The 567,822-nt window shown below is 43.1% G+C and overlaps 11 protein-coding genes, 1 long non-coding RNA gene and 3 pseudogenes across 26 annotated transcripts; 8 read left to right on the top strand and 7 right to left on the bottom strand.

Annotated features, from left to right (window-relative positions):
• Window positions 1-297: 297 nt before the first annotated feature.
• On the bottom strand, window positions 298-79,434 carry NEURL1 (neuralized E3 ubiquitin protein ligase 1). Of its 2 annotated transcripts, none has more exons than XM_043597438.1 (6): window positions 79,201-79,434; window positions 20,856-21,097; window positions 20,132-20,453; window positions 7,130-7,819; window positions 3,298-3,444; window positions 298-2,821 (listed from the first exon to the last, which is right to left on the bottom strand). In XM_043597438.1, the coding sequence occupies exons 1-6, from the start codon at window positions 79,283-79,285 to the stop codon at window positions 2,583-2,585; spliced, it is 1,725 nt and encodes a 574-aa protein (XP_043453373.1). In that variant the 5' UTR covers window positions 79,286-79,434; the 3' UTR covers window positions 298-2,582. The 2 variants fall into 2 exon arrangements, with proteins under 2 accessions (XP_043453373.1, XP_043453374.1); XM_043597439.1 differs by lacking the exon at window positions 79,201-79,434 and adding an exon at window positions 34,410-34,541.
• A 19,615-nt stretch (window positions 79,435-99,049) lies between these two features.
• Window positions 99,050-105,015, top strand: CALHM3 (calcium homeostasis modulator 3). Its single transcript, XM_043598175.1, has 3 exons — window positions 99,050-99,552; window positions 101,079-101,334; window positions 104,041-105,015. Exons 1-3 carry the CDS (start codon window positions 99,266-99,268, stop codon window positions 104,539-104,541), a joined length of 1,044 nt encoding a protein of 347 aa, XP_043454110.1. The 5' UTR covers window positions 99,050-99,265; the 3' UTR covers window positions 104,542-105,015.
• Window positions 105,016-113,699: 8,684 nt separating this feature from the next.
• Window positions 113,700-117,839, top strand: CALHM1 (calcium homeostasis modulator 1). Its single transcript, XM_043598174.1, has 2 exons — window positions 113,700-114,273; window positions 116,652-117,839. Exons 1-2 carry the CDS (start codon window positions 113,722-113,724, stop codon window positions 117,132-117,134), a joined length of 1,035 nt encoding a protein of 344 aa, XP_043454109.1. The 5' UTR covers window positions 113,700-113,721; the 3' UTR covers window positions 117,135-117,839.
• A 2,038-nt stretch (window positions 117,840-119,877) lies between these two features.
• CALHM2 (calcium homeostasis modulator family member 2) lies at window positions 119,878-125,130 on the top strand. 3 transcript variants are annotated; one of them, XM_043597423.1, is made up of 4 exons: window positions 119,878-120,343; window positions 121,607-121,690; window positions 122,367-123,082; window positions 124,194-125,130. In XM_043597423.1, the coding sequence occupies exons 3-4, from the start codon at window positions 122,528-122,530 to the stop codon at window positions 124,608-124,610; spliced, it is 972 nt and encodes a 323-aa protein (XP_043453358.1). In that variant the 5' UTR covers window positions 119,878-120,343; window positions 121,607-121,690; window positions 122,367-122,527; the 3' UTR covers window positions 124,611-125,130. The 3 variants fall into 3 exon arrangements, with proteins under 3 accessions (XP_043453358.1, XP_043453360.1, XP_043453361.1); XM_043597425.1 differs by having other exon boundaries at window positions 121,607-121,734; XM_043597426.1 differs by lacking the exon at window positions 121,607-121,690 and having other exon boundaries at window positions 119,884-120,343.
• A 1,404-nt stretch (window positions 125,131-126,534) lies between these two features.
• PDCD11 (programmed cell death 11) lies at window positions 126,535-169,905 on the bottom strand. Of its 2 annotated transcripts, none has more exons than XM_043597419.1 (36): window positions 169,724-169,905; window positions 168,030-168,142; window positions 166,846-166,977; window positions 165,032-165,199; window positions 163,414-163,575; window positions 161,985-162,108; window positions 161,309-161,490; window positions 156,974-157,081; window positions 154,988-155,194; window positions 154,224-154,348; window positions 153,980-154,040; window positions 153,183-153,329; window positions 151,728-151,979; window positions 151,024-151,158; window positions 150,080-150,274; window positions 149,060-149,230; window positions 147,914-148,133; window positions 146,981-147,130; window positions 146,436-146,551; window positions 144,378-144,919; window positions 143,464-143,526; window positions 139,396-139,504; window positions 137,739-137,828; window positions 137,408-137,510; window positions 136,834-137,011; window positions 133,685-133,741; window positions 133,050-133,172; window positions 132,076-132,198; window positions 131,363-131,666; window positions 131,024-131,140; window positions 130,172-130,321; window positions 129,718-129,965; window positions 128,824-128,992; window positions 128,093-128,246; window positions 127,471-127,636; window positions 126,535-126,879 (listed from the first exon to the last, which is right to left on the bottom strand). In XM_043597419.1, exons 2-36 carry the CDS (start codon window positions 168,120-168,122, stop codon window positions 126,708-126,710), a joined length of 5,616 nt encoding a protein of 1,871 aa, XP_043453354.1. In that variant the 5' UTR covers window positions 168,123-168,142; window positions 169,724-169,905; the 3' UTR covers window positions 126,535-126,707. The 2 variants fall into 2 exon arrangements, with proteins under 2 accessions (XP_043453354.1, XP_043453355.1); XM_043597420.1 differs by having other exon boundaries at window positions 129,718-129,962.
• A 41-nt stretch (window positions 169,906-169,946) lies between these two features.
• Window positions 169,947-174,958, top strand: ATP5MK (ATP synthase membrane subunit k). Of its 3 annotated transcripts, XM_043597429.1 has the most exons (5): window positions 169,989-170,074; window positions 170,609-170,739; window positions 172,852-172,947; window positions 173,037-173,129; window positions 174,855-174,958. In XM_043597429.1, the coding sequence occupies exons 3-4, from the start codon at window positions 172,861-172,863 to the stop codon at window positions 173,124-173,126; spliced, it is 177 nt and encodes a 58-aa protein (XP_043453364.1). In that variant the 5' UTR covers window positions 169,989-170,074; window positions 170,609-170,739; window positions 172,852-172,860; the 3' UTR covers window positions 173,127-173,129; window positions 174,855-174,958. The 3 variants fall into 3 exon arrangements, with proteins under 3 accessions (XP_043453363.1, XP_043453362.1, XP_043453364.1); XM_043597428.1 differs by lacking the exon at window positions 170,609-170,739 and having other exon boundaries at window positions 169,947-170,074; window positions 173,037-173,152; XM_043597427.1 differs by lacking the exon at window positions 170,609-170,739 and having other exon boundaries at window positions 169,948-170,074.
• Window positions 174,943-189,305, bottom strand: TAF5 (TATA-box binding protein associated factor 5). Its single transcript, XM_043597421.1, has 11 exons — window positions 188,681-189,305; window positions 186,150-186,387; window positions 182,075-182,390; window positions 181,144-181,307; window positions 180,905-181,040; window positions 180,142-180,262; window positions 179,139-179,268; window positions 177,442-177,606; window positions 176,625-176,802; window positions 176,287-176,464; window positions 174,943-176,001 (listed from the first exon to the last, which is right to left on the bottom strand). Exons 1-11 carry the CDS (start codon window positions 189,240-189,242, stop codon window positions 175,784-175,786), a joined length of 2,406 nt encoding a protein of 801 aa, XP_043453356.1. The 5' UTR covers window positions 189,243-189,305; the 3' UTR covers window positions 174,943-175,783.
• Window positions 189,306-192,327: 3,022 nt separating this feature from the next.
• On the top strand, window positions 192,328-193,496 carry LOC122493210. Its single transcript, XR_006299842.1, has 2 exons — window positions 192,328-193,029; window positions 193,308-193,496. It is a non-coding gene; the product is annotated as an uncharacterized LOC122493210 (long non-coding RNA).
• A 6,230-nt stretch (window positions 193,497-199,726) lies between these two features.
• Window positions 199,727-237,443, top strand: PCGF6 (polycomb group ring finger 6). Its single transcript, XM_043597422.1, has 10 exons — window positions 199,727-202,887; window positions 203,695-203,794; window positions 203,885-203,981; window positions 204,785-204,840; window positions 204,941-205,000; window positions 205,901-206,009; window positions 211,207-211,234; window positions 219,575-219,673; window positions 226,426-226,512; window positions 236,216-237,443. The coding sequence occupies exons 1-10, from the start codon at window positions 202,531-202,533 to the stop codon at window positions 236,270-236,272; spliced, it is 1,050 nt and encodes a 349-aa protein (XP_043453357.1). The 5' UTR covers window positions 199,727-202,530; the 3' UTR covers window positions 236,273-237,443.
• On the top strand, window positions 206,016-208,425 carry LOC122493208 (annotated as a pseudogene).
• Window positions 237,444-245,949: 8,506 nt separating the features above from the next.
• On the bottom strand, window positions 245,950-259,614 carry INA (internexin neuronal intermediate filament protein alpha). The gene is made up of 3 exons (XM_043597418.1): window positions 258,387-259,614; window positions 249,770-249,894; window positions 245,950-247,997 (listed from the first exon to the last, which is right to left on the bottom strand). Exons 1-3 carry the CDS (start codon window positions 259,446-259,448, stop codon window positions 247,685-247,687), a joined length of 1,500 nt encoding a protein of 499 aa, XP_043453353.1. The 5' UTR covers window positions 259,449-259,614; the 3' UTR covers window positions 245,950-247,684.
• A 42,285-nt stretch (window positions 259,615-301,899) lies between these two features.
• On the bottom strand, window positions 301,900-302,921 carry LOC122493201 (annotated as a pseudogene).
• Window positions 302,922-309,409: 6,488 nt separating this feature from the next.
• Window positions 309,410-410,770, top strand: NT5C2 (5'-nucleotidase, cytosolic II). 7 transcript variants are annotated; one of them, XM_043597411.1, is made up of 19 exons: window positions 309,410-309,477; window positions 336,358-336,482; window positions 362,826-362,899; window positions 392,112-392,229; window positions 393,493-393,588; window positions 393,916-393,939; window positions 398,354-398,445; window positions 398,582-398,639; window positions 399,677-399,770; window positions 400,395-400,448; window positions 402,922-403,005; window positions 404,059-404,100; window positions 405,204-405,311; window positions 405,583-405,649; window positions 406,332-406,502; window positions 407,806-407,857; window positions 407,984-408,044; window positions 408,175-408,351; window positions 409,372-410,770. In XM_043597411.1, exons 2-19 carry the CDS (start codon window positions 336,382-336,384, stop codon window positions 409,606-409,608), a joined length of 1,710 nt encoding a protein of 569 aa, XP_043453346.1. In that variant the 5' UTR covers window positions 309,410-309,477; window positions 336,358-336,381; the 3' UTR covers window positions 409,609-410,770. The 7 variants fall into 7 exon arrangements, with proteins under 7 accessions (XP_043453346.1, XP_043453349.1, XP_043453347.1 ...); XM_043597414.1 differs by lacking the exon at window positions 393,916-393,939; XM_043597410.1 differs by lacking the exons at window positions 309,410-309,477; window positions 336,358-336,482 and adding an exon at window positions 338,958-339,089.
• On the bottom strand, window positions 366,753-367,690 carry LOC122493200 (annotated as a pseudogene).
• A 4,726-nt stretch (window positions 410,771-415,496) lies between the features above and the next one.
• CNNM2 (cyclin and CBS domain divalent metal cation transport mediator 2) lies at window positions 415,497-566,894 on the bottom strand. Of its 3 annotated transcripts, XM_043597408.1 has the most exons (8): window positions 563,369-566,894; window positions 447,231-447,374; window positions 444,103-444,240; window positions 441,869-442,038; window positions 430,301-430,394; window positions 427,357-427,422; window positions 422,716-422,900; window positions 415,497-421,998 (listed from the first exon to the last, which is right to left on the bottom strand). In XM_043597408.1, exons 1-8 carry the CDS (start codon window positions 564,987-564,989, stop codon window positions 421,789-421,791), a joined length of 2,628 nt encoding a protein of 875 aa, XP_043453343.1. In that variant the 5' UTR covers window positions 564,990-566,894; the 3' UTR covers window positions 415,497-421,788. The 3 variants fall into 3 exon arrangements, 2 of the variants coding, with proteins under 2 accessions (XP_043453343.1, XP_043453344.1); XM_043597409.1 differs by lacking the exon at window positions 427,357-427,422; XR_006299841.1 differs by lacking the exons at window positions 415,497-421,998; window positions 422,716-422,900; window positions 427,357-427,422; window positions 430,301-430,394 and adding an exon at window positions 443,829-443,893 and having other exon boundaries at window positions 441,985-442,038.
• Window positions 566,895-567,822: the final 928 nt, after the last annotated feature.

The raw sequence follows: 567,822 nt of genomic DNA, 5'->3' as shown, positions 1-567,822 counted from the left end.
AGCCTTACCAGAAAGCTGAGCAGACCTCATGGACTCCCACTACTCCTGCCCCAATAAACACTGCTCCTCACAGGCCCAGGGACTTGAGCCCACCGAAGGGCAGTGGCTTCTCCCTTTCAACTTACAAGGTTCACCTGGCATGCTGGGCCCCTGCTGTCCAACTCCAAGTCATGCTCCAGTCCCCCATTTCCAGGGAGTCTTCCCTGATTCTTGACTCCCTTCCATATCCAGGACACCTGACCCTTCACCCCCACTCTCCCTCCCTCCCCAGTCCTCCACACAGCACAGCCCTCGGGCTGGTACGAAATCACCTTTATTCACAATCACAGCGACCCAAGTTCACAAAGGAGGCAGCAACTATCCCAACACTAACAGAGACAGTGGTACAGATGGCTTCCTCTCCCCAAACCTCGGGCCACACAGCCCCTGCACTTAAGACCTTTCCTTGCCTTGGAGATGAGACTCCAGACTGGATGGGGCCACCATCTGGCCCACCCCACCCTCCTCCCACAGAAAGGGTCTCCGGGGTCAGTGACTGGGGAGTAGAGACCCAGTGGAACCATGACTTCCTAGAGGCCCACTGCAAGGGAGGTGCAAAGTCCCAGCCTGGGGTTCTGACCCCCCAGTGCTGTCCCACCCACCACCCTATAGCAGCCCCTCACCAGAGAACTCCCAAGAGTCACACACAAAGTCTTCTCCCCCCTCCCCTCAATCATTTTACAGAGGTGGCAGCTGAGGCTGAGGGGCTATAACCTGGACAGGGCCACACAGCTGCCCATTGGTCAGGTCTAGAACCCCATACTCCACCATTCGCGGGAAACAGCAGTCTCTGATGGATGTAAAAAGCCATCGGAGGGGGACAGAGGGTTGGGAGGCTGGGGGGAGACTAGGCCCTCAGAGTGGGCCCCGGCCCATCGCCTCTCAGAGTAGGGCAGGCAAGGCTGAGAGAACTACAGCCTAAGAGCAGGGGTAGGGGACCCTTCTTCACTCCAGAATCAGAATAACCAGAGGTGCTAGGACCTGGCCCCTTCTCTCATCTTTCCTGGGGCTTAAGAGCCTAAGAACGGCCTCCCTGCCCTTGCTATGAGTAGGCCTCCTGTTCCCTGGCCCAAGCTGGGCTCCCCTCCTTCAGCCTCCCCAGAACTTTTGACGTCCTCATGGAAGGGGGAGCTCCTGGGCCTCCTGATGGATTCGAGCCAACTTTGATAACCCTGTTGCAGCCCAGAAAGGAAGGGCACTTTGTGGCTCTGGGTGATCCACCAGCCCTAGGACATTAAGCTCAGTCTGTGTCTCTGTAAAATGGACACAATTTGACACAATTTGTAAGGAGGCCTCCCAATTCAGCCCCTTTTTCTGGAGTTCTAATTCATGGTGAGCAGAGCTGTCTATGGACTTTGGGCTGGAGTCTGGGGAAAACTATGATAACTACCTCTGCAGCACGCTCTCACCAGGCACTCCACACACCAGGGCATTTCTAGGAGTTCGAAGGGCTCGGGGGACGGCAACTCACTCCCCCACCCCCCCCATAAAAAAAAAAAAAACAACCTACAAACCAAATAAATAAATAAATAAGGAAAATGGCTGGTTTTACCCCAGGGGATCCCACCCCCACCCCTAATCCAGGGCCCTGGCCTCTCCTAGGGATGCTCCAGCCTCTTTGAGTATCAGCCAGGCTCAGGACAGTACTGAGATCTGGGAGGACAAGTCACAGCAGATGTAAAGCTGTTCTTAGCCTGACAGAGGACAGCCTCTGCTCTCTTGCTCACACCGAGAGGCTGTTCCTGGGCACCAGCATCTGGTGAGATGACTGGGGCAGAAAGGTTATGGCCAGGAAGGGGCCCTTTGCATCTCAGCCAGGGCACAGGGTCAGGGACCCAGAACCTGGAGCCTTCTGTGGCCTGTCCATCCACCCATCCTGGGTGAGTGGGAAAGGGACATAGCATGGAGGCTGCAGCCTGCCCAGGATGAGAGGTATCCACTGGCCTTCTTACCCCTGGTTGCCAGGCCTGAGGGGCAGGGAAGACAGGAAGGAAAAGGTGGGTACAGCTCCGAGAGGAAGGCAGCAGCTCAGGGGCTGCCTGCCTAGGGCTGCCGTTGAGCAGGTTATACACTGCCCAAGGGCAGTTGGCTGAGAGAACAAATGGACACTGAAGTCCAGGCCATACTCCGAATGCCCTAGCTCAGGGACACATCTGCCCGGAGGCAGGGATACGTTTTCTCACTCTTACATGGGCTAGAGGACTTCCTACCAATCTGCCCCAGACGGGAAAGGATTAGGACAGGCCAAGACCCCCACTTAGCCCCTCAGCATGCAGGGAAGAGCTGGCTACAGAGAAGGGGAAGACAGAGAGTGGACTCCTCCCCTCCCCTCTGCTGGGGAATCTGCTCCTGCCCCTCACCTCCCTGCCTCATACCTTCTTTCTTCCCAAACCTTTAAGGGCCTCAGTTTCCCATGTTTAATGGAGAAGAGGAAAGAGTTTCCAAAACAAGTACGAAGAGAAGGGGCCCTGTTGGCTTGCCCCTCAGCTGGAGTGGGGCCGAAGTCTGAGAGGCAGGCGTGCAGGGTGGGGCGCCATGACGGGCTAGGAGCTGCGGTAGGTCTTGATAATGTCCTTGATGGGGCGACGGCAGATGGGGCAGCAGGCGTGCAAAGCCTTCTTGAGGCGCAGGCCACAGGCATAGCAGAGGCACATGTGGCCACATGTGTAGATGACCGTGTCCACTGCATGCTCATAGCAAATGGTGCACTCATCGCTCCACTGTCCTGTGCCCGGGGTCACTGGTGACTCAGGCAGGCTCACTGGAGAGTTGGGGGCTGTCCCTGGGGACAAGGGGACACCAAGTCAGTGGGAACATGGCCCAGTCTGGCCCCACGTTCACGGGGAGAGGGCCCCCTGGTCTCTTACCTCCCAACAGGCATCTGCCTGTTTACCCTGACAACCCACTTCTGGAGCACTAGGGGGCACTAGACAAGGGCCAGGGTGCCCATAAGGTGGTGAGAGAAGAAGGGATAGAGGAAGGTAGGGGGCCCAGAATCTTTTAAGGCGGGCCCCTCCTGAGCTAACCTTCGGTCTTCCCTGTGTGCTCAAAAGTGCTTTGGAGAAAGGTGTCCAGCTGGAGGACAGGAACGGATTCACTCCAGAAATCACCACCCCACGAGGGTTCACTGACCTATCTATCTCCAGCTCCTCCAGGGCCCAACTCTGTCACAGAGGCTGCATGCCCGCCTCAGCCAGGGGTCTCAGGGCAGGGAGTCTGGCACGGACACCACGGAACCGGAGTAGCCAGCCTACTTACCGCCAGCAGAGCTGCCCAGAGGTCCAGAGCTGCACGTGCTGAGCAAGGGGTCAGAGAGGCGGCTGCCCAGGGCGCTGGGCGAGGTTGGCGTGGAGGCAGGGGAGCAGGAGAGTGACGGGATGCTCCGCTCTGCCAGGATGGTGGAGCCTGCGGAAGGGGAGAGAGGGGCTCACTAGCCGCTGAGAGGCCTACCGGGAGAAAGCTCAAGTCTCCGCTCCTCCAGGGGGTTCCCAGGAGAGAAAGTGGTGACACGGCCTGACCACACAGTCCAGCCACTGGGCGGGGCCAGGGCAGGATTCCACAAGCCAGCCCAGCACCCTGCCCCAGCTCTCTGTTCCACCTACAAATCTGGGGGCCCTTTCTTGTTCTGAGCTTACTACATCAGCAGTCTCGAAACAAGAGCTCTGCTGAGAATCCCACCTCCACCCTTCCCACGCATCCTCACCTTCAAGGTTTCCCAGACAACGACGTCCCCCTCCTCCCACCTAGTGTGGCCCTTCCAGTCATAGCCTGACCCTCCCTTTCTAAGCCCTGTGTTCTCTCGGTCACTGTCCCTAGATATCACCCACCTTCTCCTCTGCATAAGCACCTTTGAAATGCCCTTCACCATCTCCCAAGCTTGTTCTGTGCTACACTCGCTCTCCTTCCTTCCCTCCCTCCTTTCTCTCCCTCTTCAACACCTCTCCTCACCTTCCTCTTCTCTTCCTGCCCTCCCTTGCTCGTCCCTTCGACAAGTCCTACCAGGCACCATCAACCGTGTAAACATAACACAGAACAAGATGGACAGGGCCACTGCCCCCAAAGAGCTGACTGTCCAGGGAGCCCCTTGGGGCTGTCCTCAAATCTCCTCCTCTGGGGAGCATTGACCACCCCTCCCCCAACCACATTACTTTATTTACCACTGACCCGCCACACACACCACATACACGGGACCAAACCACCACACAGCCTGGGGTAATATTTGTTCTTTGCCCAGTAATGCAGCTTTGTTTTCCCAGTTGAACTATGAGCTTCCTGAGAGCAGGAAATCGTATTTACCTGTGACTCTCCCACAGGCTCTAACATATTGCCCTACACATAAATGTTCAGTGAGATCTTCTCTATTATTATGTGTTCTAATTTATTTAACAGTCACCGTATCTAAGAATATTCACTAGATATCTGCGACGGCAGATGGGGCAGCAGGCGTGCAAAGCCTTCTTGAGGCACAGGCCACAGGCATAGCAGAGGCACATGTGGCCACATGTGCAGATGACCGTGTCCACTGCATGCTCATAGCAAATGGTGCACTCATCGCTCCACTGTCCTGTGCCCGGGGTCACTGGTGACTCAGGCAGGCTCACTGGAGAGTTGGGGGCTGTCCCTGGGGACAAGGGGACACCAAGTCAGTGGGAACATGGCCCAGTCTGGCCCCACGTTCATGGGGAGAGAGCCCCCTGGTCTCTTATGTCCCAATCCATTTATTGGGTTTCTCTTAATGTTAATAGTCTTTTAGTCAATTATCATCTTCTTTCATAACGTCACACCTCCTATTTGCTTTTCTTGCCTTATTGCACTGGCTATCGTTTTCAGAACAATACTCTAAGGCATCCCTATCATATTCCTGACTTTAATGAGAATGTTTCTCACGTTCCATCATTAAGTATGAAACCGGCTGTAGTTCTGAAATAAAGGAAATATTCCTCCATTCTTAGTGCACTTAAGCCTTTCACAAAGCAGAGCACACCTCTGTAAGGTAGTTACCCTTCACATATTGTCACTGGGTTTTCCTTGCAGTTCCATCAGGATCCCCAAACACCAATTTGCTGACTGAGATGCCCAGTTCTCCTACCACCCAGAAGCACTATCTTTAGCATATATTGTTTAGCAAATATCTGGAAGATTATTCTTAAACCCCTGCCTTGGCGCACTTACCTCTCGAGATATTTAAGTCCTGATTTTTTTTTTTTTTAAGCTTCTCCTGTGTCTAGTAAGCCTCTTTGGGGAACAGAAGTCTCATCGGAAAGCTACTTATCTATTATTAGATGGTGCTGAGGTAAGAGAGTGCCCTGCCCTTATGGAATTTCCTTCATCTGAGGAGCAGTATCTCCCAGTGAGTGTAGCCAAGTACCTTTTTACCTCAGCCTGATTTTTTTTCTGTACCCCAGTCTGATTTCTTTTTATTCCATCCTGAGTTTTCACCCCAACTTCCTTCCATCCTCATGTATTTTCATCCAGCCTGATGTCTTTTCATTCTTTCCTGATTTATCTTCCCTTAATCATAACTTCTTAGCACTTCAACCTCATTATTCTCATTCCTCTTCAAATTTATTTTTCACTCCATCTTCATTTGGCCTCTTTCCAGAGTAGGAAATCCCCACTTATTTTATCCGATTTCACAAACTCTAACACATTCACAATCACCAACAGCATTATACATACAAATACGCATGTACTCACTCATGTGTGCCTATACACAGACATATCAGCTTTAGAGCATAATACACCTTCACTCGTATACACATGTTATCTTGTCTACAAAGCCTCCTGGGGTGAGGTCTAGGCTGGGGCTATGAAGCCCAGAGGTCTCCAAATATATCTAAGCAAACTTGCTTAAAAAAAGAATTCAGATGCCTAGGATGTACACAATCAAATCTCTGCAGGTGGGATTCAAAAATCTGCACTTTAGTAGGTCCTGCTAGTGAATCTAATGGAACCAGTCCAGTCAACCGCAACTGATTAGCAAGTCAGCTCTTGCAAAGTATGAAATACCTGCCCACTTGGGGGAAACAGAGGTCCCTGGAGATGGTTTGGAGGTGGGGGGGGGGGGTGGTGGTTAAGATTTCTGGTCAAATTAGTTTAGATAAAGCTGTACCCTATAACTACCTCTTCCTCCTCCTTAAAGATTCATATTGTATTGCCTATTAAAGGTTCTGAGAGGAGTGCCTGGGTGGCTCAGTCAGGTGTCTGACTCTTGATTTTGGCTCAGGTCATGATGTCACAGTTTGTGGAATCGAGCCTCTTATCCGGCTCTGCACTGGCAGCTAAGAGCCTGCTTAGGATTCTCTCTCCCTCTCTCTGTGCCCCGCCCCCATTCTCCAAGTAAACTTAAAAAAATAAATAAATAAAGGCTCTGAGAAGTTCTGCAATAAAGAATCCTCCACTTTTTCTCAACTCAGTGTTTTCCTAATTTTTTCACCCAAGGACCCATTTTCAACAGACGCCTATCCCACAGAACACTCTGAGAAACAGGACTCTCACGAGTCTACATCCACCAGTCCATTTAGACTCTGTCCATTCAAAGCCAGGAATGAAACGCCCAGACCTCTGCAACCCCATTTCTTCCAAGGCCCTATTCTCAGATTCCCCATAGGCTCCCAATCCAGGCACCACCCCGCACAGACACCTGGCTACCAACACATCACTCTTTTTCTTACCTAGACACACAACCATCCTTAAGAGGCAGAGACTTTTATTCCCATTTTGGAGAAATGGAAACAGCCTCAGTAAGTTAACTGCTGGTGGAAAACTTTTTTGTCATCTTTAAGTGGCCACTGAGACGTGTGTTTCCGGGCCGTTTATGCATCTATGGGGACACAGGTTAATCAGATTCTGAGAAACTCAGTGATCCACACTTTTCTCCCCGCCCCCAGGATGCCTCTGGTGAGATTTGAGGACAAGGGCCTAGCAGATGGAGTCCCACCCAGGGCTCATTTCTGTGCCTGGGACCCGCGTGAAGCGGTGGGGCGGGGCGGACTGGCCCTCTGTTCTCTCCGCCTACCCGGATGGGCCCGTCCTCCAGGAAAGGCACGGTGCCGGGTGTGTTGGAGGGGCCGTCAGGGGAGGCACTCACCGAGGATGCGGATCTGCGTGACGGCCCCGTGCAGGCCGAAGAGCATCCAGAGCGGCTGCGAGGCATCCACGCACAGCTGCATGCCCGCCGCGGCGCCGTTGTGGCTGAGGTGCAGCTCCCCGTCGGCGTTGACCACCAGGCCCAGGATGTCGCCGCTGTGCAGGGGCCCGGGCACGCGGCACACGGCCCAGAATTCCTTGCGGTCCACGAGGGCCTCGGGGCTGAAGGGCAGGTCCGCGGGCCGCAGCGTGCCGGGGTCGCACGTGGTGACGCCAAAGGAGAGCGCGCCGGGCCGCGCGCCGCCCGAGCGCGTGACCTTGACGAAGATGGTCTCGGCCACGCGCACAGGCCGGCTGGTGAAGACGAGCGCGCGCTCATCGCGCCCGTGCTCCAGGCGCGCCACCGTCTGCTCGTCTAGGATCCGGACGTGCGCGCCGGCGCGCAGCGCGTGGAAGCGAAGGTCGCCGTCGAGCTGCGCGGGCAGCGCGCGACTGTGCTGCGAGTTGAGCGAGTTCTGCGGGATGGGGCAGCCGGCGGCCGGCGCGGCCTCGTCGCCCTCGGCGCCCGGCACGTTGAGGTCGCACAGGCTCACGGAGAGGCGCGCCTCGTCGGCGTCGCGCCGCAGCGACGGCCGCCGCAGGGCGGTGAAGGAGCGGGGCCGCAGGCAGTCCGGGAGCACCAGCTCGCTGTCTGCGGCCGGGGAGGGGGAGAGACAGGGTGACCGTCAGGCGGGCCGCTCGGGGCCAGCCCCCCGTCGCCTGCGCGCCTCCTCCCGCCAGCCTTTCCAGCATGCACCGCGAAATACCGACCGCGTTGTTAGCGGCACGGAACGGCTTCGGACCTAGGCTAAGGAATCGGGAAACAAAGTCCTGCTGGACATCTGTTTGTTTAAGCAAAGGATCAAGGCTAGAAGGAAGAAAAACATTCTAAATTGCGCGCTTATAAAAGTTTTTACTATTAACTCCCAAGCCCTCCCTTTGGATCCCCAGCATTTAGAACTGCGCTGAGCACTTCAGATGACAAGCAGTAAATGTCTGTTGAATGCACTGCTGACGTCCTACCCTTCTGGAAGGTCAGGGGGATCCCCCTTCCCCAGAACCCCTCTTTGCATAAATTGTCTCAGCTTATCCTAACAATTACCTTTTGAGCTTAGCATTGCCGCAGAAGGACACAGGCTGAGAGAACTTAAGTAAATGTATCCAGGTTTCCTTTTGAAAGGGACTTACTTTCAAAGGGGAAATCAACCCCTTTCTCTTTTTAATCATACAAGTAAGACACACTGTCTTTTGTAGAAAAGACAGTTCAGCAAAAAGAAAAAATTACCACCTCTCAGCCCACCATCCAGAGAAAAATACTCTTAACATTTGGATGAAGACCTCCCAGCTTTTTCCCCCCAATATATTCTTCAGTTACTTCTTTAATACCAAAATTGAATCACGCTATATCACCTCTAGTAGTTTTTAACCTTTTATGGGTAACAAATCCCTTTGAAAATGTGATAACTTTCACCTATCACCTCAGAAAAATGCACATTCTTCCTAAAGTCTGTGGATAATTCCAGGGCATCTGTGAATCCCATAAAGCCATCCATGGGCATGGACTCCAGGCTAAGAACCCTGCTATATACAGATTTCCTTTTCAAAACTAGCTTTTCCACATACTGTGTCCTAAACACCTTTCCATGCCAATAACCATGTTTCCAACACCATATTTTTTTAATGGCTGTATTATGTCCTGCTTTATGGAGTCCCATCATTTATAATAAAAGTCATCATGCACGATGAATTACCCCTGCATTTCATCCTTAAAACATCCCGTGGAAGTGTTCCCATTATGGAAATAAAATTCAGAGATGTCATGTGACAGCCACCAGGTGGCAGATCTGAAATTGAAGCAAGGTCTGTCCAACTCCTGATACCACATTCTTTGCTTTCAGGACCCCTCCTTGTTTATTGAACCCCTTCTGTGGGAGTCAAAGTCCCCAAATTTGGCTAGTGCCACTGTAGACCACAGCGTGGGCCAATCCCTCCCTGAGAGCCTTTCCTCTGAACCTCCCAAAGCGAGAATCTGTGCTTTCTCTCCAGGACCTGGGTAAGGATGGCTGGGGTGCTCGGTGTGGGAGCAAAGCTCGAGGGACTGGACTGGTGTGGGCAGCTGAGGTCAGAATTCAGCTCCAGCTGAATCTAGAAACAGTCTCCAAAGCCTCCTTGTTTTTGTTCTCCCCCAGCCCCCACCACCCTTTCCAGAAACAGCCTCGTTTGGGCCTGGGCAAGGAGAAGCTGCTGGGCCCTCCCCCCTCACGTCCCCTGCCTCTCTGGAGTAGCCTCTTGGGGCCTGGCTGGTTGGGATTTCCCAGCATCGTGCCTGGCAAGAAGGAGGGAGCCGACCGGAAAATGTGATTATTCCAGGGAATTGACTCTGTGACAGCGATGGTGCGGAGAGGCTGGGGGCTGCAGAGAGGCAGAGGCAAGGAGGCTCAAACAGGAGGGGGAGGCCTGAGAGACACTAGTGTGGACCTGGGACAGGCTGTGGGCTGACCTGGACCCCTGGGAATAGCCCCTGCTTCCGACCCCTCAGGGATTCCAGCACTGGCCCTAGAGGACACCAGGGTTGGAGATGGAGAGGAAGGGACAGGGACAGCAGGGTGACTAAACAACAAAAGGCTCAGATTCTCAGCCAGAGCCTACAGGAATAAGACTGTCACAGGAGCCCACACACATATGCACCCCAACACTCCTCTCCCTACCCCAACCCACACACACTCAGAACACTCAGCCCAGAGCCATGGAGCTGGGCAGACTCTCAGTACAGATTTCTGAATGGGGCTGGATGCGAGCTATCCTGAGCTCTGCCCCTTCAGGAGTCCTTCTGTACTTGAACATGCCCACTCCTGGGCCTCCCAGGCAACCTATGCCATTGTTGAGCTACTCTAAGAAAGTGTTTCCTTCTCTTAAACTGACATCTACCCTCCTGTATCCAAGGATCCTGGATTAATTTACTTAACTTCTCTCAGCTTCTGTGCCAATGCTATCTCTGGGGCAGTCCTGTAGAGAAAAGGACTCTCCTCTGGGAATACTCACACACACTGCACACCTTCCCACCTCCTAGACGATTAACAGAACCAGCCTCCAGATGTTCCCTGACCAGCTCAAGGCACAGTGTGGCCATCACCTCCCTTGATATTTACACTATATGTCTAATAGTGCAACCTGACAGTATCTCAGATGCTTTAGCAGCCAAAATCCATGAACTGGTAGGCAGGATAGGAGCATAGTTAAGTAAGGATTTTGAAGTCATCAGCCTGGGTTCAAATCCTGGCTCTGCCATTTTCTGGCCATAGACCAAAAGCTTAACCTCTCTGGGCCTCTCCATGTGTAAAATCAGCATGTACTGACATGTATAAAATCTGTATTCTAATACTCCCCTCAGAAGGGATGCTGTGAAGTTGAAATGCAGGAGGTAAGTAGTACCCTACTCTACCTAGTAGAGTACCTGGCACATAATAATCATTAGGTAAACACGAACCACTGTTATTATCATTTCCATGCCCCAAGGCTCAGAAGAAAGTGCATGGGCTTTGGGGTGACACAGGCCTGGGTTTAACAGTCCAATCCAGCACTTGAACGGTGGCCAGTAAGGAAGCAACTTTCTTCCCAGCCTCAGATCACTCACCTAGAGAACAAGGGTAATAATACCTGCCTTGTGCTGTTGTTGCAGGGATCAGAGGTAGAGCGGGAAGCCCCCGTACTTGATAACCTCAGGTACTAGTACTTACTCAGGTTGAGTTTTGTCAACCAAAGTTAGGTCCACCTGCACTTAGGCAATTAACTTTCTGAACCTTAAGGTAGGACTTTAGATAGATAGATAGATAGATAGATAGATAGATAGATAGATAGATAGATGATAGATAGATAGATATAGGACTATATATAAGGTCATGAATGACATCACTGACTAAAGCCCAGAAAGGAGAAGGTACAAAGTGGACATTAGAGGAGAAAGAAGAGAAGGAAGGAGAAACAGTTGGGGGGGATGGGGAGGAGAAGGGACAGGAAATGACCCCTATGGCTTTGCCTGAGATCTTGGAGGAGCAGGGAGAAAAGGTATCAGAGATGCTGGGAAACAGCTAAAAATGGAATCCCCGGGGCCAGTGCCCAGCCCAAGTATGTCTCCTCTCCCGGCTCAGCTGCCCCTCGGGGTCAGGAGTGGCTGCAGGCCGCCAGCAAGCTCCAAAATAGCCATCCCCTCAGTGTGCCCAGCTGTGCCGGACCCTGAAATAGATGACACTGGAAATAGAGGAGCTGATCGGGCACCCTCTGCACAAGGGACGGCAAAGGTCAGAGCTGACTGGACTGACATCGAGTCAGAGGCCAGGGGAGGGTCCTGGCCGCAAAAGCCAGGGAGAGCACCCTGGGACCAGCCTCCGCCCAGGGTTACAGCTTGGAAAAACCAGATGGGCTACCTGTAACCCCAAGCAGCAGCGTGGCCCATTTGGAAGCAACAAGTTATGTAATCCACGCGCAGGACACATGGCTGCCCACTTTGGAGGTATTTATGACAGGAGGAGGGGAGGCTCCAGGCCACCGGAGAAGCTGTTAAGCTGGCTCCCCTCTCCGCATCCCGTCTTTCAGGAAGGAGCTTGTCTGTCTTCAGCTCCTGCCTAATCTGGTGCCTAGCGGTGGTCCTGCAAATACTTTGGGCCAGAGCCGAAATCACCGGCCCTGCAAGGGCAGTGAGGCCAGGACAGGGGGTTTCCTTCCCGTCAAGGTGGCACTCAGGTCACCCACTCACTGACACACTGTGTGCCCAGCCCCAGGCAGTGGTAGAGACAGGAAGAGAAGCCAGGACATGGGCCCCACGGAGCCAGTAGGCTGTGGGAGGATCAAAGCTTGGAGGCATGAAAATATGTGAATATAATTTTGTTACAAAATTCTCAGTGTCTCCAGAGGAAATCCACCTCTCCCTGCCAAGTTCTCACCCAGCCTTGACTAGAATGGCCCCGGGGACAAGAAGCTCACCACATCCCAAGGCTATCTGTCCCCTGTCTCTGAACAACCATAACTGTTAGAAAAGCTCTCCTTGCACGGATCCCTATGTGTCCTATAGCCACTCCTTGCACCCTCTCTGAGCCTTCTCTTCTTTAGGATAAATATTCCTTTTAGGATAATGCTCTCTAGCCGAGGCTAAGGTCCCCTTCCTGTCTCACAGCGAGCCAGAGACAGCATCTCGGAAGAAACAAGATTTGACCTGGACCCTGAAGGACAAGAGAGTTTGGACTGACAGAAGTGAGAGGCACTCAGTGGGAAAACTGTTCTAGTAAATGCCTGGAGAACAGTCTGAGCAGGGCCAGCGGGGAGGAAGGAAGGGAGAGGAGGAGAGGAGGGGCCAGGCTGAGGATTCCGGGGCCAGCTCTGGCCAGAGACCCACCGGGCCCTCCCACATGTTGCCAGCCAGTGCAGGGCAACCAAAGCAGGGCCTGGGCACTGGTGCAGGGGCCCTCCGGGGCAGGCAAGGGGCTCCTTTGAAGCAGGGCCTGCCATCAGCCCCAGAGTCTTGTTTGTTTAGATTCTCACATCCGGAGCACTGGATAATCTTTAACCATGGGTCGGCCTGCCGCAGCCGGCCGGCTGGCGGGTATCTGCCGGCCCCCGTTTAGAAGGTGCTGCCAGCCCATTTACTGTCTCCATAAACATCCTCTTGCTGGTCAGCATCTGGCATGGGGCAGGGGAAGGAGCCCGGAGGGCGGGTACATGGGTTGGACGGGTAAGGGGTTTCTCCACCCCTCTGGACAGTGCCCCGAAACCCACACCGGCCTCCACCCTCTCCATATAAACCCAACCACACAAAAGCTAGAAGAACAAATACTTTTCGAGGCCCATGGAGGGAAGGGTAGAATGTCCCAGAAACATTTGGAGTCACAGATTCTAAGCTTTATAGAATCTTCAGGCCAGAGGATCTTAGACATATAGATTCTCAGACTCATCTGGTCTAACGGTTCTCAAACTTTTTTTTTTTAAAGCAGTGGAATCCTTTTGTCCAACAAAACCAAAATTTCTGGTTGAAGTCTAAGAAGAAGCCATAGAGCCTGCCAACCCAGCCGTCTCAAAGATGCCTCTGTGGAACCCCAGCGTTCCAAGGAACCCAGCTAGAGAACCAAAGGTCTTGTTCCAAGAAACAATTTAGATAGAATGGTTTGAATTTCACCCAGATACAGGGACTTGATTTTAAGGCCTCCTCTTCTAATGACAGGACTTGGGGGGTTGTCTCTTTGGTGGTATTTTTAAATTAAGTATTCCTTTTCAACCTAAAAACAATAGCCCTTGCTATATATGTAAACACTTTTACATATTCATCAGCCTCAGACTCTCTGAAGTAAATGGCACATATATAATTATGTCCAGATGGGACAGTTGTGGCACAGAGTAGCTGGAAGGCTTGCTCAAAGCTAGTGAGTGGCCACGTCAAGTCTTGATTCAATCAGGTCTCCTGCTTCTGAAATGAGGGCTTTGTCCCCAGTACTGCAAGGCCCCAGCTCCTCTACTACACACACCCCACCCTGGACCCCTAGGTCTCTTCAAGCTCCCCAAAACTATATTTTGGACCAAAGAGATACTGGGCAGAAAATATGAAACTGCCATTTCTGGATATTACAAACAATCTAATATTGCCCATCGTATAAGATTGCACTTTATATATATTCATTCTGGTGAAAACAAAAAACAAAAAACAAAAACAAAAAAACCCAAAACCATCAGAGTGCTCTGTAAACAACAGAACCAGATGAAGCCGTCAGGAGCCTTCATGGAACTATGAGGCAGACACTGCTGAATCAGGATGCCGGGCACCCTCACTTCCCCAGCCAACCCTGCTGGGGCTCTCGTGAACTATCTATACCCAACATGTACAGCTGATCCCTAACCCCCTGAGCTCTCCTAAGCTATCCTGGAAGACATGGGAGGGCCAACACCCCACCCTTGGGAGATATCCAGACTTCACAGGGGACCAGGTGAACTCATAGTTAGAGAAGCTAGGAAGTAATGCAGCCCATGCTCCTGGGCCCAAGTCCCACTTCTTCCAAGCTGTGTGACTGTAAGCAAGTTATCAGACCTCTCTGAGACTGTTTTCCTTATCTGCAAAACGCATACAATAATAACTTTCTTTGGGGCGCCTGAGTGGCTCAGTCGGTTGAGCATCCGACTTCGGCTCAGGTCATGATCTCGCGGTTTGTGAGTTCGAGCCCCACGTCGGGCTCTGTGCTGACAGCTCGGAGCCTGGAGCCTGCTTTGGATTCTGTGTCTCCTCCTCTCTCTGCCCCCACCCCCCGCCCCTGCTCATGCTCTGTCTCTCAATAATAAATAAATGTTAAAAATTTAAAAAAAAAATAACTTTCTTTATAACATATATAAAGGACTTATGCTGTCTTCTTAAAGACCAGGACAATACATGATGCAGAACTGCTGATACCATTTAGACCTTCATGTGCCTTCAGGTGGTCAGGAAAAGGAAGGGTCATAGGAACAGGGGAGGTCAGGGAAGGTTTCCTGGTGGAGGGGAGGGTTTGGAGTTGGACCGTGATTATGATTAGCAGAATTTGGGATGAGCAGAAAGGAAGCGCCAGGAAGAGTCTCTGAAGCAGGAGAAACAACAAAATTTTGTTTAAACCAAAAAGAAAAGAAAACTGTCAGAGAAGAAGAAATCGCCATCAGCATCCTTAGCTCTTTCCCCCATCCCCAGAGCTTCGCTCAGGTTCCTTAGACTAATATTTGCCTCTCAGCCCCTGGCAGCCATAGCTGAAGGTAAATATTGGTTTAGCCTAGGAAACGGAAGCCCCAGATGGCAGTGTGGTCCTCCGCTAGCCAGGATGGCTCACACCCTTTGTGCCGCCAAGCTGAGGCACACCCTGTATGGGAGACCTACCCCAGGGCCTTATCTCCAGAGAGGCCCAGGCTTCTCATTGCAGGGAAGCCAGGCTGACTCACCAGCCTAGCAAGTGGTCCAGGAGCAGCCTGGCCCTCAGAAAGCTACCCTCCCTGAGAGTCTCTATAGATCTCTGTCCTCAGAAGGCAGGTCTCTTACCAGGACTGGGGCACATGTGCACAGGTTGGGTGAAGCAGAATGCCATGAGCCCTTGGGACCCCACCCTGAGTGCCCCCTTAATGCCCTCCTGAGTTCAGCCACTACCATTTTGATGTGGCAATGTCTTCTCACACTGACCTTATGCCCAGTTCCGCCTGGGAGAGCTGAATTCCAGGGCCAGCCTGGCTTCTGACTAGCTGGGAGAATTTGGACAGGCCCTCTTCTATCTCTCAGCCACCTTTTCTCCTTTTGAAAGACATTGACAGCAAGGTAGCTGCCAGAAACTTTCTACTTCCACGGCTCTCTCCCCTGCGATGCATGCCCATAGCCCTGCCTGTGCACACCCCTTCTCCACAGGTCACCTACACCTCTTCTCTTCACTCGCTCCCTGAAGGTTCTGTTCCCTGACTGATGATGCTAATCTAATTCCCCACCTCTGTGACCATGCATACGCCTCCTGTCCGACCTAAACTGTTCCTCCCCAACCAGTCTGTGCATTTCAGCTTCTCTGGTTCCTGACTTGAAACCTCTCCTATAGGAAATCCTGGATCGCTCCCCAGCTGTACCGCCCCCAACACATGGCTCTACTCTCCAGCCACACTTCATTGCAGAATTGGATCATCTCAGAGCAGTTATATGGTGTGTCCCCCAAAATAAACACTCTTCAAAGAGAGGCACTGGGTTTTCAAGTCATGTGTCTCCCCCCGCCCCCACATTGTACCTGGGCTGCGGTGGGCACAGAGGGGTATCAGGAGCACCCTACAAGTGGGGTCTTGGCTCACCAGCTTTCTGCCAGGACCCACAGCTGCTCTTTGTGAGCCAACGTTTCTGAGAGGAGCAGGGAGACCCTGAAGAACTGGGATAGGAGCTTATCTCTCCAAGCATTAATCACCCCATAAAACTTGTGTTTATTTGCTTGCTCACAGGTCCTTTTTTCTGGAGGTAGGAAGCTGTTATTCTTGGAAATACCAGCCCAGGCTTGGCCGGGACACCCTGAGGAAAGAGGCAATCTCCTGAACTCCAGCATGTCGGGGGTGCCTCGAAGGCTTGAAGCAGGCCTGCAGGGGTCATGGTGGGGGCACCAGCGGGCCTCGTTATGTTAGGGCAGAGGGGGTTGGGATGGGGCACCCCCTTGGTGGTGTCACTTCAGGAAGAGACGCCACCCCCTACCTCCACTCTGTCTGGAGAGACAGCCAACGTGTCCGTGGCCTGACTTGCATATCTGCTAGGTGCCAAGTACCCCAGGATATCTGTGATCCGAAGAGCAGATATGGGCCAGGTGGGGTTTGGAGGGTTTTGGCCACAGGTCCCAGAGAGAGGCAGAAAGGGAGGGGGCAGACCTAGCAGGAAGTCCCTGCAGATGAGACACTGGTCTGGGAGGCAACCACCTCGAGAAAGACAAGCCCGTCCTCAGAGCTACCAAGGCAGAGAGTGACTTCTTCAGGGGAAGGAGAAACTCAAAGCCAAGATGGCTTAGAAGGGAGAGCAGGGAAAGCCACAGGCAGTGAAGGGATCAGGGCGGTGGGGGGGGGGGGGGGGGAGGTGCTGGGGTGGGAAGAGGGGAGGAAAGGGAAGGAGGCTGACCCTGGGACTATATGAGGCAATGGGTGATCCCAGAGGGGACGCCACAGAATGACGGTGTAGAGCAGTGTGCCTACCTCTGAAGACATCTTGGATGGATTTCTTTTGTTTTTACACAAAAAAGAAATCGCTTTAGGAAGAACAAAACAAAGAGATATTTTCATCTGCTAATTGAATTCAGGGGCTATAATCAGTGTTTGAAAACACCCAGGGATTATGGTGATTTATAGCTAGGACAGGAATCTGCTGGGCCCTCGGCTTTGTCCAATGTACAGAGAGGAGCCTGCTGGGAAATCCGGATGCAAGTGAAAATACTGCGGGAAAACCCATTTATGGTCCAAGAGGGGTACCAGGGCCAGGCCAGGTGAGGCCATCTGGACTGTGATCGAGGGTGGGGCCTTCCCTAGGCCCCTGAGGTTTGGAAACCCCATCTCACCTCGCATGTCCCCATCACCACCTCCTCCCCGGACCCTCCTAGAATTTGTAGGCCCAGCCTAAGCCCTCTTTTCCAAGAAGTACTCCTGGACTCCATCCTCCCTCACTGACCTCAGCCTCCTCTCAATTTCCTGCCTCCCTCCATACTTAAACCTGCTGGAGGTTTATTGGGGAAGGTACTGCTTTGGGCATCAGAACACCCTATTCAAATCCCAGCTCTGCCACAGCCCTACGCGGGCAAGCCAAGCCTTCCGCGGGTCTCAATTTTCTCCCTGACAAATGGGGATGAAAGAAAAACATTCTGTCCAAGGCCAGCTGCTGAGCGATTAAATGAGATAGCTGGATGGGAACCATCTCGGCAGATGGAAAGGATCCTCTGACTACAGCATTAAACAATTTACTGTCTTCTCTTGGAGATTGTGATTGTGTCTGGAGGGTTTGCTTTGTCTAATTTCTCAGTGAGGCTGGCGCTGTCTATGAGAGCAAAGCTGGGTCTATCCTTCATCTAACAAGTTAACCTTCCCACCACTCTCCCTTCCCAACCCCCCAAATAATGCTTGGTGTCCTCCCCATGCCAGACACAAGATTCCACTCTGGAGAGAAATCCAGGGGGGTAAGAACAGATTCACCCTCAAAGTCTTCCCTGTCTTGTGCAAGACATATGGATGGGCCAAGGCTCAGCCAATGCCTCAGGGCGGAGAGAAGCACAGACACCATGTGGTGGAACCCAAGAAACGGAGAAGAGAACTCAGCTCCAGAAGGCTTCACCTCCAGGAGGAGGTGGCTTGCAAGCTGGGCCTTAATGCCAGAATGCAATTTCGGGGGGACTGTAGGAAAAGGCATTCGTTGCTAGGAGAGGGGAAAGCAAGAATGCTGCCCCCACTGCCTTTACCCAGCCCCCTCCCAATAAGACTATAACCTTTTTCAAGAGTGGAGACACTTCTGTCTCCCACCATTGGCCCAGCCCTGGGCCAAGCCATAGTAGTCCCACACTCTTTCAGACGAGAAGACTGAGGCCCAGACAGAAGTGTCCAGGCTGGAGTGCAACCTCAGGCTTTGGGACTCCAGGGCCTTGAAGTGTGAGGCCCTAAGGACATCAGAGCAGCAGGCAGGTATTCCCTTGAACCTGGGGTTAAGCTTTACCCTCTCCAGGATGGGTGTGGATGACTGACAGTCATTAGTCATGTAACTGCTTCACGTAACTCTGCTCTTTAAGCAGAGTTCTTCTAAAAGAACCCTGAGAACAGTTGTTTATTATTACCTACCCCTATTTTACAGATGAGAAAACTGAAGTCCCACAGCTAGTACAGGGTGAAGCCAGGAATCCCACCTGGGTCACTCTGACTCTGTAGCCCAGGGGCATAACCACTGCCCTTCCTTTGCTGGGAGGTCGAGGCCCTTCCCTGCAAGTGCACCCATTTCACAAAGGGAATTATCCTTGGGTGGCCTCGGCTCCCTTCTCCACTCACGAAGACTTAGAGGAGCCTGCTTTCGGGCTCTTAACTTGTCCATGTGAATGTAGAAACACTTTACTGAGTTGAAAAAACAGAAAGTTCCCAAACTATTAATTAATAAAAACAGCCTCCTGATGTTTGGAACTCCACAGAAAGGCTTCTGACAATTACTCACTTGTTTTTACTTTCACTGTCTTTTTTACTGAAATAAAGGTGTTTTGAAAAGAGCTTCACTGCTTCTAGGCTCTGAAGCCAGAAAGGAAAAAAAGTGGAAAAAAAAAAAAAAAGGTTTCCAACCACCTCCGTGGCATTTTTCTCTGCAGGGAGACGGGGGCAGGGACGGGAAGTGGAAAGAGCAAGCACGGTCTGAGCACTGACTGGATACCCAGGACTGTGCTGGGCACTCTGCTCACAGCCTCTTTAACTTAACTTCCTCTTCCCAACAGCCCATTTTATAGATGGGAAAGCTGAGGCTAATGCAGGCTCTGCCTGGCAACACAGCCACTTTACCCGTGAACTGATTTGTACCCAGAGTCTACGTACGCACATGCACATGCACTTGCCAGCACGTGCACGAGTGAGCAAGGTGAGAGCCATCCTGGACTGGGAGTCAGGTGACCTGGATTCTAGTCCCAACTCAGCCACCAACTCAGGAAGCCTGAGACTCTCCAAGGCCCCTTCCAGCACTGGCATTTGAGGATCCATGTGTGCCCTCCTGAGAAAGCCTGGCTCCTCCTTGCCTCCCACGGGATGTGTGCCCTCTCACCCCCCTGAAGCAGCCTCACTCACCCCAGGCACCCAGGGGCAACCAGAAAAGTCTTAGCCACCCTAGTGCCTTCTGCCCTCCCCCTCCCCCTTATCCCTTTCACCCACATCCCTGCAAGAAGCACTAGGGTGGGGTTGGACTTCCTGGGGGGCTGCAGAGCCCAGGGGCCAGGGGCTTACTTGGGACTTAGTGCTGGCTCCACGCCTCACCTGCCGCGTCTCCTGGGGCCAATGACTCAACCTCCCTGAGCTGGAGTCTTGCCTCCAGGGGGCCCACTAACAGAATCTGCCTCCCAGGGATGCTGTGAGAACGGCAATAATGAAGTGCCCGGCTCAAGGTAAGTGCTCACTACACTATGGTTACGGAGGTTAATATTCATTACTTCCTGGGAGCGGGGGTCTTTGAGGCTGCCGTTTATGATGAAGGTTGTGTGCTGCTCAAAGGCACAACCTGAGGGGCCCTGGAGGGCAGAAATCCCACCCAGGCGCCCCTTACCCCAGCTGTGAGTCCAAAGGACGGGCGCACTCTGCAGGGCACACGAAGGCTCCCTGAGCTCTCCCGGTGCCCTCTAGGCCCCGGGGCCCTGCCAGCGGGAGAGGGGTCCCCATGCCTGATGGGATGGAGCAGCGTCACACCTCGGCACCCGGAGGCGTGTCCCGCACCGAAGGGGCACGGGGAGCGGGCACTCACCCAGCAGCTGGACGCCCCGCGTGAGGCCGTAGACGTCCACCAGGGCCCAGAGCGGGTCGGCCGTGCGGACCCCGTTGAAGAAGAGCATGGCAGCTGAGTCGTTGATGCGGTAGAACACGCGGCCCTTCTTGTCCACCCAGAAAGCGATGATGTTGCCCTCGTTGGCAAACTCCTCGGGCAGCGCCTTGGCCCAGAAGCCGCTCTGGGACACCAGGTCGGGGCAGGCGTACTTGGGCAGCGAGTCAGGGTGGATGCGGGACGGGTCCTTGCTTGTGAAGCCCAGGCGCAGCGCCCCGCTCCAGCAGCACTGCTTCTTGGTGATCTGGGCGGAGGAGATGGCCTCAGACAGCACCCCGGCCGGCCGGCCTCCCGGCCACTGCCAAGGGCCCCAGGGGAGGGAGTGTGCCCCTGTCGGCAGACCCCTACGGGGAGCCACACCGCCCAGCTGTCCTCCTTCCCCTCCTCTAGGAGCCTTCCCACTGTCCAGTGACAGCTTGTGGCCCCCATGGCCACGCCCGTCCCCGGGTCCTTCTTTGTCACACGGGGAAGGTTGAGAAAGGAGGAGGAAGAGGGAAGAGCATGAGGAGGGATGAGGAAGAGCAGAAGGGACGGCCCGGAGGCAAGAGAAGGGCAGGGTGTCGTTGTGGCCGGGACAGAAGACAGTGCTGAGAGGGAAGGGTCGAGGTCCAGGGAGGCACAGAGGGCAGGGAGTGGGAGGGCCCACCTTCAGTCTGACTTGCTCATAGATGAGGACCGGGCGGTTACTGAAGGTGATGGCATTGCAGAAACTGGCCTGCCTCTTGACGGCCTTGTGGCTGAGGTCCATGAGGATCTGGGAGCCCTTGGTGTGCGGGTGGAAGAGCAGTGGCGTGGCCGGGAGCCCCCCGCCGGGCGGCACCGGAGGGCAGTGCTTCTGCTTGTGGTGGCATCGGTGAGACGGGACAGGGAAGGGGCCCCCGATGGAGTCTGCAAAGGAACAGGCCGCAACGTCAGAGCGGGTGGCAGAGGCCCCCGGAGGGGCGGAGGGCTGGGCACAGCAGGAGCTGCCCGCCGCCCAGGATGTCCACCGTCACTGCAACTCATCCGCTGCCACCTTGGGCCACCTGCTGCCATCTCTTGCTATGTCCCACTTCGCTATCTACCACCATTGAGTATCTTTCACCACCTTCCCTGGTCCTTCACCCGTCACCTCCCACCCACCATCTCCTGGATTCTAGTCCATCTCCTGCTACTCACTAGTATTTACCACCATCTGTCTTCCACAGGATGGTGGGCCTGTGCTACCCTTGTGATCAATCAGCATTTACTACCAACACCCACCCCCGCACACTGCCACTCACTACCACCGTCACTTATTTTATTCAGCAAATAGTCATTATCTACCGACTGAGTACCAGCCCTGTCCTAGGCACTGGACATCCAGGCACGAAACAAACACGGATCCTGTTCTCAAGAAGACACCAGTCCAGGAGAGGAAATACGACACAGACAGGAATCACAATAAAAATGGCAGACAGTGATGAGTGATAAGGATTGGGGGGCAGGTCACTTCTCAGGAAAGCTTCCTGGAGGAGGGGGAGAGGAAGAGAGGGCTTGGGGGCTGGGCTGACAAGGCTGAGCCGCAGTGAACACGTGACCGGGGAGCTGCCCTGGGAGACCAGCAAGGTGGGTGCGGCAGCCTCCGCAGCAGCAGCAGCCCCAGGACCACGCCCGCCACTTCCCTCCTTCGGGGCCGCTTCCCTCCACCCTGGGCCGCCTTCCTGCTTTATACCACCCCCATGCCCACAACATCTTGCACACAGGTAGGCCTCTGCACCCAGGCTTCCTAATGGAACCCGGATCTGCCTCAAGAGCCTCTGGCCAGGGAGGCACGCTGCTTTCTCCTACACACAGTTCTACCTCACCCCACAATGGGATAGAGTACAGGACAGGGCTTGGTCCAGGAGAAGGCACGTTACAAGCACGTAAGGGTGGTGTCCAGGAGACGGGGCAGAGAGAGGAAGCAACATGGACGAGGTATCGCGTGGCCTGGGTCTGTCACTGACTGGCTGTGTGACCTTAGGGAAGTCACTTCCCTGCTCCGGCATAGGCGGCCTCTACTCTGTGGCTCTAAGACGTGTGTCAGCAGCGCTGAGAGTGTTAATGCAGTCCTGGCAGTTGGGGGCAAGGAAGTGGGGGATGATCATTTCTTCCCCAAGATCTGTGTCCCATCCATCAGGAAGGGCAGCCCCTGCCCATGCCATCAACGTGAGGAAAGAGACACAAGGAGGATGGGGAAGATGGGGTTGGGGAAGTAGGAAACCACAGAATGTGACAGAGGCCTTCTGGGATGTTTCAGAGTTGGGTTCTTCCATGGCAGTGATTTAATAATGCAGAAAGCTCAGTCCACATCGGCCTGTCCCCGAGGCCTTCTGCTCCCTAAAGGGGAGGAAGGGTTTCCAGGAGGGAGAGGAAGACTGGGAGGAAAGGGCGATGGAGAGAGGAATGTCCTGAGCTAGAAAGACCCAGCCTTCAGTCCAGGCCATGTTTGCATCACTTTGCATCTTTGCTTCCTTCTTCCCAGAGGGCCCAGACCCGAGTGTCCACAGTCCATGGCTGGTCAGACATCCTGTGTGTAGGAGGTAGGGCTGGAACAAAGAAGAGTTCCCTTGCTTTCACTAAGGAGAAAAGACTAGAATCACAGAACAGTGCTCAAGGCCTTTGAAGACCACTATGCAATAAACGCGAGAATTGCCCAGAGGAGACCCAGTCAGTCTGAGAAGGCTACCTGGAAGAGGCTGAGTGGGCCCTGGATAGCGCAGAGCAGGGGAGGTCATTCCAGGGAAGGAGACCCTTGGGGTGAAGGGCACAGCGTGGCTACAGGTGACCTACAGGTATCCTGCCTGGGAGAGGTACACATTGGGATCAGGCCAGCTTCAGACACAGCTTGACTCTCGGTTTCAAAAACCATAATAAATGGATTAGAGATTGTGGTAGGTCTATACAGTGGAATACTACTCAGTGGTAAGCAAGGAATGAACTACTGATACGAGCAGGAACATGAATTTCAAAATAATTATGCTGAGTGAAATAAGCCGGTTCTTAAAGATAAGCAAACACAATCTACGGAGTAACCACAGGGCCTCTGTTCCTTTCAGCCACTTCCCCCCGCCCTGCCCACACCCTGTCCCATTTGTCCCAATTTAAGAAATGCACACTAAGCTCTAGTGATAACAAGCAGATTGGAGGTTACCTGGGAAGGGTGGGGGGGGAGGGGGAGAGATTATCAAGGGGCACGAGGGAGTGTTTGGGATGACGGGTATGTTCACCATCTGGCTTATAGTGATGGTTTCGTGGGTGTATACGTATGTAAAAACCCACCCAATTATACACTCTAAACACATGTGGTTAAACATATGTCAATATAACTCAATAAAGCAGTTTTTTAAACATGCTGAGCCCAGCAGCTTGGAGCCTCTCCCGTGGGACTCTTTCCCAGCCTCTGCTCAGAATCCAGGGACCAACTGCAGGACCTCAGCTTCCTTTAAAACACTTCCTCTCCTTCCCACCATCCTGGGTGGGGTCCTACCGTCCTGCATAAAGAGCTAGAAAATACTAGCTCTGGGCAAATATGGTGGAGACACCCAGGGACCAGAGACCTAGGCCCTGGGAGGACCATTCCCCGGGGCCTCCCTTCCACAGGCAGAGTTTTGGGTGGAGAAGGGTAGCACAGGCCCACCATCCTGGCTGACAGCAGAAAGATGGAGAAGTAAGGATAAGGAAACCCTGGAGCCCGGGGACACAATGTACACCCAGACATGTGGCCTCAGAAAGGCACATTCATGGGCACACACATACACCTGTGAGCACATGAAGGTAATCCAGACCCTACGAGACTTATCCCTTCCCTTATCCCTTAGGCCAGCAATCCCACATTTACACATGTACCGTGCACACACACACATTCATGTACAGAGAGATGTACAAAACAGTACACATAAATCATACACCCAGCGCCCATGGGCCATATGCATCTAATAATAACAGCAGCCAAGTGCTGATAGGTGCCAGGCTCTGAACGGGGAGTTTTACCTACACTTACTGGTTTCATCCTCACAGCAAATTTAACAGGGATGGAGGGACATTACTAGCCCATGTTACTGATGAAGAATCTAAAGCCTCAGAGACATTGAGCAGCTTACCCAAGGTCACACAGCTGGCAGAAAGAGGCTCTAGCCGTCAAATGCGGGCAATGCACCAGCAAGGCCTGAGTCTTAGCCATGAAGCATTAAATCGGCCAAGAAAGCATGGGTTTGGTGTGCTGGACACATTTTTTTTTTAATGCACATTAAAATATGCTCACAATTGGGGCACCTGGGTGGCTCAGTCAGTTAAGCGTACGACTCTTGATTTCAGCTCAGGTCTTGATCTTGGGTTCGTGAGTTTGAACCCTGTATTAAGCTCTGTGCTGACAGTGCGGAACCTGCTTGGGATTCTCTGTCCCTTTCTCCCTGCCCCTTCCGCGCTCTCTCTCTCTCTCTCAAAAATGAACTTAAAAAATAAAATAAAATAAAATAAAATAAAATAAAATAAAATAAGCTCACAATCTGGTAAAATATGGAAAAAACTGTTCATCCATGTACCATGTAAAATCATTTCAAGTAGTACACTGAGGGGATACCTGGCATTCTATTACATTGTTTTCATGATACACATGTATATGCCACCAAAACAGAAATGCAAACCACGTTTCATACATTGCCCTCACACGTGGCTGGATGTAAAATGCGGTGCAGGAACACAGCGAATCCCACTCTGCAAGAACAGTGAATGATAATGGTATGACAAAAAGGAGCCTCAAAACCGTGCTGACAAAAGCCAGCCTCCAAGGCTGCACAGGTGCTCATTCCATTTGTAGAATGATCTGGAACAGGCAAAACTATGGGGCTAGAGAGACCAGTGGGTACTGGAGTTTGGGCAAGAGGAAGACACGGGCACAGAGGGAGTTTTCGTGGTGATGGAAATGTTCTAGCTTAACTGTGGCAGTGCTCACGCAACTTAAACATTTGTCAAAACGCCCCAAAGTATGCACTTAAAGAGAATGACTGTTATTGTCTATAAAGAATACCTCAAAAGCAACACTAACAACAACAACTAACAAATCAGGTCTTCACTGAGATGCAGGAAAGGGAGACTGCAATCTTTGACCGCCACAGCCCCCATCACCCCACCGCAGGCAGTGCCTAGGATTGGGACCATGAAACAGGAAACCCGAAAGCCTGCTCGGGCCGGCCGCTCTCAGCCTTAAACCTCTCAAGTGGGTATGAGGGGAGCATTTTGGCAGCTGCAAAGCACCTTCACTGATTCCTGGACATGCAAACTCCTGTGCCTGCCTCCTCCTGCCCACAGTGTAGCTTCCGGGGCTGTCCTCTGCCCCTTCTCTCTGCACTCAGCTCTGAGGAATCAAAGCCACCGTGCCACCTCTGTGGAGATGATGTGAAAACCCTCTCTGGCCTGCTGGGTATCTCCAAGTGACCACGGTCACCTGCCACCTGGCAGACCCCAGCTGAACTCCTGACCCTACCCCACCAGCCCTCCATGCTCCCAGGCCCCAGTAGAGTCTTTGAGCATCGCACATCCGACCTGCTGATCCCACCTGAGAAAGAAGCATCCCTGGGCTCCACCCACTCCTGTCCTCCCTGCCACCAGGGCTTAGTGGGGCCTCATCACTGTCTTTGAACAAGGGCCAGGGCCTCCACATACAGCCACCAAGGCTCTGTCCTGCATGCCTCCAGGGGGTGCTGTTTGCACAGAAAATAAGACAAATTGTGCCCTCCAAGGTGTCCAACATGGTGGTCCAGACCAGGGTGTTCGCCGCCTCCCCAACCCCTGCTATCTCCCTCCTCCACCTCAGCTGGCATTATGGTCCAGTGAGGAGGAAGGAGAGAAAGCAGAATGAGAATTAACCCTGAGCACAGCTCTGATATTAAGGGCCAGAGGGGTGGCTGGGGCAAGGCTTCTTCCCTACACCATCCAAAAGGGCTCCCTCTCTGCACTTCGACAGACACTATGACCCTTAAGGTCTCCATTCTACAGATGAGTTATGATTCAGACTGGTTAATCAGCTTGCTTGAGCTCACACAGCAATTAAGAAACAGACCTGGGTCTTGAACCTTGGTCTTCCAGTGCTATTTAGGGGTCCTTTACCCTACTCAGCATCTAATACTGCAGCCCATTTTCCCCATGAATCCAAGATGGCAGGAGTAGTGGGGAAAGGCTGTGTGGAGAAGGCACTGGGCCAGTCCCAGCTGGGGGAGCAGCCACAACAAAAGGACCTCAAGATGCTGGGACACTACTCCCCCAGCAGCCAATGGTCCTGGTGGAGCCCCAGTCTCACCATCTGGCTCCCAAAAGAGCTCTCAGGGAGGCCTCCTTTAGTGACAGGTTTACAAGCTTCTCAGGAGCCACAGTGGGAGCACTCTCCCCCCTCAGGCGAGGCTGCTGCTGACACAATGGAAACTCCCCCCCCCCCACCACCTCCACAGCCATTCCTCCTGGGCATTTATGAGGTGCCAGACACAAGCCTGGCCTGCCTTCCAGGTGACCCTCAGATAGCTCTGGACCACATTCCTGCCTCTCGGTGGGGTCCCAGGGAGAGAGGCCCGGATACAATGCAGCCTCCAGAGTGACCTCCTCCCCACTGCTCCGGCCAAGCTCTGCTCCAGAGCCATCCTGGCAGAGCCCCGGAGGCCCAGGCCAGGCTGAGGTGGGCTGCCAAGGAGAGACAGGGAGAGGGCAATGCTAATGACAACGACCAACCTCTATGTGACTTAACAGGCAGGGTCTTCATTACGCCCCCAGTGCCGCTATGACACAGGTCCTCAGAAGTGGAGTTACCCAGCCAGAGTAAAGAGCCCAGATCTGAACCCAGGTCTGCTGCCTCCAAACCCAGCAGCTCTGTCACTAACTGTAAGACCTCTGGAGCCTCGCTTTTCTCATCTGTAAAATGGGGATCATGGCAGATCTTCTTCATGGGATCTTAAAACTGACCCAGGAAGTGGTTGCTAAAATAATATTAATTTTCATTTATTATTATTTAGCAGCTATTAGTTGTATTAATAATGACGAAAATTAATACTTATTATATAACAATAATGATTATTATTGCTACTGACATCAATCTGTGCTCTCATACCTCCACACCTTTGCTCAAGCTATCCCCCCCACACACACATACACACACATCTTCTTTCCCTCTCCCACCTTCACCTCTCTACTTCCCGACCATCTTTCAAGACGGAATCTCACCGTGTTCAGGATCGCCTTGTTCTGAACCTGTGGGCCTGAATACCAGGGCTGGCACACTTGTTTGCACCTCCTGTGAAGGGGGGCCGTCTCACTTCCTGGATAATAAGGGTCAGAGGACAAAGAACATGAACCCTAGAGTCAGGAGGCCCTGGGTTCAGATCCCTGGCCATGCCACAGACACGCTCTGTGACTTTGGGCAAGTCACTTCGCCTCTCTGGACCTTGATTTCTTTCTCTGTAAAACACAGGGTCATCATAGCTGCCCTGCCCATCTCTCCAAGTTGTTGTGAGGACCCAGTGAGTTCCTAGATGCGGGAAAATGTTGTGCACTTGAACACCCGGTCCCAGCATAAGGTCTTATTTTTTTCCTATAAAAGCAGCAAACACCCCTGTAGGAAATGACCCGTTCTTTTCATCCCAGACACTCCTGTTTTCTCTCCTCCCAAATGCCCTAACCCTGGACTGCATGCACTGTATAGGACTCTCTCTGGGGTAAAGACTGTGGAAGCCAGTTTGAAGGGTGGAAGCCTGTTTGAAGGTAGAGAGGGAGCCTGGGTGGGAGAGATGATGGTAGAACGGGGCAGATGTGAACTTCTCTGGGGTCCTTAAAGGGGCCCACTTCCCTCACCTGCCTCTTGCTTCCAGGCTTGGTCCAACCCCATTTCTCTGCTGGGAACCTTTCCGTCCTCCTTCCCACCCATGTACCTGCCTTTCTCTCACTCATTCTTTAGACGTTGATTTTTTTTCATTTATTTATTTTTAAATATTTATTTATTTTTGAGAGAAGGAGAGAGAGAGAGAAAAAACACAAGTGGGGCAGGGGCAGAGAGAGAGAAAGACACAGAATCCGAAGCAGGCTCCAGGCTATGGGCTGTCAGCACAGAACCCAATGCAGGGCTCGAACAAATGAACTGCGAGATCATGACCTGAGCCAGATGCTTAACCGACTGAGCCACCCAGGTGCCCCTTTAGACTTTGATTTTAAAGCCCACTTTCCCCTAGACTAGCTTGAGGGCCCTGCTACGGACCCCCAGGGACTCCACCCACAAACCCCTAACAGCATCCAGCACCCAAGTAGCCTCTTTCAACTCTGGCTCCTCCACAGAATTAACCGCAAATGCCCTGAGGCACCCACTGTAGGCAATGCACTGATCTGTCTTCTCCACATCCAGAATGGTTCTGGGTGCGTGCCATCCTTGGGAGTTGAGAAGAGTCACTCGGATCATTTTCCGTGCTCTGCAGTGCAGCTTTCCGGCAAGAAAAGGCTGAAGGGTTATTTGTGTCTGTCTCCCTGATGGACCCTGAGCCTCCCGAGGGCAGAAACCGCTGTTTCCCCAGTGCCTAGCTCAGAGCACGGTGTGGGGGCTCAATGCAAATTGTTGAATGAAATGCCACTGTTTGATTCTTCAATCAGTGAAGAACTCCCTGACCAATTGGCAAGTGTCCAGGGAGTACCTACTCTGTGCCCTGCCCTTTCTGGTGTCCTGTGGAGAAATCAGAGAAAGGGGTGCTAAAAGGACAGCTTCCTTCACTGCCCAGCACCAAGATCCCACACTACGTGCCTAAGAACCTTCAACAGCTCCCCCACTTGCCTGCAGGAAAAAGAAGAAAGGGAAAGTCATGAAGGTTAGTTCTTTCTTTGGTTTCAGATGCCCTTCACATACAAGCTCACCTCACTGTCTCAGTTCCGGCAAGGCAGGTGTCTGGAAGAAGCAGCTTCTAAGGTGGCCCCTATGATCCACACATCTGCCTCCTGGAAGTCATCCCCTTTTGCAATCCCTGCCCCCTTGGGTGTAGAGTGGAATGGAATACTGCTCCTAATGAATGAAATACTGGTGAAGTAATAGGAGGTCATGCCCAAGACTGGGTATAAAAAGTCTTCAGCTTTCATCCTGGTTACTCTCTCTTGCCTCTCTTGGGTTTCTCCCTTGGGGGAAAGCCAGATCCTATGTCTTGAGATAACCCTGTGCAGAAGCCTGTGTGGCAAGGGACCAAGAACTGCCCATCACCACGTAAGCGTGGATATGGATCCCCTCCAGGCAAGCCTTCAGATGAGACCACAGCCCCAGCCAATAACTTGACTGTAATCTCCCAAAATACATTAAGCTGGAGGTATCTAGCTAAACTGTGTCAAGATTCCTGACCCACAGAAACTGAGATAATGAAATGTTTGCTGTTTTAAACCACTAACTTTTGGGGTAATTTGCTATACAACAATAGGTACGTTATGCAGCAATGCAGTGTCAATTAGTCCCACTTTATAGATAAGGAAACAGAGTCTCTGAGAGGTCATAACTGGCCTGAGATCACGTAGCTGGTAAGTGACAGAACTAAGTTCTGAATGCAGATAACACACTGCAAAGCCACCTTCGGCGAGCCCCAGCTAGCTGGCCAGCGTCCTCTCTCTACTACACGAACCCTCCAGTCCACTCTAGTTGGTTTCCCCATGACCTCTGCAGCCTCCATGTACACATGCCTTTGTGACTCAGGGTTAGGGGCCATGTAAGCCTACCATCTCCCCTAGAGCCCCGGCTAAGCCTACAGCAGGCCCTGCTTCTCCCTGGAAGTCTGAATGAATCCATGATGACAAGCTGGGTGAAGGAGGGTAGCGGGCAGTGGGCAAGATCGGCACCTTTGTCACCAAGTTAATCCCCACACTGAGCCCCCCGTTCTCACTCTTTCTGTGAGACATCCCAGTCCGACATTTTCCAGCAGCCAGATGTGCATACAGCTGTGCCTCCCCATATCCTCATTGCTGGGAGGGGACCAGCCCTCTTTTTCCCCCACCCCCATCCTACCCCAAGATTCCAGAAGGGGATTCCAGATGGTAACTATTCTGGGTTCAGCTCCGGGTCCTTGTCTTCCCAGCATCTCCCCAAAGTCCCCAGGCCAAGCCTGAGAGAATGTGGGTTTCTGGGTGGAAGCACGGCTCAGTCACATAAATCCACACACTACCTAGACCATCACCCTCCCCTTACACAGATCCGTACTCACTCATGTGTGCATGCATGTACACACACAACCAGTGGGCATGCCTGATGGTGGACACAAGCATCTAGGAACATTCTGTCCCAGGGACTCATCAGGGTCGGAGGGCGCAGAGATATTCTTGGTCCTTAGGGGCACCAGGTGCATGTGTGTGTATACGCTCACGAACATACAGAGGCCTGGAGGAGCCTCCACGGAAACCTTCACAGAGACACATCCATTTATAGGGTGCTTACTATGCACAGGGTATACTTAATGCTCATTAGCTTACTTAATCTTTCTACCAACCTTCAGGGTAAACCTTACCATCCCCAATGTACAGAAGAGGACAATGAGACTCAGATGAAGGGACTGACCCAAAGTCACATGGCCAGTGGACCGGGATTCAAACTCTCACCAAGAACACCTGTCCCACCGTCCTCTTCCAGTCTAGCCTTGCCTGGCCTCACTGCCCAGCTCAGGACTCACATCCCTGAAGCTGTCCCTGACAGCTCCATCCCACCTGCCTCCCAGCCACCCACAGTTCCAATTGCCATATGGTCCAGCCACCCAGGGCCTGTACCCCTCACTCTTCCCTCTTAATGACCAAGGATCTGCTTGGTGCTCACTGGGTGCCAGACACAGAGGAGCTGAATTAAGAGAATAAGTCAGATCAAGCTGAGCCACCACACCTGTGAGCTCACCTTGGCCTAAGCCTCCAGAGCCCCTTCCAGGAGTCAGGCAGCTCCCTCTGTGCTAATCCCAGGGTCTCATAAGGCCAGAGGTTGCCCTTTCCCCTGCTGCCCATTTGAGAATTAAGGAACCCAAAGAGGACAAGCAGGAAGCCAACTGAGAAGGGACAAGGCCTGGCTTCCCCTGACGCCACCAGCTCCGTGACCTCAGCCAACCATTTCCCCCTTCTGGGCCACAGCATCCCCCTCTGTGAAAGGACAGAGTGGGAACCATCTCTCAAGTCCCTGCACCCCAGCATCTAGGGCTTGTTGGTCCAGAGATCAACGTGGGGGTGACACATACATCTGGGTGAATATGTGTGTGTCATCCACCCATCAGCCCCTCAGCACTGGGCCTATCCTTGTTGGTGGGGGAGCACTGAAGGAGGTGAAGGAGGAAGGCAAAGAAAGAAGAGGGAAGGGCATGGGAGGGAGGGAGGGGAGGAGGGGCCTCTCAGTATCACTGCTGCCTCCCTTGGTGCTCGCCCGCCCCCGATCCTGCCCTCAAGACTAGGAGCCGCTCTGGAAATCTGCCTGATGAAAGACATCAAGCATGTAACTGCCGAAACCATTTTCCAAATGGGAATTAATTTTTCCCATGGGTCTCCTGCCAGGCCGGTCCCAGAGGAACCCAACTCCTCACCACCAGCCCGCGCGCAAGTGCGTGTGCGCACACACACACACACACACACACACACGCATGCACACACCTCGTGCAGAAACCCAGACATCTATCTACAAAATAACAAGGACACGGCCCAGGCACAGGGCAACATAAATGTGGCTGCTCACATGTGGAAGCGAAGGCAAAGCATGAAATCCCTTAAATATTAGACAGATATGTACACATCACTCAGTACACACACAGAGGCCCAAAACACACATACACAATCTGCAGACACCAGAAACACAGACAGCCAAACACGTCCACAAACATACCACTGTCACAGCCCCCTCACCTCTGTCACCCAGCGATCCAAAACCTGGGTTCACACCACACCCAAATCCCAAGGCCCATGGTGAAAATACAACCGAGAAGTACGTAACTATTCTTAGGGAATCGAGTGTGGGCTGAGGGCGCCCCGAGCAAGGAGCGATACCCCTGAATCTCCCACTTCCCCCAACACACCTCCCGGGAAGAGTTTTAAAGCCACAGCGGCCGGGATAGCCGGTGCATAGGTGTGGGCCTGAGCAGCTGTGGACGCAGGAGAGGACATGTGAGGACGTGCAAGCAGAGGTTCCGGCTAAGGGACAATGGGACACAGGCAAAGACGCTCTCTCCACAACCCCCAACTCCCCTCTCCTACTCGTGTTGATGGTAAGTTGAGGCAAGGGTCCGGGCCAGCTTGGTGGAAGGCCCAGCCTAAGGGGGGGTGGTATTGGCTGAGGGTGGGGGAGGGAAGGAGGGTAAAGCAGATGAGACACTTGATTAGCACTCGCCAACGTCCACCCGGCCTGGATGCCCCCCACTCCTAGAATTCTCCGCATATCCCAGGTATCCTCCTGTCCCGAATGTGACCCTGGCCTCAGAATGCTTTTCCAAGCCCTTTTGGTTTTCCCCATGTTCGGTCTTTATTCATACTCTCCCACGTAACCCTCACAACAATCCTATGAAGAGGGTACTACTATGAGCCCCATTAACAGGTGAGAAAACCGAGGCTCCAGAAGACACCTGGCCTCACTATGACACGTGCCTATCTACTCCACAGCATGAGCTCTTGAAGGCCGTATCCTGGCTCGGGCGGTCTTGCCTGTGCTCCAAGGCAGCTGGAGGACAGTGTGCTGCATCCTGGGCCTGTTTGGAGGGCCTCTCTGTCCTTCCCAGGCCACAGGCTTGCCCAAGTCTGATTCCAGTGGAAAATGCCAGTCCGCTCCAGACCCTCTGCCAACAGGCCATGCTGGGGCCAGTGAGCTCTGAGAGGAGCCCCCGTGCCACAGACACGCAGAGCCGGGCCCAGGTCAGCCTAGTCTGAGTCTCAGGCCAAGGCCCAGGCCACTGGCCGGCTCCGGATTATGTGTCTTCCAGGACCTTCCATCTGTCACTTAGCCCTCCAGGCCCAGGACAAAATGTATTTCCTTTTAAGAGAGCCAATGATTTGCTTTTCCCATGTCTCCTTTCCTGCCTTTTTCTTTTTTAATTAGAAATTACTCTCTCAAAGTCCAGAGCCTGGAAGGGAGAGAAGCCACCTGGTCACCGGTCCCCAGCCACAGCTTCCCGATCGCTCCTGCCACCACCCTCCCTCCTTCCTGGGCCCCACCCAGGTTCCTCAGTGCCCACCGGACTCAGCAGATGGAGGCTGCCCCATCTCCTAACACCCCGTCCGAGGGGGGAGCAGGGGACACAGGGCAGTGTGGCAGGGACTGCCCAAGGTCAGCCCACACTGTTCTGGCACCAGCCAGTTTGTACAGAAACCCCAGCTCCCGGGGCCCAGCAATGACAAAACAAGTCCCTGGGAAGTCTTTCCCTTCTGGGTCTGGTGCCACATCGGCCATGTTACTCCCAAGACCACAGCGCTTGAGCCAGGCAGATTGAGGGGACAGGAGCCGGGTCACAAAGCAGCTCTGCAAGTAGGGAGCCAACCAGTGCTCCTCCCTTCCACCCCTTCACCTGCCCGCCTGTCCGTCTGTCTGACCGTGGACATACACCCCAGGGGTCAGAAGTTCACTGGCCTCCCCAGAAGAGCATACGCTTTGAGAACTGAGGTCAGGCAATGTGGGGGGCTGTCACTTGCACATCCGTGTGTCAGGCACAAGCGGGCACAGGTACACACCCACAGACACCTCCAATGCACCCTTGTGAGCACAGGCACACACACACACTTACGCACACACGTGTGTGCCCACACATCTCTCCACGTCTCCATCATGGAACACAGCACTGACCTCCATGGCTTGCATCCCAGGACTACAAACACGTCCCCCCAGCTGTCTAACTATGGTTTGCCTCAGTGTTAGGAGAGGGGGATATGGAGACCCAGGGCCTCACATCCCATGTCGGGGCTGGTCAGCACCCCAAGAAGGTAAGAGGACAACAAGACTTTGTGGGGAGACTTAGCTGCCTGACCTCTGCCGGCTACCAGAGAAAGCCCACCTCTTCCTGCTTTCTCCAGGCTCCCTTGCTTTCCCCAGTGCCAACCACCCAAAAGCACCCCCTCCCACAGCCCCAGAGCCCACCAAGGAATAAAGAGGCAGGGGAATGATCATGCCCTCGCCCGAGTGTGCCGGGCTCCAGCCTCCCCAGGTGGTCCCCAGGCTGGGACCGGGCAGACCCCCTAGCATCAGCTGGGGCCTTACCGTGGAGAGTGCTCCGGGTGATCTGTCCCCCCATCGCAGGCAGCGGGCAGCACGGCCACCTTCGTTTGGCTGGCTGGCCTCGTCACCGAGCCACCCTAGCCGCCAGCTCCCCTCCTCCTGCCCCTCCTCCTCCCCCCGCGGCCAGCAGCCGGCATGGCAGGGCAGAGCCCGCCCCTCCCGTGTCCCCACAAACTCCCTCCCGCACACGGCTCCTGCCCGCGAGGCCAGCTACACACACACACACACACACACACACACACACACACACACACTCTCTCTCTCTCTCTCTCTCTCTCTCTCTCTCTCACACACACACACACACACACACACACACGCACTCACGCACACACAAGCACACCCCTCTGGCCCAGCTTGCCGCCTCCAGGCTCCCACCCACTCCCGGAGCCTCCCCCACCTCCCCGTACTGGTACAGGCAACGGGATCTGTCATGTTTATTTACATAAGGAGGAGGAGACTAGAGGCTTCCTGAAATAGCCAAGCTCCAGAAAGCACTGGAGATGCCCCAACCAGAGCAGACACACACACACACACACACACACACACACGCACACGAATGCGTGTGCACGCACATATGCTCATTCCCCACTTCATCACAGATACACACACATGCACACAACCTCCCCATTCACCCAGGCTTACAGCCATTCACGTGTCATTATGCACCTCCTACTTGCAGACAATGGGCAAGGCAATGAGGGTTCCATGGAGAGCAAAACACACATTGTCCTATCCTCAAGGGGCTTACAGTCAGTCGGGCTAGTGGAGCTTAATAACAAACAGCTAACATGGCTTCTATCTTCTTCCAGGCTTGACTGCAAATGCTTTAGGAGTATTAACTCCTTAAGTCCTCACTGGCTGAGTGAAGAGGTCAGTATTGTCATCAATAGGTACCATTATTATTATTATTATTATTATTATTATCATCTTACAGATGAGAAAAGTGAGGCAGAGGCAGGTTACCAACCCAGAAAGTGGCAGGGCTGGGATGGAAGCCCAGGGATCCACGCTTTCACCTCCACACCAACGGTCCCTTTAATGGTAATGTGTGTCAGCAACCTAACTACCTGTCTGCACCACGCCCCACGTATATGCACAAACCCAGGCTCGCATAAGCATTCACCACCATATGCACACTTACCTACCTCCTGCCCACCAGACACACACTCGCACCGTTACACACACACCTTGCAATGTGCCTACTCAACACACGCACGCTCCCACAGACTCATGCAGTCTCTAGAGAAATCCTGAGTGTGGAAAACCTGGCACCCCACACTTAGGGGAGAGGTTGCAGGCAGAGTTGCAGGCAGAGAGGGCAGAGGGCGGGAGAAAGGCAGGCCCCTCGAGTCCTAGGCAGGCGTGAGTGCTGGGAGCACAAGGGAATCACCAGAACGACACCGTTCTGTGCGACGAGCACTCACAGTGTGTCAGGCACTGCATGCACTATCTCATTTGTATTCCAGGTGGGAGGCGCTACTGGTAGGTACGTCCATTTTACAGAAAAGTAAATTGAGGCTCTGAAAGGCTCAGGAAATTGCCTGAGGTGACCCACCAGGTCAGAAGCAGAGTCATGACTCAAGCCTGGGTCTGTGAGACAATCTCACAGTCCATCACCCATTGCAGCTCTCTGCAGGACAAGGGCCTCTCCCGGGCCCGGCCCAGCCCCCAGCCCCTGTCCTCAGGGTCAGGGATCTGGGTTCCCAGGGAAAGATCTGGGTGGGGAGGGAAGGCCAGTGGGCGGAGACATGGGAGTTGGGGAAAGAGCTACGGGAAAGGTAGGGGCTGCCCCATATCATAAGGGACTCAGAGGCCTGGACACTACGAGGGGCTGTGCTGGGCTCTGAGCCTTCACCTCAAGACCCTGCTGTTGCCGCCCGTGAGTTGGTCTGGGGGAGGGGCACTCAGGCCTGACCTAGTGTCACCGGCCAGAGGGCTAGGCAGGCCCTGGGTGAAAGTGTCCACAAGCCCAGTATGCTGATCCTCCTCCCAGACCAGAGGCATGCCTGAGTCTCCTCTCTGGAATGAGCTGTGACACCCAATTCCACACAAGGCTGCCCCTTTGTACAGGCACATCTTGCTGTTGGCTGTGCACAGCCACGTACACATGCACATGCTCCGTGGCATACACACCCCGTTCTTCTGGGGGAAGGAGGCTAATTTAAAGTCTAACAGAGGGGGAAACAACCCAAACTCCTTTTGTGGGATAAATAATCATAATAATAGCAAACACAGGACTATGTACCAAGCAGTTCTAAGCACACTACACACATTAATTTGTTCAATCCTCATGACAACCCTAAGGGATAAGTTGCATTTTTATGCCCATTTTACAGATGAGGAAACCAAGGCAAAAAGAGGCTGCTCTGGAAGCTGTTCTTAGAGCAGCAGAGTCAACTCCCCTCATCCTGCCTGCCTTTTAATGCGCCTTCCTGGGCCCTTCCCCACCAGCCCCTTTCACATGGCCAGCCTAGTCTTCCCACTCCCTGATCACTAGGAACACCTCTTCTGAGAGGCCTCCCTGGGATCCCAGGGGCAGAGTAAGTCCCCCTTCTTGGAGCTTGTCTCTCCTCGGACCTCAAGCTATGCCTCTCCCAAGCCCTTGTCTTACTCTGCCCTACACAGAGATGGTCATGCCTAGCTGTGGCCTTGTCTGCTTACCCTGGGTGCATCAGAACAATTCAACTTGACCAACACTGATGAGCACTTACGACTATGGGGCAGACACTAAGTTGGGAGTGCAGAGGTGATCAGTAATAAGCCCTAGCTCTCGAGGACTTACAGTCCAGAGGGAAACGTATCTCTCAAGTAGTCTCACTAAAGTGCACAGAATCACAATCCTAGAAAAGTGTCCCAAAGGAGTAGGGTTCTCAGGGAGCTTGGGGCTGGCTTTCCCGAAAAGCAAAGGTGAAGGATAAGTAGGTCTATGTGCTATGGAGGTAGATTTGAAGGGAGAGAGCTCCAGGGAGACCTTGATGGCTCATGGGTTACACAGCTAACCCTTAATTTTGGCTCAGGTCATGATCTCACAGTTATGAGATCAATCCCCATGTCAGGCTCTGCACTGAGCACAAAGCCTGCTTCGGGGTTCTCTATCCCTCTGCCTCTGCCTGTCTGTCTGTCTGTCTGTCTCTCTCAAAATAAATAAACATTTTAAAAAAGAGAGAGAGAGAGTGCTCCAGAGAGTAACCATGACATGTACAAAGGCACTGTGGCTGGAGGAAGCCCCACACATTCTAGAAGCAAGATTGGTACAGCTGGGGCAAAGGCAGCAGCAGGAGCCAGGGGAAAGTTTCCGCTGGCAGGCCAAGGTGGTCAGAGGACACACCAGGAGGGCCTTGAAGAGCAGGGTGAAGAATCTGGCCTTCCCTCTGAGAGCAGTAGGGAACCCCTGAGAGGGTTCAGCAGAGAAGCAACAAGACCAGACCTGCATTTCTAAAAGGTCATCCAGCCATCTGGTGTGGAGAATGCACGGAGGAAGAAAAGGCGCCAGGGAAAAAAGCAGGAGTGTGAGCAGGGATGGGCCTGGACCTGACTTGCCCTCTCTCCCCTCCAGCCTAGCATTATGCCTGCACAGAGCAAGTGCTCAGGAAAGATCTCAGGAATGGAAGAGAATCCACATAATTTTCTGCAAGCAGGACTGGGGGTCAGTAACCAAGCAGGAATGGGGACAGAGCGAAAGTTCAGCAAACCAGAAGTCCTTCAGGTAGGTGGTGGCCCTCACTCTGGCCACTGGAGAGTGGACTGGGGGCGCTTGGACCCTGGGCTTTCACAACACCACTGTCTAAAGGGGTTCCCCGGCAGGCCTGGGCCCTGTTTCCTACAATCCATTCCCCAATTTAAATAGGAAGTGGCAACATCCTGTGTCTGAGGGTCCCCCCTACCGCCTCCCAAGAGCAGTGTCCAGGCCTCTACAGATGAAGCAGCAGCCAGCACTGCATGCCCTCTCTGTTTCATTCATTGGGGCATCACAAAAAATTTCATTCAGCCAAAGGATTCTGTTTCTAAATGGGGCGAGAAAACCACTGACCTACATCATTCACTCACTCATCAAGTGTTCACAGAGTGTCAACTATGAACCCAGTGGTAAGCAAGGCCCAACTGCTTCCCTACAGAAGCCAAGCAGAAGCCATGCTGGGATCAAGGGATGGAGTTCCTTTCCTCCGGCTGAATTATTTTAGCATCCTGTTCTCTAGAAAGGATGTGAAAGGGAACGTGAAGGCATGGAAAGGATATGAACAGGGATGGAGAATCTATAAGTAAATCTACAGGAGAGGCTATAAACACAACCGTTTATTGAGCACTTACTATGTGCCACACACCGTGTTAAGTATTTCAAGTACATAATCCCACCGAATCCCCACAACATCCCTGTAGGACAGAGACCTACCCGTCTTGCAGGCAATTAAACTGAGGTTCGGAGAGGCTACACTGAAGGCAAGACAAGCTGGGACTCAAACCCAGATCTGTCTGCATCAAAACTCATGCTCTATCCAGAAAAGGCCAAAGGGCAGGGATTCTTCTTGCTTGGGAAAGAGCAGACAAGGGAACAGTGTGCCTTTTCCTTAAGGAATCAGAGGGATTCTATTTGGAGGCAGAGCCTAGGAGTTTTCCAATGGATGGAGGGTGATACCCCAGGATGGAGCTTTAATGAAGGTGGGGAGACTGAGGACTGGAGGAAGACTGGACTTCCATTCTGTTAGCAGGAGAGCCCATCCTGGGCTCCATCCTGGAAATCTTGCAGAAAGTAGACCTGTCCATGACCTGCATGGGGGCTGCAATGCCTCAGAGCCCACAAGGCAGAAGGCAGGGCTGCATGTGTCCTGGGGAAACAATTTGGTCTGGGAGAAACGTGGCCAATCTTAAGAACCCCTCCCTTTCTGGCTAGCCCCCTGCTGCATCTGACCTCTGGCTGCAGAGAACTTCCGCCCCCTTGGCTCTCTGAACCCACTCAGCTCCGGAGAGGCCTCTCCCCCTGCCTTCTGATCTCCTTCTGCCTGCTCCTCTTCCCTCTTGGGTGCCATCTTGGTCTCCATGGCAGGCCACTCAGCCCACATCTCTCCTCACCAAGCCCTTCCTCATCCACGTCCCCCAAGGCCCATCACCCACATCCCCAGCTAAACCTGCCCTCTCAGAACTCGAAAGTCCAGGGCGGACCTAGCAGATGAAGAACAAAACATGGAACAAGTTCACTGAACAACAGCAACCATCAGAATCGCACATTCCAAGATCCCTGAAGGGAAGGAGCCTCAAGAAAGCTCTGGTCCAGAATCACTGCCTTCAAGAAGGCCATGAAGTCATGTGCTCATTTTACAGGTGTAGCACATGAGGCCTAGTAAGCTGTGGACTTTCCAGGGGTCACGCAATGGATACAGAATAAGGACATAAACTTAGGTTTAATGTGTTCTGGTGCTTAACCTGCCATTGACCTTCGGGTCAGGGCATCCAAAGCCACGGAAGATAAAACTGGACAAGGAGAGGGGGTAACTTCTCTTTATGGTGTAGGGGCAGACGGGATTCCTATCTGCAGAGGTCCATAAAGAGAGGTCAGAGAGGGGAAGCAGCCCTGCCGGGGAGGAGCTGGGAGGCAGTTCCTGGTTGCTATAGTATCTTTTTCGTCAAGAACAAGTGATAATTCGATTGAACTGATGAGTCACCTGGCATTTGAGGCTTGAGGCCAACCTGCCAGGGCCATCGTTCCTGGGCCATCGTTAGACCGGGCCTGGTGCCGGAGAATGGGAAGCAGGGACCTCCATCCCAAAGCTTCTTCCCGTGCCCAGAACCAGGACAAGAGTGCACAAAGAGAGCAGTGTGCATGGAGAGGAGGATAAAGACACACAGGGACACAGGCTGAGAGCATGAGCTATGTGCTGCAGAGAAACTGGAGCCAGGGAGTCTATGGGACGTCCTCTGGAGCTGGGACAGGTGCCCCAGCAGTGACAGCTGCCAGCCGCCCAGGATGATGGGAACACAACAGGTGCAGAGGCGGGGGCGGAAACTGAAAGAGAATCTGAGAAAACGGCCTGGACTTGGCCGCCCCTCCCAGCCCCTGGGCCCAGTGCCAGGCAGCCCTTTCTCAGCCCCTCCAAGACACAAACACACCTACGCCTGCTTCCCAGGGCCAGCCCGGCCAGCCTGGACCAGACGGAGGGTTCACCGTCCATGCTAGGCAGAAAGGACACAACAAGGAAGAAACCAGGTTTTAATTCCCAGGACAGAGTGTGCCAGACGGAGCCCACACCCACAGAGCCCCTACCGGGAAGCAAACATTTGCCTATGGTAAGATTTAGGTCATTGGCCAGGGAGGGTGGAGAGATGTGCCCACCCCACCCTTCCACGGGTTGGGAGCGCTGATCTTATGGTCAGACAGGCAAGCTCTACCACCGCGTGACTGGCCAACCCCCTGAGCTTCTCTGAGGCCCTGTGCTTGGCTCAACAAGTAATAGTAACTATTGCTGTCGATGATGTTGTTCAGAGACCCAGAGAGCTCAGGAATCTATCTATGTACTACATAGAGAGTCTAAGGTTGCTGCCCCAGTCTCAGCAAGGAGAGAGGTAGGAGGCAGGATATGAACACAGCACACCCAGCATGTTACACCGCGGAAAAGAAAGGGAGGAGGAGGGCCTTAATAGACAATGACCATCTTCGCCATCCCGTGAGCACCATTTACTCAGCACCGCTCACCGTGCACCACTCACTGGTGCTTTACGTGTGTTACTGCACGCATGCCTGAAATGCAAATACCATTTCAGAGTGCTGAGTAACAGTAGGTCCTTCTAAGCAAGCGGATTAAACATCGTCCCTTATCACCTGGTTAGTGCTCTGTTTTTGTTCAGGGGCAGAGTGAACTTTCAACTTGAAGTCAGTCCTTGTCCCAGCGATCAATCACAAGTGATAAATTACCAGGGCCTGAATTCGTAAGGCGCTCCCTAAATTATGACCTTGCCGAGGAGGGTGAGGAAGGGCAGACAATGAAACGTTTACGGGGGAGGTGAGGCAGAGAGATGAGACCCAAGGCAACACAGGAGACAGGACACATGTGCTGGAGCAAGACATGAGCCTCATCCATCCGAGATTCGTAAACATACCCGACTGATCCCGCAGGCCTGTCCGGATTATGAGAAAAGCTGGCAGCTGATAGCAGGAGGTTAAATCCTTCCTCTGCAGGCAGAGACCACCCTCCCCCACCCCACCCTCATGCGCGCGCGCGCGCACACACACACACACACACACACACACACACACACACACCCCCAGTCAGAAGAAACCATCCTGGGGCTGGGAGGGCCCCCTGGGCCTCCTTCGGCCCCTCCTCCTGCCTCTGAGGAGTCTGCTCTCAGGCTCCCTTCTGCTTCCTGCCCCTCCCAGGTCCAGCTTACTGAGGAACGGCAGAGCCCAGGACCAGCTGGCTCAGCCCCCACCTCTACTCCTGTGCCCTGGCCCTGCCCCCTGCTGGGGCCACCCACTCCAACAGTCAGACATTGGGCATTAGCGGGGATAGGAGTGTGATGGTGCAGGACCCCCAGAGGCCAAGCCCTGACAGCAGGGCCACCGGCAGCCAGATCCCAATGATCTGACAACACTAAGTGCTACTCACTGCCACCATTTAAGAGTGTGTGTCTGTCTACATTAGATGGCTTCACAGATGGTGGCTAAGGGCAGGTTCTGGGGGCACCTGGGAGGCTCAGTCAGTTAAGCGTCCAGCTCTTGATTTCAGCTCAGGTCATGATCTCGAAGTTCATGAGATCAAGCCCCACGTCGGGCTCTGCACTGGTAGCCTAGAGCCTGCTTGGGATTCTCTCTCGCCCCTCTCTCTCTGCCCCTCCCTCACTCTAAATAAATAAATAAGTAAATAAACAAATAAACTTCAATAAATAAATAAATAAACATTAAAAAAATTGTTTTTAAAGAGCAGGCTCTAGAGTCAGACTGCCTGTGTTCAAATCCTGGTTCTAACACCTACTCTTCTGAAAATGAGGTTGATGATAATAATGCCTGCCTCACAGGGCTACAGGGGGAGTGGGTGGGGGATGAGTTCACACATGCCGTGTGCTCAGAACAGTGTGGGAGGCAGAGGAACACTCACCTGACAGATGAGAAACTGGGGCATAGAATGTGGAAATGGTAGAGTTAGCATTTGCCCTCAGGTCAGCTGGCCTCCAGGGCCTGCACTCATGAGCACTGGACGGTGTACCTCCTGGGAGGGTGGGCAGCAGATACTGGCCAGGCCAACGATAATGGGTACGGCCTTGGTGAGGCCTGGGCTCGTGACCAAACAGGGCCCAGGCCAGATCAGGGTACAGGATCTGGGAAGCCATTCAGCAGAGCGGAGAAGCTGGGCTGTCTCGGGAGCTGTCAGAGGGCTGCTGGGGCCCGAGGTCTCGGATTCCCAGCCCAGGAGAGAGGCCTCCACCAGACGCACTTTACCGCTGCCCAGGGGCCTCCACCCCTCAGAGCTCCTTAGTCCCACCAGGACTAGCTGCCTCGCCCCGCCCACCATGATCTCTGACCTGGCTCCCCTAAAGAACCTGTACCCCTTTAGCAAGGGTCCCAGCGCCTCTTCCACCTACAAAACTTAGGAAGGAATTAAGACAAACGAGTACTCAAATCAATTAAGAAAATTACATCTGCTGCGGGCATCTTGAAACACCTGCTGTGGGCCCACAGGAGGAAAAGGCAGCACTGGAACTCATCACCCTCGGTGGGGAAATGGGGGCTCAGACACAGCTAATATGTAGCCCAGTGACACAGCTAATATGCAGCAAGTCTGGGATTTGCATGCGCATCCACCAGACACAGGCGTCCGAGTGCTGGCCTCTCTGACACGTGGCCTCTTGGAACAATAACCCAGCTCATAAAAGTTACAAAAAAAAAAAAACTTTCACCAAAATCTTACCGGATTTGCAAAAGCATTTGGTACGACAGGGCAGATGCTCATCCCTTTTTAACAGATGAGAAAAACGGGCTCGAGATGGAAAAGAATTGCCAAAGCCAGAAAGCACCAAAGCCACCCAGAACCCAGACCTCAGACTCAGGAGTCTGGGCTCCAGGACTCCGTCTACAACACAGTGCTGCCCTGAGAAAAGCCCCCTTCAATTAAGTAAACACAGCATCCATCAGAGGGTCCCAGGGTGGGTGCAGGCACGAATGTAAATATTGCTGATCCCAACGTCAGCCGCCTCTGGACTTTGGCTGTGGCATTCCCACAGTCATTGCCCTGCCCTGTGTGGGTCCCTGCTGTACATCTAAGCACCCACCCACAGACCTCACCCCAACCAGGGTCTGGGCCTACTCCCATATGGGGGGGGGTGTCAGAGAGGGCTCTGAGTTCTGGGAGCCAGAGCTTTATAGCATACACGTGTCCAAAGGGGAAGTGCAGATTAATGCAAGAAGGTATCGGGCCTTTCAGGCCCTGAGACACAAATGCTCTGAAAAGAGAAAGGGAATGGCAGGTGCTCACCAGAAGCGGGGAGGGGGCTCAGCTTGGCTCTGAAACAGGAGTTTCTGTTCTCACAGAACAAAAGTGAGTGACAGACCTAAGGTCCATTCAGCCACTGACCTATGCCAGCCCTGTGCCCACTTCCCAGAGGCCATGACCCAGAGCACGGCAGACATTGGCCATGCCAGTTGCAGGGTGGAGGGCAGCACCCCCAGGCACACAGGAACCTGTGAGTGCTGACGTGGCCTCTCCGGAGAGGCTGACGGCTTTCGAGCCCACCGAGCCTCTGAAGGAATTCTACCGCCCCCAAGTGCACCGACAGCCCGAAGCCCAGAATGAGTCCCTGATCCCAACCCCTGACAGCCTCACATCACATCGGCGAGAAGCCCCACAAACAGGGGACCATGACAATGTGACTGGGGACCTAGAGGCCTGGGGACCATGACAATGTGGCTGGCTCAGTGCTGGCAACCCTTCCCTCTGGAGCCAGAGCTCAAGGTGTGGCTGGACCAAAGGCAGCTGTGGGGACTGTGGTCTTCCTGCCTCAAGAACAGCCCAAGAAGGGCAGAAATAACCACAGGGTGAAGGCGGTGACAGGAAACCCATTTTCCTCCCTGTAGCTGCCCCATCTCCCAATCTGCACGTTCATCCTTTGCCCCCACCTTCCTTTCCTCTCTCTCCAGTATCTCAGCCTCGTTCCCCAAGATTCCATACCCTTCGGGGCTACTTCCTCCCTCCTTCCCTCCAGCTGCTGGAGCCAAGGGTCAGGCGGGCCACGAGAGACCCCAGCAACGCACAAGGTGGCCTCTCCAACACCAACTTGTAGAGGGAAAGAGCCTTCCCTGGGAGTCAGGTAAAACTTCACAAGGCTCAGGAAGGTCTGCAGAGGCCTGCTTGGGTTTGGGGAGACTCAGGGAGGGTGGCCCCTTTCAGTGTCTATAGAGGTTCCTCCCTCCTGGCAGGGATAAGGGCTCCAAGAGGTGGGTTAATGCAGCTCCTGTGTTGGGCCCCATTGCTAGGCAAATGGGAGCAGGGATCTCTCCCCCAGGGCGTCCCTCTCTTCTCTAAAACAATGTCCCAGCCCTCACACCTTCCACCCTGCTTAGCCAAACCCACTGTTCCTACCCAGAGGGGAGCTCTTTGTTCTCAGGGCCAAAGAAGGGAGGTGACCACCTTAGTCTTTGTTGGGGGGTCTATTTTTACTAGTCATGCTGCCACCTCCATATTTTGCTCTATGACCTTGGGCTAGTCAATCTCCATTCGGAGCCACAGCTCTCACATCTGTAAAATGGAGGCACCGGACACATGCATTTTAGCTCCGAACCAGGATTTTCCTGAATCAGAGCTATGGGAGGGAATCATTTGGGGGAAGGCAATTAAGAATTCCTGCACTGTCTGAAATAGCCCCTCCCTCTCCGCCACTTTCCACCAAGGTCTGGTGGAGAGCCAAGGATGGGCCAGGATGCTCTTGGTTGGGTATTCCTCTGCTGCCCACTGCATCCCAGTCAGTCCTCCTCCTGACCCCACCAGACATGGGTACATCTCCAAGGTTCTGTGGCCTGGTTTACCCTTAGAGTTCTACTAGCCAGGCCAGAAGTCTGGTATCATCCTGGATTCCTCCATCTCAATAGTCACTGTGTCCTTCTATAATCCATCCTCTGGCTACTCCCAAATTTCAGGCCACCAGCATCATCTGGACAATTCTTCCTACAGCCTTTGACCTCCCATCCCTCTTCCTCAGGGCTGCCAGGCTGACCTTTCTACCTGACTAATCCAACTGGTCACTGACCAGCAAAGAGCCGACAGTGGATAAACTTGACCACCTTCAAGGTTCTCTGTGAACTGGCCCCAGCCCACGGGTCTGGCCTCATGTCCTGTGACATCCCCCAGACCAAGTATCTACACTCCATGCACAAGAACCACATATATACTCGAACATGGCTGCACCTCACATGCCCATGGCTCCTTGAACACTGTTCCCCTACCTGGAGTGCCCCTTACCACACTAGGCATTCAGAAACTCCTGTCTCACCGTCATCTCTTAGCTCAGAGGGCCCTTTCCCCTGAGATCATCCCAATGCCCCAGAGCAGACAGGGCCTTCCTTCTCCAAGACTTGTCCAGCCTTTTGTGCAGCCCCAGCCCTACAGTGATGGGGAGGGTCCCCATCTCATACTTGGAGCAACCCAATGGCAGACCTTTTAGCTCTAGATCCCCAGCACCTAGCATGGTGGGCACTGGGTAGCACTCAAAGTGTATTTTATGAAGAAAGGAAGAAAAGAAGGAGAGGTAGAGGAGGAAGGAGGAAGGGAGGCCAGGGCTGCTGGCCGGTGGCCTTTACTTGGCCCAATCGGTCCCTTATCCAAGGTCCAGAGGGCAGCTATAAGATCACCCTTCCAGCCACGGTGCCCCAGGTCCCTGTGGACACAGTGGTACCTGAGAGTAAGAGACTGCCTGGCCTAAGACCTCACAGCCCTGGGGGTGGCCCTCGCTGCTCCCTCGGTACTCCCGGCAGCACCAGGCAGTGCTCACTCAGAAACAGCCAAGAAGCCAGGCAGCCAGGTGTGTCCGGAACACCGAGGAACCAGAGCCTTATCTGACCATCTTCCCTGGAGGCAGCAGGGGAGCGTCCACCAGCCCCCAGCCGCCCACTGCAGGTCTACAAGGAGGAGACTGCAAGGAGGAGATGCCGGAAGCCGTGTGCCTGGCTGTCTCCCAGCCAGTCCCGGATCCAGGCAGCAGGGGGATGAGCCCCTCCAACTCGTTTGCATAAACCGTTTATAGCAGCACATTCAAACCCACGCCTTCCAAGAAGAAGAGAGCCCACTGCCTTTGCCTCTGGCTTCCTGGTCTGTCGTTTTTTCCTTCTCTTTCGTTTTTTATTTTAACGGCAGGAAGCTGTGCTCGGGAGAAATCACTACCCTGTTCGTGGCAGCACAGAAGCTACCCTTTCCCTCCAAAATGGAGGAGGAGGATGAGCAACCATCCTTCAGGTGTCAGCGACTTAGAGTTCGCAAAGTCTAGGGCCATCCGTGAGTTCATTCAATCTTCCCAGGAACGGCAGGAGGTGGCTACTGCCAGCCCCCACCTCACAAGTGAGGAAACAGGCTCAGAGGTTGTGCCTTGTGCCGGCCACACAAAACTGGTGAGTGACCATAAGGAACATGGTGGCTGCCTCCCCAGCATCCATTCTACTCCAAGGTGAGAGTTCTCCACCCTGGCTGCACATTAGCATCACCTAAGGACGTTACCAAATTACCGATGCTTAGTTCCCATTCCAGACCAATTAGCACAGAAACTCTGAAGACAGGGCCCAGGCATGGATGTTTCTAAAAGCACGGTTTCTAAAACGAGGTGGTTTCTAATGTGCAGCCAGGGTTGTAATCCACTGGTATAAACTGATCACAAGGGTTTCATTCCCTTTGCCAGTGATCGGATCAAGAACGGCCATGTGGCCCACTTTTGGCCGGTGAAGTTTAGTGGAAAACCAGCCAGACCCCTCTGAGAAAGAGGCACGAGAGAGTGTTCTTCTTCCTCTAGGTACTGTTGTGTCCGGTTGTGATTCCTGGCACTGTCATGGCCATGTCACTACTAGTCCAGAAGGAAGTCAACCCATGGATGGCAGAGCACAGAGATGGCAAGTACCTCCCCCTTGACTACATCCTTGCCCACCAACCCTGAAATCTACCCACCCCTGGACTGCCTGTGATCTGGGATAGTATGGCTCCTCACTGTTTAAGCCAACCCAGGTCAGCACTGTTACTTGCAATGACATCCCTAAGAGAGAGCACTCGCCTTCCTCATCCTCCACCCCAGTCAACCCCCTTAGGTGTTCCAGCACAGGAAGCACACTTGACTGAGGGCCCCAGCTCTGGAACTCTGAAATCCATCCCAGTGTTTGCTCCAAGACCAGGCTTCCCACGGCTGCTCCCAGCCAATGACTGAGTGGGGCAGGGATATAAGCCCTCTGATCAGCGACCATGACTTGGCCTTGAGGACTCCCCAAGGGTCTTGCAAAACTTTCCTTAGAAATGCATTGCGGTCTACCAGCAATAGCACTGCTAGGAATTTACCCAAGGGATACAGGAGTGCTGATGCATAGGGGCACTTGTACCCCAATGTTTATAGCAGCACTTTCAACAATAGCCAAATGATGGAAAGAGCCTAAATGTCCATCAACTGATGAATGGATAAAGAAATTGTGGTTTATATACACAATGGAGTACTACAGGGCAATGAGAAAGAATGAAATATGGCCCTTTGCAGCAACGTGGATGGAACTGGAGAGTGTGATGCTAAGTGAAATAAGCCATACAGAGAAAGACAGATACCATATGGTTTCACTCTTATGTGGATCCTGAGAAACTTAACAGAAACCCATGGGGGAGGGGAAGAAAAAAAAAAAAAGAGGTTAGAGTGGAAGAGAGCCAAAGCATAAGAGACTCTTAAAAACTGAGAACAAACTGAGGGTTGATGGGGGGTGGGAGGGAGGGGAGGGTGGGTGATGGGTATTGAGGAGGGCACCTTTTGGGATGAGCACTGGGTGTTGTATGGAAACCAATTTGACGATAAACTTCATATATTGAAAAAAAAAAAAAGAAATGCATTGCGGTCTAAAATATTTCCATCAAGCTTTCTTCCTTATCTTTCTTCTTACTCAGGGACACTTGCACTGAGGTCTGCTGACCCACCCAGATTCTCCCCACTTCTTCCCTATTTTTCCTCACACAGGTATTTCCTGAGATAATTTTTAAAATAAGTTTGCATGTTTAATCCTCTCCTGATGTCTGCTTAACTGTTTAATACATGACCCACCTAAAACTTGACCTTCACCACTTCCTGGCTGGATCACCATGAAGGCCTCCTAAATGGCCTGTCCACCTTTGAGTTCCCTCCACCCCATCCCAACCCTTCCTACACAAACCATGCTACTTCCCTACTCAAGAACCTTCACTTATTTCTTACACCATCAAGTTTAATTTCCCCAGCCTTTCTTTACAGGCATTGCTGACTCTGACCTGCCCCACAAGCCAACCCTGGCTTAAGACTGAAATGCATCCCTGTTGCTTCATGTACATCCCTGTAGAGCTTCCCCGTAAGGGACAATGCTATCTGCAGGGCAGAAATGACTGGCATGGTCCATGCCCAATGAACACTGAAACTACCCTAAATCTGATCGCTAACTCTACCCATTTCCACAGATGCTCCCCAGTGACAAAGCTTCCCTCAGTGGAATATTTACCAAGAGAAATACAGCTTCCATAGAAACAACCCTCCAGCAGCGAGAAGTGAATCCTCTCAAAGACTGTTACAATAACGAAAATTATTCACACAGTATGAAAAGGAGGGTAATAAAGGTGAAGATAGTTGGAATGGTGGAGGAAACAGTAGTGACAAAGGTAAGCACGAAAAGCAGAAACGCATAAACAAAAACTTTTCTAACAGTATGATCTCAATGACATAAATATGTATGCAGTAGAAATGACCCCCTGACCCGCTGCCTTATTAACCAAATTCCTTTAAGAACTGCATTTGATAGCTAGTTACAAAAACCAGAAATGACACGGATTTGTTAAACACTTAAGGTGTCTTCTCTCACATAGAACAAGTCTGTAGGTACGTAGTCCAAGCCCAGTGTATCAGTTCTGTAGTCATCAGGGACCCACGCTTCTTTTATCTTTCTACCTCCCATTCCACATGCCACTTCAAGTTTGCTTCATGATTCAGGATAGCTGCTGAAGCTCCAGCCACCTTGTCCACATTCCAAGCAGGAAGAAGGAGGTTCGTAGAAAACTAAAATCAAAGGACCTACACCAGCTATCTACCCCTGTTTAAAGGAACCTTATTCAAAGTCTACCCAACAATTCAAATTTATACTTACTGACCAGAATGTAGTCACATGGCTACCCCATGCTTCAAGGGAAGCTGGGATATGTAGTCTTTTCATTGGACACATCGCCATCGCAAATAAAAACAGGGTCCTCAGCCCTAATGATGAGCTCCATTCCCTCTGGCAAACATTATGAGTGATGCCCACAGCACAGAGAGTCTTCAAAACTGGTGGCGGTCTTTCCTGGTGTCCCTGGATGCCCTTCTGCTCCCTCCAATTGAACTGTATGCTCAATAAGAGAAGTTGTGTTGTCCCTGAGTTTGTTTACAACAGGTCGGTATGCCAGGAAACTATGTAATTTATTTCAATATTACATAAAAAGTACCAAAAGTCTCTTTTAAGAGAATGAAAAGACAAGTCACAGACCAGGCGAAAAGGACCACAAAGTACATATCTAATAGAGAACCCAAAATACATAAGTCTCAAAACACTAAAATAAGAGGGCCGCCTGGGTGGCTCAGTCGGTTGAGCCTCCAACTTCGGCTCAGGTCATGATCTCACGGTTCGTGAGTTCGAGCCCCGCGTCAGGCTCTGTGCCGACAGCTCAGAGCCTGGAGCCTGCTTCAGATTCTGTGTCTCCCTCTCTCTCTGACCCTCCCCTGTTCATGCTCTGTCTCTGTCTCAAAAATAAATAAACATTAAAAATAAAAAACAGAAAAAAAAAAACAAAAAAAGTACATCAATTTATAAAAAAAAAAAAAACACTAAAATAAGAAAACAAACAACCCAATAAGAAATAATGGGCCAATGAGAAAGGAGGGAACCCTGCTGTGTTTATGCTAAGTTGGATGAACCCTGAACGCATTATGCTAAGGGAAATAAGACAGAAAAAAAATATATATATAGTACTGTATATTATATGTGGAATCTAAAACAGTTAACTCAAAGAAACAGAGAGTAGAGTAGTGATTGCCAGGGGGTGGGGGAAATGGGGAGATATTGGTCAAAGAGTACAAACTTCCACGTATAAGATTAACAAGTTTGGGGATCTAGTGTATAACATGGTGTTTACAGCGAAAACTACTGTATTATATACCTGAATGTTGCTAAGAGAATAAATCTTAAGTGTTCTCACCACCAAAACAGAAATGGTAACTATGTGATGCGGTGGAGGTGCGAGCTTAAGCCAGGGTGGTGATCATTTTACAGATTATAAATGTATCAAATCAACACACTGTACACCTTAACCTTACACAATGTTACATGTCAATTATATTTCAATAAAGCTGGGAACAAATTTCAGCAGGCACTTCACCCAAGTAGATATACAGAGGGAGAATAAGCACATGAAAAAAGAAATGCTCACAATCGTTCATCATATAGGGACATGCCAATTAAAACCTTGATGAGATACCACTACACATCTATTCGAATGGCCAAAATTTAAATGAATGACCATACCAAGTGCTGGTGAGAATGTGGAGAAATGGGAACCTTCATACTCTGCTGGCGAAAAATATAAATCGTACAACTATCTGTTTTGTTAGACTCTTTTATGTTAAACACATACCTACCATGTGACCCAGCCATTCCACTTCTAGATATTTAGAGAAAAGGAAATATTATATACAGATGTTCTTAACAACGGTATTTGTAATAATATAAAATTGAAAACAACCCAAACGTCCATCAGCAGGTGAACAGATAAACAAATTGTACATCCATACCATGGAATACCACTGAGGAAAAAAAAAAGTGTTAATACATACCACAACGCGAATGAATCTCAAAATAAGTGAGAAGAAGAAGCCAGAGGACAAGAGTGTACAGGCTGTAGGATTCCATTCATACAGAACTCTTTAAAAAGGCAAACTAAGCTACAGAAACAGAGAGCAGATGAGTGGTTACTTCAGTACAGGGAGGGGGCAGGAAGGAACAGGAGAGAGGGTTTACAAAAGGCACGAGGGAGGTTTTGAGGTTGATGGAAGCATTCATTAACAGGATGGTGCTGATGGTTTCAGATATATATGTCAGTCAAAAAACATCAAAATTGTACGTTATAAACATGTACAGTATGCTGCATGTCAATTATACTTCAATAAAGCTATTTTTAAAAACCATTAAATATGAGTGTGAGAGGAGGGGATGAGGAAAGAAAATTATAGGTTTTTTGGTGAAAACCAAGTTGAGTCAATTCCTCAAAAAATTAAAAACAGAATTACCATTTCATCCAACAGTCCCATTTCTGGGTACATACCCAGAAGAATTGAAAGCAAAGTCTGAAAGAGATATTTGTGCACCTACGTTCACAGCTGCATTATTTACAAGAGCTGAAAGACAGAAACAGTGTTAAGTGCCCATCCACAGAAGAATGGATAAACAAAATGTGACACATAGATACACACAAAATGGAATATTATTCAGCCTTAAATAAGGAAATTCTGTTTCGTGCTACGACATGGATGAGCCTTGAGGACACTGTGCTAAGTGAAATAAGCCAGTCATGAAAGGACAAATACTGTGTGAATCCCCTTATATGAGGTACCTAGAGCAGTCCAATTCATAAGGACAGGAAACAGAATGGTGGTGCCAGTGGCTGGAGGCAGGGGGGATGAGGAGGTATTGTTTAATGAGTACAGAGTTTCAGTTTGGAAAAATGAAAAAAGTTCTGGAGATGGACCGTGGTGACGGTTGCAAAACAATGTGAATGTACTCAAGGCCAATATACTCTACACCTAAAAATGGCTAACAAAACAAAAACAAAGTAAATTGAATGCTTTGAAAGGGTGCATTAAAAGCTAGTCCCCCAAAAAATGCTGTCAAATCACATGCAGGCAAGACAACTGCATAATACTCTCTAATAAGGAAATTAAGAAAACAATCCCATTTACAATGACATCAAAAAGAACAAAACACTTCAGGATTTAAACAAGGAGGTGAAAGATCAGTACAGTGAAAACTACAAAACATTGATGAGAGGAACTGAAGACACAAATAAATGGAAAGATATCTCATGTTCATGGATTGGAAGAATGAATACTGTTAAGATGTCCATACTACCCAAAGTAATCTACAGATTCAATGCAATCTGGTGCTGGGATAAAAACAGACATAGAGACCAATGGAACAGAAAAGAGAGCCCACAAATAAATCTAAGCATTGATGGTCGACTGATCTTTGACAAGGATGCCAAGAACACACAATGGGAAAAAGAGAGCCTCTTCTTAAGTGGTATTGAGAAAACTGGATGTCTACATGCAGAATTAGGAAGTTGGACCACTGTATCACACCAGATACAAAAATCAACTCAAAATGGGTTAAAGACTTAAACATAAAACTTGAAACTATAAACGTGCTGGAAGAAAACATAAGGGAAAAGATTGACATCGGTCTTGACAATGATTTCTTGGATACGATCCCAGAAGCACAGGCAACAAAAACAAAAATAGACAAGGGGGATTGCATCAAACTAAAAAGCTGCTGCCCAGCCAAGGAAGCAATCAACAGAGTGAAGAGACAACCTACAGAATGGGAGGAAATATTTGCAAACTAGTCATCTGATAAGGGGTTTACATCCAAAATATATAAGAAACTCAAACAACTCAATAGCAAAAAAACCAACCAAACAAAACAACTGGATTAAAAAAAAAAAATGAGCAATGGACCTGAATCATCATCACTTTCCCAAAGAAGACATCTAAATGACCAACAAGAATATGAAAAAGTGTTCAACATCACTCATCATCAGGGAAATGCAAATCAAAAACAAAATGAGATATCACCTCACCCCTGTCAGATGGCTAGTGTCACAAAGACAAGAGATAACAAGTGCTAGCCAGAATGTGGGAGAAAAGGGAACACTTGAACAATGCTGGTGGGAATGTATATCCGTTATTTTTCAAGTATGGACATTTCTCAAAAAATTAAAAATAGAACTACCACATGATCCAGCAATCCCACTTCTGAGTATATATCCAAAGGAAATAAAATCACTATCCCAAAGAGATACCTGCTCTCCCATATTCACTGTAGCACTATTCACAAAAGCCAAGATATGGAAACAACCTGAGTGTCCATCTACAGATGAATGGATCAAGAAAATGTGGTATATACCCAAATGAAATATTATTCAGCCTTAAAAAGGAAGAAAATTCTGCCATTTCGGACAACGTGGATGAACCTGGAGGACATTATGCTCACTATAACAGACCAGACAAAGACAAATCTTATATATGTGTGCATATATATATATATATATATATAATCAAATTTACATATATATAACTAAATTTACATAAATTTATATATATGCATAAATTTGTCTTTCTCTGTGTGGAGATATATATATATATACATACACACACACACACACACACACACACACATATACGCTAAATAAGTCAAATTCATAAAAGCAGAAAGTAGAGTGGTAGTTGCCAGGGGCTGAGGGGTGGGGGAAATGGAGAGATGTTAGCCAAAGGGTATATTACTCATAATAATTTAAGAAACAAACTGGTTTTTTTAAATTTAATGCTTATTTATTTTTGAGAGAGAGAGAGACAGAACAGGAGTGGGGAGACACAGAATATGAAGCAGGCTCCAGGCTCTGAGCTGTCAGCATGGAGCCTAATGCAGGGCTCAAACTCACAGATGTTAGATCATGACCTCACCGGTTAAGTCTGACTGGTTAAGTCGGACATTTAACCGACTGAGCCACCCAGGCACCCCAGTAACAAACTGTTTTTAAAGCATCTGTTGCTGGTGGTAGTTGTAGATTTTAAAATGGTGATCAAGGGGCATCTAGCTGGCTTAGTGGGTACAGTGTGCGACTCTTGACCTCAGGGTTGTGAGTTTGAGCCCCAGATTAGGTGTAGAGATTACTTAAAAATAAAATCTTTAAAAGTAAATGAATGAATGAATGAATGACCAAAATGATGAGAAGAATGCAGTGTGATGTCTAGACAGGAGGTCCAAAACCACACACATGCTCAAGGAGAGGTGAAGGTCTCCAGATGAGGACCTGTAAAGACGGAGTTCTCTGATCTCAGTAGAGGGGATCAAGACCTACCCAGCCTCCAGAGGCATGAGAGTTGGAGCCCTGGCACTGACTCCCAGGGGCTCCCAGTAAGGGCAGTGCATTCAGGATTTATTTGAATTTCACCCACGGTCGTTTGTGCACTTTTGGATACCTAGCCCTATCCTGGGCACTGAGGGGAAAAATTAAGAGAGGGAAAAGGAATTTAACTTTGATTCAGCACCAGACACAACCGCTGGTTATTATATACCAAGTATCTCATTCATTACTCAATACAGCTTGACAAACCCTCTTTTGGGAGGGGACAGGGAGATAAAAGTTCATTCCTAAAAAAAGTTTAAAGTATAAAAGCAATACATGCTTATTATTTAAAAATAAATAAAACCATACCAATTAGTATGGAGTAAAAATAAAAGCAGCTCAGGACCATGCTTGGCTGGCTCAGTCAGTTAAGCATCTGACTCTTGATCAGGGTCATGAGTTCAAGCCCTGAGTGGGATTCCATGCTGGGTGTGAAGCCTACTTAAAAAAATACAATAAAATATCCCATTCTCCCACACGACTCTATCCCCAGCTTATTTGCCAGAGATAGTCACTGGTAACAGCTGGGTGGGCATCCATTCAACCTTGGTCTGTGTTTGTACAAAGTAAATATGGATGAGTGACAAATAGGTGCCCAGATAGATAGATCCCAACATACCAAACCACAGATGTTCTTCCAAACATCTGCATTGCTCACTCCTTCATCTCCTTCTGGTCATTCTCAAAAGCCATCAGGTTTTTTCTGGACGATTTTAAAAATGTAGACATCCCCGCAGCTCTTCCTGCCCATGGGTCCTGTCCCCGTGCTTTAATCAAATCACCTTTTTTGCACCAAAAAAAAAAAAAAAAAAAAGACATCCCCAGACTCCCCACCCATAATCCTTGCCACACCCCATGATTTATTTCTCTCCATAGCACTTATCACCATCTGACATCCCATATGTCATCTTTTTTTTTTTAGCCTGTCTCTCCTCTTAAGAATGTAACTCCATGAGATAGAGAATTTGTTCACTGCTATACCCTATACGCCAACAACAGTGCTTAGCACATAGTAGGCACTGAATAAATAGTTGGAAGGAAGTAAAGAAGGATGCAAGGAAAGGAAGAGAAAGGAAAAATCTAATACTCTAAACACATATAGGATCATACTTGCACACTAGGCATACCACATAATTTGCTTTTTTCTCTAAACAATGTGATGGACGTTTTTAGCAACAGTACCTCATAATATTAAAAGTTGCAAAGTCATCCTGTGTATAGAGGTGCCATCATGGACTTAACCCACTCCCTCCTTCTTCAAAGACTGCATGGACAGTAAGTGGGGAAAGGACCACAATGAGGTGCCTCCCCAGTGCACTTGGCTTTCCTTGTCTGTCGTCCAAGAAATCAACTGGTCATGAGTCAGAACATGCAAAGTTACCCTCAAGAGGCAAAACAGCCCCAGTAAAAGAGACTTGACTGGAAGTATTAACAAACCTTAAGATGCATGCCAAGGTATTACGGAAAAGGGGGTGTCCCTGAGGCAAACTGTGGTGGGGCCCATAGGGAAATGATGCCCTAGGCTGGCCCAGGTGTTGGTCCACCTGTTGATGAAGTGGTCTGGGCAGAGTTCAGAGCCCAAGCATATTAAATCCTCAGACTGTGGGGGCGCCTGGGTGGCTCAGTCGGTTAAGCGTCCGACTTCGGCTCAGGTCATGATCTCACGGTCCGTGAGTTCGAGCCCCGCGTCGGGCTCTGTGCTGACCGCTCAGAGCCTGGAGCCCACTTCAGATTCTGTGTCTCCCTCTCTCTCTGACCTTCCTCCGTTCATGCTCTGTCTCTCTCTGTCTCAAAAGTAAATAAAACATTTAAAAAAATTTAAAAAAAAATCCTCAGACTGTGGCCTCAGCTCCCCTCCCCACCGCCCCCCAGCCAGATGCCAGGTTCACCCAGCACACAAGTAGCTTCCTGCAGGGGGAGAAAATGGCAAGCAGTTGACACATTGTCCAGTCCATCTGACAGTAAATTTCTCACTGAGAAGTAATAAATTGACTTCTGATTTGATTCTTGAGTTTTTGCAGACTTAATTAGATGAGCCAGTAGCTCCCGGTCGTATCAACTCAGACAAGACACCTTGGAGATGGAATTTGGGGCCAGCTCAGCCAAGGACCACACATTAAGCAGGGGAGTGCTCCTGTATGAGCAGCAGCCTGCCCTGTCCCATTGCTCACTATCTTCAAACTTCCGGTTATGAACAAGAAGTGCCTACTATTTACTGACGTTTTACTACGGACCAGGTCCTGAGCCACCCAAATTAATCCACACAATGACCCTGTGAAGTGGGAACTAGTATGCCTGCTTACCAATAAAGAAATCAAGGTTTGGAAGATGAAGGGGCTTGCTCAAGATCAAGACCCAAGTGCCAAGATTTGAGCCCAGACCTGACTCACTCTCAGGCAAGTGTTTCACAATGGATGGTCCACAGATCCCTCATATCGGTATCACCTGAGCTTCTTGTTTAAAAAAGCAGATCCCAGAAGCCCGCCCCCAGACTGACTAAGCCAGATTATCTGGAGGTAGGCCCCGGGAACCTGCATTTATACAATCTACAGGCAATCCACAGGGTCAGTAAGGTCTGAAAACCACTTTGCTATGCCATATTGCAACCTCTAAACTCTACCCTCATGACCTCCATCAGCTTCTCTGGCCTGCTGCCTTTTCTTGGTTCTCCTTACTCCTCATCCAACTCCTTCACAGTTTTGTTCTGTCCACCCTGGGATCCTTCATTCGCCTTCAAGGTTTAAGTGGCTCCTACTGCTGACAACCGGTTGCAGCCATGACCTCCCCCATGCACTTTGAGCTCACACATGGAGCTGCTGACCCACCAGTCTCCCCGAGAATGCCTCAGTGCTCCTCTGGCATCCCAAAACTCAATCCAGCAGCTTCCCTGCCCCACCCAATCCTCCTCTCCTGCCTAGGGTCCTGATGGACTCACCATCCTCCCAGCCACCTCAAAACCCAGGCACCATCTTGGATTCCTCCCTCTCCTTTAGCAGCCCCATCATTTGTTTATCAGTGCCACCAAGCCCACCTGCTAAATGTGTCTCCAAATGTGTCCCTTCCTCTCTTTCACCAAACCTACAGTGCAGGCCTACGCATCCTTCCCCCAGCCAGCTACACTCCTATTGTAACTAGTCTCCCTGCTCCCACCTTGTCCCTTTTAAATCCATCCTCCACAGGGCAGCTGGACTGATCTACCTAAAAAGCACATTTAAAACCTTCCATGGCTCCCATTGCCCAGAGATTCACTGGGCCCATGGGGACATTGTTCCTTACATCATCTCCATTCACTTCAATGCTCAATTTAATGTTTTGCTAGGGTGTGGTTTGCTCTTGGCAATGAGATGATCTTTTGTAAAACTGAGTGCCTTACCAACCGTCTAGACGCGGACGTTTAAGGTACCTTTGTAAACAGCCTTAGATGCTAGTACGTTAGTGCTAAAAGAGCAGTGAATGGAATGTTCATAGTAAGCAATGCAGCGTCTCCTGCCCTGATTTCCCCAGCACCAGGGCCTTCTTGGATTGCTCAGGCCTGTGCTTTCTAACATCTTTCTTTCCTTTTTCAGTCCCAGGAATTCCTACACTGGTCAGTTACAGCTTCCTACGTCCCAGCTGTGTGATCTTTGTGAAAAGAGTAAGTGAATAAATGAGAAGTTCTTTTTAAAGGATGTTAAATGGGGAACTCCCTCTAGAAAGAATATCTAAACAAGTGCTTGCAGTTTTTCCACTAGGGGCCCGGGACAGAGCAAAGAAAGCAAAGCCACAGGGAACCCCAAGGCCGGTCTTCGTAAGCTGTGCAGCTCAAAGTCAGCGGCCACCAAGCCTGCAGGCTTCCTGCCCCACTCCCCACTCTACTTACTGGGCTTGGGGTATAGACGTTTTGGGTATATGAATTCATATCATCCTTGCAAAGACCCCCACTGCTCCCTGTAGAGCCCCAGGTTTTGAAGCCTGTGTGCTTAATTGGCAGCCCAGCTAATAAAGCATCAGAGTCAAGATCGAAATCCAAGGTCTGCCCCTAAAACTCATGCTCTTGCAGAGTTCTCTTGCAGAGAACTCATGAAAGGTCCACACCCCTCTCTACAAGGAAGGGAAACCTGGGCCAGAGAGGACCTGCTAGGTGAGCTGGTTCACACAGCCCATCACAGGTATGAAAAACTCCCTGACCTTGGTTCATCCAAGGCACACCCTGGGGCATGCACAAAAAAGGCTGAGCCTCCCCGACAAGCGGGGAAGAAGAAGGTCAAAGAAGGCATCTGAGAGTCACAGCAATAGCAGCAGAGTCAGGACCAGAACCAGTTCTCCTGGACCCTCAACCACCTCTCCCTTCCCTCTCATCACCCTCTGCCTTCTGGCCCTTCCTCCTCTCTCATGCCCCACCCCCCAGCTTACTGCCCCAGGCCTCTGTGTTTAGCTGCTAAGCCAGAAGCCTTGGAAGATCCCCAGACTGAAAGGCCACTTCCAGCCAGATTCATCAGCCCTCCCACCCACCCCTCGGCCCTACCCGCACAGCTCCCAGGCCAGAGGCGTCCTGGCACAGCACAGAGATCTGAGAGCCAGAGAGCCAGAACCCCTGCCTTCTAGACCTCCATCTGCTCCAACATGCCCTGGGACTCTGGGCAGGTCCCTTCTCCTCTCTGATCCTCAGTTTCTCCCCTGGAAAAGGGCAGTCCTGGACAACATGATCCCAAGCCCTCTCCATCCCTGAGGTATTAGGGGTGACTGACGTCCTAGGGCCAGCCTCTATGTCACAGACACCTTGGTGACCTTCAGAGAGGTCTTGCAGGCCACACCCTGAGGAGGGGGGCCCAGCAGGGCTTCCCTGAAGCCCCCACTGCCTCCCAGTGGAAAACAATGAATTTCATTCCAAATAAGGGAACTTACAGCAAAGTCCCCGCCATGCCCCAGTTCCGGCTGGTTTATGTTAGCTGCACAAGACTAAACAGACCTTCACATTCTCAGTATTAAGCACTAAAAATGAAAAAAAACGACTATTTGTCTCTGGAGCACGGGGCGAGGGAGAGGTCAGTGCTCCCTTGAGGCCCCTCGAGCAGACCTGGGGGGTACTGCTGGACTCAAGGAGGTGGGGGTGTTTGGGAAGGGCCACTGGGGAGGGAGAAGGTTTCAGCAGGCAGCAGTGTGGGATGGGGACAGGGTAACGGTGCCAAGGGGCGTGGGGCCTGCGGGGAGAGGGGGCAAGCAGTGCTTCGGGTCTGCAGAGGTGAGACTGTGAAGGGGAGCCAGGCAATGACAACATGGAGACAGGGAGAAAGAAAAATGCAGGAAGGAGGGACAACGAAGAAGACCCTAGAAGACTCCTTACCCCAACCGACCTGCCTGCCATGACCAGGAGGCTGGGAGGGAGGGAAAAGGGGAGGAAAGGGACCCCACTACTTCCTGAACAATACGGCACCTTGTTCCCCCAGCTATCACCTGCCTCCTGCAGTGTGGGCACCACAAACCCAAGATAAGAATTTAATTATTTACAAAACAGAGAAGCCTGAAGCAGGACAGCCTTCCTGTTTTCCCACATAGCACCCCACCCCAGCCGGCTTCCCAGCCTGCTCGAGGGCCCCACCTGCCCCCCCCCCCCCCCCCCGCGTCACCTGGGCCTTCTCCTTTCACAAAGTGGTCCAACAACCCTGAGTGGCAGGCATCACCACTCCCATCCTGGAGGTGAATGAACTAGCACTCGGGGAGTGACATGACCTGTCCAGGGTCACTTGTCTGTGGATGGCAGAGCCAGGATCAGCGGCACCCACAGCTTGGGAACCCATCTTTAGCAAGACAGTCAGGGCCCCCACCCCCTCAGGCCACAATGTCATTGGCCAGCTTTGCCTTATTGCCATTCACGGGCAGCTCTGTCTTCTCTATCTGCTCCCTGCCCACCCCCGAGAGAAGGCCCATCTATTATCTATCCAAACTTCCCCATCATTCTTCAAAACAAATCTCTCCTCCTGGAAGCCTTTCCTGACTCCCCTCGGCCTCGCTGACCACCCTCCTCTCCTCTGACCTTTCTCGGCCCCAGTGATCACACAAGTGCTTTAAGGATGAAGGCACGTCTGTCCCCAAAGGCTGGCACAAGGCCTGGCACCTGCAAGGCACCCAGAGAATATCTGTGCTATGGGGGGATGAATAAATGAGCCAACAGCTCCATATTACTCTTACCTTTTCTCGTCTTGGCCCCTGAGCCTGGTGTTCAAGAAAGGTCATTTCAACAAAGAAAAGAGAATGGACTGTTGCGGCCCGGAGGGCCCGGAAAGAAGTCTGACTTCCCCAGAATCAGCCCACTCTTGCATTCACTTCAAAATATTTGTTGAGGCCCAGCGGCAGCAACACAATGGTGAGCACACAGGGGGTGAGAGACACTGACAGGCAAACAGGTCCTGACACCTAGTGTGATCAGTGCTCACAGAGGAGCACAGGGCTGCAGTGAAAGAGAACAGCAGCCATCTAACCCAGACGGGGTGGTCAGGGAAGGCTTCCTGGTGGAAGTGAGGTCGAAGCTGGGGCCTGAAGGTCGAGTCTAATGATGGTAACAATAACTAGTATTTATTATGCATTTATTATGAGTCAAGCATTATCTCCAATAAGGAATATGGAGAAGTTAAGCCTCTGGCTCCAGGTGGCACAGGCAGCAAAGACAAAATCTGACTCCAGAGACCGTTCCTCAACCACAGGGCCTCTACTCTGCCTGCCTTTCCTCCTCCCTCCTCATACCCTAGATTCCCTCAGATGCCCTTGGGGAACTCTAGAGGCCTGCTGGACCACACCAGAGTCCAATGTCTGGGTTGGGTTTCCTTTGCCCAGCGGGATCTCTGGGCCTCTCAGCCTGCCATGTACCTTGGCCAGGACCACACAGAAGGGGCTGGGGTGGCGGGGGGTAGTCCCTGCAGACCTAGACAGAGCACTCCCTACATTCGTGGGACAGACCTTGTGGTGGAGAAAACTCCCCCATCTTCTGAGTTGCCATAGGGAAGGGGCTCTGTCCTAAAGGGGAAGTTCTTCTGGAACACTGGAGAAATTTCCCGAGCTGGAAACTCCCTACACAGCCTCACCTGACAGCACGGCATCACTCATTGCTGTCTCACATTTGGGTAGAACAGAGGAGGACCTCTGAGACAAGAAGGTCCACCTACAACAGAGGTGTATGGGGGCTAGGAAGCCACGTGGCAGGGACCCCCATTGAAGGCCCACAGGCCAGCTCTGTGACCCTGGACAAGCGGGTACAGGCATCAGTGAAGATACCCTGGTCCACCCAACTGGACCTCAAGCTGCTCCTCGAGGAAGTAGGGCCAAGACCACCTGCCTCACCAATCTCTACATGTGGAACAAGATCCGGGAGGGAAGAGGCAGGAGGGCTTTACAAAGCTGAAAGCCCCAGACAAACGTAATGGGCTTTTCTCTTCCCAGCAACTTCGGCTGTGTGAGAGGGGGAGCCACACTGGAGTAATAAGTGAAAGAAATGATAGGGGAGTTAGGGCAGTGGCCCTATATAGAAGCAGATGTTTCTGAGCACACAACACTCTCCTTGCATCTCAGCTGCTCCCCAGAGCACGAGGGAGAGACTCAGTCCCCTTCACATCATGGTTTATGGTATGTCTGTACCTACCAACGGGGCTACGTGAGAACCGGCCCAGTAGGAAGGAAGCTGTTGGCCCAACTCAGCTGAGCTCCCTCCCTCCGGAGCCACACACCAAGCCCCAGGGACCCAGATTTAACATATCCCGCTCAGTGTGTGCTCCCTCTCCCCAGGGGCCCCTCAGCACAAGTTAAGATCCAATTGTCACTAATTGGACCAAGCTGACAGTGCCCAGGGCAGCTTGAGTGCTGTCATCATGGATCTGACTCACCAGGCAATGGCCATCGGTACCTATGGAGCCCACCATTAGTGTCATTTTGGGAGGATCAAGCAAGCTTGGATGGTACTTTGTGAGTCAACACCACTGCCTGGCCATGCTTCCAGCGGAGACCTAAAGCTTGCAAGTGATTTATCCTCGGCAGGGGCTGGGACCTGGGCCTCCTGAACATCAGCTCACGAGTCTATTGGCCCATTCCTCTGCTGCTGGTCCCAGAAAGTCTTCTCCAGAAGTGAAAAGGGGTTCTAGCTCTTCCTTTCCTCCCAGGGCACAAGACCTCCAGCCTGATAATCAAACCCCAAAGCCCAAGAAGGGAACCTTAACCCAATCATAGAATATGGAGCACCACAGTGGATTCTGGGCCCCAAGACTCAAAGCTCAACTGCAGGCATGAATCTGGGACCCTGCAGTGAAAACTCCCCTCCAGGAATGGAACTCTCACCCCAGCATGGACATGAGACCTCACAACAGGCACCTCAATACCAAGCCAGAATCTTGCCTACAAAAATGGCACCTTCAACCCCCCAAAATAGAGCCTGTGCTCTAGGAACTGAAACTTTGCACTAGACAGTAAACTTCCTCTTTCAGAACAAGCCCTAAATCTTGGGAAACTCTCTTCTCAACAACTGATCCAGACTCTTCTGGTATTTTGTTTCTTTTAACACACCCTCAACTCAGGGACTGGCTGAGGAAACCCTAACTCCCTAAAACAGTTTCCTTCACATTTTGCAGTGAAGGAACTGGAAGAATCTCATGCAATCAGAGCCCCAATTTGTAGGAGGGCTGCACCCTGCTGCAGAACCGTCCATGTGAGCGGCATTCTGGCCACTCATAGCCTCACCCCACCACTTCCTCCATCATCTTGGTTCCACACCAGGGTCGGGGTGTCTGGCTGGTTTCCTCAGACCCAGAGGATCTGCCAGCCTGCCCCACGAGATGGAAACCCCCCTCTGCACCTCTCAGGCCTGGCTAGGCTCTCTCTGCTCTGAAGAAAGGAGATTTCCTTTCTCATTATTGGTCCGGTCAGATTTTCTATTTCTTCATGATTTAGTCTTGGTAGGTTGTATGTTTCTAGGAATTTATCCGTTTCTTCTAGGTTATCCAACTTGTTGGCATATTATTGCTCATAGTAGTCTCTTATGATCCTTTGTATTTCTCTGGTATATATTTGAGTCTTCTCTCTTTTTTTCCTAGTCTAGCTAACAGTTCGTTAATTGTGTTCATCTTTTCAAAAAACCAACTTTTACTTTTGTTGATCTTTTCTATAATCATTCTAGTCTTTATCGCATTTATTTCTACTCTGATCTTCGTTATTTCCTTCCTCCTACTAACTTTGGGCTTAGTTTCTTCTTCTTTTTCTAGTTCTTTGGGGTGTAAAATTAGGCTGTTTATTTGATATCTGTCTTTTTTCTTAACGTAAGCATTGATCAGCATAAACTTCCCTCTTAGAACGGCTTTTGCTACATCCTGCAATTTTGGTATGTTGTGTTTCCATTTTTGTTTGTCTCAAGATTTTTTTTTTTAATTTCCCTTTGGATTTCTTCTTTGACCCATTGGTTGTGCAGGACTATGTTGTTCAATCTACACATTTTGTAAACTTTCCAGTTTTCCTGTCATTGACTTCTAGTTTCATAACACTGTGGTTGGAAAAGATACTTGAAATGATTTAAATCTTCAATATGTTAAGACTCGTTTTGTGGCTAACATATGATCTACCCTGAAGAATGTTCTGTGTGTACTTGGGAAGAATGTGCATTTTGCTACTGTTTGAGGGGATGTTCTGTATGTCTCTTAGGTCCATTTGGTCTTAAGTGTAGTTCAAGTCCAATATTTCCTTATTGATTTTCTGTATGGATGATCTATCTATTATTGAAAGGGAGAACTGAGGTCCCCTATTATTATGGGATTGCTGTCTATTTATCCTTTCAGATCTGTTAATATTTGCTTTATCTACTTATGTGCTCTGATGTTAGGTGCATATATATTTACTATAGTTATTTTCTCTTGATAAATCAATTCCTTTATCATTTTATAATCACCTTATCTCTTATTAGTCTTTTTTTTTAAGTTTCTTTATTTATCTTGAGAGAGAAAGGGCACTGGTGTGCGTGCAAGTGGGGGAGGGGCAGAGAGAGAGGGAGAGAGAAAATCCCTAGCAGGTTCTGTGCTGTCAGCGCAGAGCCCGATATGGGGCTGGATCCCATGAACTGTGAGACCATGACCTGAGCCAAAATCAAGAGTTGGACACTTAACTGACTGAGCCACCCAGGCACCCCACTTATTACAATTGTTTATTTAAAGCCTATTTTGTCTGATACTATCCTTGCTCTCTTTCATTTCCATTTGCCTGGAATGTCTTTTTCTATCTCTTAACTTTCTGCTTAAGTGTATCCTTGAAGCTACAATGAGTCTCTTATACTTGGGTAGTTCATTGAGTCTTGTTTTTCTAACTATTCAGCCACTCTTTGTCTTCTGATTGGAGAATTTAGACTATTTATATTTAAAGTAATTATTGATAGACAAGGACTTACTATTGCCATTTTGTTCATTGTTTTCTGGGTATTTCATAGATCCTCTGCTCCTTTCTTCCTCTTTTACTGCCTTCCTTTCTGATTTTGCAATTTTCTATAGTGGTATGTTTTCATCCCTTTCTCTTTATCTTTTGTGTATCTACTATTGGTTTTTGCTTTGTAGTTACCATGAGGTTTACATAAAACATCTTATCATAGTCTGTTTGAAACTGATAGCTACCCAACTTTGTTCACATACAAAGGCTCCACACTTCTACTCCCCCCCTTTTATGTTTTTGACATCACAGTTTACATATTTTCATATTATATATCCACTAGCAGACTACTGTAATTATAGCTTTTTGAAATTCTTTTTGTCTTTTAACCTTTATATTAGAGTTGTAAGTGATTTATATACCATCATCAGAATATTCAAGTATCCTGAATCTGACCACATATTTACATTTACCAGGGAGTTTTATATTTTGATATGCTTTTACGTTACTAGTTAGTGTCTTTTTTTTTCAGCTTGAAGAACTCCTTTAGCATTTCTTGTAAGGCAGGTTTAGTGGTTGTGAACTACGTCAGCTTTTTTTTTTCTGGGAATGTCTGTATCTCTCATTCGATTTTGAAAGATAGCTTTGCTGGGTAAAGCATTCTTAAATCTCCAAAGAAGTCCGAGACCAGATGGCTTCACTGGTGAATTCTACCAAACATTTACAAAAGAATTAATACCAATCCTTCTCAAGCTCTCTCCAAAAAAATGAGGAGGAAGGAACTGTTCCAAACCCATATTATGAGGCCAGCATTACCCTAATACCAAGGCCAGACAAAAATGCTACAAGAAAAGAAAGCATAGACCAATATCCTGATGAACATGGATGTAAAAATCTTTAACAAAATATTAGCAAACCAAACTCAACAGCACAGTAAAAAGGATCTTACACCATGATCAAGTGGGTTTATCCCTGGGATGTGAGAATAGTACAATATATGCAAATCAATAAACATGATATACCATATTAATAAAATATTTTAAAAATCATATGATCATCTCAATAGATGGATAAAAAGCATTTGACAACATCAGCATCTTTCCATGATAAACACTCAACAAATTAAGTATATATGGAATGTACCTCAACAAAATAAAGGCCACATACGACAGGTTCACAGCTAACATCATACTCAATGGTAAAAAGCTGAAAGCTTTTCCTCTAAGATCAGAAACAAGACAAGGGTGCCCACTCTTGCCACTTGTAGTCAAAAACAGTGCCAGAAGTCCCAGCCAGGGCACTTAAGCAAGAAAAAAGAAATAAAAGGGATCCAAATCAGAAAGGAAGAAGTAAAATTATCTCTATTTGCAGATGACAAGATCTTATACATTGAAAAATCTAAAGACTCCACCAAAAAACTGTCAGATTGATAAGTAAATTCAGTAAAGTTGCAGGATACGGAATCAACATACAAAAGTCAGTTGTGTTTCTATACACTAACAATAAAGTACCCAAAAAGTAAGGAAACAGCCCTATTTACAAAATATCAACAAGGATAAAATACTTAGGGATAAATTTAACCAAGGAGATGAAAGATCTCCATACTGCAAACTATAAAACATTGGTGAAAGAAATTGAAGAAGATACAAATAAGTGCAAAGATATCCCATATTCATTAAATGAAATAATTAATATTGTTAAAATGTCCATGCTACTCAAAGCAATCTACAGATTCAATGTAATCCCTATCATAATTCCAATGGCATTTTTCATAAAAATGGAAAACATAATCTCGGAATTTGTATGGAACCACAAAAGACCCTGAATAGCTAAATCGTGAGGGAGAAGAACAAAGCTGGAGACATCACACTTCCTGATTCCAAACTACATTACAAAGCTATAGTAATCAAAACAGTATGGTATTGGCATAAAGACATATGCCAACAGAGCTCAACAGAATAAAATATTGCAGAAATAAACCTATGCACATATGGCCAACTAATTTTCAACAAAAATGCCAAGAATACACAATGGGGAAAAGATAAATGGTGTTGGGAAAACTGGCTATCCACAAACAAAAGAATTAAACTGGACCTTTATCTCACACCATATTAAAAAATCAACTCAAAATGGATTAAAGACTTAAATATAAGACCTGAAACTATAAAACCCCTGGAACAAAACAGGAAAAAAGCTTGACATTGGTATTGACAATTGACTGGTCTTGACTTGATTTTTTTGGATATGATCCCAAAAGCACAGGCAACAAAAGAAAAAATAAAAAAGTGGAACTACGTTAATCAAAAAAAGTTTCTGCACAGCAAAGGAAACAACAAAATAAAAAGGCAACCTAAAGAATGGGAAGAAATATTTGCAAACCATCTATCTTATAAGGGGTTAACATCCAAAATATATAAGGAACTCTTACAACTCAATAGCAAGAAAATAATAACAGTAACTCAATTTAAAAATGAAGATTCGGGGTATCTGGGTGGCTCAGTTGGTTGAGCATCTGACTTCGGCTCAGGTCATGATCTCACAGCTCATGAGTTCGAGCCCCATGTCAGGCTCTGTGCTGACAGCTCAGAGCCTAGAGCCTGCTTCGGATTCTGTGTCTCCCTCTCTCTCTGCCCCTTCCCCACTCAAATTCTTTGTCTCTCTCAAAAATAAGTAAACATTAAAAATTTTTTTTCTTTTAATGAAGAGTCATTTTTCCAAAGACACACAAATGCCCAACAGGTACATGAAAGGTGTTCAGCATCATTAGTCATCAAGGAAATACAAATCAAAACCACAATGAGAGATCACCTCACACTTATCACGATGTTTCTTATCAAAACGATAACAAATATTGATGAGGATGTAAAGAAAAGGGAACTTTTGTACACTGTTGGTGAGAATGTACATTGGTACAGCAGTTTTGGAAAACAATATGGAGGTTCCTCAAACAATTAAAAATAGAACTGCCTATGATTCTCACTTCTGGGAACATATCCAAAGGAAATGAAATCTCTATCTTGAAGAGATATCTGCACAACCTGCTATTTTATTTCTCGGCCCATATTCTTCCGCATTGTTTTACTGTATGGCCATCCATCCAGTCCCTCCTGCTTTCCCCTCCCTTGACAGTTTAATAATTTAATAAGTATTGAGCCCCAGGGTGAGGGTCTGGGGCTTTGATCTCAACTCTGGGAAAACCAGAGAAGCCTTGGCCTGTCCCAGCTGATTTATGGCCACCTTTCATGGTTTGTGTGTGTATGCTGGGAGCAAAGGGCCACCTGAGAAAGCCTGGCTAGATCAGGACTGAAGGGCCCCGGCCCCGGGGCCAGCAGAAGCCAGATGCATATCACACCACAGGTGCCAGGGCCCTGCCTCTGCCGACCCGGGAGCCACCTGTGACAGGCAGAGGGCGTATTAATTATTGATGGTGTCCCAGGTGGTAGAGATGGAGTTAAGAGCCCAGGGCCAGCCATGCCCCCTCACCTGTTTCTTCTCCTGGCTCTAAGACCTCAGGGATTGGGTGGGACACAGCACTCAAGGGAACACCCACCCCTGAACTCCCAAGAGGCCCGCCTCCCTGTGTATTCAAGCTCTTCCAAGCCAGGCCCCCACACCCCCAGAAGTCAGAAATCCCGGAGAGATGTCCACACAAGCAGCTCCTCTGTATCTCCCTCTCCACCTCTAAATCTTCAAGCTGACGTCAATCTATTTGCCTCACTGCTCACTGCCCCACTCTGGCAGAAGCCACACCTGTCTCCTCCCCTGGAGGTCTGCAGCAGTCTCCTGCCCTGCCCCTCGCTTGCCCCTTGCTTAGAATTTTCTAAGATGTCTAAGTGACTCTGTCACTCTTCCATTTAAAGCCCTTCAACAATCTCCCTACGGACAGCACATAGCATAGCTGGGTCAAGCATCCATCCCCCTCAGCTGTCCCTCTGGAGTTTAATTCTGTCAACTCTGGAGACCATCAGCACCCTGCAACGTCAGAGCCTTGAGAGCACGGTACCACCTGGTCCAATCCTGCTGTAGGACCTTGGGCAAGTCACTTCCCCTCTCTGGGACTGAGAACCCCAGACCCGGGCTGACAAAGGAGGTAGGACAAAACAATCTCTACAGTATATTTGGGTTCTGATGTTCAAAGTCAGGGGGCACTGGTCCTTCCACCAGCCCCACATACACACCTGACCACCTGCCAGTCCTCTCTCCTCAGGGCAAATGTGTTCAAAGGAGCATTTGCTGGGAAGAGCAGGGAAAGAAAAGGAACAGAAAGCAGACATGGAGGAGAAAAGGGCTCCTCCTGTCAATACGGACTGATGTCTGAATTAAATAAAGGTGGACCATGGGCACCTCAAGGACAGACACGATGCCAGTATTCACCTCCCAGTCTCCATACCCAGCACCATGTCCATTGCCAAGAGGGCACCAACACATGAAATCGAGGAGCTGGAGCACCCCTGAAGTTTTACTTACTCTGATCAAGGCAAAGCGCTTCCTCCCCTGTTCTCAGACGCGCATGGATGGATACCTCCACTGGGACGCACACACTCTCTAGACTGGCCCGTCCTCTGGAGAAGATCAGCCTTTCCGCAGATGTGGGGGAGAGGCCAGGGCAAGCCATGGGTGGTGGGGGCAGAGGGCGGGGGGAGATGAAGGTGAAAGCCAGGAGCATGTGGAAGGGCCACCACCCTTATCACAAGACAGCACCTCCTCCTGGCAATGCTCTCCCTTTTTGTTGTCCCCTCCCCGACCTTTGGAGCAGCAGGAATGGCGTTCTGGGGCAACAGAGGCAAAGAAGGCCACACAAATAAGCCAGCAGTCATACTTTCCTCTCCCTCTTCCTTCATCCGAGGAAAAACCCTCCTCCTCCTGCCCCAGCCCTGCACAGACCGCCTTTGTGACCACGGAAGAGAGGCAAGGCAGTGATCTCTTAATGATTTTCTGCTGAGAAAGTTCCTTGGCCCAGAGGGTTGGGATGACATCGGCCTGGGATCATCCCCTCCTCCATACTTAGCAGAAACCAACTCTAAACTCTGTCCTCAAGCACAGGCCTAGGCCTCTGTCCTAGACCCCCTGCCAGGAACACCCTTCACTGCTGCTCTCCACACCCAGCTCAATGCTCTCAATCAGGGGCAGTAATAGGCTTTGGGGTGCTTTTAAAAATACGGGAGATCTTAACTTTAGAGAGCAGATGGTTACCAGAGGGGAGGCGGGTGGAGGAGTGGGTAGAATAGGTGAAGGGGATTAAGAGTACGCTTATCTTGATGAGCGCTGAGTAATTATAGAATTGTTGAATCACTATATTGTACACCTGAAACTAATATAACACTGCATGCATATTAACGACACTGTAATTAAAAGAAAAGAAAAACATGGGAGAGTTTTTTTTTTTTCTTAAGTCACAATGACCTTGAAGGTGGCCAGTAGCATTGAACAGGCAGGGGTCAGGGATGTTAAATGAGTAGTTCCACACCCAACATTCCAGTAGTACCCTTCTAGGAACATAAAGCCAAGCCCTACTCATCTTCTGGCCACTTCCCTAGAGAAACCTTCCCAGACCTGCAGGACCAGGTCAAGTTCCCTGAGGATAGCTCCCCAGTCTTCTCTCTTTTACAGCCCTTATCCAAAAGTATCAGATCTAACTGACCAGGTAACTAAAGAAATAGTTGACAGAGTGGTTAAAGTAATGCTCTGGCCTCAAGGAAGGGGAGCATAACTCCCACTCCTTAAGTGAGGGCTGCGCATGGAGAGTAGCTTCCAAAGAGTGCAATATGGAAAGGGGAGGAAAGTATAACTTTAACTTTACAATGAAGAAACCAGACAAGCACTATCTCAGCTGAGTGATCAAGGTCAACATCACCAGTGATAGGTCATGTGGCTTGCACGCACCCTTGATACGTGATGGAAACGGCACCTCACCTCTACGGTCTATCTCTCCAAAACCTATACAGCAATCTAATCTCGAGAACATCAGACAAATCCCAAGAGTGGGACAGTCTACAAGAAACTTAACCAGTAATCCTCAAAACTGTCAAAGTCATCAAAAACAAGAAAAGCATGGGAAACCGTCAAAACTGAGAGGAGCCGAAGAAAACATGACCACTAAATATATAACATGGTACCTAAAAATACAATGTGACATCCTGGACGGGATCCGGGTACAGAAATAGAACACTGGGAAAACTTAAGGAAATTTGAATAAAGTAAAGGAATTAGTTAATAACAATGTATCAATATTGGCTCATTACTGGTCATGAATTTTCCATACTAAGGTTAAGATGTTAACTGTGGGGTACACCAGCCAGGGGGTATCTGGAAACTCCATCACTTTGCAATAATTCTGTAGATCTAAAGTTGTTCTAAATAAAACGGTTACAGGCAAACCTCATTTTATGGTGCTTCACTTCACCGTACTTTGCCAACAATGAATTGTGTTTTTGGTTTTTTTTGGTTTTTTTGTTTTGTTTTTTTTTAACAAATTGGAAATCTGTGGTAATCCTGCATCGGGCAAGGAGGGGTCTCGCATCTCTCACTTTAAATGAAAAACTAGAAGTGATTACGCTCAGTGAGGAAGGAGGGAGATCGGGGAAAGGTAGGCCTCTTGCTCCAAACAGTTAGCCAAGCTGTGAATGCAAAAGAAAAGGTCTTGAAGGACGTTAAAAGTGCTACTCCAGTGAACGCATGAATGATAAGAAAGCAAAACAGCCTTATTGCTGAGATGGAGAAAGTTTTGGTGGTCTGAATAGAAAATCAAAACACCCCAGCGGTGTCTGGGTGGCTCAGTCAGTTAAGCGTCCGGCTTCCGTTCAGGTCACGATCTCGCAGTTCGTGGGTTCGAGCCCCGCGTCGGGCTCTGTGCTGACAGCTCAGAGCCTGGAGCCTGCTTTGGATTCTGTGTCTCCCTCTCTCTCTGCCCTTCCCCTGCTCACATTCTGTCTCTCTCTCTCAAGAATAAACATTTTTAAAAAAGACAGAAAATCAAAACAGCCACATTTTCTTAAGCCAAAGGCTCATCCCGACCAAGGCCCGAACTCTCTGCAAGTCTGTGAAGGCTGAGAGAGGTGAGGAAGCTGCAGGAGAATGATTAAAGCTAGCAGAGGTTGGTTCATGAGGTTTAGAGAAAAGAAGCCGTCCCCACAATATAAAAATGCAAGGTAAAGACGCAAGTGCTGATGTAGAAGCTGCAGCAAATTATCCAGAAGATCTAGCTAAGATAACTCATGAAGGTGGCTACACTTAACAGATTTTCAGTGTAGATGAAACAGGCTTCTATTGGAAGATACCGTCTGGGGCTTCCATAGCTAGAGAGGAGAAGTCAGTGCCTGGTTTCAAAGCTTCGAAGGACAGGCTCACTCTGTTAGGGACTAATGCAACTGGTGACTTTAAGTGGAAGACATTGTCCACCTGCCATTCTGAAAATCTTAGGACCCTTAAGAATTATGCTGAATCTATTCTGCCAGTGCACTATAAATGGAACAACAAAGCCTAGATGACAGCACATCTGTTTACCACATGGTTTACCGAATACTTTAAGTCCACTGTTGAGAACCACTCCTCAGAAAAAAATATTCCTTTCAAAATATTACTGCTCATTGACAATGCACCTGGTCACTGAAGAGCTCTGATGGAGATGTACAAGGAGATTAATGTTGTTTTCATGCCTGCTAACCCAACACCCGTTCTGCAGCCCGTGGATCTAAGGAGTCCTTACAGCTTTCAAGTCTTATCATTTAAGAAATACATTCCTTAAGGGTACAGCTGCCACAGATCGTGATTCCTCTGGCAAAGTCCACTGAAAACCATCTGGAAAGGATTCACCATGCTAGATGCCATTAAGAACATTCGTCAATCATGGAAAGAGGTCAAAATGTCAACATTAACAGGAGTTTGGAACAAGCAGATTCCAACCCTCGTGAATGGCTGTGAGGGCTTCAAGACTTCAGTGGAGGACGTCTCTGCAGATGTGGTGGAAACAGCAAGAAAAGTAGACTGGAAGTGGACCGTCAACATGGGACTGAGTTGCCGCAATCTTGTGATAAAACCTTAACAGATGAGGGGCTGCTTCTTACGGATGAGCAAAGTGGTTTCTTGAGATGCTGTGAAGATTGTAGAGACGACAACAAAGGATTTGGAGTATTACATAAACTTAGTTGACACAGCAGCAGCAGGGTTCGAGAGGACTGACTCCAAGTTTGAAAAAATTTCTCCTGTGGGTAAAATGCTATCAAATAGCATCACGGGCTGCAGAGAATTCTTCGGCGAAAGGAAGAGTCAATTGATACAGCAAACTTCATCACTGTCTTATTTGAAGAAACTGCCACAGCCACCCCAGCCTTCAGCACCCGCCGCCCTGATCAGTCCGTAGTCATCAACATCCAGGCAAGAACATCCACCAGCAAGAACAACACAACTCACTGAAAGCTCAGATAATGGTTGGCACTTTTTAGCAATAAAGCGTTTTTAGTTAAGGAATAGACTGGGTTTTTTAGACGTCATGCTACTGCACATTTAATAGACTACAGTGTAGTATAAACATAACTTTTATATGCACTAGGAAACAAAAAAACTCATTTGACTCGCTTTATTGCAATATTCACTTTATTGCAGAGATCTGGAACAGAACCCGTAATATTTCCTAAGTATGCCCGTATTAGAGAGAGAGAGAGAGAAAGCGACAGCACTAGCTCCAAAATCAGAAAGACTCTGGCCAGAATCCAGGCTCCACCTCGTATCAGCCATTTGACCTTGGGCAAGTTACTTAACCTCTTTAAGTTTCAGTTTATCCATCCATAAATGGGGTTAATAATCATACTTACTTCACAAGGTTGTTTTAAAAATTAAATGAGATAATAGGTGTAAAGACTTTAGCATGGGCTCCAGCACATAGCATGTTAGTGGTTATTATCATCTTCCAATTCATTTTTGTTCATGTGTCATTTTTCTTCCCATCTGCCTCCCCACTGGAGGGAAAGCTTCATGGCAACGAGCCCTCATCTATTTTGTACACATCTATTTTGTATCCTCATGCCTAGGAGAGTGTCTGGCCTGTCGTCAATGCTTAGTATGCATTTGCTAAACAACAGAATGAGCCCCTCCCATCAGAGCATCCCTGGAACCCCAACTCTCACCCTAGAACTTCAGTTCCAGAGCCAGACCTAACTAGCCCCCTGCCCCCCGCCCCAGGGCAGCCAGAGCAGAGAGAAAGCCAAGGCCTCCCACCTGCCTGCCAGTGATTCCATCTATTTCCTTCTCCTCCTCTCCTAGACCTTCTTTTCTCTCTGCCCGCCCCCCCCCCCCCACAGGCATCAGCACCTGCTCATTTCCCAAAGCAGCAGGATCCGGGTAATGACCTCTGATAAGCATCTTTTAATAAACCCTGTAGCTGGCTCTGTCATCCAGAAGCTATATTCTCTCCCCTTCTCACCCTCACCCCCATCTCCTCCCACTTCCTGGGCTGGCCCATAGTGCCTTTGGTGTCTCCAGGCAGGCCCCCAGATCTCCTGGGCTTCTGGACTCTGGCTCGCTGGGGAATGGCCAACAGGCAGCCCAGCCTATTCCATAAGCTTGACCCTCCCCAGAGGCCTCTGATCTCAGCAGCCTGGCCCAGCTCTGCCTGTGCCACCCTGCCTGACCGCTGGCCCGTCCACTTCCCTCCATCCCCATAGGCAGGTTTCTCAGGCGTTACCAAGGAGACCACTTGCATCCAGCCCAGGGTTGCCAAAGCAACCAGTTCAGTGAGAAGCAGCCCCTAAGCCTCTAGCCCTTGGGAGAGTCACAGACCAAAAGGAAATAGGCCTGGGCAGCTGGCACACCGGGATAGAGGCATCCCTGGCATTCCCCTGGGCAGTGCCCAGCTCCTGCCCTCCTTCCTCCCCCTTCCTCCTCCCTCTTGCTCTTGCCTATCCAGCCTCCATCTTGGCCTCTGTGATAGAGAACCAAAACCTGACCCTCAATGTGCACATCTTGGAAGTGAGCACATGCCATCCCAGAGGGTCACGGAAAAGAAGGCCCCAATATACAAAACTTCCTCCAAGACCGATTTTCTCCCTCGTGAGCTCTGGTGTTCTGGGTAGAAATCCCAGCCCCACCACTTCTGAGGTCGATGTTTCTGGGCAGCATTCTTAGGCAAGGATTCAGGGGAGGAGGTAATGGGGAGTGACTACTTACTGGGTACAGGCTTTGCTTTTGAGGTGATGAAAATGTTCTGGAACTAGACAGAGGTGGTGGTTGCACAACATCGTGAATGTACTAAATGTCACTGGATTGCACGGTCCAAAACTGTTAAAATGGTGAATTTTATGTAAATCCTACCACAATTTAAAAGAAGATGGGAAGTGGCCCATCCAATCCTCATCTATGGGTGACCACTGGGCTGGGTAGCCCTCCCCGAAGGTTTTCCAAGTTACCATCCCGTCAGCACTTAGCACTAAGCAGGCAGGCACTCAGAAGGAGCTGGCAAAGGAGGAAGATCTTTATTCTCTGTATTTGTCTCCAGGAAGCTGGAGTCCCCTGCCCCAGTGACCCTGTGCCTGTAACTGAGAATATACACACACACTTACTGACTCCCACCTCCAAGCCTTTGCTGTATGTCCCTTCCCCAACCCTCCTCCCCACACCCTAGCACTCCTGCTGCATTCCTTATCATCTATCCAATTTCTGCCGTTCCCTCCATGTCTGGCTCACATTCCTCCCAGGTTCCCCATTTCTGACCTATGCCCACACACATCTGGGATTTCCGTGGTCCAACCAAGCACTTGGCCCTATTCCCTCCCTCAGCCTTGCCTCTTCAAGTAGATCTTCAGCTTGTGAATGTACCGGGATGGCAGGAGCCCTCACCTCTCGGTCAAGCATCCTTGTAACTGTCTCTTGGTCCTAAGCCCAGAGCTATGCCTTGGATCTCTCCCCTGGACACTCCTAGACCAACACTGTTCAGACCCCAGTGGGAATCACTGGCAGTGAGGTGAAGTTAGCGTGTCTCCAGGGAGAACACCAAAGTCTACTACCTGACAGGTGAAGGACGAGCTTCATTTCATGTCAGCCTGACAGCCGGACTAATCTTAGATCTCCAATGTGTCCCAGGGTCCCTATTATGTCAGACCCCTTCCAGCTGTTTTAATTAAAATGGGGAGAAATCAATAGAGATTTCAATTATAGAAGGAGAGAGAGAAAAAAAACAAAACAAAGGAGAGTTCCCCACCCCCAGCAAATTTCTGTATGGACACCGATAATCTAATTCACTGATAATGAATTAGAGCCGAACACAGGGTGGGTACCGAAGCAATCCGAGCACAAGTCCAGGTGGACAGGCTTAAAGTCAGAGCCAGTACTGAGGTCAACACCAATACAGTTGGAATGGAATTCTGGATGACCACTGATGTATCAGAGAAGACTACTAGGCCAATGCTGTTTTAGCTTGAAGAGAATTTTGAGTAGACACAAAAACAGAGTAAAGATGGCTTTATTAGGGTAGGAGAAGTCAGGATCAGTGGACCCTGGACAAAGGACACCCATAGGTGGCCATCATGGGCACACCCTAATCTTTCATCTCAGGCTTGGAAGGAGCAGAATCAAAACTCTCATGGCCATCTCCACTAGGTGTATGGGTAGGGACAGGGGAGTGGAATCTGGTAAATCAAGCCTGAAAGGGGATGGGCAGAGAGAGGGAGACGGCTAGAGAGAGAACTTCACCACCATTTAGTCCCATGGAAGAAGAACTGATCCCCACAAACCAGGGAGGCAGCATAAGTAGAGTTTCCACTTAAGTGGAGGCCACATAAGTGGGGAGTCATGCAGAGGAGAAGGTTAGAGTGGGGGCAAGGAGGTGGGAGGATCCTAGACCCTCTCCTGCCCATTCCCTCCCTTACCAAAGATTCTAGTCACAGAGACCTCACCTCCCCACAATTCCAAACTTTAGGTAAAAAGACGTATAATTACTGAAGCCTTCTCTGAGCTTCCCTAGGGTCAAGGATGGAGCAAGCCAGCCTTTTGGGGGCAGTTTGTGAGCCATTAAACCCCAAGTCAACTCACTAGCTCAGCTACTCTGCCCTTGAAGGGTTCAGCCTGACTTTGCCATGTTCTCTTGACTGATGCACAGAGTAACTAGGCAAACACTCTCCCTTCCCCCCATTCTTCTCACTTGTGAGGGAGGACACTGAATGAGAAGATGTCCACAGTTTCCTCCATCATTAAGAATCTGTTTTCAATGTTCATAAGTAGTTGTTATGCATGTTAATACTTATAGCTTATTCCTGATGATAAAAAAATAATATTGCTTATTGCAGAAATTTTTTAAAAGAGCAAAATATAAAAAGAAAGAAAAAAGAAAAAATCTTATGTGATCCCATTACCCAGAGAAAAACCAATGTTACCCTTTTGGAAACTTTCTTTCCAGGATTGTTTGATATTTTTTTTTTTGTATTCATATATTTTTAAACAAAATTGGGATCTCACAGTCTATATATTTTTTTGTCCTGCCTTTTTCAACTGTCATTATGGTGCTGCACTGAGCATTTTCCCAAATCATCAAATATTCTTCAAAAATACAATTTTAAAGATTGCATAATACTCCACCAAGAGGACATACCATGATTACGGGGCATTTAGGTTATTTTCCTAGTATAAACACAACTGCTGTGAACATCCTAACCTAATGTATAAGTATTTGCCTGGATCTCCATTTTGCTAGGATCAGCTCCTCTAAGAGTAATCACAAGGCCAATGAATATGCTATTTTAAAAGGTCTTGACATGTACCACCATATTCATTTCCAGAAAGACACAACAAACCTACCGATTTTCCCAAACTGAGAGCGGAAGTTCTGAAATGGTCGGAGCTAGAACACAGGATGGTGGTCCCATCCCTCCTCCTCTCCCCTAGTCTGGAAGGTTAACTGTCCAGCAAAAGAGAGGACAGAATCTAGTCAGGAGATACAGATGTGCAGCCTAGCTCCGCTGCTTGCTGGCTTCGGAAACCAAAAACAAGCATTGGTTCTCCTCAACTGTGAAATGGGTATGATTAGCTTTGCTGACTACCCACAGCAGTTTCCTCGCTCACACGAAAAGGTGTTTGCAAAAGTTCTTTTCAACTCTAATGTTTTGTCAAGGGGTATTACCATATCCTTCTCATCACCCAAGGGGCTGAGGAAGTGGGTTGTTCTTTGGAGAAGACTAAGGGCTTCCCTTCCCAGCTCTTAGCCATCAGAATGCCCAGGACAAGTGCTGGCTGGTTCTGAAGGTGATAGAAAAGCAGCTTCCGGAAGGGAATCAGTGGGGTCTGAGGGCTTGGGAGGACACAGCTGTGTCTTGCAAGGGTCAGAGAAAGCAGTGGAAGCTGCAGGGCCGAGGGCTGGGCCAGGGCTTCCTTGGCGGTGCTGGGTAGGTCTGGGGATTGAGATCGCAAAGACCTTCCTGGTAAATGTTCCTCCGTTTCAAGGCTCCCAAGCATCTCCTGTCTAGGCTTCCGAATGGACATCTGGCCTTTGGAGGAACCAGAAACCAAGCTGAGTCAGTGGATGCAAAAAGTCAACAGAGCTCTGGCCCCTTCTTCCAGGCTGCTATAAGTCAGTCCTGGATCTTTAAGATCCTGCAATGGAAGATGCAACTAGTGCTTCCAGCGTGACCTCTCCAGCCCTGGGCAGATGAAGAAGGAGACTGTGATGCTTCCCTTGAGGAGCACAGCTGGCCGGTCTGAGCCTCCTGCCACACTCCCCTACCCACTGGGCAAATGCCCTTCCTCACTCCAGCACGGTAGCATCATGGCCTGAATTAACTCCAGTACGACGTTCCCAGTGCTGGTGGGGGAAACTGCGCAGACCCCACAGAACGCCATCCTTCCGGGTTTTCAACATCACCACCCCCAGCCCCCCCACTCCCGGCCCCCCACCAGGGCCAGATGCGCACCTCGCGTCTCCAAACACACACAACAGGTGGCACCTGCCCTTCCTCCCCAATCACACCTCTTCACCTCTCCCTGCCCTTCCACCTGCGCCCCAGTCCTCCGGGCTGTGCCGGGCCCGGCGGAGCCTCCCTTACCTTTAAGGGTCTGGGGGTGGCCCCGCGGCGCCCGGCTCGGATTTCCTCGGGGCAGAGAGGGGATACTGGAGAAGTTGTTACCCATGGCATCCGGCCCCAGGGGGTTCGGCACTCGCGGGGGGCAGGCGAGGTTGGGCAGGAGCGGAGGCACCGTGTGCGAGTGTGTGCGCGCGCGGGCGCGCGCCGCCGGGGGAGGGCCCTGCTGGGGCTGCGGCCGGGGGCGGGCGGGCCGCCGCTCTCCTCCCTCTCTCGGGGCCGCGGCGTCCTCGGCTGGTCCTGCCCGCCGCGGGGGTCCTCGCGCCAGCCGGCTACCTGCCCGCCATTCCCCGCGGCGGGGACGGGGACCGCGGGCGGGCCCCTGGGCCGGGGCCGGCGGCGCCCGGGGCTCCCCTCTTCCTCCGGCTGGCGCTCGGGTTCCGGCTGGTGGTGGGCGGCGCGGAGGCTCCGGCACGCTCCCCCGGGGCCATAGAGTCAGGGCTCCCGGCGAGGGAGGTCGGCGGCTCGGTGGCAGGCTCGGTCCCCGCCCGCGGGGACGGCCGCTGCGGCGACGTGCGTGGCGCCCTCCCGCCCGCGGGTCCGCATGGAGCGGGGCTCTGTGGAGCGCGGGGCGTGCTGGGCGCTCCCGCCCCCGCCGGCTCCCTCCCGCGACCGCCGCCCCCGCCCCTTGCCCGCAGCCGTCGCCAGGATTCCCTGGCTCCGGTTGTTATGGTGACAGCTGCGCCGGTGAATGAGCGTCTTAGTGACACGCGCGCGCCCGCGCAGCCAGATGTGGCCCCGGGGCGCGCCGCGTTCCCGCTGCCACAAGTTGTCCGCGGCGCCGGGGCCGGCCCGGGTCGGGGTGAGCTAGCAGGCGGATGGGCGGGGGTGGGGCGCCGGGAGACGGACTCATTCCCCGCACGGGCAGTAGAACCAGGTCTTGAAAACAGAAACAGTGCAGCAAGAAGGTTGAGCTCCCTGGGTGCCAGGCGCGAGGCGAGTTAGCTCTACAGTCTCCCTGGAGCCAGGTACAGGGCCTGGCACACAGTAAAAGCTCAAGAAAACAAACCAAAAAAAAAAAAAAAAGTTTTTTTTGATGAGTGAATGGATGATGTAATAAACGAGGTGAGATGAGAAACCCCTGCATTTGACCCTCCGCCCTCAGTTACATCCGAGGTGCACGGGCAAGGGCTCAGAACAAAAAGCCCCTGCACACATCGCACTGGGGGCCGTTGGACCAATACAGAGCCAACCTAGGAGGCGGGGTTGCTGGCCAAGCTGGGAAAACAGATCTCAGGGACAAACCATCAGACAAACCACCAACTCTGAACTGAGTGGTTCTGTCAGCTCTAAGAGGTGGGGGGAGCCAGCCTCTGTGGCCCTTAGCAAAGAAGGCTCCCTGGGGGAAGGGGCTTCAGCAAGTTGTCTGTTCACCTGACCCCAGTCGATTGGCGTAGAAGATGAGCCAAGGTCCCTCAGACAGAGAATCTGCCTTCCTGCTCCTCTAGGTCACCTCTAGCTCTCTGCCTGGCTTCAGCAACTTTGATCCAGAATCCAGTGAGGGTGTAGGCTGGCAACAGGCATCTCATCCATCCTCTTACAGAAGGTTCTTCCCTCAGGTCTCATGTGATGGCTCCTTATTATTCAGGCACAGTTCATGTGTCACCTCCTGACCATACCATACCCCAGCCCCTAGGAGAATGCCTGGCACATGACAGACTATCAAAAACTACTCGTGGAATGGGTGAATCGGCCTGCCTGCCAGCAGAACTCCACTAAGATCCCTGGAGTGAAGCTCTTTATGCCCCTCCCCTGCCCCCTGCCCCCCACCCCACTGCAGCCATCACATCCATAGATGTCTGGGACTCCAGGCGAGCTAGAAATATCCGTGACAGCTGCTCTCTGGGGTCTGGAGGGAAAGACAGCCCCCACCCCCGCCTCCAGCTTCTGAGATGCCCAGGATCACGTGCCCAAGCCAGCTGCAGAATAGAGATGGAGGTCAGGGGTGCTGTCTTATTTATGGACATATCTTCCCAAGGCTCACTCCCAACCAATGACTCATGCATCAGAAATCCATGCGCTCTGAATGGCAGCACACTCACACATTTGCGTACACACCTCTGCACTCTCCCGCACGCTCATTTCTACACAAGTGCACACATAGTCTCACACATATTCATATACCCCCTGAAGTCTGCTGCAGTGAGGTCACTGTGAACCGCTGCTGGCCGCGGAATAAATCTGAAGGCTCCGTATAGACCAGACTAATTCTTCTGGAGTGTGAAGTGCAAGGCTCTTGGTAGGATTTGCAGAGGGTGGCTGCAGGGAGGCTAGGCCTGTCCTAGAGTCCCACCCCTCCCTTCCCCAGGGAGGAGGAGCTGATGCCTGGGCCAGGGGGTGGGGGTGGGGCATGGGGGCCCCAAAGGTAGAGGACAGCAGGGATGCCAAGACGCCACATGGTCTGAACCTGGGGCTGTGGGCAAAGCAGGGGAGAGACAGAGAAGATCAAAGGGAAGAGAAAGTGAGGGCCAGAGACTGGTGCCCATCAGAGCCCAGGGGCAGCAACAGGCTCTGCAGGGGTCCTAGGGAGCCCCACAGGAAGGTGAGAGGGATCAGGGACCAACGCAGGGGACTGAGAGCAGGATGGAAATCTCCCCTGACCCAAGAAGGCTGAGGAGATAATGGAATATCAGCAGAGCCAAGAGAGGATGAGGCAAGCAAGGCATCCCTGGCATAAAAGACAAGGAGGCGCTGGCTGTCAGGGTCGTGCAGTGCCAGCCCTGCACTTGCTCCAGCCTGAGAGTGAGTGCCTCTGAAATCTTGCACCCTAAGCCACCTCCCTAGCATAGCCCTAGCCCTTCCGGGGAGCTCTGTACTGTGGGAAGGGACACCACGGTCAAGTGCCAACTGGGTGCAAGTGTCTGGCCAGGCAGGGACCTAGAGAAAGCAGGTGGGACCCCGTGGGACCCAGAGAAGCTGAGAGTGACCCCTCTGAGGGGTCCTGTGTCTCAGAAACCCTTTTCTGGTAAGGGCTGTGTTTAGACGCAGCTCAGAGGATCAAAAAAGTCCAGCAGCCTCCTGCCCACTGGACATTGGGCAGAATCCCTGAGGCCTCCAGGCCATTCTTCACCAAGGCAGCTGCCAGGAGGCAGGGAGGTAGCCTGTGTGGCCCCGAGGGTCCTTCCTAGCCCCGTCCTGGAAGAGAGGAGGAAGAAGGATCCTGCCAGGGAGACAAGGCTGGATGAAATCACTGTCTTGATGGTTTCAATGGAAGCTATTAATACCCATGAGGTGGGGATCCAGAACCAGTCACCGTGGCAACCCCGCCTCCCCGGTAGTGTAGACTCTGAAGGCGGTGCCCGGGGGGGATGGGTGTTAGACATACGTGTTTGCCTGTGTGTGCTTGTGTGTGCATATGTGGCTCTCCACACTGATAAATAATAAAATATTTGACTGAGAATAATAAATTCCTTCCCTGAGAACCTGTAAGCTAAGCGCACAACCAGCCACAGGGAGGGTCCCCACCCGGCAAGCAAGAGTGGGGTTCATCTAGGCCAAGCTGGGCTCCACGAAACTTGAGACCACCCAAGTCAATACATGATACCTCTCTCCCTGTCAAGAAACTAACCTTAAAATTAGAAAAGGCCGGGGCGCCTGGGTGGCTCAGTCGGTTAAGCGTCCGACTTCGGCTCAGGTCATGGTCTCACGGTTCGTGAGTTTGAGCCCCGCCTTGGGCTCTGTGCTGACAGCTCAGAGCCTGGCGCCTGCTTCGGATTCTGTGTCTCCCTCTTTTCTCTCTGCCCCTCCCCGCCGCTCACGCTCTGTCTCTCAAAAATAAATGTTAAAAAAAAAAAAAAGCCACAACCATGCTTAGGCTGGGGGAGAGGGCCCCCCTGTCATCCCCCAAGGCCCAGTCCATAGTTATCGGGCGATCAGAAAACCTGTACTGCCTGTCCTGCCTGGACTGCAGGAGGTGGCTAGACATGTTAGAGGGGGAGATCCCTGACTGCCTGACACATAATAGATACCCAATAAATGTTTATTCAGTGAATCCGTGAATAAATAAATCAGTGAATTCACCTATCAGCGGAGTTACTTAGTCAACCAAAGACCCTTGCTCCGACCAGCCCACCTGGCCTGTTCCCTTGTCAACAGTACCTTTCGCACAAAGTTTTCCCTGAGGCCGCGCCTTCCCTCCGAGGGATGAGAGTCTGTTCCGCCCCATGGAATGAGTACCAGGGGCTTTGGAATTCAGCGCCTCTCATTGCTCCAGTGACCATTTATTGAGCACTACCTGTATACCTGGCACGGTGTGAGGTGCAGTTTCCCTGCCAGCCCCACGGGGGAGCCTCTCCCGTGCTTTTGTGTATTCCGGTTTCCTACCTCCCAGGGCTAAGGCTAGGGCCGAACACACAGTAGGTCTCAACATTGTCAAGATACCAGTTTTTCCTGACTTGATCTATAGAGTCAATGCATCCCAATCAAAATCCCAGCAAGTTATTTTGTGGATATCGACAAACTAAAGTGTGTGTCCAGAGGCAGAAGACCTGACATAACCAACACAATAGTGAAGAACAAGGTTGAAGGACTGATGCTACCCAATTTCAAGATTTATATAAAGCCACAGTCATCAAGACAGTGTGCGACTGGTGAAAGAATAAACAGATGGGTCAATGCAACAGGATAGAGAGCCCAGAAATAAACCCACGGAGAGATAGTCAACTGACCTTTGACAAGGAGCAAGGGCAATATAATGGAGCAAAGGTAGTCTTTTCAACAAATGACACATGAACAACTGGACATCCACATGCATAAAAAGAAATGAATCTAGACACAGACTTCGCACCCTTCACAAAAATTGACTCAAAATGGACCAGAGACCTACACAGAAAATGCAAAACTATAAAACTCCTAGAGGATGATATAGGAGAAGATCTAGATGGCCTTGGGTTGGGTCGTGACTTGTTAGATACATGAGCCATGAAAGAAAGAATTCGTAAGCTAGAATTCGTTAGAATTAGGTTTTTCTGTTCTGCAAAAGACACCATCAAAAGAATAAAAAGACAAACCACAAAGACTGGGAGAAAATATTTGCAAAAGTTTTTAAGTTTTATTTGTTTAAGTCATCTCTACACCCAGTGTGGGGTTTGAACTCATGACCCTGAGATTAAGAGTCACATGCTCTTTTGACTGGGCCAGTCAGGTGCCCGCTGCGAAAGACATATCTGATAAAAGAACGTTACCCAAAATATATGAAAAACTCTTAAAACTCAACAATAAGACAACAAATAACCTGGTTTTCAAAATGAGCCAAAGATAGGGGCACCTGGTTGGCTCAGTCGGTTAAGTAGCCAACTTTGGCTCCTGTAATGATCTCTCAGATCAGGAGTTCAAGCCCTGCGTCGGGCCCTGTGCTGTTATCTCAGAGCCTGGAGTCTGCTTCAGATTCTGTGTGTGTGTGTGTCTCTCTGCCCCTCCCTGGCTCATGCTCTGTCTGTCTCTCTGTCTCTGTCTCTCTCTCTCAAACAAACAAATAAATAAATAAACATTAAAAATAAAACAAAATAGGAGCACCTGGGTGGCTCAGTCAGTTAAGTGGCCGACTTTGGCTCAGGTCATGATCTCACAGCACATGAGTTTGAGCCCTGCATCGAGCTTCGGATTCTGGAACCTGCTTCGGATTCTGTGTCTCCCTCTCTCTCTGTCCCTCTCCTGCTCATGCTCGCTCTCTCTCTCTCTCTCTCTCTCCTTCAAAAATAAACATTGAAAAAATTTTTTAAATAAAAGGAAAAGTGCCAAAGATGTTAACAGATCCCTCACCAAAGAAGATATACAAATAGCAAATAAGCATATGAAAAGATACTCCATATGTATGTCATCAGGTAAATGCAAATTGAAACAACAAAGAGATACCGCACACACTTATTATAATGGCCCAAATCCAGAACCCTGGCTGCACCAAATGTTGGTGAGGATATGGAGCCGTAGGAATGCTCATTCATTGCTAGTGGGAATACAAAATGGTACAGACACTTTGGAAGACCAGTTAGTGATTTCTTAAAAATTTAAATGTTCTCTTACCGTCCAATCCAGCAATTACACTCCCTGACACTTACCCAAAGGAGTGGAAAATGTACGTCCACACCAAAACCTGCCCAAAGATGTTTATAGCAGCTTTATTCATGTCGAAACTTGGAAGCAACCAAGATGTCCTTGGGCAGATGAGTGGATAAACAAAAACTGTGGTACATCCAGACAACAGAATATTACTTGGTGCTAAAAAGGAATGAGCTATCAAGCCGTGAAAGACATGGGGGAAACTTAAATGTATATTACTAAGTGAAAAAAATATGAAAAGGCTACTTACTGTATGATTCTAACTATATGAAATTCTGGGGGCGCCTGGGTAGCGCAGTCGGTTAAGCGTCCGACTTCAGCTCAGGTCACGATCTCGCGGTCCATGAGTTCGAGCCCCACGTCGGGCTCTGGGCTGATGGCTCAGAGCCTGGAGCCTGCTTCCGATTCTGTGTCTCCTTCTCTCTCTGCCCCTCCCCCCTTCATGCTCTGTCTCTCTCTGTCTCAAAAATAAATAAAAACGTTAAAAAAATTTTTTTTTAAATTCTGGAAAAGGAAAAACTCTGAAGACAGTAAAGAGATTAGTGGTTGCCAAAGGTTAGGGGGAGGGAAGGATGAACAGAGCACAAAAGAAACCATGAAACTATTCTGTATGATAATGTAGTGGTGGATACATGTCATTACACACTTGTCTAAACCCCGTAGAATGTACAACACCAACAGTGAACCCTCATATAAACCAGACTCTGGGTTACAATATGTCAGTGCAGGTTCATTGATTATAACAAATGTACCACCTTGGTGGGGGATATTGATGATGAGGGAGGCTACCCATGTGTGGGTGTATATGGGAAATCTTTGTATTTTCCATTCAAGTTTTCTGTGAACTTAAAACTGCTCTAAAAAATAAAGTCTATTTTTTATTAAAAAAAAATTTTTAATGTTTATTTTTGAGAGAGAGACAGAGCATGAGCTGGGGAAGGGCAGAGAGAGAGGGAGACACGGAAACTGAAGCAGGTTCCAGGCTCTGAACTGTCAGCACAGAGTCTGACGTAGGGCTTGAACTCGTGAACCGGGAGATCCTGACCTGAGCTGAAGTCTGCCGCTTAACCACCTGAGCCACCCAGGCACTTCTAAAGTCCATTTTTTAAAAGGATCATCTTACCCTCCTCCTATGGGGCACACACATTAGACTAATGATTCTCAAACTTAGCATGCATCAGAATCATATACAGGCAGAGGGGCAGGGAGAGAAGAGAACATGGCTGACAAAATGCATATTCCCAGGCCTTGCCTTAAGAGATTATGGGAAAGCAGGGTAGGAGGTGTCTGGGCAGCGAGGGGGAGTCCCAGCCCCTTCCTCTGCTCCACAGACAGACTTGCCATCTGGGAGATAGCCCCTAGGTCCATGGTCAATTGTAAGATCTTCATAAACCCCCAAACTTTTATCCTTGGAGCGTATCAGGTCAAACATACTAAAATATACTACATCCCACATTAAACATAATTTTCTTACCTTAAACATTTTGAGAGGATTTATGTAAATTTGGTTTTTGGAATCATTGGACTTCAAGGAACTCATTGAATTTACAATTGGTTTTATTTCTAAGCAATCATGCATGTGTTGGATTTCTTGCCAAGTGAGAAAAACCTACAATTGTCTTTAAACATAATGAAATCTTTATGAGTACTCATTTAATGATTAATGAAGTTGACACAACATTAAATTTTGTAGGCAGGTAAGTAAATATTTATTAATTTTGATTTTGAAATTTTTTCATCATAATTTGGAGCCAATAATGTTTTTTCCCCCCAGTCTTAAGCAGACCCTTAGAAAGCTCATAGGCCCAAGTATTGAGACTATCATGCCCATGGACAAAATCCAGAACTGAGGTCAAGCACTCCTAAGGTTGCGTCTAAAAGGAGAGTGGAGGGAATCCTGGGTGGCTCAGTCGGTTGAGCACCCCACTCTTGATTTCGGCTCAGGTCATGATCTCACAGTTCGTGAGATTGAGCCCCACATTGGGCTGTGTGCTGACAGCGTGGAGCCTCCTTGGAATTCTCTCTTTCCCTCTCTCTCTCTCTGCCCCTCTCCTGCTCGCATGCACCTGCGTGCACATGTGTTCTCTCTCTCTCTCTCTCTCTCAAAAAAATAAACATTAAAATAAAATTAAATTAAATTAAAGTTAAATAAAAGGACAGTGGAGGCCCCTGCTATGCACAGAAAGGAAAAATACCCAACACCAGAAAGAAGACAAGTATCCCTGTCTAGGAAACCTGTATAGTGACTTCAAAGGAGTCCAGCACCCCTCTTGAACCATCCCAGGACTACTGGCTCACTAATAGTGACAGGTGATATTTATGGAGCACTCAGTCAATATGTACCAGGTCATGGTCTAAGCAATTCATCTGTATCAATTATTTAAGCCTGGTCCCACTCCTGTAAGGTAGGGACTATTATTATTATTATTTTATTTTCACCATTTCCATTTTATAAACGAAAACCCCCAGGCTTAAGGAAACTAAGACACTTGCCTAGGAGCTGATAAATGAAGCGCTGAGGTACAGCCCTCCAGTGGTCTGAATCCAAATCTCTGCGATATTGTGCCTGCCCCAGAACAGGATTCCCCCAAGTGCCCAGCCTCAGAAAAACACCTGTTGCAGAGAAGGTGTCCTCACTGAGTTCCTGAGCCTCAAAACTCCTGAGGGACCCAGAAGTCTCCCAGGCGCTCTGACTCAGCTCTCTGGAAGTTAGCCAGGGAGCGCTCAGCCACTAATGAACATGAAATAGATTGAAAATAACTAAACAGAAAAAAAAATGTTTTTAATGTTCAAAGTAGTGATAATACCCCAGAGCATCCCTTTTCTCTCATAGATGTTTTAAATGACGATTTCTTGCCAGGAAAGCCCTTCTAAGAATGTTACAAAGACCAGAGAATCATAAAGGAAAAGTATGATAAATATGACTATGTAAACCCTTAAAACTCCTTTATGGCAAAAACAAAAAAATAGCCAGGAGGCACGTGTCCAATAAGCCAATAGTCTTCACTTCAAATGCCCTTCACCCCTGGACCAGGATTAGGAAACACACGTCTCTCCACTATGGCTGGCAGTGTAACATCTCTGTCCTGTCCACCTGTCTCAAGGGAGGTGTGGAGGCACTAACTTGTTCCCACCCTCCCCCAAAGACGCATGGGGGGGGGGGGGGGGGCTCTCTGCACAATGAGGAAAGTTTTCTCTCAGCAGAGTCAAGTGACCCTGTGTCCCCATTTCTCCCTCCCCCTCTCAATCTCTCAACATCTACCACTAGGTGGCGCTAGAACTCCATTGGAATCCCCGTTCTCACTGGCAAATATTTCCGGTGGGTGGGTGGGTAACCCTCAAGTCAATCCAAAATGGTTTAAATATTTACAGGTTGCTCTTTTTCTCTCTCAAAACAAAAAGGGATTTTTTTTTCTTTTTTTTTGGTGGGGAGGAATACCTGTCCTTATCGCTTCCATGACCTGCTTCATTGTGAAGAAAATGTATCAGTGAGGAAATTAGCCCTACTCTTTAGCCACTGACGTACTACCCTCTGGGTGTATTCGCTTCATGAAGGCCACTTTCTTATCTTTCGTCTTGCGACTGGACCTCCAGAGGAGACCTCCCCATCGCAGTTAGCTAGACCAAAGAAGACCAAAAAAGACTCTCTTCCGGGACCGAGGAACAATCTCCCCAAACTCAAGCCAAGTGGAGGTCCTCTTCAGAGTGCTCCACTTCACACTGAGATGCCGCCCTGGCATCTGGTACCTGGTGTGGGCACCTGTGTATGCCCAGCACCAGCACAGCACCATCATGCCCAGTGAACAGCTGCCGCCATGTGGCTGAAGCTTGAGGGTGTGTGGCCTATAATAACAGGGGCTTCCTAGCTTGGTTCTCTGAGCACCTGATCACCCTCACAGCTGAGATTTGCCACCCATCTTCCCACAAACACCTCTACATCTACTCAACCACGATGGGCAATCTCAGAAATCCCAGGAGCTTGCGCAGGCAGGCAACAGGGGAAAGGGGCCCTGGAGCCACTCTGGCTTTGGTATTTATTGCATAGAAGTGGAATTCAGAAAATCCACCCGGATGGGTTCCCCTCCCCTCAGATCAAACGACCTGTGTTTGTCCCCAAGTCTCTGCCTTTGGCCCAACGTCTAGCGTCATCTAGTGTCGGATGCTCCCCCTGGCAGGATTTCCATGCCAGGAAACCAGCCCCCCTCAGCAGAAGCTAGAAACAACTTCATGTCAGTTTGGTTAGAAAAATCCATGTTCACAGCTTGTTAGTCATGCGAAAAAAGAGGTGAAAATAATACCACGGAACCAGGCTTCTTTCTTTCTTCTTCTGAAAAAAGGAATTAGAAATGTATTATGAGGGGCTCCTGAGTGGCTCAGTCGGTTGAGTGCCGACTCTTGATTTCAGCTCAGGTCATGATCGGGTCATAGGATTGAGCCTCGTGTTGGGCTCCATGTTGAGCATAGAGCCTGCTTAAGTTTCTCTCTCTCTCTCTCTCTCTCTCTCTCTCTCTCTTCCTCTCCCTCTCTGCCCCTCTCCCCTGATTGTGCGCCTATGCATGCACGCACACTCACACTCTCTCTCTCTCTTTCAGATAAATAAATAAGAACAAATGTAGATTTTAAAAAAAAGAAAGAAAGAAATGTTTTGTGAACCAAGGAAATTGTTCCACATTCTGCAACCAGCGGGATGAAGACCAAAAATTTAAGTGTAGAAGAATGCTAATGTTTGAACTAGAATATTTTATTCTGTGTAAGTCATATATTTTAATCCTATTTTTTTAAATAGCATTTCTCAATTTATATATGGAAACATATTTTTTAATTCCATAAATCCACCGTCTGAATAGCCTCTTTTTTTTTTCTTTTTTTGTTAGATCAAAAGCAGGCTTATTTTATTTACACACAGAAAAACCTATTTACAACTCCAGGTGTGGATATGTACCTAGCAATACAGGAGACATTTGCTTCCACGTAGGCACTATATAAATTAAGATCATAAATATGAGAGGTAAGCCCCCCACTGAGGGCACAAAACAGCCTCTTATTGACCTTTAAAAAAAATTTTTTTTATGTTTATTTAGAGAGAGTGCACATGCATGCCGTGAGCGTGCACATGACCCTACGCACGAGCGGGGACGGGGCAGAGAGAGGGAGACACAGAATCCAAAGCAGGCTCCAGGCTCTGGGCTGTCGGCACAGAGCCCGATGCGGGGCTCAAACTCACAGACTGCAAGATCATGATCAGAGCTGAAGTCGGATGCTTACCGGACTGAGCCACCCAGGAGCCCCTGATCTTTTAAAAATAAAATGCATATGTATGCATAGCAAATCAACAGCACAGAGAGGTATAAAATGGAAAAAAAAAATCCCCTTTCCCCGACCACCCAATAACTGTCCATATCTCATGAATCCTTCCAGCATAAAGGGTACACAATACCAGACACACCTGGATGGCTCAGTCGGGTAAGTGCCCAACTTCAGCTCAGGTCATGATCTCACAGCTGGTGAGTTCAAGGCCCGCATCAGGCTCTGTGCTAACAGCTCAGAGCCCGGAGCCTGTTTCATATTCTGTGTGTGTCTCTCTCTCTGACCCTCCCCCACTTGTACTCTGTCTCTCTCTCAAAAAAATAAACATTAAAAAATTTTTTTAAAAAGTGTACACAATACCAAAACTTTTACATATTTATATTATTTTTACTTAGAAGAGGTTATACTATGGGCAATATACTAAACTGTGGTTTTTAACCTACCCTACGATCTATTAAAGGTCTTTTCATATGAACACACATAGATTTGCTTCATTCTTCTAATAGCTGCATAAATACCATTTTACGGCTGTGACATAATTTACTAAAACAGTCCCCTGTTGATGCAATTTTGGTTGTTTCCAGTTTTATTGCCATGAAAAACAAAGATACAATGAATATCCTGTTCGTTTATCTTGGCTATTTCTACTTTACCTTGGCAAATCTATCCATAGGGCAAATTCAGACCAGTGTAATTGTTAGGTCCAAGGGCATGTATATTTAAATTTTGCTTTAACTATGTTGCCAAATTGTCATAGAAAACCCCTAAAAACTTGTACTCTAATCATCAGTGTATGAAAGCAGCCGTTTTCCGAAGTCCTCACTGACATCAGATAGTATCAACCTTTTGGTTTCCAACTACGTGGCAAGTTTAAAAAGGTACCTGGTTGTTTAGATTGCGTTTACTTATATGTGAGAATGAGAATCTTTGCAGGATTGTGGCCATTTGTTTTTCTTTTTCTGTGAATAACCCATTGACATCGTTTGCTCATTTTCCCATAGGATTGTTCATCTCTTTTTCGGATTTATATGATCCCTCTGCAAATTAAGGAGCATAGGCCTTTGTGTGGCTTGTGTTTGGCAAATGCCTTTTTTCAGTTTGATATTTTTACTGTGTTTATTGGTATTTTGCCCACAGGAGTTGAAGCCTGCATTAACCCTCTTTCCCTTCGTAGCTACTAAATTCTGTGCTCTGTTCACAAAGGGTGCGCCTGGCCTCTAATAATGAATACATTTGCCTACATTTCCTTGTAGAATTGTTACGATTTTAGTTTTTATGTTGACGTTTTTGAGCCATGTGGAACTGATTTTGGTATAAAGAATGAGATAGGAATTCGGTTTGAGATTTTCTCAAATGGTCGGCCAGCTTTTTCAATGTCTTTTGTCAGATGCCCCCCCGCCCTTCCGACCCTTGAAGAGCCACGTGGCTCCATGTGGTCCCCAGAGTGGAGCCCACGTAAGTGCCACGTGGCTTTCCCCCAGGTCTTCCAGAGACAGACCAGAAGGTCCCGTCAGCAGGATCCCGCAGAGGCCTCCGTCACCAGGGTGGAGGAGCAGCCGGGCTCCCGGAGATGGAAAGGACACCGCTGCTGTGCTAGACATGAGGGAACAATGGTCTCCCTGTCCCGAGAGATAAGTGGGACACGCATCCAGTGTCTTCCTCATGAAGGAGAAAGAGAAAGAGAAACCTCAGGGGAGAGTGTACTCACTATAGAAAGAAGAAATAGAGGGGCACCTGTATTTCTGAAGACACACATTTATCCACACATTCTGCCCATGCATGCCACGCACACGTGTGTATACACATGCACCCACAAGCACACGTGCACCCTGACACATTTGCACGCACGTGCGCACACACTCACACTCCAGATATGCCCAGTGTCTCTGATAAGGGCACCCAGACTTCAAGAACCCTCTCAGTCACAGGAACTACAAGAGTGGTAAAGTCAATGTTTCTCAAATAATATCCAGATTCCTGTTAAAGGACAAAAAAATCTGGGAACCCCCCCAAGATGTATCTGCAAGATCCTAATACAAGAAAAAGCAGGCAAGAAAGAGACCAAGACTTGTTCTATAAAGATCTCCCAATTGCAAAGTAACACATGTTTAAAACTGCTAGGGGCGCCTGGGTGGCTCAGTCGGTTGAACTTCCGACTTCAGCTGAGGTCATGATCTCGCGGTCAGTGAGTTCGAGCCCCGCGTCGGGCTCTGTGCTGACTGCTCAGAGCCTGGAGCCTGTTTCAGATTCTGTGTCTCCCTCTCTCCCTGACCCTCCCCCATTCATGCTCTGTCTCTCTCTGTCTCAAAAACAAATAAACATTAAAAAAGATTCAAACTGCTAAAAAGACCTAAGCCATCATTAAAATGAAAATGCGAATTGAAAAAATTTTCGCAGAATTAAAAGACCCAGAAGAACAGAGTCATAGACCCCTGGAGTGGTGTAGGGGTTTAAAAGAAAGGCTGGTGCTCTGGAAAACAGTGTGGAGGTTCCTCAAAAAATTAAAAATAGACCTACCCTATGACCCAGCAATAGCACTGCTAGGAATTTACCCAAGGGATACAGGAGTGCTGATGCATAGGGGCACTTGTACCCCAATGTTTATAGCAGCACTCTCAACAATAGCCAAATTATGGAAAGAGCCTAAATGTCCATCAACTGATGAATGGATAAAAAAAATTGTGGTTTAAATACACAATGGAGTACTACGTGGCCATGAGAAAGAATGAAATATGGCCCTTTGCAGCCACGTGGATGGAACTGGAGAGTGTGATGCTAAGTGAAATAAGCCATACAGAGAAAGACAGATACCATATGGTTTCACTCTCATGTGGATCCTGAGAAACTTAACAGAAACCCATGGGGGAGAGGAAGGAAGAAAAAAAAAGAGGTTAGAGTGGGAGAGAGCCAAAGCAGAAGAGACTCTTAAAAACTGAGAACAAACTGAGCGTTGATGGGGGGTGGGAGGGTGGGTGATAGGTATTGAGGAGGGCACCTTTTGGGATGAGCACTGGGTGTTGTATGGAAACCAATTTGACAATGAACTTCATATATTGAAAAAAAAAAGAAAAAAGAAAAAAAATAAATTAAAGTAAATTAAAAAATAGAAAAATAAAAGAAAGGCTGGGTTGGGGCACCTGGGTGGCTCAGTACATGGAGCATCCGACTCTTGGTTTTGGCTCAACTCATGATCCCAGAGCTGTGGGATCAAGCTGCACGTCAGGCTCTGTGCTGAATGTGGAGTCTGCTTGAGATTCTGTCTGTCTGTCTGTCTCCCTCTGCCCCTCTCCCCTGCTCGTGCTCTCCCTCTAAAGTAAAAATCCCAAAACTATTTTTAAAAAGAAAAAAGGAGGAAAAGCTGTGTGAAGGCATTGTCATGCAGGTCTACAGTTTTTTTCAAAATGTTTTGTTTATTTATTTATTTAGAGATGGAAAGAGAGAGCAAGGGCTGAGGAGGGGCAGAGAGAGGCAGAGAGAGAAGGAGGAGAGAGAATTCCAAGTAGGCTCTGCACTGTCAGCACGGAGCCTGATGCGGGGCTCGAACTCACAAACTGTGAGATCGTGACCTGAAATCAAGAGTCAGTCACTTAACCAACTGAGCCACCGAGGGGCCCCTATGGAGTAAAGTAAGTGTCTCTCCAATTCTTCCCTATATTTCTGCCTCTCCTGTTTCAGCAGACCCGGGCTCCCAGCCACAAAATGGGATTCTCCTACCCTTTTCCCTTGTTCTGAATACCCTTTGAGTATTTCCAACGAAAACAGTTCATGATTTTTATTGGGAAATTTCTAAAATCATTATTATGAAAGTAGATATTTAGAAAATGCAGAATTTTTAAAACGCAAAGTCACACTCATACCCCGGGAGATAATATCTCTTTAAGTTGTGGTGAGCTGACTCGGGAGCTCTGTCTCACCTCTCAGGTTGGAGCTGTGAACAGGTTGGCCTGGGGGAGACCTTGTCCCGGTTTCTTGCAGTGTTCTCCCAGAAGGATTGTTTGATCTTTTCCGGAGAGCCCCTAGGTTACAGGGGGCTGGGGGCCCTCAGGGTGAGCAGCCCAGCAGGTGATTAGAGTTGGAAGGTACAGAAGGAGATCCCTGCTTCCCTTCTGGCTCTGTCCCCACCAGGCTGTGTGACCTCTGACAGACAACCAGCCTCTCCAGGACCTGCACCCACCTGAAGAATGTGGCGGGGGTGGTTCTCAGCTACATTAGGAGCCCGGGAGAATGAACCAGGCTAGACCAATGGAATAGGATGGAGACCCCAGAATTGGACTCACAAACGTATGGCCAACTAATCTTTGACAAAGCAGGAAAGAGTATCCAATGGAAAAAAGACAGTCTCTTTAACAAATGGTGCTGGGAAAACTGGACAGCGACATGCAGAAGAATGAAACTAGACCACTTTCTTACACCATTCACAAAAATAAACTCAAAATGGATGAAGGACCTGAATGTGAGACAGAAAGCCATCAAAACCCTAGAGGAGAAAGCAGGAAAAAAACCTCTGACCTCAGCTGCAGCAATTTCTTACTTGACATATCTCCAAAGGCAAGGGAATTAAAAGCAAAAATGAACTATTGGGACCTCATGAAGATAAAAAGCTTCTGCGCTGCAAAGAAAACAGTCAACAAAACTAACAGGCAACCAACGGAATGGGAAAAGATATTTGCAAATGACATATCAGACGAAGGGCTAGTATCCAAAATTTATAAAGAACTCACCAAATTCCACATGCAAAAAACCCAAATAATCCAGTGAAGAAGTGGGCATAAGACACAAATAGACACTTCTCTAAAGAAGACATCCAGATGGCCAACAGACACACAAAAAGATGCTCAACGTCACTCCTCATCAGGGAAATACAAATCAAAACCACACTGAGATACCACCTCACGCCAGTCAGAGTGGCAAAAATGAACAAATCAGGAGACTATGGATGCTGGCGAGGATGTGGAGAAACGGGAACCCTCTTGCACTGTTGGGGGAATGCAAACTGGTGCAGCCACTCTGGAAAACAGTGTGGAGGTTCCTCAAAAAATTAAAAATAGACCTACCCTATGACCCAGCAATAGCACTGCTAGGAATTTACCCAAGGGATACAGGAGTACTGATGCATAGGGGCACTTGTACCCCAATGTTTATAGCAGCGCTCTCAACAATAGCCAAATTACAGAAAGAGCCTAAATGTCCATCAGCTGACAAATGGTTAAAGAAGATGTGGTTTATATATACAATGGAATACGTGGCAATGAGAAAGAATGAAATCTGGCCATTTGCAGCTATGTGGATGGAACTGGAGGATATTACGCTAAGTGAAATGTCAGGCAGAGAAAGCAGATACCATATGTTTTCATTCATATGTGGATCTTGAGAAACTTAACAGAAGACCATGGGGGGGGGAGGGGGGAAAAAGTTACAGAGAGGGAGGGTTCCAAACCATAAGAGACTCTTAAATACTGAGAACAAACTGAGGGTTGATGGGAGGTGGGGGAGAGGGGAAAGCGGGTGATGGGCATTGAGGAGGGCACCTGCTGGGATGAGCACTGGGTGTCGTGTGGAAACCAATCTGACAAACCAATTAAATTATATTTAATATAAAAAAAGAAGTTTCGCACTCAGGGTCACACTTGCATGCCCGTGATGGCCCTCCCACCTCCTCCAGCTCCCTCCCCATTTTCCCTCCCACAGGTAATCCTGTCTCATAGGACCCAGACTAACACACTCATTATGTAAAATACAAATAATAAATGAGACCCAGCTTTCTGTCTGTTGCTACCTCATCAGAGATACAGACCGCACAGATGGTTATGAAACTTGCAGGACACATTTGGGATGGTCTGGCTTAAAATACAGGCTAAGTGACCCCCACAAAATTTATTTTGCAGGTCCGGGGGTCCCTCAAACAGTCGGGCCTTTATCCCTCAAGGAACGGAAGGCAAGACACAGGGGCAGACCCGCGGGATGAGTGCTAAGAGAAGAGACAGAGATGTGCCTCCGAGCGAGCGAGGGAGCGAGCGAGCGGGTGGAGGCCTGAGCTGCCCGTACTGGCACTCCCAAGGGAGGAGCGGCCCCCCGTGGTGGATTCACAGTGGTCCCTGGTTGTCCCAAGGAATTCCAGGCAGCCCAGCTGGCACGTGTCCGTGTGGGCCCTGCAACAAGTCTGGAAGGACACGCGCCGACGCAGGGACAAGGAGTCTCTCTGGGGGTTGCCGTGATGGGGACACGTTCATGTTCCGTAATTTTAAATGCTTCAGAATGCTGTGATTAATCAGGAAAAAATGGAGTTTTTTCTCGAAGTTATTACAGACTATAGAAACAAGGGTGGTGGGGTGCCTGGGTGGCTCAGTCAGTTAAATGGCTGACTTTAGCTCAGATCACGATCTCATGGTGCATGAGTTCGAGCCCTGCATCGGGCTCTGCACTGAGTGTGGAGCTTGCTGGGGATTCTCTTTCTTCCTCCCTCTCTCTGTCCCTTCCCCACTTGCGCTGTCCCTCTCTCTCAAAATACATAAATAAACTTAAAAAAAAGAAAAAGAAACAAGGGTGGTGAGTGCGGCTGCAGTACTTGGGGTGAGCGCCATGGAGACGGGAGGGTTAGGCTGGGTCTCTGAGGAAGGATACAGAAGGACACTAACCTCACGTGCCCTACGGGGTTGGTGTAAAGTTGCACTCATGACCATGAGGACCCTGGGTCTGAGGAAAGGACAACAAAGCTGATGTATGAACTTGACTAAGGCCATCACTTGGAGCCCAGGGGGAACCACTGGTCCAGGCTGGACAGAGCAGGGCACAGTGGGATCAGGACCAACCAGTCCCTAAGGTTTTTCTTTATCTCAGAAGTCACCCTGGGCTGAGTGAGGAAGCCAGAGAGACGAAGATTGAGGAGAAGCCTAAGTAGCTGGGGTCTGGCCACCTCACCCACCCTGGCCCAGGCTCCAGGCCCAAGGACCACTGATCTGGGACCCCAGGAACAGATCCATGGGCTCCTCTGACAGCCTCGCTCCTCTCCCCAAGCTGGGCTGCCAATGTCAGAAGTGGGGGTCAGTAGGACAGCTATAGGGTGGACAGCAGGCAAGGAGAAGGGAAAGATAGAAAGAAGAGGCAGCAACAGTGAGAGACAGAGACAGAAAGACCCCCAGAAAGACACAGAGGGACACAAAGAGTCACACACACACACACTATGGTAGAATCAGAGAGAGACAGAGACAGAATGAGAGACAGAGAGAGAAAGGGAGAGAGACAGAGATTAGGGCAGGACCCACATTCTACTCATTGGCTTCCTAGGAGCAAACAGGGAGGCAGGTGCAGGCCAAGTGGCCGGCAGAGAGGACAGAGCCTGAGATGAAATGAGGGCTCCTGGGCACCACTATCCCAGAGAACAAACACTTGCTGTCACTGGCTATGCACGCAGCACCGTGCTAGATGCTGCAGAGAACCAGCTGTAGTCCAGATCCCTGCCCTGATTGGGAGATCCACACCCCACCTCTGAGGAAGATCAATAACAGGCCGAGGCAGCCGTTCAGGGGCCAGAGGGGAGGTAGAGGTTCCCACAGGGCTGAGGTCACCAGGGGTGGGGCTTGGTGACCGGGCTGCGTTTGAGCTGCCTCTTGAAGAGCAGGTGGTAGGAAGGGGCAAGGGTCTCAGGTGGGGAGGATGTGGAGGTAGGAAGGCACATCTGGGTACAATTAGGAGGGCCTTGAATGCCAAGCTAAGGAAGCTGAGGGAGGCCTTAGTCACACTTGAGCAAGTGAGTGATGTAGGAGAGCTGTGCTTTAGAGATACCTGGGCCGGTTGGGTGCCAGACCTGGGGACAGTGGAATAAAATGGAAAAGAAGGTGGCAGGCATCCACTGACTCCTCCAGTCCCCTCTCACGACACCTCCTGTCTGATGCTACAGTCCAGCAACCCCACACTGCTGGCCCACACCAGGCTGCTTCTCACCTCCATGCCTTTGCCCATACGGGACCCTCTGCCAGGAAGGCCTTCCCCTTCCAGAAGCCCTAACCCAGCAAACGTTAAAACACGGTCTGGGCTCTTCTCAAGGGTCTTCTCTTCCAGGCAGTCTTCAGGCAGGGTGAGGCGCCCCCTGGCTCCTCCCAGCGTGAAAGCCAACATGAAATCTACCTGGACTCAGCGGAGCCCAATCGTGTTTTTGACTAAGTCCGGAAAATATAATTGGCCTCATCGGCACTGTTGCCTTACCACGCCCAGAATTTGCCTGTCCCCCACACAAAGCCCCACCAGCTGTCAGGCTTAGTATCCAAACCCTGAAGAGAGGAAGGAATGGGCTGGGGAGGGTGGAGTGACATTTGCCTAAGGGTGCTTTGGGCTGGCAGTGACTTCCCTCCAGAGAGGAGGGGAGTGGCACTGGGCACAGCCGGGACTGGAGCTGGGGCGGGGCGGGGGGGGGGGGGGGGGGGGCGGGGCGCTTTGCGGAGAGAGCCTGCGACTGCCTCACATCTTTGGCGTCTTTGGAGGGACACCAGAGGCTGGGCTGGGGGCTGAACGTCACCCCCCTCCTTGTCCCCTCAGGCCTTTGGAAGAGAAGACCCTCCTCTGCACCCCAGGCTTGCCCCTAGAGTGGCCTGGGTTTGGCCAGGAAGGTGGCCGAAGCCTCGCTGCTACCCCCCGACCCGCGGCTGCCCACCGCCCCCGGGCCAGAGCCATGGAAAAGTTCCGTGTGCTTTTCCAGCACTTCCAGTCCAGCTCGGAGTCAGTGATGAATGGCATCTGCCTGCTGCTGGCCGCGGTCACCGTCAAGCTGTACTCCTCCTTCGACTTCAATTGCCCCTGCCTGGCGCGCTACAATGCCCTCTATGGCCTGGGCCTGCTGCTGACACCCCCACTTGCCCTTTTCCTCTGTGGCCTCCTTGCCAACCGGCAGTCCGTGGTGATGGTTGAGGAGTGGCGCCGGCCCGTGGGGCACCGGAGGAAGGACCCTGGCATCATCAGGTACGGTCCCACACCACCCAGCTACCCCTGGGCACGGTCAGGGGTCTCCCCCCTCAGACGCTGCCGGTGCCTCCCCAAGCCCGATGATCCTCCTGGCTCCCCCACCCACCCCCAAGCAGGGAAACATCAACCCGCGGAGACTCACTAGCCAGTTTCCGGTGTGGAAACGGATGTTTCTGTTCCTGTCATTTGTCGCCCTTCTACGGCCAGTGCAGGATTCCTAAGAATTGCCCGGGTCCGGTCTGTTCTCTGGCCACGAGTTACAACTCCGCACATACATGAAGGGCCATCTCGTGACATGCACAGCCAGTGCTCACGTGTGGTAGGAGGCGTGACCGGCTGCAAGGCTGCATTCCGTCTCCTGTAAGTCCTCCGGGGGCAAGGACCTCACCTGTTGTACCGCGGTGTCCTCAAAGCCTCGCACCTGCTTGGTGCCGTCTATCGAAACCCATCGATGGAAGTCCGTAACAAGTCCTCAGATCCACCTTCTGACCACACCGCCCCCAGAAAACGCCAGAGCCACCCTTATCTACGATGAATTTATAATTCCCTGCTGGGTAGGCCATGCCCACATATACACAGCCCAGCATATGTCATTTCATGCTTTGTATACAGTCCAAGTCAGAGACAGCACCTGCCTGCTGTGCACAGGGGCCCCTGCTTCGGGGTGCCTGGGGATCCGTGCTCCCGGTGATTCTGCCACGTGGGGAGGGTCATACGCATAGCTGTGCCCTTTGCCTTTTCCTCCAGGACCCAGTGAATACAGCTCCACTGGGCTCTTGTCCCGTGACCCACACGCAACCTCCCAAAGGGCGGAAGGGCAGAAGAGACCCTTTGGGGACAGAGAGAGGGTGGGCTTCTGGACCTGGAGGGAGGTGTGCGAGGCGCTGCCTCTGGAAGCGTTATTGGGTAGGGCTGTCCTACTTTAGGCTCCCCCACAAAAGCAGCTCTGGGGAGAGTGTGGTACTGAGTGGGCAACTGGGGTCATTCCTTCTGGGGACCTTCTGAGAATGCGGATTGTCCCGCTGAGAGTCTAGTGTCTTACCCACCAGGCCTGTCCCTGTGGCTTGAAGGTTGGTTGGGGTTGTTAACTCTCCTGGCTTTCAGCTTTCCGCTCTGGGAGCAGAGACTCCTCCGAAGCCCTTGGGCAGAGCCTGGCAGGTAGTCGAGATCAGACACCAGAGGAAAGGAACTACTCACTAAAGATGTTAGTGCCTCCGGCGAGGGCAGGGCACCAACAGAGCCTGCTACAAGGCCTAGAGTAGGAGGCACAAGAGCTTCCCAGTGTTTCAGTCCCAGGACTGCTGGTCGGGACTTTCCTGACCTCCCGGGGCCCCAGCCCTCCTTCCTCCCCGCCCTCTTCTGCTGGGACCTCTGCAGGGGGAGCTGCAGCCCTTTCTTTGATGTAACCTCAGCAGGCATTTCCCAGCCCTCCTGGGAAGTCCATCCCGGCATCTCTCCTGTAGCCTTCCTGCTGCAGTTGAGTTCCAGCTGCCTCTGCGACCCCTCCCTTCCTCTGTCCCTAGGTATATGTGCTCCTCTGTGCTGCAGCGAGCGCTGGCTGCCCCCCTTGTCTGGATCCTCCTGGCCCTCCTCGACGGGAAGTGCTTCGTGTGTGCCTTCAGCAGCTCCGTGGACCCCGAAAAGTTTCTGGACTTTGCCAACATGACCCCCAGCCAGGTGCAGCTTTTCCTGGCCAAGGTGCCCTGCAAGGAGGATGAGCTGGTCAGGGACAGCCCCGCGAGAAAGGCAGTGTCTCGCTACCTACGATGCCTGTCACAGGTAATTCGGGTGGTTCTCTCCCAGCCCCAGAAAATATCCCGCATTGGTTCGGAGGGCTGTGGGGTGAGGAGGTACAAATGGTTTCCTGTGGCCCCTCCCCACTGCTAGAAACACAACTAAGGAGCAGGTGGTCCCCAGAAGGATTAGGAGCGTGATCCACATACAGGACACTTGTTGGGCCTTAAGAAGTGGGCACTTTGCCTTCAATGCCAACTCACCCCAGGGCAGACACCAGGTTCCCGTACCCTCCAGGAGTCAGCTAGTTCCATCCCCAGGAGTCTAGATGACAGGAAAGCACTGGAGATACACTGCTCCGCCCTGCCCCACCCCCACCCCATACACACGTTCTTCCCACCCCTCAGAAATAATACTAATCACCATTTATTGAGCACTTATGTGTCAGGCACCGTGTTAAGTATGTCATGTGCATTAGTTCACTTAATTCTCAGAACAACCCTATGAGGCGGGTGCAATCCTTATCAACCCGTTTCACAGATGAGGAAACTAAGCTTCTGGGAGTTTAGTTCACAGGTCCAAGCCGCACGGCTCCTAAGAGGCAGGGCAGGGATCTGAAGTGTCGTCACACCTCTGAACCACCTCCCTGCAATGCAGGCCCTCCCCCAGATGCCTGGTTCCCCACACTGGCACCCACTCCTTCACCCTGGAGGCAGACCCCAGTCCCACCCCTAGCCCAGACTCCAGATTCCACCACCACCTCTCCCAGAGCCCCAGTTGGGCTGTGTTCCCCCCAAAAGCATTTACATGAACCCACGACATACAACGCATCACTGGGGCTACAGGGAATAAAAACACAAACAAGCCCTTTGTGAGAACCAAGGCGGACTCACGGCAAATGCAGGTCAATGCATGATGGAGAGGGGACCAGTACTCAGGACACATTTGATCCAGGGTCACACTCTACCTTGGCCACATTACTCCCCCTCTGGGTCTCCGTCTCTCCTATAGTTGATTCAGTCCCCTCCACGTGGATGGGCCCTGCACGCTTAAATTCTCTGGGCTCTTGCTAGTTCACAGGAAAGAGTGTAGAACTTGCAATCAGACCAGGGTTTGAGTCCTGACTCAGATGTAGGCTATCAGGCACATTAAATGTTCCTTGTGTGTAAAACGCTCACACGACTATTTTAAACTGGTAGGTGGAAGGGAGGATCCTGAGAGAGGCCAAATAAGAGAGCTGTGTAAACCACATCCACAAATGATAAGGATTCAAATATGTCTTTGTGGCTTAGAGGAGTGATTTCTCTGCCTGCCCCAGGAGCACACAGTTTCTCTGTGTGTCTTAAGTGAGGCCTTGGAGAGACTAAAGCTTTCGGCGGGCAGAGAGGAGGGAGAGGTGCCAGGCCAGTGTGGGATCCAGACTCAGGAACTCTTCAAATTTTCCTCACACTTGTCCTAGAACACTGCTCCCTGTTCATATCCTATATAAATTTACTCATCCTTCACATCTCAGCCTCAATCTCACTATTCCCTAAGCCCTCAAGTTCAGGTTGGGTTTCCCTCCTCTGTATTCCCATGACCCCCTATACATCCCAGAACATGGCATTCAGCCAATCTATCACCAATTTCATTGTTTCCTCCACAAGTGTGCATTCTATGAGAGCAAAGACTGGGTCCCCAGTGCCTCTCCCAAAATATAGGATGGGTGGCTGCATAGATGCGATGGATAAGCATGTGTGAGGACTGATGAAGGACTGGATCAAAAAACAAAAGGATGATGGATGGATGGATGGATGGATGGGTAGGTGGGTGGATGGATGGTGGGTAGATGGATGGATTGATGGGAATGTAAGGGAGGCAAAATTTTGCCTCCACCCATCTTAGGTTTTCAACTGACACTCTATCAAAAGACAAATTAACAGAAGGAAAACACAACTTATTAATCTGTGCAGTGCACATCACGTGGAAGAAACCTAAAACAAAGAAAGAGTAACTCAAAGTGGTGGCTTAGAACTTCAACTTATCTAGCATCTTCAACAAAGAGCAATACCTTTGTAGAGCAATGGCAGGACAAAGGAGAGCCACGTTAGTCTCCAAGGGCAGAAACTGTGGGAAAGTAAACACATGAGAGGAGACTAGTGGAGTAAGGTTTGTTGGCAGATTCCTCTGGTGCTGTCTCCGGGCTGATAAGAGCTGTCTCCCAGGAAAAGGAGAATGTATTTCCTGCCTTTAGGCAGAAAAGAGAAGGGTCGAGAGAGCCGTTCCTATGTTGCTGCTTCTTAATTGTCTTCGTTCAAGATACTTTTTGTGTCAAAGAGGCATATGTTGGGGTGACATATTCTGGTTTCCTTCCAGAGGAACGTTTGGAGGATGAACGGTGGGAGGGTGGATAGACAAACGGAAGAAAGGATGAGCATGAATGGATGGGCAGGAGGACGTATGATGCACAGATGGAAGGACAGTGGCTGGATGGGAAGCTGACAGGTACATAGCCAAGTAAGAGATCGATGACTGGATGGATGGGCAGAGAAATAGTTGGACAGACGGATGGATGCAAGAATGAGATCGAATGGAAGCGAGGACGGGTGGAGGTGGTTGGAAGGACGGATGACTAAATGGGAACACGGACAGATTTGGGGAGACATGGGGGGTAAGTAAAGGGAGAGACTTTGGAACACCCTTGCCACACTGTATAGCACCTGGCCTCTCTTCGCCCAACCTGGTGCCCCTCCCCTCGCCCCTCCCCTCCAGGCCATCGGCTGGAGTATCACCCTGCTACTGATCATCCTGGCTTTCCTGGGCCGCTGCCTGAGGCCCTGCTTCGACCAGACGGTCTTCCTGCAGCGCAGATACTGGAGCAACTACGTGGACCTGGAGCAGAAGCTCTTCGACGAGACGTGCTGTGAGCATGCGCGGGACTTCGCGCACCGCTGCGTGCTGCACTTCTTTGCCAACATGCAGAGCGAGATGCGGGCACGGGGGCTGCGCCGGGACACCGCGGACAGGGACCCCGAGCCCCCCGTGACGCCCGGGCCCCAAGATGGCCTGGACGGTGGCGGAAGTGGGAAGGCCCACCTGCGTGCCGTTTGCAGCCGGGAGCAGGTGGACCGCCTCCTGAGCACCTGGTACTCCAGCAAACCGCCACTCGACCTCCTGGCATCCCCTGGGATCTGGGGGGGGAGGGGAGGGCTCAACCACCGCGCCCTCACGGTGGCCCCAGGCCCCAGGCTGTCCCAGCACACCGACGTGTAGGGACCCCAGCAGTGTCCCCTCGTGGAGTGCCCGCACTGAAAACGGTCTGGGGGATTTCCAGGCGGTGCTGACCCCAAGGCAGGGCAACCTAACCCTTGCTGGCCTCCTTCCCCCAAACAGCCCAATCTCTGGCCTAGTTTCAGGGTGTGGCCTCCCGTGTGCTCGAAAGCAGGGCTTCACAAACTTCAGTGAGCTCACTGTTCACCTGGGCTCTTGTTAAATGCAGATTCTGATTCAGTGCATCCAGAGCTGGGTCTGAGATTGCATTTCTATCTTGCTCCCAGGCCACACTGACATGTGTGAACTAGCGAGAGCCTAATAGAGCTAAGTAGCAAGAGTCTAAATAGATCCGCCATGAATTCTGGGTCCTAGATGTCCAGATTCTAAATTTAAAAATAATAATAACATTGGGGCGCCTGGGTGGCTCAGTCAGTTAAGCGTCCGACTTTAGCTCAGGTCATGATCTCACGGTTAGTGAGTTCGAGCCCTGCATCAGACCCCGCTTCAGATTCTGTGTCTCCCTCTCTCTCTGCCCCTCCCCTGCTTGTTCTCTCTCTCTCTCAAAAATGAATAAACATTAAAAGATAATAATAATAATAATAATATAATAACATCTAACATGCTTAAATGGTACTACATGGCAGGCGTTGTTCTTACATATACAGCTCATTTAATACTCATGAAAACCTAATGAAGTAGGAAGATTATTAGCCCCATTTTAGAGGAGCAAACTGAGGCCTAAAGAGGTTGAGTTGCCTGGGGCCATCCATGTAGGGGCTGGAATTTTATCCCAGAAGTCTGGCTGCTACATAGAGTCTAAGCTGCTGTATTCCTCGACCCTCTAAATAGTTTGAGTGTTTGTTTTCAGCGCTCTGGTTGGGTTTCCTGCAGCTTCCACCAAGCTTGTCTGAGTAAGCACTAGCAAGCTCCAGATGTGTGGTATACGGACCAGATCTGAAAATCAGGGCGGGGGTGGACCCGGACACCCCCACGCTGAACATGCACCCCAGGTGATTCGATTAAGTTGCAATGTTTAAGAACTTCTGCCCTAAGTTTGAGTATGGAGTCTGGCTGGGAAGGAAAACCCTTGAAACACCAGGGTTAAATCTTGCTAGAAGAAGTGCCACTCAGTCTCTGGCGGCCCAAACAGGAAAGATTGGGGAACATCTAGCCTGTGAGCTCCTCTGGGCTTCTGCCCCTCCCTGATGACTCATTCATTGCACGCACGCACACACACACACACACACACACTCACACACGCACACGCACGCACTCACTCATTCACACATACATACACATCCTGCTAATGCCTCCATCAGCACAGATGGTGACCACAGACATGCAAACCTGGGTGCACCCCATGCTTTTCTGGTCTCAGGGCCTGGGGGGTCATGCAGGGGCCCCTGGATGTGCCCTGGAGCCCAGCCCCCTCCGTATCAGGCAATCTCTGTTTTCCTGGGCTCTTGCCAAGAGACTCGTATGACCAGACAATCCCTGCAGCTCAGCCTTCCCCCATCTACCATGCTGTGGTCAGGCCATGCAAATGTTTGAAATGGAGCATGATTCAGCAAAAGTGTTAGCAGGGATTGGGTGGGGAGGAAAGGTGGGAGATCTTAGAGATGGCCCAGTCAGTACAGTGAGCTCTCAGCTCAGGTAAGCGGGCTCAGGGACCCCACTTTGGGCTGCAAGGAAGCAGCATTTGGCACAGTGAAAAGCCACCGACTGTAATCAATACCCCTGCCTTCTTACACTATGCACTTACAGAACACCTACTGCCTAGATAGCATTGTGTCAGGGAATAGGGAAGAGAAAATACAGATGATATGCCCTGCCCTCAAGGAGCTCACTGTCTAATAGGGGGACAGAAACGGGTACAGAAATAATTATAATCCAAAGCAAAAGACATAAGTGATATGACAGAAGCAAGCCGTGTGCCACAGAGATTTAGCATGGAGAAGAATGGCTCCAAGCTGGGGGATCAGGGAAGGCTTCATTTGAATGGGTCTGGAAGGAGAGGGAGGGTTGTGACAAGTGGAGCCAGAGATGGAAGTGGGGCCGCAGGGCACCTACAGGGAGGAAACAGCAAGAACAAAGGCAAAGAACTGGGAAAGGGGCAGCATATGTTTCATTTATTCATTCAACAAACATTGATGGAATACCTAGAGTGCCAGAGAGCAGGACGCACGGAGAGGCAGGGTTCTATCTTAATGGCGCTTCCAGTCTGGAAAGGAGCTATGACGCAAGCTAGGGAGCAAACAAGCAAATGGAGCAGTGTGCAGTCCAAGCTGGCAAAAATGAAGGACTGGGCGGGGGGCTGAGGAGCCCGCTTCCAGTGAGCCCCACCAAGAGTTGCTCCCTGAGCCCTGCATCCAGTGACAGAGTCTCTGGATCAGCGCTGGACAGTCCTCAAATGTGTCCCTGCCCTCTGAGGCCCCCAAATGCTGTGCTTTCCAGCCCAAACCTCTTTGCCATTGTCCGTCCACCATTTGCTCACATCCCCTGAGAGGGAGATGCCTGGAGCAGTGTGTGCCACCCCACCAGGGAGTGAAGGACACGGGTGGAAGCCTCCCGCCTGCTCCTAAAGACCCTCGCCTCCCACGACAGCAGCCGTCATGGGCGCCCAAGCTCATTCCCCAAGCCCCAGCCAACTCTTGGTGATAGCCCTCCTGACCACACCCTATACATAGGGCCCCTCTTCTGGGAGACACAGTGGCCAGCGGGGCAAGGCAGAAATGTACTAGAAGTGTGAGCTGGGCCTGGACAGCTGCAGTTCTGCACGAGAAGGGGAAGACGGCAGGAGGTTTAGGCCAGGACTTTGGCTTGACCCTGCAGGTAACTGGACATGAAAGGCAAGTGTGTACAAAAGCAAGGTCAGAAGGAAGGACATGGCAGTGATGTTTGAAGCTGCAGGAATGGGGAGGCCCAGCAAGAGAGAGGCTTAAGTGAGAAGAGGAAGGACCAAGACCTGTAGAGCTTTGGAGGAGAAAGAGGAACAATCACGGGCGAAGAGTCCAGAAGGATGCCAGGGAGGCATGAATTCCAAGACGGGGGGAGGAGAAGCAATAAATTCTGAGCTTCAGAGAGACCCAGGAGTGGGAGGACTGAGGGAAAATCATTGGGTCTTGGTAACTGTTCAGGACAGAAAGCTTCTCACCCAGGGAGGTGTCCTGGTGAAGAGATGGGTGGGTTTCTGTAAGATTCCTGTAAATCCCTGGGCATGTGCCCCCCACGCCTCCGGGGTTATAAAGAACAGGTGGGAGGTTTGGGGCCTGCCTGTTTTAGGTTACTGATACAGGAGGGACCTTCAGCACCCATGTATAGGGAAGGGCACCAGGACCCCAAAGTACAAGGAGAGTAAAGCATGTCCACACTAACATGCTGCCACTTTCCAGGGTCTCACAGAAGGTAAGGGAGTTTTCTGCTGAGAGGCCAGCTCTGCCCAGGCCTTTGAGGCCAAATGAAATGACCGCCCCTTGCCTCTGCTTGATCTGCTCTGCAGGAGAAGGGCAGAGAGGGCTGTAGGGTGGGGGCAGTGTCCCTAAGGATCTAGAGAAAAGCAATGGGAGATGGCCCGAAACGGCAGAAGGTAGCAGAGCGGAAGTGACGCTGGTTGCTACCATGGTAGTGAGTTTTGAATGGGCCCAGCCCCTCCTGCCCACCGCTCCCACCCAGCCAGCCACCCTTCACATAAAGGAGGAACTACTCTTTAGCCCTCCCCACTCTGCTCACAGAACCCAACCCTGGCAGCAAGCCCAGAGCCAGAGTGGCAGGACTGTCTCCTGTTTGGGTCTGAATTCCTGCCTCCTCTCAAAGTTACCTGGGTCCAGGGCTCACTTCTTTCCTTTATTCATTTATTCGTGTATTTATTCATCCAGCACTTATTAACTGAGCATCTACTAAATCAGGCACACTGTGTCAAGCACTGGGAGCACAGACGTGAACAAAAGAGGTGTGGGCCTTGGACATTTATGGTCCAGTGGGAGCCCCAGATATTAAATAAACCCACCCCTCCAAAACAAGGAACTCAAGTTGTAATCAGTGCTGGGAAAGGGAAAGGGCAGTACATCCAGGAGGCCTGAAAGCCTATAACAGCAGAACTGTCTAAGCTAAAGGTTCAGGAACGTCTCTGAAGACAGACCATTAAGCTGAGGTCTTTTTTTTTTTTTTAAGTTTATTTATTTTCATAGAGGACCGCACACATGTGGGAGCTAGGGAGGGGCAGAGAGAGAGAGAGAAAATCCCAAGCAGGCTCCCCACTGTCGGCACGGAGCCCAATGCAGGGCTCGAACCCACAAACCATGAGATCATGACCTGAGCCAAAGTCAAGAGTCGGATGCCACCCAGGCACCCCTAAGCTGCGGTCTTAAGGATAAACAGAAATTTCTCAGGTGAAGGATAGGAGAAGCATTCGGGGAAGGCACACCGCACATGCAAAGGTTGTGAGATGAGGAGGGATTTATCCTGTCTGAGGAACTGAAAGCAGGCAAGTGAGCTGGAGAGTAGGTATTGGGAGCAGAGTGGCCCCGGGCCCAGCTCCCACATGGGCGTGCAGAGCCTGTTAAGGATTTGTTTACTTCAGTCATTGAAGGGAGTTAAGAATGTGGTCATATAATCAGATGTCCACTCTTTAAAAATCACACTGCCTGCAGCTCAGGGGCCAGCGTGCGCTTCAGAAGGAGGCAAGAGCTAGCGGAACCTGGATTAGGGTGGAGATGGGCAGAAATAGGTTGGAAGTATTTCGAACTCTGGGTGTTCTTGTTTGTCAATGTCCTGCTTAAAATGCAATGCGTAGGGGCGCCCGGGTGGCTCAGTCGGTGAAGCGTCTGACTGCGGCTCAGATCATGATCTCGCGGTTCCGGAGTTCGACCCCCGTGTCAGGCTCTGTGCTGACAGCTTGGAGCCTGGACCTGCTTTGGATTCTGTGTCTCCCTCTCTCTCTGACCCTCCCCTACTCGCGCTCTGTCTCTGTCTCTCTCTCAAAAATAAATAAACATTACAGAAAGTTCTAGAAAAGGGAAGAAAGCCAGCAAAAGGTGGGGAGCCAGCCAGTCACTGCTGTGAACAACTCTGGGAGCCACGTGCAGGAGTCATCCCAACCCAGGCGGGAAGGAGTGGAGTGTTTATTACCAATTTCCAACAGTCATTCACTGGGACACTAACTCAGGTACCTCCAGCTTGCCTTGGGCCAGTGTCCCGGGTGTGCTATGAGCAGCCTTCAGAATGTGGAAGCGAATGCTGACAAGGGATACAGTTTAGCTGATGCAGAAGAGAGTGGCATTATATCCTTCTTAGGTAAAGGCGTTATACCTCTGATAACACAGCTGACAGTCCTTGAGCTGCTTCGGCAGCCACATGTCGCTGATGGTCCCTGCCTCCTACACGGCCCTGTTCTCTGGGTATTCCCATGGCTGCTGGTTGAGGGCAATGCCCACTTGAACACCACACGCTCATGCTCTCCTACGCAAATTGGGCATTTCCCTAGAGGGACAGCACCCGCTCCCCACAGGCCCCCTTTGCATGCTGCTTTTCATGACACGCTTAACTCTTCCAAGCTGGAGGGGACCCACCGGCACTGGTGAGTGCCAGGACCACTCCTGATGGCTGGAGGCGAAGGGGCCAGTACACATCCCACAGTGGTGGCCGTGGGTGAGTTTGCCGCCCAAAGCATCAAAAAGTTTGAGCAGGGTCATGATACCCTGCTTTCCATTTACACCCAGTCACACTCTGGGGGGTTACAGGGAAGAGGTGCAGAAGACACAAAACACTGCTGAATGCACTACCAAAGACCCCAACCGCAGCAGATAAGAGTAACGGACCCCCAAAGTCTACCTCCTGATCTCTGGAACTTGTGAGTGGGTTACCTGCAAATGGGACTTTGCAGATGTGATTGTGCTAACAATTTTGAGATGGGGAGACTATCCTGGATTAGTCAGGATTACCCATGCGCTCAGTGTTCTTAGAAGAGGGAGGTGGGACGGTCAGAGGCAGAGGAGAAGTGACGACAGAAGCAGAGGCTGGAGGGACATGGGTTTGTGAGCGGGGGAATGTGGTTATCTTCTCCAAGCTGGGAAAGGCCAGGAAATGGATTCTCCCCGGGAACACAACTGCCAACCCCTTGATTTTTAGCCTGTTGTGACCCATTTCAGACTCCTGACCTCCCAGAACTGTGAGAAAATAAAACTTGGGCTGTTTTAAGCCAATAAACTTGTGGTCATTTTCTACAGCGGTAATAGGAAACAAATAGAGATTTTCAAAATGCACTACTGAAGCTCAAGTACAGAGCTAATAATTATTACCATTCCAAGGTTATTATAAGGGTCATTTGCCACTCCACTCCCACCTGCAGTATCTCCCGGAATCCCCACAACAGCCTGAGCGGTAGCCTCTTTACTTGTCCCCATTCCACAGACAAGAACATTGTGGCACCCAGAGGTTAAATTACCTGCCCGAGGTTCCTGGCTGGTACATGGCAGGGTTGAGACTTGAACCCAGGTCATTGGATAGGTTGCTTCTTAACCACCCTGTAACATGGTTTCTTGACTGTTCAGCAAAAGAAACAATGAGTGAATGGGCAGGGCGTTGAAGTGGACGTGAGTGGGCAAGAGTGAGGGCAGATGGTATTCCAAGAGGGGGACAGCACAAGTCAAGGGGTGATGGCTAAGGAATTGCCCCCCTCCCCCCCCCCCGCCCATGCAGCCTTGTGTCCCCGCTGTGGTCTCTGACACAGTTCTGGCCTCACCTGGTGCTCAAGAGGCCACCTCTACCTTCTCCCTAGAGAGCACCTGCTCTGCCCCACCCTCTTATCGAGGCTGAGAGATTCCTAATCTTCTTCTCACCCCACTGGATCAACTCACTGATAACATCAGTTCATGACACCGGGGCAAAGTGACCTCCTTCACCCATTTTATTCCACCCCCCCCCACCCCAAAGCTCTTTAATGATGACCTTTTCAAATGTTTGACAAATACACTCATGAAAACCCTGACCCAAGGGGGAGTGATAAATTCAAAATTAATGTCTAATATTTAATATTTTCTTTCAATAACTGTAAACAAAATTCTGGTGGTAACGAGAATAATAGATTTCGAATCCAATCAAACTCTTTCATGTCAAGTATTTTAAACTAATGTGCAAGTTAGAACTTGCAAAGAATGGATACAGCATGGCATGGAGTAAAAAAGAGGTTCGAGCTGGTAGCCGGCTTGGGTGCCACTAAAAGGGCACATCAGCTACAAACAGGGAGCCGTGCCCACAGTAGAAAACAGAGATTCAAGGCAGCCCTTCCGGGCTCCTGGGCTCCTACACCGCACCCCCCCCCCCCCCAGCCTCACCCCTCTACACCTGGGGCTGTGTTTTAGGCTCTGCCGGCAGCTCAGAACCCTTGTCTACCACGCACATTGATGCTGCAGCAGATGTCTGGGGACAGGCACCTCCTTGGCTGTATCTCCCTCATCCTGCTCTGCACCTGTGGGTGCACCTCTGGAGGGCCCCCTAAAAGGTCCTGCAGGTGCCACCAGCCTAGATGCTCCAGCTTGAGGACTGAGGGGAACAATATCCTTCCCTACCTGTATCCTGCTTGTGATACCTAGCATTTCCATCCAAACTAGTAGAACAGGAGAACCTGATTCAGCCGGAGGTAAAAGGCAAAAATAATACTCCCCTGCCCTCTCCTTCACACCCAACCCCCACCTAGTCTGAATTCAACTCCTCCACCTACAAGCTGGGTAACCTTTAGCGAGTAACTTCACCTAAGCCTTAGTCCCCAGTTCTGTAAAATAGGGACAGTGGTGCCTTTCCCATAGGATTGTGGGAACATTACACAAGGTGATGCATGTGGCCAGACACGGAGGAAGCCCCAGGCAGTGCCAGTTCTTGTCAGTCATGCAGAGACACACAGACAGAGACCTCTCCTATGGTCACTTGCACACATGCAGATGCACAGAGGCCCAAAGCCACAGGGAGCTCGCACATGGGCACACACAGGGACACACAGATCCGGGGGACCCATGGAGCCACTCCATCCAGGCCCTTGCTCTGCCTCAGCCCCATTTGGTTAGAGCTGGACCAGACCTGTTTTTCTGGGAGAACTGGCAGCATCAAAGGGAGCCCTTTCAGCTCTGCCCCACTTTGATATGCTGATGGAGGGGCCCTGGCCTGGCTCCCCACATACTCAGACTTTCATGCCACAGCGCTCCAGGCATAAAACCCCACAGCCCCACCCCTTTAATTTTTGATCTGGGGGAGTAGAGGCAGGAGGTGCAGCTGGGAAAGGATTTCTCATCCACAGTCCATAAACACACGGGCACACTCACAGCAACACAAGCAGACTGGACATAAAAGCACCTGTTTTATGCTCACAGGCATAGCGCCCTGCCTAGCAGGGAGGGGACCCAGCAACCTTGCAGATCCAAATCCTCTGACCCCAGATTCAAGGCTTTTTGCACTGTGAGAGGCTGCATTAGCCCTATCTCCACTGTCACCACCACCACTGTCACCATCATCACCATTACCATAGCCACCATCAGCACCAACAGCATAACTGCCACAACCATCATCCCCACCGCCATCCCCACCATCCCCACCACCATCCACCATCACTGCCATCACTACCTTATCATACATCCCATCACCGTCTGAACCGACCAAGGAGCCCTCTCGAACCCCGATACAGCACAGAGGAAAGACCCAACGGGAAGGGCAGAAGGAGGGCGACACGCTTCCCAGGAGCCCAGGGGAAAAGGTCAAGAAGCTGAGGCCCTGCCACAGCCCTGCATTCTCCCAAACTCCAACCTTATTGGAGACGGTATCTTCCCAGCCTGCGTCTGAGCCTCCTTCCCCTCGCTCCTCCCACACCCACAGAGAACTGGTCTCCGTCAGGTGTGGCCCTCTTGGTTTCCCAGTGCCGGAGGCAGCTGTGGAGAGAGAAGCCCAGGAGGGGCAGGAAGGGAGGGAGGGGCAGAGCCCTGGCTGCACGCACATGATTGGATGGCTTGTGCCCTCTCAGCCAGCCCCTGACTAGAAGGTTTCTCAAAGAGACGGTGACCTCGGCCACTGCCCTTAGCTCTGCCCGTCTCTGCCATGAGGCGGGCACCTCCTGGGCAGAGTGGGCCACGGGGGGCCATCCTGAAGCAGCGGTGAGGCGGGAGGAGGCCGTCAGGCCCCGTGAGGGGTGGGGGCGCCATGGACAAGTTCCGGATGATTTTCCAGTTCCTGCAGTCCAACCAGGAGTCCTTCATGAACGGCATCTGTGGCATCATGGCACTGGCCAGCGCCCAGATGTACTCTGCCTTCGATTTCAACTGCCCCTGCTTGCCCGGCTACAACGCAGCCTACAGCGCGGGCATCCTGCTGGCGCCCCCGCTGGTGCTCTTCCTGCTCGGCCTGGTCATGAACAACAACGTGTCCATGCTGGCCGAAGAGTGGAAGCGGCCCCCGGGCCGCCGGGCCAAAGACCCTGCCGTGCTGCGCTACATGTTTTGCTCCATGGCCCAGCGGGCCCTCATCGCTCCCGTCGTCTGGGTGGCCGTCACACTGTTGGATGGCAAGTGCTTCCTCTGTGCCTTCTGCACTGCCGTGCCCGTGACTGTGCTGGGCAACGGCAGCCTGGCGCCCGGCCTGCCCCCACCCGAGCTTGCCCGCCTGCTAGCCCGGGTGCCCTGTCCCGACATCTATGACGGCGACTGGCTGCTGGCCCGCGAGGTGGCCGTGCGTTACCTGCGCTGCATCTCCCAGGTGAGGGGGTGCCACGGCCTTGGCATGGGTCTCCCCTCACAGCCTGGGGTCCCTCTGGCAAGGCCCAATCCCTCGCTTCTTGAAACGGGGCTTTCTCAGGGTACAGTCGTGTTTCTCAATGGATTGGAGCTCCCCAGACTGGGCTGGGTCTCCCCCTCAGACGGAGCTCTTTGGGACAGGGGCATATTTTCCCAACTGAGGCCAGGACTTCTGAAGGCAGAGCCGTGTGTCTTCCCTGGATCAGCACCACCTGGGAAAAGTGATGTGGCTACCTCAGCCCAGAGGCCCGTCCTGTCTCGAGACCCCTAGAGTGGACCCAACAGCTCAGGCAGCCCCACCTTCTCCATCCTGAGCGCCGGCTTAGAAGCCTGGTGTATTTGCATCCTTTTCTTCTTCCAGGCCGGGGCGGTGGCGAGGCAGGTGGGTACAGGCTGGGCCATTTGGGTACATTTCCCTGGCAAATGCCCCCAGTAGGTGCCCCTCTGCTCAGGGAGTGGGATCCGAGGGTCCTGGGTCCCCTGGAAGGGAAGGTTTGGGGAGGGGATGTACTGTTGGGATGCACCCTAAAGGCAAGGGTGGAGGGCCCACTGATGGGCCAGGGCTTGGTCCTCCCCAGCCCCACTCCCTCATCCTCTGCCCCCTGGACGTCCCCCACCTAAGCCCCCAGGCCTCCGCTACAGTCGCTGCAGCACGGGGAGGAAGCGGCAGCAGGCCCTGGCAGCAGATGGACCAGGGGCTGTCAGGGGAGGGGCAGGGGGCCGGGCCTGCCCTGCCAGGGCTAGAGAAACACTCTGCTCTGGCAAGTCCAGACCCCTGGCTCCCCATCTCCGGCCCTCCCGTGGGGCCCGTGTCACCACCACCACATGGATGTCGCACTCTGAGTGTATGAGCTCTGCTTCCCTCCCAAACCACTCCCTCCTTTGTGGACACTTGTGCCATCGTGCCAGGCCTCAGGGCCTGGGGCAACTGTCCCTCCACCCGACCTTTAAACCACTGCATCATAAACCAAAAGGTCCCCCAGGGGACATGCTGCCTGGCCTATAGACATGTTTCATCTGGCCTTCCAAGTGAATTCAAAATTCAATTTTGGAATTGGTCTGAAAACCTCCTCTGAAAACCAGAAATTTTCCCATAAAATTCAGATTTCTGGCTTTACTTAAAACCTGAAGATATCTTGGGGCGCCTGGGTGGCTCAGTCAGTTGAGCGACCGACTTCGGCTCAGGTCACGATCTCACGGTTTGTGAGTTCGAGCCCCGCATCGGGCTCTGTGCTGACAGCTCGGAGCCTGGAGCCTGCTGCGGATTCTGTGTCTCCCTCTCTCTCTCTCTCTGCCCCTCCCCGACTCATGCTCTGTCTCTCTCTCTCTCTCTCTCTCTCTCTGTCAAAAAATAAATCAACATTAAAAAAAATTAAAAAAAAAAAACACATGAAGATCTCCAGCCCCACGGGGTGCGCATTTCCTCTTGGAGCAGCACAGGGGATGCCTGCTCCCCCCCCCCCCCCCCCCCCCCCCCCCCGGACCAAGCACGTGCTCTGCAGCTCCCCAGCCCGTGTGTGCTCTGCCACAACACCAGCTCCAATTACAGGCACTTACCTCGCATCCTGGTCCGGCCAGACACTTCTCTGTGCAGCTGGGGGCTGATCCAGAAGCCCAGGTTAGGAGAGCGTCCTGCCCCGGGCCTGACTGAACTATCAGCAGAGCGGATCTGGCACCCAAGCATCTAGGGCTCTCCAGCACAGAGTCTGAGCAACTGTCTTATTTGTCTCCGTGACCCTTGAGGGCCCAACTCAGAGCCCACACAGAGAAACCTCGTGTAGTGCTAGCTACTGAAAGGCAGACAATGCCAGGAGCCAGAGGACAGGTACCAGACTCAGAGGACGAAGGGTCACTCTGGCCCTGGGAGGTGAACGAGGACATAGTAATAGTGGCTAACAGTTCCTGAGCGCTAAGCACGTACCAGGCTGTGTGCCGTGTATTATTACATTTAGTCCTCGCAGAAACCCTATGAGATATGTACCGTCAACAACCCCATTTTATACGTGGGGAAACTGAGGCACAGAGAAGCCAGACACCTTGCTCCTGGTCAACTGGTAAGGACTGGAGACAGGGTCCAAAGCCAGGCAGCCTAATTCCAAGGTGTGCCCAGCTAACTCCTGTGCACTGAGTGCCAGGCCCACACGTCGGGCATTTTACTCACATGATCCCATTTCTGTGCCCATTTGACGGAAAAGGAAATGGAGGCCAAGAGTTAAGATCATTTGCCCCGTCAGTCCTCTTTTCCCTAAAGGCCCTGACATACAGAGTGCTTTGGGGGTTCAGCCAGGCTTGGGATGCTGGAGAGCAATGCCAGCCGACTCCCTCCTCTCTCCCCTGCAGGCACTGGGCTGGTCCTTCGTGCTGCTGACCACACTGCTGGCGTTCGTGGTGCGCTCTGTGCGGCCCTGCTTCACACAGGCCGCCTTCCTCAAAAGCAAGTACTGGTCCCACTATATCGACATCGAGCGCAAGCTCTTCGACGAGACGTGCACGGAACACGCCAAGGCCTTCGCCAAGGTCTGCATCCAGCAGTTCTTCGAGGCCATGAACCACGACCTGGAATTGGGTCACGCCCACGGGGCACTGGCCACGGCCCCCGCCGGCTCGGCTGCCCCAGCGCCCCCCGAGGGTGCTGAGGAGGAGAGGGAGAAGCTCCGTGGCATCACGGATCAAGGCGCCGTGAACAGGCTGCTCACGAGCTGGCACAAATGCAAGCCGCCCCTGAGGCTGGGCCAGGAGGAGCCGCCGGTGGGCAACGGCTGGGCGGGGGGCGGGCCCCGGCCTCCACGCAAGGAGGTGGCCGCCTACTTCAGCAGAGTGTGAGCTGTGGCCAAGCGGAGAGGCGAGAGAGGGGGTCTGAGCCCATGGCCTCTCAGACCCCCAAACCAGACGGGAAGATGAAGTCTGCAGGTTCTGGGCGGTAGGCCCCCGGAGCAGACCCACATGCCCGGGCATTTACCTGCCACTGAGGCAGGAAATTTGGAGCTGGACGGGGACCTTAGTCCTCCAGCTGTGACACAGCAATATGAGTCAGAAGGGCTCAGAACTGGCTCGTGGGGGGGGGGGGTGGCAAACTCCCACCTGACCAGCCCCTCCCAAGCCACTTCACCCCTGCTTCGCTATCTCCTCTCAGGTTCTACAGCCATCCTTGCTCTTGATTGCTACCGTCTCTGCTCCCTTATGTGCAAGTCTCAGGGAGTGGGGGGGAGGGGGACGTCCAGTCATCTCACAAAGCAGGAATCCTGATTTGGGTCAGTATCCTGACCTGGCTGAGAGTGGGCCGTGAGGACATGGCCCACGGCCTCACCCGAGGTCGCACACCTGCAGTGCTAGGTGATGACACAAGATGCTAGAAGTTCTGTCTACTTAGGGGAAGCCAGAGTGCGTGGTCACCACAGAGGCCACCCAACAACTTGAGTCTATTTATTTAGTGCGGAGCACAAGTCTTCCTGCCTTAGCCATTTGAGCTGCTGTAACAAAATACCACAGACTGAGTAGCTTATAAACAACAGAAATTTACTTCTCACACTTCTGGAGGCTGGCAGTCCAACATCACGGCACCGGCACGGTCACGTTCTGATGGAGGCCATCTTCTTTGTTCAAAGCCGTCACCTTCTCAAGGGAGCTCTCTGGAGCCTCTGGTCAAGGCACTAATCCCATTCATGAGGCTCTGCCTTCATGACTTAAGCACCTCCCAGAGGCCCCTCCCCCTAGTACCATCACCCTAGGGGGTTAAGATTGAGCACATGAATGGGGGTGGGGGGAGACACATTCAGACCATACCACCCTCCCTTGGAGGGGTCCTTGGAGACCACCTGAACACCTCCTTCACATCCAGGTCTTGTGGAAAATCAGACCTCCCCTGAGCTCAGGCACTTAGAAAGAAAGCTGAATTTTTCCCCATTTTCTCAGAAACCCTACTCCCTGGGAAGGGGTCTCTAGAGTGCTAAGAGGCTCTGCCCTGCGAGGGGAAGGAGGGTGGAGGAGTGGAAGGGGACCTGCCTGCAGTGGAAACAGCTCAGGCTCCAGAGCCAGAGAAAACTGGGTCACATGCTGACTCTGCCAGTTACAAACTGCGTCCCTCGGGCCAACTGCTTCCTTTTCTGTGCCTCAGTTTCCTCATCTGTATAATGGGGCACCTACCTGATGGGGTTGTTAAAATCATGAAACAGGTGAAGGGTGTAAAGCACAGAATAGGTACTCAGTATGCAGTGGCTCATGTGTTTGTAGATTTCTGAACCTGACAGCTTATCCGACCCTGGACAGTACGGGGAGGGCGACATAAGGAACTGGAGACACCTTGTCGAGGAGGGAATTGAGGGCCAGGAAGATGTAAGTCCCACTCATCTAGGAATTCATTTTGATCTTGATCCCTACAACATCGCTTTAATAATTTCCCTTCTTCCCAACTACTCTTCCCTCCATTCCCACTTCTAAGACTCAGCCTGAGCTCCTTTCACTATTTGGGAGGAGGACACGCCCAGCCTATCAGGAGGTACAAACGCCAAGGAAAGAGCAAGGTTTTGGGTCAGGCAGATTGGGGTTCAAGAACTAGAGCTGTAGGACCTCACTAAATCCCTCCAAACTTCAGTGTGTCTATGTGAAAAACAGATCTTAAAAAGACCTGCTTTTCAGAATTATGGTGAGGATAAAGGAGGATAACTTTTGAGGAAGAATCTGGAATGGTGTTTGGCACCTGGTAGGATCTGAATAATAACCACTGGTCCTTTCCGTTCATTTCTGCACAGGGACAAGCACAACTCAGGGAGGCCAGTGTGGCACTCGGCAGTCCCACCGTCACAGAACCACAAACGTTGCAGAGATGACACAGGGGGGAACTTGAGGGAGGTCTTTCCCTTAATCATAGGGCTCATCTAGCCTGTCCTTGGACAGGGCTCTCCCCTTTAGAATTCTTTTTTTTTTTTTTTTAATTTTTTTTTTTTCAACGTTTATTTATTTTTGGGACAGAGAGAGACAGAGCATGAACGGGGGAGGGGCAGAGAGAGAGGGAGACACAGAATCGGAAACAGGCTCCAGGCTCCGAGCCATCAGCCCAGAGCTTGACGCGGGGCTCGAACTCACGGACCGCGAGATCGTGACCTGGCTGAAGTCGGACGCTTAACCGACTGCGCCACCCAGGCGCCCCCCCCTTTAGAATTCTTGACCCGTGACTTTCCAGCCTCAGCTTGCACACTCCCACAGATGGGGAGCTCATGACCGCTTTCTGGGACAGGCTGGGCAGCTCTGATGGTTACAAAGGGGTTCTTGCAGCAACTCACCTTCTTGTAATTTCCACCCACCATCTGGTGGTCTGCACACAGAGCCTCAGAGAATCACGGTGCCAGCCCTCCTGAGATGTGAAGCAGTGCCGGGGGAGTTAGCTGAAGTATGGACAGAAGACCCAGTGGTGGGGAGGAGGACCGACAGGTGCAGGGCGGCTCTGAGGGAGAGGAAGGAGCCAGAATAAGGTAGGGAGGCCGTGGCCTGTGCATCCTGCTAGCGGTCAGCATCAGTCTGGTGGCGCCTCTCCTCCAACCCTCCTGGGGCCTCCGTGGCAGCTCCTGTCCAGTGGGGGTCAAGCACAGACAGCACTCCTGACACTGGCAGGGAGGACAGGCCCAGGCAGGATCTCCCGGAGGGCCCCCCTGCCTGGCCCCTGAACTGGTCCCCCTGGTGTGCAGCTGGCTCAGGAGGGCAGGCGCGGGCCAGGCGCTGCTAAACAGGCAGCCCAACTTCCTCTCCTCTTGCACCGCCCTCACCACCCGCCCTCCCCTGCCTGGCGCCTGAAGGCGGCTGTTTTTCCACTCACTGCTACTGCCCGAGTTCCATCCTGCTGTTTCCTTCTCTTCCTGGAGTTAAAACTTCTTAGAAAACAGCGCCAGGCCGGCCCAGGCCCTGCTGGTCTCCAGCTCCCTGCTCCAGTGCAGAAGAAAGCGCAAGACAGCCCGAAAGCACTTCGGGTCAGGGCTGCCCTGCAGGCCCACGCTCCGTGGAGGCTGAAGCCACTGGTTGTCGCCCGCAACTGGCCCCAGGTAAGAGGAAGGGCCCTTCTCTGGGGTGTGCCAGGTGATGAGGAGGATGGGGAGGATGGGTGGGCTGCTCAAGGCCACCGGAGGGATTGTCCTGGGAAGAAAGGCCCCTCCGAGACTCCTCACTCTGGACCCCGCCAGTTGTGCCCCTCCCAGCCTGTCCCACTTTCTGTCCCGACTGCTGTTGTCAGAGGTCCCACCCAGGCCTAGATGTGACCCCTTCCTGGCCTGCGAGACAGGGCCGGTAGTCTCAGCCGATGGCCTGGTTTCTTCTCTGTTCACTACCCCAAGGATTCAGGTATCTTGTACCCCACTTTGGGCAGCTTCTGAACCCATGAAGGCTCATTAGGAAACTTGAAGCCAAGAGGGGAAGAGCAAGAGGGAGAGGAGCCTGCCTTTAACCCATTCATCCCTGGCAACATTATAAACTTTTTCCCAGAGAGTGCAACCGGAGGCCCTGGGCTGAGTGGGAGGGAGTCAGGTCCCTCCTCCTGCTCCTGGCTCCCCACGTGGTCACTGCCGGGGCCCATCTGGCAACCTGGGCAGAGACCAGGAAGGGTGGTGGGTACAGAGGAGGTAGAGAAGGAAATATGGGCAGGTCTCCCCTGCTTTGTTTGCTGCCCACTCCATCCCACCACTCCCAGGCTTCTTCTGGCTGTGGGCTTTTTTTCATCCCCAAATGGGGAGGACATAGGGCCACACCCTGGAATGTCTGCTTGTGTGGGTGGAGCCTAGGAAGGGAGTCGGGACAGAACATGGCTGGAGCCTCAGCCACTTCCTGGCAGGCTGCCAGTACCACATGGCAGAGCAGGCTGGGTATGGGCTGGTGGGGATGGTCAAGCCTTAGCCCATCAAGGCTGCCTGTCCCTGGCAGGCTGGGCAGCCCCCCGGGAGGCTGCTTAGAAAGGGAGGGGTAATGGGTGGGGAATGGAAGGTTCACCAGGGCTCTCTGATGGATGAGCACAGAGCAAGGTCAGGAGGCCAAGAAAACAGAGGACTGACTTAGCTAGACCCACCCCTGTCCACTTCCCAAGCCTCCTTACATCAGGCTCGAAAGTCCTGCCCAGGCACCTCCATACTTTAATGGCCTCGAGCAAGGCACTTACTCCTCTTTAGACCTTAGTTTCCTGATATTTGCAGGAAGGAGAAACATGCCAGGGGCCTCACCTCTGGGAGCCACCCTAAAGACTTGACAGGGTGAGGTAGGGGGTTTCTGACGCAGAACAGTTATTAGGCATCACTTTTACCCCTTTCTTTTCCCCCCAGCACCGCTAAGGAGAGAGCAAGGGCCAGAATGATTTGGCTTCTTTTCACAGATGAGGACACCAAGACCCAAAGAAAAGTCATGAAGTACGTTGAAAGCCAGGATCTCCTAAACCAGTCCAGATGCTGAGGTCTCCAAAATGAAAAGTTCTCATGAATTCTAGGAACGCTGCACCAGGCTTACCACTGACCGAGTCCCCTTCCTCCACCCCACCCCACCCCACCTCACTGAGTCAGGCCCAAGTCCTTTACCAGGTCACCCACTCAGCTGTTATACCCATGGGCTACAGGCCTTGAGGACAAAACCCTCCAAGTAGTCCTAGGTCCCTTAACACATCAGAACTACTTGGAACCCCATATTCCCCAGGGCCACAAGGCCATTCTTAATCCCTCCTTCAAGGGAAGCTTGTGGGAGTAACAAGAACCTGAGTGCCTGAGGCAGACAGACCTGAGCATGAATCTCATCTCTGCCACTTACTTACATGTGACCTTGGCAAGCCCCTCCCCCTCAGGAAGCCTCCACCCTCTCTGCACACACTGGGGATATGACAACACAGTGAGATCCTGACCATGGGCAATGAGGGATGGAAAGCACCTGGCACCTAGCAGGGGCTCAGTGAGCAGTGGCTGCCACCACCCTGTCCACCAGGCCCTGGGGCTCCCCAAGTCTCCTTCCCATCTCACCAGCCTGGCCACACAAGATCCCCCCAAACCCTTTCAGTTTTCAGAGGCACACATTTATCAGTCACTTACTGTCCCACAGGGAGCGCTCGGCCAGCCACTAGAGGGGCTAAGATGACAAGACCTCGCCCTGCCTTCAGATGCCTACCAGCCTGCACGCCTTCTTAGTCCCACCAGGAACCATCGACCCCAGGCTCCGCCTGCACCTCCCCTTGCAGTCGGTCCCCCAGCCGACTCATCACCATGGCAGCCCTGATTGCAGAGAACTTCCGCTTCCTATCGCTCTTCTTCAAGAGCAAGGACGTGATGATTTTCAATGGGCTGGTGGCACTGGGCACAGTGGGCAGCCAGGAGCTGTTCTCTGTGGTGGCTTTCCACTGCCCTTGCTCACCTGCCCGGAACTACCTATATGGGCTGACAGCCATCGGTGTGCCCGCCCTAGCACTCTTCCTCATCGGTGTCATCCTCAACAACCACACCTGGAACCTAGTTACCGAGTGCCAGTACCGGAGGACCAAGAACTGCTCGGCCGCCCCCAACTTCCTCCTCCTAAGCTCCATCCTGGGCCGTGCGGCCGTGGCCCCCGTGACCTGGTCTGTCATCTCCCTGCTGCGCGGTGAGGCCTACGTCTGTGCTCTCAGCGAGTTTGTGGACCCCTCCTCACTCACAGCCGGGGAAAAGGGATTCCCACCAGACCATGCCACGGAAATCCTGGCCAGGTTCCCTTGTGGGGAGGGCCCTGCCAACCTGTCAGGCTTCCGGGAGGAGGTCACCCGCAGGCTCAAGTACGAGTCCCAGGTAAGGCTGTGCAAAGGGAAGTTGTTCCTCTTTCTTCCCTAGGCGACGGCTGGTGGGGAGGTGCTGGGATGGTCCAGCCTTAAAGGCAGAGTCGTCCTCAGGGGCTGAGGTCTCCAGGAAAGCACTAGATTGTCAGCGTCAGGTGTCTGAGCCGGGTAACCTTTGAGTTAGGACTTGGTGAAGCAACTTTTAAACATTAAAGGAATGTTCTGGCTTAGACTAAGCCTCGATTCCAGTCACAGATTAAACCTCTACTTGGGGCGCCTGGGTGGCTCAGTTGGTTAAGCGGCCGACTTCGGCTCAGGTCATGATCTCGCGGTCCGTGAGTTCGAGCCCCGCGTCGGGCTCTGTGCTGACAGCTCAGAGCCTGGAGCCTGTTTCAGATTCTGTGTCTCCCTCTCCCTGACCCTCCCCCGTTCATGCACTGTCTCTCTCTGTCTCAAAAATAAATAAACGTTAAAAAAAAAAAATTAAAAAAACAAACAAAAAAAAAAAAACCCTCTACTTCACCCAGATTGAGCACGAACCCTTGCAAGCTTATGAAACAGTTGCTGTCAGCTAGGAGGTGACACGTTCCTATTCTGGGAAGGACCCCGGCCCAGCACAAAGTCAGCCTTCAAGTGCTGCTGTCATAGGGGAGTCCCCCGAGCCAGGAAGGGGTGTTGACTCAGGACGCAGTGGCTGCTGCCCTGATCCTAGCCTTAGCCGTGGCTCAATTCTGAAGGAGCAGAGGTCAGCCTGGGGAGAGAGGACAAGGGCAGAGACGGGGGCAGAAAACACAGCTAGGAGTATTAACTCAGAGCAGCAAGGGATGAGGGACACAAGGAGAGCACAGGATTTTCTAAACAAACAAATAAAACACAACAGAGAAAGTGAGTTCAAGGGAGTGAGGACAAAGAAGTGGAATCACAGCCATAAGGGCCAGTTTCCCTTCTAGAAGTAGAATCTGCCCTCAGGGGGGTTGTGGCTGAGGTTCGGTTCGGCCCAGCCCAGCCCAGCCCAGCCCAGCCCAGCCGGAGCCCTCTGACCAGCTCCTCCCACTTCCTCCTGGGGCGGGTGAGGGTCTAGGCAGCTCCTTGCCCCTCCTCAACCCTGCCCCTTCTCTGGCCAGCTCTTCGGGTGGCTGCTTATCGGCATGGTGGCCATCCTGGTGTTCCTGACCAAGTGCCTCAAGCATTACTGCTCACCACTCAGTTACCGCCAGGAGGCCTACTGGGCGCAGTACCGCGCCAACGAGGACCAGCTTTTCCAGCGCACGGCCGAGGTGCACTCGCGGGTGCTGGCCGCCAACAACGTGCGCCGCTTCTTCGGCTTTGTGGCGCTTGACAAGGACGACGAGGAGCTGGTGGCCAGGTTCCCCGTGGAAGGCACCCAGCCTCGGCCACAGTGGAACGCCATCACGGGCGTCTATCTGTACCGCGAGAACCAGGGCCTCCCGCTCTACAGCCGCCTGCACAAGTGGGCCCAGGGTCTGGCGGGCAACGGCACGGCACCAGAAACCGTGGAGATGGCCCTGGTCGCCTCCTGAGGGACCGGTTCCCGCACTCTTTGCCAGTGACGGTGCCTGGACTCAAACGGAACTCCACCGCCTGCTCACAGCATCAGAAGGGGATGATTTTTTTTTTAACTTCTTGGGGAAACAGGTCAGAAGCAAGGAACACAAAGCACCCTGGGATGTGGAGAGCTAGTAGACAACGTGGTCTGCTCCGACAGCAAGGCTCGCAGACCTGAAGAAACGCCCTGTCCTGCTGCCACCAAACACTTGGTCAACCGCTTTGGGGAAAAGGCCCTTTCCCAGAACCGAGCCTTAATTAACTATGATGTGGACAACTGCTTACCGGTGGGACTCCCAAGCTGGGAAGCCCCGGCCAGCAGAGCCAGGTGAGCGTGATATCCTTGTGCAGGATATCATGCACTTACCGTATGTGTGATTGCACGCGGATACCTGGCTCAGCAGTGCTCAGCCAGGAAGCTGCCCTCCAATGTAAGCCTCTGGCTTTATTTTATATACTTTAAATTTTTGATAAAGTTGTTCCTAGTATAAACGAGTAGCTTGGTGTCTGCATTATTGGATGGGCTATGCCACAGCAGGCTGGTGGTCACGGAGACAGGCCCAAATCCCATCCCCTCGGGATTGGTGGGGGAGATAGAGAGACTCTGAGCAAAATTAAAATGGATGGAAGGGAGGGCAGGGGTGCAGGGAAAGCCAAATGTTCCCACATGTGGGAAGGCCCTACGGCTGATGATGTCTTGATAGTTAGATTCAGTTATCTGATTTGATCTGGGGAACAGATAAAGCCTGGCCTGTCTCAGATGGAAGATCACCTTAAATTCCATGAGTCAAAAGACCCAACACTCACTCAGGAGGGTAGACTAGCTCCTATAACTTAGTGCTAATGACCAAAAACCAGAATAGCCCCAGCTCTGCCTCTCCCCACCACTCACATATGCCTACCTTTGTCTGATCACCTCCACCATCTCTAAAACCTTTGATGCTCTCCTTGTCCCTGTCCTGCTTCCCAGCATTCAACCCAGTTACTTCCCATAGGAAAGCTCTCCAGTTCTCAGCACATTTAGAGCGCTGCCAAAGAAAACGTTTAATCCCCTTAAGACCAGCCAGAAAAGAACTGGCCTCAACAACTGAGTCTGTGCTGGCTTCCAAGAATTCTGGAACATACAGGATTATTACCAAAGGAGGTGGAGACCACCTTTCTGGGAAATTTACAAGGGTCCCAGGGAGGCGTGGGTGTGGTGGACCCAACATGTCCTCTTTCCCTCAGGTCTCAAGGAAAATCATCCAGCCAATCAATGCCCTCCATCCAAGGATCTCTCCCCATCGGGGTTATAGGGAGACACAGAAAAACTGTGGTCTCCCCAACTCACACAGCACAGCAATCTAGGTCCTCCCCGAGCCTCCTAACTACCCGGCCCCACCACTATTCCAAGTAGGACTTTTTGACCCCATTTCACAAATGAGGCACCTAACTTAGGAGAGTCTGGATAATCTGGGCCTGGTGGGCCTGGGAGGAAACCTCCCAGGTGGTTCATGTCAATCCCTGTGGCTTTCCTCTCAGGTACCCGGGTTCCCCAACTGTCCTTTCTGGGGTCTGCCTTCATCCTCCTGTCCCAGCCTCACTGAGTCCACAAAAGGGCACAAGTGCTAGCTGAGCGCAGGCTGTGGGACTCAGCCTAGGGGAGGAGGCCCACTCCCTGGATCTTGCTGACCCCCTCTAGTTGGACCAAGAGCCTGCTGGGGCCAGAGTGAGATCCTGACCACCAGGTCATCAGAAGTTAGCCCCTCCATTCTTGTCCCCAGCAAACTCCCAGGAAGGAGAGCGCCTCAGCTTTTCTAGGGGTCCAAGAGTCTGCTGCCTACAACCACTGAGCAGCCTCAGAAAAGGGTACAAATGAAGTAAACTAGTACTTAAAATAAAACAAACAAAAAGGCAGTCTAAGAAAGCTCAAGTTCTTTTCCATCCTGACAGAATTACCCTAAAAGGTGCTGCAGAAAAAGCAACACTTAAATAAGAGTCCTCAGACAACACAGCTTTTCAGCCGCCCACACGCCTGAGATTCGCCAGGGCTGGCCCCCTGCCGACAGTGGTCATCTGAGGCCCGCGGGCCACTAGTCCTCCAACACGGAGCTCTTGGCTTCCACGTACTCCAGGGCCTTCGCCTTCACAGCCTGCACGTCCTTCTCAGTGCCGTGTTGTTTCTCATAGTCCAGGTAGCGCTTGAAGAAGAATTTCATTCGCTTGGGAGCCAGGCTGAGATGAATGACCCGCTCAAAGATGTCCCTGTGAGGAAGAGCAAGGCAGCATTTGCCTGTTGGCCCCCGGCCACTCAACTGCTGGCTAGTTGTCACCCACTCGCCCTCTGGCCCTGGAGCCAGGCTGTCTGTTTTCCAGCACTCTCACATCTGTCTTTACATTCATTACCATTTTAAAGTCCTAAGGTGTCCATAGGAAGATAGACTGCCACCCTCTTTCTAGATCAAACACCCACAGGCTTGGGCAAGGCACTAGTTCTTTCTGACCTCAATCCATCCATCCTTAATCCTCTCTGCCTTGTGGAGACACAGGCAACAACAGCAAGCCCATGAACATTCTCTATCACCAGAAGCAGGTACAATGAATTACGCAGGAAACCCAAATTTCCTGACTCCGACACCAGGACCAGCCTACCACCCACCCCAGGTTCCAGATACAGAAAAAGAGGTTGCAAAGTGAATGCCACAGGACCTGGTATGTCATGTCAAAGATGTTCTTCAGAGAGTGTAAGAGAACCGGGGATCCTGGAAACTGACTGTGGGGCTAAAACTTATCCACTTGGCCAACGTCCCCCAATCCCCACAGTTAAATCAGCCCCGATCTGTCTTCCCCTCTCACCGGACTTCCTTCTGGCTGCCATGCTTAATGGTCATGTCGATGTAAACCGACCAGACATCAGTGCGCTTTGGGTAGGTGCTCAGTGTGTTCTCAAAAATGGCTTTGGCCCGTTCCGCATCCCCTAGCTGGAACTCCAGCTGGGCAAACTTGGCAATCACATCCACATCTGCAGGGAGAGGACAGCTCAGATACACAAAGCGGACAGACCCCTCAACACAGCACAATGTGCTACATGTCAGACACCGTCTGACCCCTGACTCCCTGCTCCCAGGTTCCAAGATGACAGTTGGGACAGTGGGGCAGTTTAGGACCAAATACACAGACGGGTACTGATCTATGACTTCCACTGGAGAGTCTCTCTGGGCCCAGTAGGGAGAGGGGGCAGGGGCAACAAAGTTAGCACTAATTGTTTTTTGTTCCTTCATCTTTGAAGTTTAGCATCTGAAATGCAACACATGGTTACGTCCATGAGCATGTAATCAATAGAAAAATAGTTATATGCCCTCCACTAGGCTTTCCCAACACCACACCCCCCTCAGAGAAAACCCCCAATCCCTACGTCCAGATATCAGAGAGCCTAATGTGATCCGGAATCAGGCTGGAAGGTGGGGCGAACACTCACGCTCTTTATTGGGCAGACACTCGAGGGCTCGCTGCATCACACGGTGACTGGCCCCAGCCTGGCCCCTCCGCAGAAGAAAGGCACCATATTTGATCCAGACAGATTTCTCCTGCCTGAATCGCTTCAGCATCCGGTTGTAGAGCTCACCAGCTTCCTGTGGGAAAGAAAAGGTAAGCTACAGAGTGTGATACAACAGAGACAGGCAGCAGCTACGCTCATGACGGGCTAGACGCAGCCTCAAACTCCAGTCACTGTGCAGGCCCAATTCTAGGTGCCTGAGGGAAGCAGAGAGGCTCACAGAACACATGAAGGAGCCTTACAGGTGGGGAGTCTCCCTATCAATCCTGTGCTGCATGGAAGTCCAAACAGGAGAAGAGAGAAGGTGAGAACAACATGGGGGCACAGGAGAGACAGAACAGGGACACTCCGCCGAGCTGCTGCCTCGTGGCTGTAAACCCAAGGGATATACACACACCAGGGGTCAGCTGTCCCTTCACTTCCTTCCGCTGCCGGCTGCAGTCCTAAAGTGGAAGGGGGAGGAAATGACTCCGCCCACTTAGAAGCCAAACAAGTTAGGGCCCAGATGACACATAGCAAGCCTGTGGCAGGGCTGTATCCAGAATGGGGGAATTCATCCCTGTGACTTCCCTGCTGCCTCTGTGACTCCTAGGAGTTAGTTTCCGAGCTGCTAAGGACCCTCCGGCAGCGGGCCACCCAGATCAGACTCCTACCTGGAATTTCTCTGACTTGGTGTAGATGTCAGCCAGATGGAGAAAGACCTTGAGAGGCTCGTTGTACTGCACAGCCCGCTCAAAGACCTTGGTCAGTGACTCTGGAGAGCCGTACATGTTCTCTAGATTCAGCAGAGCCACCCATACATTCAGCTTCTCCTGCTCCTCTCTGGAGAGAAAGTCGGCACATGAGCTCCATCACCTCAGCCCAAGAAAGCCCCCACTACTGCCCAGGGATGCAGACTGGAACTATTTCTTCGTTCCCTGGCTCTATCCACATCCTCAGTTTTCCAGCCCCTAGTGAGAACCCTGAGAGGCCCAGTCCCCACTGCAGCTCACACAGAAGCAGAACGCCAGCCCCTGACTGTGGGGGTTCCCCTGGCATCTGCCTCCATTCCTAGAAAGGAAGCCCACGAAATCTTAAACTGGCTAGATGTTTGGGCAGGAAGGAGCAGAATCTTCTGGTCTCTCTCTCCAAACTAAGAGAATGAAGCAAAGGATCACCATCCCTCCTCTTAGCTGTCAGAAAACTGACTCTACCCTGTGCCTGGAAACGGCCACCGAGAGTGTCCACACCCAGGTACGTGGAGTTATTTCCCCTGTTCTACTTCTGCTCCAAGTTAGGCCCCTTATTTCAGTGTAGGGACTCCTGTAAACCCTTAGCCACTTCAGTGAAGGAGACTATAAAATATTAATGAGCAGATCTGTTTCACAGATGGCGCAGCAATGAGACAAAGCCTGGGAACCCATGGGTGAGGGTGGCGGGCACCCAAACTGCTGTCGGCCTGCCGAAGAGGAAATGACCCACAGGCGGCAAGCTCTGCAGCCGGCGGAGACACAGCCCTCCCTTTCAAGAGCCACCCCCCCACCAAAGCAGGAGGACAAGGCCGAGACCTGAAGGAAATGGTCTTGAGAGCCCTCTCAGCCACGGCCCGGGCCTTCTCGATCTCTGTGGCCTGCAGGTGGAAGGCCATGTACTGCAGCCACAGGATGGAGCTGTTGGGGGAGCTCAGCAAGAGTCGGTCAAAATCATCTGCGGACTCTGGCTGTCGCCCGGGATCCATCAGTGCCTCCTCAATGCGGGACAGCTCTTTCTCTGCCTTCTGCTTCTCCAACATCCTTTCCTTCTTGCTCCTCTTCTGCTACAGAAGGCACAAAAGTTAGTGAGTAATCTGCTCCTCAGACCCTTGCAGAGGTCTGCAGATGAAGCCAAGAGTTGGCAGGGCAGTCAGTGAGCTCTGTAAATACTCCCCGGCCTGAGATTGCCCTGCCCTGCCAGGAGGGACACCCAGGCCAGGAGAGAGCAAAGAGAGACTAGCACCAAGGGGTCCCCTGCAATATACGACACCGTGGACTGCTGTGGCTTGTCGTCCTCCTCACTGTCTGAGCTCTCTCCTCGAGGTGGTAAGGCCGGGGTCAGAGAGTCTAGCCCCACGTCCCAAATGAAACCGGAGGACAGCTGTAGCCGGGGCACTTCTGCTGGCCTGGTTGGCTTCCCCTGAAGGAGCACAAGAGGTGTGTGAGGAAAGCACTCAGCTCGGGCTGCACCCTGTTCCGACCCCATCCCACCTGGAGGAGCAGGGGCTCCCACCAGGCCCAGAGACCCTTGCTCCCTCCCAGGGCCAGGCTAGGCCCGCTCCACTGGAGAAACCATAGTAGTGATGTGAAAGCTTTTCTTGTAAATAGATTTACTTAGGCAATGAGCTTTTAAGACATATGTATGCAAAAAAACAAAAAACAAGAAAACAAACAATCCACCACCACCAGCAGCATACATATGCATACATATGTACACATCTGTGTATAAAGTGCCATACACGTGTAAGGAGATAGTAGAGCCAAGACAGAGAGATGAGAAGCGTTCCGGGTTGTAGGGATCTTAGTACCTACAGTCTGGGCAGCCCTTCCTCAGTCCTAATGGTACTGTCCCCATCTTTCAGAAGGGGATGCAGGTTCAGGAAAGGTTAAGCCTCCCCTTTATCTGCCCATCCCACTAATTTAATTCAGCTCCACTCAATAAATACTGATGAGAATTTCTTTTATGCAGCCCACTCCTTGGATAAAGCAGTGGCCCCACCTGGTCATATTTTACAAGAAGTGAGAGAAGAGGGTGGGCCGGAAACTGCCCAGCTCGGAGGCAGGAGACCAAGGGCTTCCCTCCCCAGGGCCGCCTCCTCTCTCCATCAATGCTGACCCTCACCTTGGGCAGCACACTCCTCTCTTCCACCTCCTCTTCCCCTTCCCGATAATACACTTCAACACCACTGTCGTCTTCCTCTGACGGAGCAGCTTTCTTCTGCTTCTTCTTCACTCCTTCCTGAGATGACAAGAGGGAAAGATGGCAAGCCACCCTTCCCGCCCAGGGGAACCCGCTGGCGGCCTGGGGCAATGCCCCCTCCTCTGCCCCTGCTGGCACCATCCAGCGCCCGGCTCCAAAGTCACACTGCTCTCGGTCTAAGAGAAGGCCACGTGGCGTCTGGCTGGCTCTGAAATGCTCTCCTGTGCCCGTGAGGGAGGCCATCCTCCCTGAGGGACGTACCTGTTCACTTGCAGGCTCCCGGCGCGGCCGCTTGCCCTGCTTCTTGGCCTGCGGTTTCTGGGACTCGCTCTTCTCCTTGCCAGGTGGCCGCACTGCCTCCTGCCCTTCCTCGTTCTTCTTCCCTTTCCTTTTCTGATTCTTCTTCTTCTGCTCTTCTTCTCCTTTATGCTCTTGCTCCTCTGCCTCCATTTTCCTCTCCTCTTGCTTTAGAAGTGGCAGTCCTAGGGAGGCGGGAAACACGTCCGGCTTCCCAGTGTCACCGGGGAGGAATGAAAGCTCTACCAGGTTCTTCTGGCGGTTCAGGCTACAACAAGGAGGGAGGACAATGAGGACAACAGAGGACAGCGGGCTCGGCAAACAGGCCTTTCTCTCCAGATCGGTCCAGTTTTCCGGGCCTTGTCCTACCTACTTGCAATCCGTTCAGTATTCTTTGGAATGACCTGTGCATTTTACCATGCTGAATAGTAAAATACAGGGGGCAGCTCTGATGTCCCCTTACCCTGTCCCCAACAAGTGCCGATGCAGAGAAAAGTCTCCACGTCAACTTCTAGGAGCTGAGGCTGGGGCGGAAGTAGAAGGCTCCAAACAATGGGATTTTGTTCAGCTGAACATTGCACCAACACTACCTAAGGCGTTAAGTCTAGTTTACCTCTTGAATCTCCTGCCAGGACTCCTCGGAAAAGAGGGCGTATGGGGGTGGGGAAGACACCTACCTCAGGACCTTGGCTGTAAGCAGCTTCCCTTCCGGGAGGTATCTGTTATAAAGGGCTTTCTTGGACGGGCTGTACTGGGAGACATGTGGGTATTGGGCCAAACCCACAACAGAGGGGCCGAGGCTGACAGGAGAGAGACAAGAGTTGTGTGGTCACAGGGGTGCCTGGGTGGCTCGGTCAGTTAAGCATCCGGCTCTTGATTTCAGCTCAGGTCATGATCTCACAGTTTGTGAGATCATGGCCTGCACTGGGCTCTGTGCTGACAAGCATGGAGCCTGCTTGGGATTCTGTCTCCCTCTCTCTCTGCCCCTCCCTGCTCACACACTCTCTCTCAAATATAAACAAGCATTTTTAAAACATTAAAAATAAATTAAAAAAGAAAAAAGAGTCCTGTGGTCATAAATACAAGAGAGTCCCAGCCTAGCCTAGTGCCTCCACTTTCCTAGGGACCCAAGTTGTGACAAGGATTTATGACACACACAAGTTCCTGGCATTCACAAGGATAAAAAGAGCTAGAAAAAACTATCAGGCATAAATGAAGATGGGACCGAAGGGCATTTTCCATCCCACACCAGAGCACCACAATGCATCTATCACGAATGGCCAGAGGAGATGAAAATGGGGAAATCGTAGCAGAGAACGCTGTGCTATCTGCTGGTTGTGAACGTCATGTGATTTCACTGAACAGTTACAAATCACCATCAAACACCAAACCAAAGGAAAACCAAATGAACTGAAAACTGAAATTGGACATGCCATGCTCTTTGGTGTCCAAAACACCAGTAAGAATAATTCAAAACGCTTTTAAAAGTATAAAACATCTCAGAATTTACAAACTGGTGGGAACTCATTGACTCCCCTTCCTTCATATTGTCTCCAGAGGAGGTGACCAAGGACCACCACAGACCACGGACCAGCACAGACCGGGGAGGGAGTCACATTTGGCCCACGCCCCCACGCTCCACCTCACTCACCCAAAGAGCACACCATGCGGCTGGACAGACTTCACATAGCCCCTCAGGAGCTGCCCTTCCTGAATATCCTGGATGGAGTTAATCTCAGCATCAGTTATTTTGCTCTTCGTCTCCGGGTTTGTCCTAAGAATGAAAGGCTTATTATGTACACATACCTCAACCCTCCCTTTCCCATCCACTCCCAACTCACTTGTGATAATCAAACTCTACACCCAAGAATACAACTCTGGACCTGACTGTAGGATATGACAACCTCAGAGCCCAGCCCCACTCTCTCCTGAAGGCCTGTCAGCCTTGGCCTCTGAAACATCCATTTCTAACCATGGAACGAGCGGACTTCAGGCCAATCCACTTCATGACATGCCACTAACTACGGAACCCTGGGAACCAGATCATCTTCCCTTTCCAGGGCCACTGTGTGGCCACCTTGAATACCACATTCAGATGTCTGAACCTTGCCCTGGGCAGCAAGAGTCTGAGCAGACACGTTCTTGTGGCAATGTGAATGGCCACAGCTTTTCTGGATAAAGATGGGGCCAGGTAGAAAGTGCACAAGCAGAGAAGAAAGGGGGGAAGCCCAAAGTTCTGTGCAGCCTTTCCTCAGTGCCCTCCTTGTCTCCACCACAGACACTCACCTAGACGATCGCAGCGACAGAGTCAATACGTGGTCTGTAGCAGACAGGACGTAACACCTGGAATGAGAGCAAAAAGAGATGTTGACTTCTCAGCATCCCAGGAAACAGCAGAGGGACTCAGCCTCCTGTCCACAAGGCTGACCAACAAGCAAGAGTGAGGGGACATGACACCTGGGCTCTGTTCTTCATTCTGTCAAGAACGTGCTGAGGGACTCTGCACAAGTCACCTCCCTGAGCCTCAGTTTACTAGTCAATCACTACCTACTCTTCTTACTCAACAAAGGTGCTGGGAGTAGAAAATGAGAAGGGGCATGGAGCCCTCGGGAAGAGACGCAGAGCCATGTGGTGGGTACTCAGGAGGTGTCAGCAGCCTGACACTGGGTCCTGGCAGTGTGCAATCTCAGCCACTAACCACCGGAAACCATGACCAGTGACGACCTAGGTGTTAGGGCAGGATCACGGCAGCAGATCAGAGGATAACAGATCAATGAGTCTTAAGCAGGGGAGGCTTCCAGGAGGGAAAGCAGAGTTTACTCTTTGGTTAAGGTTTCCAAACTTCGTTCATTGAAAACAGCACTTAGCAACCCAAAGTTGCAGTTTCAAAATATAGAATCTTAGCGGTAGAAAGGATCTCAGCAACAGTCCAAAGTTTTCCCATGACACACACCTGCCTCCTAGCCCACAGCATCCTCATTCCCAAAGCAGAGGGGACCTTGAGGGATCATCTACATTTAGGCAATTAATTTATTATCCACATGGGACAGATAAATCACAACTGAACGTGATTCACAGGTTTGGCTACAATAAAATGTATTAAAATTAAATACTTTGCTAAAAGTCACATCTGCATTTTTAAAAAATGTTTATTTATTTGAGGGGGTGCAGAGAAAGAGGGAGACACAGAATCCAAAGCAGGCTCCAGGCTCTGAGCTGTCGGCACAGAGCCGGACGTGGGACTCAAACCCATGAACAGTGAGATCGTGACCCGAGCTGAATTCGGACACTTAACCAACTGAACCACCCAGGCACTGCCACACCTGCATCTGTAAGCCCAAGAGGCAAAGCAGAGATGACCCTGGATTTCTCATTCCTTTTCTTTTCCTAGGCCCTGGCTATCTCTGTGCTGTTTAGCTCAGATAAGTGGTTGTGAATTTATTATGCAGGTGCTAGTGGCTGGCACACCTGAGGTGGGAAAGAGCATTATGACTTTCCAGCCCGTCTCCTCAAGGCCTCTGCTCCACTGTTAGTCAACTTGGAGTCTCAGAAGTCTGTACTATGTCAGGCCGAAGTCCGCCTCTTCAATGCTAATTTATTCGCCCTATCAAATGACTTTAAAACTCTGAACCAGGCTCATTTTAGTGCACAAAAAATACCCCATAAAGCAGCTCCCAACTGCAAAAGGTTACTACCTTTCTGCAGAGAACACCTATAGATCAATTTTTTTCTCATTAAAAAGATGAATGCTTCAATAGGAAAACAAGCAAGCCACTTGGACAAGCAAAGAAAGCCAACCAAGAGGGAAAATGACAGAACTACACACCAAAATGAGAGATCAATTTTTGCCTAGTCAATGGCTGAGACTAAATATCAAGAATAGCCAGTTTTGACAGGGATGTAAGAAATAGTCATATTTATTGTTAACAGGAATGTCAATGAGCACAGTCTTTTCAGAGAGCATTTTGGCAAAATGTGTAACATTGTTTGGCCCATTAATTTTACTTTTGGGAATTTACTTCACAGATATACTTGTGTTCGTGTCCAAACATATGCACAAAGATACTCACTTCAACATTACGTCCATCAACAGAGGTTTAGATAATGACTAAATAAATAAATAAATAGAAAGAAAGAAAGAAAGAAAGAAAGAAAGAAAGAAAGAAAGAAAGGAATACCAAGAAATGTTAAAAATAAGGTAAAAGAACAAAGTAAATTTAGATATACTAGCACAGGAAAAGAAAAAAGTCCATGATAAACTGCTATGAGAGAACAAGCAAGTTGCAGACTATATATCAAATGAAATTCTATTCTTACATAGAAGAAAATTATACCTACAAAGTCCTGAAGAATAGAGACCAAGGTGTATAATGGTGAAAAGTGGTGGAAAAAGAGGGGAGCATCAGAACTTTTCTTCTTTGGGGCACCTCGGTTGAGCGTCTGACTTTGGCTCAGGTCATGATCTCACATTTCATGAGTTCGAGCCCCACATCAGGCTCTCCACTGTCAGCACAGGGCCTGCTTCGATCCTCTGTCCCTCTCACTCTGTTCCTGCCCCACTTGCACTCTCTCAAAACAAAACTGGTCTTTTTTTTCATACTATTTTTTCTGGTACAAAATCACCTATCACATCTATACTTTCTTTCTGTCTTTTTTTTTTAAAGAGAGAAAGCAAGTGAGTGCGCAAACTGGGGAGAGGGGAAGTGGGGGGGTGGGTGGCAGAGAGAGAGAGAGAGAGAGAGAGAGAGAGAGAGAGAGAATCTTAAGTAGCCTCTGCACTGGGCTCGGAGTCCGACACAGCCCCTGAGCCAAAATCAAGAGTTCAGACAGTTAACCAACTAAGCCACCTAGATACCCCTCACATCTGTATTTTTTAAAAAGAGAAATTTAGGGGTGCCCAGATGGCTCAGTTGGGTAAGCGTCCAACTTCGGCTCAGGTCATGATCTTGTGGTTCGTGAGTTCAAGCCTTACATTGGGCTCTGTGCTATAGCTCAGAGCCTGGAGCCTACTTCAGATTCTGTGTCTCCCTCTCCCTGTCCCCCTCCTCCGGTCACACTCTCTCTTCCTCTCTCAAAAATAAATAAACATTAAAAATAAGTAAATATATACGTAAAAATTTAAAAAAGAAATCTAGGGGCGCCTGGGTGGCGCAGTCGGTTAAGCGTCCGACTTCAGCCAGGTCACGATCTCGCGGTCCGTGAGTTCGAGCCCCGCGTCAGGCTCTGGGCTGATGGCTCGGAGCCTGGAGCCTGTTTCCGATTCTGTGTCTCCCTCTCTCTCTGCCCCTCCCCCGTTCATGCTCTGCCTCTCTCTGTCCCAAAAATAAATAAACGTTGAAAAAAAAAAAAAATTAAAAAAAAATAAATAAATAAAAAAGAAATCTATAATCCCACATAGAGCTGAAAAGGGAAAAAACACAAAAAATTTGGCCTACCTGACAACCTTCTGGGGGATGAAGTCTTCCAGGGGCATCTCTGAGTAGGAGTCACTCACGTGAAATATACTAACAGTTCCCATCTTCCCAAAGGGGAAGGAGACAGTCAGCCCCTCCTTGGGAGTCACCTTCACTACTCGGCCCATGGCCACTTCCCCTTTCTCAAGCTTGTGAGGACCTGGTAGGAGAATGAACCAGATTCAGGGAAGAGAAAGTGAGCCAAGAAAGAAGGTGGAATGCTGGCCAACCACAGGCTGGGTGGACCAGAATGATCACGAAGACCCACATTACCATGCCATGTAGTCAGGAATCCCAGGGCCATGTGGTGGACAACCCCTCCTGAGACACTTGAGAAAACCAACTATGTTGGTAAAGGTGACTCAGACAGTAGCAGAGTGACACAGGCCAAAGAACAAAACCTCAAGAGAAAAAGTGTTCCCAGAAGGCATATACTACACTGGGCTTTCTGAGGACCCCAATACCTGAGACATCCTTAAACCCGGACACTACCTGACGACTTTTTCCCACTCCTTTCTACCCCCTCCCTTCCCTGACCAGGCATTCATCACCACACCTATAAGTGAGAGACACAAGAAGGCCTTGGAAGAATCTGGGCCAACCACTGTAGCCTTCAGGGCCTGGCCAATCCGGAACTTCTTATCTGGATGTTTCAGAACCTGGAAGGACAAGAAAATTCCTTTCATGTTTAAAGAGAGGTCTGTCATTTATCCAAAACTACTGTCAGTTATCCAAAACTACAGCACTTAAGTCTCTATATCAAGTATCTCCCAAACCATTCCCTGAATAAGTACATGGTTTCCTGTACCCACTGCAAACATATACCAGACTCTGAGTCGAGCTTAGGGAGCCTGGGTTTCCTCTCCAGGGATCTCAAGCACACTGACCTTGAAGCTGAGAGAAGTGAGCAACAAGGGAATCCTCCCCCGGATGTCTGGAGCAATCTCCACCTCAAGCCATTTCTTAACCACGTTGTACTAGAGAAAAAAAACAGGAAGGGAAATGGAATGGGATGGGATGGGATGGATATAAACATCTCTTTTCCCTTCATTAAAACACAGACTCTCCTAAAGTCACAGGGTTGAAGGGGCCCTGTTCCCAAGGGACAGGAATCCACCCTCTACACCCCACTGCTTCTGCCATTCTCTCACTTCTCAGGCTTCACTCAGAGTCTAGCTCTGAGCCTTTGCTAGGCTAGCCGACCATGCATCCCTCCTGGTGCCTCAGTTGATAAGAAGGCTAAAATGACCTCAGAGATGGTTTTAAGCAGCAGGAACAATTCCAATGACCGCTGCAGCCTTCTCCAAGTTCAGCTGTGCCCAATAACGGTTAATCCTCTCCAGGGCTTAACATCTGATTTCTTTTTATTTTTTAATTTTTAACATTTATTTATTTTTGAGAGAAAGAGAGAGAGAGAGAGAGAGCGAGAGCACCAGCGGGAGGAGGGACAGAGAGGAGGAGACACAGAATCCCAAGCAGCCTCCATGCTGCCAGCACAGAGCCCAACACGGGCCCTGACCCCACAGACCACAAGATCATAACCCGAGCCAAAATCAAGAGCCAGTCAACCAACTAAGCCACCAAGTGCCCCTAAATCAATTTAAATTTTGATCCTTCGCTGTTTATAGGGTCCTGCCCTAAACACAGACCCAATTTTCTAAGTCAATTCAACAAGACATTTATCAAGCAACCACTATGTACATGGCATCACAGTGATAAATAAAAACCAAACCCCACCTTCAAGATTAGAGTCTACAAAGAATAAGTCAAATAAATATGCAAATAACCAGAGCAACAGAAATATGCTATAGGAATAAATAGAAGAACGAGTAATATGGGGAGATTATCTGTGCTGGGCCATAAAGGGTTGTAGGAAGAGAGGGTACTCTGGGTAAAGACAAGAAGGGAAAAAGAGAAGGTTTCCAGGGTGACTGGAACACAAGGTATATGAGGTCAGATTATGAAGAGCCTTAAGTACAGCTCTAAGGCATTGGGGGTTTATGAACCCCACCTACGGACAATAGGTAACTATAGGGATCAAGCATCAGTGACATGCCCAGCTAGAATGCTTATGAAAGAAGAATCTGGCAGCAATGAAGAGGAGCTATCCCTCAAGGTCAAGCCCCATCCAACTTTTTCTCTGATACATCCCAACCGGTACAGTTTTCACTATCTCTTCCTTTCTTAAACTCCTGTTCCACTTGGGATTAGAACACATAATCTGGCACCCAGGTATGCATTATTTTGCATTGCACTTGAACTTTATCAAAGGCAAACATCTAGAATCCAATGGCGCATTCACTTTAAATCTTGCTCTATATTGCTCTTTCCCTTTTGTACAATTAATCTATAAACATGCTGAATTGTGAGTTGCTTGCTAATTGTTTCATGTTTAGCTCCTCCATTAGGGCTTCTGGTCTTCCACAAACCGGCATGGTAGCAAACAGACTCAAATGTCTAGTGCTAATGGCCTTTGTCTCCAGCTCCTCCCCCACTTTCTTCTGAAAGAAGGAAGCATCACACTGCAAGGTGTGCACTACTCACCTTCTTCAAGAAGCAAATCACGGTCTGTCCAGCCTGGTACTGCTTAATCTTCTCCAAGGGGCTGACAGAGTGAGTGTTGAGAGCAGTGCAGCCATCCTTCTCCAGCTCACTGTTTGTAGAGAAGCAATGGAAACAGTGGGCCAACCTCTGGATAAGGCTTCTAGCTTGAAACCAGCTCCCCCAAATGGCCATGGATTGACTGTACCCCCTCATTCATGCCCACCTCCCACACTCCCACTTCCCTCCTCCAAGGAGAATGTTCATAATACCTACACGAGAGATAATCTTTTCCATTTCGCTCACCTAGGTACGAACAAGCTATAAAGTAGTAGCCTACAATAACCTTTACAAATTTAGGAAACAAAATTGTTTTACTTCTTTCACAATACTTTAGCTATTGCTTTATAGTTTGCAGAACTGCTCTGTCAAATAATCTCCACTGAATTGTGACAACAATCTTATGTGTGACTTAGGCAGGGCAGATATTCTTGAACTCATTTTATGCTCTTGAACCAGGAGTTGAAGTCAGGGCTCTGACTCAAAAGTCCAGGGCTCCGTCCCCTATGCTACTTTGCCATTATCATTGTCTTGATTCTTTTTCTTCTCAGGAAAGCAATAAGGGGAAGTGGTTATCAGCCCACAAATCACTTCAAAGGTATCACAGAACTCCCAACTCAAGTAATTTCTAAAACAAAACCAAACTTATCAATAAGACGGCACAAATAATACTGGTAAAACTGTAACATATAACAGGCACTGGTGACTACAGAAAAATGGAAACCTTCATATACCAATAAAAATTACAAATGCATATACTTTATGATCCATTAATTCTACCCTACAGAAATCCTGGTATAGATGCCCAGTAGAATGAGTTCAAAGATGTTCACTGTGGCATTATTTATAAAAGAGAAAAACTGGGAACAACCTTAAATGTCCCCCATCAGATGGCGAACATACAGAGTTGAGCCCATTCATACGATGGACCGCTATTTTCACTACACGCACAAGAGCAAATCTCAAAGACAAAATTTGGAGAGGAAAAAACAAGTTGTAAAATATTAAGTACAGCATGACATTTATGTAAAATGTGAAAACCACACAAAACAATTTTATAAATATATGTATGTATATGTGTACATATAATTGAAATACAAAGAAGTTGGATATGTATCAAATTAATAACGGGGAATCCACATTCTGAGGGTGCAGAGAGAAGCCTCAGGAAGGGAACATCTGTAGAATGTTACTTCTTAAAACACACACACACACACGCACACACACAGAAAATCTGTGTGCCTGGCACTGTAATAGACAATTTATATACATTATCATAATGCTTATATGGTAGAATGAAAAAGCTTATTCCCTGAACAGATGCCACTGCAATGTCTCTGTTATTGGCTAAATTGTGTCACTCCCACCTCCAAGTTCATATGTTGACATGCTAACCCTCAGTATCTCAGAACATGAATGCATCTGGAGATCAGGAACTTAAAGGGGTGATTAAGGTAAATATGATGTCAGGATGGGCCATAATCCAGTCTGACTGGAGTCCTTATAGGAGGATTAGCCTACAATGCAATGACAATAAAACCTCATTAAAAACCAGACTTGAATAGACATTTCTCCAAAGAACATATTAAAAAAAAAAAAAAATGACCAACAAGCATAGGCCAAGGCACTTCACATCACTAACCATCTGGGAAATAATCACCACAGTGAGATTATCACCTCGCACCTGTAAGGATGGCCATTATCAAATACACGGAACACAAGTGCTGGCAGGGATGTGGAAAAAAGGGAATCCTTCCCTGCACACAGCTGGCAGAACTACAGAATGATACAGCTGCTATGGAAAACAGCATGGAAGTTCCTCAAAAAATTAAAAACCACCATATGATCCAGCATTGCCACTTCTGGGTATATATCCAAAACAGGATCTCAAAACAGATACTTGTACACCCATGCTGACTGCAGTGTTAGCCAAGATGTGGAAGCAGCCTAAATGCCTGTTCACAGATGTATGAAGAAAATGTGGCCTACACATACGTGCATTATTAATCAGCCTTAGAAAAGGACAATCTGCTATATGCAACAACACGGATGAACTTTTAGAACGTTATGCCAGTCAGAAGGACGGGCCATGACTCCACTTACATGAGTTATCTAAGTAATCAAACTCAAAGAAACAGAAAGTAGAATGTTGGCTGCCAGAGGTGGGGGTGGGGGAGGGTAGGGATAAATGGAGAGTGGTTCAATGGGTATAGAGTTTCGGCCACGCAAGATGAAAAAGTTCTGGAGATCTGTTCTACAATAATGTGCACATAGTTAACAAAACTGTGATGCACACCTAAGAACTGTTAGGAGGGTAAATTTATGTTTTGTGTTTTTAGCACAATAAAAAAAAGAAAGAAAGAAAAAAGAAAAAGGGAAGAGATTAGAACACAGATATCTACAAAAAGAATACCACATAAAGACACTGGAAGAAGACAGCCACCTGCAAGCCAAGGAGGGAAGACTCAGAAGAACCAACCCTTGTTAATTAAACATATCTACCCTTAGCTTGAATACATTACTTGACCTCAACTTTTCATTAAACAAGGTATACACCACAGGTGAAGATCTGGTAGACTGAAATGACCAATATGGTGAAGTCTCTGTTCTCACAACAAAGACTAGAGAAGGACACGATCAAAATCTACAAAACTAAAGTAACCACAGAGTAAACAAATAGGAATGTGTGCATCCAACAACTCTCATTATTCTGGAACTAAGGGGCTTTACTTTGAAGTTCCAAGAATGTTGTCAGCACCTCGAACTCAACGTTCCAGGAATATCTGCCTATCTCAGGCAAGCCTTCCCAGAAATATTCCACTTCTATTCTGATACCTTCAGGACACTGACCAAACATTACTCCCTGACAATAGAATACTACTCAGCCATAAAAAAGAATGACATCTTGCCATTTGTGACAACATGGAAAGACCTAGAGAGTATTACACTAAATAACAGACAAATAACTCATGGTTTAACTTCTATGTGGAATCTAAAAAACAAATGAATAAACAAAAAAACAGAAATAGACCCATAAATGCAGAGAACTGATGGATGCCAGAGGGGAAGTGGGTGGCAAGATGGGCAAAATGGGTGAAGGGGAGTGGGAGATATAAGCTTCCAACTATAGAATTAGTAAGTCACAGTGATGAAAAGTACAGCATAGGTAATGTAATCAATGGTATTGTAATAGCATTTTATGTAGCTACACTGGTGAGCATAACATTAAATATAGATTTATCCAATCACTATGTTGTACACCTGGAACTAATGTAACATTGTGTGTCAGCTATAATTAAAAACAAACAAAACAAAACCTTATCCCCTAAAAGTTACTAAAGAGGCTCTTCTATAATATCCCCAGGCACTTAAGATTTACAACCTGTGTGGATCCCAGGGCTGACTTTGAAGAGCCATTCTCTCAGTCATGTATATCTAGCTTCATTCATTGATGACCCATTAATTTTAGGAGGCTGAGTTTTTAATGGAGGAAGCAGAAGCAGATAGATCCATGGGTCCAAATGCTTAAGATCCTCAGGAAAAAATGATCCCAAACTGGATCCAACACTAAATGGAACTAGTATTCCTCCACACAGAATCCCTCATTGAACACCCCTCTACAAATTCCACTAGAACATGACCTAAAATGCCAGTCACCAAGCAGTAGTCTCTACACTCAAAGAACAGGTATTCTTGGTTACATGTTTTTTATTCTGGGAATTACTGAGTTTTAGAAAGTTGGGTTTAGAGTAAAAATGCTTCTTTTTGTTACATGCTGACAAACAGAACTGCAACCAGTCTTTTAAACCCTAAATATAGCTTTTACATTAAGTTTCATATAATTCTTCTAGCCCTATGACAGCCAAATATCCCTACTAGAGAAGTAAGACAACATGGACAGAGAGAGGCAAAAAAAGCCACAACACTGGCAGAATCTAGACTAGAACTCAGGTTCCTAACTCCAAAGCCCCACACTCTTTCCACGAGCCCATGCTGCTGGGGTTCCCTCACCTTGGCCGGACACTCAGCTCCGGAATGGTTCGAATAAATCTGGGATGACTTATTGGGAGAAACCTGGAGGAAGAAATAAGGTCAAATCATTTCTCTTATGCTCTGTACCACCATAATCTGCACATCACAATTTCTCTACTCCCACGAAACTGAGCTGAAAAACCACCTGGTTCCACTGCCATATCACCTCCTAGGGACGTGTCAGGCCTGAGGGTTTCCATTCTTATCCTCTGCAGTAAATGTTAAGGAGCTGGCTCATCTGATCTTTTATTATTGTCTTATTAAACCCTTATTTCCTTACAGACTACATACTCCAACTCTTTCACTCTGAAGGTAAGGAAATTGAGGTCTAGAAAGAATAGTTACTGAAATTAATAGGCAAATTATAGACCAGACTTTGAATGATTCTTCTTTTCTTATTATAACAAGGATTTCTACTGCAGTAACAATGTCACATGTAGATTTAAAGAAAATGAGTGTAATTAAGGCACACAGTGGAGAATGAATGATAATAACCTCTGATGTATACTGAGCAATAGCTGTGTCAGGCAACCTGCTTGGCATACTGCATCCTAGATGTTCTTTTAGCTCTGCAAAAAAGGTACTAACCACTTATACTCTCATTTTACAAATTAGGAAAATAAAAGTTAAGTAACAACTTAAGTCATCATCACACAATTTTAAGTGGCAGATGTGAAATGCAAACCCAGGTCTCACTTTAAACCAATGCTCTAACCATTACACCATATGCCTTTTTTAAAAAAAAGGGGGGGGAGACAAAAAGATTCTTTTGGTGAACATTTCTGTTAATTAGAAGAAAGTCTGATTCATGCACAACTTTTTGGAACCTGCTCAGTGCCCACAATTACAACAGTCTCCCCTCAAAGACAGCCCATCCCCCAAAGCCTCCATACTTGAATGTTTTCATGTCTCGCCCACCAATCACTCGGGCAGTGACCGTCTTCCCAACTCTCAGCTTGGCAGTAGGAGATGTGCCCACTGGAACATCATCTAGAATGTGGGAGGCATGAATACAGCCAATGATGCCGTCTTCCAGGGTCACAACCACATGAGTGGGTTTAATGGACTTGACAGTCCCTGTGACCATGTCCCCAATGGACAGGGTGTGCTTCTTCACAGCACCCACCACCAGAGCTGGATCTGCTTCCTCGTCTTCATCGACTGTCTCAGAGTCCTTCCGGGTCTGTCTCACAGTCCTCTTAGTAGCTGGCCCCTCAACAGCCAAAAGAAAACCAGTCACTCCTGGTTCTGTGGTCTTGAGGGTTAAGGAGACACCCTGTCCCACCTGTAACTTCTCTGAGTCAAAGCGGAAGGTGTCATTGAGGTGAGAGGTCAGGGAGAAGGCTGCCAGGTGGCCAGTCTCTACCAAGGAGGCGACAGCAAAGGACTCCTCCAAGTGCTGCACGATCGCCTGGTGCTCACTGCCTTTCTTCAGCTGGAAAACAAAAAAAACCCCACCATCCCTGCTTCTTACGGGGCACAAGTGCTCAGTCATCACTCACTGGGCAGTGCGGGGCTGGGGAAGCCCTCTTGATCCCAGGGGAGCCAGGCCTAGTGCGAGTTGTAACAAACTAGCTTTCACTTCCTTGACCTAGCCTCCCCTCCTGTTACTGAGGTGGCCTGACTAAACTCAAGGCACTAAATCAGAATCCCGGGGACTTAGCTTTTATTTTGAATTCAGATTCCTAGGTCCTATCCTAGAACTAGTGAAACCAGAATTTTAGAAGTTACTGAGGTGATTCTGAGCATAGCCAGATGCCCCCTAATGGTTCTCCAGCTTGAAGATGCTGTGTTCCTGACTTTCATTGCTCCGCTGCATCCCATCCAATTTGTTCACCTTTTCAACCATTCACCAGAGGCATTCCTGAGAGCTTATTGTGTGCAAGCATTTAGCCTACCTTTCCCCAAAATCCAACCTGTGCTCACGCCCTTATGTGCACCGGCTTCACTTAGATAAATTAGGGACCTGCCAGAAAACTTAGTGAGGGATTAACTTTGTTTCTATTTCTGTTTTCCCAAGTCTTAATTACAGGCAACCAGACATTAAAAATCATTATGCATGTAATTCTCTCTACCATACCCTACACAATTAGATGCTTAAGAAGTACTTTAAATGATGACCAAATATATATATCATCCAGAGGGAAATACTACAAATGTTGAGATTTCCCTCAAACCCATTCTTCTCTCACACAAAAGTGTACAGGAGAGGGTGTAGATGAACAGCCTGGAGGTCAGAAGCACCCACAGACATGTTCTGTTTGGTTCATATGTTTTAAAAAACACAGTTTCCAATGTTTCCCACATTTCTTTCTTTTTTTTTTTTTTTAAATTTTTTTTTTTAAATTTTTTTTTTTTCAACGTTTTTTATTTATTTTTGGGACAGAGAGAGACAGAGCATGAACGGGGGAGGGGCAGAGAGAGAGGAAGACACAGAATCGGAAACAGGCTCCAGGCTCTGAGCCATCAGCCCAGAGCCTGACGTGGGGCTCGAACTCCCGGACCGCGAGATCGTGACCTGGCTGAAGTCGGACGCTTAACCGACTGCGCCACCCAGGCGCCCCAGCCCACATTTATTTCAAATAAAAATCAAATTCTGCCTTCTCTTAAAAATCAGATGCAGCAACCCTAGATGCAGATGTTCCTGCTTAGCCACGAGTCTAAATCATCTCTGCCCCTCTATGGGCTTCTCATGCCCACTTCAACTCGTTTACGTGATCTACCTGGCCCTGGAGACTGGGTGACCACATAATTTATCACTGGAAGCAGAGGGCAAGTCAGTGCTATTAATAACCACACCAAGAGGTATAACCATGACCCGGACAAAGCCAGACATAATGATCCTCTTATCTATAGCCATTTGCATTAGAACCCCTGAGCAAAGTGTGTGGGGCTAAAGAGGTCAGCAATGCCTTCGAAACCAGGGGAACGGAAGTCATCCACAAGCTTACCTTTTTAGCTTTTCGATTCACCAAATCGTGGCAAAGGGAAACATGTACCTCCAACTTCAGCATATCAATATTTAAGATTACAGCCTTCTTTTTCTGCCCACGTTCCACCTCTTGCCCTGCAGTGCAGAAAGAATCAAACACAACGTGATCACCCTCTTGGAGCAGGGAAGGAAGCATCTGCCCAAGAGTCTTGCAAGCCCTTAGGCACAAAAAAGAAAAGACAGCATCTGTTCTGGGTCTATAGGGCCTAGGAAAACCAAAAGTCTGGCTCCCATAATTCAGGTTCAGGTGTGCCTTAATTTATGCACCCTGACAGACAAAAATCTAGACTTACCCAATTATAACAATAAAAGGATTCACACCTAAACATCCTTTAACATGCTGTCAACTGCACTGATTTTCATTCATAAACGACAGGGATGACAAAATTTTCTACTGAATCAGCTCATCTACACTATGTATTTGGAAATTCTGTATCCAGGAGAGGTAACAATGAGCAAAGGATTTCCCCCAAGAACCACGAGGGGCAAGACAGAAGTGCTCACCTGCCCGATGATATCTGCTCGCTCTCAGGACCAGGCCAGGCACTGGGCCCTCACTGAACACCACAGAGCCATCCTCCAACACCTCCTGCACCTCTAGGTCAAGGACCATCCCTGGAATCATCTCAGCCAGTGTCTGGATCAACACAGAGTCTGCCAGAGACCCAAAGGAAACAGGGATTAACAAGCAGAAATGCTCACCATTCTTTTCCTTTGGAAATGTGCCGCCATGCTGGGGACGGCAGAGCATTGCAAGCACTGTGAAGGTAAAGTCACTTTGGGTAGAAATATGGGATACCCATGAACACTCCTATCGCAGGCAGAGAAAACTATGCCTCTTACCAATCCTACCTGGCCACAGTTCATGAAAGTAGCCAATAAATACCACAAACACACCCTTTCCTTTGACTTCTGAATTTTCATTGCTTCTGTTTGGAATCTACCCTCTCAAGCTTCTTATTCCCAAATCCCATCAGGGTGCCAACAATCCTACCCACGGTTCAAAACAGGAAGATCAGCATAATAATTCCTCATAAAGTCTTCCAGAAGGTCCCTGTTCTATTCTATCATTCACCAGATATTTGTTGAATAAAAGAGCAAGGGAAAAGGTGAATGGATTCACAACAAATGCAAACCTGAAGCCATAGAACTAAGGGAAATTTTGGTTTTGGTCTGGCAGGGAGCACAAGGGGGACCTGGAATCTTTATCTGAATCTGGGTGGTAAACAGGAATGTTCATTTTATAAACATTCACTGAACTGTACCCTAAATGATTTATGCCCTTTATACAGGTTATACTCCCACTAAAAGAAAAAAAAAAAGTTTATCCAAATTGTTTGTAGTATCTGGGAAGCCCAACAACTCATTGGAACAGATGGGCATGACGTGTGACACACGCCCTCACCCGCCCCTCATCCCCAGGCCCCGCGCCCCCACCTCGGCTGCTCATGAGGCTGCGCACACCCTGCCGCTCTTCCAGGCACTGGCTGAGGAGGAGGAGGCTGGTGGTAGCCAGGTCCCCTAGACCGCAGTCCGACAGCCGCAGAGACAGCAGCATGCGCTGCTTCTCCTCATCCACATTGGTCACCTTTGCAACCACCGTCTGCCCCTCGACAAAGTGGTCACTTGTGGAGGTCACAAACTTGTCACTCATAATCTAAAGGGAAGAGTGGACAGAAATTAAGAAACAAGTATCTATCAAGACAACCCATTTAATGCCCCCCCCCCGAAAAGAATGTGGGGTGGGGTGGGAGGGAGAGATGGGACCCAGGACGCCCGCCCCCTCCAAGCCGTCTCTAAGCACAACTCTACCCCTCTTCCAGAAAACCATATGAGGCCCTGGCTGTCCAACCCAACCTCCTAGAGGGCACCCAACCAAGGAGGCACATCACTGGCAAGCCAGAGGAACACGAGCTGCCCATGTCTCTAACACCCATGGTAACCCTCTGCCCCATGCTACACATGCATCTGGGGGCTTCCCCTCTGCTCCCATTGTTAAAATTGCTCTGGCAAGGATTGCAAATAAGATTTGCCCAGGGAAAAAAATCAGGGAGACAAACTTCTGGGAAGGAAGAAGTATTTATGAATTATCTGTGGCAGGAGTAACAACACACCATTTGCTTGCAGTGACGTTGGCAAGATTCCTCCCAACTCTGGGTCTCAGTTCATTCAGCAGGCATGAGGGGGTTCAACTATGGGATCACTAAGATTTTTCCCAGTCTGAAAAGTCTATGAATTTGATGACACTATGGTGGAGGGGATCATTTCAAGGGTGTTCTGGTAACATAACACCTCAAAAACCTCAGAAGGTTGTAAAACCTGTACTCAGCTGCTCAGGAAAATCAACTTCCAGGTCTATACATACCCAGAGTATAGAAACGAAGGTGCCTTTTCCTCTAGGACACAGCCCTGCACCAGGACACACATGGCTGGGCAAGATCTCAGCCCCATTCCCCGCAGGTGCCTTTTGCCTTGCCCCTGAAAATCTTTCAAGGCATTCGGGTATCCTGCTCCTTTCCACCCTCAGGTTCCATGACCCTAGTGTCTCTCCTCCAATACTCTTGGGCATGGAACTGAACTCACAGCTTTGGGGGCCAGTCCACTAAGGCCTGATGGGAACTGGACGAACACACCGTAGTCCTTGATGCTCTTCACAAAACCAATGAGCAGCATCCCAGGATGGATTTCTGAGAAGCTCTTAGGATCCTGGCCGCCCTCCACGGTGGAAACCAAAGCTGGCTTCCTGCAAAGGAGCTGGCAGCACTTCATCAAGGAACATTCCAGAAGAGGCAGATGAACTTATCCATCCATTTCCTTTTTCCACCCTACATCCTCTGTTGCTACAATGGTCTACGCATGCAGACCAGCAACATTAGCATCACCTGGAACTTGTGAGAAATGCAAATTCCCAAGCACTGCCCCAGACCTACGAACTCTGGGGCGAGCCCAGCAAGCTGGCTGAACAAGCCCTCCAGGTGACTCTGATACACACTCATGTTTCAGAACCAGTTTTCTCCCTCTCCCTATGAATTCATCTCCAGATTACCGGAAGAGACAAAAAAAGGGACCGGCTCAGCCCTGTGGTTTGGCAGCTGGATCTGCCACAGTCTTCACACAACCCTACCTCACCTCCTCTGCCTATCTGCACTCTAAGGAGATTTTATTTTACATTCTGTGTAAATAACATCCTATTGCCTCTTTTCTGGCAGTGTCCTCCTTCGAGGTGCACACACCAAGACCAAGGGGAATATGCTGAGTCCCATATGGGGGGGGACAGGAGGAGGAAGATAGCACCTACCTTATGAATTGTTTCAGCTCAAGGGGCAAGCGCTGAGTGTCAGAGAAGGCAAGGTGTGCTACTGGAAATATCCCACTGGGACTGGCAGGCCACACCGCCCCCTCTGGACTGGACTGACCAGCATCTGCTGATAGGACTTCAATCCTCTTACTTTCCACCAGGTCTGGTCACTGGTCTGGTTTTTTGGAGGTACTTCTGAAGTCAAATGGCTGACATTTCCCCATGGGGTTTCCAATGAAGAGCAGAGCCTGACCCAGAATCTTCCCCCAAGGGCCCATGGCTCACCAGATACCAGTAAAGGATACAACATGTCCCTCACTCTGGCTCAGACACAAGACTCTGTGAAGGATGTCGCCAGCCTGGAGCCAGTGATACAACAGAGGGCCGTTGGCGACATGGTCCGACAGATGAGGTATGGGGAGGAAAGCAGGGACGTTGTGGGGCAGAACAGCCACCTCCAGCCCATCCTTGGTCTTCTCTAAAACCTTTACATCCACCAACTACTCAGGAAAAGAAAGACAAAAAATAGTACTTATCTTGAGCACACAGCAACCACACCTGGCTCAGGCAGACATAAGAGGTATTAAGTTCCAGCACCAGGGATATGGAGAGGTCAAGATCAGAGAAGCAGCTTTCTTCCACACCACTGCCCCCAAAGACCCCGCAGGTACGCACACGCACATACACCCATACACCCCAGGACCCACTTGCACACTCATGTCACTTTTCTCCCAAGGGGAAAGACAGTCTCACAGGCTGGTCCTAGAGACCAGAGAGGAAAAAGGAAAGAGGACAGCAGTACACTGCTGAAAAGTCAGACCACAATGGTGCTTTCCTGGACAGCTTCCATTTGCTCTGACACACAGAAAGAACCCTGTCTCGAGGTCTTCAGTTCTCTCTACCCCCAGAATCTTTTTTTTTTTAATGTTTGTTTATTTTTATTTTCAGGGAGAGAGAGAGTAAGAGAGGAAGGAGAATTGAGAGAGGGAGAGAAAGAATCCCAAGCAGGCTCCATGCTGTCAGCGCAAAGCCCAACGTGGGGCTCGATCCCATGAACTGTGAGATCATGATCTGAGCCAAAATAAAGAGTCAGATGCTTGACTGAGCTACCCAGGCACCCCTCTAGCCCCAGAATCTTATCTAGCTGCCTTTATCTTTCCCACCATGGATCCCAGTGCCCCACGTGTCAGTGGCACCCTGCTTTCTGTCAGTGTAAACTAAAATAGCTTGTCTGGAGAAGTCCAGGTACCTGTCCAACACTAACAGCTCTTCTTTTCTTCTGACTGTGTCCCGTATGCTCTCTCTTTGGATCACCCAGCAGTTTGAAGGACAAGAGCATCCTCTCTTTAGATGGCTCACAGTTCAGCACCGCAACCTTCACCACCTGGTGAGAAACCACACTTGCCTGGTGAACTCTTCCCAGCAAGCCTATGAGGCCCTAGAGAGAGCTGCCCTCAGTGAGCACTGCAGAGTGAGATACACCAAGACTTTAGATTAGATCAGAGGCAGTGGAAAGAAATGTACTGAAAGCTACACAGAATCTCAAATCAGCCTTTTGGGTGAAAGGAAGACATGAATAAATTTCTGGTACAACCCCGAGCTTTAAACAATTATTTTTCCTAGATAAACCCCGACTCACGAGTTTCTTGGCACTGCCACCTTGTGGTGACAGTGGCCTCAGAGCAACTTCTGATGGGAGGGACACTGGTATGTTGTAGGTAAAGTCTATTTTCTATCAGGTTGTGGGCTTGAGGTCCATTAGTTTGCTAGCTTTTGCAGAACCCCCTTGAGGGGTTCTGTCAGTTCTTTCCTACAGCTCCTCCACTCAGCTGGCTCAAGCCCACTGCCCCACATGCTCATTCCTTATCTCCTAAAAAGTAGTCCTCCTACAACTCCTTAAAATCTGTGTTCATGGGGTCACCAAGGATAAGGGCCTATTGAAGGAAAGGTTACCTGGCCGGTGTAAAAGACCCTCTCTGGGTCAGGGACATACTCAGCACTGAGCTCGTGCTTGGGCACTAGACCCTGCACATCATTGTAGAACTTCACAATGCAGCCATAGTCCTTGACTCTGAGGATGAAGCCGTGTGTCTGCAGACCAGGCTTGGCATCGGCATAGCAGGTAACGGCAGGAAGTTTGGACTCAATCAGGGTTTTCTTCAGGGTCATCATCAACTTCTTGGCTTCAGGATCACAAAGCAAAACCTAGGGGAAGGATACTAGTCGTCATCAAGTTACCCGTTATCAAGAGAGCCACTAGACTAGTCTCTGCAACCTCTGAACCCAAAGGCCATGGTCAGTGCCTGAGAACCTGCTATCTCTTTGCCTCTGAGTATTGTCAGAGGCAAATCCTCCCTGCTCCCTGCTGGGACGACAATCTAGGGAGGATTCACCTATTTCAAATGTACTTCCTCCCACATAACAGAATGAACCATCAAACCAATTTACCAGCTCAGTACTGTGTATTAGTTATAAATTAAGGCCGAGAGATCCAACCATCTCTCATCCCTCAGGTTATCTCCTAAAGAGCAGAGAAATTCCTCTACTTCTAACCTCCTGACTCCACTATTGTACAATCTTGCACCAATGGGTGATCAATACCTATTTTGACTCAATAATGAAACAAAATGAGAGGAAGAACACCTAACATTGTGACTGGCTGCACAAACCAGGCCCTATGCTAGCCACTGGTAACCACATGTAACCTTCACAACTCTGCAAAGCTTCTCTTGGGATTCAAGACTTTGTTATAAACCACTCATATTTCGGCAACTTAGCTTGTCTATTTCTGGGCCTGACACACATCGCTTGCTCCTCCTCAAATCCTTTCCAGTTCAAGTACCACCTCTGCCAGAAATCTAGAAGACATTATTGTCATAGAGACCTGAATTTGAAAACTGGTTCTGCCATTTATTAACTCTGTGACTTCGGGCAAGAAATTTCACTTTCCTAAGCTTTCACTTCCACACCCGTAAAATGAGGGTAACAGTACTTACTTTATATGGTTGTTTTCAGGATTCAATGACATAAAGCATGTCATGAGCCTAGCATAGCAACTGATACAAAATACATGTTACACTGTAGTTACTATTGACATTATCAATTATTCTTGCTGGCCCAGCCCACCGTCACCTCCCCTTTGAGATACGATTATAGCACACAGCCTGTACCGAACCATGTGACAAAAGGACGCACAACAGCCTGCTCTTTTCATGTATGAATATTTTAACTCTCAATTATATTACACAATTCTCAAGGGCAGAGACACACTTTTCTCTTCCCAATGCCAGGCACAGCACCACAGATGTCAGATGGTCACTTTGTGGAAAAAGGCAGAAACTTCAGCTGAAAAGCAATGCTCTCTTCCCATCTGGCCAAAACCCCAAGGAGACCCTTCAAGAAGCTCACCCGGCACTTGACCTCATCCCCAATGCGGTATTTCTTCTCTGGATTCTTTATCAGGATGTCGGCCAGGTGTATTGGAGGTACCAGGCCCCTGATTTGTTCGCCCACTTTCACCAGCATCCCATATGGCTTTATGGTCAGCACCGTGCCCTAGGGAGTCCAAAGAAAAGAAGTCATCATGCCTCAAGAATGGTTTTTCTTCCACCTCTTACAACAAAGCATGTCACATCTCTTTCAAAGCCCACCTTTCCAGACTAACTGTGCCTGTTTTTCCAGATGTCATGGGGTAAAGCACGTACCCCACACTGATTTGAAGGCAGTATGGTTGATTCATGGGAATCTTCACATCTTTTTGTGGGAGCGTGTTCTTTCGGCCTACCTCACAAGCACATTCTCTGAAGGAGAGATCTACGTCTCCGAAGGAATGAACTCTACATATAAAGGAGATCTGCTCAACTGGGGCTAAATGGTTAGACAGGAGAGGCAACCGCAAGTGACTTACTAACATCACAGGAGCTCAACTATCACAAAATTAACTTTTGACCTGGTCTAATAAACACCATCAAACCCCAGGATTTATGATCTACTGCCTCTGTGTAGCTGGGTGATGCTATTAAGACCTTACCTTGAAATTAATTACAAGTTACTCCAGGGAAGAAAAAGAAATGCCAGTTAACAGGTAGAGAGAAGGAAGGTGACTTTAAATGTGTTCACATGACAACTAATAAGCTAACAGTTAACCTGTGAACTAAAGAATGTCTGAAGGTGGAAGGGTATCTAATTATGTGCTTGAGTCTTACCTTTACCAATGCCCCAGGTTTGATGTCATGGTACCTAAGGTACTGAGCTTCAATAACAGATCTAGAACAAAAAGAAAATACAAGATCACATAAACCAGGGCAGAGGCTACCTAAAATTCAGGGCTACCAGAATCATGCTGGCAACAAAGAGAACCCTCACCAAGCCAGGCCAGGAGAAAGTGTGAACGTGCACGCACAGAGGGGCCCATCTCCACAGCCCCACATGCGCTGATGACAGACTTACGTCCTCAGAGAGAGCAAAGCCAGTTCATCCATTTGACTGTAATCGATGATTCTACACTTGTGGGTGTTCCCTGGCTTGAAGGCCTCGGCATTGAAGACGTTCTTAGAATCGGAGAGATGGCTGAGCTACAAAGTACCAAGTGATTAAGGACAAGCCAGAGACTGTAGATCTGAGGCAATCAGGTATGGAAGCACGTGACATAACTCAACACATTTATCACATGCCATAAAAACAGTAGTCTGATTGCCTGTTAAAATAATTCTTCTAACTAAAACACTGTTCTTTACTATCATAGACTCTCTATAAGGTCAGAGAACAGTCTAGATCATGGATCAGTATACTATAGTTCACAAGTCAGTGCCTATTTTTATAAATAAAAGTTTTATTGACCACAGCCATGCCCGTTCATTTACATACTGTCTACGGCTGCTTTTGGCTTTAACAATAGAGTCGTGAGGACAGAGATCATATGGCCCACAAACCTGAAATATTTACTATCTAGCCCTTTCAAAAACTTTGCCAAGCTCTGGTATAGATCTTAACACTCTTGTACCTACCATCAACCAGGTATCAAAATAAGTCAAATTAATCCTGAAGAATTCTAACAGAACATACATTGTTCTAATCCCTATATAGAATCCTCCACACTTGGGAATATTCAAAAACAGGAAACTAATACAAAGGATAAAGGAAACAAACAAGGACCCACGTATCCCCAAAGTCCTTCTAGGGGTAAATCCTGGTGAAACAAAGAGCCTCCTCACCCGGGCATAGGCCAGAGCCCCATCCTTCAGCCTGAAGGTGGCCCCAGCCTTGCTGGAAAAGCTCTGGACAGGAACATCCTCCAGCACTGCTCCCAGGTGCTGGCAGGAGAGCCGGGTGAGTGAGCGCCCAGGCTGCAGGAAGATGGGGCGCAGGCTCAGCCTCACAGCCCTGGTCCGAGGATGGACACAGAGAACACAGGCCCTTACCTACACAAGGGAAAGAGCATAATGAGCAGGAGGCACACAGAATATAACACACCCAAAGCAGACCTTCAAAGGCCAAGACTCAACATGTGCTGACCAGGTTATGGATATAAGTACTCCTATCAGCTTGTGCGATCAAGCAGCATGTGGAAACATCCAACAAAATGTCCCAGGACTATATCCAACTAAATCAATGCTTACTCAAGGTCAGCAAAACATATTAGGGTCCCCTCAATACCATGAGGCTAGTAATACATATGCAGCAGAAGCCATGTACTGGCATCACTGTATCAGAGGCTCATCTGAAATATACCAGAACAGCCTGCTCTGAGCACAAGGCTACAGCACACAAAACGCCTGCACTTTGTTTACAAATATGATTATAAAGAGAAAAAATTATTAGAAAAACGTTTACCAATATGTGGTAGGAAAACCAGTTTAGTTAAAAAATACGTCTATATAGGGGCACCCGGGTGGCTCAGTCGGTTAAGCATCCAACTTTGGCTCAAGTCATGATCTCAGTTTGTGGGTTCAGGCCCCACGTTAGGCTCTCTGCTGTCAGCGCAGAGCCCACTTCAGATCCTCTGTCCCCCTCTTTCCTTACTCCTCCCCAGCTAGCGCACACACTCTATCAAAAATTAAACATTAACAGGGGCGCCTGGGTGGCGCAGTCGGTTAAGCGTCCGACTTCAGCCAGGTCACGATCTCGCGGTCCGTGAGTTCGAGCCCCGCGTCAGGCTCTGGGCTGATGGCTCAGAGCCTGGAGCCTGTTTCCGATTCTGTGTCTCCCTCTCTCTCTGCCCCTCCCCCGTTCATGCTCTGTCTCTCTCTGTCCCAAAAATTAAAAAAAAAAAAAAACGTTGAAAAAAAAAAAAATAAACATTAACAAAAAAAGGTTCAAAAAAAATGTGTCTCTACAGAACCCAACAGCAATGTTACTGTTAAAAACAAAAAAGGAAAGAATCATTTTAGAATGCTTTTTAAAACTCTGAATAACATATATTGGGATTTTCTTCCCAAATATCCATGTTCATTGTAAAAAATTTAGATATTTAGATAAGGGTAGAAAAAAAACACCCAGAGTTAATCATTAACACCTGACTGTAAATCTTCCAATATTTTAAGTAAGCGTACTATTAAAAAATATTTTCAGGGGCACCTGAATGGCCCAGTCTGAGCATCTGACTCTTGATTTCAGCTCAGGTCATGATTCCAGGGTCGTGGAATCAAGCCCCACATCAGCTCTGCCCTGAGTGTGGAGTCTGCTTAAGAGTGCTCTCTCTCTTTTGGCCCCCTCCCTCTCACTCTCTGTCTGTCTGTCTGTCTGTCTGTCTCTCTGCTCCTCTCCCCCCGCTTGAGCACTCTCTCTCAAAAAAAAAAAAAAAAAATTGCTTTTCAAAGTTGGTTCTGCTCTATTCTCTTCACAGCACTTTTAAACACATTTTTCTATTTAAATATAGATTTTGTTCTTTTACATTAAATATTCTTCTTAAACACTTTAAATGGTAAGAGCAAAAGATCCACTACTCACTCCTTAAAATCAAACTACCTAAAAGAGTAATAAATGCAAACTACAAGTTGCCTTCTTTTTCACAGGCTCCATTTCTCATCTCAGTCCACAGAAATAACTACGGTGGCTTCCTGTGGTCCTTCCAAAACACCTTTCCTTCCCCTCGCCGCCTCTAATACCCGTACACACGCAGCCCTAGGACCGGCCCATAGCTAACTGCAACACTGGACAGCTGTTTGGGACACAAATGGAATCAAGAAAACATTTCTTACTGATTGGTTTGAGAAGTATGTTCCAGCTTTCTTGGGATCCAAGTGCATAAAGTCAACCAGGCCAGTGAAGAATGAGAGGAAGTTCAATATAAGGCCATGTGGAGTCACCTGAAAACAAACAGAAGAAGCCAAGAATGTAAGAGACGTTGTGCAGATGAAACACTCAATGCTACGTTTTCCATAACCACTGTGTATTTCTCCTCCCCCAGCTAACCCTTGACAATCTTTCTTCTTATAAAATTAAGTGGCAGGGCAACTCCTGGCTCTGGCTGTTTCTTTATTCAGTAAGCTCACCTCCCCTCAAACCTGAGGGGACATCAATCCTCCAGTCCTCGGGATTTCCATATGGAATGGAGGACAATTTGCACAAAGACCCTCAGGGAACCATCAGCCTGACAACGTGGACAAATTGTTGCTAACTTGGTGATTTGCCCAGACTCAGAAGGCAAAACCCAAATGCATGCAAAAGGGAGATACTGACCACACTGATTTATCCTACAGAGCCCCCCAAAAGCTAAGTAATTAGAGGTGACAAGCACCTCAAAAGAATGCAGTGAGGCAGATGACTGAAATCAGGGAAACTAAGTTAGATCTCCAGGTCCTCTCCTCACACCATAGGGCCTGCGCCTCTCCCGCCTCCACAGGAAACCTGTATGAGACTGAAAAGACAGAGGAGTGCAAACTCTGAAAATGCAGATTAAGAAAAATTCTGAACATCATACAGATATAGACATGGAGACATCCAGCCCCTCTCCCACCTATCTCTCAGGCAGCCAAGATATTACCCCCCTGAGGAGAGATTAATAGATCCTTTCTAGAAAAATCTGACATGCCAGAGAAGACCTGTAACCGTGACATCTGGAGCTTGCTCAAAGTCTGCTAGCTCCTGATCCTGACACTGAATTCAGCCAGTCAACAAGTCCCACCCAACCAGGCACACCACATTTTATACCACCTCAATGATAAGATGGCAGTCAAAACACAAATTCAGTAGAGGAGATAAAATTAAAGTTGAGGGACTCTCCCAGAAGGTAGGATCTAGATAAATACATGCACATGCCAAAACAAAGGGGAGAAAAAACATAAGAAAATTAGAAAACTGATAATTAAGTCCAACACCATTCTATCAGGAGTTTAAGAGAAAGAAGAGGAAATTATACTTAAAAAAAAGTGGGGAAGTGGGGGATGCCTGGGTGGCTCAGCTGGTTAAGCATCCGAATCTTGATTTGGCTTGGGTCATGACCTCATGGTTCGTGGGACTAAGACCGAACCTGGACTCTGCACTGACTGCATGGAGCCTGCTTGGGATTCTCTCTCTCCTTCTCTCTCTGCCCCTCCTCGGCTCACTCTCTCTCAAAAATAAACAAACATTAAAAAATTTAAAAAATTAAATCTTTTTTAAAAAGTCTGATAAGGGGCTAGTATCCAGAATATACAAAGAAATCTTACAACTTAATAAATAAGAAGACAACCTAATTTTAAAATAGGCTAAAGACTTTTGAACAGATATTTCTCCAAAGAAGATATACAAATGGCCAGAATACAACCAGTGCATGAAAAGATGCTCAACGTTACTAATCACTAGAGAAATGTAAACCCCAATCATAAGGAGATGCCACTTCCCACCCATGAGGACAGGTATAATAAAAATAAAAAACAAATGTTTGTGAAAATTTGGAGAAACTGAAACCTTTAATTGCAGGTAGGAGTGTAAACCGGTGCCGTCCCTTTGGCTGTTCCTCTAAAAAGTCAGTTACCATATGACCCAGCAATTCTATTCCCAACCATAGGCCTAAGAGAAATGAAAACTTACATCCACACAAAAACTTAAACATGAATTTCACAGCAGTATTACTCAAAACATCCCAAAGTGGAAACAACCCAAATGGCCACCAACTAATGAATGGAAAAACACAATCTGTCATATCCATAGTGTGGAATATTATTTAGCCACAGAAAGGGATGAATCACTGATACTTGCTACAACATACATGAACCCTGAAACCATGAAAACATCATGCTAAGTGAAGAAACCAGACACAGAAGGCCACATATTATAGGATTCCATTTATATGAAACACCCCCAAGAGACAAATCTAGAGACAAAAAGCAGAGCCAGAGGCTTGAGAGAGACAGGGATGGAGATTGACCACCAATGGGTACAGGGTTTCTTTACGGCGGTGATGCAAATGTTCTGGAATTTAACAGTGGTGATAGGATGAGCATTGGGTATTGTATGGAAACCAATTTGACATTATATATAAAAAAAATTAAAAAATAAATAGTGGTGATAGCTGCACATCTTTGTGAATACACTAAAAAAATCACTTAATTATACATTTTTTAAAGGATGGCTCTTCCTATATGTGAATTACATGTCAATATGAATATAGAAAAAAAACAGTAAACACAAGAAATTTTCTCAGAATTTAAAGATCTGCATTTCTGAATTGTAGGACAAATAAATGGAGACAATCCACACAAAAACAAATCACCATGACATTTTAAAATAAAAGGGATAAAGAGAAAATCTTTAAATTCTTCCAAAAATAAAAAATACATACAAGGAAAAGAGATCAAAGTAACATCAGACTTTTTAAGAGCAACAGAGGCCAGATGACAATGGGAACAAGGTCTTCAAATTCCTCAAGTTATTTTTGACAAAAGGATGCTAATCCCAGCTTTACTACCAATCACATGTGAGTGTAGAATAAGGACATTTTTCTACTCTGTGACTCCACTGGGAGAGGAGCTTGGCTTCCAGTGCCTTTTCCCTTTGCTGATTTTGCTTTGCCTCCTTTCATCATAATAAATCATAGTGATGAGTATCACCATATGCTGAGTCCTGTAAGTGTTTCCAGTGCATCAGTGAACCTGGGGGTGGTCCTGGGGATCCAACACACTAGGTCAGGAAATCAACCTCCCATGTACCTTTCCAATGATGCTTCTGGAGAATGTGTCATGCTAAAATGAGCAAGTAAACCAAAAAAGAAGAATATATTGAATCAAAGACTCCCATATAGGAGAAAGAGGGGAAGGAGCAGGATGACCAAGAAGGTAAGTCTTAGGATATCGGTTCTGCAGGGTTCCTACCAGAGCAACCAGTCTAGCCTGGAGGAGGATAACAGGAAAAAGGGCCCTAGGTTTAAAAACAACAACAACAACAACAACAACAACAACAACAACAACAACTAAGAGGTTATCTAAAGGAAAAATCTTTATGGAAAATTGTAATATAAGGAAAATGCAGGATATACAGTATTATGAAACAGTGATAGGTAGGAAGAGAATTTGGCAAATGACAAAAACAAAGCTGATAATCAGCTCCCAGGAAAAAAGCTGTTCAAGAAATAGTCATAGTATGTTACCTGGCTCAGCACTAAATAATATGTACATCAAACACTGATTAATGATTTAACCAAAATTTAAAATACTGTTAGGGGGTTGGAGGAAGGGAAGGGGAAAATTGAGAGAGCCAAATCATCATCTACCACAGAAAGAACTTAAAACTCAATGCCTAGGGGCACCTTGGTGGCTCAGTCGGTTAAGTGTTTGACTATTGATTTTGGCTCCAACTATGATCTCACAGTTCGTGAGATCAAGCCCTGCATTGGGCTCTGCACTGAGAGCGTGGAGCCTACTTAGGATTCTCTCTCCCCCCTCCTCTCTCTGCCTCTCCCCTGTTCATGCATACTCTCTCTCTTGCTCTCTCTCAAAAATAAGTAAACATGTAAAAAAAAAAAAAGAGTATTTTATGGGGTGCCTGGGTGGCTCAGTCGGTTAAGCGTCTGACTTGAGCTCAGGTCATGATCTCACAATTCCTGAGTTTGAGCCCTGCATCGGATTCTGTACTGACAGCTCAGAGCCTGGAACCTGCTTCAGATTCTGTGTCTCCCTCTCTCTCTACCCCTCCCTGACTCGTGCTCTCTCAAAAACAAATAAAAACATTACAAAGATAAAATTAAAAGAGTGTAGCGCTTTAAAAAAAAAAATAGATAGATAAATAAAAGTATTTTAATACTATTTGACCTTTCCAATCAGCACTGTTCAAAAGAAACATGGTCCATATGTAAGCCTATACCTTTAAGTTCTCTAACAATCACATTTTAAAAACTACAAAGAAATAAATGAAATTTATCTTAATAACACTTTAACCCAATAGATGTAAAATACTGTCATTTCCACATATGGCACTGGCTACATTTCTACTGTGTAAAGCCACATATGACCAATGGCTACCCTACTGGACAGCACAATTTCAGGTTGTGTGCATAGCACTACTTCAGTAAAAATTATCTTTATTTTAGAAAATAGTAATGACAATGAATGGCTTACCTTCTGTACCTGGGCTTTGACCACCAGTCCTGGTAGCAAGTTATTAAGGGTCCAGTTTTGTTCCTCAGTAGCAATGGCGGTAGAAACTTCAGAATGACCAATAGATAGACCAACAACTCCTCCGTTACCTTTCACCTCTTCAATAACGCAGTTCAGATAATGACCCACCTTCAGTTCAGCACCTGCAAGCCCCAACCCCCAAAAGGCAAAATACCTCCATGAGAAGGGCTCTTAATTTGGGTTCAAGTAATACCTGAAAAGATCCATGCTTTACCTGCCTAGTTACCATGTAATACCCATGTTCCCAATCTCTCAGTGACCAACTACAAGAGGGGAATAAAGTGACCCTGACTGATCTGGAATCAACACCACTTAAAAATAAGAAAATCTCAACAAGGCAGGAAGAGTGCTGGCTCAGAGGCCCTGGGGGCTCAAATTTCAGGGGAATCTTCTAGGTGAGAAAAAGCAAAACTGGTCCATTGGATCTAAACCCTGTCACTCCCTGGCTCTTCACACATCTTCCCTTTTCTATCAGCTGGGATTAACACTGATTTTAGCAAAGCCAAACAGCTTTTGGGGTCACCATTCTGTCATTTTACTCACCAAACAGCATTTAAACATAATCCCTACACGTACCACCTCACTACCATGTACCTGCCCCTCTTTTTCCCCTCACCTTTGTTCTTCTGTCGGATATATTCCTGGGCTTTCTGCAGTGGCAGGAAAGCTCTGGCCCCACCAACACCAATGTCCACTAGGTAGCCATGGTCTTCCAGGCTGGACACAGTGCCTGTGAGCAGCTGGAGGAGAAAGCATTCCCCAGAGTTCAAAAGTCAAAGGTAATGGGATACACAACAAACATCTCCTACCAAACATGAATGTTCCCATCATCGATCTTGACATATCATCCGTAATCCTGTCCCACGCCCCCTCCCAATAACTTGTAACTGTAAATTTCAATCCCACTAGAGGATAGAGAAGGGAAAGACAACAAGTTTAATTCTCCATTGGCTTATGGTTTCCAGTCAGTGAAGAGTGTTATAAACAGGTGGGGAATGACAAAGAGGGGTTTCTCCCCTGAAGAATTTCCAAAAGATAAGAAAAACTATTACGTTACACAAAGAGGAATAAACCAGATGGCCTTGCAAGGTCACTCCCAGCGCCATGACTAATCCAGAACTACTCTTCTAGCAGTCATCATGTCTTTTCTAAGTGCCTCCAAGACTTCGAAAAAAGAGAAAAATCTTGCCAACCTCCTGCACATTTCATCAGGAGCAGTGTGAAGTTCCAATCTGGCTCTTACTAGCCATTTTGTCTTTGGCAAGTCACAAACCCGAGTCCATTTTCTCAAATGCACAAAGATATACCTATCTGCCTCACAGGGCTATGAGAATTTAAGACAAATGTCTAAAACAGCGCCTGCCAAACAGCAGGCTCTTGATGCTTGTCAATTTCCTGCACCTTGGGTTATTTTTATTCCCCTTTCTACCCAGCTTTCAGGCCTGTCCCAAACTGACTGCTTCTACCTAAAGGTTAAAAGATCATATTGATCTCCTTCCTCTCAATTACAAGAGCACTTAGAGGAGTGTAGTTTATTCGAGCATGTTTTACACCTATTGGACGTTGACACTTGGAGCTAATTTCTCCTGAATCTCCACAGCACTGGAGACTCAATAGCAAGCTCCTCATTAGTACAGCTGACAGACTAATTGCCCTGACTACCTGTCTCCTGCTCTCGGAGAGCAGTCCTCAAGTGTTCCCTACAGATGCCAGATAGCCTCTGAAAAAAAAATCTGTAAAGAACAAGTCTTGGTAAGCAAGGCACTTTGTGGAACTCCTCACTCCTGCTAAGCCTCCTTGAAGACTTTTTTTTTTTTTTAATTTGGCCACCAATGAACCTTCCCTTTCTCCCCTCCAAGGTAGTGTGATTACGTTCAAGCCTTCAATTTCCACTAGAGTACCCAAGCATCCTAGAGACTGTCCTTCTCGGGAAAAGACCCACCCCTGTGTGTAAGCTGAAAGTCAAAGGTCACCTAGATACTCCCCAGGAGGCAGGCCAGGAAAAAGGCACATGGTCTGCTCCTCTTCCTTGACCTGATACATACCATGCCGGGCTTCAGGGCCTCAGCAGATAACACTTCGTTGACATTTTTGGGGTTCAGAGATAGCTTGACACTCTTTTTGCCCCCTTCTGTGAAGCCCACACTGCTCACCACACACCTCACCAGCATCCCAGGTGAGAAGAGTTCAGGCAAGTGGGCCAGGTCCTGCACAATACAAATGAGAAAATTCTGACACATACCCCTCCCCTGGACCAATATACCACTGCCCAACCTTGGCTCGGTGGTTTCTCATCCTCAGACCCCAAAGAGCCCAAAAGGCAGATGAAGAGGGTAACCACTCGCCCATAAAGGAAAAGGGATCTATGGCCAAGTCAGTCTTCACTTTCAGTATGAAGCCTCTGTATCTCCTCAGAACAGGCAGATGTAAATGACTTGTCAAGAGTTGTCTGTATTCACCATCTCCGTTTCTTCACCTCCTGCTCCCTTCAGGTCATTGCCTCTATGTTCCACCTCTCACACACCACTTTATCTCCCAATAAAATCACCAGTGACCTCCATGTCACTAAATCCAAATCTGTTCTCCAGTCCTTCTTATATGTGACCTTTAAAAGGCATTTAACACTGGCGCCTCTCCTTCCTTTTTTAAACATTTCCTCCCTGGCTTCCAAGCCCTTCATGTGCTGGTTTTCTTTACTATCCCTCTGGCCCCTCCTTCTTCTTCCAACAGCGACTCTCCTACTCAAGACGTTAAAATACTTGAGGGTCAGTCTTCCTCGATGATCAGTATTTACTCGAGGGTCAGTTTTTTGGTCTCTTCTCACTCTATTCACTCCTTCTAGGCACCCTCTTCCCTCTTCTTAGTTTCAGTCACCACCTACACAGAGCAGTCACACATGCACATTTCTGGCCCAGACCTGTCAGAGCTCTGGAATCACCTGTCTACTGGACGTCTCCACCATTCCTCAAACTCAACACAGCAAAAAAATAAAATCATCATCATCTCTCCCAATCCAGGTCCTCTCTCAGGGTTTCTATCTCAGGATGGCAAGGCTGACCATCAAGTCAGGTACAACAGAAACTCAGGACTCATCCCCCATATCAAACCCATCAGTGCCCATGGACTTTTCCTCCTCAGGCCGCAGGAAACCCTGAATGCAACCTGCCATCAGGTGGACTACTACAGTAACCTCCTACCTGGTCTCTGGGCAACTACACATGCCTCTTCAATCTAATCTCTATGTTGTCTACGTACGAACGTTTCAAGGGTTTCCCACTGGTTCTAGAATTAAAAACTAATCCTTAACATGACCTAGCCTCCAGCTAGCTCTCCTGCCCCATCCCACGCCACTTTCCCTTGCTTTTATGCCATAGCCACACTAGCCTTCTCTCAGCTCCTTCTGCCTGAACTCCTTTATTTACCTGGTATACCCTCATCCTTCAGATCTCAGCTCAAGCATTCCTTCCCCAGGGAAGTCTCCCAGGCTCCCTAGGCTAAGTCAAAATCTCCTTATTGAAAAAAAAAAAAAAAATTAAAATCCCCTATTATAAACTCTCATGGCACCTTGCACCTGGGCTTCTCAGCATTTAACAAAGTTGTAAATTAACATCTACCTATGCACCATTTAGTTCCAGTTATTGAGTACATTCAGGTCTCCCTTACCTTCAGAGGTTCTTCTTGAGCCACCTGCTCACTCAGCTTTTTGGTGTAAGCATCACAGATTTCAGTCACTTGCACAAAGCCCTTGAGGCCATTGGGGAGACTCACCACCAGTTCCAGTTCATTTACCTCTTTCACACAACCCAAAATCCGCATCCCCTCACACAGGGACTAGAAGAGAAAAAGTGAAATGTGTACAATAGGGAAAAGACCAATGAATGGGATCAGGGGTTGTGGCTTCTAGTCTCAACTCTGACTTATAATTTTTTTTTTTAAGTTTATTCATTTTTGAGAGAGAGAGAGAGAGAGTGAAGAGGAGAGGGGCAGAGAGAGAGAGAGAGAGAGAGAGAGGGAGACACAGAATCCAAAGCAGGCTCCAGGCTCTGAGCTATCAGCACAGAGCCCGACGTGGGGCTTGAACTAATAAACTACGAGATCATGACCTGAGCCAAAGTCGGATGCTTAACCAACTGAGCCACCCAAGCGCCCCACAACTCTGACTTCTAAAAGCTACAGGAAATACATGTTCATGTGTCATCACATGACATGTGTCAAATACACGTCAAAACACTTATCATTGCTGACTGAGCACTGTAAAACAGCACTAGGATACTCGAGGACGCTTGCTTTACTCCAAACATCCCACACTCAAACGCGTGGAGGGGGCAACAAAATGAAGGAAGCAGGTCAGTGGAGACAATAGCAGGGTGGGGTGAGGATGTCAGACCTAAAGGGTTAAACCACTACTCAGTTCCACGTGATTACAAATGAGGAAACACGAGCTTGTGCTGTCAGCACTCTCAAATTCTTACAAGAAGCTAGAAAGCACATTTTTTAAAAAGTTTATTTATTTTGAGAGAAAGAGAGCATAAGCAGAGAAGCAGCAGAGAGAGGGAATCCCAAGTGGGCTCCGTGCCGTCAGCGCAGAGCCTGATGCAGAGCTCAAACTCATGAGCCGCAAGATCAGGACATGAGCCAAAACCAAGAGTTGGGCATTTAACCAACTAAGCCACCCTGGCACCCCCAGAAATCACATTTTTATGTGAAATTTTCTCTAATGTTAACAAAAAGTTAAGAAATTCTTCTTCTGGGGGACACCTGGGTGGCTCAATCAGTTAAGCATCCGACTTCAGCTCAGGTCATGATCTCACAGCTCGTGAGTTCAAGCCCCATGTCAGGCTCTGTGCCTGGAGCCTGCTTCAGATTCTGTCTCCCTCTTTCTCTGCCCTTCTTGCACTCTCTCTCTCTCAAAAATAAATAAACATTTAAAGAGTTTTTTAATAAAAATAAAAAGAAATTATTTTTCTGAGTGTCATAAAGAACAAACAAAATACCTCTGCAGGCTGAATTTGAATCTTTTCCTTAAGACTTATTTCACTTTTTTTTTTCTTTTTTACAACATATATCCCCAATTATAATCTAAAAATCTAAAGTAAATTAAAAGACTTTTCCAAGAGAATCTCCACAGCTACAAAATGAAATAGAAGTAGAATGGTTGTTAAAGTTATTGCCAGTTCTAACCTATGAATCTACTAATACACAAGTTCAATGAGGACATAAGCACAACAAGGGGCTCAGCAGTGGCTAAAAAAACAACACATGATCCCAGGCACTGGTTAACAGTCAAAGGCAATAATGCTCAATTCTGAGCACAAACTCCAAAAAGTCTCTACAGGGGGGCGTGCACACTCACATACATGCACACATGTGTGTACAAAAGGAATGAAGGAAAAACAAAAGGAAAGAAGGAAGGGAAACATACACAAACTTAAGCAACCCAGGTAGTTTGTTTAGAACAAGATCAAATTGTAACAAACCTCAATACTAAGGATTTCAAACTTCTCTCTTATAGACTTGCTGCTTTCTCTCTTTTCGATTTTCAACTTTTTTGTTTTTGCTGGCCCTTTCTGGCTCTTTTTCCTTTTGGTAGATTCCTCTTCAGTAGAAATCTACAGAGGGGAAGAAAGATCTCAAGGAATGAAGAGAAACAATCCTGGACTTTCCTTCCAATTTCAGGTCACCTGTCACCTTGCTTCGTTACTCCTCCACTGCACCCCCTTCCAGTGTTCCTGTAATTCCCGCTTCAATGTCATCTCTCCCATTCTGCCACCTTTGTTCAAGCCAAAGGTGGGAACCTTCGCATTTTCAAAAGCCCCTTCTCTTCTGTGTTCTTCCTCCCTTGACTGGGATGGACACTGGCATCCCCAGGATGAGAAGCAATTTGGAACAGTGTGTGAAAATGGAAGGTGGAAACACGGAGACCAGAGTTAAACTCCCAACACCACCATAACAAGCTATGTGGTTTCTGCTCAACCACATAACCTCTCTCAGCCTCAGTTTCTCATCATGGAATGATGTTCTCTACTCCACTGTAGTTGGGACAGATTACATAAAATCCATATAAGACCACACAATCAAATGTTAGTTCCCTTCCCTCTAGCATTTGGAGCAACGCCTACTCGGGGAAGATGGTGAATTTTAATGCGAATTCTGACCACTATACATGGCAAGAATCCCATTTAAAAGTGCGATCACCAGCTCCTTTCTCTCCATACTTTATTTTTAATCAATTGAAGTATAGTTAACACACAATGTTACATTAATTTCAGGTGTACAACATAGTGATTTGACAACTCTACACATTATGCTATGCTCACAAGTGTGGCTACTATCACTATTAAATGCTATTACAATACCACTGACTATATTCCCCATGTTGTACCTTTCATGACTTATTCCATAATTTTTCTCTCCATCCTTAACCAACATGGCAAAAATTCCTAAGAATAAGGAACAACAGCACTGCAAACTCAAGTACTAAATGCCATGTTTCAAAAAATATAGTCTCATGGTGGTATGGACTCTCCAACAAGTTCACTTTACAAAAGCAGACTTCCAAAAGAAACAAATATGGAAAATACCACATTCTCAAACAAGGTTATTCTTCACAAGGACACTAGAAAGTGTTCAGTGAGTCTTACCAAACAAGCACACCACTTACATCAAATAAGTTGTCTTGTTCAACCGACTGCTGGAAAGCTTTCTCTGATTTGTGGGTCTTTCTTGTACCCCCTCGGGGGAAGCTTTCTTCCATGGTTGCTGTGTTTGAGTCTCCTAAAAACAATGCAAAGAGTATCAGTGAGATGTAGTGTTGGTGTCAGATTTCCTAAAGGCTGTGATCAGTGGTCAAGAGGCAGAACTTTCTAGCACCAATGTGCTAAACAACATGGAGGCCTAACAGATGGTTTGATGCTAAGCCTCAAATAACCTATAATTCATCTTTTCAATGGTATCTGCTTCAAAACCACAAGTTCATACACTTCCTCCAGAAAAAGAAGTTCTAGATCCAGTGTAGTAAATATCATAGAATAGCTACAGAGAATAGCTATAGAAATAGACAAATGAATATATAAATCCCTATCTTCAAAGAACATGCACAATTTTAAGAAAATAAAGCAATTATGCAAACAATTTAAAGAACAAATTGGGGCCACTGGCTAGCTCAGTCACAAAAGCATGCAACTCCTGATCTTGGGGTGTTAAATTTGAGCCCCATGTTGGGTGTGGAGATTACAAAATAAAAACAAAAACAAAAAACAAAAAACCTACAAAAAATAAATAAAATACAAATCAGGAGCACCTGGGTGACTCAGTTAAGTGTACAACTCTTGATCTTGTGGGTTCAAGCCCCGCGTTGGGCTCTGAGCTGGGTATGAAGCCTACTTAAAAAAAAAAATGCAAATCAAATTATAAGCAAAGAAATAGGAAATGATGAGGCTTCAGTAAAGAAGGCAAGCTTCCTAAAGATGCCTTTGAGCTGTTAAAGATGAAAAAGATTTTGACAAATGGAAAAGGAAAAGCAGAAGGAATGTGAGAAAAGGCATTCACTTAGAGCCAAATATTTTCAATAATCACCAGCAATTTGTCAAAAAATTGCTCAAAAAGTTGCTGTTTCCTTTCTTTGAAGAACTGTTCCACTAAACCACAGGGAGAATAAATCATAATAATCACAGTTAAATTGTAGAACACAGGTGGGCTTTTTTTGTGAAAGATTTTGAATTAGACAGGAATAGTTTAATGTCTACTTCGATTAAGTCAGAGTCTTAATTAAGGGAAGAAAGAGAACAGCAATCAAAAATATACTGCAGGCTATAAATTGGACAGGAAGAGAGACAGGACTGAAGGAAAGTAAACAGTGTACAAGTCAACTGCAGTACAGAGAGACACCATGCGAATGAGAACCAGGTATAAGAGAGAACGGAAGATAGGAGAAATTAGTTGTGAGAGACACTTGGTATAAGGATCTAAAAAGGCTTTAAACTGTAGAAGAGGTGAAGACCCACTGGGAGGCTTGGATTTGGAATCAGGAATAGGTGGGTCAATGTTTCCTAGAAATAGGAAAGAACCGAGGAGTCTAGTTTGCAGGCAATTTGACCTTAATCTCACTTCAGACAACGGGAAACTGAAGCTTCAAAGAGGCGATGCAGCGGCATAGAAGGAACTTAAGCAATTTGCCAGGGACAAAGCCTGATGTTACAGGGACCACTCGAGTAGAGTCAGCTTCTGAGCTGGGCTGGGGTGGCCGAACCACTCACCCAACCCTGTAGGTCCATGGGAGGGACCCAGAAGACCTAGCCCTGGGACAGTCCTGGAAGCCACGAGGTTTCCTCCTTTCTCGCCCTTGTCCTCGCTTACCAGCCCCGCGACGCCAGCACCTCTGTACTTCCGAGCCGGTATCACTGGAGACACACGCGGAGACCAGCACACCCACATGCCACCACAGCTCCCCCCGGAAGCTAGGGCGGGCTTAATGCCCTACTTCCGTTACCATGCTCGGTTCTTCAGAAGGGGGTTGTGCGGGAAGGGGGAGAGATTTAGAGACAGGAAGCGGAAGGGCGGGACTCCGAGCCGTAGCCAATCGTCACTGAAGGTTGAGTTTCTGTGGCCTGTTGAACGCGGGCGGGGGGAGGTGGCTTCTTCCGGCCGGTGGTGGGGTAGCTGCGTAGGTCGAAGGACACAGCCCGCGGAATTGGTGTCTTTTGCAAGGTCGGTGTGTGGAGGGGAACCCGGGCTCAGGCCTTAAACCTCCGCTTTGCGGGGTCGGCATAAAAATCCCACCGTTCCTGATCCGGGAACACCGCTAGGTTTTCACTTTGGGGTGCGAGAAGGGTGGAGAATGGAAAAGAAATTAGACATAACGAGGGCCGGGGCGCGAGGGGTCGGACTCGCCTGGAAAGCCTCGGGGCGAGACGGATAGGAAATCCCAGAGGCTCCCAGGGTCCCCGAAGGCCCTTAAATTGTATCTTACAATGGAGGACAACGAGGCCCGCAGCGAAGGGAGTCCCCCAAGGTCACCAGCGAAGTAATATTGAATGGAACTCGGGCCTGTGGCCCAATTAACCTCTTCCTCTGTGTGCCCATAGCAGTTTGCTTCCACTGTGCGGTGCTTAGGGAGCTGACGAGCAAGGTCTCCTTTAGCTGCGCTGCAGCCTTTGTCAAAGCGAGAGTGAGTGTGGCCCGGCCTCTGCAGTTCGCCAGGCCCGCAGTAACCGGGTTAGATTTCAGTTTATGTCCGATCAGCCGGAAGGCCTTTCCTAGGAGGTAGCCAGAACAGAGAGAGCTGTAAACTCCTTGAAGTGCAAGAGGCTGCTTCTGGTCCCCGAGTGGCTCTCGACCTTGCCTCCTTTTACCTCGTGATCTCACCATTCCAGGTAGGTGTCCAGTCAGACAGGAAAATTGCAGTTTCAAGAAACCGAAAGTAGGGAGGGCAGTTGGTCACTTCGGGCCTTTTCTGAAATGCCCATTTTCACAGGTGAAAAAAGACGTGGAAGGCTTAATGTTTAACAAAGGTGGGCCGGTTAATTAGAAACAAGAGCAAGACCCCTTGCTTAGGTTTCTCCGCGGGCTACCATTTAACAATTAGTACAATATTAGTTTTAAGTAATTTCCTCCATTATTATTATGGCTTCCTAAACTTTGTAGGATTTAAAAAGGAATAAGGTTTCAGTGTCGGTTATTCCGTAAAGAGTGCTCTAGCGCAAGGGTTCCTGATATTTGTCCAAAAGTAACCTGCGGTTTGCTGAAGGGTGCAGACCCAAGTGCTTGTAGGCTTTTCTCCCATTGTTTATTTCACCAGCAACCTTTTACTCTCCACTCCTGCTTCCATCTCATGTGAGCTTCACAAGAGTCTTAAGACCCAGACTAAATTTCAGTTCCCATGCCGTGCCCTTCCTTGCAGTCAAAATTAGTCTTCTGTGGAACATCCCAGCCTTCCTCCTATAAAGTGTAAAGAGAAATTTAAACTACTTTAGTATTGTTTCATTTGGACACCACATCCTCTTAAAATTTTTTCTTAGGCACAAGGTCATGGGGTTATCAGTTAATAATTTGATAAAGTTAAGCTTCTGTTTTATGTAGGGTTTCTCCTAGAAACCTACTTAATACCTTAAGAATCCAAAAGTGTATCATGAAGATGAATGCGGGGGAAAAACATGCCTTTAATAAGTCTAGTAAAAGGAAACAGTTAATGTAAGAGCTACATTATAAAGATCTACTTTAATGGAGATTTTCCTACTTGAGCTGGAAAGGCCAAGGCCCCAGAGGGGGCTCACGGAAGTTTGGATTTCCTTCATTGTTCCAAGAACCTTATTGAAACAGTGTTCAGAATTAAGGTCATTTGTCCAAATTTTCATTGCCAATTCTATGCACATGAAAGCCTCTGAATGCCTTTGAATGGTAAACTGGTGAGTCCCAGTTTCCATAGCAACGACTTCCTCACAGTTCTCTCCCTCTTCATTTCATCAAGAGCCAGCTGAGTCACTGCCACTGCCTACCAATCTCGACCGGACCTCGACCGGCTCGTCTATGTTGCCAATCGACTCGGCGTGGCGTCGGTCGTGGTAGATAGGCGGTCACACATACGAATTTTCAAGTGTTTTGGTGACCTTTGAATGTGCCTTTGTTATTTTTTATTATAACAAATATAGGTCTGTGTAAAATATAGGTACTATAGATATGTCTTCCTAAAAGCTTGCATATTTTTCCAGAGTTTTTTTCCTACATAATTACTAACAAGTACTTGGTTTTCTATTCCTGCAGTGTCTTTCAAACTTTAGCTTACATCAGAAACGCCTAGAGGGCATATTAAAACAGATTGCTGGGCCCCAGAATTTCTGATTGAATAGGCCTCTGATCCCTCCTCTTCCTTCCCATACGGGACAAATTGTGAAAGGGGTTGTGAATTGAGCTGTTTTGTTGATGGTTACCCTTCTGAGAAACTTTGAAATGTATCACAAGCTCCAACTTGACTTTTAAAACTGATTGATTCCATGCACGGTGTAACATGGTATAGCTAGAGCCAGGAATGAAAATATCGAGCAGCATTGGGTTAGAGGGTGGACTTAGAGAATACTGTATTTTCTTCCTGTGCTGGGTGATTTGATATATCTTCTGGAATGTTGTATAGTAGCAACCGAGGCAAAGTCTTCTTTCTGAAATATAGTCTTATCAGTAAGGCTTTTTCCACCATCTTTACTGCTACTGTGTTGGGCAAGACATATGTAAAAATTTATAATACTTCTGTGCAATGACTTTTCAGGTTTTTAAATAGAAAAAAAAAAGTGGGGAGTGGAGGCGCCTGACTGGCTCAGTCAGTAGAGCATGCAACTCTTGATCTCGGTTGTGAGCTAGAGTCCCATGTTGGGTGTAGAGATTACTTTAAAAAAATAAAATCTTTAAATTAAAAAAAATATTTTTTCTTTTAAATTGCATCCAACCCATTTATTGTTGCTTTTTTCTTTTTTTCCTTTTTTTTTTTTTTAAAGATTGAAATCATGGCAGGACCAGAAACTGATGCCCAATTCCAATTCACTGGTATCAAAAAATATTTCAACTCTTACACTCTCACAGGTAGAATGAATGTGAGTATTAATGATACCTTTCAGCAATTATGTTTTAGAATAATAGAGATGGCAATGGCTTTTTGTTTACTTTGTCCTTTCTTTTTTAGTGTGTACTGGCCACATATGGAGGCATCGCTTTGATGGTCTTGTACTTCAAGTTAAGGTCTAAAAAAACACCAGCTGTGAAAGCAACATAAACAGTAAGGAGTTTACATTTAAGTTTGTAAGTTAGACGTTTTGTTGTTAGCATTTTTCCCTCACTATGAAAGTAAATTGTCATTGTGCATAATTATATACAAGAAAAAGAGGAAAGTATTGTTCATATCCCATTACCATGACGATTTTTGTTAACATTTTGGTTTGGCTTTTTGTTTTTTTTTTTATTTGGTTTCCAGTGGCTATGATTCATGTCTGTAATACTGTCTTATAGCAAATATGTTATCTATTATTTGAATGCATGAGTGTTTATGGATATATGATTTTTGAGAGAGAGAGAAAGAGGGCACAAGTGAGAGAGGATCAGAGAGAGAATCCCAGGAAGGGCAGAGAGAGAAGTGGGACTCACCTGAAGCAGGTGGGACTCGCCTGATGTGGGACTCAAACTCACAAACCATGAAATCATGACCGGAGCCAAAGTCAGATGCTTGACTGGGCCACCCAGGCGCCCTGTGATATATGATCTATATGTTTCCTGTTAGAATTTTTCAAATATAAATAACATTACATTGAACACTTTTGAGCATGAAATGTTGTATGATTGTTTTAGGCTTAAGTGCTTTTCCAAAGGTTGTGGGGCACTCAGCTTAGTATGAGAGTATCTCTTTTGGACTAGCCAATGTTGAATAATAATCAGTTTCTGGTTTTTGCTCATTTGATGAGTGAAAATACTTTGTCTCTTTTAAGTTGATTTATTTTGCACTTCTAATCCAACGAGCAGGGGAGGGACAAAGAGAGAGAATCCCAAGCAGACCCCACGCTGCCAGCATGGACCCCATGTGGGGCTGGAACCCTAAAACTGTCAGATCATGATCTGAGCCAAAACCAGGGATCAGTCACTTAACCGACTGAGCCACCCAGGCACCTCTAATTTGTCTCTTTAATGAAACTACATTTTTTTCCATTTGTTTGGCATTTGTATTTTTCTTAACATCCTTTTCATGTGTTTTTCTCATTTAACAATTGTCTTTGTGAAGACTTTATTTCTCTTATATAATCTCTGTAATAATTATTAGCCAACCTTTTAAATACATTACAAATCTATCTTTTGCTGGTTCTAATTTTTATATAAGCAATTTTATTTTTTCCTTAAATTCCCGTAGATTTTATTTTCTTCTTATGGTGCCCTACAATCTCCATTTGCCCATGCTTAAGTGAATGAATATTTGTTTTGGTAGTAGATAATGTGCACAAAACCCAGATCTTTAATGTAACTCTCCACAGAAAATTTTTTCTCTGATCATACGGGTTTTTCCAGTCTCAAAACTGTTGACTATTATTCCAGAATACAGTGGCCCATGGCTTATTCCTGACAAACAGGTAGTATTTGCCCAGTTTTCCATTAAGTACTCCCAACTTTGGGAGGGTGGTAGTATTCTCATTATAAATATGGAGAAATTTTATCTCTGATACTAAGTAACAGATTACTTTCCACTATTTAAAATGTTACTTTGCACCTAGACTTTTCCAATAGCATACGTTCATTATCATACTGAATTCGTAGCAGCTTTTTTTGTTAAAGGTGAAATGTTAGGTTAAATTGTATTAAGCTGAGAGACATCTTCATTTTGGGGTGGTTACTGACTCTGAGAATCTCATGAATTTGCATTCAATTTCAGGGGCTTCATGAATAGTCCTTATAATTACTGACTGTCTTAAAAGTAGAGTTGAACACAATTGTCTCTAAACTATTTTTGCTTTGTTTATAGGATTTTAAAGTGTACCTCATCTATTAAGTTCCCATGCCTGGAGAAGCTAATGTCAACTCATCATGTGATACTCAATTTGTACAATAAATTATGAACCTGGAAAAGCTGGTTGTCTTTATTTACAAGATATCAAAAATATAAAAACTGTACAAAATGCAACGAAGGCAAAAAACTGGCAGTGACTTGGTCTAAATCTTTTAGTTTCCCAAAGCAAGGCTCAGTACTGGAGGTAAGCAACTGAAATGTCTGTCTGACTTCAAGTGTACTAGGTTGTATGTAGCTGTTTTAGCTGAAGTAGAACATGGAAGCTAAATTTCTTCACCTGGTTTATAGAGTGGGTGCACTCATAATCCAACAGTTACAAATTCAGATGGCATTGGATGGTTGTACTTCATCTAGTACTTAGAAAGGAACTGTGGTTCACCCTACCCAGTAACGTACATTCCACTAGTCATGGGCCAAGCAAAAAGGTTAGTGGATCATTTAACATAGTACTTGAGTGCCATACAGTAACTACATTTTTACAGCAGAAACATACATGCTCATAGAATTCTTCAGCTAAAATTCAAGATGGTATTATATTACTTGATTTGAATCTTGAAGCAGGATGAATTATTGTAATTGATTTTTTTCTAAACATAATAAATTAAAATAGCATTTGAACAGAAAATGCATAGTTTCCACACAATCCAAAGCACCATAAATGTCCCCTCCACGAACATAATACCTCTTATTCAACTAACGGAAATTAGTTAAATGTGGTTGCTATAGAAACGTGGAACTGTCCTGTTCAGATTTTTCAAGCAGCATCCTTCCAGATCCATATAGACAAAACATTCTTTGTAGCTTAAATATTAATCACTGAGGTATTTGCTTTTAGTCTCCCTTTTTCAAACCGTAGCTTCCAAAAGGTCTTTAATACCGATGGTTTATTGCGGACTATAAGCTCCTGCAGCTAGAACCAAGTTTCTTCGAGTAAAATGGAGGTGTACAACTGGCGTTGATTTGGTCATATATGTTCCCAGCAATAACTCCTGTGAATTCTCAGGTAAATTTATATGCCCAGTGGCTGTAGTAAAGTCATCGGTCTCTAAATCTTCAAATGCTTTGACAGCATCCCATAACCGGACTGTATTATCCATCGAACCTACAGGGAAATCAAAGGAAACCATTTAGTAGCATCTACCATATTTAGATTCTGACATTTTGTCAAATATACTTCCTATATTTACTGTATATTTCTGGTGAAAAAAAATCTACTTGATTAATAACTCTTCCTTCTAAAGGACCATTTCAAGCAGTTTAACCTGAGAAGTCAACACACATGTTGACTGGAATCATGGCTAAGAGAAACAAAACCTAACATAGTCAACACTCCTGTTTCATTTCAACATACCATCCCTTTACCACAAAGTCATTTCTAGTCATTTACCTGATGCCAAAATTTCACCATCTCTACTAAACCTAAGTGAACAAACTGTATCAGTGTGGCCTTTTAATTCTCCAACCATCAAACCATGTCCAATATCCCAAAGGAGTACTCTGCCATCCGTTGCTCCTGTAGCCAGGAATCTCCCATTGGGAGAAAATGTCAAGGAATGAATTGGTCCCTAGAAAAGAAGTCCATAGAAATAATCAAAAGGTTAAAAATGAGAAAATAAGACAAAGCTAGAATTTTAAAGCTTAGTGGAACGAGTAGTTTCTTTAAAATGTGTCACTGGTTAATTTTTAAAATATTCTCTCAGAAGCAAACTTGTATGTGTAAAATACCTTGTGTCCAGTGAATATCCTTACACAGTTCCCATTCAGGACATCCCAGAGTCGCACAGTTCTGTCTGCAGAGCCCGTAGCAACATAATTAGAATTTGGATGGAATCTAGTACAATTCACATCAGCAAGATGGCCAGCAAATATCCTTAAAGGCTGATAGTGGTCAGTAGCCCAGAGCCTTTTAAAAAATACATTGAAAGCAACAAATGATAGTTAATAGTTAACTACCAAAATTCGAACATAAATAATAGAAACACCATGTGAAATGTTAGCTCCAAATGGGGGACCCTTCACTGGCTACCTGACTGAGGTAAAGAAAATGGACTGATGGAGACGAAATAACATTCTTAAGGAAAACTAAGTTGATCTAGAACAATATTTTTTTTTAATTCTGTAGTTCTCTGTACCCCCCCTTTCTTTATCCCAATTCCTAGTCTAACCTATAGAAAAGTATTTTTCCCCAGTTTTGGCTTCCACAAAATTAGTTTCTAATCTGAGTTACCTCATCCTGAACAAGAGATCACAGGAAAACAGGGGTGCACATAATGGTTGTGAAAGACAAGGTTTAGCATCTAGCTAAGGGAGGGGCTGGAAGCATGTTAATAAGCTAGCTTGAGGAAAAAAAGCAGGACTTGGTATAGACATAACTGCAGTCATAGTAATACTTCTCCCAAATTCATTTTCAAATAAGGAGCTATAAATATTGACACTCTTGAAAAGCTGATCCCAAATAATAGGAGTGAAAATGAGTTTGGCTGGAGTTTGTAATTCCCAAAAAGTAACCATTCTGCCAGTCATAAGATCACAATGTTCTTACCGAGCTACTCGATCATGGCCCCCTGACACAAAATAATAGCCATATGGGGAAAACTGTGTGTCCCATACTGGGTAGTTGTGTCCTTTATATCCCACCAAGCAAGTAAATGTTTGAAGACTCCACAATCTAACAGTCCCATCCTCTGAAGAAGAAAGCAAGTAGTTCCTGCAAGAAGAGAGGGTAATACATTTGACTCCCAGTGCAACTTAGTTACCTGTCCAGTTTCTCTGTACATTTGAGTATGTTAAATAACAGCTGAGACATCTCACTTTTACTTCATACATGGAATTCACAGTAGATAACAAAAGTTGAAAGTACTAACCAAACTAACATTAGCTGTGACACTATACATCTAGGCACCTACTGAATGAGGTTACGTTATTTTTAAAAGTATATTGGAAAAGTCACAGTTCTTATAAAAAATTATACCAAAGAGTACCAACAAAAAACATGGTCAAAAAGTTCAGTTGAGAAAAACTAAGAAACGTGATACAAGATGTTACTTAAAATTCAACAATTTTTTACTTTAAAATGAAGATGCTATTTTCCTATCCTGTATGACTTAATATAAGCATTTAAAAGAAGTGTCTTGGGGCGCCCGGGTGGCTCAGTAGGTTAAGCGTCTGACTTCGGCTCAGGTCATGATCTCCTGGTTCGTGAGTTCAAGCCCCACGTCAGGCTCTGTGCTGATGGCTCAGAGCCTGGAGCCTGTTTCGGATTCTGTGTCTCCCTCTCTCTCTGACCCTCCCCCGTTCATGCTCTGTCTCTCTCTGTCTCAAAAATAAATACACGTTAAAAAAAAAATTTTAAGTAGGCTTCACACCCAGCACAGAACCCAATGCAGGGCTTGAACTCACAACCCTGAGAGCAAGACCTGAACTGAGCTCAAGAGTCAGGACGTTTAAACTGACTGAGCCACCCAGATGCCCCAAAAGGAAGTGTCTTTTCAACAAAAAAATACAAAAACGAAAACTCTATAGACTTGTAAATAATAGTTTACCCTTCTCAGAGTAAACACAAAAGCTGAACAACTCAGAAAGTTACGGTTTTCACTGAAATCAGAGGTTTCCCTCCGGTAAAAATGTTTCATCTGTCTAAACCCTATCAAAGTTTCATTCTCAAGGTTTCATAAAGATGAAAATCTTAGTGGACTGAAAGCTATTATCCAAGTAAGATACAAATGGTATTATAAATATAAAATTCCCTTCCATTTCTACAGAATGTCAGAGATCATGAAAAATAAGTAAATACCTATTTGTGGGTTTCAAATTCCCTTTTCAGTATCCTTAGTTCTTTTGATTATACAAATTCTTCAAATGACATCTAATAACCTTTAATATCAGGAATTTGTTCAGAATTTGGAGATGATGGAATACGGCAGTAGCCACAAACCCAAGACAAGAACCCAAAGAAGCAATTCAGCTCCTATCGGGGTTATACAAAAACTAAAGCAAATTTTTAAGGCCAACAAACCTGGAAGCCGTGCATCTCGAGTCTATAAATTTAGGTATAAAGTTGCTACCCTGTATACCAATACCCCAAGATGAATTAGCAAATGGCAAGAGTCTAACAGATAATGCGTGAGAGGCAACCATGAGATTTTTCTAACAGAATTTTTCCCCACGTTTCCAGTAGTTAACTTTTATAATCTCAAATTTTATAATGTAGCAGTATTTCATTTTTTGTTTGTATTTTACCTATCTGGACTGAAGCTGGCTCCATAGACAGGTCCGCTGTGACCATACAAAATCTTCAACTCACTTGCTGTTTTCTCATCCATTATTCTTTCTAAGACATCATCTGATTCCTTGTCTATGAGGCTGAGATCTAAAATGGTGCAGAAATACTGATTTTTAAAACCACGTTCACTTAAAAAGTATATTCATTAGAACATTTTAAGGCAATCAAATCATTGTTTAGGAGAAGAACTAACATTTGAACAGTTCCTCTTACATACCAACCACTGCTAATACCTCTAAATTAGGTGGTATCAGCCCAGTGTATAGAAGAGGAAACTGAGGTTCAGGATAGTTAAAAATTTGCCAGAGTGCACAGAGCTACTCCATGTGGGAACTGTGATTGAAACTCAAAGTAACCACTCTATCATAATGTTCTACACAAATGAAAACTATGGAAATATTAAAAATTTTTTGAAAATGTATTCTCTTGTTTAAACAATACATTTAGCAAGAAACTTTCTTTAAAGTGAAATCCTAACCCTATTTCTTTTTTAGCCATTTTTATGTTTAAAACAGAAAGTATAATCCCAGTATTTACTTTAAAGGCATGTTTTAAATTAACAGGCAGTCATAAAAGTAGATTTTTAACCTTAAGGAGTTTTCCAACCCAATCCTCTCATCCTACAGATGAGAAAACTGAGGCCTAGAGAAGTTAAACCGGTCTAGTACCCCTGTCTCCTAATTGCCACTCCAATGCACTTTTCGCTGTTGGGAACATTAGCATTTTTTTTTTTTTTTTTTTTTAAGTAAGCTCCATGCCCAACATGGAGCTTGAACTCACAACCCCGAGATCAAGTGTCACATGCTCCACCGACTGAGCCATCCAGGCACCCTGGGAATGTTAACATTTTGAGTTAAAGTGAAATTCTGCTAAGATCACAATCTCTTGTGTATATTCCCTGGATTCCAGATTGGTGTAAACTAAGGACAAGTTCACATCCTAACAGGTCATCTCAGTTACCTGCTGCCTGTTTAACACTACGAAGCTTTTTGGGTGTCACAGACCACACTCTAACAGTTGAATCTGCAAAACCTCCAGCAATCAAACTAGAATCATCAGTGACATCCACTGCAGTGAGGCCCTGCCAATGAAAAAATAAAAACTTTGTACTAAACAATAACGTCTTGGGGGAAAAAATTACAATTACATGTTAGAGAATACATAATGATAGCTCTTTTTCTCATATAAAATACCATTAGAGATTTCATTCTCCAAGGAAACCCCACTGTTTGAAAGTATTTACTTTGAGAACACGTCATCATTCACCCCTTTATGCCCTCCAAATTAGGAGCACATGATACGAAGAAAACGTTAGTCATTTTTGTACTTTGCTAATTATATCCTCAAAAGATTATAAACAATCTATAAAGACAGAATCCTTAATAAAAAGTATTAAGTTTATTAAGTACGTAAGCCAAGTTAAATAGAGATTAACTACACAGTTTCCTCCTCAAAGACAAGCAGAATTCTAATCAGTGAAACAACACACACATAACCAAGATTCTGGCATGTACAAGTTGCTAAAGGTCTTTTCAACATTGCCTTCTAGCTATTCCAAGCAGCGTCCAATTATCCTTGTCTAACTTCTGTCTTTAAGCTATATTTACATCAAGAGTTTAAAAAAGAAAACTCCGTTTAAGTTAACACATCTAGGTTTCTTTTAATGGTAAGTCACCATTTTACATGACTCTCCAGGCAGAAATTGCGCAACGATCTCACCAACCTGGTAAGCATTGAGGAATGTATAGAAACAAATGGAGGGTAAACAGTCTGGCCCAAGGCGTACTCGTTTGGTGGTTTCTTTCATATTCATTATCTTATCCAACTTATCTGAATCTTTCAACTCAGGAAGAGGGATTCTGTAAAAGAAAAACAGATTGAAAAGTACTCTGAATTACTGAATTCTCTACAACAATATATCACCTTATACCTCTACACATGTTCCTGAAGTTTTTTCCTCACCTGTTTTGAGGTGGAGCATTGGGATCTTGTTTTTTGCTTTTGGACCCAATACTATCTTTTTTAGGTTTCTTCTTTTTAGGTTTTCCTTCTTCATTTTCTCCTTCTTCATCTTCATCATCCAAAGGTACCTCAATTTCTGGTTCTTTTAATAAGCCAAAAAATACCTAGAAGTCAAAAACGCCAACATTTTTGAAATGAGTATTTCACTCATTGATATATCCTTTTCATATCTTGATAGGATGAATCACAATTACAATACAGTAATTTATATCCTGAAGCAGATTCTGTAGTTTTCTACCCAATAGCCAATCCCTCTTCCTTACTAACAGAACCCTGATTTTGCTGGAACAGCAATATGCTCAGTGAAATAATTTCTGTTCCCAGAATCCTTTGCAGCTAGGAATAGCCATATAATGTCATTCTGGCCAATAGATGTACCCACAAATATACTGGGTAAGATTTTAGGAAGAAAATATTGTTTTCCTGATAACAAAAGAGATTTAGCAGGGATATGCCTTCTGTCCTCCCCCTTCAGACTTCCTGGAATGTAGGTGCAGTGCTGGAGCTGCAACAGCCATCTGTGAGCACAAAGAAGAAAGCCACATTCTAAAGATGGTGGAGCAGAAACTAGAAGGAGCCAGGCTCCTTGATGGCACTGTGGAGCCCTCATGCGAGTCCAAGAGGGCTTTTCTCTGCAATTCATTATATGTATGCAAAATCCCTCACTTGTTTCAGCCACCGTAGTCAGGGTTCTGTTCAATGCAACCATTCCCAAATTCTCATCTATACAGCATCCTTAGATCATGAAACTTAGTATATAGTGTACAATTATTCCCAAACTAGCTATAAGAAAAATGTGTAAATTATGGAGATGGAAATGCTACAGTTTTTCATAATCTGCATTATATAGTTCTTAGGTTTATTCCCATACCTTTGACTTGTTTGCCTCTCGTTTAGCCTCTCCTGCCAAACTTCCCACCATCGCATCTATCTGTTGCTTACTACGCGGCATCCCATCAAAGATGTCAATGTAGAGGTGCTCCTGAACTATGTTCCATATCTGATTGTTCTGTTTCTCCTGAAGATGCCTCTTCAAGAGTTGGTACGAGTCACGGGAAATACGCAGAACAAATTTACTTGTTCGAAAATCCAACATGGTCTCATTCCCTTTCATGTGTTCCTTTTTGGTAAGACTAGATAATACTCGTAGGTCATCCTGGTAATAACATTCCTGATCTCCATGGAACCTGTTTCAGTGATTTTAAAAAGTCATTTTTCAATGTAATCATTAAGGGATCTTTTCTCCCCCATATATTTATAAACATCCCAGAATATTTTCAATGTAGCAGTCTGAATAATCCTGGACTAAGCTACAGGATCAGAAGTAACTCATTTCAAAATGATTACAATTCAGTTTCTGAATTCATCCTGAAATTTAAAATTTTTAATTCTCTAATGAAATGTATCATTAACATTTTAAGAGAATCTGAAATAAATACCTTAAGTGAATGAAACATATCTACCACTGGTAAACATATGAATTAGAATTCTTGCTTTACTAAATTTTATGTCCTCTCAAAACCCACTTTTAAAAACTTTTTATTATGGAAAGTTTTGAACATACACAATAGAAACTAGTATAATTAACTCAATGAACCTATCACTCAGCTTCTTAACAATAATCAATACATGTCATCCTCATAAAACTCACCCATTTTCAATGATTTCTTATATTCTTAATACCAGACATATTTATTAAACATCAGTATAATAATATAACTAAAGGGCAAACAAATGTGGATGCCAAAGAATGAACACTTCCATTTACTCACCATTACCAAAGGTAATTAAGTAAAGCTTTCAGCCTTGGTGACAATTAGTAAATTTAAATGTACTTTTGTTTCTACAAATCTCAATTTTCCTGATAAAGTAAAATTAAAGATTATATATTTGGCACTCACTAAGAGCAGCAAACAATGCAAAAACAATTAGAGAACAATGACTAAACATAATAATATAATCTAGCTCTGATACACAGTCAATACATTCCTAAACTGTTACCTGTGTTACCCTGCTATGACTCGTCAAGACATGAACTAAGGTTTCTGTCAAGATTTGAGTGAAATTAGGAATCTCAGCCTCTTGGTGTTCACATCAGTCACTGCCTGTAACCTCATCTGAGCATGGTGTCTGGGCAAGGGTTGAGACCGTCCATAACAAGGAGACAGAGTCCTCTGTGATATTCCAGCTTCTCACGTGAGGAGATGGCTACCCCATTAGACTGGGAGAGGAAGACGTTTTTTGATGACAACACTGTAAGAAAAATTAGCTTACAGTAGAAGTTGTCATCATCAGCCTCTGTTCTTTTTTCAACAACACTGAGCTATAGAACGTTTACTTTATAACCTTCTATTAGGCATTTGTACAATAACAAATGGCATAGAAGCTAGGGGTCCCGAGTTCTATTACTCATCTATTGCTATTACTTGTGTTATCTGACAAGTCCTGGCTTTTGGATCTATTGCTTGTACTAAAGTGCTCTCATTCAAACTGTTAAGTACCGCCTCCTTTTTAAACACTCCTTTCTTTGGCTTCTTTTTTTTTTTAATTTTTTAAATGTTTATTTTTTTTCGAGAGAGAGAGACACCACAAGCAGGGGAGGGGAAGAGATCTCGAACCACGAGATCCTGACCTGAGCCGCTTCACCAACTAAGCTACCCAGGCACCCCTCCTTTCTTTGGCTTCTAAAACTCAATACCCTCTGTGCTTGCTTAGGCAGCACATATACGAAAACTCAATTCCCTCCTGCTTTTCCTCCTACTTCTCTGACCTCTCCTTGCATACCTCTTCTACTTGGCCATCTCTTATACTCTTTTTCTATCTCTTCCACTCCAAATGCTGGAGATCCCTAAGGCTCAGTACAGCCCTTTTATTGATTTACTTCATACTCCTACCCCTACCCCAGATGATCTCATCCATATCCATCAATATTATACACAACTGCAATTTATAGCTCCAGTCCCTACATCTCCTCTGAGCTCCAGAGCCTTATATATCATCCACCTATCAACTTGACATCTCTTAAACGAGTCAAAGGCATATTCAGATCTGAACTCAAGATTACTTCACAACCTGACAAACCAGGTCCTCTTCAAGGGTTTTCTATCTTAGCAAAGAGCACCCCTATCCAGGTGGGGGGGCCAGAAACCTAGGGGTTAGCAATAATGCCTTCATCTCCCTCACCTCCATATCCAATCCATCACCAACTGCCTTACCAATATGTCTACTTCCCTTCACAAACACTACTGCATCCTGGCCTAGTGTTTCTCAACAGAACAATTTGGGGCAAATAATTCTTTGCTTAGTGGGATTACACACACATATTAGAATATTTCGTATCCCTAAGCCACCTGCTCCTCCCCACCCTAGTCATTATGACAACCAAAACACCTCCAAACATTTTCAAATAGCCCAGAGAAAGAAGGAATAATATTACCCCAAGTTGAGAACCACTAAAATAACCTCCAAAACTGGTCACTCTAGAGTCACTCTGTTTCTCTCCCACTATCTATTTTCCCAACTGCATAAAGGTCCTTTCAAAATGCAAATTGGGGGGCGCTTGAGTGGCTCAGTTGGTTAAGTGTCTGACTTCGGCTCAGGTCACGATCTCATGGTTGGTGAGTTTGAGCCCTGCGTCGGGCTCTGGGCTGACAGCTCAGAGCCTGGAACCTGCTTCAGATTCTGTGTCTCCCTCTGTCTGCCCCTCCACTGCTCGCACTCCGTCTCTCGTATTGTCTCAAAAATAAATAAACATTAAAAAAAAATTTTTATTAATGCAAATTGGGGTGTCTGCCTAGCTCAGTTGGTAGACCATGTAACTCTTTTTCTCAGGGTTGTGAGTTCGAGCCCCACTTTAGGTGAAGAGATTACTTTAAGAAAAAATAAAATTAAAAAAAAAAAAAGCAAGTCTAAGAATGACATAGTCCTTCAATGACTTCTGTAGCACAGACACCTCACTGTCCCCAAATATCCTTTTTTTTTCTTTATTCCTCCACAACAGAATACCTGAATATTAGCTGAGCATATAAACACCTAAGCAAAGGCCACATTTCCTACCTCCCTTGTAGGTAAGTGTGGCCGTTGACTAATGACGTAAAAAGAAAGTGTGTGCAACTTCCAGGAAGGATGTGTGCCCTCCCTGCTGACTGTAACACTGATGTGATTGCTTAGAACCAAAGAGCCATCTTGTGCCACAGGTGGAAGCTGCATGACAAGGATGGTGGAACAATGAGATCGAGAGAGCCTAAGTCCCTGGTAATCAAGGACTCCATGCCAGTCCTGGACTGCCCTACCTCTATGAGAGAGAAATAAACTGTTATCATATTTAAGCCTCTGCTGTTTGGGTTTTCAGCCATTCTTGGTCTAATCTAATCCTAACACCACTTTCTATTGCTCTTAGGATAAAAGCAAAAAATAAACTTTTATTTTATTTATGCCATTATTGTTTTGAGTTTTCAGTGTATCTCAACCAAATCTAATCCTACCCAGTACAACCCACTACTGCTCTCAGGATAAATAAAGACCCTCAACGTGGCCCAAAAACCTGCCTGTTCCAGCCCAGCTTAATGTTATACTATACCCAACCCCATACTCTGCTCCAGCCACGCTGGCCTTCTTTTATCTCTATACCTACCACGATCCCTCCTGCCAGAGCTGTCACATATGCTTTTCCCTCTTCTCTTCATCTGGTAACTCCTACCCAATCTTCAGATCTTACCTCAAGCATCACTTCCTCTGGGAGCCTTCCCTGACTTCTCCAACTAGATCAAACCCCTTTTTTAGGTTCTCAGAGCACCAGGTACCTCTCCTTTATGAAATACTTTTGGAGTTACAATCTTACATTAGTGTGGTTACAGATGTGTATATACATTATATATATATATATATATATATACATATATATATATATATACTATATATATATAATATATATAAAATTCACATACTTCTCAAAAAAAGATTTTGCTTCATTCTCATGTTGATTGTAGACTAGTTCCAAGTACATGTGTACAAACAGAGGATAAAAGAGTTGGGATAATTCTGCCCGATGGCAGTCCAAAGAACATTCAATGAAGTGTTTCAGTCCACTATAGTATTCTTCATACATTGTGGGGTCTCCTTGTTGGTTGTAAGCTGAGAGCACAGCACTGACATCCGGCTGGTCTTCTACAGCTACACTTCCAACTGTTTAAAACACAAAAAACAACTTTCAAGAAAATGGCCTGATAAGCACCAAATGACTAAGACTGTTTTGCTAAGGTCCAGAGGTAAATTGTTTCTCAAATGTTTGTCTCTCACCAAACTCTTCTCCAACACAATCACATGATCTTTCAATGAAATTTTCACCTTGTTTCAGTCACCCATCCAAAACTCCTTCGGCTTGTCCATATCTTCTTGTTTTAATGTTAATAATTCTTTTTTAAATGTTTTTATTTATTTTGAAAGAGAGAGCATGCGCACACACAGGAAAATACGTGCATGCACAAGCACAGGAGGGGCAGAGAGAGAGGAAGAGAGAAAATACCAAGCAGGTTTCACACTGTCAGTGCAGAGCCCAATGTGGGGCTCGATCTATGACCTGAGCCAAAATCAACAGTCAGATGCTCAACCGACTTAGCCACCCAGGTGCCCCTCAGCTTGTCCATATCTTAAAATAAAAATTCCAAATCAATAACAAAACAGGTCAATATTTTTCCTGCAGCTACCTTTTTCTAAAGACAAATTTCATAAAACATGACATGTGCAAATCAAACAAGTATATTAATCTTCTCCCAAGGCTTAGTGTAAATGGCACCCACCATCACGAAGCCAAGCCCTGAAATAACATTCCCAGCTCTCTGAGCTATCTACATATTTTGTAACTTTCCTGTAACACGTCCTATCCTGTAGAATATGTGTACATCAATCACTCCTTACAAAATGCAAGCATTTTAAGGATGGGAAGGACTAGCCTTATTTATGTTTCCAACAGATAACTCAATTTTATATGCTTAAAATAATTCCCATAAACATTCTAGGGAAGAAAACATTAGTATTTGTTTGTAACGTAGCAACACCAAACAATGATACACCTGTCAATCTAATCAGCGTTTGATCGTTGGAAATTATACTACTGCTGTGTTCTTAAATGCACAAATGTTATAAGTTCTTTTGGTTACTGTGATGGCTTTTTTTCCTCCTTATTGGTTCCTGAATTTTGACAGATCAAGTTTCCAAAAAGATGAGATATTATAGAAAAATAATCAACATAATTTATCCATCTTATAGTTAATCCACAAAATTTAGCACTCAGAAAAGATTACTCTCAATCACAGTTTTGCACATTTCTATTTACAGGATACAATGCTATATATTCATACTTCATGTCTGGCAATGCCGCAAAGATTGGGTCTCATAAATGCAGATTAATTTGGCTAGAGGCTCTGCCCTGGATAACTTAATTAAACAAACATTTATTATCAGCTCAGGATCACCTTTGAGACCTTATATTGTGTATGAATTTTACTGCATGGACTTTGCAACAACAGCTAGGTAAAGGCTGGGAGGGAGGTCTCAGGTGATAGGTGCTAGACATAAACTTATCAGTACCAGGCATTTTATATACATATAATATCCGTATATATATAATATATACATATTATAGGTATGTATGTAGATATGTATGTATGTGTATATACGTATATACCCATGTGTATATATGTATAACCCATCTAATAGAGAAAAAAAATTCAAACTCAGGAAGAATCAGCATCACATCACGCAAGTAAAAACAACAGAGACAGAATCCGAACCCCGGTCTGAACCTATTCCTAAATGAATGGTTCTCAAACTTTGCCATACATTAATACCCCTTGGAAACATATTTTCAAAAATGGAGATTCTTAAACTCCACCTCTACACGATCTGATTCACTAAGTCTGAAGTGATGCCCAGAAATCTGCATTCCCCTATAGGTTTACCACTAGTAACAACCTATATTTTGAGAAATACTGGCTGTTTGGTCCAAAGCAAAGGTCCGCTGGCCTTTCCCAGTTCGTTTTCTGATCTCCAAAATAGAGGTAATGTCTAGCTCACAGTGGAATTGTGAGAATTAGGATAGATCAAATATTTTAAGTAATTACTTAAAGAAGCTAGTACAGAACGGTACAAATATTATTACTGTTAATGCAGACCTGCCAAGGCTCAAGAGCCCAAAAAAGAGGAAAGGGGCCAAAAGCCTGAAGGTCCTCGCCTCTCGGCGCCCACCTTCCCCAGACATCCCTCTGCTCAACAGCTCTCCTCAGCCTCTCACTGGAACTGACAGCTCGGAAGAGGGTTTGACTGCGCAGCCGGCGCACTAGAGAAAGGGGCGGGCATGTGGTCCTAGAGGCGGGCCCAGGAAATTCAAAACAAGCCCGCAGAGGTGCAGGCCTGCCTGCCTCTGCCTTCCCGGCTTGCTCCCCTTCGTGCCCTACCTCCCCGGGACTCCGCGGCTCACCTTTCCCCGGAGCCGCAGGACCTGTCGCTAAGCCCGAGACGGCGGCGGCCCCCGAAGCACCGGTGCCCGGAGGGTCAGTGGCAGCGGGGCCGGGGGCCGAGGCTGTGACCCGGCTGAGAAGCGCGCTAGCCGCCTCAGCACCGGCGCCGTCCGCCTCTCCCGGGACTCCGGTGCCCGCCACTGCCTCCTCCAGCAGCCGGGCCTCACGGCGCAGCGCCTCTTCAGCCTCGCGGAGATTGCTCTGCCGCAGGAACTGCAGCACGGCCAGCAGAGTCTGTCGGTCGTGGGGAGCTCCGGCCTCCGGAGCAGCGGCGGGCACCGTGGCCGCCCCCGCCGGAGCAACGGCGGAGACAGCCACCGAGGGTTTGGGGGTCCCACCATCCCCGCCGGCCGACGACGACGCCGCCGCAACGTTCCCGCCGCCGCCGTTAGGGCCGTTGTTGGTAGTGCCGCCGCCACCCTCGCCAGCGCCGTCCCCCGCCTGCGGAGGTAGCAGCGTCGGCGGTCCCTCAGGCTCTAACTTGACCGCCACCTCCGTCTGCTCCTCCGCCAGCGCCGCCATCTTGCGGCTGAGCCACCTCGCGCCGTCAAGCGTGATTGCGTTTTCGCCACATGGAGGGCGGGGAGGAGCGTTTTACGACAGCTTGGGAAGGCAATATACGGCAGTAGGAGGGGCGAGAAAGAAGGCGAAAAAGAATGGGAGCAAGAGCACTTTCAAAACTGAGTGACAGAAAGGCAGGAAGTGGGAGGTGGCGACCGCCTGTAGCGTTTGCGTGTAATAATTACCGTTTATTTCAGACCAGCTATTTTTAGGCACTGTGAGAGGTATTTTACATTTTATGACCTCCTTTAATTCAACAATCTTACAAGGGAGTGTTACCCTCACTTTACAGGTGACTGAACCGAGACCCAAAGAGGTTAAAATAACTTGCCAAAGTCAGGCAAGAAGAAAGTGAGTGTCAAGATTCCAATCCAGGTCTCTTGTAAACGTAGCCAGAAGGAAGCTTCTGAGATACTGGTAATGTTTTATATTTTGATCTGGGTGGTAGTGACTTTTTTTTTCAACTTTTACTTTTGTAAAAATTAAGCTACATGCTTTAAGTTTTGTGAACTTTACAGCATGTATGTTATATATAGTTATTTTAAATTTTGGTTTAGTTTATTTATTTATTTTGAGGGAAAGAGCGAGAGAGAGACAGCAAGCAGGAGAGGTGTAGAGAGTGAGGGAGAGAAAGAATCCCAAGCAAGCTGTCTGCACTGTCAGCTCAGAGCCTGACCCTGGGCTCAGATTCACGAACCGTGACATCATGACCTAAGCCGAAATCAAGAATTGATGCTTAGTGGACTGAGCCACCGAGGTGCCCCTAAAAACAATTTTCTTAACGTTTATTTTTGAAAGACAGACACAGAATTCCAAGCCCGCTCCAGGCTCTGAGCTGTCAGCACAGAGCCCAACAAAGGCTTGAGCCCACGAACCTGATGAGATCATGACCTGAGCCAAAGTCAGAAGCTTAACCGACAGAGCCACCCAGGCGCCCCTATATATTTCAATCAAAAGTTGAGTACCTAAATTTTGTCATTGAGAAATGCGTACGTTCTGTATTCATGCTATGTTATCTTTTGTTACAAATAAACTGTATTTTAACCGTGTATTTAAAATATTATGTGCCGTTTTGTAATGCTTCACAGGTTATAAAACGCTGCTGCATATTTTATCTTATTTGAATCTCACAACTCTGGGGCTAGATGCAGACAAGTGAGCCAAGGGAGTTGGGAAAATCTAGCACAATTATTCAAGTTGTTGGTTTTTAGGTCTTACTGGCTTCCTTCAACGATATTTAATAGCTGAATGACCTGGAGCAAGTTACTTAGCTCAAGTTGCCCAATTTCTAAAATAGGGATAATAATTGTACCTACCTCACAGAGTTGTGTAAAGATTAAATGAGATAATGTATATATAATACCTAACATGTAATAAATAGCTGTTGGTTACTTTTCCTTCACCTTAGAAGGTGTCCTGTGAATGTTTGATAAAGTCCAATTATGATGTTCAGGGTGATATTAAGACTGAAATATGAAGCTTAACTAATTGCGTATCTAAAGTAAGATTATGGAACATGGGGGAAGAGAGGGTGGAGGGGAAGATGAGCAGGAGTTGGTTAGCATTTACCCAGCACTTACCAACAGAGAGAGAACCTGAATCTCTTATGAGGTGGGGAGAATTTGTCCTTTTCCTTAGGATCATTCAACTAATTTTTCTGATTCAGTATTCACTAATTAACTTGATAATTGGTAAATTATTGAGCACTTAGGTGAGGGATGCCATGAATAACAAGCCCAGGCATGTTTATTGTTCCCTGGGAAGTTACTTTACCCCCTTACGAATAGTAAATTAGCATTCTGGTGCAGACATTAGTCTTGAGAATCAGATCCTGGAAACTGGATCCATCTGTACAGCTGAAACCCGGAGGGTGGGACTCACAAAAGTACAGCCACCCCTTTTCCCTCTGTAGGGTCTACATTTCACCTAGCTTTGTCCCTTAAGTTCCAAAAAGTCTCAGTTGGAACTTTATACCACAGTAAAGTATATTGAATAACTGCAAGGCCCACTTTTAATTTTTGTTTCTCTTTTCCCTTTTTTTTTTTTTTTTTTTTTTTACACTTTATTTACCTAGAGGTGCCTGGGTGGCTCAGTTGGTTGAGCATCTGACTTTGGTTCAGGTCACGATCTCAGTTTGGAAGTTCAAGCCCCACATCAGGCTTGTTGCTGTCAGCACAGATCCTGCTTTGGATCCTCTATCCCTCTCTCTCTCTCTCTCTCTCTCTGCCCCTCTCCTGCTCACACTTGCTCTCAAAAATAACTTAAAAATTAAATAATTAAATAACTAAATAATTATTAAAAATTAAATAATAATTAAAAATTAAATTTTTAAAAAAAATTTTTAGAAGTTTATTCGCCTATTTTTAGAGAGAGTGAGTGGGGGGAGGGACAGAGAGAGAGGGGGAGAGAATCCAGAACAGGGAAATCCCAATGCGGGGCTCAAACTCCTGAACCATGAGATCATGACAAGAGCCAAAATCAAGAGTTGGGTGCTTAACCAACTGGGCCACCCAGGTACCCCTCCCCTTCCTTTCTAATCCCTACTCTCATTCTCCTTCTGCTCTCTTCTTGGGGTGTGTTAAGAAGTCAAGTGTCAATCTGTATCTTGTTCCTTTACAGAAGAGCTACTCTTTCTCTCTGGTTGTTTCTCTTTCTCTTCCATGTTCTTTCTTTTACTCTTCATGTGTCAAGGGTTGGACTTTTCATGTCTATTCTGATTGGACCTTTATGCACTCGTTCAATCTGAGATTTTTTTTTTTAATTCTGGGAATTTGGAAACATTATATCTACAAATATTTTCTCCTTTCTATTTTTCTCCTTCTTCTTGTATTCTTATAGTACAGATATTGATACTTTTATTTCTTTTTTTTAAATTTTCTTTAAAGTTTATTTATTTATTTTTGAGAGAAAGACCAAGAGAGTGAGCAGGTGAGGGGCAGAGAGAGAGGGAGAGAGAATGTCAAGCAGGCTCCAGGCTGTCAGCACGGAGTGCAATGTGGGGTTCAGACTCACAAACCATGAAATCATGACCTGAGCTGAAACCAAGAGTCGGACACTTAACTGACTGAGCCACCCAGGCATCCCAATGCTTTTATTTCTGTCTTCTAGGTCTGCTTTCACATTTTCATATTTACCCCTTCCTATACCTTCTAGAAAAGTTCCTCTACCTGATGTTTCAGTGTAATCATTCTCGGCCGAGATCCATATTACTACATAACCCATTTATTGAATTATTTACTTCAACCATTATATTTTTCATAGTATTTTGAATTGGTTATTCATGATTTATTATCCTGCTTTAACCCATTTGGGAGATTTTGTCCCTCCTGGGGACATTTGGCAATATATAGAGACGTTTTTGGTCGCCACAGCTCACGGTGGTGCTGCTGGCATCTAACCTGTAGAAGCCAGGGATGCTGCTAAACTTCCCACAATTCACAAGACAGCCCCATCCCACCACAGCAAAGAATTATCTGGCCCAAAATGTCAATAGTGCCCAAATAGACAACCCATGATGTAATCAATATGAACTCCTTTCTTTTGGGGGATATTATTTATTTAAATTTTCATCTGATGCACTTAATCTGTTTTAACTAGTCTAAACTCTTCAGTTTCTCACTTCAATGTGAGTTGCACCTGCTATATCTCATTACTTTTCTCGATTAATTTGTATTTCAGTGGAGCTATAAGCTACCTTGGCTAATATGTATACCCAGAGGGAGAGGCAGAAGCCCAGCATTGGAAAAAGGTGAGAGATGCACCAAAAGGAGGAAAGTCTATAGTGTCACTGTCTGGGCTCCATCACCCCATTTGCCAATTCACACGCACACATGTGCACACACACACATCCTCAGGATTTTCACAGTTTTTACAGATGTGTCCATTTGGGTGCCATGTCAGGTTGGGTATGATGGGGAGACCAGCCACCAGTGTGAATTTACCATCTTGTTTGGTTCCTAAGTTTAAACTCATACCAGGGGGATCAGGCTGAAAGTTCCAACCCTCTAATCACATGGTTTTTTTCAGACCTCATCCTGAGGCTATCCAGGTGTCTTCAACCTCCAGTCATCTCTTCAGCATACAAAAAGACACTTATTACTTAAGAGATTCCATAGATTTTGTGCCTTATGTGCTGGGGGTGGGGGGGACCCACAGAGGCCAAATGGATATTTCTCATTAAGTCACAAATAGTTTTACTATGTCCTTTCCAATGTCCTTTATTGTGTGCCTTTTATTTATTTTTCTTGTCTTATTGCAGTAGCTGGGACTTGCAATATGGTGTTGAATACGAGTGGTTAGGGGAAAGTAGACATGCTTGCTTCATTCCTTATCTTAGGGAGAAAATACTTAGTTTTTTATTATTAAGTATGATGTTCACTGTGAGGTTTTTATAAATGCCCTTTATCAAGTTAAGAACATTTCTGGGTAGTGGTATACTTTGTATCTCAGTTCTTAAAACCTGTGTAACATTGATTAGGCTCAGATCATGTATATGCAGCTTGAGGATAAGCCCAACTTTATAGGACCATTTTATTGATCTCCTTAATCTCCCCAACACTTCTCTTTCTGGTCCTCTAGCTGGAAAAGGGAGTGGGCTTTAATTTTCTGCTCTGCTGTGTACTCCCTGAAAATGCAACTACTGTGGAGCCAAGAAGCAAGAGGATATACAGTGAAAACAGTAGTGGGGACGCCCCCTTGCTCTTGGGACCAGAGTTCTCCTCTCAGAGTTTTAGGTGCCTGCCTGGCCTCCACTGTCATCCCACATCCATTGCCACGATGGACCTGCCTATGGACTGGTGTGGTAGAGAATGGAAAAACAAAAAGGAAAGTTTGGATTTCCCTCATTCTTTGTGACCTACAGTGGTCCCCTTTCCTGCCCCTGAAACCATGATAGAGGATTTCTCTCAGAGTTCTATCTTACACACCTGGTGCACAGTTCTGAATTTCAGCTTGTGTTTGAGTCCAGGCCAGGAGATACCAGAGGAAAAACAAAATGGGAAATGCAGTGATGGTTCAGTTGTAGTTGGAGTTCTGGTTGCCTTCCCCAATCTGCCTCTTACGAATTGCATTCTAGAGTCAATAGATAGCTGTTCCATGCATTCTGTCCAAAGCTTTTACCTGTATTCAGTGAGAAATACAGAGTGAAGCACTTAATTATCACAACCCAGTAATCTTAGCTACATTGGTTGATATGTATTTTAGTTTATATTTTGTCTTATCATTAGAGAGTCTGAACATCTTTTCATATTTTGGCACTGTTTTTATATTACTTTGGGGGATTAAGTTTTATCTTTGTCCCCTAATTTTTAAGTTTTTTTCATCTGTTTAGCATATTAGGTCCTTATCTGAGATATGTGTTGCAAATACTTTCTCCCAGTTTGGCCATTATCTTTGATACTGTTTATATTTTGGGGACCATGCAGAAGTATTTTTTATGATGTCAAACATGTAAACTTATTTAATTGCATCTGGATTTTGAATCATAAATAGACTTTCACCTAAGTTAAAGAAAGATTCACCCATGTTTTCCCTTAGAGCTTATACATTTTCCAATGAGCTCTCTCATTGGTTTGGGACTGAATCTTGAATATGATGTGAGGTATGAGTCTTTTTCAAAAGTGTTTGAGAAATCCCACAAGTGGAGCACCTGGCTGCCTCAGTCAGTAGAGCATGTGGCTCTTGATCTCGGGGTTGAGAGTTTGAGCCCATGTTGGGTGTAGAGATTACTTAAAAATAAGAAAGCCTTTCTAAAAAATCCCACAATCTTCTCAAGTTTGGCAATTCACTAAAAGTATTCATAAGACTCAATTGCAGGTTATTCTCAAGGCTAAAGCATATTATAGCTAAGGATGCAGAGCAAAAGCAGCAGGAAGATGTTCATTGGCAGAGTCCAGAGAGGCCAAACACAGGATTTTGCATCTTTCCCATCTAGGCCCACACAGACATGCTTTCTCTCTACCATCAAATTACAGAGACAAATATGGGGCACCTGGATGGCTCAGTCCAACTTCGGCTCAGGTCATGATCTTGTGGTTTGTGACTTCGAGCCCCTGCGTTGGGCTCTGTGCTGACAGTTCAGAGCCTGGAGCCTGCTTCAGAATCTGTGACTCCCTCTCTCTCTGCCCCTCCCCCCTTCATGCTCTGCCTTTCTCTGTCTCTCAAAACATAAAGAAATGTAAAAAAAGACTTTTAAAATTTTTCACATGCCTATAACCCCTCAGTGATTTCTCACCTCATTTATAATAATATGCAAATAGTTTCCCTTGGTTCAAATCTCCTGCTTACTTGAAGCCTATGTCTCCAACTTATCTCCCATTCATTTGCCGCACACTGCTTAGGCAACTCTTCCCCTCCACCTCCATTTTCTTACGGTTGACTCCTATTATACCTTCTCCACAGGTCTATTGACTGGTGTGGTAGTTCACACTTAATGCTAGGATATTAATTGTTCTACGGTTGGGGTCAGCAAACTATAGCCCACTGTCTTTCTTTAGAAATAAACTTTTATTGGCACAAGATCAGAGTTATTTGTTTATATATTATCTATGGCTGTTTCTGTGCTACAGCAACAGAGTTGAGTAGCTACAACAGAGGCTACTCAACTGGCCCATAAAGCCAAACATATTTACTATATAGAACTTTACAGTTGGGGAGCCTGGGTGGCTCAGTTGTTTAAGTGTCTGACTCTTGATTTGTGCTTAGGTCATGATCCCAGGGTTGTGGGATCAAGCCCCACATCGGGCTCCATGCTGAGCATGGGGCCTGCCTGAGATTCTCTCTCTCCCTCTGTCCCTTTCCCCTACTTTTGCTCTCTCTCTAAAACAAACAAACACAGTTAAATAATTAAATAAATTAAAAATAAATTTAAAGAACTTAAAGGGTGCCTGGGTGGCTCCATTGGTTGAGTGCCGACTTCAGCTCAGGTCATGATTTCTCAGTTCTTGAGTTGGAGCCCTGGGTTGGGCTCTGTGCTGACAGTTCAGAGCCTGGAACCTGCTTCGGATCCTATGTCTCCCTCTCTCTCTGCTCCTCTCCCACTCGGTTGCTTGGATGACTTATACAAGATATGTAAAAGTGTTCATTTTCAACTGTTGGCTAAAGGACTCTCTACCTCTGTGGACCCAAACTGATCTTAAGGAGATTGTTGCTCTGTTTCAGTATCTTCCAGTGGTTTGCCATACGCTGAGTCCTTTTCTTTCCTCAGTGGCCCTCCTGATAGTAGTCTCAGCCAAGAAGAATGGGTTGCCCTATTGTGCAGGTCTAAATTGGTCTATTGGTCTAAATTAAGCTAAACCAACATTTAGGACCTATCCATATATCCATACCCCTACTCCAAGTGACAAAATTTTGCCTTATATACTTTAAAAGATTTGGTTCTCAGAAATATCATTGGAGACATTTCGTTAGCGTACACACACACACACACAAACTCTTTAATTATTATTTTATTTTTTAAGGGTAGAAAAGGGCTATCTAACATTCTTTAACACATGATAATGATGTGCACCAGACATGTATCTGTGGGTTCATGAAAGCATGTCAGAAAAAAACTGTGCTTAATCTTACTTAGTCTTTCTTTCTTAGGTTCAGTGTCATTTTACATGAAGGTTTATTATTATTATTATTATTATTCAGGAATTATTTCTATTGTACAATTTTTATGACCTCTTTTTTGTCTTCCAAGTCTTTAAACATAATTTTGAAAAGAAAAAAAACAATGTATCATTTTCATATTTGCTACTGTACCCTCACTGTTTTTAGCTTTTACACTTAAGTCCATGATCCATTTGTGTGTATGTGTTTTAAGTAGGCTTCACATCCAGCACAGAGCCCAACACAGGGCTTGAACTCACAATCCTGAAATCAGGACCTGAGCTGATGGAGCACCTGGGTGGCTCAGTTGGTTAAGTGTCCCAATCTGGAATTTGGCTCAGGTCATGATCTCACTTCTTGTGAGTTCAAGCCCCATGTCTGAGCACAGAGCTCATTCTCTCTCTCTCTCTCTCTCTCTCTCTCTCTCTCTCTCTCAAAATAAATAAATAGGGGCACCTGGGTGGCTCAGTCAGTTGGACATCCAACTTTGGCTTAGGTCATTATCTTGCAGTTCGTGAGTTCAAGCCCTCATCAGACTCTCTGCTCTCAGCGCAGAGCGCACTTTGGATCCTCTGTCTCCCTCTCTCTCTGCCTCTCCCCCCCTGGCTCTCTCTCTCAAAAGTAAACATTAAAAATTTTAAAGTAAATAAATAAACTTTAAAAAGCTGAGATCAAGGGGCGCCTGGGTGGCTCAGTCAGTTAAGCATCCGACTTTGGCTCAGGTCATGATCTCGTGGTCCATGAGTTTGAGCCCCGTATGGAGGTCTGTGCTGACAGATCAAAGCCTGGAGCCTGCTTCAGATTCTGTGTCTTCCTCTCTCTCTGCTCCCTCCCTGCTCATGCTCTGCCTCTCTCTGTCTCTCAAAAATAAATAAACATTAAAAAAAATTTTTTAAGCTGAGATCAAAGGTTGGATGCTTAACCAACTGAGCCACCCAGGTGCTCCAAGTCGAGCATCCATTTCAGCTAACTTTTGTATATGGTAAGAGGTAAGGGTCCAACCTCATTCTTTTGCATGTGGCTATCCAGTTATCCCAGCACCATTTGTTGAAATTCTTTCCCCTTTGGCTGTTTTGGGAACTTTCTCAAAAACCAATTGACTACAAATGTGAGGGTTTATTTCTGCCTTCTCAGTTCTATTCCATTTGATTTGCGCATCTATCATTACGCTAGTACCACAGTATTTTTTATTATTGTAGCTTTGTAGTAGGTTTCAAAATTGGGATGTGTGTGTCCTTCAACAATGTTCTTCTCTTTAAAGATTATTTTGCCTAGACCTAGTCAACATTTTGTAACAACAACAAATGAGTATATTCATCCACTGCCTTTAATTAGATTTAGTATAGTTCTTACAAACCTTTATAATGGAACTCTAAGGAGTCTGTTTTAGATGGGGTATTTGGAAAAACAAACAAAAAACATGTTTTAATTTGGTAAGGTACCATGATGCTAAATACCTTTGGAATCTGACTTTTCAGAGGAATCTAAAGCTTGATTTTCTTTCACAAATACAATTTGTTGTATAACATCAGAAGACATGATCTGTAGGACTTGAGCAGCAGTGCAGAATTTTAGATCATTAGCCATGTGATCTTTGAAATTAAGACAAAGCTATGAGTTTCAGGAACCCTCACCATGTTAGCAAATCAGCACAAGAAGTAGGGTAAATAATAATATTTACAAATCAAGTCTAGACCTAGATTAGAGTCTATATTTTGGGTCAGAGTTGTATCAGTAATTATTTATATAACATATTCATCTGATGATTTGAAACTGTTTTAATAATACTTTTTTTGAAATGAATATTGATACCATAAAATCCTTTGTATATTTTTTAAATTTAAGTAATCTCTACATACAACATGGGGCTCGACCCCAAGATCAAGCATCACATGCTCTTCCAACTGAGCCAGCGAGACGCCCCAGTCCTTTACTAAAACAAAATTTTTTAATGTTTATTTATTTGTTTTTGAGAGACACAGTGCAAGCAGGGGAAGGGCAGAGAGAGAGGGAGACACAGAATCTGAAGCAGGCTCCAGGATCTGAGCTGTCAGCCAGAGCCCGACACGGGCTCAACTCAAGAACTATGAGATCATGAAGTCAGATGCTTAACTAACTGAACCACCCTGGTGCCCCTGATTTTTTTAAATCTGCTTTTAAAAATTAAAGATTTTGGTGAATTGTTTATTTACAAAGAGTATCAGGAAATCACTGCAAGTCCCAAGGAACATTTAGGGGTTTCTTGATTCCCCAACCAATCCCACAATATTGGTCATGGATCTGCTTTAAAAAGTTTGTACCCAAGGGGACCTGGGTGGTTTAGTCAGTTAAGAGTCTGACTCTTGATCTCAGCTCAGGCCATGATCTCATGGTTTGTGAGATTGAGCTTTCAGTTAGCTCTGTGCCAACATCGCAGGAACCTGCTTGGGATCCTCTCTCCCCCTCTCTCTGCCCCTCCCCTGGTTGCATGCTGTCTCTCTCTCTCAAAATAAATAAGCTTTTAAAATACATAAATAAATAAAAATAACGATTTTGTACCCAGAGACCCACTATCCTTCACAATCAACATTTATAATCAAGCAACAATTGCCATCTCCTAATTAATTAATGTGTGAGCCTTTCATAACGGTTTTTAGATATGATTTTCTTTTTTTTTAATGTTTATTTATGTTTGAGAGGGAGAGCACGAGCAGAGGAGGGACAGAAAGAGAGAGGGAGACAGAATCCCAAGCAGGCTCCACACTGTCAGCACAGAGCCCAACACGGGGCTCGAACTCACAAACTGCCAGATTACTACCTGCAACCAAATCAAGAGTCAGATGCTTAACCCACTGAGCCACCCAGGTGCCCCTCTTGTTTTTTTAAGTAGGCTCCACACCCAGTGTGGGGTTTGAATTCACAACCCCGAGATCCAGAGTCGTATGCTCCACTGACTGAGCCAGGCAGGCACCTCTAGATAGGCTCTTCTGTTTGAATATCAAAGCACCCCCCCCCAAAAAAAAAAAAACCTCTGGTACTGATGTTTCATCTTTTCTACAGCATCTCTGTCAGTCTAATTAATTATCATGTAAGGAGTGCAATTACTCGTTGTGTAGGTCCACTTCTGCTGTTTTGTATTTACACCATTTTAACAAGTTAACATTCAGGGTGAGTTCTGGCTCAATCTGGGACATGATTCAATTCTGGTGCCTTGTCAAAATGTAAAGGTCCCAGGTAAGTGCCCCAAATATAACTTTGATGTGGAAACACACTTAGATCATAATGGAGATACAAAAAATCCTCATTTTATGAAATAGATACATTTTGGAAGGCCTCACATATTATAAATATCACATAGTTAAGCCATTTACCATATGGATTAGTCGTTTTACCAGAGAAACGTAAGTACTAGGACACATATATTTATTAAGAGATTTATTACAAGGAATTGCTTTAAACAATCCTGGAGGCTTGCTAGGCAGATCTGAAATCTGTAGGGCAGGCCAACATGCTGGAAACTCCTGGGAAGGATTAATGCTGCAGTCCTCAGGAAGAATTTCTCTTCCTCAGGTGAGTCTCAGTTTTACCCCTAAGGGTTTCAACTGATTGGATAAGATCTGTTCAGATTATATGGGATAATATCTTTTACTTAAAGTCAACTGATTGTAGATGTTAATTACATCTATAAATACCTTCACAGCAATACCTAGATAAGTATTTGAATCACTGGGTACTACAGCTTCGCCAAGATTACACATAAAACTACCTTTCACACCCTAGGACCCACAAAGCCTGCAGATATTTCTGTTTACTAACTAAACTGCTACCCCCCGTGGCAGTAATGCAAGTTCATAATTCAGTTAGCTTGCCAGATTTGAAAATGTGCAATTCTTGATTACATTTTTAAAATTTTGAGGATTCTCAGTATTTCACACTCTACATAAAATATAATATTAATAAAGTAGGCTCCGCGCCTAGTGCAGACTCCATTGTGGTGCTTCAACTCACCACACTGAGAGCAAGACCTATATCTGATATCAAGAGTTGGAGGCTTAACTAACTAAGCCACCCAGGCACCCCACACTACAAAATTTTATGATTAAAATGCATGGTACAAGTAATTATTTTGTCTTACAATGTTGAAAGGTGAAAAGCTATGCCTTTATCTAATGTAATCAGGTGGAAGCTCTTACAGTTTTAGGGTCATGTAAGGAGACTATCTCAGGTGTCTATGTCCCTTTCAATCTCTCTTCAACCGTCCTCTTTCAATATCCTAGTCCAGTTCCCATCCCCCTTCCTCGAGGCTTTATACTCTTCCATATAGGAGGAGACATTTCCTTTCTTCCACTTTTTGAATCTTGCATACTTCAGTATCTTAGGCTTGACCAGATTTTGGCGACTACAGAGGGAGAGGGAGAGTCTAGTCCAGGGGCAATGGGTGCTCATCAAGTCAGGTTCAGTTTTCCCCAAATAAGCATAATGACTTGATTTCCTCACCAGTTCCCTAAGAAGTATGTACACCACTCCCAAATTAGCATTGATTTTACTCAGTGACGACACATTCTCAAGTGTGATCCCCCGACCCCCAGCATTATTTCGTTAAGGAGCTTTTAACTCCTTTCTGAATCCAGCTTACAAGCATCATGACATTAGCTGGCACTATGTTAGCAAGGATAAACTACGCCAACGCCATATCTCTTTCATAAAAAAATTGGGGGGTGGGGGGTAGGAGTGCATGAATAGGTCTCAGTTCCTGCTACAATAGACCTTTGGTAAATATTTGTTGAAGTAAATATAATGACTTTCTTCTATGTGATAGGGACTCGAGGATGGTCTTTAAATGGTGATTAAATGTCCATCCTATGGCAATAAAAGATTTAATTCCTCCAAATAAACTTACATATTTCAAAATAGAAATGTCATACTGCCTCATGGAAATAATCTTGGATGAAAGAAACGCGCAATCGCCACTCAAACTTAGGTCATTATGGTTCATAATACGACATCATGATGGCACCTATTTCAGTGCTCTGTGCATCAATCCATACAGACAGAATACTGCTGTCTGGAATGGTACCAATTTTGTCATTTTAATTTTTTTTAACATTTTTAAATTTATTTTTGAGATACAGAGCACAAGTGGGGGAGGGGCAGCAGAGAGGGAGACACAGAATCCCAAGCAGGCTCCAGGCTCTGAACTGTCAGCACTGAGCCTGACCTGGGGCTTGAACCCATGAACCATGTGATCATGATCTGAGCGGAAGTCATATGCTTAACAATTTAATCATTTTAAAAAAGGGAGTGAAGAGGGACAACCGAGTGACTCAGTCTGTAGAGCACGGGACTCTTGATCTCAGGGTTGTAAGTTCAAATCCCATTTGGTGTAGAGATCAGTTTAAAAAAGCAAACTGCTTAAAAATTAAATTAAATTAAAAAGGAGTGAAGAGAGCATCAGCCTTCCAAAGTGAAAACTTGATTCTTCTAAATCCGGCCATGGGCCCCACCCTATATGCAGAACGGCTCAGTGCACGCCCAGGTTTAGGTGAGGGCAGCGAACCACATTTCCCAGCGGCCCTGCAGGTCTCTCGCGCCTGCGCACTGGCAGCGCAGGCAGGTCGGCAGTACTCCCGCGCTAGCCAGCCACTGGGTCTCGTCTCGACCGGCCTCTAGCCCCGGCATGGAGAGGGTTTCGTTGGCGACGGGCAGCGCGGGAGCCGCCAGGGCCGAGGGAGCTGCGGCCATGCCGCCCCCGCCAGCCGTGTCCCCGCCTGCCCTCACCCCGGCACCCGCAGCGGGGGAGGAGGGCCCGCCGCCTTTGCCCGAGGCGGGGGCTCCCGGCTGCTCGGGCGCCCGGCCCCCAGAGTTGGAGCCAGAGCGCAGCCTGGGCCGCATGCGGGGCCGCTTCGAGGACGAGGACGACGAGTTGGAAGAGGATGAGGAGCTGGAGGAAGAAGAAGAGGAGGAGGAGGAAGAGATGAGCCACTTCTCGCTGAGGCTGGAGGGAGGCCGGCCGGACTCCGAGGACGAGGAGGAGGTATTTATAGCCCCTGCCTGACCACGCCGGGGCAGAGGGGCCTCCGGGACGAAGCCCGCCCTCCCCATCGAGGGCCGGGCCGCGCGTCCCCGGCTCGCCGTTGTAGCCCTTGGCACTCGCGTCGACCTCCACCCCTCCCTGCTCTACCTGCCCAGGCATGTGGCGCGGACTGGGCTTGTTTCCCCGCCCGACCCCCTGTCGACTCTTTGTGAGGTTCCTGCCGCTCACTTAGGCTCTCGGGGTCCGACTCGATCTTTCTGTAAATCATTATTAAATTATGCCAGGCGGGTGGGCGCGTAGGGTGCAGTGTTTCTCTTTCCAGGAACTTGCAAGTCGGACGAGAAACAGTCCATTTCTTCTACAGGGTGTTGAGAGGATGGCACACTCTTCCCTATCCAATCTCTAATTGAAAAGGATGGTTGTTTTTGTTTTGTTTTTTGTTTTGTTTGTTTAATGTGGTAGGGCATACTTCATCAAGTTGGGTAATACACCTAGCCAGTCAGAATTGACCTATTAAACGTAAACACCTGTATGTGGAAAGTTTGACCGTTTTGTAAGTATTTCATAAAGTAAGATGCTCCTCATCTGGCAGTATGCAGTATATCCAGGAGAATAAGGTCTTTTTGAAACATTGGTTTATATTGTGTTATTGTAACTTTCAGAAGTATTTTGAAGGGTTGGAGGTACTGTAATATTGTGGTGTTGCAAAGTAAGTTACATTGTTCATAATGATATGTGGGGATTATGGCTTAAGAATTTGAGAAGGCAAGGGCTTGTACTTTAAAACTACTTCCATTGCATTTGCAGCGCCTGATTAATCTCTCAGAACTGACCCCGTACATCTTGTGTTCCATTTGCAAAGGTTACTTAATAGATGCAACTACCATTACAGAATGTCTTCATACATGTAAGCATATAGTTCACATTTTGAAATGATACATTCAATTTTTGAAATGTCTCCAAAGCATCCTAATTTAAACATTTTATTTTTCAACAGTTTGTAAAAGCTGCATTGTAAGACATTTTTACTATAGCAACAGATGTCCAAAATGCAACATAGTAGTACATCAGACACAACCTCTTTATAACATAAGGTAAGAAAAATATATAAGTAAAATTTATATTTTAAATATACTTTGTTTAATGAAAACTTCTAGTTGTGTAGTTGGGAATGAATTCTTGACCTGTTTCAAAAAGGCAACTACATATTCTCTGAAGAAATATATCTAAGACACTTACTGTGTGCCAGGCACTGTGATACCTTCTGGGGACCAAAAATAAATAAATAAATAAATAAGCACAGACCTCTCTTTCTGAGGGTTTTAATTCCATCAGTCAAGTTCCTGTGGCTAGTTTAGGTTTGTCATTTGGGGATAGTTAGAATTCTGCTTTTTAAAAATGATGCCTGAAACAACTGGCCTCTTGAGAAAAACCGGTGTGTCCTAGGTCATTGTGGCTTTTTCAGATTTTCAGTTCATACTATGTTTCCTAAGTGAAGAAAAATATTAAAAGTGGATTGGTTTTCATTTGTTCAGCAAATACTATTACGTTTTTACTATCTTTCTAGAAGAATGGTTTGCAGATGATGCACAGAAGTTCAAAATCCAGTTTCCGCACTCAAGCTCATATTCTTATCAGGAGAATAAGAGAGTCCACATGGAACAATTTAGCAAACCATTCAATAGTCTGTGATTACTTATGATTACATATAATTAATGACTTGAGGTTCTCTCAGTTGAGAACTGGTGCTACCTATAAAAGTAACTCACCTCTGAAAAAGGAGATATCCACTCCCAAGAGAAAGCAGTTATTTACAAAGAGCATCAGTTATTCTCACTCTGTACCAAAATGCATTTTGCTGAATTCTGAGGTATTCTCCATCCTTTCCTTTTATTAGGTTGGACCGACAGTTACAAGACATAGTGTACAAATTAGTGATCAATCTAGAGGAAAGTAAGTTTATTTTATTACATGGTTGTGAACCCCAGAATCTCTGCTGACTCTACTAGTTACATTTTAAGTGTAATTTAGTCTGTGTTTTATCATTTTTTAGGAGAAAAAAAGCAAATGCATGATTTCTATAAAGAAAGAGGTCTAGAAGTACCTAAACCTGGTAAGTTTGGGTGTATACCATAATGTATTTATAGATTAAACACCACTAACTTAACGAAATTTATTCCCTTTGAAATTATTTTTGGTGATAGCTTGTTTTCTTATGATCAAAGAGCGAGAAAGATGATGAAAGTAATGATGTGTAATTCAATTTAATTAATTACAAAAATTAAGGAGTACAGGCTCTGGAGCTAGATGGTCTGAGATTGATCCTAGCCCTGCCACTTTCTGTGTGACTTTGACAAATTACTTCAATGTCTCAGACTCCTCATCTATAAAGTAGGGATAATCATAGTACTTCCTAAAATTGTTGTGAGGATACATTGAGTAATACAAAGCACTTAAAACAGTGCCTGGAACATAGTAACTGTTCAGTTTTTGTGATGATGGTGATGTGATAGCTTAGAAATTAGATAAATTTGTGTTTAAGTCCTGGTTCTTCCACGTACTATATATTGCCTAATCTCACTTGAACAGTAATCTCCGTTTTTTTACAGTTTTAAGTAAAAAAAAAAAAAAAAAAAAAAAAAAAAAGCAGTATACCTATGTCATGGGATCATGATTAGGGTTAAATGAGAATCTGCACGTGCAGTGCTCAGCATGACCCCTGAGCCCTTGCACACAATAGTGCTTGTTAAGGATTATCTACAACCGTTGTGTTATGAGCCCTCTCTGTGGCCCTGATAAACCAACCCTGTATACCTGCCTTCCATTGTGGAGTGGTCCCCACATGCAATTTCACTGGCTTTGACAGATTATTTAATGTTATTAAAGGGAGATTGAGTGCATTATCATCTTTTAAATAGTCAACATAGTTATAATGTCTGTGTAATATTTTTCAAAGATCTCAATTCATGAAATTTTTATTCTAACCCAACTTTTTTGTTTGGCTTTTAAATAGCTGTTCCACAGCCAGTCCCTTCGAGCAAAGGAAGATCTAAGAAAGTCTTAGAATCAGTGTTTCGTATCCCACCTGAACTTGATATGTCTTTACTACTAGAGTTCATTGGGTGAGTACCCTTAATCTCTCTACCTCTTAACCTTAAAATAAAGAATTTGTTAAGTCCAACAGTTATGAAATCATCCTTAACGTAGGTAAAATCAAATTTTTGTGATATCCTTTTAAAAATTAATCATGAAATATTTAAGACTTAGAAAAAGGTCTAAAGAATAGCACTACACCACTTCTGTCACCATCATCAGGCTTAAGAAATACCACACGCTCGTATGGCACAAACCCTTCGGCCACCCCTTCCTGCTCATCCCTCTTTTCTTAGAGGTTAATAACCAGTCTCCTAAAAGTAATGATTGCGATTCCCATGGTTTCTTAAAATATGTTTATCACACATATTTATCCTTAAGCAATGATGTAGAATTGCTTTTGCCCATTTAAAAACTTTAAATGGTATCACTGTGTTTTCCAACTTGTTTTATTCACTCAGCATTGTGCGATTCATCCATGAGGAAATGTGTAATTCTAGTTGATTCATTTTCACCATTGCCTGGTATTCCCTTAAAATAAATATACCGTAATTTATCTTTTCTTGTACGGTTGAACTTATAGGTTGTTTCCAGGTTTTTTTTTGGGTTTTTTTTGCTGTTATAAATAATGTTGCTTTAAACATTTTTGTATGTATCTCTTTGTGTATATGTGAGATAGTTCTCTAAGAGTATAGATTTGCTGAGTTTTAGGATATATTTGTTTTCAACTTTACTTGGTTTTGCCAAATTGTTTTCTGAAGTAGTTGGATATCTTTCCAATTGATATAAATTGCTTCTTTCAAACTGTATATGTAGCATATGGTATATTCTATTACATTGCAACATTGTTAAATACAGTATCATCATAGAGTTGGCATGTATCAAACTGCAGTTTTCAAAATTCTTACATAGTTTGCAGAATAAACTAACATGCTTTTTTTAGAAAATCTAGATTTTCCATTTTGTGTCGCTGATGACTATTTTACTTTTCAGTAACTTTCTCCTTATAATTCTAGATTGCCTGTATCATCTATTTAGTATCTAGCTTGTGCTATGTTGTGTTTACCTCTTTATGTGGTCAGTCACCCTATGTTCTCGGCTGATATTAAGGACACCTAAGGGGCGAGAACACAAAGCCCATGTAGTAGTGGTTGATAACAAAATAATCCCTTTGGAGGAAAGAACAGAAACTATGTAATACCAAACTTTAAACAAGCAATTTCTGATAATAAAGAATGTTCCAATCTAAAAAGGACCTGGTTAAATAATGGTATATAGCACATGAGTATGTGCTAATGTAACAGCATATATGCTTAAATGGAACAATCAACAAAATAAGAGAATACATCGCAAGCGCCCATGTATGGTTTTTTTTAAAGAGCATGGTGGGAAATATGTGTATATACATTTCTTTTTTACATGCACAGATCATTCTTGAAAGGACATATAAAAAAAATGTTAATATATTAATGGCAGTTGCCTCTAGAAGAGGGCAACTGAAGTCTGAGTCTACAGTAGGGAAAAAGTCTTTTCGTTGTGTTTGAATTTTTACTATGTAACCTGATTTTTTGTAAGTCTGTTTAATTAAAATTTGAAAACTGAAAGGAGTTTATATTTCTAAAAAATATTTTGGGGAAATGTAAAGTTTTCTACGGTACACAGTAAGAACTGATGATCAATTTTTTATACATTTTTTGAAAAGTGGCAGGGAGGTAAAGATGGCAAATAAGTGATGGGTATGCCGCCATTACCTCTGTCTTTGCCCGCAGCGGAAATCAATAATAAATCATGGCAGGCTTTCCTGATGAGTGAGGATTGACCACAGTACTCAGGGCAGTCATTAACACTTACCAAATTTGTTTCATTAGTAAATTTTCCCTGCTGTAGAATAAAGATCCCTCATGCTCTTTCCCTGCCATGGGGAGTCCCAGGGAGGCAGAGGCTCTGTTGCACTCAAGCTTCGCTCCACCGGTAACCCACCACCATGGCTGAGGAAGGCATTGCTGCTGGAGGTGCAATGGATGTTAATACTGCTTTACGAGAGGTGCTGAAGACTGCCCTCTCCTGCGACGGGCTGGCGTGTGGAATTCGCCAAGCGCCAAGCCCATCTTTGTGTGCTTGCATCCAAGTGTGATGAACTATATACGTCAAGTTGATGGACGCCCCTTGTGCCGAATACCAAATCAACCTAATTAAGGTTGATGACAACAAGAAACTAGGGGAATGGGTGGGCCTATGTAAAACTGACAGAGAGGGAAAACCCCATCAAGTGGTTGGTTGCAACTGTTTGGTGGTTAAGGACTGTGGCAAAGAGTCTCAGGCCAAGGATGCCATTGAGAAATACTTCAAACGCAAGAACTGAACAAATAAAAGACTTGGTTCTTGTTCTAAAAGAAGAAGAAGAAGAAGAAGAAAAAGAAGAAGAAGAAGAAGAAAAAGAAAAGAGCCCTTGCTTGGAATAAGGGAGGATCTAGGTTTAAATCCTAGCTTTTCTGTTATCTAGTTTTGTAAACATTAACAAATTGCTTTTTGTTTATTCACAAGATGTTAAGGTCCAGCTACATACCAGCACAGCACTCTGCGAGTGGTTGAGAATATGGGTTTGAAGAAGTCAGCCATGGCCTTTGCCCTCACAGAACTTCTAGTCTCAGAGCTTCAGCTTCTCTGTCTGTGAAAAGAAAGAATTGAGCCTTTTGTGTTGATGATTATGATGAGTAGTCTGACTCATAATATAGCCCTTTATCCATTTTCAACTGGTTGAGGGGAAAAAAGCTTTCAGAGTGGCAAGGAGTCTTTTTGAAAGAAAGCTTCCAGAAGCAGAAAGTCCTTTTGAAGTCACCAGTCCCCAGAGTTCACTACATGGAAAAGCTTTTATGTTCTCACAGAAGTCAGGCTACTGAGGGTAATGCATAGGCAGCTCTCTCATGGCAGGACAAGCGGCAGATGAGTTTTAACCTGATGCAAGTACAAAAGCAAATTTGGTCCATCTGTTGGCCCCACTTGAGTTGGAGGAGCAAAAAAACCCGAGGTAGGTTCATCTCGTGGGCAGTGACTTTTCAACCACTGGAATATGAAGCTAGGTCCCCCCCCTAAATTGGGTATGCGTGTTTTGTGATATTTAGATAGTCTTGTACTTCTTGTTTTTGTTCTCAGTTTGTGTGTAAAGTAGAAGATTATAAAAAGAAATAACCTCAGGCAGGCAGTATAGTGTATATAGAAACCATAGACTTTGAAAAGTCTCAGTAACTAACGGTATATAACCTTTGGGATGTAGCTGAATTCTCATCAGTTTCTGTTTTTCTAAACTGGGGATCATAATAGCATCTAACAGGAGTGTTTTAAGTATCAATTTATGGTATTCCTACCATGTCTAAACTATTAGCAATGTAGGAATATTGAAATAATGCAGGGTCATTCGAAAATAAAGGTTAAAGTACTCCGTGGTCCTGTAATATGTACATCTGCCTAGTGAATAAAATGGACTCACATGAGATAAGTATGATACAGCCAAAATTTAATGCAGTCTTCAGCTCAGTAACACTTAGTTGACCAGGGAGTTGCTATCCAACTGTACGCTGTATTAATCCAACTAGTGTATTATGTTGAGCTCTGGGCACTACATTTTAAGAGAGAGGTTGGTAAAATGAGGTGTAACCGGAATAGCAAAAAGTTAGAAAACCATGTCATATATGGTAAGGGAAGGAACAAAAATAGTCTGAAAAAGAACGATCCTAAGCCCCTTAAATTAATTTCAGATCTTTAGAGGGTTATCATATAAAAAGAAAAGTTGGATCTAGTTCACAAGAGTACCAAAAGACAAAATTAGGACTAGTAGGTGTAAGTTACAGGGAGAAACATGTTTGATTCAGTGCGAGCAAGCCATTTCTAACCAAGTTGCCCACAAATGGAATGAACTAACTTGTCAGTTGAGAAGTTCTCTCTTTTTTTTTTTTTCAACGTTTTTTATTTATTTTTGGGACAGAGAGAGACAGAGCATGAACGGGGGAGGGGCAGAGAGAGAGGGAGACACAGAATCGGAAACAGGCTCCAGGCTCCGAGCCATCAGCCCAGAGCCTGACGCGGGGCTCGAACTCAGGGACCGCGAGATCGTGACCTGGCTGAAGTCGGACGCTTAACCGACTGCGCCACCCAGGCGCCCCGAGAAGTTCTCTCTTTAGGTGCTTAAGCAGAAGCCAGATGACTGTACATCATGGATTCTATAGAAATGATTCTTGTAACAAGTAGGATATTTTATTTTACAACGCTAAGTTTATATTAATATATTTTAGGTTTACATTACATTCATATGTATATATATGTGTGTGTATATATATAACATTTATATTAACATACTATGTGCTTATAATGTAGCTTTTATGTTATCTTTTAATATATTTCTTTATTATATTTGTATTATAAGAATATTTTGTAGATGATGCAATTGTGGTCTGGCCTACTCTTCACAACACTATAGGAAAGAATGTGGGTTCTGATGCTAGGTACACATGAGTTGGAAGCTTTATCACTTAGTAGCTCTGTGACCTTAAGTTATTAAACCTCTCTGAGGCTAATTTTCCTTATCTGTAGAAGGGAGATACTAATACCCGATATGCAGGGCTATTATGAGGACTAAATGAAAAGCATGCATCTTCTATGAAGACCTCATACAATGCCTGTGCATAGTAGATGATCAGCAAAAGTTAGAGCCTATTGTCTCCTCATGACATAAATGTAATGGACTTAAGAAGTCCCTTTGCACTTCTAGGTGAAGAGCAAACAGCAAATCATGCCCATTATGCTATAAGCAAACTAACAGGAAATCTAGTAGCCTTCTTGTAAGAAATCTATCTTGTAAAGGTTACTGTAAAGAGAAAACACATTAATTATGATAGGAAAAAAAGAAGTCTTACCTTAAATTGGAAAATGTTAAAAAAAATAAATTGGAAAATGTTAGAATGTAACATGCGGGGGAAACCTAAATATTAAGGATATACTCTTCACTCCTGGAAATATACAAAGTAGTGTAAAATAGCGGAGAAAACTGCCTTTACCTTCCAGTAGGTGGCAGACATGACAACCACATTTCTTTATTTCATAAAAGGGTAGGTGGTGGCGTTTTGAGATTAAATTGATGTTCCTCAAGTATTTATATCCATGTTATTTTTCTGTGTTTTATGATTTAACGTATAGTTTAAAATGTTGATTAATTTTGCTTTCATTTTTCAGTGCTAATGAAGGCACGGGACATTTTAAGGTATTTTATTTTCATTTACTTCACAGGAAGACCCTGTAGTACACAATTTGGGAGTCAGATTAGCAATCATGGAGATTGCTTTCAATTCCAGTAGTGTTTTGTGAATAAAAGTGGTAGAAATACGAAGTACGTTCAGTAATGCTGTCATGATAAGTTTATGAGAAAAGAGTTAATACGTAGGGATTTGTTCTTAATACAGGACAGTGGTCTAAGGAAATAGAAGTGAGATATTTCTAAAATTCTAAAACCAAATACTAGGATAATTTGGTGATTTAAAAAAATGTTTCAAAGCATTTCTTGCATAGTTGGCATTCGGTTAAATATGAGCTTAAATTTTTATTTGCACATAACATTTTGGGCTCAAGGTAACCTGCCCTAACTTGTAACTTCATTTACTGAATTTTTAGAAGTAAGAATGAACTCCTTTGTAACATACATAAGTTCAGAGTTGTCTTAAAGGCTCTATTATCACAGGTCCCATTGTACACAGTGTTGCTCCTATAGGATGAGTCATTCAGGAAAAGCTAACTTTTTTTTTTTTGAAAGGGTAACTTTTTAAAAAGGGTTAAGTCAGGCCTTATACTTACTTGGGATTGTAAATATATAAGGAAATAGCTTTGATCTGTTTGGATTTTTAGTGACTTTGTCAAAGTCTGTACTAACACTTGGGTGGATTATATCTGGTTCGGTATACTGTTTTGTGAATACAGTTGCTGAGAGACATGAACTACAGCATAGGAATAGGTGGATACTTCTGTGGATGAAGTATATTATAGATGTTTCCTAGAGATCAGAGTGATGGAGGGGATGCAGTGTTAAGTCTGGTAACTTTGAATTTATTCTAAGTTGTAAAAAATCAAATTTATGGCAATTAACTTTAGGAAGTTCTTTCATAGTAGTGTGGTAAGTGGGAAAGTGGCATATAAGTTTCTGTATGGGTCAAGTATAGTGTCCTATGCTCCTAGAGTTTGCTAAAGATATTTGTCCAATCATCTGTAGTAGCCAGACACCCAAGAGAGTGTAAAAACTTCATGAAGAAAGAACTAGAAATTAATTAGCCTGTTGCTTCCACAAAAGCATATGGACCTAGAATATTTAAGTAGTTCCAATCCTAACACATTAGAAAAACATGACAATACCACCTGTAAAGTATTCTTGCCAAAACAAACAAATGTTATGCTAATCACACTCCTAGATTTAAATTACTAATTTACAAGAAATCCAGGGATGTTAAATGACACTGTAGGAATATAATAAGCCAAATCTAGACAATGAAACAATTCTGTTTGTTCAGAATAAAAGGGAGAGGTGAAGAGGGAACATATAGATAGGATGATTAATTAAAAGAGACTCAAGGGATGTAACTAACTACAATGTATGGAGTTTATTTGGATTTGATTTGAAAAATGAACTGTAAAAAATTTATGAAAAAATAGCCCCAAATTGGAAACACCCCAAATATCCATTAATTGATTAATGAATAAACACAGTATGATATATCCATACAACAGAGTATTATTTGGCAATAAAAAGGAATCGAGTACTGATACATGCTACAACATGGATGAAGTTTTAAAATATGTTAAATGAAAGAAGCCAGGCACATATGCATGATTCCATTTGTGTGAAATGTCTAGAGCAGAGAAATTCATAGTAACAAAGTATTATAGATTGGTGGTCGCCATAGTCTCAGGGCAAAGGGAGAAACTGGGAGTGATTTCTAATTGGTGTGGGGTTTCTTTTTGGATGATGAAGGTGTTCTGAAATTAGATAGTGGTGATGAGTTGCACAATTCTACCAATAAACTAAAAACCATGGAATTGTATACTTTAAAATGGTGAATTTAATGATATATGAATTATATATCAATAAAGCTGTAAAACTTTTAAAAAGTAAGCCAAGATCTGATGGAAACTTTGAATAGAATTATTGTTCATAATATATTTAGGGTATGTATTTTGAGAGTATAAAAAATGTATCGATAAAAATACATGCATAAATTGGAATTTTAGTTTGAGTCCATATTTGGTTTAAATTTTTTTCATGAAATCTGTGTTTTATTATTTTCTCTTTAATGGTAGCCCTAAAAAGAGTAAAATCATTTCCTGCTGGGTGAGAAAATTGAGACAATGGGTGAAATTTGAACATATACTAGAAATTTTTTGATATCAAGGGATTTTACAGTATGATAATGGTATTATGTGTTTTTAAAGAGCTCTTACCTTTCAGGGATACATACTGAAGTATTTACAAATGAAATAATACATCTGGGGTTTGCTTCAAAACTAATGGGGGCAGGAAGTAGTTGCAGTAGGAAATGAGTGGGGTATATTTAAAACAAAATTGGCCTTGAGTTGGTAAAGCTAAGTGATGGTATATAGGAGTTTGATGATACTATTCTCTTATAGTTTTGAGGCATTAAATTTTCAGTTTTAATTGATGATACAGATGTTAATTTATAGGTTTTATGGCTATGAGAGGTGATGATGAATCTGTTGGTTCATATCTTTGAGTTTAAATAGATATATCTGAGCAGATTGTTAAACTCTTTACCATGTAGACCTGTAGCATGAAAGTCATAAAGCCTATTTGCTATATTCAATTTCAAAGTGTTTCACAAGACAGTAATATAGTCCCGATAATTTTTCTCAGGAGTCATTTTTTTTAACTTTTAATTATGAAAAATTTTAAACATAGTGAAAAGTAGAACCTCCCTGTCACCCAGCTTTACCAGTTAATTAATGGCCAATTTAATCTGTACCTCTGTCCACTTCCCTATTATACTGAAACAAGTCCCCAGCATTTTGCCACTTCATCTGTAAATATTTTAGTATTTAAAAAAAATTTTTTTTATTACTTATTTTTTTTTTTAATGTTTTTAATGTTTATTTAATTTTGAGACAGAGAGAGACACAGCATGAGCAGGGAAGGGGCAGAGAGAGAGGTAGACACAGAATGTGAAGCAGGCTCCAGGCTCTGAGCTGTCAGCACAGAGCCCGACGCGGGGCTCGAACTCACAAACTGTGAGATAGTGACCCGAGCTGAAGTCCGACGCCCAACCAACTGAGCCACCCAGGCGCCCCATATTACTTATTTTTGAGAGAGAGAGAGACCGAGCCCGAGCAGGGAAAGTGGCAGAGAGAGAGAGAGGGAGACACAAAATCCAAAGCAGCCTCCAGGCTCTGAGCTGTCAGCACAGAGCCCAATGTGGGGCCTGAACCCATGAGCTGTGAGATCATGACCTGAATCGAAGTTGTACACTTAACATATTTCAGTATTCTTGAAAGAAGAGTCTCTTTTTTTTAATGACCATGTATCATACCAAAAAAAAAAAAGTTACAAAAGCGTCATTGTCATGAAAGATAAAAATAAAGTGGCAGAGCTATTCTTTATTAAAGATTACAGAAACATAACAAAATGCAATGTGTGATCCTTCACTGATATAAGAACAATTTACAATGGGTATTAGACAATTTATAAAAGAATTTGGACTATTTAGATAATTGTGTTGTATTAATGTTAAATTCCTGAATATTATATATGTTTCATGATAATTATATTGTAGTTATACAGGAGAGTCCCTTTATTCTGAGAAAATAATTGCTAATATGTTTAGGAGTAAAATATCTCAGTGTATGCACATAAATCATGTGGTCCAATAAAAAATTAACATGCACATATACATACATGCATATAGATTAGAAGAGATAAAGCAAATACCGCAATATATCAACAGTTTGTAAATTAGGTGAAAGCTATCTGGGTCTTCATGGTACTATCTTAAAACCTTGTATGTTAGTCATTTTACAAAAGGTTGGGGGTGGTGAATGAGATAAATTAACAATATTTTTAAGCTTGTTTATCTATTTTGAGACAGAGAAAAAGCAGCGGAGGGGCAGAGAGAGAAGACGAGAGAGAGAGAATCCCAAGCAGGCTCCACTCTGTCAGCACAGAGCCTGATGCAGTGCGTGATTTCACGATCTGTGAGATCATGACTTGAACTGAAATCATGTCAGATGCTTAACTGACTGAGCTCCCCAGGTGCCTCCAAATAACAGTTTCTTACTGTGAAGTATCTATTCGTTGTTCAAATTTTTCATTGCGTCAATTACAGTGGGTGTTTCTCTCTCTCGCTCTCTTTTTTTTTAAGTTGGTGTATTTTAAGAGAGAGTGTGTGTGAGTGGGGAAGAGGCAGAGAGAGATGGAGAGAGAATCCCAAGCAGGCTCTGCACTGTCAGCACAGAGCCCATTGTGGGGCTAGAACCCCACATGTGGGATCATGACCTGAGCTGAAACCAAGAGCTGGTCGCTTAACCAACTGAGCCACCTAGGCACCCCACTTTTTTTTTTTTTTAAACACTTTAAGTCAGGATCCAGATTAAGTTCACACATTGTGATTGGATATGAATGTCTTCAAATCTTTAGGTTTTCCATTTCTTTTTTTCTTGCAGTTGTTGATGAAAAGGAGTCATTTGTCCTGTAGTTTTCTATAGATTGGGTTTTGATGTTGTATCACTATGGTATAATTTGGCATGTTCTTCTGTGTTCTATCTTTCCCATAAACTGATAGTTAAGTTCAGAGTGTTGATCATACAGGTTTGATTTGAAGGGATCAAGAATACGTCATAGGTGGTGTTTCTGTCTGTCTAGAGGCACATAATATCTGGTTGTCTAGATCTCTTTATGTTAGCAACCATTGGTGCTCAGTGTCTAAGCCCATTAGCTTAATAAGGTTTGGAAAATAATGCTATCATTCCTCTTTTTTTAAGATTTTAATTTAAAATAATCTCTGCATCCAATGTGGGACTCAAACTCACAACCTCAAGATCCAGAGTCGCATGCTCCACTGACTAAGCCAGTGAGGCCCCCCTGCCCCCACTTCTTTCACTAGTTAAAATACCTTTATAAAGAGAAACTTCCTTTCCTCTATTTGGTTAGCCAGTGGAATCGTTTTTGTAGGAAAGGCAAGATAAATGCTTGATTCTTTCCCTTTACTTACCAAGCTCAGAGTAATGAGTTGGTTCATGAGCGTACTCCAGTCTTGACCAAATCAAATAGGTTTTCTTGTTTTTGTTTTTACTTTAGTGTGAACTCCTAAATTTAAACATATTTGTGATTTAAACCTATTTTATTTATTACCTTTATTGATGTTCCAATTGTCCTATCATAGGTATCATAGTCTGTAATACTTTCTTGCTATCTGATATGACAAGATGTTCTGTGTTCAACTTGTACATCTCTTGTCCCCCAGACATGGAATTAGTCCTTTCTCCAAGGTGTCCTAGTTCCTTTTGGTGGGTTTTTTTTTTTCCCTTAATGTTTGTTTATTTTTGAGAGAAGGAGAGGGAGACTGAATACCCAAAGCAGGCTCTGTGCTGACAGCAGAGAGCCCAATGTGGGGCTCAAACCCACAAATTGCAAGATCATGACCTGAGCTGAAGTCAGACGCTTAACCAACTGAGCCACCCAGGTGTCACCCCTTTTGGTGGTTTTTAAAAATCAATCTGGCTACTGGGGGTTCACCTACCTATCGGGTACATAACAGTTTCTAGGCCTTTTCAGTTGACAGAAATAGGAATTTTTTCAAGGTAAAGTGTAATTATGAGTTGGTATCATCTCTTTAAAAGATCTGTTTAGTGGTATGCATTATCTAAAGCAAGAAAATAACTGTTTCCTAAATCTCCCTACAGATCTAAACTAGCTTATTCAACTTTCTTATAAAATTGGCCTTTTGTGTTATAGATGGTAGGGAAGATTGCTGTCTGTGCTTAATTTCAAAGAGGTATAAATCTGGATTTTTTTTTTCCTATTTACAGATGGTAGGAGACTATGAGGTGTAGCAGAAAAGATAAGAGTTGACTATGTAGTTGAGAACTGTTCTAGAGCTTTAAGCAAAACAACAAAAACAAAAAACCCAAATTGTCTTCTAAAAAACTGAATGTGAATTATATGGAGGAAAAATCCAGTTAACTTGTGAACCTGGGGCATGAGGACTAAGTCAGCCACATGAGAACCCTGGCTTTGAAAGCCAAGACACGTTTTTTTCTCTTTCAGGTGTTGGCAGATCTCATAATTCTGTTCTAGGTGATCTAAAAAGTACAGTATTGGGGCATCTGAGTGGGTGGCTCAGGCGGTTAAGCCGTCTGACTTCAGCTTGGTCATGATCTCACAGTTGGTGAGTTCAAGCCCCACATCAGGCTCTCTGCTATTATCACAGAGCCTGCTTTCAATTCTCTGTCTCTGTCTCTCTCTCTCTCTCTCTGTCTCTCTCTGTCTCTCTCTCTCTGTCCCTCTGATGCTTGCTCACTCTCTCAAAAATAAACATTTTTTAAAAAGTTAAAAAGTAATAGTGTTTATAACTTTAGCTAAGTTGGATTAATTTTAACAAACGCCTGGGGTGAGGTGTTCACTAAGAATTTAGAAATGAGAGAAATTGGACTGTCCTCTGCTGGTATACCTGAGGTAAGCCCAGGGAATTAACCTTCAGAAATGCTCTCTAGTTCAGCTGAGCGTCTGACTTTTGATTTCCGCTCAGGTCGTGATCCCAGGGTTGTGGGATCAAGCCCTGTGTCCAGCTCCATGCTGAGTTGTGGAGCATGCTTAAGATTCTCTCTCCCTCTGTCCATCTACCCCACTCATTTGCTCTTTCTCTAAAAAAAAAAAAACAAAAACAAAAACAAAAAAACACTGGTCGCCAGACAGGCATAGCTAGATAATTCAGAATAGCAGCTTCTCAAGGTCCTTGATAGGATTCTTATGCTAACCAGTGCCACCTACAATGAGATATTTTCTTGGGGACTCCACCTGGGGCACGGCTGTACCTCCTTAGACTGCTTTAGCTTTGTGAGATGATTCCTGTACTTACAAAAAAAGAGCGTGAAACTTTGCCATTTTTGTCTAGATTGTATCAGCACCCCATAACCATGGGATGAGGGTCTCTTATATAGACTTTCTTATGTAAGAGTCAAGTTCTTTTACATAAAGAGTGAAATGATCACAACACACCAGTAGTAAATATGTGCCAGGAATTGTTAATAGTTATTTACGTACATTAACTCACCTTCCTCTTGATAAAATCTGTGAGGTGTAGTAGGTGCTATTATTATCTCTTTTACAAATGGGGAGAGAAAGGTTCATCATCTTGCCCAAAGACTTAGGGCTAGACAATGGCAGAACCAGGGTTTAAACCCAGGGGGTCTGTTTCTGGAGTATCTGTGCTTAACACCTATGCTGTCTGCTGCACTATGGTAATAAGGGGTAGTGTTACTATAAGGGAATATCTTAAGGAACCAAACTACAGATAAGAAAGCTGAGTGCTGTTATTTGAGACAAACGTGCACCTAACCTAATGTTCATGTATTCCTAAAAGGTACCCTTTTAGTTCTGATTGCCTCAGCTTTTCCTTTGTGTTAGAGAGTAACATCCTTAAAACTGCCTTGGAGATGGAGTACCTGGCTAAGTGTTAGCTTTTCCTTTAAAACCCTGTGGCGTCTCCCCTATCACCTTAGACCATCGGATCAGATTCCAGCCACATATGTCTAGATGTCAGTCTTTTTATTTTCCTCTCAAAAAAGAAAACCGTTTATTTTGGAAAATGTCACACACAGAAATAGACAGAATGGTAAAATGAATGCCCATGTACACGCTCAGCTTCAGTAATTATAAACTCACGGCCAATCTCGTTTTATCTATGTCTTCACCACTTCTCACAATTTTAAAGCAAATCTGAGACATTTTTATCAGTAAATCAGATTTGTTTCTAAGAGATAAGGACTTTTTACAAACAGCATAGGGATACTACAGTTTTGAAAACTAATAGTAATTCCTTAATCAAATATCCACATGCTACTTAAATTTCCAAAATTATCTCATGAAAATTATTGTATAGGTTTGTTTAAATCAGGACCCAAATGCGATCCATACATTGTAATTGGTTGACATATCTCTTATTTATATTCTTCACATCTTTTTCAGTCTAGACGTTCCTTCGCCATCTTGTTCTTTTTTTCCCTTGCAGTTTTTTTGTTGAGGATGCTAGATTGTTTTAGACACAATTTAGTCTTAGATATTCTCTCTCTGTCAATACATTTTACTCTAAGTTTTATTTTTGATGAGGTATTAAACCAGTAAGCTTTTCTATTAAAAAAAATTATTGACATACTTTTCAGAGGGGAAGCTAAGCAAAAATTCCTTTTTTCTTCTTTGGTAGGTAAATGAGCTCAAATTTCATAGTAATTTTTTTCATAAATCTGTTGAACATCTTTATTTTAAAATTTGCTTTATGATTTATACATTGTATGTATTCATTCTGAAAATATTTATTTATGTTTATTTTTGTAGCCCTTGGAAAAGAAGTTTGTCCGAGTTTCTGGAGAAGCAACTATTGGGCATGTAGAAAAATTCCTCAGAAGAAAAATGGGTCTTGATCCAGCTTGTCAGGTAGAGTATATGTGTGTAAAAGGACAGATGAAGCTGTGAGATTACCTTTAGTATACTGAAGAAATGCTAAAAAGGATTGCATGCTGTGACTTTTATGATGTGCAGATAATGTAAATGCTAATTAAATATTGGGACACAGTGATTCCAGCCCCACTTGAATCACATTTGACCAACTGTCTGCTTCTCACTGGCATTGGTGACTGACTACCTGTCAGTGTCAGAGAAGAGCTGAGGATACGAGCCTCGCTTCCCCAAGGCTGTCTCTTTGATAGTGCAGAAGGTTGTTTATCACCCATCCTCTTCTCTTCAGAGGACATCCTTGCGTTTGTGACAAGCTAGGTCCAAGACACCTAGAAAAGTGACATAGCTGTCTAATAGAGACCCTATTTGTTTTTTGAGCATTAGGAAAGATCTCCCATTCTAGCCATGTAATATGTTCTTGTTATAAGGTAGAAACTCGAACCTCATGTATTGTTGAACATAAAGTTTAAATAGAATGTGGGTCACTGACGCGCACATCTATATAGTTTTGCTCTTTCATTACTTAAATTTTAAAGAGGATTTTATTCTCCATCATGTGTAAAATTTGAAGTAATAATTTTTATTTAAAACACTATTTGCTATTAAGTTAACAGATATTTCTCATGGCAACTGAAAACTGGAAATAACTTACCTGGCCACCTTGTAGCCACAGCTTACCTGAGGTTATTGCTAGTCTTCTGGTAACTAACTAGATGGGGCGCCTGGGTGGCTCATTTGGTTAAGTGTCCAACTTCGGCTCAGGTTGTGATCTCGCAGTTCATGAGTTCGAGCCTAGAGTTGGGCTGTGTGCTGGCAGCTCCGAGCCTGGAGCCTGTTTCAGATTCTGTGTCTCCCTCTTTCTCTGCCCCTCCCCCACTCATATTCTGTCTCTGTCTCTCTCTTTGTCTCAAAAATAAATATTAAAAAAAAAAAAAAGGTAACTTATTAGAGACCCCTGGACAAAGAATTGTAAGTGATCCAATAACAGTCTATTATTTCTAAAAGCAGAATTCAGAAGAGTGGCACCTGATTATATAAAGTAAGAAATGCCACCCAAGAGGGCTTTCTGTAGGGTATAGATTACTTCCTCTATGACTAGATACTGATCAGAACAGAATTACCATTTATAAGTTTCATATTTGGTGTTTTAAGAAATGTGGTTGCCAAATTGGTTTGGCTGTGTAAAAATGTAGGTTTTTTTCTTTCATATCATAGAATTCAAGGGTTTCAGCATTTTGAAATAAAATTTTATATATGTACGTATATATACATATATACACATATATTTTATATATGTGTGTGTATATACGTGTTTATTTTTGAGAGAGAGAGAGACTGCAAGTGGGGGAGGGTCAGAGAGAGGGGGACAGAGGATCCAAAGCAGGCTTTGTGTTGACAGCAGTGAGCCTGATGTGGAGCTCGAACTCATGAACTGCAAGATTATGATCTGAGCTGAAGTCAGATGTTCAACCAACTGAGCCACCTCGGCACCCCTGAAATAAAATTCTATAAAATTTGTCTTCAACATTTAACTTTCTGTCAGTTCTTGGCTTTCTCGGTAAATATTTCTTTCCTATTCAGGGACTATATAGGTGGTAACACTTATAAATTACTATTTCACCAAAATGTTGAAATGATGGAACAGAAACCTATCAAATATGCAGATTGTGACTAAAATTGTTTAGACCTTCTAAATCCAAGAGAGAGTAAACAAGAGTTACTTCTAATATGAACAGAACATTGAGCTAGTTAACCATTAATCAAAATAAAATGCTTGGTGAACCCAGTCACTTGAGCCTGCTATGCTGATCTTCTTTAAACCAGTTATTCCCAAGTAGGAAATGTGTGCTCTGTTTATAGGTATGTGGCCTTCACTTAAGGTTATTTCTAGCAGGAGTGAATGATTACTACAGGACTGTTAAGTAATAAACTACCTTTAAAGTTATTTGTGGCATACCAAAATAAAAAAGGAAGACAATTCTGAAAGATTACAAAAATACAGATCATGTATTCTTACAAGAGATTTAAGTTAATTCAAAATCAGAAATCAGTAATTGTGTGGATAGATTCCATCACATAGAAATCCGAGTGCCTGTGGATTACTGTGGTTGAGTCAATGGTATATTGAACTCATGTCTTCTTTTATTTTGTCTTATAGCTACTCTTGTGTTCCTTCGTACACTGTTTGATCGTCAGATCTTATTTTTGTTTTATGAAACGAGACTTAGAAAATAAACATCATATTGATCACTAAAAATTCTTTATGTAGAGTAAGTGATGTTAGATTTTATCGTTAATCCTACCATAATTAATTCCATCTTAAAAGATAGGTTATTTATTTAGGATATGAACTTAACCTTGCTATTAAATTGTTTCCAAATCAATTTTTAAACAGACTCTAATGCATCATATGGTATGTCCCTATCATTTATTTATTACCTATTGATGCTAAATTGAGCATCTATGTACTTGGCCTTAAGAGTACAAAGATGAGAGAGAAAATTTATGCCACCAAGGGACTTGGTTGTAGCGAAGATATACAAGAAAACAACTGAATGACAATAGGATATGATGAGTGTGACAAGAGTGCAAGAGTGAATGATTTAACTCTGGAGGAGTCAAAGAATGGACTTGAAGAATGTATAGGAATTTGCCAGACGAAGAAAAAAGACTTTCTGTCAAAGAAGAGCATGTGTGAACAAGTATGCTACTAGCTCATTCAGTGAAAAATCCTATCTTGGAATCTGTAGTGTGATCTTGCTTGTAAAAAAAAAAAAGGGGGGGGTGGTGGTTTGGGGCCCCTCGGTGGCTCAGTCGGTTAAGCGTCCAACTTCAGCTCAGGTCATGATCTTAGGGTTCATGAATTCAAGCCCCACGTTGGTCTCTGTGCTGACGGCTCAGAGCCTGGAGCCTGCTTTTGATTCTGTGTCTCTGTCTCTCCCCGCCCCTCCCCTGCTTGCACACTGTCTCTCTCTCTCTGTCTCAAAAATAAACGTTGAAAATTTTTTTTATATGGGTTAAAAAAAAAAAAAGATACAGGTTTTTCCTGCCTTCTTAGACTACCCTCACAGTCTGATTTCTGCTCTGAGGTTAGAAACATTACAGTTAACCTTTCTGCCTGAGACTTAGCTACTCCAGAGGTAGAAAGATTATACAGGAAAAGAGTTAATAAAGCAAACCTGAGGTTGCTCTCTTTAGAAGGGACTGCTTCTACAGTTGGCCCTTGCCTACCTAGCATTTTGGCTTGCAGAAAGTTCCCAGTAAGGGTGTTTCACCATGCCTACACCATACAATGGATCTGTGATGAATACCTGCTTTCCTTCTGGGAGTCTGGAGCTTAGTACTTGTTACAGGCAGAGAATGCCAACATGAACAGCCCTCAGTAAAAACCCTGTACTCTGAACTTCAAATGGGCTTCCCTGGGCAGAAACATTGCACAAGTGGGCTGCATTTCCAGTGCTAGGAAAAGGAGTACTCTGGGTGTATCTTCTCCTGAACCGAGAGGGGGACCATAGGAAGCCTGTGTGTGGATTTGTCCAGACTCCACCTACATCTTTTTCCCTTGCTGATCTGGCCACATATCCTTGCTGCGTTGCTGAGTCCGTGAGTCCATCTACAAACTACCAAATATGTGGGTCATGTTTGTGGGAACCCAGAGTTGTGACTCTGTTTGAATGAAGTAATTTGTGAAATATTTACAGTCAGGTAACTTTTAAAAATCAGTATTGTAAAATCAGAAGCAATTTAAATGTTTATCAGGGAAATGGATTTATAGATTATGACATATTCAGGGGCACCTGGATGGCTCAGTTGATTGTCCAACTCTTGATTCCAGTACAGGTCATGATCCCAGGGTCATGGGATCGAGGTCCGCCTTAAGATTCTCTCTTTCCCCTACTTGTGCTCTTTCTAAAATAAAAAATAAATATAAAAAGTTAAGACATATTTATACAGTGGAACCCAATGTAGCTATTAGAGGTAACCTTGTACTTCAGAGATGTCTATGCGATATTAAGGTTTTTTGGGTTTTTAAAAAAATTTTTCTAATATTTATTTATTTTTGACAGGGAGAGAGACAAAGCATGAGCGGGGGAGGGGCAGAGAGAGAGGGAGACACAGAATAGGAAGCAGGCTCCAGGCTCTGAGCTGTCAGCACAGAGCCTGACACAGGGCTTGAACTCACAGACTGTGAGATCATGACCTGAGTCGAAGACAGACGCTCAACCGACTGAGCCACCCAGGCACCCCTAAGGCTTTTTGGTTTTTAAATAAGTTGTAGAACAGTTTACGTGGCTTGATCCCATTTTTTATTTTTTAATTTTTTTAATGTTTGTTTTTGAGAGAGACAGAACCCAAGCAAGGGAGGGGTAGGGGGAGAGGGAGACAGAATCCAAAGTAGGCTTCAGGCTCCAAGCTGTCTGCACAGAGCCTGATGCAGGGCTCGAACCCATGAGCTGTGAGATCATGACCTGAGCCAAAGTTGGACACTTAACCGACTGAGCTACGCAGGCGCTCTCATGATCCCATGTTTAAAAAACAAAACAAAAATCCCATATGTGCACATAGCATCTAGGGCCATCCACATCAAACTGTTAGTAACTGGCCAACTTCTGGGGGTTAAGATTAAGTTGAAAAGAAAAATACAGTAACCAGACCATAAATGTATACCATGGGGAGAAGCCCATGAAGAGTGATGGTCTCTGGATTGCTGAATACGTAATCAAAACATGATGATTGTTTCCAAATTCTTTAGTTTTTCATGGATCTGAGGTCTGTGCACAAAATATTCTATCATAGCTTTCAAATCATCTTGCAAACAAGGCTTGCTCTGCCAATGTTGAAACAGTAGGTGTGAGACACAAAAGCTGGTACTAATTGGGGGCACCTCGCTGGCTCATTCATTGGAGCATGTGACCCTTGATCTCAGGGTTGTGGGTTCGAGCCCCACATTGGGTGTAGAGATTACTTTTTACAAATCTTTTTTTTTTTTTAAAGTTGGTAGTAATTGGAGTTTGTGCCTTAAGATCTAGCATGTGCGTTGACAAACTGGCCCATAGGCTAGATCTAGCCTGCCATCTGTTTTTATAAATAAAATTTCATTGGAACGCAGCCATACTAAGGCTGTTTTCATGCTATTGTGGCAGATTTGAGAAGCTATGACAGAGATCCTAGGGCCTACAAAGCCTAATATATTTAGCGTCTACCCCTTTATAGAACAAGTTTGCTAACCCCTGATGTGCACTTTGGCTTTGGAGAAAGATAGACCTGGGGACAGACCTGGGTTTAGATCTCGACTTTACTAGTTACTAGCTTTGCGACTTTAGGAAAGTTAAATGTCTTTACCTCTTAGTATTTTTATCTGTAAATTGGGCATTATAATACCTAGCTCACAAGAATGTGAAGATTATATACATAGTATAACATATGGTATACATAGTGGCTTCTCAGTGAAATTCAACTGCTTTTATGATTCTTCCCCACCTATGCTGAAGCTTTCAAGGAGATTAGTAACGTTGGCATTGGACAGGAATTTTAGAGTAAACAGAATTTGAAAGTAGGAAGATCTGGTTAGAAGGGGATTTCAGCTTTAAGCTCAGGGGTAGCCGCTGAAAGGATGATAGGAACACTGAGAGGTATTATGAAGAAAGAAGCCGCAGGACTTTTTAACTGTTTGCGTATGAGAAGAAAGGGAAAGGAGAACTAAGAGTCAGAGGTGATATTCTGTTCTGGGTTAGAGGACAAGAAGAACTGTCACACCATAAACTTAAACAGTGACGTTAGGAGATGTAGTCAATGAAGGGATCTATATGAATAAGACATCAAGAACCTGACCCCATTTTAAGGCAATGGGAAAGGAGCACTCCTTGAAAGACAAAGAAAGATTGAAGATTTGCATTTCTGTCTTAGCAAGTAAGTATACTGGAATCTTACTACCTTGTAGTATGTCACCGAATGTCATTCTTTCTAGAGCATTCACCATAAAAGATTGATCTTAGAGCTTTGACTTCCCAAAGAACTAAAAAATCTTAAGATGTTCCATTTATAAAACAGCTCCCTTAGTGTGCACTTGATGTCACTGTTAGACTCTTCATTGTTGGAAAGTGAGATAGTCCTTGTAAGAGAATTATTCAAGTAACTAAAAGCCTTTTTAAGTATTATATGCCCTTTTAACAATTTTATCATGGAACTTAAAAAAATGTACCTTCCCGTGCTGCCTTATGCTGAATATATCAAATGTGATTTTATTTATTCTCAGAGATTCAAGGGAACATTTTGAGTGCCTGCTGTACTATACTATTATCCTGCTATGTCTTCTAATACCCCTTCCATTTTACTTTATTTTTATAGCAAGTTTTTAAATTTTTTTTTCAACGTTTTTTATTTATTTTTGGGACAGAGAGAGACAGAGCATGAACGGGGGAGGGGCAGAGAGAGAGGGAGGCACAGAATCGGAAACAGGCTCCAGGCTCTGAGCCATCAGCCCAGAGCCCGACGCGGGGCTCGAACTCACGGACCGCGAGATCGTGACCTGGCTGAAGTCGGACGCTTAACCGACTGCGCCACCCAGGCGCCCCTATAGCAAGTTTTTAAAATATGTCTTGAGAGTGTTTAATCTGTCTAAAATAAAATAGCAAAGTCTAGTTTGGAAATAATTATGTAGGTTTTTCTTAATTTTTTTCATATGGTTTTTTGAAGCAGGAAAGCAATCTGATACTCTTATTTGCCCATAGGTAGATATCATCTGTGGCGATCACTTGTTGGAGCAGTATCAGACACTAAGGGAGATCCGACGTGCGATTGGTGATGCAGCAATGCAGGTGGGTCCTAGACTTTATCGTACTTCTGCCTGACAGGCACGTTGTTTAATGAAAGAAATGTTATCAACGGTTTTAATAAAGATTCCATAATTTTTTTTTAAGTTTATTTATTTTGAAAGAGAGAGTGCAGGAGGGGAAGGGGCAGAGAGAGAGAGCGAGAGACAGACCTGAGCCAAAATCAAGAGTGAGACGCTTGACCGACTGAGCCACTCAGACACCCCTCGGTTTGTTTGATTATAGCCATCCTATTGGGTGTGCAGTGGCATCTCGTAGTGGTTTTGATTTTATTTCCCTGATGACTAATCATGTTGAGGATCTTTTTGTGTGTTTACTGGCCATTTGTATATCGTTGGAGAAATTTCTATTTAGATCCTTTGCCCATTTTTAAAAATTGGGGATTTTTATTATTGAGTTATAAGAGTTTTTCATATCTTCTGTATACTCATCCACTATCAGATATCTGATTTGTAAAAATTTTCTCCCATTCAGTGGGTTGTCTTTTCATTTTCTTTGTGATGACCTTTGAAACACAAAGTTTTTATAATGAAGTGCATTTTATCTGGTTTTCCTTTTGCTCCTTCTGGTTTTGTTTTTTTTTGTTTTTTTTGGTTTTTTGTTTTTTGTTTTTGAGTTTATTTATGTATTTATTATTTATTTTGAGAGAGAGAGTGCACGCACGCACAAGTATATGTGAACAAGGGAGGAGCAGAGAGAGAGAATCCCAAGCATGCTCTGTCCTGTCAGCACAGAGCCCGACACAGGGCTTGAACTCAGGAACCACGAGATCATGACCTGAGCTCAGATCAAGAGTCGGTCGTTTAACCAACTGAGCCACCCAGGCACCCCTTGTTCCTTCTGTATTTGGTGTCCTATCTGAGAAACCATTTCCTAATCCAGGATCATAAATATTTATACCTATGTTTACCATAGATTAGTTTTGTTTATTCTGGAATGTCATGTAAGTGGAATCAAGTACTCTTTTGTGTCTGGCATCTTTCATCCCTCATGTTGAAATTTATCCATGTGGTTACATGTAGCAATAGTTTGTTTCTTTTCATTGCTGCATAGTATTTGATTGTATAACATGCCATATTTTATCCATTTTCCTATTCTTGGACACTTGGGTTATTTCCTCTTTTTGGCTAATGCAAATAAAGTAGCAAGGCACCTGGTAGCTCAGTCGGTTGAGCGTCCAACTTCAGCTCAGGTTATGATCTCGCAGTTTGTGAGTTCGAGCTCCACATCTGGCTCACTGCTGTCAATGCAGAGCCTGCTTTGGATATTGTGTCCCCCTGTCTCTTCCCTTCCCCTGCTTGTACTCTCTCAAAAATAAATAAAACATTTTAATAAAAAAATACAAATAAAGTAGCTATGAACACAAGTATACATTTTCTTCCTCCTCCTCCTCATCTTTTTTTTTTTTTTTAATTTTTTTTAACGTTTATTTATTTTTGAGACAGAGAGAGACAGAGCATGAACGGGGGAGGGTTAGAGAGAGAGGGAGACACAGAATCAGAAGCAGGCTCCAGGCTCTGAGCCATCAGCCGAGAGCCGGACGCGGGGCTCGAACTCACGGATTGTGAGATCGTGACCTGGGCCAAAGTCGGACGCTTAACCGACTGAGCCACCCAGGCGCCCCTTCTCCTCATCTTTTTAAATCAGTTTTGCTTTCACTTACTTTGGACAACTAACTAGCAGTGGAATTGTTGGATCATAGGGAAGGTGTATGTTTTCTTCTATAGGAAACAAAGAATTGGTATATTTTGATATGATTTTTGTGGCTGTACTTTACCACCAACCTGTAAAGAACTATGGCCGAAATTTCTGCAGCCTAATGACTGGTCTATTATGGAGAATTTTATTTATTTTTTGCATGGTTTTCTTTTTACCAATTTGCTACAGATTTCCTTGCACCCACCACTCAGATTTAATGAGGGTTGGTAACACTTTATTCTTTCAGATAGGAAGATGTAAAATTCACATCACTTTAAAAAGAAATTTGAAACAAAGGAAAGTGTTAATACTCAATAAAACTGAGTACTGGTTACAAAGGTGTTATAATAATCTTTGTACTCCGAAAAAAAATTTTTTTAATGTTTATTTATTTGAGAGAGAGAGAGACAGAGAACACAAGCAGGGGAGGGGTAGAGAGAGAGGGGGTCAGAAGATCCAAAGCAGGCTCCATGCCAACAGGAGTGAGCCCAATGTGGGGCTCATACTCATAAACCGAGATCATGATCTGAGCTGAAGTGGATGCTCAGCCAACTGAGCCACCCAGCCACCTCTATACTTTGAAAATTTTTTAAACCTTTAGGAAAGTCATAGAAATAGCACAGTGAACATTCATCTATGCTTTACCTGGATTCACCAGTTTTTTGTTTTATTTTTTTTAAGTTTATTTTTATTTTATTTTTTATTAAAAAAATTTTTTTTTAACGTTTATTTATTTTTGAGACAGAGAGAGACAGAGCACGAACAGGGGAGGGGCAGAGAGAGAGGGAGACACAGAATCTGAAACAGGCTCCAGGCTCTGAGCTGTCAGCACAGAGCCCGACGTGGGGCTCGAACCCACGGACCGTGAGATCATGACCTGAGCCGAAGTCGGATGCTTAACCAACCAAGCCACCCAGGCGCCCCGATTCTTATTTTATTTTTTTAATGTTTATTATTTATTTTTGAGAGACAGAGAGAGTGTGAGCAGGGGCGGGGCAGAGAGAGAGGGAGACACAGAATCCGAAGCAGGCTCCAGGCTCTGAGCTGTCAGCACAGAGCCTAACATGGGGCTCTAACTCAGGAACTGTGAGATCATGACCTGAGCTGGGGTTGGATGCTTAACCACATGAGCCACAGGTGCCCCTTAAGTTTATTTATTTTGAGAGCAAGTGAGCAGGGGAGGGGCAGAGAGAGAGAGAATTCCACGCAGGCTCTGCACTGTCAGCGCAGAGCCCAAAAAGGGGCTGAATCTCCCGAACCCTGAGATCATGACCTGAGCTAAAATCAAGAGTCGGACACTTAACTGACTGAGCCACCCAGGCACCCCTGGATTCATCAGTTTTAACAGGACTCCATTGGAGAAATAGAACCCAAATGAATATTACAGAATTATACCTTAAACAACTGCAGGGGCTGGTGAAGAAGTGTATTGAAAGATAGTGCCTATGGACCAGTACTCATTGTAAATCAACAGGGCAGCAATTGGAAGAAAAGACCGTCATGAGTGGGGAATAGTGAGAATAAATTGGAACCTGTAGGGAGAAACTGGAATGTGTGTCTCATCAGTTCCATCTTCAGTGACATGGGTGATCTGTAGACAAAGCTGGTGGTCTTTGGCCCAGAACTCAGAGAAGCTGAAGGTGGAGCTCTTGTGGGAGCAAGAGGAATTAGTGGCAGGCCTGGCTGCCTTCCTGTCCCTACAACGTGAGCCAGCATACCAGCAACAATGTGTATAAGCTGAACGAGCATCGGGTGCTCTATGATGACCTGAGCATAATGGCTTCTGCCTCCTTCCACTTGGCACATCTTATCTTACACAAATCTCTATTGGCTAACCTAACAGGGGAGGGATTTGGGGAAATATAGTTCCAGTTTGGCCAAGTTGACCTAGCAAAATGCAGAAGACTCACAATCTAAGTGTTGGTGTGGGTGTGGAGCAACTAGAATTTACGTGCGTGGTTAGTGGGGGTGTGAACTGGTTCAGCCACTTTGGCGTTCTTTTGGTGGTACCTACTAAAGCCACGGATGTACACCCTATTCCCCAGCAATTCCATTCCCGAGTATAGACTCAATAGAAATGAATATTATGTCTACCACAAGACATGTACAAGGTAGTTGATAATAGTTTGATCATGATAGCCACAAACTGGAAGCAACCCATATGCCCAACAAAAAATGAGTAAAAAATTGTGACATATACATACAATTAAATACAACTACCATATCCATCAACATGGATGAATCTCACAGACATGATAGTGAGCGAACTAAGTAGGGCCCAAAAGAATATACAGCTGATCAATGCAGATTTGCTTACTCACTAATATTTTATTGTAACCTCCAAATTAATACTAATTGCCATTTCATGGTCATTCACAGTTTTTCATAACTTTTTCAACATTTATTTATTTTTGGGACAGAGAGAGACAGAGCATGAACGGGGGAGGGGCAGAGAGAGAGGGAGACACAGAATCGGAAACAGGCTCCAGGCTCTGAGCCATCAGCCCAGAGCCCGACGCGGGGCTCGAACTCACGGACCGCGAGATCGTGACCTGGCTGAAGTCGGACGCTTAACCGACTGTGCCACCCAGGCGCCCCAGTTTTTCATAACTTTTTAAATGGCATTTGGATTTTTTTTTTTTTTTGAGAGAGAGAGAGAGAGAAAGCATGCTTGAGCAGAGGGCAGGCAGAGAGAGAGAGAGAGGGATAAAGAGAATCCCAAGCAGGCCCCACACTCAGCGCAGAGCCTGATGTAGGGCTCGATCCCACAACCATGGGATCACGACTCTAAGCTGAAATCAAGAGTCAGACACTCAACTGACTGAGCCACCCAGGTGCCCCGGTATTTGGATTTTTTAAAGAAATTACAAATTTTGTAATTTTGCTAATGAAACTTATATGTAATTGAGTATTAGAAAGATGCTCCAAGGTTAACTGTTCTTTACTGCAATATTATAGGTTGTAATTATCTTTTAGTTTTATAGGTATATTTAGTTGTGATAACAGTTTGTCACAGTAACAAAAGTAATTAGCATACCATGATTGGGGACCATTCCTTTTTTTTAATGGCTGTCATTATTAACTTGGATTTTACATATGATTTACAAAGAAGAAAGAGGACTTTGTCACCTTTCTGTTTCTTTGAAAAACGTAGCTGGCTTTTCCTTGAGCAAGAAAAAGGACATGAAGTTGCATGAAATGTAATTATTTTTGCAACATAGCCAGCATAGTGATAGAATGAAATGGTGTTAGGACTTAGTCTTGAAGTTATTTGGGTTGAAAAGTGAAAAGAAAAAGGGAAATCCATTGATAAGCCTGCCAGACTAATTAAGGAAAAACACATATATGATGTGAAATTGCTTAGAGTTCAGAAAAAGACAATACCACTAATAATTAACATTTCTTGAGCTAAGTAATCTCTATACCCATCGTGGGGCTCAAACCCACAACCCTGGGATCAAGAGTCACACTCCACTGACTGAGCCAACCAGGTGCCCCAGAACATGTGTTATCTTGTGTAAGCCTCACAACAACCTTAAAAGATAACAATTAATGGGGTGCTTGGGTGGCTCAGTTAGTTAGATGTCCAACTCTTGATTTTAGCTTAGGTCATGATCTCACAGTTCCATGGGATCAAGCCTGGCGTAGGCTTCTGTGCTGATAGCAGAGCCTGCTTAGGATTCTCTCCTCTCTGTGCCCCTCTCCTGCTCATGCTTACTCTTTCTCTCTCTCTCTCTCTGTCTCTCTCTTTCTCTCTCTCTCTCTCTCTCTCTCTCTCTTTCTCTCTCAAAATAAATAAGTAAACTTTAAAAAAGATAACAATTACTATCTCCTTTTATCTTTTTTAAAATGTTATTTTGAGATACTTTAAGACTTAGAGAAAAGTTACAAAATAGTATGAAAGTTCCTGTGTAGATCTCACCCAGCATCCTTTAGTGTTAACATCTTCCATGACCACAGTACAATCATCAAAACTAAGATATTGACATTGTTACAATACTGTTAACAAAACTGCAGACATTGGATTTTGCTACTTTTCCCATGGTTGTCCTTTCTCTGTCCTAGGATCCACATTGTATTTAGTCATCATGTCTCCTTGTCTTCTCCCAGTTCTCCAGTTCTTCCTTGTTTTCATGACTTTGATACTTTTGAAGAGTATTGGTCAGTGATTTTATAAACTGTCCTTCATTTGGGTTTGTCAGATGTTTTCTCATGACTAGATTGAGGTTATGCGTTTTTGGCACATCACATACAAGTGATGTGCCATTCTCAGAGTATCATCAGGAGATATTTAATACTGGTAGGTTTTTCTCTTTGGAATTGATAATGTGGGGGGAGATACTTTGAAACTATGCAGTTATCCTGTTTCTCTTCAAATTTGGCCCTCTATTCTAACATCCATTGGTGGATCTTATAATTTAGAAAATTGATGTACAGAGGTTGCATACCTTGTCCAGGATCACTTGGCTAGTTAGTCATAGAATCAACAGTCAACTGTTGAAAATTTGAACTTAAATTAAGCTCAGGCTCTTAACAGAAGGGTAACCAAATACTTTTTCAGGTGATTATTCAAAATGTTAAACTTCAAAAATCTTAGAAAATGATTATCTTTTAAAAAATTAAGCTTACTTGATTAGAAATGTAAGAAACTAGGAGTAAAATCCCAGTGGAGTAGGTAGAAAATATTACTTCAAAAAATATTTACTGGAGCACCTGGCTGCCTCAGTTGGTTAAGTGGCCAACTCTTGATCTCAGCTCAGGTCATGATCTCACAGGTCATGGGATCAAGCCCTGGTTAAGGCTCTGCACTGACAGTGTGGAGCCTGCTTGGGATTCTCTCTCCTTCTCTCTCTGCCCCTCCCCTACGTGTGGGTACTGTCTCTTAAAGAAATATTTTTTAAAACATACAGTAAAGCCTTAGTTTGCGCGCATGGTTCATTTCGGAAACATCCTTGTAATCCAAAGCACTTGTATAAAACGAATTTCCCCATAAGAAATAATGGAAACTCAGATGATTCATTCCACAACCCCAAAATATTCATACAGAATGATTACAATTCTGTAATATAATATAAAATAATAAGGAAAACATAAAATATAAAGAAAAATAAATTAACCTGTACTTACCTTTGAAAACCTTTGTGGCTTGTGTGAGGGAGAGGAGAGAGGAGGGTTATTATGTAGGAAGACTTTCACTATCACTAATGGAACCACTGCTATCTTTTGGCTCAATGGAATCTTTTTCTGCATGGGGGCCATTGTATACTCACACAGATGTTGCCTATAGTACAGTATTAATGAACTCTTGTCATATACTGTATTTAATGTAACTGGCAATAAGGCAGCAGACGAAAGGGTCTATATCTGCAGGCAGCCTGACCTAGAATGAAGCAAAGCATTCCTAAGCTTACTCTTGTATGGACAAGCAAAGGACTGTCCATAGGTGCTTTGAAGTGACAAAAAATACACTAGTGCCAGTTGTGTGGGTACCTTCCAGTGTTCTGAAAAATCACTGATTTCTGCCAAACACCGTGGCCTAAGATCCGAGCATGGGAGATGATCACCCACAATCCCCCATAGAGAGAGAGAGAGAGAGAGAGAGAGAGAGAGAGAGAGAGAAGAACCATTGGCTCAGTTGTGATCTTGTGATGTTCAGCATCATGTACTACTCATATTGCAAGATACCACTCGTTTATCAAGTTAAAATTTATTAGAAATGTTTGCTTATCTTGCAGAACACTCACAAAACAAGTTACTCACAATCCAAGGTTTTATTATATTTACAGAGCACTATTCTAGACACGTAGGGAGATTCAGAGATGAGCAAGTCCCTGAACTTAACCTATAATACAATTAAAGTCCTCATTGACAACAATGTAAGATTCATTGACTCTCAGGACCTCTCAGCTAAATGAATAATATACCTTCTGTGGGAAAGGGGAGGAGAATGGTAGGAGCTGAGATCTGGGCAGTCAGAATAAAACCATGTGCAGGACTTTATAGGCCATAGTATGAACTTTGGATTTTAATTGGGAAATTAATATGGGAAATTATTTTTGGAGAGATTTAAGCCAAGGACAGAAGTGACCTACTCTGACTTAAATTTTAGAAGACTCATTCTGTTTGGATAGTTCAAGAAGACCATGGATAGAGACATCTCTAACTACAAAATACAAATAATATTTATATCTATGTATATAGAATATAAATATAATAGACATAGAGACTTGAATTATAATTATTTCATTTCATAAAATGTGATTTTATACATACATTGAAGTTGTTTTGAGGTTTTAAAACCACTTGTAAGCTATTTTCAGTTTGACATCTCAGCATGTCATATTTTGCAAATGATGCTTTCATTTCTGAAACATGAATAACTACATGCAAAAAATTAACATGTAAAATGTAATTTGTATTCTTGTAAGAACATTGATAGAATCTGTTTGTGTTATAATATAAATTCATTTACTTAGATTAGGCTAATTAGTCTAGAATAGATCTGATGGTCCATGGGCCAAATATAGTATGAAATTGTGTTTTACATGGCTATGTTGTAAATATTTTTGAGTTTAAATTCCTGTAGCTACACATCTGCTCTCTGGTTTACCAGTGGTCTCCACTTTCCCTATGGACTCACATGCCTAACTCACATATTCATCTATGTTACTTTCCTGGCCCTTGTAGGTAGGCCTTTGAATTTGTGAACCCTTTCCTAGAATTCTGGTGAGCTTTCACTAGAGTTGCCAGGAACAGAATCCAGATTGCAGTGAATTGTGTAATAAATGAGAGATGAGGAAGTAGAGCCGTGGAAAAGCTTAACAAAGAAGAGAGAAATAGCTAGAATGTGATTGGAAATGCAAGGCGTGCATGTCACCATTCCCCCTCTGTGTTGCTCAGGGTCAGCCCATTGCTCATGGCATACTCCCCAACAAGTTACTTTTTAGCTAGTTTTCCAGTTCATAGTAGGTTAGAAATAGCACTTTAGGGGCGCCTGGGTGGCTCAATTGGTTGAGTGTCCTGACTGCTAGCTCGGGTCACTGTCTCAGGTCATGATCTCTCTGCTGTCAGCGCAGAGCCCGCCTGGGATCCTCTGTCTTCCTCTCTGCCCCCTCCCCTGCTCGCGCTCTCTCTCTCTCTCTCTCTCTCTCTCTCTCTCCCTCTCTCTCTCTCTCTCTCTCCCTCTCTCTCTCTTCTCTCTCGCTCTCTCTCTCGCTCTCTCTCTCTCAAAAATAAATTAACATTAAGGAAAGAAAGAAATAGCACCTTTAAAAGGTGGATTGCTTCCTGGATGCAGACTTGGTGAGAACACAAAGGATTAAGACCTGATTATCAAAAGACGAGACAGAAACCCAAAAGAGCAGATGAAAAGATTCAGAAACACAGTACTTGGAGTCATTTAGTGTAGGGTTAAGTTGCCCAGAGACCGAAGACATCACTGTGTTACAGAACAGTGTATTCAGTGTTCATAATGATGACGCTAGACATCAAAGAAAGGTTAAACTGTATTGTGAACAGTCTTTTAGGCACAGTTAAAATGTATAATGTATTAAACGGGTAAGAGTTCCACAGTTTTCTTAACAGTGAATGGTAGTGAGCTGCATTTATGTGGAAATAAATGTTTAATTTCTTCACAGATCCATGGTGTTTTATGATAATTGAGTCTTTTTTCAGGAAAGTAGTCCACGCAGAAGGAAAGGTGTATCTCTTTGAGTTCTTTTCAGAGAACTGTTTAGCCACAAACATCCCTGGCTAATTGTGGAGTTTCAGAATTACCTTTGAGAGTCATTTAAAAAGGCACAGTGGCAGGGAATATTTGGTGATAAGGTGAATGAATAAGTAAGTCTATTTACTTGGACCCTTTATTTTCTTTAAATCAAAGAATTTCACATTAGTGTTGGGCTATGAAAAATAAACCGTATCTGACTTGACTTGATTGTTTGCATAACCGGTTTTCAAATAACTGCAAAACACTTTTTTTTCTTTTCAGGATGGTCTGCTGGTCCTCCATTATGGTCTTGTGGTTTCTCCTCTGAAAATTACTTGAAGATTCTAGCAGCATTAGGAGGAGGGAAACGAAATAATGAGGCTTCTGCAGGATTGCATTTCACCAAAGATTTCCACACAACATGTAATAGCTACCATTTTGTGCTGCTGGAGACATAACTTATCTATTTTCAGCACGTAGATTCATAACATTTATAAGTACAACTTGGAATGACGGAATGCATCTGTTTTACTAGAAACTATATATAAAAAGCATCCATAGCTCAGGGGGAAATTTTCAGAGCATTAAATTTTTAAATTCCTTGTGATCTCAAATACTTTGACATTGATTTTGCTTCCTAATCTTTGAGGTAAATCGGTTACTATTTTCTTCTTTGTTGAGCCATATCCCTTTCCCGTTGGCGGTTAGGATTCTGCTCTCTGGAATGGTATCCGTTGGGCAGTCATACTTTTGGAAAAGAAGGATGCTTTTGAACTGAAGATTCAAAGCCAGGCTTTGTTAAACTACAGAGTGTACCTCTTGGACAAAGACCAAAACTACTGGCCACTTTTGTATGTTGCCATCATATTTGGAACACGTGTCTTTCTTTTACCAGCAATACTACTACAGAGATGATATATACTTCTAAAAGGGATGAATTATCATTCTGTGTGAAGAGACTGTCTCCTGCAGGGTTTATGGCCTGTACTGTAAGCCTTCAGTGTAATAAAGACTCCTTTAACATATCTTAACAACAAGGGATGCCTCTTTGAAACATTCTCTTTATTATTTGAATGTTAGTTTGATTAGCATTCACTTTGAGTATGTAGTTTGGTTGTCAGTACCTTATAACACCACTGCTTCTCAAAGTAATAAATAAACGAGTGAATTTGCAAGTTTACAGAATACTTACTCACTGTTCCTCAGTAAGTCAGTTTAATGTTCATTGTCCCATTACTTTGTCACTGGGATAAAGAATACGGGTGTTTAAGAGTTCGCTCACGTGCAAAGATTTCAGTTTTAAATGTTATTTTGCCTAAAATTAGCATTGTGATACTTTCTAAAACAATATTTTGTAAACCCTATTTCACTGCAAAATTTCCAAGTCTGCGTATAGAAACAATTACAAATGAATGAGGTTTGGCGATTGTTTTGTAAAGAATTTGTGAATTGTGTATAAATCTCTTCTAACATTTAATAAAAATTTTTAATAAAAATTTATTTTAACCTATTTTGAAGTGTTCATATTTATTGTGGATTGAAACAAAAATAACCAAAATTCCTTACGAGATAAGGTATCCAAATTAGTTAAAATACCATCAAATAGTTATTTTATAAACATCTTCACTGATTTTACTAGATGCTGTTATTTGACAGTGGACAGAATAGCAACTATGGAATTCATTGCCTCTTAAATGTTTCTTACCCAAATTACATGCTATTTTTATTCTTGTCCCATGTTAACATTTTTTGTCAGGGATTCCCAAGACTACCTTCAGGTTTTGTTTTAAGTAGGCTCTATGCCCAATTTGGGGCTTGAACTCACGACCCTGAGATTAAGAGTTGCATGCTCTCCTGACTGAGCCAGCCAGGCACCCCAAGACTGCCTTCAGGTTTAGTGGTTCACTAGAAGGACTCATTATACTTACGCTTGTAGTTTATTACAGGAAAAGGATACGGATTAAAATCTGCAAAGGGAAAGATGTATATTGCCGAGTCCAGGAGAAACCAGGCATAAGCTTTCGGTTGTCTTCCCACAGAGAATACGGGACAGTGTTTAATTCTTTCAGCAATGATAGGTGACATATGAAAACTGTCGCCAGCCAGGGAAGCTCACCTGAACCTTAGTGTCCAGGGGATTTAATGGGAATGAGTCATGCAGGCAGCCAGTGCCCATATGATTGACTCAGCCATCAAGAGTTCAGCACCCACCCGCTGCTCAAACTGATACAGCATGTCCCAGGGCCCCAAGTATACAAAAACAGGCATTCACCAGGAGTCACATTGTTAGGCTAAACTCTCCCCCTGTGGCCCAAGGTCTTAGGCATACGAGGACAGGATATTCCAAGGGCTCAGTAACATGGGAAAATACTTTAAAGCAGAATATTAAATGTAATTACTTGATAAACACTTCTGCGATAAGCAAGTCAAAAGGTTGTCGCTTTTTAGATATTGTGTGGACAAGATTAAAATGAAAGGAGTGATCTTCAAAGAACTCACAGCCTAACGTACATCTCTCAGAATCTTAATAAAAAGCAGACACTGGTAAATACTATAAGAGTCACAAAGAGATCTATCCTTTGTATTTTTGCTTCCTCCTGGACTTGACCTCGAAGACTCCCAAAGGGGCACCCGGGTGGCTCAGTAGGTTGAGCATCCGACTTCAGGTCATGATCTCATGGTTTGTGGGTTTGAGCCCCACATCAGGCTCTGTGCTGACGGCTCAGAGCCTGGAGCCTGCTTTGGATTCTGTGTCTCCCTCTCTCTCTCTTGTCTCTTCCCCACTCGCACTCCATCTCTCTCTCTCAAAAATTAAAAAATAAATAAATAAATAAAAGAATTCCAAAGAACTAGGTTATATCTGGTTATATCTATTTGGCCTATTGTTCCCACCAGGCAGTAAACCAAGTAATGAAGAACGCCGGGGGCGCCTGAGTGGCTCAGTCAGTTAAGCATCTGACTTCAGTCATGAGCTCAGTTTGTGAGTTCGAGCCCCGCATCGGGCCCTGTGCTGACGGCTCAGAGCCTGGAGCCTGCTTCGGATTCTGTGTCTCATTCTCTTTCTGCCCCTCCCCCACTTGTGCTCTATCTCTCTCTGTCTCTCAAAGATAAATAAGTGTTAAAAAAAAAAAAAGTTGATTGATTGGCTTTCAAATCTCTACCCCTAAAATCAGTGTGATCTTCGGCTTCGTCAACAGAAATACAGTTTCAGATCAAGGGAGTTAATACTTCCAATGTCTGATTCATGTTGTACCAGTTCTGGGTAACATACCTAACTACTGAGAGATGGGAGGGTAATGGGATAGGGTATAAGACCCAGAACAAAAACGAGCAAAGGTTGAGCAGTTGCTTACGGTTAACTCGGAGAGGCAAAAACTTACGGCAGGACAATACAAGGTAGCTATCTTCAAATAACCAGAGGGTCAAGGACTCGGATGTGGGAGAAGCACAAGCAAGAACAGACAAATGTCGACTTGTCTTGGGTTAGCCTGGCCGCCCCCAGCAACAGCACGCCTTCAGTGATGATGAGATAAGATCAAAGAGTTTTCAAAAAGAATTTTTACTGTAAACAAAATTAAACAAATAAGAGTATATGAAGTGCGGATTTCAGAACCCAGCTTCAGTGGCCTTATAAGAGTAAATTTGTTTGGCATAGCTGTTTGGCACACTTTGTTTTTACCTAAACCCTCTCGGAGGTGACACTAAGCAAAGATGCCCAGAGGGATAGTTTGTGGTAGTTGTAGTTTGGCAGAATGTGTGCTTGGAGATTTCTCAGTTCCTCCCTTAGATCCGTCCCAATCTTTTCTCTCTAGTATGGGCCAAAGTCATTTTCTCTGACCTTGGGCTTCACTGAGCTTCCCCTCTGCTTCTACTGCATTGCCCTTGCCTGTTGATTCAGTGACATTCTTGTCTCTGACAGTTCCTTCTCTGGTCCCCAAGCTAACACAGTTCTATACATGCACACAATGAGTCTCCTACAGTGACTTTGAATTCTTGAAAGTAATACCTCTACCGGGATGCCTGAGTAGCTCAGTCGGTTCAGCGTCTGACTTGGGCTCAGGTCATGATCTCATGGTTTGTAAGTTCAAGCCCCAGGTCAGCCTCTGTGCCGACAGCTCTAAGTGTATCCTCTGTGATTCGATCCTAGATGAGTATTCTTGTAGGATCACCGAGTTGTAATTGGTTTATCACATGTATGTGTGACTAAACTTGTAAGTTTTTTTTTTTCTTTAAAATTCTAAGAGTTGCAACCTCTGTAGTGTGTTTTCTCATCTTGGAAACCCCTAGTAATAGAAAAGATTCGAGCAGATGCTGATTCTGAATGTTTGTCTCTGTTTTCTTCAGTAGATCCTGACCAAAGAGTAGGTCCTCGTTTTTATTGCTTTTCAGTATGTTGTTCTGCAAATGAGTTTGATTATTGGCATCTCTTCAAAACTGCACTGATGAAATCTAAATTTTATCACGTATTGAGTTTAATGGTCATTTCACAGATGAAATGCCATATCGATCTCCTGAAAGCATGCCAAATATTTACTTACATGGAATGGATATTATGGTTTGATCTTCACATTTTGATTCTGTTCTGATGATGTCTGTAGTTTTACAGAGGTTCTAATTGTGATAATATTTTCATATAAATGAGAACAGATTTTTTTTCTTTGAATGTTTTTAAGAAAATGTTTTCCCAAGAGAAAAGCTGGGTGAATGATATTTTAAATTAGAGATTGAAGATGGCAAAAGTTTCCAGGACAGATTTTTTTTTAATCTAAAAAAAGACATAGAGGCAGTATTGCATAATGGTTAAGGACATGAATTTTCAAGCCAGACTGCATAGCTTTGATTCCCAGATTTGCTTCCTGCAAGGCATATGGCCTTGGACATGTTATATGACTTCTCTGATCTGTAAATAGGGACAAAGGAACCTAACTCAAAGAGATGTTATGAGAATATTAATATGAGAATATGGGAAGTATTCAGAACCTTAGCTGGCATATAGTCTACTATCAAATTCAAATATGGTCCCTATGTAGTCACTTCTTAGATTACTTTGCTGCATTAGTTCCTTTCTAATGAGTGGTGGGGTCCGCTAATATTAAAAGACTGATGTTGAAATGTTTGTTATTTTTCCTGTCTTCTTTCTGATATATTTTCTCTATGCACCTCCTTCTATGGATAACCAGGCGAGGGACAGGGACACAGCCTCTAACGTCAGACCTGGATTCTGCTTTCACTCTAATTCTAGTCTTAGCTCTGCTGCTTATATTTTGCAGACTAGATTAGTCCTTAGACAATTTCAGTTGCCAGGAGTTCCTTTTACTGAGCTCAGTCTGGCTTGAGGTAAAGATAAAAGATTTGTCTAGCCCTGAAGGACATCAGGAACTCCATATGTCATTTATGAATCTTTATGCCAGGAAATCATGGGAAATGGAAGTTACACTTCTCATTTATTCATATTTATGGCATAATAAGTAAACCTAAGTGAGTTAATTTTTTTTTTAAGTAGGCTCCATGCCCAATGTGGAGCTTGAACTCACGATCCTGAGACTGGGAGTCACGTGCTCTCCTGACTGAGCCAGCCAACAACCCCTTATTTGTTTTAGTAAGCACCTCTAGGGGCACCTGGCTTGCTAGGTTAGTAGAGTGTTCAACTCTTGATCTTGGAGTCTTGAGTTTGAGCACCACATCGGGCATAGAAATTACTTACGAAAAATGTATAATAAATACTTCTAAGGAAAAATACCTTTTTTGCCCTGCACAGTATGCAGCAACTAACTAGACCTGCTACTGATCGTATTCTAAAACTCCAGCCCTTATATTTATGATTTTGGCTACCCGCTGCTAACATTCTATAGCCCCTATTAATAAGAGCATACAATAGAGCTAGAATGAAATGTCTCAGACTTACACACAGACCAATTGCCTCACCAGGGGAGGGAGTGGCCATGTGGTGATGTATGGTAATTAATCGATGAGGAAGGGAGCCTGGAGACCCCTCCAAGATCAATCTTCATTTTTCTTTGTAGCCTGAACTTTCTGTTTTATTTTATTCGGAATCACTAAAGCACTGTAGAAACAAATCTTTAAATATCTGCAGTGTGATTCACCGTATCTTATTATAATCCTGGGCTATGTGTCTGTATTTCTGTGTGTTTCAAGGGATTGTAAGCAAGAATTTATAAATTTTAGCTAGTCACCACCCCCACTGAGTAAGCTTGTCAAATATCAGCATAAAACATGAGTGCAATCAAATAATCTAAGAGATCAATAGAGGAAGAGAGAAGCCATTTGATCTACATAGTAACTGTTCTTCTCATCTTTTGAGGATTTGCAGCAGGGGATGGTAATTTAATGATAACAATCCTTTGTTTGGCTGGATTCAGGAGCATTTGCCCCTTTTGCAAATGGCATAGACCATATGAGATATTTGAAAATAGCGAAGTCATGATTGGCTTAAATCTAAAATGTACATGAAGTTTGAACATGCAGCAAAGCTAGTAGTGTATGTTCTATAAAGAAAAATAAAATTTCACATACGAGCTCTATTTTAAGATCCTATAAAGCCCCCCCCCCTCAGTTATTTCCATTTTAAGTACTGGGCTTTCAGGCACACCAGCTTATTTGGTTCTAAGGGGGAAAACGTACTCTTAGGATTTAGATGCTTTTCAGGACTTTGAAGATTTCTGATGATAGAATAATAAAAATAGTATCAGTTGGAAATCAGTGATGGGTGCTCATTAGCAACCAATATTTCTAGCTATTCTTTCTTTTGTTTACATCCAGGGGTATTTCTGGCTTTTTCTCTAGGTTCTGCTTCAAAATCAATACTCTTATTAGATCTGGCTTATGTTGTCCTCACGGAATTCCTTCCAACTGAGATTGATTGACCCAGGTGGCTGTACGTAATGGTCTCAGCTGGAGCAGAAGGTATAGTAGACTTTGTAATTATATTTTTCTGATAGTTCCATAAATTCTCTATCAGTGGATTTTTTTAGATTGAGGTGATATTTACATGATATAAAATTAATCATTTTAAAGTGAACAATTCAGTGGCATTTAGTATGTTCACAATGTTGTGCAACTACCACCTCCATTTTAGTTCTAAAACATTTCCATAAGTCCAAAATAAAACCCCATATCCACTGAAGAGTTACCCCTTATGCCCCCTCTCTTTAGCCCTGACAACTACCAATCTACTTTCTGTTCCAATGAATTTTTTTTTTTATTTTTAAAGGTTTATTTTTAAAAATGTATTTTTAAAAATTTTTTAATGTTTATTTTTTAGAGAGAGAGAGAGAGGGAGAGTGCTAGCAGAGAGAGAGAGAGGGCGACACAGAATCTGAAACAGGCTCCGGGCTCTGAGCTGTGAGCACAGAGCCCGAGGCGGGGCTCAGACTCACAAACTGTGAGATCATGACCTGAGGCAAAGTCGGATGCTTAATCGACTGAGCCACCCAGGCACCCCTTTTAAATGTTTTTAGAATATTTACTTAATTTTGAGAGAGACAGAGTGCAAGCAGGGGAGGGACAGAAGAGAGATGGAGACACAGAATCCAAGGTAGGCTCCAGGCTCTGAGCTGTCAGCACAGAGCCTGACGCAGGGCTTGAACTTGTGAATAGGGAGATAATGACCTGAGCTGAAGTTGAACACTTAACTGACTAAGCACCTAGATGCCTTAATGTTTATTTATTTTTGAGAGAGGGAGAGACAGAGCACCAACAGAGGAGGGGCAGAGAGAGAGGGAAACAGAGAATCTGAAGTAGGCTCCAGGCTATGAGATGTCAGCACAGAGCCTGATGAAGGGCTTGAACTCGTGAATTGGGAGACCATGACCTGAGCCAAAGTTGGACGCTCAACCAACTGAGCCACCCAGGCACCGCCCCTGCCCCGTCCCCGCCGCTGCCGCAATGAATTTCTTAATACATTTCAAAAACGATTTCATATTTGCCTTTAGAGTCATCAATGGTGGTTCTGGACTCCCTGCTTTTGTTCACAAGTAAGTTTTAGAAGTTTATCTGCAGGACTATAGGTGATTTGTGTTGTGTCTGGAGCTAAAACTTGGACTCTAGTTTCCAGACAACAGCTCAAATCTTGCCGTCTTCTTTAGCTAGTGCAGTAAAATGAATTCTAAGTATCCTGGATTGATTACCTCTTGAGGAATTGTCCCTGCTGTAATATTCCTTCATTTCCAGGCCCTTTGATACTGAGCTACAGAGTTCCTTTGCAAAATTACATTTTAAAACTCCTTTTTAAGAATTAGGTAATCGCATCTAATTCTGTTTCATTTTTAGTAGGAGGTGACTCAGATGGGCTCAGAACCCAGTTTTGAGCTCCCACGACCTCACTGCAATGCAGGACGGTAACAGGTTCAGGAAGTCTGGAAAGCAGTTTGCCTATGGGACTTGGTGTTGCCCATGGCTTCTGGGGCAGAAAAACCTGAAGTAAAACCTGGTGAAGAAGGGGTGAAAAAGGTGATAGAAATAAGGATTCCCACTCCCTCAAGTGAGGGGACTTGCTTTTCTGTAGAGAAGCAATATCGGAAAGACAAGCACTGCGGTCAGAAGATCAAGGCTCAAATCCCAGCTCCCTAACTCTGTGACAATAGACATGGGTTTTAACCTTGCCATTCCAAGGCTCTATTTCTTCATTTGTAAAATGGGTATACAAATACTATCTAAAGAGTGGTTGTGAGGTTTAAGTGAGATAATTCTGTTTGCTGCCTAGAACAGTGTCAGACACATAGTAAGTAGGTACTGAATAAATTAAAGCTGTTACTAGTCTCAGGAGGCAGGGGATCTCATTGTCTAATGAATCTGAAAGTCATATTGGTTATCGCTAATGCGCTTTGTGGGCAGGCTTCCCCACAGTCTCACAGACTCTCTTTGTTGTCCTGTTCTAGTAGTTGGTTCCTCTTCTCCTCCCCCCTGCCTTATGATTCTGAACCCTGTTTCCTTGTTACTGTAATGGTCCTGATTTACTAATTTATCAACTCCAGGCTTTCAATGTCTTTATAACTGAGCTCATGGCAACCAGTGGCAACTCGCTGAAAATAGATGTAAATTAGAGCTAGAGATTATATAACTGTAATCAAAAGATGCTGGTTTTCCAGAGACAGATCCATTAACCAAATACGTAGAATCCTTAGAAGTGGCAACCAATATCTATATTGAAAACCCATGTGTTGATGAGACTATTATTTTTATCCCTAATAGGCCCTGAAAGATGTTTGATTACTATAAAGCTCTCCCTGTTAGTGCAGGATGAACATCTCTTTTCCCAAGCAGTTCCGTCGATGTATCCTTGCGTGGCATGCAAGTACTCTCAGCCAGATGGACTGAGAAGGACAAGATTGTTCAAGATTCAGCAAGCTCCAGCTTCACCACCACTATCGGTGGGGGTGGCACCCACACCCCCTCATTTCAGTCTCCATCCTGGAACGTGACATGGCATTAGGGAATCTCAACTCCATGGACTTCTGGATACCAGAAGTAAACAGTCCAACGAGGAACCCCAAGCCCCTTGATATGGACAAAGTTTTCTGTATTTTTCTGGAAAAAGGGTCCATAGCTTCCTCCAAGGAGTCTGCAATCCATCAAAGGTTAGCAATCATTACAGTGGAGGAAACTTCTGCTGCTGCCTATGTTCTACCTAAACATATCTGCAGAAGTATAACCTCATTTTCAAAAAAGGAGAAGATTCTTGTTTTGAACTACCTTTTATCATATGCGTTCTGCGCATATCTAGGCACAGAATCTATTGTCTTGCATCATTTGTTTGATTGGATTCCTCCACTCCCTGCCATAAACTGTCCATTTAGCGCATTACGTGTTTCAGCCAGTGTGAAACACATGCAGACTATATAGCCCCAAGGCTTGGGCAGGGGGAGAAACAACCCTAAATGTAGATGCGAGGAACAAAGCATAAATAATTTCCAAATTATTTGGGGGTACAGTTGTCTCATTGAACCAAAACAGTGCTTCTCTCAACTGAAATAGCAAAAACCACAGAACACAAGTTATGTTGGTGGGATTCGTGTGACTTTTAATTCTTATCTTACTAATGTTTTACAGGAAGTCTGAGGAGTAAAGACAGGGATGGAGTGAGGGAAAGGAAGAAGAGAAAGCATCTTTCCAGTTCCTTGAACCATTGCAGCAGGTCCTAGGATAAGAAAGTTTAGTAAAAGCATCACGCCCTATCTGTTGTGAATGGAGATGTGTGACAGAGACCTGGCAACTCTTTAGGTCTGGTGGAAGTGAATGCAGACAGAGAATTAACCCGACATCAAACTTGGCACATGTACGTGGAAGACTGGGCAATGCGGCTGCTACACAGTTGGGCAGATGAAAAGCTGACTCTCCAGAATGTACTTCCTAGCACGTGAGTAGGAGCATATGTACCCCTTCTCTAGTCTGGGCGTCGCTGCCTCTCCAGTAGGGAAGGGAGACCCCACCAACCATGCAGCAATGGGAAAACTGTTGGGCAGGACTCTTTTATTAAGACAAGAGAAAGATTTCTTTTTCATGTTTGCCGGTGGTGTTGATTGACCAGAGGTGACTTCTTTTACTTTTGGGCAGTAGCATTGTTTCTGGGGATAATATAATTACACTTAGCACTCTTCAAAGGCATAGGAGAGTAAAAGCAAGGCCTTGTTAGGACCTAGACTGTGGAAAAGGGGATAAGTGGGTTCTAAGGGTCAGGGTACGAAAGAGCTAATTCTATATCACCACAAATGAACTGACACAGAGCAATGAGACCTTGGCTTTTCCCATCCACACAAATACTCACCTCTTCTAGTATACTACTAAATCTAAGGTCAGCTTAATCACAGCTTGGGACACTATTAGTGTGTTTCTAAAGTTAAAGTGAACAGCTACATTCAGAATAAAGTACTTTTTTCCCCCCTAATTAAATGGATTTGAATAAGCTGAAAGCCTAAAATCTAGGGACTCCTTTCATTATTGTATTTGTTGGGGTGACCCTTAAAACTTATCACTGCTTTTTTTTTCTTTTTTCTTTTTTCCTTACAGAATTGGAAGGACATGAAATGGGTAGGGAGAAGTCATTCCACGAATCACAGAAATGGTCAACATGCATCTAATTTTACCCATTGAACAGAGAGAGCTAAAGGGGTAAGTTCTTTTGAGAAGAACCTAAATGTGTTTAAGGGGGAAGAATACTACACTAGCCTCTTTTTTTTTTTTTTTTTTCCTGAATGGAAGAAAGGATACAAGGAATTGTGAGAGGTGGGAGGAAGCGTCCATTAAACAAACACCTATCACTTGTGAAGCAGTTTTGTCAGAATGGTGTTGGATGTGGACCATTGGTTTACCTTTGGCAGTGATCTTATGTTTTATGTACCTAGAGTGAGACTATATAGCGGGGTAATGTCTGGGTATAGCGAGCAAATACAGGTTTTAATTTCAATTCACAGCAAATGACGATGATCACAGATTTAGCACCTTGATTTGTACTTCCTCTGTACCTGAATCATCTAATGCTGTGAAGCCTGAGCTTTAGGTGAGAAAGCGGAATTCTTAGATAACTCCTCTGTGGTTGTGCTAGGACTGCAGCTTGCTCCAACCTAAGGGGTGCTTTTCTTATTAGAGAAAGTAAGGATTCAATGCTAAATAGGAGACTGAAGCCTTGAAGACATTTTATAGTGGCGACAGGTGTTTTGGTTCAGGAATAGGCTCTTTAACAAGTCAAATGCATATTATCCCCTCTTAAGCATTAACCTTATTAAAGCAACAGAATTAAATTTTTTGGCTTGAAGTGGTACTTTCTTCTATATTCAATTTCTCGGTTTTCTTAGTAGATATGACCGTCTCCTCCAGTATTTCTTCAAAACTTTCTCCTATCTGGGAGGTTTTCTTAGAGGCCACCTTAGAAGCCTCTTCCTCCTCCTCCTCCTCTTTCTTAAGAGACAGCCCAGTGGATGAGACTTTGGAGGTTGTAGAACTGAGGATTCTAGGTGGGAGCAGATAACCCGGATTGGGAGGTGGATTCAGCCCTGAAATGCTTAATCCACTGGTGCTAAAACGTGTCTCTTCGCCTTCCAGCAGTTTCCTGTAAATCCAACAGAGAAACATTCTTAGGAAGTCAACTTGCAACTTTTTTTGAAAAGAACTTAACCCTCCAGCTCCTATTCATTTTAGAAAGATTCCATAAGACTCTTCAGTTTCTTCATGAGATTGAGACCAATAAATATTGAATGCCAAGGCTCAAAGACTTGGAGTTTATCCAGCACACGCACAGGTACACGCACACATGCACACTCTCACATCTTCAGCACCAGCTGTGTTTAAGGCACTGTCAAAGGGAAACCTATCCTATTCACAAATATGTTCAAAAAGGAATTTTTGTACAATTCTCCTTGGCCTCATCACACCCATTTTTGGCATTTAAGAGTCTACAAAGCTCTAGGGAGAAGTAATGTTACTATTTAAAACCTTAAATGCAATAGGGATAAGGAGGTGAGAAGTCCACAAAGGAGGAAAGAACTGCCTAATTAGCCTGAACTTGAGATTTGTACTTTTTTCCACGTACAAAGGGAATGGAACCAGCAACACAAAAACCAGTAAGTGAAACTGTTTCAGATACCAGACTTTTTCTCAGCCTCGCCTAACGAGCATCATAAGTGTGGCCCCAATACTTTGTTTCTCATAACTCTAATAATTTTTATGACCTTTTCTTTAAAATCAGAAACTCAAGAGCACCTGGGTGGCTCAGTCAGTTAAGCATCTGACTCTTGGTTTTGGCTCCGGTCATGATCTCACAGCTTCATAGGTTCAAGCCCCACGTGGGGCTCCACGCTGACCATGCAGAGCCTGCTTGGGATTCTTTCTCTCTCTCTCCCTCTCTCTCTCTCTCTCTGCCCCTCCCACACTTGCACTCTGTTTCTCTCAAAATAAATAAATAAACTTAAAAAAAAAGAAAGAAACTCAAGACACTATCAAATACTCTTGGAGTTTTGTTTTGGAGTAGTATACATAGTGTAAAAGAAAAAAAAAACCTCTCAGATCTGGGTTGAAGCTGAACTCTTTCATTTGCCAGCACTATGGCTTAGAATAAGTTACACCGTCAGTCTGTGGTTCAAGTTTCCTCATCTGCAAAATGGAAATAATATGACTAGATAATTTAAATATAGTATCTAATATAGTGCCTGGCACATAGTAGTCATTCCAAAAATAGTAGCTGCTGTTACTACTTTTTTTTAAAGGTTCACTCAAACGTTGTTTGAGTAGAAATCCAGGGGGATACCTCACATATTAGGATGTTCTATATTGTATAAACCCTATTTTTAAAAGTGAGAGTCTGGTGGATTTTTTCTTTTAATCTTTTTTTAATGTTTATTTTATTTTTGAGAGAGAGAGAGACAGAGACAGAGCACAAGCGGGGGAGGGGCAGAGAGAGAGGGAGACACAGAATCCTAAGTAGGCTCCAGACTCCGAGCTGTCAGCAAGGATCCCAACGTGGGGCCTGAACTCATAAACCACAAGATCATGACCTGAGCCGAAGTTGGACGCTTAACCGACTGAGCCACCCAGGTGTCCCACAGTCTGGTGGATTTTATGTCAACCTCTGGATACTCACGTTATTTCCTTAAATCCTAGCAGAGGTAGGTAGACTACTCCAGGACTAGTAAGGTGGAGCTGAGATATAAACAAGTTGAAGGACAGAGGGGTCAGCTCACCTGCACAGGGCCAGTGATGTCTTTCTTTCCTCATCCCCCCTCACCCATCAGAAATCAGAGAGACTGAAACCACTTTATCCACTTATTGGGGTACTGTTGCCCCAGATGACTGGACCCGGTTGGGTGAGCATCCCCTCTGAAATACCTGTAAGCGGCAATCTCAATATCAAGAGCCATTTTGACATTGAGCAAGTCCTGGTATTCCCGAAGGTGGCGAGCCATCTCACTCTTGGTGTTCCTCAGATCATTCTCCAGCTGCCCGATGCTATCCTGAAAAGTGATATATCCAACATATTTGAGCCAGCTGAAATTCAGTAAGATTTACACAAAGCAAGGATTCTCAATCCTGACTCCACATTAAAAATCTAGGCCTGTCTCCCGGCCCGGATTCTGACTCATTTGTTCTGGGGTGGGGTTCCAGGAACTGCATTTTTTCATAAAGGTTGGATGATTTGGGTGCATGATCAGGGTTAGGCACTTCTACAGCAGGGCATATGGTTCTTGATTGAACATCCGAGAGATATTTTCTCTTTTTTAAATGTTTATTTATTTTTGAGAGAGAGAAAGAATGCTAGTGGGGGACGGGCAAAGAGAGAGGGGGACAGAGGATCCGAAGCAGGCTCTGTGCTGACAGTGGAGAGGCTGATGCAGGGCTCAAACTCACAAGCCATGAGATCATGACCCTAGCTGAAGTCGGACACTTAACCAACTGAGCCATCCAGGCGCCCCCCTCTCTCTAACTTACTTATCATCCCTCCTTTGTTTGTTGTATTGCTGCTGAATAACTCCATCGTTGCATGTCTTTTCCAAAACCAAAGCCTCAGGTTAGAAGCTTAGACTCAGAAAAATTCCAACTGTGAAAAGCACAGAGGATGGCAAGTCTTCTCTGCCTCCATTCATTTTGATGGTTTCCTGGAAGTCTGCTACTCAATCATCTTACTGAAAGCATTTTACACAATACATAAGGAGGAAGCAGAAAGACTCCATGGAATTGTTTTAATACAAATGACAGATTTAAATTATATATTTAAAACGACACTAACTAGGTTCATGTAATAGCTTTGCTCCAAATTCTTTCAGGTGCAAACCCAGGCATGGAAGAAAACTAGCTTTAAAGTTTTGATTCTTGAGCAGCCAGAGGATTTTTTTTAATGATTTATTTATTCCAAAAAAAAATTTTTTAACATTTATTCACTTTTGAGAGAGACAGAGCACAAGTGGGGGAGGGGACTGAGAGAGGGAGACCCAGAATCTGAAGCAATCTCCAGGCTCTGAGCTGTCAGCACAGAGCCCGACTCAGGACTCAAACTCACGACGGGAGATCATGACCTGAGCCAAAGTCAGATACTTAACCCGACTGAGCCACCCAGGTGCCCCAACAATTTATTTATTTTTATTTAAGTTTTTTCCTTTGTTTATTTTGAAGAATGAGCAAGAGTGAGTGGGGGAGGGGCAGAGAGAGAGGGGGACAGAGAGAATCCCAAGCAGGCTCCACACTGTCAGTGCAGAACCCGACACGGGGCTTGAACTCACAAACCATGAGATCATGACATGAGCCAAAGTTGGATGCTTAACCGACTGAGCCACCCAGGTGCCCCCAGAGGATCTTTTCAAAACACAGCAGATTTTGTTGCTTACTTTCTTGAAACCTTCTAAGAGCTTTAGAATAAAGTCCAAACTCCTCAGCATGGTCTATACTATTCCCCTTGCTCAAAGTGTTTCAGTTACCCTGGCCTTTTTTGCTCCTTAAACTTACCAATGAACTTACTAAGTTCATTGCTGTCCCAGGCCCTGTAGGCTAGCTATTTCCTCTATTTGGAATGCTCTGTAGTGGGTCTTCCATGGCCAACTCTGTGTCATCGAAGATTCAGTTCAAACGCCCTCTGCTCAGATAGGTCTTCCTTTGTGTCTAATGGAGGTACCCCTTCCACACTGACCTAGCACAGTATTTTACCTCAAGCCAGGCCAGTAGCTAGCCTGGACAGGGGCTTTGTGCAAATGAGAAAAAGGCAACTCCAGTGAGAGGACAAATTACAAGAAAGCACATACTTGAAAGTGGCCACTCTGCTCTTGGCTCTTATCATTATCTGAAATTTTCTTGTTCATTTCTGTCACCTTCCTTTATCTCATGGTTTTTCAACCTGGGAACTATTGACACTTTGGGCTGGATAATTCTTTGCTGTGGGAGGTTGTCCTGTGCATTGTAGGGTGTTTGGCAGCATCCCTGACCTCCACTAGTAGCACACCCCCTCCCTCCCAGTGGGGATAACCAACAATGTCTCTAGACATTGCTAAATGTCCCCTAGAAGGCAAATCACTCAAATCAAATGTAATTTACATGGAAACAGGGGCTGTTTCTGTTTAGTTCACCCCCGGCAGCCCAGATCCTAGCACAATGCACACTGAGACGCTCAATGAATAATTGTTAAATGAATGAACGGTGCTACACAAGCACTTTTGCTATGACCTGAAAAGATGTGAGCTAATAACCCATATAATTCAGTTGCAGCTTTGTCAACGTAAAGAACACAGCAATTTAGAGTAACTTTTGTGAATGAGTGATGCAAATAAACATCAGAAGCCTCAAGAAGTAAGTGGTGAGGGGCCCTCATAACTTCCCGGGTGGGAAGGATAAAGCGGTGGTGAAGGCAGTGCTGATAACATCAGGGGGTGCAGACTTCCAAATCAGGAGACTGCAGAAAGAATGAAAAGTCATACCACCTACCTGTTCTATAAATATTGACAGGAATACCGTGAAAGAGAGACTCAATTAACTGAGGGGTACAGAGCAGGGAATGACAAGCAGTAGGGAAAATACATATTACACGGACAGCGATGGGAATATTCCAAAGTGTGTTAAGATATCATAAGGGCTTAAAATGGTTTTTACCAAAAATTTTCTTGATGGCTGTTACCAGAGTTTAAACTAATCTACAAACAAGTCTGCTAGTGAAGCATTGGGGGTAAGAGAGGCAACACTACCATGGTAAAGGGGAAAAGGGGAAAGGGGAGGAGGCTTTTCATCACACGAAGTAGCAGGAGAAATGAAATTTGAGGAAAAGTGGAGGATTTCATCAGGATATTTGGGTTGTATTTCTTGCCCTGCCACAAATACCCAACATACCTTAGTCAGTTTTCTATATTTTAGTTTCTTCAAAACTTTCATTTCTACATATGGAATATTATAATGTTTATTCTTTCCTGAGATATACTGAGATCCTCAAGTTAGGATTCCAGCTTAAGGGACCTCACATTACTATATGAGTCTATTATCTGTTAAATTAGATAACAGGCATTAGAACAGCACTTGTCACATAGAAATTGCTCAGTAATTGCTAATGATTTTTATTACTGTTAATATCATACCATGTGACTCTATACCCTTTTTAATCAAATGGACAGATTAATCATGTGTCCTCCCTACAACCCCTTGGATCACTAAGGAAAGCAATATATAATAAAACTTTAATATTAGATAGTTGAAGGCATATTCCTTAAAGCACCAGATTAAAAAAAAAAAAACAATTTTGAACAAAGACCTTTCTAAAGTGGCTTCTACCATTTTTTAAAAGTTTTTATTTTATGTATTTATTAAAAAATTTTTTTTAACGTTTATTCATTTTTGAGAGACAGGGAGAGACAGAGCATGAGTGGGGGAGGGGAAGAAAGGGAGACACAGAATCTGAAGCAGGTGCAGGCTGTCAGCTGTCAGCACAGAGCCCAACTTGGGGCTGGAACCCACGAACCGCGAGATCATGACCTGAGCTGAAGTCAGATACTCAACCGACTAAGCCACCTGGGGAACCCCTAAAGATTTTATTTTTTAAAGTAATCTCTACCTCCAGTGCAGGGCTCAAACTCACAACCCCAAGATCAAGAGCTACACACTCTAGGGTACCTGGGTGGCTCAGTCAGTTGAGCTCAGGTGATGATTGATCTTGCCAGTTTGCCTTTCAGCACGGACCCACTTGGGATCTTCTGTCCCCCTCTTGCACTCTCCCAAAAATAAATAAATGAATAAATGAATGAATGAATGAATGAATGAATAAATAAATAAATAAATAAAAAGAGCTCCACTCTCTACCAACCAAGCCAGCCAAGCACCCCACTTGTACCATTCTTAATTAGGATATAAACATAATGCAACCTTTCTTAGCAACCATGGGTTGTGATAATGATCAATTATTTTTCTATAGTTCTATGATGTCTTTTATCTTCTAGGTCAGCTGAGGTATATCAGGTTATTTCTATCCTAAATGGCCCCAAAGACCAGTGTTTGCATTAGTGCTTGTTACTTATTGGTTTTCTTTGTTCTGAAAGTGAAACTAATGCTACTTGTCCTTGATGATGACTGACTCCATTGGTCCCTCTTCTCTATCTTGCAGCAGGCTTGAAATTCAAATGACAAAGTGCTTTAGAATCATGTAAAGTAAGAATGAGTAAGTGAGGGGCACCAGAGGGGATCAGCTTACCAATATGTGATTTGAGGTTAGATGTTTTGTCTCATCAGGGGGTTAGTAAGGTCCTTTTTCTTTTCTTTTTTCTTTTTCTAAGTTTATTTATTTATTTTGAGAGAGCGGGAAAGAGAGGGGGAGAGGGGCAGAGAGAGAGGGAAAGAGAGAGAATCCCAAGTAGGCTCCACACTGTCAGCGCGGAGCCCAACGCAGGCCTCAAACCCTCGAACCGTGAGATCATGACCCAAGCCAAAACCCCAAGAGTCAGATGCTCAACTGACTGAGCCACGCAGGTGCCCCAATGTGGTCCTGTTTTTGTTTGTTTGCTTCAGAGCTGTGTTTGCTGAATAAGAGGTTGTTGGGAGCTGAGTTCTAGATAGAGGAGATTTCCTTGAATTTTTATGTTATACATTTCATACATTTATTTTATGGATCAGAATAGACAAAAAGCACAACTTGGCTCCTTTCAGAAGGAATTGGGCTGACTGCTGACCATTGCTCTTCAATGTCTAGTCTCTTTGTTTGTGCTCTCTTCCCCCACACCAGGCTGTCTTGCATTGCCCTTCAAAAGCCCTGCCAAAGATGGCCTCCAGCTGGAAATCTGAGCAGAGCGCTGCAGTCTGCCCCCTCCCCCAACCACGCAGCTGCTGCTGGCTTAGCCTGAGGGAATGGCAGAGAGGCACTCCCAGTTCCAGCTGGGGTCTCTCCTGGAGTAATAGCTAAGACAAGGGCTGAGCATCCTCCCAAGGCCTGGAAGGATGCAGATCAGGAGTAAGAGAAAGAAATGGCCACACAAGCATCTGCACGGGAGAAAAGGAACCACAAACAGTGCTATGGGTTTCATCACTTTTAGCAGCCCTCAGCAAGGTAAGCAGTAGTGAACATAGCACAGTTTGAATGAAAGAGCCCATTAAGAATTACTGGGTGGGGAGAGGGGATTTTTATATGTGGACCACCCATATGCCTTATTCTCCTTCCTGTCTTTGCTTTCTTCCCCACCGCCCCACCCCACCATACTTTAAAATCTTGCATATTATGAGCTGGTGTATATTGTGAAATGCGGTTTAGGTCAGCACACCTCCAAATCAGTCTGAGGAACAATAGAATGCAGCGCTTTTACTGAAATTGCATATTTTCCTGGACCCCACCTGTGAACAACTGAATCCAGTTGGGAGTAGGGGTAGGCCTGAGAATCTTTTTGTTAAGCCCCCAAGTGACCTTGGTGGATCAATGGGTTTAGGAACTACTAGTTTAAATTTATTTCTGTGAAGGAGCAATCAAGGTGGCCCTGGTGACAACAATACAGTAAGGCAGAGAGGGGCAAAAACCAAGCCAAATACACATGGAAGAACTAAAAAAAAAAAAAAAAAAAAAGGACCAAATGTAGTTTCTTTTGAATTCTAATTTCAGAGATAAATCTATTGAGCCATAGACTTATCTATCAGCCACTGTTACCCCAATCTCTAAGGGGCCAGCCCCTTCTTGCTATTTCATTAGGTTATATTCCAATCTCATACTGGAGAGAAGAGGGCAGACTTGGCTCATCTCCCTGGGGAGCATTAACTAATGGTGAGCTTGATTGTTCAGCAAGGTCTTTCAAGGAAAGCTTTGGCTTTCCAAGACCATAATACAGGGCCAAGGCCACCGGTATCCTGAAAAAATATCCTTAGATGTCTTTGGCAGAACAGGGCCTCTAATGGTGATGAAGCAGCTGTGCAGGAACCAGCTTCGCCCTGGGTCAGAGATGGGAAAGGGTTCAGCTGGAGGGTGGCTACATTTGGATTTTGAAGACAACGGTCCTAGCTCTTCATAATTTCTCCTGTCACCTGATTTGGACTCTCATATGTCATTGTGTACTTACCATGTCACCTTGAATCATTCTTTACCCTTTCAAAAGTGTAATAAGCTTTCTCTCCTTGAATAGGCTGTCAGCACTCCAGGCGTGGAAAATGTGACTTTAATGGGGCCTTCCTCTGCCTCTTAAGAGGGTGGCAATCTTGCAAGGGAAAATGGGTCTATCACTCATCTTTGAAGCAGAAGAAAGAGAACCGCCTCCCATTACTGCAGTGAAAGGGGAGTAGGGAGGGGTGAGAGGGCAAGAAAACAATGGCTGAATCTCATTGTGGAGAAGGAGGCTTTTCATCTTAGTCAGCACTGCCAGAATTGTTGAGAAAACAGCCAGAGGACACCCCTGTGACTTCAGGCCTTCAGGATCAGCAGGTGAGGATGTGAGCCCCTCACAGGACTTCAGCCTGAAGTCCCAATGGGTAGGAAATAGCTTTCCGTTGTCTCATCTCCTCTTCCACTCCACCAGCAGGTCCACTGAGGCTTTGATGGCTCAAGCTGATGGGGGCAGCACTGCAGAGCTGCAGATGCCGCAGTTTCTGTTGTTTTGTTAGTTTGCTTGTTTCCTGTAGACTGTATCTGGATGACCCTACTATTGTCTAACACTGAAAGCCTTTTAAAGCAAACAAAACAAGTCAGACAGTACTGTCACTACCTCTTAGAATGTAGGGCTATACCAAACAAACAGAGGGCATGGCAAAGCCCAATTTAGATGACAGTTGCAGTTGTAGATAAGTTATTCTTTTTGTAGAAATACTGGGCTAGCCCTTCAGAAGACCACCTACCTCATCTTTTGACGCTTCTAGAAGAACACATGAAGTCTCAATTAACTAAATGTAATTAATTCAGGCCATGCAGGGGCTAGGCCATATACTGAAACATTCAAGTTACAGCTTTTGAAGCAGAACAGAAGTATTTACTTGAATTGTGCTATAATTCCAAATGAACCAAAACAAATGGTCCAAGCAAGCTTTCTTCCTTAAGTAACGGGGGTAGTTTATAATGGACAACATATACTTGCACACCGATAATAATTCTTTAGCTGTAGACTAACATAGTACTTTCAAGATTTCACTCCTTTCTTGGTTCTATTTTATTAATGTTCCCAAACCCTGTTAATTTCATCAAATGTAAGCTTCAATCTTTGCTAGAATGAATTATTGAAAATTTCTGAATTATTACCATTCTACCCAATGGAGCTTTTATTGTACCTTGAAATTGAATCACACTATTTATATTCCTTTCTTTCCCTTGCCTCTGTACCCTCTGTGGTTATAAGCCCAGAATGTCCTATATAGTAGAACCGAAGATGCAGTCGCCTTTGTTTGGAGACAAAAAGGAAGAAAGATCCAGTCAGTACCTTCACAGGAGCTTAGAGGACACGCAAAGATGGAAAAAATAAGCGGTCTATAACAAAGATAGGACCATCCATCTCTGTGATTTACCACATGCATTTAGGTTAAGGAGATGTGAATTTTCAAGTGAGACCTCACTGCTGCTGAGCACATTAAGTGTTTTTTGTTAAGTGCTAAGCCATCCATGACAGTGAAAATTGATGCTGTCCACGAGGTGACCTTTGATTGCAGGTAGCTAGGACTGATGTGATGGTGTTGCAGATGGGAAAAAAAAAGCCCAAAGCACTTAATTGCCTAGAGAGTCATAACTGGGACATGAGACGAGAGAGACATCATTTCTGAGATGGGAAGAACTCTAGATCAGCACCGAGGACAGCGCCCCTGACCATTCCCATTTGCTAAGCGGTTTAAAGCTTTCTTTAGCAGAAAAATCCGTAGGTCCACAAGGAAACTGTGTGTGCGCGCGTGTGTGTGCGCGTGTGTGTGGTGGGGGGAAGGGGAACAGGGGGCAGAGCAGAGCAGTTGTGACTAGCCCAATCACCCAGCTCCTTGGCTCCCAATCTCTAGACTCTTTTGAAGGCAAAAGTCAAGAAAATGGGATAGAACCCTTCCCAGTTCAGTCCAGCATTCTCTCTAGGGCAGACCATAATCCATAAATATCAATCCCGGGGCGCACAGAAAGAAAGCCTTTCAAAGTCAACCAAACAAGTCAGACAGCTGAGACAGCACTGTCAACTATGAGAGGCTGTAACCCACCTGCATTGGGTTCACTCCTACTTTTGGTGGGGGACTGTTCTTCAGATCGCCAGGGTGTTTATGTCCACTTGCGGACAGGGAGGCATGAATTAGATTTTTGGACTCTGAAAAACTTAAGGGATTTTTCTAAAAGGTCTCTGACAGGGACGTGACGGGCAGGGACAGAGGGTGGCCAGGACTCTAGAATTAATGGTATAGACTCCAGGGCTCTTTGTTTGCCTCCAGTTGGAGCTCTTCCTCTTCCCTCCCCTCCCCTCCTCTCGGTTTCTAGAGCTCCAGTTGTGTGGGAAAGCACAGGTAGGTGGGGGAGAGGACAGGGCGCCCCCTCCCTTTGCAGCGTTCCGGCTCTTACCTGGTAGCTAGCCACCTCTGCACTGTGCCGCTCCTCCAGCTCCAGGATCTGCCTCTCCAGGGACTCATTGGCCCCACGCAGCCCCTCAATCTCGATGGTGCGGGCCTGCAGCTGGCGCCGGTACTCGTGAATCTCCTCACGGCTTGCCCGGATGGCTTCGGTGCTACGCGCTGCCTGCTCGTTCAGGTTGGCAAACTTGGACTTGTACCACTCCTCAGCTGACTGGAGGTTCTTGGCAGCCAGGGACTCATACTGGGCGCGGATCTCCCTCAATGCCGAACTCAGGTCTGGTTTGGCCACAGCCACGTCCACCTCGGCCGCGGCCTGCGACGACGCCTGCAGCGTGGCCAGCAGCTCGGCCACCTCTTCGTCGTGCACCTGGCGCACGAAGGCCAGCTCGTCCAGCAGCGACTCCACCTTCTTCTCCAGGTCCAGGCGGGCCAGCGTGGCGCCGTCCACGTCGCGCTGCTGCGCCTTCAGGGCGCGCTCCGCGCCTTCGCGCCCTCGGCTCTCTTCCTCGCAGCGCGCCCGAAGCCGCTGCACCTCCTCGGCCAGCCCATCGCGCTCCAGCAGGGCCTGCGCGCGCGCCGAGCTCGCCTCCTCCAGCTGCGCGCGCAGGTCGCGCAGCTCGCGCTGGAAGAGCTCGCCGACGCGCGACGGCTCGGCGTGGCGCTGTCGCAGCGCTGCCAGTTCGGCCTCGAGCGCGCGGTTCTGCGTCTCCAGCTGGTGCACCTTCTCGATGAACACAGCGAAGCGGTCGTTGAGGCCCTGCAGCTGCTCCTTCTCGTTGGTGCGGATAATCTTGTACTCATTGGTGCGCGCCGCCGCCTGACTCAGGTCCAGCCCGTCGGATGCCGGGGCCCGGCGGTAGGCTAGGCCCAGGCCGAGCGACGAGGCCGAGGAGCAGGCGGCCGAGGAGGCGACATTGCAGCGGGACAGCGACTGCGAGCGGAAGCTACCCGCGCCACCGGCGCTGGAGAGGCGCGAGGATAGGCGAGAGCCATCTCCAAACACCTTGCGGTAGGAGGAGGCGCACAGGTAGTGCTCCGAGCCGAAGCTCATGGTGCTGGGACCAGGGCCGGGAGAGCGACTGCGGCTGAAGGTCCAGAGGAGAGAAGAGGTGCGCCAGACGGGGCGCGGCTGGGCGGTGTGCACCGGGTTTTAAGGCGCCGGGGCTGGGGCGGTGCGTTGTGGGCGGAGCTCCTGCTCCGGGTCTGGCGGAGAGAGGGAAGGGGGGCCTTCAGGAGCGGGGGCGGGGAAGCGCAGTGACAACTGCAGCTGCGCGCGCGGCGGACCCAGGGCGCGGAGACAAAGCGATTTGCGCAGGAGCCGCTCCCTGTCCGCAGCGCCCCTCCCCAAGAATTGTGTGGTTTGGAAGTGACTTGAGCGGAGGGGTGCCTAAATGACTGGGGTTTCCCATCCGGACACTACCCGGCTCTGTCGTTTCCCTTGACCCTGTTCTCCTTGCCCCCTTTAACCCACCCGGAGTTAGGGTTTTCTGGGAGGTGTCCCGTACGCCAGCCCATCCCTACCCAGGAGCTCCTGAGGGTGAGGCACTGTTTTTCCAGTTAAGAGTGGGGACTTTGTCCCTTCCCTCAGGCTTTGTCCCTTCCCTCAGCCAGCTTGGGGTTCCCAAGGGGTAGAGTGGGTCTACGTCAGAGAGCATCTCATCAGCCGTTCCTCTGCAGCTCTCGCGGAAGCGCCCAGGGCAGGTGGCTGGGCGGAATGCCTGTGACGCCCCCGGAGAAGGGCGGGGAGGGGGGGTGGCGGATAGATAAAGAACACGGGCCCGAGAAGCGGATGGTGGAAAGAAGTGGAGGTCAAATAGCTGGGATGGCTGCAATGGGCAACACTGAAATGCCCCTGACATTTGTATAAAGGAACGGGTTTTCCACCCGCAGACCACACAGCTCTGTCGCTTCCCTTGACCCTGTCCTCCTTGCCTGCACCCGGAATTGGTTTTTTTTTTTGTTTTTGTTTTTGTTTTTGTTTTTGTTTTTGTTTTTGTTTTAAGAGGAATCCTGTATGCCCATCCCCACTCCGGATCTCTGGATGGAGATGGATTCAGCACAGTCCCCACCACTCTCCATTGAATAACACCCAACTTCTTAATTCATTTACTTTACTTATCCAGCCCTGTAGGTGCTAGAGATTTCAGGCTATGTAAATACTCATCTGGTTTAGCCGCGACCTTTCCTGTGTGGATCTCTCCTTGGACAAAAGAGGTCTCTGCAAACATTAAACTCCAGGAGTGGGGAAGGGTGCTGGCCACATGGCTGGCCTCCTTTATCGCACAGGGTGTGGGATGGGAGGAGGGGTAGTCAAGGAATGGGATCTGGAGAGATGAAGGCTGGGAGGAGTCAGTGTAGGATCTGTAGTATGCACTCACCTTCTAGCTTATTGTATCTCTCAGGATGTGGTTATGGCTTAGGAGAGGAAGTAAGAAGAACTTTTTAGTAAACTCCAGAATTCCAGACTGAAGGCCTTTCTTGATTTGGAATCTCAAGAATGTAGTTCTAGGATAAGTTTTAACTTTGTGGGTGGAAATATTACCTGAGACAGACCACTAAAGGAAGGGAGAAGGGGAGTCCATTGGGACTTTGAAACATAGTTCTTGGCTTTGATGTCATGGAAAATGGTCAGGCTCTGCCACAGCCTGTCTCCCTGGTTCCTCATCGCAGACTGAGACCTGCACTGAATTCTGTGTTCATTGGGCTCAGAAATGCCTGATGAGGGGAAGGATGGAAGAATGCTAGCTAACACAACTGAGTGATTACTCTCTGTTAACCATTGTGCCGGGACTTTTGCATAGGTTACTTCCTTTCTGGCCACTCTTCAGGGTAGCTTTTACCCCCATTTTTGGACTCAGCTGCAGCACTCTGCACAAGGTCACTAGCAAGCAAACATACATTCTTTCTTCACTACCTAATTCTCCTTCTTAGAGCAATGAGGCTCTTGAAGTCTCATTAATTTCCCTGCTGCCAGCATAAGGCTAAGTGGGCTTCTGAAGAGTTTTGACCAGTAACAAAGTAGCAGACTGGGTTGTAATTCAAAGAATGAGAGGTGATGGATTTGAATTGTGGCTTCTGCCACTTACCAAGCCTGCAGGGATAACAACACCTACCTCCCCAAGGTTGTGAAAGATTGAGTTGATGTATGTGAAGGTGCTTTGTAAGCTGTATGCGTATAAGGGGTTCTTGTCATTATTGTCCTCTTTCAAATAGGGGACATTGCTTCGCATCTACCATCAACAGGATATGAATTGGGGCTAGTAATGGGATTGCAGGAAACTGTCATTTCCTGTCACAGACCTTTAGGCTGCTCCTTGGCAAAGAGAAAATAGCCAATCTTGATTGTGGTACCGGGGACCAGCATGAGTGTCACTGAGTAGAAATGCGATAGATAATTAGATCTTACTTCTTTCTGGGTTCTAGTTCCAATCTCATTTCAACCATGTTATTCGGGACTGAATAACTAAAAATCAGCAATGTCCTGGTTGGAGTTTTATTTTTCTTTCTCTTTCCATCCTCCAAAAGAAACAGTACTCCCAAGGTAAAACACACACAATGCAGAAGTAAGGCAAAAGGCCTTAATAATCCAACAAAGGGGTAGTGGCCTGGAAAATATAGAGTGGACTGCATTTTGCAATTTCTGAACAGCTTATCTTAAGATTCCAAACTGAGATTCTCCCATGGGACTAGTACCTCCCCTTTCTTGGCATACCACCCTACAGGCCCAGATGTTTGGCTTTAATATTTTTAGCACAAAGCTCTATTACCAAGAAGTGTTCTTGGCTGAGCCTCAAACCACAATTCCTTCCAGCTGGCCAGGTTTCTTGAGGGAGTGCCCTGCCCTAGGTAGAGGTTGTGTCTTCATCTTCCTATAATGTCAGACTCAGGCACTGTGGATACATTGGTTAGTCATCCCCAGGTTTTCCCTCATGCCACATCCTCTGTGGCCTCTCTGTGGCATTTGGCAGTGCTCACTACTCTCCTTGGTTTCAAAGACCCAGTTTTTGCTTTTCTGCTTTTCCCTCATAAACTCTTTTTTAGTAGAGGAAGGGAGGCTTGTGGTAGAATCTCTCCCTAAGGGATCTAGCTTTGCATCATGGCTCTTTCTAGCCATTGGACTTTGAATAAATCACTGTCATTTGCTGAATTTAGTTTCTTTATCTGTAAAATTTGTTTAATGTTTATTTTTGAGAGAGAGAGAGAGAGAGAGAATGCACACAAGTGGGGGAGGGGTAGAGGGAGAGGAGAGGGAGACAGGATCCAAACCAGGCTACGTGCAGACAGCAGACAGTACAATCTAGGGCTCAAACTCATGAACCGTGAGATCATGACCTGAGCCAAAGTCGGATGCTTAACCGACTGAGCCACCCAGGCACCCCTCTTTATCTGTCATATAGATAAAGACTACCTGAATATAGACTACCTGAGTAGTCTCCAAACCTGACTGCTCATTAGAAGTCCCTGGGAACTTAAATTCAGATTCTCGGGCCTTACCCCAGAGAAGAGGTTCTGAGAAGCCTTGACCTGCCTCTCATGAGACTTCTGCAAGGTTTAAATGAGATTATATACACAAAGTGGGTATACGATGACTGCCACGTGCATGCTCAATAAATGGTGGCTGTTAGAAGTATCAACTTCTTTATTCATTCAGCAAATATTTCTGAGTGCAAGGCACTGGACTAGGTGCTAGTAATAGGGCAGATGTGGGCTCTACTCCATGGGACTGGAAATCTAGCAAGAGAGATAGAGATTAAACAACTAATTACACAGTTAGTTATTATAATTGTGACAAGTGCTCTGAAGGAAGAGTACAAGTTGCTGTGGGGCATATAACAAAAGGCCTGACCTATGCTGATGGTTATCAAATTCTTATTTACAATTGCCAACTTTTTAAAAATTTTATTTTTTTAATGTTTATTTATTTTTGAGAGAGAGAGAGAGAGAGAGAGAGAGAGCAAGCAGGGGAAGGGCAGAGAGAGAGGGAGACACAGAATCTGAAGCAGGCTCCAGGCTCTGAGCTGTCAACAGAGTTCGATGAGGGGCTTGAACCCATGAACCGTGAGATCATGACGTGAGTAGAAGTCAGAGGCTTAACCAACTGAGCCACCCAGGCACTCGTTCAATTTCCAAATTTAAACTCACATCTCCAACTGCCTGTTGGACATCCCTCATGAATGCTTGCTGGTTTTCAAGTACTCTATATCTAAAAGTGGCCTCTAGCCTCTCCACCCCAGCCCACTTGTTAATGTTGACTTTTCTTTCTTTCTTTTTTGTTTATTTATTTATTTGGAAAGAGAGCAGGTGAAGGGCAGAGAGAGAGGGAGAGAAAGAATCTCAAGCAGGCTCTACACTGTCAATGTAGAGCCTGATGCAGGGCTTGAACTCACGAACTGTGAGATCACAACCTGAGCTGAAATCAAGAGTCAGACACTTAACCAACTGAGCCACCCAGGCGCCCCTAATGTTGACTTTTCTGTCTTACCCCTGTTCCTTCACTTGTGTACCTCTCTCTTCCTGGTATTTCCTCCTCTGGCCCTACTTCAACTGTTGATATCCTTAAGGCTCAAATGCCACCTCCCCTGGTATTTCGAATGTAAAGTGATCCTTCCCTCCCATAAACTCCCCTCCTCCTCCCCATGGCCTTTACAATATTCACATGACTTATAATTACCTACCATCTTCTGCTGTTTATTATTTGTGTGCTTGTCTAAACTTAACTGGAAGCCCTTCTATATTTATGAATCTCTCTCAGCATCTATCACAGTACTAAACACATGTGAGGTGAAAAAAAAATGGTTGAAAATTCTTTCCTGTACAACCACTTGGGAAGAGTCTTTGGCATGACACCAAGGGTGCAACCCATAAAAGAAATAAATAAATTTGACTTCATCAAAATTAAAAAAAAATTGTCTGCAAAAGACCTGTTAAGAAGTTGAAAAGACAAGAAGAAGAAGGAGGGGAAGGGGGAGGGGAAGGAGAAGGAGGAGAAGAAGAAAAGACAAACCATAGACTGGGAGAAAATGTGTGCAAATCATACATCCCACAAAGGATTTGTATCCATAATATATACAGAACTCTAAACACAACAGTAAGAAAACAAACATTCCAGTTAGAAAATAGGCAAAAGATTTGAACAGATATTTTACCAAAGGAATATACAGATGGCAAATAAGCATATGAAAATATGTTCAACATCACTAGCCATTAGAAAAATGCAAATTAAAACCCTAATGATATATACTGTCTACCTACTAGAGTGGCTGAAACATAATACTGACAATACCAACTGCTTGCAAGGATTTAAAGTAGCTGGATCTCTTATCTGTTACTGGTAGGATTGTAAAATGGTACACCCATTCTGGAAAACACTTTGGCAATTTCTTATAAAGTTAAACATACATTTTACCATATGACCCAGCAATCTCACTCTTAAGTATTTAGCCTAGAAAAATGAAAATCTACAAAAAAAAATCTGTACATGAATGGTCCTAGCAGCTTTCTTGGTAATAGACAAAAACAGAAAACAACCCAAATGTCCTTTAACGGATGAGTAGATAAACAAACCGTCCAATATGATACTAGTCAGTATTGAAAAGAATCAACTATTGGGGCACCTAACTGGCTCAGTCGGTTAAGCATCTGACTTCAGCTCAGGTCATGATCTCATGGTTTATGGTTTGTGAGTTCGAGTCCTGCATCAGGCTCCCTGCTGTGAGCAGAGCCTGCTTCGCATCCTCTGTCCTCTCTCTCCCCATCCCCTGCTCATGCTCTCTCTCTCTCTCTCAAAAATGAGTAAATATTAAAAAAAAAGTTTAAGAATCAATTTTAAAAATAAAAAGAATCAACTATTGATGAATAATTCTCAACAACTTGGATGAATCACAAGGGTATTATGCGGATCTAAAATGTTACATAATATGTGACTCCATTTGTGTAACATTCTCAAAGTGACAAATTTATAGTGATGGAGAACAAATTAGTGGTTGATGGGTTTGGGTTTGGGGAGGATGTGACTAAAAAATGTTAATATGAAGGGTTTGTGTGTGTGTGTGTGGTGATGGAACAGTTCTGTTACTCAAATCTATACATGTGAAAAAATCATAGAATGAGAGAAAGAGAAACTGAGAAACCTAGTAAAATCCAAATAGGATCTGTAGTTGAATTAATTTGCTGTGTCAATGTCATTTTCCTGGTTTTGATAATGTACTATGGTTATGTAAGATGTTATCATGGAGAGCAAGCTGGGTAAATGGTACCTGGGAACTTTCTGTACTATTTTTGCAACTTCTTGTGAGTCTTAAACTATTTCAAAGTAAGAAATAGTTCTTTGGAAAAAAATATATAAATAGGCAAATGTTCTTTGGAGATACATGCTGAAGTATTTTGGGTTGCAGTGTCATGATTTATGTAACTTACTCTCAAATGGTTTAGCAAACACACACACACACACACAAATGGGAGATAAAACAAATGTGGCAAAGAGTTAATAGTTGGTGAATACAGATATTTATTGTATTAGTCTTGCAACTTTTCACTAAGTTTGAAAAATTTCAAAATAAAAAGTTAGGAAAATTGGTTAATATATACATGGATAGGTAGATAAAATAAGCAAAAAAGAAAGTGTCACCCAAATCTAGGATTGAAACAATGAACTTCTATCTAATGCTTTCCCAACTTCATCTAATTTAAAGTTCTATCCTCCTTCCTTTATGCCTAACAATAGGAAAATCCTGCTTGTTCTGGAGTAACAGAAAAAGGTCAGAATTCACACTCTGTTGGGAATATTGTAAGTGCTACTCTGAATCCTTGGTGTTATCCTAGTCATTTAACAAATATTTACTGAATCTTGACTGTATGCTGGATGCTAGAATTACAACAATGAATATAGAAGTGATAAAAAGTGTCACTATTCTCAGATTAAATTTTTTATAAATATACAATCATATACATTTTGTATACTGTTCTGCAGCTTTTTTTTTTATGACATTCACTGTGGCTATTTTCCGATAGCAGCTATGTAGATCTATTTACTTCTATTTACAATTCAGTGTAGTGCATGGATGTGCCATAATTTATTTAATCAGTTTCTTGTTGGACTTTTATATTGTTTTTAGTTTTTCCCTATTAAAAACACCCTAAGTTTTGGGGCACCTGGTGGCTAAGCGGTTGGGTGTCCGACTTCGGCTCAGGTCATGATCTCATGGCTTGTGAGTTTGAGCCCCGCTTTGGGCTCTGTGCTGACAGCTCAGAGTCTGGAGCCTGCTTCAGATTCTCTGTCACTCTGTCACTCCACCCCTCCCTCACTCATGCTCTGTCTCTCTCTCTGTGTCTCTCAAGAATAAATTTTAAAAAAACCATTAAAAACACCCTTTTTTAACACACTTTTTAAAACTTTTAAAAAAATTTTATTTATTTTTGAGAGAGAAACAGTGTGAGCAGGGGAGGAGCAGAGAGAGAGAGAGAGAGAGAGACAGAATCCGAAGCAGGCTCCAGGCTCTGACCTGTCAGCACAGAGCCTGATGCAGGGCTCAAACTCATGAACCGTGAGACCATGACCTGAGCTGAAGTCGGACACTCAACTGACGGAGCCACCCAGGCGCCCCCCCCTCCCCAATTTTGTAAAAAGAAAGAGAAATAAAATACATCACCTGAATGAAATCCAGCTTCCATCTCTGCTTTGCCTTAAGCCGTCAACCAACATTTATTGAACGCCTACTGTGTGTCCAGCTGCATGTTTGGTGCTGTTTGTGTCCGTGCAGGAGAAGACATGAGACATGGTCACTACTCCTAAGGAGCTTGCACTTAGTTGGAGAGTTATGGCTAATGTGAGGTCCTAATCTAGGGACTACCATAAGGCAGTATGTATCTGACTGCAGACCATGTGTGCTAAGAACTCAGAGGGAAGCCCAATCCCTCTCTGTGTCTGGTTTTAGACTAGTTATTTTTTCAGCTAAGTATCTTTAGCCTCCACAAAAAATGCTTGCATGAGCACATAATTAAAACAGATAAGGAGGATCATGCCCCAGACTTTCTGGAGAGGGGGAGATGTTTTTAGCAAAGACACATGAAATAACCTGATATCAGGCTAAGTCATACTCCCATTTGTCTTCTGTTCATAAAAATTAAACTATTTTTATCTACATAGAAGATAAAAATAAAGAACTATATGTCCATTGGTATGGCTCAATTGGTGATGACACATCAATCTATGTGGTTATAGTTCTGCTTACAAATTTGTGTTTACATGGTTTTGCATTGCATTGTTTGACACACAGGTTTTTTTTCCTTGCACTTGTTCCATATTTTTGCTTAAGGCATTTGGAGTATCTGGGTAACCATTATTATTAAAAAATAAAATCAGGGGCCCTGGGTGGTTCAGTCGGTTAAGCATCCAACTGTGGCTCAGGTCATGATCTCGTTGTTTGTGAGTTTGAGCCCCACATTGGGCTTTCTCCTGTCAGCATGGAGCCTGCTTCATATAATCTGTCTCCCTCTCTCTCTCTCTCTCTCTGTCCTTCTCCCACTTGTGCACTCTCTCTCTTTCAAAAATAAATAAATATTTAGAAAAATAAAAATAAAATCAAAACGAGTTTCTGGAAAAAAAATCTGTTTTGGACTTAGCAATCTCTGTGTGCTTAAGCCTATCCAGAAGGTTCTGTGTACTTGGGTAATTCTCTCTCTCTCTCTCTCTCTCTCTCTCTCTCTCTCTCTCTCAGTCTTTCCCCTTTCCAAAATTATCTGTTCATCTACCTCTTCTAAATCTGAGTGTAGGCTGGGAGTGCCTGAGTGACTCATTCAGTTGAGCGTTCAACTTTGGCTCAGGTCATGATCTCGCAGGTCATGGGTTTGAGCCCCTTGTTGGGTTGCATCGGGTTCTGCGCTGACAGCTCAGAGCCTGGAGCCTGCTTTGGATTCTGTGTCTCCCTCTCTCTCTGCCCCTCCCCTGCTGAACCAGAGTATAAGCTGAACCAGAGTTGACAGGGCTTTACAATTAAGAGAAACAGGGAGACTTGCCTGCTTAGTTATACTTCAGGACCTTGGACAGCTTCTAGCCTGTCTGGTGTGCGTGCCTACTTACTAGATTTTGTAGGATGTCAGAATGGAATCCAATTTGAGAAAACCATTTCATCCACCCCCTACCTTTTGCTGATGCCCAGAGAAAGGATCCCAGTCAGCAAATATTTCAGGATTATTAACATCCTGGCTGTGAGAGATACAAAAGTCTTGGAGGGCTTTCTTTCCTCCAGCATTACCTGTACCTACATGTCTGCTGATGCCTAAAAAAATCCTTCAGTTCAACTCAGCAAACTTAAGTGTATCAAGCTTTTCCCTCCCTTCAAAGAGATACAGCCTAAATACAGATATACTCTGGGAGGGGGAACAAAGGGACATCAGTCTGAATGAGAAAAATAATCCCTCCTAAGGGCTGGTCTCCACAGGGACTAGAGGAAGAGAGAACAGCAGAGCATTGGAGACCCAAAAGGGGCTAGGGAGGGAAGGGCAGAATGATGTGGAGAAGAGGGCCATTCGGTGAAGTCTGCACTCTGAAAGCAGATGTGGTGAGCTTCACATTGTTCACACCAGTGTGCCCTGAGCACATAAAGGAGAAGCCTTACACTTTCCTAAGATGAGAATACAGAGACCTGTTGTCTTCTCTTCCAAATACGCATAGCAAGAGTAACTAGGCCATTTTCAGAAGCTGTTTATGTAATTATTTAATATATTTTTCTTCATTGTTCCTCACAACAAACTTAGGGTTTTATTATCTCTGCTTGTCAAATGAATATACTGAGAAGTTGGGTAACTTGCCTCAAGTGACACAGGTAGAAAATGGCAGAGCTGAGTCTTGAACCCAGTTTCTTTGACTCCAAGCTGGTGGTTTTTCCATCATACTGCATCCCTAATGGAGTATTTTTGTGTGTGTGGTAAAATATACATAACATGAATTTTACTATTTCTTTTTTAAATTTTTTTATTAAAAAAATTTTTTTAGCATTCATTTTTTGAGAGGCAGAGAGAGACAGTATGAGTGGGAAAAGGACAGAGAGAGAGGGAGACATAGAATCCAAAGCAAGCTTCAGGCTCTGAGCTGTCAGCATAGAGCCTGATGCGGGGCTCAAACTCATGAACAGTGAGATCATGACCTGAGCCGAAGTCAGACACTTAACCAACTGAGCCACCCAGGCGCCCCATTTAAAAAAAAAATTTTTTTATCTTTATCTGTTTTTGAGAGACAGAGCACGAGTGGGGGAGGGGCAGAGAGAGAGGGAAACAAAATCTGAAGCAGGCTCCAGGCTCTGAGCTGTCAGCACACAGCTGATGCAGGACTCGAAATCATGAGCCATGAGATCATGATCTGAGCTGAAGTTGGACACTTAACCAACTGAGCCATCCAGGCACCCTGAATTTTACTATTTCAGTGATTTTAAAATGTACATTTCAGTGGTGTTAAGTACATTCATAATGTTGTATAAGCATCACCACTAGATACTGGTCACTATTTCTAAAACTTTTTCATCATTCCAAATAGAAAATTTCTAACCATTAAGTAATAACTCTCCAATTTTCCCAGACCCCAGCCCTTGGTAACTTCTATACTACATTCTTGCTCTTTGATTTTGACTATTCTAGATACCTCATGTAAGTGGAATGATACAATATTTATTTTGTGTCTGAATTATTTTATTCAGGATAGTGTCTTCAAGATTCAACCATGTTGTAGCATGCATGTATTAGAACTTTATTTCTGGGGGTGCCTGGGTGGCTCAGTTTATTGAGTGTCCGACTCTTGATTTCAGTTCAGGTCATGATCTCAGTTTGTGAGTATGAGTCCTGTTTTGGTTTCTGTGTTGGCAGTGTGGAGCCTGCTTGGGATTCTCTCTCTTTCCCTCTCTTTCTGCTCTCCCCTGCTCGGTCTCTCTCTCTCTCTCTCTCTAAAAATAAATAAATAAAATGTTTTTAAAAAAGAACCTCATTTCTGGGGCTGCTGGGTGGCTCAGTCAGTTAAGTATCTGACTCTTGATTTCAGCTTAGGTCATGAGATCAAGCCCCAAGTCAGGTTCTATGCTGACAGGGCAGAACCTGCTTGATATCCTCTCTCCCTTCTCTCTCTGCTCCCCTGCTCATGTTCTCTCTCTCTCTCTCTCTCTCTCTCTCTCTCTCTCTCTCAAATAAATAAATAAACTTAAAAAAATTAATTTCTTTTTATGGCCTAATAGAGTTTATGGTTGCAAAGGACAGATTCACTCAGGCCATCAGAAGTAATGAGGGGTTATTGTAAGCAACCTTGGAGAATTAAGGAAGACAGAAATCTCAGCAAAAAGGCTAGAAGTTTAGGAATAGCCATATGGCTGGGCTTATTGTGGACTTAAATACAGTTTGGAATCTGATCAGCACAACTCTAGGGACCAAAATATCTCATTGCCCCCTTAGTGGCAGGAATTTGCTATTTTCTGATACTCAGCTACTTTGCCAACTCAGTGATATTCTGCTTCCACAGCTTCTGTATGGTCTGGCACTACCAACCACCTACTTCTTACTCTTTGAGAAGCAACATTCAGGCTTTTGTTGACTCCAGATTTCTACTAGTTTAATGACATGCTGTCTTTTTTCTGTGCCCTTCCCTTCCTGTGCCTACTAGCAACTGATAAACTGTTTTCAAAAATCTCTATTTTCTGATTTGGCCTGGTTAATCTCCAATCGTCTCATACCACCTCATAAGCCACTTGCCCACCTACAAATTAGCTGCCCTTGAGTCAAGCATCTTTCCCTTCTCTGATCAGTTATGGCCAGGGTGATAAGTCACAAGCTATTGAATGTTTTTTTTAATGTTTATTTTTGAGAGAGAGAGAGACAGAGAGAGAGAGAGAGAGAGAGAGAGAGAGAGAGAGAGAGAAACAGAACAGAGCATGAGTTCAGGAGGGGCACAGAGAGAGAGAGAGAGAGAGAGAGAGAGAGAGAGATACAGAATGCAAAGCAGGCTCCAGGCTCTGAGCTGTCAGCACAGAGCCTGATGTGGGGCTCAAACTCATAAGCTATGAGATCATGACCTGAGCTGAAGTCGGATGCTTAACTGACTGAGCCACCCAGGCGCCCCTTGAGTTTTTTTTAAGTTTATTTAATCTATTTTGAGAGAAGGAGAGAGCGTGTGCACATGTGTGTGCAAGCAGGGGAGGGGCAGAGAGAGAGGAGAGAGAATCCCAAGCAGGCTCTGCACTGTCAATGCAGAGCCTGACATGGGGCTCAAACCCATGAACCATGAAATCATGATCTGAGCTCAAGTCGGACACTTACCTGACTGAGCCATCCAGGCATTCCTTGAATATGGGTTTTAATGGTAAAGGCCTGCTTCTCTCAGGAGGAGTTTGGGAGCATAGCAGGCAGGTGCCCAGGGAGTCATTGACTTCATCCTTCTATGTCAGCTCTGCTATGCTCTACTATGAGGCTGTCCATTGCACATTCTATGGCCTGCATCTACTTCTGTGACTTCACAAGTCATGGAGCAGAGGTGTATATTCTGAGTTGATGTGTACTATACAGATACTTCTGCACATATTGTTAAAATTATACAAATAATTACCATATAGTGATATGTAGTTTGGAGTTGCTTGAAATATCCTCATCTTATTTCAAGCTGCCTACTTACAGTTTCTGAATGGGGTTGTTTCTCTCAAGACTGAAAATCTGTTTTCAGTTCTCTTGTCAAGTCCACAGTAACAGTAAGATAGAACCCAGGTGTTAGCAAATCCATGAAGTGGGCTCCACTTCCCATAAACTGTAATAAAAAAGACTGGATTATGGGCATCAGTATATTCCTAGTTCTGGGACTATGACAGAGAATGTAGTGCTCATAAATAGCACATAAATATCTCATGTCCACTTTCTTCCCACTACATTTCCCAACCTCTCTTGTAGTTAGGGTAGGCATGTGTCTAATTCTGGCTGAAGGGTTATGAGAAGAAGTGATACATGTTCTCTACACTTTCTCTTCCTGGAAGGTATGAGTTGAGTTGGCAGAACCCACAACAGCAGACTGGATCCCTGAATCATTGTTTGGAATGGTGCTGCTCTGGGAAGTCTCTGGACTTAAAGAGGACATTTTGTGAGTAGGAAATAGACTTCTATGGGTTACACCCTAGAGACTGGGGTTTGACTATTACTGTAGCATACCCTAGAGTCACCTTGACTAGTACAGTCGCTAACAGTGTGAGCTTGGGCAAGTTAGTGTCCTCAGTTTTCATCTTCCTCTTCTGAAATACAAGAGTTGCCCCAGATAATCTCAAAGGTCACCTTCTAAGATTCTCTGATTCTTTTTTTTTTTTAATGTTTATTTATTTTTGAGAGAGAGAGAGACAGAATGTGAACAGGGGAGGTTTAGAGAGAGAGACACACACCGACTTTGAAGCAGACTTCAGGCTCTGAGCTGTCCGCACACAGCCCGACGTGGGGCTTGAACCCATGGACAGCACGATCGTGACCTGAGTTGAAGTCAGACGCTTGACTGACTGAGCCACCCAGGTGCCCCTAAGATTCCCAGATTCCTAATTGACCATGTCCTGTTGCAAGGTTTTCTGTCTACTTCTTCATATTCTTACTGCCATTGATGTATATTCTTTTTCACTTGGTCATTCTAAAAGTCTTCTAACTACACCCCCTGTGTCCAGGCTTATGCAGTTCATGCCTCCCACTTCCTTGGTATGGATTATGTCACCTTCTGCATCAAAAGCCTTCACTAGTTACCCACAATCTGCTGAACAAAGACTATGTGATGTCTGATATTTGAAGTCCTTGATGATCTGTGGTTAGTTATTTGTGCAGACTGCTCTTCCCTCAACTGTACGGTAGATTCCTTGAGGTCCAGTGCCATGCATATCTGATTCACTTTATAGCCTCTTACACAGCTAATGCCTGTTGAAGTATAAAGTTAGATATCTCCAAGCTAGGAATGAGGCCCTAATAAAATGATAGAAACCATCAAATGAATTTCAACGGTGTTGTTTGCCAGGAGCATACCTATGTTCTGCATAGTGGTAACATGCAGAACATGTGTATTTTAAAATGCAGAATATGTGTGCTAAAATCCATATCCAAAGTTGACTGAAGACTATCTGAAAGGCATTGTGCAGTAAGGGAGGTAAAGGAGTTACAAGGCAAGGTCCCTGCCCTCCAGGGAATGAGAGGTGGGGGAATGTATGCTGGAAGCAGTCTGCTTAGAACAGCAAAGGAGTCCTTAAAGTGGCTTCCTAAAAATAGCATAACTGATTCTTTGGGCTGGACCTGGAAACAGCCCTTCTTCAAAGTGCTGTGATTCAGACCCCACTGGTTTCATCCCTATAGTGCCATGAGGGACCTCTGGTAGGCCCAAGACACAGAGGAGAAAAAAGGTGGAATCAGAATAGAGAAAAGAAAGAAAGAGGAAGAGAAGGAAAGCAAAGGAGAAAATAAGATTAAAGGAAGTTCATTACCCAAGAATTTAACATCTACATCCTACTTCTTAGTTCAGATAGCATTTTCACAAGAATCCTTCGAGGTGGCTATTGATATTTTTATTCTGCTGATGAGAAAAAAGAGCGAAATGTCAAGAGACTCGCTCAGGGTCACAAATTGAGGCTTCTAACTTAAAACCTTGTACTGTGTTCTCAGTTGTCTCTCCAGCAAGAGAAAGTACCGCAACTCCTATACCATGAAGTAAATTATGATAGTGATAGGTTAAGACCCAAAGGAGAGAAGCAGAAAATCATTATTAGAACACCACAGTAATAATTGCTACAAGCAAGATCTACTGATGAAGCTAATGTCAGTGGGCAAAACTTTAAGGAGAAACAGGATATTGCCATAGCTTCAAAGTATAGGCTCCAAAATATTTATTAATTATCTTTTTTTAAACATATGTCCAAAAATCCTTTGATCTTCCTTTCTCCACAAGGTAAAGCTTAATTTCCCTCCCCTTACATGTAGGCTAGATTTAGTGGTATGTTTCTAATGAATATAGTTGGAATCAAGAAAGAGCCAAATAGTAACTAAATTAGTCTCTGTGAGTCATACAGTCTATTTTACAACAGTTCACCTCTGCTATTGTAGCATGAAAGCTACAGCCACAGAAAATATATAAACAAATGAGTGTGGCTGTGTACCAATAAAACTTTATTTACCTAACAGACCAATAAAACTTTGTTTATAAAAACAGGCACTGAGCTGGATTTGGTCTTCCAGCCATTAGTTTGCTGACCTCTGGAATAGTATATGGAAAGGAAAAAAATCATAATTCTGCAGTAGAGAAACATTGCAGATACTACCTTAACCAAGCGATCAGGTTAACATTACTAGTATTAAGTCATATTGAAATGATGTCAACACAACAGCAGAGTAAGAAACTCCAGAAGTTCAACCCTTCATAATAGCAACAAAAAAATGTGGCAAAAACTGTCAGAGTCGACTTTTTCAGAACACTAGACACTAATAACCTATAATAAGGAAGGAGATTAAGTCAATAATGAAAAAACTCTTAACAAAAACAACAAAACCCCAGGACCAGATGCTTTCACTGGTAAATTCTATCAGATGTTTAAAGAAGAATCAGCACTAATTCTTCTCAAACTTTTTCAAAAAATTCAAGAACACTTCTTAACTCATTATATGAGGCCAGTATTGTCCTGATACCAAAGCCAAACAAAGATAACAAATTAAAAGAAAATACAGACTAATATTCTTTATGGATACAGCTGCAAAAAAAATCCTCAGTAAAATACTAGCAAACTGATTCAAGCAAGTATGATGAGAGGATCACACCTCATGACCAAGTGAGATTTACCCCAGCAATGCAATGGTGGCTCAACATGTGAAAATCAATATAATATACCCTATTAATAGAATAAAGGACAAAAACTACACATGATCATTTCAATAGATGCAGAAAAATTGTTTGACAAAATCCAACACCCTTTCATGGTAAAACACCCAACAAACTAGAAATACAAAGGAACTTTCTCAACCTGATAAAAAGCATGTACAAAAAAACCCATAGTTGGGGTGCCTGGGTGGCTCAGTTGGTTAAGTATCTGACTTCGGTTCAGGTCATGATCTCATGGTTGGTGAGTTTGAGCCCCACTTTGGGCTCTCTGCTCTCAGCACGGAGCCTGCTTTGAATCATCTGTCCCCCCAACCCTCCTCAAGCCCCCCACCATTCCGCGCTCTTTGTGCCTCCCCTGCTCATTCTTTCTCTCTCTCTCTCTCTCTCTCTCTCTCTCTCTCTCTCTCTCAGTAAATAAACAAAAACTTAAAAAAAAATAGTTAGCATCATATGGTGAAAGGTGGAAAGCTTTCTTCCTAAGATCAGGAAAAGACAAAGATACCCACTCTTTCCACATGTATCTAACATTGTACTGGAAGTTCTAGCCAAGGAATTAGGCAAGAAACAAAAGTTAAAACTTCTTCAGATTAGAAAGGAGAAGTAAAACTATTCCTATTCACAGATGACATGATTTTATATAGAGAAAAACCTAAAGAATCCACAAAAACCTATTCAAGTTAAACAAATTCAGCAAGGTTGCAGGATACAAGATCAGTGTATATCCAAATCAATTGTATTTCTAAAAACTAGCAATTAAAAAGCTGAAAATTAAAATTTAAACATTCTACTCATAGGGTGCCTGGCTGGCTCAGTCAGTAGAGAGTGTGACCCTTGATCTGAGGGTTGTGAGTTCAAGCCCCATGTTAGGCATGGAGCCTACTTAAGATAAAGATTTAAAAAATAAGCAAAACAAAAATTCCACTTATAATGTATTAAAAATAAATACTTAGAAATAAATTTAACAAAAGAAATTTTAAAATCTCAGCTGCCTCTTTACGGCTGGACATGGACCAACTGATTCTAAAATTCATATGGCATTGCAAGGGACCCTGAATAGCCAAACTGATCCTAAAAAAAAAGAAGAACAAAGTTGGAAGACCCACAGTTCTTGATTTCAAAACTTAACTGCAAAGTTATACTAATTCAAATAGTGTTGGGCTGGCATAAGGATAGACTTATAAATCAGTGGGATTTAAGAGTACAGAAATAATCCTGTACATTTTAGCTCACTTGATTTTTGACAAGGATGCCAAGAGCATTCAATGGGGGAAAGAATGGTCTTTTCAACAGATGATTTTGGGACATGTGGATAGATGCATGCAAAAGAATGAAGTTGACCCTGTATTAATCTGCTAGGGTTGCCATAGTACTATGCACTGGATGGCTTACATGACAGAAATTAATTTTCTCACACTTCTGGAGGTTAAAAGTCTAAGATCAATGTGTTGGCAGAGTCAATTTCTTCAGAAGCCTCTCTCCTTTGGTTGTAGGTGGCAATGTTTTCATGTGGTCTTTCCTCTGTGCATGCCCGTGTCCTTGTCTCCTCTTCTTGCAAGGAGACCAGTCATACTGGATTAGGACCCCCAGCAAAGACCACATTTCACCTTCATTACCTCTTGAAGACCGTATCTCCAAATACAGTTACATTCTCAGGTACTGGACAGTAGGACTCCAGCACATGAATTTTGGGGCACACACTTCATCATGCGACAGTGACCTTGGGAGTCCAGCTCAGAGCATGACAGAGAATCAGAGGAGCAAGCTCTCTGCAGGGAGAGGCAGGATGTTTCAGGTTGTGCGTGGAGGATTTTCATCAGCTGCACACATGGCAGTGAGAGAGGCAGCAGCTCCTGAAACAGGTTCTCTGGTGAATGGAAATGTGTTTCAGTTCTCTGTTCTTAAAATACTCAGAAACAATATTGGCTGCTTTGGTTTGCATAAAACTGGGCATGTTGGACAACTTAAGGGGAGAAATGGATATTGGGCTTTCTGCTAATCTAGCATATTAGGTGACCAAGCTGATTTTCTTTTGAAAAGTAGAAGACATGTGACTGTATTTGACCCCTAGACTGGCAGTTCTGGTTGTTTCAGGTTGTGCTGGTCAGATAAATTAAAACTGGGCCTCTGAGGAAGAGTTGTTTCCTATCTTGTCATGACAGGCACCCCCTACTTTTCCAAAGTTCGCATCATACCACTTGCTTTTCTGAAAGACCTGCATTAATACCTGTTTTCTCCAACCAAAAGGAATCCAAAGAGGATTTATGCGAAAAGTGAAAACACTGTTCTGGGTTTGTTTTGCAGAGAGGCAATGTGCACTCTGAGCAGCAAGAGTGGCCCCACCACACTCCTTCCCCGGCAGCTACACTCAGCATCTCAGCATACAGCTATGTCTGCAAGCATCTGTGCTTTACTGCAGTTTGTTTTGTGCATCCTTTGGCAAGATGTGTCTTTTTTTTTTTTTTTTTTTAAGATGTGTCTTAAGGTATCAGAAAAGCCATGGGGCACCTGGGTGGCTCAGTCAGTTAAGCATCCAACTTTCTTTGGAGAGCAGGACTAGGATAGTGGAAAACAGGAATCCTAAAGTGACTAGAAGGACCCCTATCCTTCAGAGAAGGCTGTCTCTGCACACACCTACACCCACACCATGTATCTTAGTATTTTGTAAAACAGGACCACACTCTATTCCTGCTCATCACAGATAATGTGACTTTCTTCATCATTTGAGACAATTTGTTTCTCAGCCTTTCCAGTATTGTTACTGCTTCTCAGTCCCCACAGGTAGACACATGCTGAGTGTTCTGTAATGGATATTTAGTGATCTATCATTTTTATTGCTCAAGTAAATTCATTTTTAAGAAATTCATTAGGATACAGGGCGCCTGGGTGGTTCAGTCAGTTAAGCATTCGACTTTGGCTCAGGTCATGATCTGGTTTGTGAGTTTGAGCCCCGCATTGGGCTCTGTGCTGATAGCTCAGAGCCTGGAGCCTGCTTCAGATTCTGTGTCTCCCTCTTTCTCTGCCCCTCCCCTGCTCGCGTTCTGTCTGTCTGTCTCTCTTTCAAAAATAAATAAACATCGGGGCACCTGGGTGACTCAGTCAGTTAAGTGTCTGACTTGAGCTCAGATCATGATCTCACGGTCTGTGAGCTCGAGCCCCATGTTGGGCTCTGTGCTGACAGCTCAGAGCCTGGAGTCTGCTTCAGATTCTGTGTCTCCCTCTCTCTGCCCCTACCCTGCTCACTCTCTGTCTCTCTCTTTCTCTCAAAAATAAATAAACATTAAAAAAATAATAAACAAACAAACAAACAAACAAATAAATAAATATTTAAAAATTTAAAAAAGAAATTAATTAGGATAAATTATTCCTGATCTAGGAGCTTGTGATTAATGACTTGGTGCTTTTAAAATGTTTCCTAGACATGTAGGCAGTGTCAGGACCTAATTTGAAGGCTTTTTTACCCCCTCTGTTTCCTCATGTAGGGGAATGTATTCTCTCTCTCTCATAAAAAATAGATTTAAAGTAATAGGTAGATTATAGCAACTCCTTCAGAGATTCTCTCAAAATTAAGGCTCTTGTGATAATTAGAGAAAGAAGTCTCAGAGCTTCCATTCAACCTTGTGAAAAGAACAAAGGTTTGTTTTTTCTACCAATTTTTTGTTATAATTCTATATTCTTCTTTTTAAAAATTTAACTTTTATCTCATACTTTTCTTTTTTAATGTTTATTTATTTATTTTTGAGAGAGAGAGAGAGAGAGAGAGAGAGGGAGAGAGATTGTGACAGGGGAGGGGCAGAGGGAGAAGGAGATGGAGAATCTCAAGCAGGCTTTGCACAGCCAGCACAGAGCCCAATGCTGGGCTCAGTCTCACAAACCATGAGATCATGACCTGAGCTGAAATCAATAGTCAGACACTTAACTGAACCACCCAGGCATCCCATCTCATATTTTTCATGTTGATAAACAGTCTTCAAATATTTTTAAAATTATTATTCACAATTTTTACTTTTTTTAGGAATCTCTATACCCAACATGGGGCTCGCATGAACCCGAGATCAAGAGTCACATGCTTTTCTGACTGAGCCTGCCAGGTGCGCCATAAAAATGTTTTACTTTTAATAGCTGTATTATAGCCCACCAAATTGACATAATTTACTTAGTCATTACTCAATAGCTAGACATTTAAGTTTTTTGTTCCCCATTCTACCATTGTAAAAACATTGCAATGAGTATTTTTTTCAATTTTTTTCTTCTTTACATTTATTAAGACAGATTCCCAGAAGCAGGATCATTATGTTAAGATACACAAACATATTTTGCAAAATTATTTTTTAAAATGGTTGTGCCAATGTATTACTTGGAAATTTCTTAGTATATTTATTTTACTATATACTCACCAACATGGAGCATTACAATTTTAAAACTTTGTTAACTAAAAAGTATATGTATATTAGTAAAAAAAGTATATATATATGTATATATGTGTATATATATATATATTCATTCTAGTTTAATATATACATATATTTCCTGACTTTTTATTTTGAAGTATTTCAAATCTTTAGGCAACTTTGAGTAATACAATGAATACTAGATGCCCTTTCCTTAGGTTGAATTGTTAACATTTTGCCATAATTGCTTTCACTCTCCATACAGATAATATGTGCATACATAAAGCTTTTCCTAAACCATTTGAATTAGTTGTGGGCATCATGACACTTCACTCCTAAATACTTTAGCAAGTATCTCCTAAGAACATGCATGTTCTCATACGTAGCCACAACATAATTATCATTCTTGGAAAATTTAACATGGATACATGCTCTAATACATAAATGATAATTATGTTGTGGCTACGTATGAGAACATGCATGTTCTTAGGAGATACTTGCTAAAGTATTTAGGAGTGAAGTGTCATGATGCCCACAACTAATTCAAATGGTTTAGGAAAAGCTTTATGTATGCATATATAAATTATATATGTGTGTATATATATACACATATGTGTCCATGTTCAAATTTTCCAATTGTCTTTTTAGTGGTTTTTGTTTTTTATTTTTGGATCATACACTGCATTTGATCTATCTGTTTGATCTCTCTTAATCCATAACAGTTTTCCAGTCTGTGTGTATGTGTGTGTGTGTGTGTGTGTGTGTGTGTGTGCGTGTGCGGGTTTTTGTTTTTAAGTAGGGCCATGCTGGGCATAAAGCTTAAACTCACGACCCTAAGATCAAGACCTGCGCTGGGATCAAAAGTTGGATAAATAACAAACTGAGCCACCCAGGTGTCCCTTTCTTTGGTATTTTTTACATTGATACTTTGAAGCATCCAGGCCAGTTGTGTTTTGTTTGTTTGTTTGTTTTTTCAGCCCAGTTGTTTTATTTTTGTCTAACTCTTTTTTCATGTTTAGATTCAAGTTAGACACCTTGGGCAGTAACATGATGTATCCAATATTATGTCCTTCCTAGTGCATCACATTTGGAGACTAGTGGTTATTAGATGGTCTTGTCATGTTAAAGTTTTATTTTTGTGACAGTTTTGACATACAATTATTATTTCCTAGGAAGGACAACACCTTCCAAACTACTGCCTGACAGGAATCAGGCTGTTTCTAAAGGAAGGGGAGAAGGAAGAAACACCAGTTGAGCACTTACTCTATTCCAGGTAGTTTGCCAAAGGTGTTTACAGAAGGCTTTTTTTCCCCCTGTTTCCTTATTTAGGGGAACGTGTTCGCTCCTTCTCTCTCTTTCTCTCTCTCATAAACATAGATTTAAAATAATAGGTAGATTATAGCAACACCTTCAGAGATTCTCTCAAAATTAAGGCTCTTGTGATAATTAGAGAAAGAAGTCTCAGAACTTCCATTCAACCTTGTGAAAAGAACAAAGGTTTATTTTTCCTCCTAATTGTTTGTTATAACCCAGGTGTTATTATCTACGTTTCACACTTAAAGACTCTAAGGCTTAAAGAGGCCAATTAACAACTTAGAGTTCCAGAAACTGGTGGAGCTGAAGTTTAATACAGGTTAGTCTTAATTTAAATCTCATTTTTATTCCACATACCATGCTTTCTTAAATCTATGTCCAGAATGAGATGGAGTATCCTCCTATAGACCCATCCAGCATGGGGTAGAGAATGGATGGCAAATACAAAGCTTGTGTGTCACCATTCTCCATTCCTTACGCATGACAGACATTACTCATCAAATTCACCACTTAACCCTCTAAGCCCCGGTGTTCTGAATTCCTTCCCAAGTCACTATGCCAGGCAGGTGCTGATCATTGAGAAGAGTTGGCATGGGAGACGGAATTTATTCTGTGGATTTGTAATTAGGCACACATGGGCTCAAACCCATACTCTACCACTTAGTAGCCGTGTGACTTTAACTAAGTTACTTAACCTTTCTGAGGCTCAGTTTTTTTCTCTACAAATTGAAATATGTAATTGGCAGTAGAGTTGCATTAGAATTATCATGAGGATTGAAGGCATGTTTGTACAAGTACCCAGTGCTGCACCTGGCCCATATATCTAAGCATGCTGTACCTAGGCACTCAGAAACATATATAGCTTTTAAGGAACTGGGACCATCTCTTCAGTTCATGCTCTGAAGACTGAGGGAAACATTAAGAAAACCAGGAAATTTGATTCAAGGAATCAAAGTTTGGAGAGAACTGCACACAACATATAATTAAGTACAGGCTGTGAGTTTGTAGAGGTTTTAAAAAGGCTGAGGGAGAGCCTGGCTGGTGGGTTGCAGGGAGGCCTCCTGGAGGAGGTGAGATTTGCGCGGGTCTGAAGGAGATTTAGAGTTTGGATGAGCCACCGGTGGGGAAGTAGAACAGCATCAGCAGAAGCGGTAAGAGAAAGGCATATGGAAAGGAGAGCAGCCCTTTTGGAACGAAGAATTGAAGCTGAGGAATATCTGGGGATAATATGTGTGTTTAGGTGAGAAGGAAGAGCCCCTTGGGGAGGGAACCTTGGGTTTCCCTGAGTTCCCAGCCCACCCTGATCTTACCCGATCAGCCCCAAGAGTGAGTACCCAGGAGGCCAGAGACGCTGCACGTTTCTTGGATACCACCAGGGGGCAGTATGACCCAGCGGCTTGAAACTTCTCTTTGTGATTCATTTAGAACTTTTTCTGAGTTCCAATTTTATGCCTGGAGCTGAGCTAGGAGCTTAAAAGTACTATCTATCCACCAATCTAGAGGTCATATATTTCTGGAGCGCGTTGCATGGAGGTTGCAACATACTTTCCCTTGGTGATCTCTTCTAATGCTAACCGTAACGCTGTGGGGTTTCCATGTATTAGTCTCATCTCCAAGGAGGAACTGGTGTTCAGAGTTTTATGTGAATTATTCAAGTTCAAATACTGCGAGGGAATCTGAATTTGAACCCAGGGTTGTAATCTCCATCCCATGTTCTCCACTACAGCCCACAGCCTTTTGTTAAGAAGATAGGAGCAAGGGGCGCCTGGGTGGCGCAGTCGGTTAAGCGTCCGACTTCAGCCAGGTCACGATCTCGCGGCCCGTGAGTTCGAGCCCCGCGTCATGCTCTGGGCTGATGGCTCAGAGCCTGGAGCCTGTTTCCGATTCTGTGTCTCCCTCTCTCTCTCTGCCCCCCGCCTGTTCATGCTGTGTCTCTCTCTGTCCCAAAAATAAATAAATGTTGAAAAAAAAAAAAATTTAAAAAAAAAAAAGAAGATAGGAGCATAAAAATATTTAATGTAAGAGTTAAGCGAGTAATTATTGAAAACCAACGGCAGAATTTAAGTTTGAGAAGGTGAAAAAGTTCTTGAGAGGGATGGTAGTGATGGTCGCACAACGGTGTGAACATGCTTAATGCCACTGAGCTGTACACTTAAAAATTATTATACTGGTAAACTTTATGTATATGTTACCACAATTTTCAAATGGCAACTACTAGGGGCGCCTGGGTGGCTCAGTTAAGCGTCTGACTTTGGCTCAGGTCATGATCTCACAGTTTGTGGGCTGGAGCCCCGCATCCGGCTCTGTGCTGACAGCTCAGAGCCTGGAGCCTGCTTGGAATTCTGTGTCTCCCTCTCTCTCTGTTCCTCCCCCACTCATGCTCTGTCTCTCTCTCTCCTTCAAAAATAAATAAAAACATTAAAAATTTTTTCTTAAATGGCAACTGCTAACAAAAACAAACAACTAAAGAACCAAGACAGGGGTGCCTGGGTGGCTCATTTGGTTAAGTGTCTGACTCTTGATTTCCTCTCAGGTCATGATTTCACAGTTCATGAGATCAAGCCATCGAGCTTGGAATTCTCTCTCTTTCTTTCTCTCTCTCTCCCTCCCTCTCTCTCTCAAAGTAAACATTAAAAAAAAAAAAGAACCAAGACAATGTTAAATTATGATCTAATCCAAGAGAAACCAGTGTTTTATTATAGGGACATAAAAAGAAAAAACAATAACAACTAAAAACGGCAATTACTATATAACATTCATTAATATGTATTCTATATTAGTAGCTATTTTTTAAAGCATTTATGAATTAACTAATTATTTAGTTGAATTCTGCCAACCACCAGTTGAGGTAGGTACTATTATTATTCCCATTTAACAAGTCATTTCATCATTTGGTCTGTCCTTACACCCCACTCCCTAGCGCCAACAACTCCACTACTGTCTGTGATCTATACTTAACTGACCCTTGGTTGACCAGTACTATGAAGTGTGATGGCGTGGAAGGACCATGGTCTTTGGAGCTGATAGGGGCTCTGGTGCTTTACCAGCTGAATGTTCTTAGGCAAGTTACTTAATCTCTCTGAGCCTCAATTTTTCATTTGTGCGATAAAGATAATAACAATACCTACATCTTACGGATGTTGTGATGAGCAAATAATATAAATGTATAATGCTTAACATAGTGCTGGTACATAGTAAGCACTTGGAAATTATGGCTGTTCTTATTTTTTTTAATGTGTGTTTAAAAAAATAAATGCATGTTTATTTTTTATAAAGAAAATGGGGGAGGGGTAGAGAGAAAGAGGGAGAGAGAAAGAGAGAGAGAGAGAGAGAGAGAGAGAGAGAGAGAGAGAATCCCAAGCAGGCTCTGTGCTGTCAGCATAGGTCCCCGAAGCATGGATCCCCACAGCACAGAGCCCTGCAGCATGGAGCTGGATGGGGGCTTGGACTCACAAACCAGGAGATCATGACCTGAGCTGAAATCAAGAGTTGCATAACTGACTGAGCCACCCAGGCACCCTTGATGGCTGTTCTTATTATCTGCACATAGTAGAACACTCAGAAAGTAATAAGTTAAATGGCTGGGTTCCTCCTGAGTGTACCTGAAATAGCTCCTGGCTCTCCTGGGGACATTGGAGGGAGGAGTCAAGAAGCAGAGGTATTCAGCTTGGTCATCTCAACTCAAGGAATGATATAGGACTGGATAAAGTTCTTTGAGTCCAGCTCCATCATTTTACAGAAGAATCTGAAGCTCAGGAAAGGGAGTCGTTTTGTGTAAGGTCACCCCTTCATGCCAATCAAGCAGGAAGTTACCCTAAGAAGCAGTGTGGCCCAGTGAGAGCCCTTCCCCGGGAGCCAGGCTTGGGTGGTGAAGTAAGCTTCAAGTCAGCCAGCCCCTCCCAGGAACACAGGTTATCTATCTTCAAGTCCCTTCTAGCCTCAGATCTGTACAGGTAGCTGTTCACTTTTGCCCTTTAGCTGCAGAGTGGCCAAGAAGATTACGAAACTGGGCAATCGGCAGCTTATCCTAGCTTCTAGAGCAAAGAATACGAGGAGAGAGGCAAGGGGAGGGGTCCTGGGCACCATGATTTGTGAGACCTGTGCCCTAGAAGTACCTTTGGTTAATATATATATATATATATATATATATATATATATTTTTTTTTTTTTTTTTTTTTTTTTTCCCCCCACCTTGTTTGGCCTGGAAACCACAGGAAAGCCAACCAGCAGCTTGTGAAGCAAGATCCCAGGAGCTCTGAGAAACTCGTTCTTACGAGAGATGACTCAGCACAAGCCTGACAACCACAGGGAGTGTCCCCCAGCCTGGCTTCGGCATAGGCCCATGTGCAGTTATGTGGGCCACTGTGGTTGCTACTGCTCTCTGCTTAGGGGAGATTCTGTCCCCTAGAAGTATGCGGATGTCCTCGCAGCCCCCAGCTGATAAGAGAATGGTAGTTTCAGGGTCCTTGTTGTGGTTTGATTTCTGAATAATGCACTTTCTCTTGAAGAAACTCCTCATGTCTTGCCTAGATGTAGTGACCCTCCTCTCCAGGCTCTTGCCCAGCACTGCCTCCACATTGGGCTTTCTAAAACTAATGTCACCAGGATGCTCCCAGAGGGTGCCTCACTGCCTGTAAAATTGAGCTCCAATCTCCTTAGCACAATATGGTCCTGACCAAAGTTTCTGCCTCATCCCAAGCCCTTCTTCCTTTCTCCTACCATGCACTCTATACTCTAGCCCAGGGTTTCTCAGTGTGGTCTACGGACCACCTTCTTCAGAATCATCGAGGTTGCTGGTTTTAAAATTCAGATGCCTAGGGTTGCCTGGGTGGCTCAGTCGGTTAAATGTCCGACTTCAGCTCAGGTCATGATCTCACAGTCTGTGAGCTCGAGCCCCGCGTCGGCTTCTGTGCTGACAGCTCAGAGCCTGGATCCTGCTTCAGATTCTGTGTCTCCCTCTCTCTCTGCCCCTCCCCTGCTCATGCTCTGTCTCTCTCTGTCTCAAAAATAAATAAAAACATAAAAAAAAATTTAAAAATAAAATAAAAATAAAATCCAGATGCCTAAGCCCACAAAATCACTTGTTCATGGGTCCTGAGAACCTACATTTAATTATACCAAGGCTGATTTTTGTGCAGATTGCCCTTTAAGAACTACTGCTCTGCCAAACCAGATTAAGTTTCTTGACTCTTTGGGCCCTTACTGTCCTTTCTCTTGCTGTTCCTCTTCTAGAATGCCCTTCTTATACTTCCTAGCCTGGGACACTCTGCTCCTTCTTTAAGGCTCATCTCACATATCAGCTCTTCTGTGTTGCTTCTCCCACATCTAGCCTCCTTTCTTTATGTTTACATAATCCCACTGCACTTTCTACCTACCTTTGCTCTAGAATTTTCATATTGGGTCAGGGTTGGCACTGTACATGTTTGTGAGCTCCATAAAAACAACAGATGACTCATTTTTTTTTTAATTTTTTTTTTTTCCCAGCGTTTTTATTTTTATTTTTGGGACAGAGAGAGACAGAGCATGAACGGGGGAGGGGCAGAGAGAGAAGGAGACACAGAATCGGAAACAGGCTCCAGGCTCTGAGCCATCAGCCCAGAGCCTGACGCGGGGCTCGAACTCACAGACCGCGAGATCGTGACCTGGCTGAAGTCGGACGCTTAACCGACTGCACCACCCAGGCGCCCCCAGATGACTCATTTTTGCATCCCTAAGGCTTAGTAAAAACCCTGGCAAAAATAGGGCATGTTTGTTGAATGAATGAATGAATGAATGAATGAAAGCCAGGCCATAGTCTAACACAGAAGGATAGATTTAACCCATTTTGTAGCTAATAGGGCCAGGATTTATCGTGCAGGTTCCTGCTTCAGGGTTTCAGTCTGATACTTGGTCTAAATGTTTGGTCTACCTTTGAGGAAGCTATAGATTTACATTTTGGCAAGAGGTAGTTAGATTAGTCACAATTTAGGTCTTGGAATTATTTTTTAAAAATCTAATGTGATTCTGTACTAAGCCAGGGAATTGCTTCCTCTTGATCTTTTTGAGAATAGAACCCACCAGGCTTTTTTTTTTTTTTTTTCATCTTAGATCTGTTCCTGTAAGGTAATCCATCTCATAATTCTTGACCTTTTAACTCTAGTGACATAACTGCCACCTCAGCCAGGCACACCCTGGACGTTGTCATGACTGCTACAGCTCAGAAGTGCCAACGTATAGGTCTCTGGCCAGAACTCCTTGCCTTTCAGTTTGCTCACTTCCCCACTCCTGGTTCACCTGCTCTTATGATTGTGGTTTCCCAGATCTCTGTTCTAAGCCCCAGCCCACAAGTGGCTTCCCTTCTTTCCCTTTCACAGGCTGGTGCCCCTCCTCGTGTCAGAGGGAAGACACACTCAACACCATCTGCACCATCATCACCTCCCTTTCCTCCATCCTCAGTCTCTCCTCTGGCTCTTCCCACACACAAATACAGTCAAGCTTCTTTCACCTTTATGACTGCCTGTCTCCAGCTCTTAGTCTGTTCAGGTTCTGGGACAAATCTATGGGAGGGGGTTTCCCCACACGACCAAGCAATTCTCAGATACCAGCTGGGTGTCCTACATTTCAACTCAATTCTGGCACTGCCTACCCAGAGAGAGCAGTAGATTCCACAGGTTAAGGATTCAGTCTCACAAGACCGACCCCCCCACCCCTAGCTTCAGATGCAACTCACAAGTACAAGTTACCTGTGCTTCTGACCAACTGGCTATAGATCAGAGGTTCCCACAGTCCCCTCCTTCCTTGGGTTTGATTAATTTGCTAAAGTGGCTTGCAGAACTCAGACATTTTACTTACTAGATTACCAGTTTATAATAAAAGGATATAACTTGGGAACAGCCAGATGGAAGAGGGACATAGGGCAAGATACAGAGAAAGGGAGTGAGGAGCTTCTGTGCCCTCTTTGAGGGTGCCACTCTTCCCAAATCTCCACATGTTCTAACCTAGAAGCTCTTTGAACCCCATCCTTTTGGGTTTTTCATTACACAGCCACAGTTGATTAAGTCATTGGCTGTTGGTGATTGATTCTACCTCTAGCCCCTTTCTCCACACTAGAGGTCAGTGAGATGGACTTTCAATCCCACCCCTTTAATCATAAGGTTGATTCCCTTGGCAACCAGCCCTCATTTAAGTGTAGCCAAAAGTCACTCATTAACATAACAAAATATACCTTGATTGCTCTAGCATTTAGGAAATGCCAAGGGTTTTAAGACCTCTATGCCACTTGTACCCCAATGTTTATAGCAGCACTTTCAACAATAGCCAAATTATGGAAAGAGCCTAAATGTCCATCAACCATCAAATGATGAATGGATAAAGAAATTGTGGCTTATATACACAATGGACTACTATGTGGTAATGAGAAAGAATGAAATATGGTCTTTTGTAGCAACGTGGATGGAACTGGAGAGTGTGATGCTAAGTGAAATAAGCCATACAGAGAAAGACAGATACCATATGTTTTCACTCTTATGTGGATCCTGGGAAACTTAACAGAAGACCATGGGGGAGGGGAAGAAAAAAAAAAGTTAGAGAGGGAGGGAGCCAAACCATAAGGGACTCTTAAAAACTGAAAATAAACTGAGGTGGCACAAAAACAGACACATAGACCAATGGAATAGAATAGAAACCCCAGAACTAGACCCACAAACGTATGGCCAACTCATCTTTGACAAAGCAGGAAAGAACATCCAATGGAAAAAAGACAGTGTCTTTAACAAATGGTGCTGGGAGAACTGGACAGCAACATGCAGAAGGTTGAAACTAGACCACTTTCTCACACCATTCACAAAAATAAACTCAAAATGGATAAAGGACCTGAATGTGAGACAGGAAACCATCAAAACCTTAGAGGAGAAAGCAGGAAAAGACCTCTCTGACCTCAGCCGTAGCAATCTCTTACTCGACACATCCCCAAAGGCAAGGGAATTAAAAGCAAAAGTGAATTACTGGGACCTTAAGAAGATAAAAAGCTTCTGCACAGCAAAGGAAACAACCAACAAAACTAAAAGGCAACCAACAGAATGGGAAAAGATTATTTGCAAATGACATATCGGACAAAGGGCTAGTATCCAAAATCTATAAAGAGCTCACCAAACTCCACACCCAAAAAACAAATAACCCAGTGAAGAAATGGGCAGAAAACATGACTAGACACTTCTCTAAAGAAGACATCCGGATGGCCAACAGGCACATGAAAAGATGCTCAACGTCGCTCCTCATCAGGGAAATACAAATCAAAACCACACTCAGGTATCACCTCACGCCAGTCAGAGTGGCCAAAATGAACAAATCAGGAGACTATTGATGCTGGAGAGGATGTGGAGAAACGGGAGCCCTCTTGCACTGTTGGTGGGAATGCAAATTGGTGCAGTCGCTCTGGAAAGCAGTGTGGAGGTTCCTCAGAAAATTAAAAATAGACCTACCCTATGACCCAGCAATAGCACTGCTAGGAATTTATCCAAGGGATACAGGAGCACTGATGCATAGGGCCACTTGTACCCCAATGTTCATAGCAGCACTCTCAACAATAGCCAAATTATGGAAAGAGCCTAAATGTCCATCAACTGATGAATGGATAAAGAAATTGTGGTTTATATACACAATGGAATATTACGTGGCAATGAGAAAAAATGAAATATGGCCTTTTGTAGCAACGTGGATGGAACTGGAGAGTGTGATGCTAAGTGAAATAAGCCATACAGAGAAAGACAGATACCATATGTTTTCACTCTTATGTGGATCCTGAGGAACTTAACAGGAACCCATGGGGGAGGGGAAGAAAAAAAAAAAAAAGAGGTTAGAATGGGAGAGAGCCAAAGCATAAGAGACTGTTAAAAACTGAGAACAAACGGAGGGTTGATGGGGGGTGGGAGGGAGGAGAGGGTGGGTGATGGGTATTGAGGAGGGCACCTTTTGGGATGAGCACTGGGTGTTGTATGGAAACCAATTTGTCAATAAATTTCATATTAAAAAAAAAAAGACCTCTGTGCCAGAAAGGGGACCAAGACCAAATACGTATTTCTTATTATAAATGATAATATCATGCTGGTGTTTCAAGTTGCCCTTACAGGGTAGCTTATCAAAAGAGTAGGCCTCCTAATTGCAAAATCCAATGAGCAGTTTCGTTTGCTATACTGCTTGCACCTTGTGTGGCATTGGACGCTGTGAGCCACTATGTTCTTTTTGGTTCTCTGTTCTTCCTTGGTTTGCAAAGCACTCCACCTACTATTCCCTTTATGGTGTCCTCTTCCTCTTCTCAACTGCTGATAGTCCATACTTTTTCTTGTTTAGCCTCTAATTTATCTTGTGTGTTTATGTGTGCGTGTGTAGTTGAAGTATGGTTGACACACAGTGTTACATTAGTGTGAGGTGTAATTATTTTCTTTTATTTGCTCCTTCTGATATAGCTCATATAATCTAAAGCTTACCACTTGTTTTGCAAGACATCTGACATCTCTGAGCTTTAGCAAAATAGAAGTTGTCATGAAAAATACAACTTATGCACAAAAAGGGCCCAGCAAAGTGCCTGCCATGGAGTAGAGCCTCTCTCTAAATAGTAGTGCTTTGTATTATTATTGTTAATAGTAAAATAATGTCTTTATCTCTACCCACCCCTATAGGTTTATATCTGTCTTTATTATTGTTTTGTAAACTTTTTATTATGGTGATTTTGAACAGCCCCTAAAGTAGAATTGCATAATAAATCCTCATGTACCCATGACCTAGCCCCCACAAATATCAGCCCATGGCCAACCCTGTCCCATTTGCCCCCATCCTCTATAAAAGATACACATTTAAAAAAATAACCACAATATTATTACCATACTTTAGAAAACCCAATCTTTTGAGATCATTTTATATATGTGATTCCCACAAATTATTTTCTGGATATTCCTTGGACACTTCAAACTTAACTTGTCCAAAGCTGCATTCACTACCTTTTTAGAAACCAGTCTCCTCCCCACCAACCCCCAACCTCGTGGTTCCTGTCTTGGTGATGGATACCACTGTTCATCAGTCCCTCAGGTCAGGTCCTTGGGAGTAGCCTTTGGCTCCTCATTCTCCCTCACATCTCATCCAGCTACTCACCTAAAAATCTTTAGTGTTTGTCCCCTGTTCCCTATATCACCCCTGCCGCAGTCTTATGTTATCAGGTTCTTCTTGGGTCTTTGCTCCTGAATATTAGCTATTCATTTGGTCTCCTCATTGAGTCTTTCACCCTCTAATCTAATCTATTGCCAATGATTTTTTTTCCCAGTAATTTTTATTGTGGTAAAATGCACATAAAATTTACCATTTTAACCTGTATAGTTCAGTGGCATCAAGTATATTCACATTATTGTGCAACCATCACCACCATCCATCTCTAGAATTTTTTAATCTTCCTCAAACTGAAACTGCATGCCCATTAAACAATAACTTTCCATTCCTCCTCTCCCAGTTCCTGGCAACTACCATTCTACTTTCTGTCTTTATGAATTTGAATACTCTAGGTACATCATTAAGTGGAAACATACAGTATTTGTTTTTTATGACTAGTTTATTTCACTTAGCATACATAATAAGGTTCAGGGTTCATCCATATTGTAGCATGTGGCAGAATTTCCTTCCTTTTAAAGGTTGAATAATACTCTGCTGTATGTATATACCACATTTTGTTTATTCACTCATCTGTCACTTGGATTTCTTTTACCTTTTGGATATTATGAATAATGTGGCTATGAATATGAATGTGCAGATAAGTCTTCGAGACTTTGCTTTCAATCTCTTTTTAAAAAAATTTTAATGTTTTATTTATTTTTGAGAGAAAGGGAGACAGAGCATGAGCAGTGCAGGGGTAGAGAGAGAGAGAGAGACACAGAACCCAAAGCAGGCTCCAGGCTCTGAGCTGTCAGCACAGAGCCTGATGTGGGGCTCAAACTCACAGACCACGAGATCATGACCTGAGCTGAAGTCGGATGCTTAACTGACTGAGCCACCCAGGTGCCCCTGCTTTCAGTTTTTTTTGGGGTACATACCCAGAAGTGGAACTGCTAGATCATACAGTAATTCTATTTTTAATTAAAATTTTTTTAATGCTTATTTATTTTTGAGAGAGAGAGAGAGAGCACGTGTGAACAAATGGGGGAGGGGAAGAGACAGAAGGAGACACAGAATCCAAAGCAGGCTTCAGGCTCCAAGCTGTCAGCACAGAGCTTGTCATGAAGCTCCCACGAACTATGACATCATGACCTGAGGCTTAACTGAGCTACCCAGGCGCCCCTCTATTTTTAATTTTTTGAGGAACTTCCATTTTCCATAGTATTCCTTTTTACATTCCTTCTAGCAATACACAAAGATTATAATTTTTCTAGTCCTTGCCAACACTTACTTTCTGTTTTTTTGTTTTGTTCTGTTGTTTTTATTTTAATTACAGCCATCCTACTGTTGTGTTTTTATTTTAATAATGGCCATCTTACTGTTGTGTTTTTATTTTAATTACAGCTGTGAGGTGATACTTTATTGTGTTTTTTTTCAATATATGAAGTTTATTGTCAAATTGGTTTCCATACAACACCCAGTGCTCATCCCAAAAGGTGCCCTCCTCAATACCCATCACCCACCCTCCCCTCCCTCCCACCCCCCATCAACCCTCCGTTTGTTCTCAGTTTTTAAGAGTCTCTTATGCTTTGGCTCTCTCCCACTCTAACCTCTTTTTTTTTTTCTCCCTTCTGCTCCCCCATGGGTTTCTGTTAAGTTCCTCAGGATCCACATAAGAGTGAAAACATATGGTATCTGTCTTTCTCTGTCTTATTTCACTTAGTATAACACTCTTCAGTTCCATCCACGTTGCTACAAAGGGCCAGATTTCATTCTTTCTCATTGCCACGTAGTACTCCATTGTGTATATACACCACAATTTCTTAACCATTCATCAGTTGATGGACATTTAGGCTTTTTCCACAATTTGGCTATTGTTGAGAGTGCTGCTATAAACATTGGAGTACAAGTGCCCCTATGCATCAGTACTCCTGTATCCCTTGGGTAAATTCCTAGCAGTGCTATTGCTGGGTCATGGGGTAGGTCTATTTTTAATTTTTTGAGGAACCTCCACACTGTTTTCCAGAGTGGCTGCACCAATTTGCATTCCCACCAACAGTGCAAGAGGGTTCCCGTTTCTCCACATCCTCTTCAGCATCTATAGTCTCCTGATTTGTTCATTTTGGCCACTCTGACTGGTGTGAGGTGATATCTGAGTGTGGTTTTGATTTGTATTTCCCTGATGAGGAGCGACGTTGAGCATCTTTTCATGTGCCTGTTGGCCATCCGGATGTCTTCTTTAGAGAAGTGTCTAGTCATGTTTTCTGCCCATTTCTTCACTGGGTTATTTGTTTTTTGGGTGTGGAGTTTGGTGAGCTCTTTATAGATTTTGGATACTAGCCTTTTGTCCAATATGTCATTTGCAAATAATCTTTTCCCATTCTGTTGGTTGCCTTTTAGTTTTGTTGGTTGTTTCCTTTGCTGTGCAGAAACTTTTTATCTTCATAAGGTCCCAGTAGTTCATTTTTGCTTTTAATTCCCTTGCCTTTGGGGATGTGTCAAGTAAGAGATTGCTACGACTGAGGTCAGAGAGGTCTTTTCCTGCTTTCTCCTCTAAGGTTTTGATGGTTTCCTGTCTCACATTCAGGTCCTTTATCCATTTTGAGTTTATTTTTGTGAATGGTGTGAGAAAGTGGTCTGGTTTCAATCTTCTGCATGTTGCTGTCCAGTTCTCCCAGCACCATTTGTTAAAGACACTGTCTTTTTTCCATTGGATATTCTTTCCTGCTTTGTCAGAGATTAGTTGCCCATACGTTTCTTATTGTGTTTTTGATTTGCATTTCCCCAATGATTTGCTTAACATCTTTTCATGTACTTGTAAGTCATTTCTTCATCTTCTTTGGAGAGATGTCTATTCAAGTCCTTTGCCCATTTTTGAATCAGGTTGTTTGTTTTTTGTTGTCGAGTGATAGCACTTCTTTATATATTCTGGATAGTAATGCTTTATCAGGTATATGATTTGCAAATATTTTCTCCTGTTCCATGGGTTGCCTTTTTACTCTGTTAATAGTATACCTCAATGCACAAATATTTTTTATTGTTTTTTATTTTAATTCCAGTTGTTATATTAGTTTCAGTTGTGCACTATAGGGATTCAACAATTTTAGACATTACTCGGTGCTTGTCATGATAAGTGTATTCTTTAACCCCCATCACCAATTTCACCCATTCCCCCACCCAGCTTCCTTCTGGTAACCATCAATTTGTCTATGGTTAAGAGTCTGTTTCTTGTTTTGTCTCTCTCTCTCTCTCTCTCTCTCTCTTTTTCGTTGCTTGTTTGTTTTGTTTCTTAAATTCCATATATGAGAGAAATCATGTGCTATTTATCTTTCTCTGACTGGCTTATTTTACTTAGCATTATGCTGTATAGCTCCATCCATGTCATTGCAAATGGCAAACTTTCATTCTTTGTTATGGCTGAATGATATTCTATTGTGTACATATACCATATCTTCTTTATACATTCATTAGTCAATGGACACTTGGGCTGCTTCCATAATTTGACTATTGTAAATAATGCTGCTATAAACATAGAGGTGCATGTATCCCTTTGAATGAGTGTTTTTGTATTCTTTGGGTAAATATCTAGTAGTGCAATTTCTGGATCATAGTGTAGTTTTATTTTTAACTTTTTGAGGAAACACCATATTGTTTTTTCCACACTGACTGAACAGGTTTGCATTGCCACCAGCAGCACATGAGAGATCCTTTTTTTCCCACATCCTCACCAGCACTTGTTGCTTCTTGTGTTTTTGATTTTAGCCATTCTGACAGGTGTGAGGTGATAGTTCATTGTAGTTTTGATTTGCATTTCCTTGATGATGAGTGATGTTGAGCATCTTTTCATGTGTCTGTTGGCTATCTGTATGTCTTCTTTGGAGAAATGTCTGCTCATGTCTTCTGCCCATTTTTTAAAAAATGTTTATTTTTGAAAGATAGAGAGCATGAGCAGGGGAGAAGCAGAAGGAGGTGGACAGAGGATCTGAAGCAGGCTCTGTGCTGACAGCAGAGAGCCCGATACGGGGCTCACTCACAGACTGAACCGTGGAATCATGACCTGAGTGCCCCCCATTGTTTACTTTTACTATCACACTTATCAAACTGGTTTAATTTTTGGCTCACCTGTTTCCTGTCTCTCCAGGTAGACTATAATGTGTGTGTGTGTGTGTGTGTGTGTGTGTGTGTGTGTGTTTAAATTTTTATTTTTAGAGAAAGAGAGCAGGAGAGAGAGGCAGAGTCAGAGAGAGAAAGAGAATCTTAAGCAGGCTCCATACTTAGTGCAGAGCCCCACGCAGGGCTCTATCCCATGACCCTGTGATCATGACCTGAACCAAAACCAAGAGTCAGATCCTCAACTGACACTCAACTGGAGGCAACCCTTCTCCAGATAGACTGTAAATTCCTTAATGGCATTGGCCCTATCCCTATCTTGTCAACTGCATGCTGCTCAAATTTGGTTAAACTGTTGAATGGGGATCTCTACCACTTTAGTTGCTTTGACCTTGAGTGAACTAAAACCTTTGGGCCTCAGTTTTCTGAGGTTTCTCAGGTTTCTAAGATTATTGTGATGATTAATTGAGATTATGTTTATAAAGTGCAGGTTGCTTACCAGCAAACGCTCAACAAAAATTAGCTGTTATTATCATCAACTTATTGAATTGATATTTCTTTTTTTTTTTTAATTTTTTTTCAACTTTTATTTATTTTTTGGGGGACAGAGAGAGACAGAGCATGAGCGGGGGAGGGGCAGAGAGAGAGGGAGACAGAATCGGAAACAGGCTCCAGGCTCCGAGCCATCAGCCCAGAGCCTGACGCGGGGCTCGAACTCACGGACCGCGAGATCGTGACCTGGCTGAAGTCGGACGCTTAACCGACTGCGCCACCCAGGCGCCCCTGAATTGATATTTCAAATTCTAACCAGTTGTATGACTTTGCACAAAACTCATAAACTCCCAGGACCTATTTTTACTTCATTAAAATGAGGTGTTTGACCTGGATTATCTATGACAGTGGTTCTCAAACTAGGCTGCACATTGCAATCATCTGGGGAGCTTTAAAAATACTGATGTCTAGGTCCCTCCCCCCAAGATTCTGATTTAATTGGTGTGAGATACAATCTGGCATGGATATTTTTTAAAAGCTCCCCTGGTGATTCTAATGTTCAGCCAGCATTGAGAACCACTGATCTAAAGTTTCTTCCAGATATAACACACTAGAAAGTTGAGCTGCCAAGATTCCTTGGAGGCAGGAGAATGGAATGTCTCCCAGCATTCTCCTGCTATCACCCTTTGTTAGTTTAGCAGGAAGTATTATTGGACAGGCTCACTTAGCTGGAACTCCAAGAGTGTTTGTGGGTTCCTGAGTGTTTAATACTTAGGAGCTCAACTCCCTCCATCTGGAGAGACTTTGGAGACCAAGGCTCTGAGAAGGAGAAAAAAAAAATCAGCTCTTCCTTACCACACTGCTCTAAACCAAGGCCTAGAAGTCTCCCCTGGAGTGTTGTGCTATGGAGTCCTAGTCAGGCTAAAGAAGAGGGTGGAAGAAAGGATCGTTGGTATTAAGTTAGTAGGGAAACTTGAGGCCCTGACTAGAAGGGGGTAGGGGCTAAGAGTTAACAAATACTCATTCCTTTACAGTGCTTTAACACCATATTCATATTCATACCCATTATTTGTTTGATTCCCATAGCAACCTTGAGGAATGCAGAGCAGGTATTATTGCCTCCATTTTGTAGAGGAGTAGAACAGGTCTCTGAATGGTTAAGGGCCTCACCAAAATTACACAGTAGATTAGCAGCAGAATCAGCATGACAGTCCCTGAACCCTGACTCTCCTTCCTGGACTCTCTTACTGTGTCTAGGAAGAAAACCTGCATACTCACTGTGAGATAGAAGAAAATACATGTTGTTCCCTTTTCCTGATTCCTGGTACAGAGCTCCGGAAACCCTTGTAATCCCTGGGTGATAGGACTGTCTTTTGTTCTAATGAGGTGACTCTCATAGAGTCAAAAATGGCTCCTGGATGAGGGCTGATCACTGGAAAGACCAATCCATGATTAGAAGCTTAGAATTTTCAGCCCTTCCCTTCATTCTCTTACAAAGGGCAAGGAGCTAAAAATAGAATTGGTCAATCATGCCTACATGATTAAGCCTCCATAAAAATCCCCACAGTGTGGGGTTCAGAGAATCTCCAGGTTGGTGAATACAACACATCAATATACTGGGAGACAACTCCATGGAAATAAAAGCTCCTGTGTGTGGGAACCTCCCCAAACCTCTTCATCCAGCTGTTCATCTGTACCCTTTATCATGTCATTTAATAAACTAATAAACACAAGTAGGTGTTTGTTCTGGGAGTGGCTCTTTTTTTTTTTTAAGATTTTATTTATTTTATTTTATTTCATTTTATTTGTTTTTTAAAGATTTTATTTTTGCAGGGCACTTGGGTGTCTCAGTTGGTTAAGCATCTGACTCTTGGTTTTGGCTCAGGTCATGATCTCACAGTTTGTGGGTTCGAGCCCTGTGTCAGGCTCTGAGCTGACAATGTGGAGCCTGGTTGGGATCCTCTTTCTCCCTCTCTCTACCCCTTCCCTGCTCGTGCTCTCTCTCTCTCTTTCTCAAAAGAAATAAATAAACTTAGAAAAATTTTTATTTTTGGGGGTGCCTGAGTGGTTCAGTGGGTTGAGCACTGACTATTGATTTCAGCTCTGGTCATGATCCTATGGTTTGTGAGTTTGAGCCCCACGTCTGGCTCTAGGCTGATAGTGAAGAACCTGCTTCGGATTCTCTCCCCCTCTCTCTGCACCTTCCCCCACCACACACACACCAAATGAATAAATAAACTTGAAAAAAAAAGATTTTATTTTTAAGTAATCTCTACACCCAACTTAGGGCTCAAACCCACAACCCTGAGATCAAGAGTTGCAGGCTCCAATGACTGAGGTAACCACGCACCCCTGTGAGTGGCTCTTTTAACAAATAATTGAATCCAAGGGGGAAGAGGTCATGAGAACCTTTGATCTGTAGCTAAGTCAGACAGAAGTTATAGTAAGCTGGGCACCTATTACTTGTGACTGGCATTCAAAGTGGGGAGCCGTCTCATGAGACTGAGCCCTTACCCTGTGGGATCTGGACACTCTCAAGGCAAAGTGTCAGAATTGAGTTAAATTGTTGATACTCAGTTGTTACAGAGAATTGCTCACACATCTGGTTTCAGAAGCCTCGTGTGTGTGGTAGTGGTATGAGAGTAAAGGGGACACAGAACTGGGAGGGACTTTCTAAAACACTTGGGTAGCTCAGAGGCCTTCCTGACTCCTTGGAATTAGAGCCAAGGTTCTAAATGGCCCAATTTGTGCTACAGGGAACAACTAAAATAACCCCTTCCAGTTGTGGCCCATCTACTCTGAGCATAGCAGTGTTCTCCAGGATTATTAGCAAACAACTTCAGTTTTATAAAGTTGGGGTGTTCAGGACTAGCTTTAAGGTATATTTAGTTACAATGTCCAGTATGTTCAAGAACACTCAGAAGGGCTGTGTAGAGCAGTGTTAACCAAATGCTGGGTCTTAGACAAGAGTTGGCTTTTGTCTGCTGGTTCAAGATTAAACAACAAAGGAACAGAAAAGGGTATTGATTTTTTACTAAGCTCAGTTTACTTTAAATCCATGCCTTTTGGGGTGCCTGGGTGGCTCAGTCAGTTAAGCATACAACTCTTGATCTCAGTTCAGGTCATGATCTCATGGTTAATAAGATCAAGCCTCAAGTCAGGCTCTGTGCTGACAGCATGGAGCCTGCTTGGGATTCTCTTTCCTCCCTCTCTCTCTCTGCCCTTCCCCAGCTCATTTTCTCTTTCTCACTCTTTCAAAATAAGCAAATAAACTTAAAATAAAAAGAATACCTGCCTTTTTAAAAAACAATTTACATCCAAGTTAGTTAGCATATAGTGCAACAATGATTTCAGGAGTAGATTCCTTAATGCCCCTTACCCATTTAGCCCATCCGCCCTCCCCCAACCCCTCCAGCAACCCTGTTTGTTCTCTATATTTAAGAGTCTCCTATGTTTTGTCCCCTTCCCTGTTTTTATATTATTTTTCTTCCCTTCCCTTATGTTCATCTGTTTTATGTCTTAAATTCCTCATATGAGTGAAGTCATATGGTATTTGTCTTTGTGACTGACTAGTTTCCCTTAGCATAATACCATCTGAGTTCTATCCACGTAGTTGCAAATGGCAAGGTTTCATCCTATTTGATTGCCGAGTAATACTCCATTGTATAGATATACCACATCTTCTTTATCCGTTCATCCATCAATGGACAGTTGAAGAAGCCCTGCCTTTTATTCTGAGATTACGTTTTTCCTATTTCCTACCTTTTTGGTGTTAAAATTGCCTTTCATGAAATAGTAATGATAGTAGATAGCAGTTTATTTTAATGTCCTGAATGGCATAATCCAAAGATGACCACCCTATGGGAACCCCCAGAATTGCTTTTGAAATATTACTGGGTGAAGGAATCCAGGATCTGGTAACCACTTACCATTTCAGAGGGCCATGTGACCCCAATTCCTCAGAGGTGTGGGAGGCTGCAGAAAGAGCCTCACCTCGACAGTAGTGGTAAAACATCAAACAGTACAAGACGTAAAATGCCAGGATTTGGGCTTTGCCATTCATAAATTCATATAGAAAGAAAAGTACCATTGCTACTTATTTATTTATATAGTGCTTACTGGATGCCTGGCCCTGTCTCAAATGCTGTACAAATATGATCTCATTTAATCCTCATCAAGCCTATGAGGTAGACATTATTATTATCTCCATCTCCATTTTGAAGAGGAGAAAACTAAGACATGAGAGTATGAAGAAACCTGTCCAGGGTCACAGCTAGTTAGCTGCAGAGCCAGAAGTTGAAGCCAGAGTGTCTGGCTCGGGAATCCATTTTCTTAATCTCTACACCATGCTGCCTAGTTAGAAGCAATTTAAGACTTTTGTGGCTTGTAATCTATTTTTAGCCTCTGATTCCATAGACAGAAGCTGCCTGTGGACTAAGCTGCCTGGTCTGTATTGAGCTGCTGTCAGTGATCTCTTTTGAGGCCTTTCCACAACACCACTGGAAGAATCAGAATGGGCAAATGTCCTTTTACAGAGCACAAGACAACAGCGGCAAAGTCAATGAACCTTGGATAAGATCAGTAAGACCTTGTAGCTTGGAACCTGAGTCCATGCAAAGGCCTTCTGAGAGGTTCTCCAGAGCCTGGACTGGTAGTTTTCAAACACATTAAAAAAAAATTTTTTTTAACGTTTATTCATTTTTGAGAGACAGAGATAGAGCTCGAGTGGGGGAGGGGCAGAAAGAGAGGGAGATAGAGAATCCCAAGTAAGCTCCTTGCTGTCAGCACAGAGCCTGACTAGGGGCTCGAACTCACAAACTGTGAGATCATGACCTGAGCTGAAATCAAGAGTCAGACACTTAACTGACTGAGCCACTCAGGTGCCCCAGAGGTGTTCCATTTTAAGTCCAACAACTTATCACTTATTTAGGTGGACATTTAGACTCCAAGGTTGGAACAGTTGGCAACATATCAGATCTATCTGGAAACAGATTGTACTAGTGTCTGGCTCAGGTTCCTGCTCCAAGAGATGCTTAGGACTTCACAAGGTAGAGCACAAGGATGAAAGAATGAGAGCTCTGGTGTGCTCCCCCCGCTCCCCCCGCCCCCCATTTTTAAATATAATTTAATCAAGACACAACCTCGTAGAAGGCATTAAAATAAAATCCACTCACAATCCTACCACACATTCATTTAGTTATTAATTAACTTATTTAAAAAAATTTATGGAATCCCCAATCCCCACTGTACCAGCACCTACCTGGGCTAGGTAGGCGTTGTATCCCATCTCAGTGGACAAGATGGATACTGTCCATGCCCTCCTGGAGCTTACAGCCTAATGAGCAGGCAGATATTAAAGACATATTCACACAAAAACTTCTTTAATTGTGATTGTGGGAAGGGAAGGGAACTGGAGAGATGGGGAAGTAAAGGACAGCATGAAAGAAAATACCAGGGTAAAGAGAGTGGTAAGACCTCTCCAAGTAACATTTGAGCTAACACCTAAAAGATGAATAGGGTTCAAAAGGTGAAAAGAGCTTTTCATGCGGAGGAAACAGTATAAGCAAGGACATGTGGACCAGGAACTGAAAAGTGGCCATATGGAAGGAGCCCAGTGGACACGGAGGAAATGGTCCTATATAAATATGTGTTCAATTCCTTTAAAATTTTTTTGGGGTCGCCTGGGTGGCTCGTCGGTTAGGCATCCAACTCTTGCTTTTGGCTCAAGATCTTGTGATTGGGGGGTTCCAGCCCTGCATGGGCCTCTGTGCTGGTGGTGTGGAGCCTGCTTGGGATTCTGTCTCCCTCTTGCTCTGCCCCTCCCCTGCTTGCTCTCTATCTTTCTCTCAAAATAAATTAAAAAATAAATTAAAAAAATTTTTTTTTAATTTTCACTGTGGTAAAATATATATAACAGAATTTGCCATTTTAAACTTTTAAAACATTTAAAAATGATGCCTGGGTGGCTCAGTTGGTTAAGTGTCCTGACTCTTGATTTTGGCTCAGGTCATGATTTCAAGGTTCCTGAGATGCAGCCCCACATCAGGCTCTGTGCTGACATAGTGGAGCCTTCTTGGGATTCTCTTTCTCCCTCTCTCTCTTTCCCTACTCTGCTTGTGCTCACTCTCTCTCAAAAGAAATAAATAAACATTTAAACATTTTAATGGCATTAGGTACATTTATAGTGTTGTGCAACCATCAGCACTGCCTTTTCTTCTTCCTTCCTTCCTTTCGACAGGGAAAATAACTTTATTTTCATCAGGAGTGTGGGCAGATGTCTAGTCTCAGAACTTCTGGAATTGCTTTTTGGTACCAGTGGCCTTCGTGACTTTGAACACATTGAATCGCACAGTCTTGCTCAAGGACCTGCACTTACCCACTGTGACTATGTCATCAGTTTGGACATCTTGAAGCAGGGGGACAGGTGCACAGACATGTTCTTGTGGGTTTCTCAAAGTGGTTGTACTTTGATATGTAGTGGAGGTAGTCTTGGAAGATGACAGTGGTCCTCTGCGTCTTCATCTTGGTCACCATGCCAAACAGAACCTGCCCTCTGATGGAGACATTACTGGTAAAGAGGCTTTTCTTAATGATCTAGGTGCCCTCACTGGTCTCCTTGGGCATCCTGAAGCCCAGACCAGTGTTTTAGTAGTATTGAGGGAGCATCTCCTTGCCAGTTTCTCCAAGCAGAACCCTTTTGTTATTTTGAAAGATGATTGGCTGCTTTTGGTAGGCACACTCTGTCTGAATGTCTGCCGTCTTTCTGACTGCCTGAAAAAGGTACCACTGTCTATTTGCAAAACTCTTTTTTTCCATGATCCAAATGGAAACTCTGTCCCCATTAAGTAATAACTCCCCTGCCAGCCCCCAGTAATCTCTAATCTACTTTCTGTCTGTATGAATTTGCCTGTTCTAGATATTTCGCATAAGTGAAATCACATAGTATTTGTCCTTTTGTGTTTGGCTTATTTTACTTGGCATAATGTTTTCAAGGTTCATCCAGGTTGTAGCAGGTACCAGAACTTCATTCATTCTTATGGCTGAATAACATTCCTTTGTATGTATGTACCACATTTTGTTTATCCATTCATGTATTAATGGACTCTTGGGTTTCTTCCACTTTTTAGCTACTGTAAATTATGCTACTATGAACATCAGTATAAAGGTGTCTGTTTGAGTCCCTATTTTCAATCTTTTTGGATATATACCCAGAAGTGGAATTGTTGGATTGTAAGGTAATTCTATGTTTAGCTTTCTGAGGAACCACCAAGCTGTTTTCCATAGAGGCTGTACCATTTTACATTTCTACCAGAAATGCAAGAGTGTTCTAGTTTCTTTTTTTTTTTTTAATTTTTTTTTCAACGTTTATTTATTTTTGGGACAGAGAGAGACAGAGCATGAACGGAGGAGGGGCAGAGAGAGAGGGAGACACAGAATCGGAAACAGGCTCCAGGCTCTGAGCCATCAGCCCAGAGCCTGACGCGGGGCTCGAACTCACAAACCGTGAGATTGTGACCTGGCTGAAGTCGGACGCCCAACCGACTGCGCCACCCAGGTGCCCCAAGAGTGTTCTAGTTTCTGTACATCCTTGTCAACTCTTGTTATGTTGCTTTTTTTCCCTTTTAACTTTAGCTATCCTCATAGGTATGAAGTAGCACATCTATGTATTTGATTCTGACTCTTCTGTCTCTTCTGGAATCCATCTCTCCTGAAACTCTGAAGCTCTTAGGCATCTGGAATATAATGACCTGCCTTTATGTTTTACCCAAGTGTCTAATTACCTAAATAGATGTTCAGCAACTCTGGGGTAAAGTGTGGATAGGGGATCTCCAGTATTTACCACCTGGTAGATGTTCAGTAAATGAAATGATTGTCATACAACTTGCAGATCTTGTCTTTCTCAATAATAAAAAGAAAATTATTTCTTTTTTTTAGAAATAGTTTTATTTATTTATTTATTTATTTGAGAGAGAGAAAGAGAGAGAGAGAGAACGAGCATAAGTGGGGGAGGGGCAGAGGGAGAGAGGAACAGAGGATCCGAAGCAGGCTGGGTGCTGACAGCAGCAAGCCCCATGTGGGGCTCAAACTCATGAACTGAGAGATCATGACTTGAGCCGAAGTCCAACACTCAACCAACTGAACCACCCAGGTGCCCCTAAATGAAATAATTTTCATAAATGCCTGAGACGATTGGTTGATTACATTCCATTCATTTAAACTGCAGAGCTGATCCGTGCAACTCCTCCACTTTATGGCCTCAATTACTCTCCAACACACTTAGGGTAAGATAATCATTTATCTGGTCTACGGTGCTCTGCAAGGTCTGATCCTGCCTCTTTCCAGGTCCTTTTTTTTTTTTTTTTTTTTGCCACTTTCTCCTTTTCTCTCTTCCTTTTCTCTCTAGGCTTCAGATCATTTTATACATACACAGGTTCATCCCTACTTTCAGGCCTTTGTATCTACTGGTCCCTCTTTCAGGAATCCTCACTCCTCCAAGCAAGCCCCTCTCTCTTTTTAGTTGAAGTTCTACTCATCCTTCAGGTCTCAGGTGAGATGTTATTTCCTTAGGGAAAGTTTCCTTCCTGACCCTCTCCCTACCCCAAAACCTAGCTCCTATTTTGTTTTCCCTCATCGCATCTTTTACTTTTCCTGCATATCACTTCCCTAAAATTGTGATAAAATAATTATTCATTTAAAGCTCATCTTTCCAAGCAGTCAGAAACCTCCTGCAGAAACCCATGTCTCTATTGATCAGTATTAGGCACAGAGTAGAAGCTCACTGCATGTTTTTGAATAAATGTAGGTCCTTCTAAGTCTTACATGGATGTCCCATCTCTCAAATTGGACTAGAAATAGACATTTCTAGCTAGACTAAACATTTTATGGTTGTCTTCCATAATGCCTGTACTGGCACTTATCATGGTAAGTGCTGATCCTATGCTATTAGATAAAGAAGGATGAAAAACAGAGGAGACAAATGAGGTGGCTGATTGGATCTAAGATTGAACACTTCCCGGGACAAAGAGTTTTGGGCAGCAGGAGGTTGTTTCTAGGCCCCAGGCCAGGGTGTTAAGCAATGTTTGCATTTCTCTGAGAGTTTCTACCAAGGAGCAGAAAACTGATGAGTAACCTGTGAATGCTGCTTACGTTCTGGTTGACTCAGACTTTTATGGTATTCTGGGGAAAATAGTATTAATCAGAGGGGTGGGACAGCCATGTGGGTGCTGGGCAGGAAGTTTGGTGAGAGGCCATCCAAGGCCACAGTAGAATGGCCTCTCTTTTTAAGCACTCACTGCCCAGGCCCTTCAGCCCATGCCAAGTTAGAGATCACAAGCAAGCCACTTAAGGCTCCTTTGCTTCCTCAGGCTCCCCACTCTTCTGTTAGAAGGTTCAGTTCTTTCATACTTGGTATGGCTTGTTTTACTCCAGAAGGAGTCATAAGGCCAAATGCCCTGTCCTTTTCCTTTCTTCTGCAATTAAAAAAAAATAATAATTTCTGGTTACAAAAACAATACATGAATACACTTATCTTCAGAAACAGTAAAACTAAATTAAACTCCCCTTGAACTTTACCCCCAATCTTGGTGCCTTACCCCATCTTTAGAGATAGAGATAGCTTTTTTTTTTAAGAGAGAATTTTTTTTAAGTTTATTTATTTATTTTGAGACACACACACACACACACACACACACACACACACACACACAAGTGGGGGAGGAGCAGAATCCTAAGAGGGAGAGAATCCCAAGCAGGCTCTGCGCTGTCAGCACAGAACCCAGCATGGGACTCTACCTCATGAACTGTGAGATCATGACCTGAATGGAACTCAAGAGTCTGATGCTTAACTGACAGCCACCCAGGCACCCCTAGAGATAACTTCTGATGAGTTTGGCATGTAGCCTTATAACCTGTTTTAAAAATCTTTTACAAATTTAATGTGTGATTGTCTTAGTTTGGGGTGCTATAATAGTATACCAGTCACTTAGTAGCCTATAAAATTCCTCACAGTTCTAGAGGCTGGGAAGTCTAAGAGCAAGGCACCAGCAGATTTGGTGAAGGCTTGTTTCCTGGTTCAGAGACAGCTGTCTTCTTACTTTGTCCTTATACAGCAGAGAAGGTAGGAAGTTTTCTGGGGTCTCTTTTATAAGGGCACTCATTCCATTTATGAGGACTCTGCCCTCATGACCTAATTACCTTTCAATGGACCCACCTTTACACACCATCACATTAGGCATTAGGTTTCATCATCTGAATTCAGAAGGGGATACAAACATTGTCTATAGCAGTGTTGATAAGAGATAATGGTATTTATGTCTATTTTAACATTTTATTTTGAAAATAATTTTAGTTTACAGGAGAGTTGCAAAGTGTTTTAACGTTTTATTTTGAAATAATTTTAGATATACAGAAGAGTTGCAAAGATCTTAACAGAAAGTTCCAGTATACCTTCACTCAGCCTCTCCTAATGTTAACAGGTTCCATAACTCTGGTTTAATGGTCAAAACTAAGAAATTAACACTGGTACAATATACTATTAAATTATAAACTTTGTTAAAACTTTACCAGTTTTTCCACTAATGTGTTTTTATGGTTCCAGGATCCAACATTGCATTTAGTTTTCTCTTTAGCTTCCTCCAACCTGTGACAGTTCTCAGTCTTTCCTTGACTTCCATGACCCTAACACTTTTTTTTTTAAAGGCTTCCATTTTTTTTAAGTTCATTTATTTATTTACTTTTAAGTAATCTCTGCACCCAACATGGGGCTCGAACTCTTGACCCCGAGATTAAGAGTTACATGCTCTCCCAACTGAGCCAGCCAGGCACCCCAACCTTAATCCTTTTGAATAGTCCAGGTCAGGTATTTTGTAGAATATCCCTTGATTTGGGTTTGTCTGATGATTTTTCATAATTAGACTGAAGTTATCCATTTTGAGGCAGATTTTTTAAAAATATCAATATAATATACATATTATATATCATGCTGCAACTTGCTGCTTACATTCAGCTATATGATTTTGAGATAAATCTATATTAACATATAGATCAAGGTCACTTCTTTTAAATCCGCTATAGAATTCCATTATGAGCATTCTACATTTTATTTAGCCACTCTCCTAATGATGGGCATTAAGGCTGATTCCACATTTTCTTTCTTTAAATTTAATTTTTAAAAAATTTTAAAAGTTTATTTAACTTTAAATATTTTTTATTGTTTTAAAGTTTATTTAACTTTATTTATTTAACTTTAAATATTTTTTATTTTTTAAGTTTATTTAACTTTTTTCTGTTAGCACAGAGCCTGATGTAGGGCTGGATCTCATGAACAGTAAAATCATGACCTGAGCTGAAATCAAAAGTTGGACGCTCAACTGACTGAGCCACCCTAGCACCCTCACATTTTCTTTTTTAACAATATCATAGTAATTATCCTTATACACACCTCCATATTACATACAGTTAGATAAGTAGAAGTGGTATTGCTGAGACATGGATTTAATAGATGTTGTTCAGTTGCCCTCTAAAGTGGAGGTGCCAGTTTATATTCTTTTGATATTATGAAGATTGAAAATTGTTGCCAATCTCAGTTTTAATTTCCATTTCCTTGGTTACCAGTGAGATAGTATTTTTTTAAAAAATTTTTTTTCAACGTTTTTTATTTATTTTTGGGACAGAGAGAGACAGAGCATGAACGGGGGAGGGGCAGAGAGAGAGGGAGACACAGAGTCGGAAACAGGCTCCAGGCTCCGAGCCATCAGCCCAGAGCCTGACGTGGGGCTCGAACTCACGGACCGCGAGATCGTGACCTGGCTGAAGTCGGACGCTTAACCGACTGCGCCACCCAGGCGCCCCGAGATAGTATTTTTTTTGTGTGTTTGTTAGCAATTTGTATTTACTGTGAACTGCCTATTTATATTATTTGCCCATTTTTCTAGTAGATTTTTCTTCTTATTGATTTGTTAAGAATCCTTTGTATGTTCCAGATACAAATCCTTTGTTTTATATATTACAAATTTTTTCTTAGTTATGTCTTGTTTGTTTCCCAATTTTTAAAGTTATTACATGTCTCTGATTTTTAAAATTACTTGTTCTGATTTTTTTTTGGAAACACAGTTCTCGATTATAAAAGTAGTATAAACCATGTAGAAAACCTGGGAAGTTTATGGAAAAGTATAAAGAAGAAAAGAAACCACCCTGAGTAACATACTTATATATTTCCTTTTAGTTTGTGTGTGTTTGTGTGTGTGCACTTTTTCTTGCTGTTGGATTTTATATACATATATATGTGTGTGTGTGTGTATATGCATATATACGTATATATATACATATACACACACACACACATATATATATGCATGCATTTTATTTGCTCAGTGGGATGGTCTTTAGACAGAAACCCTGACCTTTTTCCAAAAACACTTGGTTTAAAGATGGTATTAGATGAACTTCCAACTCCTATTCCTTTTTCCCACATAATCCTGAAAAATCCAGCAGGTGAGAGGTCCAAGGCCTGTCCTCAGCTGACCTGAATTGAAGTTGGCTCAAAAACCACCAGAGAGGTAAAAAAAAAAATGCTCCAGCAGAGCAGTTATTTAAAAGTCTTGAAGGTTTTAGTTGATGGCAAGCGCAATGAGTCAATAGTGCAGAAGCCAAGAACTTCACTGTGTGAATGGAAGGCAGTAAGTCCTATAAGGAGGAAGTTAGGGGACTGCTTTGCTCTGATGGTACTACAAACATTTGATTCCGTTTTGGGTGATATACTCTACAGGAGCCACATTCAAACCTACTAGGTTCATGAGGAGAATGAGGACAAAGACCTTCCCTCCCCCAGTAAAGGGAGATACTGGTCCAGAACAAAAGACGACCTTGGGCAGAAATCTTCAAGTATCTGAAAAGTAGAAGTCAAAGAGAGATTAGACCGGTTTGTTCTCTGAGGCTCCCAAGGGATAGGACTTGGGCCAGAAAGTAGAGGCTTCAGAAACACTTTATTACCGTTGTCAGCGCTGCTGAGGAATGCATTGCTCTGGAAATAGTGGGCTTTCTGTCCACTATTGGGGTATTCTTTAGAATTGGTGGTGGGTCAATACAAACATTTATTGAGTGCTGTGTGCCAGGACTGTGCTAAGCACCTTCCCTCTACTATTTCATCCGGTAACACCTGTACGTACTATTGTTATCTGTTCCTGTATTATAGATGAGGGAACTAGGTAGTGAGGTCAGGTAATTTGCCCAAGGTCACACAATTTGTAAGCGGTGGAACTGGAATTCCAGCCTGTTCTGACAAACTCCAAAGCTAGTGATTTTAATTGTCAATGGGATTCAAGGGTGCTATGGGGGTCTGGACCAGAGTGGCTTTGAGGTCCATTCGACCAGAAGATTCTGTGACTGGGAAAAAGGGTACCCCATCCCTCTAAGGAAAAGCGTTGGAGGGTTGGCCAAGGCTAGGTAGCCCCGGGCCTTGCTGAGGGGCGGGGCACAAGGCCAAGGGATGCAGACCTAAAAGACATGTAAGGATTGTCAACACGCGTTACCCCACAGCTCGGCAACAACTGATGTTCTGTTGTTTGTGGATCTAGCAAACCTGAGCGCTAGAGCCCGAGGCGCGCGCGCCAGCATAGCGGCTCCTCTCTGCCGGAGCAGCTAGGGAGCGTCGTGGCGACCGGGTTATGCGGCGGAGCTGGGGAAAGAACAGTGCGCCGGTCCCTGGCACGGCGCGAGCTGGGGGCGGTGCCAGGGCGGCGGGGGCGGGGAAGGCGCGCGCCCAGGCGGCTGCGGCAGTTGCGCGCTGGGATTGCTGCTGTGCGGCGGGGCCGGTGAGTGCGGCTGGACCCGCGGGAGGGCGGGGAGGGAGCGGGCGAACGAGCCAGCAAGCACGCGAGGGAGGGTGCGTGTCCGAGCGCGCGACTTGGGACCGGGGACCGGGGACCGGGGGCCAGCGCCTGCCCCTGCCCCACCCGGGCCGCTGCGCCCCTCCCAGCGCTCGCCTGCGTGTCTGAGGGCTCGGCGCCCGCGTCCCCGCACGGCGTTCCCACCCCCCCGCAGCTCGCCCCTGCCTCAGATTGGCCCCTACCTCCGCGTCGCGGCGACGCCCCCAGCCTCACGTCACGCCCGCGCCATTGTTTCCATGCCTTCGGCTCGTCGGGACTCGCCTTACCCTCGCAGCGCGGCCCTTCGTCTCCTCAGAGCCAGCCTCGTCGTGTCACGTCCTGTTCCCCCGCTTTCCTCACGCTGGTGGCAGCCCCCACCCCGCCTCAGGCGGATACCTCTTTACTCAGTTCTGCTTCTTTTTCCGGCCGACGCCGGCTTTCGCCTTCCTCGCCAGAGGCCAGCGTTTCCGCCCTCTTGATGGGCGTCTCAACCCGTGCGCTTTCGGGGTGGACCCCAGGGAGCTAGCGGACAGTTGTGGAAGGAGGCGAGGTTGACAGCGTTTTAGCAAGACCCGCCGGAAATTGCCAGCTTGACAAGCCCACATGCCAGTTCTGTCCTTGCAGTGCTTCTTGGCAAGCTCACCGCGAATCGCAAACCGCCGCAAAAACCATGCTGGTTCTTTCCAAAGGGCTCCCAAGTCCGGGGTCAGCTGTCCGGTGGCGGTCCGTTCCTTTCCTTTTCTGGGGATCCCTGAAGCTGGTGATAGTCGAGAGGGGAGATGCACATCAGAGGCCTGAACCATTAGTCGTTAAGCATAACGTTTGGGGGGTTTGACGTCAGTAGGCCTCAGCTTTTAAAAGCAGTCGGTAGAGCTTGGTGTCAGATTTGGTTTTTTCCAGTGCGGTCGGCCCCGTTAGGTTTGAGGGATGTATTGAAAAGTACAGTGCTCTGCAGTGACTAGTCACTTTATAGGGTTGTTTGTGTCCGGATGCAGAGAGGTTCTTGGTTGAACTCTACTTGTTTCATAATGGCTGGACACTGTTCATTTTGCCTCTTCAGAGAGCAGGTGCAATTTCTGTTAACTAACTTGAAGGGAGGAATGTTGAAACAGTACCATTTACCATGGAAACTTAATGTGATTTAGGTCTTCTTGAAATTTACTAGGACATTTTTCTTTCCTAATTTAAGTTTTTTAAAGTAGGCTCCACGCCCAAAGTGGGGTTTGTACTCAAAACCCTGAGATCAAGAGTCACTTGCTCTCCCACTGAGCCAGCTAGGCTCCCCTACTGAGACACTTTTCAGCAATGGTTAGAATTTATCTAGATGAAGACGTCCAGGCCTGTAGTGGTTAAGTTCCAAAGGACACAGCTAGTCAGTAATTAAAATGAGAACTCCATAGGCCAATGCTAGCACACACAGACTTTATTTCTGAAATTCATTTCTTTTGCAATATAAGCCATTACAATTTCGGCTCTTATAGGTTGCTGCATTTACTGTCATTAACCTAGAATTTAGTAATCAGTCTGTAAAATGAGAGGGCTGAAGGAGATGTTCTGCAAGGTTTTGGTCAGTTCCACGATTGGATTCCATGTATGAAAATTTGTAATTAGCTACAAGTTTCCAAAAGTTTGTAATTGTGGGGAGATTTATGTAGAGAGGTATTATGTATCTGCAAGCCTTACTACTGACATCAGGTGTATCTTCCTAAAGGAAACCAGTTGACAGTGGGATGTTAGGAGGAGGGATGTTCATTCATCTGTCTCTCTAGGCGTTTCTGCTGTTTCATGGGGGAAAGAAAGCACTCATAACATGTTTGTTTTAATACATCTTTTCATTGCTCTTAACAAAAAGCTTAATTCAGTGAAATACTGAGGAACAAAAAACAACCCCCAACCTTTTCATACTATTTATGACTGTGTTCTTTTCCAGTTCCTCATCTAAGCATTGTTTTTATGTAGTTTATTATTTTTTTAGTTTTTTAACGTTTTATTTATTTTTGAGAGACAGAGACAGAGTGTGAGCAGGGGAGGGGAAGAGAGAAAGGGAGACACGGAATCTGAAGCAGGCTCCAGGCTCTGAGCTGTCAGCACAGAGCCTGACTTGGTGCTCAAACTCACCAGCCATGAGATGATGACCTGAGCTGAAGTCCGGTGCTTAACTGGCTGAGCCACCCAGGCGCCCCCTGTTTTTATGTAGTTTAAATTACTATGTACGTATTTTTTTAAAGCTTATTTATTTTGAGAGAGACAGAGACCCCGAGAATGGGGGAGGGGTAGACAGAGAGAGGGAGAGAAAGAATCCCAAGCAGGCTCTACACTGCCAGTGCAGAGCCTGATACAGGGCTTGAACCCATGAAACTGTGAGATCATGATCTGAGCTGAAACTAAGAGTCAGTTGCTTAACTGAGTGAGCCACCCACACGTCCCTGTACATACTGCTTTTAATTTTGCATTTACCCATATTTCTGAGATGGCCGTGTATCTGAAGAATTCATCTACTTTTCATTTGTAGAGGCTCTATAACATGCTTTTATAGCAAGTAGTCAGCACTGCCCGGCATATAGTCTCTCAGTAAATTTTTGTTGAAGGAATGTAGTATTTTGAACCACTTAACATCTATGAAAACAAAATGTTAAATATCACAGGGCATATGTGAAGTGACATTTGAGCAACAAAGGCAGTCAGTGCTTTGAGCCAGTAAACAGCATCACATATGTTTGAGGGCCTAGTTTTTGGAGTCTGGTTTGAGACCTGGCTTGCAACTTACCATCTCTGCAACCTTGGAAAACAGCCTCACTCAGTTTCTCTCACCACCAAAAAGGAGAAAATAGAACAAATTTCACAGGGTTGTGTGGGTTAAATGGGATAATTCCATTGAAGCAATACTAACATACGTTAAATTCTCTATAAATGTTAGCTGTTACTGTTTATTGTTGAAAGTGGGAAGATTACTGCATGTTTGTGGGATCAGGGAATAGATAAAGATGGTGACACAAGAGTAAGAAGATGCAAAAGTGGATGTAGTGAGGGTTTAATGAATAGGTTGCTCTCACTAAAACAAAGTGGTAGAGTAATAGTATGAGATAAGGCTGGAGAGAGAATTTCTGGTAAGCTGTTTTATAAGATATGCTACATGGGTTTCTTGCAATAGAGCAGAATTAATGAAATAAGCTAACCTTTTTTAATGAGTGGTTGGTGTTCGCTTTGTTTTTTAGGTTCAGACCAAAAAAAGTTCTTTGCTTTAAGGAAGTTGATTGCAGATTGTTACAGATTGCCAAATTCCTTGTCATTTGAAACAGCATATCTTATATATGACTTTTGAAATTTGGTTGCGTTTTGAGATTGGTTACCAGAGCTTATGGTGGCTGTCCTTCATTTGTTCCTTCCTTTCTTCCTCTTTCCCTCTTTTTTCTTTTTTAAAGTTTATTTATTTATTTTGAGAGAGAGAGACACACACAGCATGTGAATGGGTGAGGAGCAGAGAGAGAGGGAGAGAGCGAATATCAAGCAGGCTCTATACTGCCAGTGCAGAGCCTGACATGGGGCTAGAACCCATGACTGATATCATGACCTGAGCTGAAGTCAAGAGTCCAATGCTTAACTCACTGAGCTACCCACGTGCCCCCTCCTTCTTTCTCTCTTAAATGGAAAACAACTTATTAGCAAGCCCTCCCCCCCCCAAAAAAAACCCAGTAAAAATGGCAAAATTGCCAGCAGAGCAGAAAAACTGCCCTCTTTTTGGGTAGAGCACAGAACCAGAAGGTTTAAATTGACTTGGAGAGCGCTGAATTATTTGTTCCTACCTTTTGTGTGTATCTTGATTGGGAAGCAATATCAGGAGTGTAAGATGGAAAAGCCTGCTATGTCAGGATCTGCTTGGAAAGAGAAAACTGAAGTCTGAGGCCTGAAACTTAATGGATAAAACAAACAAAAACAAAAATATATGGTTTGTTGGGAATTAGTATGTTTCCATTTCAGACGTCCAGTGGCATATATGTTTTAAAAGCTCCTTGGTTCAGTTTAATGGGGTTTCTTTAATGTTAAGATTTATTTTAAAATATGAAATACTTTTATATTTCAAATGTTTTTAAACATACAGAAAAGCATGTAATGATCACCTTGTAGGCCATGATGTTTACTTTGTGTATTTTTCTCTCTTTTTTTTAGTTTATTTATTTAGAGAGAGAGCAGGTGTGAGAGAGCATGGGAGGGACAGAAAGGGAGAGAGAATCCCAAGCAAGCTCTGAGCTGTCAGCACGGAGCCCGATGTGGGGCTTGAATTCCTGAGCCATGAGATCATGACCTGAGCCAAAACCAAGAATCTGACACCTAACTGATTGAGCCACCCAGACACCCCTGTATATTTTTTTTCTATTTTCTAATTGTGTGTTTTCTTTTTTCAATATAAATTTTTCAAAGGGATAAAACTACAGATACAGCTGAGGCCTGTATGTATCCTTGTTGATCCTGTTTCCCTCTCTTGCCTTCTCTTGCCCTCTTCTAAAGGTAAAGATGGTCATGAATTCAGTAATTATCATTCCCGTTATGTTTTTTTTTACTTTTACTAATATGTATATATCCATAAAAGTACATATACTCTTATGTTATACATATGATTCTGCAGCATGGTTTTTTTGTTCAGCATTGTTTTTGGTATGTGTGCATGTGGATACATAAGTCTTTACTAGTTCATTTTAGTTGCCCTATAGTATTGCATTATATGAATAAACCAGTTTATGGATTTTTAGGTATTTCTGATTTTTTTTTGAAGTGAAGTTTAATTTTATTGAATAGTGTATAATACAGCTTTTTAATCATAAAGTGTAATGAGAATTCCACCATGAACCTGTCACCTTTGGTATTTCTTCAAGGGAATAAATCTGTAATTTCTACACAGTATCACTTTAAAACAATAAATCTCGATTCCTATTTAGAATAAAGCAAGAACCTAGCTGTGGGACCTAAAGTTTATAGCAAAACAATAAAATATTATCTTTATTTATTTTATTTATTTTTATTAATTATTTTTTAAAATTTACATCCAAGTTAGTTAACACATAATGTAATAATGATTTCAGGAGTAGAATTTAGTGCTTCATCACTTACATGTTAACACCCAGTGTTCATTCATCCCAACAAATGTCCTCTTTAATGCCCCTTGCCCATTTAGCCATCTTCCCACCCAGAACGCCCCCCAGCAACCTCTAGTTTGTTCTCTGTATTTAAGATTTTTTTGCTATTATTAATGAAGCATAAACATTCTTGGATTGTCATCTTATTTACATATGTGAGAATTCTAAGCTTAGGGAAATCTTAGGTTGTAGAGTATGAAGATCTTCAACTTTGTTAGATAATGCCAAATTATTTTCCAGAATGCTAAATCCAAAATCTTAGCAGATTGTGGGAGTTCCCAGTTTGCAATATCCTTACACTGATATTGTTTAGAGGTTTAAATTTTAAAACAAATAAAATTTCATTTTAATTTGCCTTTTCCTGATTATAAGTGAGATTGAGCTTCTTTACATCCATTTATTATAAGGTTTCCTCTTCTGTGAATTGCTGTTTATAGATTTCTCTTGGCTTGTTTACTTTTCCATCATTAGTTCCTAGCTCTCTTTATGTACTAATCCTTTCTCATTTGTGGTGTTGCAGATACCTTCTCAGTGTTTAATCTCTTTTCCTGTGCAGAAATTTTAAATTTTTATTCCAACTTTTTATTTGCAATAAATTTCAATATAGAAAAGTGCAATAATGTTCAATGAATTTGTCTTTCATTTGGATTCACCAGTTAACATTATGCCACGTTTTTTCATTTATACATTTTTTTCCTGAACGTTTTGTTTTTTAATGTTTATTTATTTTGAGAGAGAGAGAGCAGGGGAGGGGCAGAGAGGGAGAGAATCCAAGCAGACTCTGTCAGCGCAGAGCCCGATGTGGGGCTGGATGTGGGACCCAGTGCGGGGCTTGATCTCGTGAACTGTGAGATCATGACACTTAACTAAGTGAGACAGTCAGGTGCTCCCTGAACCATTTAAAAGTAAGTCGCAGACATCATGACACTTCATTCCTCAAATGATCTACTTGAATACCCTAAACAAAGATGTCCCGTAAAACTACACATTTAACATGGAGGTAACATTATTATCTAATACATGGCGGATATTAAAAATTTCACAGGAAAAAATAGTTTCAGAGCGGTTCCAATAATGACCTTTATAGTATTCTTCAACCTAATTCATTGGTGCCCGGATCTAGTCTGAGATCACAAATTAATTGCATTTAGTTGCCATGTCCCTTTAATTATTTTTAATCTACTGCAGGTTCCCAGCTTTTTGTTTGTTTTCTAAACATTGATGTATTTGAAGAGTCCAGGCCAGTTGTTTTGTAGAACAAAGCTGTAATAAAAGTTAGGTGAGTGTGTTCTCTCAGAGTATCTTTTTATACTGTACTCACCCTTCTTGTGATGACATGAGATGATAAAGTGCCCACAAGATGAGATGAAGTGAATGGCATAGGCATTGTGAAGTGACCGTAAGCTACTATTGATCATCCGACTATAACAGAAGGAGGATCATCTGCTTCTGGAGGTTGCAGTTGACACCAGATAACTGAAACCACGGAAAGGAAAACCACTAATAAAGGGAGACCACTGTACTACATTGTGCAGAGGCTGCAAATATTAAACATCATGGGCTCTAGCATTATAAATAATTATTAAGCACTATGTGTCAGCTGGTGTTCTTAGCACCTTGCACTTATTAATGTATTGAATCCTTGTTCCAAATCTGGCCATTTTGAAGTGGAGGAAAGAAACTGAAGTGATTGTGTAATTTGCTCAGTCATAGAGCTAGTTAAATTAGTGTTGGAGGCAGATTTTGAATCCAGACATTGTGGCTCTAGAATGTATGCTCTTCATCATAAGTAGAATTCTGTGATGTTGGTGAAATTATTTAACTTCCCAATGCTGTTTTCTTCTTTGTATAATGAAGATAATAGCACCTAACTCATATGGTGGTTGTGAGAAGTCAGATGAAATATGTATAGTGCTTAGAATAATACATGAAAAAATGTGAATGCTTAGTAAATGTTAGCTGTTATGTTAGCATTATTAAGGCATTGAACTTATGTATCTCTGGATTTTTACCAAATAAGCAGACTAATCCATAAATGAATTTATAAACCAAAAAGTGAAAATACTGTGATGATTATTTCTGCCTTTCTGATTTTTATCTTTTTTTTTTTTTTTCGTGAGAGTTAAGATTACAGCTAGAACAAAGTTGAACGATGAGCCAGGAACTCATGGGTAAAATAATTCGTTCTTTTTGAAATCAAACAATTTTTTACCTCCTTTTTAAAAGAATGTTCAAGAATTATTATTAAAGGTGCAAAGAATTGTATATTGGCTCAATGTGAAAAATGTCAGGCTTAGTTACCTTTATGCTTTTGAAAGACCTTAGTTAATTATAGCAATATTTTATTTTTTATTTATTAAAAAAAAATTTTTTTTTTCAATATTTATTTTTGGGACAGAGAGAGACAGAGCATGAACGGGGGAGGGGGAGAGAGAGAAAGACACAGAATCGGAAACAGGCTCCAGGCTCTGAGCCATCAGCCCAGAGCCCGACGTGGGGCTCGAACTCACAGACCGCGAGATCGTGACCTGGCTGAAGTCGGACGCTTAACCGACTGCGCCACCCAGGCGCCCCAGTTATAGCAATATTTTAAAGAAATAGATGGCATACTACATATCGTCAAGCGCATTCATTTAAGATGTCTTCTTTACATGCTTTCTTTTTCTTTGTGTCAATAACCATGTTATTGTTGAAGGTCTGGTGTTACTCAAAACATTGTTAGAAGAAACTTTCATATGTTGATGTAGAACAAAAATACTGTATTGTGTGTGATACGGCTCAAGTAACAGAATTCCAGGAGTAGCAGTGGTAGAATGTTTAGGAGAACATAACAAAATTCAGGTCTCCCTTGTATATTTAGGAACTTTAGGAACATGTGAAGTAAATTTGTATTTTCCAGTTCGTTTCAGACTAGAAATTGGAGCATATTATTGCTTGAAGAAGAACAGATTGTCAAGGCAACAGGTACTGCATTTCTCACTTGACAAGATCTCTTCTCAGTTTTGTTATTTTCCATCAGAGAACAAAGAAGCTTTTGTTCCAAGGCCTGATGTCGAAATGTTAGCAAAATATTACGTTAATCAAGCCAAGAATCTTGTGCGTTTCTGAACCAAAAGTAAGATTTCACAAAGACTGTTTTAGAGCGTTAAAAGGAACTTGTGCAATTCTTGCATTTTCAGGCTTACACAAGAATTAGCTTTTAAAGAGCAAAGAGCTGCCAAGTGTATAGGTCTAGGAGCTCCATTTTTTTCTGCCTGTGTGTATCAAGTCGCGGTTAAAAGAACTGGGAAACAGCAGCAAAACAAAACAAATCTCACCTTATGGTCTTCTATTTTAGAGAAAGAGACTGACTCTTACTGTCAAAATATATCATGTCTGGAAGTGTTAATGTGCAAAAAAAGAAAAAGGGTATGAGAATAGCAAATAATATGTGCGCAAGTTTGTTAGTTGCAGTTTGTTAGCTTTCGCTTGGTGTGCAAACTATGAATGCTGGCCTTTTACAGGAACGTATAGTACATTTGCAGGGTAAATGATAGAACTCTGAATGAAACTAATGAAATGAAAATGAACAAAAAGCTGTTACGAAGTGTTCAGAAGATAAGAGGTAATGAAACATTTAACACAGTTTTATTTTAATACAACAGTTTTAAGGAGTCTCCCTTTTGGGGAAAATATCTCAAAATATTTTATGTGATTATTTTCTTCACATATTTTATGATTAGAAGGAGTTACAAAAATAACTTTCAAAGCTGTGGTTTGTTTGAAAGTGCTGTTCTTTGAGTTAGAGGTGACACAATTGTCGGGAGGGAAGAATTTTCTCTGCCCTTCAAAGTCCTAGCTGGACTAAGAAGTAAATTAACATGGGACAGATTAACAGGAAAAAGTCAAATTTAATAGCATACATAGGGGGACTCCACACAGACGTGGAAATTCCAGAGATGGACAACATGATGCTTATATGTGCTGAGGAGAGGGGTAGGGGCTTGAGGAGATACAAAGGGGAGAGAGAACTTGAGCAGGAAGGTGAGAGGAGATGGTTGGAAGACAAAGATTGCCTTGTTATGAAGATAAGTTTCTTAGAGGAGTTTCTATTATTAGCTCTCTTCTTGATAGAAGCAGGCAATTGAGGGACAGGTAAAGAGCTTCTGAATCTGCTAGGTTTTGTTTGCTTTTAACTGAAAATGGTGGCCCATCCTGGGGCAGCCTGCCATTGGCTCCTGTGCTATTAACTATAGATTTTATAATTTAGATTTTCATCAGTACTGTTAGATAAATTAATCTATATCTGTGTCTGACTCCCCTTGTTTTCTAGGGAATACATTTGTAAGTTTGTTGGTTTGTTTGTGGTCATGTTACAGAGGGGACCCTGAGCCATACTTAATGTTAAAACTAACTGACTTACCACTATACTTTCTTGGTTTACTTGCTCATTGGTCAAGGAATAGCGTTATCAAGGGCCATGAGTAAAGTATGCCTACTTATCAAACAGATGCTGAGTGGAGACTTATCAAGGGTTTGCAGTAGGCAAGAAGCCTGTTCCTTACTGTTAGACCAGCCAGTAAAAGTGATTCTACAGATGTGCATTTTCCTTTCAGTAGAAATGGCCCACAGCAGTATTGTCAGTATTCTTCTGGTTCAACATAGCTTACAGTTCATATATAACTTGTATTAATTATATAGATTGTGTATTTAAAGCTGTTAGCAAGTTGTCAGAACGTAAGGAAAACAAGGTCATATGAAATATTTTGTAAGTATCCTTAGTATCATAACAAAGGAAATGTTTTTAAAAAGTCAACTGTAATAAAGTAATTTTACTACTTTACACACACTCAGGCACACATTTACACAAATACAATGTGCCTCCTTATTTAGTTCAATACCAGGCCTTACAGATGGAGGATTATCTTTAACTCTTCTTTTTCCATAAACTAGTTTAATATATGTAATATGCAGTTAAAGTTGTATTTATGAAAATTAAAATAAATTTCAAGCTGGTGAGAAAATTTGAAGAAACCATTCAAAATTATTCTTATTCTTTCCACCCAAGTTTCAGAGCGGTGTTCAGTGTTCTTAGAATGGTTGATTATAAAACTTAGAAATTTCAAGTTTTATATTTAAACACAAAATAAATTCCAGTGAAGTTTAGTAAAACCCTGAGTGTTCATACTTACTTGCTGTTATCAATACTCTGTTATCTAGATTGACCTACTTATTCTGGTGAACAATGAATGTTTGATTCAGTATATCATATATATTAAGCACTTTGCCAGATAGACTTGTGCTACATAATGTGTTTACTTGCTACTCACTTCTTTCCAAGTAAATTACTGATGTGAGCTGAAACATTTAAAATGGTTTTACTAACCAGGTTTACCCTAGTTTCAGTTACTCTTTGCTTCCTGTTTTCATTAGTTGCCTGGAGCCGTTGGGGCAGCTGTTTTTCCTTTTAGGGGGTGGGGCAGGGATAGGGGGGTGGTGACATCATTAGTGGTGAAAGGAGCGGGTATGTTGAAATATTTTTACGTGAAACAACAATATTTCAAATGCTTGAAAGTTCGTTTCAGTTGTTACTCTTCAGGGACAAGTATTTTGTAGGCTGTGTATTTTATGTTGAAACAAAGAATTTTCTAACTGTACCACTATTGTTTGAAAGGAATTATAATTTGAGCTTTTTATTCCGTATTAGTCACTACTGTACCTTACTGAATAAAACTCCTCTTAAGCTTGATGTTGTAAACAAGTGACAAATGAAATATTTACCTACTTATTGGAACTATTGTCTCTTTTGTTTTTTTGGCCAATTGATAAAGTATCATCATCTTTAATTTTAATATTACTAAAGAAAATAGTTAAGCATTAGATAGATTGACTCTGGATAGTGTTCAAAAGTCTGTCATATAGTGTTAAGATGTGTTAGATAAGATCATAGTAAAATTGTCATATGAGGAATTATTTGAAGATGATTATTTAAAAAATCTTACCCCTTATCTTCACATAACTGTAGACTTCATGGCAGATTTTATTCCATGTTAGTGATAATGTGATTACTTAATAATTTATGTTTACATTTTAGTTAAAGTTTTCTGTTCTCTTCGTGAGAGTCTGTAACTTGAATTTTTAAAAGAAAATACATTTTGGAGCACCTGGATGGCTCAGTCAGTTGAACGTCCCACTCTTAAATATATATTTTTTGTTTATTTTGAGAGAGAGAGAGTGCATGCAGGCAAGGGAAGAGCAGAGAGGGAGAGAGAATCCTAAGCAGGCTGTGTACTGTCAGTGTGGAGCCCAACACAGGGCTTGATCTCATGAACCATGAGATCATGATGTGAGCCAAAATCAAGAGTTGGATCCTTAAGAGACTGAGCCACCCAGGTGCCCTGCTCATCCCACTCTTGATTTTTGCTCAGGTCATGATCCCAGGGTTGTGGGATAGAACCCCACATTGGGCTCTGTGCTCAATGTGGAGCCTGCTTAAGATTCTCTCTCTCTCTCTCTCTCTCTCTCTCTCTCTCTGCCCCTCACCCTCAGCTCTCAAACAACAACAACAACAACAACAACAACAACAACAAAAGGTATTTTTTTAAATGGTTTTTTCATTTTTTTTCACATTTATTTATTTTTGAGAGACAGTGCAAGTGGAGGAGGGGCAGGGAGAGAAGGAGACACAGAATCTGAACCAGGCTCCAGGCTCTGAGCCGTCTGCACAGAGCCTGATGCGAGGCTTGAACCCACAAACTGTGAGATCATGACTTGGGCCAAAGTTGGATGCTCAACCAACTGAGCCACCCAGGTGCCCCAAAGAAAAGGTATTTTGTTGACGTCCATGAATGACCCAGGAAAGTGCTTTGAATTTTCCCTATAATAATTTGAATAAAGGAATTAAAATCTGTGGGGAAAATCTTTTCTTAGTGTAGTTACTACCTCTCATTTTTTTGTGTGTTTATTTTGAGAGAGAGCAAGAGTGGGGGAAGGGCAGAGAGAGAATCCCAAGCAGGCTCAGCACTCAGCAAGGAGCCCATGGGCTAATCCCAGGAACTGGGAGATCATGACCTGAGCCAAAATTAAGAGTTGGACACTCAACTGTGCCACCACTCAGGCGCTCCTCTACCTCTAATTTTTGAGGAAAGAAAAAGCCTGACTTTAAAAAACCGTTTCATTGAGGTATAAATATATGCAATAAACTGCACATATTTAGAGTATACACTAAGTTTTGATGTATGTGTACACATGTGAAATAATCACCATAATTAAGATAATGAACATATCCCTCCCAAAAGTTTCTTTGCGTCCCTCTTTGCCTTACTCCTTCACCTCAGTCAACCACTAATCTTATTTCTGTTACTGCAGATTAGTTTGCATTTTCTGGAATTTTATGTAAACAGGATCATGTAGTATGCAGTCTTGTTTGTCTGCTTTCACTTAGCATAATTCTGAAATTTATTCATGTTGTATATCAGTAGTTCATTTTTTTTTTAAGTTTGTTTATTTTGAGAGAGAGAACACCAGGAAGGGAGGGGCAGAGAGAGGAGAGCATGAGAATCCCAAACAGGCTTCAGACTAGTGTGGAGCCCCACGTGGGACAGAAACCCACAAACCCTCAGATTGTGACCTGAGCCGAAGTAGATGTTTAACCAGCTGAGCCACCCAGGAGCCCCAGTAGTTCATTTTTTTTTTTAATTGCATAGTATTATTCCATTGTATGGATATACTACAGTTTATCCATTCACCTGCTCATAGATGCTTGGGTTGTTTTACTTTATGGTTATTACAAACAAAGTTGCTGTGAATATTTGTGTATAAGTCTTTACATGAATATTTGCTTTCACTTCTTTTTTTAAATTTATTTTCACATTTATTTATTTTTGAGAGAGCATGAGTGGGGGAGGGTCAAAGAGAGAAGGAGACACAGAATCCAAAGCAGGCTCCAGGCTCTGAGCTGTCAGCACAGAGCCCGAAGCGGGGCTCGAACCCACAAACTGTGTGAGATCATGACCTGAGCCAAAGTTGGACGCTCGACTGATTGAGCCACCCAGGTACCCCATTTGCTTTCATTTCTCTTGGATAATTAGGAGTAGAAAGGTTGGGCCATATAGTAGATACGTGTTTAACTTTTAAGGAAATGGAAAACTTTTCCAAAATGCTTGTATCATTTTTATATTTTCAATCAGTAGTGTATTAGAGTTCTAGTTGCTCTATTTCATCACTAAATTTGGCATGGTCAATCTTCTAAAAATTTTAAGCTTTCTTTTTTTTTTTTAATTTTTTTTTTTAATGTTTATTTATTCTTGAGACAGAGAGAGACACAGCATGAATGGGGGAGGGGCAGAGAGAGAGGGAGACACAGAATTGGAAGCAGGCTCCAGGCTCTGAGCCATCAGCCCAGAGCCCAACACGGGGCTCGAACTCACGGACCGCGAGATCGTGACCTGAGCTGAAGTTGGACGCTGAACCGACTGAGCCACCCAGGCGCCCCTAAAATTTTAAGCTTTCTAATAGTAATGTAGTGGAATATTACTGTAGTAATTTGCATTTCCCTGATGATAAATGACCTTGAGCATCATTTCATATACTTAATTGCCATCTATCTTGATTGATGAAACATCACTTCAAATCTTTTGCCTGTATTTTTATAATTGTTTGTCTTATTGCTGTATTTTGAGAGCTCTTTGTGTATTCCGGATATAATCCTTTTTCAGATGTGTAATTTGCAAATATTTTCTTACGTACTGTAACTTATCTCCCCTCTCCCTTACTGGAGAGATAGAAAATATATTTAAAAAAATTTTTTTTAAGTTTATTTATTTGAGAGAAACAGCATAAGTAGGGGAGGGGCAGAGAGAGGGAGAGAAATAGAATCTCAAGCAAGCTCTGTGCTGCTGGCACAGAGCCTGACATAGGGCTTGAACTCGTGAAACCATGAGATCGTGACCTGAGCCCAAACCAAGAGTTGGACATTTAATCGACTGAGCCACCCAGGTGCCCTGAAAAAAATATTTTTTAATGCTTATTTTATTTATTTTGAGAGAGAGAGAGAGAGAGCGGGCACACCTGTATGCCAGTTCTTGGGGGAAGGGCAGAGAAAGAAGGAGAGAGAGAGAATCCCAAACAGGCTCTGTTTGGGATTGATCCCATGAACTGTGAGATCATGACCTGAGCTGATACCAAGAATTGGACCCTTAACTGACTGAGCCACCCAGGTGCCCAGAGATAGAAAATATATTAATGGAAATGCAATATGAAAATACAATTTTGTTTTGTTTTTAGCCCTCTGTTAGCAATGAAAGGGACCTGTATAATAAGTTGAATATACCAACCAGATTGAAGAGACAATATTTAAACTTTCTAAGGGGGGGTGCCTGGGTGGCTCAGTTGGTTAAGCATCTGACTTGGACTCAGGTCATGATCTCAGTTTGTGAGTTCGAGCCCCATGTCGGGCTCTGTGCTGACAGCATAGATCCTGGAGCCCGCTTCGAGTTCTGTGGCTCCCTCTCTCTCTGCCCCTCCCCTGCTCACATTCTGTCTCTCTCTCAAAAAATAAATAAACATTAAAAAAATTACAAAACTTTCTAAGGGAATAAAATATTTTAAATATTTTGCATCACTCATACACATGTAAACCCTAAGGTACAAAACATATTAACATAGCTTATAATGCGAACCTAACATAGCTTATATATGGGAATAAGTTGATTTATTGTTTTATTTTATATATTATTCCCTCACTTTACTCAGGTCTCTGAACAAATGTCACCTCTTCATAGAGGTCTTGGAAGGTTTTTCTATCTGTAGTGTAACCATTGTCACTGTTTATTTCTTCATTTTATTTATTTGACTTCTACCATATACCACTTACGATCATCTGGCACAGTATTATATATTTGATTATTATCCGACTCCACTAAAATGTAAGCTCCATGAGCCTGGGAATTTGTTGTTGTAGCTTGTCTTTTCCTTAATAGTGTATTTTTTTTTTTCATTTGACAAAATACAGAATCCTTTTTAAAAAAAATTTTTAGTGTTTGTTTATTTTTACATACACTGATTTTTATTTTATTTTTTATGTTATTTTAATTAATTAATTAGTTTTTTCTTTAATTTTAATTTTTTTATAATTTACATACAAATTAGTTAGCATATAGTGCAACAATGATTTCAGGAGTAGATTCCTTAATGCCGCTTACCCATTTAGCCCACCCGCCCTCCCACAACCCCCCCAGCAACCCTGTTTGTTCTCTATATTTAAGAGTCTCCTATGTCTTGTCCCCTTCCCTGTTTTTATATTATTTTTCTTCCCTTCCCTTATGTTCATCTGTTTTATGTCTTAAATTCCTCATATGAGTGAAGTCATATGGTATTTGTCTTTGTGACTGACTAGTTTCCCTTAGCATAATACCATCTGAGTTCTATCCACGTAGTTGCAAATGGCAAGGTTTCATCCTATTTGATTGCCGAGTAATACTCCATTGTATAGATATACCACATCTTCTTTATCCGTTCATCCATCAATGGACAGTTGAAGAAGCCCTGCCTTTTATTCTGAGATTACGTTTTTCCTATTTCCTACTTTTTTGGTGTTAAAATTGCCTTTCATGAAATAGTAATGATAGTAGATAGCAGTTTATTTTAATGTCCTGAATGGCATAATCCAAAGATGACCACCCTATGGGAACCCCCAAAATTGCTTTTGAAATATTACTGAGTGAAGGAATCCAGGATCTGGTAACCACTTACCATTTCAGAGGGCCATGTGACCCCAATTCCTCAGAGGTGTGGGAGGCTGCAGAAAGAGCCTCACCTCGACAGTAGTGGTAAAACATCAAACAGTACAAGACGTAAAATGCCAGGATTTGGGCTTTGCCATTCATAAATTCATATAGAAAGAAAAGTACCATTGCTACTTGATGCCCCTTACCCATTTAGCCCACCCCTCCTCCCACAACCCCTCCAGTAATCCTGTTTATTCTCCATATTTAAGAGTCTCTTATGTTTTGTCCCCCTTCTGTTTTTATATTATTTTTGTTTCCCTCCCCTTATGTTCATCTGTTTTGTCTTTTAAAGTCCTTATATGAGTGAACTCATATATTTGTCTTTCTCTGACTAATTTCGCTTAGCATAATACACTCCAATTCCATCCACGTAGTTGCAAATGGTAAGATTTCATTCTTTTTGATTGCTGAGTAGTACTCCATTGTGTATATGTACATGTATGTACATACATACTGCATCTTTATCCGTTCATTGGTCGATGGACATTTGGGCTTCTTCCATACTTTTGTTATTGTTGATAGTGGTGCTGTAAACCTTGGGGTGCATGTGCCCCTTCGAAACAGTACACCTGTATCCCTTGGATAGATAACTAGTAGTGCAATTGCTGGGTTTTAGGGTAGTTCTATTTTTCATTTTTTGAGGAGCCTCCATATGTTTTCCAGAGTCGCTGTACCAGTTTGCATTCTCACCAGCAGTGCAAAAGAGTTCCCCTTTCTCCGCATTCTTGCCTGAGTTGTTAATGTTAGTCATCCTGACAGGTGTGAGGTGGTATCTCATTGTGGTTTTGATTTGTATTTCCCTGATGATGAGTGAGGTTGAGTATTTTTTCATGTGTCGGTCGGCCATCTGGATGTCTTCTTTGGAGAAGTGTCCATTCATGTCTTTTGCCCATTTCTTCACTGGATTATTTGGGTTTTTTTGGGTGTTGAGTTTGATAAGTTCTTTATAGATTTTGGATACTAACCTTTTATCTGATATGTCATTTGCAAATATCTTCTCCCATTCTGTCGGTTGCCTTTAATTTTGCTGATTGTTTCCTTCGCTGTGTAGAAGCTTTTTATTTTGATGAGGTCCCAGTAGCTCATTTTTGCTTTTGTTTCCCTTGCCTTTGGAGACGTGTTGAGTAAGAAGTTGCTGTGGCCAAGGTCAAAGAGGTTGTTGCCTGCTTTCTCCTTGAGGATTTTGATGGCTTCCTGTCTTACATTTAGGTCTTTCATCCATTTTGAGTTTATTTTTTGTGTATGGTGTAAGAAAGTGGTCCAGGTTCATTTTTCTGCTTGTCGCTGTCCAGTTTTCTCAGCACCACTTGCTGTAGAGACTGTCTTTATTCCATTGGAGATTCTTTCCTGCTTTGTCAAAGATTAGTTGGCCATACATTTGTGGGTCCATTTCTGGGTTCTCTATTCTGTTCCATTGATCTGAGTGTCTGTTTTTGTGCCAGACAGTGTCTTTTGAAGAGCAGAAACCATAAACTTTGATGGGATCTAATTTATCAACCTGTTTAATCAATTGTGTTTTAGGTGTGGAAACCAGGAGATTTTTACTAACTCAAGAGCTCTCAAAGATTTTCCCTTAGGGGGCCTGGGTGGCTCAGTCGGTTAAGCATCTGACTTCAGCTCATGTCATGATCTCACAGTGTGTGAGGTTGAGCCTCGCATAGGCCTGGAGCCTGCTTCGGATTCTGTGTCTCCCTCTCTCTCTGTTCCTCCCCTGCTTGCACTCTGTCTCTGTCTCTCTCAAAAATAAACATTAACATTTTTTTAATATAAAAAATCCCCTGCTTATGCTCTGTCTCTGTCTCAAAAATAAATAAAAACATTAAAAAAAAGATTTTCCCTTACGTTTTCTTCTAAAAGTTTAAGAGTTTCAGGTTTTACATTTAGGTCTATCATTCATTATGAATTACTTTTTTTAAAAGCAAACTCTGTGCCAAAAATGGGGCTCGAAGTCATGACCCTAAGATCAAGAGTTCATGCTCTACTGACTGAGCCAGCCAAGCACCCCTTGCATTAATTTTCATATTAATTTTTATATATCCTGCCAGGCACCTGATTACACTGGCTAGAATAGAACCTTCAGTACAATGTTGAGTGGTGACAGCATACATCTCTTTTGTCTGATCTTAGGGAGAAAACATTCAGTCTTTCGCCATTAATATTATGTTAGCCGTAGGTTTTTGGTAAATGCACTTTATCATACTAAAGAAGTTCCCTTTTATACCTAATTTGCTGAGATTTATTTTTTTTAAATCAGGAAAACATGTTGGATTTCGTCTTGTACTTGTTTGCTCTGTATTGAGATGATATATTGTTTTTCTGTTACATTGATTTAAATTTTTCTTTAATTTTTTTTTTTTTTGAGAGAGAGAGTGCGTGCACGAGCAAGTGGGGGAGGGTCAGAGAGAGAGGGAGACACAGAATCTGAAACAGGCTCCAGGCTCTGAGCTGTCAGCCCAGAGCCCGACGTTGGGCTCAAAGTCACCAACCATGAGATGATGCATGAGCCAAAGTCTGGTGCTTAACTGACTGAGCCACCCAGGCACCTCTCATTGACTGATTTTAGAATGATAAATGATCCCAGGGTGACTGGGTAGCTCAGTCGGTTAAATGTCTGACTTAGGCTAGGGTCATGATCTCTCCCACATTGGGTTCTGATCTGGCAGTACAGAGTCTGCTTGGGTTCTCTCTGTCTCCTCTCTCTCTGACCCTACCCCACTCATGCTTTCTCTCTCTCTCAAAATAAATAAATTAAGTAAAAAAAGAAAAGAAAGATAAGTCATCCTGTGTTCTTGGACCCAACACCACTTGGTCGTGATGTATTATTTTAATATGTTGATGGATTTGATTTTTATTTCTGTGTACATATGTCAGTAATAATGTCCCCACTTTCATCTGATTCTAGTTATTTGAATCTTATCTCTTTATTTCCTAGTCATTGTAGGTAAAGGTTTGTCAATTTTGTTGGTCATTTCAAAGAACCAACTTTTGTTCTCATTGATCTTTCTGCTGGGCTTGGGTTTAGTTAATTTACCTTTTTTTTTTTGTCTTGTCTCTCTCTTTTAATTCCTCAAGACATAGGTTATTGATTTGAGATTTTTTTCCCCTCTTTTTTGTTTTATTTTTTTTAAGTTTATTTATTTTTATCATAAGTGGGGAAGACGCAGAGAAAGGGAGAGAGAGAATCCCAAGCAGGCTCTGAGTTGTCAGCACAGAGCCAGTTGCAGGGTTTGAACTCACAAACCATGAGATCATGTCCTAAGCTGAAATCTGGAGCCAGATGCTTAACTGACTGAGCCACCCAGGTGCCTCTTTATTTTTTATTTGAGAGAGAGAGCGAGTGTGCACGAGCGCACACACACACATTTTCCTTGTGATTTCTTCTCTGATCCATTGGTTGTTTGAAAGAGTGTTGTTTAATTTCTGTGTATTTGTGAGTCATAAGGTTTTTCATCCTGTTGCTGATTTCCAGCTTCATTCCATTGTGGTAGTAGAAGACATTTATGATTGCATTTTTTGTCAGTTTTTAAACATGTATTGATACTAGCTTTGTGATTGAGCACTTGAGAAGAACGTGTACTCTGTTGTTAGGTGGAGTGGCCTATACACATGTTAGGTGTAGTTAGTCTATAGTGTTGTTGTAGACCTGAATATCCTTATCAGTAGTTAAGTCTTCAACAGTTATTGTAGCACTATCTGTTTCCTCCTTCACTTTTATCAATGTTTGCTCCATGTATTTTGGAGCTCTATTGTTGGGTGCATATGTTTGTAATTGCTGTTATCTTTTTGGCAAATTGACCTTTTTATCAATTATACATAGTGATTCTTTGATCCGAAGTATACTTTGTTTAATGTTAATATACCCACTCGAGCTTCTTTTTAATTGGAGTTCTTAGGCATTTTGAATGTAGTGCAATTTTTAAAAATATAGTTAAGTAAAATTCTACCACCTTGCTATTTTGTCCTGTTTGTCCTGTTTTTTTTTTTTTTTTTTTGCTTGTTTCCTTTTGTTCTTTTTAACTCTTATTTTAGGTTGATTATTTTTTTGTTTTTATTTTATGTCTTTTGTTGCCTTACTGGCCATAACTCTGTGTAATTTTGGTGATTGCTTTAGGGTGTATAGTATGCATGTTTACTTTGTCACAGTCTGCTTTCAAGTGCTACTGTACTACTTCTTGTACACTATAAGAATCTTACAATAGTATATTTTTATTTTCCCCCTACCCACCTTTGGGCTATTGATGTCCTACATTTTACTTCTAGTTATATAATAAACTTCACAATACTTTGTTACTACTGTTGCTTTAAACAGGTGTCTTTTAAACAGATTTAACATAGGAATGGGGTGCCTGGGTGGCACAGTTGGTTAAGCATCTGACTCTTGATTTTGGCTCAGGTCATGATCTCACAGTTTGTGAGTTTGAGCCCCACATTGGGCTCTGTGCTGATGGCGTAGAGTCTGCTTGGGATTCTGTCTCTCCTTCTCTCTGCCCCTCCCCTGCTTGTGCTTACCCTGTCTTTTTTTCTCTCTCTCTCTCTCTCCTCTCTCTCTCTCTCTCTCTCTCTCTCTCTAAATAAATAAATAAATAAATAAATAAATAAATAAAAAGATTTAACATAGAAAAAAAATCTTTTATAATTATTCTGTGTAGATTGATTTCCATCTGGTATTATTTTCCTCTTGCCTGGACTTCTATAAATTATTTATTTATTTCTTTAGTTGGCTGGTGATGAATTCTTTCAGCTTTCATGTGTCTGAAAAAGTTTATTTCAGAAAGATATTTTTGCCAGGTATAGAATTCTAGGTTGATACTTCTTTCAGTGCTTTAAAGGTATTTCTTCACTTTCCTCTGGCTTCACTGTTTCAGATGAGAAATCTTTTTTCTTCTTTATGAATGTGTTTTTGGGGTGCTTGGGTGGCTCTGTTAGTTGAGCATCCAACTTCAGCTCAGGTCCTGATCTCACGGTTCATGAGTTTGAACCCCATATTGGGATTGCTGCTGTCAGTGGAGAGCCCTCTTTGGATCCTCTACCCCCCGCCCCTCCCTGATCACATTCTCTTTCTCAAAAACGAATAAACATTTATTAAAAAAACAAAATAATGTGTTTATTTCCTCCCTAGCTCCTTTTTAATATTTTCTCTTTATCACTATTTAAAGAATTTGGTTTTGATGTGCTTTGATGTAATTTTAATGTTTCTTGTGCTTGGGGTTTGCTGAGTTTTCTTGAATGTATGGATTTATGGTTTATATCAAATTTGGAAATTCTTTATCTGTTTCTTTAATTTTTTTTTTTCTCTTTTTGTCCTTTCTCTTTTCCTTTGTGGACTCCAATTACACATATGTCAAGGTGCTTGGAACTTGCACAGGTCACTGGTGCTGTTAATTTTTTTTTTTTTTTTGGTCATTTTCTCTCTTTTAGTTTGAATAGGTTCTATTGCTTTTTCTTCAACTTCACTAATGTTTTCTTTCATGTATAACCTGTTCATCCTATGCAGCATGATTTTTATTTATTTATTTATTTATTTATTTATTTATTTATTTATTTTTCAATACATGAAATTTATTGTCAAATTGGTTTCTATACAACACCCAGTGCTCATCCCAAAAGGTGCCCTCCTCAATACCCATCACCCACCCTCCCCTCCCTCCCACCCCCCATCAACCCTCAGTTTGTTCTCAGTTTTTAAGAGTCTCTTATGCTTTGGCTCTCTCCCACTCTAACCTCTTTTTTTTTCCCCCTTCTGCTCCCCCATGGGTTTCTGTTAAGTTCCTCAGGATCCACATAAGAGTGAAAACATATGGTATCTGTCTTTCTCTGTCTTATTTCACTTAGTATAACTCTCCAGTTCCATCCACGTTGCTACAAAGGGCCAGATTTCATTCTTTTCTCATTGCTACGTAGTACTCCATTGTGTATATACACCACAGTTTCTTAACCATTCATCAGTTGATGGACATTTAGGCTTTTTCCACAATTTGGCTATTGTTGAGAGTGCTGCTATAAACATTGGGGTACAAGTGCCCCTATGCATCAGTACTCCTGTATCCCTTGGGTAAATTCCTAGCAGTGCTATTGCTGGGTCATGGGGTAGGTCTATTTTTAATTTTTTGAGGAACCTCCACACTGTTTTCCAGAGTGGCTGCACCAATTTGCATTCCCACCAACAGTGCAAGAGGGTTCCCGTTTCTCCACATCCTCTCCAGCATCTATAGTCTCCTGATTTGTTCATTTTGGCCACTCTGACTGGTGTGAGGTGATATCTGAGTGTGGTTTTGATTTGTATTTCCCTGATGAGGAGCGACGTTGAGCATCTTTTCATGTGCCTGTTGGCCATCTGGATGTCTTCTTTAGAGAAGTGTCTATTCATGTTTTCTGCCCATTTCTTCACTGGGTTATTTGTTTTTTGGGTGTGGAGTTTGGTGAGCTCTTTATGGATTTTGGATACTAGCCCTTTGTCCAATATGTCATTTGCAAATATCTTTTCCCATTTTGTTGGTTGCTTTTTAGTTTTGTTGGTTGTTTCCTTTGCTGTGCAGAAACTTTTTATCTTCATAAGGTCCCAGTAGTTCATTTTTGCTTTTAATTCCCTTGCCTTTGGGGATGTGCCAAGTAAGAAATTGCTACGACTGAGGTCAGAGAGGTCTTTTCCTGCTTTCTCCTCTAGGGTTTTGATGGTTTCCTGTCTCACATTCAGGTCCTTCATCCATTTTGAGTTTATTTTTGTGAATGGTGTGAGAAAGTGGTCTAGTTTCAATCTTCTGCATGTTGCTGTTCAGTTCTCCCAGCACCATTTGTTAAAGAGACTTTTTTCCATTGGATGTTCTTTCCTGCTTTGTCAAAGATTAGTTGGCCATAAGTTTGTGGGTCTAGTTCTGGGGTTTCTATTCTGTTCCATTGGTCTATGTGTCTGTTTTTGTGCCAATACCATTGCAGCATGATTTAAAAAAATTTTTTTCTTTTAAGATTTTATTTTTAAATAAACACAACCCCAAGATCAAGAGTCCCATGCTTCTCCAACTAAGCCAGCCAGCCACCCCTCCAGCATGTTTTTCATCTCAGATAATTGTAGTTGTCATTTTTAAATGTTTGTACTAATTTTATCATCTGTGTCATTTATGCAATTGATGGATTTCTCTCCTCATTATGGGTCATATTGTCCTATTTCTTTGAATGCTAATAATTTTTTTTTAATTTTTTTAAATGTTTATTTATTTTTGAGACAGAGACAGAGCATGAGCAGGGAAGGGTCAGAGAGAGAGGGAGACACAGAATGTGAAGCAGGCTCCAGGCTCTGAGCTGTCAGCACAGAGCCCGATGCGGGGCTCAAACTCACGGACTGTGAGATCATGACCTGAGCCGAAGTCGGATGCTTAACCGACTGAGCCACCCAGGCGCCCCGAATGCTAATAATTTTTGATTGAATGTCAGAATATAAATTTTACCTTGTTGGGTGCTGGATATTTTTGTATTCTTATGAATATGTTTAAACTTTGTTTTTTTGGCATGGTTGAGGTACTTGGAAGCAGTTTGGTCCTTTCAGGTCTTTTAACTTTTGCTAGGCAGGATGAAAACAATGTTTAGTCTCGATGATTTTGCCCCACACAAACCCTTCCAACTGTACTCTACTCAGTACTGTGTTAGTGATGAGGTTTTTCATTCTGGCTACTTGGGATGGGAACTCTTCCCAACCTGCATGAGCTTCAGAGATTGTTTCCTTTTAACTCTGGTTGGTTCTTTTTGCAGGCTTCAAATGGGTTTCCTCACCCATGTGTACTAATCATTAATACAAATGAAGATTAGAGAGCTCACCTTCTGCAAATCTCCCTAATTTAAAAAGAAAAAATGTTAAGAAGTAGCCTTTTGTGAATATTGAGATTTTTAAAAATTGGAATTTCCTTAAGACCTCAACAATTTAAAAAAACCTCAACAATAAACAAATTTTATTTCCCTTGCTTTATTGGATGGACCATAATTACAGTTGAAGTCTTGTTTTAATGCATGACTATTCTGATTTCTCTTAATTTACCATAGAATACAAATTTCATATCTGAGTGTTAAATACATGTAAGTTATATTTCTGGTCCTCTTCCCAATCTCTATTCCAGAAATCATTGATGTTTCATCATAATTCTCACTTCTAAATTGCTCCCTTTTTGGTCCACAAAATGGTCCGGATTTGTTACATGAATCTTTTTTTATTAAAAGAAAAAATCCTTATAGTATGTCTAGATTTAATTATAATAGTCTAACAAATAACTTCCTCTCAAGTTAATTTTAAACTTTAATAAGGTTTTAACTAGAGGGGCACCTGGGTGGCTCAGTCGGTTAAATATCTGACTCTTGATTTCGTCTCAGGTCATGGTCTCATGGTTCGTTCATTCAAGGCCTACGTCAGGCTCTGCACTGACAGTACAGAGTCTGCTTGGGATTCTTTCTCCTCTCTCTGCACCTCCCCCTCTCTCTCTCATGCTCATGCCCTCTCTCTCTTGCTCTCTCATAATAAATAAAGAAAAAAGATTTTAACTAGAATCTTTTGTACATACCAGTACTGTTGTTCTGTAAACAGTGTTTGGAAATCATGGTTACTTTAAAAACTTACAGACCTAAATATATATTCAAAAGAATTGGAGACTGCTACATAAATATATTGTACATACCTGTTCATAGCAGCACTATTCACAGTAGCCAAAAGGTGGACATAGTCCAGACATCCATCAATTGTGATGAATTGTGATAAATACGTACAATGGAAACTTGGTACAATATGGATGAAATGAGAAATATTGTTAAATGACAGAAGTCAGACACAATAGGTTACATGTTACATGATTCCATTTATATGAAATATCCAGAATAGATAAATCTGTTGAGACAGAACCCAGATTGGTGGTTGCCATGTTGAGGGCTAAGGGGGATGAGGGAGAAACTGCTTAAAGTGTAAGGGGTTTTACTTTGGAGTGATGGAAATATTTTGGAACTAGATAGAGGTAGAAATTGCACAATGTTATGAATATGCCATTGACTTATTTTTTATTTTTTGACTTTATTTATTTAAAAGATTTTATTTTTAAGTAATCTCTACACCCAAAGTGGTGTTTGAATTTTTTTTTTAATGTTTATTTATTTTTGAGGCAGAGACAGAGCATGAACGGGGGGGAGTGTCAGAGAGAGAGGGAGACACAGAATCGGAAGCAGGCTCCAGGCTCTGAGCTGTCAGCACAGAGCCCAACACGGGGCTCGAACTCATGGACCATGAGATCATGACCTGAGCCGAAGTCGGACGCTTAACCGACTGAGCCACCCAGGCACCCCCCAAAGTGGTGTTTGAACTCACAATCCTGATATCAAGAGTCACATGCTCTTCCAATTGAGCCAGCCAGGTGCCCCTGACTTATTTACTTTAAAATGGTTTAACTTTTTTGAATTTCACCTCAATGAATTATTTAAAAAAAAAAAAAACCTACAAAATATAAAAATTGACTTAATGTCGTAAGTGACATCAAGAGTTGGGTGCTGAACTGACTGAGCCACCCAGGCACTTCTGTGGCACTCCTTTTTTTTTTTTTTTCTCTAAATATTTTATTTTGAGGGCACCTTGGTGATTCAGTCGGTTGACTGGCTCTAGATTTCAGTTCAGGTCATGATCCCAGGGTTGTGGGATTGAGCCCTGTGTTGGGCTCCACATTGAGTGTGGTGCCCTCTTGAGATTCTCTCTCTCCCTCTCCCTCAGTCCCTCTTCCCCACACACTCTCTCTCTCTCTCTCTCTCTCAAAAAAAACCAAAAAAACAAAAAAACAAACAAACAAAAAAAGATTTAATCTCTACACCCTACCTTGGGTTCAAATTTACAGCCCTGAGATCAAAAGTTGCATGTTCCAGGGTGCCTGGGTGGCTCCCAGTTCGAGAGAGTTCAAGATCCTGCATCAGGCTCTGTGTTGACAGCTCAGAGCCTGGAGCCTGCTTCTGATTTTGTGTCTCCCTCTCTGCCCATCCCCTGCTTGTACTCACGCTCTCTCTCTTTCAAAAAAATAAACATTAAAAAAATTAAAATAAAACTTGTATGTTGCACTGAGCCAGCCAGGCTCCCCATGCTCACCTTATTTTAGATGTTTATTCTAATAGGTGAAATGCTTTAGTTTTTTTTTTTTTTTTTCTAGTCCATAGTCTTTAATACCAGCTGAAAGATAATTGTAGAAAAATTTAAAAGCATGATATAATTAGGAATCAGACATTCATTACTTGCAATTCTACCCCCATTGATTGAGCTTAGTGTGTTGATTAGAATTAAAGAGTTGCTGGGGTGCGTGAGTGGCTCAGTGGGCTGAGTGTCTGGCTCTTGATCTCAGCATAGGTCATGATCTCACAGTTTAGGTTTGACCCCCATGTTGGGCTCCACCCTGACAGCAAGGAGCCTACTTAGGATTCTCTTCCTCTCTCTCTCTCTCTCTCTCTCTCTGTCTCTGCCTCTGCCTTTCTGTCTCTGTCTCTCGGCCCCTCCCCTGCTCTTGCACACACAAGAGTGTGACCACATGCACTCTCTCAAAAATAAACATTAAAAAAAAGAGAAAGAGTTGCTTACTTTACATATTTTGAAACCTATATTAACTGAAAATTAATATATTTTCACAAATCTGTTGTCTAGGTCTCTTCTAGAATCTAGGATTGAAGTTTTTATTGGCAGTCATGCTTAATTATTTGGAATATGATCTGTCTGGATAGAAATTACCATATGAAATTATTTTTGTAAATTGACATAGTTTAGAAGGGTAAGTATAATTTTTCAGTATATTTACCATATTCGGTATATTTAAGTAGATAATTATATCAGTAAATTTGCAATCTAAAGTTTTTCTGATTTTTTTAAAAAATCAGATAACAGTAAATAGATACCAACATTAAGCTACTAAACTACTGATTTTCTTTTCTAGAATTCAGCATACAATTGAAATAAAATGTCAACCTCCTGGAGTGATCGGTTACAGAATGCAGCGGATATGCCTGCTAACATGGATAAGCATGCCCTGAAAAAGTATCGGAGAGAAGCCTATCATCGGTAAGTATTTTGTCTGTTTAATCCTCAAAACAGCTCTGTAAAGTGGGCACACATTGTCCTCATTTTACAGATGATGAAATTAATGTGTAGAGAAGTTAGGCAATTTACATAGATTATAAGGCCAGTTTATGGTTCAAACCTAGTCTAGAATCTAGATTTTTAAGCACTAGTACACCATACTGCTGCTGCTGTGTTTTAATATATCTACTAATAAAAGTCCTTAACTGAAGAAAGTCTTCAGCTGCTGGAGAATTGTACCTTAGTTAACATTTTTTAAATTTCTTTAAGAGAGAGAGAGAGGGAGAGAGAGGGAACACGCAGGAGGGAACATGCAGGAGAGGGCAAGAAAGGGAGACACAGAATCTGAAGCAGGCTCCAGGCTCCAAGCTGTCAGCACAGAGCAGGACGCGGGGCTAAAACCCATGAACCGTGAGATCATGACCTGAGCTGAACTCTGATGCTCAACTGACTGCCTGAGCCACCCAGGCGCTCTGTACCTTAGTTAATAAGAGTGAAATTCTTGGGGTGCCTGGGTGACTTAGTAACCAACTAAGAGCCTCCGACTTTGGCTCAGATCATGATCTTACGGTGAGTTCGAGCCCTGCATTGGGCTCTCTGCTTTCAGTGTGGAGCCCACTTTGGATTCTCTGTTGCCCTCTCTGCCCCTTTTCTGCTTGTGTGCATGCTCTCTCTGTCTCAAAAGTAAGTAAAACCATTTAAAAATAAGAATGAAATTCTTATTTGACATTTGCTGCAAACTGATTATAGTTTTTAAATAAATTTTTTGAAATTGTGTCTCCTGGCTACTGTGTATTAGATTGAATGTGGTAATGCTGAGTATTAGCAACATTTATTATCTTAAGACTAATATTTTCTCTAAATCCTTTTTAAAATCCTTTAAAAGTTTAAAATGTAAATATTTTTATATGCCACTCTTAATGGAGTCAATTAAATGGCTGTTTCTCCCTAAACCTTCAGTAGCCAAAATACGTAGAAGTTAAGTACTGCGTTTAGAAATCATTTGTTTTTAGACAGAAATTAGAAGTTTACATTTTCCATAAATTAATAAGATACAAAGTCCTGGTCCCTACTAGAACTATCTGGCTTCCCATCTTGGGTAAAAGGTATAAGTAGAAAGAAATGCTGGTGTACTGGTAGTGCTAAAAAGTTGTATGGGAACTCCAGGAACCGACAACAACTCATAATTACTCATTTGTTTCTAGGTTGGAGCAAAGAGGAAATATACAGGTGTTTTATACTTGTTCAGTTATTTGCTTAGTGTTTATGCTGCATACATTTGGTTATGATGTAACTAACATGTTTGTCAGTAGAAACAGGGGCTAGAATTGTGCAATGAAGAGAGATCATCGAGTAAACATCACATGTCCTAATTGTATGTAGTATGTCATATATAGCCTGAGTGCTTCTGACTCATTTAGAATGATATTTCCTGTAAGATTGTAGATTGGCTCTGCACCCTATAGTCTTCATATAGTAGAGTACAATCTGAAATAATAGAAACAGGAGAAAAACATCTTCAAGGATTTGAATTTTTAGATCACTTAAAACATTTTTTTTCCTTTTTATTGTGGTAAAGTGTACACATCATATAGTTTACGTCTTCACTGTTTTAAGCATATGGTTTGGTGGTTTTAAGTACATTCATACTGTTGTGCAGCCATCACCAGTATCCATCCCTCTAACTTCATTTTGTAAAATTGATACTAATTAAACAGTAACTCCCCTTTCCTTCTCCAGCCCCTGGCAATCACCATTATACTGTCTGTCTTTATAATTTTGATAACTCCAAGTATTCATATAAGTACAATCATACATTATGTCTTTTCATGACAGACTTATTTCAGTTAGCGTAGTGTTATCAAGGTTTATCCAAATTGTCGTATATTGCAGATTTTCCTTTTAATGTAGAATTTGGGTTCTTGAATTTTTGCAAGTATTTGTTTTTGTTAATTAAACATTTTTAATGGAAATCATTTAAAAGGAATTTATTTTAGTTTTCTAGTTAAATAAGTTTGTAGAATATTCTGTTTCTAGGGCTTTTTATTAAAGACATTTATTGGAGTTGGTAATTTATCACTGGTTGAATTAGGTAGACTCTGATGATTATTTATCATAAACTATACACTGTATGTGATGCTTCAGAATTCCCTTTTTAGAAGAAGCTAAATATTTTTAGTTAAGTAAATAGACATCTAACTTCGGGCTTTTTTCTTGCTAACATTAGTCTTAAAAATGATGGTCATGAGTCATTTTTAAGAAACTGGCCTTCAGAATGTATGACTATTGTACGTCTTTCATTTCCTTATTATGGTTATTGAGTCTTCTAGGCTGAAGATAATTATCAAGCCAAACCCTTCATTGGAATAGTTTTGCTATATGGTCAGAAGATAGGCTGAGTTGCTCAGATGTTACAGTGGCTTGAAGGAGGCAAGTTAGACAACTACCTCTTAGGTAGTTCTTGTTTAACACTGAGAATCTGATAGTGATCAGTATAGATCACAATTTGTATCTATCAAATCCAAGAATGGAACAATTAGATTTTGCATCTTCTCTCGACGTTGACTGTGCCCAGGGTGCTGAAATCAGGTATTTGTTTCTTTCCTTTTAAATTTTGATGATTATAGTACAGAAGAATTTCTGTAAGTAAGTTGGTTCTTTATGAATACAGCTTATGAATTCAGCAGTGGTTTTATCATGTTGAACTGAGGTCTGATAAACAATTGGGCCTGTGAATTTTTGGTTAAGCAGTCTTTTGCCTTATTTTAAAAGACATTGTAATCACTTTGTCTTTAAGTTCTTTATATTTTTCCAAAATGATTTTTTAAGTTGAAATTTAGGCCTCCAAAGCCATTCCAGTGCTTATTTAAACCTCTCTAATTTCTTCTCTACTCAGAGTTAAATTATTATATATGTTTAAGGAGTAAAAAGGTATTTGTGTACCTATATAAAATTATTTTGTAGTATTTGTAGCTTGGCACACTGGTAGAATTAGAAGTGTTTATGATTTTTTTTTAACTGCAAGTTAAAAACAAGTATCAGGTTTTATACAGAGAGAGAGACTGCCATGTTGATAAATTTTAATTTCTTTCTCACTTAACCACTTAGTAGATATCACATGAATGTCATTCAGCTTTTTAGTTGTATCGTTGATTAAGCTGAATTAACCTGTCATTTTAGTATGGGTTTTAATAGTCAAATGGACAAGTTGATAAGATTTCAGTAGCCATCTTATGAATTGAAAATCACATGGAAGAGATAGGTCCTCAGAAATGTCAAGCAGCTGTGTTCCTTAAGTAATATACAGATGGCATATATCTTGTCAGAATAAGAAGAGTGAGGTCGAGTTATCAGAACTGTGTTAAACTTTTTTTGTTAGTATATCATTCTAATGCTTTGAATAGTGTTTCATATTCCTAGGGAATGGCAGATAAGGATTCAGGGTCTGGGAAGGGTTTTTTTCACCCTATTTTTTTGCCTAAAATATTAGCTCTGAAGAATCCTATTCAACAATAAAAAAGAATGAACTATCAATACACACAACTTTGCTGTATCAAGAAAATTATGCTGAGTTAATAAAGCCAATCTCAAAAGTTTGCCTAGTACATGATTCCATCTCTATAACATTCGTGAAATGACAAAATTATGGAGATTAAGAACAGTAGTGTTGCAAGGGGTTAGGGATTGGGGTAAGTGAAGGGAGGTGAGCATAGCTGTAAAAAAATAACACAGGGAATCCTTATGATTGGAACTGTTTTGTGTCTTGACTTCAGTGATGATTACATGAAGCTACATACACATGAATGCATGTAAAGCTGGTGAAATCTGGATAAAGTTGGTGAATTGTATCGATATCAGTTCCCTGGTTGTGATATTGTACTGTATTTATGCAGGATCTTCTCCTTGGTGGAAACTAGGTGAACGATATAGAGGAATCTTTCCATGTTATTTCTTGCTACTGCATATGAATCTAGAATTATCTCAGCGTGAAAAGTTTAAAAAATTTCAGTGACCTACCTTTTTTTTTTTTTTACATCATAGGTATTCCTGGTCTCTTCTAAGTTCTCTTCGTAATGTGTGGTGATCCTACTTTATGGAATACAGATTCTCTAAACTTTATTGTTCAAAAAAAGATACTGGATCCTAAAACATTCTCAGTTTGTTTCTCTGCTTCCGTTCCCTTTATGCTTCTTCCAAAAACCTACCTAAAAGTAAAATAGAAAAGTGGTGGTGGCAGTGGCAAGGAAGAGAGAGAATAAGAGATAGCAGATCTTTGATTTAATGAAATCCATAGAAAGAAACTCCGTTTGAAGACATGTTACTCATATTTAGATAGCATATTTCACCTTCAAGGACTCTTGTGTATGACTTCTTTTATTCAAAGTAATGTTTGAGAGATAGATTCATCTATATTTTTGTGTGTATCAGAAATTTGTTCTTTTTTATTATTATGTTGCCTTCCATTGTTATCAGTATACAACAGTTTGTTCATCTATTTTCTGTTTATGGACCTTAGAGCTTTTTGGTTTTTAGCTATTAAGTATAAGGCTGCTACGGACTGAGAAAATATTTGTAAATCACGCATCTGTTAAAGATTTCTTTCCAGAATATATAAAGAACTTAAAAATTCAACCCAATGAGGAAATGGGCAAAAGACTGATTCTTCACTACCGAGGATATATGGATGGCATAAAAACAAAATAGCCATTAGCTCTAACAGTTTGTTTGTTTTGTGGATTTTTTAGTGATTCTACATATAAGATCATGTCATCTGCAGATAAGGATAGATTTACTTCTCTTCCAATTTGGAGGCCTTTTTTCTTGCCTAATTTTGGCTATCATGTCCAGTACAGTGCTGTATAGGACTAGTAAGAGTAAACATCCCTTTTCTTTTGCCTCACCTTAGGAAGAAATCTTGCAATCTCTCATCATTTAGTATGATGTTAGCTGCAGGTTTATCATAGCTGTCCTTTAATCAGGTTATGAAAGTTCCTTTTTATTCCTAGTTTGAAATTCCTTTCTAGTTCTAGTTTGTTGAATGTATTTATCATGAAAGGGTGTTGGATTTTGTCACATGCTTTTTTGTGTCTATTGAAATGATCATGTGGTTTTTGTACTTTGTTGGATTTGGTTTGCTGGTATTTTGTTGAGGATTTTTTTTTTTTTTTTTATCTACATAGGGATATTGTTCTATATTTTCTTTTTCCTGGCTTAGGTATTGAGATGTACTACTGGCTCAACTCTGATGGAAAAATTTGAGAAAGATGGGTGTTAATTTTTATTTGAACATTTGATAGAGTTCACCAGGGAAGCTATAAATTTTCAGCTTTGTTGGACGATTTTTTATTTTTACTTTAAACAGTATTTATTGATATTCACTTTATGAAATACATACAAGGTCATGGATGTAACCAGTTTATACAACCAAAAAAGATTTTGGAAATTCTCTTTCTTAAATTGAAAAACACAAGAACTATGTCAATATTTGGGTATACCAGCATCCATATTCAGCATCAGGACAATGTGCATAACTTAATGTTCACATCTCCTTCTTCTCTCATACTTCGTCTGTCACCCCTCCCCTCCAACTTGCTTAAATACAAAAGGCTTCCATCTATCTTAAGTAGCCAGGGCTACTTGTGTCTGTACACTGTTTTAGCCCAGGACTGAGGTTGCCTGTGCTGTTGGAAGATTTTTTTTTTTTTATTACTGACTTAATTTCTTTACTTATTATTGGTTTGTTCAGATTTTCTATTTCTTCTTGAGTCAGTGTTGGTAGTTTGTGTGTTTCTAGGTATTTGTCCATTTCATCTCTTTTACCTATTATGTGGGCATACAATTGTTTATAGTATTCTCTTCTATTTGTTTTTATTTCTTTAAGGTCAGTAGTAATGTGTCTGCTTTCATTTATGACTTTAGTAATTTGATTCTTTTTTTCTTCATTCTAGCTAAATGTTGTTATATTGTTGAAACCAACCTTTGGTTTCATTTACTTTTCTCCAGTGTTTTTCTGTTTTGTTTTATTTCTGCTCTGATCTTTATCGTTTCCTTCCTTCTGCTTGTTTTTTGAGTATAATTTGCTCTTCCTTTTTGAATTTCTTAAGGTAGAAGCTTGGGTCATTGCTTTGAAATGTTTTCTCTTTTAATAAATGCGTTGTAAAGCTATAAATTTACCTCTTAGTACAGCTTTCACTACATCCCCTAAATTTTGATATGTTGTGTGTTTTTGAGTGATCTCTGAAGTATTTTCTATGTTCTCTTATGATTTCTTTTTGACACATCAGTTATTCAGGAATGTGTTGTTGAATTTCCACGTATTTGTGAATGTCCCACAAACTTTTTGCTATTGATTTGTACCTCATTCTTATATAATCTTCTATATGTAATTGACAAGAAAGCATGTTCTGCTTGTTTTGGGTGGAGTATTCTAGAGATGTCTACCTTTATTTGTCAAAATTATTTTCACTGAGTACACACATTCTTACATATATTTTTGAAATCATGAGTTTGCACTATTCTAATTCCAGTTTTTCCCAATAAGGTTCTTTCTTTTTTTTTTTTTAATTTTAGTTTTAAGTAATCTCTACACCCAGCAGAGGGCTTGGGCCTGCAACCGTGTGATCAGGAGTTAGACACTCTACTGACTGAGCCACCCAGGTGCCCCCTTGTTTACTTTGATTTCATGAAAATATCTGTTGTTCTGTAAAGAGAACCCTGAATCTTCACAACATCAACATCTTTACTCATTTGCTCATTCTAATAATACATCTAGAATAGTTTCATAATTGATTTGCTTATACCATAACAAACAAACTTTTAAAAAGTTCAGAATTTGGGGCACCTGGGTGGCTTAGTTAAGTGTCTGACTCTTGATTTCAGCTCACAGTTTGTGAGTTTGAGCCCCACATCAGGCTCTGCACCGTCAGTGTGGAGCCTGCTTGTGACTTGCTCTGTCTCCCTCTCTCTCTACCCCTCCTGCTTGCTCTCTCTCACACTGTCTCAAATAAATAAACTTAAAAAAAATGTTTTAAATAAATAAAAAAAAATAAAAAGTTCAGAATTTGTTGCATTACTTTTGCTTTCTTACTCTACCCTGCCAGTGACTAATAGTATGTAATCAGATGCCTGTTTTTTTAAAGTTATTTGGATTAGTTCTTTTTTGCTCTTTTTCTATACACTATGGTTAGGGTAGTTGTATGCAGTGAAATTAGGTTCATTTGTTTACTTTTTACTTGTATTTTTTTCTTCTTTCCATTCTTACTGATTTAATTGTATTATTTATCATTTAATATAATATATAACGTTATATAATACATCCTGTTTCATAACATCATATGTTATTCAATATACTAGTACTGAGCTTTTAAAGTTAAAATTACACAAAAGGCATACCAGAAGTGTCAGTCTCATATATATTCCTCCTCAATAACTTTGGATATATTTTCTTTCTTTCTTTTTTTTTTAATATTTATTTATTTTTGACAGAGAGAGAGACAGAGCGTGAGTGGGGGAGGGGCAGAGAGAGAGGGAGACACAGAATCTGAAACAGGCTCCAGGCTCTGAGCTGTCAGCACAGAGCCCGATGCGGGGCTCGAACTCACTAACCGTGAGATCATGACCTGAGCTGAAGTTGGACGCTTCAACTGACTGAGCCACCCAGACGCCCCTGGATGTATTTTCTTTACCTTGCTTGGGATTCGTTGGAATTCTTGATTCTATGCTTGTCTTTAATTGGTTTTCTAAATTCTCAGTCATTATCTTTTCATATATTGTCCCTACTCTACTCTCTATCCTCTTCTGAACTCTGATAAACATGTTAGACTTTAGCACTGTGTCCTCTCTTCTCTTTCTTTCTCCTGTATTTTTTATCCTTTTTTCTCTCTGTGTTACATTCTGGAAGGTTTTTCCTGACCTACCTGTCCGTTCACTAATTCTCTTTTTAGTTAGGTATGACCTGAATCTATCACATTTGAAATTCTGGTTTTTATAATTTTTGATAGTTTCATAGTTTCATTTTGGAATCTTGTATCAAGTATGCTATGTTACTTTTTATATTTTCTAGTTCTACAGTAAACATTTAAGCCTTAAAGAACCTTGGTTTAAGAATCAAAAGACCAGAAGTACATTTCTGGCTCTATTTCCAGCCACTTCCTTTCAAGGCTTTTTGTTTATTTTTATTAAAAAATTTTAATGTTTATTTATTTTTGAGAGAGGCAGAGAGAGAGAGAGAATCCGAAACAGGCTTCAAGCTGTCAGCACAGAGCCTGATGCAGGGTTTGAACTCACCAACTGCAAGATCATGACCTGAGCCAAAGTCAGATGCTTAACTGACTGAGCCACCCAGGCGCCCCTCAAGGCTTTTTAAAAGAGAAGTTTAGGGGCACCTGGGTGGCCCAGTTGGATGAGCATCCAACTGTTGATATTGGTTTATGTCATGATCCTGGGTTGTGGGATAGAGCCCCATGTCTGGCTCTGTACTGAGTGTGGAGCCTATTTGGGATTCTCTCTCTCTTCCCCCCAATCCTTCTCCCCCAGGCCCCCCCCCCCTTTCCCTACTTGTGCTCTCACTCTCTCTCTAAAATAAAAAAAAAAAGAAAATTTTAATTGTTAATACATCCATTCAGAAATTAAATTATTTCAGATGTTAAACACAATAATCCCAAATTTTAATCTATTTATTTATTTATTTATTTATTTATTTATTTACTTACTTACTTACTTACTTACTTATTTATTTATTTTTAAACTTTTATTTTTGAAAGAGAGAGAAAGAGAGAGTGCCAGAGAGGGAGGGGCAGAGAAAGAGGGAGACACAGAATCTGAAGCAGGCTCCAGGCTCTGAGCTGTCAACACAGAGCCCGACGCGGGCTTGAACCCACAAACCGTGAGATCATGACCTGAGCTGAAGTCGGATGCTTAACTGACTGAGCCACCCAAGTGCCCCCCAAATTTTAATCTCTTAATTATTTTTTTTAACAGTGTTTAAAATTATTTAGGTGATAGACAAGTAAATTCTGTTTTGTTTTTAATGTTTGTTTATTTTTGAGGAGAGAGAGAGCACAGGGGAGGGGCAGAGAGAGAGAGGGAGACAGAGGATCCAAGTAGGCTCTGAGCTGTCAGCTCAGAGCCCAGTGGGGGGCTCGAACTCATGAACCGTGAGATCATGACTTGAACCAAAGTCAGACACTTAACCTACTTGGCAACCCAGATGCCCCTAAGTAAATTCCTTTTTTTTTTTTTTTAATGTTTGTTTATTTTTGAGAGAGAGAAAGAGTGGAAGTGGGGGAGGGCAGAGAGAGAAACAGTATCCAAAGCAGGCTCCAGTCTCTGTGCTGTCAGCACAAATAAATTCTTATTGTACAATATTCAGGAGTACAGAAATGCAGAGTGGAATATGAATATGAAAGTTCCCCTTCACTTTCCCTTTCATCCTCACACCTCTTTCTCATAGGTGAACACCATTAGTAGTTTGGAGATCATCTTTGTAGTCCCTTTTCAATACATTTAGAATACATGCATATATGTGCATTAAATTTTTTTTTTTTTAACATTTATTCATTATTGAGAGACAGAGAGAGAGAGAGAGAGAGACAGAGCACAAGCATGGGAGGGGCAGAGAGAGGGGGAGACACAGAATCTGAAGCAGGCTCCAGGCTCTGAGCTGTCAGGACAGAGCCTGACTCAGGGCTCAAACTCACAAACCATGGGATCATGACCTGAGCCAAAGTCAGACGCTTAAACTGACTGAGCCACCCAGGTGCCCCTGCATATGTGTGCTTTAATATGAACCTAGTCATTTATAGATTCTGGCCTTTTCATTCCTGATAATACTAGCCCAGGCTCTGGTCCTCATTGTCCTGGATTACTACAGTAACCCCAATAGATCTCTTTGCCTTGTTCTCTTCAAATCCATTTTTTTTTTTTTTGGTTGTTTTGTTTGTTTCCTAAATTCCACATATGAGTGAAGTCATACGGTATTTGTCTTTCTAATAGTTGCTTACTTTGCTTAGCATTATACTCTCTAGCTCTATACTCTCTATACACTATACTGTCTAGCTCCATGTCGTTGCATACAGCAAGATTTCAATCTTTTTTCATAGCTGAAAATCTATTTTTAAAATCAAATTATCACTCTGCTTAAAACCTTCAGTGGCATCACATCCTCTGTGCAATGGGATAAATTCTAAGCCCCTTAACATAACATTTGAGGTCCTGTAAGACTGACTCTTTTCTTTTCACTTTCCTTTTGAGCAGTTCCCTGCCTCAAACTTTATTCCATTAATTCTGAGTTGAGTCTAGGGTTGTTGTTTTTTTTTCTACACATCCTAATGTCTGTTAAGTTGCTTTTCATTCTTAGTTCCTCTTCTTTTGAAATGTTCTCCACTTACTCTTTTAGCCTGATTAACACCTGCTAATCTAATCCTTTTATCATGGTGATTAAGAGGCTGGACCTTAGGTTAGCATTTTGCATTATTCCTTTTAATTTCTTTAGAATCGCAGTATTTAACTTCTTTTTTTTTTTAATGTTTATTTATTTTTGAGACCGAGAGAGCATGAACGGGGAGGGGCAGAGAGAGAGGGAGACACAGAATCTGAAGCAGGGTTCAGGCTCTGAGCTGTCAGCACAGAGCCCGACGGACACAGGGCTCGAACTCACGGACTGCGAGATCCTGACCTGAGCCGAAGTCAGACGCTCAACCGACTGAGCCCCCCCAGGCGCCCCTACAGTATTTAACTTCTATAGTCTTGTTTTGTCATCTGTGAAATTGGAATAATATATACCTCAGAGTTATTTGAGATTAAATGAGATAATATAAAGTGCTTAGCACAATATCTGTTTAAAAAACAGTAACTTGGGCATTTTGTCTTTTCAGAAAGACTCAGGCAAGACTATAGATGCATCTCTGTTGTGCATATCTCTAACACTATAGTTACACACTGCTTTTAAGCTTTGTGAGTGGGTCTCCTCCCAGTTAGACTTTGAACTCCTTAAAATCAAGGGCTGCCATGTTTATCTTTGTATTATGGGTACCAGGCACATAGAGATTCAATAATATTTCTTGACTATCCATATGAAGTTTGAAAGAGCTAATCATCTTCAAACAGTGCAGTATCATTTGCACAGGAAGCACATGTAAGTGTGTATACCCTTTGTCCAAGTGAGAATTTTTGTTTTCCCTTTCTCTGCAAGTAGTAAAGGCTTAAACTTAGTAATTACATTTATTTCCACCACACTGAGCTGTGATGCCACAAACTGAAAATCCAGGGAAGCCAGGGGAAATTGGCAGTCTTAAGGATTAGATCATTTTTCCATATTCAGTTTGTGTTCCTGTATTTATGGAATTTGGTTTGAGGATGGTCAGTGAAAGTTCTTTATATTCATGTACAATTTGAAAATTGGATTAAAAAAATACTTCTCAAGAGATATTTGGTGAGATAATGCTTGACAAGCTACCCAGTTGCTTTACTGTACCCCAACACTCGAAGTTTTTTGAGTGCTTACAAATGACGATAACCCTACCAGATGTTACCTGTCTTTTATAGATAAAGAATCTGAGGCTTAGCATATATAACTTAAGGTTCCAGAGCAGGAAAGTGGAGAAACTAGAATTTAAACCTAGTTGCTCCAGTGCTCATTCTTCTTCCGTTACACCATACTGCTTTTCTAAATAAACTGAAAACAATTTTAGTTTGAATTTATAGTATTTAATAGTGCTTTTATTAAAAAATTTATTCAAGTATACTTAACATACAATGTTAGTGCTTTTAGTTACTGGTGACTAAACATTTTAATGACTAATAGAAACCTTTATCCTAAGATATTTAGGTAATATTTAAAGAGATAATTTTTTTTAAGTTTTAATTCATGTAGTATTTCTTGAAGGTATGTATATTTTATTTTTAATTTGAATCACCAGTAGAAGGATTTACTTGACATCTCAGTTTTCTTAGACTTTCACACACTTGTTTATTTCTCCCCTTGTTGCATAATCCCTATGCATTATATTTGGTCAGGAGGGAGGAAATTTGCAGATGTTTGTCTTTTAAACTTCGCTTTGCTCTGAAATTTGTAATTAACCTCTAGAATGTTCTGAATTTATCCCCCATATGACAAAGATCTGTAAATTTCTTTCCACATGAGCTGAAATTTTCAGGTGATTGAGTAAAATATTTGTGAACACAGATGTTTTCCTTACAAGCGGTTAATGATCAGGAAAAAAAGACCTCAGTGGAAATACTTTATATTCCTTCTGTAATATGATTGGCATATAAATACTTCCTTCCTCTGTAGTTCACATTGTTCATTTTCTAAGGGAGGAAATAACTAAATTGAGAATTAAGACATAGTATTATTTATCCTATTGATTTTTTTTTTTTTTCTCCCAGAGAAAACTAAAAATGATTTGAACTGACTAAGGCCACTCCATTCTGTGAAACTCATTGTTTGCTTACTATTGGCAGGCCTCATTAGGGGGTAAATTTGCTTTTTCTGTGTGTTTGCCTCTAATGATTCCTGTCTCTTAGGGGAACTTGTCATTTTCCTAACCTGGCCAGTCTTAAACAATTCAGACTATTAGTTATTTTTTCTGCCCTCCAATTTTTTCCTATTATTCTTAGGTTTTCAAGTATTTAAAGCTGAGGCTATTGGTCGCTGAGATATTGCCTGGTTAGGGTTCGGCATTGTGCCCGAATTTGTTGGGCCTCTCAGGGCCAGAGTTCTCTGTGCTTTAACAAATGAGCTACAGTTCTCAAAAGATCATTGAAGCTTGTTTGTTGATCCTGTATTCTCATCCAGAGGAAGTAGATCTTTGAGAATGTCTAAGGAAGGGTAAGTGAGTTTATTATTCTTTCTCCTTCATTTTTCTCAGTGAAAAAAATGTTCTAGTCATCTGTGAATTGGAAGATTAATAAGCAGTGTTACCAGCCGGACAGAGAAGGTAGAGGGAGAGATTGAAAGAAATTTAGCTGAAAGCTTACGTTGTTAATGCTTCACATATACTCTACTATAAAGTTTTACTATTGCTATTTTGAAAGACAGCATTGAGGATGGATACTCTCCATAGGAATTTAGTGAGCTTTAAGCACGCAGTTTACTCTGTGGTAAACTGATTTTGTTTTTCTGCAGCAAGTGTTTATGAAAACTGGAAATAAATAGGGGTGTCTTACCAAAGAATTTTATATAGACATGAGTGAAGTTTAAAAGCTCAAAGGCATTTTCAAATAATTTGTGCCTGTGGAAGATGTGAAAGATTCAGTGAAAGGCGGCTTGTGATTTTGTTTCTTTCTGGGAAGTGTAGACAAAAAGTAATTTTGAATAGAATCCCCTATGCCTTTTTACTTTGCAATAGAAAATAGTTCCATGTTAGGGTTTTCACTGTTTTTATATTATTGTTTCTTAAGCCTCAGAGTTTGAATTGCTACTGCTATTCTTTTTGTTACTACTATAATAGGTGACATGTAAGTTAATGATTGCATACTAATTATTTTACTCCTAACCTTCAAGCGTAACTAGACCTAGTTAATTTCAGAGACATTCTCTGGTTAAGTAGGACACAGATCACAAAATTTTTTTAATACAGTAAATTTTAATTTTGATTTTCTGGAAGCTCTTAATTCTTTTTCTAGTTCTTTGTTCTATTAGAAATTTTGAATACTTTCAGGGCTCCATGTTTACAGTTTTTAAAAAATCTAATCATGTGTTGATTTTGAGCAAACTAAAATTGGCCCACTTTACTGCAATTTGAAATCTCATTAGAGAACAACCATGGACATAATAATTCTGTATTATTTTTAGAACTCTCATGACATCACTAGATTTGAAGTTTCTTTAAATGTGAAAATTAGAAAGGACTGCCTCTTTAGGGTTAGTATGTTTTCTTTCTAGTATCAGCTATAAATCTGCAGTTGTTAAATAATTTTTATGATAAAGATGGTCACAGATGCTGGTAATATTGGTCAGTCTTGTACACATGATTGTTTATAAAGCTGGTTTGTAGATTTAAAAACAGTATTTTTAGGGGCACCTAGGTTGCTCAGTCAGTTAAGCATCCAGCCCTTTTTTTTTTTTTAATTTTTTTTTTCAACGTTTATTTATTTTTGGGACAGAGAGAGACAGAGCATGAACGGGGGAGGGGCAGAGAGAGAGGGAGACACAGAGTCGGAAACAGGCTCCAGGCTCTGAGCCATCAGCCCAGAGCCCGACGCGGGGCTCGAACTCCCGGACCGCGAGATCGTGACCTGGCTGAAGTCGGACGCTTAACCGACTGCACCACCCAGGCGCCCAGAGCATCCAGCTCTTGATTTCAGCTCGGGTCATGATCTTAGAGTTCGTGAGTTCAAGCCGCACAGCGAGCTCTGCACTGACAGCATGGAGCTTGCTTGGGATTCTGTCTTTTCCCTACCTATCTCTGCCCCTCCCCCACTCTCTTTCTCTAAACAGATAAACATTAAAAAATCAGTTAAAAAAAGAACTATATTTCTAGGTGCAGTCAAAATTCTTAGAAAGTAATTAGTATTAATTTTCTCCCTAAAGTATGTGTTAGAATTAGTTAGAAAGAAATCTATATAAACCAAAGGACACCATAAGGGTTGAGATATTCTTTTAGGTTTATTTCTAGGAGCCCCTGGGGCAATTTCCATGCTGTATGAATAGGTAATGAGCAAGTTCATTTTTTTAATTATTTTTTTTAACATTTATTTATTTTTTAAAGACAGAGTACTAGTGGGGGAGGGGCGGAAAGAGAAAGAGAGAGAGAGAGAGAGAGACAGACAGAATCTGAAGCAGCCTCCAGGCTCTGAGCTGTCAGCACAGAGCCCGACACAGGGCTCGAACACATGAACTGTGAGATCATGACCTGAGCCGAAGCTGGGCGCTTAACTGACTGAGCCACCCAGGCACCCCTCACTTTTTTTTTTTTTTTAAGATTAGCTTTTTTTTTTTTTTTTTTTTTAATTTTTTTTTTTCAACGTTTATTTATTTTTGGGACAGAGAGAGACAGCATGAACGGGGGAGGGGCAGAGAGAGAGGGAGACACAGAATCGGAAACAGGCTCCAGGCTCTGAGCCATCAGCCAAGAGCCCCACGCGGGGCTCGAACTCACAGATCGCGAGATCGTGACCTGGCTGAAGTCGGACGCTTAACTGAGCCACCCAGGCGCCCCAAGATTAGCTTTTATAGTTGCTTGCTTATTTATTTATTTATTTGTTAATTAATTAATTAAAAGTAAGCTCTACCCCCAATGTGGGGCTTCAACTCATGATGCTGAACCATACTCTGCCGACTAAGCTAGCTAGGCTCCCCTGAGCAAGTTCATTTGAAATGTATGGATAATATAAATGAAATCAGAGTTTATTCTCCTTTGCTGTTTTTAGAAATAAATGGATAAATTTTGTATTTTGGTATGAAAATAATTCTAATATTCACAGTTTGTATATGTGTAATATTTAGACATAGATATCATTTGATATCTGTGAAATATTTTCCTAATGGTAATAGGAAAAGATTGTTATTAAGTTAAATCACCAAAAATTATTCTTGAGCCTTATGTAAACCTGTGATATTGGAGACACTGTGGTATTAGTGTAAGAATAGTCATATATAGATCATGAAACCTAATAGGGACTTCATAGACCCTCACATACATAGTCAATTGATTTTTAACAGTGAGGCAAAGATAATTCAATGATTGGAATAACTGAACATTCATTCAGAAAAAAAGAGTCTTGACCTTTACCTCAAATCATATATAAAAAATAACACAAAATGGATCCTAGACCTAAATACAGACGTGAAAAGTAAAGTGTAGGTGAAAATCTTCGTGACCTTGAATTAGCTAAAAATTTCTTGGAGAAAATACATAAAAACATGAAAATCAAAATTGTTCAATTGGGTTTCGTCAAAATTAAAAAAAAACAAAACTCTGCTATTTAAAAGACACCATTAAGAAAATGAAAAGGCAGGGCGCCTGGGTGGCTCAATTGGTTATGCGTCTGACTTCAACTCAGGTCATGATCTCGTGGTTTGTGAGTTTGAGCCCCGCATTGGGCTCTGTGCTGACGGCTCGGAGCCTGGAGCCTGCTTTGTATTTTGTGTCTCCTCTTCTCTCTGCCTGCCCCTCCCATGCTCATGCTCTGTCTCTCTGTCTCTCAATAATAAATAAACATTAAAATTAAAAAAAAAAAAACGTGAAAAGGCAAGCCACAGACTGGGAGAAGATATTCTCAATACATATATATCTAATAAAGGACTTATGACCAAAATATATGAAGAATTCTCACAACACAACAATTAAGACAAACCCAGTTTAAAAATGGGCAAAAGATTTGAATAGATGTTCCACAAGGAAAAAGAAATGGCCAATAGGCACTTGAAAAGATGCTCTACAGCATTAGTCATTAGGGAAATACGAATTAAAAACACAATGGGATACCATTGCAGACCCACTAGAATGACTAAAATTAAAAACACTGTAGGGGCGTCTGGGTGACTCAGTCGGTTAAGTGTCCTCAGGTCATGATCTCACTGTTTGGGAGTTTGAGCCCCGCGTGGGGCTCTGTGCTGACAGCTCAGAGATTGGAGCCTGCTTCGTATTCTGTGTCTCCTTTCTCTGCCCCTCCCCTGCTCATGCTCTGTCTCTCCCTCGGTCTTAAAATAAATAATCATTTAAAAAAAAAAAAAACCCAAATACTGACAATATGGAGCACCTGGAACTCTTATGCCTTGCTGATAAGAATACAAAAGAGAAAAATGTTTGGGCAGTGCCTTTTAAAGTTAAACATGACCGGGGTGCCTGGGTGGCTCAGTTGGTTGAGTGTCTGACTTCAGCTCAGGTCATGATCTCACAGTTTGTGAGTTTGAGCCCCACAAGGGGCTCACTGCTGTCAGTGCAGAGACCACTTTAAATCCTCTGCCTCCCTCTCTCTCTGCCTCCATTCATCCTTTCTCTCTCAAAAATGAATAAACATTAAAAAAAAAAACCCACAACTATTATGTTAAACATACCTAGTAATTCCACTTATAGGTATTTACCCAAGAGAAATGAAAGCATATCTCCCACACAGATTTGTATGTGGGTGTTTATAGCAACATTATTTATAATAGTAAAAAACTGGGAACTGCCCAAAGTATCTAGTAACTTAATGGATAGACAAATTGTGGTATATCCATAATATGGAATATTGCTCAGGAATAGAATAACTAATTTTGATACATGTAACAACATGAATGAGTATCAGAAATGTGCTAAGAAAAAAGAGGCCAGGCACAAACTATAGCTTATTTGATTCCATTTATATGAAAACTGTAGTGACAGAAAGTGTCAATCAGTGGTAGCTTGGGACAGAAGTCGGGGTGATATTGCCAAAAGACATGAGGGAGGAGTGTCTCGCTGGCTTGTTGGTCAAGCATGCAAGTCTTGATCTTGGGGTTTTGAGTTCAAGCCCCACGTTTGGTATAGAGATTACTTTAAAATCTTTTAAAAAAGAGAGACTTGAAAGACCATTTGGGGTTGATTATGGTAGTTGTTACATAAGTGTGTACGATTGCCAGAATGCACCAAACTTTAAAATGGGTGAATTTTATGTTGAGTAAATGATACCTCAATAAAGTTGGTGGGGGATGAGACTTGAGAAGCTCCTCAACTTGCTTATTTAAAATTTTGTGAATAAAAAGGTTATTATTTATTCTTCTTTATGGGAATGTACTTGGGGGAATACAGATGATTTAGGATGTGTTATGCAGGAAAAATGCACTCTCCTAGTGTCATGATTGCTTCCTGATCCTTTAGAGTTGTTGGATCCTCTAGAGTAACTAGAGTTACTAGTGCTGCTTTCTATTAGGTAAGAGGTCAAAATGAGTTTTATCATTTGCTTTTATTTTAACTTCTAGATTTTGACCTCTCTTTTCCATTATAGCACAGTGAGTACAATTGTTAAGTTTGCCTAATAACATTGGATAATCATACTTTCTTCTTATTTTTATTCTGCAAAATTTAACCTTTGTATTTTGCTCCATTTTATAAATTATTCTCCATACATTGGTCTTTGCTTTAAAAATTTGTGGAGAAAAAAATGAAAAAGAATTTAGAGGAAAATATGAAAAAAGGGATTGGAAAAATTTGTATTTATTTAGACTGAGGTTCTAGAACAGTAAATTTATATTCAGAAGTACTGATATTGTCTCTGGTGTCTCTCTTAATTTGTATATTCTTCATTTGCTAGTCTTCTCTTTTATTCCCCACCATCTGCTCTCATTACTGCAGTTCCTTCATTTCGGAAAGAAGGTGAAAGGAATTTTAATGTCTCTTCCTTAAAGAGAATCTCCTTAAAGTGTGCTTTGAAAGCTTTAGTGGATAGTATGACCAGTAAGTACTCTTAGTATTTTATACACATTTTTTTCACATCTAAACATCTCTGAAATCGGGCTGCATCTAGCAATATACCACCTAGAATTAAGTTGAGTTCTTCCAGATGATTTCATTTCTTTCAGTCACCTAAGGGCAATATTAACCATCCTAGCAATGTAAATGTGGACCACAAACTTACTACATGACTGTTCAAATTCTCAAAGGGAGGTTTTTCCCCCCCTGCCTTAGACTGTGTCAGGGCTGAGACGTACAAATTTTCTTGTGTTTCTTCAGTGCTGTAGATTTATTTCTTCTTTTTCTTCATATTATGGGTATAGCTCTGTGGTATTGTAGCTTTATGAGGCTCTAACTTTTCTTGGGCATCCCTTCCACCCACCCCCACACCCTGCTTTTAGTGGCATATAATATGAGTGAGTTTTACAACTGATGGCCTCTTAAATTTTAATCATCTTTAATTTTGCTCTGTGCATGCCACCATAGTCACTTCTTTTCCCTGGAACATTTTTTTATTGAGTATTTGAATAAGAAAAGTGAATATTTAAAAAAACTTTTTAAAATGTTCTATTTATTTTTGAGAGAGAGAGAGAGACAGAGTACTAGCAAGGGAAGGGCAGAGGGATAAGGAGACACAGAATCCAGAGCAGGCTCCAGGTTATGAGCTGTCAGCACAGAGCCCTATGTGGGGCTTGCACTCTTGAATTGTGAGATCATGACCTGAGCCAGAGTCGGACGCTTAACCGACTGAGCCACCCAGGCTCCCCTTGTTGTTAATACTTTTTTTAAAAAAATTTTTTTAAATGTTTATTTATTCTTGAGAGACCGAGTGTCAGCTGGGGAGGGCAGAGAGAGAGGGGGAGACAGATCTGAAGCAGGCTCCAGGCTCTGAGCTGTCAGCACACAGACCGATGCGGGGCTCAAAGTCATGAACTGCAAGATCATGACCTGAGCTGAAGTCAGTTGCTTAACCTACTGAGCCACCCAGGCGTCCTTGTTGTTCATACTTTTAAATCACAGGGTGCTGTTCTTCTGGCATAAAGTGATAAATAAAATGTATCCCTCCTTAGGGTGTTCCTTAGAGAAAATATTCAGATAAATTAGTAGATTAATGGCTGAAGTTTATGAAAACAAAAACTAATATTACTTAAATGATTTTTGCTTTTATAAAATCTAGTCCCCAATTTTTCTGTTGTGTCTGTATAGGAGTGGTATTTGAATATCAATTTTTAGGACTCCATTTCATAAATTAGAAAGTTCTTACCTATATATATATATTGTATCACCAGGCATACTTTTTATTGAAGGATAGAGACAAAGACAGGTCTTGGCATTATGTTTTTTAAATAACAGCTTTATAGAAATACAGTTCACATACCATTCAATTCACCCTTTTAAAGTGTACAATTCAGTGGTTTTAGGATAGTCAGAGTTGTGCGACCAATACCACTGTCTAATTTTAGAACACTTTTATTACCCCCAAAAGAAACCCAGTTCTCAGTTAAATATTGTCTCTATTCTTTACAGGGCCCTGTGCTAGGTTTTGGGAAGTTAGTAAATCCTGGCCACAAAGGTTATAATCTAGTGAATAAGAGAACTACCCATATATTTTATATATGTGACAAAATATACTACATGCCAAAATAATATTTGAATATTCAAACCTCTTACATGGATTACAACTTTATAATCTTTTTCACTAAGTACAAAAGTAATCTGAGACCCAGAAACATCACTGTCAGATAGTTCTGTGGCATGGCCGGAATAGTTTCTTGAAGAAATCACTTGAGATTGTTGCATCTTGAAAAATTAGAGATAACTGAGGAGGACATTTCAGGTATAGGGAACAGCATAAACAAAGCCTCAGGGCACCTTTAGGAAATAGCAAGTAGTTCATTTTGATTATTAGAGCAAAAGCTGCATGATGTGGATCAACGTGAGATAAAAGTAATTTTGGAAAGATGGTAAAAAGCTTTGAACTCCTGGAATATACAGAAACGTGTTAGTTTGGGTAGGTAGGGAGGAATGTCTAAAGGTTATTAAGTAGGAAAGCAACATGGGCTTTAAGAGTTTGAGCTTTAGGACAGTGCTTCTTAAATTATCAGTGATGAGGGACCAGTGTTTTTTGTTTTAATTCTAATCTTGTCAAAGTATACGTTTATAAAATATAATAAAAATGAATTACTAGGAAAATGAGGAGATGTGTAAGTTTACTTTTTTTTTTTTAATGTATGTTTTTTGAGAGAGAGCGTGAGATTTCTAACCGACTGAGCCACTCAGGCACCCACCCCTACATTTTTTATTATTACATTCAACAAATGTAAAATTTTCACATTTGCTATAAAAGTTTCTAAATACTTGCAATTTCTGTATGTGTCATGTCATGGGTTAGTAACGACTATTCACAGGCCAGCATTCGTCTGTAGATTATATACCACTCTTTGGGTAACACTACTTGAAAACAGTCAATCTGGCCATTACTGTGCAGGCAGAGCAATTCGTAGGTGATTGCTAAGAGTTAATGAGTTAATAAGGACCTGGACAAATTGTTAGCAGTATGAAATGGATGATCTGGATTCCATAGACATTTGAAAATTTAAATTAAGGCACATGAGATAATATGGATTTGAGGGAGAGGAAAGAGTAAAAAGATATTAACTAGATTTTAGGCTTGAGTGGTAAAATGAGAATGCCAAAAGCAGAAATAGAAATTAATTTGGGAAGAAAGACACTAAATTAGATTTTCAGCAGAAATCCACACTGTAGCATATTTTTATTAAGTAAACATACACACATAGTCACTCACAGAGAGACATTGTTTGGTTCATAATCTAAATTTGCACTCTCAAAAAAGCACTTGTAACTTCTTTTCTTTGATTGTAACAGACTTTGAGTATATTATTACACAAACCCATAACCAAAATATACCCAAGATTTTGTACTTGTATCTTTAGTCTCATTTGTTGTTGCAGTAACTGTTGTTGGGCCCTTGGCCAGGAAATTGTGACTCGTAGGCGGGGGGGAGGAGCTAGGGATAAAGTTCACCATCGCCAAAGAAACTCTATTCCAAATGGATTTGTGTGGGGCAACAGTGATATCCAATGACAAGTTAAATTAGACACAGAAGAGTTTTCTCCAACACTGTCTCAGAGGATACGTGTTGTTAGAGGGACTTGATTCAGACCAAAACAGTCTTTTTGAAGTTAGGTTCAAGTTACACAAAAATAAATTGTACTAGGGACTTGAAGAAGAATTTTGTTATGTGACTTCAAGAACTAATTGACTCATAGTTTCACACATTGCAGAACGGCAACCAGTGACAGATGAGGTAATGCTGCTTTGAATTATGAGTTAAATCTCAAAACCACTAAGAGTTTGCTGTTTACAAAATTCCAAATTTAGTAAATTGCATGTTCACGTTCCTTAACCATGAGGATATTAGATCTCTGTTCTTAAAGCAATTAGTCTTATTTCTTATGGTTAATATCTATATTTACTTGGATAGAATTTCTTTAAGTTTTATGCCTTATTGTAGTGGAATATGATGATAAAAGCTGTTATTTGTGTTTCTGTTGAAATCTGTGCCTGGTTTTCTAGTGCTCCTATGTGTTCTTTCCTAAAGATCATTTCTCTTGTTAATGCTCAAATCTGTATCTTGCAAATGCCTTACTATGTAGGAATTTCTGCCTGATAATTGCACTGTAAGGTTGGATGCTTAGGTCAGTCACGCTTTCTAGAATGGAGAGTTTGTGTTTTATTTAAAGCAAGCTTTGGAAAGTTAATTTCACAACTGTATTCACATTCTTGAAGTGGAGCTCTACAGTGGAGTGTGTTCCACTGGTTAATAATTTAGAAAAGTGACACAAGTAAATTGGCATTGGCAAAGATAGAGTGAAGGTCCTGGGACCAATAGAAATTTTTGAGTTCTCTAAGCAGGTATTATCTTTTTGTTATAAATATATGGTGGGACAGTGACCCAGTCTTTTAACTGATACAACACCTAATACTTTGTTTTGTTATAATAATAAAGAATAGTGATTAGTTTCAGGCCAAGAGATTGTTTCTCTTGAAGACTGTATCCTGGAGACATGATATTTCTGGCTGCAGGCTGCCTCTCTTCTGAAGTCAGTGCATACTTTGAGCATTTGGTTGTTTATGATCTTTGTAAATCTTAGCATATATATTATTACAGTTTTCTTTGATCCACCTGTTCCCTTTTGTCATTATAACTTTACTTAATACACTTTAGATATTTGCACATGAATTAGATTTAATTCCCTATTGCCTTTTCCTCCCATGTTTTTATAGCATAAGTTAGGGAAAGAAGAGATGAAAATCTATGTGAAGTTTTTCTTTTGTTTCATAATAGAAATGAGAAGGGGAGACAGAAGTGATGGTTTCTTTCTTAAATTCAGGAATTGTTTCTGTGAATGAGGTTACTTATTTTGAATGAAAAAGGAAAGATAAAAGGGGTATTTGGTGGAAGATCTTCATAGGACATCTTATTTCCTAAGATTAGGCATCTAAAAAGTCTTTTCTCACTTAGGCTACTCCCTGAAGAACAGCTTTGGGAATATGTCACATAGTGGTACCAGCCTTGTACCAGGCTTTCAACAAATGTGCTGATTGCATAAAGTGACAAGTTAATCAAAGAGGAAAGAGTGCAATTTGATGGATATTTAGCTGTGATTATTTTGGCAAAACAATAGATTTTCATATTCCCAATATATGTGATTCCAAGAGTTTGTATGGATAATCCTTAAGGGGCATTATGATCTTCGTATCCTTAAAAAAATGTGATGAGGAGTACAGGCTTAATTTTTCTTCTGACCAAAAAAGAAACTGTGGTAAGCTATTTTGCTGGGTCTGTTGGTAGTTTCTTTCTACGTTTAGCACTGATTGAACGATATTAGCAAAGTCTGGGTTTTTCCCTGTGATTTTAGCTCTGTCTGAAACTGGCTCACATCATTCTTCTATCAGAAACAAAGCTGTTTCTTTTATTATGTGGCTCAACGTATATCCCTCCTGGGTTGTATCACCAGGAAGAATAATCTTCCCAGTCCGTTCCTGCCTGAATTCCCATAGAATATTTTAGGCATGTCAGCTGTTTGGGCTCTGATCAAGGATTTGATGCAGTTGGCCTCTGGCCTGAACGGAGAGTGTGTTTGAAAAGCTTAAGCTTCAGTGGCAACATTTGGTTTCCAGAGTTAGAATCATTACTTTGTGTCTTCTCCCTCTTGTGCTGCCTTCAGAAGGATTTATGTAACTGGGAAAAGGTGATGATAAAGTAGATGCTTTTATTAGTAAAAGCAGGGTGACATTTGATGAAGTGGTGGAAGGGTCTTGGTGATATATTTGTGGTTATGGGGGTGTTTCAAAAGTTTGGATGGGTGTCATTTATCTTGTAGTTCCTTGTATCTTTCAGCTACCCACTAGTCTTCTATCCCCCTCCTATCCATAAGAAAGGACCTATATTAAGGCAACTTAAAATAGGAAGCCAGAGCACCAAACAGGTCTAATTAAGGGAAAAGAAGCCCCAAGAAAAGGGAAAAGAAAAATACGTATCTGCAGAGGAAGCCAAAAATGCAAAGGACTAGTTTTAGATATACATCATGTGCAAAGAACATTTTTACAATAATTTAGGGTAAGAGATGAATTATTAATAGGCCTGATAGGTACTTTTTATATAAAACATGGTTCACCATTGGTCAGTGGCAAAACTAATATACAGCACTCAGTATTACCTAGATTCTAAACAATGACTTTCATATACAACTCATCTGTACTTAGTAGATAAAGTAGTTAAAGCATAATTGATGTACATAATCCCATTAGAGAAATAGAGTGTTAATCTACAGTGTTACAGAGATAAGGAGCTAAATACCAATACTGGCATTAATTCTCAGGATTTAGTTCTCAGGAACTAAGGGTTTTATAGAGCTGCATTTAGAATTCATATATACGTTCTGAGATGAGAGGAAAAGTTCTCTGTTAAAATTTAAAACAGTAATATATGAGTTGCTGAAGAGTAAAAAAAAAATCATGGGGTACATGGGTGGCTCAGTTTGTTAAGTGTATACGACTCTTGGTTTCGGCTCAGGTCATGATCTCACAGTTTCGTGGGTTTGAGCCCTGCATCGGGCTCTGTGCTGGCAGTATGGAGTCTGCTTGGGATTCTCTCTCTCTCCCTCTCTTTCTGTCCCTCTCCCACTCACACTGCCTCTGTCTCTCTCAAAATAAATAAACTTAAAAAAATTTTTTTTAATTTAAAATATCACTGCCTAAATCATTGGTTCCCAAACTCTTCAGTATCCCATCAGTTAAAATGTAGAACATTCATCCCTTCCTGTACTCTTGTCCTTACTTATATATAGTAGAAAACATACGTAAATTCAACATTTTTAAGTGATGAAATATCAGTAGAAGATCTAGTATCTTCTTTTTGTGCCCAGTGGAGTCTTTTGTATCCCCTGGTACAGTCTCTCCTCTTGGGAGATTATTGACCTATACATCATTAATAGGGGAGCCCAGACCAGGCATCTTTATTTTTATCAATTTTTCTAGGTGATTTGTAGTATTCTTATTTCTCACAGTTACTTATAAAATGAAGGCAAAGAAAAGGTTTGATAATAAGAGGCTATCAAGCTGGGGATCAGATGGAAAGGATTTTTTTATTTTCAGAAATGATTAGAACTTACCCCAGAATATCATCATGGTGATTGATGATTTACCATGCTTTTATAGTTTTTTCCCTGTGTCTTCAAAAATGATTTCTGAAATTTGAAACTGATTATTTCATTTCTTCAAAATCTGTAATTTGTCCTTGTCTGCCCAATAAAGTCCATACTTTAACGTGGCATACAGAATCTTCGTGATTTTGACTCCTAACCTTTTAGCTTTTTTTTTTTTTTTAATATTTATTTAGTTATTTTGAGGTAGAGAGCAAGAGCGGGGGAAGGGCAAAGGGAGAGGGAGAATCCCAAGCTGGTTCCACAGGGTCAGCCTAGAGCCCAATGCGTGGCTCAATCTCATCAACCACGAGATCTTGACCTGAGCCTAAATCAAGAATCTGATGCTTAACCTGCTGAGCCACCCAGGTACCTCTAGTTTCATAGCTTTTATTGCCCTTTCCCTCCTACCCCTGACCTTCTGGAAAACCTCCTTTTGCAAAAACAAACGGAAAAGCAAAACCAAAGCAAACTCCCTCAATTCCAGCCACTGTAAATGTTTTTATAGTTCACTATAAACCTTGTCCTGGCCTGATTAATCTGCCTGGATTGCCTTTCTTGCTTTGTCCAAATGGAAAACTTCTACTGATTGCTTAAGATTCAGCTCAGGCATCTCTTCTGGTCCCCAAAGAACTGGTGCTGTCTCCTCTGTCTTATTGTATAGCAATTATTGAATTGCTAAAATTATTTGTGTATAAGTCTTTCTCCTGCTAGGCTGAATTTCCTCAAGGATAGAGATTGCAAATTAAAATAGAGGTTCCATGAGGGCAGGTACTCTTTTGTTCACTGTGTATCATGTACCTTGTTGGGGATAAAGTAGGCATTCAATATTGGAATGAATCTATATATATTTATATCTTTAGTATCTGGCACATGGTAGGCTTTAAATGAGCCTCTGCTTATTAAATAAACTACAAATGAATGAGTGAATGTATTATAAAATCTCAGGCATAAACTTATCTTGGTGGGTCAGACTTAGAAAAGGAGAAATCTCTGAAATCTTCACGTGGCATTGTTAACACCAAGACACAATAAGAAAATACATGTTTTTCCATATACTACCTGATTTCACTTATGGTATAAGAAAGACTTGAATAATTTTTTTTATGAATCTAAGTATTGGTGTTTAAGTGAAGAAAAAATCTAGAAAGATAGCCAAATAATTTCATTAAATTAGGAATTTTTTTTTGGTTTGTCTCAGTATTAATTGAGATATTATTTTTTGCTTCTTGTTTTAGGGTGTTTGTGAACCGAAGTTTAGCCATGGAAAAAATAAAGTGTTTTGGTTTTGATATGGATTACACACTTGCTGGTGAGTAGCACTTTTTGATTGCTTAAGAACTTCTGGTTTAGACATAACACAGTGGGTCTACAGCAGGCAATTAATAAACACTCCTTGATTTAATCATATATTTAGCTACCAGAAGCTCTTGTTATCAAAGCTCCTTCCATTGATATTTATGACTATTGAAATTACCAGTTATCCTGAGATTTAGATGGTAAAGATAAGTAGAGCTTAAATTACTTTAGACACCCTGGTAAGAAATAATGCAGTGACATTATACATTAATGTGTATATTAGGGCACTTTTGGCTTTTACTTTATTGAACTATTCTTCACGGATGGAATTTTGTATCTTTTGCTCTACCTAAGGAAAACTTTTATCAGCTAAAATTTTTAATGTTATTCTTAAGACAAATGGATTGCAAATATGCTATGTAAAGACTTCTTTAAAAATTAGAGCTGTTCGCTTTGTTCATTATCACATAGACTTTAAACACAGCACTGTGCTGTTTCTCCCTTCCTGTCTCTGATATATATTTAAAATAATCAATGTATTAGTCATTAGTTGCAAGATATTTTCAGAACTTAGGATGTTTTTATTGAAATATTTGCATCTGGTGAAAATGTCATTTAATTTAAGAAGTAGTAGGGGTGGAGGACTGAGTTGAGTGCATATTCATATATGTATGTGCATGCATGTGTGTACTGCCATGACACCTGGAAAAGAATCTTTCAGAAATTTTCTCTAAAAAATACTGTCTTCACGCAAAAATCTTAAAATATATAAATTCACTTATCTTCAGAAACCTTTCATATAACAGTATTAGAAAACTGAGTTCCATCTCATTTCTCAATTTGATGTTCAGTTTAGGCTAGTAAATGAATAATAATAAATACATGTTATAATAATATAATAATGCAGAAATGAACACATGCAGTTTATAGGTAATTGACACATAGATGTGGCCATGACATCTACCAGACAACTTATATATTAAAAATATACACTGTCTTGGTTTGAATTTTCCTTTCTTTCCTTTATACTCTTTGTTATTAATTTGATTTTCTATTGCCTTACAGTTGTTTTTACAGCATTTTTATTCTTTTATGTTTTTTAATTAGACACAGACATTTTTAGGAGCACTTGTCAGAAAGCAGGTGGAAATACTGTACTTTCTCAGGGTAAATCTTTCTGTCCAAATTGGGAGAAAATCCTACAATCTCTCCCCTTTCTAGAATTTTACCTTTCAAGGGAAAGGAATGGCGAGATATTACCTAAAACAGAGATAGAAGTTAACGGGATCAAAAGTGACAGATTTTTTTCCCCCCTTGGTTATTAAGACAGTCTCAATGTATTGAAATAGTTTTGATTTCAATTTGATTTATTGAAAACCTGTAGGTTCCAGACACGTTTTGTTACTGAGCTTTGAGATAATATAGTTATTCCCATAGAATATTGAAAAAACATATTTTCTTGTTTAATGAAGAAGTTACTGAATCTTAGTCTCTAAACTTTAAAGATACCTTATAATTTCTTCTTTTTATTTGCTTTTTTGTTTTTTTTTGTAATCCGACTTCATATTTTAATGCTTACTCTTACTGTAGACACTAATATATTTATATATAAAGATAATAGGAATTATTAACAATTATTAAGTGCTTAGTATGTGCCGAGCCCTATTCTAAATGTTCTATATAGATTATCTCATTTAATACATGGATTATCTCATTCACATAATTTACTTAATATTACAAAAACCCTATGAGGCAGATACTGCTATTGTCTTCATTTTACAGATGATAAGACATTAAGGACTTTGTCCAAGGAAGTTTAGCTGTGATATACCTGAACTGAGATTCAAACCTAAGCATACATTTATATGTGAGTGTGTATACACACACACCTGTATATGTATGTGATAAGTTTAAATTAATCATTTTGAATAATGACAGTTTATAGTGAGGTATAATTTCAAAGTGCTAAGCTCCTCACCTTAAACAAACAAACCAGGAATTAAGCCCTCAAAAGGATTACTTTAAGTAGTCCCCCTTGAGAGACTGTACATCATTTCAATAGTTCAATGTTGGATGAAAAACATTGTTAGTCTTATGGTGCTGCCTTCATAAAGCACATAGGGAAACAAGTTTATTGGCTTTATACTGTCACCTGTTTTCCAGAATGGTATACATTAAATTTATCTGAGAATAACTTGTTATTTAAAAAACCTCACACCCTTGAAGTGCTAAGGACTTTTCACCAGAACAATGTGCCTTGAAGTATGGAGACAAGATTAAAAGAAGTGTTTTTTGAAAGCTTTGAGTATTTTGGGATAAACATCATTGGAATAAGTGTAATAGCCTCACAGGATAAGTTCTTGGAAAGGATCTGTATTCTTTCTGAAACCTCATCTGAGACATTGTCTTCTCTGTAGTCCTGACACCTTAGTACATCATTTCCTAAGAGCAACTTATGTATCATTTGCAGCTCTTGTTTGCTTGCCTGTCTCCCCATCGGCCTGTGAGTTCTTCAAGGGCAAGGGCTTTCTTTTCACGTTTATATCCAATATGTTGCCAAACTTGGCATGTAGTAGGTGCCCAGTAAAAATATATATTGAATGAACAATTTGGGTACATGAGTTTTAATATGTCAGTTTAAGAATCACTGTACTTTATTAAAATAAAAACTTAAATAAATTTAAAAAACTTAAAAAAAAAGACCTAAATTTGAGATCTGAAACCATAAAAATCCTAGAAGAGAGCACAGGCAGTAATTTCTCTGACATTGGCCTTAGCAACATTTTTCTAGATAGGTCCCCTGAGGCAAGGGAAGCAAAAGGAAAAATACACTATGAGGATTACGTCAAAATAAAAAGCTGCTGCACAGCGAAGAAAACAGTCAACAAAACTAAAAGGCACCTACTGGATGGGAGAAGATATTTCCAAATGACATCTGATAAAGGGTTAGTATCCAAAATATATAAAGAACTTATAAAACTCAACATCTAAAACACAAATAATCTACACTTGATCTTAGTCAAAAGGCCGAGAAGCGATAAAAACACAAATAATCTAATTTAAAATGGGCAGGAGACATGAACAACCATTTCTCCAAAGGCATACAGATAACCAACAGACCCATGAAAAGATGCTTAACATACTCATCACCAAGGATATGGAAATCAAAACTACAGTGACATATTACCTCACGCCTGTCAAAATGGCTAAAACAAAAAACACAGAAACAACAGGTGTTGGCGAGGATGTGGAGAAAAAGGATCCCCCCTGTGCATTGGTGTAATACAAACCTGTGCGGCCAATGTGGAAAATAGTATGAAGGTTCCTCAACCTTAAAATCCAGGAATTACACTACTAGATATTTACCCAAAGAATACAAAAACACTAATTCAAAGGGTACATGCACCTCTATGTTTATAGCAGCATTATTTATAATAGCCAAATTATGAAAAGCAGCCCAAGTGTCCATCTACTGATGAATGGAAAAAGAAGATGTGGTATGTGTATATGTGTGTACACACACACACACACACACACACACACAATGGAATATTATTCACTCATCATAAAGAATGAAATATTGCCATTTGCAATGACGTGGATGGAGCTAGAGCATATAATGCTAAGTGAAATAAGTCAGAGAAAGACAAATACCATAGGATTTCACTCATGTGGAATTTAAGAAACAAATGAGCAAAGGAAAAAAGACAAACAAACCAAGAAACAGACTTTTACCTTTAGAGAACAAACTGATGGTTGCCAGAGGAGAGGAGGATAAAGGAAGGGACGGGTAAAATAGGGGATGGAGATTAGGGACTGCACTTGTTATGATGAGCACTGGGTGATTAAAATAAAAACTTAAAATTAATTAATTAAAAACTAAAAAAAAAAATCATAGTATTTGTTTACCCAGTATAAAAATATGCACTATTCAAGTGGAATACTTTTTTTTTCTTTTTCGAAGATTTTATTACAGGTCTTTACAGGGCAAAATCCAAACTCCAGGTTCAGCTGCCCAGGAGAGGAGACCCTGTTATGTTGTGGGTGCCGGCTGCAGCACAGCAGGCAGCTCTGGCTTCCCACCCTTCTGTTCCGAGATGGGGGTGGTGGGATGGATCTCATCTTTGGGTTCCACAGTGCTCACATGATCTGGCAGGGGCTTCTTAGGGCCAGTCTTACCACTTGGGTCCCAGGGAAGCATGATCTTCACTTTGATGCCCAGCAGACCTTGTCTAAGCAGCACAGGGCACACACCAGTGTCAAAGTAGTAGTTAACAGGGTCCCCACTGTGAATCATCAGGCCATCCACAAACTTCATGGATTAGCCCACTGTCCTTGGAGCTTCCCAGACACCATGACCTCACAGCCTTTGGTTCCACTCACCATGATGAATCGCAGCACACCATAGCAGTCCCTCCACACAAGGAGGCCTCCTAGGAGTTTGTAATACAGAGACTGCCTGGGCAATAGCACATAGACCTCTTGTGGCCACTTTTTCAGCATAATGCTCTACATTGCCCTCAGGGAAACCAAATCTTTTCTGAACCACAGCAGCCGATTCTCGGATCCGCCAGCCCTTCTCACCCAGAACATTCTGTGTCCTGGTGGCCAGGATAATGATTTATTGTCCTGGTTGATGTAACTTGGACCTCAACCCCAGAGTAGCCATCTTCAGCCAGCTCCCAAGTGAGAAGCTCATTCAGTTCAGCTTTGAAGATGCCATCAGCAATAGACTTCCTCTTCTTGGAAATTTGCACCATCTTGCTGCTGCGCACTGCTGAAAGGAAAGACCAAGTGGAATACTTTTAAATATGAACTTATGTTTTTAATTTTAAAATAATAGTAAGTTACATATGGTAAAACACATGCATTTTAGGTATATATATTTAGTTCGACAAAATGTATACATGTGTAACTACCACCACAATTAGGATAAAGGGTATTTCCATCACTCCAAAAAGTTCCCTCATTGCCTCTTTGAAGTCAGTTCTGCCTTCTACCCTGCCATTTGCCTCAGGGCTTTTCATCATTGTAGATTAATTTTGCCCTTTTCAGAATTTCATGTAAATGGAGTCATACAGTATATACTCTTGTGTCTGGCCTCTTTTGCTCAACATAATGTTTTTGTGATTCATTAATGATGTTTTTTGTCTGTCAGTAAGCAGTTCATTCTTCCTTTTTTCTTACCCTCAACATTTTAAAACTTTATTTTGAAATAATTTTAGACTTATGAAAGAGCTGCAAAAATAATAGTTGGCTTCTATTCTCTTCTTGTAAAAAAGATTTTTTAAAGTTTATTTATTTTTGAGAGAGAGACCGAGAGAGAGAGAGAGCGCAAGCGCAAGCAGGAGAGGGCCAGAGAGAGAGAAGGAGACACAGAAACCGAACGAAGCTGGCTCCAGGCTCTGAGCGGTTAGCACAGAGCCTGATGTGAGTCTCGAAGCCATGAACTGTGAGATCATGATCTGAGCCAAAGTTAGATGCTCAACCAACTGAGACACCCAGGCACCCCTTCTCTTTTTTTTTTTTGTTAATGTTTTGTTTTGTTTTGTTTTGTTTTGTTTTGTTTTGTTTTGTTTTGTTTTGTTTGAGACAGCAAGCGAGCAGAGAGGGGCAGAGAGAGAGGGAGACAGAGAATCCAAAGCAGGCAGGCTCTTCACTGCCACCACAAAGCCCAACATCGGGCTCAAACCCATGAACTGTGAGATCATGATGTAGGCTGAAGTTGGATGTTCAACTGACTGAGCCACCCAGATGCCCCAGCCTCTATTCTCTTCTGATGGTGACCTCTTATTTAATATAGTTGACCACAGTACAATTATAAGAACTAAGAAATTAACATTAGTACAGTACTACTAATTGAAATATAGCCTTTATTCAGTTTTTGCAAAATTTCCCACTAATATTCTTTAACCCAGTCTAAGATCCCACATTGCATTTGGTTCTCATTTTTCCTTAGTGTCTTCTGTGACAGTCCCGTCTTTCATTACTTTGACACTTTTGGTTAGATACTTTTGTAGAATCTTCTACAATTTGGGTTTGTCTGATGTTTTTTCACATGATGAAGTATTACGCACATTTGTGAAGAATACTACAGAAATGGTGTATTCTTTTCAGACCATAATACCAGTAAGTCTTATTACTAGTGATTTTAACCCGTCAACATTATAAAATTATCCTGTTTCTCTTTAAACTTTACTTTTTTTGGAGGAGGAAGCCAAGTAGTAGTCCATTGCATGTGCATAGGTTTTCCCCGCTATCTGAAAGTAGAGTGTTCTCTGAAACTATTTGTAAGCTGAAATGTCGTAAAGCGAAGAAACATTTACCCTTAATTTATATGGAAGAAAATTGGGGGCATTTCCAGATCCTCAAAATAACTGTTCTTAGGCTTTTCTGATAGTGTAAAACACATGTTGCTAATGAATACACAAAATAAATTGAGCTAAAGCACAGTAGCTTTCAGACACAATTGAAAGTCATGGTGGCTTGATGCTAAGATATTAAGTCACAGGGAAGGAGTGTCACAGAGCCACTCTTGGTGCTTGTGGTATGAACTGCCTCTGCAAGGGCTGGCTGCAAAACAAATGCTGAATGCCAGTTTTGCTTTTCGCTTTTTTCATAAAAGCAAAAATCCCCTTCAGATTTATTTCAGTTAGCAAAAACAGGTACAAATATAGGTCGTTTGTCAAGGTTAAGTGGCATAACTTGAACTTTCAAAAAGTAGGGGATACTGTATACAATTTGTTTATTCATTTATCTGTTGATGGACCTTTGAGTCGTTTCATTTTGGGCTATTGTGAATAAAACTGCTACGAACAGTAGTATACTACAAGTCTTTTTGTGGGTGTATATTCTTATTTCCTCTGGGTAAATACCTAGGAGTACAATTGCCAGATTATATGTTTACCTTATAGGAAACAAACAAATGGTTTTTCAAAGTAGTCATGCCATTTTAAAGTCTCACCCAGGAAACATGAGAATTCTGCTTGCTCCAAGCTTTTTTTATGTTTGATATTGTCCGTCCTTTGAATTTTAGCCATTCAGGTGAACGTGTAGTGTTATTACTGTGATTTTACTTTGTATTTCCTGATAAATAGTGATGTTGAAAATCTTCATGTGGTTATTGGCTACTTAATTTCTTTTGTGAAGTGCCTATTCAGATGCCTATCTTTTAATTGGGTTGTTTGTCCTTTTATTTTTATTTTTAATTTTTTTTAAAAAGGCAATCTTTTTTTTTTTTTTAATTTTTTTTTCAACGTTTATTTATTTTTGGGACAGAGAGAGACAGAGCATGAACGGGGGAGGGGCAGAGAGAGAGGGAGACACAGAATCTGAAACAGGCTCCAGGCTCTGAGCCATCAGCCCAGAGCCTGATGCGGGGCTCGAACTCCTGGACCGCGAGATCGTGACCTAGCTGAAGTCGGACGCCCAACCGACTGCGCCACCCAGGCGCCCCATCTTTTTTTTTTTTTTTAAGTTTATTTTGAGAGAGAGAGCGTGCACGCCAGCGAGGGAGGGGCGGGTGGGGGAGGAGAATCCCAAGCAGGCTCCACACTGTCAGTGCAGAGCCTGTTGTGGGGCTTGAACCCATGAACCGTGAGATCATGACCTGAGCCGAAGTCAGGAGTCGGACACTTAACCAACTGAGTCACCCAGGTGCCCCAGGTTGTTTTTTTGTTGAGTTGTAGAAGTTCTTTTTTTTTTAAGTTTATGCATTTATTTTTGAGAGAGTGAAACGGTGCAGCAGGGGAAGGGCAGAGAGAAGAGAGAGGTAAAGAGAATCTTAAGCAGGCTCTACACTCAGTGCAGAGCCTGATGTCAGGCCCAAACTCACAAATCATGAGATCATGACCTGAGCCAGAATCAACTGAGCCACCCAGCACCCCAAGATGATTTCTTGACCAGTTTGCAGAGAATTGACATCTTAACTGCATTGAGTCTTCGAGTCCAGGAACATGATACATTGTGCCATTTACCTAATCTTTTTTAGTATCTCTTAGCAATGTTTTGTCTTTTTTGGTATAAAGGTCTTATACATTTTTATCTGTTAAGTATTTCCTATTTTTTATGTAGTTGTAAATGGTGTTTGAAATTTCATTTTCTATTATTTTGTTGCTGGCATTTAGAAATAGCAGCTCATTTTTGTATATTGTCTTTGAATCCTGTGACTTTCTAAATTCACTTATTAGTTCTAGTAGTTCTTTTATACACTTCTTAGAGTTATCTACATATATAATCAGATTATCTGCAAATCACTTTTCTTTCTAATCTTTATATCTTACTAAAAAATTTTTTTTGCCTTCTTGCACTAAAACCTTAGTACTATGTTGAATAGAGGTGTTGAGAATGGACCTCTTTACTGTATTCTTGATCTTAGGGAGAGAGAATGTTCAGTTTTTCACCATTAAGTATAATATTAGTTGTAGGTTTTTTGTAAATGCTTTTTATCAGTTGGAAAGTTTCCTTTTATTCTTAGTTTTCTGGGAGTTTTAACATGAGTGATTGCTAAATTTCATCAAATGTTTTTCTGCCTCTGTTGAGAAGATCCAAGGATGAATTACACTGAATGATTTCTGAATGTTAAACCAACTTTGCATTCCTGGAGTAAATACCACTTGGTTAAGTACTATTCTATGTATTGGCAAATTTGATTTGCTGCTATTTTGTTGAGGATTTTTGTGTTTTGTCCATGAGGAGCATTGGTTTATAGTTGTCTTGTAATGTCTCTTGAATTTTGGTTTTGGTGTAATGCTGGCCTCATAAAATGAGTTTGAGAATTGTTCCCCTTTACTATTTCTCAAAGTTTGGGTAGAATTGACATTATTTTTTCCTTAAGTATTTGATAGAATTAATAGTAAAACTGTCTGGGCCAGGAGTTATTTTTGTGGGAATGTTTTAAATTATGCATTCAACTTTTAAACATAGGGCTAGTCAGAATTTCTGTTTCTTCTTAAATCAGTTTTGATAGTTTGTGTCCATTTCACTGAGTTTTAAATTTATTGGCATAATATTCATTATATTTTTATTATTCTTTTGATGTCTGTAAGATCTGTAGTACTGTTGTATTTTTCATTCCTGATACTGGTAATTTGTGTCTTTTTTTTTTTTTTTTCTTCTTCAGTCTAACAAGAGGTTTATCAGTTTTACTGATTTCTTTTTTCTCCTGCTAAGAACTTACCAGCTTTCAGTTTTAGTGAATGCATGAGAATGAGGGAGATTTAAATTTAAAGGTGATTTTTATTTATTTATTTACTTATTTATTTATTTATTTATTTAAATTGTTGATTTTTATTTTTTTATTTTTATTATTTTTTTTAATGTTTATTTTTGAGACAGAGAGAGACAGAGCATGAAGGGGGGAAGGTCAGAGAGAGAGGGAGACACAGAATCCGAAGCAGGCTCCAGGCTCTGAGCACAGGCTCTGAGCCTCAGCACAGAGCCCGACGTGGGGCTCAAACCCACAGACCATGAGATCATGACCTGAGCCGAAGTCGGACGCTCAACCGACTGAGCCACCCCCCTTAAAGGTGATTTTTAAAGGAATTGTTACTATTTAAAAATTTTTCTAAGTTTATTTATTTATTTTGAGAGAGAGCAAGAGAGCGAGAAGGGGAGGGGCAGAGAGAGAGGGAGATACAGAATCGAAGCAGACTCCAGGCTCTGAGCTGTCAGCATAGAGCCTGACTCTGGGCTTGAACTCACAGACCACAAGATCATGCATGACCTGAGCCGAAGTGGGATGCTTAACTGACTGAACTACCCAGGTGCCCCGGGTTGGTTGGTTGGTTGTTTGTTTAAATAGAAATAATTGCCTAACTTTTATTACTTTTAAAAAATGTTATGATTTTGCTTGTAGTTTGGTACATTTATTTCCCTGAATGAAATGTGTCATAGAGTGTTCAGTAGCATAATCCATTCTGATGGGAACCTCATTATCTTCATCTGAATGCAAGCTTTCAGAGATCTTGTTTATCATCAGCTGTCCTTGTAATTAAAGCGAGCTATACATTTTTTTAATTTTTTTTTTTTAGCATTTATCCTTTTTTTTTTTTTTTTTTTTTTTTTTTTTGAGAGACAGAGAGAGTATGAGCAGGGAAAGGGGCTCAACAGGGGCAACAATTTTTTTAATGGTTTATTTATTTTTGAGAGAGACAGAGAGAGAGACAGAGCATGAGTGGGGGTGGGGCCGAGAGAGAGGGAGACAAAGAATCTGAAGCAGGCTCCAGGCTCTGAACTGTCAGCACAGAGCCTGACGTGGGCTCGAACTCACGAACAGTGAGATCATGACCTGAGCTGAAGTCGGACACTTAACCGACTGAGCTACCCAGGCACCCCACGAGCTATACATTTTTAATGTTTTTATTAGTTTATTTATAGAATTTCTATGTAAGATTGACATTTTTATATAAAATTTTTAAAACTCCCAAAATGAAGAACTTAACCTGTTGACATAAGCTAATTTTTCCTGATTGTCTTGGACCTAAATTAATTTTAATCTTGAGATCTGCCTATAAAATTAATGTCAGTATTGGTATTTAGCCCCTTATCTAATACCGTAGATTAACATTTTCTCTTACTGGGAGTATGTATGTTAATTATGCTTTAACCAGTTTGTATACCAAGTACAGAAAAGTTACATAAATGAAAGTCATTGTTTAGATTCTAAATAATACTGAGTCTTTTATATTAGCTTTACCATTCACCAGCAGTGGACTATGTTTTTTATTAAAAATGCACATGATGGGGTGCCTGGGTGGCGCAGTCGGTTAAGCGTCCGACTTCAGCCAGGTCACGATCTCGCGGTCCGTGAGTTTGAGCCCCGCGTCAGGCTCTGGGCTGATGGCTCAGAGCCTGGAGCCTGTTTCCGATTCTGTGTCTCCCTCTCTCTCTGCCCCTCCCCCGTTCATGCTCTGTCTCTCTCTGTCCCAAAAATAAATAAACGTTGAAAAAAAAAATTAAAAAAAAACAAAAATGCACATGAAAAAAAATACACATGATGTGTATCAGAAACTGGTCCTTTGCATATTTTTGTCTTCCTCTGCAGATATATGTTTTTCTTTTCCCTTCTCTTAAGGCTTTTTTTCCCTCAATTAGACCTGTTGGGTGCTTTGGTTATCTATTTTATTAAGTTGCTCTAATGTAGGTGCTTTCTAGACAACAGATTTTGTGTTTGTGGTCTTTATCTGAGAGCAATCTTTTAGCCTTTTTCTGCTGAAATGTTTCAGACAGATGGATCAGAATGATGATTGTATTTCCCAGGACAAATCAAGCCAAAAAAGATTTAGGTCTTTGGACATATGAAAGAGCAAGAAAGTTGTTTTTAACCTAGCTGTTTCCCCTCCATAGAATGAAGGGAGTAAAGCTATACTATTTGTGAATTCTGTTTCCTTGTTTTTGTTTGTATAGAGGACTGCTAAAAATGTTATATTGCTGAATTTATTTTTGTTAATAGTGGACAGAATAGTAAAAATGGAAAGCAAAGGGAGAATTGACTTTTTTTTAGGTTGTTTATTGCTTGTTCATTTTTCAAGTTGCAAAGAGACATAAATGGACCTGTGGTTTCTATTGCTTTTAGTATTCTAATTACTTAGTTTTATAATATTATATCCAGAAATTTATTGCTGAGGTTTCAAATGAGAAATTATTTTCTGATTCAGTGAGTAACTTAAAGTAACTGCTATTACGTCCTCATGATTGTAGTTCACTATCTGACAGACTGCTAATCTGCAAAATGTGGTTTCTTTTACAAGCAAATGTTAGCCAATAGCTATTAAATTAGAATAATTTGGATGTAAGAAGTGATCGAAGAGTAAACGAGTCAGAATAATCCTATTTCTGTTTTGAAGGCTAAGTCCCACACATTCAGAGTTTAGGCCTAGTCTTATTTTTATCTTAACCTTAGAGACTATGAGGTTGTAGAAAAAGCAGTGTGATTGACCTTCGTCATTTAAGAAAAAGAAGGTGTGTGTGTGTGTGTTTGCGGGGGGGCAGGGTGGGGGGGGAAGGAGGGTAAACTGTTGGTATAAGGCTTAAAGGAAATAATGATGTATGTAAAATGATGAATGCAGTGATACTAAAGTATTGATATACCAGTCTCAAGCTATACAGGAAACTCTAAGGAATAAGGAGAAGAATATCAACCTTAAACTCATTTATATTCCTATATATTGTGGAAAAACCTGAAATGTTGGACAGATAGCAGTGGAATATTTAATCACTCCTTTGTTTTTGAATTTTCTTTGTAAGTATTACAGATGATCATGAACTTAATAGAAAGTTGGAAGTTCTTTTTCTGAATAGATATGTCAAAGTATTTGGCATCAGATTATGTTTACAGAGAAAAGAAATTAAGCACTGTTTTTAGTGAAGGGTTATTTAGCAGGATCATGGTGAAGGAATGGATTCTGAGAAAGGGTTTTTATTTAAATTTAAACTTTTTCCTTTATGACAAAGGTATCACTGATACGCTTCTAATAAGTACCATGGAAATTATTTGCTTTTTAGAAACAATAAAAACTCTTTTAATGAAAGGAAGTAATTGACCTTTGCAGTTGCATGAAAGACTTAATATGCAGCAAGTTTAATGGAATTAACATCAAAATTATATATGTATAATTTTCAGAAGTCTTTACCCCAAGGGAGAGTGTATGTGTCCACGGAGGATTTAATATTTACTTAATGACCTTCACAAATATAGAATGACTCTTGGTTTACAATTATGAAGATGTATTATTTCTAGATTGGTTCATGTTTTGTTTTGTTTTGTTTTGTTTTGCTTTGTTTGGGCTTCACACCCAATGTGGGCTCAAATTCACAACCCGGAGACCAAGAGTAGCATGCTCTGCCAACCGAGCCAGCCAGGCACCCCTCTATGGTTCATTTAAATCATTTTGATATTTCCTTTTTCAGTCAAGAAGTCTGCTTTTTTTTTTTTCTTATTTTTCCTTTCTTTTTATTGCCCCTGTTGAGCCCAAAGATCCAAAAAGAGGCACATTACAATTTTTTTCCAGCTCCAACACCTTTAGGGTTCTGAGCCATTTTGGTAAGTCCAACAGCAAGTTCCTTATTTTTTGTTACCATTTCAGTACTAATGGATGTTGGTCACTGTCCAGTCCTTCCCATTTTTCTGAGAAATTGTCAGGAGGAAGAGAACATTTATTAAGCATGTACTATATGTGCTATAAAATATGTTTTATGTACACTGTACCTTTTTTTGTTAAATTTATTTATTTTGAGAGAGCACACATGCAGGGAGGGCAGAGAGAGGAGAGAGAGAGAGGGAGAGAGAGAGAGGGAGAGGGAGAGAAAGAGAGAATCCCAAGCAGGCTCCCCGCTGAATGCAGCGTCTGATGCGGGGCTCAAACTCCGAACCCTGAGACCATGACGTGAGCTGAATGGCGCCCCTGCACAGTGTAGGGCTCTTCACAACAGCCCACTGAAGTGGGGATTATTGCCCCTATTTTGCAAATAGTTCACCAAGTCAAGAGGTAAAAGAAATTGTACGTGGAAATTGGCTTAAGATTCATAGCTAGAATGTAAACCTAGGTCAGTTCTGTTTCTTAATGCTGCTCCGAGCTATCACAGGAACAGAAATTATTTACTAATCTCTCAATGAGAAGTCATTGTCTTGCATTTGAATATAATCCTCATCCTTAGAATACAGATAATTTTACACGGTTTTTCTTTTAATTTTTAGGAGTAAGCATAAGGAAATTTACACAGAGTACTGTGTAAATACTTTGTTCTAGATATTGTTAAAATTCTAAAATTGTGCATTTTTTAAATCTTGGGAGGAATTGAAAATATGTTGGACTCTCCTTTTGAATTTTTCTGCCCTCCTCTCCTTTCTAGGCTATGTTATTAGCCACCAGGGATGAAATCCAATTATCTCAAACCTAAGCATTTTGCAGTAACAAGCCCAAAGCAGAGAGAGAAGATAGAATAAAGCTATTAAAAGTACCAGAGAAGAAATTAAGAGAAACTAGTTTTTGCTAAATTAGAGGATTATCCTCTTACTAGCAGAACTATTTCTGGACCTTTGATCTGTCATCTTATACTGTCATGCATAGTAGATGCCCTCAATGATCTTGTTTTATTGTTTTTGGAATTGACTCAACTTACTTGACATTTAAATGAACATTTTTTTTGCGTGGTGTATTTACTTGGACTTAAGTCCAGGCCACTCAGGTCATGTTTCTGTCAGCTATTGTATATCCTCACAAAACTTACTGGCATTAGTGGCATTTAAAATTTTTTTTTTAATGCTTATTTATTTTTGAGAGAGGGACAAAACATGAACAGGGAAGGGGCAGAGAGAGAGGGAGACACAGAATCTGAAGCAGGCTCCAGGCTCTGAACTGTCAGCACAGAGCCCGATGTGGGGCTCAAACTCATAAGCCATGAGATCATGACCTGAGCCGAAGTCGGACGCTTAACTGACTGAGCCACCTAGGTGCTCCTGTCATTAGTGACATTTAAAGGAGAAGAAACATGGGGCGCCTGGGTGGCGCAGTCGGTTAAGCGTCCGACTTCAGCCAGGTCACGATCTCACGGTCCGTGAGTTCGAGCCCCGCATCGGGCTCTGGGCTGATGGCTCAGAGCCTGGAGCCTGTTTCCAATTCTGTCTCCCTCTCTCTCTGCCCCTCCCCCGTTCATGCTCTGTCTCTCTCTGTCCCCAAAATAAATAAACGTTGAAAAAAAAAAAAATTTAAAAAAAAAAAAATAAATAAAGGAGAAGAAACAATCTAAAGTAAGAAGTATTATGTATTATATATTATTGGTATGCTGTCACCAAAGACATCTCAAACAAGGTAGAGCACCTTTTTCCCTCCCTTTTTTTTTATTGTGGTGAAATCCACATAAAACTTATTATTTTATCTATTTTAAATGTATAACTAGTGGCATTAAGTAAATCTACAATATCGTGCAACCCATTATCAATTTCCACAACTTTTTCATTATCCTAAACAGAAACTCATTAAGCAGTAACTTCCCATCATCTTTTCACTTCAGCCCCTGTAACTCCTAATCTACTTTTTGTGAAGTTACCTATTCTAGATGTTTCATATAAGTGGAATCATATGATTCCATGGGTCTTGGTTATGTCTCTTAGCATGTTTTCACGTTTCTTTTATGTTGTGGCGTATATCAGATTTCATTCCTTGTTAAGGCTGAATAATATTCCATTATATGTACAGACCACATTTTGTTTATCCATCGTCCATCAGTGGACACTTGGGTTGCTTCCACCTTTTTGACTTTTGTGAGTAGTGCTGCTAGGAGCGTTGGTATACAAGTATGTATTTTAGTCTTTGCTCTCAGTTCTTCTGGGTAGATACCCTGGAATGGAAGTGGTGAATCCTATAGTAATTACATGTTTAACTTTTGAGAAAGTCCTGAATTGTTTTCCACAGTGGCTGCACCATTTTACATTCCACCAGCAATGCATGAGGGTTCTAGTTTGTCCACATCCTTGGCAACACTTGTTATTTTAAGATTTTTGTTGTTATTTTGATAATGATCATTTTAATGGGTGGGAGGTTGTATCTCATTATGGCTTAAAAATATATTTTTTTAATATTTATTTTTGATAGAGTGTGAGGTGGGGAGGGGCAGAGAAAGAGAGCGTCAGAGGATCTGAAGTGGTATCTGTGCTGACAGCAGGGATCCCCATGCAGGGCTCAAACCCACAGACCCTGAGATCATAACCTGAGCCAGAGTCAGCCACTTAAGTCCAATGCTCAACCAACTGAGCCGCTCAGACATTTCCTCTCATTGTGGTTTTGATTTACATTTCTGTAATGGCTGGTGATGTTGAGCACCTTTCATATGTTTATTAGCTATCTATATGGTATGTCTTATTTGGAGAAATGTCTTGTCTTAGTCCTTTGTCCATTTCTTAACTGGGTTGTTTGGTTTGTTGTTGAGTTGTAGATGAAATATCTTTAGATATTTTGGACATTAATCTCTTACCAGGTATATAATTTGCAAATATTGTTTCTCATTCTGTGGGTTGCCTTTTCACTGTCTTGAAGAGTGTCTTTTGATGCAGAAAAGTTTTTAATTTTGATGAAGTCCAGTCCATCTATTTTTTCTCTTGTTGCCTGTGATTTTGCTGTCATGTCAAGAAATTGTTGCCAAAATCAGTATAACAAAGATTTTCTCCTCTGTTTTCTTTTAAGAGTTTTATAGTTTTAGCCCTATGTTTAGGTCTTTGATCCATTTTGAGTTAATTTTTTATGTGGAATAAAGTAAGGATCCAACTTCATTCTTTCTCATGTGGATATCCCGTTTTCTCAGCACTATTGAAAAGACTGACCCTTCCCTTCCTGAATGGTCTGGGCATCCTTATAAACATCATTTGACCATATATGCACCAGGCAGCATTAAAAAAAAAAAAAAAGATATATGACAATGTGAGCGTTTGTGTGGTGCTTCAGCATTTCTTAAAGAGAGATGAGGCTCCTTGTAATGGTACTGAATTAAATTAATAATGGAACATCAGCTGAGTAGAACCTACTGTGGCTAGTGTGTAAACTGGATGCACCTTTTGAAGTTCTTAGTGTGACAGCACTGTCAAAGTTTCTTAAAAAGTTTTTGGTACAAACTAAGGAAGATAACCTATCTTAGAAAAGCCAGAGAAATTCTCATTGTCCAAAGTCATGAGAGAGGACTCAGGGCATCCTTCTTACAACTTGAAAATGTAGAACTTACATATTACCTTATTCCACATTCTCTCAAACAGATTGTCTCCATGCAAGAGAGTTTTGTGTTAATGAATGAACAGCTCTAAGTCATTGAAAGTTATTAACCTATTTATATCCTCTGACTTATTCTTGAGGGATTTATCACTTTGTGAATGGATCAGATGTATACAGTTGAAGGTTTAAGGAATATAAAAATAGGTGTGATTTTTTTTTTTCTAAAAGAACTTTTAAATAGGGTTTTGTTTGTTTTTTCTGAAACAACAGAATAAGGGCTTGAGTGTTTGAACAGAGAAACTAGGGTAATAGATAAAAAGAAGAAAAACTTCCAAAAACAAATGATCCCTTTCCAAAAAAAAAACTAGGATTGTGCTTCATAAAATTATTAATAAAAATAAATTGGAAAACACAAACAAAACAAAAATCTAATCAGTATATATATATATCATGCAGGACATCTTGCCTCCCTGTTGCCTGAGGGAGTGATAAGGCTCATTTGGATGAGTAAGTTCTATTATGTTTGTACTCAACTCAAAAAGAAGAATTGTGAAGATGAAAAGTGATACTTTAGTACTAGAGTCCAATCAGTGATTAGTATCAAGGATCCATTCAGAATAAGCTGAACTTGATGGTATCTATGGTTGAATGGGTTTGCATAACTGGAGGGTTCCTTATGTACAGTATTGACTGTAAAGCAATAAAATATACTTCTCTGTAAATCTCCAGAAGTGATTTGAGGTGACTTGCAAAATGAAACACATATAAAATGGGTCAAAAGACTACTTTTTTTTTTTTTTTTTAAGTAGGCTTCACTCCCAGTGCAGAGCCTAGCACATGGCTTGAACTCATGATGCTGAGATCAAAAGTCAGACACTCAACCCACTGAGCCACTCAGGCGCCCCAAAAGACTACTTTTTATAGGGGTGCCTGGGTGGCTTAAGTGTCCAACTTTGGTTCAGGTCATGATCTTGCAGTTTGTGGGTTTGAGCCCCGCGTCGGGCTCTGTGCTAACAGCTCAGAGCCTGGATCCTGTTTCAGATTCTGTGTCTCCCTCTCTCTCTGCCCCTCCCCTCCTGACTCTGTCTTTCTCAAAACTAAATAATAAACATTTTTTTAAAAGACTACTTTTTATGAAAGACTGTAATAAAATATGCTTCCAAATATCCTTCATATAATCACCTTATTAGGAAAAACTTATTCCAATATTGCTATCATTTATTTTTTTTTAAGATTTAATTTTTAAGTAATCTCTTAAAAATTTGAGTGTGAGGCTCGAACTTACAACCCTGAGATCAAGAGTTGCACGCTCAACTGACTGAGCTAGGCAGGCACCCCTTCACTGTCATTTCTTAGACATTTTAGGAATTCTTTAGAAATTTGTTTTCATAGCCAGTTTATAAACACAAGAAAACCTGCTTCATTGCTTCATTAAGTAGTCCCCTGTTTTTTAACCCGGTTTGATCTACCGTTTTATTCACTGGTTGCTCTGAATAACTGCCACCCCCCCCCCCCCCACCACCACTTTAAATTCACTTCGTCATCTGTTGATGAAAAATATGCTACTAAGGAGGATATCTAGAACAACATGCTATAGACTCTGAAAGTAGTTTTGAAAGAATTTCAGACATGTTCTGAGTAATGATTGCATTATTGGAATAAGTATATATTGACTTGAGGAGTGATTATTTTGAATGGGAGAAGGCTAGTTTGGATGAAAAAGTTCTATTATGTTTGTTATTAAAAGGCATTATTTGGGGAGGGGTTGGGAAAAACAAAAGGCATTATTTTATGTCCCATCTCATACTGTAGTTTGTTTTCATTTCATAGTTGGTTTTGTTTGTTTCTGTTTTGGTATAGTTGTCTTCTAGAGAGAGAGAACTTAGAACTTATTTTGGAATAAGTCTACTGATCCTTAGGTAAAAATACTTGTTTTCTTTATTAGTTTGTTTCTTTAACTGAACTAAGTTATTTTTTAAAAGCTATTGTTGATGGCATCCCCACTTTCGAATTTTTTTCACATGTTTACATTTCTGTTTTGTTTGGTCCAATGTCTCACCCTATGTGTTAACTCTGATTTGCTAAGAGTGTTAATATATGATAATACTAAGCCAGTACTTTCATACCAAAAGAGCAGTGCCTTTGTTACAGTAGGGTTTCTCATCAAGACTATAAGATTGGACAGCCTTAGTATAGTTAAAATATTTCTGAGCAATCCTTAATTTGGAAGGCTCTTACTATAACTTACTGCTGATAGAAGACCGTTCTAGTATCATACTGGGCTGTAAGTGGGAAGGATATTCAAGCAGTAGTTAAAAGATCACCCAAACTAGTTAATAATTCTGTATGTGCATGTGTATAACTTTTGTATACTTGTGCAACTTCAGTATTCTTTGAAAAATTAGTTTAAAAACTTTTGATCTGATAGAAGTTATTAAATAGGAAGAGAAAACATTAGGGACGATGAAACAAGAATCCAAAATACTGATAATTGTTAAAGCTTGGATGATGATTTTAAAGCAGATCATTTAATATTCTCTGTATTTTTTTGTGTGTATGATTTAAAAATACTCTTTTTTTTAAATATGTCACTTTATTATTTTTTTAAATGTTTATTTTTGAGAGAGAGAGAGACAGAACGTGAGCAGGGGAGGGGCAGAGAGAAAGGGAGAAACCGAATCCAAAGCAGGCTCCTCCAGGCTCTGAGCTGTCAGCACAGAGCCCTACTACGTAGGGCTCAAACTCCAGAACCTGAGATTATGACCTGAGCCAAAGTCGGATGCTTAACTGACTAAGCCACCTAGGTGCCCCTAAAAAATATTCTTAATAAAGTTAAATTAAAAGACTAAGTAGAGGAAACTGACAAAATGCCAATAAGGTGATTTTTTAAAGATATTTGAATGTAAAGGTTTTTTATTTCCATTTGATATATACTTTTTATTTTAGGTATTACTGCTGTTTTCTTTTCCTTTCTTTTTTTTCTCTTCCCTTCCCTTCCCTTCCCTTCCCTTCTCTTCTCTCTTCTCTTCTCTTCTCTTCTCTTCTCTTCTCTTCTCTTCTCTTCTCTTCTCTTCTCTTCTCTTCTCTTCTCAGTGTGAGAGAGTGCGTGTGTGTGCAAGTGTGAGCCGGGAAGGAAGAGAGGGAGAGAGAATCCCAAGCAGGCCCCACACCCAGCATGGAGTCCGATGCTGGTCTCAATCTCACAATTGTGAGATCATGACCTGAGCGAAAATCAAGACTCAAATGTTTGAGCCAACCAGGTATCCCATCTTACTGCTTTTTCTTTCTTACTTTTTCTTTTTTTTTTAAGTTTATTTATTTTGAGAGAAAGAGAGAGTGAGCATGAACAAGCAGGGGAGGGGCAGAGATAGAGGGAGACAGAGAATCCCAAGTAGGCTCCACGCACAGAGCCCGACGCGAGGCTTGAACTCATTGAATCTTGAGATCATGACCTGAGGTGAAACCAAGAGTCAGACATTTAACCAACTGAGCCACCCAGGTGCCTCATTACTGCTTTTTCTTCAACTTAAGGATTTCTTATACTAACTACCTCAGAAAACAAAGGACTATTTCTGCAACCAAGTATGCTTTTGCAGTGGTGTATGTTAGGAAAGAATTTTAAAAGAAATAATACTCCAGGGACACCTGGGTGGCTGAGTCGGTTAAGCATCCCGCTCCTGGTTTCAGCTCAGGTCATGATCTTATGGTTTGTGATAGGCCCCACATCAATCTCTGCGCTGCCAGGAGCCTGCTTGGGATTCTCTCTCTCCCTCTCTGCCCCTCCACCATGCACATGCTTGCTGTCTCTCAAAATAAATAAACATTCTTTAAAAGAAAGAAGACAGAGACAGAGAAAGAAAGAAAAGAAAAAAGAAAACTCCAGTGCATAATCTTAGTTGTAGATAAAAGCTCTTTGTATTGAGATTAAATACCCTCAAGACTATTATTTTTAGATACATACTTATATGTTACCTGTTTTAGATTTATATATTACTTTTAAACATCTCTATTTTACATATATGAGTCTACACTTAATTTCCAAATTTTGATTCCCTTTATGTCATTTCACTATCCCAGTGGTGTTTCCATTAATTTAATTTTTTAACATTTATTTATTTTTGAGAGAGAGAGACAGAGTGCAAGCAGGGGAGGGGCAGAGAGAGAGGGAGACACAGAATCTGAAGCAGGCTCCAGGCTCTGAGCTGTCAGCACGGAGCCCGACATGGGGCTCGAACTCACAAAATGTGAGATCATGACCTGAGATGAAGTTGGATGTTTAACCAACTGAGCCACCCAGGCGCCCCGTGTTTTCACTAATTTTAAATTAATCTTTCTGAATTGCAATAATGTGTGGTTGGTTCCTAGGTCATTAGGAGATTTAAAAGATTGTTTAATAAAATCCAGTTCCATCTTCTCCATTACAAGGTGAGTGATAGAAATAATCACTTATCAGTGTTTATGATCTTTTCATTGTCAATCATAAAAGTATTCAAATGTAAATTAGGTTATTTTTTGGAATAGTGTCTTATGTTGCATCAGTAAAATTACTAAAATCTTAACATATTGCCTGCTGTTTTCAACAAGTATAAACTTTTTCAAGACTCTTAACATAAACTACATTGGAATTAGAATTTTAAAAACATTTAAAAGGAGGGGTGCCTGGTGGCTCAGTCGGTTAAGCTTCCAACTTTGGTTCAGGTCACGATCTGTAGGTTTGAGCCCCGTGTTGGGCTCTGTGCTGACAGCTCAGAGCCTGGAGCTTGCTTCGGATTCTGTGTCTCCCTCTCCCTCCCCCTTCTCCTCCCTCTCCCTCAAAATAAAAAACATTAAAAGAAAATTTATTTTTTAATTTAAAAGGAGTCTTAACATAATAGTTAACTTTTGATTCATCTCTTTTCTGCTTATACAGTCTCTGAATGTTTGCTTTATCATTGGGTTAATGGTCACTGAGAAAAGAACCAGATGATAATGGAGGCATGCTATGTAATGAAAATTTAAGGTTAAGCCTTGTGGATAAAAACGTACTGGGTCAGAGAACTCTTAATGGTGGGGGTTACCTAGGCCAGGCAGATCATGAGGTGATTGTAATTCTTTCAGTCATTGGGAACATTTGTTTGGTTTGACAGCCATGGGAAGGAATCAGATTCAGGTAATTACAGTCCTTCTGGCATAATTGTTACGGCACTGTGGTAGAGACCAAATTAAGTGCCTAAAGTTTCCTTTGTTTCCTAAGGTTTTTATCCACCCTCTCAATTTTTCTTTGAGATGAATAGAATAACAGGATTATTTAGGATACCCTGTGGTTATTGAAGAATGAATTTATTTCCGTCTGGATTTACAGTTCAGTAAGTACCTAAATTCTCTTTGCTTCAAGACTCTTAAGAGGATACTCAAAACATTTCAGTTAGGTGGGAGAACTTATTTGGAAGTATCTGACCTAAAGTGTATGCTAGACTTTGCGCACTTTTTGCCCATGGACCCAGTTGAGACCTCAGACCATAGTTGGCTCAACTAGTTTGTTGTTTTTTTAAATTGAGTCAGTAGTTAAAAATGGAGAAGTAAAAATTCAGGCTGGCTGTTATCACAGAATTGGCAACATTTGGCTGAGTATGAGTAGCTAAGTAGCTGCTTTGCCCTTTAGGCAAGACATGCACCAACACTTAGCCCATTTTCACAACAGTTGAACACTGGTATAAGTGATATATATCTGACGATGATACAGACTGATATAGATAAATTACCTGGATCTGAGTCTTGGAAAGTTTGTCTGGTGAACTTTATAGTACCTGGAGATACTGGTTATAAAAATGAAATGTCTGTTTAAGCCTGAATAAGTCACACATAGATTTTAAGAAGACTTCCTGGGTTGGGTTAATTGGCCCCTTCTCTGTCCCTTTTTACCTCCCTAGCCACATTATGGTATTGATCTTCTGAAATTGATTATAAATACCTAATTATATATCCCTGTAGTTCACTTTGAGCTCCTTTAGGCCAAGGACCATGAGTTGTTTTTTGTTCTTAGTATCTAGTACCTGGTACGCAGTGGGCATCCAAATGTTTGTTACATTACTGTAACTTTAGTACAGGTGTTTTTGTTTTGTTTTAGTAAAGGGGTTTGAGTGGGATGAACTGTTCTTATTTTGGGGAAAAATTATGTAAAAACTGTTTCAGTTTTAAAATTATAAGTAGCTCCTTTGGTTAAGGAGGGTTTTTCAGGTTATTATCTCAAAATTTCAGTTTTTCTGTTTTAAATTGAAAACCCTACTTTCCACATGGTAACTACATTTATCATGGTGAGCACTGCATAATGTGTAGATGTTGTGCACCGGACACTGACATAACACTGTATGTCAATTATACTTCAATAATAAAAATTAGAGTAAAGAATACTCTAAATACACATGCCTGCTAAGTGAACAAGCTCTTAGAGGGGAAAAAAATGGAATTAGGGATTTTTTTATTTTGTTTTAAAATAAACATTCTTCTAATACTCTTAATAATTTTTTAAACAAATCTTTTGCTTACCATTTAATTTTACTTTCGCAGTGACTTGAAATTGGCAGGCTTCCAAACTCCCCTTGTGTGTTTATCTACGTTTTTAGCTATTTGGGAGTTGGTTTCATTTTATATTACTAAAAGTGTTGGATGGTGCCTAGCTTTTGTATTTTAAGTAAATTAAAATTGAGGTCATTTTTAGAAATTTTCAATATCTTTTAAAGGTCATTTGTGATCTCTTGGATTAGAGATAGAAATTTCTACTCTATGTTATTACCTTAGGGTTTTCAAATAGTTTTGAAAAGTGGAAAAAGTCCTCTGATGTTTATATGAGATTTGGAAAGGTTTTATCTAAAGTTTCCTGATGAAAACGTGAATTAATTTGCCTTTTCTAGTTTTGGTCTCAGAGAACCAACATTGCATAGCCTAAATAGAGAATGTTGATATTAATCACATTTACGGCATAAAAGCAAGTAACTATTCTTGGGTGGTTGGGTTGGATATTTGTTTTTCATAGTGATTGGTGGTGGTGGTTTCTGTTAGTTTTAATGTTTGTAAGACTTTTAGACATTCTATTTGGTCATTTTTGCTGTTTTACTTAGTACCATCTTCCTTTCCCAAAAAAGTTGGGAGGAGTCAAACCATATGTAAATGTCTCTAGGGAAAATGACTCCCTATAAAGTTAAACATAATGAATATCTTAAAAGTGTCAATATTTTGTATGTATCTTCAAGTCATTTCTTTGACTAAACTAGGTAGTTTCTCTAACTTTATGAAAGTAGAGCAATATGACTGTGCTTACTGAAGGCAAATATCCACTGAATCAAAATAAAGTTTTCCTTCTATCCCACATTTAGACATCTAGTTAGATTTTTAGCAGCGTGACGTTGGTTCTTGTCTGTATCAAGATGGCAAATGTAGGTGTCGGAAGGGTAGAAAAGTAGGTAGTTAGGTACAAGTAGACTTACTTTAGGTACTTAACAGCAAGGTGAAACTGCTCTGGTTTATTCTTGTTTCCTCATTTAGCTTGTTTTACTTACTGTAGTTCAGTTTTAAACAGTTTACCCGCTGCATTTAGTTTCTATCATGTAAACCTGAAATGTGCTAGAGAAAATAAACTAAAACAAAATAGATTTATTTTTCTGTTTATCTTTTAACTTAACATTTCAGGATCAGACTTGGTACTCCAGGCTCAGGGTGTCAGAAAAGGTAAATAATGCACAGTACTTAGGCTGATCTTCAGTACCCTTCTTTTGTTACGGCCATTTAGACAAATTCTAGTGATGGTCAGAGGCTTCTAAATAGGAGGACAGTAACTCCTATAAATACCAATATCCAAATGGTGTCTCTCTGTTCCAGCCCATCGCAACAGTTTTAAAACCGGTTTTTGTTTTTGTTTTTGTTTTGTTTTGTTTTGTTTTGTTGCTTTGTTTTGTTTTTTTAACAGGAGAGCCAGTGTAACTCCTTCAAGACTGGAGTGACACTCTACATCTGCATCTGCCTCGTGTGAGTTCTCATTTTGGCAGCAGCACTCTGCTAGGCTGGAACCTCTCTAGAGGTTTGCCCTTCCTTTTCCTAAAATCTGTAAACTATACACAGTGTGTCTTGGTGGCAAAGGTAAAAAGTGCATGAGAATTTTAGACTTCCTTGCAGAAAGATTTTGACTCATTTCAAAGAAATGGTCTCCTCTAACGTAGGTTCTATCTTGTATGAACAACATTTCCTCAAAACAGAGCCCATAACTTTGATCCCCACAACATACAGTTGATATTTTTTGGAGAACTGTTTTTTTCCTTACAGACTATGGAGTAAAGAATATCTTTAAATGCACTCAGTAGCTTCAGCTTTCAAAGCTTTGGTTGTTCTCTTTATAGTCTAGTTACGTAACCTGAGAACACCGTGTGCTGCCCTAGTGGCTCAGGCAGTCCTCTTTTTTGGACTCTGGCCCTTGAAAGAACTTCTTCTTTGTCTTTGAACATTGGGTAAATTAGGATAGGCCTGAGGACTTTCTCGAAGAAGAAATAAGCAGTGAATGTGTGAGGTTATGTTTACTCTGAATCTGTTGGCTGCATTTTGAAAGTCGTAAGAATTGAGTTTGAAGCTATGCATCACTTACTCGCCAGTTTGGGGAGAGAAATTGAAGTTAGAGCGTTTGCAGCTGTGGAGAGGCATAGAGCTGCACAGTGTGAGGCCATATATATGGTTCCCCACATATATCAAGGCTGACTTTAAAGGGCATGGTCATTAAAAAAGGGAGTTTTGCTTCTATTTATTTATTTTTCAAGGAATGGCGATACTTTGCAGGCTTAAGGACTAGTCATTTTTGCTACCAGGTCAGAACAAATTGTGATTAATTCCCAAGGGACACTTAGAACAAAACATCTAACCTTCTGCTCTGTGCAGCTACAGTCTGCTTTTCCAACCCTGGTTGTACTGTATAGTGCTCTAGCAGATGATTTAATGACCTGGGAATTTGTGTTACTGAAATGATTATCCGGGAAGCTTATGAGAAAATGTCAATAGCTTGTAGGTCTTCCTGATTAATATAGAGCTCAGTGAAATAGATAGTGTTGTCAAAGTGGAACTTGAACTCTCTTTGCTAAATCCATTCCCACCTGTGATTAGAGCAGTTTGTTTTGGACTAGGTGAAAGAAATTGGAGGGAGGACAGTGTATTTCAACACCTAGGCTTAAGTTTTGATGGCCTATGTAATCTAGAAATTCATGTTTAACAGTGGTATAATACCTCGCCACAAAGAGCTTTGGATGAGAGTGAGGGAGACTTAAGTTCTGCCTTAAGCTTATATTTGTGCTTGCTATGTACGTAACTTCAGGTCAGCAAATGGGGAAAATACATTGTATTTTTGGAAAGTACCCTAAACTCATTGAGTAAAAGGAAATTTAAAGTATTTGTTTCTGTAGGTGGAATTACTAGAAAGTTACCTCAGTTGAACACTTGGGAGGTTCTGCCCTGGAATAAACATAAGTGTGGCAAGTGTGTAGTGTTTTATTATCTGCTGTTCTAGGGTTTGTGCTGACAAAATGGGGATTTGAGATATCTCCCTCCTCCCTCCACTCCTCACCCATCCCCGGGTCTTTTTTCCTTCACTAAAAGTTCTGAAAAAATGGATTTGGGTTTTGATCCAAAGTGTCTCCTAAACACAGGTTTCAATCACCATTACTCCCTCCCTCTATAATTACCTGATGTCTAACTAGGGAAAATGTCTCATTTAGGGCTGAGCATGCATGAGTGGAGGTGATTAAGGTTTCCCCCCCCCTCCCATTCTTATGGCATAGCTAGCAAATTATCCTTCTGAAAAAATTAATAATTGAAAATATTTTGTATGGGCCAAATCCTATAAGAATGAATGTCAGTGGATTATCCACATTACTTAGCTATACTGGAATTTTTTTCATTAAATATTGTTTGAAATAAGTAGGACTTTGTTAGGATTGAGAAACAGTTTTTGTTTTATGGAAATTTTGTTAAAATGAGATTTACTCTCAGTTGGGGTGGAAGTACAGTGTTGGGTGAGAGATATTATATTCTCAAAATAATTCAAATTGACATCAGTCAATACTTCTTTTCCGGTTTTATTATAGCACACCAGCTCTTACCCTTTTAGTGTGTATGAATATATAAGCACTTCTTTTACCACAGTGTACATCATCTAGATTTAAGAATTCCACCCTCAAGGATTCCAAAAGGGTTTGGTTTTTGTTTTTTGGGTTTTTGTTTTTGTTTTGTGGGGTTTTTTGTTTGTTTGTTTTGTTTGCTTTTTTGGTTTTTTTGGTGGGGGAAGGTGATGATGGGGCTGGAGTTGAACAGAGAAAAGTACATAGCCAGTCTTGAGAATATTAGTATTAGCATTATTTTTACCCCTGAAACAACAGAAGAAATGACAGCTTCTTTTGGCATTGTTCTGATGAGACTCAAGGGCCTCCTTCTCTTAAGGGCCTTAAAACATTTAGGCTTTTTAAATATGACAAATGTTTATTAAAGGAGTTTGAAAGCTCACCTGCTTTTTTTTTATATTTCAACTTAATTTAAAAATAATAGGTATACACATTAATATTTACAAGTTTTTAAAAAGTACAGAAAGGTACATACATGAAAGTATACTTTCTTCCCCATCTCTTAGCCACTCAGTTCCCTTCTGTGGAAGTGACAAGTATTACTGATTTCTTTTATGTAGTTCCAGAAATATTCTAAAAGATTGATTTTGGCAAGGAAAAGTTGAATACTACTCATTAAGATATTAGCACTAATTTGGATTGGTAGACTAATTGCAGTGAAAAATCAGTTTGAGCCATAGGCTGTGTATTAATTGTGGGTAGAATAATAATAATAATAATAATAATAGCATTATTATGAGATAAAAATGGATTTTTTTGCCTCATTTGGCATTTAGCAAGATTGCAGGTCTATTAATTTTTATCTTTTATATAGCTTACCCTCTCCTAGAGACTGGTGGGAGGATCCTTACCTAAATATTGCATTTGGAGGAAACCTATTTAAAGGAGCAATGTTTTTATACTGAACTGCATTGATGATTCTAAAAAGTTTTTTCATTATAGAATAAGATTTCAGAGATAGGTAATAGTAGGAAGAAACTCCCATATTCTGAAATCCATCTTATTTCACCTGTAACAAACTCAGTAGGCTTCTTTGGCAGATAAGGATATATATCCTATACATATACTTGCACATACCCATCCTTCCATAAATTTCATAAAATGAGTCCTAATTCTTTTTTTAATGTATATTTCCAGTCTTACTGAGAAATAGACATACATCACTGTACAAACTTAAGGCATACAGCACAGTGGTTTGATTTATATATATTGTGAAACGATTACCAAAATAGGTTCAGCTAATACTCATCTTCTCATATAGATAGAATAAAAAGAAAAAGAATAAAGAAAAAAATTTGTTTCTCCTTGTGGTGAGAACTCTTAGGATTTGCTATCTTAACAGATTTCTTATATATCATACAGTGGTATTAGCTGAAGTCCTCAATGTTGTCCATTATATCTCTACTACTTATTTATCATATAAATGGAAGTTTGTACCTTTTGACCACTTTCCTCCAATTCTCCCCCCTGATCCCTAGTCATAATTCTTTAATATCTGATTTCCAGTCCACATTCAGATTTCCGTAATTGTCTCAGACATGTCTTTTTATGGTTGATATTGCAGCAATAAGTTGTAAAATGCAATTAAAAAATTTTTTTAATGTTTATTTTTGAGAGAGAGAGAGTGTATGAGCAGGGGAGGTGCAGAGAGAGAGGGAGACACAGAATCTGAAGCAGGCTCCAGGCTCTGAGCTGTCAGTACAGAGCCTGACGTGGGGCTCAAACTCATGAACTGCGAGATCATGACCTGAGCCGAAATCGGATGCCCAACTGACTGAGCCACCCAGGCACCCCTGTAAAATGCAATTTTGATGGCTTTATAATATTTTTAGGGCTGTTAAGAAAGCAAGTTAATCCTGACAAATAGAATTATGCTGATCGGAGAAAGCATATAAAGCAACTACCAAGCCAAATAGTAATTGTAAAAATAATTTTTTTTAAAAAAAAGCTCATTTTGAAGGATTCCTACACGAACTATACACATCAGCGAAACCTTCAACATATATAGACCTCTCTACCTGGTTTTCTATTTACGTACATTCTCATGGTTTATATCACAGCTGTTGTGCATATTAGTTTCTTTTAAAACTGCCTTTAGATTATGGGCATGAAAGAACAGATAAAGGAAAAAAAGTTTCCTAAGAATGAAAGAATTATTCTGAAATGTTTGATAATTCATCTTGTCGCTCTTGCTCCTACAAAAATATGACCTATTTCCACAGACTAACAATGGAGTTCTGTGATTACTTGGGACAGTACAGAACATGGAGTTTGAGGGAAAAGAAGAAAATGGCCTATTTAGGAGGAGGAGGGAGTTGGGAAAAAGTAGAAATTCACTCATTTGCCTTTTATTTTCATTGACTATTATTATAACGAGAACCTCCTCTCTGTGCAGTGTACAAGTCCCCGGAGTATGAGTCTCTTGGCTTTGAGCTTACTGTGGAGAGATTAGTTTCTATTGGCTATCCTCAGGAGCTGCTCAGCTTTGCTTATGATTCTACATTCCCTACCAGGTAATTTTTCAAGATTTCTTTGGATTAAGACCTTTCCCTCTATCCCCCAAATTAATAATTCCAAATGCATCTCTGACCCTGCCCACGGTCAAAGAAAAGAACCAGAAAAGATGGTTTGGTTTGTTTCTGGTTTTGTTATTTTGGTTGGTGTGGATTCTAAAATTATGGACTTTTCATGTACATTATATCTTTTGTGGGTTTTTTTAAATTTTTTTTTTTTTTTTTACATTTATTCTTGACAGAGAGAGCACAAATAGGGGAGGGGCAGAGAGAGAGGGAGACACAGAATCCGAAACAGGGTCCAGGTTCTGAGCTGTCAGCACAGAGCCTGACACAGGGTTTGAACTAACAAACCGTGAGATCATGACCTGAGCCAAAGTCAGATGCTTAACCAGCTGAGCCACCCAGGTGCCCCATATCTTTTGTGTTTTTGAATTGAGCTTAGTTTATTGTTACTGAAGAAGATCTATTTATGGGAAAGAAAAATTATTAAAACTGATGGGCAGTAATCACAGATACTCCTTTCACTGTTGGAGATCAGTTACATGTTTTACTGACACACTTCAGTTGGTCAGTGGGAGCCTCTTGGCAGTTTGCATTTTTGGATTTGATAGGGAAGATTTAAGATTAAGAAAGATGGTGTTTGAGATGCCATCATATATGTCCCATATATAGCATCTATTAGAAGGAAATATAAGCCAGCTCCTTTCTCCAAAGAAATTAAGACTCTTTTAGAATGGAACCAGTGTATTAAGAGGAATTATGGTTCATACCTTGTTTAAGCTCTTATTCCTTATAGAAAACAGTTGTGATTATTTATCTGAACAGAGTAAATATTTTTTAGTTACTCTGGGTTTAGTTTTTTTTTTAATTAAAAAAAGTTTTTTTTTTAACGTTTATTTATTATTGAGAGACAGAGGCAGAGCATGAGCATGGGAGGGGCAGAGAGAGGGGGAGACACAGAATGTGAAGCAGGCTCCAGGCTCCAAGCTGTCAGCACAGAGCCTGACGCGGGGCTTGAACTCAGGAACTGTGAGATCATGACCTGAGCCGAAGTCGGTCGCCCAACCAACTGAGCCACCCAGGAGCCCCTCTGGGTTTAGTTTTTAAGATTTTATTCACTTCATCCTCCAGGATTATATTGTTTGGGACATGCTTGAGTCTTCGTAAAGATTGAATAAGATGGCATTGGTTTATGATGATTGAGTAATACTACATAAGATTGTTGCCTGTATTATTGATGATGTCCTTATTTGCATATAGGGGACTTGTCTTTGATACACTATATGGAAATCTTTTGAAAGTTGATGCCTATGGAAACCTCTTGGTCTGTGCACATGGATTTAACTTCATAAGAGGGTGAGTACATAGAACTTCTAGCCTCTGTCTAGTGTTTTTATAGTGAAAAAATAATGAAGATCACGGGTCTCCCCAGATGTAATATACTTTCCTGTTCCCTCATCATTAAAGAACAATTTCTTTACATAAGGATATTTAACAATTATTTATTAGGCAGTTAGGACTCAAATGGACTTATATAGTTAGCAGTTACATTTTGTGTAAATTAAGTGGTTTCTAATTATATAGCATCCAACAAAGCTAATCCTGAAACTTGCCCAAAAAGAATTGTAGTGGCTTTGACTTATTTGCAATTCTAAGATTTTTATTTTCTCCTTTTTAATACAGTTCTCAGGTAGCTGCTCAGAAGAGGTATGTATATAAAAGCGCTTTGAAAAATGTAAAATTACAACAGTGTAAATGACTAAGATTTTTAACAGCTAATATATGATTTTTTTATATTCTAATGAATAGCTTCAGATACTTGATCATGTGGTTAAATTTTTTAAAAACAGGCTAAAAATGAAAATAGGGTAATATTTAAAACTAGAATAAGCTTTAGTTTCATAATCAGAATATTTCCATTCTCCCTAACTCGGACTTTTTGCCTTAGTAAATAGTAGATAAAATTTACTGTCTACAATGTTTTGGTCTACTATATTTTGGTGAAACATCCCAATTTTTTCTTTACAAATCACAATACCACAGTTTGACATTTTTTTGTCCTCATAACTTTGCAATTATATATTTTCTTCACTATTATACTACTTAATTTACTACTGATACTGCATTAGGCACAGAGCAACACTTAAAACCAAAATAGATTATCTGTCAGTCTCTTGTATAACTTTCCTATATATTATTTTCAAAGGCAAAATAGTAAAAACCACACAGTCTGCATTGAAATTTTTAAAGAGAGAGTGTGTTTTTGGTAATTACTTTTTGTGATAAGAGGCACAAGCTAACTGAAACTGTACCTGAATATCATTTAAATCTGAGATCACAGCAATGCCCTGTTTGGAATTGAAGCATCTGATATAAGATTTTTCAGCTGGAATTACATAGGCTCAAAGGTTTCCACATAGTCATAGTGCAAACAGTGTGAAGTAAGCACCCCACCTTGACACATCTGGGAAGGCCTGTGATTATATCTCCCTCTCTTTCACTGCTCCTCTCATGAGGGGTTTGTTCAAGATCCATGAATATCAGGAGGCAGGATTTAGAATGTGAAGTGATTGCAAATAGTGTTAGCAGCCTAAGCTATTTTATAAATGGATATTGTACCATAATTCAAAATCTCAATGAAGATGAACCAAGGTTCTATTTTTTAATGTCTGAAAAGGGATTTTTGTGTTATGGAGAGGGGTAGTCAGAGAGGAAAAGGAAAGGAAGTTCTATAAATGAGTACTGCAATTAGTGTTACTAACTCAGGATCCACAGATCTTCTTTCTTTCCCCAAATAAACTAATAAAGTTTCCAAATGGCTCCTTTGGAAGTATTTTTAGTAGTGTTTCAAAAATAAGCCATTTATTTTTTTATTTAAAAAAAATTTTTTTTGATGTTTTTATTTCTGAGACAGAGAGAGACAGAGCATGAGCAGGGGAGGGGCAGAGAGAGAGGGAGACACAGGTTCTGAAGCAGGTTCCAGGCTCTGAGTTGTTGGCACAGAGCCCGACGCAGGGCTCAAACTCACGAGCTGTGAGATCATGACCTGAGCTGAAGTCGGACGCCCAACCAACTGAGCCACCCAGGTGCCCCAAAAATAAGCCATTTATGAGTAATGCAGAATCATTCAAACAGCACTTAACACTCTATAGTCTTTAGAATCCAGAGGAAAAGCCTGTGGAGAAGGAGAGGCTGAGGATGGAGAGAGAGGGAAAGAACAAGCTATTGAAGCATACTGGTGGATGAGGCTGGCAGGGAGGTTAGGGCTCCATCAGGCATTGCTTTACACACCTTGCCAATGAGTTGGGGCCTCTTTTTTGGACAGGGGCAAAGGCCTTTAAAGTTCTAGGATGGGATAATGTTGAGATCACAGATTTATTTCTACGAGTCACAGAAAGTTAGCAGTACAGTAGTCCATAACAGTTTTCCTCCCAGCTCCCAAGTCTAGCATTCCTTCTTCTGGGATACATTATCTGCCCCCAGTTAATATTTATTTTAAATATATGCTAGCTTGATTTGACAATTAAGAGGGCACAAGTAAGCAAAGGGCAGAGAGAGGGGGGAAAGAGAGGGAGGGAGAGAGAGAGGGAGGGAGGGAGGGAGGGAGGGAGGGAGGGAGAGAGAGAGAGAGAGAGAGAGATAAATAAATAAGTGGGGCTCACTCAAAGCAGGGCTAATGTTTTACCTGAAGTGGGGCTCGTGCTCACCCAATGCAGGGTTCATGCTCACTCAGAGTGGGGTTTGAACTCACAAACCATGAGATCATGACCTAAGCTGAAGTCAGATGCTTACCTGACTGAGCCAACCAGGCGCCCAACACTTAACTTAAACAGAATGTAATTGCTAACTCTATTTATATCATTTGGGTTCTTATTGCCTAATAAATAACTGTTAACTATCCTTATGTAAAGGAATTACTTTTTAATGATGAAGAGAATAGGAAAGTATATCTAAGGAGACAGTGGCATCTTACTAAACCCGACTGAGGAAAGCATATCATTACTATTCCCTTCCACCTTAATTTTTAATACAGAAAATCTTAGAAGGCTAGAAAATGAGATATTCTACAAAGTTATTCCTTACTGGGCACTCTTATTTCAGAAGGGTGACTAAGACAGGGAGCTAATGTGATTTTCTTTTCCTAACTAGAATTTATGCCATTGGTAGTTAACAGACCCAAGCAGGAATTTACCAGGTTACAAACGGAGTACAAACTTTAAATTTAATGTCCTTTATTTAGATTAGTTATCTTTATATATTCATTGTGAGAACTGTGCAGTTTTTAAATAAATATTTTATTTTTAAGCAATCTCTACACCCATCATGGGGCACTAACTGACAACCCCAAGATCTAGAGTTGCATGCTCTACCATCTGAGCCAGCTAGGTTCCCTGAGGATTGTGCATTTTTATGTTTTAGTTTTTCTCCCTTTTGGTTTCTCTCTACATTTTTTTTTTTAAATTAATGCTGTCCCCTTCAACTTCTTGGAAGGTTTCATTTCACTCTCCAAGGTTCTTGGGCATCTCTAACAACTTCTGTCTGTTTTGCTGGCTTTTTTTCTTGTAACCCTAAATGTTCCCCTTGGGTCTATTTCAGTCTTCTGTTTTCCCTCTGCACCGTAAGTGACCTTATCCACTATAACAGTCTTCGTGGCTTCACCTTTTACCTATGTGTAGATGATCCCAGTTCTCTCTTAAGTCTGAATCTCTGTTTTAAGTTTTTGACCTTGTTTCTAATTAATCACCTATAAAAATCTGTTTACTTTCCAAAATAAAACTCCTCTTACACCTACTTGTTATTCAGTTTTCATATTTCTGTAAATGGTACCACCACCCTACCCTCTCAGAGACATCCTTATGTGAGCATCATCTTTGATTCTCATGTCCTCATCTGCCACAGCCAATCAGTCCCCTGGTCTTAATTCATTTTACCTTGGTAGTCTCTCATGATTAATGCTTCCCTTTAATTTCCTGTCCCATCACTCTAGGAGAGACCCTTCCTGCTCTCATCTAGGCTACTGCAATAACCACTTAACTGATTTCCCAGTCTTTTGTGTCAGTTAGTTTTTCTGCGTAATGAAGTACTTGAAAGCCTGTTGGCTTCAAACAACGACTGTTTTATTTAGCTTAAAATTCTGAGAGTCAGCTGGGCAATTCTGGGGTTGCTCAGCTGATCTGGAATGGCCTGACTCACATGTCTGGCAGTTGGCAGCCTGTGGTGGGCATTCCTCATTTCTGTATGTAGCCTTTATGCTCCAGCAGGTTATCTCTCTCACTCACACAGCAGTCTGAGGTCCAAATGCAGCAAGAGTAAGCATGCCCCAATATGCAGGTGTTTTCAGAGTTTCTGCCTGGATCCCTAGTTGCTGCTGTTCAAACGTTTATTTGAGGGTGGAGAGAGAGAGTGAGCCTCTTAGCTGGAGTAACTGCAAAGTCACACATTACAAAGGCATGGAAAGAATTTGTAGCCATTTGTGCCACATATCACATTTCTTTCTCCTTTTTATCCTAAAACTGTTACTAATGGAGTATTATTACAGTTTAGCTCTGATGGTTTTATCCTTTTGTGTAAAGACTGTCAGTGGCACCAAAAACCTGTCGATGGCACTCTGAGTGCCTCTGAGTGAAAGATAGCAGCATGATCTGCCTCAATTCATCCTTCTAGCTTTATTTTCCTCTGCTCCCCTGTCTCTACCCAGTTTGGACTAGTTTTTGAATTGGATCTTCTGAGCCTTTAAGGACCAGCTTCTGTGCCACCTTTTTCATGAATCCCTCCTAGATTTCCCTCTTCTCACACCCACATTCACTTTTTTCTACCCCTTAAGTTGAAATGGTCTCCTCTTCCTCAGTTTTCTCATAGCTCTCTGCACCTTTCTTGTGGCAGTTGTGATTTTTTACTTTGTGATAACTGTGTATGTGACTCGCCTCCCTTAGCTGACTGAGGGCTGTTTAAGGGCTGGAACCCGAGCTTGTTTATCTTCATAGCTACTCACATGTAATATTTAGACCCTGCCTTGCATGTAGCCACCAAAATATTTGAATGAATTTTTGAATGATGAATATTTCTCATGGTTGTAATGTTCATTTTTTGAATGTCAGTTAATTTAAATTTTTTCTTTCAGACCAGAAACTAGAGAGCAGTATCCAAATAAATTTATCCAGCGGGATGACACCGAAAGATTTTACATTCTGAACACACTGTTCAACCTACCAGGTAGACTCATTCTGTGCTTATATATACGGATGCTTTCCCTTCTTTTCATGATCATTTGTCTTTGCTCAAGGGAGATAATGAAATAAGTTTGAATTATTTCATTTATGTTTATGAATATCTGTTCTTCATTTTTCAGAGACCTACCTGTTGGCTTGCCTAGTAGATTTTTTTACTAATTGTCCTAGATATACCAGGTATGTATATAGTGTAATTTTCTTTTTCCAATTGATTTTTTTAAATTAATGTACAGGGTTTTAGAGAACTGGCCATTGTAGGTCTTTTCTGCTTTTCTGAAGTGAATTTAGTGCTAGTGAGAGATGCCACATTGCCAGCCTGAGAGATGGGACAGCACCAGCAGCTCCATGCAGGCTCTCACCTCCCACACGGCCCCCTCTCCTTGCCAGTGTGCTGCAGCCATGTTTGGAAGGGACCACTTCTGATTGGCTTCTCCTGGGAATGAAGACGGCCAGCAGAGGTGCTAATTGTGACAACTGAGTGGGAGGTTTGTGTGATGATTATCTGTCCAAGCAGAATTACACTAAAACCCCCCAACTCATTTCACAGCAGCTACCCAGGAGCCATTCAGCGATGACAGTTTAGTTTCATTCCCAGGCCCAGCAAGATTTGATTGAGGAGTAAATATGGTTTATGCTCCTCAAAGTAAAATTTTGTTTAAGTCTTGAACAAGGTATCCTATCCTTTTTAGGGCAAATTGCATAACCACTGCCGAAAGCTCAGCCGTATGTGTCAGAGTTGGCTAACTTATCCTGTCTAGGCCTTATCCACTTCAAGGCACTAAATCTGGTGGGGCACCAAGTCACTAAGCTAAATAGAAAAAAGGCAATACCTTTGTACCTAGAGAAAACATCAGAAGAGTCAGGATGAAGAGCACCTAAATGACCAATTTTAAGTTTTAAATGTTTCTTTGATGGGAACCTGTTTCTTAAAAGTGATGAGTAAAAGAACATGATATTTTTGGAACTGACCTTTTAGGTTTCATTCAATATATTGTTCTATCACTTTGTATTTGTTCACAATTATTGTATTCCATTGAACACTGTAGTCCTTTCTGGTTGTCAAAATGGATTTTCGTTAGGGAGTAATTATTTTCCTAATTAGCCTAGTCTTTCCATGTGATCATGGAATCCTTGGGTCCCCTGGGCAATGTTTGATATTCATTTTACTTACCCTCTTTTGGATTCCCTGTCATGTTTTTTTCATCTTTGTATAGCTGTGAAACAGGATTTAAAGATGGGGACCTCTTCATGTCTTACCGGAGTATGTTCCAGGATGTAAGAGATGCTGTTGACTGGGTTCATTACAAGGTACCTGGGAGCTGCTGCGTCACCTGTTCACTCTGTGGCTTGTGTCTTGTGGTCTGACATTAACTTTCCAAGTGCAAATAGAGCAGAATTTTTCTTCCATTAAAAGAAAAAAAAAAAAAAAAAAAGGATTTGCCCCCTAGTGACAGCTCTCTAGAATACTTTTCTTCTTGTCTTTGTCCTACTTTCGGAAGTTATGCTGATCTTTCCTCCCGTGATCCTGCTTGGCTTCCAGCTCTTACTTCAGTTTTCATTTCCCAAACTTAGAAGAGATTTTAGTATTAAGATTATACTTCCCCCTATCTTTGAGGATGATTATTGTTTGTTTTTTTCCAAATACCTCCTGTTTGACTAATACATTAACTAATTAAAATTATACTTACTATAAATTATACTGAATAAAATATGAAATACCTTTTGATTTCTTGTTTAAAATAAACATAGTTTTATATTTTAAATACCTTTTGGAGGCAGAGTTGCAGCAAATCACATCTGCTTTATCATGGCCATTTCTAGTTTATGTACTTTTCCATTTTGGTAAATACTTAAAAAATGCATTTGGGTTGATAGTAGTATAAACTGTTAAAAACTGATTTTGTTCTTATTTTCCTTTTTTTCTTCCTGTAGGGCTCCCTTAAGGAAAAGACAGTTGAAAATCTTGAGAAGTATGTAGTCAAAGATGTAAGTAATAAAGGGGAAAATAGATCTGCAAATCAGGGAAATCAATAACAAACCTATTTATAATGAAATGGATAAAGGAAGATACTAATTTGTCTTGATATAATATATGTCAAGTACAATCACCAGGAATTTTCAGCCAGAACATAGGTCTTAGTATAGTTTTCCCTGTTTGTTCCTTGGCAAGAAGATCCAGTATATCATTTGTCTTTTTAGCTCTAATGATAATAGCAGCTAGAGTAGTTACTGTGTGTACATCACTGTACTAAGTGATTACATGCCCTTTAATCTTCCATATAACCCTGAGTGAGGTATTGTTACCTCTGCTTTGTAGATAAGCTGAAGGGGGCTCCCGGGTGGCTTAGTTGGTTAAGCATCTAATTCTTGATTTCAGTTCAGGTCATTATCTCATGGTCGTGAGATCAAGCCCCGCGTTGGGCTTTGTGCTGAGTGTGGATCCTGCTTAAGAATTCTCTCCCTCTGGGGTGCCTTGGTGGCTCAGTTGGTTAAGCATCTGACTCCTGATTTTGGCTCAGGTCATGATCTTGCAGTTAATGAGATTGAGCTCCACATTGGGCTCTGTGCTGATAGCATGGAGCCTGCTTGGGATTCTCTCTCCCCCTCTCTCTGCCTCTCCCCTGCTTACACTTGCACTCTTTCTCTCTCTCAAAAACAAAAAAAAAAAATTTTTTTTAAAACCTGAGGAACACAAGTTATATATAATTTGTCCAAGTTTATACAGTAAATTTTTTAAATCTGTAGTTTATGGAATTGTGCCAATGTTAATTTCTTAGTTTTGATCATTGTACTATGTGTAAGTAAGATCTTTAATATTAAGGGAAGCTAGATGAAGAATATGGGGAAAAAAATCAGGCTAGTTTAATTAACATATAGTGTCGTATTGGTTTTAGGAGTAGAATTTAGTGATTCATCACTTAACATACAACATCCAGTGCTCATCGCAACAACTGCCCTCCTTAATGCCCCTTCCCTCCACCCCCAGCAACCCTCAGTTTTCTATATTTAAGAGTCTCTTATGGTTTGCCTCCCTCTCTGTTTTTATCCTATTTTTCCTTCCTTTCCCCATGTCTGTCTGTTTTGTTTCTTAAATTCCACATGAGTGAAATCATATGATATTTGTCTTTCTCTGACTTACTTTGCTTAGCATGATACACTCTAGTTCCATCCATGTTATTGCAAATATTTGGGAAGATTTCATTCTTTTTGATTGCCAAGTAATATTCCATTGTGTGTGTGTGTGTGTGTGTGTACACGTATGTACACACAAATCAATCACATTTTCTTTATCCATTCATCAGTGGACATTTGGGCCTTTTCCATAATTTGGCTATTGTCGATAGTGCTGCTATGAACATTGGGGTGCATGTGCCCCTTTGAATTAGCATTTTTGTATCCCTTGGATAGTAGTGCAATTGCTGGATCATAGGGTAGTTCTATTTTTAACTTTTTGAGAGACCTTTGTGCTGTTTCCCAGAGTGACTGTACCAATTTGCATTCCAACCAGTGGTGCAAAAATTTGGAATTACTTTAATGTAAGAAGGAAACACAGCTCTGAGATGAGATACTTCCTTTTCTCACAGAGTATGAGTAGTGGAATGCAGTATTTTTTTCAAAGTACTTTGATACAGATTTCTTAGTGTTTTCAGTCTTTGTACTTCCTTTTTCCCCTCCACTCCTAATTCCACTCTTCTTTCAAGAGAGAACACTGAGGGGTTCACAAGAGGTCCAGGAGAATTTGAGTGAAGGAACCTATTTAGTGTGAGAGAAGGAAAAGCTGCTTTTCTTTCCAGTCTCATCAGGAGTTAGAATTTCCTCATGTGTCTGCAGATGGGTCTGAGCATTTCTAGGTTCCATCCTGCACATGGCATTTCATTCTACAAGGTATACAAGAGAAAAGCCTACACAGGGAAGCCATATCTTATGCTCTCCTTGTATTTTGCTGGTGATGTTTAAAATCAGCTTCTCCTCACCTTTAATATACCTCATTCATATACTTTAAGAGATTACAAGGTAATTTAAACTCCCTCCTGAGGCAAACATGAGGAAGGTAGAGATGGTTTTATTTTTCAATTTAATTTAATTTTATTATTATTTTTTGTAATCTCTACACCCAGTGTGGGGCTCAAACTAACAACCCTGAGATCAAGAGTTGCATGCTCTTCCGACTGAGCCAGCCAGGTGCCCCAAGGTGTTTTTAATAAGCATATTTAATAATATATCTAATAAGCATATCATCTGTATGTGTCATTTTATATATACACCTATATGTTATATACACCATGTATACTGCTAGCTTAATACTTCACGCATAGTGATAATATGGTCTTTTAAATGTAAAACTCTGAAATCAACCAACCCTCAAAGCGCATCCCCTATGCTTACTCAGGTAGACAAAAGTTGAAGTGACTGTGTATTTGTGGTTTAGTGTTTCACTCATCATCATATTACATTTCAGGGAAAACTGCCTTTGCTTCTGAGTCGAATGAAGGAAGTAGGGAAAGTGTTTCTTGCCACCAACAGTGACTATAAATACACAGATGTAAGTGCCTAATGTTCATACTTGTTTATTTACACAGAGGAGTTACTTTGGCCTAAGGAACTGGGAATGAAGATCATGAGGACACTCGTTAAGTGAGGGTATTTTTTTGCCATATCATTTTGAGAGCAGAGTGGAAAAAGAATATATGGCTTAAGGGCCACATTGGAGTGGTTCTCAAATTTTTCTAAATATTTCTTTTGACTTTTCCCTGATTACAGTTGGTTACTTGAAGGTTTTAATTTGGAGGTTGTTTAAAACCTTTGTGCTGATTTTAAAAAGGCTTCTGTGTCTCTTTGGTGCATCATTTATATCAACTTGAGAAGTCACACATTTATTTACTGCATATGTGTAAATGCCCTCCCTGCTGCTGGGAGCCAGATAGCAGAAGATGGTGCAAAGATGTTTGGACTCTTCGCCATCAAAATTTACTACCTTTTAACTTAGACATTTCTTTGCCGGGACTAAAGCATGTTGAAAAGCGAGGTTAACTCCTTAGCCTCATCTTATTTTTGCTAAGACAGTTACAGGCTTATAGTACTAGCAAGAAGCCCAATGCTCTGCAATTCTCTTCATGCAAAATCTTGATTTAGAAATCTGGTGATTTGTTGGAGTTAGCAGTCTTACAAAGCCAACAAATCTAATGGTTCATTGGCTTGGTTAGTCTAGAAACAATAAATAGTAAGGAGGCCAACGTATATTATTTCCATGTGAGTCATTAGTTTTGTCGATGCCCTGACCTCAGATACCAATTCCAAATATGTATTCCAGCCCGTTAAGAGGATTTGGTAGGGATATATGGATGAAGTGTACAAAATGACATCCTAGAAGCCTATGTCCTACTGAGAATGTCAGCTGTAGTTTGTTATGTTGAAGCATTAATTTCTGGCTTCAGCTGCCATGATTTCATAAACTTAGGGGAAAAAAGAATGTGATAAATCCTGTATTGAAAAAGACACGTCATATGAAAAGGTTGGGTTTGAAGTTTTTTTTAGGTGCCGCATATTGTTTGCAAAAGTAGTATATGGACCTGATGTTGGATTTTTTTTTTTCCAGAAAATTATGACTTACCTGTTCGATTTCCCACATGGCCCCAAGGTACTATATGTAACTTAACAGACCATTGCTTTTAGTAATAATGAATGCATTTAGTGATCCTGGAATATTGAGAGTCAGGAATTGTCAGAACTCCTCTAGAAATCTTCATTAACCTTAGAAGCAATGCAGGAGCTAGTGTAGTTTAACATTGCTAGAGATTTGAAAACATAGTAGATAGAAATAAAGGGGAGATATTTGTGTTATTTAGTAGGATGGGATCAGAATAATTACGGCCAAGAAGTTCTGTGTGGAGTTACTAAGTTTGTATGGCAAAGTAAGGAATTTTCACATTGAGGAAGATAGATGATTAAAAGAAACAGAAGATATGTATATTCTTGGCAACTTCTAGATACTACTCTTAGTTATTGCTGAGTTTTGTTCAAGAACAGTTAACCTTGATATTTAGCAGAGAAGTCTTCATTCCCACAGTGTGGCTGCACTTAAATTTAAGGAATACTCATTGCAGCCTAGTCACATCCTTGTGGGACTTAGTCCTTCTTTGGTTAAATATCAGTAAATCTCTGTTTTGAAAAGGTCACCCAAAAGCACAGCTTGACCTTACAAGTTTAATACCCTGGTCCCACTTCAGGATAGAAAGCATGTTAATGGGCATAACTTCTCTATTAGTGCCGTGACGAGCCTCCAGTATGAGCCAAAGGCTAATGTGTACCTAGAGCCATTATTCTGAGAACATAACCAATAAAATTTGCTAGTAACAGTTCCATGTTAGTTTGTATACTAAAGTTCTGATGCTAATCTGCCTCTTTCTTAAACTGTCTTCTTGAATATCAGTTTGCATCTTTCCTTCACAACCCTTTGAGCCTTTTTTGCCTATTTCAGAGTGTGAGGACACTTTCCTTCATATGTTAAATTGCTGTGAAATGTTAGTAGAGGAAATGATTTAAAATGTGTTAATTTATATTTTCACCTTGCCTGCTTCCAAAAGAATATGGCCACTAACACACTGTGTTTTTAATACAATAGTGGGATCTTCTGTGTATACTTAATATGTCTACATTCCTTACATTTGAGTGAGATTAAATATTAGTGCCTCAAGGGTTAGGAGTGATGTTTTGGCTTTTGCTGTTTCTCAACCTCATCAGCCTGGGAGCTCCCATCGACCATGGCAGTCCTACTTTGACCTGATCTTGGTGGATGCACGGAAGCCACTCTTTTTTGGAGAAGGCACAGTACTGCGTCAGGTGGACACAGTAAGTCGAGAGGATGATCTGTCTGCTGGCACATTGTCCTTCGTATTTCTCCTTTTCCCACTCTTATTCTTCCTAAGGAAACAGGTATTTTTAATTTATTATCCATATCTTTCTTTTGAATTTCAGAGTTTTAATCTTAATTGAGATAGCCCAATAATTTCAAAAGAATATAATTCAAAAGTGCCAATCATTTAGATGCCTATCCAGATTGCATTTTGGGTGGAGATTGTGATAGAACAGTAAATTATTAGAAAGTCTTCTCTTCTCACAGAAAACTGGCAAGCTGAAAATTGGTACCTACACAGGCCCCTTACAACATGGCATCGTCTACTCAGGAGGTGAGTCACAGATTTCCCTTTATTTAGTTTAAGTCTTTGTTCAGATTTCATCGTGAAAGCTTTGGTGTCCTCCTGGCAGAGTGCCAGTTATACTTTAGTATTCTGAAGATACTGTCTCCTGGAGGTAACTGCTTTAGTCACCTGCTAATGCAGTAGGAGTCAGGGAGAACAGGTTTGAGAAGTTGTTAGTATGTCCTAACGAATCTTTGATTTTCACTAAAAGGATCAGTGTTTCCTCATCCTTTCTCAGTGTCCTGGAATGATTTGAGGTGGTTCTCAAAGGGGTCCTCTAGGAGCCCCTGTGGACACTGATGCATATTTCGTTGCAGTGAGAAATTGTTGAACAAAACAAAATTAATGTCAGATCTTCTGTGATGAGAAATGGCTGTGCTTTGGGAGAATTATATTTACTAAAGCTGAGACATGTAGTTTTGTTGCTCTTGGGTTTGGTTATCAAGAGCTCTGGTTAGCACAGTGGAGCTGAAGGCCTTGCGTTAGAGGCAATAAAAGGAATGATGAAAGAAAAACAATGGTGGGTCTTTAAGGTGAGCCCTTTTTCTAGTCTGTTCCTTGCATAAGAATAAAATTAATCAGTACAGTATCTAATGGTTATGGTACTTAGGATTCTCGTTTTTAATATGGAGACATTTTTGTTTTCCCATTGTTCATTCCCTTGTTTCAGGTTCATCTGATACAGTCTGTGATCTCTTGGGAGCTAAGGGCAAGGACATTTTGTATATCGGAGATCACATTTTTGGGGACATTTTAAAATCAAAGAAACGACAAGGGTGGCGAACTTTCTTGGTGATTCCTGAACTTGCACAGGAGCTGCACGTCTGGACTGATAAGAGCTGTAAGGAGCCATTACTCCTATTTTATATCCAGCTGTATGAATCAGTCCTCTTGGATGAACTCATTACTTCATATGTGGGGAGAAAGGGAGGGGAGGCAGAGGTAGTCAAAGATACTTCCCTCCAGCCAGATATTTTACAGAACTCCAGAATTTGAGGAAATAGGAGAGGTTTGGGTGTTGAGCCTTTCTCTTGCATTCTTTCAGGGTTAAGGACAGAATATTGCTATCCTGAATTCTATTACTATAGCAACTAAACTGTGAATTCCACTTCCTTTTGTAGTCCCATATTTTCCAACCACACATACTAGTTCCCTGTCTCTCTGCCACCAGCCTCTGTGATGTTGGGGGCATTGATGACTTTGAGTGGTAATTACATCCTTTTTTTTCCCTGCTCTTCTGAGAAGTAGAGAATGAGGCCAAATTGTATCCTCTGGACTGTACATGGAATTGAGCTGTAGGTCTAGTTATGTAAACCCGTTTGACCCGTAAATTCTCCAGCCAGTCCTAGCTAGCATCACCCACAGTGTGGGGAGAGGTACTGCGTCAGGTAGTTACCCCAGCTCTACTACCTAATACCTTCATGCCCTTAGTCAAGTTACTGTGGGTTAGTTTCCTCAAATATGAAAATGAGGATAATACCTACTTTATAAAGTTGAGACTTAACTGGAATAATGTGTATATAAAGATACAAGTAACAACCTTTCTCAACCTAGGCTCCTCATCTGATCCACAGAACAGAGAAATTGATTAGGTGACTCTGGGTAGGTAAAGAAAATTTGTTAAAACAGTATATACATTAGGGCTTCTCTCTGGGGAACCCAGGTTGAGAAAGGCCAGAACCCCAACAAAACAGGCAACAGCTGCTGGCTGTTGCTTGTCCTTGGTGGGATTTTCTGGCTGGTCCTTCATGCCCGTTTTCAACTTTCTACCTCTGAAATTCTGTTAGTCTAGTTGATTTGGCTCTGTTTCCTGGATTTGTGACTCTGGACACGTCCCCTAATCCTCATTCTTTGATCTGAAAATGGAACTGTTAACACTTGTTTTGCTGCAACACACCTCCGATGGGATACAGATTAGCACTTAGCATCCAATGGGAAAGAAGAGTTGTAGCTAGCTGTGTTGAAGTAGAAGAAGGAATCGTGGCTTTCACTTGCTGCCAGATCCCGAGCAGGAGAATAAAGTTATTTTGTACACTCACCATAGCTTTACCTTTCAGTCACAGCTGCAGCCTGTTAGTTTCAGGAAGAGTTAAAACCTGAATGCTTTTTGTTGAAAACATTTTTCTTTTCCTTCCAAACTTTAGCACTTTTCGAAGAGCTTCAGAGCTTGGATATTTTCTTGGCTGAACTCTACAAGTAAGTTTCCAGATTCTAAAGATAAACATTTCTTCCCTAAAACCATCTACCTCTTTGAGAATCAGCTAGGTCTAAGAGACCTCTTCCCCAGAGATTTTCAGTGGAGTTTTCTTTTTTCGCCTCCAGGCACCTTGATAGCAGCAGCAATGAGCGCCCTGACATTAGTTCCATCCAGAGACGTATTAAGGTATCCAAATGGGATTTGGGAGAGATCTTGGAAAATAAAGTTGTGATTTTTGTCTTTATCCTGTGATACAAGGATAGGCACATAGCCAGCACCCAACAACTACTAGAATTCAGTCTCTTGTCTGTTGCAGAAAGTAACACATGACATGGACATGTGCTATGGGATGATGGGGAGCCTGTTCCGCAGCGGCTCCCGACAGACCCTCTTCGCCAGCCAGGTGATGCGGTACGCTGACCTCTATGCAGCCTCCTTCATCAATCTGCTCTATTACCCCTTCAGCTACCTCTTCAGAGCTGCCCACGTCTTGGTGAGTTGACACAGTCTTAGGCTGCTCTTTACAATAAAGATAGACACTTAGGGCTGAGAGCTGCAGCCAGCTTCGTGGGATGGCACAGGAGAGTTTGGGTCTTTTTTTTTTTTTTAATGTTTATTTTGAGAGCTGGGGAGGGGCAGAGAGAGAGGGAGAGACAGAATCCCAAGCACTGTCCATGCTGTCAGCACAGAGCACAACACGGGGCTCGATCCTTTGGATGGTGAGATCATGTCCTGAGCCAAAATCAAGAGTTGGCCATTTAACCATCTGGGCCACCCAGGCATTTTTTCCTAATTTGCATTTTTTTCCTAATGTGCAAAAGCCCATAACCAAGTTCCATGCTTGCACCAAAAAGGATCTTTGAGAAGGTATAGGTAATGGCATAGGGTATAAGTGTACTCTGAAATTTGTCATATTAAAAGTTGAGTAGTGAAGACTTTCCTCTTTTGTGAGCACTGCAGTTTTTATAGTGCTGTATTTAGATACTGATCTATAACAGGACTGTTTTTTTGCTGTGAAATAGGAATCTTTCTCCCCCCATCTTTTCCAGTTTCGGGCTCTAATAATTGAGATCTGGGCTGTTTCAGGGGCGCCTGGGTGGCGCAGTCGGTTAAGCGCCCGACTTCAGCCAGGTCACGATCTCACGGTCCGTGAGTTCGAGCCCCGCGTCAGGCTCTGGGCGGATGGCTCGAAGCCTGGAGCCTGTTTCCGATTCTGTGTCTCCCTCTCTCTCTGCCCCTCCCCCGTTCATGCTCTGTCTCTCTCTGTCCCAAAAATAAATAAAAACGTTGAAAAAAAAAATAAAAAAATAAAAATAATTGAGATCGGGGCTGTTTTAAGAGTTGAGGATGAGAGGAAGGTAGTTCCCGGAAGATGCTGAAGTATCTAATTTGGCTTGGCCTTTGATCCATTATAGACCTGTCTCTGCACAACCACCTAACCGAGGGAGAGGGGGTTAGGATTTGGGAAACTGTTTCACTCCACCTGCTTTCTGACCTTCTGACTTTGTTCTAGATGCCTCATGAATCAACGGTGGAACATACACATGTAGATATTAATGAGATGGAGTCCCCTCTTGCTACCCGGAACCGCACATCAGTTGATTTCAAAGATACTGATTACAAGCGGCACCAGTTGACCCGGTCGATTAGTGAAATTAAACCCCCCAACCTCTTCCCACTGGCCCCCCAGGAAATTACACACTGCCATGATGAAGATGATGATGAAGAGGAGGAAGAAGAGGAAGAATAAGGAGGAAAACCAAAACTGAGCATCCATTAAACACGTTTTGGCAGGACTTCCAGGAGCAAAGGATATCCCTGTTTGCGTTCTAGTGGTGGGTGGGGGAGCTCCATCAAAGGTACATGTGCGAAGTTTCTGAAGACCTTAAAATATTCTAATCATAGAGAGATACTTTTTAGTAGTTTTGTTTGTCTGCACTCTGCAGATGGTTCACAATTGTAATGGAGTCTGTATTGGAAGAAAGCAAGGGTAAAGCCGGGCCGAACTGCATGCAGAAGGCTCCATTGTGGCTTGTGACACCATTTCCTTGTCTGGTTTCATCCTCAGTATATATTGGATATACCAGGGCTAGTGAAGAGTATCTGAGTGGAACGAAGAGGTGATCTGAAAATGATATGTTACAAATTGTGCTCTTACTCCAAAGTCCATCCTGAAATTTTCAGTGCATTACATAGTATTGTATGTCAGTGGAGAAATATATTGTTTCCATTACCAAATGCGGTCTTCTGTTAAGGTCAAGGTTCCGTTTACAAGCTTTGAAGTGTCCTCAGTGCCTGGGGGCAGACTGCAGGCTTCAGTGGTCTTGCACAAGTGTTTGGTTTGCTATAGGGCTTGCCTGGAATGCACTGCAGTGATTCTGTCTTGAGGTAAAAGTCTTCATCTAATCTTACATTTTTTTGATAGTAGAAATGCTTGTTATCCAAAAGCGGTCTTTTTCTCATCTGGAGTGAATCTAGAGAAAGAATTCAGCTGAAAGAGGACAAAGGAGCAAGCCCCGTGAAAGAGCATAACTGAGTAAAGTCATTAGCGTGGGCCAGTGTGGCTCGTGCCGCCCAGACTTCCGGCCTTCCCTGTCTGTATTCCACAGTCAAGCATGAGAGGATGGGAAGAGGGTTCTATCAGTCAGAACCTTACTAAAGCAGAGGGCACAATCATGTGAATAAATGCACTTCAGAATCCCAAGAGAAATCACTTGTTATTTTGAACAAGAAGGGATTGTTACTGTGTCCTAGAGGGTACCGGGCTGCCTTGCCGTCGGCAGAGTGGCTATAGCAGTTTGAATAGTGCAGACTTTCCCTTTAACCTTTATATATTCCTTCCATTCTTCCTGGTGAACACAGAAGGTAGATTAGTTGCTCTAGAATTCAATAAAGTATATTTCTAATACTGACTTTGACCCCTTCCTGTAACACAACTTTAATAACCGTTGGTCTTTAGGTGGGTGTAGGTTTGGCTAGTGCCATCAATTTGACATTCTTCTACAGGAAGGTATAGTATAGCATGATTGATGGCTAAATTTATAGCACTTAAATAGTCCTCAAAACTTTTTCATGTCAAGTTTTTTAGTACAGGACTATGAGGTGAGGCTTTCTAAAAATTATTTGATAGGCAGGGAACACAGTTCAGTAATAACATAGCCAAGACCATGTTATATCACCACTTTCAGGATACATGGTCTATATATGAAGTCATGCCAAGAAACTTTCTAACTGGTATCTACTAGGAATATACGCTACTTTAACAGTGATTGGGTTACAAATGCTGTTGCAAATAGCAGTTAAATGCTGTCCCCATTTAAAATTTTAGAGTGTGTTTGTGGTCACCCCAGCTATTAGTTACTCTCATTCAAGTGGAGCTAGTGCCCAGTTTGGCACAGTCTTATATTTGCTCAAAGCCAAATAATATTTAAGTGGCTACAGCTGCAGAGCTAACTTATAATGGTACATTTACATATTTTCCCTTTTAAAGCAAGGACCATTATGATCACTTTGCTTTCATTTACCACACTTTTGGTATTGTGTTATTCACATAAGATCTTACCTGTGTAAGAGTTTCTAAAAGTCAGATATCTGACAGTGGGTCCAAAGATCAAAAAGGAAGAAACACAATTGGAAGAAGAATTCCACTGCTGATCAGAGCTTTCTTCAAGGACCAGCAAAACCTATCTTGAAGAGCCAGGATTCCATAAGCATAGAAGACGCAGAACAGAGTGTTTAGGTGGTCCATGGGCAGACACTCAGAGTAGATAGAATTGAGCTTGCTAAAACATGAATGTGAGTTTCGCTGTTGCCAATAGTTAAGGAGGCTGAACTTCATGTTTTTGTTGTTTTTTAAACCTGAGGCGTGTTACACGGTGAGAACACAGTTCTCCCAACTCTTCAAAATCTCTTCCCTGGGTATTTCACAAGCACCAGACACCCTTTATTGGGTGCTAGACTGAACTTTCAATCTTGGGGCATGTACAAGGTTGACAGAGCCCCTGGCACACCCAGCAGCTAGGTGCGGGTACAGCAGACCCCAGCCCTGCTGGGTTCCCTTTTAAGAGGACTTGCCCCCTACATTCATCTCTATGGTGTTTCAACCTTAGATTTTCTCCTCCCATAAGCATAGTTCTGCTGAGACCTAAAATAAGAAAGCAAGCCCTTCAAGCCACCCTTCCCAAGTTATGATTGGAGCTACAAATCCTTAGTCCCGTTACTGTTTTTAAGCAACTACTTTAAAAAGCCACTTGCAGTGACATGTCAGACTTAAAAGTACTTTGTTCATGTTTAGATACTTCTAAGTCGGATTTATTTATTTAAGAAATATTTTGTCAACAACTTTAAAGCCTTGCAATTTTTCCAAGGCTGACAGAGCATTTAAAAATACTCTTACTCACCACAAATAGCCTGAGACAAACAAGTGCATATCTAAGTCTGCATTAAGGGTGGGAGCTTTGTACACATTCCGTGTGATGGAAACTATTTAACCTTTCCTTGATGGTGGGAAAAACGGTAACTGTGGCCCAGCTATCGCCATATAGTCCATGGCCCAATTCCTCGCTTGGTTTTGAAGCTTATACCTCAATATTTAGGTTTCTCATGACTTTTTTTTTTTTTTTTTTTTTTGGGTGACTAGAGCATAGGGCACTTAAAATCTTTCCTCAAATGGAACATTTCAAATGATACGCAACTTGGAAAGGACCTTAGAATGAAATTTCTACCATGGAGGTACCTGAACAGCCCTAAAAATAAAAGAAAAACGATACACTACCATCCAACAGCAGAGAGGCCATGTATAGCACCTGGGAAGCAGAGCCAGGTGACTTGTAACCCACATCGTCCATCCTGCACCTCCACTAACATGAACCGGCATTTCACACTGTTCCTACCGCTGAGTATGTGCAAATAGCAGAAAGCAAATCCTCTTAAAAAAAAAAAAACAAAAAACAGCATTCACTTACAGAATGAACAAGGCAGCTTTTCCTAGCAATCTCACCCATTTTTCCCTATTGTCAGACACAGTATCTTCATCCCAAAGCCACAGCAATCTTATTCCAACAAGGATAACACAATTTCAAAAATAAAATACATACAGTGTTTTAAAGTTCCACTGAAGAGGTTTAACGCAAAAAGTACTCCCAATTGAACACATATCTCAAGCTTGCTGTTACTCTAAGTAGTTTATATTTTCTTTTTTTAATGTTTATTTTTGAGAGTGTGCACGCCAGAGCGGGGCAGGGGAAGAGAGAGGGGGACACAGAGGGGGAACGGAAACTGAAGTGGGCTCTGTGCTGACAGCAGAGATCCCAGCGTGGGGCTTGGACCCACGAACCATGCTGAGCCAAAGTCAGACGCTTAACCAACAGAGCCATAATTTGTATTTTCTAATTTAAACCAGTTTTTGGTCTAGTCTGTTTCTTCGTACAGAGATACCTTTGCTTCATTTTATTACTAGAAAAAAGGTGGATTAGATTTCCTCATGAATCCTATCAGGTACAAATAGGTCCCCAAATGGTCTGCTCTCCCATTAAGCTCTTCCCAAAGCCATGTCTGGTTAGTGCTGTAGACAAGGCCTGAAGAGGCCAGGCCAAGATAAACCTCACCACGTGCACTGGAGCCCAAGCAACTGAGCGCACTTTCTCTCCAGGAAAGGCAGCACTAGTCCTGAGTCTCAGAAGTTCCTGAGATAGTTGGAAAGATTTGCCAAGCAAACCTTTCAACACTAAAAAATAGATGCTTATTGTCCAATTTTTTGAGAGGGTTCTCACCAGAGGTGATCTTTGACTTGTGGGTAGGGCTATTTTGAAGCAAGTAATTTCATTATTGGACCCACTGCCCTCAAGTCAATGATGTAGAATTGTAGCAGGGAAGCTGGCTCAATCTAAATATTCCCATCCTGTGCTGGCCTACTGTGTGAGCACTCCACAGTCATGAGCACCCCAGCAGGAAAAGCAGTTCGATGAAGAACTCCAGCAGCTGATTCCCCCTTGCACCCTTAGGCCTCGCAGTCATCCACCAAGGGAGATGGCATGCTAACAGAATATCCCAGAGAAAGGGCCCTATGAACCATTCCTTTGCTCTGGGACATGTCAGTATGAGCAGAAATGGGAGGATGTTGGATGGAAAAGGATGGAACAGTCTTAGAAAGCAAGAGCTTATTAGGCATCTAGTAGGATTCAACCTTTGGCTTTAAAGAATCACTATCGAATTACTTCTAAAAAGTACAAAAGAAGTTTTCAGAAATCAACTCCAGGTTATGAAAAGGTCATTCAGTTTGTACCACTTTCTCTGCAAGCCCCTCTGGTCACTATCTCTGCCTCAGAAGTACTAAGTTGAGAAAAAGGGCTGGGCAGCACAAATTGTTTTATGAACTAGAAACCCCAGAGCTTTCTTCATGGTAAAGCTTAGTAATGAACTGACGGGTACCCCATGGATGCCGAGGGAAAGCTTAGGAAAATCACCTCTACTTTTATTGGAGAATTTCCTGATTTGAGCTCAGGACTCATCTAGACAAAGTGAGTAAAGCAGGAAAAACTAAGCAAAACAGCCAAGTGGGAGTTGCTATTTTGGAGAGAGAATTCCTTCCCCAGCCTCCCTTAGTGCTTTCTTCTCTGCTTCTAAGGAAAGAAAACAGGCTCCCAAGAAGGTAACACTTTGTTAGAATATAGGTCTACTCTGTTCTACTTTCCTGAAGTTGGGGGTGATGACTCTGGAAGGGAACATGGTGATTAGGTCAGGCATGTTCCAAAGCCAGTCTTGCCAGCAGCCCTTCACTGAAAAGTCTCCGTCCACAGGGCAAGTGTAAGTAAGGGGCCAGTCACCAAGAGGCTCAATTCTCAGAGCATGATCCTCTTTGGATTGTAAAATAAATAAAGGCTAGGAGTGGAGAAAAAATGGATTCCAGAAAGATGTGATCCAAGAATAAGCCACAGAGGGGCAGTGAGCCTCGACCAGAAGAGTTGCAGGGTCTGGTCACGTATGAGTGAGGAGGAGGATTAAGAAGAAACACAGAAGACTTGGAAAGCAGTGGTGGTGGAAGAGGAATGTGGGCCCCAATACTGGGTTATTAGGGAAGGTGGATGCCTACCGCATCCTGAAGAGCATCTGAACGCGACTCCTGAACTCAGGCCTGACATTTTTAACTTGAGAGTGAACCATCTGTGCAGGCTACCACCTTTCTCCTAGCCTTTGCAGAGCAGAGGACCTACAGAGCCATTTTCATCTTCAAGAGCCAGCGGAGAGGCTTGAAGGAGGCCTCTGGTCTTGCTTAGGAAAAAACAGCTTGGACACTTGCCCAGCTGAACTGTGTGTTGTTCGAGCAGCAAATGTCGGGCAATTTGAGTGAATCGACAGGGGACAGACTACAATCTTTGCAAAGGAGAACCTTCCCTCCCCACCCTCCCCACCCCCACCCTGGAACTGGTGGGACCAGACTGTGGTAGAGGTGGAGGCCCACTTCTGGTATCTCTCTCTTTTAACATAAGACTTCGTGGTATGTGTCCAACGGAAATGCCCTGCTGTGTTGCCATGCCGACAACCAATCCCAGCTTTCCCACCAGGACAGCGATGCTATTGGGCAGGGGACCGAGGTTGGTGTTGCATAGATGAAAGGGGAAAGAGGGAACACACATCCGCTGGAAGGGTGAACAGAAAATCATCATTTATCTAAATAGAATAATAGAAATGAACAAAAACCTTTTAAAACAATCACAAAATTTACAAATAAATTGGTACAAAATAAATAGGAGAGATTGTAAATCTACAACATCATTTGAATTATAAAATGCATTCATTATGACAATCAGCTCATGAAACCTATACATGTCATTTGTGCTTCTTTAGGTTTATGTACACAGCTCTCAATACTGTGCTTGGAAAACTTCACTGCTGAAAAGCATGAAATGTACACTATGACACAGTAAAGGCTGAGGAGGGTGAAAATCAGACACAAAGCAGGGTCTTATTTGAGGGCCAAGGCAATACTGGCATTGGGCCTCAAAACCAAGAAAAGGCATATTAGAAGCCCAGATGGGCAGGCAGCTTCCATGGTCCAGAGATATGGATTCTGCAATCCAAGGTGGGAAATGGCCAGTTTGCCAACCTGGCTTGGGAGGGTGGGAGTGAGGAAGGACACTCTGGTCTCACAGCCATGCTACATACCATCAATTGCATACAGAATAGACCCAGTCACCAGAACCTCAAGTATTTCATGGAGGTACTTGGGAGCCCTGCCTCCATCATCATCCCAAACATTAGTCCATCAGGAGTAGTGGTGGGCCAGATGAAAGGGGCCAGGATGCTAGGGTCAACGTTAAGAGCAGCAACCTCTTTATGACAAAAACAAACAAAACTACTGCCTTCTCACCCACTTTAAGGGACAACAGAATCCTAGGCTCCATGGATGAGGGGCTCTAGGAAATGTCTTAGTCACAGACAATGTACTAACAGTAGAGGCATATGTACATAATAAATAATAATATAAAATAAAGCATATACATTTGTAGATTTAAAGGACTCCAGAAACAAGAGAAGTCAATGGACTGATATACTCCACCTTCACAGTAGACTCCAGACATGGAATCATGAATCAGAAGCTAGGATGGGGCTCTCTGGGGAATCAAAGTCCTGATGCCTTATTCTTTCCCACTCCCTTCTGCTCTGGGAGCCTGAGACCAGCTGTGTATACCAAGGGGCCTGGGCCTCCAACACAAAGGGAAGGCAGCCAAGCCCCACCAGGTCCATGTAATAATTCTCTCCAGGGTGAACCTGAAGAAGAATCTGGCCCCAAAAGAATCACTTCCCAAGTGACTCCATATTGGTCAGATGGAGATAAATGCCAGAAGATCCCCTGCCAAGTGAGGCAAGTCATTCTTCCAGTGTAGGTTTAATACCCCAACGGGTATTCAAACTCAAAGACGTGTACTCATTCAAGTCTTTCTGATAGTATGTGTTGGAGCTGTGTACATAAAAACCTTGGTATACAGATTCCTAGAACTTTACTCTCTTGCTACTAGAACCTTTGTTCCTGTGTTGCTTCAAGTACAGCCTGGTATTTCCCATCAAAGGATATTTACAACGGTTCTAGTGAAATTACGTCGGTGGCTCTAGCATATGCAGACAGAAAGCTGAGCCAACCACAAAGGTCTAAGAAGCCAAGAAAGTCCCTGGCCCAAGATGGCACGAGAAAAGTTCCAAGCTCTGCAGTTGCTGTGAATTCCCATCATCTCCTTCCGTCCCTAGGGCTGACCAGGGGCCCTGGAGCCTTCAGACACGGCAGAAGGAAAACCAGCAAGTAAGCATTCACTGCAGGGAGAATGTCTGCAGGTGATAGAGGAAAAAGGTCCACTGCCGCAGCCTTGACGGACAGTGACATCAGCAGGCTTGGCAAAGGTGCACCACTCACCCTCAAATGAGGCAAAGGAACCTCATTTTAGAGTTCTCTGAACTCATCTCTCTTATCAGCCCACTTGAATACAAAAGAAATATGAAAAGATAAAGATTTGTAAATGGCCCTGAGATAATAAAAATCCACTGAGTACGTTGCTCCTTGATAAATTTACATCGGAAAGTTTCTGAATCACCCTAAACCACGTACCTGCTGAGTTCCCCAAATCTCTCCTACGTCTGGATTAACCTGTAACTCACCCAGATGTCCTTCCTTGCTGGACAGAAGCACCACCAGCCTGGAGCCTAGAGTAGAACCAAACCTGACCCAGGAACTGCATCCTGAGAAATGGAGCACTTGTACCCCAGAAGCCTCTGCACCTTGAACTGCCAGCTCAGTCAACCCCCACCCCCCCCACCCCGCCCGCAAGAAAACTCTGTCCTGGGGTCAAAAGTTGACAGGGAAGTTGTTCCCGCTGCCCATGCCACCAGAGAACTTGGGTCGTGTGATGTGTGCCAAGCCAATCCTCCCTGGAAGCTTCTTGTTTGGTAAGCACCCTTCCTTTGCCAGCCCAGGGGTCTTTTGTTGGGGAGCACCCCTGGGAAACACTGCAGGAATCTTGGGCTCCTGGGCCAGGAAAGATGAAAAGGGCCACAGATCCCTGGCTGGTTTTCAGGATTGGGGTTTGTTCTTATTTCTGACCAGCCAGGACAAAGGCTCAATCAGCCAGGGCCTTACTTAGGTCTGCTCCACAACCCAAGAGAATTTGAGGGCAGAAGTTCACAGTCCCCGCATAGCCCCAATTCCTGTTAACTTCAATTCCTAGATAAAATGCAATCCTACTTGTATCTACCACTATTTTCCTCGACTTGGAAAAGCTGGTCCTTTAGTCGCATGGTACTGGGGATAGCACAGGTAAATATATTCACAGTTAATGTTCCATACTAGTGTGAAGTTCTGCATTCAGCCTTTGCACAGACGTTCCTTAAAGTAACGTCAGATAATAGCAAGATGCCTTATTTCCTCCCACTTGGAGAAGCCAATCATGTCAGCATGGGCACTGAGCTCTCTCCTGTTAAGTGAGGTGAGGAAGGAGGGAAGGACAAAGTAGAATGCCCTTTGAAATGTAAATTATGTAAGAACCAAGGCTTAAACTAGTTGACTAGCATCCCAGTATCCATGTGCGAATCTTAACATTATGTTTTCCTGAAAATTTAAATATATAATTTTAGACTCGCCTGATGAATGTGAAACAGAGAGAAATAAAGGGAAAGAACGTGTAAGGCAGTAGGAAATGCGTACACACACACACACACACACACACCCCTCTTATGTATAAAGCCAAAGCAGACGGTCTTGGGAACATCTGGATACTAGGGATCCAGTTTCAGATGGAAAATTTGAGATGCTACAGTGGCTCAGAGCAGAAGGAGGCCCTGTCTGGTCCCACAGAGCCAGGGCCCAAAGCAGGGGCCACGGAAGCCACTAGGGAGAGGCCCTGGGTCTGACAACGAGAGCTCCAGCAGCATTGAGGACACCAGGACCTGTGTCTGCTCCACAGCCCACTCTCTTCCACGCTTACAAAGCCAGCAGCCCCAGTAAAAGATGGTCTACTGGTGGTGCTAAGAACTGACTACTGCACATGGGGATCTCAAGTATTTGATGGGCTTTCTCTGCCAGACTCGTTGACTTTATAGATGTAACTGCATAGAACTTCTAAGCTAAAATCATTCCACTGCCCAGAGAAGCAATGAGCCAGCATTTCTCCTTCAACAGCCTAAAGTTAGTTTCCAGAGGCAAAGTGGGGCCTGGAAGAGGAATCTGATCGCTCATGACACTGAGTGTTACTGGAAGGGTCTTGAGCTTTTCCCCAAAGCAGATGGAACTAGAGCCAGGAATTATTTTGGATTTCCTGTTGTTACAGAATAATGGGAATAATCAAAGGTAAAGAGTGGCTTACAGAAAATAAGTGCAAATTTGGGAGGCTAAAATTTCATCCTCTAGAAGCCCCCACTGCAAAGCCACCCCTGCCAGCACTTTACAGAGGACTTTTCAAACAGCCACCACACTGAGCAGGTATGACGGTGTTGAGAAGTTCTGTTTCTCTCTGAAGTCAAGGAGCTGGCAGCTGGAATCCCTTCTCTGTTCCCCGGACTCTCTCGGAGCTTTCGGGTTCACAGAGGAAGAGTGGGGCTCTGAAAAAGATCCAACACATTAACTCAGATTCCAGGAGCTCCTTCCAGTAGCAAGGCACCCTGAGACGGGCCACGTGTGGCAAAGCAGATCAGTCGGCAGAGACTGAGGGGACAGAGATCCTGAAAGCCAGAGAAGCCATGGCGTGGCAGGCCAGGCTCCACCAAACTACCAGGAAGGCAAGCGCAGTCCGGGCCCAGAGGACGGGCGGCGTGGTTGTTGGGGGGTCACCCCCACCCCCACCCCCCGTGCAAGACCCAGGTTTTACTTCCTTAGAGGGAACTCTCATTTCTGCGCACCCCATGGACAGTCCCAGTTCCCACACCACACTGGGGTTGTGTTTAGCCATATGCGTCTTAAGAAATGGAGATCTTTTAACTTGGATGGGTCTGTTTATAAAAGGGGACACTGACAGTGCAGGGCCCCACTCACATTAAGACAAAGTGGGGGCTCCATCCCGTGGTAGTAGGTTTGGTGCCAGCAGCGGGCCGCTTAGCCCCTTCGCAGGCCCCCCCCCGCCGCCGTGACCTCTGCCAGTTGAGGCCAGTACTTGCCTCACTGAGGGGCATGGCACCTGATGAGGAAGACACTGCAGGACCGAGGTCCCAGAGGAAATACTGCGGGAAATGCGCATATGACACTAGAGCCCCAAACCGCTCACCAGGAGGCAAGCCCAGCAGGTGGCCGGTTATTGCACAACCACAGCTCCCACCCTCCCCAGAGCCCAACCTGGGGGGCGCGCTCCTACCTTGAGGAGGGAGAAGGAAACCGCCGCTTGGCCCGGGGCTTCCCTTCGTTCAGTGAGACCCCGCGGACAAAACGCTATCTTCTTGGCTAGTGACTAGAGGCAGCACGGAGTGGCAGCTCTACACGAGCACTGCCGTCAGTATGGATTCAACTCAGTGTACGAGCGTTGCCACCAAAATGCACACATCCCTCGGGTAACACTTAAAACAGATAAGATAGGTAAGAATTCAGTCACTCAAGAAATACCTCCTGACATTAATTTCACTACACGTGATGAATTTGGCATTAAAAGGCGGCGGACGCACACATGAAACGGCCGCAACACACATTTGGTTTCTGAATCCCTGTTCGGGGCCACACCGTTCAGGCAGCCCTGGCCATACAGGCAGCCTCTCTGTTGTGGGCCGCATCTGAGGCGGGAGGCACCGAGGTCCTCAGGCGAGGGACACGGCCACTGCCCGGCCCCCCAGGGGCCCAGGGACAGAGGGGGAAGAGGGGCAGCTGGCTCCCTGGGAGCAGGGGTGGGGGCTGGCAGACCCCGAAGTTCCCTCCTTTAAACCCACGGGTCTAGAAGTGCCCTCAAGGCATGGCTGGAAGCCGACTCCTTTTCTGACCATGACAGAGGTCCCGGTGGGAAGGGGAGGAGCTTGAACTCCACACCACGTGATTACTCAAAAGCCCTGTGGAAGATTTCCATTTGGCATCTGTGTAGCAGCATCCTGGGTTAACAAGAGCGAGGACGGGGAGGTGGGTGACGGCGCTCGGTAAGCTGGGGAGAAGGCCTGGCTGGGCCGGAGAATCCAGGCTGTAGGAATGTCGGGGTGAAGTCACCTTGCCTCTTGCCAATGATAAACCATGGGTTTAAAATTCATTAACATTCATTTTGGTGATAAAAATTCCTTAGAGTAGGAGCAAAATCACATTCCAAGCAAATGTTAAACCTTTCTGAGGGGAAGGGACACGGTTAAACATTAACTTAAAACAACACTGAGCTCACAGAGGCGGCTGCAGGCCCCCCCGTGCAGGCTCCACCCCACAGTGGGACAGACGTGGCGGGTTGGCATCGACCGCTTTCTTCATTCATCCTTCAAGTTCCACAGCGACACCCGCTGGGTGCAGAGGAAGCGCACCCCTCCCTACGAGGGCCGAGGAGCAAGTCCATTCTGTGCGGGTCACATCATGGAGTCACAGCAGAGTTCAGACACAACAACGTAAAACTCTGCAAAAGACACTTTTTAAAAACATGATCTCTTGGGGGACAAAAAAATAATAAACCGCAACAATTTTCAACTTCATGCAAATTGAGGAAGGAGGAGAGTGAATAAGGAATAAAAGGTACAACTGAAAAAATAAACATGATTCTATTTGGGTGGAAGAGGCTCGTCTCCACCATCTCGGATGCCATGCCCTAGCTGTCGATCTCACACCTCTGGTCTCCAGTCCACCCTCACCGTCCTCCTCTGCTGCTTCCAGGAAGGGAACAAAGTCTTTGGTCTCAGGATGTTGCAGGACGCAGCACGGCACACAAGCTCACGCTAATGGGATTCACGGTCAGCTGGCCTGAGGCCTCGGGAGTGGGGCGAGGGTTGGTGGGGGGGCGCCCTAGATGGCACCTTCGCTGTGCAGGCTGTGATTGGCCTTGTTGTGTGTCACACAGTTCTGTTCATTGAGCAGGTTGGCTGTCTCATCTGGCAAGCCGTCGTGCAGCTCCGTAAGAGTCAATTCAATTTTAGTGTTTTCACTGTCTGAAGACTGAGGAGTTTTGTCCATCCGGGATGCCATCAAGGCATTTTGGTATTGCTGTCTTGAGATCTGGGGGCCAGAAGATGGCACAAAAACAAACCAAGATAATGCTTATTTTCAGGCGCTCTTGTCTCGACATGGTATGACACGTTAAAATCCCCCGAAAGGCCCCTCATAGTTTTTTCTAGGGAAATACCATCCTTGAGTATAAACTGAGCCACTTTTAAAAGCTCAAGTTGACGCTGGAGAACAAATCAGTTTTTTACTGATAGAAGCTATTTCCAGATCTTTGTCTCAAAGCTTCACAGTGACTGGAAAATGGAGATAGGCTTCCAACAGCTAAAGCTGGCTTGTTCTTCACAAGACATCTTTATTCCGGACTAAGAAAAGAACCCTGTCTCGGGGCAGAAGAGAAGCAGAAGATTCTTCCCGCCCCATCCCGTTAAGTCTTCAGAGTCTCTGATCTCAGCCCTTCCAGGGCCATCCAGAGTCACTGGGGTCAGGAGCTCATGAGGACTCACTGGAAAATGTGGATTCTGTTTCTCACCATCTCCAGCTCTCACTCCTTGAAAAAGGCACATCTGACTTGGCAGCTTTTGTGACAGAGCCAGGGAGGTACCTGTTTCCCCGGCCTAACCCCTGGGCACAGTAGCTGGAGGTGTAGGGAGTCCAAATGACAAAGGGAGAGCTCAATGGTGGGGCCTGGGAAGCCAAACAACTCGCTGAGGAAGTTGGCCTCCAGTGGCAGGGCCCCGGCCCCAGCCCAGCCACTCTCCCTTCTCTTACCTTAACAAACTGAAGGTCAGAAAGGGCTCGCACGGAGTAGTCGGGGATGTAGACTTGAAGGAACGAAGAATTGAGCTGATTATTGCTGCTCCCCAGTGTCGGCGTTATCGCGTCAATCCGGTCACTTCGGCTGAGAGAGTCTGAGTGATTCAAGCCACATGGGCGAGGCGGCGACTTGTTTTCACCTGGAAAAGGAGGGAAAAGAAACCATAACCTTTTAAGTGAGGTAGATATAAGCAATAAAGTCAGCTCTTTATTTTCCAAATAAAAAAAAGTAGCAACTAACAGACCAGCTCAATGAACTTCTCCCAGACGCTTGAGCCATATCGCTCAGCATGTAGGGCCCTCCTACAACACGCTCCTGGCCTCCTGGCAACAAGGGGATCGCGCCGGTTAGCCTCTCAGCCCCGTGCGCACGCGCGCTCGCACACACACACACACACACACACACACACACACACACACACACACAGTCCTTCCCGAGGCTCTGACCGAGAAGACCCTGTGGCTACACACCTGTGTCAGGAGCGACCCTGAACCGCGCAGGCTGTGTGCCGACGAGGCCCAAGACACAGAAGCTCCCGGATGTAAAACACAGACCGTGCCAGAAGCAAAAGCAAAGGACTCTTGAGAACGTTTGTAAAATCAGTATGTGCTCGCAAGGGATCAGGACAGTTCCGTCTGCTCCTACCCCTCCACCAAACCTGTTATCCTGGTCTCTGACCTCAATAAAATTCCCACCAGGCAGTCCAAGGATGTCTCAGGGTTTCAGGAATACCAGAAGACACCAAACCCTTAAACGATTTAAGGCAGCGTAGGTGCTGTGGGATTCTTCGATGACATGCACATTACTCATTCATTAAAACAAAGTGAAAGGAAATTCAATGAGTCTAAGTGTTGCTGTTCGTAAAGGCAAGTTGACCGTAGCTTCTAACGTAAATCATTAAAAATAAAACCCACCTCCCGCCTTGTCAAAGCTTCCTCCGTGTTTGCTGTTCTAATCAAGTCTATTCCACAAATATTAAGTGGGTGTTCACAGCGGACAGGTCCTGACCTGCATAATGTCCACCTCCTCAGACTCAAGCGGCAGTCTCTCCCTCCGTGCTGTAGAGATCCCCCATCATCCCTCCACTACTTGAATGAGCCTTAAAAGGCTGAACATAGTTATGTTCCCCTTAAGCCTCTTCCTGTCCAGGCTAAATACTTTGATGTGTTTTATGACCCCTCACCCCATCCTGACCACCATCTGAGATTCCACTCAGTAAACATCCCTCTTAAAATAGAACAACCACAGGGGCGTCTGGGTGGCTCAGTTGGTTGAGCATCTGACTTTGGCTCAGATCATGATCTCACAGTCTGTGAGTTCAAGCCCCACGTTGGGCTCTGTGCTGACAGCTCGGTGTCTGGTCTGCTTTAGATTCTGCGTCTCCCTCTCTCTCTGCCCCTCCTCTGCTCATGCTGTCTCTCAAAAATAAATAAGCATTAAAGAAAATTTTTTTAAATTGGACAACCACAACAAAACACGGTAAGTACTCGATGAACCTCAAATGGCAAGTTCACTTTCTCCCCAAATTTTCACAGCATGACTTTCCCTACAATTTTCTTGGCAGAACGATTTTCCATCGTCAGTCAAAACTAAACTTAGAGTGGCCACTCATCTGGTTGGTTCCACTTATCTTCCAAGAGAACAAGGCAAATTAATAATTTATCAGATGTTTTCTATTTAGCAGAAGGGATGACCCTTTGCTAAAGCCTCAGATTCCCTACCTATATGTAAAAGGCAGGTAATAATAGTCTCCACTTCCTAAAGTCTGATGGGGATTCAGAATGAAATAATAGGGGCGCCTGGGTGGCTCAGTCAGTTAAGTATCTGACTTCAGCTCCATGATCAGGAGTTCAAGCCCTGCATCGGGCTCTCTGCTGCCAGCACAGAGCCCGCTCCGGATCCTCTGTCTCCTTCCCTCTCTACGCCTCCTCCCTTCCCCACTCTCTCTCTTTATCTCAAAAATAAATAAAAAGCTTTTAAAAAATGAGATAATATGTAACATATTTAGCACAGCATCTGACACCTAACAACCGATCCATAAGCCTAGTTAACATTGTTATATTTTCTGTTTGCTTCCCAGACCTCTCCACTACGTACCTACCCTGATGGCCAAGCCTTCCTGTATTTGTGAGGGCATCACCCAGGCTGAAAGATCCAACCGTTCTTTGAAACAAAGGATCCCACTGAATCCTTAAGCTTTAGCCCCACATCACCATTGCTACAGATAGTGCTTGCTTTTGTGTGTTACAGTTTAAAGGTCCAAAAACCAAAACATTTAAGGGGCACTTTGCTTATTGATCAGACTGTGTCAGGTAGATGTCAAGGACCCTGTGCAGTACTTCTGAGTCTCCTTTTCTCCTGAGGAGGATTACAGGCAAACTCTGGTTTCTCCAAGGTATCTATATTTCCAGTCAGTTTCCTCTCAACCCACCACCCTCTGTTTTTGTGAGATGAACCTCCTCCTTTGCAGCAACCCACTGCCTGGCGTCCTGGCCACAGTCTGGAGAAGCAGTGGGACCCCTTCTGCAGTAGCTTGGCAAGGACAGAGTGTGATTGGCCTTTCATCAACATGCAGTGAGAGAAATTAGGGAAACAGCCTAAATGTCCATCAGCTGATGAATGGATAAAGAAATTGTGGTTTATATACACAATGGAGTACTACGTGGCCATGAGAAAGAATGAAATATGGCCCTTTGTAGCAACGTGGATGGAACTGGAGAGTGTGATGCTAAGTGAAATAAGCCATACAGAGAAAGACAGACACCATATGGTTTCACTCTCATGTGGATCCTGAGAAACTTAACAGGAACCCATGGGGGAGGGGGGGGGGAGAGAGGTTACAGTGGGAGAGAGCCAAAGCGTAAGAGACTCTTAAAAACTGAGAACAAACTGAGGGCTGATGGGGGGTGGGAGGGAGGGGAGGGTGGGTGATGGGTATTGAAGAGGGCATCTTTTGGGACGAGCACTGGGTGTTGTATGGAAACCCAATTTGACAATAAACTTCATATATTTAAAAAACAAACATGCAGTGAGAAAGATGAATATTCACACCAAGGAGAATAAAGACTTTAAGTGGCCACTCCCCAGTTCAGGTCATGTTTTGTTGCCCAATTTATGTGCTAAATTATCACAATAATTATGACAAAAACCTTTCAATCTTAATTTCTCTATGCCTTCTCGGATTTTTTTTTCTTTTTCTTCATCTTGCCTAGGAATTCTTTTTAGAAGTCAGCTAGAAAGATACTATAAAGTTAACAGTCCCAGCCTCCTCCCTGGGAACCACAAAGCACCTTTTGGAATAGGCTAGAAATCACTGGTTTAGGTCTATTATTGTAATGCCAGCATCCTGAAGGCTTGGGCCCACAAAAGGATTTTTTTATTACTGGATCAGATAGAGTGGACACAGCTAAGAAATCTCTAAGTTCTACAGGAAAAGTAAAATACAAATGATATTTCATGAGCTTCATCCAAAAGTCACTCTAGTTCAGCATCTGTGACCTTTTAAAGAGGTAGCACATGCCAGCGAATAAAATGGGGAGAAAAAAACACAAACATATATACATATACACAAATACCTATTTATGTGCGTATATATGTATGTGTACATATGTATAATCTTCCAGCTCATTTGATTCAAACAGTCCTATAAATAAGATCTACCCCCAATTCTTTCAGAGCAAAGACTTGAAGGAACATTAGCTTCTTTCTAGGACAAGTATTGCCTCCTTTACTAAATATCAGCATTTGACAGTTTTGCTCAAACTGGATTATGGATCGCAAATTTCATCAGATTTTAAAATATAAGCTGTGTGGAACAAAATAAAGAGAAAAATTGTACTACCAAAAGCTCAGCAATTTTAATTAAAGAAAGATTAAACCTTTGCCTTTCTTTTTAGCTGCTGGACGTGTTAGCCAGGCATGACCAAACTCTCCTGCAGGGCAGGAACCAGCAGCTGGTGGGGAATGTGCACAGTACTAATTTCAAAAGAGAGAGAAGGAGACAGGACAAGCAGGGCCACCTGCCTGATGGGGGAAGGGGGGGGGGGTAATGCATGTGCCCCGTTCACAGGGATGTCAGAGAAAGGACCAAAGGAACAGAACCAAGAACGCCAGGGCCTCTGCACACAGGGCGCTTGTCCACTGAGGAAAATTCATAGTCCTTGAGACTTTGGGCTCAATGTGCTTTTGGTAGAAGCATCCTCAGGTTCTGAGGCCCTCGGGGCCTCTGCAAGTGCCTTTGCTGAGGTCAAACCACCCCAAGCAGCCCCCCTGTACCGCCCTGAAAACCCAAGGTCGGCAGTGTGGGTGGGCCAGGCAGGGAGCAGTGAGGATCCAGGTCAGAATCACTCTCGCTTTCTGTGGGGTCAGCGCTGCTCACGCTCACGGATTCCCCGCCAGTCTCCCGAAGCCTTCGCACAACGGCTGTGGGCTCATACTTCCCTGGAAAGCTCACTACCGCGTCTGTAAGCATGGAGTTTGTGACCTCAAAGAAAAACTGCAAACGGCCTGGACCAAATAAAGGGAGCAGATCTAGGCTTTTGTGGGGTCAAGGGAGGCAACCGGAAGAATTATGAAAAGGAAACATGCAGAGTTACCTGGAGAACCTGCTGCTAACAACTCTGTTCTGCTGACAACAAAGGTACGAGACAGGGACAAAGGAACTGAAAAATGGAGAAAAACAGGGTGAGACCATATCAAAAGGCAAGAAAGGCGATCTCTGCACTCAGGGGACAGGAGCAGACACCCGCTCTACTAACATCAGCGTTCCATTCCAGAAGTGCAAAAGCCTGTAAAGTTTTTATGTAAATAAAAAATAAAATAAAAAAAAAGAGCACACGTTGCTTTCCAGGAAGAGGAATGGGGAGGCAGAAATCAGAAGAAATCCTATTCAAATGCTTCCTTACTAACCCAGAAATCTCTTAAGCCATTAATACCCTATTGGGGTTTATAGCTCAAAACGTGCTCTTAAGGGTTTAAATCACAACTAGCCACACAAAAGGGGGGCTCAATTAATCAACGGCCCCAAGAGCAGGACCCAAGCCACCTGCACCAGCACAGCCAAGAGCGTCCCTGTCTGCGGCAAGCAATTAGTTATTCAATTCATGGACATCCTTAATTAGCCTGGTTGTAATTTTGATATGATATTTTGCATTGGCTCGGCATACTCTGAAGTTTCAAAGTATTAGAGGAAAGTAAATAAAGGCTGTTATACACAGGTCTGCTGGGAATGGCGGACCAAGGGCATCCTCAGCACTGCTTACTCAGAGAGCTACAGGTCCATCTGATTGAAAAGTCCAATCAGCACTGCCCTACCTGGCAGGAGTCCTATTTTCTGGGCAGGATTTTTTGTTTCTGTTTTTGTTTTTAAATTAAAGTATAATTGACATGCAAAGGGACAGGCTGTGATAACTAATGACGGCAGGATTTTTCTAGGCAATCAACACTAATAAATAGAATTATTATCTCGAGATTACTGTACTAATTGTATCTCTCAATGAAATGCACAAAATCCCAAATCCTACTTGTCAAGTCAAATACTGGGTTTTGTAATAGGATGTTATTAATGAGATCCCCTTCCTTCCTGGCATTTCCAGAAAAGGCAAGCCTGCTACGGTCCCCCGGGCTTTCTTTCAGGGAGGTCTGCTCTTCAATTCCTTTTCTGAATGGGATCTGCCCTTACGTGAATCCACAGTTCAGTATAAATTGGGCTAATATTTAGGTTTCAAGAACCAGTCATCAGTAAGATTGTGCACTTAACTCCTCTAACTTTCTTTTCAAATCAACCTTCTAAACAACTCTGACTCTGCTCACCTGGGACTAATCTGAGGTTGGTGGCCAAACAGTCACAAGCTTGACACCTGTCATACCCGACATTCCCTCTGTGCTTTCAAGCTTACAAAGCACTCGTGTGGATAAGTATCATCACGTTCTATTCTTCTAACAATCACACGAGGTAACCTTAGTAAGTCCTTTTAAGGAGGAGGAAGCCAGGGCTGTCCTCAAGGGCAGGCAACCACAGAATATGAAACTGCAGCTGTGACCCAGGTCTTCCCGGCCCACTTTGGAATCTCCCTGCCTCCTCACTAGCAGTGAGAACAGAAGATCACCTTCAAGTTTACAGCAGACACAATTAAGTGGGATCAGACAGGCCTACATTCACACTGGTGTTAGCCAACAGTTGACAACGGGGAGACTGGCTGATGTGGCTGGAAACCCCATGGCAGGACAGTGAGAAGATGCATCTGGGGCAGGGGAGGCTGAGAGGTTTGAGAGAATTCTTAACATTTCACTGGCTTCCCCACAGTAAAGACATCTTTGCCGGGACACTGTGTGGCACAACAGATGAAGACTAATGTCACCCAAATAGGTCTGTCTGGAGGTATACCCCCTACCTTTTGAGACTGGTTTTCAGAAGTGACCCAGGTTGTTTTAGGCTAGTTTTAAATTTGAGGTTTCTGTCTCCTAGCACAGCATGTCATTTGGTATTCTGGCCACAAGATGGCACCCAGCACCGCCGTTTACCTGTCTGGCTGCAGCCGGGGTCAGGCAGCAAGCACGCGCACGCTTGCAAAAAAGCAAGTGCACAGGGACCCATCAAGTCCCGACCCAGAGGGATCTGTGGTCCATGTTCTTACCAGGACGGACACGGCTTGCTGGCCTCTTGTGCTCAGAGCACTTAGTCGACACCCTATGGCACACCCATTAGCTGGCTGACTCAACTGACCAGCTGTCTAGATAAGAGCTGGCTGTAGGCAATACATACACATTAACCTCATTCCTCCTCGGGAAAATGCCAATTCAAAAACCTCCAGCATAGTTAATGTTTTAATATCTAGCGATGGATGCGGGGCAGCCGGGACCCTCGTCAGTCCAGGCAGGAGCTTGAACCGCTGCAGCCACCGTGGCAAACTGCAAGGCAGGAGCTACTCAAGCCGAGGCCATGGCCATGAGCCCGCAGTTCCGCCCCTTCACACACGCCCACCAGAAGACGTGCACGGCGGTACCCACAGCCACACAATCCACGGTGGCCTCGAATAGGACACTCCCCCCGTGCCCAGCAGCCATGAAATAGATACGCTGTTGTATATTCACACGGTGCAGCACCGTGAGAATAAAGTAGGAGCACACGCAGCAACGATGACGAATGTGACACGGACGACACCGGGTGAGAGAAGCCAGGCTCGATACGACACCTACTGCCTAAGTCCGTTTACGCAAAGTCCAAAAGCGGGCAAAACTAGGCTATGCTTAGAAGTCAAGGCAGTGGCCTGGGCAAGGGTGACTAAGAGGGAGTGTGGGGGCGGGGGCGGGGCCTGCCCACCTCCTGTCGACACAGGAGTGGTCAGTGTGTGAAGATTCACGAGGGCATAGACTTAGGATTTACTCGGGGCGTTTTTGGGCTTACACGCTATACTTCAATAAAAAGGGCAAAAAAGTAGATAAACAGGGCTGGCTGGCAGGTATAGGAAGGTGAGACTAGAAGGGCATTCTGTCCCTAAAACACAGCCCTGCCCCAAGAGGCCGGGCAGGAAAACTCACCTGGAGAGGCTGTGAGGGCCATCACACCATAGTAGGAGAAAGCACTGGCTTCGAATTTCATACCTTCTTTCCCAGCTTCTACTTCCACCTTCCCCTGTGAGAAGAAAAGGGGAGTGTTTTCAGTCCAGTTCCCTGACTCTATCTGCAGACTCTCTGCAAGATTTGTCCTTCCATCTAAATTCCTTTCCCAACCAACCCCGGGGAAGTAGAGCCTCAGATGATCTTTCCCAACTCAGCAGAGAGGGTTAATTCATCTCAAATATGAAGACCGGATTTGGCTGGAGATGCAGAGAAGACAGTAAAAGTGTGATGTTTAATTTCTGTGAGTCCCCTTGGTATTTCCCCAGCATCCTTATTTTTGTGCCTGGATGCTCCCGGAACCCGCCCAGTAATAAGAAGACGCTGCTCTCGCCCCATTTGTGGAACCAACGCTGGGAAGACGCAGTCTTGCAGGAGCGTGAGCTGGGGCAGCATCAGGGTCAAGGGTTAACGAACACGGTTCGTGGCCGTGGAAGAGAGAGGACTACCCCAGAAGAGTTCTAGGGGCAGAACTCACTCTGGTCTTGCCAGCCCAGCATCCCACGTGTGCAGGCCAACCCCTTGTCATCCAGACTCCCCATGGGCCCTGCGACACCTCGGAACTCCCTCCTCACAGTCTTGGAAAAGTTCCTGAGGCCAGTCTCCTTCCATCAGGACAAAACCTCTCCCTGAAGTTCTCCTTTGCCTTCTCTTCCTCTAGCTTCTTAGTCCACAACTTCCCTCATCAGTTCCTCTGGGACCGACTGAGGCTGCCCGATTCATCCTGGTAGCTTTAGGCTCCACCATGACCCCCCTCACTGTAGGGGTTTAATATGCGTTTTCTGGGCGACTGCAATACCCCACTGAGTGAGTAGCACTTGTGGGTTTCCAAGACAAAGGTCACAGTGGCTCTTGTTCATGGTGCCTATAACCACCTCTCCAGTGAGAGGCTACCTTTACGGTACGTCCTCTATGACGGGTAGATAAAAATTATGGTATGATTTATTGAAGGGGCAGCTGGGCTAACAAGTCAGCGCTTTATTAACTCACTTAAGGCTTGTAACTCCATGAAGCAGACACAATTACCACCGCCCCCCCTTACAAATCAGAAGAGAGAGGCACAGAAGGATTCAATAACCAAACAACAAGCTCTTGACCGATAGGCTACACTATGCTATCCACTAACACAAACTATGATTTTGATCACCCCTATTATCATGTACTACATTCCCAATTATGAAAGACTTTCCTCAAATCAGTTCTTCAGAAAACTATTTATTGTCTCTCCTTCAGATTTTGAGTTCTTCACTCAAAATAGTAGTTTTATCCACCCCCAACCAACTCTCTGCCGTAAGAGAGGAACTCAAGACTCCACCCATAATATACAATCAACCTGCAAACAAACAGGTGCCCCGGGATCCTGCGAGAAGACAGGCCTTGCCACCCACGCATTTCCAGTGCAGGAGACAGAGGGGGAGCATGTGAAAATCGATGGGGCAAGGTAGTCAACAAAAATTCTCCACGAGGAACAAGACAGTAAGAACATAAGGAATTCGGAGAGAAAAAATTACTCCCTGCTCTTATACAAGGCAAATTTTGTACAGGAAGGAAAATCTAAGGAGGGTTTGAGCTGAGAGAAGAGAGGGCAGGTCAGAAGTGGGAGACAGAAGCCCGCCAGGCTCACTGAGTTTGCACAGGGAAGAGCGGGGAGATGGGGCAGAAAAGCAGCCTGGAGAGCAGGTTACACCGCAGAGCGCCTTGGACGACAAAGGACTAGACTAATGAGGCCAGGTTCTGGCGCACAGGGGCTCTGGGGCTCGGCTTCAGGGAGACAAAGTCAAGGCTCACGCCGGGCTGGGCCACAGGACCAGAAAAAGATTGCTAGGAGAGGAGCTACAGTTAAGGGATGGACACAGTTTGGAGAAAGCAGAGGGAGAAAGAAGCGTAAAGGAGGGAGGGGGAGTCACCAATCTTGACAGAAGTTTGCTCTGAGTGAGTGACCGGAAGAAGGGGCGCCATGAGCCCGTGAGCGCAGATAGGAAAGTGGGGAAGGGGTTGCATCCGTGCTGGGGGCAGGGAGGAGAGGACACCCTCCCTTCCAGAAGGAGGTCTTGGGGGAAGAGTCCATCAAAAAAGGCTGAAGAGGAAGAACAAAAGTTAGGAGAAAGGTCAGGACTGGAGATGGAGATTAGGGAGGGGGAGAGGGAGGGAGGTAGAGAGGGAAAGAGAGAGAAGAGGTGATAACTGAGGTGGCATCTTGAAGGAACAGGTGCGGGGGGAGTGAGGGACTTCAGAGGCAGGGACCCAGTTTTACTGGGAGTGCCTGATCGTATGGATCTTCTTAATTACTTATCCCTTTCTTCCTGGGCAAATCTCAAGCTTCTATCAGTTAATATGTATGTATGTGCTATTTGAAAACATCTGTCTCTCTAGTTGGAAGCTTAACAGTGGTTTCACGACCATCTTGTAAGCCAAATTTCTTTTTTTTTAAATTTTTTTTTTAGTTAAAAAATATTTTTTAACATTTAGTCATTTTTGAGAGAGCGTGAGCAGGGGAGGGGCAGAGAGCATGGGAGAAACAATCCGATCTGAAGCAGGCTCTGAGCTGTCAGCACAGAGCTGGATGCAGGGCTCGAACTCAGAAACGCCAGATCATGACCTGAGCCCAAGTCAGATGCCCAACTGACTGAGCCACCCAGGTGCCCCACATAAGCCAAATTTCTATGCAGAAAATCCAGAGGAAGAATGAAATCCAAAAGAGCCTCCTCATGACTTCCATCTTTACGGGTCTCCAGCTGATCTGGATCATTTGTCTTACGAGTTACAAGGCCCTCTGTATTCTGGGTCCCTGCAAATGGGTGTCCACTTACAATTCCTTATAATTACTGTCAGAACCAGCAGGGTAACAGCCGGTCCCCCAAAGACCGCAAATAACAATACCGGGTCTGCCTCTAGGAAAGGAGCCACGCTGGTGGAACCTCTGCCAAGTCAACTCAAAGGCAGTGACTCCCAGCCCTTGCTGTGCCCTGGAAATACCTGGGGATTTGAAAAAACAAACCTGATGTCTGGCTCCCACTCCCAGGCATTCTGATTTAACTCGTATGGGTGCGACCTGAGCATCAGGATTTTAATAAAGCTCTCCAGGGGATTCTAGCATGCAGCAACCTTGGGAATCATTGCTGCAAGGCTGTGTGAACAGCGGCCCCAGCTCCAGAGCCTCTATGTACCGTGGCCTCTCAGGAAACTCCCCCATAGCCGCGGTGGCTGTTGAGCCCACGAATTAAACAAGAGCAGCCACACCCAAGACTCAAAGCTCTGGATCACGTTCACCTCTCCTCTGTCCTTGAGGACCGGCGTACAGGTGAGGGAGGATGGGTCGTCGACTTCCACAGCCCACCCAGCCGACACCGACCAGGCTGCAGGCGGTGACACCTGGTCAGTGGTTCCTGGTGTCTCGATTCCCACAACCAGTAAGATATTCCTCCAGCCTCGGAGAGAGGGTTGACACATTATTTCCTACAGAGATTTTACACAACACAGCCATCTACTCGAACCATCACTGCACTTAAGACCAGCCATTTTGTCCCCCAAATATAGATAACATACCATCATAGACTAACAGGTCTTTAAACCGAATACATGTAATTTTACGTGTAACTTGCTGCAGTGGTCTTTATTTTTCTCCTTTTTGTCTCAAACTGATGAAACCTTTGTCAAGCCTCAGCCTTAAAGAACCACTGCGCAAAGCTAATCTTACATCATTTCTAAAATTGCAATAAAGGATCCCTGGGGTTCTTTTGAGTCAAACTTCGTATGATTCTACAATTCCAAGTTGTAATAACTGCCCATCCCTGTATTCCTCACTACACAAGTGCAGCTTTTCTGGGAGGCAAGTTTTAGAAACATCCAGTAAACAGTTTTCACTCATGTATGTGTGTCGATGGCTCCCAGAAGTGACCATTTCCAAATAAACCTACCATATACAAACTGGGGCCACTCGCATGAAGAAATGGCTTGCCTGCCTCACAACCAGTCAGGTGTCCTTAGATAACAGCTTTTCCACATAAGCAAGGGGCTACATATCAGTTTTACCTTTTTAAAGTTCTTTTTAATGTTTATTATTGAGAGATAGAGTGCAAGCAGGGGAGGGGAAGAGAGAGAGGGAGACACAGAATCTGAAGCAGGCTCCAGGCTCTGAGCCGTCAGCATGCAGCACGACCCGGGGCTCGAACCTATGAACCTGGAGATCATGACCTGAGCTGAAGTCAGACGGTTAACCGACTGAGCCACCCAGGCACCCCTCAATTTTACTTTTGAAACATCCACAAATTTATTCTATCACACACACATAAAAAAAATCAGTGCAGGACATGAAAAGGCTCCCAAAGGGAGCTAGGCTTCATATTTAAACTGACGAGAGGAGGGGGCGCCTCCTCAGTCAGCTGAGCGTCCAACTTTGGCTCAGGTGATGATCTCACCATTCATGAGTTTGAACCCTGCATCAGGCTCGTCGTTGTCAGCGTGGAGCCTGCTTTAGATCCTCTGTCCCCCTCTGTCTCTCTCTGCCCCGCCCCCCACTCATTCTCTCATTCTCTCTCCCTCCCCTCTCTCTCTCAAAAATGAATCAACATTTATCAACAGATAGGAAGGAAAGGCCTCACCGTCTCAAGCAAAGCTGGTTTCCCAAGTAAAGTTACCATCACAGAATCCCACCTTTCTTTGGAAGAAGGTCATTAGGGTAACTCTCCTCAAAGCCTTTAGCGTCCAGAAGCCACACTGACAAAGCAGTCTGTGCCACACCTGGCCACAAGGTGGAAGCCTGCGCTAACCTAGTTGGCACAAGCAAGATCAACTGGTCAGCGGATGCCATAGACTCAGGGAGATCAGAGACTTCCTCAGACACCATATGCTGAGCATCTTCTCAATCTCCCGCTCACCTTTGCATTGAGTCTTGTTTTGTTTTTGTTTTTGTTTTTCCTTAAATCACCATCACAAATTATTCAGCGGAGCTTGATATCTGAAAGGAGATAACTGAATCCCAGGGGCGTGAACACCAGTTTGAATTCACCAGCACCGCCCAGTAAGAGGGGAAGCAAACCCAAAGAGAGAGGTCTGTTCTGGCACTCAAACGTGCCCTAGCAATTACTTTTCCATCTGGAATCCAGAGATGTAGTCTTAAGACAGAAAGTTCTCTTCATGAATGTTTAATCAACATTAAAAAAAAAAAAAGTTACTTGATGGTCAAAAATTAATTTACACGTATTTTTGGACCATCTGGTTGACCATCTCCTAACCAAATGCCACCACCGGATGTCAGTGCCCGTATTATTCACAGTTGCGTTATGAAGAGAGTGTTCTCACAGCTTGAATCTTGACAGCTAAGCCTTGCTACTCAATCAACTGGGTGCTTGCTAGAAATACATAGCATTTCAGACTCCAGCCTAGCTACACCGAATCCCCAAAGCGAGCCCTCTGCACATGAAAGTGTAAGGAGCACTGAACTAGAGAGAAAGGGACAGAGGGGGACCAAACATAAATAATCCAGTCACACCCAGTGGAGGCCAATAACAGCACAGCATACTGCACAAACATTCAAAGGAATGGAACAAAGGGCTGAAGGGTCAGTCATCGCTGGCGCACGGAGACCCAAGCGTGCTAAATGCCCAAGAGCCTGCCCCAGAGCCCCTGCCTCAGTACTGGGGCCGGTGGCACTTTCCTATCAGCCAGACAATGTTACAGACACGTTTAGAATGTTAATTACAACTTTGTTTTTGGTTTATACACGTCCGAACTCAAAGAGCCCAAAAGGAGCTTATACCTAGTTTTGTACTTATGCATATGTAAGTATAATTTGTTAAAAACAGGGTCAACTCGGGGCACCCGGGTGCCTCAGTCAGTTAAGCAAGCATCTGACTCTTGATATTGGCTCAAGTCATGATCTCACGGTTCGTGAGTTGGAGCCCCCAAGTTGGGCTCTGTGCTGACAGCTCAGAGCCTGAAGACTACTTTGGATTCTGTCTCTCTCTCTCTCTCCAACTTTTTTTCAAAAAACAGGGTCAACTCTGGGCATCCAAGTAATTTTTTTTTTCCTTTAAAATGGGTGCTATCTGTACTTGCCTCAAGATTGAGCATCTATCATTCACTGGGATACACACACCCTGCAACTCAAAAATCTTCGAGAAGGGTTTGGTATTGAAAGTCTAAATTCCTCTTCTGGTAACAGGTGAAACGGTATTAGGTACTGTCGAGGGCTATATAAGCTCTAAGATGCCACCTCCACAAAAGAATGGATTTCACTCTACAGGGAAAAATCCCTTCTGAATCCATGTCAGAGGCTCTAAAAAACCAGAGTTGACGGGGAGTTCAACAACAAAAAAAGCTGAGACATGAAATCAACCAGAAAAATTAACACCAGAAAAAAAAAAACAAACCTGTTCCTTTTATTGATTTTACAATTGGCAAAGAAAAGAGCTATGTTTTCTTAGTATTCTTTGTATTTACTAAAATCATAATGTGGTTATGTGCTGTGGAAGAACGCTAATTTTTTTTTGATTGGATATTTTACTCCCCAGAGGACCAACAAATCCTTCACTGTAAAATACCAAGTCTATGAATTAGAAAAATGGCTTATAGTACCATTATTGTGTACATACCCTTGACATATTTTTGTATATGCTTTCCACTTCTTTCATGACTATACAGTAGTCTCATCATATCACAATATAATTGGCTGAGACATACGAACTACTGCTACTTTCTAATGAACAGATTTGCTGTAAATATGTTTGCACAGATAGCTTTATAAAACAGTTTCTTTAGATGCATGTATATGACAGATTGTATGGGTGTATTCCCAAAAGCAGGATGCCAGTTTAAAGATATGATTGATTCTATAGTGCTTTTTCTTTTTTGTTCACTGAATATTCATCACGGATTTTTACAAAGATTTTTTTGTTTTTTGTCTTCTCAAAAAAAAATACGGATGTTTAATTTAGTCAGTTGCCTTTCTGATACCTATTGATGTGAGCCTGAGGATTTGTTTCTTTACCACTTTCTGAATTAACAACGGCATATTTTGGTTTTGTTGCCCTTAAGCTAGTGCTGAATTCCTAAATAAACCTAATTTAGTCAGTCACACTGAGTAACTCTTTGGGTATGTTGTCAGTCTCTAACTGCTACCTTTATAGTTAGGAAATAGGATGATCATACCATCTTGTCCCATCTTTATTGTATAGAAATTGAGCTCTCAGAGTTTCCTTTTTTTTTTCCCATGTGATTTCCTTGAATCTAGTTTTTTCAAGGAGAGGAGAGAACTTCTCATTTTGTTGTTTTTCTCTTGTATCACATTAATTACATCAGTAGGATAAGATTAAAGATTCTGTTCATCTTTTTTTTTTTTTTAAATTTTTTAACATTTATTTTTAAGAAAGAGAGACAGAGACAGAGTGTGAGTGGAGGAGGGGCAGAGAGAGAGGGAGACACAGAATCTGAAGCAGGTTCCAGGCTCTGAGCTGTCAGCACAGAGCCTGACATGGGGCTTTAACTCACAAACCATGAGATCATGACCTGAGCCAAAGTCAGACGCTTAACCAACTGAGCCACCCAGGTGTCCCTGTTCATCTTTTAAAAGAACCAAATCTTGATTTCATTTATGGGCTGTAAGTCTTTCTCATTAGAATTTGCTTTCCTTCTTAATTTGTTCTTTTCAGTTTGTTTCCTTTTTCTAGATAATGACAGATTTTTTTCTTATTTAAATATTTAGAAGAATAGTATTTTGTAAAACTGACCTACTACATGTAAGAATAACATTCAAAACGGGGTGCCCGGGTGGCTCAGTCAGTTAAGCAACTGACTTCGGCTCAGTTCATGATCTCACGGTTCGTGAGTTCAAGCCCTGTGTCAGGCTCTGTGCTGATGGCTCAGAGCCTGGAGCCTGCTTCGGATTCTGTTTCTCTCTCTCTGCCCCTGCTCATGCTCTGTCTCACTCCCAAAAATAACATTAAAAAAAAAAGATGTAATTAAAAAAAAAGAACATTCGAGACACAAAATAACATGTATCTTATCATTTTCCATATATTTTCTAATTCAGTTGTTACTTAAGGTTTTCAGTTTGCTAATATTTTCAACAATTATTTTATTTATTTAGAATATGTATTTATTTTGAGAGAGAGAGAGAGAGCTGGGGAGGGGCAGAGAGAGAGAGAGAGAGAGACAATCCCAAGTAGCCTCTGCACTGTCAGCACAGAACCTGATGCAGGGCTCAAACTCACAAACTGCGAGATCATGACCTGAGCGCTGAGTCAGCTAACTTAGTAACTTAGCTAACTAACTGAGCCACCCAGGTACCCCTTTTCAACAATTATTTAAGTAGGTAGTACATGCACATAGTAAGAAATTCAAATTCAGGGGTGCCCAACTTCAGCTTAGGCCATGATCTCACGGTTCATGAGTTTGAGCCCCGCGTCGGGTTCTGTGCTGACAGCTCAAAGCCTGGAGCCTGCTTCGGAATCTCTGTCTTCCTCTCTCTCTGCCTCTCCCCTACTCACGCTCTGTCTCTCTCTCTCAAAAATAAATAAACGTTAAAAAAAATAAAAGATAAAGAAATTCAAATTCATTGGGAGAAGTAAGTCTCCCCTCCATCCTATTCCCAGTCCTCCAAGTCTCCTCCTTAGAGGCAACCAACCACCTGTTGCCAGACTCTTGAGTAACCTTCCAGACAGAGTTCATGTATATACAGACACACAAGTGAAACACATAAGGACACATTCTACACTCTTTTCAGAGTCTTACATAATACACCTTTGTAAGAGAATTGATCGCTACTTAAATGGCTTAGTACTACTCTTCAATTATGTATTTTTAAATCTATTTCATTATGACCTATACAGGCGGTTCTAGAAATTTCTACCTTTCTGAGTTTAGAACTTACACATGACATAGCAAATGATCAATTTTATGGAAGTCACATGAAAGGTTTTAAAAAGTCTATTTCCCTGGTTTTATAGTTAATTTTCTCCAAATTCCCATTAATTTTATTAGTCAAGTTAAGACATATTTTTCTTGGTAGGCTTACTCTATCATGGTAGAAAATAATTTCCACCAGAATTATGATCTTATCCATTTCTACTTTTATGTATGTATTGTGTTATTTAAGACCTGTAGAGTCAATAAGCTTTTATTTCACTGTTTACTATGCTTTTATCACTGTCCTTACTGATCCCTCCAATACATTTGAGTTGAAAAATCTACTTTTTTTAGAGAAAACTTGACATTGTAGCCTTTTTATACTTAGGCAGTGGGAGGTATGTGCCTGGTAACTTACATTCTTTTAATTAAACCTACTTAAATGGTTTACTTTGAATAAATTAGATTTTACTTCATTAGAATTTAAACTCAAACTGATGTGTTTCTATTTCTTATTACATTCGAAACATCAATTACTTAATCAAAGAGTTTTTTTCCTAGTGTCTGCAGAAGAGGGAAGCTCATTGGCTCCAGGGCCAGGAATGGAAGGCAGATACTGAAGCTTTCTTCTGATTTAATGCTCTTGAACACAGCAGAGCATGGTCAACCACCTGGCACGAATTTGCAAGGTTGGGTTAGTGACATTTTAGAGTGGAATGGACTCTGTAAAAGGTGACAGCTGTACTAGGTTGACAGGGATTATGGTATTTCCTTTTGTTAGACTCTGAGTACCTCAGGTAATTGGCCAGCCTGCCAGAACATGATTTTCACTAAACCCCATAGTTTAAACACCTCTGTAAATCCTCTTAATCCAGCACATACACTATTTCTAAACCCCCATGACATCATCAGTTCAACAATTCAAACAATTGTCACATTAATATTTAGCATGCCATAGGTATTCGATACAGGTACATACACACAAATGTCTTATCAAAAATACCTTTAAAGATTTACTTATAAAGGAACAATGAGTATGAAGTCCCTCCTCCATAAAATCGATTTCTAGATCCTTCAGCCAGGAAATGGCTTTCTCATACACCTAAAGAACGTTCCTGAATCACAACTTTATAAATGCTAACCACATAAAAATCAACAACCGGAAGCCACATAATTTCTAACATTGCTCCTGAAATTCACCATGTCAGTCTTCAAACAACCATCTTTAGTGTAATTCAAAGTTTCTCTAGGTTTGAGGAATAATCACATCTAGCTTTTATGAGAAACACAAATGCTTTATTCCCTCGCTGCAGTAAAAAAATTCCCTACAGCCCCCTCAGTGTCAAGCATGTAGGTCTCCAGAGAAAAACACAATTCAGGGTTGAATGAGACTAAGGTTACTAGAAAAATCAAGGTACTGAATTAGAAAACCTGCAAAGTTTCTAAGAAAGAATGTATGAAAGTGGTATGAAGCCAGTGTATCCATGGATTTTTCTCCAGTTCCTTATTGCTGCATCTAGACATCGGGATAGCAACCAAACATGAGACATGGACACAACACTTTGCAGAGTTTGACCTCCTGACATCTGATAAGAGTTGTTTTCGCATTAAAAAAAAAAAAACAAAAAACAAAAAACAAAAACCTCTTTAATTGTCCCTTAGATAATTGGGACCTTGCTGGACTCATGTAAATTGTAGGACCTACCGAGTACTCATGACACTCTTACAATGATACCTCCAATTCACATCTAGGAAATAACCAAAAACAGGAGACTGCCTCAGGGGCTAGGATTCTTGTGCTAAATCAACTCAGATTTCCCGTAAAAGTAACTCTTCAATAAAGAGGTACAAGACATCAATAAAACCGGCACTTTCTTCATTGTACTGTTTATCTTGGCTTCCATGCCAAGGTCAGAGTTGTATTAGGTGCAACTGTGATATAATAAGGGCCTCCTATCAACCTACACACTAAATCCCCTCAGGGAGGGTTCAGAATGGACGAACCTTCTCGCCTCATAGAGTGGGTTATGTTATTAGTGAGAAGGAATTAAGTTTCCATTGCCATGAGAGGCTGTGATTCTCACATCAGTTCCCCTGTAGAACAGTCTGGTTAGTAACCAGGAATAAAAACAATAATAAATGGATTATTTTGATATTGTTCAGGGGAGACAGTAAGTTACCTCTAGGAAGTGGTGTAAGACCAAGTCCTAATGAGGGGTGGAAAAAAGAAAAGATGATAAAAAAAAAAAAAAAAAAGACGCAAGGAACGCAGTACACTTAAATTTCAAATGTCCCACACCAAGACTTAGATGTATATGGCCCCACACTCTCCAAAAAACACAAACCACTGAATTCACCACTCTTCAAATGAACGCCTCATCGCCTCAGCAATCGGTAAGTGCCCTTCAGTATGGGAAACGGAAGTTAACTAAGGGCATTACTTGAGATTGAAATTACTTCACAGCTAGGAAAACGGCGGGGGGGGGGGGGGGGGGGGATGAAAGCCTCCCATGGATAAGGCTACCCCGGAAGTTAAGTAGTTAAGTATGTAAACCTCGACACCCATTCATGTACAGAAAAGTCTCCTGGGGACTGGAAGGGTGGGTACTCAGTGAGATCAAACAACTAGTGAATAATTCTTCTGACCTGCAAAATGAGAACGAAGTAGTCTACAGGTTTGTTTCGCTGGTAGAGGTAGTATTCTGGGGCTTTCTTGTTCTTCTCATCATACTTCAGTTCCTGGATGACATTGGGGTGCTTTAGCAGCCTTAGAAGGATCTTCTCTGACATCTGGGATGGGCTAAATGCTTCTACTTCTATAGATATAAACACAACTTGATATTACACTTCAAATGGATGGAAAAAAATTATACTAGTGATTAAGGTGTCTAGAATATGTAAGAATACTTGGAGTCAAAGCGAAACAATACGGATTAATGACACTTCCGTTTGGTGATCCACTGGGGGCAGATTACCTGGGAGGAATTAGAAAATACTGAATTTGCGTATTTGTGTCTTTTGAATTTTTCCTTTTCAACTTGTCATTGGTTTCGGTTCTTATAAAAATTATCCTAATTTTCTGATACAAATCAAAGTCAACCAGAAGCAGGCTCCTGACTGCCAGGCCACCCTTCGAACAGGCCACAATAGTCTGACTGTCCAACAACAGCCAAAGGAAGAAGCAAAGGTCAGGAAGCATCTAGCGTGGGTTAGTACCAGGTGCACAGACGAAGTGCTTCGTCTCTCATTCTCCCACTCCACTACCCTGAGAAGGCCTGGGAACAAAGGAAGGCAGAAATTCAGAAAAAAAAAAGCAAGGCACGTGCACACATCAACATGCACTCCAACTTGCTAACTAAAAAAATAAAAGTAAAAAGTAGTGTGGATCTGTATTTACAGAGTTACCCGCTTTATTTCAGATGACAAAACTCAAAATTACTAACTCAGGCTTGCTCTACTGGACCTGGACATCATGGTATCTCAGAGGCAGAGTAGGAGAACATTCAGTTTTGAATCACGGTCTTTAAACAATGAACAATATTACCAGGATTAGAGAAAGAGTAAGTGAAAGACACTGTTTCCATGTTTAAAATTTTTTTCATTACATGAAACATAAATTCTCTATTAGCTTCGGTGACTTTCTGGTCATAACAAAATAAGATAGAACATTGTAGAAATTTGGGAAAATACAGAAAAAGGTAAAGAGGAAAATAAAATGATCTAGGAACCAACCACTCAATCACTCTGAGCAATTGGTGAGCATTTTTTTTCCAGTACCTTCCCTCGGCCTGTGCCCCTGTGTGTGCACGTGTGTGCGCGCGCGCGCACACAAAAACACAATGATAGATAACCTTTACAGTTTTATATTGTTTTTTTCTCACTTCACATTAAATTAGGAGTATTTACCCAGGTCATAGATGTTATATGGTGAGCATTTCTACATATCTGAAAACATGATCTTAAAGGGCACGTGACAGTCCATCAAGTGGCTACTTGAGCCTTCTGTTCAAAATGTTTTAAGTACGCTGCATGCAGCTGAAAGGCACCGGGTGCCCATCCTGGACACGGACGTCTTCTACAGGCCACTGGGTACCTTCAGATTTTCTCATGTATCCCCTGGCCAACAGAGCTCACCCTTCACCTAGAGAGCCATGTGGGGATGTGAGAAGGGTTAGTCAGTCTCAAGTCCATTCAACCTTGACCTTTCTGGAGCAGTCAAGTGCCGGCCGGATTGGTGGTTTTAATAATCATTCCGCTTGCCTCCTGGAATGGGCCCAAGTTAATCTGACTTGCAGAGGCCATCAAGACATCCACGTCAAAGCCCTGAGAATTTCCGATTCCATTAAAATCATAGAACGTTAGGCTTTAATTGTGAAAATCTGTTGTTCTTCTTTGCAAATCATAGCACCTGTGTTACCACTGAGGTCCAACTGTTCTTCCAAGGCAAGCTGAAGAGAGAATTACTCAACCGTCTCACACACACAACCGAGCTGGTGGCTCGCACTGTCAGCCTACTCCACCAGCGGGGCTCTCCCCCGGACTTAGCCGGAAGCAGATGACCTGGCCTACCGTTCACATGCAGTGTGGCACTAACATTCATCCTTACCTTTCAGACCAATTTTAAGTTACTGGTCCACCCCTGGTAAATGTCTCAGAGGGTTCATGCCGACACTGAACACAGGAGAGGAGAGAATTTAAAAAGAAAAAAACAAAACAAAACAAACAAAACAAAACAAAAAAAACAAAAAACAAAACACAAAAGTGGCATTACTTATCACCCCATTTCCCAGTCTCCACCCCCAGCCCACCCCAGTCAGTGGTGGGTGAGAAACACGCTCCAGGGTTTGTAGAGATTTCAAACTGTGATAAGCTGCACTTGCCTGTTGCTAGGAAACGGTGCATGGCCAAGAGAAGCTGTGGTGATATTTTAACCTTCATCTCGCTGTCTGTCTGCTTGAAGGCAGAAAAATCTTGCTTTCTTTCACGATGGGCCACTTTCTTTTTCGTTCTGTTATCAGCTGACAGAAGGACAAGAAAAGATAAAGGGAAATGCATTCTATTAGATCAGGGCTCTTTTTGAATGAAAACGACAGACTATTTTGCAAAGGCTCAACTATCTCTAGATTGCGGGCACTCTACGTACAAACACCACACGGCAAGAGGAGACTGAATCCTCATCAAATCTGTGCGGCACGGTCAGGACCCATCCCGAAGCAAGCAGTCAAGGCATGCTGTCTAGGAGCGACCGTGAACACTCTTCATTAAGATCGCTGGAGCCCTCGCAAGTACACTAACGGGCGGTCACGGACACAACCCTCCCAGAACCCACGTAACCACAGCAGCAGTTTGGAGCGCGCACTGTCTCCCGCTACTCGATGTCACCACGCTGCAGGAAAGAACAATCACCGTGTGACAGATGACACGGTGAAGCGTGCCCCTGCCTTTCAGAGGCTCCTAGCCTCTGCCGAGACAGGGAAAACAAACATACGGACAAAACCTCTTAGGAAACAGACGAACAAGAACACTTTGGTGGAACAACATTTTAACAATGGTATCTGTTAGCTTCGTTTCTACTCCAGACCAGGAGGTCCTCAAGGTCAAGCAAATACGAAGAGGGTCATCCAGAAGAGAGGTCAGCGCACTTCTCTCGTCAAGGGCCAGGTAGTCAGTATGTGAGGCTCTGTGGGTCATGCAGTACTGAGTAACTGCTCAGTCCTGCTGGTGAGCCAAAGCACCCATATGTAAATGCCTTACCGTGGCCGTTGTGCCAAATAAAACTTTATCACAGACGTGAAATTTGAATTTCATATTATTTTCACAAGTCACAAATTATACTTTTGATGTTTTTCAACAATTACCAAATGTAAAAAAAAAAAAAAAATTTGTTCTCAGCTTGTGGCCTATACAAAAACTGGTGGCAAGTACTTGTCGGCTGTAGTTTGCAAACCCTGAATCCAGAAGATGTCTAATACAAAGCCTTTCTGCAAGTATTTTTTTTTTTTTTTTTGACAAAGAAGCAATCAAGAAAAAACTAGGTTAAAGACAAGACCTCAATCACTTGCTCCTTTCCCAAGAATCCTGCGTCTATGCATTACCATTTCATGCCGAGGGCCAAACAGACTAATTACCAGGCTTGTCCTGGGGAAAGGGCAATCCTAACCTCTCGTTTTCTTTCTCTTTCGGCTCTGATTCTTTTGCAAACCAGATAGCACAAATCAACACCAAATTTCAAAATAAGTTTCTAATGGCAAATGCAGTCATCCTCCCTGATGGCCTGTTTACCTCAAGAATATACCTAAAACCACGGGCTCACCAATCCATCTCACAAGGCACATTAGGCAACGCTTCTGCATGAAATCAGTCTAACTGAGGTTTAAAAGAAGGTAACTGAAGGGGCACTTGGGTGGCTCAGTCGGTTAAGCATCCGACTTCGGCTCAGGTCATGATCTCACAGCTCATGAGTTCGAGCCCTGCCTTGGGCTCTGTGCTGACAGCTCAGAGCCCGGAGCCTGCTTCAGATTCTGTGTCTCCCTCTCTTTCTGCCCCTCCCCTGCTCACATTCTCTCTCTCTCAAAAATAAGTAAAAAGTTTTAAATAAAAAGTTAACTGAAATGCAAATGTAAGATCTCATACACGTCTTAATTATGTTTCTTATGACGAGTACTACCCCTGAGGAAACAAAATAAATAGAAAGAGACACACTGGGTATTAAACAGTCACTGTGAGGAAGGCTGAAAAGAATGTAAACACACAAATAACAATATTCTTTATTATGTGACCTCCGTGTACTCTCCAAGTGTCAAAAGGATAAAACACATAGGAACTGGTGTTTTTAAAGAACACAATTTGTGTGTATATACACACATACACATACACACACACACACACACACACACACACACACGTGATAAAAAAATAAGATGTTTTCAGAAGCGAGTCACTACCTAAATATAAAGTTTATCCTTCTAAGGCCACATGGAAGGCTCTCATTTTTAAAGTGCAGGGCATGGCCCTTCCAGTATGACTGAATAAAAATCACTCTGCTTTAAGTAAGGCAGGCCTTGTCCCAGGTGCCCCAGGCCATTTGAAGATTCCATTTCCTGTCTAAGTCATGTTTTAAAAACCAAACAGAGCCCAGATATTCATCTCTGCCCCATCTCTGAGAGCCCCAAACATCTTCAGGCATTGGGCCATCTTTGGGATTATTAATCTCTTGAAAGAGCCCTGCTTTACTAAGAAGTGAGGCTGAAAAAGAAGGTTCAAATTCCACAATCCAATAATCCAGTTGTGGACTTTAATGAGACAGCATTCAGGTTCAATACTCAGCCCAGGTTCAAGTTTACTCCTGGACAAACACCAGTGAATCCTCCCCTCCCCCTGCCCCAAGCCAAGCCACTCCTACCCACTTCACCCATTTCCACCTGCCCCCAAAAGAAGACAGAAGAGCAGAGAAAGGGAAAAACATTCTTATTGTGTACCCTAACCTGCCCTGCTTCCTATACCCACACCTTACCACTGCTGTCACAGCAAACTTACATTTGCAAATCTCACCTCTACCCTGGCCCATGGGTTCTGGAACAAGGACATTTAAACAGCTGCTATCCATCAATGTAGCAAATCCCCCTCACAAGCAGCAAAAGAAATTTATCTGAAAACAATTGCCTAGTTTGGAAAATAAAAACTTAGTAAAGAACAATTCTTTTTCCACCTGTAGAGGAAGTATAAAAACATGAAAGGAGTTTTCTGTTCAGGGCAAGTAAGGCCCAGATCAATGGTTAGAAGCAGCTGGCTTTTCAAAAACAAAAAACACTGCCACTTGACATCACAGAACCTGCCCATTCTTTCCCCCCTCTGATGAAGGGCCTAGAATATATCGGTAAGTTGTCCCACACATACGGCAGGTAGTTAGAAACAGAGGCAGATTACAACAGGAGACAGGAGAGGACTCACGAAGTACATGACAGAAAAAAAAGGCAAAGTTTTGAAAAATTACACTCAGACTACTCACTGTATAAATCTGTTTCATCTAGAATCTCAGATTTGATGATTTCTTCAATCACATCTTCTAATGTGACAATTCCCAGAACTTCATAAAATGGGTCCCCTTCTCCCTCATTGTTTACTCGCTGCACAATAGCCAGGTGAGATTTACCTTTAAAGAAAAGAAAACAAACTTTAAGAAGGAATTTTCGGAATTTTCTGAACGAAGTGTTTTATGTGATTATGTTAAGAATAGCAGCAAACGCAGACACCAGATTATCAGAGTCTGCATTTGGGCATTTCAAGATGGTACCAACCATTTCTTGATGGTATTAAGAAATACCAACAAAGGGAAAAGCTTCCCGAGCCACGGAAAGCAAGACCATCCAATCAGAAGAGCCTCACCTTGTGTGCACACTGGCCCACACCACATTACCGTTTGCTTCCTAATGGATTTGGTCTTCAATCATGTCAGCTCTCCTTTTGTGACTTTTTAGCAACTGCTACGTTACGTTAGGAGGACAGCTGTCAAAGTGTGGTCCGTGGAACCTTAGGGATGCCCAAGACCCTCTCAGGAAGGTGGTGACGTCAAAGTACGTGCAGCAGAACACTGACATGTTCCTGGCCTTTTTTCACTGTGCTGGTATTCGAACCAATGATGCAAAGGCGCCTGAGCACAAGCCAAGGTAGTGGCAGCAGACGGTCTTCCGCCACCACACATGCACAGGAAAGGGCGAAAAAGTCCATTTCTCCTCAGAATGTCCCTGATGAAGACGTAACAATTAATTGCGTTAAGTCTTGACCTTGAGTACTTGTCCTTTCATACTCTGTGTCGCAAAATGAGACGTACCACAGAAGACTTGTCGCTTCCTGAAGTACACTAGTTGTCTTGAAGAAAGGCACTCAACTGTTTGAGTTTTAGGTTGTGCTAGCCACGTTTTTTCACTGGACATCATTTTTACCTGAAGGATAACTACCAAACTGAGGGTATCCAGACTTGGATATTTGGAAAATATTTTCTTGAAAATGAACAAATGAGCCTGCTATGTCAAGGGAAACAACAGCAGTGTTTGCTAATGATCAACTTTGGGCTTTTAAGGGAAAATCAGAATTTTGGGAAACCCATATCCACCAAAGGCTTGAGAACTTTTCAACAAAAGACCTTTCTGATAACAAGTATGATGTCTATTTTTTTAATGTTTTTCTTTATTTTTAATGTTATATTTATTTTTGTGAGAGAGAGCATGCAAGCAGGGGAGGGGCAGAATGAGAGGGGGACAGAGGATCCAAAGTGGGGTCTGTGCTGACAGCAGCGAGCCCAATGCAGGGCTCGAACTCACGAACCAGGAGATCATGAATGAAGCTGAAATCGGATGCTTAACTGACTGAGCCACCCATGCACCCCTTTTTTATTTGAGAGATAGAGCATGAGCAGGGGAGGGGCAGAGAGAGAGAATCTCAAACAGTCTCTGTACTGCCAGCACAGAGCCCCACACAAGACTCGATCCCGTGAACCCTGAGATCATGACTTGAGCCGAGATCAACAGTCAGACACTTAACCGACTGAGCCACCCACGCGCCAAACAAGAGTGATTTTTAAAATACTGAATACTGATGGGGCACTGGATGGCTCAGTCGGTTGAGCATCTGACTGTTGATTTTGGCTCAGGTCATGATGCCAGGGTCATGGGATCCAGCCCCACATCCAGCTCCATGATGAGAATGGAGCCGCTTAGGATTCTCCCTTTTTCTCTCTGCCCCTCTCCCATGCTCATGCACGTGCTCTCTAAAATAAAATTTAAAAGTAAATAAAAACAAAATACTTTATAATGAAATGGATCCACATTTCAAAGATCTGTAGAACTCAGTGAGCCAATATTTTCCAAATGACTGTGGTAATGATGTTACCAAATCATGCACAGGTCATCTATTCAGAGCACAAGACATACAATTGGTTTTTCCCCCCTCTCATAACCTATTAAAAAAAAATTTTTTTTTTAACTTTTCATTTAAAGGGCACTGGGGTGGCTCAGTCGGTTAAGCACCTGACTCTTGATTTCAGCTCAGGTCATAATCTCATGGTTCATGAATTCAAACCCCACATCAGTCTCTGGACTGACAGCATGGAGCCTGTTTGGGATTCTCTGTCTCCCTCTCTCTCTCTCTCTCAAAATAAATAAACTTTTTTTTTTAAGACACAAAATCTTTTAAAACAAATTTTCATCTAAGGGGCGCCTGGGTGGCTCAATCACTTATGCATCTGACTCTTGATTTCAGCTCAGACCTTCAGCTCGAGGTTTGTAGGATCAAGCCTCGTGTGGGGCTCTGCACTGATAGGCGAGGAGCCTGCCCGAGATTCCCTCTTTCTCCTTCTGACCCTCCCCTGCTCACGTTCTCCCATGGTCTCAAAATAAACTTTTTTTTAAAGTTCCCATTTAAATTCCAGTTAGTTAACATACAGTGCTGTATTAGCTTCAGGTGTACAATATAGTGATTCAACAGTTCCATAGATCACACAGTACTCATCACAAGTGCCCTCCTTAATCCCCATCACCCATTTAGCCCATTCCCCTGCCCACCTTCCTTCTGGGAACCATCAGTTTGTTATCTATATAGTTAAGGCTCTGTTTCTTGGTTATAACATTGGTTGTGTTTTTTTTTTAAATAACCTTTTTATTTTGGAATAATTTTATCTTTTTTTAAAAAATTTTTTTAATGATTATTTATTTTTGAGACAGAGAGAGAGCATGAATGGGGGAGGGTCAGAGAGAGAGGGAGACACAGAATCTGAAACAGGCTCCAGGCTCTGAGCTGTCAGCACAGAGCCCGACACGGGGCTCGAACCCATGGACCGTGAGATCATGACCTGAGCCGAAGTCGGACGCTTAACCAACTGAGCCACCCAGGCACCCCGATTTTGGAATAATTTTAAAGGAAGGTTGTAAAGACAGTACAGAATTCCTGTGTAGCCTTCACTCAGTTGCTCCCCTCGTTAACATTGCGCATTGCCACAAAATATTTGTAAAACTAAGACATTGACATTGATACAGTACTAGTAAGTAAATTCTAGACTTATCTGGATCTCACCAGTATTTCTATTAATGTTCTCTTTCCGTATCCAATCCAGAGTACCACACTGCATTTACTTGTCATGTCTCCTCTGGTATCTGAGAGTTTCTTAGTCTTTTCTTGTTTTTCATGACCTTGACAATCAAGGATTACTAGTCAGGAATCCTGTAGAATGTCCTTTGATTTGGTTTGTCTGATGTTTCCTCATGATTAGACTGGGGTTTATGGGTTTTCTAGTTACATCATATCAGGGCTTACATGACAGCCACATGACATTCTCGAGTTTCTCCACTTTAAAGTTACTAATTTTTCTTCTTTCCCTAATTCTATTCTTTGGAAGCAAGTCACAAAGTCTAGCCCACCCTCAGGGAGGGGTGAGGAATAGAAATTAAGCTCTACTTCCTGGAGTGGGGGAGTCCCTACATATGTTATTCAGAATTTTTTCTATAAGGAAGATTTCTTTTTTTCTTAAGTAGCCTCCAAGCCCAGCATGGAGCCCAACGTAGGGCTCAGACTCATAACCCGGAGATCAAGACCTGAGCTGAGATCCAGAGTTGGATGCTTAACCAACTGAACCTCCCACATATTCCCATATAAGGAAGATTTCAGATGAAAGGATTTTTTTTTTTTAATTTTTTTTCAACGTTTATTTATTTTTGGGACAGAGAGAGAGACAGAGCATGAATGGGGGAGGGGCAGAGAGAGGGAGACACAGAATCGGAAACAGGCTCCAGGCTCTGAGCCATCAGCCCAGAGCCCGACGCGGGGCTCGAACTCATGGACCGCGAGATCGTGACCTGGCTGAAGTCGGACGCTTAACCGACTGCGCCACCCAGGCGCCCCCAGATGAAAGGATTTTATTTATTTTTTTTTTTTTTAATTTTTTTTTTCAACGTTTATTTATTTTTGCGACAGAGAGAGACAGAGCATGAACGGGGGAGGGGCAGAGAGAGAGGGAGACACAGAATCAGAAACAGGCTCCAGGCTCTGAGCCATCAGCCCAGAGCCTGACGCGGGGCTTGAACTCACAGACCGCGAGATCGTGACCTGGCTGAAGTCGGACGCCTAACCGACTGCGCCGCCCAGGCGCCCCGGATTTTAATTGAACAGTCACCCAAAGCCCACTGGTATAGTTTCAGATTCTACATTGCAACTACTCTTTAAAAAACTACCACTTGTGGAGTTCTGGTATAGTATCAAAGAAGAATATTCACAATTTCCCACCAAGGCTGTCAAAATATCCTCCTTTTTCCAAATAAATGATCTTTGTGAAGTCAAATTTTCTTCATATATTTCACTGAAACATATACTGCACAGACTGAATGCAGAACAAGGTAGGAGAATCCAACTTAGGTAATAAAGATATGTAAAGAGGTAAAACAATGACCCTTATTTTTTGTTTTGGACAAGTTACTTTTTTAAAAAATGTTATTTGCATAGCAGATTTACTCTTATCTTTTAAAAATGAATTAGTAAGTCCAGATGTTTTACCTGACTCAGTTTTAATTTCAAATACGGTTAAATATCAAAAGATATAACCTACATAAACAAGAGTTCAGGGGTCCTCAATTTTTAAGAGCTTCAAGGGATCCTAAGACAAAAGAAGTTTAAGAACTACTACAGGAGATGCCCAGAGTGGCAAGGGGAGAACATGTTCTCTGGAGTTGAACAGTCCTGGCTTCGAACCCCAGCACTGCCACTTCTTAGCCATTACCAGCTGTGTGATCACCAGCAAATGACAGAACTTTCCTGAGCCTCAGTTTCCTCATCTCTTAGAACCAGGCTCATAGTAATTTCTGCCCCACACCATCGCTGTAAATATCAGCGGTAGTGTTGGGATCTGGCAAAGACAGTGGCTGGGAGTCACTGAGCCACCAATAAATGGCAACTCGTACTCTTTTTAATCTTCCTCAGTTCTAAGGCACCACCAACTTATTACCAGCTTATCTGGAGACCAGAAAACCCACGATATTCAAAGTATACCATGAAACAACAATACATTTCCATTTCGGAAAAATCTTTTAAAATAACGACGCATCTCTCAAATGCCATTATTGGTTTCCCTAAATCCAAAGCATGTGAGGCATCTGAAACATATCTTTGAGTTAAGCCAAGTAAACATGATGTGGAGATTTCATGATCAGTTAACATGTATATTAGTTGTTTTTAATGACAGGGTAAGGATTTTTTTTGGGGGGGGGTCCTTTAAATAAAGTTTACTTAAAACTTCAAATTGGGTGAGTTTACCCAGACACAATCAGCTAGACAAACTAAAAATATTCTCTGGAGGCCAGGTCTGATCAAGTTCCCAGCACTTACTCAGAAACTGGCTTTGGTTGTGTGGGTTTGTTGGCCCTTTCCTGCTCTGCCTCAGACCCCTTTACGGGCAACAACGTCTGGAAGCCTAGAAGTTTAGATTGTTAGACAATTAGGCATCCTAACAATTTTTATCCTTAGCGTGCTCATGCTCAAAGAATGAAAATATTTTGAGCAAATGAGACTAGGAGGGAAACTTATCAGCAATAGATATAAACACGCATCAGGTCACGTCAGTGCTACCCTAGTCCATTCCGTCCGGTCAGTTTCTCACATCTGCTTTCCCAAGGCCCCAAACATAAGCAGTTAAAAATTCTTGGTGAATGCTGTCTGTCGAAAGTTAAATTCTTTTGCTATTCCCAGCTTGTGATCATTTAAAAGGAATTTTCCAAAGCAAGGTCTAATATTAGACTCAAAATGAAGTTTCCATTCGGCTGAGGCGCTATTCTCACCAAAGTAACTACCGCATAATCAGATTGTCTTGGAGCAGTTCGTTTAAATGCAGATGGACATACTTGAAATACCAGCTCGATGGCACCGACAGATCTGACTGGAAAGGGCCACACTCTACGAAGAAACTATTCATGTGAGTTAGGTTTCTTAGACTGAAAATAGTAAGTTTTCTTCCAAGCTCGCTGTAGACTTTCATCCACTCCCCACCACCCCCCCACCCCACCGCCTGCATCTGCCCCAGAGCCACATTCTTTTAATTTTGCCATTCCTGGTGAGAAGTCCTGTTTTCTGAACCTTCTTCCAGGTAAGCAACACACACCCACACACACAGACACCCCTCCTATCCAATCATGCTTCGGGACAACAACAATACAGTGCATGTAACCACCCACCCCCCCCGCCCCCCACCGCCCCCTTGCTTTAATCATGCGCTGCAGGGATTTCAGTCTTCCGCCTCATCCACGGAACAATCCAAAGGAAAATGTAAACTTGTAAATAGGGAAATTTTAAAAACTGAGCTCAAGTAACATCTTTTTTAACCTGAGTGTGGGAGGAATTAGGTCAGGATTAAAAGCCGAAAAGCAACTTTGGGGAAACTAATGAAAAGACTAAATCAAAAACTAAAAAAGATTATCAACTAATGGATACTTAGCTTCCAAAGAGATGAAAATATAGCAGTCAGCAAAATATGGAATTACGGGCATTAAATAGCCACTAGAACTTTTTAATACAGAGAGATTAAATAAACTTGATAAGCTGTATATAGAACAAATAAAGCATACGTGGCTGTCACGATTAGGGCTTGGAGAGAACCCTTTCTGGTGAGCTGTAAGAGGTCTTGTGGTATTCCAGTCACCTCAAAGTGTCCTGAAATTTAAACCCCTCGCCTCTCTTATTCCTGGTCTGGTCTTAGAAACGGAGGAAAAAGGGATCACTAAGTCAGGCTTAAGAGAACCTAAGCAGACCTGTTTTCAGAGGATAGGGTTCTATGAACCCATCTCTACTCAAGTCCAGAATCATAAGCAAGTTGTTATACAGTAATAACCTAGACGGTTCATCTTTCACTGCTGTGTGCTCAAGGCAGGGCACTTGCAAAGATGAACTTACAAGAACATGTCTCCATTAGGAGATGGACTGGGTAACTAACAATCTATAGACAAGGTAAAACTGCGGTCAAATTTCTGCCTCTTCCTGCTTCCACCGCTCCCCAGTGCATTATTTGCATATTCTCCCTGAATCTGTAAAGCAGCCCAGCATGGTAGCAGGTTACCATGCATCTTTTAACCTTACCACTGTTCTAGGCTCACATTTTGAATGACCACTTGTATGTTGATGAAATAATCAGCGGGACAGTGAGTAGGCAGATAAAGGGTACCTGATGGAAATAGAGACTCATCTGCTATCCTACAAGTTAGATGTCAACAAGGCGAAATGGAGCGGTAGACAGACTGATTGAAGTAGCTAAGGAAGAAAGCCAAGAGAGTGGATGAAGGAGAATGGAATTAGGAACCATCCGACAGAGCTGTGCTAATAGAAAGTGACAGAGAGTAGTCGAACAGATCCACTAAAGCAAGCACAAGGCCAACAGAGTCCGTGGGGTCTGAAAATGCCACTCAAACAGCAGGAGGAAAACAAACAGGAAGATTCAATAAGGAGGAACTCAAGCCAAACATTGTCTAATCATCATTACTGCGATGTTGGACAACTGCAGGGGCACAGCCAGCACAGAGTGTGAGGCCCAATGGGTCCCCGGGAGCTACACAGTGCTGTAGCCCATGCTAACCGAAGGGAGGGTCCAGGAAGCATTTGATATGCCTTTGTTTTTAAAGGTTTCTCAGTTTGGGGTGCCTGGGTGGCTCAGCCAGTTAAGCGTCCAACTCTTGATCGGCTCGGGTCATGGTCTCAAGGGTCCGTGAGTTCCAGCCCTGCATCGGGTGTGATAGTGCAGAGCCTGCTTGGGATTCTGTCTCTGTCTGTCCGTCTCTCTCTGCTCCCCCCCTCTCAAAATAAATAAAAAAATAAAAGCTTCTCAGTTTTCAAACATAAAAGTTGTAACAACTGCTGATGAAGCAGGAATCAATAAAGTTCCTAAGAGTGAGTTCTCTGGAACTTGTGACAACAGAAATACATACTCTAGAAGCTGGAATTCGGGTCCATAAAACCAAAGCAAAATAGGACGGAGGATATTTGAATGGCCATATAGAAGTTCTCCCAAGGACACCAGTTTCCTATTAGCAGTCAAAAAGTCGATCAATACTTACTATGTAAGTATCAATGAACTACAGTCAACACACATTCATTCAAACATTTACTGATTGTCTATGATGTGCCAGACTCCTAGGTCAGGGAGCAAAACAAAGCACTGGCTCCGAAGGAACACTCCAGGTGGGGGAGAGAGACACGAAGAGAAACAGACAATAAAAAAGCATCCCAGATTGTGTAAAATGAACTGTGGAGCTCACAGAGGAGAGGCAGAATTAGACAGTACAGGATGGCCAGGGAAAGGCCTCACGAATAAGGTGACATCTGAGCAAAGCTAAGGGCATGAAGGAGCCAGATGAAGCAGAAGAGGGCTAGGCCGGGTGTGACAGGTAGAAGGAATGATGGAGGCCCTCGAGAGGGAGAGGCTCGAGGAAAAAGCCAGGAGTTGAGTGTAACTGGAACAGAGTGGGCAAGCGAGAACGGGTCAAGAGGAGGTGCAGGTCATCTAACTATTATGAAGATGTCAGCTTTTACTCTGAGGCAGGTCACTGGAAGGTTCTGACCGTGAGTGATGTGGTCCGTATGATTTTAAAAGCAACTCCCTGGCTGCTGCGGTGAGAAGAGGCTTGGCAGCCGGTAGGAGGAACATGGCAGTGGGGAAGGGCTGAGGCAGGAAAAAGGGAGAGCCACTTAAGAAGTTATTTCAGGAATCCAAGTGAGAGGGGATGGCGGTTTGGAGCAGGTGATAACAGTGGAGGTGATGACAAGTACTTAGATTCTGAATATACATGTTAGATACAGCCAACAGGTTTTGCTGATGGACTGAATGCAGGGTGGAAGAGAGAAGAGTCAAGGCCAGCTCTTAAGGTTTCTCAGCCTGAGCAACAGGAAGGAAGAGAGTTGCCATTGACTGAGGAGGGCTGGGGAAGGCCCACGGTTGAAAGGACGAAATCAGTTCCATTTTAGACAGGGTAGGTGAGAGATGCCAGTGGGTGGACAGAGGATAAAAAGAATGGGGTTTTGGAAGCCAAATATAAAAAACCATTTCAAGAAGCAGAGCGGAGGGGTGCCTGGGTGGCTCAGTCGGTTGAACATCCGACTCTTGGTTTTGGCTCAGGTCATGATCCCAAGCCCCACATCGGGCTCTGCGCCGTGTGGAGCCTTGCTTAGGATTCTCTCTTCCTTTCCCTCTGTACCTCCCCCTAGCTTGTGCCCGTGCTCGTGCTCTCTCTCTAAAATAAAAAAAAATGTTTTTAAAGAAGCAGAGAGGAGTCAAAAGTATCAAATGCAGCCAAAAAGGTCATGAAAGGCGATCACAGTGACCAAAGATGCTCAAGAAAGAAGAACCTAAGGACTGTCACATAAGTACCAGGCCCAAGTCCCTGTCCAGTGTGACTTCCACTCGGGCCCTTCTTGCTAACAGGGAGACACAAACTGGCCTGCCTCTGCCAGGTGGCCTCGCAGAAAGACCTACACCACTGAGACAGAACTGGGCTTGTCCTCTCCAAGTACCCGCTTCTGGAAAGGATTACCATCGGATCTCCGATCACCCAGGCTTCAAACTCTCAAACCGCTATGCCTCTCCTCTCCCTCATTTCTCCCCAGCCTTTTCCTCTTACTTTTCAGGGAAGAATCAATGTATCAAGTGCCCAAGACACACAGATCATTAAGTCTTTACAGGTAAGTACATGTGCAGAACCACTACCCAGGAGGACTAGCAGGGTCAAGGCAGAACAATGGTCCGAAGGGGGTGAATGAGGCAGGAGGTGGGGGAGAGGAGCCCTGAGCAGGGAATCAGGAACAGAAGGGGACAGAAGTGCCCCCATAGGATAAGCAGACTTCCAGTTCCAAGGCAGATGCAGGCCTGCCTGTGGCCCCCCTGGTAGGACCTCCTTTCCCCAACCCCTTCTCTTTGTTGACAGCAGATCCCAAAATAGAAATCGCCGTGATCCAGCAACATGCCACCTCACGATCACTCCAGAACAAGTGAAGCGATGCTCCTGCTTTCGTCAGCCGCATCTGGAACACGGTAAAATACACACAAGAGATCAACTGAGAACAGAACTACCAAGGTCCCGTAAGATGTTAGAACTATGCCGCCCGAGGAGGAGATGAAGCGACCAGAGGCATTTAGCTAAAAGAGAAACCGTGAGCAGGGATGAGACTTGACAAAGCCTTCAAGTCCCTGAAATGGAAAGCCATCACCAGTGCCTGTGCCCCCCACCCGACAGCTTGTTACCTGCACTTCTACCTTGATCTACCCCAAAGTTAAATGTCTCCTGAGGATGTGGGGTTCAAACTCCCGGACTGTGAGATCACGACCTAAGCCAAGATCTAGAGTCAGATGTTTAATGGACTGAGTCACCCAGGTGCCCCAAGATCTTAACCTGCTTGACGGCAGGGACCTTGGCTTTACTCGTCTTTGGATTTCCCTCCTCCCACCTGCCAAGTCTAGCACACTCCCTGACAACTGCCTCTTCCTGCTCCTGCAAATCTAAGCCTCACTGGGCCTCAACGAACTCCTGTCATCCCGCTCCTGGGTATTCATTTCCCATCTCCTGCTGAGTGAAAGAGAAAAAGAGGTAGAGTAGGGTTCAAAGGCCCTCAGAACCTGGCCCCACAGCGCCCTCCTTCCGCCTCTGTCTCCATACTCCTCCTACGCTCTCACCAGCCAGCAGACGACGGGATTAAACCAAAGCCCCAAGGCTTCACTCCAACTCTTCCTCTGCTCAGGGGCTCTCCTCACGGTCCTAGATCCTTGCTGTCCCTGTCAACGCAGCCCCAGCTTCAACTCCTCTCCAAACGTCACCCTTCCCAGGAAGCCCTCCCTGGTACCCAAAAGCAGAAACTGTCTTTTCCATTTCTCAACTCCTGCACCATCATCTACATTTCTCCTAAGGGGCAGTCACTTGCTGCCTCATCGTAAGGGATGTGATCTTCTCTCCTGCCAGCTCCGAATGCTTACACCCCACTCCACCCAGCAGGCAGGAAGGAGCCTCTCCCAGAAGGGGTCGGCAATCACGGTACCCCAGCCCTTGCACTCACTGCCGTAACACAACTCTCTGGGGCTACCGTCCCCCCCGAGCCATGCCACAGTCCCCATCATCCCCGAGCTCATGTGCCTGCATCTCTAACCCACATTACTCTTAACAGTAGATAGGTCCTATCCCCCCATTCATTTCCCACTCAATTCAACAACTCCAAAAAAATAAGTAGTGTGAATTATAAGCCACGTTACACAAACATAAAGCCATTTTCTCATATTTTTGGTTATTAAAATGTGGGTGACTTCTTATACACGCCTCCTAGGTCTTCCACTGACTAATGCAGGGACAGACAGCATAGAACAGGAGACCAATGGCCACACTTGCTTAAGGAGAGCCAATACAGTTTCATTTAGGGAGCTATCACCTAGCTATTTCTGTACTATTTAAAACTATCTCGGAAACAACAAATTCATGTGCACTTTTTTTTTTTTTAAGTACTTATTTTACCTTACCATCCCCACCAGAGCGAAATGCATTTTTTCCAATTGAATTTTCCCACCATAAAATACACCAGAAAAATGTGACACAGATCTTAAAATAGCCCTACATAAACAATACATGAGTATATATATAGCAGCACTTGCTGTATATAGAAATCACTGCTTTTAAGTGATGATAACTTTTGCTATTCTGGGAGACAAAAGCCCCCTTTTACCAAAAGTTTTACTACTTCCAAAAATTCCTGTGGCCGACCAGTAAGTGGCTGGCCGAAGTCTCTCTGGTGGGACAGCTCCTCCACTCCAGACATGTGGGGTCATCTCAGTCACCAACAACCTCACCCCCAGTTAGCTCATGTCTGCTGGGGGGTGGGGCGGGGGGGTGTCTACTGGGGCCGAACACAGAATCATGGTTTCCTAAAATATCTAATTTGGGGGGCTGGGGGTAGGGTTGTATTGGACACAGATAACATTTCCTAATAGGACCATTTCCTGGAGAGAGCTCTGAATTTATCTACTAACTCAGTAGCTTACAGAGCTTTCAGGGAATGGCCCACTCGTCAGCCAACTCAGTAAAGAGGTTGCTACTCACTGAGGTCTTCAACCTCCCAAGAACTTTTTTTTTTTTTTTAAAGCAGAAGCAAAGCAAGCACCTTCCCAGACGAGGAGTGCAGAGCCCTGGGTGCTGTGCAGAGAACCCCCAGGAGTCAGAGCACATGGGCCCGATGTACCAGGGCACGGCTCTGATGCTGTGCCTACAGCTAACCTCTCTATGTGCTGTCAATATCTGCTTCTTGACATTCAGAGTTTGGTTCCACCTTTCGTGTGTGTGTGTGTGTGTGTGTGTGTGTGTGTGTGTGTGTGTGTGTTTTAAGTAGGCTCTGCACCCAGCATAGAGCCCAAAGTGGGGCTTGAACTCACAGCCCTAAGACAGAGACCTGAGCTGAGAACAAAAGTCAGATGCTTAGCTGACTGGGCCACCAGGCACCCCTTCACCTTCCCATTCTTAACTGTACAGTTTTGCTCTATGTCCCTAAAACATCAGTATCTGAAAAACTTAAGTTGAAAATATCTTTTAAGACAATTTTGAAGGTATTGTGCTTGTAGCCATTCCTACAGTATTATCACTAAATGTCACCTCTCCACAAAAATCTCTCGTGCAATAATATCAGAAATAACATACATTGAGAAAATCCAATCCACATGGTCCTCAGATTTTGACAGCCGTATCAGTAGAGATGTGGGGAAGCTATGGTTGCTGTGAAGGACATGAACATTTATTTACATGTTATGAAAATCCTGAAATACACTGAAACCACAGACACCAGTCTGGTGAAATGCAGGCATACAAATATTCACTGAATGAGTAAATCCACAAATTTAGGTCCTTTGAACAGATTTTCTATGTTCAATCTATACATACGACTTCCTGGGTTAAAAAAATGGTATTTCATTCATTCTCAAACTACCACCTGCACATTTTTAGAGGTATCTTCTGGACTCAGATTTTGTCTGGCATTTTTTTTTTAAGTTTATTTATTTTGAGAGAGAGAGAAATCCCGAGCAGGCTCTGCACCGGCAGCACGAGTCCAACACAGGGCTCTAACTCACAGACTATGAGATCTTGACCCGGCCAAGACCAAGAGTAGGATACCTAACTTGCTGAGCCACCCAGGCATTCGTTTTGAAGTTGTAAACATATCTTCTCGTCATCACTGGAGAGATTGCATCTTTTTACAATATGCCCAATGATACTTCATCTAAGAATTTAACCTTGATATGTGGCAAATTTTTTTAAAGTTTACTTATTTCTTTTGAGAGAAAGAACACACATGGGAGGGACAGAGAGAGAAGGAGAGACAGAATCCCAAGCAGGTGCCACACTGTCAGTGCAGAGCCCGACGTGGGGCTTGAGCTCACAAACCATGAGATCATGACCTGAGCCAAAATCAAGAGTCAGATGCTTACCTGACTGAGCCACCGGGGTGCCCCCCAAAAAAACGTTTTTACATTCAACACTACACTCAACTGTCACCTACCATTTTCCCATGAGGCGAATGTTGTACCACTCATCAAATCTATGTTGAGTATATGTTTTATTCCCAGACAGGATTAAGTATATTTAAGTGTCTACCTCCTTAAGGAAACTTTTTTTTAAAAAAGATTAGAAAATGATCCTTTCTATTAGAAAAGGGTTATTTGTTTTATAAGATGGGTCATTGTTACATTAGAATTTTATTGTGAGATCATATATTCATGTGAAGTTATAAGATCAGAAAGATCCCGTGTATTTTCACCCAGCTTTCGCCAATGGTAACATCTTGCAAAACTAGAACACATCACAACCAGGATATCGACACTGACCGAGTCATAGTACAGAACATTTCCATCCTCACAAGGATGTCTCATGTTGCCCCTTTCCAACCACACAGACTTTCCCTCGCACTCCCCTAAAGAGAGCATTTTAATAGCTTCTCCGGTGCAAGAAATGCTTAGTTTTCTACTGGCAGTGATACTTAAGCTTTAGTTTTATAAGTTTACACAAATATCAACTCACAAAGTGAATAATTAATAAGAAAACATTTTTCAGCCAACAAAAGCTTGTTTTACACACAACTTGTGGAAATTTAAGAGCTGGAGGGGGCCCTAATCCCGACAAGATTAGCTAAGCGAGGCTTTCCTGGTTGAGGCACAAAAGGACAGTTATGAACTATGAAGGCTCAGATAGGATGGTTTTCCAAGAGCAGCAGACACACCGGCCTGGATTTAATAAGTGTCTGTAGAGCCACCTCTACACCAGTATCCTTTTCCAGGCAGCTCCTCGTTGGTTTCTCTCAATGTGATAGATTTTTGATGTGTCAACTTAGAGTGTAACAGTCCCCAGTAATTCAATTAAACACTAACCTAGGTGCTGCTGAGAAGGGATTTTGCAGCTATAATTAAAGGCCCCAGTGGGTTAACTTTCAGAGTGATTATCCTGGGTGGGCTTGACTTGATTAGCTAGAAGGCCTTAAAGGGGGAGGGGTGAAGACTTTCCGAGGGCGAGAAGAAGTGCTACCTGTTGAAAACAGCTGCAAACCATGCCTGGGTGTGATCTTCCCTACTGACTGTGGACTCTTAGCCTCCACAATTACAGAAGCCTGTTCCTTCTAACAAATCCCTTAACGAATATCTTGAGTGTGTATCTGTCCTCTACTTGTTCCGCTTGTTGGACAGACTCAGGATCCACACCACAAAGGGATTTAGAAAGCAGATACCAAAACAAAATTAGGATTAGATGAAGTTTTCTTTTCCCAAACCTGAGACAATGGATGATTGTCTACGAAGACAAACTAATATGTATGCTGTGCCAGTGAGGCATGCTCAGTGAACTTCCTGACAGAAACAGCAAGTCAAGTAACCTTTTGGAACAACAACAAAAAATTAACCTAGACTAAACTGTAGTTGTATCTACAAGGAGCCAAATCATTTCTTTCAATCCATCCAAATGGACTCTCCTATTAAAGACAGCCATCTGGTCCTCCCACCTAAGCTAGGATTCCAGGCCGAGAACAATGGATGGGCTTGTATTCCCATACCACCTCCCACTTGGTTCTCGCTCTTTTGCTGGTCTTCAGTTTTGCTGCCAGATGCTTTAGCCAGAAACCCAAAGTAAGGCAATTAATAGAAGATTCCAGCCATTCTGTGACTTGCTTAACGGCCCATCCAAATGATTTGTGAGAAACTCTCGTGAACCAACAGAATAGAAACTGAAGAGTTTTTTCCATTATTCCTTTCTCCCAGAGTATTTAAAGACTTGGATTTTCCCATCTTTTGAGGAAATATTTTCTTATAAATAGTGAGGCATGCCGGGCATCTCCATTTCATCTTTTTTGGTGGTAACACTCACTGTACTCTCACTGGAATGTTTTCCTAGTAAATGATCAGCAGTGGAAAACATGGCTAAGACAAAAGATGGCTTTCAGGCGGAGATGATGGGAACCTTCTCATCTTTCCCAAGAGACAGGTAGTTCTTCTATACAACTGTGGTGTTTATTTTAGAACTAATGAGCCTATTTCTGACTTGTGGCCTTTGGCTGATGAGGACTGACTATACTAGTGAGAGAACAGTCCAACAGATTCAGAATAGTCCATCAAAACCAACAGGAGATTTCCAAAGGACAAAGATATTCCTGCTGCTAAGGCCAAATATGAGTTTTAATTTTATGGTTTTCTCTTCTGCTCCTTCCTTGCGTCTTACCTTTTTGGACCAATAATCATTTAGAACTCTGTTTTGTAGTCCAAAACTCTTGATGCCAATTCAGCTAGATTTCCTGGATGATTTCTACACACAACTAGACAAGATCAGTAACGATACCAAGCCATACATAAAAATAGGATCCTCTTGTGATAGTCGTAGTGAACAAAAATCATCTAAGTTCTAGACAAGCGTCAAAAACACTGCAGATCAAACCGCACCATCCATTTGCTTTAGGGGCAAGCACTTTATTGTATTATTAAAAAAAAATTTTTTTAACGTTTACTTTTGAAACAGAGAGAGGGATAGAGTGTGAGTGGGTGAGGGACAGAGAGAGAGGGAGACACAGAATCTGAAGCAGGCCCCAGTATCTTTAGCTGTCAGCACAGAGCCCAATGTGGGGCTCGAAACCCCCAACCATGAGATCATGACCTGAGCCAAAGTCGGATGCTTCAACAATTGAGCTACCCAGGAACCCCTAGGAGCAGGCATTTTAAGGAAAGGGATGAGTAGGCATCCATTCTTTTTTCTTTCTTTTTTTTTTTTTTAAGCATGCTTAAAGGGCAAGCTAAGGGCTGATTTTGTTAGAGAGACCTATCCCCTTTCTTACTCAAGTCTCCTTCTCACAAAGTTCTTCCTGAGGACCTCAAGTTGGAGTGAGGAAGTAAAACTGCTATTGTACTGTACAATTAATATAAGCTAATAATTACATATTATGTAGTTAATCACCATGTGATAGGAGGGAAAAAGCTACAAGATCATCAAAAGTCACTGAGTCCTAAAGTTGAGGGAAAACAACATCATGCGGTTCAATTTCTTATCCAATGTATTAATCCTGCATGCAAATTTTATACAAATAACAAACTTGAAAAAAATTAGGCAGGCAAAAATACCCTGACGTTTTCCTTATTGTCCTGGCAGAAAACAAGTCCTAGCATTTTAGTCTTCATTTCCTATCCGTGACAAACTCCAGCACGTCGTTGTCATTTGAGAGAAGAAAAAAAGATGTAATCAGATGACTTTAACAAGAAACATTTTCTATTATAAATTCTTTCACAATTGCTTCTTCACACCTTCTCCATTATCTGTCTCTCCCCCAGTGTCTCTGAAAACTATGCTGGAGATAGAGATTGTTTTCAACGAGGAAAAAAAAAAAATCACCACCTAAATTTCACCAATAGAAGCCTGATTAAAGAAATTCTAGTACATCCATACAATGGAACACGATGAGGCTATTAAAAAAAAAAAAAAACAAAGTAGGTCTACATAAATTATTATGAAAAGTTATCCAAAATATATTAAGGGAAAAAAGCCTGGAATGTTGTCCACAGTATAATCCCATTTGCATAAACTGTACACATATAGAAAAATTCTGGCAAAAAAATAGGTAACCATGTTCACTGAAATATGTAGTAACATTACAAGTTTGTGTCTTACAGATAGTAATTCTGACAAAATCTATTTTTTTGTACAAAGTGAGGCAAAATCTTGTCCTATTCCTCAAAAAAGGAAAAAAGAGATTTATACTTGCATATAGTACATTATTGTATATAATCCTAATGAGAGGATGTTTGACTAGGAATGAATGAGCACAGAATCCTCTGTCAACAGAATCCTCTTAAACATCACCTGACAATCCTCTGGGCTCTACGGCTTACTCCTTCCTCGGCACCCAGCTCCACACAGATGTGGACTGGCTTTCTGCTCGTGCCATCAGCGTAAGCAGGTACCACGTTGTGACAGGACTCACGATGCGGCTCAAAGTGCTGCTGGCTTCTGCCAGGGGACTTCCGAAATCTCTGCAGTTAGGCACATGCAATCCGGAACAGCGAAGAACCCATGCCCCTGGGAGGAAACTTCCTCCTTTTGTCCCGGAGCACAGTTCTAAGAGCATTTCATATGGCTTCTCAAAATGTCCTAGGTAGGCAACACCTGTTGTCTGTAGCCACAGCCAAAACACTATCATATCCTTGAATTTCTTTCCCTCCTTCCCATTTCACTTCCTTTGTCCTGAACACCTGTTCCCTGGGATCCCAATCCAAATAACCTTCCTGTACTCAAGCCTTTGTATCAGGCCAGAGTTCTGGCTAAAACATCATCAGATGAGTGGGAAAGTTTCTCTACCAACCAGTTTCTGGCTTCATACATCTCATTGTCTTTTATTTCCACGAGTCTGGTGCCCGGTGTGTTGGGACACATTTGTGTGCTGACACGACGAATGCTGGGCCTGCACGTTTGGGTCACAATGGGCAGGAGTATTTCTCCCTGCCTTTTCTACACTGGGTTGGCTAGCAGTAACTTAACACATAGAAGGGACTGCAGACCCTAACCAGATGTATGCCCAGCTCAACTTCCCCACAGCTGGACTCCAAAAAATGCCTGGGACCACTCTGACATCACCAGACAGGAGCGTGAGAGAGGGTAAATCAAAGAGGCAAGAGAACAATCCTGACCAATTGTAGTTAAAACATCTGGACTTTGCAAATTTTACTAAAACATATGATCATGTAAACACATTTGCTAGAGCCCTTTGCAGCACCTATGCATGTGAAAAGCACTTAACCCTAAACTTCATTAGCTTTATGGTAAGTCTGCTTTCTACTACGTGGTAATCAGGTAATGGTAACCAAAGTAGGTAACGCACAGACTGAAAACTCTCAAATCTATATACCACCACCACCCTCCAGTCCAGTCTTCTCTCCTCAACTTCAGATATAAAAAATATCCCAACTGGGGGTGCCTGGGTGGCTCAGTTGGCTAAGGGTCCGACTCCTGGTTTCGGCTCAGGTCATGATCTTGTGGATTGTGAGTTTGAGCCCCGTGTGGTGCTCCAAGGCTGGCAGCACGGAACCTGCTTGGGATTCTCTCTCTCCCTCTCTCTCTCTGCCCCTCCCCAACTCGTGTTGTCTGCCTCTCTCTCAAAAAAAATAAATAAATGAAAACTTTATAAGAGGTCCCAACAGCCTACTTCATTCTCTTCACTTGTCCTACGAACATCTCAAGTTCAACACATCCAAAACATCCAATCTGTTCCTCCACTTCCATTCCTCTTGCTGACTAATGGCACCAGTATCTATCAAATGTGAAATCGAGGCAGTCATCTTAGATTCCTCCTTTTCCTCTAGGTCCACCCTGCTAGGACAGATTGGTTGCCAAACACTGTGCTAAATTCTAAATTTAAGACTGTCTCCTAAATACCTATTGAATCTCTCCAATAATCTCCAACCCCATTACCAGCTCACTAATTACAGGTCCTCACTATTTCTCTTCTGAACTGCAACAACCTTCCAACATCTCATCGTAAAAAGCAAATCTCAACAGGTTATTTTCCTGCTTACGATTCTTAAGCGGCTGCCCATTACATTTAGGACAGTTTAAATGCTTCAGAATGGCCTGCAACACCCTTCATGACAGGATTCCCAGCCCTTTCTCCAGCCCCATCTCCTACATCTTTTCTCATTCCGCACCACAGCACAGCATCTGCCATGTTCCAAACCAGATGTGCAGTTTCACAGTTTCCTCTGCCAAGAACACCTTCTTCTTCCCTTGGCTCCTTGCCTATTACTCTTCCTCTGAGACACAATTCAAGTATCTTCTCATCCTGGAAGTCTTCCTAGCCTTGCCTATGCCAGCTGGGTTTAGTTGTCCTGTATCTGTTTCCATAGAACCTTCGCTAGCTCCATCAACGCATCGATTATCCTGTCTCATAATTCTCCTCTGCGACACTGTGAGATTCTTGAAGGCAAGAGTTCTCTTTTATATCGAAAGCCTCAGAAACTAGCTAAGCACGGTGTCTGGTATACAATACTTTCAATAAATGCTAAAAAAAAAAAAATAGCTCAAATTAATCATAAGAAAGTGGGAAAGCAGATGAAGACCAGGAAAAAATGGTATTGCCTTTGCAAGCTCTTGTCATAGATTGTTTTTCTTCCTAGGGCACAATGAAGTAAATGAGGCCAGTGACCGCTGGTCGACTGTAATTTTAGCAACCATTTCCCAGAAGAGTGACCAATTGTTGTTACCTAATCTAAGGCCTTGTACATAAAAGACTCTCATTTCCCATTTAATTTAATTGAACAGATTTTATTATTTTAACTCCTATTGGCACCAAGTCCTAGAAAAGTTACAACACAGTTTATCCCCAGATGAAGCCAGCTTGAAAAGCAAGTAGTAATCAAACCCTATTCTCCTTCCTGTTGAGTCTGAGAATATCTTCAAAGAATTTTCATTGTCTTCTTAAACATACGACACGAATTCATCCTGGAAACCAAGACTCATTCAAATAGGATAGCTCATCAGGTTAAAAAAGATATATATGCATTTAGCTTACTGAATGAATGAATGTTCCAAAGATCTCAACATTCAATTTTTCATGTAAAGATCTTTAAAAAGAGAACATCCTTCTAAGGGATCTGCCCCTCGATAAAAATGTTAACATACATGCCTTACGCTTTCTGGGAGGAGATGCTACAACCACCTAGTAAGAATATCACCTTGGTTCCTAACATAACATTCAGAATATCTAGGTCACCCTTGGCCACCGATCCTCACAGTAAGAGTCACAGGTTTTATAGTTCAAGTATGTATGAGGGGACCCCAGAGAATATGGTCAGTGTTTAAGGGGCTTAAAATTACAACTAGATCTGGGTTTGGATCCTTTGGTTCTGGTGTAACTAATCGCCTGTAAGATAGAGATAAACCTTAAGTTTACTGTGAAAATTGAATGGTAAAAATTTAGAATTTAACACCATACCTGGCACATAGTAAGTACTCAAAAAATGATGATGACTATGTTACTAATGAATTTTCTCCTGGTTCTGAAAGTTAAAAATTATCTCAAATGTACATGTTTAATACCTTTTAATATATGTAGAAACAGGACCCGGGGATCATTGGGATTACTCAGCTACAAGTAGCTTTTAAAATACAGGTTATAGGCTTCTATCAAAGAAAGTAACTTATATTACCTGAGCATTCAATCCTACGCAGGTTTGTTTTGTCTTAAAGTTCTTCAATGTAGTAACTCTACCCATTGTTCACTCTGTTTCTCGAAACCGAGATTTTGCAGCTAGGTGGATCACATGGGTTACGGAGGTTGTCCTCCCTCCCCTCTCACCTCTAGAAGTAGTTGCTCCCGCTTACTGGATGAGGCAGTGGGGAGGGCGGCCCATGAAGGAAGCTTGTACAGCCACTGCCTTTGTCATATTTCCTCTGTGAAGAAACAGAAGACTTCAGTTCCTGGGATTGGTTAAACTCTAGGTTAGAGAACTAAGGAACTACTTTGTATTTTACTCGGAGTCTCCTCTCGCTCTGTGCATAGGACCACTGCAGCAAAACCGTCGCGCACTTTTTGCATCTTTGTCAGGAAACTGGAATGATAATAAACACAGGTGGCTTGCAATACACAATAAAGTCAAAGAAGCTGGCACAGAGCAGAGAAAGGCTCAGAGACTGAGGGAATGAGAAGCGGAAACACCAACGAAAGACCAAGTTATATGCAACGACCACACCAACCCTGACATTTGCAAAGATAATGCCAAGATTACGATGTTTAAGATCTGAATTCACTTGCGGTCCCCTCTGGTGCAGGTCATGGATTCGTTCATCAAATATTGTTACTGAGCACTCATTATATGCTAGGCACCGTACTGAGCACTAGGGATTAAAACAAAATCACACATACAAATAAGACGTTACGGTCAAGGAATCGGAAATCAGGTGGGGAAGACAAGGCAAGTACAATTCCAATATGGTAGACTCTCCCTTAAGCTGACCTCTGTGTAACAACTTGCTGATGAATGGACACACTCCATTCTCCCTGTGAAACACACGGACCAAGGACTCCAGCACACTGAATGCTCTGGGCTCGTAGGTTACCATCTAGTACTCTACCTCCTCTGCTCCCATAGATTAAGAAGAAGGTCTACTAAGAATTGGGTATTTTTGTTCCCAAACCTATTTATGATATCTGTACTTGATGCCACACCTATGTAACTTAAAAATTATAGAAACTGATGACAATAAAGAGTTGTTTCTATGGCAACTATGACCAACTGTGAACATGAGGAATACTCTATGAAGATTCTGCACTAGGATGGCTGCAAAAATGCTTTTTATCGTTTGTCTACTGAAAAAAAAGAAAACTGAAGTTTAGAGAAGATTTAAAGAAGTTAGGGAAGATAAATTGTAGATGAGCTTCATACGTTATCACAGGAAACACCAATCAGTGAACCCATGCTCAAAAGAAAATGCCCTGGATCTGTATCAGAAAAACAGCAATACTATTTTCCAATGCCTGCTGCAATAAATTAACTCAGGCAAAGAACAGTAATGGCTGCTCAAACCATTAAGGGAAAGGTTGATGGAGAACAGAAGATTCACGTGGTGCCAAAGCACTGCTCTGAGGATTACTGCTAATCCCAAAGGGGAGAACCTAGGTTTACAATGGAGACCACGGGCAGTGATCAAATTTAACATCATTAACAGTGGAAAATCAGACTTCATGTGCTACCTGATGTGATACGCTCTGAAGTACATTTCATCCTCTATGAAGTATTCCTGCCAAAAGTACTTAATCAAAAATTCGAATCCCATTTCCGGTGTAGAGGAAATACAGGATAGAGGGATGAAATGCTATCATGAGGAAACAATCATAGAAACTCAAACTGTAGGACACGACCAAAGAACTAGACTGCTTTCTTTAAAAAGTCAATGTCGTCATTCATTTTGTTTGGTGTTATTTGAATAAACAATTTGGTGACGTAGGAAAATATCTCTTTTAGAGTTACCAGGCGGTCAAACAACAGGATGTCTTGAATTTGTTTTTAAAATACTATAGCAAAGAAAAAAGATTAATGAAGCTTATGTGGCAAAATCTTGACCGTTACCAAATTGGTGTTGGCTATGCTGTGGTTCATTGCCTATTTTCTCTACTTTTGTGTATGTTTGTAACTTACACAAAATGGCAAACAGCCAATATCATGAGAAAACTAGTCAGAGGGAGAGGGTTTTTCTAGCTTAGAAGAGAAAAAAGAACCACCAAACCCAATACACAAATCTTGACTGAATCCTTGTCAGAAAAAACTATAAGTTGTCAGCTTTTTGAAAACTGACCATTGGAAAACTACGAATATGGACTAGATAGAAAAATGACTTTGGACAACTACAAACTTCTTAGTGATGATGCAATTAGGATTATGCAGGACAAGTACGCTGAACGTTTCAGAGGGAAGTGCCGTGATGTCTGCAATTTACCTTGAAATGGTTCAGGAAAAAAAAAAAACCACAACATTAAGAACTATCAAATCTAGGAATTAGGTATATGAATATTCATTATACTAGCTTTTCGACTTTTTTGCATTTTTGAACATCTTCATAATCGAAAGTTTTAAACAGTTTGTCACATGACTGCAAGTGTTTTTGAAATCGTGTATTTAAGGTCTATCTATGTGGTTTTTAAAGATTCCATCCTTCAGTTACCTTTAGTTGGCTCATTAAACAACAGAGTTAAGAGGGGGAGGGGATCCGGTGGTGTGTTGATAAATGTTTAACAACTAGTTCTCTGGAAAAAACAGCTCTGATTTGTAGCATTTGCCAGTTACCATGGTGTAAATATTCCTACTACGACTGAGTCCAAGTTACTACCAGAATGTCACTGAACACAGAGTTGGAAAGAGAATACAATCAGTCTTTCAAGCTGATAGGAGCCAGTTCCAACACATCACTGGATCCAGATCATAACAGAGGGACGTTTCTGCTGTAACGGGAGAGAAAAAGATGGTCTGCAAAAAAACAAAGAAGCAGAGTTTAAATCGGCTGACAAGGATGAGGCAGGAAGAGGTTTGAGCACAGAAGACAAAGTACGACAGCACCTTCCTCAAAGGATTGGTATGAAGATGAAACAAATTCTATATAAAATATTCAGCACAATGCTTGGCATACAATAGTGACTTACGAAGAACCTCCTGTCATTATTTCCTAACCTGATCCATCATCTAAAAGGTCATTTCCTCTTTTAAGAAATCATACCATGGGGGCGCCTGAGTGGCTCAGTGGGTTAAAGCGTCCAACTTTTGGTTTCAGCTCAGGTCATGATCTCCCAGTTTGTGAGTTCGAGCCCCACATCGGGCTCTGCATTGACAGTGTGGAGCCTGCTTGGGATTCTCTCTCTCTCTCTCTCTCTCTCTCTCTCTCTCTCTCTCTCCCTCTCTCGCCCCTCCCTTCTCTCTCCTTCCCTGGCCTCTCTTTCTCCCTCTCTCAAAATACATAATAAACTGTAAGAAGAAAAAAAAAAAAGAAGTCACACCATGATTGCCTCTAGAAAGGGGGAACTGAATGGCTAGGCAACTTGCAGACAGGGGTGGGAGGGGACCACTTCAGTTTTGAGCCTTTTAAGTTTTTAAGAATGTGAACATATTACTTATTCAAAATATAAATGAAATTAAAAGGTCTCAATTTTAGGACACGAGTCTCAGAAAGTACTCTGCTTTTCTTACTTTAAGCCACTACCTGGACATATGCACAGTCAGGCATTCTTCCCTGTCACTCCTCACAGAAAAATTTCCCAGCCCCTCCCACAAACCCAGTAAGAAAGGTTCCAACTCAGCCCGCCCGCCTGGCTGGCAACCCAGCTCGATCTCACAAGCCCGCATGTGCAGAAGTCACAAGCTTGGCGGCCTCAGTACCCACAACAAAACTCACAGGAAGGCTTCAATCACCCACAATGCCACATTTCACTTGTAATACATTCACTCAACAAATCTTTACCGAGTGCCCATATAATGTGGGCCAAGGAACACAGAGATGAGTGGATCATTCCAACCTCGAGGAGTTCTAATTGGGCCTTGGAAAGTCTCCTTTACTGGGAATTTACCTTAGGCAATGATCTTTAGGCTGAAATTACTACTAGGATATGGATGTGTTATACACACACACACTAACACATATGTACATATAAACAATGGAAGCGATTCTTAAAGGAACTGATGTCTTCTGTAAATCTGCTGGAAAACACATTTTGTTAAATGAATCCTGTTTTGAAGCCATCAATTAGGGGTGTATTCTTCTGGGGAAAAAAAGTGTCTAGGAAAAGGAGAACATTAACATGATTCTTGGAGGTTCAACGGTGTGAAGTCCAACCCCTCACAGGACTCCACGCATCCCTTAGCAGGAGTTAAGGGAGAACGGTAACCCTCACAGTAGGACAATCCCCCTGCAGACCTCCTCCATCATCAAGGTCAAGTGGGAACTCCAGAACTCAGTGTTTTGGCAAGATGCTCCCTCTTTCTGCCCCTTTTTGCCCCTGTGCCCTTTCTGCACACAATATTCACAGCTTCTCCACCACCGTCTGCCTGGAAACCAGCAGGACTAATTCCATCATATCCTTTATGCCAGTCACCACAGGAAGCCCAGGACTCCAAGGCCATCCCTCATTTTTCACCAGCCTTGAGCGGCTTCCTCACACAGATACATCTCATACTCTACCGAAGACTCGGAAGAAACACTGGCAGATCTCTGGAGCTCTCTCTCTTCTCCAATATTCTATGAATTCCTATCTCTTTGATCTCCCTAAACTCTCAACTCTGTCTCCAACTCAAGGAGACTGCCAGGCTCTGTTTAGGTTGCCCCTCCTTGTACTAGGACCTCCAGGTAATAAGCCGGGGTAATCACAGGGCTCACCTTCTCTCAGGGATCATTTTCCTTCATTGCCCATTGTCCAACATCTGAAAATGGTTACTTCAATATACCTGCTACAGATTTCTGCTTGTTTAGGGATGGAGGGTATATCTCATCCCCACTACTCAATTTCACAGGCACAAATGGAAGTCTCTCTTCCAACATTCTTATTGTCCACTGTTCTTATAGTCACTTTCTTCCACGGCTACTCCCTTGAACTCAACATTCACAATTACTACAACCCTGCCATTATCTCAATTCCAAACATCTACTGTCCAACCACCACCTCCTATCTTTTTAGATCATTCCTGTTAGCATCCCCAATTCCAAAAATCCTTTGCCTCACTTCGAATCCCTTGTGCCTACCACCCTCATGCCCACTTTCCCCACCCGATCTAGCTTTAGTTCATTCTATTGTCAGTCATTTTAATTAGACCCTAAACTCCCAGGTCCCTCTCACTCCCCCTTATTTATTTGGCTAACCCACAACCCATGTTAAATTCAACTAAGAAATAGTTTTTATTTTATATTTTTATCTTGTTTATTGTCTTCTGTAAGTTCCATAAAAGCAAGGACTCTCATCCACTTTGTTTATTGCTGTGTTCTCACAGCTGAAAGACAGTTCCCAAGACATAGAAGATACATATTAAATATTTCTTGGTTTAAATAAAATCCAATGCTCAAAGTATTCAGGGGCACCTGGGTGGCTCAGTTGGTTAAGCGGCTGACTTCAGCTCAGGTTAGGATCGCACAGTTCGTGAGTTCGAGCTGTGCATCAGGCTCTCTGCTGTCAGCACAGAGCCCACTTTGGATCCTCTGGACCCCTCTCTGCTCCTCCCCTGCTCTCTCTCTCTCTCTCAAAATAAACATTAAAAAAAACTGTAAAAAATAAGTATTCAAATGAGAATACTAAAGTGAAATGTATCATCTTACCTAAAAAACCAAATTGCTTGTTGTTGTGGAAGAGTTGATCATTAAAACAGAGACCTGGAGGGGGGCGCCTGGGTGGCTCAGTCGGTTAAGCGTCTGACTTTGGCTCAGGTCATGATCTCACAGTTGGTGGGTCTAAGCCCTGCGTCAGGCTCTGTGCTGGGTGTGGAGCCTGCTTGAGATTCTCTCTCTCCACACCGCGCCCCCCCCCCCCCCCCCGCCTCGTCTCACGTGCTTGCTTTCCCCGCTCTCACTCTCTCCCCAAGTAAACACACTTAAAAAAAAGAGCCCTGGAATATGTATATACTTCCATCCTTATCTTTTTAACCTCCCTTTAATGTTTTCAAGTGTTATACACAGTTTCCACAAGATGGCAAACTAGGATGAGCTTCCAACTCAATTGTAGAGATTCCAGAGACAGGTTATTGAAACATAAAAGCAGTGAGAAAAACATTAGGCAACAGAGGGCTGCCAGATATCAGCTGGGAGGAGAGGCCCATGCTTGCCCAGAGCAGGTGCCACGGAGAAGCCCGGGTAAGGGAGCAGTTTCTTTAGGGGTGTTGCTTTCTCTAGATTGCCCCCACTGCTCACTACTACAGTGGTACGCTCGAGTGGGCCGGGCTGGGGAGCAGTTAAATAATAGGTACAAACCACTGCAAAGCCCCAAGTGCACCTTCCACTCCCTACTCACCTTCACAGCCAAGGTGGGGTGACGGCTATCGTCAGAGAAACTTCTCAGAGGCAACAAGCCAGGGATGTCCAGGGATGTGTCAACAGAGCAGATGGCGAATGCCCCAGAAAAAGAAAAAAAGAACTCCTAGGCAAATAGATGAATTTGCCCCGGGGGCACAACTGCTAGAGAGAAAAACAAAATCAAACCATCCATATCAGCCCAAACTCAAGTTGATGGATCAGTATGGAAGAGAGTAGATTAGTAAAGAGCTTCAAAGATGGACTCCGTACCTGGAAACATGTAGCAAGAACAAGTAGTGTGACAGTAAGAGCCAAGGAGAGTTAACAGCATGTGAATTCTAAGAGCGGAGATTCAAGAACCCAACAGCTAGGCTACACAGCACAAGACTCCGTTAAGAAACTCTCCTAGAAGACACCAGAAAGGGATAAAAAGAGGGAGCACTCAAGAAACATTAACCGGTAGAGGACTGCAGGGGAAGCGTCACCATCTCTGTGTAATAGGAGGCCCGGGTGTGGGGGACATGAAGAGAGATATATCTAACGACCTAATAATTGAGAACTCCTGGATTTAGAAAGAGATGCAGGGCTTTGGATTGAAAGGATTCAAAAAGGAAACAGAAAAGCAGGGGCGGGTGGAAGGTGGGTTTCACAACTAGTTACAGTGTAATGAAATGAAAAGTAACAAAAAAGAAAGAAAAACTCCAAGAGTTTATATAGAGAGAAAAAGTCAATCGTGTATAAAGGAGAACCAAGAATCAGACCGACTCCAGATTCCTCAAAAGCAACGCTGGTTCTAAGAAATTGAGGGGTATTTTCAAAGGTATGAGGGTGGGGGCTGGTGTGAGGGAGAAGAACGTCGAAACTGAAAATTTATAAATTACCATTTAAGTACAAGGGTAAAATAAATCTGTTCCAAGCATACAAGGCCTCAGAAGATTTATCACACAAAGGCTTTCTTAGAAGTATTCTAAAAAGAAGAAGAAATACCTATTCTGTAATACCAGTTTACCACTAAGGTACAAAACAAAAAAAGTAAATCCATAGCAATTCCAGAACTAAAATTACTTAAAAATCAAAGCACTTTTATTGGGTGATGGGGCACAGTGGGGAGGGGGTTGTAGAAAGAAAGGGGAGAACATCTAAGATACCTGTCTTTTCTGAAGTATGTTGAGGGCAATACATACATTTAATGGTTTAAAATAGGAAAAAGGTTTTCAATAGGAAAAACAAACACAAGTATGTATATTAATCAAATTAGGAGTTAAGGACAGCTATCAAAAGAATAAGAGTAGAATGTACAACTTTCAAACCAAGGAAATACTGGATTTATCCAATAATGGGGCGAAAAAAAGCAAAAATAAACCGAAAACTTGAAATAAAATGGATTAAAAAGCCAAAATATAGACCCATTTTAGGGGTACCTCGGTGGCTCACTCGGTTAAACATCCGACTCTTAATGTCAGCTCAGGTCGTAATCTCATACCCTGTGATTTCACTCACATGTGGACTTTAAGAAACAAGCAAAGGAGGGGCGGGGGAAAGAGACAAACCAAGAAACAGTTTTTTTGTTTTGTCTTGTTTTGTTGGTTTTTTTTTTTCTTTTTTTGAGACAGTGCACATGCATGAGCAGGGGAAGGTCAGAGAGAAAGGAGAGAGAGAATCCCAAGCAGGCTCAATGCTCAGCTCAATCTCACAACCCTAAGATCATGACCTGAGTCCAAAGCAAGAGTCAGACACTTAACTGAGTGAGCCTCCCAGGCGCCCCATAGACTCTTAACTAGAGAGAACAAACTGATGGTTACCAGAGGGGAGGTGTGTGTTGGGGGGTGGGGAAACAGGTGATGGGAATTAAGGAGTGTACTTGCTGTGATGAGCAGTGGGTGATGTATGGAAGTGCTGAATCACTATACTGTATACCTGAAATTACACTGTCTGTTAACTATACTGGAATTAAACTTAAAAAATGTCCACATATTGATACACGAACATAATGATTTTTAGTGGCTAAATAGTAGTTCTATGTTGTATAGCCCTAATTGTTACGTATCTATTACACATAATTGTTATTTATCTGTTAGATATTTCATGTTCTTCCCAATGTTTCATCTTTCATGTAATGTTGGATAATTCCTTCTGGTAAAACTACCCTTCCCTGACTGCCAGCTCCACACAGTTTAGAGGGAGCCCACAAAGGTGAGGCTGTGGTAAGGCTGTCCCCTCCGCCACTGTGTTCTCCTCCTCTAGTGGACAACTCCCATTACCACATTAAAAGCCTGAAATACTTCCCACCTTTAAAACCAAAATACTTCTCCAGATCCCCTCTCTCTTTTCTGCGATAGCTCCATTTCTTTCTCTTCGTAGCAAAACCCCTGAAAGAATGGTTTCCATCCACCGTCTCCATTTCTTCCTCAACATGCTCCACATCAGTCTTGTCCAATGAAACCACTTATGAAGACCTCCCATGACCTCTCATTTGGCTAAACCCAATGATCAATTCTTAGCCCTCATCTTATTTTGATAACTTCTTTCTTGAAACAATCTCTTCACTTGGCTTCCGCCACAATTCCCTGGCTCTTCTCCTTAATGGCCACACCACCTCCATCTCCTTTGCAAATTGCTCTCATTTCAGTGACCTCTTGAAGTCAGAGAGCTCTGGACCTTCATTCTTGGAACTCCTCCCCTCTCCCTGGTCACTAACTTGTTTTGAGTACTGATCCCATTTAGTCTCCAAGTTTTAAATATCATCTATACACTGATGACCCCTATTTATGCCCATCCCAGTCACTCCTCTGCATTCCAGATTTACATATCCAACTGCCTACTTAACATCCCTCCCCAGGCTACATACCAAGTGTATCAAGCTTTATATTAAATTCTCAAATTATGTTCCTCCTTTATTGGGGGGTAAGAGATGTATCAACATTCATCCAATTGTTCAAACCAAAAGCCTAGGCCTCCTCCTCAACTTTTCACTTCCACGCCTCTGAAAAATATCCCAAATTTGACCTCTTCTCACCACGTCTACCTCCTTGGTGCCACCATTCTCGCTCACCTGAACTGCTACAATGGTTCACTAACTGGCTTTCCTGCCTCACACGTGCTTTCTATGATCAACCCCTTGCAGAAGGACCAAAGTAATCTTTCAGAAAGGTCACTAAGATTCTGTCACTTCTCTGCTTGAAACCCTCCAAAAGACTCCCCTATCATACCTAGAGTTAAAAACAAACCCCTTACCACAATCTGCAAGGCCTTACAAACCCCTGCTGATCTTTGGGACTTTAACCCCCACCATCCCTCGCCTGGCTTCCTTTTCTCTAGAAAGGTTTGGCTGGTCCTTAAGTATGCAAATATATTCCTGTCTAAGGATCTCTGCTCTCCCTGTTACTACTTGTGGACCATTCTACCCTAGATCTTCAGGTTACTTACTCCCCTATTTCTTTCAGGTCTCTGCTCAAATGTTACCTGTCCTGCCCCATCCTATCCAAAATAGTTCCTCTGTACCATGGTCCATATGCACATTTTCTGTGCTGTATGCAACACTTATCAGGATATAATATTTTATTTCACGTGCATTCGCTTAGTCTGTTCTCCACCTAGATACAGAATGCACAAATGCAGGGACATTATCTTAGGGACACCATAGCCTCCATGCCTAGAACACTGTCTGGCACACAGTAGGGGCCTAATCCTTGAGTAATACTGACTGAACATCCATACATCATTGTACATCTGTCTACTACAGACTAATGATCCATTTTTTCCTACCCCTCCAATAATCAAGATATTCAGACAAGAACGATGTAAAAAAAAAAAAACTTCAGGCCTAAGTGACAGTCTAAAAGAAAACAAAACATCCATCTGTGTACCTACTAGGCATTTTAAGGAATCAAACATTATAAATATAGCTGAGCCACCTGAATACCCAACTCCACCAAGGCAGCTTAGTATCAGGTTTACCAGAAAACCTCAAGGACAGAAAAGTGTTTTGAAGATTCACCCATTATTTTTCACCTGTCTTTCCGAACCGGAAAATACAATTATTTGACAAAGTATTCTACTAAACAAAAAATCCATGGTGCAGTGACATTTGGGTTTTGGGATAGAGAAACCCAAAGAAAGGAAGAAGCAAATACTAGGGACATGGGCACAAAGGAGACAGCTGGTTGGGTGGGCACTGCAGGAGGATTACAAACAAAGCCTGGCTGAGGCAGTAGGTTCTGAGAAGGGACACATCCAATGACATCAGATGAAGTTTCGACAGCCCTAACATAACCACCGAGTTTGGCCTGCCTGCAAATATCGAAGTTGATACGGAAATGTTGTATGTATAGGACAGAGGGGCAACAGCTGTTGGCTCAAGAGTAAGAGGGAGATTCAAAGAAAGATAAATAGGAGACAGATGGGAAATCTTTTCAATTAGAATCAAACAAGATTTAATGAAGTCCTAGTTAAATTGGAAACACCATGGCCCAAGAAAAACAGATCTTTGAGAGCTTTGTCTCTGAAGGGCAGTATCAGTAATGCAACAGAACAATGTCACGTGCCATCACATCTCTGCCATATCCATAGTATCCAATACTGCTCTGCCACAAAAGATAGTGGCTTCAGAGAGAATATCTGACTCTAGTCTGGAGGGGGTGGGAATGGGGGTGGGGGAGGGTGGAAATCAAGATGGGACTGCAATAGCTGGTTTCTGCCAGAAAGTCTAGAAAGGAGCCAGTTTAAAGGGCCAAATGGCAACCCGACCATTGTTTCCATGAGAATTCAGAAGTCTTAATAATATTCAAAAGGGGGACAAATCTTCTGAACTGTATGACACCTGTGGTGAAGAGGGCACGTGGAGGTTCAACACCAGTGAGGCTTACCTAGCTGACCTGGAGCCTTTCTGTCATTATGTCATCTGCCTACAGGGGCATCTTTCTCTTAATTCACATAAAAGATATTATTTGTGCTAGAGATGACCTGTGGTAAAAGATTACCATGCACCTGAATTTCCAACAATATTAATTTAAAATGTTACATCAAGGGGCGACTGGGTAGCTCAGTTGGTTAAGCATCAGACTCTTGATTTCAGCTCAGGTCATGATCTCCCAGTCATGACACGGAGCCCCGCAACAAGCTCTGGGCTGAGTGTGGAGCTTGCTTGGGATTCTCTCCTCCTCTCTCTGCCCCTCCCCTACTCCTGTGGGCACTCTCCCTCACTCTCCTAAATATTTATTTAAATTTATATCAATCAACCCAAATTATGACATATGACTAAAGGACAAACTTCCACCCATGCAAATCAAACAGGAAAGGTGCCCAGGCAAGGTCTGGATGAGGACTGCAGAATCCTGTCACTTCTCAAGTAGGTAAGCCACAGCGGTCAAAAATTGGGTAAGTACAACATACAGAAAGAAGTGCAAGCATGAACGATCCTGTTACTATTAAAGGGGTTTATGCCAATAAAACCAGCCTGGAATTATTGGGGCACCTGGGTGGCTCAGTCGGTTAAGCGTCCAACTTTGGCTTATATCATGATCTCGAGGTTCATGATATAGAACCTTAGAGCCCCATGCCAGGCTCTGTGCTGACAGCAGAGCTTGGAGCCTGCTTCAGATTCTGTGTCTCCCTCTCTCTCTGCCCCTTGCCTGCTCACGCTCTCTCTCGACTTCAAAAATAAATAAACATTAAAAAATTTGTTAAAAAAAACAAACACCAAGCCTATAATTATTGATCCCCCAAGACCTATATTTACAACCTACAACCCTACAGTAACTATTTTGGTTGGGTAAATAAAGCTGTAACCCTTGAACGAAGAGAGAGAACTAACATTTTTGTTTAAGTTGTATTTATAGTAGTAATAACTTTTACAACCCTTATGCTCATTAGTGTATGCTCTTAAACTATTCAAAATTCTTGAGATTGTGACTTTATTAAAACCATACCCCCAAAATTAGAAGTTTGAAATACTTGAAGAAATCAGATATATTAAATATCTAAGTATGGTTTGAAATGTTTAAGGAACTCTCATCAAATTCATAAATGGTATTAATAGGATTAAGTACTAGCAAATGTTTTTAATATTAACACAATATAAATCCACGAAATATTTGTAAGGTTGGTTTGTTTTGTTTTGTTTTAAGAGAGAGCCTGTGCGTACACACATACAGGGTAGGGGCAGAGATGGAGAGAGAGCATCCCAAGCAGGCTCAGAACCCAATGGGCTCTATCTCACAACCACAAGATTATGACTTGAACCGAAATCAAGAATTGGACACTTAACCTACTGAGCCACCCAGGCGCCCTGTAGGGTATGTCTTAAAGGCTTAAAGAATAATAGGCTTTTGAAGTCCTAATTGTAATAAGGTAAACTCTGACCAAAACACAGAAGTAACTCACGGGGCTGCCTGGCAGAACAGGACCAGAGAGCTTACAATGAAATTCCTGCCCTGCCAGCTCACTTTGGGCAACTTAACTGGAAGCTTTAGGCCTCAAGGTCTTTATTGGTAAAACAAAGTAATAGGACTTACATCAAAGCCCTTGGGAGGATTGAGTTAACATATATAAAGCATTTCAATCGTTACGCAGATTTTAAGTTGCTCTATAAACATCAGCTATGCTGCCTATCATATTCATCACTGGCTGATATCACCTGACAAGACTATGAGTGCCCTGAGGACAAGACCATGTCCTATTTGTCTCTCTATATTCTTGGCATTTAGCACATTGTCAGGTACTCAGTAGGTACCCAAATATTGCCTGAATTTAATGGACTCATCTAAAATTCTAGCTGTTGTGCTGTGGGTTGCACACTGTAATACATAAAGAGAACCAACATGATAAACGGCGGGAAAAAAGATCAAAGGGCCCATAAAAACAAAACTCCAAAATTTTTATCCCATCAAAAAATATTTTCTTGGAATTTTTAAAAACTTACTCTATGAATTTCTCAAGGTCAAAAATATATGATGAGAAGTCCAGTTGGAATTGGCTCGTGGCAGCTGATCCAATGTGGACCCTAGATCTATATTTAGAGACTGCATACAGAATTTGAGATTCCAGGGTGCCTGGGTGGTTCAGCTGTTTGAGCGTCCGACTTCGGCTCAGGTCACGATCTCACAGTTCTATGAGTTTGAGCCCCGGGTCGGGCTGCCTCCTGTCAATGCAGAGCCCGCTTCAGATCCTCTGTTCCCTTCTCTGTCTGTACCTCCCTCGCTCACTCTCTCACAAACATTAAAAAAAAAGGGGGGGGGGATTTGAGATTTCTCCCCAATAAATTTAATCTAGCACCATTTACTGTGGAATTAATTACTTCAACTTTTTCCAACCACCAAAGTTTGTTTCTGAATTAAAGTACAATAGAGTCTTAACCCATTCAATACAGGTACTCTTTTATTTTCCATTGCTCTTACATTTTCCAGTTTAGTCTCACTTAGAGTAATTACTAGTAGTCTCGATGGAAAAATTTCCTGCCAGGTTGTTCCATTCACAGCCATTTAGAAAGCACTGCTTGCGTCAGACTCTGTTTTCTGCTTGGATAAGGGGCTGTTACTTCAGACCCCTATTTTTCTTGCTGTCCCATAGTCACACTTCATTGCATACACCCTGTGCTTGCTTCTAGTAATAGCCTTTCAAAGCAAAAGGCTTTATCTACCCACCAGGTTAGCAGATTCATCTTTCGTTAGAATACTGAATAAGGCCAAAGAGGCTGTAATTCCATAAATAGACACCACATGACTGCAATAATAGTAACAATAATTCCCAATTATTGAGTGCCTGTGCATACCAAGCACTATGTGTATCAGATTTCATTATCTGAGAACCCCATGAAGAAGAGATTAACTCCATTTTATAAGTCACAAAACAGACTTAAAAAGGCTAATGAACATTCCGCGGGCTTCTGTCCTCCCTTCCAAAGACTCTAGTTTACCCCAAATAGTTTCTCCTTACGAATAGGACCATCCTCATTTTCTAAGAAATTAAAGGCCAAAGATTATATAGCAGATTATATAGCACACATATAGTATGTGTATATGTGTGTGTAGGCAGTATATATATATAAGTATATATGTAGGTTATATATATGTAAGTAGTAGAGAGACAGACCTGAACTCTAGTTATGATTCCAAAATCCCTATTATTTTGCTATGCTATCTATATAATTTAGTGAAGTCTTTCATAGAACTCCCTTCCATTCCAAGCTAACAGTAGAAAAGTCTGCCTGAAAAGACTGTTTTGTATTGTACTTCTCATGTTTGAAGAAAGAATGGGAAGGAAAAACAAGAACAGAAAGGCTATGGAAATTCTTCCCTCCAAAGGGTCCTAAAACTCTTATTTACAACAGATAATACCACACTGGCAAGACCCACAGTGAAAGGTTATTAAATACTGAGCCCTTTCTAGAACATTCTTCAATGTTTCCAGAACTTCAGTAAACTGTTTGACTTGTAGGTAAATTAATACAACCTTTTTTTGCAATTGAAGATTTACTTTAAAAAACAGGTTTCAAGCCATCTGTCTTTTTCTCCTAAAACCCAATTATAACAAATTATTCTATAACCTGTATCATGCAGTGGTCTACTCAGCTCAGTTTGGATTAATGAACTTGCACTCATTTTCAGAGGTTCTCATTCTATAATTCTTACTGGTAGAAAATACTTTCAAGATTCAACCTAGCATTCAAAGCTCAATTTAACTCACTTTGAATAAATTCATTTATACCAGATTATTTAATAACGGTATCTCTAGGAGCAAGATTTTATGGTTTTGTTTAGCTATTTTTTTTTTAATGAGACTAGAATTTAAAATGGGAACTTCAAGGAGGATTCATGTAGTATGTGGAAACTACAAAAATTTCTGAGTTCAAAAATGTAACATCTCCAACACAGAAAACTTATGAAAATACCCTTGGATCTGAAACCTACAACTATACATTTCAATCTAAACTTACACAAAAAAGTGCAAAAGGATCCTCACATTTACATCTTAAAAATGTGTATAAAATTGATCCCTAATAATGTCTTTTTTTAATTTTTAAGGATTTTTTTTAATATTTATTCTTGAGAGTAATAGAGAAAGAGACAGAGTACAAGCAGGGGAAGGGCAGAGAGACAGAGAAGGAGACACAGAATCCAAAGTAGGCTCCAGGCTCTGAGCTGTCAGTACAGAGCCCGATGTGGAGCTCGAACTCAACAACCACAAGATCGTGACCTGAGCTGAAGTCGGATGCTTAACCGACTGAGCCACCCAGGCGCCACCCCACCCATAATGTCTTTATCATACAAATTAACATCTTACCTCAGGAAAGAATTTGGATGAAATTTACTTTACAAAGCAAATAATTCAGATACTATGTATTAATAGTATAAATAAATCTAAATTAGAGAACGTTTAAAATAGATGATTTTAGAGTTTAATATACATTGCACCAAACTGCTTTTAAGAATACAAGACGAGGACTAAATGTATTCCCTAGATATGGTGCCATGACAATTCTTTAGACAGTTTATTAAAGGTAAATTATTATGAGCTAAACTTTTACTTGAATGACTCTCAGTTGATTTATCATTTGAATTTCATATAAAATCAAATGTCATTATGAAAGCTTCCTCTCCATCAATTTACCTTTCACTTAGGCTAGTCCAAATTTAGTTTTTATTTATAGAGTATAATTGCTTTAGGTGTTTTTTAAAAAAAATGTATTCCAGTTTTCCATTCCTAGGTAGGGTATTCTTACCTCTAAGAATAAGTCCCAATAAAGAATTACAGCAAAAAAAAAAAAAAAAAAAAGAGAGAGAGAGAGAGACACTTTGGGTATATGTATGCCCTAGGCAGCAAAAGAACCCAGTACTTTTTCTTCTGGGTAAGCCTAACATTGTGTCACAGCTGATATTTTAAACGATTTTGAGAATTGAGAATGGAGTTTAGTTCCCTCAGTGACACTAAGTCATACTCTCTCTTACAGCTATTTGTGTATCTGGCTTTTACATCTGACACTTTTCTTTTCCCCCACTTTCCATTCGTGAAGAGAATAGTTAAGATGCATTCGAGTCCAGAAATTCAAAATTATGGTTCCCAGAGCAAGTGTGACTCAGCCAGGTTGTGAATTAAAGCAATAAAGCAAATGCCTATGTTAAAAAAAAAAAAAAAAAAAAAAAAAAGAATACAAGACAAGGTCTATTTTTCTATACCCAGAACATCGCATTTTGCCAATTTTTGCATTTCACTTAATGAAATGGATAAAATAGATCTTGTTTTCATTACTAGGTTAGATTTAACAGTTTCAGGTTTATTGACTTTGGTCAGTAGGTTTATTTCTTTTGTTCATCTCCTCTAGTTTTCTACTGGTGTGCTTCTACATATTTGAGAGAGAGCATAAGCACACAGGAGACAGGGCAGGGGTTGGGCCTGGAAAGAATCTCTTATGGGGTTCAATCACACAATCCTGGGATCATGACCTAAGCCAAAGAGTCCGACTCTCAACTGACTGAGCCACCTAGGCACCCTGCGCTTATCTTTTGTAAAAAAAAAAAATTAAACTTAAAAAAAAGCTTTTAAATATTTGTTTTTGTGAGACAGAGAGCATGCAAATGAGGGAGGGGCAGAGAGAGAAAAGAAAGAATGCCAAGCAGGCTCCTAGCGGTCAGCACAGAGCCCAACGCAGGGCTGGATCTCACGAAACCATAAGATCATGACCTGAGGCAAAATCAAGGGTCTCGGACACTTAACCAACTGAGCCACCCAGGTGCCCCAAGAGCTCTTTGTAAGTATTTTATGTATCATTTGCTTTGCGAACATTTATTCTAATCTGGTTGCCTTTTATGATTGTAGCCTACTCTGTCCATCTTCATGAATTCTGGATTTTACAGAATCTCAGAAAGGCCCTCTCCAATCAAGAATATGCAGAGAGGGGCACCTGGCTGGCTCAGTCAGTGGCACATGCAAAAGCTGGTCTTGGAATTGTGAGTTTGAGCCCCCTGCTGGGTGTAGAGATTATTTAAAAAATAAAAAATAAAAATCTTAAAAAAAAAAAAAGAATTTTGAAAAAAGTGTATTTTCCTATAGTTGATCCATCTGTAATTTAGAATTGGCTTCTTTTAAATGAAGCCGATGTTTTATATACCTCTAAATTCTAAGTATCTGAGACCAAATGATCAAAAATTCCTATTTTTAGTTTATCAAATTTAGTTAACACATTCCACCCTCATTAGCTGTCATTTGTTTTTCCAAACAGGAATATTTTTTTTTAGCCCAAGTATCCTTGTAACTATTCTAGTTATCTTCCTTCAACTCAGTCATGGTTTTCCTAGATTATTGCATCCAAAATTGAAACTTCAGATTTAACAATGTAAGATTTTAATATAGGACTAGGATGCTTCCCCTGCTAGGTTTCACATTCCCTCCTCACAAGGCCAAGTACTTTATCCAAACTGCACTCAACTATTGTTTCTAGAATATGGTTTATAATAAATCTCACCTCTTATTCCTGATAAAAAGTACATACTTTATCCTTGTCCACATGAAGGTCACTTGTCAAGGTTGATCACTCATGTAGACACACACAAAAATTCTTAAACATTGTCAATGTTATCTAAGAAATTACAACATAAAATCGCTCATGCATTGCTAAAGGGTCAACTATTTTAACTTCATTGGAGGACAATTTGGCCAAATCTACCCAAATTGCCAACACAGATATGCCTTGATTCAAGAATTCTACTTACAGGAACTTATCCTACATGTCAACTTATGCAAATTTAAAATGGTGTAAACAAGAGAATTCTTTGTATCATTATTAATATTCAAAAGTCTGTCTGAAAACTTGGGGCGCCTGGGTGGCTCAGTCGGTTGAGTGTCCAACTTCAGCTGAGGTCGTGCTCTCGCGGTCCGTGAGTTCAAGCTGTGCGTCGGGCTCCGTGCTGACAGCTCAAAGTCTGGAGCCTGCTTCTGATTCTGTGTCTCCCACTCTCTCTCTGCCCCTCCCCTGCTCATGCTCTGTCTCTCTCACTCTCAAAAATGAACATTAAAAAAATTTTTTGAAGAAGTCTGAAAACTTAAATATCCATTAATAGAAAGTTAAACCAAGTAGGATGCATCCATGCAATAAATACTGTGCTACCAGTTTAAAAAAAAAAAAAGGAATGAGGATGTTCTTTTATGTACCAACAAAAAACTAAGACACAGTGTGAGAGAAAAAAAGCAAGACATAGCAATGTGCATACAATATGATATCATATGTGATAAAAAGGGGCAAAGCACACATTTGTATATTTATAGAAGAATTTAGGGGCACCTGGGTGGCTCAGGCATGTAAACATCTGACTTCAGCTTAGGTCACAATCTCAGTTTGTGGGTTCGAGCCCCATGTTGGGCTCTGTGCTGATAGCTCAGAGCCTGAAGCCTGCTTCAGATTCTGTGTCTCCTCCTCTCTCTCTGTCCCTCCCCTACTTGCACTATCAAAGATGAATAAACGTGAAAAAAAATTACAGAAACAAAGAACTTACAAGAATTCATAGCACTCGGTCACCTGGGTGGCTCAGTCGGTTAAGGATCCGACTCTTGATTTTGGCCCAGGTCATGATCTCAGTCTGGTTTGTGAGATCCAGCCCCACAATGGGCTCTACGCTGACAGCTCAGAGCCTGCTTGGGATTCTCGCTCTCCCTCTCTCTCTGCCCCTCCTCCACTCATGCTCTCATGATCACTCTCAAAACAAACTTTTAAAAAAGTGAAGATATATTATTTAGCAATACAGATTTTCCACTTGAATATATATGAACATTTTCTTATTTCAACAGTATTGAAGTTTTTCCTTTTTCAATAGAGTATTAAGGTTTTAAATTTTGTTTTAAAATTTAAGGTTTATTCATTTTTCAGAGATAGAGACAGACCGTGATGGAGGTTGGGGCAGAGAGAGAGGGAGACACAGAATCTGAAGCAGGCTCCAGGCTCTGAGCTGTCAGCACAGAGCCCGATGCAGAGCTTGAACCCACGGACCGTGAGATCATGACCTGAGCCAAAGTCAGACACTTGACCAACTGAGCCACCCAGGCACCCCTAAATTTTGTTTTAAATCAAAGAAATACATATGATTATACAACTTCTTGTCTCTTCCAAAATGTTCCAACACTTTTTAGTAGTTTCTTTTGTAGTTATTTCTATATCTAATGGTTCCACCAATTATTTCTTTCGGAAATTTGTAAGATTTCAAAATAACCTTTATCAGTGAAGTTCAAGAAGATCCTTACATTTCATGTGTCTCTAGTTGTTAAAAATACAGACTCCAGGGGCACCTGGGTGGCTCAGTTGGTTAAGTGTCCGATGTCGGCTCAGGTCAGGATTTTGCAGTCCTGTGAGTTGGAGCCCTGTGTCGGGCTGTGTTGACAGCTCAGAGTCTGGAGCCTGCTTCAGATTCTGTGTCTCCCTCTCTCTCTCTGCCCCTCCCCAGCTCACACTCTGTCTCTCTCAAAACTAAACATTAGAAAACATTAAAAAAAAAAACCCTCCAATCTCTTTTGTTTGCTTATAACAAGAAAGCTTGACACAGGTGTGCTGTATGGATGATACAACAAAACACCTTGAGATGAATGGCCATAAACAGTGTAAGCTTCCAAAATGGTGAACAGCGCTAGTCACAATTTCTTGACCTAGCCCATTTAGACAGTCGGTAGACTTCAATGGACTCTGGACCATTTTCATCACCTCCCACCTCCAGTCTTTTTTTTTTTTTTTCTCTTCTTTTTTTGAGAGAGAGAGAGAGACAGAGAGAGAGAGAGCAAGAGAGCAAAAGACTTGGGAGGGGCAGGGAGAGAGGGAGACACAGAATCCAAAGCAGGCTCCGAGCTGTCAGCACAGAGCCTGACACAGGGCCCGAACCCACGAACCACGAAATGACGACCTGAGCCCAAGTCGGATGCTTAACTGACTGAACCACCCAGGTACCCCTCCAGTCCTTTCTCCCAATATACTAGGTTTTTTATTTCTCCCAGTGAACTTTTTATCGGTACTTGTAAATTCTTTATGTGTTACCTTCAAAACCTTGAGTAATGTAATTATACTTTCATTTTCTACTAATTACAGACAGTATCCTTTAGCTTACCACTTTCAAGTTTAGATCCTGCCAGTCTTTTTACCTTTAGCTCTCTTCCCCTCTTTTCCTCTCTCAATTTCTATAGTCTAAATCCACTCTTTGGTACAGGAGAGTCAACAACATTCTAATGGTGTACCCATTTCCATTTTATGGATACACTGTAATTGACTTGATTAAAACTCTATGGTATGGATCCCAATTTCGCACTCTTAAAAGCAATGCTGCAATAAACATATTTATAATCTACCTTGTAAACTTGTCCCATTTCTTCTTTATGATAAATTCTTAGAAATAGAACTTTCTGGGTTAAAGTACCTTATTAAGGCCAACCTATCTTGCAAAAAAATTTACCAGTGTGAGGGTTCCTGGGTGGCTCTGTCAGTTAAGCATCTGACTTTGGCTCAGGTCATGATCTCACAGTTTTTGAGTTTGAGCCCCCTGTCGGGCTCTGTGCTGACAGCTCAGAGCCTGGAGCCTGCTTCAGATTCTGTGTCTCCCCCTCTCTCTGCCCTCCCCAGCTCATGCTCTGTCTCTGTCTCTCAAAAATAAACATTAAAAAATTTAAAAAAATATTACCAATATTACCAATATTATGGATTACTTTTCAAGACTAGTTTTTAAAATTGATCAGAAAAATAATCATCCATGAACTTTCATACTTTTTCCCAAAATTAAGTTTTATTAGAAGGTCTGATTCTCATGAAGTGTCACATCACAAAATTATTTATAGATATGTGTATTTGAATAATTATTCTAGAAACAAATATTTGAGTAGATCTACGTATTCATAGAATGGTGCAACTTGACAGTTTATATAGAAAAACCATTAAACTCTGCTTTTTAACATGAATCAATTATATTTCTGATTGAAGGTATAACATTATTAATGCCTAAAATTAGTCTCTATAGGAAATTAAATGAATCGTACATTTTTCTGAATTTCAAAGTTGACAAATTAAGTAAAACACACATAGACACACATCCCTAACAAGAGCATGCATCTTTTTTGAGCTTAATATATAGATTTTCCCCTAAGGAAATTTTTTCTTTAAATATTGTCCCTCAAATCCAGTTACTGAGCAATGCTCTTTTCTGGTTCAATCCCAATCTTTAAAAGTCTACTCAAATATCATAAGCCAACATGAAATTGGCCTTAAGATTTTTAGAAGTTGGTCAGATTTTTAAGAACACTAAAAAATGTTTCCATAGTTGAGTGTATCAGGTTGTCTAAACGGGCGTTTATCTAATATCATCAACTGTATTGTAAGTTGGGAATATGGATTTCAGAACCTACACTTAGGAAAGTGTAATGTGGGCACTTGAGAAATCCCTTTAAGGGGCACCTGGACGGGTCAGTCAGTTGAGCATCTGACTCTTGATTTCAGCTCATGATCCCAGGCTTATGGAATCGAGCTCCATGTCAGGCTCCATGCTGAGCCTGGAGCCTGCCTAAGATGCACATGCTCTCTCTCTGCCTCTCCCCTCAGCTCACGCTCTAAAAATAAATTTTAAAGAAAGGTTTTAATTTTTTAATGTTTATTTTGAGGGGGGGGGAGGGACATAAGCAGGGGAGGGGCAGAGAGAGAGGGAGACAGAATCCGAAGCAAGCTTCAGGCTCCAGTCTGTCAGCACAGAGCCAGACATGGGGCTCAAACTCACAAACTCTAAGATCAAGACCTGAGCCAAAATCTGATGTTCAACCGAATGAGCCACCCAGGCGTCCCCAAATTTTTTAATCTTTTAAGGATTTCTAATTAAAAAAAGAAATTCTATTTAGCATTCTTAATTTAAAGCTAATATATACATGGTGGTGACCAGTAGAACTGTCCTCCTGAGTATGTGACCTATGGAGCTGCATGGCATCCCCAAGCTCCATTTAATGCTCTTCTGTTGCTGTCTTAAAATGGTTCATTTTCAATTTTAGTATTTATTTTTGAAAGGGAGACAGCATGAGGTGGGGAGAGGCAGAGAGAGAGAGGGACAGAGGATCTGAAGCAGGCTCTGTGCTGATCACAGGGAGCCCGACGTGGGGCTCGAACTCATGAACCAGAAGATCATGACCTGAGCCAAAGTTGGACGCTTAACCGACTGAGTCACCCAGGTGCTCTGAAACGGTTCATTTAAAAAAAAAATTTTTTTTCAGAGGGGGAGGAGCAGAGAGAAAGAGACAGAGAAAATATCCCAAGCAGGCTCCATACCATCAGTGCAGAGTCCCAACAGAGCCCAATCTCATGACCATGAGATCATGACCTGAGCCAAAAATCAAGTATCCAACACTTAACTGACTGAGCCAACCAGGCACCCCTCTAAAACTAAATTCTTACTGTAACTCAATAAAAACATTTTTATTCTCAAAGCTAATTTATGGCACCTACATACCAGGCAAATTGAAACAAAATTTCTTCTGTAAATTACCATAATGTTTTCCAGGTTTCAAAGAGTTCCTAAGCAGAGTATGAGCCCACCTAGCCCAGAGAAAATGCAAACAAGTTTGCAGTGCCTCAAGTTGAGCTCTGTAGTGTTTGGGAGAAAAGTTTAACCAGAAATATGTTACTGACATGAAAAGATATCTACAGCTTAACAACATGAAATTATTGACTACCTTACCTTCTTTTTTGCTGCTCAAATATAATTCACGTACTGTACATACATGTCCATTTTAAGTATAAAATTCAATGGCTTTTAGGATGTTCAGAGTTGTCCAACCATTACCATTACATAATTCCAGAACTGTATCACCCCACAAAGAAACCTGTACGCATGAGCAGTCACTCCACGTCTCCCAGCCATTTACCCCCACTGTTAGCCAAGCACTAATCTACTTTGTCTCTCCAGATTTGCCTCTTCTGGACATTCAATAATTTTTTGTAGTTTACAAAACAAGTTGACAATTCTTTTAAGTTTATTCCTAAGTATTTTGGTGTACTGCAAGTTGAACAGTTTTCTAAATTTCATTGTCAGATCGTTCATTGCAAATGTATAGGAATACAAGTGGCTTTAATATATTGCTCATGTTCCCTCCCTGCCATCCTGACTTGTTTGTGACTTGCAACAGTTTTATAGTGGAATCTTCAATATTTTCAACATACGAGATCATGACATCTTGCACATCAAGTTGTACTTCTTCCTTTCCAATCTCAGTGCCTACCTCATCCCTTAAGGGCCATAAATTATTCATTCTGTCATAATCACACTCATGTTTTAAGGACCATCCTGCCTAGAGGCAAACTAGTGTTTTTCAAGCTCCTCGAATTTGTTCACTTTGAGTTAGCAAATAAACATGAGGGATACAGGTCATTTTCTGTGTAACAACAATGTGCTTTTTTTTTTTTTTTAATGACCAAACAAGAGCCAGAGAACAATACATTATAGTACAATACTTACACGGAGTTACATTTGATAGCCAAAGAAAAGAGTGGAAAGTACTTATCTTTCAAAGTATTGAGTAGCTTGTCAATTATGCATATTGATGTGGTCAGCCAGGCCATTCTCATTTCCTTTGCCACAACACTAAATAAAACCGTGAGGGGCTTCCTTGCTCTAGATGCAGGTCAAACTACCCTCCAAATAGAAATATGCATTTACTGGGCACCTACCCCGTTACTTTAAGTCACATTTGCATTATGATGAAAGCCATAAAGTATGACAAAAGCCAGAAGTATGGCTTCTGGTATCCATAAGGGATTAACCCAGCCTTTATAAAGCAGGACCTAAGCGCCCATGAAAATGTTTGCGTAACAGCCACTTTAGTGGGTACAATTTAATACGGCATCAACCCACGTGATGTACAGCAAGGGGACTATAGTTAATACACTATTTGAAACTTGAGAGTTGCTGAGTAGATCCTAAGTAACATGCTGTCAAAAAAACCAAAAGTGAGTTAACTATGAGGTGATGGATGATGTTAATTACCACTTGACAGTAAACAGGTCTATCATATGTCATATGCTTTCAATATATGCAAGTATATTTGTCAATTATTCCCTCAAAAAGTTATGAAAGTTTAAGACACAATAGATTTTATAAACTCTAATTTAGATAACCAGAAATGGAGTTGGGGCAGGGGACTTGAAAGGAGACACAGAACTATCAATAGGAGATGTAGCCTATCTAGCACAAGCCATGTTAAACATTTTTTATTCTCAAGAAGGTAATGGTTCTAAACCTTCATGATGTCTAGAGGTAATACTTTCATACTAGAGGTTATTCTTTCTGTGTCTTATCCTTTAGGTTACTCCACATTATGATACAGGATTCAGTCATTCTTAAAGGGGGAGGAAATAACTACAAAACCAGGTTTCGAAATCTAATGGGGCTGCCAAGGTGGGGGGGGGAGTGTCCTTACTGCTTAATACTGTAGTTTTATCTAAAGATGAAATACACTACATTGATTTAACCTTGTTTCTAAGTGCAGATAAACTTCATATAGGACCACACAATGGTACTTCTCATCATTACTATTTGGGTCGCTCTCCTGAATTGCTTTTTCATATAGATTACACCTTACAAATATTTAACAGACTTCAATATAGCTGGCCTATAGAATATAAAATTTATGTTTTAGATAGATCCTGAACATTAAACCCAAAACCTTGATTTCACATCTGTGTTCCCATTATAAGTTATTCATCAGCATTAGAAAAACTTTTATACACCCTCAATATCTAAGTAATAAGCAGGTTGTAGCACTAAAAAAAAAAAAAAAAAAGATTTCTAAACCAGAAGAAATTTCCCACAGGAACAAAGTCATGATAAGAGTTCATAAAAAGCTATTTATTAGAGTTGTTAAAATAGGACATTTAAAATGTAGTATTGACTCAACAGGAATATATTGAGTCAATATACTTCTGTGGGCTATCCTAGTAACCTAAGAATTGTGTTAACAAAATATTTTTAGTATTTACTATGGAAAAAAGCAAAGCAAGTTGAAACTTGAGGAGCACAACTTTTCTTATCCCTTTGGCTATGGCTATGACCAGGGCAAGCAATTACTAGAACTAAAAAATGCCCTTAAGCACATTATGGTAATGTTCACACAAGATTTTCAGAAGCCATAGTCATTTGTTTTGTTTTTGTTTTTCCTTCACTGTGCTTTTCAGGTTCCAGAGTGCCCATATGGTAGTTTTTCAAATGGTATTTTGAATTCAAATATAAAAGAATCTTTATCTTCTGAGGATATAGAAAAAACCAATGAATTAATTGTATAGTCCGATAAACTAAGTATGTTCACTATCATGAATACATTCATCCTCCCTACTTTGAAGACAATTATTTGCCTAATAATCTGCATTTCCAAATGTTCAGTGAGGTTTTCATTAAGGTGACAAGACTTTCACTCATCTTTGCTCTTGAAGAAACATTAGGCTTCAAAGAAAGGCAATCATAGTCAACAGAACATGAAATCCATAGCACGACCACCACTGGCATTAAGGAACTTAAATTTGCCTTGGTAATAATAGGCTACTGAGGGAACATGGTGCATGTACCTTAAATCAAAGAGCCCATCTCCAGGCCAGAGGCAGATGGTTCCTTACACGGCTTGTTGGCATACTCTGTGCCCCTTGACCTATGAAGGGACCCATTGCTACCACAGCCCTCCAACTCTCTTCTCTGACAACCTCTTACTGAATGCTCAAACTCACTTTTACTTTCTCACTCCTCCCCATATGTAGCCCTCAAACTTTTACTGCTGGTTCCAAATGAACATTTCATCATTCTTAGTTTGTTTATACTTTACTACCAGTTGTTTTCATAAGTGGGCTCTAGAACTAGAAAATACTCCTCAGACACAAGGACTCACTTAGAGGTATCATCAAAATTTCCATGTTTCAATACTACATCAAGTGTTACTTTTCATATGGTTACAAGGGAAATTCAGCACTGTGCTGTTCACCTCTTTTATACGGGAATGGACTTGGGTCTGGACTGACCCTACTAAGTGCACTAATAACCAACAGAATGGAGAAGTGCTATAATTTTTAAAATTTTTAACATGTATTTTTGAGAGAGATAAAGAATGTGTGTGAGTGAGCAGGGAAGGGGCAGAGAGAGAGGGAGACACAGAATCCGAAGCAGGCTCCAGGCTCTGAGCTGTCAGCACAGAGCCCGACACGGGGCTCAAACTCACAGACCGTGAGATCATGACCTGAGCCAAAGTCAGACGCTCAACCAACTGAGCCACCCAGGTGCCCCTCACCTTGCTCTCTTGGGATGCTCTAGCTCTGGCCACTCCATCTCCAAAGGCTCCCTGTCCACATTATCCCTCTCAGAATGCAGCCACTATTGTGACAAATTAAGTTATATAGAAAGGCCATGTGCAGGTGCTCTGGTCAAGTCTCAGCTGAGGCCAGCCTTCAAATCATCCCAGCCCAATCACCAGACATATAAACAAGTCTCCAGATGACTCTAGCCCCCAGTTGTTTGAGTCATCACCAGCCTTTCACGTGTTCTGAGCAGAGGCCTTAGATTTGAGGGTACAGAACAAGCCATCCATGCTATGTATGCCCTGTTTGAAGTCCACAGGATCTGTGGGCAGATGATGGAGGTTTTTAAACCACTAACTTCTGGGGTAGTTTATTACACAGCAATCAGAGTTCCCAAAGTTAATTTTGAGTTCCAGAAAAATGGAAAACAGAAAAGAGAATACTATCAAAGCAATATTGGAAAGAAACCTGGGTCTTCAAAGTAACATGGCTCACCAATGAGCAACACAATGAATTTCAAAAGCTCCTAGTCAGGATGTATCACTACAAGCAATCTTCCAAAATATCAACAACAAAAATCAGTCCCTTACAATGGATGAAGAATTAAGGTAAGACTGGCCTCCTCATCAGTAGGGCTGGATGGTAGCAGACAGTAAAACAATCCATAAAAATTCTCAGGGAACAGGGCGCCTGGGTGGCTCAGTCAGTTGAGCGTCCAACTTCTGCTCAGGTCATGATCTCACAGTTTGAGTTCAAGCCCCGTGTCGGGCTCTGTGCTGACAGCTCAGAGCCTGGAGCCTACCTCAGATTCTGTGTCTCCCTCTCTCTTTGCCCCTCTCCCACTCATATTCTCTCTCTCTCTCTCTCTCTCTCTCTCTCAAAAATAAAGATTAAAAAAAATTTTTTTTTTAATTCTCAGGGAAAGTTCTTTTCATCCTAGCATTCCATGCCCAACCCAACAAACCATCACATATGCAAACTTAACAAAATGACTAGGAAATATCTTTTCTTCACATCCTTCCATAGCATAGTCCTTCAGTGTATGTTCCATCAGAATCTGGGAACATGCCAAGAATGGAGTGGACATGGGATTTAGGAATTCACGGGAATTCACAGGATGATAGCTATGAACAAGGCTTAGAGAGTAGTTAGTGCAGTTTGGAACAAAAATGGGTTCCAGAGAGATGTCAGGGAGGGGAGGGAAAATAGAACAATAGATTATATAATGGGGAATCTGAAAATAATTGAGGATATAATAAAAGGCAAAAACCTCAAAGAATAAATTTAGGGGGGAAAAAGCATTATGTAAGAAACGAAATGTAAATCAAGGTATAGTACTAGGGCATGAAAAATTTTTATATAGCTATAATGTCAATTAACTTTAAGGTTTTACTTTTTAAGTGTTCTCTACACCCAACATGGGGCTTGAACTTACAACCCCAAGATCAACTGGCTCTACCAACTGAGCCAGCTAGGCACCTCCTGTTCAACTTTTAGGCTCAACCTATATACAAAGTATTAATTACAGTTACATTACAGAATGAAATCTCACCAGTTTTGATCATATACAAGCCCTTTACTTTTTATAATAAAACAAAAAAAAAAAAAGTCAGAACTTAGGAGTCCAAGAAGGGAGATGAAATAAAAAAAAGGTATTACTGTTCTAACTACTGAAAACAGAAACAACAACAACAACAACAACAACAACAACTCAGGGAAACCAAACTTTGGCTCTTTGGAAAGGTCAATAAAACTGATAAATCTCTAGCAAGACTCACAAAGAAAAAAAAAAAGACATAACAAATTATAATAACAGGAATGAAGAGGAATTTCATTACAGAACCTGACAAGGGTAAGACGTTAGAAGGATAAGAGAATTGTACAAAAATTCCACAAATTCAACAACTTAGATGTCATTAAAAACTCTAAGCTAAGGGGGCATCCGGGTAGCTCTGTTGGCTGAGCATCCAACTTTGGCTCAGGTCATCTCACAGTTTTTGAGTTTGAGTCTCACATTGGGCTCTCTGCTGCAGCAGGAAGCCCACTTGGGATCCTCTGTCCCCCTCCGTCTCTGCTCCTACCCCATTCAAGTGCACACATTCCCTCTCAAAAATAAACCTTAAAAAAAAAAAAAAAAAACAGAAAAAAAATCTCCAAGCTATCAAAACTCATTCAAGGTAAAATACATAACCTTAACAGTCCTAGAACTAATAACAAAATTTAATTGTAGTTAAAGACACTCTGGGGAGAAAAATCTCCAGGCCCAGATGGTTTCACTAGTGCAGTCTACCAAATGTTTAAAAAAGTAACATCAATTATATACAATCTCTACAGAAAATAAAAGAGGAAGGGGTACTTCTCAATTCATATTATGAAACCAGTATTAACCTGACACCATAGCCAGAGAAAAATACTGTAAGAAAACTATAGACCAGTAAAACCTATATGTAAAATTGTTCAAAATATTGGCAAATCAAATCCAGCAATTGATGGTAACACACTACGATCAAGTCGAATTTATTCCAAGAATTCAAGATTTGTTCACTATTTGTGAATATAATAGAGTACTTTCCCCCCAAAAGAAAAACCACATGCTCATAGTAGATGCAGAAAAAGCATTTGACAAAATCCAATAAATATTCTTGATTAAAAACACTCAAACTGAATGTAGTTGCGAACTTAACTCCATGAAGGGCATCTACAAAACACTCACAATTAACATACTTAATGGTGACTGAATGCTTTCCAAGATGAGCAACAGGGCAAGGATGATAATCCTATTGGACACCATATTACAAGCCCTATCTACTCAATGCTATAAGGCAAGAAAAAACCATACACATTGGGGGGGAAAAATGAAATTGTCCCTATTTATGACAACATGGTTATCTAGGTAGAAAACCCCCATTAAACAAAAAACCAGAACAGATCACTGGTTGCCAGGGGTTAGGATAGATGTAGGGTAGGACTGTGAAGGGACAGCACAAGGGAGTTTTTCAGGGTGATGAAGCGGTTCTGTATCTTGATCATAGTGGTTAACAAAATCTATACATTCATAGCACACCCAATGAAGTCAATTTTACATATGTTCTTGTAGAAAATTATGTTCCTTCTTGCAAGTTATTATTCAACCACACTGTCCTAAAGAGTGAACTGTGTTCCAAAAACTTAAAAAAAAAAAAAAAAAACAATGTAATGCCTATCATTTCCCCCGACCTTCATCTCTATCAGATGTAACACATTTCTAACAAGTTACTCAAGAAAATTATGGTAAGTTAGTCATTGAAATCTAGGCACATCTAATTCTGACAACATATGGTATACACAACCTGCAAATTTGCTTAAAATTTTCTGCATACAACAATCATTACTTTAAAGGCATAAAACTGCATTAGCAAAAAGGAGAAAAGGAGCCAGAAAAGCAGAGGGAACTAAATGCCAGGTGCATGTGAGCTGCTCCTCTCCTCAGCTGGGATGATGGGTATGGGATAGGGTTCTAAAAAACCAAGTGGGAACAAGAAAAGTATGCTGGACATGGTGGACTGGCATTCAATACCCATTCTACTTCCCCTGTAGGGGGTCACCTCTGCACTATAGAGATTAGAAGACTCAGAATTACATTTCCCACAACCCCTAACAGCTAGAGGTTCCTGATACTACTTAGTTTCCACTGACCACACTCACCGATACAGAATTGAAAAAGTAAAACCAAAGTGAAAGCCAGATTCTGCTGCTTCTGCTACTTTGGCCAATGGACACAGTCAAGGCATTTGATTTTTCTGCAGCATCATTAGAGTTTATAGTGTCTAATAAATAGCTTCATGAGTATCAAGAGGCAAGATATGGGCCTTGGTGCAAATCAGAGCAAGAAGCATAATTCTGGAGCCGATTCTCATCAGATGAGGCTTCCTGTTCGTGGTGGTTTCTCTGCCATAGCAATGTGGTGGTGATCTCTGTGGTCTTTACAATCCCAACTGAGCAGCACTTTTGTTGGCCTAGTGTTGTGGTATGGCTTTGGGAATTGTTCAAGACTCAACCCTGCTGGAATGTGAGCTCCAGAAGCGTGGGGAACCTTTGTTTTGTTCATTAATGATCCCAGAACGGTGTTAGCACATAGCAGCTGCTCAATAAATATTTGCTTATTGAATGGATACAGCTAGAATCTATTTCTTCAACTCTTCCAACTATTGTGCAGGCATTTACTGCTTTACAGTAAATCCTCTCCTGCTTAAAGTGCTTAAATTCTGCATCTGCAACTTCGTAAGTCGCATAAAGAGAGGAGTAGCAGCTGATATCCACATGAAGCCCAAACCTTCAAAGAGACACATACCTTTACAAGAGTCAAATGCGAAAAATCTGCCCACCAAGCAGGCTAAGGACATGTGTCTGTCTCTAGGCTCTACGTAGGACAAAGAAGGTCCACCCTGAACATTTTTAAGTACTGGACCTGCACTTCATACAGGTTTGAAATATAAGTTTTTATTGCCTGAGTGGTCATAGAACCTCTAAGTCAAACAATTAACAAAAGATACATCCCCAACCAAAACTACCCAGGATTTCCATAAAACTCTCCTGCAAATAACAATAAAATCTTAGAAAACCATGATAACAATAGACAGAAACAATCTACTTACACTCAATAGACAATAAAGAAAACAAAGAATTCCAAACAAAGACAGTCTCTTCAACAAGTGGTGCTGGGGAAACTGGACAACGACATGCAGAAGAATGAACCTGGACCACTTTCTTGCACCAGACACAAAAATAAACTCAAAATGGATGAAAGACCTAAATGTAAGACAGGAAGCCATCAAAATCCTCGAGGAGAAAGCAGGCAAAAACCTCTTTGATCTTGGCCACAGCAACTTCTTACTCAACTCATCTCCAGAGGCAAGGGAAACAGAAGCAAAAATTAACTACTGGGACCTCAAAATAAGTATCTTCTGCACAGCAAAGGAAACAATCAGCAAACAAAAAGCCAACTGACATAATGGGAGAACATATTTGCAAACGACATCAGATAAAGGGTTACTATCCAAAATCTATGAAGAACCTCTCAAACTCAGCACCCAAAAAACAATCCAGTGAAGAAATGGGCATAAGACATGAATAGACACTTCTCCAAAGAAGACATCCAGATGGCCAAATGACACGATAGAAAAAATGCTCAACATCACTCATCATCAGGGAAATACAAATCAAAACCACAGTGAGATACCACCTCACACCTGTCAGAATGGCTAACATTAACAACTCAGGCAACAACAGATGTTGGGGAGGATGCAGAGAAAGAGGATCTCTTTCCCACTGCTCGTGGGAATGCAAACTGGTGCAGCCACTCTGGAAAACAGTATGGAGGTTCCTCAAAAAGTTAAAAATAGAACTACCCTACGACCCAGCAATTGCACTACTAGGTATTTATCCAAGGGACACAAGTGTTCTGTTTCGAAGGAACATATGCACCCCAATGTTTATAGCAGCACTATCAACAGTAGCCAAAGTATGGAAAGAGCCCAAATGTCCATCGATGGATGAATGGATAAAGAAGATGTGGTATACATGTACAATGGAGTACTACTCGGCAATCAAAAAGAATGAAATCTTGCCATTTGCAACTACGCGGATGGAACTGGAGTGTATTATACTAAGCGAAATTAGAGAAAGACAAATATAGGACTTCATTCATATGAGGACTTTAAGATACAGAACAGATGAATATAAGGGAAGGGAAGCAAAAATAATACAAAAACATGGAGGGGGACAAAACATAAGAGACTCTTAAATACAGAGAAACTAGAGGTTGCTGGAGGGGCTGTGGGTGGGGAGATGGGCTAAGGGGCATTAAGGGATCTACTCCTGAAATTATTGCACTACATGCTAACTAATTTGGATGTAAATTAAAAAAATAAAATTAAAATAATAAAGAACAAAGAATTCCAAAATTCAAATAATAGAATTCCCTTCAAAAGAGAAACACAGGGATACCTGGGTGGCTTAGTCAGTTTAGCATCTGACTTCGACTCAGGTGATTATCTCACGGTCGGACTCAGTGCTGACAGCTCAGAGCCTGGAGCCTGCTTCAGATTCTGGGGCTTCCTCTCTGCCCCTATCCCACGCACTTGCGTGCCCCTATCCCACTCACTTGCACGCACGCTCTCTCTCTCTCTCTCTCAAAAATAAACATTAAAATTTTTACAAAAGGAAAGAAACACAAAAGCTGCAGCAGGACAAACTTTTGACCAATGAAAGGGTAAAATCAGATAAACTAGCCCCTACTGGTGTATAAAAACCTGATCTCTGCCTAGGTAACAAGAGTCTTAACCTTCTCCCTAAAAAAAGATCAGCCTTAGGAAGTCAAACAGCAATCCTGAGGAAGTTAGGGAACACATGTCCAGCCAAACCAGATCAATAATCCGTTTTGGCCAATGCAAACGTGTAAGACACGCCACCCTCCCGGCAAACCTTAGACCACATGAGTTTCTTAACACATGCAAGAAAGAAATGTAATGATGAGAAATTCCAATGATACGGTAGGTTCAAAGGGAGTATGCATCATCCGTTCAGTGATCATTTCCTGAGTATCAAGTTCTAGAAGCTCGTTACAAAAATGAGTAAGACAAGGACCACGTCCTAGAAGACCCTATCATCTATTGAGAAGATACAGTTATGTAGGATATACATTGTCAAAAAGGCCTTTTTCATAAAGGTTGATTATCATCTATATTGTACAAACTGATCCACCCATCTGTAAGGCAGGAACCACCTGTTTTCCACTATCTAACATCCCTCCTGGAACACATAAACCTGGTGAGACTATAATTACAATCCCCATTTTCTAGATCAGGAAACTGAAGTTTGGTGAGGTTAACTTCATTTGCTCAAGATAGATCCCGCAGCCAGATAATGATAGCATGGACGTTCACATCCAGAACTGACACCAAACCCTCTGTTTTTAATTAGTAGTACCCACACAGTAGGCCTAAGAATCAGGGACTGGCAAGGAATCACACTCAGGCTCACCAGTATATCAACAGTACACCCCCCAGGCCCCACCCTCACCCCCCAGGCCCCACCCTCACCTCCCAGGCCCCACCTCAACACATTCTCCCTCCCATTCATTAGTATTCTGAAAATAAAGGAAATGGAGCTTGGGTCCTCCTACCCACTTTGAGGTGGGTATTTGAGCAAAATCTTTTGACAAGTAGGTTTACTCTGGGATCAAGAATGCCAGGGTATGGGATTCTTGCCCTCAGAAAGCTTAAGTCTAGCTTATATCCAAAGATGACTTACTCAAATTGTCCCCAAATATGTGGCATGTTTGGAGATTTTAACACATATGCACCCACATATCAATGTGTGTGTAGTAGATACAATAGCCATGTAAATTCACATACACAGAAGCTGTAGAATTTCTCAAAAAGTCCTAGTAGTTCCGCTCTGTTTATTAATAACGTAATAGTTCATATAGCTGAGCTAGATGTACCTTTACCTGATCTATGAGGAAAAAAATAAAAGGTTTACTAAACACAAATACAGTACCTGTAATAACCAAGACTTCAAGGGTCATTGCTTAACTATTAAGAACTTGTAGCCTCAAGCACTTACAAGTATCCATTTACACGTAAAACCAAGGCTCGGGTAATTGCAAATTGTGGTTCAAGTTTTTAACGTGTGTGTGTGTGTGTGTGTGTGTGTGTGTGTGTGTGTGTACACACATATATACATACACATACATGCAAATAATAAACCTTGAAAAAATACTCTATTTAAGATTCTAAGCTCATACTATTTATATTGGGATTCCCTGACTCCCTCAAATATTCCAGATTAATATGGCTTTATTATACATAACAGAATTTAAGAAATAAAACAGTCAAAATTCTAAAAGTTCAAGCCAAACAAGAACAGATACTCAGATCAATGGAACAGAATAGAGAACCCAGAAATAGACCCACAAATGTATGGCCAACTCATCTTTGACAAAGAAGGAAAGAATATCCAATGGAATCAAGAGTCTCTTCAGCAAGTGGTGCTGGGGAAACTGGACAATGACATGCAGAAGAATGAGCCTGGACCACTTTCTTACACCAGACACAAAAATAACTCAAAATGGATGAAAGACCTAAATGTAAGACAGGAAGCCATCAAAATTCTCGAGGAGAAAGCAGACAAAAACCTCTTTGATCTTGCCCGCAGCAACTTCTTACTCAACTCATCTCCAGAGGCAAGGGAAACAAAAGGAAAAAGGAACTATTGGGACCTCATTAAAATAAAAAGCTTCTGCACAGTGAAGGAAACAATCAGCAAAACTAAAAGGCAACCGACAGAATGGGAGAAGATATTTGCAAATGACATATCAGTTAAAGGGTTAGCATCCAAAAATCTATAAAGAACTTCTCAAACTCAACACCCAAAGAATAAATAATCCAGTGAAGAAATGGGCATAAAACATGAATAGACACTTCTCCAAAGAAGACATCCAGATGGCCAACCGACACATGAAAAAATGCTCAACATCACTCATCATTAGGCAAATACAAATCAAAACCACAATGAGATACCACCTCACACCAGTCAGAATGGCTAACATTAACAACTCACACAACGACAGGTGTTGGTGAGGATGCGGAGAAAGATGATCTCTTTTGCACTGCTGGTGTGAATGCAAACTGGTGCAGCCACTCTGGAAAACAGTATGCAGGTTCCTCAAAAAGTTAAAAATAGAACTACCTTACGACCCAGCAATTGTACTACTAGGTATTTATCCAAGGGATCAGGTGTGCTGTTTCGAAGGGACACATGCACCCCAATGTTTATAACAGCACTATCAACAATAGCCAAACGTCCATCGATGGATGAATGGATAAAGAAGATGTGTTGTGTGTGTGTATACACACACACACACACACACACACACACACACACACACACACAAAATGGAGTATTACTCGGCAATCAAAAAGAATGAAATCTTGCCATGTGCAACTACGTGGATGGAACTGGAGGGCATTCTGTTAAGTGAAATTAGGCAAAGAAAGACAAATATCCTATGACTTCACTCATATGAGGACTTTAAGAGACATAATAGATGAACAGAAGGGAAGGGAAGCAAAAATGTAAAAACAGGGAGGGGGACAAAACATAAGACACTCATAAATATGGAGAACAAACTGAGGGTTACTGGAGGGGTTGTGGGAGGGAGGATGGGCTAAATGGGTAGGGGCACTAAGGAATCTACTCCTGAAATCATTGTTGCACTATATGCTAACTAATTTGGATGTAAATTAAGAAAAAAAATTAAAATAAAATAAAGTTCAAGCCACATATAAAAAAGTGGGAGGGGCGCCTGGGAGGCTCAGTCAATTAAGTGTCAGACTTGATTTTGGCTCAGGTCATGATCTCAGCTTCATGGGTTCGAACCCCACATTGGGCTCCTTGTGGACAGTGTAGAGCCTTAGGATTCTTCCCTTCTCTCTGCCCCTCCCTTGCTTGCACAGTCTCTGTCTCTCTCAAAACATGTAAACCTAAAAAGTGGGAAATCAATGTAATGGAGAAAATTTGACAGTGCAGTTCAAATCTTGACATCAGACACCATTTAAAAACTGAGGAAGTAATCCAAAAGAAATATCAATACCATTTTAATCAGTCTTATTTTCTTCCATGAATTCTTTCTATCTTGTTTTAGCAAGTATTTCAAGAGGGGGGTCAAAGGAAGAAAAGGGAACACTTTTATAAAAATTTCCTAGAAAGACCATGGAAAATATAAAAATTGGGTGTCAATCCTGGACAGATCTCCTCTTACTCCTCAACTGTCAAGAAGGTTCTCCAGTTCACACAGATTGGAAGACAAGGTACAAGAACGATGAAGTGGATTTACACAAAGATCTTGAAGGTTCCACACCTTCAAGTAATAACGCGAGGCATCTGAACATCAAATAACAACAAAAATGTCCCTTCACACCTCACCAATCAAAAAGAGGAAAGAGAATGAGGGGCGCCTGGGTGGCGCAGTCGGTTAAGCGTCCGACTTCAGCCAGGTCACGATCTCGCGGTCCGTGAGTTCGAGCCCCGCGTCGGGCTCTGGGCTGATGGCTCAGAGCCTGGAGCCTGTTTCCGATTCTGTGTCTCTCTCTCTGCCCCTCCCCCATTCATGCTCTGTCTCTCTCTGTACCAAAAAAAATAAATAAATGGTGAAAAAAAAAATTAAAAGAAAAAAAAAAAAGAGGAAAGAGAATGAAAGAAGATCAAGATCACACTAAAGACAGCCTTACCCCGTTACAGGGTCAGTAAGGAGTGTTCTAGATGAGGAAGTAGGCTCTTTCCAGCCTCACTTCTTTCACTGGCCTCATGTGCTGTCTACTTGAAAGCTTAGTGGACACGAGACACAAGGGGCAGTGACGATTGTGATTCTTACAGGACACTGTTCATACAGTCCCAATTACCTTTCATGAACCAGGGGCCCTGTAGTTTAATTAAATGAAAGAGGACCTTAACAAGCCCCAAAAGGATCTCTAAGTGTTAAGTGTTTCTTTTTCTTAGTCTAATGAGTCATGACTGACTTCAATTTTAACAACCCTTTTAAGGTATTTTTTTCTTCCCTAACATACCAGGTAAGCCTAAATAAAAATCATGTTTTATTTGCTCAAGTCTCCCTAAATAAATTAATTAATTAATTAATTAATTAATAAATAATTTTAAAAAGGAGTGGGTGGGGAGTGATGAAAAGAAGGAAGATCACAGCTAAGTGTTTAGAAGAGACCAAAGTTACTCACTGAATGAGTACTTTTCTTCAGGAACTGTCCAGAATGGCTGAAAAGATAATGGAAGGTTCCCCTGCTCATCCTGACACCTTGCCACGGCTTTAGCATAAGTAGTTCACTGACCTATACAGACAGAAGTGAAGGGGGACTGTTAAAAGTACTCCTGTTTACCTAATAGAACTCAACTTTCAGAATTAAAATTGGAGCTATCTAGTGTATAAAAAAAAGGCAAAAGAAAGAAGTTGCACTATACAATATGAACAGTACCTTTGTATAAAAACCAGTGTAATTTGACAACCAGGGTTACTATAGGGTATTTCTTATTCTAACTCCTATACCCAAGACCCCTAATCTGTTTAAGTTTTTAGGCATCAAAACCATCCCCTTTGAAAGGACTCCTTCTCAGGTGACTCCTGAAGCAATGGAGGAAAAAGAGCACATCAGTCATAAGAGTCATAAAAGCCTTGCTTTCTAAAGTGTGGTCTCATGGATCAAAATTCCATGATGGTTTTGATGCTGGATTCAAGAATCAGGTCTCTAATTATGGGTGGAACAATTGCTTCCTTTAACGCTATTTTTAGGTATAGTTACAAATGGAAAAAAAAAAAAAAACCAGGGAGACTTTTACACGGAAGAGAATTTCAACTCAGACCATCTTGGTGAAATTAACAACTAATGCACTGAATTCACCGGTTGCTCTAGGGAGGCCGCAGAACCCAGACACTCCCTACAATCGTGGACACGCATAGGAACATTCTTCTGGGGAAAAGGTCCATACATTTTATAGAATCCTCAGAAGGATATATAAACTTGGAAACCCTACACCAAGTCAGAAGCCCAGGCTATACAGCTGGAAAGAAAGGGCCTGAGGCTGAGTGACCACGTGGCAAGAGAGGACACATGGAGAAGAACCATGGCACACCAGCTGCCGACCAGCACAAAGCCCTCCTATCTTCTAGCCCTGTCTAGCCACCAGGTGAACGCAGCCACACGAATGAGTCCAATTAAAGCTATGTGGAGCAGAGGGGCGTCTGGGTGGCTCAGTTGGTTGAGCAACCGACTCATGAGTTCACTTCAGCTCATGATTCTAGAGTCATGAGATCGAGCCCCATATGGGTCTCTATGTGGAGCATGGAGCCTGCTGTAGATTCTCTCTCTCCCTCTCTCTCTCTGTCCCAATATGCTCTTTCACACTCTTACTCTCAAAAAAGAAATTTTAAGAAAACCATGTGGAGCAGAGCTAAGTCATCTGATAAACTCCTTAACAACCACATACATCATGACCAACCAAATTGTTGTTTTAAGCTTCTAAGTTTTGAGGTGGTTTGTTAGGTGGCAATAATGAAGACCCTGCCTTAAGACTATGCTCTTAGCCACGGTCAACGCTAGCTCCTACATTTTTATGACCTTTCATTAGGTCTGTTGTGGTTAGACAAAAAGTAAACATCGAATGAATATTTGTGCAATTAACTAGAGAAGATTCTAGGAAGATGGCAGAGCAGGTTACAATAATCTAGGACACCTGGGTGGCTCAATCACGTAAGTGCCTAACTCTTGGTTTTGGCTCTGGTCACAATCTCACAGTTCATGAGTTTGAGTCCCACATAGGGCTCGAGCTGATGGCAGAGCCTGCTTGGGATCCCCCGTATCTCTCTCTCCCCCTCCCTCCCTGTTTGCCCCTCCCCCCAAAAAATGTTTTTAAAACTTAGAAAAAAAATTCTCTCCCCCCTCTCCTTCTGCTCCTCTCCAATTTGTACACATGCATGCACACACTCTCAAAAAAAAAAAAAAAAAAAAGGTGGGGGACACCTGGGTGGATCAGTTGGTTAAGCAGTGGACTCTAGATTTCAGCTCAGGTCACGATCCTAAGGTTGTAGGATCAAGCCCTGCAACAGGCTCTATGCTAAGCACAGAGCCTGCTTAAGATTCTTCCACTCTGCCCCTCTGCTTCTTTCCCCCACTCACACTCTCAAAAAATAAAAATTTTAAAAATAAAAAGCACCCCAAACAACCTAGTTTTACAACTTAAGGAACTAAGAAAAGAATCTAAAGTCCAAAGCTAGAAGAAGGAAATAAAGATTAGAAGATAAATGAAATAAAGAGGAAAAACAGTTGGCTCCCTGAAAAAAAAAGATAATAAAATTTGACAAACCTTTAGCTAGATGGATTAAGAAAACAGCAAAGACTCAAATTACTGAAATCAGAAATCAAAGTGGGGACATTACTAAGGTTTCCACAGAAATAAAAAAAGATCAAAAGAGAACTATGGAGGCACTGGGGTGGCTCAGTTGGTTAAACGTCTGACTCTGGATTTTGGCTGAGGTCATGATCTCACAGTAGGTGAGAGCATCCCATCAGGCTCTGCGCTGGCAGTGCAGGACCTGCTTCAGAGTCTGTCTTCTCTCTCTCTCTCTCTCTCTCTCAAAATAAACGTTTAAAAAAAAGTATTATAAACAATTATATGTCCACAAATGGGATAACCTAGATGAAATGGGTGAATTCCTAGAAACATAAAACCTGCTAAATCACTAAGAAGGAAGTTACCTGGATAGGCTTTAGTCAACAATTTTCCAAAACAAAAAAGCTCTGTACGTGATGGCTTCACTAGTGCATTCTATCAAACATTTAATGTTTGCTTATTTTTGAGAGAGAGAGAGTGACAGAGTCTGAATGTCGGAGGGGCAGAGACAAAGAGGGAAACACAAAATCCAAAACAGGCTTCAGGCTCTGAGCTGTCAGCACAGAGCCTGATGTGGGTCTCCAACTCAGAACAGCGAGATCATGACCTGAGCCAAAGTCAGACGCCTAGCCAACTGGGCCACCCAGCCATCCCAATTCTATCAAACATTTAAAGAAAGAACGAACACCAATCCTTCTCAAACTTTTCCAAAACTTTGAAGAGGAGGGAATACTTCCAAACTCCTTTCACAAGGCCAGCAGTATCTTGACACCAAAGCCAAAGACTTTCCTGGGTACACTCTCACTTGGCAATCTCCTCTTGCTCACTGACTACAATCAACAGAAATCTTTTCAGCTTGTTCTCTTTCTGTGAATCTGTCTGCAACTACTGGACATGTATACATCAATCAAATCTCACCATTAGTCTATCAGCTAGCCCACAAAACCCATTCTTCAGTGCTTTCACAAAATCCCTGTAATCGCTTATCCAGCTTCTGCTGGATACACATCATAGTAACGTAACTCCACACATGTGGGGGTATTACAGAACATTTCTTTTTAAACGTTTATTTATTTTTGTGACAGAGAGAGACAGAGCATGAACGGGGGAAGGTCACAGAGAGAGGGAGACACAGAATCTCAAACAGGCTCCAGGTTCTGAGCTGTCAGCACAGAGCCCGATGCGGGGTTCGAACTCACGGACCGTGAGATCATGACCTGAGCCGAAGTCGGATGCTTAACCGACCAAGCCACCCAGGCACCCCTACAGAACATTTTTCAACAGCTCTCCTTAATCTACTTTTATTAAGCTATAATGACTTGTCTTTAACTTCCATATGGGTTCTACTTTTGGCTCCTCAGGTCTCACCAAATGGCACACAACCACTCAAAAGGCATGATGAGGTTTTCTCCAACTACAATAAGCCAAGTAAAGTAGTTCTTGTCTTATAAACCAAGGCAGGCATTGAACACTACAAGTAAGTTAAGGCAAGCATACAACAATGTCCAGGATGCAAGGCACATGAGATAACGTGATACTACCACAGATATACATAATTGTGGGTCTCCAAATTGATGGAAAATATACTGAAGTCTGAGCATGTCAACCATCACCACTTCAGAGGTTTTTCCTCCATTGGCAGGGCATGTTCACCCTCTGTTTAGCGAAGCAGGAAAGTACTCCATGTTCCGAGTCCTGCCTTTAGTAATGTCTCTTGAACTGTTGTTAATTGATTACATTGTAGTTCGAAAGCTATTCCATCAGCCTGGTCTGGTAATTTGAAAAGCAAACACACACTCTATTGTAGATTCAGCCACAATTGCTTACCTAACCACTAGGAGCTTGTAGGGACTCACCAAATTCTGTCACTATGTTAGAGGAGTTGATGACTAGAAGGGATAGGACTAAGCAGCCAGTAAGAACCCAAGGGGCAGCGGGGGGTTACATCTCAGCACAGGTTGACAGTGTCAGCCAAGAATATACCCAGAAAATCCCAAAGATAACACAAAAGAGACTGGTATTCTGGACTGTTGAGGGCCATTTGCTCTGGAAGCAAGGGACCGCAAAGACTCCTGGATCTACCACTGACAATGAGGATCTTGGTAAGAAGTTTTGAGAGTTCTCAATGATGTTTTAAGAAGAATTTTGGCTTCATCAGACAAAATTAAAAGATTTAAAGGAAGAGTAATAACTGAGTTAAATATGAGGGTGAGAAGGAGAAAAATACGTTTTAGAAAGAAAAAAAACAACTATTCAAATTCTTTTGGGAAAAAAAAAGACAGAACAATCTACAGCAATTTAGAGTTCAAGGTCTACCAACTTTTCCTACACAAAGCAGGAATTCTATCCAATTGCTAAAGAAAGAAAAAGATTCCCTTTCATGATAGAAAATGTTAGCAAAATTCAGTCTTTTTGTGTTCTTCACAAGAACTGTATTTCAAGAGAGTAGTGTTAGGATTATCACACAATTATATTTAAGTTATACTCTGGGCTTGGACTGTCAAAAATCTCATTCTAGAGATTTCCTAAACCTGGTAACGCAGGCTAATCACTAATAACATCGAAAAAGATTTTTTTCCTGGGGCCCCTGGGTGACTCAGTTGGTCAAGCAGCTGACTTCAGCTCAGGTCATGATCTCATAGTTTGTGGGTTCAAACCCTACATCAGGCTCTGTGCTAACCTCTCAGAGGTTACAACAAACTTGGAGTTTGTCTCCCTCTCTCTCTGCTCCTACCCAGCTTGTTCTCTCTTCTCTCTTTCTCTCTCTCTCAAAAATGAGTCAACATTAAAAAAAATTTTTTTTCCTGTAAAAACCTGTGGCCTTAGAGCCATTGCTGTAGCTTAAAAGATTATAATTCCCCTACTTAATGGCTATTGGAAACTATAATAAAAATTACATCCGTGTTTCTCCGATTCTGATTCTATTAATTTATGAACACTTTCTAAAGTCATCTTACTCTTCAGCTTTCTTAAATTGGCCTATTTAGCTGTGGCTATTAACACATAAGGAGTGAAGGCAGAGAGGTTAAAAGTTATCTGTAAGGTTCATTCTTTTATTCATTCATTCAAGTATCTACTGAGCAACTAATGCCAGTCAACAGCAGACTCAAAATTTATAACCTAAGTGTTGTCTAAAATGACATGATTAAACAAAGGTGTTGTCCCTTTAAGGTCTACAATACCTTAACTGTGTAATATAGAATGTACATTTACTACTTAACTGGAACATCAAGGGAAACTAAGAACAAGTCTGCCATTAATGAGAAATATAAGGGGTACCTGGCTGGCTCCGTTGGTAGACCAGGAGACTTCATCTGGAGGTTGCGAGTTCAAGCCCCATGTTGGGCATAGAGCTTATGAAATATATTTATATAGAAATATAAATCTAGCACACCTGAGCAAGATCTGTTTCACTGTGAAGACCAAATTCCTAGCTCTATCACAAGTTCCCAACCTAATGATCAAAGTCAGTATCTGTTTTGGACAAAGGGACACAAAAACATTAATCTCTTTACAGATTATGACAAGGCTGAAATCAATCAATAGAACTAGACAACACAGATTGGACAGTTAAACTTAAGTAGGCTTGTAGTAACCATTTTTTTTATATTCTATTGAGTGTATTTGTAGAAGGCTTTCTATAACTGAAGTTTAATTAATGTTAATTTTCCATACATTCAGAAGTTTATACTGTAGTGTACGTTTACTGAATGCAATACCAACCACAAAACTGTACTGCAACTCAGTCACTGATCACCTTAAAAACGTTCTCCAAACACTGGTCTGAAGCAACAATGAAAGTGGTGTCATCTAATTTAGAACTCAAAAACAAACATTCATATATACCAGTAGGAACACTCTTGTTTACAGCTGCTTACAAGTTCCAGAGTCATAATTAATACACTGATTAAAACAATTACTTATATCTGAAAGCCCTAAAGCCACAAAGAACTAACTCTAATCAAAGCTTTACAGTCCTGATTGCACAGGGGAATGCAGTTAGGCCTAGCAAATAACCCAAAGGGGAGCCAGTTAATCTCCCCTGCAAACTGGTAATGTTTTTCCTCTCTTCTCTGCCAAATCCTTGAAAGAACACACTTCTCAAAGATTCAGTAAAATAACCCCGAAAATACTTCATATTCCTGAGATTTAACCATTTTCATTTATCCAACATTCATCTTGCAGGCCCTAGGCTAGCCCCAGTATAGGCTGGTCCCGGTCTTCGATGAAGATTAAGGCAGAATGGGCTAGACCAATACAAAATAACCAGTGTGAGCAATACTGTGAAAGAAAGTAACAGAGTGATAAGACAGAGACTTAGAGGAAAATTTAATCTGAGAAGGCAAGGAAGACCTTCCTGACAAAGGGGCATCTCAACAGATGGTCAACAGACCTCTGAACAATGTTAAACAGCTTAGATTTTCTTCTGCACATTTGCACAGATCAATTGTTTTGGGTACCAAATTAGTTTGGCCATAGTTTAGGTATAGGATGTTGTGAACTACGCAGCTGCCACATTTAAAACATAAGAAAACATTTAACCATGTTTGTCCTCTGCCATCATCATGTCAACAATACTTACTGGCTAGATTGCTAGTCCCTGAATGAGAAATCACATGACACAGCTTAGGTAGCCTTGGTCATCCCAACCAAGACCATCCTAGACCAGCCAATACCCAGCTCTCAACCAAGGTCGGCAAAGCCCCAGCCAACCACCCAACCACCACATGTGACCCAAAACACAGACTGTATGCAAATGATGCTTCTGGGTCATCTGTTATGCAACAGTATTATGGCAATAGAGAACTGATACCCAAGGGGTTTTTGTTTTTGTTTTTTTAACCATTTCTCCATCTTTTCTCTGGAGACCAATGAAGGATCTGTTCTCCCAAGATAGGTGAATAAACCAAAAAGGACTCTGATATGGGACCCAGAAGGGAAGGCTTTAGCACAGGAAAGAAAATGAAGAAAATTCTTTTGGTTCATTTGTAAAGATTCAGGGCAATAGGCCAGAACCGTTCTAGAAGAAATGCCTCCAAAGTCACCTAAAGAATCGATATATAATCTGATGTGGGTTTTTTAAGTATTTTTTTAAAGTTTATTTATTTTGAGAGAGAGAGACAGACAGACCACAAGAGGAAGAGGGGCAGAGAGAGAAGGAGAGACAGAATCCCAAGCAGGCTCCATGCGGTCAGCACAGAGCCCGATGCAGGACTCAAACTCAGGACTGTGAGGTCAACAGGAGTCAGATTCTTAATTGACTGAGCCACCCAAGCGCCCCTAACCTAATGTGTTTTAGAATTCTAGTGAAGAATATAAATAAGCTCATGAAGACGAGTTAGTGAACCAACAAAAAGATCTATGGAAAATTCCAGGGGGGAGGAAAGCAAGTTTTATTATGATCACAGGTCTTTTCTCACACGTTATTTGGCACACAGTGAACAACCTTGACGTGTTCACAATAATGTAAACGCTCAGCACATTAGTTTGATATGAGAAGTTAGGGAACACTTCTGACAAAGTGCCATCTAAAGACATTGGAAAGCAGGTCGTCCTTCCTTAAATTTTTAGAATTACGCTGGAAGGACAACGGAAGTGTGTGTGTGTGCATGCGTGTGTGCGTGTGTGGTAGAGGGAGGAATTACAGGAAAGTCCAAGAAGCCATTACATAACATCTGAAATGGAAATAAATCACAGTTTAACACCAAATTTGAGAAATAGCACTTTCATGGCATAAGAGACCACTAACAGAGTTAGAAATAGTTAACTTTGGGGAGTGGAAACTGGGACGGGAGAGGGGGGCACTATTTTTCATCATAAGCACTGTATCATTTTAAGCTGTATTAACTTGGATAAAAACTAAAGTTTTTATCAAATTTTAACCTCATTAGCATCATTTCTATTCTCTCCAGATTTCTATTTTCAGCCCTTCTATTTTAACTACTCATTTTACCCATTCATTTGTTCATTCAGCTATTATTGGGCAACTACTAATGTCTACTGTTTTTGATGATCAACACAACAATTAAAAACAATCAAAGTCCCTGGTGCAGTAGGGGAGACAAATTACTACATATTAGTTATAATTTGTATGATGTATTTTAGATGTACTGACCATACAGGTATGTCCAGTACTAAGTGATAAGAGGAAAAAAAATGCTAAATAAAGGGACAGATAGACAGGAAAGGCGATTTTACTTACATTGGTGACATTTAAGCAGACACTGCAATAAGGGAGCAGGCCATGCAGCTATGTGGCAGAGCCAATGAGGGGGAGGGAGCATTCACTACAATGGCCTAAGACGTAGGTGTGCTTAGTATTTTCAAAGCAAAGTAGGGAGACCAAGCTCTGTGAAACTTTCCATGCCACTATTAAGAACTTCAGCTATTATTCTGAGTGAATTGATGAACTACTGACAGGTTCTCAAACAAGGAATAAGGGGAGCTAACTTACGTATTTAGAAACTTCACTTGCTGGAGTACAACCACTTTGGAAAACTGTTTGCTGACATGGAGGAGGCAGAAGTTCCATGAAATCACTTGAAGACAGAATATAAACACATATACACATTTGCCAAAAGACAAGTACCAGTACCTTCACAGCAGGACTCCTAATAGCCAAAAGCCAGGAACTACCTGAACACCCATTAACAGAATGAATAAATAAACTGTTGTGTATGAACACAATGGCACAGTATATAACAACGCAAAGAAACCATTCACAATTTCACGGAACATCAGGGATGATTCTCACGTGCATCAGGTGGCGTGAAAGCCCGACTTAAGTTACATATCGTGTGATTCATTTACATACGGTGCAACCTCACACCAAACTAACCTGTGCTCTCTAAGTCAAGACAGTGGTTATCCCTCAGGGATAGTGACTGGAAGGGAGCAGGAGTTGCTGGTGATGTTCGTTTTCTTGTTCTGGGTGCTGGTTAAACAGGTGTGATCAGTTTGTGAAAATTCACCACAAATTCCTAACATGTGCACTTTCCTGTGTGTTTATAAACGTAACTTTTTTTTTTGTTGTTAAAGATGAATACGACTGCTGTGTGGACAATGGGTCCTAAGGGGGGGTATGAACAGCAGGGAGACCCGGTTAGAAAGCTAATGTAATCATCCTGTTTAAGATGCCAGTGACTTAGGGGCACCTGGGTGGCTCAATCGGTTAAGTGAAGGACTTCGGATCAGGTCATGATCTCACGGTTTGTGAGTTCGAGCCCCATGTTGGGCTCTCTGTCAGCACAGAGCTTGCTTGAGGTCCTCTGTCTCTCTCTCTGCCCCTACCCACCCCCCCACCCCCAAAATAAACATTTTAAAAAAGAAAACATGAAAGGGATTTAGGTGGTAGAGGCAGAGGTGGTGTGGAGCAACCATCCTCTGGAAATATTTTGCAGCTGCAGTCAGTAGGATTTCTTGACAGATTATATATTAAGGGTAAGGGAAACAAAGGAATAAAAAACACAGATTTTTACCCTGACAACTGGAAAAGTCAAAGTGCCCTAATGGAAATGGGGAAGACTGCATCAAGTTCAGATTTGGAGGACATGGGGAACCCCAGAGCCTAGTTCTCAACACCTTCCATTCAAGATGGCTCCAAGTAGAGCCATTGAACACAGAACTGGGTATATGAATCTGGAGTTCAAGAAAGTTAGGGCTACAAAAAAAAAAAAAAAAAAAAAAAAAAAAAAAAAAAAAAAGTCAATGTGGGTGGCATCAGCAAAACTACAGTTTGCTTGTTCGTGTGTGTGGATCTTATTGAATTTTTTTAGTAATTCATTTCTATTGGATTTTACATAAGTATCTGCAACTAGTTGGAAATTAAAAACAAAGAGGGTTCTCTTAGGACAAGTGGTTTGAGAAGCACTGGGTTATGGATGGAACTAGGTTTTGGATGGAACCAGACTAAAACATGGTTTCCCCTTCAACCCAGTGAATAGGGACTTGTAAAGGAAGATCATATTAGTTTTGGGGAAAAAATACCAACAAAGCAGCAGTGTCGCAATGTTCCCTGCGTGTCTGAACTATAAGGAGAACGTACATTTTCCCATTTTTACCCCCACAGTATCTCCCAGGCCTTTCGTTTGGCCCCATGACATCTGGCCCCTTAGGGAAGCACATGTGTAGTGTGGCTCAGAGGAGGGCCCAAGCACTCCTTGTACACAGATGGCTTTAAAACCCAGGACTGCCTGCCTCAGTCCAGTGATCAAAGTTAACAACAGTGATTAAGTCACAATGACAGGATGTGCCCTTGTTATACAGGGAGGAGAATGGCATTTTACTTTGTGGTCTTCCTCCCCAAACCCTGAACTCCTGACAAATCACTCTACAAATTATCTGACCAGCTCTCCTTAAAATTGTCAAGACCATCAAAAACAAGGGTGCTCCGTCAGTTAAGCATCCGGCTCTTCATTTTGGTTCAGCTCATGATCTCATGGTCGTGGGATCAAGCCCAGCACCACACTCTGCACAGAGTGTGGAGCCAGCTTAGGATTCTCCGTCTCTGTCTCTCTCTCTGCCCCTTCGTCCCCCACCTCTCAAACTTTTTTTTTTTTTAATTTTTTTTTTCAACGTTTATTTATTTTTGGGACAGAGAGAGACAGAGCATGAACAGGGGGGGGGGCAGAGAGAGAGAGGGAGACACAGAATCGGAAACAGGCTCCAGGCTCTGAGCCATCAGCCCAGAGCCCGACGCGGGGCTCGAACTCACGGACCATGAGATCGTGACCTGGCTGAAGCCGGACGCTTAACCGACTGCGCCACCCAGGCGCCCCAAACTTTAAAAACAAAAACAAAAAGTCTGAGAATGTGTCACAGCCAATAAAAGCCTAAGAAGGCAAGTCTACCATATAGGATGCAGTACCCTGACTAGATCCTGGAACAGTTGATGACATTATGTAAAAGCTAATGAAATCTGAATACAATAGGGACTTCAGTTGATGATAAAGTAGCAGTATTCATTCATCAGTGTGGCAAGTGGACCATACGAACAGATGTTAACAGGGGAAACCACGTGCAGTCACGGGTGGTGCCAGGATAGGAGAACTCTGGATTATCTTGCCCATTTTTTTGTAAACCTAAAACTCTAATATTTTATTGAAAAAGCAAAATGGTCCTGGAGGAGATCACCTAGAGAGTGAGTGTAGGCAAAGAAGAGATCAGGAGGAACCCAAGACCAAGGGGTATTCTGGAGACCGTTAGCATCATTCCTCCAATTCACCCTATTTCTCCCACTTCTCTTATCGTACTGCCTCTCAACAGAGACCGTATTTCTACTGTCACTCCTCCTAGATCAACGCTGTCCAAGAGGACTTTATGGGACAATGGAAGCAAATGGTCTGTATCTGGGCTGTCTAAACACAGTAGCCACTAGGCACAAGTGCCTACTAAGCACTTACAAAGCATCTATTGTGACTGAGGAACTAAATTTTTCATTTTATGGAACTTTAAATAGCCACTTACTGTTACTATTAGGACAAGAGAACTCTAGAGTTCGGTATCTCTTATTTGGTCCTTCCCTCCACACCCCTCTCCCCACCTTTTACAAGCCATCGTATTTCTGACTCTGCACACCTGATTATCTTGGCTCCAGAACACCTTCAAACGTCCGAAGCCAGACTTCACTCAGTCCATTGTTCAACACCTGCACAGTAGGCCTGTTAAAGGATAGAAGCCGCCCAGTCCAAATGACCATCCTCAGTAATCTGCCTGTAATGGAGGCCTTAAAGGTCACAGACTCCTGTGAATATAAGGATAAGGCTTCTCAAATATGAATTTTTTTTTAAGTATTTATTTTTGAGAGCATGCGCCCATGCACATGAGCAAAGGAGAGGCAGAGAAAAGAGGAAAATGGAGGGGCTGTGCTGACAGCACAGAGCCTGATGCAGGACTCTAACTCACGAACCCTAAGATCATAACTGCAGCTGAAGCTGGACACTTAACCAACTGAGCCACCCAGGCGTCCCTCAAGTGGGAATTAAAAACAAACAAACAAACAAACAAACAAAAAAAAAACACATGGGCTGGGGGGAAAAGATCCCCAGTGTTTATTATTACGTATTAAAAATTTACCAATACAAAACTATGAAAATATTCAAATTAAGGAATGAATTAGATCAGGTCATTCTTCTTAAACTAAACCACTGTTCACGATGTCAACGTAGTAGTAACTCAAAGCACACAGTCCTACCGCTTTCTTCGATTCAAGCACTTACAAAATCTCCATTTGTACAGTGTGTCTTTACAGCCAGTAGGCATGAAGACAGCATTCAATTAAGTTTTCTCATTAGCACCCATCAATCGATCACGGTAGGATCGTCTGCTATTGCCGCCAAAATTAAGTGGCAGGGCTTTAATGTGATCATCTCAAAGATCCAGATTACACTTATATTCATTATTCAAAGATGACTGGAACCATTTTTTTTTTTAAATCCACAGGGAACTCAAGGACCCAGAGATTAAGTCCCCAAATTATCAGAGAACTCCACTTTGAGAAACAAGCTACTTTCAGTTGAACTACAAACATCCATCAGAGAGTCACTACTAAGAGCTTCTACTAAGTTAACTAGCAGAGGCTTTCCACCCAGCAGTCACAGGAGACAAGCTCTTCTCCACAAGATTACTTTTACAGAGGTTAAGGTCTTTAAAAAAAAAAAAAATCTTTTTATGAGAGAGCCCATTCTTTAACAAGCCTCCCTGCACATAATACTGGCCTTAACCTTTGCATGCCAATAACTGGTCAAGCTTTAATAGGCAAGACAAGTTGCATAATGACGTTAATAGCAACATCTCAGAGAAGTCCCAAGGCAAAGAAAGAAGTTAAAGGGACTCTCCGTTATTCAGCCAACAGACATTTTTTCAATACTTATTTTTTGAGAGAGAGAGAGAGAGAAGGGGGAGGGGCAGAGAAAGCAGGAGAGAGAATCCCAAGCAGGCTCTGCACTGTCAGCACAGAGCCCAACTTGGGGCTCAATTCCACGAACCGTGATCATGACCTGAGCCAAAACCAAGAGTCAGACACTTAACCAAATGAGCCATCCAGGCGTCCCTCAGCCAACAAACGTTTATTAAACTCTCACCATACAGCCAAGCCTGAGTGTCCAGGACATGGTCCTGTCTTCTTGAAGCTTAGTCTAGGGTTGAATTCCTTAGTCTAGGCTTAGCTTAGTCTAGGGCTGAAAACCATGAATTACAACACAGTGTAACTCACTATGCCCAAGCAAGTTCAAGTACCAAGGTAAGCACCTAATGCAGACTTGAAGGTGGGGGTAAGGCTGAAACACAAACGATGAGTAGCAAGTTGCCAAGGGTGACAATTCTGCATTACTCTTCCCTCAACTCCTGTCACTAATCCCAAAATTCATCCATCCACTATCCCTCCACCAAGACTTTGCGAACTTGGAAGAAAATTAATACAACCATGAATTTTTAGTTTATTTTGGGCTCAAAATGCTTCAAGATTTTTCTCTTCATTTCTTTTAATTTTTTTTTAATGTTTATGTATTTTTGAGACAGAGGGAAACAGAGCATGAATGGGGGAAGGTCAGAGAGAGGGGGAGACACAGAATCTGAAGCAAGCTCCAGGCTCCATGCTGCCAGCACAGAGACCAACGCGGGGCTTGAACTCATGGACCATGAGATCATGACCTGAGCCAAAGTCGGATGCTTAACCGACTGAGCCACCCAGGTGCCCCTTTCTCTTCATTTCTTTTATTTTTTTTTTTTTAACGTTTATTTATTTTTGAGACAGAGAGACAGAGCATGAATGGGGGAGGGGCAGAGAGAGAGGGAGACACAGAATCCGAAACAGGCTCCAGGCTCTGAGTGGTCAGCACAGAGCCCCACGCGGGGCTCGAACTCACAGACCGCGAGATCATGACCTGAGCTGAAGTCGGCCACTTAACCGACTGAGCCACCCAGGTGCCCCCTTTCTCTTCATTTCTAAACCTGTCAGTCTGCTCACTGACCTTATACCTACCACATATTTTCATTAATCATGCTTTTCCAAATCTCTCTCCTCTCAACAATGGTGAGGCTTCTCAACTGAGAGAATCTAGTGAGGTTCCTTCAAAAGAAGGAATTTCACTTCAAACAAAAAGTGGCCCATGGAGCCACCAGAGAGGTTTAGCACAGGAAGATGCTCCCCTCCCCTATGGTGAGAACTGCTAACTGCTTCTTCTAACTCCTGACTTCATTGTCATTACAATCCCCAAAGCTGTCGCCAAATTCCAGAGGGACCAATTATAACCCACCTAAATTTTCTCATCATTTTAATTGGCTATACTTTCATTACTTTGCAACCCTAAACTGCCGCCTAACGTTTATTACAAGACCATATACTAGAGGCTCAGTCGGTTAGGCTTCTGACTTCAGCTCAGGTCATGATCTCACAGTCAGTGGGTTCAAGCCCCGCCTCGAGCTCTGTGCTGACAGCTCAGAGCCTGAAGCCTGCTTCGGATTCTGTGTCTCCCTCTCTCTCTGCCCCTCCCCTGCTCCTGCTCTGTCTCTGTCTCTCAAAAATAAAAAAATTTTTATAAAATTAAAAAAGACCATATACCAAAAAATTTTTACGTTTGGAAAGGAACCTGAGAGACCATTTAGTGCAGTGGTTTGCCAAGTGTTCCAGACAAGTGCTTTACAGGCCCTGCCAACATGGACACTCAAATTTTAACACAATAAAGATTTCAGTAATTAGGTTTTATGAAGACCTTAGCATATAAAGCTCCCTCCTGCCCTTTCAGTGCACGTATATTCACAGGTTGTTTAAATTGTGTTAATGAGAGGAGGCTGTAAGTGATGGAGGGTTTTTTAAATCCCAACCTCCACAATTCACTCAAGTAGGGCAACCCTCCAGTTCACTGTCCCCACTCTGCTCAGTTCAATACCAAGGGAGGCTGAAGGGCATCTGCTGGCTCGTGCTCTCTCAAAGCATTACCGTCAGTTGCAAAATCATCAGTGAACTTAGTAACATGTGATGTCGTGATAATATGTTAAAATTGGAGTGCCAACTTGAACTTTGGAGATGTAGTGCCTTTTCAACATGTAAGGAGGAAAAGTGAGCAGTGGGAAGTGATTCAACTTAAATCCCCTAAAACACAGCCGCCAAACAACTGGTCAACTAATCCCCATACTCCTTTAGCAACAGGACATCTGCTATCGCCAATCATTAGGTTTCACAGTCAGTTTTATTCCTTACGTTGAGCTAGTCCTTTCTTCCTGGGCTTCCATCCATTGGCCTTAGTTCTAGTCCGAGAATCCTAAGTCACAATTCCTTTTCCTTCACGAATATTTGATTGTAGCCTCCCCTATACCCCAAGTTCCATCATCTCCAAACCAAATATTCTTTCAATTATTCTTCCACATGTGGATTCCAGCCCCTTCAACATCCTGTATACTACCACAGACCTTTTCTCAGAATTTGCATTCCAGAACTGATCTACATTATGTTTGTATCCACCCCAATACAGAATAGGATCCTCATCTTCCCCAATTCTAGATATGGCTTTAAAATAATGCACCTGACGGGACACCTGGGTGGCTCAGTTGGTTAAGCATCCGACTCTTGATTTCAGCTCAGGTCATGAGCTCATGGTTTGTGAGTTCAAGCTCCGTGCTGGGCTCTGCACTGACAGCATGGAGCCTGCTTAGGATTCCTTCTCTCTCTCTCTCTCTCTCTCTCTCTCTCTCTCTCTCTCTCTGCCCCTTCCCCACTAGTGCTGGCTCTTGAAAACAAACTTTAAGATAAAGTTTACACCTGAGAGTTGACTTTTTACTACCACCTCTGACTCAAATTCAGCTATCAATGACCCACAGCACTGCTCCACACCACACATCCCTCATCATCATCCAGTGCTTCCTTATGCAATTGGTTTTACGGACCGAGACCATTAAATTTCATCTTATTGTAACCACTCTAGGAGGTTAGTTTGATGAGAAGATGACAAGTCCAATGTGGACTTGTACACATGCTCTAGATCTTAGATCTTTTTCATTTGTGTGTGTTTTTCTTCCTCTCCCTCTCCACTCAAAGTAAAAGCCTGATCGGGTTGCCCAGCTTCAGGCTCACACATGAGAACCCCCACACCCCTTCCAACCCCTCCATCTCAAGCCAAAAAGAATAATTTCAAACAAATCTTCACCTGTAATTTAGCTGGTCTCAAAAGCCACAGTCAGCAATAGGAAAAGGCGAGGAAACATTACCTGGTCTTTCTTAAAACCCCAGAGTTCCTGCAAAACTTCCCTGTTTCTTTTCCATACGTATCTGTCACCTCCCATGCCATCAGCAGCAACTGCATCAAGGAAATGGATGACAGAGGTTGAGCTATGAAAGACTGTAGGATTTAAACAGGCAGAGATGGGGGGAGAGGTTTAGAAGCAATTCCAGGTGAAGATTCAAAAAGCGAATATACAGAGGATGACAAAACAGTATACATAAAAAGATCCTGTTAGCTTAGGGACTAAAAACTGCATTATGTGCCTAAAAACAATGTTGGAGAGGTAAATAGTATTGCATTCAAAAGGTCTGAAATGCCATGCTCAAATGTCTGAACTTGGTTACAGCTGTTTGCCATCAAGTTATTGCATAAAGTAGTGATTTAATCAGAATCCTAGTTTGAAATGATTAATCTCACAACAGTGTAGGAGACTCATGAGAGAAGAAACACTAACTAGAGAAGGGACCACTCAGGAAACGGAGACTGACCCAGACAACATTGTACTGATGTGCTGGAAGATACCAGTGACAATGGATTGTTACCTAGGTTCCACGGAATCTAGGATGATTTTAAGATGCACCATTACTTTATGTATAAGAAACAAAAAAAATGCTGCCCAATAAACTAGGACATACTATCATCCCAATTCCACAGACGTTAAAATGTGACAAATGTGTGTTTTATAATCAATGAAATACAGCCTATAGTTTTACTTGTTTTAACACAATTGGCTCAAGAACGAGCAATCTGGTTATTTTCAGGGTATTATATATACAGCTGTTTTTCTCCTTATCAAGTGCATGAAATCTCCTCTTACGGATTCTCCAGACCGGTCATAGGAATTCCATGAATGCAGGTGAAAGTAGCCAACTAGCACTGCTCCCTTCATTCTCTTAAAAACAATTAAAAAATTAAAAACAAGTCTGTTTAATCAACTCATATTTAACCAGGATTTCATCAGGAGCTGCTGCTTCTCCCGTGAAAACAAAACACAGAATTGGACCCCACACCTCATCTACCAACTAAGAATAGCTCAGTCGGAAACCATAGCATAGGGACTGAAAAAAATATTCCCTACATTATTCTGATGCACCCCTCAGTGGGAATCACTCAAAGATAGTTACACTTAAAGTATTAAGGCATTCAAACTTGTTCTAAGTATAACTCTGAACCAAAAAGCTAGAAATGCTTGGCAGATTTGACAAAAAGAAAATATAAAACTTCTCTAAGGAAAAACTCCACCATAAATGTAAGGAAAGATAAATTGTGGGGTTCCTAGGTGGCTCAGTCGGTTAAGTGTCTGATGTGAGCTCGGGTCATGACCTTGCAGTTCATGAGTTCAAGCCCTGTATCAAGCTCTGTGCTGACAGCTCAGAGCTTGGAGCCTGCTTCGGATTCTGTGTCTCCCTCTCTCGCTCTCTGCTCCTCCCCCACTCGTGCTGTGATTCGGTCTCTCAAACATCAATAAACGTTAAAAACAAATTTTAAAATGATACATTGTGAGAGCTTCCAGGTTGGTCAGGCAGTAGAGGATGTGGCTCTTTATCACGGGGTCATGAGTTTGAGCCCCACAGTGGGTATAAAAAGTTCTTAAAATGAATACTTTTTTTTTAAGGCAACAATTATGAGAAAATACTTACAGATGACTTAACATCTGTAATACATAAAGACCTCTATTGGAAGACACAAACAACCCAGAAGAAAAAAAATCTAAGCAAAGCAGTAAGCAATTCATAAAAGTACAAGTTGTTAAAAAAAAAAAATTGTTTCACTGAAGAACTGTAACAATTTTCACTTATTAAATAGGTTAAAATACTAAAAGATGAATAACCAGTGTCAATAAGGCTAACTGAAGCATATGAACATGATTTATATAAGAACCTGAAAACTCACCAATGGTAAGTCACAGTAGAATCATAAGTAACAAATGCTATGCAGCTGCTAAAATCAGACAAATCTAGATGTAGCCAATGTGGAAGATGTCCTCCCTATACTGTACCCAAATTTTAAATTTTGATTTTTAGAATGTGTACTGTAGTATTATTTTTGTAAACACACATGCACGCGCGCGCGCACACACACACACACACACACACACACACACACACCCCAACTGGGTTTATTTAGATCTATACAGAAAAGGGTCTAAAAGTAAAAAGACCAGATTCTTACTAGTGATGGCCAGTAAGAGCATGGTGTGGGGTGAGTGATAGTAAAACTTAACTTTTCCTTTATATGCCTCTCTACTATTTTTACAATGAGCCAATTCTTGAAGATTTCTCAATAAATTTACGTGAAGTTATCACTTGCACACTGCCACTTTCCAAACTCAGGATCAATGATTAGCAGGACACCTTCATCTCCAGAAGGTCCATTTCCTTCCCCCTTTGTTTCCTGGGAAAGCCCTTCCTGGAAGGTCCCAGAGACTAACTGAACCCAGTAGAGCCTCCAGCCAGGAGACAGTGGTTCTGCATTTCAGCCTCTGCCCTTCCCAGGAAACAGTCTAGATATGGGCTTGGCTTTTCCATAAAAACAAACTGGAGAACCAATGCAGTAACTGTAGTAACATCTTTTCTGAGACTAGGCAACACCTGGAACAGGTGAGTGAGGAATTTGAGGAGTCCGCACTTTGCTGTCAAGGACCAGAGAGTCCCTATTTCAGGCTTTGCTGAATATGTAAATATGTAAATAACTAAACGTGCCTATGTGCCAATCAAGATTTATTTGGGACACTGCAATTTGAATTTCAGGTAATTTTCACAAGTCACAAAATAGTGTTCTTTTGATTTTCAGCTATTTAAAAATGAAAAAAGTCTTCAGTCTACAGGCATACAGAAGCAGGGGGCAGGGCACAGGCAACCATTTGCATTAATAATTTTACAGGTCTCAGTAGAAAACACACAAGCATTCATAAAATAATGCCTGGAATTTTGTTTTGTTTTTTAATATTTATTTTGAGAAAGAAGGCGCACATGAGCGGGGGAGAGGCAGAGACAGAATCTCAAGCTGACAGTATGGAGCTCTAGGAGGCCCTCAATCCCATGAACCGTGAGATCATGACCTGAGCTGAAACCTAAAGTCTGACGCTTAACTGACAACTGAGCAACCCAGGCACCCCAATAATGTCTGGATTCTTAATCTACAAAAAATCCTTCAGGAGTTTTAACAATATGTATTTAGTGAACCACAGCACAAATGGTCACTATTATAAGAACAGCTTTCTCTCAACTGATCAAATTTACAATATTAAAAGGGATTCCCAGTCATCAGAAAAATGCCAATTAAAACCACAATAAGATGTCCCTACACTCCCACTAGAATGGTTGGGATGCTAGCAGCTTCCACTTTTCCATGTGGGAAAAACCAGAACTGCCAAAAACTACTGGTGTATAAGCTGGTATAGCCACTTTGAAGAGCTTGGCTGGGTCTTAAAAAGTTAATATATGCAAAAAACAGACTACTAAATACAGAGAACAAACTGGTGGTTGCCACAGGGAGGTGGACAAGGTGAGGGATGAGTGAAACAGATTTAAAAAAAAGTTTTTTTAATATACCCTACTGTATGACCCAGCAATTTCACTGCCAGGTGTCTACCCAAGAGAAGTGAGAACAGAAGTCCAAATGACGACGTTTGTGCAAATGTTCATAAAAGTATTATTCACAACAGCCCCAAAGCTGGAAGCAACACCAATGTCCAGTGACTAGCAAACAGATGAGCAATGTGGTGTATCCATACAATAGAATACAATTAAACAAAAAAAAGGAACACGGCACCTGGTTGACTCAGTTGGTAGAACATACGACTCTTGATCTCAGGGCTGTACATTCAAGCTCCACGTTGGGTGTGGAGAAAACTTAATAAAATCTTTAAAACAACACAAAAAGGAACTACTGATACATGCAACAACATGGCTGAGCCTCAAAAACATTGTGCTAAGAAGTCAGACATCCAAGACTGTGTATTATGCAATATTCTACACTCACCTCTAATGTGTGGGTCCCCTGCCCCCCTAACCAATTCTCAGACGCCAGCTGGGTGTCTTACAATTCAACTCAATTCTGCCATTATCTCTCCAGAGAGAGCATAAGATTTTTCAGGTTAAGAGCTCAGTCCCACAGGATTGCCCCCCCACTTCAGATGTCAGTCACTAGTCCAGTTTGTTACCTGTGTTTATGACCAAGTGGCTATGAAGTAGAGGATAACACCCCACCTCCTCGGGTTTGATTAATTTGCTAAAGCGGCTCACAGAACTCAGGAGAGCAGTGTGCTCACTAGATTACCAGTTTACCTCAAGGATATTAAAGGATACGAAATCCACAGCCAAATGAAGAGGCACATAGGGTGAAGTCCCACGCAAAGAAGTTTCTGTCCCCACGAAGTTTGGGGCCCAGCACAGCGGCACATAGACGCACTCAGGTTCACCAACCTGGAAGCTCTCCCACACCTGTCCTTTGGGGTTTTTATGGAGGCTTCATTACACAGGCATGATTGATTAAATCATTGGCAGCCAGTGAGTAAACTCAATCTCCAACCCCCCTCCCGTTCCCAGAGGAAGGTCGAGGGGTGGGGCTGAAATTTCAACTCTCCAATCACAAGGTTGGTCTCCCTAGCAACAAAACCCCATCCTTAAGCGATTTCCAGAAGTCACTCATTAATATAAACTCAAGTGTTGGCTGAAAGCTGTTTGTTATGACTATCAAGGCACCTTTGTTGCGCTCATCACTTAGGAGATCCCAAGGGTTTTAAGAGCTCCATGCCAGAAACAGGAACAAAGACCAAATATGCATTTCTTATTATACAATACCATATCACATTATGTGATTCCACTTGCATGAAATTCAAATCACAGAGACAGAAAGCAGATCAGTGGTTGCCTGAGGGTGGAGGCAAAAGCAGGGACTGACTGTAAATCAGCAGGTGGGAACTTTGGTGAAGAAAGCAAATGTTCTAAAACTACATTGGAGTGGTGGTTGCACAACTCTATGAATTCACTTTAAAAATCATTGACTTGTACACTTACAATGGGCAGATTTTATGGTATGTAAACTATACCATAAACTTTTTTAAATTTTTTTATTTGAGAGAGAGAGTGAGAGAATGAGCATGGGAGGGTCAGAGAGAGAGAGAGAGAGAGAGAGAGAGAGAGAGAGAGAGAGGAGAGAATCCCGATGCAGGGCTTGAACTCAAGAACCGAGAGATCATGACCTGAGTCGAAACCAAGAGTCAGGTGCCAAACTGGTTGAGCCACCCAGGTGCCCCCCATAAACTATTTTAAAGCCGGGGTAAGGAGACCCCAGACAGCTCACTGGACCTATCACTCTGCTCCTAACTCCATCTGCCCAAATGTCTCCCCATTCTGTGCCTTTGTTCCGGGTACTCCTGCTGGAAACTTCATCCCGTCTCACTCCCAGGGAGCCTGCTCCTTCCTCTGAATCTCTCCGGCACTTTGTGCTCAGCACTTTTGATTCTGGTCTTCTTCAGTCCTAACCTCCTAATTGTGATAATTCCTTCAGGAAAGAAGTATTCTTTATTCCACTCTCCATATGGCAGGCACTATTCGTCATGCTGAGTGACAGAATCTGCAGGGTTAGTTAGGTACCGTCTAAACAAAACCCTCTTGCACACTGGCACACATAGTAGCAAAATCCTAAATGTGTAAAACTGATACCACCCCACCTCCTACTCCCTGCTCCCACAAATCGGGATCTAAATCCCTTCCAATTTTTCAGAAAATATTCCTAGTTTATTCATTCCAGATTTCTCCAATTTAATCGAGCAAATACAGACGTCACAAACTACATTATCAGTGCTGGGCACAAGCAAACTTTTGACAACTATGAAATCTGCAAGTCAGAAAGACAGTGGAACTTAACGAGGCGGAAAACATGGCTCCGTCTCCCTCAACCAAAGCCAAATTTCAAGGAGCATGAAGTTCCCAAACCAGAGGGAATACTATCTCTAAAAGCCCCTCTGGTAAAATCCTAGTTGAGATGAAGATCCTCAGCTGTGAGAAAGGCTACCTTTTAAGATGTGTTAGCGCTGGTCACAGATAACACGGAGAACCTTGATGCTTACAAAGTTCTAGCAACTCCAAAACTTCTCAAATGCTGGACTTGGGGTTTGTTTGCTTTTTTTTTTTCTTAAACAAGTGACGTCTGAAAATTATTCGCTCTTATTTTCAAAGAAGGTATAACAATGCAATTTCTTTTTGAAATCACAATTTGCGTCAGCTGGAATTTAACTCTCCCCAAAATGATTCACAGAGATAGAGTACATAAAGGCCAAACACTGATAAGGATAAAAAAAGCTGACTCAAGACTTTAGAAAAACAAGCTTTAAAACACGGAAGCAGACGCTATGGGGAATTAAAAGCCATCTACCTACTGGTGATCTTCAATGAAGAAATCACTGAGATTTTAATAAATTCAATTCTGAGTGAAACACCAAGTATTAACTATGAAAACTGCCTGAACTGAGAACACACCCTTGGGACAGAGGCATCTGCAGCTAGGGAAAAACATATTTGCCGCTTGTCTTTTGATTCAGATCTGTAAATAATAAGACATCTATTTATATTAAACATCAATGATTTTATTAAGTATAAACCCTCTAGTATTCAACATCTAGGGTTTTAGTAAAGAAATATAAACCATCCCAATTTGAGAGTAAGAGGTTCACCTTCAAGTGGGAAAAAAAAAAAAGAAAAACCTGAGAGCATTTGTAACTTTTCACCCTCTAATGGCTGATCATCCTCCACACAAGCCCAGACTGTAGGGGGGGGGGGGGGGGTAGGGAGAGGGGGCACCTCATTTGTCCAGGGCTGCCTATGCGTCAGGTGCTTTACATACAAGACCTCATTTACTCCTTGCCAGAACCCTCTGAGGTGTTTTAAAGATGAGAAGATCGAAGAACAGAAAAGCAACGTACAACTTCAAGGCTCAGAGCTAGCAGGCAGCAGAGCCCAAGTTCACGTTTTCCTCCCCGGTCAGACCACCTCCCTGGGCTGAGTAGTCTGTCTAGTTAACTAGCTCTGACTGGCAGCTCATTTTAATTACAGGCTATCTGACACCAACACTACTCTCTCGATTTCTCCATTAAGAACATTTAAATAGCCCAATTAAGTGAGCATTTTTTGCAAGTAACTTCTAATATTACTTTATCTTATGCATAAATTGCATTTCATTACACTTGGCAAACTGCAGTCTCCTTGAGGACAGGCTCGATAAAAATTTGTAGAATCCTCTTTAAAAACCGTGAAGCCACTCACTCTGAAGTTCAGTACTTGCTATCCAAACATTTGCCTCTTTCCTCCATTTATCCTAAAGTAAAATAAAGCATATAAACATGATTCCATGACCAGAAACGATTGCTTCCTTTGAGTGTCCACAAACTTTGTGTCCCTCTCTTTGAGCACCTATATGTGTGTTAAAATGATTTCTGTGCATGCTTGATCTTCTCCAAGAGACTAAACAACTTTAATATGCCCACAGCATCTAGCACAGCAGATGCTGAATAAATGTTTAAATGAAGAAAAATTTTATTTTTTTCTATATGTCTGTCACACAGATGCTCAGAATCAATCTGGTTAATAAAAGAAAAGATTTCTACAATAATAATGAGATTCTCAGGGAACAATCAGCCTTGAATCAAAGTTGATTTCTGTCATCAGGTTCTAATTAAGAACGGCAGATAAAGCAGATGGAGAACAGCTTTAATCTTCATGCTAAGTTGATCCTACTCTGGTGAAAACACAGAAAAATTGTTTGGACAAGCCAACTGAACAAACATGATATTGGATGTCTAGAGGAAAGTCATTCTTAAAGAGTCTTCTTTCCACTAGATGGCTATCTGAATTTTTTACCAAGAGAGTTAGTCAAAGGGAAAGGATCACTTAACATTACTGCGCATTCCTGCTAAGCCAAGGAAAGGGGGTGGTGGTAATGGGGGTGGGAATCAGAGGATTTTTTTTCCATTTTAAAAAGGTTTCCCCTGGGGCACCTGGGTGGCTCAGTCAGTTGGGGGTCCGACATCGGCTCAGGTCATGATCTCACGGTTTGTGGGTTCGAGCCCCTCGTGGGGCTCTGTGCTGTCAGTTCGGAGCCTGGAGCCTGCTTTGGATTCTGTCTCCCTCTCTCTCTGCCCCTCCCCCCACTCATACTCCGTCTCTCTCTGTCTCTCAAAAAATGAATAAAGGTTAAAAAAAAATGTTTCCCTTTTGGAACTACTTACTTAGTCCTCTTCCCATTTTACTTACTTATGTCATTTACCAAATAATATAGAAGTATTTCCATAGAGATTATGGAATTGTGCCAAAGGTCTCATCAAAGAAGTTTAGAGTTCACTTAAGCTGATTTGCCATTTAATTTCTGGTGCAAACTCTTAGGACTTCCTTTTGCCCATCTAAATGTGGAAATTTACCTGCTTGAAATATTTTGAGATTTTTATGAATGGCTTCAACGTTAATGATAAATATTAATTACTGAATGCTACCAAATAATTTCTCCTTTAAGTATAATGTCTTGTGATCCATACAGTAAAACTCTATCTGAAATGAACCACTTAGGCCATTTGTTCAAAATCATTATTTTATACTAAAGTTTATTCACTTCTTTTTGATTACAGAATAAAAAGTGCATTAAGAGATTCAGGGAACAAGGAAACAATGGCTTTGAATGACACACTGGACCAGATGGACTTAACAGATATATTCAGAACATTTCATCCTAAAGCAGCAGAATATACATTCTTTTCCAGGGCACATGGAACATTCTCCAGAAAAGAAATTCAGGGAAAATCTCAAAACACTTTTTTTGCTTTTCTCCAGTCTTTAAAAAAAAAGTGTTTCTAGGGGCGTTGGGGTGGCTCAGTCGGTTAAGCATCAGACTCTTTGATTTCAGCTCAGGTATGATCTCACAGTCATAGGATCAAGCCCCTCATCAGGCTCCTTGCTGAAAGCGTGGAATCCACTTGGGATTCTTTCTCTCCCTCTCTCTCTGCCCCTCTCCCCCTTCTCACAGTCTCTCTCTCTCTCAAAATAAATAAATAAACGTTAAAAAAATGTTTTTCTATGCAAATATATGATTTCAAATTTGGTATAGCACTATAAAATATACTGTACATCATGTTGTGGGAATTTCCCTGTGTTGCTAATTATGCTTTGGAAGATCATTTTAATAGCTATACAATATTTCATCACTTGGATATATCTTGTGGGACATTTGAATTTCCAATATTTTTCTGGTATGAATAAAACTTTGATAAATGTCTCTAGATATACTTCTATGTCTGAGTTAGACCATGTCCTCAGGAAAGATGACTAGAAGAATCACAAGAATCCCAAATAAAAATGTTCATCAGAAAAGGTGTATCACTTCCCCTAGCAGTGAGCGGGCCCACCTCATACCCAGCTCAACAACACTGAATTTTACCATTATAAATTTTTTTCCTGTACCTGGGTGGCTCAGTTGGTTAAGTGCCCAACTCCTGGTTTCGGCTCAGGTCATGATCTCAAGGTCATGGGATCAAGCCCCAAGTCAGGCTGTGTGTTGGATGTGGAGCCTGCTTGAGATTCTCTCTCCCTCTTTCTCCACCACGCATGCTCTCTCTTTGTCTCTCTCTCAAAATAAGTAAACATTAAAAAAGAAAAAGATTCTCTCTCTCTCTCTCCCTCTGCCTCCTCCCCCATTTACACGCTCGCTCTCTCTAAAATAAATAAAAAGAAAAATTTTTTTTCCTAATTAGTAGGCAAAGATTGGTATCTTGCTGTTTTAATTTGCATTTCATTTATTACCAACATGGAATTTTTCTTCACTCTTTAAAACTGAAGTGGCTTGGGCACCTGTCTGGCTCAGTCGGTAGAGCGTGCAACTCTTGATCTGAAGGCTGTAAGTTCGAGCCCCATGTTGGGTGTAGAGATTACTTAAAAATAAAATCATTAAAACATAAGTGGCTTACTTCAATTCAGAAGTCTGTTTTTCATTGCTATAATTAGACAGCCCTCTTTTAAACCTTGTAAAATTTTCAACTGGCTCTCAAAGACTTTATTCTATTCAACAAGAGATTTGGCTATTCTTAGAGAGATTAACATTGCAAAGAAAGTTTCACAAGGGTGCCCAGGAGGCTCAATCGGTTAAGTGTCCAACTCTTGATTTCAGCTCAGGTCATGATCCCATGGTTCCTGGAATCAAGCTCCACACTGGGCTCCGCGCTGACAGCATGGAACCTGCTTGGGATTTCTCTCTCTTCGTCTCTCTCTCCGTCCCCCTCCCCACCTCGTGCACTCTCTGGCTCTCTCTCTCTCTCAAAAATAAATAAATAAACGTTTAAAACAACCAGCAGTTTCATATAATCAAAGTTAATTTAATTTCTAAATTTTACCACTCAATTTTACAATTAAAATACTAGTATGTTATACTGCATTAAATCCAGGAGCTAAAGACGATGTAAATTTCCCCATTTTACATGAAGAAAAACACTTCATTCATGTTTCCTTTGTGAAAACATAAATATGTTTTATAAGACATTCTCAAAGTGAGTTACTAGATAAATAGCTTCAGCATTACAAAAAAACCAGTTAATCCTTGAAGCTAATCCTTGAGTATCTTTTTTCAGTTTTTATATTACCAGCTTCTCATATTACAAATGAGAGGGATTACCTGGCTCATCACGAACATGTAATTATTGGCTACAAGAGCAGAATCAAATTATCTGATGTTGTATTACCAGAGCATGGTGTTGCCTGTTTTGGGGTTACATTATTTGATGGAGAACGGACAGTAAGAAGGTGAGATCTGGTCTGATTTATTTGCTGGGATGTTTCTGTAGAGCTATTTAAAATTATGTTGAGTCTAAGACATAACATTAAAAGGGGAGAAGAAGATACACTATCATCTCCTATGTTAAAAATAAGTAATAAATATACACCGCAGAAAAAGATATGTCAAAAGGCTAAGGCAATTTTACTGGGTGAAAACACAGATGAAGAAAAATGACATTGCTTTTAATAATTACATATGGGTGGTTTTATTGTGATAACGGTATGCATTAATGTGACAACAAAGAAAGATTTCAAAATAGTGTACTTACTTCCCCTCCCATACCTTTCAGTCACGGTTTGCACAGTGTGCACCAGTCCCAACAGTGTTCACATTAAGACTAGAAAGCGCTACTGAATCTCTCCATATGCAAGGCATCCACCAAGTTTTAAATAAAATGCAAATAAAATGAAATGCACAATTTGCTGGAATTCAGAACAAGTCCATTCAGACTTGATAGTCTATATAGGAAAAGGGAATAGTTTTAAGATGAGGCCATGCCCAAAACCATCCAACTTCACACTATATGCACTTGAATTCCTTTGCTTTCCTTCTAATATTGCTTTTTGAAACTAAGTGAATAGAAGAATCCCAAATTCAGTGTAGAAAGAAAAATCGAAAAGCAGACTTTCTACCTCCTATCTAGATACCTTTGGAACATACTTGCAACTTTCTCTCCCAGAGCAACTGGGAGTATTGTATTCTAGACCTTGGTAGGCTGAGGATTTATTACAGAAAAGCAAAAAGTGATGCCAAAGTGAGCAGTCAACCAGTCTAACATAGTTCAAAGTGCCAGATTAATCACAAACGACATCTTAAGTTGTATCAAAACTAACCAGAGGAATCAGTCAATGCCTTAAAAAGATGGTTTTCTTCCGTTAGTGCTTAATTCCAAGGGCAAGTCAAGACCTTAGACCTGTAAGAAATCCTGACCCAAATAAAGGTTATCAAAAGAGCCATCTTTAGTGAGAAGAAAAGCCATAAGGCCCTAAAAATGACAGTTTTCTGATTTCCTAAAAACACTGACTGAGCATAACTGATGATAAATGTTAATGAAAATCTAATCACCTAGTGCACAAAGTTCGTATCACTCATCCTAGCACTCAAAAACTTTCACTTCTAAACCACTTTACCTTTCCAGTCCCATCCCCCACACTCTCTTCCTGGCCTTTTTCACACTCCTCTCCCAAGAGGAAATGGCCTCTCCCACCCCTATCTCTACCAGCGGATATCCTACTCATCTTTCAAGGTCCTCCTCAAAAAGCCAAATTCTCCTTGAAGTCTCCCCATCCCCCAAGTGGTTTTAAACAACATTCTTTTATCTATCTCAAAACACCAGCTTATCCAATAACGACTGGTAATGTCTTTCTCTGTGGCTAAGAAATCGTGGCAAATCCCTGAACCGAACAGGGGGCCACGATGCCTACATCTCTGCACTGTCCACATAAGCTAGCACCTGTGTGCCCTGCATACAGTCAGCTCCATAAATAATTTTCAATGAGTATAATGGGAGACACTAAAGACTGAGTTCTACCAGGTCCCTCAATGCCTTATAAATATTCATTGATTTATAAACTCATAAAACCCAAATTGTTTAAAAAAATTTACATACAAAATAGCAGAAGGGTTAATTGTCTTTGAGCAGTTGGAGATTCCATTCCCACTCCTACTTACAGAGTGATCTTTTTTTTTTTATTTTTTTTTTTTAAAAATTTTTTTTCAACGTTTATTTATTTTTAGGACAGAGAGAGACAGAGCATGAACAGGGGAGGGGCAGAGAGAGAGGGAGACACAGAATCGGAAACAGGCTCCAGGCTCTGAGCCATCAGCCCAGAGCCCGACGCGGGGCTCGAACTCACGGACCGCGAGATCGTGACCTGGCTGAAGTCAGACGCTTAACCGACTGCGCCACCCAGGCGCCCCCAGAGTGATCTTTTTCTTTAATGTATTTGTTTTAAGAGAGAAAGAGAGAACATGCATGAGATCGTGTGCACGTGTGTGTACACGCTGTGGGAGGGGGGTGAGGGGCAGAGACAGAGAGAGACAATCCCAAGCAGTCTCCACACTGTCAACGCAGAGCCTGATGCAGGGCTCAATCTCATGAACTATGAGGTCATGACCTGAGCCAAAATCAAGAGCTGGATGCTTAACTGACTGAGCCACCCAGGCACGCCTTACAGAGAAATCTTGAGCAGTTACTTGACCTTTCTAAACTTCAGTTTTCTGGCTTGTAAATTAGGAATTATCAAACCTATTTCACTGGGCTGCTAACATTAAACAGTAATACTCAAGTATTCAGTCAATACTCAAGAAATGGAGCTATGGTTACTGTTACATGAGAACTCTTCCTTTGCTAGACAAGTTTTAAGTCACGACCTAAATAAAATCTGAAGCCATCATCCTTTAGTTTTGGAGCTTTTATTTCCCATACGTCTTCCCTGAGAACTCTCAAGTCACTGTCCATAAAGTTCTATAATATAACTGATGGGATACTGACATTTTAAAGCTCAGTAAACTGATTCAAGAGAATAGTTAATTCAATGCATACCAAAGTCATATTTTCTTCTTCTTTACAGTCCTCAATAGGAAATAATTCCAAGTTTCCATGTCATATACCTGTGGATTTTACAATGACGTCACAACATATGGATCTATTTCTGGCCCTGTCAGCATACCCTATATGTTTCCAACACAGAAACAGAAACATCAAGCCTTTTTGTTCAAGTATAGAAGCAGAAGTACTTTTCAGTGACAGCACTACTATATATATATATTTTTTTTTTTTCAAGTAAACTCCACCCCCAGCATAGGGCTCCAACTCATGACCCTGAGATCAAGAGTCACATGCTCTACTGACTGAGCCAGCACTGATGCACTTGAGAGAGTTATAAAACATGTCCCGCAGGGCTTCTACCAGAGGGCATGGAATACTACGCTGCCCTAACACTGAGGTGCCTCAGGAAATAAGCCCAGTGTTCCCCAGTGCCACACTAATAAGTCCCAACAAGCTTATCTGAAACAATATTTTTTAACATTTTCTAAAAGCATTATTAGTGGAGCGCCTGGGTGGCTCGGTCAGTTTAAGCGTCCAACTTTGGCTCAGGTCATGATCTCGTGGTTTGTGAGTTTGAGCCCTGAGTCGGGCTCTGTCCTGACAGCTCAGAGCCTGGAGCCTGCTTCGGATTCTGTGTCTCCCTCTCTCTCTCTGTCCCCCTCCTGCTCGCGTTCTGTCTCTCTCTCTCTCTCTCAAAAATAGATAAACATTTAAAAAAAAATTTTTTTAAGAGTGTTAGTATTAGCATCTAAAAACTTTAGACAAATAATCACTAAACACACAGCAAAACAGAGGCAGATTCGGTGTGGCAAGTAATTAAAAGCATGTAGACATGCTCTACACCCACAGAATGATATGGGCTTGAAAGAAATAATTTCCTGGGGCGCCTGGGTGGCTCAGCTGGTTAAGCGTCCTATTCTTGATTTTGGCTCAGGTTATGATCTCACAATTCATGGGATCGAGCTCTGCATCCAGCTCTGCGCTGACAGTGCAGAGCCTGCTTGGGATTCTTTCTCTCCCTCTCTCTCTCTCTGCCCCTCCCCTGCTTGTGCTCTCTCAAAATAAATAAATAAACACTAAAAAAAAAAAAAAAGAATTTCCCATTGTTCCCAGGAGCAACTAATATCACAGATGGTAAAGAAAGGTGCCAGTGTATCTTGCTTAAAGAAAGAGATGTGTTCTGGGGCACCTGGGTGGCTCAATCAGTTAAGCATCTGACTTTAGCTTAGGTCATGATCTCACAGTTTGTGGGTTCAAGCCCGTGTTGGGCTCTGTGCCAATAGTTCAGAGCCTGGAGGAGCCTGCTTCAGATTCTGTTTCCCTCTCTCTCGGCCCCTCTCCTGCTCACACACTCTCTCTCTCTCTCTCTCAAAAATAAATAAACATTAAAAATTTTAGAAAAAAAAAAGCCATGTTCTAATAAAATTTCTATGAAATTTTTATAACCTATAACTTTTATAGGTATTTTCCCCTACCAAATTAATCAACTGCCTACCTTCTGGGCACATTTGCCTGACCACACCTATAGTCTCTTCTGGTTCAGGAAATAGGACCATACAATGAATGAAATAACAGTACTGACCTCAGACTGACTCTTGGCCCAAAGTCCCTCCTCTGGGCTCCCACAGAAACTGCATACATGTCCACAACAGAAGTTATCACACCGGAATTGCATATTTGAGTCCTTTCTCTCCTGCTACGGAGTTCTACAGGGGGCATACATCTTTCTGCAACTGAAACTAAATTAGAATGGGCTCAGTAAATAAATATTATCCAGCACATGGCAAACTGGATTGATAGTACCTACTACTAGATGGGCAAACCTAGATTGATGGTACCTACTATTGATCACCAAATAGAAGGGGGTGTGTTCCCTCATCAGAAAGTAGAAGTGATTAAAGTGATATCTAGCAAGAGTGGACAAAGCACCACTCACTATCAGATGGGACAAAGCTCACTATCAGATGGGAGTTTGTTGCCTACAGTTAGATTTCATGCATAAGAGCTGAACATTTCAGTCTGTGTGGGTCAGTCAGAGGAGAACCAAACAGAAGCTTCTGCTCCTAGAAAGGTGGAGTATCAGAAAGTGAGAACAGCGGGTTTCTGCTCAAATACCTACCCTTCAGGTCCCAGGTATGCTTCTGTTCATCGATCACACGGTCTCTGACTCTTTGGGCCTCAGTTTCAGAGATCGTACCCTTACTTTGCCTGTCTGTCAGTATCCGTTAAAAGGGGTTTGGTAAAGTCCTGTCTTCTTGAGCATCTCCAGAATCAGTCTACCTCTTTCCATCCCAGCCGCCACCTCCTTAGGCCCAGAGCACCAGCTCTCACCAGACTTCTGCAACAGCCCCCAAATGCCACCCTCTCTGTATCCTTTCTCACTGCCCTCTAACAGACGTTCCACATGGAAGACGGTGACTTTTTTCAAAATGCGACTCTAATTATGTCCTATTCACGTATCCTCAATGCTTCAAAAGCAAATGACTGCTCTTAGGAAAAAAAAAAAAAAAAGCTAGAACCCTTAGTATGGCATCCAATGGCTTGGCTGGTACAGTGCCCGCTTGCTTCTCTGGCTTCATTTTATGTGACACCCTGCTCACCAACACACACAAATTCTCTATGTCCCAGCCATGCTAATCTTCTTTTGTTTCCTGGAATATACAGTATTACCTCCCACATTATCACATCTCCCTGTAATATTCTCTTTTCCACACCCAAATTTCCCCTACGAACTCCCACTTACCCGTCAGGTCTCAAGTCACTTCCTTCCCTCACCTCCCACCTGTCGATGTTCTCTCATGGCACCAAGCACTTTTGCTCCAGAGCACATCCCGTGCTGGTGAGTTGATCTGTCTGACTATTTGAGTCATGTCTGTCTCCTCCATGAAACCGTAAGCTTCAGGACTGTGACAGTCTCCCTCACCAATAAGAAATACAGTATGTGTTTCAAAATAGAAGTGATCTTTCAAAACCTGATAATAGAAAATTATGAGACCAGTGTTTCTGTGTATTTTCAGTGTTTTCCAACATTTCTTCTTTATAAGTATTTCCAAACATCTCTAAAATCCTAGCCAGTATGTAAAATCATCAAGATGCGAAACGCTGGAAAACTAACACATTTTTCTAAAACGCAGAAACAAAGGCATTCCACATCAAAAGCTTTTGCCTGCCTGAACTTAGTCACAGCTTCAGAACACTGTGAAGCATGGCTATTAAGTATAAAACTGAACCTTTTATAGGTTTATTTGAAAACCCAGGAAACTATAAAAGGATTATAGTACCTATGAAGCAGTAAGAAAACGATTAAAATGTATGCCAGAGAAGGGATTACAAAACATATGACTGGGGAATTTATGGCAATGAGGTTAGTAACTACAAACTTGTTCAGTGTAAGCCAGTATTTATAAGAAGAAAAAATCAGTTCTTTAATGGTTCACATTTCCGGTCTTAACAACACTTACTGTGAGCAAACAGTTCTGGCATTTGATTAAGGGTTATTCAAAATGCAAGCAGGAGTAGATTTTAAAGAAAAAATGGACACCAATACATTAAAAATGCATGTGTTTAAAAACAGAAACAGACTCACAGACACAGAGAACAATCTGGTGGTTGTCAGAGGGGAGCTGCGTGGGGGATGGGTGGAAGAGGGAAGGGAATTAAGAGGTACACAGTTCCAATTATAAAACAAGATCTGGGAACACAATGCACAGCATAGGGAATGTAGTTAATAATAGGTAACAGCTTTGTAAGATGACAGATGGCAGCTAGATGTATGGGGGTGATCACTCTGTTGTTGTTGTTGTTGTTGTTGTTATTTTTGTAAACGTTTATTTATTTTTGAGAGAGAGAGACAGAGACAGAGTGTGAGCGGGGGAGGGGCAGAGAGCCAGGCAGACACAGAATCCGAAGCAGGCTCCAGGCTCTGAGCTGTCAGCACAGAACCGACACGGGCCTCAAGCTCACACACCGGCAGACATGACCTGAGCCGAAGTCGGACGCTTAACCGATGGACCGAGGGAGCCACCCAGGCGCCCTGATCACTCTGTAATGTATATAAATGCTAAATCACTATGTTGGACTCTCAAAGCTAATACAATATTCTAGGTCAAATACACTTCCATTTAAAAAAAATAAAGTAAAAGAAAAAATGCATGTGTTTAGTTCTTTCCCAGAACACAATATTATTGTCCCCTTATATTAGTATGTTGCACAGTTTTCTCCTTACCTGAAAAATAAATAGCTGGAAAATAAAACCCATGTTGAGATCCTTGGCCCTTTCTCTATGGCATTTAAAGTCCTATCCCAGATGTAAACCAGAGTAGTTAAATCACACTCTCCAGCTGCAGAAAACACTGAAAAGTCAAAACTGAAGCAGTAATGCCTCAAAGGTTTTCAATTATTAATGTACTTCCCCTGAGGCTTAACCTATCTAATCTAGGAGTAAAGAATTTGGGCTCACAGGAATTGCACAAGCAGCAGAGAACAGACCTTTAAAAACAGCACTTTGGTTGGAAACAGCTGGTTCAAAAGTCCTGGTAGAAACTGCTCCAACAAGAGACTTTTGTGGCAATAATATGTTCAATTAGTATCAAATGTACCCTAGGTATCCCTAAAAGCAAACTGGAAAACACTAAGGAGAGCAATCAATATGTTCAAAGAACAATCTATATGTATACTATATACAGGGCAAAAAATCCTAAAAGCCAGGCCAATCAACAGGTCAAATTCTCCCCAACACAATTTTTCTGATTCTCTACCTTTCTCAATATTGTTCCTTCCAACTGAAATGCTCTGACCCCTACCTCAGCCTTTAGCCTCCTTCAACACTGCCCTAAGAACACTTCCATTCTCTTACTGCTAAAGCACTTGATAATACTCCCTATAGCCCCGATTAACTTGTTCTGTCTTTTTTACAACTACAGTCAGGACTTTCCCCCCTACATTTCGTAAGGATTCACCTAACATATAAAGTAGCTTTCCACTTTCTATACTGCCCTGCACATGAAATATCAAATATTTATGGAAGCTGTTAGAACTGCAGGGACATGGAGTCTGAGTCTCAACCACATCTTTATGGAAGTCAATCGATGACCACAGAGTTGAAACGGCTTCACTAAGCAAACACTGACTGAGCACTCCTTTCCAGAAGGAAAAAGAGATCCACACGGTGATATAAGAGGTACAAACAGGGTCTTACAAAAACAAAAGGGTGGGGTGCGCCTGAGTGGCTCAGTCGGTAAAGTGTCACTCTTGGTTTCAACTTAGGTCATGATCTTGCAGTTTGTGAGTTCGAGCCCCACATCAGGCTCTGCACTGCCAGTGCAGCACCTGCTTGGGATTCTCTCTCTCCCTTTCTCTCTGCCTCTCCCCTAATTGCTCTGTCTCTCTCAAAATAAATAAACTTATTTTTAAAAAATTTTTAATATTTTTAAATATTTTAAATATTTTTAAATATTTTAAAAAAACAAAAGAGGGCATCTAACTCAGTCTGAAGGTAGGTAGTTAAAGGCCTCTTCTGCAGAACTCAATTCAGCTCACGTAATAGTCAAAAAAAGAAGTTCAGTAGGGAAAACGCTCTTTGACTTTGGTCTTTTCAATAATTTTTTAGATTTGACACCAAAAGCACAGGCAACAAAAACAAAAATAAACAAGTCAGACTATGTCAACCTAAAAGGCTTCTACATAGCAAACAATCAACAAAATACAAAGGGGGCCTATAAATGGAGAAAAAAAAAACATTTGCAAACCACGCATGTGATGAAGGGTTACTATGCAAAATATACAAGGAACACCTACAACTCAAGAGCAAAATACCAAATATTTCAATTTTTAAAATGGGCAAAGGAGGTGAATAGACATTTCTCCAAAGAAGACACAGAAATGGCCAACAGGCGTATGAAAAGATGCTCAGTATCACTAAACAGGGAAATGCAGATCAAAACCACAGTGAACTTTCACCTTATACCTGTTAGAATGGCTAGTATTAAAAAGTCAAAGGATAGTAAGTATTGGAGAGGATGTGGAGAAAAGAAACTCTTGTGCACTGTTGGTGGGAATGCAAATTGGTACAGCCTTTGGAAAACAGTATGGAGGTTCCTCAAAAAACTAAAAATAAAACTACCATATGATCTAGCCATCTCACTTCTGGGGTATATCCAAAGGAAATAAAATCACTACGACAAAGAGATATCTGCAATCCCAAATTCACTGCAGCTTTTTTCACAGTAGCTAAGATACAGAAACAACTTAAGTATCCATCAAAAGGTGAATAAAGGAAATATTACACACACACACACACACACACACACACACACACACACACAAAGAATATTATTCAGCCTTAAAAAAAAAAAGAAATCCTGTAATTTACAACAAGATGGATAAACCTAGAAGACATTATGCTAAGTAAAATAAGCCTGACAAATAAAGACAAATCTTGCATGATTTTACTTATATGTGGAATCTAACAACAACAACCAAGTGGAACGGGAAGTAAAATGGTACTTAGCAGAGGCTGGAGGTGGTGAGAGGGAAGGGGACATGTTAATCAAAGGGTACAAACCTTCAGTTATAAGATAAATAAGTTCTGGAGACCTAATGGATAGCATAATGACTATATTATAGATTCTATACTGAAATTTGCTAAGAGAGTAAATCTCAAGTGTTCTCACTACACACACACACAAATGTTAACTATGGGAGGTGATAGCTAAGTTAATTAATCTGATTATGGTAATCATTTCACAATGCATACATATATCAAAACATCACACTATACACCTAAAACATACAATGTGGCGCGCCTGGGTAGCTCAGTGGGTTAAGCGTCCAAGTCTTGGTTTGGGCTCAGGTCATGATCTCATGGTTCATGAGAGTGAGCTCTGTGCTGTGAGCGTGGAACCTGCTTGGGATTCTCTCTCCCTCTCTCTCTGCTTCTCTCCACCCTCTAAATAAGTAAACTTTGGGGAAAAAAAAGAAGAATATTTTAAAATTAAAAAAAAAATCTGCAATGTTGATCTGTCAAAAATAAAATTTGTCAATAAATAAAAAATAAAATATATAAAAAAGAGAAGGGAAGGAAGCCTGTTACCAGCCAAAGGCACAGCACACAGGAAGACAGAAGCAAGAGAGCACGGAGGTCTACTTTAATATGGCTGGAGTTTGAAGGATATGGGAGGGACAGGCTGGAAAAAAGAGGCTGATTTGCCTCTTTTGAATAAATGAATAAAAGAATGCATGCAAAAGAAAAATCAACGTATGCTTTCTACTTGCAGAAAACTTCTACTTTATTTGAAGTAGTACATATTTGCTTTATGTTTTGTATTGTTGGTAAGGGTCAATAAGAGGCAGGTAGAAATTGCACTGGATTAAGAGCCAGGAAACCCAGGTTCGAGTCCTAACTTTGTTCCTTCACAATTGCTCTTGGGAAAAACTCTTAATGTTCATCTAGAAAAATAAGATGTTTGAACTAGATTCACTACAATCTCTTCCTACCTCAAACATCTATTTTCATGCTATAATGGAAGAAGGAAAAAACTACTATAGACAAAGATGGACAAGGGAGACTGTGTAAAATGATACTCTTTAAAAGGAGAAGCCAAAACCAATGGCTGAAAGTTTGTGGGGGTCCAGGATATGGATACAATCTCAAAATATCACCCCACAGATTACTCATTAATTATTAAAGGAGGAAAGCACTTTACACCATCATATTCTCAGGGGAAAAAAAAAAAGATTTAACCTTGATTCTTACTTTGAAGGGGGAAAAAAAACCCAGACAAATCCAGATTGTGGAACATTCTATGAAACAACTAGTCTGGACTCCAAAAATGTTGATGTCATGAAAGAAAAAGAAGGAGAGGCTGCTATTCTAGATTAAAGAACACCAAAAAGATGTGACAATGAAATGACTATGGACTGAATACTGAACAACATGTCTATATTGATAGGAAGTTTCTTGAGTGTGATAACAGTGTCATGATTTGCGAGACTATCCTTATACTGAAGAGACACATGCTGGCATATTTAGGAGTGAAAGCAGTATGGTTACCCGCAACCTACCTTCAAATGACTAGTGGTTCAGGAAAAAAAGATATGTATATATGTATACACACATTCACATATACGCACCTGTGTACATATGTATACATGGAAAAAGCAACACACGGGGCAAAATATTAACATCTGGTGAATCTAGGGGAGGGATAAACGTGAACTCGTTGCACCATTATTTAAACTTTTTTCTGTGTTAGAACTCTTTTCAAAAGAAAACACTGCATCAAGGGCAAAAGAGGAATGACAATGACACAGGCAGAGAAAAGCAAGGTGAATCTTCCATATAGGCAGATGAGAAATAGAGAGGTAGCAAGTTAGAGACTGAAAAGATTTAAGAAATAGGAGATATTAATTATAGCACACAATCATAAATGGTGTAAGAGTTCAGAGATCAGCAGAGTTTTTGGGGGAAAAAATGAAATTTTAAATAGGTATTACAGGCAGAGCAGAGTGTTAGATGGGCAGAGAACTAAGTGTCCCTTAGGACAGGAACGTGAGCAGAAGTACTGGCCATGGCACGTATACACATAAACACAAGTATGGTGATATAGACACACACATGTACCTATATATTCATATGTTACATATATGCAGTTACAAGATTAGCCCTTTTTGACAGAAGGTACACATATGGGCTACAGCCAGACTCTGAAAGGCCTGGGTCCTACACTGTAGGCAATGGGGACTCTTGGGGGCTTTCCATATTTTTCCTCTAAATAATAAAAGTGATGCCTGCGTAATTTAGAAAATACAAAAACAGCAAAATATAAGAATTTTTTAAAAGGTAAATATAAAATTCATCTCATCTTTATCATTAACATTTTGGTGAATTTCCTACCATTTTTTCTGTAGCTTTCAAAATGTCATTGAGACCCTGTTGCTTTTTTCACTTAAAATGACCATTTCCCCAAATGAACTACTGGGACCTCATCAAAATAAAAAGCTTCTGCACAGTGAAGGAAACAATCAGCAAAACGAAAAGGCAACTGACAGAACGGGAGAAGATATTTACAAACGACATAACAGATAAAGGGTTAGTGTCCAAAATCTACAAAGAACTTAACAAACTCAACACTCAAAAAACAAATAATCTGGTGAAGAAATGGGCAAAAGACATGAATAGACACTTCTCCAAAGAAGACATCCAGATGGCCAAATGACACATGAAAAAATGCTCAACATCACTCATCATCAGGGAAATACAAATCAAAACCACAATGAGATGCCATCTCACACCTGTCAGAATGGCTAACATTAACAACTCAGGCAACAACAGATGTTGGTGAGGATGCGGAGAAAGAGGATCTCTTTTGCACTGTTGGTGGGAATGCAAGCTGGTGCAGCCACTCCTGAAAACAGTATGGAGTTCCTCAAAAAACTAAAAATAGAACTACCCTACGACCCAGCAATTGCACTACTAGGTATTTATCCAAGGGATACAGGTGTGCTGTTTCGAAGGGACACATGCACCCCAATGTTTATAGCAGCACTATCAACAATAGTCAAAGTATGGAAAGAGCCCAAATGTCCATCAATGGATGAATGGATAAGGAAGATGTGGTAAAAATATATATACAATGGAGTATTACTCAGCAATCAAAAAGAATGAAATCTTGCCATTTGCAACTACATAGATGGAACTGGAGGGTATTATGCTAAGTGAAATTAGTCAGAGAAAGACAAAAATCATATGACTTGACTCATATGAGGACTTTAAAAGACAAAACAGATGAACATAAGGGAAGGGAAACAAAAATAATATAAAAACAGGGAGGGGGACAAAACAGAAGAGACTCTTAAATATGGAGAACAAACAGAGGGTTACGGGAGGGGTTGTGGGAAAGGGGATGGGCTAAATGGGTAAGGGGCATTAAGGAATCTACTCCTGAAATCACTGTTGCACTATATGCTAACTAATCTGGATGTAAACTTTAAAAAAATAAAATTAAAAAAAATGACCATTTCCCCATGTTATTACAAAAACTTCATAGAAGTTACTCTAGGAGCGCCTGGCTGGCTCAGCTGGAAGAGGATGCAACTCTTGATCATGAGTTCGAGCCCTACGTTGGATGTAGAGATGCCTGAAAAAAACAAACAAACCACAAATCTAAAAAACACATGTTACTCCAAATGGTTACATCCTATGTGCATATCTAGATTTGCTTAACCATTCCTCAATACTGGATTACTAGATTGTTTATCATTTTTTGCTATTAAAAAAAAATTCAGTTCCTCAAAAAATTAAAACTAGAAAAACCCTAAGATTCCTCCAGTGCGCATCTGGGTATATGCCCCAAAGAACTGACAGCAGGGATCTGAACAGACATTTGCACGCCCACATGCTCAGCTGCATTATTCACAACCATCAAAAGGTGGAAGGAACCCAAGTGTCCGCTGATGGACGAATGGACTTTAAAAGATAGTAGGGGCTGCCTGGGTGGCTCCATCAGTTAAGCATCCGACTTTGGCTCAGGTGATGATTTCACGGTCCATGAGTTCGAGCCCTGCGTCCAGCTCTGTGCTGACAGCTTGGAGCCTGGAGCCTGCTTCGGATCCTGTGTCTCCCTCTCTCTCTGCCCCTCCCCTGCTCATGCCCTGTCCCTCTCTCTCTCAAAATAAATAAACATTTAAAAATTTTTTAAGTAAAAAGATAGTATATATATAAATGCACTATTGTTTAGTCTTAAAGGGGAAGAATAGTCTCACATACGCTACAACATGGCTGAACCTTGAGGACATTATGCTACGTGAAATAAGCTCGTCACAAAAGACAAATACTGTATGATTCCACTCATGTGAAGTATCTAGTGTAGTCAAATTCTGAGACAAAATAGAATGAACGGTGGTTGCCAGGGCCAGGGAGGAGGGGGAGTGGGGAGACGCTGCTTGCTCAACGGGTACAGAGCTACAGTTCTGCAAGATGAAAAGACTTGTGGAGATTGGTTTATACAACAATGTGAATATACTGAACATTAATGAACTGTACACATGAAAATGGTTAAAATGGTAAATTTTATGTCGTGTGTATTTACAATTTTTAAAAATTAATAAAAGTTTAAAAAATTAAATACATTTACACCAGCACCTCTGTGTTTTAAGTTTTGCGTGATTAGTTCCCGCGAGATTACTGAAAGGGGAGCTAGGAGAGGAAAGGACACATGAGAAGCACCCGGTGCTTCAGCACTGCCTAGGAAGATTATATCAATCAACACCACCATCAATATTATAGAAGAGTACGTGCCTCACACCTCACCATCAATAATATTCCTTTCAATCATTCAACAATATTTATTGAGCACCTATATGCCAGGCCCTACTGTGGGCCCTGGAATACAGCAGGGGACAAGACAGACACAAGTCCCTGCGTTCATGGAACATGTTCTGGTGGGAGAGGTAGGCCAAAAAACCACATTTTTTTAATGTAATAAGGAAGCAAAGGATACAGTACAGGGCAAAGGAAGAAAAAAATAAAGGGAAAGCAGGTAAGTATTACAGGGGATGGACTGAAACTTCAGATAGAAAGACCACAGACAGCCTCTCTGACATCCAAAGGAAGGAAGGTTCCTGATTTCTTTCTTCCATTTCTTCTTCTTCTTCTTCTTTTTTTTAATGTTTATTCATTTTTGAGAGAGAGAGAGAGAGTGAGCAGGGGAAGGGCAGAGAGAGAGGGAGACACAGAATCTGAAGCAGGATCCAGGCTCTGAGCTATCAGCACAGAGCCCGACGCAGGGCTCAAACCCACGAACTGCAAGATCATGACCTGAGCCAAAGTTGGACACTTAACCGACTGAGCCCCCAGGCGCCCCAATCTTCCTTCCATTTCTAATTGAGCATTCCCCAAGATTTTGTCTTTATCTCTGCCTTCTGTGGTCTTTTTCCATCTTTAGAAAACATGACTCCTCTTTAATCCAGAAGCATTTTTTGAGCAACATCTAAAATGACTATGTGGAATGTGAAGATGAATTAGATGTATTTCCTGCTCTTGACTCGCAATACATATCACTTTATTCTCTTTACCCCCCGTATCTTGTTACCAAATTTAATTGACATAATTTGAAAATTCCTCTTATATTTTTTTCTATTTCTACTGCTACTACTCCTGCCCTTGGTTCCTTTTATTTATGCCTTGTTCAGTGCCTGTTATGTTTTAGATGCTCCATAAATGCATTTTTAAAATATTTCATTTATTTTTTTAAGTAGGCTCCACACCCAATGTGGGGCTCAAACTCATGACCCTAAGATCAAGAGTCGCATGTTCCACTGACTGAGCCAGCCATGTGCCCCTGCACTTTGAATGAATAAATCACATCAATCTGTCCATCTTGATTATTGTGAAACTTCCAAGATGGGTTTCCTTACTTTGTCTATTTTATCAAGCATACCTCTGCCAAGTTGATCTTCCTTAAATGTAACTTTCATCTTACCAGTTTATCAAAAAGCCCTAAAATTAAAATAAGAAAATACTATCTGCCATAGATCTTCACGTTTGCTACTAATTGCTGGTTTGGTAAGTGGCCTTAAGAGGTCACAAAGAAACTAATACCCATAGTAATAACTGCCGGTTTGTTGGATTTTAGGTAATGTGAGCTAAACCAGCTTAAGTCAATTAAGGTTCTTTTTTCTGTTTGTTTAGTCTCTCTATGAAACGATTGGAGGCTCTTCTCAAACATCCAGAGATGTCTGGCTGTCCATTCATATTTGAGAGGCTTGTGCTTAAATGCTGGCTGGAAGTTTTCTGTCAAGTGATAAGCTTCTCTGCAGAGTAACTCTGCCAAAACTTTTATGTTTTTTTAAATATCAAGGAACTGAGTAAATAATAAACTTGTCTACTATGCATGGTACTATTTAAGAGCGATACTGTTTGCAAGTAAAGCAAACATCAATCTCCCTTCCTAAAATACTTCATTTTCTTGGGTAGTGTTCGGTAAAAGGAGTAGGGGCAAAATCCATCATTATTTTATGTCAGACTTTAGGGAGTGCCTGGCTGGCTCAGTCGGAACAGCATGTGACCCTTATCTCAGGGTTGGGAGTTCAAGCCCCATGCTGGGTATAGAGATTACTTAAAAATAGAGTCTTCAACAGGTACCTGAGTGACTCAGTGGGTTAAGTGGTTAGCAGCTGACTCTTGATTTCAAGATTTGTGGGTTTGAGCCCCACATCGGGCTCTGCACTGACAGCATGGAGCCCGCTTGGGATTCTCTCTCTCTTTCTCCCTCTCTCTCTGCACCCCCCTCAAATATAAAAATAAACATACAAAAAAATAAAAAATAAAATACAATAAAAACAGGTTTAGGAAAGACACCTAAATGACAGCTAACTTACTCTATAAAGTTTCAGTATACATTCAGAAAAAGAAAGAAAATCACATCTTTTTATCTGTCTGAGACAAATGATGTATAATAGGTGTTCTATTTTATAGTATAATCGAACAAGCAAACAAACAAAAAAACCTGATCCTCATCGAAGTTAAAATGTCTTTTTATTTTATTTTAGCAAAATGTGTCAGACTGGAAATGACTGAGCTTCAAGCACGAGTGATTCCAAAACATTCCTTTTATTCTTTTGTCTCCTTTCACCAAGCATTGCTGGATCCACAGTGATGATTTCTACATATAAAAGGAAGCATCAGTTTCCAGAATCAATCTCCAGATGAGAAGTGTTTTGAGATTCCAGATTTATGCTAAAAGCACAAATCTAGCTGAAACTCAACTCCTTCACCAATCTCTGATTTCATAAGGGCAACCAAGGAAGTATCATTCCGGGCAGTCCACATACCAATAGGCAAAATGTATTTCGTCACCTAATAACATGTTTTGAAAACAAATGTGACTCAAACACTTAAACTGTTTTTTCACACACAAAGTTAATTTTACTAAGCCGTTGTGCACGCACGTGTGTGCGAGCACAACACACACACACACACACACACACACACACACACACACACACATCTTGTGAGCTTTAAAATGCTATTCATCTTTCACCCCAAATGCTAAGGATTTTGATGAAGGGGGAAAATGGCAAAACTGACAGCAGGACTGCGTTATGACAAAACACCCTGCATTTCTGGGGCACCTGGGGGCTCAGTCCATAGGGAATCTGACTCTTGATTTTGGCTCAGGTCATGATCTCACAGTTCATGAGTTTGAGCTCTGCATCCAGCTCTCCGATCCCCTGCCCCCTCTCTCTCTACTCGTCGTCCACTTGTGTACACCCTCTCTCTCAAAAGTAAACAAACATTAGGAAAAAAAGTATGAATTTCACCCAAATATACTGAATATCACTTAATAACTACATCAGTTGGGGGCACCTGGGTGGCTCGGTCAGTTAAGTGTCCAACTCTTGGTTTCAGCTCAGGTCATGATTTCACGGTTCATGGGTTCGAGCCCACGTTGGGCTCTGCACTGACAGTGTAGGGCCTGCTTGAGATACTCTCTCCCGCTCTCTGCCCCTCCCCCCACTCATTCTCTTTCTCTCTCTCAAAATAAATGAACTTTAAAAATGTTTTAAAAAATAACTACATCAGTGGTTCAAGTTACGAAGCTTACTTTTAGTAACATTTTAATGGATTTTATTTCCCTCCAAGACATTACAAAATACATGCTTAAAAAAAACCAGGATGCAACACCGAAAAATATACTTCCTCCCCTAAAACTCACCATCAAGGGGCAGTCATTGCTAGTTAACATTTTGACAAATGTTCTTCTATTCTTGGCAGGTAAATGTATATATACAGGAGCAAGGAAATAAAAATTTTAAAGAAAAAAACCTAAGTGGCCCACACACTAGGATCATAAAAATATTTTACTGACTTGCTCGCAGCAGAAACTCACCCCCCACCCCCAACCAATCCCATGCCCCTGAAGTTTAATAATCCCTGGAGCAAGAAAAATCTCTCTGCTCAGAAATCAACTCTGCAGAGACCAAATTAGTCCTGCCACGCCTTAAATCAAGGAGTTATACTCGTGGCGAAAGGAAGCAAATCCTGAAGGAGATGAGCAAGCATGCTATCTTGTTCTAGCTGTTTTCAATATTACCTCTCCGAACCTGCTCAAATATTTCCATCTCTTGCATGATTCTCAGGGCCGCCTAAGCCCCAAATGCCAGTCTGCAGAGGCTCCAAGTTGAGTCAGCACATTGTTTTTACGATTGCAGATGGGCAAATGGAAAAACTGAGGCTTTGCACACTCCCATAAAGATCAGATGATGCCCTCAGTCTGTCTTTGCTAGCATGGGAAAACATTCTCCCTCTCAGATTACCAGCCCCTCACCCCACCCCCAACACCAAAAAAAAAAAAAGAAAAGAAAAAAAAAAGAAAGAAAGAGAGAGAGAGAGAGAGTTTCATTTTCTTTTTTCTGGTTACCTGGTACCCAAAAACCTCAAGGTTTATACTAATGATGGCAATATGAAATGCAGAGTGACCATATGCCAGGGTTTTCTCTGGTCTTTAAAATGACCCAAAGGAAACCCTTGGTAAAATGGCCTGGAAAAGAAAGGCACTACAAAGCCCTTTAGATATTAAGCAAACACAGTCTTTTCTGTACTCACCTCCTAGCCCAAATCCCAAATCTGATACAAAGCTACTCTAAATATCAGGCAGATTAACTTTTAAACTCCAAAACTCCAGCCAGCTGTATTTTGGTCTCTTTGACACATCTCGTACAGCCTTTTTATTTCCTATATCTAATCTGAAATAGAAAAGTTCCTCTCTTACCAAATTTTCTAGAGAATGACATTGTCAATAACCGATAGTGGATTCTTCACTCTATATATATGAAAGTGGCAAATAAAAATGCCTAAAGCTTTTGGGAATGCAAACTGGCACAGCCACTCTGAAAAACATATGGAGGTTCCTCAAAAAATTAAAAATAGAACTACCCTACAACCGAGCAATTGCACTACTAGGTATTTATCCAAGGGATATAGATGTGCTGTTTCGAAGGGACACATGCACCCCAGTGTTTACAGCAGTACTATCGACAGTAGCCAAAGTATGGAAAGAGCCCAAATGTACATTGATGGATGAATGGATAAAGAAAATGTGGTATATATATGCAATGGAGTATTACTCGGCAATCAAAAAGAATGAAATCTTGCCATTTGCAACTACGTGGATGGAACTAGAAGGTATTATGCTAGGTGAAATTAGTCAGAGAAAGACATACCATATGACTTCACTCATATGAGGACTTTAAGATACAAAAGGGAAGGGAACATAAGGGAAGGGAAGCAAAAATAATATAAAAACAGGGAGGGGGACAAAACATAAGAGACTCTTAAATATAGAGAACAAACAGAGGTTGCTGGAAGGATTGTGGGAGGGGGGATGGGCTAAATGGGTAAGGAGCTTAGGGAATTTACTCCTGAAATCACTGTTGTACCCTGTGCTAACTAACTTGGATGTAAATTATAAAAAAATAAATAAATTATAGAAAGAATAAATAAATTAATCAATATGCCTAAAATTTTAAAAGAAAATATAAAATTCACTACAATCAAATGAAACAAACATAAAATAACCCCAAAACACTCACATGTTTTTTAAAAAGCACTTTTATATATTTTAAGAGCAATTTGTCACCTCATAAATGAGTTCAGCAAAGTTGCAGGACGCAAGATCAAAAACGAACCATATTTCTATTTTTAGCAATGAATAATCTTCAAAATTAAATAAATAAAACAATTCTATTTACAATAGCATCAAAAAGTTAAATTTATTCCTAAGTGTTTTAAATTTTTTTAATGTTTATTTATTTTTGAGAGAGAGAGAGAGAGAGCGTGAGCAGGGGAGGGGCAGAAAGAGAGGGAGACACAGAATCTGAAGCAGGCTCCAGGCTCTGAGCTGTCAGCACAGAGCCCGACATGGGACTCAAACTCATGAACGCTGAGATCATGACCTGAGCTGAAGTCGGACATTTAACCGACTAAGCCACCCAGGTGCCCCCTAAGTGTTTTAATAAAAAGACTGTAAATACACAAAACATTGTTGAAGGAAATTAAAGAAGACCTAAATAAATGGAAAGACATCACATATTCATGGGTGGAAGATTTAATACACAGCAATACTCCCAAAATTGATCTACTGATTCAATGCAATCTCTATCAAAATTCCAGCTGCCTTTATGCAGAAACGGACACGATCTATGAAAAATTCGTATGGAAATGTAAGGGATCTGGGGTGTATGGGTGGCTCAGTTGGTTAAGCATCTGACTCTTGATCTCAGATGATCTGCTGTGAGCAGAGAGCCTGCTTAAGATTCTCCCTCTCCCTCTCTCTCTCTCTCTTTCTCTGCCCCTCCCTCACTCTCGCTCTCTCTCAAAATCGACAACTAAACTTAAAAAAAAAAGAAAGAAAGAAATGTAAGGTATCCCGACAACCAAAACTATCATGGAAAAGAACAAAGTTGAAGAAATTCATACTTCCCAATATCCAAACTTACTACAAAGCTACAAGAACCAAAACAGTGTGTCACTGACATATGTCTTCCTTATGACCTGTATAGATCAGTGGAACAGACATTAGCGTCCAGAAATAAATCTCATGTTTATGGTTAAATGACTTGTGACAAGGATGCTAAGACAATTCAATGAAGAAAAAACAGTCTTTTCAACAAATGGTACTGGAACTACTTGATATCAACATACAAAAAGAGGAAGTTAGACCCCTACCTCGGACCATATACAAAAATTAACTCAAAATGGATTAAAAGCCCAAATATGAGAGCTAAAACTATGAAAATCTTAGACAAAAATAGAGTCATAAATCCTCATGACCTTGGATTAGGCAATGGTTTCTTACATATGACAATAAAAACAAAACAACAAGAGAAAAAAGGGATAAATTGGACATCAAAATTAGAAATTTTTCTGTTTTAAAGGTTACTACCAAGAAAATGAAAAGACACCTCACAGAATGAGAAAAAAAATATTTGCAAATCATATATCTGATAAGTATATATGATGCAGTATTCAGAATAAAGAATTCTTACAAGTCAATAATAAAGACAAATAATCCAACTTAAAAATGGGCAAAGGACCTGAAGATATGCAAAGGGCCAATAAACATATGAAGAGATGCTCAACACCATTAGACATTAGGGAAATGCAAATCAAAACCACAATGAGATACTATTTCACACCTACTTGGGTGACTATAATAATTTTAAAAAATTATTCAACATAGTAACAAGGGTTGGCAAAGATATGGAGAAACTGGAACCCTAATACATTGTTGGTGGGAATGTAAAATGGTACATCCACTCTGGAAAACAATGTGGCAGTTTCTCAAACAGTTGAAAATAGAGTTACCATTTGACCCATCAATCCTGCTCCTATGTATCTACACAAGAGAAATGAAAACATACGTTGACACAAAAACATGTATACCAATATTCACAGCAAATTATTTATAATAGTCAAAAGGTAGAAATAGCCTAAATGTCCATCAAGTGATAAACGGATGAACAAAATACAGTGTACATCCATAAAATGGAATATTATTTGACTACAAAAGGAATTAAATACTGATACATGCTACAACATGGGTGAAACGTTGAAAACATTATGCTAAGTGAAAGAAGCTTAGACACAAAAGGCCACACTGTGTATGATTTCAACTAAGTGAAATGTCTAGAACAGGTGAAGCCCTAGAGACAGAAAATAGAGTAATGGTTTCCAGGGAATGTAAGGAATGGGGAATGGAGAGTGACTGCTAACAGGTACAGGGTTTCTTTCTGGAGTAATGAAAATGTTCTGGAAGCAGACAGTGGTAATGGCTGCACAACCTTGTGAATACACGAAAAACCACCAAGTTATACGGTATGTGAATTATATCGCAATTTAAAAAAAAAAAAAAAACCTTTAACCATTGCTTCAGCAGTAAAATGTCCCTCAGGAGAAATGGAATAATATGGTTTCCCTAATATGAGCAAAGGTTAGTTTTCCCAGTATCAAGATTCATATGTTCAGCAGAATTGAATTTTTCCAGCTACTGTTATTGTACAAAGCTAACAATGAGATTTTTTGCAAAGACTGGCTATTATCACCCTATCCTAAAACATCAACTATTTTCCCTTTTTCCATGTTCTGTTTCAGTCCGTACACCTGAATATTTCTGTATGCCTATAATCCATACAAAATCAATGTAAATTTTCCCATATTGCTGTGTGGCCTTCACCGTTATCATTAAATAGTTATAATGAGTTTCCATCTAAAAATTTCTTAACTCCTTCCCTCCAAGCTCTGCCTTGAAGTGTTAGACATTTATTTCCAATTTTTCACTCTTTGTAGATAACGTTGCAATACACGAGCAACATGAAAAGCCAACATAGCTTTTTTCTTCTCTTGAATTATACTACTGAATTTAAGATTTCGGGGGGAGGGGGCTAATTACTGAACCATAAGGTAGGACATTGTAATGACTTCTGGTTGCCTTCCAAAGGTACTACAAATTTGCACCGCAATAAGCAACAAAAATTTGCTATGCTAGACATTACCATTTTTTAATGCTTTTGATACAATCAATATGAAAAGATTTTATCAAACTAATTTGAGATCTTCCTTTAAGTCCTCAAACTTCGGTCATTCAAGGGTTTCTAAAATCCACGAGCACTTGCTCTATCTCTTATAAACTTTGTTGTCTTTTTTGGTCACTTAGTCAAAGAGAATGAAGATTTTTATTATTATTATCATTATTATTATCATTGTTATTATTGTTGACACGCATTACATTACTTTCAGGTGTACAACACAGTGATTTGACAACTATACATAATGCTATGCTCCCCACAAGTGTAGCTACCATCTGTCACTATACAATGCCATCACAATACCACTGACTATGTTCCCTGAGCTGTACCTATTATCTCTGTGACTCATTCATTCCATAACTGGAAGCCTGTACCTCCCACTCCCCTCTGCCCATTTTGCCTTCCCCCTTCAGCCCCCTCCCCTCTGGCAACCACCAGTTTCTTCTCTGTATTTATGGCTCTATTCCTGCTTTTTTGTTTGTTCATTTGTTTTCTTTTTTAGATTCAACATGTAAGTGAAACCATATGGTATTCGTCTTTCCCTGACTGACTTATTTCACTTAGCAAATCCATCCAGGTTGTTGCAAATGGCAAACTTTCATTCTTTTTTATGGCTGAGTCCATTGTATGTGTGTCTCCTTTATCTATTCATCTATCAATGGACACACGGGCTACTTCCATATTAGCTACTGTAAATAATGTTGCAATAAACATAGGAGTGCTTATATCTTTCAAATTAGTGTTTTCATTTTCTTTGGGTAACTACTCCGTAGTGGAATTACTGGATTATATGGAAATCCCTTGTTAATTTTTTGAGGACCTTCCATACTGTTTTTCACAGAGGCCACATCAATTTGCATTCCCACCAAGAGTGCACACAGGTTCGTTTTTCTCCACATCCTCACCAACACTTGTTATTTCCTGTCTTTTTGATACTAGCCAGGATGGAGACATTTTTTAATTCAGTGTGCTTACTCTACGGAGGGTAGAACATGTAATTGATTGTTCTGTTTTCCTTCAAAATATGTACACACGTGGCTACCTTGCCCAGTAACAGCGACTGTTAGAAAAGAGACAGAGCCTGGAATTCAATCACAATAAAAAAAACTAACACACAAACAAACCTACGATGATGAGCTCCTTTCAAGATTTGGTCATCCATAACAACTATGAGCACAGATGGCTCAAGGTGTCTCCTGACTGGCACTACCCAGTCGAGAGAAAGACCGAGAACGATGAAGAGTCTACAGAATCATCATGACAAAAATAATGGTTAACTGAGCACTAAGTGCCAGGAGCCACTAGAAGCATTTTTACATTCATTACCACATTAATTCTTACTAAGCACCTTATGAGTCAGAAAGTGTCCCATTTTACTGTGGAAAAAACAGAGGCTTAAAGAGAGTAAGTTACTTGTCCAAAGTAGATCCAGGAAGAGAACATTTTTCTTAACCTTTGCATTAGCAAGTGGTATCTTCCCCGCAGGATGTAAATTCAGAGACAGAAATATTCCCACCTAGGTCTGACAGCAAGGGGCGGGAGGTGGTTAAGTACGAAGAAATGAGGGGTTCCCCATCATTACAGCAGTGTTTACAATCAGTGGTAGCACTAATATAAAACAGGGGAAGACTCAGCACCCCTATTATCCCCATCAACCCCTAAGGCAACCTAATAAGCATATCATGTACAGTGGGTGCTTGTTATTAGTCCCCCAGCTCCCCCTTCCAAAGTGTGCTACCCCTAAATTCCCTCTGCGTAAGCATTCCAGAGTTGCCAGCGTATGTGCTGTTGAAAGTAAGAATACTTCTTAGTGTCTCTCTTTTTCTTGTTTTAAGATTTTATATATATTTTTTACGTAATCTCTACACCCCAACGTGGGGCTCAAACTCACAATCCCGAGATCCAGCCAGCACCCCTGGTGTCTCTCTTTTTCAATGTTGGTAGGATCAGGATTTCTGGTTTGTGTTTGGAGAAAAAGCAGGTGAACAGATAATACTAAAATAAATCGTATTCAATCCTAGTCATCCATTTCCATGTATTGAGTTTAATAAACATTCTTTATATTCCAAGCAAAGCTTACTGGAATGGAAGTTTACTACCAGTTACATATATGCGTTTAGAAGACAGGGCCCCTTAGAAAGAAATATACTACTTTAAACAGAACTAAAGTAAATATCTAATTGGATTCCAGAGGTTTGTTTTTTTAAAGTCTAAGTATTTAAAGAACAAATAAAACCATAAATATTAGGTTGGCTCAGTCTATTTTGTGGGTTTTCCTGGTTAATGATATTTTAAACTGTGTTTAGATTTGCTAATAATTAATATTAACTGGTCCCTCCCGGTCGTTTGGAATGTTTCAAAATGTAAATAATTCTGGGCCCTTTGTGAGGAGAGGCAGGTAGTGTGTAATCCCCACAAAAACCAAGAGAAAAAGCAGAATGAGGTCCTTCCATGTTTTGTCCAAACCATACTAAATGAGACCTAGTATTCACTTACAGTGTCTCCTGGCCTAAGAAGTTCCACGGTCCTATTATCACAAATGACCTTCTCAAAACAGCCATGATTTTCTGTAAGAACTTAACTTATATTATTTTTGAAAAAATTAAAAAAGGACACAGAGGACAGATAGATGCATGAATGGGACGCATACCTCAAGTGCCTTGATGAATATTTCAATGGGAAATTTACAGACCTATACGGTGAACAAAAATGAAAAGAGCCAAAAAAGTTTCACCCTAAAGTCCCAAATCCAATCTTCATTACTCTCATAGAAGAAACAACCAAAAAGAAAACATCATTCATGGATATCCAAAATGAGTTAACTCAAAAGAAACACCTTATATTTAATTAGTGAGACTTGAAGCAATCTCAATACCCATTTCTTTTTTTTTTTTTTATTTAAGTTTTTATTTATTTTGAGAGAAGGAGAGAGCACAGGTGCAAGTGGGGGAGGGACAGAGAGAGAGAGAGAGCGCACTAATCCCAAGCAGGCTCCACGCCATCAGCACGAAGCCCAATGCGGGTCATGATCCCACCAACTGTGAGATCGCAACCTGAGCAGAAATCAAGATTTGGACACTCAACTGAATGAGCCACCGAGGTGCTCCAATACCCATTCCTTAAAATACTCTCCTAGTCTGACCTCAGCAGAGTTAAAAACGCAATCAAAGTGGGGCGCCTGGGTGGCTCAGTTGGTTGAGCATCTGACTTTGGCTCAGGTCATGATCTCACGGTTCATGGGTTCGAGCCTTGCATCTGACTCTGTGCTGGCAGCTCAGAGCCTGGAGCCTGCCTCGGATTCTGCGTCTCCCTCTCTCTCTGCCCCTCCCCCACTTGCACTTTGTCTCTGTCTCTCTTTCTCTCTCAAAAAATAAACATAAAAAAAATCAAACAAGGGGCGCCTGGGTGGCGCAGTCGGTTAAGCGTCCGACTTCAGCCAGGTCACGATCTTGCCGTCCGGGAGTTCGAGCCCCGCGTCGGGCTCTGAGCTGATGGCTCAGAGCCTGGAGCCTGTTTCCGATTCTGTGTCTCCCTCTCTCTCTGCCCCTCCCCCGTTCATGCTCTGTCTGTCTCTGTCCCAAAAATAAATAAACGTTGAAAAAAAAAAATTTTTTTAAAAATCAAACAAAGCAATAAATTAACATAAAATGAGCTCACACGTGCAGATTTATTTTCTGTGTAACAAAATGCCTATCAAAGATGGCTTGAATCCAGGATGTCAAAAAATATTGACATCAATATCACAGGGCAAAAACCAATGGCAAACCTGAATATTTGCTTTTTCAAGGATGCAGCCACCTTTAACTCTGACCAGAATACCTTTAACTTGGGACCAGAAGGCCTGCCAGATGGAGTGGGAAGCACTCCAGTCTAGAAACAGGAACGTGGATTCTGGTCATGTTGATGCTCCTGGCTAGGTGGGTAGCCCTAAGCAAGTCACTTAACTTTCTTTCCTTCTCAGGGTTTACTTTCCCTATTTACAAGGTTGACTAGACCAACGTTTTAGAAATTCACCTAATCAGAGGGTAACTGTTAATATGCATTCCAAGGCTCCTTCCCTAGATTTTGGTTCAGGATATCTCTGAGTGAGGCCTAGGACCTTATTCTTAATAAGTAATCCAGGGGTGCCTGAGTGGCTCAGTCGGTTAAGTATCCAACTCGTGGTTGCGGCTCAGGTCATGATCTCATGGTTCAGTTCGAGCCCCACGTTGGGCTCCACGCTTCAGTGCGGAACCTGCTTGGGACTCTTTCTCCCTCTCTCTCTGACCCTCCCCTGCTCATGCGCACGCGCGCTCTCTCTCTCTCTCTCTCTCTCAAAATAAATAAATAAACAAACAAAAAAAAAGTGACTCAAGTAGTTCTTATCATTTGGTAAGTTTCACAAACACTGGAGGAGACGATCCTCAAGCTGCCTGCCTTCCACCTCCGATTCTATGCTATCTGGACATTTCAGACTGATGATCTAAAAACACACAAAATTATAATAGCTTAACATTGTTACTGTACAAAATTAATAAACATACAAGATCAAAGAAGCAAATATATCCACCCACCCATCCCTGACATCATTCATACCTTTAAACACGAATAAAAACATCCTCCTCCATTCTAGGCAAGCAGAACACTTTCTTGGGTGAAGAAAACGTTTTCAACATTAAACTCTCAGCACACCGATATGGCAAGACTTGTGTTAGAGGAAAAGAGAATTGCTTAAGCTAAAGTTTTAAGTGAAAACTACACGTTACACTCTACTCTTGCCCTGCAAGAGCATTACCTGGTGATGCTACCTGCTCCCAGCTAAGAAAAAGCTACACGGAAGCCTGGCTAAGTCCCTAGGAGCTATTAAACTGCATTCTCTGCAGTACTGGAATGCAATGGTGACAAAGCAAAAGGAAAAAACAAAACAAAACAACAATAACCGGTTACTAATTCTTCATATTCAACCCCAGTACAGTCAACTGAGTGGCCAAGAGTTCATGATGTCTTATAAGGAAGGTTTGGTCAGGTCAATGGAGAACCCCTTGTGTCCTTTCGGCATACAAAGGTAGCAACCTTCAATTTAGCTTTTCTTCCCTCTGAACTATTTTGCTTCAGTTTTTCTGGAATTCTCAGAATCTCCTCATAAGGTTCACTTTTATTCTCTTATTTAGGCTTATGAGTAACTATGAAAGTAACAAAAGAGAAAGAGAAAGACTGCAAGGAGCAGAGAGGGGCAGAGTGGTAAACGACGCGCATGAGCAATTAATTATTATACAGGTGGCATTTACAAAACTGCAAATAAAATCAAGATTAAACCACAAAACTGAGTTTGAGTCGTTCTTGCAACAGAAGCAGATAAGAAACAAGAATGAAACATGACTATATAGTTCAGCTATTAGAGAAACAGCTGTAGAGTATTCCATTAATTCCATTACAATGTATAACTAGCATATTATTGCAGTATAAAACATTTTCAAAATGAAACTCGATGCTTTGCATGGAAATAGAATTCTTTAGATTTAGGGTCACACGGGCCAAAAAGCTGATTTTGTTTTAATGGCAAGTGGGGAAGCCAACTGTTATGTACAACATCACAGAAGCACGAGGTTAAAAGCCACGTATATGTTTAAATACATTTCTGTGTCTCTTGCCCAACAAGCTCTGAAGCAAAATGTTTTGACAAAAAAGCAAGCTTCACACTCAAAACAGAAATGTAAGATCAGAATCAAGGGGACCAGCATAATGGTCAAGCATAGGGTGGCTAAGAGCCCGAGTCTGGCTGTCACACAGACCTGAGTTAAAACCCAAATCAACAAATTGCTGTGTGACCTTGAACAAATCTTGTAACCTAAGCCTCAATTTCTTCATTTGCAAAATGGAGAAAATGCTCTGCTCGGCCATTATGAGATTTAAACAAGGTAATTCAGGTAAACCATTCAGCCCTGTACCTGGCACAGTAAATAAATAATAAGCTAACTCTAAAATTAGTGTAATTACTGTCTTCCAACCTCAAGGAAAGCTAAGAGTTTCCAGGTGGCCAGGCAAAAAGTTCTAATCAGTAGAAAGAAGACATTCACATACACTTCTATAAAGGTAGCTTTTCATTTCTTTTCACAGTGAGAACCTTACTTCTCCTCAGTAAAGCATCACTCCCACCAATGATGTACAGCTCTATTAAGGAAAGACTTCAGTGCAGACGTTCTTAGTTGGGAAGGGCAATTTTCAATGAGATCTGGACTAATGACCTAACAGTTTGGGAGCTGCGGTTGGTATTGTTAGGAGAAAGAGGGAAAAAGAGGAAGAAAAAGGCTTCAGACCATCCCACACACCATTATTCAATGGAGAAAAAAAACAATAAAGGTTAACTGTTCACGTTATTTCAAACTGAATTAGAAAATAAAGAAAACAGTATCTGGTGAAATATTTTAACTCAGAGGGAAGAAAGAACTAACACAGCTGTTAGTAAGGTGAAAGCGGCCAAACTCCTCAAAAAAAAAGATCAAGAAAGGGAAGGTGAAAAGTAAGTTGTTCCTACCGTGTAAGTAACAAACACCCACTGTATCCTTTTAAGACTATGGCCGAAATTTCCCATTGGCAACCAACTGTCTTAGCCTGCTCTTCCAAATATGCCACTGACTTAGGCATACCTTTAACCTGTACTCTCTTCTTAACCAAATACATCACTCTGGTTAAGGACAAAAATAAAGTCCTGGGCACTATTTTTCAAAAACGCATGGGAAAATACTAGGAATTCTGTTATCTAAAGGTACTGTGAGAGGTAACGTTGGGGAGAAAAGGTTCCTCCTGAAATAATAAACCACAGGGAATAAGCAGGAATATTGCTCAAGGACAACCAAAAACAGGTTTCAAAATAATGCAAATTCTGAAATTTTGGGGTAGGAGCAAGATCAATGAGTTGCAAGGTGAAGCACTAAAGCCTCCAAGGAAAAAAAAAAAAGATACAGAAGTGAAGAAAGGCTTCAGCAGGGAGGACACACTGGTGTTTCAATCCATCAGCAGATGTGCAAAAATTTCAAATAAAAAAAAAACCCATAGAATAAATTATTAAGTCTCAATGTTGCAAAATTTAGCCATAGGAAGAAAATTAAGTATTTCAGAGGCATTTTCAAGCACTGCAAGGTATCTTTCTGTACTAGAGATGTTACTGCAAAATGAAAGAAGAGATTGGTCAGATGCTCTAATTAACAACTCAGCAGTGAAGGGATAATGACACCCCCCGAAAAGAAGCTCTGTCACCTAGAGATAATGGACATTTTCTTTTTACTGTTTAAGAATCCAGAAGAATCTCCCTCTGCTTTTAAATGCAAATTACCCATCTCTGAGGCACATTCTGCTCTATTCCTTTATCTGAAAATTACTGCAATGTGATCCCGTTCCAGAGAGGACACCATTCAGCCAGGAAAATGGAATTAGGGCAACCACACGCGCTCTGGGGATGTTCAGATCACCACGTCCAGTGAGCTGTCACCACCTACACACGGCCTTTTTCAGTGGAGAGACCGCTATGAGGGCTCAAAATTCTATCTGAAGAAGGAAAACTTAGTTTTGAGGACTATCAGGTCATTAAAGGTTACATACACTTTTTCATACCTGCACTAGCACCATAGCAATGAAACAGTTCGGCAGCCCTTGGTCTTCAAAAAACCATGTTATTTACTGGAAACTCTCTTTAAAGACAGAAATGTCGGTAGTAACAGTATAAGGTGCTATTTGCCGGTTCATTACAATGGTCAAACAAACAAAAAATACCATCACGCAAGAAAGGGGAGCACATCAGACTGTGCGCTTCTCTTCCATGTTAAAACTCCCTCTAGAATAGTAAACACTGACTTGGAAGAAACACTTCAACTTAAAATATCAAGAGATCAAGGTTAAAAAGAACACTTTTAAACCAGAAAAACTGGAGAAATAAATAAACCACAATAGAGGGAGTCGTCCCATTGTTAAAGGCTCAAGATTTCCGCCCAAACCACATGTGGTTTTATTCGTCAGGTGAATATAAACAAACAGTGAAGAAAGCCAGGCAAGATAGCCTCATAAAAGTTTAACTTACCTCTAGTCTTTCCAAGTTATATATTAGTAACTAACTTTACTTTTTTAAAAAAACCCTCTTTCCTAGCTAAGTAAGTTACATCCAAATGACTGAATCTTTTTGGTGATACCTGGCTGACCCCATTCCCTATCCTCAAAGGCAGACCTCAATCTGCCCCGCAGCTGGCCCGACAACCGGGAACAAAAAACTGAAAATGCACTTCCAATCTCTGAAACATCGGTGAATGTTTAAGGAGGAGGAAAAAGACTGTGTTGAGTTTAGAAAAGCTATTCAAATGTTTTCCAAATGCCTGAGATAAGTACATGTCAACCAGATGGCACAGCATGGCATTAGCTGGCCCTTACTTGCATCTACCCACTTAGAACCCCGGTGATGAATGCCGCAAACCCCTCAAGCCCAGAGGGCCGGCAGTATCATGCACAGAAAATCTAAAGCCTGCGTTTTGAAATGTGAACAAGAGAATGACCGTAGTCTTGGGCTTTTAAAAAACCTAGAAGCGCTTCCTAGTTCAATCCATCCCCAAATCCATGCCACCCTTTCAACTTTGCAATTAAGAGAGAGGAGAAATTCCGGTCAACTCGCCTTGGGGGGTTGGTCTGAGGGTAGAGGGCTCAAGTAGGGAGGAGGATGGAGAGAGAAAGAGCAAGCCAATGAAAGATACCAAAATTTCCCACCTTTCTTAAATTCTTCCAGCATAGCGTCCAACTTGGTGTCATTGAAAACAAAGTGCAAGGGGTGGTTATAAAATTTAGTGATGGTTTTCAGGGGAGTACAGTCATCTGGATCCACGAAGGCCAAGTCTTTGACAAAGAGGAGGTCCACGATGTTGGAGCGCTCCCCCTCAAACACTGGAATACGAGTGTAGCCGCTCTCCATGATCTCCGACATGGTGTTGAAGTCCAGAATGGCTTCGCCGGTGATCATGAAGCAGTCCCGGAGCGGAGTCATCACGTCCTCCACTGTCTTGGTGCGGAGCTCCAGCGCCCCTTGGATGATGTTCAGCTCCTCCTTAACGAGGTCGTTGTAGGGGTCGGTGACCCGGAGCATCTCCAGCAGTTTTTCCCGGTTATAGACAGTACCTATCTCCTGGCCCAGGACGCAGTCCAGCAGCTTGCTAACCGGGTAAGAAGCGGGGAAGGTCATCATCATGAAAAACTTGGTGAGGAAGATGGTGTTGGCCCCTACAGCCAGGCCGTGCCGGGAGCAGATGGCCTGGGGCACGATTTCCCCGAAGATGACGATGCCGATGGTGGAGACCACCACCGCCACGAGGCCGGAGCCGGCGATGTCGTCGAGCAGGATCGTGAGCGTGGTGTTGACCAGCACGTTGCCCAGCAGCAGTGAGCACAGCAGGTAGTTGCCCTGCCTGCGCACGGGCTCGATGCGCTTGGCGTAATTCTTCTCCTTCTCGGTGCCGCAGTTCTGCACGATGCGCAGCTCCATCGGGTCCAGGGCCATCAGCCCCAGGTTGAGGCCGCTGAACATGCCCGACAAGCACAGGAGCAGCGAAATGAAGATCACCTGCAGCCAGAAGGGCAGCAGAAACTTCTTCTCCTCGCCCACTATCATCTTGGTGTCCTCGCCGTCGTGATAAATCCAGGTGGTCTCGGCCCACGGGGGCGGCGGGAGCCCGGCCACCCCGGAGCCGCCCTTGGCCCCGATGGCGCCACTTGCGGACCCCGGGCCGCCGGCGCCCAGGGCTGGCGTGGAGAGCGATGTGCACAGGTAATAGGACTTGCTCTTCTCCATCTTGCGCAGCGGTTTGATCTCGATCTCAATGATGCCTGATGTACGGCGGTTGAGAATGATGTGGGGCAAGATGATGATATCTGAGGTGCGGATGCCGCAGCGCTGGGGGCCGCTGTCCGGCTCTGGCGGCGCGGGACCCCCCAGCCCGCGCTCGCCCGGGCTGTGGCGCCGCCGCTCGTGCTCGGTGAAGGCGATGCGGGACCACGTCTCGTTGTTGATGTTCTGCCCGTACACCCGCAGCTTGACCCGGGTCCGCTCGCTCACTCGCAGCGCCCCCCCTTCCATGAACGACACGTCGTTCGTGTCCTCCAGCCGCAAGCCGATGATCACCGTCTCCTCGTTCTCGCCAGCTGCTGCGCAGCCGCCCGCGCCGCAGCAGCAGCTCAGCAGTAGCAGCGGCAGCAGCCGCCCGGCCGCCGCCTGCAGGACCCCCCGGCCGCGGGCGCTGAGGCTGCGGCGCGCCGCCATCTTCCAAGTGGGCAGTGCGGCGGCTGCCTGCCCGCCCGCCATCTTTACTTCGGGTTCACAAGCGCCACAGCCAATCATAGGGTGGCTGCTCCAGCTGCGGCTTCATCCTTCCCACCCGGCGGCGCGAGCGCAGGCACCGGCCCCTGGGCGAGATTGCAGCGGAGCGTCCGCACACACCGTTCGGCAGTCCGGCTCCCTGACTGACACTGACTCGGCCTGGGCTAGCGGAGGAACCTGGACACTCGAGGGAGGGGGAGAAGGGAGGGGGAAGCGCCAGCGGCTCCCGCGAGAGGCAGCCAGGGCAGCCAATCACGAGCGGGTGCCTGCCCTCCCAGCCAGGGGGCAGGAATGGGGGCGTGGCCATGAGGGGAGCCGCGGACCAATGACAAGGTAAGTGGGTGGGGCAGTGAAGGCCACCGTCCCCCTCAGCACGCCAAGTTTCCAACTGAAAGGCGCGTGACTCTTGTGTATGTGCGAGGGGAGGAGGTGTGGCCAGCTAGAGCCCGAGAGCCAGTCACAGATGAGAACTGTACGAAAGGGGGCGGGGCCCTCAGACTGGCTGCCAATGAAAAGGGGCCGTCTGTGGGTCTGGTACTCCCTGAGGGGCCTCGGTAGTAGATGCCCGCACCTGGGTAGGCAGTGTTGGGCTAATATCCTGGGGCGCTAGGCGGTCCGTTTTCGCTGCTCTGCATTGCAAGCTCCCGCAGTGCCCAAAGCTCGTGCGGAGAGGGCTGCCCCCGGAGCGCGAAAAACCGACTAGGAAGGGCTTAAGCTGCCCATTTGCCTGAAAAGCCGGGACAGCGGCCGCGCCACTCTCCTCTACTTGTGCGCGCCGCTCGGCCCAGGATAAGCGGTGGCTCGGTGGCCCCAGTACCTATCGACCCGCTTTTTCTGGAGCCTCACTTCTCCCTAGGGGGGAAATGCTCTCACTCTGCCGCTTGTGGTAAGGTGGCACCACCTGCCGGCCACATGGGTACCCTGCAAGGCTTCCAGGTCTGCAAACCCCAAAAGCTGTGCCAGAGGTGGGGAGGTTATAGGGAAGCAGTTTCCCCCACCTTTCCGAGTTGTAAGAATCTCCTCCCTGTGCCACAAAGCTATAGTAATCAAAACAATAGGTAATCGCGTGAAAAAGGCACATCGATCAAAGGAATGGAATAGAGAACCCAGAAATGAACCCACACATATATGGTTAATTAATTTAGGACAAAGGAACCAAGACTATACAATGTGGAAAGGACAGTCTCTTCAATGAATGGTGTTGGGAAAACTGGACAGCTACATACAAAATAATGAAACTAAGCCACCATCTTACACCATACACAAAAATTAACTCAAAATGGATTAAAGACTTGGATGAAATTCCGAGAAGAAAAGGTGACAAGCTCTTTGACATTGGTCTTAGTGATTTGTTTTTAATTTTGGATCTGACCCCAAAGGCAAGGTAAACAAAAGCAAAAATAAACAAATGGGACTACAACAAACTAAAAAGCTTCAGCAGTGTGAAGGAAACCAACCAAACAAAAAGGCAACCTATTCAGTGAAAGAGGATATTTGCAAATCGCTTACCTTTTTTTGTTTTTCTTTCTTTCTTTTTTTTTTTTTTTTAAGTAGACTCCACTCCCAACATGGAGCCCAAGGCAGGGCTTGAACTCATGACCCTAAGATCAAGACCTGAGCTGAAATCAAGTCTGACACTTAACCACCTGAGCCACCTGGGGCCCCTGCAAAGCACTTACCTGATTAGGCTTTAATATCCACATATCCAAAATATACAAAGAACTCACACTATTCAGTAACAACAACAAAAAGCCAGACAACCCAATTAAAAAATGGGCAAGAGAATCTGAATAGACGTTTTTCCAAAGAAGGCATACAGAGGGCCAACAGGCACATGAAAAGATGTTCAACATCACTAATTATCAGAGCAATGCAAATCAAAATCACAATGAAATATCAGCTCACACCTGTTACAACAGCTATTCCCAAAAAGACAAGAAATAACAAGTATTGGAGAAGATGTGGAGGAAAGAACCCTCCTACACTGTTGGTGGGAAGGCAACTTGGTGCAGACACCATGGAAAACAGTATGGAGATTCCTCAAAAAATCAAAAATAGAACCACAGTATACCCAACTATTCCATTTCTGGGTATTTAGCCAAAGAACACAAAAACACTAATTTGAAAAGATATATGCATTCCTATATTTGCAAAAGTGTTATTCACAATAGCCAAGATATGGAAACACAATAGAATAGTCTTCGGTCATTTAAAAAAAAAAAAAAAAAGAGGAAATCTTGCTATTTGCGACAACATACATTGAGGGTATTATACTAAGTGCAATAAATCACAGGGAAAGACAAATACAGTATGATTTCACTTATATGTGAAATCTAAAAAACAAAATAAATAAAAACAAACTCATACAGAGAACAGACTGATGGTTACCAAAGGTGGGAGGGGTTAGGGGTTGGGTAAAATGAGGGAAAGATCTCAAGTATATGGTGCTGAATGGTAACTAGATTTATGGTGGTGATCACTTTGATATACAAATATCAAATTATAAGACTGTACACCTGAAACGTATATGTTACTATACCAATTTTACCTCGATAATCAAAATAGACTTCTCTCAAGGGTGCCTGGGTGGCTCAGTCAGTTAAGTGTCTGACATCGGCCCAGGTCATGATCTCACAGTTCATGAGTTCAAGCCCCACGTTAGGCTCTGTGCTGACAGCTCAGAGCCTGAAGCCCATTTCGGATTCTGTGTCTCCCGCTTTCTCTGCCTCTCCGCCGCTCACACCCTCTCTCTCCTTCAAAAATAACCATTAAAAAAATTTTTTTGTTTAAAGATTTCTCTCATATTCTTGCTGAAAGTATATATATTCCTGGGCCCCATTCCATACTTGCTAAA

The sequence above is a fragment of the Prionailurus bengalensis genome, chromosome D2 (genome assembly GCF_016509475.1).
Source record: "Prionailurus bengalensis isolate Pbe53 chromosome D2, Fcat_Pben_1.1_paternal_pri, whole genome shotgun sequence".
NCBI lineage: Eukaryota > Metazoa > Chordata > Mammalia > Carnivora > Felidae > Prionailurus > Prionailurus bengalensis.
The sequence above is the reverse complement of the archived record's forward strand: the minus strand, read 5'-3'. Positions and strand labels throughout refer to the sequence as shown.

Bases quoted from the DNA above. Each gene is read 5' to 3' on its own strand.
- NEURL1 (XM_043597438.1), bottom strand. From the start codon at position 79,285: ATGGGTAACAACTTCTCCAGTATCCCCTCTCTGCCCCGAGGAAATCCG. The intron at 20,454-20,855 runs GTGGGCCCTCCC...TCCTCCGCCCAG, and splicing joins ATGAGCAAGTCAGACTGAAG to ATCACCAAGAAGCAGTGCTG. The intron at 7,820-20,131 runs GTGAGTGCCCGC...CCCCGGCCGCAG, and splicing joins GCGGGGCGTCCAGCTGCTGG to ACAGCGAGCTGGTGCTCCCG.
- CALHM3 (XM_043598175.1), top strand. From the start codon at position 99,266: ATGGAAAAGTTCCGTGTGCTTTTCCAGCACTTCCAGTCCAGCTCGGAG. The intron at 99,553-101,078 runs GTACGGTCCCAC...CTCTGTCCCTAG, and splicing joins AAGGACCCTGGCATCATCAG to GTATATGTGCTCCTCTGTGC. The intron at 101,335-104,040 runs GTAATTCGGGTG...CCTCCCCTCCAG, and splicing joins ACCTACGATGCCTGTCACAG to GCCATCGGCTGGAGTATCAC.
- CALHM1 (XM_043598174.1), top strand. From the start codon at position 113,722: ATGGACAAGTTCCGGATGATTTTCCAGTTCCTGCAGTCCAACCAGGAG. The intron at 114,274-116,651 runs GTGAGGGGGTGC...TCTCCCCTGCAG, and splicing joins ACCTGCGCTGCATCTCCCAG to GCACTGGGCTGGTCCTTCGT.
- CALHM2 (XM_043597423.1), top strand. From the start codon at position 122,528: ATGGCAGCCCTGATTGCAGAGAACTTCCGCTTCCTATCGCTCTTCTTC. The intron at 123,083-124,193 runs GTAAGGCTGTGC...TTCTCTGGCCAG, and splicing joins GGCTCAAGTACGAGTCCCAG to CTCTTCGGGTGGCTGCTTAT.
- PDCD11 (XM_043597419.1), bottom strand. From the start codon at position 168,122: ATGGAAGAAAGCTTCCCCCGAGGGGGTACAAGAAAGACCCACAAATCA. The intron at 155,195-156,973 runs GTAAGAAATGTT...TCCCTTGTGTAG, and splicing joins CATACTTCTCAAACCAATCA to GTAAGGGCCTGTGTTCTCTG. The intron at 129,966-130,171 runs GTGTCGTATATT...TGCCTTCTGTAG, and splicing joins ACAAGCCACAGCAGTCCACG to CAGAAGAGGAGCAAGAAGGA.
- ATP5MK (XM_043597428.1), top strand. From the start codon at position 172,861: ATGGCAGGACCAGAAACTGATGCCCAATTCCAATTCACTGGTATCAAA. The intron at 172,948-173,036 runs GTGAGTATTAAT...TTTCTTTTTTAG, and splicing joins CTCTCACAGGTAGAATGAAT to TGTGTACTGGCCACATATGG.
- TAF5 (XM_043597421.1), bottom strand. From the start codon at position 189,242: ATGGCGGCGCTGGCGGAGGAGCAGACGGAGGTGGCGGTCAAGTTAGAG. The intron at 182,391-186,149 runs GTATGTGAATTT...TCACTGAAACAG, and splicing joins GCAAAATCTTTTTTTGAGAA to GTTCCATGGAGATCAGGAAT. The intron at 179,269-180,141 runs GTAACTGAGATG...GCACCATTTTAG, and splicing joins TAGTGTTAAACAGGCAGCAG to ATCTCAGCCTCATAGACAAG.
- PCGF6 (XM_043597422.1), top strand. From the start codon at position 202,531: ATGGAGAGGGTTTCGTTGGCGACGGGCAGCGCGGGAGCCGCCAGGGCC. The intron at 203,795-203,884 runs GTAAGCATATAG...ATTTTTCAACAG, and splicing joins TACAGAATGTCTTCATACAT to TTTGTAAAAGCTGCATTGTA. The intron at 204,841-204,940 runs GTAAGTTTATTT...ATCATTTTTTAG, and splicing joins AGTGATCAATCTAGAGGAAA to GAGAAAAAAAGCAAATGCAT.
- INA (XM_043597418.1), bottom strand. From the start codon at position 259,448: ATGAGCTTCGGCTCGGAGCACTACCTGTGCGCCTCCTCCTACCGCAAG. The intron at 249,895-258,386 runs GTAAGAGCCGGA...ATCACTTTTCAG, and splicing joins CAGAGGTGGCTAGCTACCAG to GATAGCATCGGGCAGCTGGA. The intron at 247,998-249,769 runs GTATTTCAGAGG...TTGGATTTACAG, and splicing joins ATTGAGATTGCCGCTTACAG to GAAACTGCTGGAAGGCGAAG.
- NT5C2 (XM_043597411.1), top strand. From the start codon at position 336,382: ATGTCAACCTCCTGGAGTGATCGGTTACAGAATGCAGCGGATATGCCT. The intron at 404,101-405,203 runs GTACTATATGTA...CAACCTCATCAG, and splicing joins ATTTCCCACATGGCCCCAAG to CCTGGGAGCTCCCATCGACC. The intron at 405,650-406,331 runs GTGAGTCACAGA...CCCTTGTTTCAG, and splicing joins TGGCATCGTCTACTCAGGAG to GTTCATCTGATACAGTCTGT.
- CNNM2 (XM_043597408.1), bottom strand. From the start codon at position 564,989: ATGATTGGCTGTGGCGCTTGTGAACCCGAAGTAAAGATGGCGGGCGGG. The intron at 442,039-444,102 runs GCAAGTGCAGCT...TTATATCTATAG, and splicing joins GCACCGTTTCCTAGCAACAG to AAGTAGAAGCATTTAGCCCA. The intron at 421,999-422,715 runs GTAAGAGAAGGG...TCTGGCCCCCAG, and splicing joins CTGACCTTCAGTTTGTTAAG to ATCTCAAGACAGCAATACCA.